Source organism: Ischnura elegans, chromosome 7 (genome assembly GCF_921293095.1).
Source record: "Ischnura elegans chromosome 7, ioIscEleg1.1, whole genome shotgun sequence".
NCBI lineage: Eukaryota > Metazoa > Arthropoda > Insecta > Odonata > Coenagrionidae > Ischnura > Ischnura elegans.
The window spans coordinates 64,158,558-64,649,806 of NC_060252.1; the positions used below are offsets into that span (position 1 = coordinate 64,158,558).

The window sequence follows — 491,249 nt, forward strand, 5'->3', positions numbered from 1 at the left end:
GGAATTTTAGGATACATTGACTACCCAATTTCAAACATTTTCCTGTGTCTAAAGTATATAAATTTTATAAATGATAGAATTTTAAGATATAATTCGCGAATGTAAGACAGAAAAATTCTGATAAGGCTCTAATTTACATTCCATGAGAATTTCGAGATGATCGCATGGAATTTAAACGAGTGATACGTCTCGGAAAAAAACCAGCTGTGTCGGTGTGATGTGATATTTTATCCTCAGACGACTGATTTGACATAGCCATCCACTCAACCTTCACTATTTGCGTAATTCCCTATCACATTCTTCATCAATTATCCCGTATATTTCGTGTGAGGTCTTCCTTTGCCATACTTTCTGCCCAAACTTTTTTCTACGAATGGATGCTATTCGAGTCGAATTTAGTGTAAAATAATAAGTTAGTGATGAAAATACTCTAGGCATTACAAAAGGCTACATGGAAGCAAGAGGCTCAGAGCATGTAGCGAGGTTTTCAAATATTTCGTAGATTTTTTTTTTTTGTTTTCTCCTGACTGGGTCCACTGCTTAAACCTCACTGGAGAGATGCGTGTCTAAGTAACCTACTGATAGAGAGGAAAAAAAGATGAAGCAAGGTATTGTAGCTTCAGGAAGGAAAGTAAATTGGAACCATTTATCTTCAGCAGGAATAGATCAAAGCGGAAATAATATCAGATTTGAAATCAAAGAGTACTCCAGTAACAGCAAGGAGAATCATTGGATCAATGATTGATTTATTAAGTAAACTGAGGAGAATGTATCAATATATAAATTATGAGAGTATATGACAGACTTTGATTCTGGTGCTTGGATGCTGAGTTGGAGGATAACAACACTACTTCCGTGTTTCCTTAGAGTGATGCCTACTTGCCGTTAACTATTTTTCAAGACCAAAAAAAGATATTTTTACCATTGTATTGCAATAAAGCCCAAGATCGTTTGACCGTACATATTAATTTGTTACTTACCTCGCGGTATGAATAGAATTGTCGAGAGAGAAGCGGATTGCAAGAACGAAAAAGTAATAACTCTATTAAAACATGGAACAGGGTATGAAAGAGAAGAACCACTGAAGTGCTCATGAGATAATTGAGTGATGAGATGCATCAAACTTATTTTAGAATTTTTGACAGTTGATTATGATGATTTTAGAAATAAAATAAATTTTATCTGAGGACATTGTTGATTTTATTCAACAGTTCGGAATCAACGTAATTTTTTTTATGAAAGGCTGAGTAAAATACCCTTCTTGCTTATTCCTGTGGTTTTTCTTAATTTTTTAAATATCATTCCTCTCTCCTTTTGCCCTTTCAACTACCAACCAGTTTTTTATGCTTAAAACTCAAGGTACTGCGTTCTCCCGCAGGGCCTCCTCTCTTCTTTCTTTTGCGTCGAATAAGTGCCAGATCCTTCATCTTTCTTTTGAGTGCCCAGATCATCCTCCCTCTTCATCAGTTGGTTATATCCATTTTTCCCGATATGATCTTGATACTCGCTGAGACCCACTAACCGATGGTCGGGCCTTGACGGACCAAAGACTGCGAAAAGAACAGATCATCATATGATTTCACCACCAGAGGAGTTAATAAAGTGAATTCGTGGTGTTAAATGTTGGATCTAGAGCATCTTGGAAGTAATGCGTCCTTCTGAAGGAGAAGATGGCATTTGAAAATTTTGAATGTTCTCATGCTATTGTAAGTGGTGCTTGAAGGATGTATAGTATACATCCTTGTATACAATGTATACTATACATTGTATACTCCTATTTAATTCCTTTGTGTAGCGTGTATGTGCCAGCAATGAATCAATTCTCACAATCAGTTGCCAAGTAATTCTTTGCTTGATAAAATCTTCTTGGGTTTGTCAACGGGTTAGGCTTTTTTTGCGCTCAAGCAGAAATAATTTCTCGAATGTGTTTTAGCAATGAGCTTTAGGAGGATGCCATCATTAAATACGCTTAAAACAGCCTCACCCGGTGCCAAACCCGAGGAGATTTTATCAATAGTATTCGTCGGAAAAGCTCACGATCTTCTATAATTCTTTGCAGTAGAGGCAGTTTTGTGACAGTAGGTATCTTAAAAAAGAAATGCCCGTCTGATTAATGGCTTCAACCTGGTTTTAATGCGTGAAGCATATGTCTCTAAAAATCACTCACTCTATGGTTTCGTGTCATAATGACTATCTGTAGGAATTTGCTTTACTTTTGTCATTTATCAAAGCTTATCCTTCATGACGAAAAGCGCTCAATCAAAAATAATTGCACGAACATAGTGCTTTAGCAATGGGCTTTAGGAGGATGCCATTATTAAATACGTTTTATCTGACGTATCCTTTGTATTCTCGCATGTAGTTATCTTACCTTTAATTGCACCGGGCAGGTCCGGAAGGGGCGTAGGGCACGTATCTTCCCAGTACGTTTTCTTGAACTGCTTCATCATATTGTCCTGTCCGCTGCTTTGTACTTCGGCCTCGTCGTCTTCCTTTTTTTCTGAAAATTGTGAAAAATAATAGTAACGACTTAGATACACGTGTTTTCAACTTCTAATCATTACAAACAATTGAGAGCACTTTATTGCTCAATGTTTTCATCGCTCAATTCAGTGTTTCTCTTAAGGGATTCACATCTGATTGTCTTATGTCTTCATTGAGGTATTCTTATACCTTAAGGATAACTCATACCTTACTGAGACAGCAAAATAATTTCCTCAGAAAATATTTTGATGTTTGATTATGATCGTAGTCCTATGTAAAGCAGTGGCATAGCCAGGATTTTTAAATGGGGGGGTTCACTGGAGATTTTGGGGCCCTTCCGGGCTGTATGGAAAACACCCCAGGGAAAAAAGGGGTTCGGGGATTTTTGATGTTGAAAACGTGATTTTTAGGACTCAAAAACGAGTGCATACGAGCGAAAACACGAGTGAAAAAAGAATTTTGTACGAGTATTCATTAAAATAAAGTATTTTTTTATTTATTGAGGCCAACTTACTCGTTTTGGCGCCTCTTTTAAAGTCTCAAAAGGGGGGTCATTATCTTGGAAACCCCCCCCCCCCCAATTGGCTACGCACTGATGTAAAGTAACTCATGAAGAAAAAGGATGCAAACCATTTCCTTCAAATTAGGTTAGGTTTTCTTCACTAAGTAATTTCTGTTCTTGGAAGGAATAAAGGTTTCAAAATAGAGAGCTCTGATAATGAGATTTAAACTAGGGATTCAGTAATCTAATGAAATTATGGTAAATTAATTTTTTTCTTGGCTTAGTGGTGGAATACATACCTTCCATTTCCCGTTTGGAAAGAGGAAGTGTGTATGACACATCGTATGTGCTCCTTAGTCGCGAACGGTAGAGTTTCCTCAGTAACTCCTCCGCTTCTTCCTGAAATTTAAAATTATTCGTTATTCTCTTGATTCCGCGCGCTGGAACATAACCATCTTCATTGTCCGTCCGTTTGAGTGTGCTGTTTTAATTATTATTAATGTTCTCAAATGGTGGGCCACGAGGAATTTATAGTGGACCTTCTCTTCTTGAATTTACTTGGGATTACATCTTATATACAATGCTAAGCCTTTGTAAAATGTTTGATATAACATCGACGACAAGGTTCCGTACTCTACTTTCTCAGAGGACTTTCAGGTTTAACGTTTTCAGCGGACAAATAAGCAATGGTTTAATCTGACTTTTTCAATACAACGGTAATGCTGGATGGTTCAATCTAATGTTTCATCTTAACCTGATTAACATTAACTTTGGATTCTGAAACTATATTACAACACGAGTTGGTGAGGAATGGTGTAACAAGTTATGTATAGAGTTCTAATTCTCCCTCCGTTCTTGGGACAGCATTTAATTGGAAAATGCGGATTGAAGGCGTTAATCAGTCTGAACTTGGGAATCCCTTCCTAAAGGATAAAAGCGGTGATTATTTAGTACCTTAGTGTATTTTGATCTACTTTTTTCCACCGCATAGGTTTGTTTTCTGATGATCACTTCTTGGTAGTGGGGCCATCGGTAATCGAGGGTGTAAACCGTTGGAATCGGGTAGCACGCACGACCTTTCACGTATCTCACGGACATGATTTAGTATCTTTCCTGAGGAAAAGAATTACAGTCCTGTATAATGTATTCATTTTGACCTATGATTATACTATGATTCTTACTTTATTTCATCATTCATTTTACATTACATTTTTCACTTACCGCGTCAGGGGTTTAATTTTTTTGGTTGGTACCTGATTAAACACATAAAACTGAGGTGGATAGAAAACATAGAATTTTAAACGCATGCCACAATGTAAAAGAAGGAAATCGCTACATTTTATGGCATTATTGATGCCAATTACCCATCTTGAAATACTTTGACCACCGCACGTAAGCGATTAATTTATTTGGCAGAGCCCGTAGAGTTACCATGGAAAGTCCTTCTTTGATGATCCATTATTGCCGTTTCATTATTAAGCCGAACTCTATAAAAGCCTTTGGTTTTACCTATGTCACCACAAGGCAGCGCCTAGGAAATAGTTTTGCCCATAGACTGTGCCTAATATTTTTTTCAGAAAAGTTGCAAACAAATTTTCAGCGCATTTTTTAGATATATTTTTCTATTTAAAATGAGGTTATTTGTGATTTATAAGCTTTTATCAAACTTACTACAAATTTCTCTTCAAATTAATCATATTACCTGAAGATTGATTGACGGTCAAAATTGGATACCGGCTTTCATATCCGATATCTCGGGTCGAGGCGCCGAACCACTCACATGAAATTAACTTGGTTTTAAATTTTACATAGAGTTATGGAAGCATCTGATGATGAAATTCATAATGTTTATGGAAAGTAAGAAAATAGTTATAAATCCTTTACTTTACTCTAAGTTCTAACAGTTTACACGCCTGCTTCTTAACTTTGAAGTGCGAACTTAGTTTTATATTCATCCATGGCCACTAAAAATATGTTTGAAAATATTATGATGATGGATACATGCTCAAAAAATTTAAATTAAGTCTCATATTTCATGTTCTTCGAACTGATTGCAAATATTATTTCAAAAATGATGAAATAATGATGATGGAATATGTAAGATATCTCGAAGGAAAGACCTTGGCATCCGATCTGTCCCGTAATTCGTTTAGGTATAATATTTGATAAAGTGGAAAATATTTCCAATCGTAATGAGGTAGTAATATGACTTGAGGGTTAAATGCCTGTGTAATGAAAATGAATGTAGCTAGCCATGCACTACATTCTGGGCAGAGATGTTAATTATAAAGATAACCGACTTAAAAATATTTTTTTGACATAATACATACCTAAAGGTAATAGAAACTAGCTATTTAGGTCGAAATTTTTTCTTGTTGATAGATTTGTAGAATTCCCGACATGTTTAAGAGATATCCTGGGTTCGTATCCCTGTCAGGTTAGGTCACGGGCTTACCCTCAGATTTTCGGCTTCTACGAACTTCCACATCCCCTTTGCTCTTCACATTATGTGCATTCATCGTATTTTGCACTCATTGTACTATTTCAGCCCTTATCAAATTGAATATATTCTACATATGATTAATACAAATAAATTATTACTGTTCAGTATTATATTATTCTACTTTCTATTTCTTTTTTTGCATTAGATCTTCAATATTACATGTAATTTTGCTATGGAATGAAGTCTGAGGATTGGAATCGCAACCATTTTTCTAATCATGCATTTCAAATGACTTTGTATTTTTATTGTTCTCTGACTGGGTATTTTTAAGTCTTCAATATCTTTTTACAATGACTGCTTTTGGTCTGTATGACCTGCAACGACATACGAAATTGTCTTTATGGCGTAAGTCATGTGTGCATGAATAGAACTGGAAGTATATCCGAGCCTCATTGAGGGTCGTATTAGCCAAGTGTTAATAGCACGTATGTGTTTTTTATCAATGGTTTTAATATCGTAGTTTTTATGGTACAACCTTTTTTTTACGAATGTCGAGGGTACTTAATAGTAAATTACGAGAATATTTTGTGGAGTAAATATGCGTTCGGGCGAGGCAGGTCGGTGGGAATAAGTTCGAACGTTCATCGCGCCGTGTATAGAGAAAACATTGCCTTAAAGTATGGGATTTTATTCGTATTGTAGAATCTCATTTGGAAAATATCAATCAATTATGCATGTTCAACTCATGACATTATTTGAGGGAATACATTCGGAAGAGTTCTGTACGTAGCCATTCCCCGGGTCAATCGTTCGGATTACCGCCCATCAGGGGCGCAGCTAGGAATTAAGGCTGGGAGGGGTTTTAGGCGCAACTAATACTGGGGTGTTTGGGGGTATGGCATACCCGCCAGGGTAATCGGGAGGTGCGGGGGCCCTCCCCAGAAAAAAATGAGGATAAATAGTGAGTTTTACGGCTTTCTCAGGGATATTTAAAAAATCCTTATTCTATTCAATAAGGAATATTAATGCAATTAAGTTAAATGGATTTAACTTAAAAACTTCTCTGAGCTCTGGAGGGGGGGGGTTTTATCCCAAAAAACCCCCCCTCGCTCCGCCACTGCGCCGCCCATCATCCACAGGCAAACGCAGGTCTTGCGATCGCGTCTTCGGTTCGCGCTGCGTCGATGACGTAATTCTTAGCAACCACATAGCAACCGCTATTTATCAATTCCGACACTCGAACACGGTGGATCACAGCGGCAAAATTTGAAGATAGCTTTGAAGTAAGTAGCCTTAGTAGTAGTAAGTAGTAAGAAAGTAGCCTTCGTGTGGAGTTTTGGTGAGTATTTATTGGTTGTGTATGCAGTGATATTATTAAGTTATCCTTTAATTGAAACATTGTTATGTGTACAGCTTGTTATGACAGTAGATAAATAATGGTCATTTTAAATCACGTCTGGTAAAAACGTAATTTGGGCGAGGGGACTTCTTTTTAGTTATCACTGAAATCCGTGCATTTTTTTCGTTTGTTTTGATGTATAGCACGGTACCGTTATAATACCCGTACGCACTTCTCGTGCGAGTGAGATAGCTATGCTGAAACAAAATAGAAAAGTTTTAATAAGTTGGCCCTTATGTATCGAAGTTCTCTTTTGCTGTCTAAAATTGTGATCCGAAAGCAATATTTCTTGTATCAATAAACCCGAGTATTCCATTCAATTTAGAACGATATTTAGGCGTCACTTTTCTCGTTGTGAATGTATTTTGATATTTGATAGTACCTATTCGCAAATTTTTTTCTCTTGTATTTATTGGGCATTTAAAGTTCCAAATGTATGCTTAACTATTATTTATTACATTTGTCACCTAAGAAATAAATAATAGGCCTAATTGCGCCGGGTCGATGTAGTGAGCAATAAATATTTCCTGACCCGCGAATGCTTGATAAAAATAAAAAATAGTTACGCTTGTGTGGTTTACGCGGCTTATGACGGCAGGCTCTGATTAAGACTATTCTGAGAAAATTTCGTTGATGGATTGGATCCTGCGAAATAGATGTTGCAGGGCAGCATATTGCTTACCAGTTCACTTAAATAATGAACTCTTTCACCGGCGATAGCGACCATTCTATGTTTATTTCCTCAACTCTTCCCTTTCTCCATTCACTCGATTACTCCTCCCTTTCCATTCCCGCGCTTGTGCTTGCTGTCAGCGTTCACTTCTCACTTTAGTGATGTGTGTGATGCCGAATTTAAAGGGAAATCTATAGCTTTCTACGAAGAGCAGGAGTGTGGTCTTTCTTGGGAAGACTGCTGAGAATAAACGGAGGCGACGAGTAACAGATGGAGTCTCCTGATGACATAGGAAGATTATTTGTCAGAACGGAATGATTCACTTTCCACGATTTAGGGTTAAGTGTGGTTAATAAATTTTATGGTGCTTTGTGTACTTAGTGAATGACGCCAAAGTTAAATTATTGTAAAAATTGTTTTTATTTTCTAAAAAAGAGTGAAAATGGTTTTAAAAAAGTATATTCAACTATTACGGGATGATATAGCTCAAATGGGCTGAGGAATCTGGAAGTATTTTGGCTTTGCAAGCATTTAATAATATTTTAATGTACTTCCTGGAACTCAGCTGGTACCTAGCCTCAATTTAAAATATAATTTTAAAAATTCTCTAATTTATAAATTATGGGGAATTTATAAATTCCCCATAATTGAGAAACATTGCTTGTTCATAAACAAAAAAATTACACTTTAAATATTTTTTGCCTGATAAAATTACACTCATATTGCATGTATACACATATATTAGTTTATTTAAATTTGCATACATTTTTCAGTCTATATATGTATTTATAAAAGAGCATGTCTGTTTGTCTGCCCTCAATTTGTTTCCATACGGCTGCACGGATTTTGATCAAAGTTATTATAGATGCATATCATGCTATTGAACCCCGTGATGCTACTTTCGGTTGCGTCTGACACGTCGTTTTCTCATTACTGTTTGTTATGCCATGTCATAACAAAAATCCTGCTTCATGACCATGAATTCCAAGTTCCAAGTTTCCCTCTTCTCTGGCTTTTATCGTTGCCAAGCTACGTCGCGTAGTCTGCTAGTTTCTAATAAATATCAGGAAATAAAATCAGGATAAGTGTTTCATGTTGATGGAGATAATCAATCCCTCATACACACTTGTCACACACGTAGCCATACAAATAGCTTTGAAACCGTTTTGATATTGCTCCATGGCTACCTACTCAGCTAACCCATCACCCCATCCATGGGTTGGCTGCAACAGTGGCGTAGCTGTGGGGGGATGAGGGAATAGACCCCCCAAAGCCTCAGAGAAATAAAAAAGATATTTAAAACTATTGTCTAGTTTTGAAATTTAATTACAGCATCTGCTTAAAGTAAAATTTTTAGTTCCAAAATTATGCAAAATATATATCCAAGCATATCATTTTTCAAAAATTTTCCCAGATCCCCTTTGCCTTTATCTGGGTGGGGGGGTCATATGCCCAGGCCATCCCTTCCCCCCCAAAGTATATTCCTAGTTACGCCACTGGGCTGCAGTATGGCCATATTTTCCCTTTGAACTTTTTTGTATAAATTATAAAGCTAGAAACCAATAACTTGGCAGTTTGGAGTAGGTTATACAAATAACTTAAATTTTAGTGTCAGTATATGCACAATGCACAATTATGTTTCGGAAAATTTTTTTTTTAGAGGTATCTGAAATATAAGAGAAAACATTCAGGTTAACCAGGAACAGATGCTATTTCTTTACTTACTTGTCTCATTGTTGATTTTTTTCCTGTATTTTGCTGCATTTAGAATACAGAGCCAGAATTACAATACATATATCATTAGCATAGGATGCTTAATCAGATAGAGATGGTTACTCAACAGACTACACCTCTCTTTCCTCTTTTGAAAGGTTCTCTTTGGAGCTATTTCACAAAGTTTCAGCAAGATTAGCTCTTGAATTATTACCACCACTTGACATTATGGCCAATATTCAATGAAAATCATTCTCTTTATAAATATCCTCTCTTATTAGCCACACTTTCTTCCCGATCGGAGCCCCTGAAGGATCACAAAACAAAATCCTGGCTGATAAAGATAGATGTTATATTGTTATGAACAGAAATCAGCACCTAGAAAACCTTGATTAATGTAAAAATGTGGAATTGGAAGATAATATTGGGAATAGGAAAGCAAGAGGATATTAATCAGGAGTAAAGGTTGAGTTAATCTTGAGAGGAATTGAATACAGGAATGGGTAAATCTTTGAAGCACAGATTTAAATCCCAGATGTATCACTACATGGCCGTGCATTTAAATGATCTAGGTATAACTGATATAAGCAGCTCTCCAGTTAACTCTCGAGCGACAAAACTCATTATAAGCCGATTTTAAACGAAGTGTGTCTCAGTGGTCCATTAAGGGACCACAAGGTCTTAATGAAAACATTAGGTGGTCCCTTTTGGGACCGCAAGGACGATAAAGGTTTAGGATGATTGATGCGTCAGTCTTATCTGCTAGCTTATAGTTGGAGGTTGATTCAGTTGGTCAGTCTGTAAGTCAGTCAGCTGTAGTTGACTTGCTGATTCAGCATGGAGACAACGCAAAAAAATGAAGTATGATGATAACTCCCCTGGAAATAATAAGCCAGTGTAACTTACTCAGCTTCATGAGCAAATAAGTTGAGAATTATTGTTAAATAACTTATATGGAATTATAAAGTGTTTACACTCCTTCATAAGTATTCCTCACTCACTTTATCTAGTGCACCTAAAAGTTCTTGCAACCCAGCCTGGCCTACCATGATTCTCTTTCAGTTCATTACTCTTTGAGTTTTCTGATCCATGAGCAAATTTTGAATGAGTCATATGTTTGTCCAATCTAAGCCTATTTTCTTAAGAATGTCCATTTGTTTCAGCCAGTCTACAATATATTACACTTTTCAACTCCATGAAGCAGTGGCACTCCTCGTTTTATCCTAGGTTCCACTCTATCAGAGGTCTCATTACTGCTCTTACTGCATCTCAGTTGACTCCCTTCCTCTATTCTAACTGATCATCTCCTAATAACTCTCATTTCTTACTTCCATTTGTCTAATCATTTGTGTTGCTTTTGATGCATAACTTAATCTAATGGTTCTACATATATTATTGGCTATGTATGACTTTCTTATCCTGAAATATGAGAATTAGAACTGGTTATATGAAATCTTCAGTCCAAGACCCCTCTTCATATCTTCTGTGGATAACTTCAGAAAGAAAACTCCTCCCTTTCTTGCCTAAGTTCATAAGAAACTCACTTACTAGGCAATGTCCAGTGTCCACACTTAATTGTTTTATTATTTCATTTCTCAAAGGCCACTCTATTTTGATGTGGAAAGCCCTTTCTCAATGATATTTCTCCTCCACTGCCCTTTCTTCCCCTATATCTGACCTGTATTATCTATTCCTCCTATCAAACAGAACCCCACATTCTCCTTCCAATATCCTGAATATATTTCCATTCCGTTGACATCCTACTATTCATACCTCTGTTTTTTGCCTCCGCTGTCCCCTCATACCACCATACAACCATAATACAAATTCACTTTAGATTGTGGGCTATAGTGGTCCCTATCTCTCCTTCTCTCGATTCATTTTGTCACTACTCCTCTTCCAGCCAGCTTTTCTCACCCTCCTCGTTTCTTGTCATTAGCTGCTCTTAATTTCCCCATACCTCCTCTTGCCATCCTCTTTGCAATGTTCATCCACTTACTTCTTTCCCCCATATTACCAATACTTAATCACTTATCCTCTGTTTCCCTATTATTTGTTTTCCATTAAATATGTTGAAAGTTTACCACAAGTTCTAGTATTCCCATTCTAGTAATCATGAGTGTTTCATGTACGTAATATTCATAAATGACTTTGTATATTCATTCTGTAGGTTCTTGTAATATTTATTAATTAGCAAATCATTACACACACATGGACTAATGATTACTGCCATAATCCAACTGCCACCCTAAGTACACTCAGGGTGATTTCAAGACCACTACATAATTGAACATTACAGCAATTAGTTCCTCTTAGGTTCTTACAGAGCTTTATTTTCAACTTCTTCATCATTCTGCCTTGAATAACTGTTTAAAATCTGACATTTCATCTCATTATTACTAGGTTGTGTTCCAAATCCCCTCTGTGGAGGCTGTGTGGTTGTTTCAACTTTACCCTATGTCGCACTATTACATAACCTATCTGATATTTTCCTGTAATGTATTTCCTCTTTATGTGTATCTGCTCTGGTAATATGTAGTGTCTCTACCCTGTGTTTATGATAGAAAATTAATTTATTCCTCCTACAAAATTTAATGCCTTGTCACCTCACTATTTCTTTCATCCTGATCTATATGGGGGGATATATTACTCTGAACCAAACTATATTCCCTCATATGATTTGTAACCCTTGCCTCAGTTGTCCTTAGGCCAATTATAGTTGAAATGGCTTTTCCGTTGCCATCCAAAGACAGGTTACCAGTCATTGGTACACACAGCATACTTTGAACTATGCCCAGTGCATGTTGATGCTTTTAGTGTTTCATATGGGTAATGGTTGTATATAGTATCATATAAAGTGTTGCTCCTGGTAGAACCGGGTGCAATGATGACCATAGTGACCATCCACAGAGGGTATCTTCCACAGCATTATTTGATATGTCTGAAGTCTCCCATGAAGGCCTATTGTTATTTTGTTAGATAGTCAACAACGTGGACAAGCACATAGAGTCCCCCGAAAACCCCCTAGGACCCCCCAAAAAAAAGAAAAATTACCTAATAAGTCGTATATTTCCAGTACCATTCATCCGAGTTGTATAGTTTTTATTGACTCAGAATGGAAATTGTGTTGGCTATATTTACCCGTCATTTTCAATTATCCAGGCCCATTTACACACCCGCAATAACACTTCTAATTTTGTAATGTAGATTTCTTAACAAAATAGTAGAGGTGTTTTAGGGACTCCAGGACATGGACACTTAAACACGATTTTTTTAAAGCACTTCCCGATAAGGTACGGCTACGAAATTCACGTGATTGATACCTTATTACTGCAACTATGCACAGCTTTATGCAGAACACAGAATGTGTAATCTATATGTTAGTAACAGGGGAAAAAAGTCCATGGCTCATGGTGAAAAGTCAGAAGATCTGAAATTGGCCTTTCTCTCCTTACATCTCATTTTGTACAGCCTCATCATGCCTATTCCCCCTTTTCCTTATCTTTTAATATTTTCTGGCATGTTTTCCCTTATCATTACTCTAGCATCCCATGCTCCTAATTTTTTTGGTGTCTTCTTAATCTCCATCACTTACCATTCCTGGATGCTGCAGCTGACTATGTCTCCTCAAGGATTTTGCATGGTGAGGACCTTGAGTGGCCAGCCTATGCCACTGCATGTAACAACTCATAGGTACCTTAAGGACCACTTCCCAATGGATGAGTTGCCAAGTCTCATGCATTCTGTTTCATGCTTTCTAGGAGAGATTACAGAGTTCCCTTTGTTCATTAGAAAGTGCTTTTCTCACAACCCCATCTCATGGACTTCCTTTTGTCCAGCCAGTCTAGCTCTAGGGTCATTGGGGACCACTATCCTTACTGCAGCATTGATGTTTCTGCCCAATTTAAAGGATTTAGTCATAATAATATATACTAAGTGACGAGAGTCAAAAACTTGTGTTGGGGAAACAGCTTAACTTTCTGAGTGGTATACTGGAGGCAGCTGGAAATGGAGGCTCAAAGAGTTTGAATTGTGGGTATGGTGAAGGATGGAGATGGTGATAGTAGGCATAGAAAGAGAGAGTGCTCCCCATGGTGGGTATCACTTTTTTATTTTACCTCTAAAATTATTATTTATCAAACTGGAAGATTTTTATAAATTTTAATATTTTAGGAATTAACCTATTTTATAACTTTTGATGGCAGAGTTCATGAGAAATTTCTTGCTCTGCTTGCTATAAGTCAATTGATTGCTTAAATTTAATGTCAGAGTCAGACTTGGAGTATGAAGGAAAGGGAACTTGGAGGAATTTACAATTTTTTTGTGACAGACATTAGTGAGACTTTCCACTGGCTTTTACACAGATTAACTTGTTTCAACTATTATAACTGCCAGATTTTAAATACATTGATTTCAGCCAAAGATCTAGATACCATCTCTGATAGTTTGAATAGCTGACATTAGTTAAGTGGTACAAGGGTGTATGGAAATTACCAAGTTTTTTCGTTTTTACTAAAACATTAATTCCTTATTTTTTATGCTTAAATAATGCAATTTGACCATTTTTGCTCTAGGTAGTGTTAAATGAGCATGGTAACCTAATGGTTGGAGCACTAGGCTGCTGATTGAGTTATCAACGTTAAAATCTCAGGTGAAGCCTTCAGACACCTCCCAAGAAAGTCTTTGAAGTGCGAGATGGCACAGGGAAAGGAATTGGTCCCCATGAACCTGAGTGTCTGAAATTCACAAACTTGTGCTTAATTACCCTCACCGATCCAAACCAATCTTTGTGTTGAATCACTGAGTGAGTGAGTGAGTACCATTAAATATCATTAAGTAGGTAGGTACTTGCAATTTGTCATGACCATATATGACACCACGTTGTGTCAATTGTCCTATTAGAGACTCCATAGTGGGTTGTAATGCTATCTTTCACGTGTTTTACCCTTAATTATCATTTGCACACTTAATTATGTATTGCGCAGATGGTACTTTATATCAGGTTTTATAGTTCTTGGATTAATCTTGAGATAACTACTGATAGACCAATTAAACATAATATTATGGGGTTAGTTAGAGGCCTTATTCATAAGATAAAATGCCTTTTACTGACTATATGGTATTGATTATTCATATTATAAGACTTCACCCTTTGAACTTGATAAATCCATGGGAATTGAGGTGTGCAAAGTAATTAGTGACATAGACTAGCTTATAACTTGTTGCTCTCATTGGCATGTTAAATACATATGAAGCATATTGTGGGTGATGGCTGCATGTTCACACTGTGGAACCAAACTTGGGGCTACATTCTTTTATGAAATGAAGTCACGAAATAGATTTAATGAAATTGTGGTATTTCTGAAATTTGATGAGAGGTCTGCAAGGGTTAGTGATTGGACGTTGACAAATATAAACCTTTAATATAAAATGTGAAAAAAGTTCCATTTCTCGCTAATATTGTAATTCCACTACACAAAATTACAATACTACCATGTTATAAGCCTTTTGAAAACATGTCCATTGGTGATTCTTCATCAGTTCATGGCGAATATACCTGATGGAAGATGGACTGAGTGGGAACTGAGGTAGCCAGAGGTGCCAATGAGTATTATATGTCCACTGAGTCAAGGCCTTGGCCGACTGAGGGCTAGGAGTTTGAACCCGCCCCAACCTCTTATAAGGGGTAGGATTTATTCTTATCAATGTGACTGTAGCCAATCAGTTTGTATCATTTGTCGAATACTTTGGTACTAGGGGTACAGCTGATTGGTGGTGTGAATTTGTAGTGACATAAGCTCGTTCACGGTCGCAGCTTGAGTGTTTCAGGAACGCTACTTCCCGTTTATTGGTGACAAAACAATTGTGCAACAAAATGCACTTTTACACATATAAGCAGTACATAATAAAACCCAAATATATTACAGAATGATATGGTGTTCTGGCATTGAGTCTTATGAATGATTTAGTAATTAATGAAATAGATTTTGCTGGTTTCACTTAAAAATATTATTCATTCACCATATGACGTTTTCTGATGCTTTCACATCATTTTCAAGTGTATTCATTCCCTTTTCTATCTGTCCATTCATTCCAGGGGTAATCATAGGGAAAACAAGATGTAAGACATTGCTGTCCACCAGCGCATGGGCGTACCCAGTGGGGGGGCAGCTTTAAATTTAGTTCAAAACGAAATTTTTGAAAAGAACGTTCTTTAAATTCAAGGAAAGTGACACAAGTATAAAGTATGTATTTTAAACTGCTGTCATAATTTTCTTGAAATTTTTGTTTGATAACCTTTTCTGTATTATAACGTGAACTATAAAGGCTTGCCCCTCTCTGGTTTTGATCCTGGGTACGCCCTTGCACCAGTGCCATTGATTTTTAGTGTGTATATTGAGGAGATGGTAAGGGAGATATGGGATGAGTTTGGGGCATAATGTTTATACGTGAGGTTTGCAGATGATCGGGTGCTAATGAGCCAAGATAATGGTTATATCATTTTGTAAAGCATTGCAAGCTAGGAATACATATAGGGATCAAGATAAAAGTATACTTAAGTATAGTATATAGTATATATATAGATAAATAGTATCTATAGATGGCTAAAATTTGAGGAGGTGGAGTAGTTACACTATTTATTCAGTATGCAAGAGGAAAATGAATACAGAAGGAAGGGAATTGCATTAATAAAAAGAGACACATTTGAAAAAGGAAAGAGCTGACGTAGGTAACAGTTTAAAGTTAAGGCTACCGAAGAGTTTGATCTAGAGTGTAGATCTCTAAATTATGGAATCATGGATGCTGTGGAAGGAGGATGATAAAAGACTAGAAGCATTCAAAATGTAGGTGAGGATGGTGGTCAGAGGATGGGTGAGGAATGACAAAGTCCTAAATATGGTGGGTTAAGACAGAAGGTTTCTGGATAGGAGACAGAGGATTTAAATGGAGCAAGTGATGAGTGGGCAGGGAATGTTGAAAACCGTCTTGGAAGGAACAATGCTTTGTAGGCAGGATAGGGGTCAGTAATAAATTGGATTCATAGATATTATGAGAAGGAATTGGCAGTTGATCTTTGCACCTCTCCCATGCAAAAATTAAATCTATATTCGCCACTGCCTGGTGTGGAGTAACTACGAGCAAATAGCCATTCCCAGTGTACTTGATCAACAAACATTGCGATGAAAAAATGGCAAGGGTTACACAGCTTTTAAATGAATTAAGTATGTAGGTAGCTGCTATGATACTCAGAGGCTACATGTTAGACTTATGTTGGTTGAGCATTTAAAACAAATGTCTTTCAGTGCATCACAGAAGGTGTCATATTAGAACAGTGCTATGTTTCAATGTTTGAGAAAAACAGTAAAATAAAGGAGTTATTTTGCTGAATAGATAGGTATAGGATTTTTTCCCCAAAAAATGAATAACAATAAGTGCTAGGTTGAACCAAACTCAAGCAATCAAATCACTCATAATCTGAACCTAATTTATTTTTATTTTTTTTATTCTCAGTGACCTAAAACCTTCCACACTCACCTATTGAGTGTGGGGTAGTATTAAACTGTACAAGAACCCTGAAATCTTAAATCTAGGTCTTTCAACCCATTGAGAGATACAACTGGGTTGCTTGCTAAAGCCAGATTCTGATTCATTTATTATTGTGGCTCTATGAGCTTTCTGTCTTTAGTGGTGACTATTCAGGGTGTGAGGCTCATAATCATTATCTTCTAGTGTGAATATTAAAGAATCCATCAAAGATATTTTTCATTAATTCGAAAAGCCATTTCTCAGTGTTTTGATGATATCTGAACATCCTCAAGTCATTAGCTCATGACCTCACTCTCCTTGCATTTGCTATTCATGTGCACTGTATTTCTCTTAAATCTTAACCAGCTCATTAGCCCCTGCTGGTTAGCCTTTTTGGTGACTGATTAACTCATAATTTCTGGGATGTTAGGAGATACTATCCACTTTAGCCATAATCCTCGTAATTGAATTCTTCCCAGCTTCCCAAGACTCCCTTTCCAATTTCTCATCATGTGTATTAAGCAGTATTAAAGACATTAGACCGACTTTTTCGATGTATTTTAGATATCTTTTCCATTCATGTCTATAATTCAAGGCTTCAATGGATTTATCATGACGATTTATTTTTCTCATGGCGAGGTTGTTGCTCAACCCGTGCCATATTAGAGGACAGGGGGTTTTCTGTCAGGGTCTACTCCCTCAGTCAGGTGATGCAGTTTTAAGGTGCCAAAAACTCCCCTTCCACCATTTCCACAATTAGTTTTACCCACAGGGCACTGCAGGGATGCTTTGGCTGTATTTGCTGGTGGAGCCTATAGTCGGCATTTCATGATACTTACTGGAGTCTTTGGTCCTATCATTCTCAACCTCACCAAGACCTCATTTACCAGCATTCCCCATTTCATCATATCTCCTTCCTTGAATCCTAAGTGTATTCCACCTTTTAAAATTTTAATTTGTCTCCAAATTTGATCAACTTATCCCTTACTAATCTTACCCCTTTAATATCTTGCTTAAATCCTATTTTTCATTATTTGCTTACTTTTTGTTGCTTTTTATGACATTGCAAGCATTTCATTTGATGATGACCATGGAGGATATACCTTTTCAATTTCTAATTATAAGTAAAACTTAATTTTCTAAATACTTTTCTCAAGGATTTTTTTTTCAAAATTCACAAGGATTCACTTTACTGCTTGATTATACTGTTTCTCCTGAAAGAGAGTTATTAGTTGGTGAAGCTTCTCACTTACTGTATATGTCTGAATACAGTCCCCCCTTTTTTCCCAAAAATGCCTGTGGTAAAAGTAAAGGGGGGGACTATATTCAAACACATTTTTTTAACTTTTCCTGAAACTGAAGCCTAAAATTAGGGGGGGGGGGGACTATATTCAGAGGGGGACTACCTATATTCGGAGAAATACGGTATCTTCCAACTTTATTTTTAATATGCTGCCTGCCTAGGTGTTTTAATATCAGTTACATATCATTTGTTAATGACACATCCCTCAGCCCTTAGAGTCTTTGAACCATTTTAACCTTTGTGTAGCTACGATGTTGTTGCCCATGGAAAAGGAAGTGAAATTACCTGCTCTGCTTCCTAGAATGATTCAATTTATTTAGTTTTTAAATTGATACCTTACTCCACCAAATTTAGTAAGATACTTCTTTGTGGTTTCTGTGAGAGTTATGGTAACTTGAAGTTAACCTGGTAACGCCTGAATTAAAAAGTTTTTTTGGATTTTTGTGCTGATCATGTACTTAAATGTCAATGAAATTCTGAGTCGTAAGGAGCAAATTTTATTCTTTTACCACTAATAGTTACGCCTAGCGGTACTATGTGGTACCACCATAATTTTTTGCATCATAACTGCCCAAATATTAGGCTCACATTAAATAACCATACTTTATATGAGATATACATGTTATAATAATCATAGTTTCACAATAAAACCTTTGTATTAACAGTATATAAGGCGTAAGTAATGAAAAACGAAATGCTTGGTCTAAAAATTCCATTTTTTGGGGCTAGTTGATAATTCACAAATTTCAAACTGCTCTAAATGCGTTAATTACGGCTTTAAAATAGCAAATTTATCGGATAAATGATATTAAAAATATTCTTATCAATTTAAAACTCTCAAAAACCCTAATAAATTACGATAAATGACGAAAAAGTTACATGTAGCACTGCACTACCAGCTGGTACCATTTGGTACCGCTAGGCGTTAACGGGTTAAAGAAAGGTAGGGTATAAAACCATTGCACCTTAATATGCTTCCTTGAATGGATTTGGACACATGGAATCATTGCGGAACAACACAGTGTTCTGAGAAACTTTGCTGCAAGAATATTCAGAAATGCTGAAATGAGAAAAATAGAGAAGAAATGAAATTGGGTTCAAATAGTACGACTACGTAGGGAAATTTTAACTAATTTATTAATTTAAAAAATTACTTTGGAATAGTAATCAGTGAACTAAATTAGACATTATATCAATGTAGTTTTATTTTTACTTCTTTTGTAGACCCATAGACTCAATGCACAGTGCAAGCCCCTCAAGTAGGGTGTTAAGCTCTAATACTACTATGTACTTACTACTTCCTTGGCACTACAGCCCGGTATGGGCTTTGGCCTCCCTCAAGACGCCTGTCCATTCTCTCCTGTTCTGCACTTTCTCCAACCATCTGACAATCCTCATAGCCTTTATGTCTTCTTCCACATCCTGCATCCATCTTTTCCTCGGCCTTCCTCTTTTTCTCTTTCCATCCATATTTCCATGTAGAATCTTCTTAGGCATCCTTTCTTCACTCATTCTTTTTACATGACCTAGCCAAGCTAGCCGTTGGGTCTTCACAAACCTCACTATGTCTTCGCCTCGGATAATATTTTCTATTTCCTTGTTTTTTCTTATCCTCCAAGTTACCCCATCTGTCACGGGACCATATATCTTTCGCAAAACCTTCCGTTCAAATATCCGCAGAGCTTGCTCGTTTCCAGCGGAGATGCTCCACGTTTCTGCTCCATATGTCACGACCGGTCTGATAAGTGTCTTATAGATCATTAATTTCATCTCCTTAGATAGAAGAGTTGACTTCAGGAGCTTAATATTAGCAAAGTAAGCCCTATTTCCAGCCATTATCCTCTTGTTGATCTCTTCTGTCATTGCGTTCTTACAGTTTAAATTAGTACCGAGGTAGCTGAAATATTTTACATTTTCAAAGTTGTACTGCCCAAATGTAACGTTTTGAGTCCATCTTCTGTCTTCTATGGTCGACATTCTCATGTATTTCGTTTTTCTCTCATTGATTCTGAGCCCTATATTCTTACTCTTCTGTTCTAAGATTTTGAATATTTCTTTTAGAGAATCCATATTCCGTGCCATTAGAACTATATCGTCGGCATAGGCACATGCCTGAGTAGATTTATGCACAATTGTCCCCTCTAACCCCAGTTCTTTCATGGCTTCATGTAGACACAGATTAAATAGTACTGCTGATAGAGAATCTCCTTGTCTTACTCCAGTTGTTATCTTAAAGGCTTCACTAGTCTTGCCCCCAATATAGGCCTTAGCTTGAGATCCTTCCATAGTCATATTTACCAACTTAATTAGTTTTTTTTGGTATTCCAAATCCCTCCAATGCCTTCAACATTTTTCTTCTATTGACACTATCAAAAGCTTGCTGGAAATCAATGAAAAGCATATGTAGGTCAATGTTGTACTCATAACATTTCTCCATTCATTGTCTCATTACAAAGATTTGGTCGGTTAGTTCCTCTTCCCGGCCTGAAGCCACATTGGTATTCACCAAGGATTACTTCAGCATACGTGTTAAGTCTCCTCTGCAGTATACAAGAAAGTATCTTATAAGTGACATTTAGTAATGTGATTCCCATATAGTTGCTGCATTGCAATTTATCTCCCTTCTTGAATATAGGGCAAATTAAACCAATCTTCCATTTCTCAGGCATCTTTCTTTCTCCCATATTTCACATATCAGTATATGTAGGTTCTTTGTTAAATTTTTTCCTCCATACTTGATTAACTCCGGTACAATTTGATCTTCCTCTGGAGCTCTCCCATTCCGCTGCCGTTTTAACGACTCCTCCACCTCCTCAATTGATGGCCTACTAATATTGGTGTCCACCCTCATGTCCAACATTTCTCCATCTCTTATGCATTATGCATTAAGCTCTAATGCTTATGGGCAAATGGGGCCAAAATGGAAGAACTTTGGTGTGAGCCCTTGGTCGCATGCTTATGCAACTAATACTTGTTTAAAGCCCAAACTTTCACTCACGATATGAGAAAACATACGTTTATAAGCCAGAGATACAGGAACTTATATTGAATTGTCTTCTCCATGTGGCTACAGTGTCCTGTGCGTTTCCCTTGGTCCATTGTTGTGTGGTTCTTCTTTACGTTCTCAGACCAGCTTTACTGCTTTAAGGTGCAAGAGGCCAGAGACTCATGATATAGCATGTGGTTGAAACTTTCTCATAATGCAAATGAGCTTTAAAATATTTCACTCATGAGTTATGATGCATCAATTGTGTGATTAATCTTATGTAGCATGCCATGTGTGCATTAATGCAGATTACCAGAAAAATCACATTGAAAAAAGTTTCGGTGACTATGGCTACAATCAGGGGCACAGCCAGGAATTAAGGCTGGGGGGGTTTAGGTGCACTAATACCGGTGTGTGTGGTGGTGTGGAATACTCACCAGGATAAGCGATAGGTGCGAGATTATTAAATAGCGGAATTTTAAGATAAACTGTTCAAAATGGTGAGTTTTACGGCTTTCTGAGGGATATTTTATTAATCCTTACAATTCTATTCTATCAGTAATATCAATCCAATTAAGTAAAATGGCTTAAACCTAAAAATTTCTCTGAGCTCTGGGGGGGTTTTAACCCCCAAAATCCCCCCCTTGCTGTGCCACTGGCTACAATTGTGGTAAAGTAATCATTGTTGGTAATTAAAATACTTCAATTTGTTACACTACTGCTCGGCGAAAATGAAAGTATAGTTACATACCAATCTATGACTTTTTGTTTGTTGGATGAGGTGCCTAAAAGGTACCCATCAGTTAAATTAAACATACAGTTCATCTCCCCCCAGATGGATAGAAGACTATTTAATCATCCAAAGCCATGCTGCTAATTTGAATTTCCATGGAATAACACCTTATATTCATCCAAATCATCTTTTATGCAGGTAAGTCAAAAGTACTGGTAATTTATTACCTTTGCCACTACTTTAATCCTGTAGCTTTTTACCAAGCATAATGCATTAATTTGGATTAGAGTAGCAAAATTATGACAGAAGTGTGAAAGAAACTTTAATATAATGTGCCAAGAATGTGATAAGGGTACAACAAAAGTATGAGAAAAGCATTAGTGGACGTTTTAAAGGTGTGTGTGTGGGTCAGTGTAATGTACAATACATATGGAGTAACGTTTCAGTGAACATTGTCGTAACACTGTTGCCTCTCTGCTTAGTAGAGTGGGGTTGGGGTCGAATAAGGATCAGGACTGGTAAAATGCCAGTACAGGTAAAAGGGACAAGTTTCCCCCTTTACTCGGAAAGAAAGGAATGTGGTTTCTTTTTTTTTATAATAAAGCCTTAAAGGAATTAGGAATTCCCTAAGGTGAACTTGAAACTTATACATTGTGGAAGGGCTCCATATTAGCAATGAAAAACACTTTGTTACTTCCACAATTTATTTTTAAAATTACTACTGATTTTTGCTGTTAAGCCATTATAAAGTACATAAAATCAGGTTGGTGCAGGATCCGACTCACGCTCTCCTGACGGCTATCCTCTACATCAGGAAGGATAAGGATGAAGGGACAAATGGGGAAACACACAGCAAATAACCCAATGATCCAAAATCAGAAAAGTTCCACTGAACCAAAGAATGAGTTGAACCAGGTAGCATTCCCTTGGCTTTGTGGCGACTCACTCCCTCTTTGCCTCGCAACAACTCACGTACTCCCTCTCAATCCTGCGAGGGCCCTACCCGCTACGGTCAGTAGGAGAAAAAGAAATCAACATAGACAAACAGCGGTTGCCACCGCATGAGTGAAGACATATGTCACACTTTGTGATGATACCATGCTCTCCTTAAACCATGTTTACCTTTCATTCACACAATAGCAAATGGCCCTTACATGGCATGGCATGACAGACCATTTTCTTGCAGGCAGTGACTTAAATGTGTCTGTGTGTTCAATATTGAAATGCAGGTATTAAATATTAAACTAGGTCGTTGACTAGTTGGCATAGATCAGGTAAGAGTGAATGACTTCTGGTGTTGAAATAGGGCTTTGTGCAATATTAACATGGTGATCCAGGTCCCACCTAGGACCTACATGCCATCTTGTCATCGTTGGGAAGATGAAGTAAATGAGGTTTTTGGGCAGCTAAAGAAAATTAGTACATATGTAGTTAGTTTTACTATTAATTTTTAGCAGAGGTAGGTTCCCCACCTAAATAATTTCCTGGATATAGTAATGTTGAGGGATTAGAATGGTGGAGTGAGAGGATGTAGGGCTGATAATGAAAATGGTTAACATGGAATGGAAAAAATAAATGATTAGGGAGAGAAAGTACTAGTTTTGCACATAAATATTATTTTATATGAATGAATTGTTTAGACAGTACAGGTACAGATACATCTGGAAGAGTCCTGGAGATGTAGGGAAACATCAGGTAGTATATGCCTATCTATGGTCACATGGCCATTCTCTCAATATTCACCCTCTATGTCTCTTCCCATTACACAAGGGACTCATCTCTATTCCATTTGCCTTACCACCATCTATGTATCTATTATTCGGAGGTCCTTTACCTACCGCCTGTCTCTTGCCTACAATTTCAACAAAGCTCCTTCTGTTGATATAGCATCATTAATTTCATCATGTCCGAATGCCATCAGAAGACTTAACCTGTCAAAATCCCTCTTTTTCCTTTCTCTCCCTAAATTACCAGAGCAGATGAAGTGGTCCTGTTAGTGATATAATATGAGATATCTGAGTTTATTTAATGAGAGTTGATTTTTACTTTTGTTGCACTTTATAATTTAACCCTTTGTTTATAAATCCAATCTAAAAGGTCTTCTTGACTGTTTTTGGAATTAATTTGAAATAAATGAAGTAATACCTGAAACTAGTAAATGTAGTAAATAAAAGAAGGGTCATTGAGGTTGTAGAGGAAGGGTAGGAAAGGTATTGATAAAAGAATATATAAAATAGAAATTAATGGAAAAGAAAAAAATAGGAATAACAAAAATGGCAGAGAAGTTTGGATGAGATAACTGTCAAAGGAATCATGGAAGTGGAAGGTAGGGAGAAAGAGGTTTAGAGAAAGTAACGGTTGACTACATTGAGGGATATTGGTTGGATGAGCGGTTAAGAGAACTTTAGCACAAGGGGATATATGGAAAATTGGAAGTTTGCTTCCTTTGTAAACTGAAAAAGTATTTTATGCCGTGATCTGGTTGAAGCTGATGGGAAGTCATGCAAAAAAGGTGTAGATTGGAGGGACAGATGATACATTTCTAATATGCATATGGCAGTTTATTTGTGTTTTTTTATCTTTTTTTCTCACCAAGAATTTTCACTGTAGTGTAACCCACCTCCATCTATCTCTGGCTTTATGTTGCGCCGATGACATTATTATTCTTTAAAGTATATCATGGTGAGCTGTGGCGTAACTAGGAATATACTTTGGGTGGGGGGAGAGATTGCTTGGGGTGGCAACCCCTCCCCCAGGCAACCCCCAGGTCCAGGAAAATTTACATGCTTGAAAATTGACATGCTTGGAAATACATTTTACATCATTTTGGCATTCAAATTTTAACTTTAAGCAGATGCAGTTATTTAATACCAAAAATAGACAATAGTTTTAAATAATTTTTTTTTCTCTGAGGCTTTGGGAGGGATTTATCCCCTCATAATTACACCCATGGTGAGGCATGAAAGTACAGGCAACGAAGAACAATAAGATAGTCACATAAATAAGTCACGCAGCAACCTCGTAGTACGTTCATGTGCATCTCGCAATCTTATGTGAGTCAAAGGTAATGGTGCTAGAAAAAGCAGTCCAATTGCTAAAAATAATTTATCAAACAAACATATTTACAGGTTTAGGTGGATTTTTATAAAAATCAATTTGTATCTACCCAGTGACGTCATGGCAAAATTAGCAGTGCTGGAATCCACTTTTCTTAACTTTCTTTATAAGTGAAATATTGATCTGTGTATTTTTTATCTCAAATCATTATTTACATTTTATTACAAAATATTTTGTTTCGGTTAAGAATGTGCGTAAATTAGAAATTTTGGGGCAGCAAAATTGATAAAAGTGTTATTTGACTATTATGTCTTTTCTTAACCAGTAACACCACTGTTCCTGCCACTATTCTGCATTTTATTTATGCCATTATTTTTCATCTATAAGTCTTAAGCGAGCAGAAAAAGTTACACTCTTTTTACACGAATTAGGTTAGAACCTGCTTTAGACTCGGAGGCTGCAATCTAGGCTTGGATTGCCTGAGCTATTATGAATTGATATCTTTCCGAGCAACATGGAGAACATCATCTCAGAGGCTCATTACGTTTTTAGGCCGGACAGAAACCATGAAAAAGGAGACATATTTTTCCGAACGGATTAGTTTATGAATTTTTATTCCCCTGAACTATAATTAAATGGCTGAAAAAATGCCAGGTAGAACTCAGAAGTCAAATCACTCCTACAAACATTTTTTTGGTAACGGCTAGTGTCCTAACACCCCCGCTGTTCGCTTATTGCAGGATAGCATGTAGATGTATTCAGGGGTGTTAAGTATTTTTTCCCCTGCAGCTATATACCTCAGACTTGTTTACTTCCAACCTCCCTTCAACCTATTCCCATAGGATTTTACGCTATATACTCAGCAACTGCTCCCCTGGATGTCAATGTAGAAGTGGCCTCTGCTTTCTACTTGGCTCCCTCTTCCGCAAGGATGCTCTATCGGCTGATGGCTGTTATCGCCTCTGAGGCGAATGGCAATGAATATGTCCTCTTGCATTTTCCCACCACCAGCCCAGGGGTGACTACCGAACGAGATGGGTGAGAATCTTTGGTGGTGTCACCTTCCTCTTCCCAGGGCGTGGCTTCAGGAAGCTTTCCTGAGTTTTCTTCAGTGACACGGGTTATGGCGCAGAAGATTACTCAACATCTCCGGCAGCGATGGTAATTATCGTGGTGATTGAGGTTTCCATGCCTTTGTTTTCATTTGCCCTTGCCTAGAGTTGGAACTTGACCCAGCTCCTAGAACAGATATCCGAAAGTTGCCTTAGAGAGTCATCCACTGTGTTGCTTAGGTCTAGAAGGCTGAAGATGTTCAAATTGACGCAGGGTCGCAATTATGAAGAGACAAGGCAAGAGCTTGAATGAAGAGTCCGTGCTCTCATCAATTGGGAACTTGCACTAATTGTTGTAAAACCTGTGAAATGTTCTCTCCTTGCTCGCCACGTGAACGCTGATGTTATCCAATTTATTCCATGCAAACAAATATTCTGATTCGGGAATCGAAACGCTGACCTGAGTTTTTGTAAATATCTGCAGAGATAAACTCTCTATTCCAGGTAACTGCTACAAAAGTGCAATAAAATGCAATGCAGTGCCGTAAATAATGCAATGCACAATAGTGAATTTTTTACTTGGTAATCAATATGAATAATTCATACGACAAGAAAATGGTTTCCGATGGGTAGAGATACGTGAAAATCGCACTTTCATTTTTATTTTATCGCACTTTCAAGAACAGTTTATCGCATTTTGTAGCGTCTATTTTTTTATTTTCATAATGAAGTAGATGACGATAAAATGTAGTGAAACACAGTTATATGACAAAATATAGAATATTTAAAATAATTATGCTGTAGAACAATAATAAATTAAGGAATAAGACATGTGGTGGCGGAGGTGTAGCTTGCCCGCGCCCACTTGTAGTTCGCGGCCGCGTAGAGTCCCAGCCAACTAGCAGCTGGCCAGTCGCTCACATGCTTTAAGCGGTGATTGTCGGCGGAGCATTTAAACTGCGCTCGGCACAAAATGTACGAAAATTGCCGTCGAAAAGGCAAATTTGCGTAAAAATATCATAAAAGTCCAGTCATCGCATCTACGTCGCATTTATTTGCGCACATCGCATCTGTATCGCATTTGCGATTTTCACGCATCTCTACCGATGGATTATGTTTGTCGTTATTTCTCGGCGAAGAGCGATAAGGCTGCTGTGGTTTTCAGAAAATTTGTATTTCCCACGTGTTTCGCTTTCTAATGGCGACCGAGCCATATACTGTCGCGATGCCGTCAGCGAGCTAAGGTGCTGTCGGTGAACTCTTTGATGCAAGGTAACTGGCCGTGCAGCTTTAGTTCCGCTTCAATGCCTCGCCAGATGTTATTATGCCCGACAGTAGACTCACGTGGAAAATGGGAAGAATCCGGGAACCGGGAGCTGCAAGCAATATTCGGAAGCGTCTCACTGTGATCACGGACATTTTCGCAATACCTGCGCTATTACTCTCCGAAGCTCTACAGTCACTATACCTTAAATAATTGTAGCTGAAGAGTTTTGATTTTTGCGAGTTGTATTCTGCTCATCAGGGTGGGCCAAACTCTTTGATTAGCCATTCAAAAGCTGTGCCTATCCATTATCATTATTCGAAATTATGCATTATCTCGCTAAAATATTTTTGCTTTACTTCTTTAAACGGTTGCAATACAAAATCCAGGTTCTTAATCTTGCAACAAAGTGTATTTTATATTTCGATTCTCATTCGTCACTCATGCCTCTGGTTTCTCTTACCACGGAAATTGTGCTATTCTTTTAGGTTACATATTGTCTCCTGGATTGGTTGAATACTTCTTGACCTTTTTTCAATTAATAATAGTCTTGAATTTATTGGAGATAGGTTGATATCTATATACATTTTAACTTGCCAATTCTTTGTATTGAAATTGTATTTTAGCATCATTAGGGTTTTTAAGTGAAATACTGCATCATAATTAGGAGCAAATAAATAGCGTGATGGGAAAAAAACCAATAAAATATACAATAAATAAATTACTTTGCGAATTTTTGAGCTAATAAATATGTAGCTGAAAAAGTCCTGCTTCTATTAATTGACTACATCTTAGCAACCAAATATCCTTTCCCTCCATAAAGGCATTGAATTGAATCGGTTAGAAGGAATTTATTGATAAATATAGATATCGGCCGATCTCCAATAAATTCAAGGGAATTACGGTCCCTTAGCTATACGTTATTTAATTTTAATTATTTTTCTAAAAAAATTTACAAATTAAAAGCAATTGTAACAGCTAATTGCTACGACGGGAGGACCAGAGGTAGCGTGTTGCCTAGTGGGTTGAAGTACGATTCCGTGTGAAGACTCTTGGTGAAGCTCTAAGACATTTTTGGTGAAAACTCTCGACGTGACTTCTCCTTTGTTGAGATATCTGGGGTAGTTGGAGGTGGCCGATGCTTTAAAATTGTCATCCATAAATCTAAGTGAAATAATTTCTCACGCCAACAGGCTCATACGGAGTGAGCTATATATTTTTATAATTAACCTTTTTCCACTATCACACACAGCTTTCGTTTAACTATATTAAATTAAAAAAAGTTCTTAAGTCGATGACCCGGCAGAGACGGTAGACAATAGTTGGAGAGATTAAGGGATGCTCAATCATCCGCAAAGCTTTTAAAACTTACTTGAATATCTGAAGTGGCTGCAAGATGTCTGCTAACGTGTTACCTACTACCTCGATGAAGCGAACGGAATGAATCTCATGAATATTGATGGAATCATTGCTTTTACCGGTTTTTCTCACATCTCCCACTCAGGAGATCCAACTTCGTACATTATGAATTTCTGCTAAGTCTTCCTTTGTCTTTACTTTTCGGGTTTTTCGGGTTAAGTGAGTTGTTCCTAACAAAGTTTCCCTGAGCATTTTATTTCCAAGCATATTCAAGCCGATTTTTGAATGTTCTTTCTTTAAACGGGACTTGACAAACTTATATTTCCCGCGTGTTGTAATATCTGCTTATCCAATTTCATCGACGACACTTCCACCAGCTTTGGAATTTACCTTACTGGCCCGACGGCAACTGTAACGCAGCGGGGTTTAATTGAAGACATTTTCACCGGCCCGGCGCGCCGGTAAAAATGTCTTCCATTGAAAGTGGATACTTAATCATAAAAGAAAACTATTAAATACTATTTCAAAGAGAAAATCGCACCAGTGATTTATTCACTATCCCCTTTTGTAATTTATGTTTGATAGTTAAAGTCGAAGATAGATAAAGTCGAAGAATATGTTTGTCAAATTATTTATGCGTGTATTGCATCATCTTGTTGCATTTTCACTAAATTATTCCTGGAAGTATTTGGATAATTGCGCGTTCACTCAACGCAAATAAGTTCTGCAATATTTGAGATCGAAAGGTTTATGAAAGTTACGGGTCGTTAGTACTCGAGTGGCAGCCGTCATAGCTTGTGGTTCCCCTGTAGCTATGACCAGTAGCCGTACAATTTTTACCACATTGCCTCTACTAATGACCCCCGGCTTGGTACCTTTTGATCATCAACCGATCAATGAATTTGGCCTCTAAATTCATACAAAAATTTTGATTATCAGTTCACCTTATATGCTAAATGTAAAACAAATCAGAGAGGGTCGGGTTGATTTGCGTATTAAATTCGCATGGAATGGCCCGTATGCAATCGTATTTTAGTACCTAAGTTAATTTAATTTTATTATTTTTCTACAAAAATTTTATACAAAGTAAAAGCAAATGTAACAACGCGTCGCGCTGATGGGAGAGGGTATGCATGAACTAAGGCAGTGAAATTGATACTACCTCTGGGGACCAGGTGCGAAGTAAATGGTTGGCGTATTGCAATCTGAAAGGCTGGTCGAATTTGATAGGAAGCCAAAGCACGTCATTCCTCAGCCGTCGCGACGATCCCAAGATGCCCTCACGTACGTACTGCGACGGCACGTGTGTCTTTATTTCCTCCGCTCCCCTTTGCAACCTAAGGCGATGCCGGCGGCGTCGTCTGTGACCGTAGGCACTCTTCACCGCCCTTCCCCGCTTCCTCTTGCCCGAAACTTCCCGCGTCTCCCGGAAGATCCTTGTCCTCGGAATGGAGTGGATGCCTCCCTCCAGTCTTCCCCCAGTGACGAAAAAAATCATCTCCCACCCATATCTCTGAGGGAGAGAGTCTGATTCCCTAATACAGCGGTATATTAGCAGCCTCTTGTCACAATGGAGTATTCACCTTCGCAACCTGTCAAAAATTAGAGAGTTAGTCGTGATTAATTCAAATTTGGAACATATACTTTCTTTCTCGTAACTCTATCCTTTCTCCCAACTTTCTCCTTTCTCTCTCCATGATGTTTAAACCAATGAAAATGAAATTGGCGAAACAAAAGTGGCGTCAAATTTATGATATATTTCCTAACATCTATGGAAAATGTTTTATTTTGTTTTTTTTAATCTAAGAACTTCATCCTTTGATGAATTATACGATATTTCAGAAAACCGAGTTAATTTAATCCAATTTTTGGTGAAAACAGTAGATTTATCTTTTGGAACGCAAAGTTGAAAAGCTAGGCTAAAATCGGTGTCCTTACTTAATGCATTGCCAACCGTATGTTGCGGATTAGCTGTTTTTAGAGGCTTCTATGGAACTTGGAACGCAATTAAAAATCAGTAATGTACAGTCATTAATTGCATACTGAAGCTTAAAGTTACATAGAATATTCAAACGTAATGTAGCAGATTAAATTCCATTCATATTTTTAAAACGTATATTTCTTCTTCACTGATCTCTCCATCATCTAAATTTCCTCACCGCCTAGTGCTTTCACTTCATATAACTTATTTAATGAAATTTTCTATAAAAGCTTCATAGTACGAAACCCGTTGGTTTTTTTCCCAGCAGGAAATTCTGATTTTGCTCCAATATCGCTCTGTAGAGCCCCCAGAAAGTAGGTACACGGTAAAAGTTGGGTGCAATGACGGTTTTTTTGGCGCAGATATATTCTTCTATCTTCTATTTTCTATAACTTCAGAACAGTAAGAGTGTGGAGCAGATCAATGATAATAAACTATGATGCCATTCTATTCTTAAACTGTTAAAGAAAAGCGTAAACGTGTGGGAAAGTCACGGATACACGGAACTGTAATCCTCCCTGTGGTAGCTTATCCATCTGGCGCACTGGAGGTAAGGGATCTGGGTACAAAATGCCTTGGGATTTTTTTTTTTTCAATATGTCATTCTGATTTCGAGAAGCTTCCACGTGGTTGTTCCTTCTTCTGCTGAACGCCAACCTGAATACGCCCTCGGGACGGGAGAAGAAGCAGTGTAAAAAACACAACCACGCAGCAGTTTCCAGAAAGCGGAATCAAAAGTCGTTGCGTAGCGGGAATCTCCAAGCGATGTTTTTCAGTCATAATTTCGCATATGTGTTTTTAGGTACCGCTGATCAATATATCTTAATCGAGTGGGTTGATAGTTGATGCAAATGAATGGGCGAGCCATCTCACGTTTTAGCCCCAAATTTTCGCCAGAAGGTGTGCCCAGACAATTAAGTGCCTTGATTGTAGAGCAAGGGGGTATTTTTTATTTTGGGCGATGGATAAATTTGAATAATCGCTGCTATAAGACATTAAGAATAAAAAATAAACTATATTAAACGCAAACAAAGAGTGATAAAATATGTTTGAATCAAAACTTCTTTTCACACCGACAACATTCCAACTTCCAACTTACTTGTCAACCGTAACTAGGGGATATAACCCAGCAAAGGATGTTATGAATTCTCTATAAAGTTCAAAATGCTAATTACTACTTTTTATTGGGTCAGCCGGCCTCAGTGGCGGAGGGGTGAAGACCTCGCCTTCCGATCTGGAGGTTACGGGTTCGAGTCCCGCCTGGGTAGCGTACACTTCTTCTGGGAATGGGTGTTATTGTAGTCCAGTATTGTTTGTTGATTAATCCCCGATTTATTAAGCCTCAAAGATGGTGAAGGTAAATGAATTTCCACTGCCTGGGATAAATCGTTACGAGAAGTATTGAAAGTTTTAATTCTTACTGTTTATTGTTTCCTTAACGAGTTGATTGCTTCGGTTCAGGTGAATGAATGGGCAAGCAATCTACGTGCGGTGCACGTGAGGCCGAGATGGCGGCGCATCTTTCCCCCCCCTCCTGCCGTACTCCACGGCGTCCCCGCCTCCGTTGCCCGCTGAATGCCACCCGGCACATTTCTTTCCTCCCCACACCCCCGCCTCAGCAACGCCCTCTGGGACCCATGCTCCCGCACGGCCGGCCGGCGGTCCGTTCCCTGCAAATTGCCCCCCTTTGCCCATCCCATAGATCTCTCTCAGCAGACCCGCCCCCGCTATCATCGCCCCGCCAGGATCCACTTACACCCACTTCCCCCCTGTGCGGGTTGTTTGCTGCCTCGACTCTCTCTGCGGGGATGATGTTGCAGGTTCATCTCTTCCCCTGCCTCGCCTCACTACATGCCTTCCATCTGTGGTGCGCGCGCGTGTGTGGATACTTTTTTCTTCCGCCCGAGTGAAACCTTACACGGTCACTTGTGAGCCTCCCTCACGGCTGGTGTCAGCAGGCCTTAGGTATTTGGTTGGGTGGGTGCGTGGGTCGATCGCCCGTGAAATGCACGCGTTTTTGCTCACTATGAAGCGTGCGAGTAATTATTTTACGTTCAAATATTATGCCTTTCATGGTTATTGGAGCGTGATGGTGAAGAAACCAGTTGTCTATATAGTGGGAAGTCTGAAAGTGGTCCAAAGAAATTGGTCAGGATCTTTAGAAAGGTGTAAAAGTATCCTAGTATCATTTGCTTCATCGTGAGCGTAACGGTTTCCGTAGACTTAACTCATTGTCAGTCAACAGAACCCAGTTTTGAGTAGTTAATGGTATCATCGTATCCCTGTGTTCATTGATATACACTGTGGGCTATCAATATTCAATGGAACCTGTAATCTCCAATAGCATAAAACTTGAATGTTATGATGCGGTTTCACCTAGTATACATTGAATTGATGTTGCATTGAACTAATATTTCAAATAATGCACAATGAAATTGCTGCCAGCATTTAATAGCCTTTTTCATAATTGTTAGGAATAGGCAATAATACTATTTGTATAATATATTTTGATTCGCATCGGAAATACGGCTGGTAAGCCGTATTGCGTTTTTTGCTTATTGCTACATTTTCACCCTATTGTTTCATTATCATACTTTTTGTATGACGTATTACTTCGGTTTTATTATTGTCTTTTTATGCTTTATCCATGATTGATGCAAATGAAATTATATCCAGTATCGTCAAATGATAATGTATAAAAAGTTTTTTTTTAATCTGAATCTTATTTCATCGACATTTTCAGCATTTAATAATTTCTCTACTAATTTATTATAGAAATTTATTTCTTATGGAAGCAGTATGTTTAACTTGTTACCTAAGCCAAAAATAAATGCCGGTAAACCCGTCATTTTATTTTCCGATTGCCCAACCAATACAATCAAAACCTGATTTTAGGACCCATGATAACGAAAATTAGGGTTTTTTCCTGGAAAAGAAATTTAAAGTTATGTATAGATCTCCTACTCATTTAGGACCCACTTTCGATATTTTTTCTTCGGGTTGGGGAGTTATAAGGTTATAAGAAACAAATAAATGAATGCGTCTAGTTTGGGTTCTCATATTTGGCTGATATTCGGGAAAAATAATTGACATTTACTATATTTTATATTATAATACTAATTACGTCTTTATTAGTATTGCGATATTAGGATAATGCAGGTCTTATATTTAAAAAGTTTTGGTAATCACCAAAATTCATGCCCTGGGTGGTGTATTTTCACCCAGAAAGTTTTCGAATCAGCGACTTCTCGTTTGTTGCGGACGCTACCCCGCCATCATTGTGGCTATTACGTTTTTTTTTTAAGGCTGAGGATAAGAATGGGTTGTAGGTAAGATGGATTGAGATGAAATAAACGGTGGGGGTGATTAGCATGGTTGGTTTATTACCAACTTGTTTAATAGAAGCTTTAACAAGAAATTTAAGTAAAAATCATTAGTGACTGAAGAATAAATGGAGGAAGAAGGTGATGCCGAAATCTATAGGAAGAGGAAGGACCCTCGAAAGTCAGTTCATTTTCCTGGTCCACCACGCAATACAAGGATTTTTATTGGAAACTCTGAAGGCTTCCCACGGATTTTGAGCCATCGATGATTTGAAACCATTATCTTTCGTCAGTACCTCAAAAACCTACCCACTACGCTACCACGCTCCCAGTCTTTCCTCTGTGGATACATATCTAATTTGGCGTGCTTATTTCATGAGGTGTGCTATAAATGCATGTAGCAGCCCAAACACAGTGACTGTCGATGATCTCGAGGGTAATATATATGGGCCGTTGCACTTAAGGAAAAAAGTTTAGATTAATGAAAAGCTTGCATTTTCCTTCTTCTCGTTTCCGTGCTAATTCCAGAATTGTAAGGTGAATTAACTCTGAGAGCTAAAAATGCGACTAATCACACTTTAGAGGATTCATTTTTGTGAGTTATCCATGTTCTAAGACGGCAGATTCAATAATATCGGCGAAGGCTTCCATAAAGGATACATATTTGCCTTGGCTGCTAATTTTTATGCGTATAAATAAATTAAAATAATGATGAATCGATCACATAAATAGATTAATTACAATCACTTTTGCCGAAAGAAAATGGCAGTCTTACGACCCGGGTTTCTACGCAAATCTTCAAGTGGATATTGGCCTCCTTTTAGTCCTTAATGTGTTTCAAACGAGTGTGCCGGAAGGAATTACGGAGGCGCTGGTGGGGACGATATTTCAGTATTCCGTATTTTGACTGAATGCTTTCCAATGGGGTGTAATTTGGGTATTTCTGATAACTCTGAGGCAGATTCAAACACAAACCCTTTTTCTCTCATGGTATTTTATTTTGAATCTTTTCGAATCAAAAGGGAAACAAAATTTTTTAAAAATCTGTCATATGTTAGTTATGTATTTAGTTAAGCATCAATGAGAACTCCTTCATTTTCAATGTTTGTGATTGAATTGCAGTGATTCTCGTGGTAAATATGTGGTGTGCTTAGTGATCAATCAATGAAAATTATCATAATTCGCTTCCATCTTCTGTTAGACGTTAGAAGCTTTTATATAACTATTCAATGGAAATGGAATCAGTGACCTTCCCTCACATTTTGCTCACTCGATGGAAAAGATTGAAAGCGAAAGTTCTCATCTACGGAAACCTTTGGGGAAGTTTCGAATCGAAATCGAAAATATTTTTTTAATGCTACATTTCTTGCTTTCTTTAATCAAGAATATCTCGCGTGCACGTCTCTTCACTTTATCGCTTTCTTTCTAAATAAGCAGTCATGCACAAAAAAAGCTTTCTAAAAAAGCAGATCCTTACATAGTTACCATTTCAAGGGTCGGGCGACTATTTGCTGCTCATCTTTGCCTCCCAGGAGCTTGCTTTTTCACCTGACATTAGGACAGGGCATCGAGATCATTTCATAAGTATCGGCTGGGTCGATAATTTTGTATTGTTATATGCATGAAACTGGTGGCGGCATAAACCATTCACTTGAGATAACTTCAAATCAGCATAATTCTGAATGAACGCCAATTTACAATGACGGCGGTGCAGCTACAGTCAGCCCGATGAAGGTTCGACTTCAGTGGCGTGGTGCGGCGGCGCGCAGGTCTATTCTACGTACAGACTGTGTTTTAACGGAAGATGACACCATCTTCTCCTCGGAAGGGGCGTTTTCTGAGGACTATCCCTCCCTCCCCACCCCCTTATTTCTTTCGCTTCCGAGGCGCGGGCGCGTGCACCGCTCGTGGGTATCGCACGTTTCTCTCTTCGTCCAGCCGTGCTTCCGATCACGGACGAGGCGCATATGTCACGCCCTCTGAACGGGAGTGGGTGGCCGACGTAGGGACGCGTGCGCCCGACGGAAAAAATTAAGGCCGCCAGAGAGAGAGAGGAAGGAAAAACGCTTCTTCCTGAAATGGGAGACATTTGTCCGAGAACGGGGTGGAGTTGGGATGGGAAGCATACAGACGGGCAGGCGACTAAGTGTCGAAAACCATCATCATCACACTCAACCTCCCGGCGGCCTTCTTTTCTCCCGATCGTGGAAAATAGAAACGGGAAAGGGCGTAAAACGATGCCGAAGCTGTGGCGGAGAGAGACGCTGTGCCCCCACCTCCTCCCACCCTGTTGACAGAATGACAGGCCGTGTGTATTTTTTTTCATTCTTCCCAAGAGACTAAGAAAATTAACCGTGTAGAGTGTCAGCTATTTTTCTCCCGCTGTTCCTCACCCGGATTCCATTCATAGTAAACCCATTAACCCGAAAATAATGAACCCCTCAGTTATACCTTTGAAACATTTTCACGCGGAACGCGCTCAGAGTATTCCACCATTCATTACTGGAAGATCAAAAACATTTTGAAGCTGCTCAAGCTATGCTCGAGCAGAAAATAAGTATGTAGCATAAAATTGTAATTGACACTTATTCATCCCATTTATCAGAGAGAACTTACAGGTTTGAATTTTAACGCAAAACTTTAATTTGAAAAATTTTAATTATTAGAACAACCGATGTTAAACTCAAATATGAGCTATTTTCTGGGGATTGGAAATAAATATAGATACATTAATTGACAAATAAATAATGTCATTGGAGTCGCTGCTTTTCACAGGAAATAATCATAAAAGCTAACCCTCAAGGAAATAGAGCAGACGCAATTCTTTATTATTCTTATCTTTGGGATTACAGAAGGTATTTAAAACTAATAGCCATACTGAAAGCTATCAAAGAATTCTAAATTATGAAGGTTATACGTGATAAAAAGACTGTATACTAATACTTAGTTATTATTACGTATTATGAAGTGTTCTACTGATTGAATTGGTTTCTATGGAGTATATAAGATGTATTCTGGTAGTCATCCCTTCCTTCGTGGGTTTCTCTCTTTAATTCACAATAAGGCTTACTCCCTTTCATTCTATCTAAAAAATCCTATTATTCCTTCCTGTACTTCTTTTACTGAGAAGTCTACCCTCCAAACACTGTTCTCAATATCCCCTTCCCGCTAATTACTTGCTCCATCCAAACCTTCTGTTTCATCCGTATCTTATCTAGAAGGTACCTCTCCTCACCCTCCATGTCCAGCACTTCATCGTTTCTGCTCCTCTGCGTTCACTTCACCTTCTCCATTCTTCTTTATTCCCACATCTCTCATCACATCTCACACACTCACATACCCATCTCAAGTCTTTGCTCGTCTTCCGTTCTTCCGTAGATATTTCCGAGCTGTAAACCGCAACTATCCAGATTGGACTCTTCTTGCGACGGTTTTGTTGGGGAGAAGATGCTATCAACTTTTATTTTCATCCGTTTAGTACGAAATCAACCATTTTTACAATGAAAGACTTTGGTTTGCCGGCTACGTCCTCTTTGAGGAAGGTGCTATTTCGGATATAATCTTGTAATAATCCAGCGAGCATAAAGTTTCAAGGTTCATTGAGATAAAATGTTGGGCTAAACCTTTCACATAGAACTTTTCTTGCGATAATGATTATAGGATCATTAAAGAATGATTGGAAAATGAACCGCCTCAAGTATTGCCATTTTCTTTCGTAGGAAACTGTAACGAGAATGATTCGGTCCCTTCAATCCTCTTATTACTTGACCTGTGCGCCGCTGCTCTGGCCGCCGTCACCGGCATCGTCAACTAATCTAAGCTGCGACGCGACGCCGGCGCCGAATCTGCTCATATTAACGAGCACAGATTATATTCACAGTGAATGTACTAAAATTTACTCAGTTATAGAATACATACTCAGTATTTTCGCAGAATATTTTTTTCCTGTCTTGGAGCCCAATTTGCAGCTCCATATGACGTTATCTCTATTATGGTCTCCGAAGGGCGATTTGGAGCGTTTTTGAATGCGCCAATAGTCAAGTTAACTTGATTTCGACTTCACTTGATGACGTAGGTAACTATCTCGTATGACGCTTTACAAACTACATCCAACGGTTAAAACATCTAGCTGTAATGGCCCCCTTGATTATTTAGGCACTAAGGGTAAGATTGGAAATTCACGGGTCACTTTTTTAAACTTTACGATGACCGCTAGATTCCTCCTCCCTTAGAGGTAGTTCGTAAGTTGTATAAAGTTGTAAGTAAGTTGTGTATAAGTATAAAGATGTAAGTAAATTTTACTATAGGATCGTTGTCCTTCGTCATCAAGGGAACTCGAAATAAAGTTAGCATGATAATTGGCGCTTCCAAAAGTTCCCCAAATCATGCCATGGCATCAGCATGGCGTCGGCGCGCCGCCGCCACCACATTCGGCGCGGTCTGGTCTATACGTAAGAGGTTCAGGTAGTACACGCTCTCTTCTGCCTCCTCCACGGCGTGTCTTCCTCGTGTCCTCGCTCCTGGAGACACTTATCTCTCACCCTTTGCTCCCTCCGGCGGCCACCCCGTATCCTTCGTCAGCTTCTCACCGCTCGTCGGCCGTTTTACATCTCCGCTCTTTCCATGGTCTCCGCCACCTGCTGCCACCCACCCGCTTCCCGTCCTCGAGCCCCTCCCAGCCCCGTAAGGGCCCTATCGCTCGAAGCATTAATGGAGGCCAGTCGGTGATGAGCAATCTCAAGTCACTGATGCAGTGAAACTTATGGGTGCGATCCATACATTTCCATTTCCCTGAGTATCTCACCAGCGGAAATGAAAGAAACAAATGAAATTGGAAAATGAAATGAAAATTCAGCCGGTAGTTGAATTATCTTGATGGAAGATATTTATTTTATATTCAACGTAGCTATGAATTCTTTATTTTTACATCAATTTCAGTAAGAAAATAAGAATATTGAAAAAGCAGCTGTTTTAAAGCGCCACATGAAGCAAATTTCTGACTGGAAGTCTCACACTCACACATTTACAGAGAATTATAACAGTTAAAAAAAAAATCGAGAACAAAAAGTACGATGGTTTTCCAATGAGCGACATCGTTATCTTTCCACACCACTCACGTTGTAGAACTTGTTAGATATTCCATAAAATACAACACTGAATCACGGAGTTTTTTATTCACAGGTATTTAAAAGAAATGGAGCTGCTAGGCCATGCGGTCCATTGTAAGTGTACTAAGCTGCATGAAATGCATAATTCAATTGCCTGAGGACTATTTGTTCAGCCGGGAGGCATTATATGCTAATGAAGAGATGGAATAATGTATTCTGGTGTCCAGTGGCATCCGAAATTCTCCTCTCCCCCTTCCCCATCTGCCAGAAATACTCTCCTCCCTATCCAACTTGCCCAAGGCTCTCTTTAACCTTTTCCTTTAGAGGTTATTATAATTTCTCTCAAACAGCTGGATAAACTGCCTGCAAACGTTTATCTGTATAGATAAATGTTGATCGGTTGCTGGACGATGTCACGCGAGGTTACCCCGTAACTACGGAAAAATACACCTTAAATACCACCATCCCAGTAATCTCAGGGCTCGATAATTTCTCTGGTAGTCTCTTTGCACATTCATTTCCGTAAGGTTGAGATCAGGCGATGAGTGGATCTTTTTTTGTATTTTCCTCGGCGACGTAAGTTTAACACAACCGTAGGTGTGTTTGTGGTGAAGTTTTGACTATCCAATTGATACAAAACTTTTAAACATTTCATCGTGAAATCTTCTATTCTAATGGATTTAAATTTTATTTTTCCTTAAATTATACTTATAAAATGAGGTACATAATCAAAGATGCTACAATATCAATAAACAGCTCTGTACCACTCTAATGTAAAGGTTTGTAAAATTCCTTTGACGCTCACTCAGTCATGGTCTGAAGAAGTTAAAAATTCCAAATTATCTATTATGAAAATTAATTAAAATTTAACTCTTAATTATTCTTCTGTAATTATCTCAGAAATTTTGATAAAAATGACAGGAAAGAAGGAAAGAAATTTATGAAAAATCTGTCGCTGGATACAGTAATTAGGTCATTATAATGCTTTTACAGACATTATAATATTTTTCAGTGTGTTGAATACTTTCATTTTGAATTGTTATTCTGCATCCCTAGTTGCTAGGCTACAACGGTTGCGCATGCACACCCGAGTTTGTAAGTCGTATATGTTATATCAAGGGAAGGAACTATGAGAGAATATTTTAACAGTCTCTCTTACCCGTCCAGAAAATGTTTTCTGGTAGCAAAATAAGGGGTGTTTGGTGTGCATGCAATTTTTTTACCAAAACCTCAAGTCGCGGCAAGCAGCATCACAAGCCGCGTTTTCATCAGGAGTCAGCAAACGGGGGATGAATATCGCCGCGAATCGTCTCATTTACTAATATTCAGCTTAAATACACCGCAGTGAACTCAAAGAAAGACCAGATTGTTCAGCGAGTTCGTAAATAATACGCCTCTTATAATCGTGCGCAAGGGCACGATTTTTTCCACATTTTCATCAGTTCTGGACCTTGAAGGCTGGCCCGGGCGTTGGATGTCTTCGATAGACATGTTGCCGCGTTTGAATTCCAAATACCTACTACTCTAGCACTTCTTCTGTTTTTAAGGCGTGTTCTTATTAAGCTGTAGACCAAAGATTAGCCGTGTCCGAATAAATTTCACCGAGCAGAGAACAAATTTACAACGCTGCTCGCTGTTCTCGAATATCGGCCATTTCATAAATTGAAGAGATAAAAAAAACTCTTCGAATGTAAATGGTCACAGGGGCTCGCTACAACCGTCTAAAGCCTCGCCGTTTCGCATACTGACTCAGAAATTATGAAATAATTCCCATCTAGTTGGAGGAGCCTAAAATATAAGAGTTACGTGTGCAGCAATTTCCGTCCGATTATGTTTGGTCCCCCCTCGAGTAGGTACTGATTATCTGTGAGTAATCATAATTTTGGTTTGAGATAATATTGTGAACACAGTGAGTGAAATTGGAGATTTTCCATACGTTTATAAACAAGTCATGGAATATCATCATCAATTTTTCCAGACTGCATTAGACGCTTGCAGCTTCATAGTAGCCTTCATGAATTAAATTTTATCATTGAGTTGGAAAAATATATTGGGTTTTGAACTTAATCCCGGAAAAGTAGTTAATTTTTCTTCTTCATTTGATTTCGGGAATGCGCGTAAGCTCGGGGCTACGAGTTAGACTAATGGGGAAATTTATTTAGAAGCACTCACTTCCTGTGACCAGATGACAACTGCACTGTATTGTATGAACACCTGGAAGCCATATATCGCTTTTTGTCGGGCGTATCGATGAACTTCTCTTATTTCTCCCCTTGTTGTCTCATTTAAACCGGGAGTATCGATAATTCCATGGATCTCAACGATTAGCCCATCGTCAGTTTGGTCAAAATAACTTATATTCCCTTGTAAACAGCAATTAAGGGAGCGTGACTATATTAATGCCGAAATATCTTATCATATTTCAGATGTGGCGAGTTTCCTCAGCATGTCTACCCTCTCTTGATTCGGAAAATGGAGTTTAACATGAATATGTTTGTGGGTTTGCTGGTGAGGTTGCTATAGCCTACAAGCACGGGTGTATGAGAACACACAGCAATGGATACTCTACCGGTAGAGGTAGGTTTTAGTCGTTCATTTTACTAATTACACTTAAAGTTCTTCCTCCTAAATGGAACTTTCTTCTTCAGTTCATAACAGGGACTATTCCAATCCACTCTATCTATAATTCCCAGTTTCATCTTCCCTCCTTATCATTTACCTAAAATTCTACCCCAGAACACCATTTCCAGCATCCCTTCCCCGCTTAGTACTCGCCGTACCCAGACCATGTATCTCCGTATCTTCTTCAGAAGTTTCCTCTCCTCGCCCACCATGTAGAGCACTTCTTTGCTTTTGCTCCTCACTATCTAAACCAGATAATCCATTCTTCTCTACACCTATATCTGAATTTTTTCTGGGCAGCAGTCTTTTCTCGTCCTTCCTCAGTATCCAGGTTTCCGCTCCGTAAAGCACTACACTCCTGATCAAGCTCTTCGCAAGCTTTTTATTTACGATTTTACAGCTCAGTCCTGTAATGAGCTATTTTCTATTCGTAAATTCCTTGTTGCTAACGCAATTCTCTGCCTGATTACAGCCATCCCCTTTATCCTCTTATATGCTCCCCAAATAGCTTAATTTTCCACCTGTTCAAGTTTATGCCCATTTACTTCTATGTTGAACCTGATATTCCTCGATTTTGCTGAACCGTATAGCTATGGTCTTCTTGAGATTAATTTTCATGCCGTATCCCTCGTGCATTTTTCCATCACATTTACTTGGCCCATTACTCTTTCACCGGCTGCGTAATCAACTCTTGGTCATCAATTAACATCACTGATTCAAACGTCAATCCTCCCACTTTAACTCCCACTTCTAACTCGTCCCAAGCCTCCCTTGCCATCTCCTCCGCATACACGTTAAAGAGTGGGTGCGATAGTGGACAACCTTGCCTCACACCTCGGTCCTAGGTTGCCCATGCTGATTCAATGTCGGCTACTTACGCTGTGTAAGCCATTAAAATTTTTCGTTTTTACCACCTATCTCTCCAGTCTTCACCTAATTTCTTAAGATGAATAGATATAATGCAATTACTTTCTTTGTTTTCATGGGAGTTTTTATGGCTGGGAGAGGAAACTGTCTTTAGAAAAAATATTCTTTTCGTGTTCTTGGATCATATCTCAATGCATTCATCGGGAATCTTTAGTTTAGGACAAGAAGAAAATATCGCCACATATTTATTGAAATTGTTCACAGCGCCTCCCTCTTGTTTTGCACACATACCCCCCTCGTTTCTATATCTAAATTGCATTTACAGAGAAACTAAGGAAATTCTTATGTAGATCTCCATAAGTATCCAAAGAGAAGTTTTTTCCGACGTCATTTGTTAGTTTTGTTGCTGCTTTCAATGTGGATGAATGTAAGCTCCCCCCTGTATGGGCGTGTGATGGCCTTCACTGTGAGAGCAGACCCCCATCACTTCACTCCGTCGAAGTTTTTTCCGCACCCGGACACCCTCCAAAAGTTTTGACTCACCCCCCTTCAATCCAGGCTCTCCTCTTGCCGACCCTCGTTGAAGCATGACGGCGACCCCTTTGGCATTATGCGCCGCCGTGTTTTCCAAAGGTAAGAGGTAATTATTTTGTCCCAACGGCAAGAGATATTTTATTTAAGAGGTATTTTCGCGAGCGTTACTAAGGAATGAATGCATATCATAATCTTTTAAATGTATCACTAGCTGGCATAAACAACTTAATGGTGACTTAACGTAATCACGTAACGTAATTGTGTCGTGGACGTTATTGAACATTAATTAAAAGTAAGCCCTGCCGTATATTGAACGGTGCAAGAGGTCTTGAGTTAGATATAGCCGAGAATGATCTAATCAGCAAGAAAAAAGAACCTTTTTCGAATCCGCGCTCGCTGTAGAACCTTTTCAATGAATCACCCATTCTCCGGAGGATACTGCGTGAACAGCATTTAATGCGTCCGAAGGTGGGAGATCATGTGGAAGTTCTTCGCGCAGTAATGAATAATATTTTGCCGACAAGTGATTTTTATGACACTATTCGACTTTGTTTGTGTTTACGTTATGTTTCACAAATTGTGTGTTCTTTTCAGAAAGTTGAGTTCACTCTGACTTCATGTGCGATTCTCGTAGGCGCTAACTATCCTGTGCTGCTTATGTCCTTTCTTTCCATCGTAGAGCATGTTTTGACGCATCGTTGCGTTAAAACAGCTAAGTTTTCCGTATTTTCTCCAAATATTCTAGAAATAATGCAAAGTATTTTATTTATTTCAGTGTATTATCGAAAAATCGTTTTTCTCCTAGCCTTATAATTATGCCCAGGATAATTCGGTATCATAATAAAATTATGGATAGGCGGATATGTTATTATGGAAATTTTATTCGAGATTATCCTGTGTAGTCTTTCTCAAAATCGGTCCTTTCCAAATGCTTGTTATAGCGAAAATACTTCGTTTGAAGTCATACTTGAAGTGCTGTTGATAGTTTCGTCCAAAATCCTCATTTTCCATGTTATAATTAACTTAATAGATTCTTTAGAGAACGAACTTCCTTCTTCGCTCTTCGTCATTTTGTAATATTTTTAAGCTCTTTTAGAGTGAAACAAGCAACTTTAACTAGCTTGTGCTTCGTATATCGTAACTTGTAATCTGTCGCTTCATCTGGCTTGATAAATTTCTCGCTTGCATTTTTAAATTTCCGTAGTATAATTATTTTTAAAAGTAAATTGATTTTTATAAAAAAATAGTGAAGATTTTTCTTAAATTAAATAGGTGCTGCTGGGTTAGCCTCAGCATTTTAATTTTGCGAGGTTAGTCGCAGTGTAATCTTTTTTGTTTAACACCGCTCGCCTGGACGCATGAATGGCCACTAGCTGGAAGTAGTTTAATCCATTTTATTTCGCCTTTAGGGTTAATTTACTCTCAATTGAAGTCTCGACAGTCGGGTCCACACTAACCCACGCCTCCTCGTCCCGAATATTCACCTCACTGCCTCTCCTCTTGCGTTGAAGCAAACAATGGACGTGACGTCACGTTGAAACAGTGGCCGTCCGTCCATAAGCCACCTTTCTTTCCCTCCCCTTCCCCCGTATGTACCGCGCGCTACGCCCCTCTCAACCCCTTTCGAATGGACCGGAAGTGCTCCCTTTCGCCCCACCCTCCGGGCACACTCAACGTGCACAGCTGTCCCCTGCCCCGAGGCAGGTGCCGCCGCCATGTCTCTCGGCGGTTTTTGCTCAGGGGTGTCACGAAGGACTAGAGGTCACTCTAATGCCTTCAGGGTGCAGGGTGGCCGCTCTCACACACACACATAATAAATGGAGTTTATCCCCGTTTTCCCGGATACATTGCCATTTTTCCCGGTTATTCCGCAATATATGTAGAAATAAAATGGCCTATCGGAAGTTTCCATGCTCACTCCTAAGGTGGTAATTCGCTGGAAAATCAACTTCTAAAACATTGTGCAAATCGAGATAGGCAACCGAATCCCCTGATGCTTTATTGAGGATTTCGCGGTACATGGTTGATAAAATAATCTTTTTCGCGGATCTCCTGATTTCCGAACAGATGATATAACAGTCATCAAGCCACGTTTTCGAAGCTGGTTTTTTAAGGGATTTAAAACGATAGTTTCTTCACATTTCCTGTTGTCTAAATTGCAAGGAGAGATATTCATCTCATTTAATCCTATAACCGGCCGGAATGAATATGCTAAATATGAAACTTGCGTGGTGAGCTGTAGAGCAGTTTCAAAATGTAAAGATGGAGTTCGTAATGCCAGGGTGTTCAACAGCATTTATAGCAGGTGATAGCAAGTTTTGGACCGGCAGCATTGTTTAAATCAACTGTATGCGTATTGGCGGTCGCAACATTATTGGTGGGGAGCGTATTCTCAATAACGAGACAGCGATTTAATTCATGGTTTTTAATAGTCCGATGCACTGAACTATCAGACACAGCGAATAAGGGGAAAATGGTGACTTACATGCTTTCAGCGCAGACGAGACCTGTGACCGGCGGCGACTCGGGTGCGGACGGTGCGACGGCTCCTGGCGAGGCTGGGAAGGCAGGATGGAAGTCCGGAGGAGGTCAGACAGCGACCCGCGACCGAGAGGAAGTGAAGGAAGGAAATGGTAACGGCCGGAGGACGGCTCCTCAATATAAGTCAATCCTGAGGAGCAAAGGCTGCAGGTACCGCTCGGATTGATAGGAAGGTCATTGCCCGGGATGGGAGAGGGGTTGAGTGAGTGACTAGTCGGCCTCGTCACAGGGGGAGGAGAAAAGCTGGCTCACGATAATGGTGATAACCCTTTCCGCGAAACTGAAGTTCCGCGAGTCACTTCGACACCGTGTCATCCTCCCGCTATCTCCAAGTAGCACAAAAGCAATCCAGAAAACAAAAATAATCTAGTATATGATATATGCCTGAAACAAAAAATACAGTCGTAATAACAATGTATTTAATAATGTAAAAAACGTAAAACGTTAAATAACGTAATACAAAATCATATATTGGAAATTTTTTTGTTTTTTATCCATAAGGACACTTAGTTCACAATCATCATTCGTAGAAGAGAATAATGTAGGGGAGGGGGCGCTAATAAGCGTTCTCGTGATAAGCTCGTGAAAAAATCCTAATCACGCCAAAAGCTCTATGTACAGAAGATAAAACCATTTTAGGGTGGAAATTAACGAAATCAGTATGTTTTCCGTTAAATTAAGCATATTCCCGGGGTTTTCTCTCCTTTTCTCGGGATATACTGAGTTGATTGCCGCCCTGAGGGCTAGTAAGTGGTTGGGGGTGGGAGAAGGTAGATGGTAGGGTCGCCTGCGGACGTTCCACCTTCCCATGTTTGCTGTGTGCATCGGTGCGTGGACGATGAGGTTGAAGACAGAGCCATTCTTTTCGGTGTTGGGAGGTGTAATTGATACGCCGCGAAATTCTTTGCCTACGGATGTGTACGAAGGATCGGGGAGGATAGGACAAGCGTCGTATTGGGCCGTTGCCCTCATTCTTTTTTTCCCATTCTCCTCTAGCTTTTACTTTTGATCTGCTCCATTGCGAGCTAATAAAAAAGCAGTTTTGTATGCAACGTTAGTGGGGTATAGATAAAGGGCAAAGTTTAATAGCTAGGAATTAATTAGGTTAATGGGAAAAAGCTTTCTCAATATGTTTTTATTCGCTAACATGGCCACTTCAACCAATATTGTGTAATCAGCCAATAACCAAATTGTTTACTCCAATGTATTTTTTTATCTCGGTACATACGTGAGGAAATCGTTTTTCTTGCTTAGAGTGGTCCAATATGACGCTAATTTATCTCTTAAATTGAGCTATAAAGTCCCAATCTGCCAAAAATAAAAAATAAATAAAATTGCGATAGAAATCCCATTGCGTAACTGGGATTACGTGTTCGAAGGAATTTTCAAATAATTAGCCCCTCTATTCTTTTATTTTCTCACTTCATCTACGCGTTAGAGCTCATCACTTAGGGTATATAATAATCGTTTAGGGTTAGGCGCAAATTATGCCCACAAATTTATGTTGTTGATCGATTTTTTATCAAGTTTTTGGGACTACATTCGACTATAAACGTATAATTAGCTACGGTTTAATGCATAGGAGGAGTGTTGGCTTTCTTCGATAGCTAGAGTCGATTAATGGCCACGCTAAGCAATTTCGAGTGCAGAAACACGTTCACATCAGTGAAAATAGCAATTAAAATGCAAGTCATTAGCTTAACGAGTTGGTTAGAGGTAGATATAGGGTGGTCGATATACTCTAGCGTGGATACTCCGTACGTGGATGGGGTTATTCAGCTAGGTGGTCAATTCGATTCGTGAATTTGTCTCCCATTTACTATCGAGTCATGCCCCTTAATATGTTTTAATATGAGATGTACGAATATCACTAGGATTTTTGCCACAATTTTACGTGTCATTCTATGGTGTGGTAGATAATGGTGTAAATAAACCCACGGTTATTATGAATCCTACGTAAAAGTCCGCAGCAAATGGTCTGACGATTCTCTCGAAACACTGCCTAAATTATAGTGAGTATATTTCATCATTGAAGTCCTCTGTCTATCTGCCGTCAAAGATGTTTTATAGCGAGTGCACTGGCCCCGTTTCTACGGCGCCATTCCTTACCGACTGCACAGACTTCATGCCTATTCGACATTTAATTCAGCTGGAGGTCGTGTGATGATACTTTGCGGAATGTGAATGCGGTTACATTACCACCTCTCGTCGCCCTGTTTCTGGCCACGTGCGGATAGTTTTATGTGCTTCGTAGTAAGCCACCGTGCTTGGTCAGATTTTTAAATGCGCATGGAAGATTTCTATTGCATCAGCTGTGGTTACGATCGTGGAGTATGATAAAATGAAGGTCATAACTTACATTGGGTGCTTAGGCTAGCGTAATCGGACTTGCGGTTATGGTTTGTAGATATTCATTGCATCTCTGTGCATTTTTATATTTCTGAAGAGATTATTACTTATAATTACTGTTGGAAATCGATACTATATATTTTTACGCTTATTACATGGTAGAAATTTTATGACCTTCAATCAAACCAAATATATAGCAATAGATTGGAAAAGGGATGCATAAAATGATCTCAGCAAACGGATATGAATAAGATTACAGCGGGAACTAATAATGTAAGAACCTGGAGAGAAAATGTTTAAGGACTTATTTTCCAAAATAAGGAAAGAAAATACTCAGAATCAAGAGACAAGAACTTTCTTATTACGTAATTATAGGAATGTTAATAAGTAAATTTGTAGTAGTTTGTAGCCAGGTACAATTAGTAGTGCATACAGTCAGCTTTCTGAGACCAATTAATTTGGATACATCGAGGATACATAGCAAAATTGAGGCTTATCAGATCGCCCACATATTCAATACGAAAATATATTCATCACCAAAGATAATTAGATTATAACAGCTTCCAGCTAAGACTAACCGCAAATAACGATCGAGGATCCTTAATGAATCTCCTTACCTCAGTCCCATTATAGGCTACAAAAGGAAATACAAAAATATAATTGTATTAGCGGTAAATCATTTTCCAAAGGCTCTCAAAATCTGAGAGAACATTTGGACCGTCCATGCTAGGTTGAATTGCTTAAAAATGAGGAGTTTATTATGTTTAAAGTTTCATGTTTTACATCACCGGATGAAAAGCTTGACTAAGGGCTTCGGACTTTTTTATGATAGCATCTCCTACATAGATTGTGATATGCCCAGTGAAATGCACCATCGCAAAATAGCCCTTGATGCGTTCCGAATAGCCATCCCCATACCTCCGCATCACGCTTCCCTGCCCTCCCAGCCCTCACGGGCCATGTTTACACTAGATCCTCTCCCTCACGATTGAAATATCTGCCCACTCATCCCTTCCATTGCGGGCGTAATTATTTTAGCCCAGCCACGGGCACAGCGGCGGATGCTGAAAGGCGCGTGGTCAGGGTAAGGGGTAGCGTAAAGGGGAGGCTTTTTCGAGGGATTATTGGGGGCTCCTTGTGCCGGGAGACGGTTGATGTGGGGTAGGACACATGACTCGGAGTGATGGAGACGTGGGGTTAGGGAACAGTTTTGGGGGATGGGACGGGTAAGTTAATATATGAGGATGGGAGGGGTGGCCGATGGGAAATAGGCAGATGAAAAACGGAAGCGTGGGAGGGAATTGGAAGGATGGGGCATGTCGGATCCGCACTTGTTTGGCATTGTGGGAACGTGAAAGGCGAGCCCGCTTCTTAATTGGAATGCAACGTGGCGGAAAATGAGCGGCCAAGGGAAAAGGGGTGTTTGTCGTCGAGATGTTTCGTCATTTCTTCCAATTTTTCCCAGATGACTCTTCCCCTCACCCCTAAGTTGAGTGTTTGTTAAAAGCGCGTTGTCCCTGAAAATTTGCAGTTTAAGAATATTGGATGTTCCCGGAAACACCAATATATAATAGCATTTTTGATACGAGACTAAATTAGGGGAGATGTAGGTAAGTCCTGGATGATAAAAATTGGTCATTAATGTGGCATCCCTCAGTCTTAATTGGAAATTTGGGCTGATTTATCTGCATAATGCGTATTATTGTTCTAATCAGTTTCCTGCAGAAAGAGATCTTAAATCCATCTCACCCGGTCTATTTTTATGACGCATTTTCCTCAACACTTACGTCATCATCTTGAAATTTTCATTGTATAGTGTACACTGAGGAGGCCCTTTGTCAAATCTTGCATATTTCTCGAAAATGCCACTTCTCCATGGATTTAATTTTTATATTGGGTATAAAGGCAAATACTGGCTGGGATCTACTCTATAAACCCTGGGAAGTTAATAATAATGACTTAGGAATGCCACACGAGAAAAGACAATTTACGACGAGCGCAAGTGATGCCTCCCTAAGTCAGATTTCGTTTATATGGTACCACTCTTGAGCTCCTCAGCACCTAAATAACCATATTTACGGAAAATAATCGTGTTGAGAGCCACTGAACTGTATCAATAACTACAGTTGATTCTTTAGCACAGGAGGATCACCATTTTTTTACCTTTTTGAGTCGATATTTCCTGTCTTATCATACTATAGTCCGTCTAATGTATTTTATTTTTATCTCAAATATAAGCTTCCTTCCCTCACCAACCATATTATTTCCCTATTCTTTTGAATTTTTTTCTCTTTGTTACTCCGTCGATTGTCTTCCAGTATTCTTTAATGTATTCATATTTTCCTCATGTTTTTATATTTTATTTATCACAACTCGTGTCTCTTTTTTCTGCATTCTTGTAATTCCTTTATGTTTTACTGGGCATTATTGGGAAAAGGTTAATAACAATGTAGAAAATCAGACAATTGACGTTTATTTGTAATTTATAGTACTAAACCTATACCCATTCCTAGTGCCTACACTGTCCACATTGATCACATTTGTGATAATATTTGACAAAAGCAGGCTTTAGTTACTGTTCATGAGGGCATTTATACTAAAGAAGAACATATGCCCTCTAATTGGGCGTTTTTCTACTTGAATTCAATTAAACTGAACATCATTCTTTTTTCTACGCCTTTATTTTCTTATTTACACATTTTACCTACAAACTGCTCAATTTACTTAGCACTTGCAGTCACTTTTTTCATCAGTTTGTTACTAGATGATCACCTTTTTATCATCTGAATATTTTTTCACATTCCCTTATACATTTTGCATAATCCACTTATTTGGAATTCATCTCTCATTTTCAGGTAGTATTGATATTTATGCAAATTATATTATTTCGTTATAATTTATAAAGTTTTATATAAATTTTAACTTATGCTTTGTATTAGTACTACAATTGTGGGATTACTCTCCTCAAGCCCTCTGTTTCTTCATATCTCATGCCGATTAAATTTATTCATTAGGGTTCTTCTTTTTGCTCCGCCTTCGTAACTTCCCCTTATTAATTTTCTGTCTGTCTTTCTTGGAGGCAATTTACCCACGATGATTTTCTCCGGCGTGTTTTATGCGTAAAAAGGGTGGTCTCCTATTTCTTTTTTATTGCATAAATCGAAAGATCATTACTCCCGGAGTATGTATTTCACGCTTTTAGATTTTAAATGACGATATCTATTTTTCGCGATTAAATGAAAAGTGAAAATTTTAAAGCGCGCAAAAACGCGACGGCTAAGTATGAATACTGGGAAAAGCCCGTGTGACGTCATTCTGGTTCCGGCCGCCGCCGTGTGAGGCCACGTTGGTGCGAGGCTACAAGAGCCGCTACGATGCAGGCTGCTAGCAGGTAGCAGAGTACCCAACTTACAGGTAGCGCTTGACTTAAATTAAGGATTATTAATACCCTATCAAACGAAGGAAACTTTCCGACAATAGGCAATTTGAAAAGGTGGTTATTAAGAGATGTTTCCCTGAGCTCTGTGCCTCATGCATGCATTTGTAATCTCAGACGATGTAAAAACTGCTATCTACTCGTATAGCATCTAGGTCCCTGTGACGTCACGTGGAGTGGCATCGCATGAGCGCCAATATGGCCCTTTTCAAATGAGGTTAAAATTGACCATTAACATTAGTCTAAACAGGGATTTCTAAAACCAAATAATTTGTATATATTGAATAGACTAATGGTGGGTAACGAATCGCAATCAATGCCTCTCGTTTTCTTTGATGAAGGAAACTACCCGATTGCTGTGTCTCAAAATGTGACCAGCTCATCGTGTTATATTTGGCGAGGAGCGCTTAACAGCGTCCTTTCTTTGGCTGCTTTATTGCATATTTCCACTTTTGTCATTGATTCCATTTGTTTTTTCGTCAGTGCGTTTGTCCAACGCTGTTCTTGGAAGATTTTTGTGCCTATTAAATCTTTAATTGTTATTTTTATAGGTACTTAATTTATAGAGTGCCAGTGTCCAGATTATTGCTTTGACATACCATTTTTTTGCACTGCTACGTTCTTAGACATTTGGGGTGAAATTCAAATGATTTTCGGCGCTCTATGTCTGTCCTACTTCTTCAATTTTTTCATATGGTGTTTGGTTCGGTGAATGGAAGTGTTGATATTTACATCATCGGTGAAACATAGTTTGTATATTTTCTTTTCATTTACCCAGTTTTATTTGATTGCTATTTTTTCTATTTTTGCCATAAGGTTATTTTATCTCGAGAATTACTGTACAACTTTATTATTCCTCTAGTAGAGACAACTCACAGGCTTTTTAATTTTAGAAAGGACTTATTACGGGTCGATGTCATCGAGTGGCGATGCTATTAAAGGGAGAGATGATGAGAAACGTCTCTGGGGAATTAAGGAACAGTTGCGTATCGCTAACTCATTCACAACGAGCTTCCCTCGAAATCCCATTTCCTTCCGTTTCGCCATAGCCACGCAGAAAATTGATTTATATCCAATAGGGCGGGGTTGAGCTAAGGGATGCCTATTTTACTCGGGAAAATGTCCAGAGAAAATTTATTACCTCATAATTTTAGCGAATCTTGAATATAATAATATAACCTAGTCACAAAAACGGCATTGGTTGCCCTTCCTACTGGTAAATACAGGTTTTGGTGCATGTGTTTTTTAAGCTCACATCAAATTTATGGACCTCTTGAATGAAAATATGGCATTATAATTTGCGTAACAGCTCTACTTTGTGAGTATATAGGCTATTTTAGCTAAATTTAGCTATTTATCTTACGAAAGTGAAGGTGCTAATGATATAGAAAGTAAAAATTCAGTCATTGCTAATAGTTTTATATTCTTTCGAAAAAATGAAAATAAAATACATCATTAAACATGCTTATTACAGAAGTATTCCACCGATTAAGGTAGGTTTCCATGGAGTACTTAAAAATTCTGGGAGCCTCCTTTTTCATCAAGCACTTCCCTTTTCACTTCACGATAAAGCCTACTCCCTTACATTCTGTCTAAAAATCCTACTCCTTTCCCTCCTCTCCCTCGTTTACCCAACATTCCATCCTCTAACACTGTTTTCAACATCCCCTTCCCGCTTAGCACTTGCTCCATCCATACCTGACTGTCTCCTCCGTATTTCGTCTAAAAGCTGCCTATCCTCATCCATTCCTCCTCCTCTTCGTCCAATTTACCTTCTCCATTCTTCGCCACTCCCATATCTCGAATGCCTCCAGTCTTCTCTCGTCCTCCTTCCTTAGTGTCCACGTTTCCGTACCGTAATGCGCTACACTCCAGATCAGACTCTTAACTAACCTTTTCTTTAAAATCTTACATAGTGATCCTCTCATATACTAAGAGCACAAATTTACCGTTACACTTCAATTGAAAAAAAAAACGGTCAAAAAGAGTCAGTAAGCACTTCTGAAGCTTTTTTTGTGGAATTCTTAAATGACTTAGGACATATTAGGCTCTTTGGGAATCCTCTGCAGCCATGTGTATTTCCCATTTTTTCACATAAGCCTTCCACGCTCCATGCGGTGCACAATTTTGATCACCGATTTTAGCCGTAAAATATCCAGGATATGCTTTTCCACAAAGCCAGTAGCAGTTTTATATTTTATTTAAATGTATATTCCCCACAAGGGTAGGAAAACTCATCAGGGTGATTGACACGGGTCCGCTGATTTGATCTAAGATTGGCTTTACCACCTGCATTAATAGTGCAGAAACAAAAATTTTTAAAAAATTTGAATGAGAGAAGTTAAGACCCCAACTATAGTATAAAATATATTTAACAAGAATTTAAATTTTCTTAAACTAATTACTTTTGTACATACGTTAAACATGAGGAATATTGGAGCGATTAAACAAGTCTCCACATCACCAGAAGTGGTACATCAATATTTCAGATATTCAATTCTGACTTGAGGAAAATTGAAACCCGAGCGGAAATTTAAAAAAATAAAATATTTTTCAAAGCTCGAGAATTGAGACTGAATGCTTTAGTGTAGGTATTTTATGAAGGTGGAGTATTCCCTAAAAATATTGGTAAATTACTACGAGCAAGTCCCCGTGGTACTATAAAACGACCGTATGCTCAATTCTAATTGCGGTAGGTAACGGAGTTGATACCTTGGATTCCCAGCTGTGGGCGGGCAGGCTAAAAAAAACTTCCTCCTGTGAGGCATGCTCGCTGTTCATAGAATTCCACATTTTCGTGTAAAGAATTTGTACAGTAAGTCATAAGCAATATGCCTGCGGTAAATCAAAAGAAAGCTTTCTCAAAATACCTTTTAGACCTCTAAAAATCATGATAAAATATGTAATTTTACTGAGGTTCGTGCAAAGTATTTTGAATTTATGTGCCTATAAAATCGTCCTAGCGGAGTGGTAGCGGCAATAATTCATTCCTCACACTTTCCGCACCACCAACCCGCGCGTTGATGGCGAATTTCACCAGTTTCAATGGCGCGATCGAAGAAATGATGTAAAGTTTGGCTTCAAAAATGTAGAAAATTATTTCACATGACAGTAGAAGCTTTGTAAAGATAATTAGTTGCTTGGTCATGCACGGCGATTCAATAAACTATTAAACTGCAAACATGAATAAATAATGGCATACAATGCACGGAATCTTTATGGTATTTATGTTAATTTGGTGTATAAAAAAATTGTTTCATATAAGATTAAAGCTTCTCTGGCTATATTAAAATATTTATGAATGAAAATTTAAGAAAGAATCGATGTTAAATTAATGTAATAATAATATGTACCTAGGCGTTTATGCTCTCGGTCCCTAAACACCTATAAAATCCAAATGATTGAGGGATGAAAATACTATATCTAAAAAAGGTAGACAGCTGGCATATTGAAAGCAATCGATTCCATACTTAGATTCAGACCCCAAATATGGTAAAAAACAGTTTAAAAATTTTCGGAACCAAAACTAAATTTATTTTTTAGACCTCTGTTAATTTTCCCCTGCAGCTTAATGCAACAATTCCCTTTTTTAATAACCATTTAATATATCATTTGCTTATGAATTAATATATTGCGAATAACTTTTAATTCATTAGTATATCAGAATTCCATCATATCAAGGCTTAAACGACTCGATATTAGTTGCTCTCTTTTTTATTACAGACTCGATATTAGTTGTTCTCTTATTTACAGACCTCTTTCGTCGGTACTCTCTTATACTGTATCATTTACCTGACTGCGAATATTTGCTTAAAGATATTATCAGTGCTTACAGAGAGAGCTCATTAATAAATTTTATTCATGCAATTGGGCTATCTGGAGAATACAAAGAATTCCTTACCCTTCTTGCCCACTTCCATTCGCTTAGTTTATATTTATAAAATGCCTCATTCTGCATCATTTGTTTTCTCTTATCTTCTGATCACAATCCTATTCACTACGCTTCTTTTTGTTGGTTTTCAATTTCGTCACGTAGTCGTAAATGATAAATTATCGGGTTTTAGATTTTATTTGGGTAACGCATATGTTGCATTGGTGAAAATCAAGGTCATTAAGCCGATTTTTAGCCAATCAAATGCAAAATATTTCCCAAATTCTTTTTAATATTAGGGGACGTATTTAATTGAAATTTAAAATATGTTTCCCCAATAATTTTCATGATTAGGATCATAGAGATTTTTTTATAATTGGTCTCAGTATGATCTCTCTAAGTCAGTCGATGCACAGTTTAATGAATTACAATTAGTCAAACATATTCAAAAGAGTATTGAACCGAAAGGGGAAATTTCTAAGTCACCTCTTCATTTCGCTGGTATAAAAGATTTTAAACAAAGTGGGCAGCAGAAATAATGGTAGAAAAGGCACTTGACGCAGAAACTGTTGAAAGTTAGTCTCAAATTGCCATGGCATAAATTCACACCAAGTATTAAAATTGAGGCTGAATAGTAATGAAGATGAGAAGACGTAGCGAGCGGGTACAAATTCTGACTCAGCATAGAGTACAATGAATAGCTGGGTTTAATTACATTCGTTAACGATGACCGCAGCGCGGCGTGGCGGCTTATTCAATCATTCGGAATCGATATCAAAAGAAAGGGATCGGAGTGGTGGTGTTTCCACTGGAAGGTATTCGTGCCGACTATGGTACTTTTCTCAAAGGTGTGAAAGTTCGAAAATACTGGATACATATAAGAATAACTATAATGTTGAGGAAGGCGAAGGAAATTGAATAAGTAATCGAAAAGTATAAATCTCAGTCACTTCATTCATTGTAACGGAATGGATATGGAAAACTTGGCTGACGACTCGAGGAGAAATCACATTTGAATAGCCTAAAGGAGATTAATTCAAACACTTGAACACCGAGAAAATAAAACTTAACAAGCTAAGGAAAGATAATTTGGAACGGGAAACATAAAATATAAGTATTCACTTTTACCGTCTATGAAAATTGAACTAGAATTCATGCATTAGGAAAACTTTTTGCAACATTTAATGAGGATGGGTTATTTTTCGCATAGACACAGCAATCAAGTTGCACTACCGGTCACCAACTTTTTTACTTGCTTTGACTGCGAACAGTGACTGATATCATCACCGTGAATTCTGTTTTTGCATCTATTAAAACTGATTGTGCGGTACTTGGCGGTTAAATATTTTCTTTTAATTTCAATAATGTCATATTTTTCGATTAAATTAATTTGAGTGCATTATAATTTTTTCCAATGCGATTAATTAGATAATGAGGACCGTTTTGGTTGAAAATGATGTTCAAAGCTCCTGTGAATCGTATTTTTAGATAATTTAGATTTCATTCTTTGATGTAAATGGAGCAATTAGCTCTAGAGATTATTTTACAATTCATCTGAGGAACTTACGCAGCTTAAAGCCCATTTCCGCTAATCAGCTTTCTGCGCATTTCGCTTGGGGAACCAACCGCTAGGCTTGTTTCCTATACTCTCTAAATGAGCTTACATGTGGCCAAGCTTTGAAGATCGCATTTGTTTGTGGTAGCTTTTTCGGATGAGTAAAAGCCGTCGTTCATTTCAGTGGGTCCCTTGTGCATGTCATTTTTGTGTCCACTTATCTGTGAGCAGAGTATTAATTTGTGACTGCTGAAGGGAAAGTTTTAGCTGTTTTTCTTAGAACCTATTATATAAAAGTAAAAACGTCATTTCCTCATGAACAGAAAAAGATTTTTTCTCCGAATAAATTACTTAGTAATGGAAATGAACTGTTAAATGTAATTGCTAATCACTGCAATGGCTCGAAAAACTACTATCATTCTCCATTAAAATTTTCAATTTAATATTTCGTTACTATTAAGGAGTTTCATTCGTAATTTAAATGTCCAGTTGATATTTCATTAGTGAGTAATTTTTATTACATAGTAATTAAAAACAGCAACCAGGCGCGCTTTTACTAGGGTGGACGTCTTGCGCTGGTAGATCTCCTCATGTTCAAATTATAAAAATATTTATGGGCTATGAGGAGTTTTTTTATCGGGATATTCTCATATTTACAAAAAAACATTTTATAATTGATTTTAATTTTAGGCTTTGATGCTACTAATCTGATTGGTGCATTAGAACTTAACGAAATGAAACTTATCAGTTAAGTTCCATAAAAAATTGTGAAAATCGGCGCGAGAATGATTCGAAATTTATTTTGTCGAAGAAAAGATAATTATATATATATATATATATATATATATATATATATATATATATATATATATATATATATATATATATATACACGTTTGAAATAAACTCACACGAGCATTATAAATAATGTAAAGGAACTTCTTCTTGCCCTAGGGTGGGCACACAAAAAAACTTAGAAATTGACAGAAAAACGAAAAATAAAATAAAAGTGAGGAACTTACGGGGAAAGGTTGTTTTTACAAATTTTCGATGGGACGCAGCCCATCTTCCAGTCGCCGTTCATGCTTCCTCCCACAAAGCTATGTTTGACCAATGCTATAAAGTGGGAATATTAGCCTCCCTCCCCCCATCTACCACCCCCCTAGAGCTGAAGGACTTGGAACAGGCATGCATATGGGCTTTCCGTGCGTTTTCTGGTCCAGGAATCAACCGCGCCCATTAGAAAGAACAACCAATCCCCGTCCACCGTTTTTCCTCCCTCCATCTTAGCCCTCTCCCTTGCACCCTTCCTTATGCCCTTTCCTCACTTTCCCTCCTCTTCTCACTTGAGAAAGATGGGCTGCGTCCCATCGAAAATTTGTAAAAACAACCTTTCCCCGTAAGTTCCTCACTTTTATTTTATTTTTCGTTTTTCTGTCAATTTCTAAGTTTTTTTGTGTGCCCACCCTAGGGCAAGAAGAAGTTCCTTTACATTAATTATATATATATATATATATATATATATCTTCATTTATTAATTCAAGATTCTCTTTGTTAAACTTCATAGCATTTTATTGCTATCAATATGGTGCAAATCTCGCCTTATCGTGGCTTTTCTTCTTATTTTTATCCCAAACTGGCATCTTTCAACCAGGCATATCGTTACTGTTTCCTGTCGCACTTAGAGATTCCTTGGCTATTCTACCTTTCCACACAATTTCTGAATCATGTACTGGTGATACGAAAATTTTTACAAATCTTAGTACCTTATTCACTGAAAAATTGGCAAAAATCCCCAAAATCTTTGAACAGCTCGACCCTGGAGGGCATTGACCCTAATCACTGTAAACCCTGGAGCTACGAAAATTCCAACGCTCGCAAGTGAACAATTGAATTCCCCGGCCGTGAATCTGACCGCCTCGATAGGCACTCTAAAATTGTTACAAAGCGAAGGAGGGATGGGTTGGACTGAGCCGTTTGCCACTCATTCATCCCTGCATCCAATAAATCATGCGTAAACCGAACGCCCCTGACGAGCGAGCACCACGGGGGGTACGAGGGGAGATTAGGGGTAACCGCGGCGATAATTCCTGAATAAATGAAATCAGAGCCGGAATCCATCAATAATAACCGCCGGTTGCCTCGTTGAAGCGCGCGACTCACCGAAAATCTGCGGAACCGACCTCCTCCCCCCAGAGGTTTTCTCTTGACAGGGTACCGACCATTTATCGTCGCATTGTGCTCAAGCATCCCTTTGGGGGAGCCATTTAATGAAACGTTGCCCGTTTTCCCTCCTCCTCTCCTCCCCCTCACTCCCGCGCTCGAGAGATAATCACCCGTCTCCTTCAACTCCCCTCAGCCCTTCGAATGAGCGAAAAGTCTTCATCCGAGATTGGAGTATGGTGATAATTAATGAATTAAAAATGAAGCTTGCCGCACGGTGTTACATAATTCATGTCAAAATCGGATAAATGGGATGCATAAATTCGCGGATGAAAGTTCTTATCGTATGGATAAATTTGAGACAGGAATCGCTCTCGGAAAGAGGTTTGTATGACGTTCTAAGTGATTGCTCTTCAACTCTTGAAAAAGGAATCCGACAGAAAAATAGTCGTGAATGAGGACCAAGACTTAATCGGTTAAGATGCTGGCGTATCAGGAAGGGGTGCAAATATAGTGCCACTGTGTTTCGTGTGACTTTTTTCGCGTTTAATAAAATATTTAACACGGCTTTTCGTCAATTATTGAATGGTATTCACAGCTTAAAGGGCTATGTCCACCATAACTTATTAATTGTAATAAAGCATTTGGTTGTCTGAGGACGTTAAGGGGTATTACTTATCTACTGCTTGCAACTCTGCGAGCAGATGCATGATGATGAGTAACACTAAAACGCTAATTACTTCATGTTGCATTGTGTTAGGATGGCAATATTTACAACCTCTTGGGATAGTGTGATGTAGGGTAGTGACCGAATAAATTATTCATACAATTAAAATCAATCCTATGGTGTGTGGTATTTATAAGTTACTTTCGTCCTGCTATTAAGTAATGTGTTGTGGGATATCTAATTTTATACATATTCTTTCCATTCTCTCCCAAAAAAATATCATATATAACCATTTTTAGGAGGTCTTGAAATGGAATGGCTTTCCATTTAAGTTATTTTCATTATCTTGCGCATAAAAAATCGAGTGCCTTATTTATTTATAGAAGATTTTAGGGATATGGATTACACTTGAATATATCACTAGCTTGATTTAATTAATTTTTATTTTGATTAAGTATTTTTCACTAATTAATCATGCTTTAGTAAATAATACATCGAGCGAAATCATCTAGGTAGAAAAATCCCTCGATAGTGAGCAATATTTTCCTGTTATCCTTTGCTATGCTCAAAGCTCAAAGTCATCTAATACCCGTGGTTGCCGTTCCCGTTGCGAGTGTAATTTTTTTCGTCCTCAAAAAAGTTGGTATAATCCTTATCGTGGCATGAGGTAATCGAGACTTAGTGATATTTATATTCATTTGGAAATAAAATCTACCTTTTAACCGATTCAAGCAACCGTACTCAGAGGTTCATTCTAATATTACACAAATTAAAGTGTGGAGTATGGCACTCTGTATTTGTCCCTCTCCATCAAGTTAACTATTTTTTATGAGTTATTTTAAATTTTGAAAATTTGTGTATTTCCGATCTATCTTCGGCGCCAAAAATACCCTGTTTTATGGTGAACATTTTATTAAGTCTAAATTTCAGTACCTCTATTCTTGCTGCGCCAAATAACATGCACAGTCTTGAGCAACAATGCCTTTACACCTGATTCAATCCCTTACCTAGAAACCTCAAATTGATTCAGCTCTTCCACCAAATCATTGCGATGAATATTGCTGAAATTTCGTTCTTTATCGTTGCTCGAAGCATCTAATGGAGTATTCTCTTATGACCGCATTCTTTTTCGTTTCCTCTCCCTGCGTTAAAGCAAGTCTACCCCATGTATTCCTAACCGCCTCATTTGAATGGGAATGTGTCGAGAGCGAAAGGGTCGCTGTAAAAGGGAGCTCGCCCATGAGGGGAATAATGAATGAGTAGGGAGGGCCACGAATGATATCGTTGTCCACTTGCTGTCCTTTTCATTCACAATTTCGGCTACTCACGGAGCATAATCATCAGCATGCACGTTATCGGCCATTTTCTCATTTATTCGATTACTCTGTCTCACCATAGCGATATTTTAGCCATCATTCAACATCATGACTTTTATGGCAAATTGGTGCATCCCCTAGTCTTATGATACCCCAGGTTGCTGTTAGCTAGGGAAACGGGTTTGAAGAAGGGCTTGAGCGGGTGAGGAGAGTAATTTACAATAGGGAGCCATGAGTTCTAAGGTATGGATGGCCCTTTTACTACGAGGGCGGCGATTATATCCAGAAACTCATGATAGAGGGAGGATGTTAGGCATGGAAGGAGGACAGAGCTCGTGGATAAAATCAGGTCGGAAATTAGCCGTGTTCTGCGCTGAGTAATAAATTGGAGCCTGCCGATGGGAATAATAATATTAGTGCCGGCTTCCTCGAGAATTTTCTAAATTGGTAGATTCCCTCCCATAATAATCCAAAATTTCCAAAATCTTGTTCCAGTTTATTAATTTCGTATCTTGAGTATTCATCCTGAAATCAAGAAAAAATTGAGGCTTGTTGAAATGCGTTTGAATTCAGTAAATTTGAATGTAATACCTCTGTCGTCCGGTGACCTAACGTATTCCTTTCTCATTTTCTGTCGACCCATCCCCAAAACAGTACAGGATACATCATCTCCTTCAAAAGTATTCACCCGGTATTTCATTTTCTTCATTTCAAGAACAAAAGGAATTTTACAAAAAACTATTATGTTCTTGAATTCATTTAAGAAAACGTCTGAAGTTAGTGCATCTTGTCTTTAAAGAGATATTGCTCAGCGTATTCTTTAGAATATATTTTTAGAATAGTGAAATTTGACCTTAACCTCAATTAGTTGGTTAGGATTTGCTCAAAATTATTCCTATTTTATTCGAAATTGTTCAGTAACAATAATTCAGCGATTGGAATTAAATTATGATATCACTATTACTGGATTTTAAAGAATAACATAAAAATATGCACCAGCATTGAGTCGTTGTTGTGTAGTTTGACATCATGCTTAAGCGCTGCTCTGCAGCTGTTTTATTCTTCCGGTTAAACATCTCTTGAATGCCATTATCAGAGACGAATTGAACAAATAAACATATCTGCGGAATTTAAAAAAGAGGGTGATGATGTCACTGTTTATAATTTTGGTTAAAGCAACACTGCTTATTGATAACTATCTTAGACGTATTTAAGTGAAGAGCACTCAAGATAAACTTAATTTCTGCTCCAAAGGCCCAACAAGAATTTTTCTAACTGCTTTCTCATTTTCTGTCGAGCCATCCCCAAAGCAGTACAGGATACATCATATCTTTCAAAAGTATTATATATGATATCTTCGGGCATCTAATATATGTGTTAGTATCCGTGTGTTCTCCAGTACGCGAGTCCTCAGCAGGCCATCAACTGTATTATGTGTCCAGTGCAGTTCTCCCAGACGAGAAAGCTTCTCCGAACTCCTAAACATTTCCTCTGTCTCAATATTATAGGTAGGAACTATCTCTAAATGAAATCGAAAGCTAAGAGTCACGTAATCATCTGAATGACGTCGCCGACGCTTGACAGCGTGATAAGTGAGCTCCGCGTGCGACTCGTTTCATTGAATAGAGTTCTTAGATGGAATACAAGGGTGTCAATTGTCTCCCAAATATGGAGTAAATTTGAATAAAATGGCACGAACAGAGGTCTAAGTGGAAATTAGAATCTGTATTATTTATCCTTATCAACTGATATTTCTGGTCTAAAAAGCATACAATTAAGGTATTGTAGAGATTGTGCTTATTACATCTCGCGTAGCCTCATTTCCATTCATTACTTCTCTCACATCAAATGATCCCATTTTTTGAGTGGCGAACCTTAGTAGTACCGACTTGTGTTTTGAGCTCCTCTACCCCCTCTGCATAAAGTCTTAGAATTAGAGTTACCAACATTAGTTAATAATGAAGGACGTCGGCAGCATTTTGCTAGAAGCGACCTTTTTCTATTTCATTGAGAGTATCTCAATTTTAGAATTCAAAGGCTTACTTGGAATGTATCTATGCCAAACCAATGTTAAAATATGTTGCATGAGATACTCTGAGGATATTGATACACTGGTAATTTAATTTTGTGAATGCTACTATTCCCGATAGGTTTGGCTACTTTTCTTGCAACTCCAAAAAAAATATGTACAAATTCACCATTTTTCTTCAAGAAGCGGAAATTTCGACCGGTTAAGTATTCAATCGCTTATGTGCGGAAGAAATTCCGAAGGCGCCGTGCAACATTGTCTTTTGTGCGATTGTCAGGAACGTGTTTTCAAATGATGGGTCTCTTCTCTTCATAGTACTCTCTCTCACTCCCTTCCCCCCTACTCCCCACTCTCCGCGAAGGACAAAAAGGAGGAATCCCCGAATATCGGCTCCCCGACGATCCTCAAACACAGGGTGGCAGAGGAGAGCCTCCCTAATCCACTCCACATATTCAATTCGATTCACCCCCACTCCATTTTCACGTACCTCCCTCCCCTGCCTCATCGATTGGTGAAACCCCCTCCCACTCTCCCTTTCTCTCCCCCTTCCCTCTTTTCGAGGGAAAGAAATGTGGCGGTGGGGGAGGAGAGGAGAGAAAGGGATGAAGGGTGGGGAAGGGTACCGGTCGGTAAAAGGGGGGTGGGCTGAGGAAGGGGGTTTAGGACGCGGCCTCGCTTTCCCACGACTGCAGTCGCCGTCTATCCCCTCCATCGGGCCCCTTCGACATCCCCCCTCCGCCCCCTCCGCTTCTCCGCTCGTCCGCCAGGGGTCTCCCTTTCCCCTTGCCCCGTGCTGCCCCCGAGGCGGCATCCGTCCGCACTACACTCTCTCTCCCCTCCCCCCGCCCTGCCATTCTCCCTTGCCCCTTCTCAGTGCCAGTGCGTGGCCGCCGTGGCGTGTGATCGCTCCTGACACTACATCGAGGTGCTGCTCTCTTCGCTCCCGTTCATCACGCCACACCGCCCCCTCCGTGTCTCCGCTCCCCCCTCGCCCGAAAAACAAGAGCAGTCATCTCCTCCGTGCCGCGAGGACGTGGAAAGGGAGCGGTGGTGGTATCTCCAAGTTTCACCTCAAGCCGAATCGCCTCGACAAGCCCGGGTTGGTCATCCCCGGCCTCTGTCCATCCACCGCGCCACCCACCGGCCCTCCCCGGTAAAGAGACCATAACACCCGGCTATCTCCGCAGCGCTGCCCGCGGCGTGTCCATCCTCGGAGGCCGCACTCTTGTGCTGTCACGGCCGCCGTGTACACCGAGCTCTCCGCCGGTATCTCCCTACACCTGACCGTGTTCGCTGGGAGCGGAATGGACTCCCGCGCCACCTTGGCGCACCCGTCGCCGCCGCGAGAATAGTCGCGGAGGCGCGTGCCGAGACCGCGCGGGGGCGGCGGTGGCGGGTGCCGCGGTGGCGTGGACCGCCCCCACATCCTCCTCCGTGGCGCTGGCCGCCTCCTCCGTCCCCCGGGGGGCCGCCGGGACGGGACCGCGGGGGCGGAGGCGATGCGGGGGCGGGACCGCGGGGGAGGAGGAGGAGGAGGCGGCGGACGCTGCCGGAAGAGGAGGAAGCGGGACGCCGCCTCCGGAGGCGGCGAGGGTTGAGGAGGCCTCGAGGGATCACCACCGCCTCCGCCGCCACCACCACCATCACCACCATCTGCAAGAGCACTACCACCACCAATTGCAGCAGAGGCACCGCTTGCCGGCCATGCCGCTATCTCCCCTCCTGCTCCTCCTGCTTCTCACCCGTCTAGGACGCTGCCTTGACGCCGGTGAGTGTTTCGCGTTAGCCGCCCACATATCACCGCCATTCCCATCTCTGTCCCCCATGGGTGGGGACGCACTAGAACGACATCTCTCATAGGGCCAATGTTTCTTCTTTGCTAAGTACGGGGTGATGTGCGGCAATGCGTCTCGTCGGTCATACCCGGTATTTCCGAAAGTTTTGATTTCGATTGTGACGGTTTTGGTGGTAGAAATAACCTAGGAACGGCCACGGCCACAATTACGGATACGATTTATTGTAGGCGTCCAGCCTGCTATTTCGACCACTCCTAAAATCAGCATTAGTTTCGTATAATTTAAGTCGGGGACAATTCACGAGGAGACTCAAAAATATATTTCATTTCTATGACAGCAAATACGGTGAGTCGGTTTCGATTAAAATCAAAAATTTTGATTTTACGACCCTGGTTCGACCAACCAGTCGCATTTTGCCTGGTGTGCGTCGTTCTAAATTGTTGTAGTATTACAACTGGCCTAATGCGACATGCCTTGGTCGGGGTCACGATAGTGCGTCCCTTTCCTTATCACAGTGCTCCCAATCGGAATCCTACCATCTCTTCCTTTTCTGTCGAACTCTTTGCACTGCTCTCCCCCCGTTGCGCCCTCATTGCGGGGAGGAGGTCACCTTCAGGACAATTGATCTCTTGACTGCGCACAGAAAGGGAAAACAAGAGAGCCGCGCGATGTCCTCTTCCTGGTACTCTTCTCTCTCTTTCTCTTCCCTTGCGAATGTCTGCCTTTTGTCCCTCTCGCCGCGTCTGGCGTTGACGGCCCACTTGGCGGCAACTTTGGGATCTGATTTTATACATCACCCACTGCCAAACAGGGTCGCTGAGGCCGGTGGGAAGAGGGTCGTGCTGCAAGAAGTGAATCAAGCTGAAAGCAGCTTATCTTTCTCTTGTAACTGCCTAATCATTCGCTTGTGATGAATCCTGGTCTATAAGTTAGTTCTAAAACATCTCCCGTGTTCGTATCAGCATATTCAAGCGGACAAGCATTAGTATTTCTCTTACTTTACATGATACCTTTAGAATTGTTCGGTGAATAGTGGCTGCGTTGGTTTGAGGACGAGTTCGGAATCTCGTTCATATTTCGTGAACAATCCTGAGTGAAGATTGACACTCCTTATTTGTATGGTTGTAAATTACATTGCCTTCTCCATTTGATCGTCTTTTCTTGGCGGCTTCCCTCTCTGCATTCGCATCCCCTGAGGAGTTCTGTCTTTGCGGCTTACATAACGCGCAACCATCCTTACGCACACTCTCGCACTCCCGATTCCCCGAAACGCTCCTCTCACGTAGACGGCGTCTTTATCCCCTCTTAGCTGTATTATCTCCTTTCATTCCGTGCCCCTTCCTCATCTTCGGCTACGTCTCCAATAGTGAAATCTCCGCAATACCTGTAGTTCATTGATACAGTCGCTTCCATTCCCCTCTTGCCTATATCGTTTCACTGAAATCCCCCTCTTTTCGTGCCATTTGATCTTTTCTCTTGCTCATTGTTCTCGATTTTACCTTTTCATTTCGCTGGATTCAGTCGTTGCGTGTTTGTCTGTCTTTATCTTTGCCTTTCATCCCTGCGTATTTCCTCACCGGGATTAGCCGAATTCATAGCTGCATCCGTCTCCGATAAGGGAGGATTTCAGACTTTCTCCACGAATGTGGTTTGTTGTCAGTTTCGCTCTTATAATACCTGACTTCAAGAAACAGTCCAAACTGACCTCGAAAAGTATGGAAGCCATAATTTTGTTTGAACCCGGTATAAAACAAAAGTTATCAATGTTTTTTCACCTCTTCGTCTGTTCTCCTTCATACCCTGTCTTTCTTTGAACCCAAACCTCTTGCCTAACGCATCTTTCACAACTCGCCTGATCCTTCCATTGCTGCTACTTTAAATGTAATAGTTTCGAGGTGTTTCGCGCTACTCACCGCAGTATGTTTCATCTTTTCCTCTCCGAAGTCTTGCTCTCCACTCGATACTTCCCACCCGCAGTGCACTACTCCATTCTAGTCTCACTTCGATTTCGTATTTGGTCAATTCGGGCTCATTCCCTCCTCAACGCAATGTGCTCAGGTGCTCATAGTATTTCTTATTTTCAGAAGAAAACATGCTCAGTTTGATGTAAATCTCAAATATATTTCCATTTTTCAAATCTCCACTTATATCTGGTCATTTTAGTTCAACTCAGACCGTTGACTCCTTGAACGCGACCAAGGTGAGCCGGCTCGCGTCGCAGTGCTGACGCCAGGCGATGGGTCTGATTGCATCAAACCCTTTGACTAGGACCTCTGTGAGAGAACAAAAATTATTTTAGGGCTATCGCGTGGCCAATGATACAAAGTCATCTTCGTGGAGAAAAAAATGAGCATGCAGAGGAAATTTTGGTGCACATCAATGAAGCTGTGGAATATTTCGTACGTTTTTTGTTTCGGTCTTCTTCAGTGCGCCAGAAGCGCCACTTTTAAATTATCTCCAGGTCGCCGGGAACTTTGACCCTCCTCGCACTCCCTCATGCGACCTCCCGTCTTTAATTTGCATGTCTTTTCGCACCCCTAGAGACTCATTTTGTATTCCCTTTGCGTATTCTGTTTCTCTTCTCGCCGCTCCGGCACATCTCTGACCCATTAGAATGCTGTTGCAGGCGAAGGGTTCGCGCTCCCCTGGGAAAATAGTTACGCTAGCTTAGTAAATCATCATGAATAGACAAACATTTCCTTCCACCACCTCATTCAATTTAAATGAAAATTTCGCATGTGGGGTGTTAAAGTGGTTGAAACTAGCTATCTTACTTGTAATTCATGGTTATCTGAGCTAATCATTCGAAAATTTTGGGATAATATTCGGTACCGAATATATATATTCAAACTCGTAGAATTTATTTACCCGTGTAAGGGGAACTGAGCGTATCTTGTGTCTAGCTTTTTTGAGAAGCCTGATATTGGACTCATATTTGCAACTAAACTTTAGTTGAGGCTGTTGGATCGATGACGAGTATTTTCTCATGGACAATACGATGCAAAAAGTGAAGATTTTTTTATGGTGTCTAATAAAAAGAAAAAGACTTTTTTAATTTTTTCGGATATGAATAATTGTATCGAAAGCGCATCAAAATAAAATATCTATCTGGAGGCTGTTATCAAATAATATACGTTGAAATTTGGAACAGCAACTTTTGTATTCAGATTACATGAAATGAAAAAGAAGGTAATACACAAATGCATTACAGGCCCCTTTGAAATAGTTATGTGCAATTATTTTAATTATTCTCATATCTAATATCCAAATAGAAAATCTGGGGTAATTATTGACTTACAAGTAGGCATTTTATGGGTTTCGTTCACGATCATTGATTGCATTCGATTGTTTCTCCAGTTTTCCTGATGGTGTCTTTGCATGGGGGTGTGTCAACCATGTGTTCTTAAGTTCGCAATTCGGAAGGTATTTACCTTAAAATTACATAGTCCCCGTATCCTGACACTAAATGAAATTGCAAGTACATATTTTCAGGTCTCTCTATGGGTATCGAAGTATTTTTAGCGATTCTTAGTTGCAGGTTATTGGAGATAAATATCATTTTTCGAAAGTTCTCATTGAGTGTTATTACGTCATTTGAATCCTACTTTTTAACTATGCCATATAACATAGGCGCTGTTTGAAGAAATTTAATTTTTTTCCGTGTAGATCCCTGTTACCCAGTTGCATACTTAAGAGAAAATGGAAAAAACCGAGAGTCAAGGATTTTGGACGCATTTCAGGATATTTAGATATAAATCATAAGGTGATATTTTTCTAGACGTTAAAGTCATTCTGTTGTTCAAAATTTCCTATGAGCTGAAGAGGTGTAGTCTTCTTTGGTATTCATGGTTTTACAATTTTACGATGTATGTTTTTCGCTACATTAATTGCGATACTTTTGCTTAAATTCTACATATGTTCTGATTGTATCTTGGCTTCGACGGAAGCATTGGACGTACAAAAAATGAAAAATTTAGCCTAGGCGAGTGATTAACGTTCATATCACCCAAATGATGGAGTACTACAGCAAGTCCTAGCTTAATCATAGTGGAATGCTGCTATGTACTCCACCCGTACCGTAAATTTTAGGTATTGTTTAGAAATAAATTCGGTTCTAAATTCATGGAAATTGAAAACAATGGACAAAACTAAAGCATTAAATTACCATAAAATCGAATGGATTTCTATTACTATTTTGTTTTTGTAATTGCAAGAACTTGGGACTCGCATTTTTTTCCCATTTCCCTCTATCAGATTGCCTAGCATTGATATCTGCTCGGTGATCCATATTAATGTTTTCTTTCGCACCAGGTGCGTTATATTCTTCCACTTGATCCGCAAATACCTGTATATTTTGGCATAATTGAACTCTTAAGGCTGAAGCCGTCTGTTTCTATCACCGTTCTCGTTCACTCATTTCCCCGGTCTTCGTCGCATTTTCCATTTCTGCTTCTGTGAAGCTCTTTTAGAAATCGCTCAAAATATGAAGGAAGTTATGCCTATGTCGTATTTGAATGTTTTCATCGTCACCGTAAACCTAGTTTCAAAACTTTGTTTTGTGATCTTGCCTTGCATTTTGCTGCTTGGTAAATTTTCGGGATTTCTATTAAGTCCTCTGGATGCTAAATTAACGGAGAGCTGTACGCTTATTGTATTTTATAATGGTGTTAAATATTTTTACAGGTTAATTATTTTACCAATTCGTATTAGCCTACTCAAATTTATCATGCGATTTAGCATAAAACTAACCCTCAGTAAGGTATTCCTTAGAGGTTTTGAGGGAGTTATTTTTTAAGTGAATTTTCACTTCTGCTTATATTTAGTGTAAAACGTTAATGACAGTTGACTGCTTATCGCTCGTAGTAGTTCTCCCCAATAATAATAAAACTCGTTTCTTTCATTCTCCGCGCTTGCTATTTTAGTGAACTGCTTTCAAAGAGAAATTTAAGGTAACAAGAAAATATTTCCGTATCCCGGAACAACGCAGACCGACAGGGTGGGCAAATAATCAAAGGCAACTTGGCAGTTGAGTGTTTGATGATCTTTTCACGTGCTTGAATGCAATGTAACGTATTTTATTAGGTTCCGTCACGTCTGTCGGGCGAAATAAGGGTGCTTCGATCGTGACGTCACGTTCTACCCCAATTCGTTTACATGTACACTTCTTCACACCCTTAAGCATGGAACCCCTTGGAGTAATTAATGTCTATCTTTTTTATGAATAGCGCAGTGTTTCTATCCCCCTTGCGTGCAAACTTCATTTTGTTGGTTGTGGTGCGAGCTTTTTTACTCTTTTTCCCCCTTCCCTTGAATTTTCATCGTTGTGCGGCATGAATTTATTCGTAGTCTAATAGTATTCCCTCATTTTGAATTTGATTGTTTTGTGTGGGACTCTTAATTTCTTAAAAGGCCTCGTATTTGGTACGAGTGGAACGAAGACCATTCATGAGAGCGAAAGAAGAAATTGGAAAGTGTACCCAGCCTGAATCGTGTGATTCGTGACCACGGCTTCGTTGTATGACTACACCTTCTGGAGATTTATGTGCGAGGGTTGGCGGCATTAACATCCACCCTCTGGCTGTATTTTGCACCCTTCGCGCCCTCTTGAGTAAGTCACTTGGAGAGGTTGCTAGGCAACGGAAGTGTTTGTGAACTAGAAAGCGATGCACCTACTTAAGTAGAGCCTGTTAGTTTTTTCAGACCTCATAATTCACCAGATGTATTTCATTTAGCAAGGATCAAACAATAAAAGAATCAAAGAATAGAGCAAAGAATAAAATATTTACTAAATTTCGTATTTCCTGTATTGCTCTTAGCTTATTTATCAATAGTGTTATCAACGCCTTTATTAAGGTTAGATTGAGCCTAGCAATTAGAAGCCTCGACTTCCACATAGCTGGCCTTTACCAATATGGGTTAATCAGCCGGCCGAAATATGCAGTGCAAATACTTATTCACCTAATTCAAAGTTTTCATCAGCAGTGTTTTCTGATTGATTAACCTCGCGTTGCATTTCATGATGCTCGAGGTTTCAAGCTAATGCAAACCAAATCTGTTAAAAAAATATGTACATCGCCTTCTGCTCATTAATACATTTTCATCTAAGTGTACTATTTTCCATCGTATTTTAATAATGTACCTACTTGGTTGTAAATGTCTAGGTTGCCAAATTCGGTATTACGTGCTTGATTTGGTGTGTGTGGATGTGGCGGTTCTCTTTTTTCTCTCAAGGGCCTACCTTCTGTAATTCCAAATAGAAATTCGTCATTATCCGTCATCAGAAAGGTGCTTGCGTCTAATACGATGGGCTTAGCCGATGCGGCTGGAAAACAACCGAGACCGTGTAATTTTTGCTCACTTGCATAAGGAGAATTCCTTGGGACGTTATGGCTTAGTTTTATTTACTGAGGGGCCGAACTATTCTTATGAAAGAGAGTTTTATTGGATGAGCAAATCGTAATCACAAATCTCTTGCCGTACCCCCGCATTCGAAGGCCTCGCCGCCTGGGCTTAGATGAGCTTTGACAACCCATTTTAACGCCCAGACCCTTTTATTGTCCCCGGTTTATTCTTCCGGTTGACGAGGGGGTTCATTCTTCCGATTCCTGGTTCCAATTAATCCGCCGGTTTATTCCTCATGACACTGCCTCCCTTTTCTTTCCCCGAAATGATGGCCTGCCCCCCTTGTCTCCCGTACGCAGACGAGCCTTACTTTCCTATTCGACCCCTCGCTTTCTCATCGCTGGGCTTTGAATCCTGAGACCGCAGATGACTGCATCTCTGCGTTCTTTACTACTATCTTATTGCAGATTCATCACTTGCCATTCTTCATCTTAAGATCACTAAATGTTATTCCATTTTCTTCCTTACGATACTAAGATAGGCATAAACTTTTGTATAAATTGTCATTTTACTATCAGTTTTTGTGTTTTAATAAGTTTATTTTTTAGGGATTAAGAGCTGTTTTAGTGTGCCCAATCTTCAGCGTCTTTTGCAAGCTCTGGCCATTTACGCATCCGTATTTTTTCCCCTTTTTGCTAACTAACTGCATGATAAATAATTAGTTCATTCGTTTTGTCTCTAGCCACCGTATGTGACTTCAATTTTTGACATTTTAATGAACTATTTTTCTCTGGTGCTGTTCTTACCGGGTAGCAATTGGCTTTACAAAACTTCATCTATTGCCCTGATGTTATTTCTGTCTCGTAATACTTTGTCTTCGAAATAGGCTGATGTCAATGTTTTGTTACGCTTTCTGTAAATTCACAACGCCCATTAGTGTATCTAAACTTTGTCTTCATAATTTTAATAAAATATCAATAAAAAACTCAATGTGTTCTATAATGTCCGAACTTTAGAACACCAGCTCCTCAATTCAACCAGGGCCATCGTTTTGCATAGTCTTCACTAATGGCACCTTTCGTGATCAAGGTTTGACAACCTGGTAAACTTCTTCCCGCCTACCTTCCGTGGTGAGGCATGCATGACGACCATTCAAAATGTCATTCCCGTTTATGTACGCAATGATGATTATCGTCTTGATTTTTTTATACATGTTGAATTTTGCTGGGTCTTTCAGCTGGTACAACTTTTCACAGAAAATGAAAAATCATTTCAGGTCGTTACGAAACGTTTTGCGCTTCGATTTCCATTTTTCTTACTCTTTTGGCCTATTTCAATATTGTAGCCTGGCTGTGGAGGTGATTTAGGAATTGCATCCTTTCATCCACTTAGTTTCCTTCTCTGTATTCAAATTTTTACCCTCATATTTAGCACCGTGACCAACTCCTTTTTGCCCGTGGGATGCTTCATGTGGTGTGCGTGCTTCTTTTTCCATTCTTTGTCTCAATACTCCATTAAATGGATTCCATGATAAATGAGGCCACTTCAATGGCGTGAACTCAGTACTCTTTACTGTCCCTGTTGTGGTACATCAATAAATTATGAATAATCTCTCGGTTGATGTCACGTCACATGCAAGCGGACGAATTCAGGGAATTTAGCACTATTGCAAATGGAAACAACAAGTTTATTCCCTATGCTTTTAAATGTGACTCGTACGCTCAGTTTCGCGAAATCCTGAGGAGTCATAGCAATAGAAATTGGTGAAAACCTATCAAATCGCACTTGAAATCAATTTGCACCGTGTACTTTCATTTGAAATGCTGTTAAATAAAAAATAAATTCTGAAGGTTCTTCGTTCATCATCAAGTTTACGATTAAGCAAATCTGAAAGAAAAGGAGTGGGCAAAAATTCTCGTCGGTGACCAGAAATCGGTTGAAACCAGTCGAGTATCGTTAGGAGTTCCATTGAACAAACTCTTTTCGTGTCCTATATTGCTTTAAAATCCTCCGTCACACTCCTTAAGTCACGTTCGCGAATGATAATAATAATTTTCTCAACTTAAATTCGCACTTAAGGTTTCATGACCCTATAAACGTCGTACTGCTTAAGAAAAATGCCAATTTTTGTCAGGAATACTTCGGAGAAGTTCCTTACCACATTGTTGTACTTACGATAATATTGGAAATGAATCAATTATTATAATTCTCAGGAGTTTGCAAGAGTAGAGAGTAGATCAGACTCAACCAATTCAGTTCATTTGTCTCCTGGGAATGACAAGAAAGTGATCGAAACTGTTTGTCATTTACAATTCGTGAATAAACAAAGTGGTTTTCTTGTCTAAGAAGTCTTCTCTGAGGATGACCTCTCATTAATATTTTGTCTATTTTCGGTGACCCCAGTAAAATCTTCAGATGACTAGGTTGAGTCCTGTTAAAATGTATGCGGAGTTAAAGAAGCGTTTTCATTTGCAATATCCCTTTAAAGCCCGTCGTCTCTTCCGGAACGGCCAGTATAATCGGTTAATTGACAGATCCCTTTAAGCCATCCGCGATCAATGCGGTGAGAGGGACTTGGGCAGGAAGTGACGGACAGGTTGCGGGGAGGAGCAGAGGGGATTCGATCGTTGACATCTTGGCGACCCCCGCGGCGGGGGAGAAATGCATCCCGCCGCCCACCTTGGCTCCGAGCCGCGGGAACGTGTCGCGAGGAAGGGCGACCTTCGGGAATTAATTAGGCCGGCAGTGCACACGTCCTTCTGTCTCTCTCTCTCCCCTCCTCCTACCCCCTCCCAAGCCCCCGCCCCACCGTCCCGCTATGAACGTAGTCGACTCTCGTCGAGAGGCATAACCCTCCCTGTTCCACTCTCCGTCGTCCCAATGCCGGTTGTTTCGGTCACGCACTCCAGTCTGGACGCGGTGTTTTATTTATTTTTTTCGGGGTTCCTGCTCGAGGATTGGAAGGGGGGGGAGAGTTCCCAGACGTTCCTTCTCTTTCTCTCTCTCCCTCTCCCCCACTGCTGAGTCTCATCTTTCCCATGGGTCGTCTGTTGCGGTGGTTCCTGACCACGTGAATCACTCTCGGTGTACGGGTGTAGTAGCCCCTTACTCGTTCCGTCAATTTACTCCCCTTCTATCCGTCCTAACTGCAGCGGGTTGATCAATTCAATTATTTTGCGGTAAATTGTGAGGCAATGGTAACTTGGCTAACAATAACCAACGAGGATGTGCTCGACACTGGGTATGGTGATAGGACATTTTGTATTGCAAAATAATGGGAAGATTGAGTGATTGTTGAAGGTATTTAGGGGCTAATATACTTTCATCCTAATGATAGAAGAAAACTTGTGTGGTGGACGAAGTACAGAATGAAAGAGTGTATAATAACGATAGAAAAGGGTGTATTTTTACCGAAATGAAGAATGAAATCCTGAAGAATGCGAAGTCCTGAATATCATTGATAATAATGCTTGATCAAATCTAACTTGACCAGTAAGTTATCGCTCACAATAAAAATAACGGGAATTCGATTCAAAAACCACCTTCCGGAGTTTGCATTGATGAAGTTGCTTTTTGCTAAAGTTTCCTTGAAATGTCTTCATGCTATGCATACTTTAACCTTGTTAACAATCCCTTAAAATGATTTCTACTCATATTTTTCAGGAGGTTATTTCTCCTCGCCTTGGTTTCATTTAGCTTTAATCGTTTGTTTTTCATTTACCCTTTGATTTGCTATGCAACCGTGCAGATTCTATTCCGTGGGGAATCCAATCGATTGTGAAGCACTTGCGCAGATCTCTGAAGTAATTATTTTCGCCAATTCAGTTTCGTGGATTTTGCTCCAGTCGATAAGCTATGTGGCTACCTAATCCGAGAGCGAATGCACTGATATGTGATTCTGCTGGCCTTGAGTTACAAAACATCTTGCAGCTATCGTATATATTGTAGAAAAAAATCAATTATTAGCATGTAGCATTAGCTCTATTTCAACAAAATGGTCTAAAATGTAATGGTACTTGTCCTTCGACAGTAAAATTTTCTCTTTTTTAGTCATAGAATTTTTGGAATATCGTTTTTCGATTCACCATGAGGTTCAGGGTTTGTGAAGTCTCATTCTTATGCAATTTTTTTAGAGAAATGACCTATCTTTCAATGTTATCGCAGATCTCGGTAAACAAAGGTTTATTTTGTGAAAGAAATCGATGTCTTTTCCTTGCTAGAAAACGAGATCAGGTGGACTTTTCCTTTCGAATGAGAAAGCACTGACAAAATCAATATTTTGCTAACTTTGTGACGCAACCTCGAAGGTAATAAGAAGGTAGTTTGATCTGTTTGTGATAACATTCCATACCGAGGTCCCGTATTCTAAGCCCATCGAAGGTGAGATTCATCATATTTGGAATCTCTCTGTCGCGGTCATCGGTCTTAGATTACATTAATTATGTTCCCAAAATGTGAATTCTGTAGAAACCTGTGCACAATTAGCCATATTGGGTGACTAAACGCTTACTTAACCTCGTATTTAACCGATATACTACGATATTATAACCCCTTACACCATTCTTATCGGTGCAAATATGTGATTGTGGATATAATTGCCTGTTCTGGAATTTAAAAAAAGTTATAAAGTCTTAATTTTATATATGAGACTCATTTCCACTAACTTCATGAATGATTATTGTAAATAGACTGTTGATAATGATCTTAAGCACACAAATATTTTATCACTCCATCATCATAGCCTCTAGGGATTTAATTTTGGAATAGCCCTATATTTTGAATTCTCCCATTTTAAATTATGTGTAAGTTTTACTTTTGATTATTTAGCTATCATTAATGCAAATAAAATATTGAATCAATGAAAATTGTATCAATATGAATTCACTGCTGAATGCTTTTCTGCGGCCCAAAGAAGCGTATGCGTATTTGCCTGTGGATACCTTAGAGTTATACGCCTTAGGAGGACATTTTCATCAATGACAAACGTGTATACAGAGTTTAAGATCCTTAGTCCATTGTCATCTATTACAATGGTTGCACTTGACCTCTTTCTGCTGCTTAGTGTTTGAGATCTTCCTCGTGTGCCGTTTGCGTACTGTACTAACTCTGCTTTTATTCTCTTGCATTTGCGACTTTTATGGAGGGGGAAAAAACAGAAAAAACAGAAAGCAGCAGTGGTATTATGGTGTCTCTCTCAAGTCTAGTGAATGGCTAGTATGACATCGTAGATGGTATTTTTGGAAAAAAGGATGTCGTGTACTCTGACGATAACCCTCTCTGTTGCTGTGAATGGAGGCCAATTGTCGTAAAATGCGTTGTTTATTTTTTTAACATGTGTGACCCGTGGTACTTTATGTGTTAGCAATTTTTCCCATCCTGACGATACCTTATGATCGATCATCGTACAATATTGACTCTCAATGTGCATAAATTGTAAGCTTGCCATTTAATGTAGTTTCCGGCTCACTTGCAACTAATGGCTAGAGTTCGTTACTCCTCGGACATCTTTAAGGCGCCATATTTTTTCTTGAATGAATTCATGCTTACATTAAACCTATTATAAAGAAAATGCTCATATTACATCGAAACTATTACTCGTAATATCTCAGTTTTTTTATTAATTCGCCGCAATTTAAAGCAACTCTATTTGCAGTATTTTCTCCATTTTAGTCGAGGCTGGTATTAAACCGCACTAAAAAGAAATATTAGGAGATTTCGATATATTATTCAGCCTTGAGGGCAATTACATCGTTTGTTAGAGCACAAAAGGCCTTAGATAATTAATATCACGTAAAGTTGGCAACTACAGAAATTTTAACCCGGCATAAAACTCTAGAATTTATCTCCATTATCCGCTGGAAATACTTGAAACACTACATCAAATATAACGATTAATGGTTATTTTTAAATTTTTGTTTATACTCAGCCAAATTGAGATCTATATCAGAGATTTATAATTTCGGTAGTGTGTTATGTTTTACAGCAAAATGCAGTGGATTTTTTTGACGAACTATGTTCAATTATATTCGAGCATTGATTGCGTTAGATGCAGGGATATGAATCTCGCAAATAACTTGCTTGGGGATCATGATAAACAAGCATGTGTTTAAGATATTAGTTCAACATTTTAGTATGGATGCAAGAGGATAGTAACATAGAGAAGGATGAATTTTGTGGTTTCATAATGTCTGCGCCTGCAGTATTGATGGTATGAAAATTAATCCTATCTATAGTAAAAAAAACTTAATTATAGTACATTAAGTCGTAGATATGTAAAGATCAGCTGATATTAACACTTTAAAGATGGCATTGTTTACGGAAAAGAGGGAGGAGTGACTGTATGAATTACTTTTAAATGGTTGCTATGCATTGTGTGCTACAGCTAAGGATATATTTCTGTTTCACTCGTATGTATGTAAGTCAATTTCCTAATTAGAGAACATGATGATCCTAAAGTATTGGTTTCTTTTCTGCAAAGAAGGTATACCAAAAACGTATTTGTCTCCAAATACAATTATTAACATGCTTGAAATTATTAAATATGCAGCGTTCATGATGCCGACAATTCCCAGGGTCAGATTGAGTTTTAGTGTGTACAGACATTCAGAGATTTTGCTGTCCAGTCTTAGTGTTATTACCCCGACTCCAAAGAATCAAATATTTTGTGGGCTGACAAGGAGGGGCAGAAAATAATGCAATGATTCAATTCAAGTTGAAGCATTCACCATCTACCTGTCTGCTTACAACATAACTCAGTTTCCATGGGTTATCTCCATTTATTACTTTTCCAGTTTCCTCACTCCCCACTTTGTAATCTTGGATATTTGTTCGCACTTCAATTTTTACATCTTCTGTTGGTCGCCCACTCAGAAAACGATGTTTTCAAGGAAGCAGTTACGGAATGCATTAAAAATGAGCGTCTCGGTCGTGAATGGGAACTTGCCTCAAATTTACAGCCCATTTCCGCGTGCAAGACTTTCCCAGCCACGACCAAAGATTTCTCGTACCCAGGCCCTGGTTTATTGCCTGTGTGAATTTGCCGGCTTTTGTCGTCGAACATGTGAGGAAGCCCCGAGGTATTCGGGTTTTCGGGCGTCCCGCAAATCATATAGGAATGCGGGTAAGGGCTATTCAAGGCGCAGTGGAACTCATTGTAAGAGACAAGGCCCGCGTTAACGATCTGTCCTCAAGCTGGTTGGCAACCTTTCGTGTTCTATAGCAACGTTGATTAATGACTCCCGATTATCCCGGCTCCTTTCGTGAGGGTCTCTCCATATCTCGCTCTCTTGGTATCGAAAAGCGGACGATCGGACCCCTTTCTATGAAAATTACTCGATTGATTTTTCAATGTGGAATTTAAGATCGGTTTCTAGATTCCCGCCAAGAGTTTTACTACTCTTGTGCACTACGTTGAGCATCGATTAAATTTTTTATTGAGACGCTACTATGATGAAAAAAGGCGATTTAATTTCACTTACATTACTTTGAATAAGTTTCTCTATCTTTATCTCCTCGTGAACAGAACAATCAGGTATTTTACAGCGAGAATTTAAAAACAAAACCTTAGAATGTTAAAAATCATCACGCCGTGGAAAGCGGCCTCCCACCTATGAGGAGGTAGAATCTGTGACCTACGGTTTGGTTGGCAGGGACAAAACCCCATTACCACCGAGGGCGGCTTTCTTAGAGCGGTGTATTTCTCGCACAGTTATATGACCCATTAATTCCGATTTTAACGAAATTAAAATTTAAATTAGCATGGTATCCAAGAGATAGGGAACTGCCTTGTAGTATTTCTTAGTTCCCTTTCAAGTATGTGTCTATCACTTGGTTCTTACAATTATGCAAAAATTAAAATTTCAATTTTCTCTTACGGCTTGTTTTAATTATACAGAAGTATTCAGAAGTAATGTCCTGAAAGTTCGCCTCAAGTGTTGCTAATACGGCGTGAAATCTCTTGGAAGTGTTTCTTTTACCTATTTCAAAATATTTATCGTGATAAATAGTTCAATGTGTGATTTATTTTTCGTAGAAGTCCACTTTACCCGAAAATCCTCTAAGCATGAGTCCTGATTCAAGAAGCACCAAAAATCATGGCAGGACTCCAGTTATAAAAGTTGTGCATTTGCTCGTTGTGGGAGAGCTATATGGGAGGGGACATAACCTCCACGACACGTGTTAAACAAAGCCACCTCTTTCAGCCTTAATACCACTTTATCCTCCGGCCTAACTGTAATTGGCACCTCAAAATCCCCTCGTGCTATCCTTTAGCCTCCAGCGGGACCAAGGTCCCACCCCTGGCTCGTTTCCCGTTGGACTATTGGCGTGTTATATTGTTCAACCCTTAATCGTCACCTCGTTCAAGGAGGATTGATCGAATTATACCCGCAGATCACCCGCACACGCTTCGGATTAAAGGGCATCATTGTATATGGATGATCCCTCTTTTGCCATTCCTACCGATTCGGAGATGCATGTGGTGTTTTGAGGGCGATAAAGCGCACAGCCTAGTCATTTCTAGATATTTAAAATTTAAAAAAGATGTAATGATCTATTTTGCGGCAGGTTTTTTGCGACATTTAAATGCATAAAAGTACAATTCCGATAAGGTAAATCATTAGAAGAGATTTTTGGACGATTTTTGTCCAACATGCGCTTACACTTGGTAAAAAAATCGTCGAAGTCGCAGTTCGTTGAAGTGATCGAACTGTGAGAACTTACTCATCGATTGGTATATTTTAAATTTTAGCTGAGGTTTTTAGGGAAATGCATTTTTTCATTCATTTGAGAACAATATCATCAGTAGATGTGATTATCCAATCAAAACGACTTTTAATCTAATAGAATGAGGAATAATGCTGCAAGAAATTGTGTACTTTCATAGAAGAAACCTTTCTAATTCGTTACGCACACGGAAATAATAATATTTATTATCACGTTAGCTAAAGCTATTTTGCTATGCACAAAAATTACATCCCAAGCACCATTATTCCTTTCACCACTGAGAATGTGCCCAGTTCGACTACATTGTAGGCCTCCACGAATGTATTTTACGTACTCTCTGTAATCCATTGTTGTCTGACTTAATCTTTCTCTACTTTTTATACCCTTACTCCAAATCATCATCATCATCAGTGATTACTGTCCTTAGACAGGTTTCCACTGGACTCCTCTCCATCTTTCTCTATCCTGAGCATCCTCCTTTAGGTCTTTGTATTTTCTTCCTCTTCTTATATCATCCAACATTCCCATCCTCCTTCTTCCTCTTCCTCTCTTTCCTTCTATCTTCCCTTCAAATATGGGGGCAAAAATACTTTTTTTCTTTCCTTGATATTTGGGAATTTTTAAAGTTTTGATTCATCATCCATTTTTATTTTAATAAATTTGAGATCGAGAAGGATGAGGATTATGTTGGAATAGCGCGCTTTTTTCCCTTCGGAAATCACGATCCCCCGAATCATACTCGTTTTCTTTACGTACAAGGATGCCTATTATGTAGTGCGAAACTTGTTAAACCTAATCATGTTTACTGTGAACTTTTGCTCAGCGCACGTTAGGAAGTGATTGGTGCGTTATCGGAGACAGATTCAGAGCGAAAAAATTAATAGTTCCTGAACCCTTTACGCAGTGGGAATTAATTAATAGATTTTCCTGTGGTTGCATTTCTTTTGTGAGATGAAATCTCTCACCGTCTTTCGATTCCCTCTATGGCGCCAAATCCCTACTCTCATCCACGCACTGACTTATCCCGCGGCTTAAAGCATCCGAAGAATCGATTAAACAGAATGCAATCACCGAGGTGGCAGAACCTTCCTTTCCCCCGTTGTTAATCGCTCTTCCCGTGTTTTAATCCCAACAATGTAAGTAGGCGATTAACCTTGGCCTGGAATAAAATCCGCTCGCCTCACCGCTCCGCCTACCCTGCCTGCCCAGACGTGTTTCACGGGGGAGAAATCAGGGCGTTCCGTTTTATTCCGCCCCCGCTCTGCTGCGAGAGGAAGAGAGACATTTTTCGCGTCTCCTTTTCCACCTCACCGCTCCCTATTCAATCTTTGCCCAGAATTCCTGCGAACAAGCGTTCCCTTTCCATTGGAACCCTCGGTCCAATAAACTCCTCGCTTCTTATCTCCACCATCCTTTCCACTTCTTTTCCCTTAATCCCATATCGTCCTCTACCCTAGCAATCCCTTTGCCCGTCCTCACCCTCCTTTAATCACTTGGCCAACCCTCTCTCCGCCTCGGGACCCTGTATTATCTCTTCCCATTCTCTCACCGATTGCCTCTTCCCCCGCCTAATGGACACACTCAGGGGGGCTTGACAGGAAGGGGGGTGGGACAGGTTGGGGAGGAAGCGATCTGGTGGAGGTGGCCCGAGTGTAGGTCGGTGAAGGGTCGGTTCCATGTGCGGGGCAGGGAAGGGAGACTGCAGGCTGCTGGATATCCGATTTCGACGTCGATCGGCGATATGTGAGTAGAAAGTTTCGGGTTCGATACTGAGAGGATGGAGACAATGTCGGCAATATCGACATTCATGATTCAAAGATAATATGGTGGGACTATCGTCACAGCTTGGTTTTATCTCGCAAAACTCTGGTGCATAAAATGTAGATCTAAATGTAGCTCAGCCCAACTTTTTTTATCAGCTTCCGATAATCAGTGAATTCAGGAATTAGTATTCCATCCACTCATATATAAAAAATCTGTTTCACTCAAGCTGAGATATCTTGTACGCACCCAGTTTCTTATTCCTCATTTAGTGGTAATTGGGTTGGTAAAAGCAGCTGGAAGCGATACGGAAATTATTAATGTGGCAAAGACTTCGCGATGGAAACGTTCAAAATCATTTTTCCTATGCAAGCCTTGAAAAGCATGAAATTATTCAAACATATGTATCAATGAATAAATCCGTCTCCTCATATATTCCGATTATCAACATCATGCACCCAAGTGGTGTATTTCATGAATGAGAAGCTTAACCATAAAGATGCAAAAGAAATGAAAGAAAGAAGCTAGCAGAATTCAGCGCAGGTGACAATATTGTTACATTTTGTCTTCAAAACATATTCAAACCATTATATCAAATCATCGGCAGGGCACATAGAATGCTAGTGAAACGTTTTAAGGTGAGAACATGCTGTTTTGGTTGCAGAGATTAATTGTTGAATTTAAATGGGAAAAATGTTGATTATAAATACTTTTCTCGGCCACATTTTTATCAATGAGACCAGTAGAATTCAAATTATGTGGGGAGAAGACATAAATTACATGTATCCTCTGCGTCCTTAGGGACCGTAAAAGCGTGAATGGCTCGAATGGAGCATTAGCTTTCAATTCTTACTAAAAGAAAAAGAAGCTTTTTGGAGGACTACATGTGCTCTTCCTTTGTCGCACTCAACTCAATTAATAGATTTTTCACCTTAAAAAACTATTTTGACCCTTGGGTTCCATTGGCTACATTTTCGTTCAATTTCTCCTGAGGGTGTTTCAGTTTCATATCAGAATTCTAAAGTTATGATTGCTTTCATGTACTAAGCTAACATTCCAAAGACGTAAAAGAGCTCTTATTATTTTATGCCGATCAGGAACCACCATTGATGTTAGGATTGGCAGAAAAACTAAAATGATACCTTGACGTAAATAAACCAGGTTTAATGTGGAAATTCAATCTGTGTAATTCACTAGCGGCAAAGGTATCTTGTATATTTGATTTTTCGATTTATCCTGGGTGGAGCTAAATAAGAAAGTTGTTGATCTAGTCAAATTATTCGCCGTAGATAGTCTCAATATTTAAATTTAATTTCTCCGCTCATTGAAGCGTTTGAAGAATAATGCCAACTGGCCCGTCAAAACAAACTTCATTTCCTTTTTCTCTCAGGGAAATCGACTGAGAAAAAATGCACAACTATTCTCTTGAGTCTCTTCTCTCCCTCCTCACCTGGTGACGGTGATTTTTTTTTTCAGCTCGTACCCGTGACGGGGGGAGACTTTCCTTATTTGGGTCCTCGTTTCGCCTTTTGTGTTCCGTGCTTTTCTCTTTCTATCTCTCTTTTATAGAGGGAGAAAATAAGAACAGACTCCCTTTTCCCTCGTAGCCGTCCGGCAAATGTGAGAGGCCTCTCTTTCCCACCGTCCGCCGACCAACTCTCTCGCAGCTCACTCAAGGAGGATCCGGAATCAGGGCTACGGGTGGGAACGAGGTCGCCATTGATTTACGTCGCCTCTAGTCGGAGTGTCCGAATGTCTCTGTTCCTCTTTCTCTTCACGTGCCCTTATGCCACATCTCTCGCTCTCGCCTCCTCCCTCCCTACCTCTTGCATACCGCCAACAGTTTTCTGCTCAAATATTGGATCGCTTTTCGGAAATTCGGTCGTAGCACTATAAAAATTGAGATTTTTATTTTGAATGACCTTAAACACAATTTTGATATCGTAAGAATTATTAATGGAGTCTTTCTCGTTTTGGAATTGTAGTGACTTCTGTATTTTGGAGTTATTAATTTAAGTTGTCAACTGGCTTTAGTGAATAAGTCCGAAGATACGAAATCCAAATTCCCATTGAAGTTAGTAGGAAAACTGACTACGAAAACGGTTATCGATTGCCTAGGAGATATTTTTACTGCTAACTTTAATTGGCACTCGGATTACCTCGCTTCAAACTAATTTTTGTAATGCACCAACTTGTGCACGTTTATGGCATTATTGCATTTGTAACCGTTATTCACTATGAACTCGAAAGGGTATACGTGTAGAATGTGGAGAAATCAGATACATAGATGGTCTGGGCTTCATATTCTTTATCGCTCGAAAGGCTTATTGCAATTGACTACGATTACTGATGTAAGTTGCCGAAAGGAATTATGCGACTAGGAATCATACGGTTGTCTAACCAGATCCTAAACTTTGTTAAAGATTAATTACGACAGGAATGTTTGCTGCAATACCATATAGAATCAGAAGCAAATTGTTCTAATAAATACCTATAATTTTGATAGTTATAATTGTTTTATGGAATAATTTCCGCCTCTGATGTGGTTTGAAAATTAAATTTAGTTCTCGAGTGCTTCTCCGATTTCATTTTTAAATAATGTTTCGCCGTCGTCTCTTTAATTCAACGATAGTCACTAGTATGTCACGTACTAAAGAAATGCAAATGCTCTGTAATCACAGCTGAAAATATGATAATGACAATAATGAATCGTCATACGTGTGGGTTTTCGTCTTTCAATGGTTTCATAGTTTTTGAGTGACAATCATTCTGCTTTTTCGCTTATTCAGGGTCACCTAAAACTTTTTCCAGAGAGCAGTTGTCATTTTTCCTCCCTCATTGTCTTTTTAATAGCGTAATTCCACTTGCCCTCCTTTATGACATCTCAATCATTTTTCTCGACCACTACACTTTTCCAAGCTTGTTCCACATTCTCCCCTTAATCACCCTATCCTGGCTGCACAGTGTGCAGTGCACACCTTCAAACTATCGTTGTTCACGTCGCAGAATTTTATTCGCTCACATTCTCACCTTTTCTTTAATTAGTACTGCCACTTTCCTGTCATTTAAACGGGTATATTTGTCTCATCTTTTTTCTCTAATGTCGTATTTCAGTTTCAATGAGCAGTTTTTAATGAATTAAGCAAACTATTATCTGTAAGTGAACGTTTCCGCGGGAAATCCTACCCGATTGCTAATGGAATTGATAACTGTAATCTTCGAAACCGGTTTTTCAGCAGAATTAGGCAGCTCTCTACGGGGAGGAGAATTTGGATTGACCTGAAAAGATCTGCTCGTAAAAGCTTCGCATATGCTTCAATACTTTTGATAGGGAGATATGCATTACAAGGATACCGTAATCATAATAGTACACTCTAGGTATTTTCCTTTTGAAGAAAAAAATTTGTCTGAAGTATTTTCGCTATCCTTGATTGCCACCTTTACGGTTCGTAGCTGTGTCGATAGTCATGTATTTTTTTACAATCGAATTCTACAAAGTGCTTCTTTTTCTAGTCTTCGTATTAAATATGTAGACTTGATCTTGGAACATAGGTTTTTATTTTTTAAGTACATGCAATCAGTTGTTAGTGGCTTCATGACAGCGTGGAAATGAAAAAATAAATTTCTGATATGTTAGGGCCTACATTCAACTTTAATAATTATAAAAATAGTGACATATACTACAATAACATGCTACTTAAATAGACTTTACGTTAGCTACGTGATCAGCCGTGCTCGGTTTGTGTTTATTTTTTAAAATTGGGTGTGATTCTAATGATATACAATGGATATATATTTAGAATATCCTTTGCCTTTATTTGCAATAATCTCGACCATCGGATGCTCTTTAGATGGCGGTATGCCTGTTTGCAAACCCCTCTGTCTTAAATGGTTTAGTGCTGCCTTAGTCTCGCCACCACGCTCCCAATCTCCGTCTCTCCTCCCAATTCCTCCCACTGCCTCTCTTCCCTTATTTCCTCTTTCCACTCCGCTTTCTCCCTATTTTCCGGAATGCAGAAAGCTTTTTTATGTGTTCTCTTCCGCTTCAAGGTTTAAGTTGTTCAAATGGCTCCAATTCGCGCGAATGTACGGGAATCGCATTTGAATATTACATCAGCGGAGACATGGATATGGAACTGCCGAGCTAGTCTCCTATTAGTCATTCTCTTTCACTCTGACAGAAACAGTGGTGTATCCCATATGCTTCCTCACATGCTGAATAAGGATAAATATTTTTTATGGTGAAAGAGCGTAAGATATCAATGAGTCGTGAAACATAGCACATCTTCGTAGGTACAAATTACAAAAAATTATATGATTGTCTATGAATCGTTATTTAAAAAAATATTTTCCTGCTTCTTTAAAAATTTAGTTACCTAGGCAACAAAATTACAGGGCCAATTTCAAAAGTTTGTCTCATAAATCGAAATAATCTGCTATTATCAAGTTTTTTTATCGAACTTTGGCCCAAAGTCAACGAAGCCTTCACTTATTCCAGGGAGGCAAAAACCGTGACATAGATCTTGATGATAGTAGTCGCAGTTTCATTGCAAATTTAGTTCATAAATTAAGATTTAAAAATAGAAATTTGCCTCATCCCGTAAAGGTCCTTTATGTTAATTTCTGTCACCGTTACTATGGTTCATCCCGTTCCTCCAGCTCTTGTCTGCAAGTACTAGCTCATAAAAATCTCCCATTTTGAGGAATTACTATTTCCTTCGACAAGTTGCAATATGATGAGTTATTATCTTGGTGAAAGGCTTCTTAGGACTATGTCCGGTGTATTCCAACTGGCGACCACACGGTGATAGGGCGCTTGGGTCACTGCAAGCAGGTATCTGGATATTTTCATTCAACACTTAACGACTTACAACATTTTAGACAACAGTTTGATTTCATCAACAAATTTCGGATACCTTGCTTATGGAAAAACTAATAAAATTTAGATTTTATATGTTGCGAACATCAGAGATCGTGGTAGCTTAGCGGTTAGAGCACTTGATAGGAGGGTCCCGAGTTCAATCCCAGACAAAGCTATCAGACGTCCCCAATTAAGAGAGCTGTTTTGCCGAACGGATAAATATGGGAAATCGTTTTTCCTCCCAATCGTAAAGGATTTCAATAAATTCTAGTCGTAATTTCCTTAGAGGACTTCCTTTTTATTTGTAAACGGCTGGTGTCCCTACGCCCCCTGCCACACACCTTTTAGGCGGCTTGCGGGGTTTTATGTAGATGTAGAATTCTCCAGGTGGACCTCTCTCTCTCCAAGGTGGACCAGAGAAAGGACTGGACCACCTACCCTGAATTTGTGTGAGTCACACGCCTGTGGTTGAGTCCTGAGTGAGCTCTACCCTCGTTATTCCCTACCAACTTTCGGTTTGAATCACCGTGAGTGCATAGAAAATGGGTTTCAACGGTTCAAACAATTTTCATCTTTTAAAATAAATTTAATCGTCTTTTGTCGACTAAAATAGGAGATCGCAAAGCTGTCCAACTAAATTACATCATGAGATGGCGCCCATATTCATGGGCGGTATTGTAAATATAAAAAATTTAAAACGCAGTATACCTCCGTAAGTGGTCATTAATTTGTCCATTTATAGTTTTTAACGGACAAATAACATCTGAACCAATTTTTATTCAAAATTTTCGTCCTACATGACTCATAGTCGTACGTATTTTTACGCTCATGATTAGTGCTCATCCGGTGCCTCTCTCCGCAGTGCTCTTCCTCGTGCGCATCATCCCCCCCCCACCCATCTCATCATTCCCTCTCTCCTCTAATCCCCATCGTCTCCTCCCTTCATCGCCGGCAGCACCCAAGAGAGGCTCTCCACTCCCGTCGAGATCCCACGTTCAAATTCAACCGGAGGCTGTTTTGCGACACGTTGAATCCACAACTCCCACCCCGCCGTCCTGGTTGACGAGAATGTACCTCGGCCAGCGCATTAGACTCGCTCCGGAGAAGGAGGAGGGAGGAACGAAGGAGATGGGGGAGTTGGCGCTCTCAAAGCCCACATTTGAACCGCGTGAAAAATTCACCAGAGGTCTCCCTTTTATGCCTCGCGCCTCCTCCTCCTCACCCCACTTTACTCCTCTCCCACCCACACCTCTTAACCTCCACTCATGTCGCTCTAACCCTCTCGTTTCCTCTATTTTCCCGTACTTTCTCATTTTCCTTTTCTTGCGCTTTTATGCCTGTGAATATTTTACCTACGTTCCATTTGCATTCCTTCATGTCTTTTTCGTGCAATCCTTGTAAAATAATTCGGCAATTTTTTTGCCCTCCTCCTAAATTTTCTAATTTCATCCTTTTTGTGGTTGTGAATTGAAAAAATGTCTATTTCTTGTTCCAAGCTAGTATATGTCTAATCCTCAAAAATTAATGTTAATGATGTAACTTTTATTCCTTAAATTTTTTTATTCAAAGTTTTTACATCTTCAGACTGTGGCCAGTAGCAGCGTATTTTCACAAATGGACATTTTCCCTTCATTTTTTTGCCCGCTTTTTAAACTTTTTATCCTTTATCAGGGCTCTACTATAAGTTGGTTTTATTAAATCACCTTCTATTGTTTAGGTTCAACAGATTCAGGCTTCAATTGGTGGAAGTTAGACATATTTAAATAAATAAAAGATTGTAGCAATTATCCACAAACATTTTTCTCGCGTACAACGCGTTTCGGCTCACAGAGCCATCATCTGGTACAGAGTCAACATCTGGTACAGTCTTGCTCCAGATGATTGTTCTGTGAGCCAAAACGCATTGTACGCAGTAAAAAAATTGTGGAAAAGTGCTACAATCTTTTATATATTTAAAGTCTGTTTCTTATAACGTGCGTGATATCAGAAAAACGTGGCGTGTAATGTCGAAACTTAGGTTGTATTCAATCAATTAATTTGAACTCAGTTGCCACTTTTCATTCACAATTCTTAGTTGATTCCACAGAGTGAGAATTTCCAAAGGGAAAAATATGGAATTCCAGTTTTTAAAAAGTAATTTGTCCTGACTGGAATTAGTACTTGGATCTCCTGAATTCGTGGGTTTCAATCTCGGTCAAGCCTTTTCATCAGTGGAAGTTGCTCACATAAAGTGCTCTTGCGAGTCACTCGCGGCAAGGGAAATAATCCCTTCTTATGGCTCTGTTGGATAAGCAGTGATTTACTCTGCATGTATTTACTTTAATCCCTCGTTTCCTCCGTTGATGTCTTCAATGAGTTTATTGGAGGAATTTTGAGCATGCATATTTGCTGGGAGGAAAGTCGTTCATCTTATTCTGAACACGAACCAATTCCGCCAAATTCAATGTGAATGAGCATAGCATATAGCACTATATCCCAACGAGTCATAAGGTGTTCGAGTGCAGATTTGGGAAATCGTGGTTCAAGTCCATGTCTAGGTGAATTATTTTTCCTCTGAAATATTTTCGCAGTTCGATTGGATTATCGAGTAAGTCTGTAAAGTGCAACTGTTGTCTAATCCTTACTTGTTTAAAAATCATATTCTATAAAACATATGTTTTTGAACTTCGGTAAGAATAGTTGCCTATTATGGCTTACGGTATGTTATAATCCTACATAGTGCCATTACAAACTTTTGTTTACACTGTTGGTTAAAAACTTTAAATTTCAATTTTCACCCTATTTGCTCCTTTATTCAATATATGGCAGGATCATAGTAACATCTTTTATTCATTTCATTTTAATAAACTGTGGTGAGAGCAAAGGTTTTCCCCCTCGCGTTCGTATATCATCATTCTGGAACAAAAAATATGCTCCTATATCACGCCGCGGGAGTGATATCGTGATGTTTTTCCCCGGGGAGCCTTAAACTCGTCCAAATTTAATTATCTCATCAGGACGTGGAGGTTTGGGGGAAGAGCGTTCATGAAAATTAATTACGCTCCTTAAAAGCCCCGATGACTGCAAAGATACACTTTCAGTAGTCGGCCAAAGTTCTTCCATATTGCGTGGAAGGGAACACGGGGATTTCAACTGGGTATCTCCCCCATCTGCTCATATTTTTTCTGCAAAAATCCCATCTTCCCAATCCCCCTGAGCCACTATCTTCCTCCCCACCGCAACAACCACTTCCCTTCCCATTTCCCGCGCACGTCCTGATCCCGCATGCCTTAGCTCACGTACCCCCGCTCCCTACAACCATCCGAGCTACGCTCTCTTCCATTTCACCTTCACCCTCTCGTCTCCCCTCCTTATCTGGGCGGAACAGACTTAAAGCTGCCTCAAGCATGTGCGTACATGAAGAAATATGTTTCCCTGAATCCTTTGCGTTAATCCAGCGTACGATTTAACCCTCACTATAACTTCCCGTGACAGCGCCGGTTATTGCCAAACGTGTTAAGACCGCCAACGGGAAGTCTTACTCATTTGTAGTCTACCATCGTAAACGAAACTATATCCAGTGCTGTATCTCAGTTAGGCTTGACTATTAAAGGGTGTCTTGTAGCGAGCTACCTTTGTGATTACAGGCTTGAGTTGATAAAGTGAGTCAATATATTTTATATTAGCTAGCCGTTGATCATAATGCTTCTTACTTTCATCCAATCAACTTCAAAGATTTTTCTAATAATGCTGGAGGATTTATCAAAGCCGAATGTATAGGATCTTATTTCCTGTACTTCTCCGCATGTCATTGCTTTAAAAGTATATTGCCGGTTATGGAACAAATATAGGGAAATGAACATGATGCATCTTCTAGATAACCACGGTTTCTATCCTTTCCCATCTAGGACTTGCCCCTTCAATTCGCTGTAGGCCCAAAGTTCACGTTACGTGAACGATTGCGTCTCTGAAGCGTTGTCATGTTCTGGACGTTTCAAAATACTTCTGAAGCACTTCCTTACAAAGTATTGTAAGAAAACATTTTCTCATTTTAAATTATATATTTTATTTCTTTTGCGATTGACTTTGATACCATTTACTTCGAAATTTTTTGGTCTTATTGATGCCTTCACATTTCTCATCTTAGTTATTTAATCTCAATAGGTACGATGAATTTTTTATTCCTACCATTTATAAAAATTATTATTATTTTCCTATACCTCTGTAATCGAAAAAGTTGATCCAGCGACCGGTACAATAAAGGCTTACAATGTGCTGGAGGAATTTTTATGGAGGTTTTTTTTTCGTTTAAATAAATTTCACTTCACAAAACATGTTTGAAATAAAGTATTTTAACTGAAAATGTGTTACTGCAAAAGTTTTCTTGGGTGTTCATACGGTTACCAGCTGCTGATGTCGTCAACATTTCAACGAGTATTTCAGCTATCATCACAAACCCCGGAACAGACTTTGGGAGATATTTCTTACTGCAGTAGGCCAGAATGAGATCATTCGTGGCTTGAAACCTTTCAAAATATGGTGTATTAAACTAATAAGTAACTTACCGAATTGTTAAGAGATAAATCCAGGTTTTTGGAGGAATACGAGTACACGAAAGTACGGATAGGTATGATGTGTGATAAAAAGCAGGCAGAGAAAGATGATTGAGATGGTTTTAAGGGGAGTGAAAATTTTCAAATTGAATGTTTCCCGAAATATTTTCAAATTTAACGCAAAAATATGCTTAGGAATGAAAACTAAGTGGGAGGTAATGCTAGTGATATAGAATGATAACTTTAATGAGGCATCAGAGTATTTTTAAATTAAAGCATCTATTTAACTTGCATCATGATAGTATCCCGTAACTTACTGGTGTGGATAACTTCGTAAGTACATTTATAGCAAATGTAAAAGCTTGTGAATGTTTTAAAACCGAAAGTATTTTGCAAGCAGTACCTTGTTCAACTGAAGATTCTTGTATACTGGAGTATATTATTAGGTAGGAATTCCAATGTTAGGGAAAGTGGACTCACTGCTGTTAATGGACTAAACTTTTATTCAGAGGAGAATACCAAGAACCGTCTTTACACCACAAAAATAACTTTGAAAACCTTGAAAGAATTTGAGTCATTTTCGTAATCCAATCTCATCCGTGAAGAATTGCAATTTTCCGCGGCAAATTGACTAAGAACTTGGGTTCGGGAACTCTTCGGTTAACACAGGCTTCAGATGTCGATTTTCACCGAAATTTTGTATGCATCGTCTGCGACTACTTCACTCTGAGGACGATGACAGACTATACCTTCGAAACACCGGTACCAATCATCCCCTTGATACGTTGGGATACACGAAAACTTATCTTACAGCCTCATCCATAATTTCCATCATGGATGTGTTTAATTACTATCGGATTTTTTGGAGAGAAATATTGCCTTCACCTATGAATTGCTAGACGAGCCGAGTGAACACTAGAATGGATGCAGGAGAGCGTAGCTGGGCGCTTGGCGCACCCCACCCTGCAACCAGGACCTCCGCCCCCTCCCAGGAGGCTTTGAATCTTCATCTCTTCCTCCTTTTCTCCGCTCCTCATCATCAAGACTTCCTGTCTCCCCGACCCTTCCCCCCGTTCCTTTTTCCCCTTGTGAGAGCGACCCTCTCTCTCTCTCCATGCTACGCGGCTTAAGGGTACGGCCTCATCCCAGCTCGGTCGATGGCCCGAGGCCCCTAAGGGACGAGACCTCTCTCGCTCTCTCTTTCTTTCTCTTTCGCCATCGACCGCGAGAGTCTCCACACACATTGTCCCATCTCCCCGCTCCCTCCCTCCGTTGACCTAGGCCTCTCACCTCCTCCACTCTCGTGACTACCTTCCCAGGCCCATCTCCCCTGCTCGTCCAGCTCTTCCTACAACTTCCCCCGGCTGCACCCGTCCTAGATCGCTCGCGGATGGAAACAGTGGCCCAAATAATGCCAGTTTAGTGTAGAATTACCACCAAGTCCTAACGTTAACCTATGAATTACGGAGCGCTGTCTCAATTGTTGCATTTTTAAGTGCAAATATGCGGGTTGCATTCGCTGAGAAGTATTATTTATGTTTTAATTATGCAATGTGAATTGAAGTAAATAAATTTTGGAAATACTGCTTCTTAATAAATTGAGTCAACTCGGCTCTACACGTCTTATTATACTTTTTACTGTCTCATGGTTATTATATTTTCAATTCACTCTTTTAGTCTGAAATATTTAACCCTTATATATTTAAGTATTAATGACAATCTGCCTCCGTATCTAATGAAAATCCAGTGACAGGTTATCCAGGAGCAATATCGTGCTGCAGAACGCATTGTCGAAGTGTGTGGTTTAACGGTATATCCCGGAAGTCATGCTTTTATTGAATGAGTATTAAATGGATACAGGAGGATGTTAGTTCCAGATACTGTTTCGGAAGTGATCAACTTTCATTAAAAGTATCTGTAACAGTATTGTACTATTCCGTCAGTTATCCCTCGTTTTCAGTGTTCTTCCCCGCCATTCTTCCCCTAGTTAATTTCTTGACGAATTCTTTTCGAGAATTTAAATTTAATTGCACCGTGCCTTTTTTGTAAGAGTGATCTCATGGAATTTACAATCCTTCAAGGCGTGAGGCCACTAAATCGCCTATCGTGAAAGTCAAATAACTCAAACATACTTTAAATAGTTAAATTTCTCATTCGCGGTCGTTCAGTATCAATTGATTTGAGAAAATCTAGTCATAATTTCTTTCTTAACTTGTAAGCGAAGCTTTGATTTTTTTGTATCTTTACAGCTGAATTCATGACAGAGATTTCGAATCCTTGTTTTACATAGCAAGTAATGTGTATTTATTATCCTGTCAACAAAGAAAACCATGGTCATATCTCGCTGGGGAAATGTGTGATTGTGTAGCGTTCTTGCTGGTAAGAACGTGAGTTTTATTGGCAAACTAGCAGAAATACCCAAAGATTATTATCGACTGGCTTGACAAAAGCAAAGAGTCGTATCAATACCGAGAAATAATAATTTCAAATGATAGAGTTTCCATTTGTAACCTCAATTAAACAGATTTTATTGCCCTTTTATCGCCTTAGAGCTTTTCGTTGATATTTTTAGGAACTTCTTAACTTTGTTCACCCATCCTGTCCTTTTTATATATTTTAAGGCCGTAACTTTAGCAATAATCCTAGATATTTAAAAGAGATTTCTTTTCTTGCACCGGTGTGCTGATTGAGATCGTCATCGTATTAAAGAGTCTAATTTGATCAGCTGGCTTCACGGCTTCAAGTGCTTTCAGAGAACTACTTCTCGGAAATCCCGTAAAAATCATTAGAGTTTGAGGGCCATACCGTATGATGTAGTAGAATTAGATTTACTGTTATGTTCATAAAGTAATTTTACTTCGATGGTACAATATTGATGCCATGAAAAACGTAAATACCAATTGACTTGCATTCTGTCATCACTAACTGGTAGGAAAATGGACGTCGGAATTAATTAAATTCATTATTTCTTCGAAATGCCAGTGGAAATGCTAGCCCTTTATCATAAGTGAAATTAGCCTTAAGTAATGTAATATGGCCCAAGGCAAAACGTTTTCTTATATTGCGTATTCACTTTTCATCCCTCTAATCAAAGGGGCCAATTTTGTAATTATATATAATAATAATTCCCCCTAATTCAGTTGCTAGAAAATTTTCAAGGTGTAATTTTTTTCAATTGTGGGGAGAATAAACAGACAGTATTGGGCTACATTTCAATTTTTTATCTGTCATAAGACATCTTATTAATTTAATTTTCAGACTTCAGCATGCGGTTGGGTATCACGTGCTATTCCTAACCTCAGCGATCATTTCCTGCCCAATTAAGTCAGTTAAGTGCATACAAACGGCTCCATTATCATGTACGTCTAATAGGTGTCATTAGTACTTTTCCGACTGCCCAAATTACACGTTTAATATATCTGACGTAAGTCAAGGAAAAATGATGAAAGCATGGCTTCTTGTTACGTTTGGATAATGACTTTAAGTATAAGTTTAAAATTTTAATTGCTATCTTAACATTCGTATGAAAACTTCGTGGACCTCGCGATTCCTTCTACATCCTACACTGCAAGCCGTTTCAATAGGCGTTGTGGTGACATGTCCAACGACACCAGACGTTTACCTGTATTTGTAAAAACTTGAGTTTTGCGTTGGTAGGTGCGTGTGGTTGGTGTAAGCTTTTGTTTTACTGTGGAGAGATTCCACCATGTCTCTTAAGATTCACTCATTTTTAAATCAAAATCAGGGCTTTTTTTAAATCATGTACTCAAACTTAACTTCCTTTTCGTTTTAGTTGGGAAATTATTTCTTAATTGACGAAAAAATACTCTGCTCGCATGTGCAACTCTTCTTTTTTGAGTCTCCACCTTGCCCAACCTACTTCCCGCGGCGCTCTCACCAACTCCTTTCGCCTCCAAGCTCTCCTTCTCTTCTGCCTTCCACCTTCTCAAGTCGTCCTCTAGCTCTCAACTCGGACCTCTTCTCCGCCAGTTCTCTTCTCTCCCTTTCTAACCTCTCCACGCTCCCTTTTCCCCGTCGCTGTGGTGTTTTTTTCCCTTCTCTCTCTTCTGCCTCCTCCTCGTGTTTCTTTTAAGGTCATCCCCTCGGAGGAGATAACGCACACCAATTACGCCGCTCTCTCCGCTTCCTCGTCAATTGAATATGCAAGGGGACGGCTTTCTCATTTTTTCGCCTCGTCTTGTCCTCTTCAGCCGACGACGACGGTGCGTGTACCTGCGTTTTATTCGAGACGGGGGGTCAGCCTCGTCGTCTGCTTTGCCACTTCTGCCGTTTTAAAGATTCTCGTGTAGACATCTCAGGGTGGTAGTTATTTTGCTCTGATTTCTACTTCCCCGTGTTTTTCACATCGCTTGTTGGCCTCAAATTATCCACAGGAATCTTTCAATTGGCAGGAGACACAAATACTGTCTACGAAAGAGAAAGAAAGTTATGATGTTACCGTCTTTTTTTACTTTTCATCGATTCATTTTGTATTTTGTTTCTATAAGGGTGTGATCTTTGTGAAAACCAATTTCAGTGTGTTGAAACTGTGGCTTAAAAACACCTTGTAAATGTATCTAATTCATCTCATAGGAAATGTCGTAAAATGTTTGAATTAACTGTTACGAAGAATTTATCCGATTGAAAATGTTACTTATTTATATATTGCGAAAAGTGGCTGAGTCAATTTATTTTTTTGGCACTTAACCATCTCCCGAAGTATAATGGTGAAAGGTATATGTAATGTGTGTGCATCTACACTTATTGAAAGAATGAACCGCCGTTGAAGCAGCATTACAATTTTATGAGTCTAAACTACGTGAAATTCGTTTTCTTATTTCGAAATTATCGTGTTTAGTGTATTTATTTGCTTAAAAGCTGTATTTAGATGTTTTTTTTATAAAATTTATACTTGCTCTATGATCAGATACCTACGTGAACGTCGAAATGAAATCTCATTTATTCCTTTAATGCCCTTGGATGTAAGCCTGAATTCACTCCTTGGACCGCATTTAATTTAATGCTGTCTTGGACCGCATCCCGTGCCCAGCCAAATGATATAATGAATATGCAATAGTTATCATTGCGTGGCTCAAAAAGCAAATGGACCTCCCACTTTTTGACTCAAAGAAATTCCGAATCCGGCGCATTTGCTTGTATGAGACTGTCGCATGAATTCGCATCTCGAAAACGGAACCTGTTCACCATAACTGCGAAAGTAAACTAGAATATGTGCCAAGTAACTACGCTATGTATTTTTGTTGCCATTAACATTGGTATCACAAATGTCACTAGTAAATACGCACTGCTGCATAAATCCTATGTTTTATCTAGCTTTTAACCATTCAGAGTAAATTTGGCGGTGGAGTGAATGTAAGCCGAATACAAATGCTCGCGGCGTGGTAACCTGAGTTTTAGCATTGGGCTCCTGGTCGAAAAATATTCGGCATTGCATTTAATTAGTTTAAAAATGGAAATGCGGTATAGCAATGGATTTTGTATCCTCGTATTCATCAGGAGTGAATCAGAGCTAAATCTAACCATTTTATGAGGTGAAATCGTTTAAAATAACCACTATTAAAAATTGGGGTACAAATAGTGAAAAAACCTGTTTAGTTAGGTATTCGCTGGATAATGTTGTGAAAATTTTACCTAAATCAAAAGCTTGTAATTTAGACGAGATTTTCATGAAACTTTTCTGTAATTAGGCACTTGATAGTGTATTATTCTCCCTGGTGACAAGCCAATCGTTGAAAATAGTTACTGACAAGAATGAAGAACCCAAATGCCATGAATAACGCTGAGTAATAATAACCATTGGCATAGATCGGCATGACTTCTTCATATTTCGAACAATTTTTTACTCACTAATTGAGATAAAGACTATAATACACGATTCGGAATGAACAGGAGGTATATCGATTTCTGCCGTGATAAACATCTATAGCTATTCTGCAGATATACGCTTTAAAAGATGAACGTGCCCATTACTATTTCTATCCACTTCTCTAGCCCACGGACAAACGCGAATAATTGCAATGATAGGGAAAATCACATATTAGAAATGTTAGGTGTTTTTTTCATTACGCGATACCGGAGAGGATGGAAAAAATCGCAAGAACACTCAGCCAGGGACGACAAGAGGGGAAAAAAAGCATAGGGGGAATGGGGAGCTTAAATGAGTTAAAGACCAATCCGTTTACGGAGGAGGCCAGCGGGAAAATGCGGGTGAACCTAAAAATCTGAAGGCAATGGGAGGGCCGACTCGTTTTGTATCGCTGTCCGATTGTTTATGTGAGCGTCACTTTGCTATAATATGAAGGAAAGAAGACAGCGTCAATTTCATGACAAATCCCTAGTATATTCTATTTATTATACTCCATCGACTGGCTACAAGAAGTGTTCGGGATTTCCAATATAGCAATATTTTATTGAATTTGCTTGAGAAAAGCAGACTTATGGTACAAAATATCTTACAGCGACGATCTCCAAGCAAAGATTTAATGTAGATTACATTCTAATATTGAGTAAAAATCAGTTTTGGTAATACCAAACGGTTTGAAGTTAATACGGGTAGTTTTCTCCCACCTAGTCTGCTGAATAGTTAGTCTCCCGCAGGAACCTCAAATGTCAAATAGAGATTCAATTTTAATCTGTTGGGATCGGCGGAGCCATTTCAATTTTTACTTAATGGTAGTACTTGCACGAAACAATGAGAGCTGAGATATTTTTATCGGATACCTGAGTAAATTAAAGTTTCAATTCTGCCGATTCGCCTACCTCATTTGATTTTCAGGTCAATCTTTCGTATTCACCTGAAAATCAATTTTTACCAAAAAAGGTACCAATTTTTCTCTGAAATCAACGATAGCATGTTTCTTTGATAATCAGTGATTATATAATTTGTAATGATACTATTTTTGTGGTATTGTGTTGACTCCTGGACGTTTACACAAATGTTGTGGGCGAATGATATATTATTCCTCTTCAGCCTAGAGTGCGAATTAATTTTTTTATCGTCAAGTACTCGCAAACTAAGAGTTTCCACAGATTCCATCCAAAAAAATTAAGCATGGAGAGAGCAACTAAGTTATGAACATTTCCAGAGAAAGATCTTATAACTGAAAAGCGTGTAATTATCTTTGAATTCTAATGGGTGAAATTTACGTTAAGCCATACTATTATCTGATTCTGTGTACCGCTACTTCTCTGTTTCATCACCCCCATTGAGAATAACGGGGTTATTTTTGCTAATAAGAATATAAATGCCGTAGTGATAAAAAATTCACTATACCGAAGGAGTCACGGTAAAAATAAAAAGAGGGCACGTTACCACACTACTTTTGGCGTGACTGACAAATGAATTCTGCCACTGAGTTCAAACTACGGAATTTACATTAATACATATTTACATTAATTACTTAAGTTAGCTCATAAAAATGAAGAATCATTAGTTTCAAATAAATGGTTGAATTTCACAATTATTTTGTACATTTACTTTACGTTTGAACAAAAATGGATGTCACCAATGCGAAAATTTCGTATATTCCAAACAAAACAAATGATGATTTTTTGTTATAGTCCTTCAGTGGCAATTCTGGCCCTAAAACTCATCATTATGGCGGCGTAGACATGGGAAGCAAGCGCACTGCCGGAATCTGTGAACTTGGGTAGTCCGTTCCGAAGCCACTAAAGAATGCCTGGAAGCTAAAAAGCCATGTGAAGTTCTTTTTCATAGGATATAAAGCATGCAAGTTGCCTACGAATTCCAATCATCTGCCATTGGTACGTGAATGGGGACAGTTTACCCAGAGAATTCCTACCAAACGAACGTCATTCCATGAGTTGCGGTGTTACACTTTTATTTTCTTTAATCCCAGGCTCATGTCCAATGGACTTACATGGAAATACGTATTTCTCAATTTAAACGGATCAATGCTTGGATTAGGAAAATTAAAAATAAATTGATATTTTTTCAGTTAATATTTACACTGCGCAGATATCGAACTGGAACTAGGCTCGGAAATAAGCCATTATAAGAAAAAGAACAGCTTTCGAAGTAAAAAAAAAGACCGATAACCTAAGGAAGCATAATTAGAGTAAAATTTTTAACTTCCTTCGACGAAAATTATATGTAAAAGCAGAAAGTTTTATCATTTTCGCCGGACTTGATTGACAATTAGAAACGGAAACGTAAACAGACACCAAGGATCTAAAAGGGGCTTAAAGGATTGCCTTCGAATAAGAAGGCATCTTCTAAATCAAGCTCGAAACACTCCAGAGATAAGGCCATATAAATACAAGCAATGTATAGCTCGTATTGACTCATGAATTAAATACTTAATTACCAAGGATTAATAAAATAGCCAATCTGCGTCCTGTTAGTATTAAAATTTCCAACAAGCTACTTTCCTTAATTTCATTCCATTTCACTCTCCTAGCTGTTAGAGATACCATTCATGTAAAAGAAAAATTATCCGCTTTTCAATGGCAGCTAAAACTTGCAATCTGTTATTTTCTTCTTCTTCCTCTTCTTCCTTCCAGGATTAGGCTACTAAGCCTGTTTCGGCTCCACATTACCATCTTTTTCTTGGTCTTCCTATACTTCTCCTGCCAAATGGTTTATATTCCATTGCTTGTTTTGGAATTCTTTCATTTGGCATTCGAAGTATAGGTTCCTTCCACCTATATTTGTAGTCTTGTAGTTTGTCAGTGACTGCCTGGACACCCAGTTCATCTCTTATTTGAGTGTTTCTTATTTTATCCAATCTTGTGCAGCCTTTCTGAAAATTAATCTTAAAAATTTCATTTCCGATGATTCTATCTGTTTTATTTAATTATTTTTTGGTACCCAAAATTCTGATCCGTAGAGTACAGTAGGGACTGCCATCACTTTATAAAATTTTATTTGAGTTTCTTTTCTTGATTTGTTTTTTAGAGTTCTTCTAATTGTGCCACATATTCTCTGGAAAGTGTTGCCTTTATTTATAATATCTTTTTCCTCGTCATATGTTATATCGCATCCTAAGTACTGGAAGTGCGACAAATGCTCCAGGACTTGATCCTAAATAACAATTTTTGTTCGCATCGGGTTGCTTCCTAAAAATGCCATAGTCTTTGTTTTGGTTTTTGAAATTCTCAGGTTGTATAGTTTGCTCAACTGATGTAGTCTGAGTACTGCCATCTGGAGTTTGTCCTATTTATCTTATAGGTTCGAATATTTTCGCGGCGTTGATTAGATGATCTCTGCATTCTCTTCGGGTTTTCACCGCGTCCGTTGAGTTTTGGCGACAACGCTGACTGCAATGTCAGCGAAACTGTTGTCGAGAATGCAGAGATCATCTCTTTATCTTATAATATAAACTGATCGTCAGCTAACAGCATTGAATTTAAGTATTGAGATGGTCCCAATTCTATGACTCCTTCCATATTCTCGGAACGTCATCTATATATAGATTAAACAAGGTTGGGGATAGGCTGCAACCCTGTCTAACTCCGTCGTTAGTGACAATGTCTTGAGTGAACTGTTTCCCAGGGTCAATTACAATTCTGGTGTCTCTGTATAGACTCTGGGAAGCTTTTATTATATATTTAGGAAGCCCTCTTTTCTTCATAATTGACCATAACATTTCTCTACTAACACGATCGAATGCCTTTTCAAAATCTATGAATGTAAGATGCGTTTCTTGATTAAACTTCCTTCGTTTTTGAATGATTTGTTTTAAAGTAAAAACATCGTCATTGCAAGATCCTCCCTTCCTAAAGCCTTCCTCTTCTAATAAAATGGTATCTGAGATAGCTTGTAGCCTTGTATTGATTATTCTACTGTACATTTTATATGCAGTATTTAGTAGACTTATACCTCTGTAATTCTCTGGGTTATTTCTCTTTCCCTTTTTAAACATTGAAACAACGTTAGCCACATTCCAATCCTTTGGTATTTCAAGTTTTTTCCAACAAATGTTGTATAGATGCAGGATTCTTCTTTGTTGGGATGTACCTCCACATTTTATCAGCTCTGATTCAATTCCATCCATGCCTGCAGCTTTCCTATTTTTTGTCTTATTCAGAGCATATTCGAGTTCTTTCAAGTCAATAGGGTCTACTCCTATTGTTTCTTCTCGAGCGTTGATCGTATCATCTAATGTTGGATCATACCATAATCTCCTATAGTGTTCTATCCATTCTTCCTTCGGTATAACATTTAGTTGAGCAGTATCTTTCTCTGCTTTGTTGAAATGTTTCATTAGTTTATATGCTATTTCTTGTCTGCCATGAATATCATCCTCTACACCCGTTATAAATATCATGAATCATCATTGATGTCATGGTCTGGTTTTATCTGTTCGAGCAGTTGTGTAATCCTGTGTTGGTATAGATTTCGAATACTACTCTCTTTCAAAAGGTATGTTTTGAAGATTTTCTTTACTTGACATTGTTTCTTTTCCGTATTTTGCTTGTTCCACCTTGCCTATATTTGTATTTTTGCCTTAACAAGGAAATGATCTGTGCATATATTTGCTCCCCTATATACATGTGTATCTGTTATCCTTGAGGCTAATTTTCGATTTACAATTATGTAATCAATTAGGGATCGGTGACCCCTGGCTGACCAGGTAAATTTATTGATATATCTTTTCTTGAAAATTGTGTTTGTTACTTTTAATTCGTTAAAAGTTATAAATTCTATTAATTTACTTCCGTTTTGGTTCAAATGGTCTTCTCCATGTACTCCAATCAATTTTGGAAATGGCTCTTTCCCAATTCTAGCATTTAGATCACCAGCTATTATTATGTAGTCCCTGTTATTTAACTTCCCTATTTCTTTTTGCAATTTCTCGTAAAAAAATCTCCGTTTCTTCCTTTTTCCCATATTTAGGTGCATATGTTCCGAGTATTCTTAAAAAAACCCCAAACAAATTTGAGTCGTACAGTTATTATTCTTTCGTTTATGAAAGTGTATTCCCTGATGTTATTTTTCCATTTTTTGTCTATTAAAACATTCACTCCACAAGATGCTCTTTTATGCTGATCAACTCCACTGTATATCATTACGTAATCTTCCAAGTCTTTCGTCCCTTTGAGTTTCTTCTTTGTTTCAGTGATGACCGCGATATTCACTTTGTATCTTTTAAGGGTGTTATTAAGGTCTAACTCGTGATTTCCTAAGCCTTGTACATTTCATGTGGCTATGTATAATATATCCGTTATACCAGTATTCATGTCCTTACTTTTGCCTAGTCGTCGTCTATTGGATCCTAACATATTCCGAGGCTCTCTGTGAGTTAAAGAAGATTTTACGTGGGCAGGTTACCGGCCTGTCGCACAACCCCAAACCTTGAGGACCAGTGGGCTACCTTGCTTGTCCGTCCCCTACCCTTCGACCTGTCTGGCTTGGGTGGCCCTACCAGGAGCATACACTCCCCCCAGCATAGCTCTCCGGGTCATTGGGGCACTCAAACCTCTCCACCACGATAAGGTGCTAGCCCATGGAGAGGATCTGTTATTTTACTGGATGAAAAAATACTTGTCGTTAATATTGTCACAAATTATTTTCATTAATGTAATTAAATAGGAATAAAAATATTTTTAGTGATTTTAATTTTCCTAGTTTTCTCAACGAGTCGCACATGTTGATAACAAATGAAATTTCATTTAATCTATCACGTGGAAAATGAAAATTGCACGGTGAAGAAAAAGTATTTTATTCGATTTCTAGAAGAAAATGCGCACAGAAAAATCCGAAAACCAAATGAGCTTTTCGAATCTCCCTGGCGTGAGGGTGAAAACGTGATAAACGATTCGTTTTGAGGGTAACGAAGGGAGAAAAGAGGGGTGAGAGGAAACGATTCACTTAGATTTGACTGAGAGAGTACCGCGGTGAATTGCCATTTGAAAGGGAGCCTCCCTCCCGCTGAATGATCATGGATTCCTCGGTATGCTCCCGACACGTGCTGATGAAAAAAATATCCCCTTTGAGTTCTGAGAACGAGCCCGGGATAAAAGCGAGCGTACTCAACTCAATAAACAGATCAAAATCACTGCTGCGTGTGCGCGCGTACGCTCTTCCTCGCAGTTTCATTTAGGGGATTCGGAGCAATAGAATTGATGCCCTTGAGATCGCTCCGCGTTCTAGTTTGCAGAACAGAGCTACCGATGTAATTGCACAAAGCGGAGTTGGATAAAACTGCATCATAGAAGAATGGTCAAATAGACCGTAGTATTATTTAAAGTACTGAATTCGAAAACTTATTTTCGTGGATACTTATTTCCTCATATCTAACAGATCCGGCCCTAAAAGCGAAGTTTATATTCCCTTATAACGCGCAACGAGAAATATTTCCCAGCGAATTTTCGAGTAAAGTATATTCTAGTTGCTTAATAAGATAAAATTGAATAGGAAATTCGTAAATCAAAAACAGGAATCAGGCTAATTTTTGTTTATTAAAAAAGTGGTAATATTAGCTTTGAGGTTCTACTTTTTGACCCGAGTTAATCAAATGATATTTTTAGCCTATCAGCCATTTTAGTTACTTGGTAATACCACTTAATACTTAGACGCAATTTGTAATTTACATGCTTTCAGCTTCCTTTTGATTGTTGGTTTATTCAAATTCTACCCAGTATCCTGATAGCTAATTCACATACATTATGAATACGTTTAATTTACCTTGAGATAACTTTTTAATAATTTTTTACCTCAGATAACAGCTCTTCATTGACAATGCATCGAATTAACTGAATTTAGGTTGGAATGCTGCTCTCGATAGGCTTTGCTTCGAATACAATCGAGTAGTCCTTGTAGCGCTTCGAGTTCTGCTCGGGAGAGAGAAGAGAATTTATTCTTCTACATAGAGGAGATAAAACACCCGGCGTGACTCAATCAAACGAGAATTCGAACACAAATTCTCAATCAATGAGAGCTAGGAATCTCTCGCGGCATGATATGGGCACCTTTTTCGTGCCGAGTCGACAAGCTCGGTGGATGTAAGGTGACAGAAGACGAAAGACATTGCGGGGAAGTGGAAATACTTACTTCAATGAAAGAATATTAAACCTATGAAAGGGCGTTGTCAATGAGTACACTGGAAATAATAACCTAAGACCTGAAGTTTTGCTGTTTTGGTGGCACAACTATCATTCCAAGATTTTATCACCCCAGTTGAAAATCAACGGACCCTTCCGCTAGTTTTTCATTGTTATCGTTGACAACTGTGATCATTTGAAATCATGAGGAATTTTAACGTTTTTAATTTAAGTTATATAACCTAATGATGTTCAGCATACTTGAATTTCTGAATGCTGCATGAGGCGAAATTCCAATATCCTCAGAAATTTTCCGCAAACTGCTCAGGATTGATTTTCCTCTAAAATGAAAGTCTTCATAAATTCACAATTGTGTAAGGAAAAATGTATAAACTTATTTGAAGTAAAATAGATATAAGTTAAGCTTTTAGCGTTTATACAATTAATGGGTTAACAAAAGCTACCAAAGATTACCATCACTTTGATGTCTCATCCCTCTGAATACCTAATTGCCTCAGGTGTATTTTTTGTTTACTCTCTAATTGTATTTCTTTGCTCACATTTTTTTCGCACTTTTTCCTGCTCTGACTAGGCAAATTTTTGTCCCATTGAATGTCTTTCGATATTTTGATTCTTTCTTGGGGTGAGAACTGGGAATTCCTTGTTTATTTTTCTCTGAAGAGGCTAGTCTCTCGTTCCCGAAAATTCTCCGAAATCCCACGAACTCCAATGACGTCAACTTTAGCGTGTTTTCCTCCCATTATAGTGATAAATTGAGATCAATTCACATCATTAAGTATCTTGAACCATCTTGCTGCATCTGATTCTCTTTCCATCAATGAAAAAATATTAAATATTAATTGATATTGTAGTGTAAGGGGCGCACATAACCATTTAATTGCTTCATAATAAATATCAATGCAATTCTTTGAAGCAAGGTTTGATGTAAATCGCCTCTTATAATCGTTTTAATTTGTTCGATTGAATAAATATTCAATTGTTTCAGAAGATTTATTCTCCTTACTAATGATTTTATTTTCATTACTAAGCCTGTTATTTCTCATATTAGGCTGAAAACTTAGATGAAATGAAATTCTATTCAATGGATATTCCTAGCATTGTAGGATGCGCCAGAAGTACATTGTTGATTGCATTTATTGGTTTTTTGTTTGTAAAATATTGTTTCTAAATCATGAAAATACCATTTTAGCGGAAAATAATGATGTCGTTCAATCGAAAATGGAAAATAAGGAATGATCAGAAAAAGTACATCAAAATCATATGATATTTAGGAACTTGGTGAACAATCACGCGCTGTTGGAAAATTGTGATTTGAATTTCTGAAAGAAAAGTAAATGCAGGAAAGAATTTTGCATTTAGTTAATTTTTATGTTCTTCCATGGCACGGCATGCATAGCATCAATTTTTAAGAAATGCTTCAAAAGAAGTATATTTTGTGAAGGATTACAAGCTTCGAGAACATGAAATTTGATGCTATGCATGGAATGGGATCGTCACGAATTTCAACAGATGGAACAACTAGTTCGGAAGCACATTACAGGTAACTGGCGCTTCAGCAAGGATATCTAGAAAAGATTGTTTTTGGATAAGGATAAAATTATGAATGGAAAAAACCGACAAGAAGATCTCCGTGTAAAGTAGCGAAGTAAAGGCTTGTAAATTGTCTGATTTTGAAAGTTATACTTTACTCCACACGAAAAACTGGAGATTTTACACTCAATTTTCCACGTAATGCAGAGACGAGTATTTATCATTTTTTACATTTCTGTACCATAGGTTCATACATTACCTCATAAATGTTTCACGGATATCACACGCTTATTTCCTGGGATGCGGAAAACCCAACTTCAAACTCTTTCTCGAGATTTTCGTTTATTGCTATATATGCGCTAATTTATCATGTAGATTATTATTTTGTTCAGTAGAACAGCAACAGTTCTACATTATAGCTGTCCTCTATATCTCTTAATGATATATTCTCTGAGGTGCATATAAAATTTGACAAAAATGTCTATTCACGCTATTGGAGGCCACGAAATAGTCTCAAAAATCTGTGATGGTCGAGCTGTGACCACCTGACTGCATGACATAGAATGAGGAAAATCCATTGGTTCAACTAACTCCTTATCATCTGCTAATGACTTCGGTCTACTAACTAACGGCTTCTTTCATATGCAAAAACGCCCTCATATTTTCATGAAACTACATGTTACAAGATCCTATTTTAGATTCCATGAAAGTAAAATGCTCTCCCCCCTTTTGAATCCCGACAGTGTGAAGCGCCACTCACTAAGGCATCGGGAGAAGTGCATTGCAGTTTGTAGAAACTACTCTTTAGTCGATAAAATTTCTTTGGACAACCCTATGAGCCCTCCGATCCACCCCTTCGCGGTGCATTCGCCCCACTCCCAACCCCTTTGCTGCCCTCCGCTGTCTCTCTCTCTGCGGATCCACCCCTCCGCCCCACTCCACCCCACCCATCATCCCAGTACTGCAGTTCTTGTGACCTACCTATTGCCATATGCATTCTGCTCTCCCTTGAACTCGTATGTCTCCCTCCAGAAATGCATGTATGCCCTTGCTCTCACTCATTTTTCATCCCGCTGATTCCAGTCAAGTGTAAATAATGGGTTAAAATTTTGTCACCCTTCCAAGCTGTAGTATTTGCTAAAAATATTCATTTTATTTTCCATCATTCTTATCTAACTTATCGTAGTTCTTACTTAAACACCCTTTTATGCATTTGTGTTCTTTAGCTGATCTGAGTGTAGGTTTTGTTGCGACTTGGTTGCGATGGATGCAATCGGTGAGATTTTTTTATTCAAATATGTTTCTCTCGGGCGTTATTTTTTTTAGTGTATAACTATTTCTGTGTTATTTTCTTGTGATTTTGTCTAAATTCATGAAAAATGCTCTTGATTCAGATTTGAGGGCAGTGATAAGTATGTTGTACCAATACGTACTACGTATCATATATTTCTGTCCCAAAGATTGATGGAAAATGTATTGGATATCGATTTATTTAGTGACAGTCTGTCCTTTAACTAGCGCGTGGTATAGGTGTGATGTGTGGCGATTTTTTTTTCGCCGTGAAAAAGCTTAGGTATCTAATATTTCATCCATGATGTACTCCTCCTCATCACCTGATATGACGGAATAGTGAGGGTACAAAGAGGTTTTGCATTTTTATCTTGGGCACATTTACGTTGACCGTCAGAAAACCAAAGAGCGTTTCTCTCTATTTCTCCTATGGCGACCCAATTCCTAAGTAAGTGATGAACTAATTGCTAGAAAAAAGGAAAAACAAATCCTAGCTTTTTTCCTGGGAATGGAGCTTCAATTAGGCTAATTTGGACCGTGAATCCGCGCGGCTGTTTTCAACTTTTTCGGGCAATTAGTCTCAAACTGAGTTCCCTGTGATCGAAGATACGAGCTTCACTCCTTTTTCCTTGTGAAAAACATGGTCGGCGACGCGACCTTTCCTAGTTTAAGCCATGTTTCTTGTTATCCCAGAAAAGGGAAGTTTGCAATGTTCTTCACTGCACTTTGTACTATTTCAAGAGAAGTGGAACATTCCTTTAATGCATGTGGAGGATCATTGAGCATGTATTCCGGGTATTGCTTGTTAAATGCTGTTATAATTTGATTTGGATATAATTTCGTCGGTAGTTTTGGGTAAAAATATGTATAGCATGTTCTTATGAGTATGTAATTAAATATGATTCATATGTATCTTTTTTGGAAAATTGGATTTCAACTTGAGCTATTTACTTGATATATTTCTTCTTCGATCTTAAGGAATGAAACGAAATTTTTCTACGTAACTGTAATTAACATTTTTGCGATGAAATTCATAAATAAGATGGATGGATACCAAGCTTCAAGCTAAGTACGTCATCGATTGTAAATAGAAATTTTAACATCCTGTTTCTATTGCATCATTTTATTGTCACGTGATAATACAGCTTGCGAAAATTAAATCAAATGGTGATCGTCAGGCAGATTTAGAGCTAATTCACCAATTTTCGTAGGAGATTTAAATGCTACTTATATTTAATGCTTCAGCACCTAGAGCGTATTTTTATTTTTTTTTCTGTCGCTCGAAAGTAGAAAATGGCTGGTATTTCCTTATCGATCTCCGAATGGCCTAGTTTCACTGTAGTAAATTACTCATTCGAAGAGATCATGGCACATATCTAAGATCATTTGAGATAATTTCGATCCTGCTCTAATCTTCAAGATTGCCCCGAGGGAGAAATATCAACGTTAGACTGGCTGACCTTTTGAGAAATATCGCTTGGGCAAAATAATGAGGGTCATCAGAACGTGCAGAAATGATGAGGCATAAACTAAAAGACAGGCTTTTGTACTTCCGTCATAAATATTGAGCGATTATGATGTATCTCTTTGTAATGTGTTGCGCAGAGTATATGTTGAGCAGAATCTTTTCTTATCGTGGCATAATTTTACGCTAGCTGTGAAAAGGATGGATTTTTGGACTAGGCCTGTATTTTAACATTTATTGATTTAACTAAATAAATATCTTTTTTTCATTAAATGTAATTAAATTGCTGCAAGTATTTATTTAGACCAGTATCCGATGTACCTGGTCAGCGCCCTACATGCGAGTTTATTGTTTTTCGAGACTATTTCGTATTAAATAATTAAGTATCAAGGGAAAAGTTAAATATATTTTAATCTATTATTGCTGACTGCTGACTAATGACTCTAGTAAAGTAGTGAACTAGCTTATCAAATATGTGGTACTTGTGCGGGTAACCTGTACACATATAAACATTTAATAGATACGGAGGCCCTTATCTGATTATGTATTGGATATTAACTCTTATTTGCAGCAAAATAAAAATTCAAATAGATAATTATAATAACAGCAAGAAACGTTACAATTGCTGTTACAATTGTGGTCACGTTACAATTGCTGGTGTCATGCTCTGAACATGAGCCTCAAGTGGTTTGATTCGTGTGCTCCTAAGATTTTTTTTGAAGGTGTTTGTATGGATTTATGCTTTCAGTGTTGTATTTTGAATGATACACATCGCTAAAACTAGTCCATCTTCTCAACTTTGCTCCTCTGTATTGATAATATTTATGAGACAAAAGCTTTTGTATTTGTTCGAGTTTATTTTTAGTCGATTTCTATTAGAATTGATGTGCGCTGTAGTTTTTCGCCAGACATAACACTGGAATATTGACGCTTTGTATGGGATCTTATCTTCTCCGACATAGGGTTCAAGTTAAAATGTTTAAAACATGCCTTTAGTAATGAGTTACCGATTAATTATAATTTTGTAACTAATAGCGGCCCAATCGTGGTATAAGGTTATTTGCGCACTAGCCAACTATTATCTTATATTGCAATTAAATATTCTCCTTGTTAAAGTGGGAATTCTGGAGCATGCTTATGTAGCTTGAGCTTATGAGCTTGAGGGCTCTTTTCCCAATATTCCTTCATAATAATTAAGGAATGCTCTCTTTATGTGAACTTATGTCGAAACAGCCATGAGGACAACAGGATTTTGACACTGTTGCTCATTCGAATGCATAGTCATTAAAAGCCTCGAATGCGAAAGGCTTTCGTTATAATTTCTTAATTAGAGTGATCACACTAGATACTTTTTCTTTTCTAAATATATTCTGCTTCTTCTTGCTCAATCGGCTGAAGTCTAGTCTTCTTCTCCAATTTTACACTTGAAGAGTAAAATGACCGTATCTTTTGAGAAAAATTCTTTTATCGGATACCTCCCAACCGTATCAACCTACTTCGCTTCTTCTAATTCCACGCATAACCTTTTCTCCTCGAGGAATCCCGAATCCACCATGTTATTTAACTAAATATTTTCCCTCCCTCTTAAAGGAACCGATGGGAGAAGGCAAATATTTGCCTTGATTGTTGCCCTTTCCCGTGAACGTCTCCGGTGCGATAAGGCGGCGGTTTTTCGTGAGTGGAGTCGTAAAAAAAGAGATCCGAAGCGAAGCCGGCCGGCTGCAATGTTTGGTGAGTTTTAAGTCGAAAGTCAATTAGGACGGAACGACCTCCGTTCTCGCGCATCCGCCGATGTAGAATGGATGGATGAAAGAATTGTCTTCGTGTGAATCACTTGTTCAGCAGCCGTCGGAGAAATCATCTATTGACTTCACAGCTAAACTTCTTCTGCAGAGCCATTAAATCTCTTGAATGCGGAGTTTTTCTTACTTCATTGGAGTTATCGCTCTAACTTCAATCCTAAGCCCCAATTAAAAGAATCCTACACCTATTGCATACATCTCATTGGCTGAGACGCGCATATCTTTCTATTTTCCTTTATTTATCTTTATAAAAATCAGGCGCGTACGCATATTATTTATTGTTTGAGATAAAAATTAACATTTTTTCTAAGTAAAAGCACGTTTTATTACCACCGGGTGGCCTTACGGCTGTTGTTATTTTCTCAGAAATCGAATTTCCGTTTAAAAATGAAAACTAAACGGAGAGAGCTACTAAAATAGGGATCAATAAACATATCTTCAGCATATCTTCACTTTTGATGATGTCCATAGTTTTTAAAACTGTTATTGCCCTTGTGTAATGCCTAGTGACAGGGTTAACTTGAATGATTTTTGTTCGAATCGTAACTCTGGAACCCTTATAAATCACATGACATGTTTTATTCAGAGAGACTACCCATTTTATCTTGTTGGTTACTTGCCATTCTACTTACACCTGTTCCGCTGATGAATCTAAAATGCTTTTGAAGTTCTTTGGCGACGTAATTATCATAAGTCAGCATTAGATCTTGAATAAAATATTCCCAGAATTATAATTTCCAAAGTATATGGTTTGCTGGATATTTTTTTAAGGTTTAGATACGGCTATCAGTTAGCTTAATATATAACACCATACAGAATTACAACTCCATCGAATGAGAAGATCCTATGTAGATAAAATGATGATGATGACGTTCTCTCTATTCACGATGATTATTATCCTCAAATGTTTATTTTCTCGTGGACTTAAGCGTCTCTGGGCAAACATAAGAGTAAATTGTAGGCTCGGGTACCAGACATCAGCAGCCATTTTCTTTGAGGAGGTATTTGCAGCCGACGCACAATAGGTGGGCTGGAAATCCGACTTTCTTAACATACCCGAGTTATACCTACCTCATACCAAAAACCGGTTCAATAGAACATCATACAGTAGGAAATTTTTGTCATTTGATGTATCCCATTGTAGAAAAATTCCGGCTGTCAAAGAACGCCAAGTGGTCTGATTTCATGGAATTGCCCCGCTCGACCATCACGGATTTCGATGATATTTTCAGCAAAAATGACACGTTTTACTTCATGTTCGGTATGTGTTACGTCTGTATTGAAATTCAAGCCGCAATATGCTCATTTATTTGACTTTATGTCTAAGCCTCCTACGTGGCGCGAGTATAGATTTATGGCAGCTTAGCGACGTGTCTCCGGAAATATTTAGTGATGAGAAATGAAATTCCGCTGTGAGTTACAACGTTTGCTGTTCTCTTGGTCAAAAAAAGATATTAACCATGTATTATCTATTAACTGAGAGCACTATTCCATTATTATCACTTAATATTTCTAGAGATACGTCTCAAAGTTGCCAAAATGCCGACTCGCGATGTAAAGGCAGGCCGCGAAGTAAAAAAATAACCTTACCCCAGAAAGTATTTCATAAGTGAGCACATTATTTTTTCAATCATCAGGTGAAAAATCTAACTTAACTAGTAGAAATTTTCATTTAAATCCGTGGTGCTGGGGCGGAGACCACCAGACCACTTGACTAGTAATAAACAACTAGCACTTATTTTTTCATATATTGTCGTATATTTTCGATATTTTTGCACTTGCTCTTATTTTAGTTTAAACTTTTAGCCATAAATGATCAAATTTCTGTACGCAAGGCAATAATTTTTTGCATGAATTATTGTGGGCATACTTTTCTGGCGTAAAATTTTATCTTTTTAGTAAAATGTATTCGGTGCATTGTCTATCTCTGTTATTTATCTTCCTTTGCGCTCACCAATATGATTATGCTCGGAGTTTTTTCACTTAAGCAGAATTTTTGGGTCATTTGTGACTGGATGACTTCTTTCTCTAGAGACAGTTTTGTTCTTAAAAAAGCAGTAGTTCATTACAATTACTCTCTTTAGCCATGCAGCAAATAGTCATGCATTCAGTTAAAAAAGAAACGAATTATTTACTCTTGAACGCGACTAGTATATTTGCATCCTTGGAGATATTATGCTCCCTAATAGAAAAAAAACTCCGATGAAGCAGTGTATGCGTCACTGTACATCATGATAGTTAAGAGAATATGTTGCCCTAGTATTTTTTCTGGTTTTCCATTTCATGTTGCGTCGTATAAACATCGTGCTTATCCAAGCTCCACACTAATGTCAGGTGATTTCTTCTTTCGTCCATTTCCATTCACGTATTTTTAAATATTTCTCGAGCCTTACAATAAGTCACATTCTCCATATGGGATTATATGGAGAGTCTAATGATTTTATCGGTGCCCTCCATGAATTGAATTAAATATGGATGTTACAGATTGCTCCATGACCTATTTACCTTTCACGCTGCAGTTCTACTCAGCTGCGTATTTGCTATATTAAAGCACGAACTTTAATCTGGGTGGAATGTATATCCGAGAATGTAATTGCTTTCCTGTACTGTTTGATCTCCACGATTAAAATGGTTGGCATTGATCGCCTTCCCAGAGGTGAACGTTGGCAGGAGTGCCTATATGACGCAAGGATGAGTGTCCCGATGTGAAGTTCTATCGCCAGGGAAAGCCTTGCAACATTGCAAAGTATCCTGTCATGTATGTAACTTTTCAGTTGGCGGTTGAGAGGAGACAGAAGGTAAACACTCTCGGCGCTATTTCCATCCGCCTTGTACAGCAACGTGGCTACCGAGAAGATGTGAAGTTTCTTGCCAAGAATTCAGCTTGGAGAGGATTGGACACGTTCCTCGTGCTCTCAGGGAAAACTGTATCATACACAAACCTCGCTTTTGAAGCTGGGTGTTCTGGTTTTAAATGCAGACAGCCTGGCCATAACAAGTTACCAGTATGGTCAGAACTGCACGGAAGTATTTAGAATTGTTCTCCGTTCTGTAAAAGCGCGAACGCTTCTGTACAATCGTATTCTCCAGCGCCAGTTTCTTTTCTCATCTTGATTGATCTTCAATATGAAAAAGGTTGACGTTGATCACCTTCCGCAATGGTCATAGTTTTAGCTTAGAGGTTCCTTGCTAATACTTATTGATTTCTTGATATCCTATATGATACATTTTTTCCTTACTTAGAGATGCATTTAATGCGTCAAATCTACTTTGTGATGGTAATTATGTCCTTTTATGAGTTGAAATCATGTTGTAAATTTTCCATAAATCTGAGATTGCAAAAAGTTCCAATGAGTGAAACTTGGGCTATGTGCTGTAAGAGTAAGTGCACAGTAATGGTACGTAGGCTTCCGCGATTATTTAATGATTTCATTTTCTTCGGATTTTGGCCGCGTTGACTCATTTTTAAAAAGTAAATACGGTCAAGTGCAAATGCTTATAGGAGAAGTTTCGACTAATAACTCTAAATAAGAGATGAGTAAGAGGAAGAGTATGGTGTGTAGATATAAATTTGGAGGCTGTTCAATTTTGCATTAGGAATAAATAAGCAGAAACAAGCATATATGGGCACGCTATGAAAACTCACTTGGGCACTTAAATGTCGGTTACATATCACTTTAAAATGTCATGGAGATTTATGATTATTATAGGTGTATTTGTTATAGGATCAATTAATAGGTTATTTTCAATTGAGAGATACGTTTAAAACTTAATAAAAATGTATTTTTCACCCAAACTGTACTGTTTGTGAAGTATATAAATAGGAATACAGTAGTGAAAAACTTCTTAAACCTCCAAATTTAGGATATTTTCCTCTTTTTTTTTTTTTTTTTTTTTTTTAACGGCTAAGACAGTGAGATATCGCAACTCTTGATTAATAGGTGAGGGTTTTCCCGTATGGTACGTCATTTTCATGTCAAATGTCATATGCATGAATTAAAATAAGCACATTCGCTTAAGTGAGATGAATAGGTTGCTAAATGCGAAAGATGGGTTTATGTGGCTTTCCTTGCTGTAAGTTGTCAGACAAAATAGTATTTTTGTGGAGAGAATAAATGCGTTCTTAAAAATAACTATTACACCTCATTAACGGTTTATTTTAGGTCTTTCTTGTCGATACACTCCTTGTTGGCGTTGCAATCGGCCAATGTTTTCATCTCTACCACGGGCTGCAGATGTTTTCTATGGGATTTTCCACTCATCAATCTATTGCCACTATTTACTTAATGACGACGTAACCGGGTGAGGGATTACTTTGTCACAGTAGCATAATTGATCTCCCATAAATGCCTGGTAAGGATATTTTGAAAGACGTCGCTAGAATGATTTAAATATACCATTTGCCATTTTTCAAATTTATACGAGAAATGAAGCGATGTACATGATGAGAGAAAGCAATTTATACACGTATCAGAAAATATCCCTCAAATGTGGATATTCTCCAGCGTTTCATTCCTTCGACTTATCCCATTTCTGCTCCCAGAATGGACGCAGTAAGCTTTATTTCTGGTGCCTATTTCTCTCGGTTTGGACCTTTTTCCCTGGACTGCTTTATTATGGCCCAATATTCTCCCATGGCCACCCGAGCTTCATACATAAGTGGAGGGTTGGCAGTGCTAAAATGGTCATTTATAACCGTCACTGCATGCTCAGGAGTTCGTAGAAAGGCGTCTCAATAGACCTTAGATACCTTTTGGAATACTGAATACGCGACTCAATATTGCTCGCCTCTAGAACTTGATAACTTTTCCAGTAATTACCCTTTCTTCAATGAAAGCTACCAGGAAAAATATATCAGACCTTAATATCTATGAATATATTTCTTCTACCCTTTTCCCTCTGTCCCTGTACCCATCACACGGTTCCAATTCATTGCTTTGAAACTTTCTTATGTTAAATAATTCTGCTTTTACCAACTGAATTTAGGTTGGAGTTGTTGAGGAAGAGGATGTCTTCTCTTTTGGGCAAGCGAATAGCGAAAAGTTGTTGCAATTATTAACTCGTCATTTACCATTATTTAATTAACCGCTTTTTTATTACGATGGCAGTACTGTCAAATGCATATGAAATATATTTTACACCGTTTCATAGCCATTGATCAAGGGTTGCCGATTGCTGTGCTGCTACGTCAATGATGGGAAATAATGCTTATTTTTGATGGAAAACGACGAACTGCAATAGATACTCCTCGAAAAGCGGCAAAAAATTGAAAAATTAGCGTGGATTAGCGAAAGGGTATTCGATTTTCTGCATTCGTATTCGATATCATAATTATCAATTTAAAGTAGTCATCTATTGATTAATATTTCAGTCTAGGTATTGGTTTATTCCTGGATTCAATGGCAAAATCATATTGACAATTGTGATATATGTATTTTTTCCTGGCACGATAAAATCAATTTTTTCAGCGCACGTCTATCATTTATAATGATCATTATTAATTCGTATTGAGAGACATTTTCAATGAATCGTGTGTCAAAATTATAATAAAACTTTACCTCCTCAATTTCAATGACAAACCTTGCAGGGGCTCACCCTTGCGCCCATCATGCCGATCACTATCGCCTTCTTCTTTGCGAGTGTAAAAATACGCCCTATTGATTATCGATAGCTGGAAATTAAACGCCTTTTATACGCTAAGAGCAATAATGATTTTTACGATAAAAATAACGGGCTTGATTCGACGCTTCTCTAGAATCGACTTATTTCCTCTCTAGCCCGTTCATTGAGAAAAAATGGGATTGTTATTCGGCGTCTGATATCCCATCACCTACAGCGTCTCTTAGGCCAGTTCAATCCATCGATTGATTTCATCCATCTGAATTACTAATTATTAAAAATTGTGGCATATTTCCTGCTGGAATTCACTCTATTTTTCTCTCATCTCACTCATCTTAGAAAATGAATTTTTTTCCTCCGTAATAGGGAACATTCTTGCGAATCTGGCGGAAGACAGGAAAAAATATTTTCCGCTGCTATTTCAATTAAATCTTCCGCGGGTGTATACCTGCGCCCACCCATGTCGCTCAAGACGAACGCCTTCTTCTTCGTCTTCTTCGCGAGTCCAGAAATACGCGACGGATTTTCCCCCAAACGCTCCGCCAGTCTCGCAGTCTATTTCGGGACGCCCGGCGCCGCCGCCGCCGCCTCCTTCCAAACGGCCGATGCGAAATCCACGGACGACGGTGGTCTGCGAGCCGAGGAAGTTGAATACGCCGCCGTATCAACCTTCCCCCTCGTCCCAACCCCCTACCGTCTAGTCTTGTACCCCTACCTCTCGTCCGCCAGTCGACGCTTTTCGCGTTCCTTTTGTTATTATTACCACTTTTTTTTATCTCTCTCGCAGACGTGGAAGTTCCTTCGCAGACCAAACAACCTCTCTTTACTTCTCTCTCCAGTCTTTTACTCCTTTCCTCTCTTGAATTCGTCCAGGAATCATTCTCCATTCGTCCGCCAACCAAGCTGACATGTTTGCTTCGGGAACGACTAAGTGAGTGTAGGTTATTTTTCTTCTTGGAGTTCGGAGATGGCGATCGTTGGTTTCCGACTAGGTGCGATATTCGTCATCCTAGACTTCGTCATCGTGGCTTTCATTTTTTCGTAGAATGCTTCTTCATGCAAATTTATCACAGCGTCCAGTATGGAAATTATTTTTAAAACATTCTCGAAACCTTAATAGATTCTTCCATTAGGTAAGGCAGTGTTTTAGTAGACATTTTGGTTGAATACAATCTTGGAAGTAAATACGAATAGCTAAAAAATCTCGATTTCTCTTTTAATTGTTTTTTTTACATTCGTATTTTTATTATTTGTGACTTCGATATTAAAAGATGTTATGAAGTACTGAACTAGTATTTCTTTTATGTGTAATCAGCTTTTACCATTATTATGTTAACCTTTCTACTTCAACTATATGGCTTACAGGAGGCTTGCCATAAAGGCTGGAGAAAATCATCTTTTTTATATATTTGTTATTATATTATATTAGTTAATTTTGCAAATAATAATGCGGAAGAAATGATAAATATTAAGGTTGAAAGTCTCTCTAGTTGATAGAATGGGTGGGAAGCATGCATAGCAAAATTAAGCGCACGTAATTTGAGGTAAATATACGATATCTTTACGCTACTCTCATGGTTTATTCAACGCATTTTTTTTCATTTTCGTTCTCATTTTTTATTATATTTTTTCAGGTTGCCATCAAAATGTGAATATTAACGCGAGGCTCTAAATTTTATGGCGTCTTTGCTTATAAAATTGTCCCCTTAAATTTATGCGTCATCGGAATTGGTTTTTTGTGTGCTGTAACTCAACTGAAGTGTTTATTTCGTTGATTTTCGTGAATACTTGAGCTCATACACAGATTAAATTGCTGTGAACAATGGCGAGTTCTTTTAATGACCATAAGATCACCACTATATTTAAACTACCGTGGCAGAGTACTTAACAAACATAGCTCGCCTTTTCAACTGCGGTCAACAAACCTAGCTGAGAGTACTCAACTCAGTGATTATATATTTTGTGCTTACTAATAAAAAAATTTCTAGGTGTCCCCCTTGTATCACAAAATTACTGGCAATGTTTTTGCTTTATAAGCTCATAGGCATTGCCACATTTCGACCATGCATAAGTATTCATTTCTGTAGCATTGTGATTTTAGTGAATTCTCAGAGGTAGTTCAAACGCAAATCGTTAAAATATTCCTTTGTGGAGTGAAATGACGTCATGGAGTTCGTTCGTCGCTGTTGAGTCGCGAAAGTGGTTCGATTACAATTTTAATTTAAAAGTACTTCCTCAAGCGCTCTTTGGAATACGTTCCGATTGTCTGCGGTTTGTATTTCTACTGCATTCCGTTGTGAAGCATTCATAATGCTTTACATATGTTTGTCCTATCCTCATTTTTAGTGATTCGTGGCATTCGCCAATGGCTTGTAAAGGAACCTGACATAAATTCCCAACCTTTGACCAAAGTCTTAATCCCGTGAATATGGCCTGTTGGAGAGGAGACTGTGTGAAAGTTCATTTTTTATGTAATTTTTGCGGAAATTTGCTTGCGCTCTCGCATATAAAATATTGCTCTGGCAAAAAGTTTTATCGTATACGATTTTTACCTTCGTGAATATGGTTCTCCGCTTTCCAATTTGTCGTTGGACTAAATCTTTGTTAATGTACTTTATTTATCCCATCGTATATATTTATTACTATCAGATATTATTTTTGACTTCAGAATTATATTTTAAAGTACTCCATTAAAAACGGTCATTACAATAGAGTCGACAATAGCACTTTCTGATTAATGAAGTTATCTGTCTATCTTAGTGATTAAAAATACATCCACGTCCGTTTTACATTCATAACTTGATTTTAACCAATAATTTATATCACGAATGGCAATAGTATATTAGGTAATTTTAGTCATCAATTTTTCTATTAGAATATTTTTTGACGGTGAGTATAACATACCACGGCACTTTTTATTACCTTTTAGCTGGTCCTTTTGGTAGGAATTTCACTAAGCTGCCAGATATTTTGTTGCATTAAATTCAGAATGGTGAATAATTTAATTTTTATATCCTCATTTTGTAGTTGTCATCATTTTATATACTACTTTTCATAAGGATAGAATAGCTAATGTAATAGTTAAACATCTGCACAATTATCTTCGTGGTGGCTCACTGAATGTATATCTGATAACATATTTTTGAAAGAGTAGGATTTTCATTAAAACTCTGCTTCAAATTGTTGATGGTGTAGAGTCTGTTGTTAAAGGTGGTTGAGCTGAAATTCACGTAATGAAAATGCAAAAGTACCTTTTCCCTAGCCCGAAATATATCACCCGTAGGAGATCGCATGATCACTATGTCAGGATTTAGCCACGCCACAGGGTGCCTCTACACGAGATTCGTGGCATTTGCAAAGAGGAACACGCAAAGGTCGTTATATTTCATCAGTTAGATTAAACTCAAGCATTGCTGCAGATGAAAAAATACCTTTTTTCGCAAGGCTGCTTTCGGTAGGAACAAAAGTAAAAGGGTATGATTTTTGAGATTGCATGCCAAACATACATGCACTTTTACTTTAGATAGTTGTATTTGTCAAGTGACCTTGCATAATTTTAAGAAAATCACTGCAGTATATCAAAAAAGTATGAAAACTGGATTTTTCCATAAAACTTTTTTTCAAGCTAAAAATGTGCCGTTACACTTTGGCTTCCCCCCCTACAATGAATGACCATTATAAAATTTCAATGCTTTTCAAATAACAAGATATATTTGTGAGTGATCCGCTTTCCAATAAAAAAAATTTGCACTCTTTATTCTTAAATAAATGGCAAATGCAATTCTTAGTTATATTTGAGTTGTAAACTCTAATTTTCTAAACCAGTCATTATATCATGTTTTATTGTGCTAGTAGATACCTTAATTTTATCATTCATCATCAATAAAATTTATTTATAGTACCTGTGAAGCATATTGTAGAAGCTTAATTTTTTAATTATGCTTTTTTCGACATCGTTTCTGTTTTAAGAGTTTATTTTCTGGAGATGATCTTCTAAAACATCTCCTTAAATGGTGGATAAGGCACGCAAACACTACTAATGGATCATCATTTTCCCGAGGCCTCACTGAAGAAATAGACTGCAAAATACGGGACGTCTTTTTAAAGCTTTAAGAAATCCTTCCTTGACATGCAAGTTGCATATTTCCCCGACCTTTTTGTTTGACCCTTTCTCTTTGCAAATTAACTCTGCTAATATCCTTCTCATTTCCTCTCATTAATCCACCGAATTAAACGATATCTATAAAGCTATGCAGGAAGTCTCGGGATAAATTATGGCTGGAAGAACGAGCTATAGCTGCCGGGATATGATAGAGCCCGCATTCAATTAGCGAGAAGTTCCAAAAACCTTGATTTCCACTAGCTCTACGAGTCGTTTTACCATGGAACTATTTTACAGGTTTTCCAGGTTCGCGAGCAGGTCTCAATCTATTTACTTAATATATAGCTAAATTTGTTTAGTGGATGGTAGAAGGTGAACTTTACATAAAATATACTATGTATAAAACATCTTTCGTTGCTCTTTAACTGAAATTTCGTAGATAATATTCAAATTAAATTAGCTCAAGGAACGTGAAATGATGTCATGGAAAAATATTATGATGAAATGGCAAGTTTTGCATGGATAGTTTCCTTGTTTAATTCATTTTTTTATCCTTTAATTAAAAATGGTATTAAGTTAGCAATACCCATTGACCTTAAATGTATATTTTTTGGGACACAGGTGATACAAGGTGTTTTTATTAGGGCGCAAAATGACCCGCGATTTTGAAAGCTCTGTTGACTAACGGGAATTTAGCCAGATATAACGTGTACTATATATACTCATTTGGATACAATTACACAAAATTACTCTGCTTAGAAAGGTTCTTATCAATTACAAATGCTTTTTTCCAACTGCGATAAGATAAGTATTTTTAAAATTAATAATGCTGCTATAAATTACACCCTTTATGCTTTAAAGAGCATTATAATGGTGCATAGAATTCCAACGTGACTCTTCCAGCTTTTTCCGCTTACCGTTGCACGGCTTGTATCTAACTAGCGTGTTTTGACTTCAATTATAACCATCATTAGCCGTAAGACGGGCTTTGTTCACAACATGGCATAACTAATATCATTGTTTTGCCAAGCCGACAGTATATTGAACTGTTTAACCACATTGGTTCCTATACTATTATAATCCGTGGATTTTTTTCGATATTTATGCGATTTCCAAAGATAACCCAGTTGTGATCGAGATCCGGTATAGAAGTTGCAGGGAAATTTTCAGATGTTTTTTCTGAGAATAGGAATTACATAGTTTCTCGTAATTGTTGCCATTAGTCCTTGGGAAGTCCTATTTCATCGCTAATTTTGTCTTTTGGGTGGGGAAACATAAAAAAATTACTGATAAATCTTAGAAATTCAATGGATTAGTACTGATTTCGTAGTATTTTAATCGACGTCTTAAACTCTTAGAAATAGCTCACGTAATATACATACTAATTTTATTGCTTGGTACGCTGTCCAATTTATCTTAGTAGATGACTTAACCAAGATAACATTTTCATGCGAACGGAACGAGAACAAAGCGTTCGCCTCCGTGGACGAATAGGCGGCGGTGCTCGGAAGTACAACTGAGACGGTGTGGCTCATATTTTCTCGATGCCTGCTCTCGACTCTTTCCTTACCATTTTCCCCCTAGTCCGCCGCCTCGCATTTTTCTCCTTTCTTATCTCACTCCGCTTGAAATATTTTTTTCCCCTTTCTTCCCCCTTCTACTTCCCCACCACGTCCCAACCCACTATTCCCTGCTCAACCAATATCGTTCATATTCGTTTTCTCCTCGCGACTGGCGATCCCTCCAACCACGTGACAGCTGTCCTTACGCCCCCATCCCTCCGTATTTTGGTCGGCTTCCCTACCGGGCGGGCAGGTCTCGATGTGTTTGTGTGTGTGATTGTATGTGGGTGAGAGAGCGGAGTTGTCCAAGTCCACTGCCCTCTCAGCAAGGCTGTTGTTTGACTTAATGCTCCCACCGCCTTGCTCTGTGTTTCTCTGCACTAATTCCGCTTCTCCCCAGGTTATCTCCAATTGCTCTACGAGGATCAGTTTTCTGCAGTGAGCGTTGTGCTACCATCTCACTTAGTGGGCTCTCTTCCGCATCTCAGTTGTCGTAGAAATTTGATCGAATCTCCGGTAAATTCTCTCTTCATGTTGATTTAGTATCCTGCCACGGCTTTCTATAGATGACTGCCAACTGAGTAGTGCTTACTGTCTATTTCTATACACTTCGAATGGCGCTTTTAACAATACTAAGCTTCACTTTGATAGTAGACTCATTCCGATAATGCGTTTTTGTCGCAACCTTTCCCAGATTTACCTTTCATCAGTATTACACCCGCCTATAATTTTGAAGCGTGGCGGTACCTTCGAAGTAATAAATAAACCGATAGGTCACGCTTCTGTATTTACAGTTTGAATCTGTTATAATCATATCGTATTCCAATTGTGTCTAGTGCTATAATTTTCACTAATTATATTACAAGGTAGATTGCTTTAAATATCAGCTATTTGGGTGTTTATGTCACACTTTCATTATGAATTCTGATATAATACTGTTGTAATTTTCCAGCATTAATACGCATTAAAGACAATAAGAATTTAATTTCTAATGACAAGGCATCATAGGATTACTTTTTTGTTTTACTGTCTATTTTGGGGTCAAGTTTTTCATCTAAGAAAGGTTGTACCTAACGGAAAATTTCCGGTATCATATTCGACTTTTATCAAGGGATTGAGCATTAACAGAACAATAGGATTTTTAACGTTATACATTAACTTTAATGAAATATTTTAACGCAGTCAAGTCCTCGTTTTGTGTGCGCACGCTTGATGTAAACGAAGGACCAGCTATCTGCAATTGTTTGAATAGTTACTAATGTGTCCTCACGTGGTACAGACTGTAGTTACGGGTATCACACACATTCAGAATATTTAGATTTTTCTAAATCATTAAGGAATTATTTGTATTGCAAAAGAAAGATAAAGAATGAGAGCCGAACTACGCTTGCCCGCGTAAATAAAGAGATTTTCGAGTTATTCTTATATGAGTTTCAGAACTCGGCGTAAATAATGGGATACCATAGTGTTTTGCCAGTCATGAGGGATGGAATTTTCGTCAAAGAATTTCACGCTTTCGTTTCCATAGAATCACGTAAAAGGGAGGACCTTTTAGAGCTGGAGGAAAAGGATAAAGGGGATCTTTTCATGTCTGCCCCCATCAATCTCGTAGTGGATGGCTGCTTCCGCATAAAAAAACCACGCCAAGTTTAACCTATTTTGGATCAGAGAATTGTGAGTTAAACTCTTTAACGAGATCCAAAAGGTAGGCAAAACATCATTTGCTGCATCTCATCTACGCAGAACAATCGTTATCTTTCCAAATTCCACGTATGCAGGCTTGTAAATCCGTGTCACTAGGGATAAATTTAGTCCCTGAGTTGCGAAATCGTAGGGATTTAAAGGAATCTGTAGGTTAGTCTAGGAAGGACTCAAACGTTTTTATTCTCTCTTTTGAGGAGTATAGTTTCATTGGTGCCGATTATGGTAAGATATTCCTTAAACTCTACAAATAAAGTTGGTTCTTTTAATTGTGTGATAGAGGTCGGGACAATCGTTAACATTCCTTCATTATCGTTAACTTAACATAGGACATTCAAGCTGCAAGTAATTTCCCTATTATAGCTTGAGCGCGCACAGTATTAAGTTTATGAACATGATCCCACCTACGTTTTTATTAAATTCCATTATTATAATGCCGAGAAGTAGCCTATGACTTATTCGTTCATATGAACCACTTTTGATCTATAGTTAGAGCAATTCCATTTTTGATAAGTAAAAATCAGTAAAAGAATGTGGGATAGACTAAAAATTCATTATTTTCCATTGAGTTGATTGATTATGTGAGTTAAGAAACGTGTAAACACTTTACGTTGTAAATTCCTTAAGTTATAAACAAAGCTGTGACGGAAAGTGAATTTTCCGGGTGTCACCTTCTAGATTAATATTTTTGTGCATGCGTGACACTGTTTAAATATAAATAGCCAAATCATGAATGAGCGTGGAGGCGGCGGATATAAGGAAAAGGGCTGCCATCGTTTGAGTATGCATACATCTCCTTTAATGGGACGAGACAGGCGAGCTGGAATAAGTATGGCACGCCAAGGCATTGTTCGCCAGTCTGATCACGGAATATGAAAGGAAATGATATGGAGTGCCGGCTGGAACGCTGTTAGGGCGATAATTGTACTCGCGCTGATATCGCCCATCATTCCGCGGAAGAGGGGAGCGAAATAATATTATCATTAAGCAATTACTTGGATAAATGGTGCCAGAGAAATAGCCGCAGGTGATAATTCGATGGCTAGACTCGTTGTACTCCTTTGTTTATCGATATTTTTTATAATTTTTAAATTCATTTAATTTTCGTGGGTAGTCTTAGCCAAAATAGAGTTCGTGGTATTTATAAGTCCGTTTAGAGTCCTATAAGCCACAAGAGGCTTCCACGGAGGATATGGCCAGTAGTACATTTTTTACTTTACTAATTCGAATAGTCAGAAATCTGCTCCGGACAGTGGAGCGATTACGCTCGTCTTCTGATAGAGGTTCTACGATGAGAAATAATGGTCATATCTTTAGGAGGAACCTCATACTGTGACGACTCCTCTGGATTATCTTTCGGAGGTCAAGGAAGGGTCCGGGAAAGGGCCGCGCTCGAGCTATAAATAGCCTTGGGTGTCCTATACCTAAGGCTTTGAGGGCCCCACATCAATATTCCCTGACTGGGGCCATGAACTGATTGTTTTACTAAAGTAGGACTAATTACACCGGATTAATTATAAAAACAAGTCGCCAGTTTTCTGCGGTGTTTTGAGGAGTTTTTTTTTCGTAAGAGGATAATATGATGCGTACAGGATTTTAACTTTGACTTTTAATTGATTACCATCGATATTTAATGAGATATGAAATATTTTCAGGCCAATGTGAGCACTTATAAAAATAGTTAGAAGCATTTCATACAATGTTCTTGTGTAATGACAGCAATTAGGTATTTTTAAGGTTCATTAACCGTTGTTGCCTGTTACAGATCTTTGCCACTCCAAATATGTCTAAGCCATGTATTCGTATTCTGCTCTAAAAACTCTGACCTCGTAGTTCGGGACTGTTGGTGTGAATTCATCCGGTTTCCCTCCATGCCACCGACCTTTGAATCCCTCTACCCCCTGGGCTTTTCTTTTCTTTCCGGAGAAATAGGGAGTCAGAATGGATCCAAGCAAGACTAAAATACCAACTCCCATATACCGACACGCTCTAGCGACCCGACCAAGTCTCGCTTAACACAGAGTAAAGAGACTCTTTCCCATGGGCTTTACCATGCCGCTACGGACGATGATTTCGAAAAACTCCGAGCTTTAAAGTTCCTTTAGTTCTTTCTGTTATAATTATATTTTACGGTATTAGCGTTACTGAATACTTAATCACATAGCGAAAGTTTTTGGGGGCTGGGTCACTGCCCCAATTGCCTCTTGTATTTAGGCCACTGATTTTGACCTCTAATTACACCAACGGGGCAAGAAAATCCTTGGAATGCACGATTAAATAAGGAGCGGATTTGAAATATTGCATATCGACTAAAACCTGGGAGTTGACATAAATACACAATAATCGTCGCCTTCCGTTGATGCTTGGCAAATATGTAGTTCACTGCTGATTTCATCATTCCCATAAATTGTTTTACCCTTTAGTTTTTACTGTATTTATTTCATTCTTTGTCTTTCTCAGTGATTTTTTCAAGTGCCTTTCATATTAAAAAGAAGGGTCTTGCCTTCAGAAAATGTAAAAATCAATGGCCACCAATACTTTTGTTAAGAAAGTTATCGCTTGAACTCCAACGTCACGCTTTGCGTGCTTTCATTGCTAATCGATTATTTTTTAAACTCACGTTCGTGGATTCTTTTTCCTTCACTTTCCATAGTCGTACGTAATTCCAGAGTAAAACTCCGCCCTATTGTGCATCAAATCCCTATCGATCAATTTATAAAGACTTTCCCATTGGTTTTTCACGGGGGTCGCCGACCTCGTGATCTCACCGATACATATCATTAATAGATTTCGATTTCAGCGATTTTTCCACTGGTCCTCGAGAGCATTTTCTTCCGGGTGCCTTGGAATGGCCGACTCCTTTTGAACGGTTTCAAAAGCCTTTTCTTCTCTCCTCCCCCCTCCCACTCATTTAACCTCCCCTTTTCTCCTTTTATCCCTCCAAACTTCCCCCCCCCCCCCAAACGCTCTCTCTCTCTCTCTTTCTCTCTCCTACTCCATTTCACCCGCGGCCCGGCCTAGAACAATCGATCCGCAGCTAGCCCAAGGATTCCCGCGGGAATCGGGCTCTTTAAAAAGCGTTTCATTCGGCACTCGCGAGGGGACTTAAAAAGCTGAACGTGCCCATCCGAAATGCCTTCAAGAATGGATTTAGTCTCCTCCACTCACTTTATGACCCCTTGCGCTCTATGTGTCAGCGCCACCAATTATGGGGACATATATTGTACCACAGCGGTTCATTTGTATTAAATAACTTTATTGCACGCTTCAGGTGTTGTTATACGCTATCCATCCAACCCCATCCATACGACACGCTGTATGTAGATTCTCTTGTTCCTGGCATTAGCAAAGAGTTATTGTAACAGTCTACTAAAGCTATCTGGCGTATTTTATTTCGTCAGAGGCAGGGCTATTACGCTTTGAACTTTTAAGTTTCGTCAAATGAGGGTAACAATTGAACTGTAGCAATACCTAAATTTTATTTGAATGGATTAAAAATAATACTCACGATTAGTTTTAATTTCATCGATAATTGCAGTCATATTCAATATAAATTTAGTTTCCTTTGTTGTTATCTTCACTTTCTTTTTTAATCATTTTTTATTGCAGTACCAATATGTATGGTTGTTCATTTATTGCATCACTCTTATTTTCGGCTAAAAGTAAGATGGAGGGGACAAATCATAATGAGGCTAGACGCTGCCAGCGCTTAAACGGTTCAGAGGCCATTTGTAGCGAACATTATAGCCGTATTAACTTTCATATCCACTATCTTTGATAATACACAAGATTCTCGGCACTATTAATATTTGGCCGCAACCAGATCTCTAATCACACGTAGGATGATGGAGAGTTCTTCCATAGATAATGTATTCTCTAAAAAGACTGTGCGGTTTAATTTTATATTATTGACGAACGACTCGAAATATATGTTTTATGGTCTCTTAGCCATCATGGTATGACAAAATTACATTTTTTTATTTGAATGGGGTCCTACCCAGAAATTACTAACCTAAAATCCCTGATATTAATTCTTGGTTTAAGGTCTATTTATCGAAACAAAGCTGTCTTCAGCTACCGCATGAAGTGATTGAGTCTTATTTAATGCAAGAAATGGTTTAACCATAGGGCAGGTAGTCTACCTATACTTAACAGAAATGCTATTTTCCTTAGAACACAGTCTATACCAAGATCGTGACTCTATGGAGTATTGTAGAAAAGCATTTACGGACCTACCACTACAATCACCATATTCAAAATTTGCATGTTTCAAGGAGATTAAAATGTGGCCGTCTGACTGGTGAAATTAAATACAATTTAAGCGTTGACAAATATTTGCTGGACCTAGATTCAATCTCCATGGTTATGCATATAATTAGTCAAAGCGAAATTTGTTTCTTCATGGGGAACAAATGGATGTTTTCAGCATCAAATTGTATCGCTGAGTCCTAGCTGAACGTGCTTAGCACCTTCAAGCGCATTTCTCCATGCTGGAGAGTAATTCACCGCCGTAACCGCTATAGTCTCACGTCTGCACACGAACGAGCACAATTTTTTTCACCCCAACTTTTCACTTCAATTCTTGCACTCCCCACCCCTCCATCTCTCATCCCCAGACCTCCCCACTTCTTAACCACACCGCAGTCCTATTTCTTATCCCACCTCCCTTCGGCCACTCTTTCTTCTGTCTTTTCCTTCCCCTCCCCCACCTCCACTTCCCCGCCGCTACACTCAACTCGCCCGGCCTTTTTTTCCTACTACTACAACCCTCCCTATTCCTCCTCCTCGTAATTCGACCTCCTCTTCCGACTTATCGATCCAGGAGAGCTCAAGAGCAGCGCCCAAAATCCCCACACCCGCCTCCTTCTCCTTCCTCCTCTTACTTCTTTTACCGTCTCGTCTCCTCCTCTATCCCTCTCTTTCTTTCGCCTCTTCCTCAAAAAACTTCCAAATTCGCCATTTATTACTCGCTCCAGGATGAATTTTCTTTTTCGACCCTCCCTCCTCCTGTTTTTTATTTGGTGTCTCACCCTTTTCCTCTGCTTTTTCTTTCTTTTCACGGTCATTATCTTCGCATCTTGATGGTAATTCTTTTGGAACATGGGAAAGAAGTTAGCGACCGTTTTTTTCCAATCCAGATTTCTTCCTTATATCACCAGTCTCCTATATTAGGGGAGCGAGGTGAAAACAAATATTCCCTTTTTTAGTTTGAAAATTTAAAATGATGAAATAAGTACTTAAATATCATCCTTTTTCTATCTTTCCATTGTGTATAGCAATGTTGAAATTTCTAGACATTTCGAATTTATTTTTAGCATGTGACCTTCATGTTTTAACTCTCATTCTTTTTTTTCAATATTGCTTAGGTATTAGGAAGATCGTTAGCTATTTCCCCTATCGCATTCATATTTGGTAATTACCTAAAAAAAACGTCTTTTTATTTCTATGCAGTTATTGATTTTTGGCCTGGATACTTAAGTAACGCCGGTGAAACTAGACTTCAATATCCTTATTCCTTTAAAATTTTACAGCTTTATACGGAAATAATTTTGGCCACCATTGCTAATAATTGGTCTTCTAAATATTATTGACAATGTTTCCTTTGCCCATATTCATATGCCTCCTCAGGAAGTTCCTTTTTCATGGGGGAGGAAGTGCTTTGAGCTAGTGGGGAGGGTGAGTGGGCCGGATCGCAATGAATATTCAGAGGTTCGGGGGTAAATTAGCGCTGTTTCAGTCTTCCTTCGGATTTGTGGGCGTCATTGAAATGAGGACGGCTACCACTCACACGCTTCACTCGCTCTCCAATAAGATTACCCTTCTCGAGCCTGTACGCCACACCTTCAGTAAACTCACACCGTATCACCGCTAAGCGCTACGTAGTCCTTTAGCTGTCACTTCAACGAGGTGGCTGAAATTTCTCGTTTATTAAAACAAGATACATACTTCGTAAATAATACTCTCTAAAATGTTTAAAACAAGAGGGAATGAATACTTGAATCTACTATAAAGGTGTAACATGGTGTTAACACAACAGGTAGGAGGAATTTGATACGGAAAATATCCTTTCACTTAACCTGGATTCTTCCAATTTTTGGAAATCAGGTAATCCGGGATCGAATCCCGGTCAAGTCATTTGATTTTCTAGCATTGAATATCTACTTATAGTGCTCACTTCTTCTTACCCGGGCGTTCGAGTGCGTAGTGACGCACTCAATTTTTCAGAGAGTTAATAGGGTGATTTTAGTAAGTTCTTTTCAGGTTCGTTGTTTGGTCTGTATTTATGAATATGTTATGAATAAATACTTCTGTAATTATATGTAGGTATTCCCTTCGAGGTGGTGCGGAGAAGTTCGCACCAACTCGGACAATTTTCAATTTCTGTTTTGAAAGATCAAATTCCAGTTTGTTCTACCTGTTAAATAGCGCTCTGTTTCATTAAAGAAAATTTTACTGTTGATGAAATATTTGTCGATGAATTCAGTATCTAAACCCAATTATGCTGAATTCAGTTATCATGTAACTCAATTGATTAAAAATTACTTTTACTGGGAAAATAATAACATAAATGAAAGGCCAATTTGCATATTTTTAATAGAATTCATTACGTACTATTTCCGTGTTCCATAGATTTCTGCGGTAACGTCATCATATCATCAATACTTTCGCGGGCCTTATTCTTTGTGATTCTTTCTTCGAGCCTAAATATATAGTATTGCATGTTCGCTTAAATATTCGTTCAAGAAGACAATTTTTTAAATTGCTTTCGGCCATCATTTTACTTCCACATCATCCTTGTGGTTATAACTTAGTTTTATTTTTACCCTTTAGAATTTATATTTGTATTTGCACCTAACAATTTGTGTTTTTATCTTCATATTTTGTAAGATGTTACACACATTCACTTAAGAGGCTGTTTTAAGAACATTGTGATTAACCTTGCTTCCAGAAACTGCCATCTTTTTGAGCTATTTGCTGTGAAAATTAACAATAAATTCCAAAAGGACTCCCTCTCACGAAATTGATTTGATAGGCAAAGACTTTACCCCGCCGCCAACACCGAGGGCAGCGATTTTCAAAAAATCGGAATACTATTCTAAATTTACGTGAACAAATGACAATAGCATTGCCGTTAATGGAAAAAAGAATTATTGACTTATACTTTTATGAACTTCTCTGTATTCGTAATTTCAAGGTATTCATGCGCTCGCTTCTTCTTTTCAATACTTACTCTAAAAATATTATTTCTGCACTTGAGTATGCCTAATATTAAACTAAAAGTTTTGCAAATCTTGAGTTCATAGTTTTACTTCTTTTATTAGGTATCAGATATTTGGTTCCATGACTCTGCGAATTGGGCATTTTTCATTCATTCTCACATTATATACCTTGTGATAAAATGAGTAAATAAGTTATCTTTGAAAATTTCCTTGCTGGCAAATACGCCAGAAGAACTTTTCCGTGGATGACTTTTTCATTTCGTGTGTTAACAAATGGGTACCTAACGGCCAGGAATAGCGGCTTCTTTCTCGCCTGGCACTTATGTGTCGTGCAATGCTTTTGTGCCTCTGTGGCAACCAGCATATCGGGGGCAAATTGAATAGTATCCATATTTCATGAGGCAACGCAATTTTTGTTGAACCTCTCTGGCCATCTGGCGTAATGAATGGACGATTTTAGGAATAAAATGATGCTATTTGTCCACAAAAATTAATCGCCTGTTTATGACCTGGCAGAGATACCACTTTAGAAATTTGTCGACTAGTTTCATCGAAATCGAACCCTACATCATTATGTCCCTCCATTACAGCACGGTTTACAATTCTGACCCATCTCAGATTAAATCCTCATTTATTGCTATAAACTTGTGAAATAATATCATTTCTGGGATTTTTTAAATTTCAAATTGAAATAAATCGTTTTTAATATGAGGAATATAATACTTTTAATACCGCTTGGAAGCAATGTCAATCTGTACGCGGTTTTCGTATATATGAACTTATTTAAGTAGTAGCTGCGTTAATAAACTTAGAGATAAATGTTTACTATAGGGAAACATTAGATTTCATCTCGAATTTTAGGGTAAGTAGTATATCATGATGAGTAAGCCTTCCTTATTTTTCCAACTTATTGCTTCCTATCGAGTATTTATTTATTTTCATTGGTAAAGCCATCCGGTTGTTATCACTATTAATAAAGCTAAACAATTTTTGATATAGTGTATTATATTGATGAGTGAATTGAGAACAGTGGACCAGGAAGTGGATGAGATACCTGAATGTCGTGCTTAAGTACTTTTCAAATTTGAGTTAGCTTAAGTATTTCGTACCTAGCATTGGGCTACAATTTACGTAAAATGCCTCTAATTATGTGACTTGACTATTTTAGCGCGGTAATTAATTCGGTTCAATTTTGCTGTAGTAATTTCAGTAAAAAATTTGTAGGATTACACTCGGTTTTTAAAAAGGTTTTTGAAGTAAAAGCTCATGTGAAATATTGTGCTGAGTTATCTATAGTAGAAAAAATGCAAAAGTAAATTACTTGAACTTGCTCATTCGATTTCATAATTGTGAAGGAAACTATTGTTGTTGACGTGGAGAATTACTTACATACAGATTTTTCTTACATAATTTTTTACATTTAAAATATAATATATAATTTTCTTTTTTCAATGTGTAGAAAAAAATATTTAAGATTGGGACAGTCCTCTAAATTTATGAAGATGCAGCTTGGTGCTATGAATAGTTGTTGAGCCGTCATCTACCTCCACCTGATTGCTTTTATTACTAATATCCTGCAAAAATGACCAGCGTCAGTAATTTGTTCATCGGTATTTGGTGCTGAATAATGGTTCTTAAAGCAGCCGAAAGGTGCATATTCTGTTCATAAGCTGTATTTTTATATATTTTGATGTTGTTTTTCTTTTCCTTCAAAAGGCGTTTCGCTAACTTTGTACAGAATGTGAGTATCAATTAAAGCATTATTTAAATTTAAAATTTCTGAAATATGACATATAGTAGAAATTTAATTTTTGTCACAGGATTACAGCTTAATGTATGGAGGCGCATAATTAGCAGCATATAGTTCTGAATTTGGTATAGCGACTGTTTTTGCAATTCTCGTATTCTCACTGTGAATTTTAGCGAGTCCTCAACCCACCATAGGTATTAATTTCCATAATTCCTGTGTTCACCGTTGCTTGTTTGAAATTAGAGGTTTTTTCTGGGAAATATTGCCTCCTACCAGGCAGTTTGTTAAAATGACATATTTATGTGGCACCCAAAAACCTCAATGGAATAAACTTTGTTGTAGAGAGTAAATATTTAAATTTTGTGCCGGGGGAGCGTGAAATTTTGAACGCTAATGGAAGGGAGCTTTAGACATTTATAGATTATTATACCGGGACTGCTTTCAAGTTTGCACTTTAGCCCGAGGAAATGTCAACAGATGAATAGGAAAAAGGCGCTCACAATAGGTGGCGGTAAACGCTGAAGCGAGTCATCGTTTACAACGCCATTGAAAGCGACCAGACTCGTAAAATTGTGGTGAGGGAATCAATTTTTTCCCGGCGGAAAATGACGTGGAAATAAGCGAGCGCCCGTGATGGTCAAATACTGTATTCATAGCTTTTACGCATCCGGAAGGCGCTTTTAATGGCTCCATCAAGAATTTAAGTCTCCCGCTCGTCGCTTTTCAGAGAAAAAAGGCCGTTCGCGGGTGAAGTGAACTCGTCCCACTCTCGCACACACACGTTTCGCGGTGTGGAGCGATCGACCAAAAGGATGTCTTCAAGCCAGGTCACAGGGAATACATGAAAAGGGGAGGGAATGAGTGGATGTGAATAAGAGTGCCGGGGAGAACGGGAGGGAGTGTGTGAGAGAGAGAGTAGAAGAAAAGGGAGTGTAAGAGAGGGAGATAGGCCTTATCGATTGGTTGGAAGCTCGGAAGAGGGAGCCTTGCGGGAAGGAATGTGGTAGAGTGAGGAGGCTAGGAAGAAGGAAGGGGTCGGATGGGAGTTGAGCAGTAGAAATGAATGTTTGTTGTCTTGTGCTCGTGAGTGCTGGAATGATAGGAGCACTGACAAGTTGCCGCCTCAAAATTTGTCCTCGGCGTCACCTTTGTCATTGATGTGTCTTCGTGGTGTGAGATCCAATGTCATATGTTTTCTCATTCTAATTAGGACTGACTGTCTTCAGTACCATACATAATGCTGTAGCTGTAATTAAAACCGGTTGTATGCAGTAATACCTGTCAAGTATTTTCGCAATTATTTCATTTCATTTGAGCTGCAAATACAAATGGAGAGGTACCTTTTTAGCCTAAAATGTGAACATGTCTTAGATTTTACCCTTAATCATTCGCGGCGCTGATTCTCAGGCCATATAACAGCCTTTATATAAAATCTCTACCCTTCGATGTTTGGAAAACACCGTTACAATAACTATGTCATGGAATTTTCAGGCATTATGCCCATGTAGAAGTCAATCATAACCGTAGTGATAGTGAATCATAATGGTTGGGTTAAAAAAATTGAGCATTATAAATCCTTTTGGAAATTTAAATAAAAGCCGTGTTAAAGATAGGTTCAAGTTTTCATTAAGTTATACAAAGTTGGACATGAAGTACTATTCGAAACGAAATGTAGTAGTACTTCATGAACCAAATACTATTTCAAATGTTTATCAGAATGCAGAAACGGTTATAACAACTGAATTAGATTTATTAAGTGTTTAGACACAAAATATACCCACTGATGGACTGTTACAATACATATATGGAAACAGTATCTAATCAACGTTATGTCCTCGTGGACGATGGTAGAGGTAACTTTCGAAACGTAGGCCTAAAATCTACTTACCTGGTGGAAAACCCGAGAAGATTTCAACAGTATCATACGCCGGGAAAGAGCAAAATCATGTACCACAGCAAGCGTTTTCCCCGTGACATTTATTGCGAATTTCTTTGAAAGTCGTTCACGTGATAAGTTAGATAAAGTGGCATTTGAAAAAACGATATTACATTTAATTCGTCAAAAAAACTTATAAATATCGAAGAAATAAAAATGTAAATTTTTGCGAACAATAGATTGCAAAAAACACGCAATTGTGTAGGATATCCGTAAAAAGCCAATGCAAAGTCCGTTATGAGTATTCATTTTCCATCTAAAACACATATTCCTTGTTATGGGGATTCAATTGATGCTGAAAATAATGCACAGTAAATGCCGAATCTTTTCCGTTAAAACATTATTTACATTTTGCACCAAATGAGCTCCTCAATTTATATATAAAATTGGCGTGGAGTGGATTACTGGATTAAATTTGGCGCTGTAATGACTCGATATATTCGATTATTAGGTGTGATTCAGCCTAAAATGCGTATATCATACGGAAATAACTTATGCATTGAAGAAGTAATCATTTATGTGTTATTAAGGATATTTGGTTCCAAAGGCGTTCCTGCCTGCGCGCCATTGGAAGTTATAGAATCGGGAAAGATCGATGAAAAAAATAGCAAGCAGCATTGAATCTGGCTTTTTGTTTCCTCACATTTAAAGGGGAACAATGTGAAAGAGAGGACATATTGGCTACTGCAGGAATTACGAATAGATTTATACACATGGGGCTAATTTGAAAGTTCGTAATTGCTGAGTCAGCGATCCTTGTAAATTCATGCATCATCTCTCTAATTGCCTTCAAACGAAAGCATATCACATTTAAGTGGCAAAATTAAATTAAAGAATGTCACTGTTTTTTTAATCCTCACTGAACGAGGCCATTTAAATTCCTTACAAACCTAGATTACCAGGGGAAAGGCAGAATTCTGGAGTTCCAACTGGAAAATGGCTGAGGAAAGGGAGATCGCGACATTAAAATAGCGAGTGAGTAAAATACAGTATATCGAGCTGTTAAGTGGCTTACATTTTCTTCTTAAGTTACCAAGCTTAGATTTGTTCTAAATAAAAGACAAGAGCCTTTCAGTACAATTAAAATGTTACATTGTAATGTATTTTACTTTGCCTGTGAGTGCTACCGTTCAGATTGACTGGATGAATTCTTTAAGTCTTTACCCTGGGAAATCCAAATGTTTGTTTCAATCCCTCTATATTAGTATTAATATCCTAAGATTAGTGTGCTTAAGCACTCAATTTCTCCCTTTCCCAAGCTCGGTCCTTCTGTTCCCTGAATTTTCTTCCTTATGTCTTAATTATCTTTCCCAAGTATTCTTTGGCTCAATTTATCTGAATATCTTCCCATGGAGGACAAAGTTAATTACCGCGCTGATGTCCTTCTAATGCCGTAGGTGATAAAAATTGAATGGATTTGGTAAATGCTACCAGATATAATATCATCGCAGTCAACCTTTGGGGCATAGTGAATTGTAGAAAAATCCATATCCGATTGGATATGGATTTAAAAATGGAAAACATGAAGGTATTCCATTTTTTACTGATAAATGGTGATAAATCGTGATTAAGTACTACTGTTATAGGTAACATACGGGTTAGCCTAGATTTACGAGTAAAAGTAAACCAGCGAATCTACATTAGCTTTCGCATTCGCTGGTCATATTCTTCGATAGTATTTCTCTCTCAAGTATTATATCCATCTCACGTAATCCTATCAATGCCTAACCAAAGTGTCCTATTCATTCATATTTTATCATCGCTGTCAATTTAAAAGAGAAAAAAATTCCATTTTTGCAGCATTTTAGATAAGCCTAAAGTTATCAGGTATTTTTTACATATCTTGAGGCTCCATATCACCAAATGCTGTTCGTTTTCATCAGATTGTTGGCTAAAACAAATCTGTTTCTCCAAAGTCATCAAAGCCCAATATTGCCTGAATGAGACTTTCAGATCAATCGATCATAACTGACAAATTGCGGGAATAGAAGCGTTGAGATGAGTTGATACTTCCCTTACAGTTTGAAAGCTTCTCTCTGCGCCCCGTACAGTTTCCTGCTTTCTATCTACTATTTACCATCTAGCTTTCATCTGCAGTGGACTCCTTTCACTGATAATGCGTATATCAAAAGAAATGAGAATGACATTTTCAACTGCAAACCTCTGGAATATTTATTTCCTCTCCTGAAAGTACTTAAGAAAACTTCGTGCTCTTTTCTGAGTCGCAAGAGGAGTTTCGAAGTGGGTTGTTATGTTTTTCCATAAGAAAAAGTATTTTTTTCCTTCAGCAGTTTCCCCGCTTCTCGTCGTCTCTTATATCCATATACCATATAATTTATCATATTGCTGAAGATATCGATTATTTCTATCTTATAGGCTGCAGTACTATTCGTACTCAATGCCCTCTACATCCTACAGCAACCTCTAGTTTGTCACTGCTCCCCTTCACTCCCTCCCCCCCCCTCCCTTACTTCAAATATTTTTATGCCTCTACCTACATTAATATTTTTCGATTAGTCCTTTGGAAAATAACCCTGTTGAATGTTAAACAAGATAACGTTATGGAGTATGAGCTCTTTGTGATGATATTGATCGTTGATTTTTTTTAAGTTTATATTTCGGATTTCCGAGTGGGTGGTTTTAGTGTCGCTTTTTCTCTTTTCTCTTGCATTTCTTGGGACCCTTCATCCATGATGTCGTTTAAATCTTCTTTTCTAAGAATTACGGCCCCACTATGTGTTAAACATGTTATCGGGAAATAGGGTTCTGGAAGACAAGAGATCGATTTTGTGGTTCAAAACTCCTCCAATCTTGTTCATTGAGATACGGAGCTCAAATCTGTGTTCCCTTAATTGTTTAAATTCCCAAAAAAATTCCCTTGATTTACTCCTTTAAGTTGGTTTTTATCAACGAAGACACGTTATTATTGCCCTCCACGTGTCGAACTCAATAATAAAGCACGATTTTCGCTTATTTTGAATGACGCACGTTTTCCTTCTGGGAGATGTTTCAAAAAAGGGAATAGTAGTTTTAGTTTTTACCTCGCAAACTATGAGACAGCATTTGCATAATAAAATGACAGCATAGTCTCTTTTCACGTTAGTAATGGTTATTGCTTTTACCTGTATCCTTGCACTATCGTAGTATTTTTTCCTCTTGACTAATTTCAGCGTTGGTATCCATAACCTTGCGAACTCTATTCCGAAATTTATATCAGTGGCTTACTCTTGCTATATCCTTTTCTCTTATAATTTTTGTAAATAGTTCTCCATTTTTTCTTATCTTAAGTTCTTTAATGTATCTCCAAAATTTCATTACCATAATAGAATGTTCTTTCATTCATTCTCTTTGTGTCCTATCGTTATTTGCTCTTCAAACTTCCATTGATTCGGACTTTGTGCAAATCTCTAACTTCATTATTATTATTACGCAGGTATTATGAGAAATCATCCTTCCAATAAATATCTCATTCCATAACATCATACTGTGTGTACCATTTAAAAGAAAGAACTATCGCTCTATCGAACTCTATCTATCGAACTATCATTACAAAAAAATATTTCAACGCTTGGTACTGCCAAGAACAATAGCTCAATTCTATTTTTATTATATTTTTCCTCCTTATTTATTTCGTTCCCTGTTATGGAAATATTATCTCGATATCTCTCGACATTTGGGTGTTACTTTTCATTAATAATCAACTTATGCTTGCTGATCTGCGAGTGTTTCAGGGATTATATTGTTTTCGTTTTGTAATTTACATCTTTTGCATGAGCTGAATAATCAAAAGCTTATTGTGAATGAAATACAAATAACTTAATGGCGTTTATTTTAAGAATATTTGTTAAATATAGCCGATGATTAAATAACACAAAACGCAGTTCCTTGGGAAGTCAAAGACGAATCTGTATGGATCAAGTAGAAAAACAATTGGGAGAATAAGATGATGAAGAAGTTGGACTCGAGATGGCAATTTTTTGCTTCATAAAGGAAATTATACTCTGAAATCGGATAGAGATGATAAAACTACATAACTGATGTCGTGGCGAGGAGATTAAGAATAAAATTTTACTTCAAAATGGTTGAATTACGTAAAATCCCATGCAGCATTAAGTTTCCAGACTTCAAGCTATATCTTTTGTTTGTTAATAGTGTTGGTTATTACTCAGCGTTGTACTCAGATTTACCGAAAATTCCTTACTGCCGCAGTGCGACAAAATCTGCACCAGCATTAATGCTTTAGGAATATGGGGAAGTACGAGAAATCTTTAGTACAAGTTTCTCTTTTAGCGGGGATGGAATTTAGGAGTTGATGCGTTTTATTATCAAGGATTAAATTTTAAGAGGTGACCCAAATGTGAAAATTTAGTAAATATTTTAATAAATCTGAATGGATAAATCAAAAGCTTATTAAAATGGGTGTATGAGTATGGTATAGTTTGGATGTTTTTTAACTCTTTAACTATAGTATCGCGACATGAAAGGACGATAAGTAGTTGTTTCCAGCATGAATGTATCCTGGGAAAGTATTCCCTTTTGTAGCCGTGTTTTAAAGTAGTTACGTAGAAATATTACCCAGAAGTAAAATTTGGCGGCAAAACAACAACTTTGAGTTCACAAAGACAGCTGAACTGCTTCGATCTCATTCAGTGCCATACTGTATAGAATAGTGGTCGTTGTTGAAACCATACAAAAACTTGTCATCGTGCCGGAATTTCAGGTCATTTTGTATTTTTTATTTCGTGCTAAAGCCAATGTTTTACCCAATACATCAATTTCCTTCTCGTTTAATTAATTATTTATTTATCCGTTTATTTTTATTTTACCAATAAAATCATGCGTGTAATATGTGGTAAAATTCAAAGTGGCAAAACTGTAGATCAAGAGGCGACCGAGATGCCTCAAAGTCAACCAACCGAATCAGTCGCTGACTTTTTTTACTTCACGGGAGAAAAAATCCGCTTTTTTATGTAGTGCGCCTTTTATAACCCGCTCCGCTAATCAAGGGCTTGCGTTATCTTTTTATTTCTTCTCTTTCGAGGTTGAGATACATTAAAGGGATAGACCCAATGCTGGCGTACATGAGCCACCCGTTAAGGCCTCAGAGAATGCAATAGCGGATAAAAATTTTGTTGCGCCGGTTACGATGAAAGAGGATGCCTGGTGCTCTGCAGTATCGTGGTTATTTTTTGCTGAACGTCGTTTATAATGAGCGAAATCCGAATGACTTATTCTTCAATTCATTTTTTTCCTTTAATGTCGCCCTCCTTCCGGTTTTCGTAGCTCAAAAAATAGGAAATCGTATAAAATTTATTTCAGTTCATTGTGCGACCACAATCAGGGCTCTGAGAAGAAAGAATAATGATACTCCTAACGATTTCTCAGTTACTCACAAATCGATTGCACTTTAGAATTTACCCATAGTGATGCACCTCACGAATATTTGAGGACTCCACTGGCTCATCTGCACATAGGGAGAGTTTCTCAAAAGGGGAGCTATCATGAAAAGTAGAGGAAAATGATGATACTGGGAAGCTTCTCCTTGTAATCTTTGCTAGGTATATGACCTCAAATGTGAAATACATAGCTCAGGGATTAAATATTATGTACCTCCCATTAGAAATTGCCAAATAGTATAAAATATCTATCTAACTTCTTTAATTCTAAGTTATAAGTAGTGAATTGTGTCTTTCTTATCCTTGATATATATTTCTGATGTTCAATATCGTTTATTATTCTCAATCATTTAACTGAACGGGCAATATTTATATTTGTTCTGAAGTATTATCAGACAGTGAATCGTGAACATTCAAGTGGTACAAGATGATTACAGATAAGTGTTGGAGTTATTAAGAATTTATTAACTTATTGAATACTAAGTAATGGAATAAAATAAAATGCTGCATTTGGAGCTCCTTTAAACCCAATCATATTTACTTTATTAATGTCAGATGTAAATGGCCTAAGAATATTTTTTGGCGAAATACAACTCCGCCTAGAAAAGCGCTTTCGTAAATGCATTGTTCCATCGAATCACTTCGACCCAGAAATTTTTCCGTGACTATCGTCGCATTTCCGTCGACAATTTATAATATTTTTATGTTTAACTCATGAAAGAACAGGAAGATAGCATGTTTACTGTAGCGTGAACACGAGTAGAGATCGGGTGATCATAAAAGAATTGATGAGAAGGCGGAATTTCTGCAGTTAAATTCCGGAGAAACAATACTTACAAATACCTTTAGTTTTCGCTCGTTTTATGTGAATGGGGTATTACCGAACCTTGACCGTAAAAAAACCATTCAATCCTTACCCTTACTGAAAATGGGAATTATATAAATTGATAGCGCCCGGCGTTGAATGTCTGTGGAAAACAATCGAATTGTTGGAAAAACCCGAGGTTGCACGATCGTCACTGGGCCGTTACGGAGTGAGTGGTCGGGGACGAAGAGCCTTCAGAGTGTGAGTTTTTCGCATGCATCGGAACGACACATTTCCTTCGTCTGACCCCGCGGCACCCTTGACCATGCGGCATCATCCCTCGTAGATGCTCACTTTGAGCCGGAGTACGCGTATGATGGGAAACAAGGAGCTCGACGGGAATGGAAGGAACGAAACGAAGACGAAAAAAAGTGAAGGGCTACGGGCGATCACGCCACTCGAAGCGCGCGCATTCCACGTATCTCCCACCCCTCCTCCTCGCGGACCAAAAACGAATGAAGATGGAAAAAGAATTAAAAGATGCGCGCTGCGCACTCTTGCCAAGTTCCGAGATTCTGGCCCGTGTGTGTGTAGCGATCGCCTTTGAACCCGCGTGCGGGAGGCAGAAGGGAGGGATGTTACTGTCTCTCAACGCTATGGGAGGAGTGAAAGGGAGACAAGGGTACGGGAAGGGCTACACACTTTTCAGGGCAATTGCTTTGCGACGATAAGACCTAAGACAGGGTTGGGGAAGGAACTCTGCGGAATGAGGATATGGAATAGCAGTAAGAGCGGTCGTTTTTTCCTTTTTTGTTACAAATTATTCCTTTAAAAATTACTTTGATATTTCTTTTTATTCAGTTGCGCCAATATTAATCTGTATCTCAAAAATAAATTTTTTTAATAAAAGAAAACACTAAGGCTAATATGTGTTAGTAAAGTTTTAAATAAATGAAATAAATATATATTAAGTAAAAAATATGTTAAATTTGAGATACAGGAAAATATGGAAGAGGGTCTACTCTTTATATCATTAGAAGTCCAATATGGCAGGATAAATTTTTGAATGAATAATTCATCGCGAAAAATTACGATCGAACGAGAGTGTTGCGTCTTCTTAATCGGTCAGAGAAAGGGCCGTGTAAAGCAAGTGGGAGAGTCATACGCTATATATTTAGTTTTTTCTCTCCATGGAGGAGTACAAAGTATACTTTGATGTTTTGACTGAGTATAAAGTATTAGTACTCCAGGAGCCAGTGCCAGAAGAAGAGTACTTGTGTCTGTACATCTACCAACAACTATGCATCCTTAGCTGGGTCTCACCAGCCCCGCGAAGAATTCCTCGTTGTCGACCAGGAATCCTTAATTTGAATCCCTTCAGCTCTCATAAAGGATCGTGTTTTGGTTGCATGCATGCGTGACCGTGTGTGTGTTATATAATTTGGCCATGTTTTAGAGTTTGGCAATTCTAGTTGAGAGGCTGAGGCTTGGTGCCTACGGTGAAACTCTCCCTTTCCGCACACAAATGCAATGATTTATTTTTGCAAGTGTGATGAGCATAAGGAGATACTATACGGACAATTGAGTTTCCATTTCATTTTACACCTTTGAGGCCGTAGAGATCAATTCTCCCACACTCTCCTAGTACATAAATTTCAATGAATTTACTGAACCCTGAACTTAATTTTTGAACGGGTAGAGTATACAATGGAGGCTACATGCCTAATTGAACGAAGAAATACAGTCAAATTGTTGAATTTGGTCAGTGTTAACAGTATTTACTTCGCGTGAGCCAGAAATCACACATACAGGTAACCAGTAAATTACGTTTACTACAAATCCACCTTATAGATGACCTGTGGTTGAAAATTGCCGATTTTAATACTTATTCCACCAATACAAAATAATCAAGGAGAATAAGCTTATGGAGAGGTAAGTGTTTAATGCAAGTACGAAAGAATCCACATGCGATTTCATGTAATGCATTGAATTCCGCCGAATAGGATGACGGAAAATATTTACAAGTATCCGTGGAACTTCTTTAATTTACTACAATTACAATGGTCGTATAAGTGTAGAGTGTACGTTTTAGGTCATTGATGAGTAAGACACCTGTAAAGACAAAACATGTTAAAAATTCCGGGAGGGGGGTGGGTAGTAACAGAAATTCCAACGACAAGACGGGTGTAAAATGAGAAGAGTTGGGTGGAGGATATCCGTTGAACAGAAGCTTCCGTGGGTGAAAAAAGTTAGCTCGGAATGAAAAAGAATGTTGGAATTCAGTTAATCAGTCTTGGGATTGAAGTGCCATGTGTCACGAAATTCTTCCGTTCGTTCCTACTTATTCCTCCTAGTCACCTCCAATACCCCTTCGTATAATTCTTGTGCCTCTTCTTCCATAGATTCCCTCTTTCTCAGTACGTTCCACGCTCCATATTTGTCATATTTGTCATACGCCATACGCCGTATCCATATGTCACTACGCTCCATATTTGTCAACCCTACTGATAATATTATCCCCAATAATTTCCAATCTACTCTTCTTAACTTAATCATATCCCATTTTCTCTTAATTTTTCTCCAATTCTATAATAACTCAAACCCATTGCCGAACCTTTCCGATTTAGTCTTACCTACTTTACGCAGTTACTAAATACCTGGATATTCATCATTCTATTTTTATTTCTTTTAAATATTTGTTTCTTTTCCACTTTATGAAAGCTCTTCTCGTTAAATTTGTTGCAATTGATGATGTGTCTTTGATTAGTGGCACTCTGATCTATAGTGTCAGGTGCAAAGCGCTAGTTAAAGTCTTGATATGAAAAATGACCGAAATTAGGGAAATTCCACTTCTTTGCCTTTCCATTTTCATATATATTTCTACTTGGTGTATTTGGCATTCATGGATTCAGCGTATAGTTGAATATGTGTGTAAATTTAAAACCATCGACAGGTAAATATGTTTTGACGTGGGAAGATATGAATATATTTCGGCATTCTCTGAAAATCTACGTTAATGCTGATTTTGAGTAAAATCTAATTATAATTTTCTGATGCTTTAATTTTCTCATCTTTTAAACTTGTTATTTGCGCTTTACGAGTTTTTGCTGCCCTGATAATTGCGAAGGGTAGAATCAAGCTGCTGAATCACGCTTCCACGGAATGGTGAAATGTGTAACTAAATTTCGATATAAAAGTCTTATCTATAGTCCTCAGGTAGGTTCTGATGGCAAAAAATTAGGTGTTTTTTTCATGCCTGCCACCGACCTTATTTCCTTCGCTGTAAATGTGGTAAAACGTATGAATTGGGAAAAATATTTTTTTAAATATGTGACTATTTCTCATGGAACGAAATTATCTCCTCTTCCTGAAGAGAATGCATTATTATTCTATACCTACCCGCACAATAATTCTATCGTCAGAACTTATACGTAACAATCAATTCCAATGAACAATTGCTCGTTAACGGAAAGTGAACATGTTGTAATGACCCTCGCCTCAGCTTTACCCTATCGTAAACGTTTCTCCCTGAAAATGAAGCTCTATTGTGCTGGGGCAAAATTTATTTCTCCATTTCAGTCCGACGACAAAAAAAAAGAAATCACGGTGATTCGTACTTTTTCAACCTTCACCCATCACTGTGTGCAAAGCTTCGATATGTTCCCCCGCCCCGTAGCCGTCCGACCTGTGCGAGAGAAAAGGAGAAAGAGCGAGAAAAGACCTTTCTTGCCCACAGAACTTCCTATCCCTCCCCGCTCTAACAACGAGCCGCCCCCCACACCACCCTCGCCTGTCCCCCCACCACTACCGGATAGGCCCCCCACCTCTTCGCCTTGGCCAGACACATCGTCGGCGCCGACAGGGCGCTCTGGCGGGGAGGGGGGCGGAGACAAAGGAGGGGAAGAGGTGTAAGGGATGAATGGGGGAAGGGTGATAAGGACTATCCCTTGTGCCTTGCTGTGTTTGCGGAGGAATGAGAGGGGGTGGGAGAAGGGGTTGGACTTGGTCGGGTGCGCTTGGGGGAAGTTCCTCTGGAGGCAGTGTGAAGGAAAGAAGAAAAAAACAGAATTTTATTATTTATGTACCTATTTACTACCTAGCTGGTTTTGCTTCCCTCGCACGAATAGGTTTTACTTCCCTCGTATGGAAACGTTTTAGGCCATTTTTTGACATTGACGTGGAAGTAAAACTTTTCGTATAATAATCATCAGGAAAACCTGTTGAAAGATCGTAATACCAAAAGGAAAAGTGTCTTATTTCTACAAGGTCAAATTCTGATTTTCTAATTAATTTTTTTTATAGAACTATGAATCATCCAAGCATTATACTTAGATAGAAATAAAGGATCATTCAAGTGCATAACTGTCATTCATGTGCACTGCTTTGATAATTGCATAAATGCATTTTAGGATGCATAATTGCTGATATTATTGTTGTATTCGTCCATTTATGTGTATTTTCTACTCTTTTATTTCTCCTAATACATCAGTGAACTTAAGTCACATGTTTGAAAGAGTTTATGTGTAAGATTGAGATAAGATACACAAGTTAGGGTTATTCTTTTCACGATAACATTTATTTTTCTATAAAAAAAGAACTTTGTTACCTTTCTCTGAATATATGTGATTTATCGTTTTCAAGGGATGTAAAGGTAGTAAAAAATGCTAAATTTAGCACTAATCAATGTATATTGATTTAAAATTTCACATGCTGCTCAGATTGAAGTGTGATGTTGATGAACACAATATGTTTTATTTTCAAAACTTTAGTAACCTTATGTAAATAAATGCAAGCTGAAACTTACGTACCCGCGTGTCTATTTAAAAGAAAACAGGTCATGTTAATCACAGAAGACAGGCATGTCACTATTTATGGATATGTTTTATTTATGCATGCTACATTTCGGCTCGAAGGGTGCCAAGGTCACACGAAGTTGGATTTAAACATTAAGAGTGGGCGTAGAGAAGTAGGGAGAGGTGGTGTCTTAGTACGAAAGGATTGAAGCCGAGGAGAAGAGTTATGGAATGAAATAAGAAGTGAAAGGGTCGTAATTGGACGGTTGGAAGAAAGGACGAGATAAGATGCGGCCCGGAAACGAGCGTTGGAGAGTTCGACTGCATTTCGTACGGTGTGGTGGCGTCACGGAAATCCGCAAAGCGGGGGCGATGACTCGATAAATCCACGACCAGCAAATCATGGACGTCTTGTCGTGAGTACGTCCACCGCAATTTAGCCGAGAAGGTTGAGAGATCAGTGCTAGTGAATCCGCTTAGAACATTCACCGTATCACCTTGTTGCATAAAATTTGTATTTCAGCGAATATAAGTTGTCGTTCAGGCCGAGCTTTTGAATTTTGCGTATTTTTTTGCAGTATATAGCTTACATTTTCGAATTTATTTAATATCTCAGACATCGAGAGAAATTTTACTATAAACGAAGCAAAAATAAAATTCTAAATTTCCGCGGCTAGAGTCGCCACTTCCTTTACCCCGTGTTATACGTTATTAGAGAGAATTTTATGAGGGGAACTCAATATCTGCGTAGAAGCTGCTTACTACGATTTAAAGGAAATGTACTTGAACGAAAAACTTCAGGTCGTGATTTACGCAGAAAATAATTATTTTTTCACCCAATTAGATACATTTAAATGCAATTTCATTAGCTGATGATAATTCCTTTCGTTTGCGTGATTATTTGCAGGAGTATTCAAGAATTTAAGCATTAAATATAAAAATTTATAAATAATAATTTCGGATTTCAATTCCACTTAGCTAACGCTCTCGAATGTAAGTATAGATTTCTATATATATTTTCTATGAAATTATGTATAGCTTGACTTTGTTATATTCCAACGAAATGAATTTAAAACTATCGAAATGTTAGCCACGAATATAACAATATTTACATGTGTCATGAAGAGTGTCCTGAAAGACAGGAACTTATCCATAGGTTTGTAAAGAATATTTTGAACATAGAAGGAAAGGAATTCTTCGCATCGAAAATGTAAAGAAAAGAGCAGCGAAAAGATTAAGTTTAAAGACATAGTTAGTAGTTGGAGGATGAGGCACTGAGGCGCAAAGGAATGCTGGATTAAGATATAGGAGGATATTGCACAAGTGGGAAAAGATCACAAAATAATGTCGACCATAGGTAGAGATAGATAAGTAAGTCCTAGATACACGGAATTGAGGAAAAAGAGTGAGTACGAAGATAATATCTAGCGACCGTAATAGAAAATTAATAATGCGAATACGTTTCACGCGCTGCACACCTTTGTACTACAGCCAATTCGTCGACAAGTAAGGGCTTGCTCTCACTTCTCTGCATTGGAATTCTGACAGAGTGGTCAGAACACGCCCAGAGGTTCATGGAAACCTAAGTGTTTTACGAGACGCCGCTATGACGTTATTGCAAATCATCACCTGGCATGAAGCTTAAGAAACGTCATTACATCCAATTCATTAAGAAAATCTTAATGCATTTAAATTCAGATTTGCTAGGTTGTAATAATCATGAAAATGTATCCATAACTAGGAGACTAATGCGTCTCTTTTCTTCTTTTATTCATTCCCTACCCCTCCTACGTATTCTAAATATCATTTATGCTTAAGTATAGATTTTTGCGTGCATGCCAGTCCAGTTCATGTTGATGACCATGGAAATCATATTATGCTAACAACATCGTTTTATATACTCCCTTACTGAGGCATATTCCATCCAGGCTATATAAACATATCATTCAATCCCAGTCTTCACAATCCCTCCCTTATCTAATTTCCCTGCCGACTTTTTCCTCCCCCATTCCATCAATCTTGGTCTCCATCCAGGCTATTTTCCCCCCGCCGCCGCTCAGAGCAGAAATGAGGAGAGAAAATAAACTTCGATCCCATCAGAGAACGTGAATCACGGCAGGGCTGCATCGCCAAGATGCGGCAATTGCATTGTGCGATGAAGAGATTTGCCCTGGGGACTTCGTAGTGGGAGGGACGCCCCAGTCCAAATCATCCCATGAAAGTTTCTTAGGAAGGAAAGAAAAATATGAAGCTCGAACGTGGCCGTCGAAGGGATGTCTGTGACTCAATTGTGTTGGTTGATTTTGTGAGTGGTTGGGGGAGCAGTGTCGGTCGCCTGCATTGTGGGCTAAAATTGGAAAAAATATTTAAAAATTAAGATTAGCGAAAATAGATATAATATTTTCATGAACAAGAACAATTGCAACGAAAAAGGGATATCTGATTTAAAATTCAGTCTCTCAAAGCCGTGAAAAGTGGTCCTATCTATGACTCTGTTAAAGGACGCACTCCTTTTACTATACTCTCATGCGTCACAACTTTTAAATACTTTGGTCAATTCACGCAAATTTGATTACTTGCATTTTTCATATTTGCTTGCATATGTACGTACTTTTATTTGTGTACAACTTGAAATAGCTGCAAGCGCAGGTTTCAGGTTTCATAATTCCGGCGCTCCTTCAAACCACGCCAACTCTTTTTGTTTCTTCAGTAAACTCAGATAATTTAATTATCGCAGAGCCTTAACGCCGACTAGAGATTGAAGCTGGGCAGAAATTTCAACTCGTAATCTTCTTACTCCAGCGCAAAGGACGGCCCCCATAATTTTGGCATCCGTGTAAAAAAAACCTCCTCAACGTAGGCGAATACTGTATGATAAATATATGCGATATTTTACCCATCTGCCATGAAGCTATCCCACAAAGTTGCACCGTTTCGCCATTAACTTCGTCTTTTTCTTCGATTTTGAACCCACCGTACCCCGTGGCTTGGCAAATGAGTCGGAAAGCGAGGGAGTCGGGGAGGATCTGAAAGGAAACACGAAAAAACTACCTCGCCGAAGGGGGGCGGGCGAGAGAGAGGAAGACGTGACAGCAGACGTCGATTTCTATGTGGGTCGACCGAGTGAATCGTGGGAGCGTAAAACGCTGTAGTACAAATCCCGTACTCCTTATGAGGGGGGTTGTGGAGGAGGATTGTCGCCTGGGCCGTAGTACGTAGCGGCGCGCACTTGGTGGGGCGGCGGAGAAGGCGTCGCCCGGGAGGGGCGCCGCGGCGCCTCCGCCTCCGAGGTTGGGGAGAGAGTTGCAGCGGCGGAGGAGGAAAAATGGGGCTTTAGTCTAGAAGGAGGGAATAGGGAATCCAGCGGAGCGGCCGTAAAAAGGGCACGGGTTACCGCCATGCGGACGGCTTAGACTGGCGTCGTGTGGTTACAACGATGCCCAGTATACGAGAGATGAGTCTCGTACCGTTACTTACCTCGCGGTTGTCTCTTTATCAGCCCGAAGTAAAGGAATTAAGGGTTTGGTGGAATATTATACCCTTCTTTTGGGATTGAAGGATGAACATTTTTACTTTTTATGTTGTCATATCAAGTTGTACCTCCTTTCTCCGACTAAATTTTCATAGTACAGAAATACTACAATAAATTTAATCAGGAAAAATACAAATAATTAAAAAAATCAATTAGCATTGAGTAGATATTGGAAAAGCACCAGAGACATAGATAAATACCTGATAGATTAATATTTCAACGATGATATTTATGATATTTTTAATCGTTATTTCAGACATAGTGTTTAAATGCCGTTATAAATGATAGTAAAGTGAACACCGACGAGTTACTCTGTAAAAATACAGCTGTAAAAAACTTGTGTAAGTTTTATTCAATGTTTCCCAATTTTGTGTCTATAAACAGCGTATATTAGGTAGTTCACTTCTTGCTTTTCTATTTTTCTTTGTTTTAATAAATTCTGACTATTATTGATGAACTAAATATTGGAAGAATAGCAAAGGATTGACAATTTTTTATAGTTTAATTTAATGTGTTCGAAGTTTTAGGGATATTTTTGGAGTGATTCCCGCAGGAAACCTTCTTGACTAAAGACTAGGGAATAAATTATAAAATTAACGTGAGATATAACTGAATAAGTAATAAAGAATACGTCAAATTATTCTGTCTTATCTGAATGTGTACCTGCCAATGAAGGTTATCAATGGCGATCGAGGGAAGGAGGATAGCCCAAACGTATCATCATGATAGAAGTGATATCGGTTGAAGACCTTGGCATTACCAGCTATTAAGCTTACATTTCATGACAGAATTTCCTTAAATGTAGATAAATTACATTGAAATGAAATTTAATTATTGGGATAAAAATAAAAATATATATTGGGTAGAACTCGCTATAAATCGATCTTCTGAAATAAATCAGCTCTTCGATGCCAATATCAAAGATGATGGAAGGAATGGCAAAATCTCTCTCCCCTTGCACACATTGACGTTGATTTTAATGGCGTATTGATCTCGCTATCTGAAAATTTAGGCTGCATAAAACTTTGGAGGAAATCAGGAGATAGGTAAAATATTTCATTAAATACCATTTATTGTTAGTCATTTCTATTTGTCGATGTCATTAGTATTTACATTTACCTCGGGTATCATTAATGCTGAAAAGGCTTGCTGATAGGATATGGAATGGAGTGTTGCGGCAAACCAATCTTAGAATTGCTGGCTAATGATGATGATGATCTTAATGCTATTAATTTCAAAATAATTCTGTTCATAATTTTAATTGTTTATTTGAATCACTTGCGGTAAACTCTTAGAATTCAATATCTTGGTGAGTTGTAGATAGGTCAACAAAATTGATTGGAAAAGTTTTCCCTTTATTCTAAGTTGAGGTAATGCTTTTCATTACCATTAATTTATTTACGATTTCATGTCGAGAAATGCGTCCATTATAATCAGTCTAGGTATTACTTTTATTCGCACTACTATGTTTGTTGCTCCTTAATTATGTGAAAGTATCTTTATTTTGCATTTATAATTAAATTCAGGATAACTAATTTCTTTTTCTGTCATTCTGAACATAATTTTCTGAATACGTCTTCTCACTTTCATTGATATTGTCATTCAGTGGGTAATGTTTTCCCACGCCAAATTTTTAGTTTTTCGTTTATTAGTAAAGTGCTTGCTCGATTATAATTTATGTTATTGACGATGGTATGCCCTTAAGAGGTCTGACATCCGCTCCTTTTGCTCTGAACAGATCTCAAGGAATCAGACGTAACTTATCATTATCGAAGAATTTTAAGGAAAAAATGGTAAGAATATGGGAAAAATTGCCGTTTAGAGATCATCATTACATCATGACTTCTTGCAAAGAAATATTTGATAGAACGGCCTTTTAAATAAAGGAATAGCGGTAAAAATCTCTTTGATGGACATGCTGTTGAATAAAACGTAACTTTCCATTGTGGAAGGTTACACGGGATTTCCACCGGGTCAGGTTCTCCAACTCCATCTCGGTCGATGTTTCGATGGACGAGTTGTCCATCGTCTTCAGGGCCCTGAAACTCGCCCATCGAAACGTCGACCGAGATGGAGTTGGAGAACCTGACCCGGTGGAAATTCTATGTAACCTTCCACAATTCTATACGCCGGGAAAGCCTACGATCATTCTTCGCAACTTTCCATAGTTTTTCTATTTGGTGAGTCAAAACAGGTAGTCTCCTTAAATAGCTGTGGAGAAGTGTTAAATTGCATTCCATTCACGAATAGATTGTAGAACAGTTCCACCGCAGTACTAGTAGTCAAAGCTACTTTAGTAAGAGAAGGTGAATTGCAAAAATTGGAATATTCTTAAAAAATGATTTTACAAGTTTGAGGCAGGTACATAAAGTATAACGCCATAAAACTTCAAATTATTACTCATTATTGTGCGTTGCGTGCATGCTCGTGAAATATTCACCATAACTGTCATCACACGGGCCTTGAACTTGCCCCTAACTTCCTTTTCTTATGAACCACGGAATTTTTTTTTACGTGAAAAGCCTATCGAGAGATCTCTTGATAAGAAGACTGTATTTTTCATTGATATTCTTTCAAACCCCAAGCTGGATATAGAACTTCCTGGAACACGATCCTTTCTCCCATTTGAAGTAGGTATACTCTCGCGTCCTTTGCTTTCGAAGTACTTTTTATCATACATATTAATAGTGCCTAGATACAAATACCTAATTCTATAAAACGAAGAAAACTCAACTCTTATCAAAGGGAACCAAAGAGCGGCTCTGCGGCCTGTTGAAGGGATCGCGGGAATAGTTCTCGCATTTAATGATCACATCCTTTGGTGAATTTGTACCTTAAAAATCGCTAAAACTAAATCATGACTTAAAGGTATCAGCGTTATTATTTCATATGCTTGGTGGGTAAACATGGATTGAATGTTGGCATACGAGTTTTTTAGTGTTTCATCTTCATCAGTGAACATTTTTTCACGTCCCTAAACAGACATATATTACCCATAATGTAACCCATATATTGACTCTTAACTCGAATAACTCAAGACGGAGACAAAAAATTAAAATATTATTATACCTGTACTTTATATTTTTGTCGGCCATTTAGATGCGTAGTGTATAATGTATCTTAATAAAGATAACAGCGTGAATATCCGTTTGAAAAGGTCACCATTTTGTTGAGTGGATATTGATGCCTATTTCATCATAAAACTTTAACTCCCTTTAAATTTTGCGCCGCCTTTCTACAACGGAAGCGAAAGACATCATTGAGTATCGCGTGTATAACGGCGAGTCAAAAATATTCCACAAACGATTATAGGGCGCAGTGTAAGAGCACTCACATTGGCGTGCCGTTACCACTATTATCCGATTTGCTGTTGAGGGAGTTGTTGGAGTGCACGCAAAAGCTATTATCACCCAGCTGCCTGAGCGTACTCGACTTAATGCGTGTCTAGTGTGCTTAGCTGTAGCTTGAAATGTCATCACGAGGCAATCGAATGACCCTTTCTTTAGATTCGTAGCAGGTCATCATTCGATGGACGGCACCCATTTGAAAACATCGCTCACTGCCATTTTGCTTGAGTCACGTAGAATGGATGGATATTAAGTTTTTAGTAATGCGACCTATCTATCCGTATTGGTGGCTCCAGAAATCGATCGGTTAAACTGGCTTAGTTTTAAGAACAGCATCTGTATCTCCGTCATTCCATCTTAAGATTGGTTTGAATATGTGAGGGTAAAACTCTCCCAAGAACAAACCGTGTGAATTTGAAATTAGCACAACCAGGGTAGAGTGACGAGATCCTTTCCCTGAACCACCTCACATTTCATTTGAGTATCCGAAGATTTCACCGAAGATTTGATCCAGGGACTTTTCTTATTTTTCGATAATTTTTTCGATCTTTTATCTATCTTTCGATAATTTCATCAGTGGCAAAACACCCCTATCCACCGGACCAACACCCCCAAGAATGACGTAGAAAGTTAGTAATGTATACGTAATGCATCTAAAAGTAAGGTATGGATGTTATATTATTATTTAAATTGTACCATGAACATATTAACAATACTAATGACTCTGTATGACAACACGTCACGTTTCCTTGTTCCAAATAGTTCCATCCTAAAGTATCTTCAAGCGCATTTTTTATGAAGTATGATGTTTTTTTCCCTATTTATCCAGTAAAGGAAATGCAGTTGAGGCGAAAGAACGTCAGTCTTGTATTTCCAAATGTACCATTTTATTTTTAAATACCTTTTTTCATTCCATCATGATAGACAAAATTTCACGATTTCAATTAATATAAGAGAAAAATATTTTTAAAGAGAAAAATTATACTTAATGCTCTTTGCTGATTGGTATCTCCCTCTGTATCTATTTTTTAAGGGACACATTGATTGATTATTCTTTTTATTATGATTTCTCTATCATTAGAATCATTTTGGATGTCATTGTTTCGATAGCTCGCCGCTGCAGCAATAATTTCATTTGCGTTGAATCATTTTCAGTTGAACGAGCAAGTCCTTATTTCGTCAAGATGTCTCGAAGTGCCATCTTAGAAGAGTTATTCTAACCCACGCACTCTTTTTCTTATCATTATCGGAATTAATCCGGTCTTGGAATACCGAAATCTTAGCGTAGGTCAATATATGTGAGGGTAAATCTCTCCCAAGAACAAACCGTGTGAATTTGAAATTCGCAAAACCATACCGATGACGTCAGATGCGTATTAATTCTTCTACCATCGCGAAATAATCTGAATAAGAAGAAGTTGGGGAGAAAAATGAAGAGATAATTAACTCTGGTGGTTTTAGGGAAGAAATTTTATGAGAAAAGTCTGGCAGGAATTAAGAGTCTGAGTTAAGGGTTCTTGAGAATATGGTTCGGTTTAATTGCTACTGCTTTTCCGGATTGGAGACGCCAGCTCCGTGAATGGCCAAGAAGACTTTTCAAACTGATATCAGAGGAAAGGGAATTAAAGTAGAAATTATTTTTTAGCTTTTCGGCTGTTTTTCTGGACTGATCGGGAAAGCTAAAAAAAGGCGAATGGTGAACAGAGAATGGTTGGGCTGGGAAGACGGCAAAGTTAGGGAACGGAATTCTTAGAGTGGAATGTTGAGATGTGATTGAAGATAGCAAGAGATAAGCCGAATGAAGAGGCTGCCAAGGTATGGTTCTTATCGTAAGTGCACAGCTTTGAGCCTCTCATAGTTGGACTTTTCTGCAGAGCTGCAATCGTCTCTAACGTACAAAATGGCTGGGCTTAAGCGTGGCCCTGCGCAAACACTATTGGACGTAGAACATTGGGCTGCTTGGCGTCTTACAGTGGTTTCCTCGGTTATTTCAACTTCCAAATTTTCATGGAAAGTTTCCGCTTTATCGTGGATTAGGGTTTTTAATAGCTGATGCTGTGTGTCACATATGTAAATAACTCACTCAACTTACTATAGCTGTACTTAATTACACTTATAAAATTGCTTGAAGTCTCTCTCTCAATTATTGACCCTAAAAGTTGATTTTGGTCAGTGCGGTTTGATTTCATCTCATACTAAGCCACAGGCTGGTAAATGTTACAAATTCAGAGCAAGGGGCGAAGTCCTTATCCTAAACCACCTCAAGCTGCAAGGATTTTTATTGGGAGCGTCCAAAGCCTTAACCCTGGACCTATTAGCCGGTCGCTCTACCCACTAGGCTACTACGCTCCCTTTGCTCTAAAGTAAAATTGTTATATTCGTTTTTCCAAGCAGCTTTCGCATTTATTTATATAATGCTATTATTTTATATTTAATGACAGTTTACTCTAGCCCTTGTATGGTTTAGTATTCTTTATTGTTTTCGCGGCGTTCAGCGCCTTTGAAGGCTGCTCGGGTTTCCCACCAGATGAATTTTGATATGTTGACAGCCCTGAAGATGTGAACCGGTTCGGTTTCCTAAGTGTAAGCAGCCATGTCAACATTAACTCAGTGGGTATCCCGAGTAGCCTTCGAAGATCCAAGGATAGTTATTTTTGCTCATTTTTAGTAACACAGTAAGTAACCCTCAGAATATTGCATACCCGTTAGACCTGATGAAACTCGTTACTCCGTCCGTGCCCATTTTCCATCTCTTTCGCGTCTATTTTCTTACTGACCACTTTATGATTGATTATTATTTGTGTGGATTAAAGCTAAAATTTTCTTTCCTCAGAAATCTTCATTTTCACTCACATTCGGAGAAATGTTTTCACAAACTATCGAGTGAATTTAAAATTTTGATACCTCTTTTAACCAAACGCAAAAGACACAGCAGCTGCTATAGACTCCGGGGCACCATTCTCACGATTCCTTTTGTTCGTTCACTGTGTGCGAGGCTAAAGTTGACCATGAACTCCTCAGAAAAACTTCCCTCATATAAAAATGACCACTGGCCGTTTGGCTTGCTTTTGTCTCTTTGTAGTTTAAGCCTTTTTCCCCCGAGCTCAAAATCCTGAAACGCTTCACAAAGCGTAACGAGCGGCAAGAGAAAAGGCGGCTTTGTGTTGCTCGCCTGCCCTTCGTAGTGGGGTTGAACATTCGAGAGCGTGCCCGACGATTGATTTGGTATCATTGATAGACGATCGGGACAAAGTAGTGCGCCCACGCTGACGCGGACCAGTGTTTCCTTTCAAAGTTGGGAAAGGGGAAAGATAATGGGGTGGGGTAAAAGGCGCCGAGCAAGTGAAATGGTTGGATTGCGAACAGAGGTCGTAGGTACCTACACAGCGGCGAACATTAGGGAAAATGGCATGTTTCGCTGTACTTATGCCGTAAAAATATTGACATAATCTTGCTATTTTTTTCGAGCGCACTCAATGAAGGGGAGTTTGGTGAATCCGATTCCCGAAGAACACCTGCTTTCCACACGCAATCAGTGATTCAACCCAATGATTGATTTAGAAAGGTGAGAGTAGAGGTTACCTCCGAATAAGCCAAATTTGTGTAGATTTCACGTATTCGGATATTCACAGATCCTTCCCCGGAGTCACTTCGCACCTCCACAATTTTTAGTGCCATTAGTAAGTCTTGTAGGGTGCGACGCTCTTACTCACTATTGCTATGTATTTTAGGTAGCCATTTATTGCCATTGATGCTGATTTTAATGGAGAAATCAAACCAAATGTACTCATTTTATATACCTATTTACCATGCGAATGTAGGAAAATAAAACTTAAGTGCAAAACAATGGGAGCGAGAGTTATGCACCTGATATACAGAGAAACCTAAGTGCACCGAGTTTCAGATTGACAAACACATTGTTAGACTTGACGGAAACAGGCCGTTCGCCCCACTGTGGAGGGAGTTTAAGGGTATGGGTTGGAGACGGGATACGATTGTGTGGGCGCAGAGCGGGCGAGAGCCAATATTGACTAAGGATCGAAAGATGGTGACGGAGAAGGAAGTGGAGGGGAAGGGGTGGCAGTGTTCCCATGGAGACGGATGTAAACAAATGCCTTTTGCCCATACGTCCTCGTTTTTTTTCTACCCCCCTTGCTTTACTAGCCTTGTGGAACAGGGAGCATTGCAGTTCAGTCCCCAATGCTTCGCCCTCGGGGTGCTGTGATGCATGCTCGTATGGATACCCTCGGTCGTTCTTTGCGATGCCCGATTGACGAGAATTTCGCCGATCATGAGGGGGATAAATTACTTACGGGATACGTTCGTGAAATGGATATGTTTTCGGGCAACAGGATTGGCGCTATAAGTTTTCTCGCTTCTTCGAGTGGCATGACGTATTCATGACATTGGGATCCTTGTTGTCCTTAAATAAATGGCCCTGCTCCGCCATGAAAAGGCCGAACACCATTCTATACGTCTCACTGGAATGAAAGCTATTCTATGGCGATGTAATAGCAGTTAAGAGGAAAAGAAAGACTTTCTTGAAGCACACCTATTGATAAATTCATAACGATCTCCCTTTGAGTATAACCTCAATGATTCCAGCTATTTATCCTAGCAGAGTTTATAATTATTTCTAGGGTATAATATCCGTACTTAATATTATATTTTTATTGCAAACTCCAACTTATTTCGACCCTAGCGCCACTGTGAAGTGGTTTCTGGAGTCATTTCAGACTATATGTTAACCCTTTTTTCGGTAGCATTGTCGATGTGCGGCATTTTTTTTTGAAAAAACCGTTTCTTTTACGACTATATTTTTTCAAATTACAAGTCGCCTCATGAAGACATTGTTCATTTGAGCCTATTTACTTTTTCCCTGTAACAATGAAGACAATTTATCTCGGTGTCTATAACGATAAAGTCACAGTTTCTAGTAGTATTCTAAAACTAAAATAAATCTTTGATCATGCAATTAAAAATATGCTGTTGAATCTCTCAAAAGTTCAATAATTAAATAATGCCATCACTTTAGAAGTAGCAAATAGTCGCCGTACCAGGTGGTAGCCAATGATTAAAGGTTACCAAACGATTAATTATATTAGGGGCTTGTCCTCATCGAAGATAATACTTCTGTAGGTCCATGTAGAAGTCATGTACGTGAATTTACACACGTGCATTAGAACCGAAACGAGATGATAGCTTTGGTACACATTTTTACCCATTCTTCTTTGTTACAGTCCTCTTCATCAGCACTGGAAATTATTATGTCCCACTAATATACATATATTACTATTTAACTCCCATTTATCCCCTGAGCCCTATTCTTTCAACTAGTTTTATCTATAATATCCCAGTGTCTCAAGGCATTGTTTTAATTTGCTTCTCGCAGATATTTAACCGCCATATCGTGTTGACCGCTGTTAGTATTACCACGATAGGTAGTGATAAATTATAATATTTTCTTTTTGTGAATGATCCCGCCCTAGCTGTGCTGTGCTATTTTATGACTGGCGATAAATCCACTTAATAGCTCAATTCCAGCATTAAATTTACCCAGGTTCACATCACGGTGAGCAGACTAGCTGTTACGATAGCAGCGTGCTAGGAGCAACGCGGGTCATTTAAATTTTTCATGCGTTTACCGGAGAACTGGAGCATATTTTTATCTATAGGATCTATCCAAGTCATCTTAGTGTGACTATTTAGTCGGTCTTTCCTAAAATAAGTTCGTGCATTAAACCTCGCTTATTTTTTCATTCTCCCTAGGCTTCAATTTTTATTTCCGAATGCACATTTTTTTATTACCTGCCACTTTTATTTATAATTATGAGTCATATAACTGATAAGTCGGAATGAAAAATTTTAATAGTGACTAGTATTGAAAATGCTCTTCAAGTGATGAGATATGTCATGGCTAAATAAATATATTCTAAATTTTTTTCCTCTCAACTTTTTCCCTCGTAAACCCTGATCGGGATACGCACCTTTGAGAGTTATTCCCCTTAAAATTTACAGGCTACTGTCGGAAACGGTCCGGGTTAACCAAATTAAAAAATTCGTGGAATTAAAAAAATACTCTACTCATTGTTCCATGAATTTGAGGTTCCACAAAATTAATGGCAAATTACTGAGACTTCTTTGAGACTTAACTTCCAAATAGGACCTATTATGTATTAAAGATTCTGTTACAAAATTTCATGAAGATTACGTTGCTGTTATTCTTGTTATTCCGCTGGTCTTCAAAAGTCCCAAACAGTTTGATTTCGTACTTAATTTCATTGGATTGATCCTGTAAGTGCAGAACTATATGAGACATTTAATTTTTTGTTTCCAACGTATTCTACTTCTCTTCGCCATTTCTAAAAATGATGATAGGTTGTTAAAACAATGAATCTTTGAGAATTCCAACGGCAAGTCATTGAATGGAATGGTTCCACTAGACTGAGGGTAGGAATAGTGGGATTATATTTACGATTTTCTGGGTCAACTTTGAAATTCGTCGTACTTGTTCATGAATTTGAATACCTTCTGCTATCCTCCGCGGACTTTATGAGAAAGGTTCACATTATCCGTATCACTACCGTTGTGAAAATTCGGTTCGAAATTCTATTCCCACATACGCTCCTGCACCTGAAGCAATGCCGTGTATATCCCGCTATTCTAAATTGGCTCCTCGTAATGGCGGCTTTACATTCGTTAAAGTGTGCCTCTCCCATTTTCAAATGGCCGGTTAGTGTAGGGCCAAACGGTAATCCACGGGTCTATTCCATATGCTTCCTATTTTTAAATTTCTTAATTTCTTCACTAAATTTGTTTTCTTCTAGGTTAGGCATAACGTGGTGGTTCATGACGACTCACGGCTGCTCTCTGTTTTCTTCCACAGTCGGCAGCAGTAGCGCGAGCCTCGGCACTGGAGACATCCCGTTGGCGCTGGACTTGGTCGAAGGGGTTCAGCTGAGGGTTCTCAACGCCACCACGTCGCCCGCGGCCTCTTCCTCCTCCTCCTCCTCTTGGCAGGGGGTAAGCCTCGCCCCGGGGCCAAACAGCCTCAAGCCTGCTCTCTACCTGCAGGGTGAGGAAACGCATCTTTCTTCCCTAGGACATACGTCACGTCTCCCCAAAAGCCCACATTTCCTCCTACCATTTATGTCACCGCTTTAATTTTCAATCAGCCTTGACTGGGATAGGTTTACTTACATACCTTCTCTCTTGAGGCAGCGTGGTAGCCTAGAAGATAGAGGCTACACGTCCTATCTATAAAACCCTCTCGAAGAACCTGTGGCATATTGCAGTTCGCCCGAACGCGCTGATTTTAAGGGAAAAACGCAACAATGCATCGCTCCTCTGCAAATGGGATTCGGACGTGCGTTGATCCACAAAAATCAAAACATTCGAATTAACTGCGTTACGTCATAGTTTCAGTAAATGGGTTTTATTCATGCGTGGCATTGGTAGGGCTTTTGAATGTCGATCGAAGTGTTCCGGGTTCAATTCCCGTTCGAAACCTTCGGACACCCGCTAGTAAAATTCTAGAAAATCAAGGTGGCCTAAGGAAAGGAACTGGCCTCCCGTATCACTCGCCCACCTGAAATTCAACCACATGTGGCTAAGTCTGGGGTGGGCTCTACCCTCACCCATCCAAATCAACCTTCGGGCTGAATCACTGAGAATATGATACATATCTTTTATTTTCCTAATTATTCGCAAGAAGGAGAATTTAAAGATTTGTCCGAGAATACTATTCCAGGAGGGTGTGTCGCAATTAATCGAATCGTTTACATTACAAGCTGTGGTCTCCGAATAGTTGGGATCTCGAACGGGATTTATTCTATTTCAAATCTTTCATCCCGACGGGCAATACATAGGCTCTCGTCGTCGGATTGAAAATTGTCTATCACAATGATTTCCTCTCGTGTTGCCAACTACTTGGAATCAACCGCTCGTCATGACAACAATTCGAATAATTCAAGTCAGTGTTAAATACACTCCCTTTCACCATTATTGCATTTGATTGCACCTCTGTAATTCCTCGGCCAGCTACTGACTGGAGTAAGTTTTGTGGATAACTTTTACTTTCCAAACGTCCCCTCCAGAAAGATGATAAGAATTGTTGTGTATTTCCGGGAGGAAGGCAGAGGAAATGATGTGAGAGGGAGCCAATTAAGAAGAAAATCTCATAACGAAAGACCTAGTCGGTATAAATGGCATATTATTCGACGCACCCTTGATCTTGTCATTGCGAGCGAAATTCCCTCCTTAGTTTTCCTTTTCCTTTGGAATGCAACTTCTCCGAAGCCCCCATATTACATTTTATTTTACCTTGGAAACGTTACGCTAGGCTACTGATAAGGGAAGATACTCCCTTGGCTAATATAATATAGCTGGTAATTTACACGTTTCCTCGTGAGATAAAGGATAAGTTTAGGACTTTTCCAGGCAGGAGATTGGATCTTATGTTGAGGTAATACAATGAAAGGAAGAAAACTTAGAGTACAGCTGCAAAAAGAAAGACTCCTGCTGGAATAGGTACATATTGAATTACTTGATTTTACCATCCTTTTCTCTCTCATTCGATGCATCTGCCCTCTTGTCATTGCACCAAGAATGTCTTAACTTTTGCCATCTTGTACATCTTTCCCTCCAAAATATCCTTCCAGGGCCGGTGACCCTTTATTAGTCTCTCATCCACCTTCTTCGTCCGGTCGTTACTTCTTTGAGCAATTTTCTTTTCTCTCTTATTGCTTCATAAACTTTTATCTCTCTTTTCGCTCTCTGAGACAACCTGTATGTAAACTGATGTACATCTTTTCTGATTTTATTCCTTAAATTGTTAGTTTGTTTTGATAATTTTTAATCCAAATTTCTTTTGAAATCATGAAGCAGTTTTACTTTTCCCCATCCACGTCGAACGCATCTCAGGTTTTATTTTATCATGATTTTATTATTTTATTATTTTATCAGATTATATTCAATCATTTTAAGTTATTTGTATCTCATACTAGCTCTGGATTTGTAAATTTTAATCGTCAACAAATTCTGTCATGTAATTCCATGTGTTCCATTCTTTCGATTGCTGCTAACCATTAATCAGCGTTGTCTATGCTAGCTCGGCCATTGCCTAGCCCCTAATCATTTATCTAGCCCTCTTTTCTGCTCTTATTTATACAAGCTCCTTCATAACTTCATTTCCTCAACATAAGACGTGAGTTCCTAATAGCACAGCATATACCTGGCTGCTAATGGTCACATCGCATGACGGAAGGCATTGCTTCATGGACTCTTTTCTTTTGCCATAAGTCAATCTTTTGCTTGAAAGTGCCTATCTACTCCTTGTAGGCTTTGTGTTGATAATTAAATGGATTGTCTAAGCTGCGAGCGGAATGGAGCATATTGAACCAGGTCTTCTCTGATCCTTACCGTTTCCATTTCTATTCCCAGAGTTTAAAATATTTATCTAGACGGTGCACAGCCGGAATCATCAAATTTCTGGTCATTTTAACGGTATTATTTTCATGATTGTGTTGGAGTGTCTTCTAAAGGCCATTTCATACGATAAATCTTCTTACAAAGGCTCTTTCGTGAACGCGTACATGAGGATCTCTTGCCGGGTAAAACGGCAAATAAAGTGAACGCTTTTGCTCTTGGCTGAACGAAAAAAAAACTAGTATAAGCTGTTTATACCGTTAAGATAATTTTACAGCCTCAGATTCCTTCGTTTATGAAAATTCCTGCAAAATTTAAAACTATATTAATAATTTAGATTTGAAATATTTGTAGACAAATTCCTGTATGGTGTATGATTTTGCAATTGTTCTTTATTCAGCATTTTATGCTTTTCTGGATATAATCAGGACATTCTCCATTTTGCGCTTGATAATTCAGAATTTTGCACTTTTGCTAATAAAATAATCTATTTTACCCAGTCAAGTTATTATTTTCTTAAGTTTTTATATTCGTGCTAGATAAAGGTAGTTAAACTACCTAATTACTTCCTCACCTTCGGATCCTTGACAGAAATAATTATCTTACGAGCTAAGGGGGTATCCGTTGATTACGTGAGGCGTTTAGGGGGGAGGGTTCTGGCCGATTCTCACGCTATCTCACGTGGGAAAGAGAAGGGATCCTATAAGTGTCACGTAATTTTTTCCGCAAGAAACAGTGTAAAATTGCAAGAAAGTTATTCACTGTGATTCTGTGACAAGGGTCTTAGTAATTTTTAATAATAATAAAAATAATAAAAAATAATTTTAAAAATAGTTATTTTTAATAAATTCAACGCAATGAAGCATAGCTCAACGTATTTACACTGAAAATACGCATTTTGAACAATTCCACGGGATGGGATCCCAGAGGGAGGGGGTCGAGCCGAATCTTACGATATCTCACAAAGGGGGGAGGGAGGGCCCAAAATTCATCAAAATCACCTCGCGTCATTTAAGGACGCTCCCTCACATTCATTGAAAATTTAGTACTGCTGCAAATATACCCGTGAGAAATCAAAATTTTCATGCCTTATAAATCATCTCAAAACTTATTTGTGCGGTCATACTGTCTAGGCAACGATTGGCGATCTGCGGTCTTTGTCCGTCTTTTTCCCCCCGTCCGCCCGTATTTATGCCCCTCGCTCCCCATCAAGCAATGCCCCCCGCCCATAAGGAGCAGGGGCGATAAAGGGCAGCCGTGTATGACTCGCCACCCCCGTCGCATTAAATAAAAAAGTAGTCCACTCCCCCGCTCGTCTTCTCACGCACTCGTTCGCACCTCGTCCCAGCCCTTATGGTCCCCCGATTAACCTTCCTCTGTCTGCTCCCAGACACCCTCTCCACTTGTCACCCCCAATAATACTTGGATGTTCTCCCTTCCCGGCGCGTCTCTTCATCCTCGATCACACCCTTGAGTCGTCGATGCTCTGCGTCTGTCTCCACGCCCAAAAAAAAAGGTTCTGACACCCTTGGAATTCTACCCGCCTGTCTGTGAATGGGGATTTAAAATGCTCAGAAGTGCCTTTAACGGTCCAGTTTAATAAACGCTAGATGCAGGAATATATGTGAGAGCCCTTTAATCGTACGAACGTTTTTATTATGCGATAATATTAGAGACATATTTCTATTTTTTCTGTCGGCTTAGATACAAAAAGGGTGAGTCTTTTTGAGTGATGACGGTCAGGTAAAATACGCGCATACGAAAAAATTTTCGAACTGGTATCCAGGTAGACATGTTAGCTATTAATTTAAGCTGTAAGCTTATTGCACATATTATGCTGTAAATTTAGTATCAATGTGTGATGAAGTCATTCATAGTTGGAATATGAGCCAATAAAGAGCCGCCTATAGAAAAAAACATTCCTGAAAAGGTTCATTGCAAACAAATAAGTTTCGTTTTCAACAATACGCCGGCACAGCTTTCCGTTTTTTAAATTGATTTTTTGTTTATTAAAAAAAATAATTAGAATATAAAGATCCCTTTTGTGTCCATTTTCACAATTTGCTTAACTAGGTTAACTAGGTTTGCTTACCTAGGGCTACTAACACCGAACTCTAGAGTTATCGATTTTCCGGAATTAAAATTTTATTTGATATGACTTTGAAGAAGTTTTAGCTTTCGTTACGTCCTATGTTATTTTGCTGATAAGTTGAAAGGGTATCAGCCTTTACCCTACTCGGTTCATTCTCATTGGAATTGCATCTATATAAGGAGTTTGATCATTGTTGACGTGGAACAAAGTAGAAACTCGAATAGAGAATAGTCAGCCGTTGTCGGATTTCTTAGTGGTCTTAAATCACTACTTTTGATATATACCTTCCTTTATCTTCTATCTCCTCGATGTCTTTTCCGAAATTGCCTACAACGGGATCCTTTTTTTCTTTCAGATCTTCTTCTGCTCTATCGAGTCTGCTATCCAATATACAAGAGTCCCATTTTCGTCCACTTACTTTCTCCCTACATTTTTTCCAATTATTTATTTTGTACTCCCCTCTTAGGATGTTTAAACTTGTTATTCTTTCAGTCTGATACCATCTATCTGCCTTCTATCTCCGTGTATTCCCATGATTCATTCCTCTCAAAACTTTTTCTTTTCTACTGCTCCATCAAATTTCATTCAGCATTCTAACGTAACTGCATTTTTTAACATAGAAGATAACAAATAATTTTTAACAGCAGCAAACATTTGCTAATTTCATTCTATACTTTTGAGCGAATGATATTTTTTTTCAACTAATACCTGTAGCCTATGGGTGAAGTTTGGTCTACTTGGAGGGCAAAGCAGTCATTTTTCTCATCATCTGCACCTGCCTCATTCCTATGTTTTATATCTTTCTTATAGTCGCGGTATGATCTTCATTTTACTCTATCTCTGAAACCATTTCCGCTCACCCAACATCCTTCCCTCCTTTATGGTTTTCTGCAATCCCTCAGTACTTTCTTCAACCACACCGTCCGTCTCCTCTCGTAGTTTACCTTTTTTACCTTCCCCTCATTAAGTAGACGAACGCCTGTCTCACCAGTCTTTTTTATTGACGTATCACTCTCGTAAAACTTATGATATCATCTTAAAACTTTCAGGGTATATGTATACCTACATAGTAGATCGTTTGCAACATTCATATATATTTGATACTAGAAAATGTTGAATATGATCTATTCTTATTGCCCTGAAAACTGTAGGGTGATGGCATTGGTTTTACGAGAGTAATCCATCGCTCAAAAAAAACTGTAGACAGGGAGGTATACGTCTCCTTATAAGCTCCACCTCTTTGCCATACCCTCTCCGTTCTTCTCTCCTCCAATCTCTTCTACGCTCGCATATAATAGATCTCTAGCCATTTTCATTCTTCTTCCTCAGCATCCTCTTATCCGCCCGCGCTCAGCGCTACGCTCTACATCCGACACTTAATTAGGGTTTTATTTACTTTCCCACTCAGTTCTCCTCACATTAAAACTTTCGTATTCATTCATAAACGCCTACTTTTCCTTGCGTTTTGTTTCTACTGAGTCCATTTTCCTCTAACGCAGAGCCCAAATAGGTCAAATCAAATCTGTTCAAGTTCTTAGCCACCTTGCTTTAAAGCGCTCGCCCGCTGTTCATGAATCTCTCCAAAACTGTATCACGATAATTTTCTAATGATTTATCTTCTTCCCAAAATTTTCTAAGTTTACCTAAGGCATCAAGTAGCGGCGACTGAAAATCACTCATCGACCGACTGATCAATTCCTGGTAGAACCAACAGACTTAAACATAACCCACCCTACTTTTTCGTATAAGTCTTCCCAGGTATTTTTATAATTTTCTTGGGCGTTGAACAGCTGAGTAACCATGTCTAACAGTCCGATCTAAGACTGCTCATCCTGATATATGATCGGTTTCCCTCATTTGTGCGGTTCTAGCCCTGTTTATAAACGTTACCAAAGCGTCAAAAGCGGTATCCTCACGTTGGTGAGTTCTAGATATGCCTGTAAAGTGAGTGCCTTAAAGCGCAGTTAACGTGTCCATTAGTAGAAAGTAAGAATCGACAGAGAGTTCCAGAATCTGCGTGCTGTCCCTCCAATCTATCCCTGTTTTAAGATTCCCCGTTAGATTTGTCCTGTTCTCTCCCTGAGACCATTTACAAAATTTTAAAATCCTTGTGATCGTTTCTGAATTATAAATTTTCTTGTAAATAAGATCAAAAAGTAGAAGAAATGAAATTTATTCCATCATTAGCCAGTTTGAGGTGTAGAGTATTAGATATAATTGCCTTCCATCTGCGTGCAGAGGGTTCTCAATTATGCTGGAATGTAAAATCTGTCTGGGATAGAGGAATTATCTCCGCTTAACACTCGCTCAAAGTTTTATTTTTACTATGTTATGCATCTAAAATTGATGTTGCATTGATAGATGTAGTTTCACGAACTATGAGAGTGGCTGTTTTTTAATTCAGCGTTAGTTAACTTAGATTGAATTTTTAGATAATCTAATGCGAGATAAATAATATTGTTGAATCACTTATTACATTTCAGCAGTTTGTATTGACATTCTACATTTGCATGTAAATAGCGGCTTTGATCACAGTTCAAGGTGGCCTTTTACTTTATCGGAAAAAACACCCCACGATTCTATGAATTTACGGTGAGTGAGATCTTTATCAGGCAGCTCATAAGTCAGAAGACTCTCCTCCGAAGGAGCTTTGGATAACTCGGAAAAAAGGAGGCAAATTTACTCGAGCCAGCCACCTTTTTCCCCTCGACGCACCTTCCCTTACTTTATCGGTGGCTGAAAGATTAGGCGTTTGAGCTCCCGCCTGTCCTAATCATGCGTCCATTTGGGTTCGACTCGCTAGAGTTCCGCGCTCATACACGGCACTTCTCCCGCCGCTCGGCAAACACGGATATTACCGTTCGCCTTCCTGCCGTGGAAAGAGTCGGCCTTCTCTCTTTCTCGGGCCATATTTCGCCCCGCAGCCGCCACTTATACGCCCTCGTTGTTAGAAGATGAAAAAAAATAAGACTGGGGCCCTTCGTATCTCAACTCCGAGACTCCACTCTCTCTCTCTCTCTCCTCGTCCAAGCTCTCCCTGAGTTTGAAACCACCGCCAACCCCCAAGACTTCAGCACCTCGATCGTCTACCCTACGTTCAGCCGCCTCCTCAAGCTTTGCTGCGCCGCCGTTTCAATTCTTTGACGGAAGGAGAGGGTAAACATAGGGCGGGTATCTGAGTGGAGTTTGCGGTTCGTGGAGCGGGCCTTCATTTCACTCGCTTGCTGGATATATGAGGATTTCCTCACACTTCGCCCTTTACTCTCCTTGTGCCCTCATCCCCTGCGCCCTTCCAAATTCATCCCCTCGACCTCTAAAAAAAGGTGAGAAACATTATTACCCTTTTGAGTCTCTCGAGCCAATTCGAGTCTGCAGTTTCCCGCCTGAGGCAGTTGGCAAACCAGCTTTCTCGCTCGTGAGGTGTTCGTTTGTTGGTTCTTGTCTGGCGCGGCGTGCGGTGGTATTACGCGTTTGCTTCCGTTCTCTGCCTAATTCTGCTGATTGCAAATCACGGCTTTGTAAGTGACGCAATGCAGGCACGTTCACTAATTTATTATTACTGTCGATTTTGGTAGTGTATTCGAGTAATTTTTTTCATATAAATTATAAATATTTGAATTATATAAAAATTAAGTCGGGGTTAAATCCTCGCCTGCTAAACCGAAGGTCACGCGTTCGAGTCCCATCTGGGTAGTGTGTCCCTACCCAGGGCATGGTTGTATGTTATGGTCGTTGTTACAAGTTATTTCCTCCGATGTAAAAGGCCTTAAATGAGCTATTTACGGGACGATGAAGATAAGTAAATAAAAATAAATAAAATATATTTAAAAAATATGTTAGAATTAACGATATCCGTTTCTTTATTTCTAGTTAAATTCAATATATGTGCATAAAAATTGATTTATCAATTTATTATCTGCTGAGGATTCCGCCTCTTCTGCTGGAATATTGCAGCAAGCCATTGAAAATTGCCTTAAAAATTAGTGATGAAAAGCTAGAAACCTCTGATTGCTTATTGTCCGATCTTTTCTGTACCATAGCTCTTTAAAAGTATGCAAAAAATTATTTATTGGTATTACTAATTATTATCAATTGAATGTATTGAAATTTCTTATTTCTTCCAGAATTTTTTTTTAATTTAACTTTTAGTCATTAATGAATTCTTGCCTCCCGGTTTCCTCCGAGATGGATATGATGTAAATGTTTCACCCGTGTTTCACCAAGGCCATACATGTCAAAGGGTCTGACAACCATTGTTGGGCCCTCTGCCGACAACGGTGACCACCGATTGGACAAAGAAAGTCATGTGACTCGAACGTGCCATTTTGATTCCTCACTCTATGTGCTGACACCTTTGCGACAGGTTGATACATGGTGTTCTCGATACTCCAGTGTATTCTGGAAACGTTTTATGTGGCCACTTTACTCCGTTCTGAAATCTTATTAGGATTTCAAACGTTCAGGTCATATTAATTTTTATCTTTAATCTAAATATTGATCGAATTCCGTACCGTTTGAAGCCTATTTTTCAATCTTATGTGGGATATTTATATCATTCTATGGAAAAATGCCTCCTTACTTGGTTACATGACTTGATGTTCATATAATATTGAAATCTGAGAAAAAATCATTGCCCCAGAAAAAAACTACTGGATTATATATCGCGGATGCCGAATTTAAGACACAACCCTGACGCTCTGAAATCTCTTTATGATTTCCTGACGAAACTCATCTTATGACCATACCTTAAGAAGTAGGCAGAGAGTACCCGAAATGGACGATTTTTGTGTCGCTAAAAAATTGGCTCGCAGAATCTTTAAGATTTCCGGAATCTGTCCTTCAATACTATACCGGTACTTCTGCAGGAGCCGTTTTGCATTTTTGTAAAATGACATTCTTTTCAAATTGATTGATTCAATACTATCCCACCTTACGCCTTATGTTACAGAATTCATATTTAATTTGCCAGGCTCTCCCGGATGGCAGAAAAAGAATTGCACACCTCAAGTGTTTGATCACGTATTCACACCGTGATCAACTGATCCAGTAAACGTTAAAAAGGCAATCAAACAGTATTCTAACCTGTGACGTGTCTCCCTCGTATTTGAAGTGCCTTATCTCAATCGGTGAAGTTGCGTTCACATATATACAAAGAAATAATTTTCTTGCTCAATGCTATTGGTTTTACTAAATATTAAATTTCCTTTGGCACAGAGCATTATTAGTTAACACTTTTTCCAGGCCTAATTAAGTTTGAGGAGCACTATTCATAAAGTACTCTATATATATTTTTTTATTTTATATTATATAATGTATTTAATATATTATTATTTTTATGAATATGTAGCACTATATATCTTTTTAGTACATCGGATTGTTTCAACTCCTATAATCAATTTTTAGCAATTATAGCTCCTTTATTCCCCCATTAGTCTTTTAAAATAGTTTAACATTTGCTTCCTTTTCAACTTTAATCAACGTCCTCACCTGATTTGTCGGGCCATCACTGCTCCTTACTTTTTGATCAGTTTTCTATGCAAAATGCATGGGATTAAATTATCTCTGTGTACTGTTAGTAAAAAATAATGTCGCCGACTTCGTCGTCTAAAAGAATATTTTCTAATGAACGAAGAGATAAACCACGCTTTAGGGATTGAACTTGACCCAGGAAATGTCACTATGATAACTTAAACCTGGAGCTCAAGGGTGACACAAGTTATATGATTGCCTTTTAAAAAGTATCATACATCCTCTCAGAAGAATGAGTACTTTATGAGTTATTACTGCGATATATTAGCCAAAAAGAGAAGAAGTAATCTTGAATTTTTGAAGAGCAATTTTGTTTTGAAAGTCCTAGCATAATAAAACGCTCCTTCTCTTAGGAAATCATTTTGAAATAAATTCTTATAAATAAAGGGAGACTATTGAATAGAGTTGAAACGAAATTTTTTAAATTAGTGATTATTATTATTAATAAATCTGAATTAAGTTTGCCTTGTGCGTAATCTTAAGTTACGAGAAATGTATCTTAATTTCTCGCTTTCTTGATTACAATATCCGTTTAAATCTGGGGCTGCGGTATTCTGTGACCTTCCCATTTTAAGCGTTAGTCTCCATGCCTCAGCACGCTATCTTACTGCGGGGTTCTATATTTTCGTGCTCAGTTTTCTTTCACCTTTTCCTTCTTGGTCTCTTCCAGCGCGCGGTTTTGCTGATATTTCATCACTTATTTAAGTCCTACTTTCTGAGATATAAATAATGACGGGAGAATGTGGTCAAGATTAGTTTACGTCGCTTGAAAGGCTTCGTGGTGGATGTCCTAGCTAGTAAATCAATACCGTCTTCTCTCTGGAAAGTTATTCGCCACCATGAAAAAAGTTTAAGAAAGTGTATGGAAGCGCTCCTAGGGGCATCCTCTGGCAATTATTTATCCACCAGTGATGACCTATCCTTTAATAGATACGACGTGTCGATAACCGCTGGAATCTTCCATGACGCAGAGACGTTATCAGGTCACGTGACTTCGCGATTTGTGTGCAGAAGCACTTAAAAAAACGTCATTTTGGTGATAGATGCTTTATTTCATTGGCGTATTTACTGAGTACACCTAATCAACGATAAATTTACAGGCGTTCGCGTTAATAACCATTCATAAAATGAGGATAAAACCTTAGGAAAATCGCATGTAAATTTGCATAGCGCAGAGCGAAAGAAAGGGGATGGTTGGAAAATAAGAAAATTACTCTTTTTCCTAATTCTTGTCCAAGCCTAGGGATTATATTTTGCTCCAATATCAATGAAAAAATACTGCTGCCTGGCCGTGAATTGTTTTTGTTTCCTTTTTAAACACTATGTAATTATTTCGCGTACAGAGAGGTCACTTTTTTAAGCTTTCAAATTTCCTCCTAACACATTGGCTTAACATAAACACGCTTCTTCAAAGACATCAATTCCAAGTCGATCGTCCTTTGGGTCAATGGGTCATTAAGTGATTGTTGTTTTATTCATTTATGTTTATATTCATAATAGCAATACTAAAGACTTGATCTCTAGCCTTTGAGCGGTTTCCCTTCGCATTATTTCTCAATGAAGACACTGTGATATGTCAGTACGGGGATGCTTCTGCTTTTTTCAATACCTACCTGAGAGTTTCCATAATAAAAGATTGGGGTATTTCTAGGTCACATATTACGTTTTTTTCAATGCGTCGCTTTAAAAGAAAAATTCTGCTCCGCAAGTTGTCTTATCACCCGTGTGGCGGGAGGTGGTAAAACATAAGCCGTTATTCTGAAAAACATTATGTATTGTAAAAAAGTTTTTCCACATTTGGAGTGTTCTAATTGCTTCATTTATATCGTTCAATGGTTCTTTATTTACTGTAAAAAGGAATATATCGGCTTATACGCCGTTTTTCTTATGTTTTATCGTTTCTACCAGATCTGGAAATAAATTTAGTCATGTACCGAAAAATCTATGCATCGCTTTGAAATATGTCTGTTCTCAATTTCTTAAAAAATCAAACCTTATAATGTAATATCCAAGTCTCTTGTTTTTCCATTCCTTGCCTTGTCATTGCAGTGTCGCTGGCTAAATCAGCCGTCCTATTTAAAATCCATACTCCTAAACTGTCGCACAGACCTGAAAAAAATTGCTTCTGTCCTTGAAACAATACTCCTGCATTATTTTAATAGCAACTGGTTTAATGAAATCGCTTATACAATCAACCAATGAATCACCATGCACTTTATTTACATACCTTTATTGTGAGGGCTGTAAATTTTCGGTACTCGTCATATCTTTTTATTGCTTGCGGCAATTAGTAGAATCATTGAGCTTCTTTTTTTCGGTTCCTATTTTTGCTTCATTCAAAATGAATATAGTTACCACTCTGTCTGTCTATTTATGTTTTTCTTCAATCCACAGTAGAACAGCGCGACGCGTAGCGACGTGTAGCGACGTTTAGTAATATTTATCTATAGCATCAAGGTTGATGTTTTGTTCTTCAAATTTGCTAAGACGAATTTTGCTCACAGCTGTCTGATCTATCCCATCCCTCATTAATTTATTTACCTTGTCTTGGCTATTTTATATAATCCAAAGGTCTTTAGTTTCGGGTTATAGCGTATTAAGAGGACATATCTCACTCGCCTGGCGACTGATTATTTTTCGTGACAAATTACTTCTTTAAAACTTTTGCTGTCATCTTAAAATTTACAGTTATGCATCACAAATATATTACCTATCAATCAATTTTTCGTTGTCGACGATATAATAATTTTTAATTTGGCTGACTTTATCTCTGAGACTAGCATGAAGCTGCTATCAAACTAGTGAATTAGCATCGCTAAGAGAGAAAGTTTCAATTTTTTTGGTTGCATTTATCTTATTCTTCAGCTTTTGAGCGAACAATTGCTCTAAGAAAGAGATTAAACTTCAATTATTCTATTTTTTTTGTTCTTGGACTAAATCACATGACATAATGCAAAAATTTCCTATTTCATAAATACCTTGGGTCTTCCTAAATTAATTTCTCTTGATGCCCTATGGTCCAACCATGGGAAAGACTACGATGAAATAGGACCATTATAATGAACTCGTATACATCGTAATCGTGGATTACGATAACAATAATAGAACAAAGCCCCTGGGTACTGATTTCCCCCTGCCGTTGTAGCTTTGGACCGTTTCTCCACCGTCGGAGATTTTATCGCGGCTTACGTCTTCTTTCGCATCGGATGAAAGGGAGAAACGCAGTTTTCCACGCCTAATCCGAGCCATTACTCAATCCATTGGCACCACTCTGAAGTATCGGGAGGGGGCGCGCGTCTCAAAGGAACTGCGCATCTTCACTGCGATGTGCGAAGCTTCTTTCATTGGTCCTCTCTTCCTCTCCACCCCATCATCTCACCCTTAAATGCTCGCTTCATCTCCTCACTTTCCTCCCCTTCCCCCATATTTTTTTCCAGTCGGCAAGTGCCGTGTTGCCATGCGGATTAAATTGCCAGTTTCCAACCCCCTCTCCCCCGTTGCATTTCCGGGTGTACAATCCCTTCCATTTTCACGTACCATTCCCACGATCGCCACATTCCTCCGAAATTCTCTCCTCCAAAATTTTATCCTCTCCTCGCCCCCCTCCCTTCCTCTCTCCCTCTTTCCATCTCTCCATGCCAGGATTCGTTCCGCTGGAAGATTACCAAGAGCTCGCCGCCCTACGCCCATTTACCATTATGTATAAATGCGCGCAGCGGGGCGGGGTTCTCCATGGCTGTACCGTTGCGTAGGTGATGTTATTCCGAGTGCTCCCTACGGGTACATGCAACTACCCCAGACTCCTGGAGTAATTCCACAGCAGTGAGTACAGTGCATCATTTTCGACTCGGATTTTTATGGGGCTTATAAAAGAAAATAGTTTCACTAGAGGGAGGCGGACAATGTGGCCGGCAGTTAATGCCGTGCACAATGTCTCAGGTTTTCAGCGAATGCCCAAGCGAGGATAAAATTTTCATCGCCGTAATGCGGCTTTGGTGGTCTTCATTTTTGGCGGGATAAACTCAGCAGAATTTTTTAGTATGCACTCAGAGACCCAATTCAATTTTTATTGAATTTATGTTAGAATTGTGTATCATCAAATATTATCGTTTCTACGATATAAGCACCACAAATTAAATGTCATACAGTCTAATATTATTCACGGATGCAGTCATTATGCTTTAAAATTTACACTGTTAAACGTTTTCGGTTTAAATTTGGGGTAAAATAGGAATTTAGGAAAATAAAATTCACTCCGTTACGTTTCACATAAACAAAAGCGGCCATGATTTCGGCTCTTATTTTAACTTGATAAATGTCCTTTATTAATCCATCTTAATCATAATATAAGTGTAGAAACCATCTCCTAGTGAATGAAAATCAAACTATGTTTTTCCACATAAAATATTAATCACTACCATGGTTTCAACGCACTGCGTCATCCTTTGTGCGTGCGTTGAAACCATGGTAGTAATGTAATAAATATTTTATGTGGAAAAACATAGTTCAATTTTCATTCAATATGAATAAATTCCATAAAGTAATGCCTCAAACCATCAAAATCAATCTGTCAGTGATTCAACTCGAAGGTTTGTTTGGATTGATGATGGGAGAGCTCACCGCTAACTAACGTAAGCCACAAAGCGAGTAAAATTCTCATACCTATACAGAAGAGCCGTCAAGCTCCTTTTCCTATATCGAGATCATGGTCGATAGTAAATTTTCAGTGTACAACTAATGTGCAAAGTGAATTTTCTCATGTAATTTACGTATTATTTTGGGGTCTACCGCTTGGTAGCGTGCTAAAGTCATTGATTAAATGCAGTACTGTTTTCCAGATGAATTTTCTCTTTCCTTATGAATCAGAAATTCCCTCTTCCCTAAAGATATTTCCTTTTCCTCGTCAATATATTGTGTGGAGTTATTGCTATAAATCTGATTAAAGCAGTGTATTTGGTTCATCCGGGTTCAGAAAATAATAATTACAGAAATGAAATTGCTATTTCATCATCGAAGTAATTTCGACGCGTTCTGAAAGTTTGCTATGATAGCGAGTTTTGCGCGCGGTGGTGGATTTCTTTCTTACAATTTAATATTCCGTTTATTTTATTCGCCCTCTAGGTTACTTATTTTGATTTAAATAACCGGTATAATTTTTCAAGTGTCAAGAAATAGCAAATGTATCCTCAGATGGAGCCGAATATTTTTATTCTGTATTTGGATGCAAATGACGAAAATACTTCATGAAATGCTCTGCAGAAATGGTGTGAGAAGTGCGCTCAGGACAGTTGCAGACCTATTTGAATTTATTATATGCTGTGAGATCTATTTCATAAGTGCCCTGATGGAGGTGTTGCCTCTGATTTGGTATGCATGCAGATGAGTATTCTCCCTTTTGTCTTCTGGGCTATTTTCCATTCCGGTGGATGCAAGAGGCGCCTCTTGGGGAAAAAATATTCTCGGCCAGAATTTATTCATGACCTTCCTCGTCCCCGTTTTCTCGCTCCGACCATTCCTATCGGAAATCATTGAATATTTCTGCACTCTCGTAGCGACCCCTGCTGGAAATTGCCCGTGATTACTCATCTCCCTTCTCTGCCCTCTTTACACATGCTGCACACCAGAGACGGGGCTTAGAAATAATTCAAAAACGTTGTACTCCTCAATAGACTCGTACCTGTATTGCTATCCCTTAACGCCCAATCTCATACTTTGCAGTAATTCCTCAGTCCATATCTAGGCTGAACAACTTACGTCATTAATTTGCCAAAGGAAACTGATGGTGTTTTTTTCAGTTTTCAGATACTGATAGTGTTTTAGAAAATTTAGTACATCATTTTTATCCACATATTCTAAATCACTAATTTTATATAAATGTTCTCTCATATTCCTCGCGGAATGACATGGATGTTTGGTATTCATTTGTCCCAAAAGCACTTCTTTAAAATAATACCCATAAAATATATAATTATGTAAAATTACACGTTTCTCAAGTTTTTTCCTCATCCCTCAATGGAAGAACAAGCCAAGGACCTTAATTCTTAAAATTTTGGTGGTTAATCTCTTAAATGTCATTTTCAAGTATAATGTACTTATGTTTTTCCACATCCATAGAAATTTATTGGCAAAAAAATCAGGGCATGAACCAGATTTTTTCTGCTTTTCAAGAATATTCTTGTGATTCGGGTCAGAACTCTCAATTTCTTCGCCAACCAATTTTTTAATTCAGTCCAAGAAAACTTGAAATGGCTCCCTTTTCGTGCTCTGCCGACGAAATTATAAAAAAGGTTATAAATTATTAAAAAAGAAAAAATCAAACTGAGATAAGGTTGTTTCTTATTTGTTTGTTTCTCTTGTTTAAATCAAAATTTATCTTCATTTGCAGTTTTTTTTAATCACAATGAAAAAATTTTAACATGATTAATACTTGCAAAAAAGGAACAAATATTCTGTATGCTTTGATTCCAAAATCAATGTCCTACTTTATTTCCTGCTTAGGCATAGTATATATATATATATTATAATTAACTTTAAAAATAACCTTCTTAGATTCTATCAGGTTTTAAATCAATTCACCTCAGGTTTTAAATTAGTTCGATCAGGTACTTCAATCAATTTACCTGAAATATACGTGATTGCTAAGTCATCAAAATTCATGCAATTCCTGACAACAAGGGAGGAATAAAAAGGGAAAAATGTAGAATGGAATAATTAAACAGGGACTAAAAGAGCATAGACGCGGAAGCTTTCGTAATACTTGTATACAATCTCAGCCAAGCGTGAGAAATCCCCAATCAGATAAATCTGCGCGGATTAGGTGTATTTCCGGGGCGATGAACGGAAGAGAGATCGGCAAGAGCGATATTCAAATGTCTCTTAGCTGGAGTATAATTTTTTGAAGTACATTTTCAATGCCTTTTGGTGGATGGTATTTTTTCAGGTAGAACATGCATGCATGTGAAGGAGTGCTGCTCGTAAATGAAATCATATATAATATCTTTTACGAATACTATTTGAATCTTGCAGAGAGGAAGGACGAGGTGCCAGACGTTGTGGGAGAGGAGAAGAAACTTCTAGACGAAAAAGGAGGCAGAGGGTTTGGATGGAGCGAGTGCTGAGCGACAAGGTGTTGTTAAAAACCGAGTTAAGCCGTACTTGTTTGGCGAGAGAGGGAGAGAAACAGAATAAAATCTATAAAAATAGAATGGAAGGAATAGGCCTGACAGAGAATTGAAAAAGGAAGTTGAATTTGGCGTTGGGGACAGTCGGGGTGATTAGTAAAATTCTTCCTGCAAACATCTCCCTAAAGCGTAAACGCGTCTCAACCGTTAAAATAGTTAAATAATAATGAACACCATTAGATCTCTAGGCAATATAAAGTGTGAGTAATGAAGCCTTCCTTTGCCTGAATCGTGTTCTTCATGGTTTATTTAGACATCTCATGTATTTTCTCCGATGCTTCCCTGCACTGCCCTTCCCCTTGGATATTCCCCATCCCTCCTTCGTCCCCTCCCCTTCCCCCGGCCAGATCTCCGGCTCCACTGGCGCGGACAGGAGGAGTTGTGGAAGTTTTTAGCGCGGGGGGAGGACATTTGGACGTGAGCAATGACTGAGATTCGTGGAGAGGGTAGGGGTACGGGGAGTAGTCTCTCCCGTATAGAGTTAAGAGAGGGAGAGGCGGTGCGTAGGAGGGTGAACGGAGATATGGTGGAGGGCGCAACGCTCAGAATGAATGGACGGCGTCTCCTATGAAAGGGTTAGTGATGCGCTCTCCAAGTGGGGATGTTCTCGAATGCTTGAATCGCATTGCGATACTCGCTACGCCGGAAAGCGTACAAACTATTTGGAAAAACAAATCAAATGACATGAATTTTGGAATCTGTGTTTAAAACTACAAAGCCCTTTTAGCCCTTTTATCGTTATCCCTTTTTTGTTTAATATCTAATTATTGTGTTTAATTATTTATAAAACTAACAGCTTATCACCTACTGTAGGATTATTCAGGCTTAATTGTTTCATTGTCATTAAGATCTTGTATAAAGTCATGCAAATAATTCAAGGTGTAGCTTTGGTTTTTTACATAAATAGTCATGCTTATTAGCCCTTTTTTTCCAATTTTATAAGAAATAAGTTCCTAGAATGTTTCATCCTCTCTATTTACTAGCACTTTAGAAGTAGAAGTTTGTGAATTTCTTTAGAATATTTTAGGCACTAATGACATTATAACTGAAAGTTTTATGGGGGATAAGGGGGCTTTGCTGATGACTTCGACAAATAAAACTTGAATTTAATGGAAAAGTAGATTCTGCTCAGGTCTAGATATATTTCGTTCGTGAAAAGTAGCATGGGTATGTGATTACACCTAGCGATAAGAGAACGCATCTCTCCCTCTCCACCGATCGTATTTTGACCTTTTGGCAGCGTATTGCTCATTTAAAAATTACTTGATCATTTTGCAATTTCAGAGCATAAGAGTAGGCCTTGTTCAAAATTTTCCATAATCTCAGATGTGAATAAATTAAATCTAGGAAATTTATGGGGAATAAGTTTGAAATTTGAGATGCAGGCTGGTTTTGAAATGGTTCTATTTTATATATCCTGAAATTTTCAAGATAATAGCACAGTTTTAAGTAGGTTCTCCAAAAGAGATCAGTCGACCGTTAGGGATGCGTCATCTTAGTTCAATTGCCTTTTTCTCTTTGACTTGCCTTTGTTGTCGATTCAAAATTAAAACTCAACGTTTTCGGTAAATAGCATGCATGTGTATTGGTTACACTAATTTGCTCTCGATGATTTCTACTTTAAGTGACTATTGAGTAATTCCCAAGTATTTCATGAGATCCCTGGGCAATTTCAAACACATATTACGATAATGTAACGGAGAATATCGGTTTAATTTGGAAGAGAAAGAGAAGGAATAGAAATCTCGGGTGGAATGAAATGATGTCAACGGTATGAGTTGTACTTTACAACGAAACGCGTCTTGCGCCAATAAATTAGAAGAAAATTATTTAGTGTCTCATTTGATCAATATCAATAGTTTTCACTATATTAAACAACAAACCATTAATAAATTTTATTCATCGTCGCTGGTCGACAATCCTAATATTGGTTTGACGCAGCTCTCCACTTCTCCTATCAGCTAATCTGTTCACGCATAAGCATTTCTTCTCTTTCTCATCCTTCTTTACATATTCCCTACATTTTTTATTCCCGGTCTTCATTTTCCATTCTTGCCATTCTTTTTTCCCTCCAAGATTGTCTTCGTCAAGAATGTAGTTTATTAATTTATTTAATGTCTCACATGCCATATAGCTTTATTTTCACGCTGAGCTCAAATTACCATTAGAGGTTCTAGTAACCCAGAATCACGCTGTTATATTTTTTCACTGCGTAATTTTATGATATCCTGGTGATTTCATCACAACCTGCGACATGTGTTGGATAATATCGGCATCGATGTATCGCAATCCTCGACAAAGGAGCCGGAAGAAAGAGCAGAATGCGGGTGGCGGTGAAATGTAATTGAATCGTCTGGAGAGGAAGCAGTGCGGAGTGATTAGGAGGTTTATGGCGAGGAGCGGCACGCAGTGTCATTTCAAGTTCCGGTGTGCCTTTGATGGATGGTTCCTCTGACCTCTGACCCAGGCGCTCCCGCCCTTATTGAGTGGTCGATTAAGCCGGAGAGTGAAGGGAGATTGTCTCCCGCCAGGCTTCTCGGGGTTGCCCTTCCTTTATCATCCATCCCTCTAGCCATACATCTCTCGCTTCCCTATCCTTGCTCGACCATGCGCGTCAGATAAACCCTTTTGTCCCCGGTATGGCGCGGTGCCGTGCACCGTTCCGAAGCGCGTTTCCGGGTTCTCGATCTTCTGTGAGTGGTCTCGAGCCGTGGTACGTTGGCACGTTCATAACTGCGAGCGGCACTCACTGGATGAACTGCCGCATCTTCGATTCTCGACACATCACGGAGACAGTCCCATGAGAGATGGGCTTCACACTGTTCGGAATTATTCCCCCCAAGGGGTATATGGCGGAATTCCTCCATGATAAGAGGAGATCTCGCAATCGCTGACAACGGCTGTTATTTGAATGAAATAGCAACTTAGTATTCTATTATCTCTTTGTCCAGACCGGAGAGTCCCGGGTTCAAGCCCCAAGCTAAGACACCCCCAAACAAAAATGCTCGAAGTGCAAGGTGGCTGAAAGGAAATGTCACCCCTAACCTGAATGTGGTACCTTTTGCGCTAGAATGGGGTTCACCTTTGATAGTGCCTCTTGGAAACCCGCGGTCCCTTGCGTTGCCTATTTTCATGGACCACTTGGGTTTAATATCATCGTCAGCCTCGGAAAAATTTACATAAGATGTATGGAACGTAGAACCAGGGAAAATTTTCCTGTGGAAATGAATCTGTATTTCACAGCCTTTACGCGATAGGCTTAAAATATACTTACCACATTCTTAGGAGAAATAATTTAGGATGTAATAGAGGAAGAATACGTAAATATGAATGAATAGGCTTGAAAATATGAGAGTGGAGTGGAGAGTTACCGTAGAGTGGGGTGAAATGGACAATTTTTTTTCAAATTTTTAAATAAAAGTACCAGTTAATATTTAAGTACCCCTTTGGTATTCTAAATATAATGCCTTTGAGATCTTCTCGATGCAGTGTGCATGATATTGTGCCAACTTTTAGCATTTTGTATTTTTTTATTGGAAAACGTGATCCGCATTACCCCACGAGTTGGGGTAAAGTAGACCTCTATTCTATTTGGTACCTAGGGTCTGTTTCTAAAGGTAATAAGGTAAATTGAACCACCAATAGTTATTTTATAAAACGTTTTTATGCATGTGATACTAAAAATATTGTTTTCCTCATAATAATTAACAATATTTTGAGGCGGAACTTCTTTCAGGGATACTTCAACATTTTTAAAGTAATTTTTTATGGTATCAACATAAATCTGGGCTCTGGTTTTTATATTCCCACGAAATATTGCAGTGATTTCTGAATGAGCAAAGAGGAAGCCTCGTCTCCATTCTTGACCCAGCCTATTATTTCTAAATCGTTTTCCTTTCACGACGTCTTTTTCTAGGTATGCTTGTATAAGCACAATCACAAATATAAATTTCTATATTAGAGCAGCCCTATTCTCCACATAAAATCAACCATGAGGGTTTAATTTTATGTGGAGAACTCAACCACCTCTTTTCTCTTTCCGATAGGGCGGTTTTTCTGCCATATTTCAGAGGAATTAAATTTTTCACACTAGAATGAATTTTTGTACGAAGGATACCAGAAATCTTTGTAGCTTTCTTAATTTACATTCTACTACTTTTGACCTGTTGCAATGCACATTTCAAATCTTCCTCAGCCTACTTGTGACACATCGATTGTCCGGTCTTCTTTACATAGGTACGAACCATAGCGGTCCACTTTACAAAATTTCTATTATCATGTGAATTTTAAAGCAACTGAAGTTCATGCAGCGTGAACAAAGAGTCGACATAACCTTAAAAGTGCACTGAGTCGATTCATGGAATTGGCAGGTGATGAAAAATTTCTCTGATGGTACAATAAAACATAAGTTTTTCACATGTTCTTCAATCAGGTGAAATACGTTGTTTCATATTGAGATTAATTTTAGCTTAAACGTACTACGCTTTATGGGCCACACTGCACACACAGTGCCTGTTCAGAGACTTCTTAAGGCCGTATCACACTAGCGACTGCGACCGCCGCTGCGACCGCGATTACGGCTGCGGCTGCGACTGCACCCCATCACACATTGCGGCCGACGCACGTATGAACGTTTCTGCTTGTGGCTTGTTTGTTTGCGAAAGCCCAAAGAATAGATAGAGAGCAGCAATTGTTGAAAATGTACCTAAAATATGTTAAAACGTACTTAATTTTCATTCACCTGTGTACTCGGGTGCAATATCCAATATACTGGGCTTCCATCTTCACTTTAAAAATCCGAAATTATCTCAGCGTTATCTTATAACCTTCTTGAACTTCCCTCGCTACGGTAACCAAAACAAACAAACACGTTTGCCGCAAGCGCGCGAGATTGAAATGGAGCTCTCTGATTGGCTGCGACTGCGACTCAGAAGAATAGCCGGTCGGCTATTCTTCGGAGTCGCAGTCGCATCGTCGACTGCCTCGCTCTGATTGGTCGACGGGCCAGTCGCGGTCGCAGCCGCAGCGCCGGCCGCAGTCGCTAGTGTGATACGGCCTTAAATGCAATTCCAGAGTAATCCGCTAAGTATACGGAGAGGATAAGTACGGAACTGTTCGAGTGGTCCACTATAACTTTACCCCACTTTACGGTACGTGAAGCCAATCCTCTTATTGTTGGCTTATAATGATGACGTATAGAATCGGAGAATCAGGAAGCAACTGGTCATTCGGCGGTTGAATGCTAACAATATGGTCGCTTATGTTTCTACATTCTACTTATCGCTGAATGAGGTAATCTTAGAATGAGTGAGGTCAAGTATTGACATGGTTTTATTCGCCAGTCATATGGTCTATGTTGGTCACCCTTCGTCTTAAGCTTTTGTGTAAAACGCTCCAAATACACTCATACATCTTGGGTGGGGCGCTTTAAGAATGCGCGGTAAGATTTTTTATTTCATTTCAGAGGGAAAAAAGAGTTCTATAAACGAATAAGGGGAAGGTAGAGAACAAGAAATCTGAATGAGGTGAAAAAGGCACTAAATATTTGTGAGTGAAGAGGGAAGTAAAATTAGGGAATAGATATGCGCAACTATGGTTCTTAATAATTGTGTGGTACCTTTCATATGCATGCTACTTAAACGACAGATTGCATCATAAAAATTAAACAAAAATAAACACAGTGAGTGTAATGTGCCCATAGGTACGAGCTCGTATATCATCTTTAAAGTGAGGGATATTTGTTTAGGTGGAAAAACTGACTGCAACTAACTTTAAAACTGAATTCCACGGCGAAAATAATTATTCTTAATCCTGCAGTTTAGCAATGCAATAGCAGGTAGCTAAAATTAAATTTGTATTGACAGTGATCTTGTGAAATTATGTTTTAAATAATGAAATTTTGTCAGAGAAAGTGAATAATGCCGCCTAGAATTTTAGAATGAATATTTAGTATTATTTTATATTTGTACATGTTGACACTTATAAAGTAAAATATTTAGTTATATGATTTGTTTAACAGTTAACCAATATATTTGTGTGTATTTTTCAAGGCAATTTAATTTTAGACAAACAGGGACCTATTCATTATGATTTTTGGTAGTTCACGCCCTGTTGTAAAGGCCTGTTTACACGGTATATTTACCCGTATGGTAAAGGAGGGTAAGAGTACGCACCTAGTGGATTATGGGTTATATCTTGTGATAAAATAAAGATATCAACCAAAAATTTCCTAAATTAACTCTTTAATTATGGTAAACCAGCTACATAATGTTTGGTAAATTTAAATAAAAATGTTTTATTGTTATATAAAAAGTAATAAAATAAGTCATTTGCGTACCCCTAGGTTCCATGACGTCTAAGAGCACGCATATCAGTAGGTTATGAGTACGCACCGGAAATTACTCATCAAAGATCACAAATGAAAGGTCCGTTGCCTTCATATGCTCAGCAGGCTTCATACCACCATTCCTTACAAAGTCCACACTGAATCCAGTTGTTATTAAAGGATTTTCAACATTCTGGGCATGCGGTTTCTTGGTCTTCTTGGTATTTTTCAAGTAGAATGTTAAATTACTAATCAGAGCTCGTAGAGAGCTCAAGATGGCTGGGGATTGCTAGTGTCGAACGTAAGTTTTGCTTTTGACTTCTTATTTTTATTTTTTTATTTTTTCATTTTCTTTCAGCTTTTTATTTTTGGCTTTTTCTGCCATCCCATCAGTCTGTGCTATCAATTTTTTCTCTTTCTTTTTCTTCGAGCATTTTTTTGAATGGTGATGATGTCACAAAGAAAAACCACTTATTTAAAAACATTATTATGTATATATTTTTGGATTATTAAGAAATAACATTTTACGAAATTGGTGGTCAGAATAATAATTCCCCTAATAATTTCTGGATGAGATTTTCTTACATGGCTATAAGAAAATCTCTTTACCCACGTATTCTCATATTTTACCTTTCACTGAGCAATCTTTCGACGTTCTGTATTTTATGTTCCATTTCATCTCAGTTCCATAGTAAGATGGACATTTTGGCGGTGGATCAAGAAAATCCTATCAATCTGGCCTTTCCTCATGGTTTCTTGCGTTTCCATGATCCGTTTAGTGACTTCTACATAATACCCCCTCTTCTCCGCTTCGTTCCATTAGGCTCGTGAGGAAGTTTATGCGTGTCGCAGTGTGTCAAACTGTCAGATCTTTTTTTCTCGACTCCTTTCCATGGTTCTAAAGGCATCTTTCTCTACACATCCAAAATCTATATCAGTTTATGGAGGTATTTATTTTGTGAACATATTACTCCACCTAGGCAATGAATTTGGTCTTTTAATTAGCAATTAACACTGCCCCTGACTTTATTTCGGCTCAATGTGATTTCTAACTCCATTCGAGTTGTTTTTACATTTTTACAAATCCTCTACTCAGTTGTTTCCTCTTTTGATGCAGATTCATGCGTCACTAAAGATTGTAACGTGTACCATCGGCAATTTTCCAGTAAAATCAATTGTTTTTGCTTTTTAACTAGTGTGAGGAAAGGTTTTTAACTGGAAGTAACGTGGCTTATTCAATATGAAGCATGCAGTGTTTAGTAATTATGGTTCATTGTCGCTTGAATGGTATGGTATGATTCCCAATTTGAAATGGAAATTCGTTTTCTGGATGGCAATGAAGCTCCTCTTTTGGTAACTAATGGCTATTATTTTGGATTATTTAGAAATTATCTTTCCATCTATTCATTCAAACTTCTATTTCTATCTTTTACTCCCGAATCCTTATTTGAGCACATTTCATTTAACATCCACGATCATTCTATCCGTTTCGAAAGCTGCAGATCCTATGCAGACTTACGAAAAAGGGTGAAAAGTTAAGCGGGCTAGTAATTTCGCAGTTTTATATAACACTGAATTTTTCTAAAAATCTTAACTTGGAAACTATCCTTCATTTGAAATTCTGTTCACTTGCATATGTATTTTAAAATACATGTGTTTCTTCAACAACACTCCTGCTTCAAAAATGGCAAGCATCATGTGAAAAATACACGGCAAGATGTTTGTTTTTGGATAATTTTCCACTATTTATTGGGAAAGCATTGATTTGCGTTGTATTTCGAGACCCAAGAGGAAACTTTCTTTCTTTTTAATATGATATACTTTCGTCACTTCGAAAGTACTTCAGTTTCAAAAAAGTGTACCATTCAGGCTGATTGTAATTAGCTAGTTGTGTGTTTATGGGTTGGCCCTCGTCCGCTCGCAATAAAGAAAGGGGCGTGCACCTCCGTTAGTGTGGGAAACTCGACTTTAATCTACATAAACGCCTCCCGAGGGTTTTCAACGGAATTGCATTCGGCTCTCTCTCTATTTCTTTCGCCATGCCCCCCGCCGGCGACGCGCATTCGTCATATTTCGCCTCCTTACCCCGTCGAGCATTTCTTGCCAGCCATGACGAGGAACTTTTTTCCCTCTGTCTACATCTACATCTACATAATACCCCGCAAGCCGCCTAAAAGGCGTGTGGCAGGGGGTGTTAGGACACCAGCCGTTTACAGCTATTAAAAAAAAAAAGTAGTGCTCTAACGAGGTTGGGACAAGCGTTTATTAAAGTCCTTTATTATTCGGGGGAAAAACGAATTCTTATATCTATCCGTTCGGCTAAAAATCTCTCTTAATTTATCGCTTCTGTCGGACCTGGAAATATACTGTCTTTCGCCCCTCCCTCAAAACATCTTCGTTCTCGTCTCCTCCTCTTATCTTTCCACTTCTTTCGCTCCGCCTCCTTCCCTTTCTGCTTCAGTGCGCTGAATTATTCGTGTCCACTCTGTTGACCAAATGAGCGGAGAGCATCATCGCGAGAGTATTGTGAAAAAGGGTTGGGGAGATAGCCACTCGGTGAGTAACTTCTTGGTGCTAACTTTGGTAATAAGAGATATACCCCGCTGGAGTCGCAGCCTCATGAAAATAAATACGAAACGTAAATGTATTGAGGATAGTTGAAAATGTAGGCTTGAATCCTCTTTAGAGAAGTATGTTGAGATTGCGATTTAAAATTTTATATTTGTACTTGCTGCTTTTTGTATCTATTTTTTATATAACCACAAGTTTTTAATCTGCTTTGTAAAAACATCTCATTTGTTGCCGTTTTTACCTTGAGAATTTCTTATCAAAAGAGGTCAAGTTAAAACTCTGAAGAGTTGGTGAGCAAGTTCTTTCAGTCCGTTAAGCACATGACATCTATAAAGTAAAAGCGGAAATTTAGCTGAGATGATTGATGAAATGGAAAGCTCCCTAAAGCTGCCCGCGGATTAATTACTCCTAATGGGAGTCATTATTTATTGATCACTACTTGCCTGTTGCATGGTCTTGCTAATTTTTACTTTTTATCAATGATTTCGACTTATTCTGGCAAACAATATTCAATGCCAGAATCAAATTTTGTCTATATTAATTACGAATTACTTCATTAGTGGCTTATTAGATGAAGAAAAAAGATATCCATCAAATAAAGATCGTACATGGAGAAGAGGAGAACCATGCATGGCGAATGGAAATGTTTTGAAAGTTATTCTTGGATGAAAAATTGCATTAAGAGCAATATTTAATCTCGAATATGCAATATAATATCTATTATTTAAGCATCTAAATACGTTATTTAAGGAACTAAAAGTGGACATGGTATACACTCAAAGAATTAAATAATTTGTTTTTTTATTTATTACAAAGCATATGTTATATTACGTCAGAACTTATTGTGTATACATTCTTCGTAGCAGTGGTCCTGCAGCAGGATATCGGTGGTGAAATTGTATTGTGAAAAATTGTTGGTTGTTAAAATTAAATCTTTCTTGCACGAAACTAATTCAAATTCTATGATCATTGTAGCGAAAAACATCCTCTGCAATCAGATAAAAATTATTTCAAAATTACGCAGTTAAATTATAGATAGCTCTGAACACATTTAAACTAGTGTTCAATTTTTTCCTGCAATCAGATGGCTTTTTTTCCCTGAATGTATGCTATTGCATTGTTGGGCCTTCTTTCGTGGATTCCGAACTAGACTTGATCATGTATGATGCGTGACTTGTATGGCTTTCGGCAGCCTCAGTTTTGCCCAGAAGAGAGTTCATTGGCATTTCGTCCATTAATCCTCCGCTTATTCTAGCGCATACCATGTGTTCTCCATCAGACTTTCTAGCACCGACTTTTGTGGACAACCCCTATGAGAAAATCGATGTTTTATCAACAGCTTGCATAACCTCTTTTTCGAATGTCTGTTTCGTCAGAATTTACTAGTTCTCATGGAAAATATAGCATCGTACATTCTTCAATTTTTTCGAGATTTTTCTTTCTACCGCACACTGCAATTTTTCCTTCTGGTCAGCGGTACCGAACGAAGGGTGACGAAATAGAAGGATCATAATAATTATGTTGACAGCGTAATGACTTTTTATCTGTTTGCCAGTCGTTGTGAGAATAGAGTCCCGGTGTTCAGTCTCTCTCCCAGCAGAATCCAAGTAAAGGTCCCTATTCCTAGAATCTACCGCCTTCCCTTCTTTGCTCTGAAAATTGTAAACCTTTGGGATTGAATCCTTCATGACGGGATTGATATCGTGATTCAAATCATGATTTAAAAAATCATTTTTCATTAATTTTTACCTTAATCGGATTTTTTTAAATGTAATAAATTCACCCAGTGATTGTTCCTGCTATAACTTTCTAATACCTTTGACTGTAAAAGTCAACCCTAATTATAATAGTGAACACTTTTAAAGAGTTAAGGAATTTTTTCTTGTGATAATTTAACATTTATTGCACTGCAGATAATTTAACGCGTGAAATCTGCTTAAATTCATTTCATTTGAGTGCCCGCTCACCGGTTCAATTGGATCACTTCACGGCTAATTCCCTAACGTGTTGACTATCTAGAATGTATGTTTATTATTTATTGAAAATGAAGTTATTTACGAAACAACATTCCGTAGTTCAAGGTTGATAAATTTCATGATTTTTATTGGCGTTTATGAATGCATTATATTGACTAAGTACTTTGCCACAAAGCATTATTGAACTGTTCCACTAGTTTTGCCCCTCTTTAGTAACTATGAGGACTAGCTGCATATCGATGGCTAAGTTCTAACAGCACGTATCTCAAAAATTGCAACTTTTCAGGAGAGGAAAAAAAGATTATTTTTTTTTTACTTCTACACTGAAATTAAAAACCAAAAGTTCATAGACCTGAAACAGAAGCATTCATTTGCAAACAAATATTTGTTTTTACTTGTATTTTATTTTTTAAATGTTATTACACTTTGTTTAAGATACCTCTCTCCGGCCGAATTTGAGATACGTGTTGTTAGAACTTAGCCATCGATATTCAAAACTAATATTATGTACAAGTACCTTTACTAATGGCATTCTTTCGATTTTTATCATCCTGAATTATTTATGTTAATTCCATGGGTCTCGTTTCAAGTTTTTAGCCCCATATGAAATAAGGCTCTGGGGGTAAAACACCATTTAGAGTCGAGACATGCTATTAATTGTGTTGTATTCTTGATAAACCACGATCGAGTTACATTCCCCCTTCATGTTTTTCTGTTAGTGGTAATTTAAATAGAAAAATTTTAGCTGAGAAAAAACTCATTGTGAATCAAATTTTTATTTTATTAAAGATGGTTTGTCTATTACCCCGAGTGATACAATAATTTTTCTGATTATATAAGAATAAGTGGCCTGTCTGAATTATTCGGCACAAGTGATTCATAAGGTGATTCTCCATAAGGGATCATTAATGTTAAACAGCAATTGAAAATTATTGGAATATAATTAGTTGGCTAATAATAATATTTGACATTGAAAATAAAATGTCCTATGGAAGAATGCGAAAAAAGGAAAAATACTGATAAAAGCTTAATAAACCTGAGAATTTGGATAAAATGCACATATTTTTTATTTACTACGTAAATTCTTTTAGATGACCAATGCATTTAGAGAAGAAATTCATCTCTAAAGAAAAATTGTTTCATCATCTCTGTATTTAAGAGTTACAAATATTAAGTATGTAAGAAGTTCTGTGAAGTAAATGTTATTGATTTAAATCATCTGATTTTATTTCAATAAATTAAGTGATTTAAATTAATCTACCGTAAACTAGTCTACCGGAATTAACGTGCTTCCAGCATATTTCTTCAGTATCCTAAATCTGATGTGAAAGTACTCCAATTAAATTACAGGCATAAGAGTTTTTAGTAGAAGCTGCTTTCCTGATGTTATTGCAAGGATAAAAGCAACTTGAATTAGAGTGGCATTCCTACCCTCGCATTGTGTGTGTAGTAAATTTCGACTTCCTTAATGTATATTATATGCTTTTTTCTAGCCTCTCAGTTTATACTCGGCATCAAAACATTTTTTCTATGGCTTTTTAAATACCGAAATAGCAAGGATGATATTTCAAAAATGAAGTGAGGATAGAATTTTTTAAATCTCCTCGGTTTTTGTATTTGGTTACGACTCTTATATACCTTAATTTTTTCCTCAAAACCTTCAAGGCTATGGCTTCAATTTTTTTTACAAATCCAACCTTTCTTCATGTTTATCAGTTTGGTTTTCTCTGAATTCCGTCTGCTTTATTCATATGCTCTATTTATTATCGTATACAACTTATGTTTAGGATTTAAGTGTGTCCTCGTTACATTTTGTGCCTTGTCTCTTACATGAACCTTGCAAAATTCCTCGCTTTTAAACATTTAATCATCGTTCAAATCTTTTGATGACTACTCCTTATGAATTAATTAATTTTTTATATGTTTCATCTATTGATATTTTTCGTATTTTCATATTTTTACGACTTACTTGCATTAAAAATCCAGAATTTTCCCATTATTTAGATCTCTAATTTGGGTGATAATATTTTTCTGTTATCTTTATTTCATTGCCCCCATTACACCTGATATCACGTCTTTGTAATTGCATTTCCATGTTCCCTGCAGCATAAAAATCCACCATTTTATAAAATGCCTAGCCTATTTTCCCGAGAGACTACTAGCCCTCTAGATACCGAATTGTATTAGGTGCGCTGAGCAGAAATCTCACCGTTGATGTCAGCACAATCGAACATGACAATTCTCCATGACTCGTGCGAAAAAAAACGCTTAATTTGCTCGAATTTATTGCGTCCGCTGTTTCCAGTGGTCGTGTTTTCCATCGGGCCCTGTTGCGGCCCTCGATAGATGGCCCAAATCCCTAATCTATTCAAATGGGAGCGGCCTCCGTGTTGGTGTCGGGATAAATACGGTGTTCTAGCCATCCCGTGCCCTCCACCTCTACACACACATAGCATTGCTCCTCCTGCCCCCCTTTCCACCGCGATAGTCAACTAAATCCTCCCTCCTCGTTCTCCTAGACACCCTCCGTCTATCCCCACATAGCCGCACTGCGACGATCACCCCGATCGTTATGCCTCCCGCCCGACTCTCTCGCTATCTAATTCTTTCTCTCTCTCCTCCCGTTCCACATCGACTTTTCTTTTTATGGGATGGTATTTTGGGGAGACAATCGACAGCTGTGGTCATTTACGCCATGTGGGAAGGGTCGGGAAGGAATGGTGGAGAGAAACCCGGCGTGGGCAATAGCTTGCTTCTAAAGAAAGGCGCTAAGGGGGCTATGGCTTAACGTCCCATCCGACGGACAGACTATTGTGCTTGAGGTACCCTTCACACGGCATTCAAGGAGTGATCGGGAAACTCACGAAAAATCTCTGTCTACGCCGGGATTTGAACATGGGCATACTGGGTGTGAAGCACTCTAGCCACTACTCTAACCGGATCCCATTACCTTTCCTTTTGGCCTATATCTTCCTCCCCTCGTCACACCCGCCAGAGTAACAGCATACTCCGGGGAAAAGCTCTACCCATGTTCCTGGACACCGAGCGTGTAAATCCCTAAATCTGCTGTAGCTTGTACCGCGAGAAAGGGGGTTGGAAACTGATTTTCAACTTTAAGGTGGTGCATCGCTTCCGTTTCACCGGTCTTTTTTAATTACGTATTACTAGCTTAATACTAACCTTATCATCTTGAAATTTTCAAAGCTTACGGATTAGACCGTACCTAACATTTGCCTGCGCCTGAAATTTGCTTATTTTTCCACCGTATTTTCTCAGTCATAAAATTTATGTTCATGAGGTACAGGATAATGTTCATTAAGTTTTGCACGAAACGTTTCAAGAAGGCAATTTAAGTTTTGCATTGAAAAAATTTCGCGAAAAAATACTGATTACGACCGGTCAGGAATGAGTGATTAACTCTCTTGACCAACTATTAAGTGGGAAATTCTGTCCAATATTAAGGTCCGAAGACCAAAACGTTTGTTCCAAGCAAAAGTCAGGAATTAACTAACCATAGGCTTTGTCGCTTGCACTCACAGAAGTATCTTATTCTAGGATATACTATTTCAGAGTTCCATTTTAAACTGTTTTAATATTATATTTCCCTCCTTCTAGCTTGTCAGATTTTTATTTCAACTTGAAAAGTTAAACATGGAATGAATCCCAGAAAATATTTTTCAGAGGGCAAGATTAAATGAAGCCGAGTCACCTAGTGTCAAGGGGTATGTTCATAAAATTTATCAGTTTATTGAAATCATCTCGGAATACTTTCCCCTCCAAAACTTTGAGGGAGATGGCAGAGGAAGCTATATTAACTTAGGCAAAAACTATTTTAATTAGTGGGTATACCATAGACACTTCATCTACAGTATGCGCAGGAAAGAATCAAATCATGCCTATCACCTTTTCCCTTCATTTAGACACGTTGTAGTCACATTACTATGAATTATTTGCCTTCTTCAATCATAATTACATTTTAACTTCGCGATGGCAATTGACCACCTGTCGGTTTTTACCGTTGGTCCGCTGTTTTTTTTTATTACTATAATTTATTTTTCCCATTATTGATTTCAGCGTCGTTTTTCAGAATACTTATGTGACTAATTCTTTGTCCATTTAAAAAATAGAGTAATTTTGACTGGTGAACGGTAAGTGTCTAATATAAAGGGTAAATTGAGACCCGGTGTAGTATTTTCTAAATCCAGTTGACAGAAACACTATGCTGTATAGAAATTTTTCATACATGATTGGTGATAGACTAGATATGGCTGAAAAAAGTATAGGTCTCAATAAATAGGTCACTAAGTAAGAGTCATAATCAGGAGAGCAAGGAACAAAATTTTTGCTTCGGATGGAACCAAAAAAATAACATTCACTGATTCATTAATTCACTACTTGGGTTGGTTTTCATTTAGAAAGGGTAGAGCTCAACCCAGACTTAGCAACATGCGTGTGACTTTATCACATTCAGGGTAGGAATGTGAATCCCGTCTCCTGCGCCATCTCGCACGTAGAGAACTTTACGTGGGGGTGTAGAAGCCTTCTCCTGGGACTTGAACCTGAGGTACATCGATCAGGAGGCTAGCGCTCAACTCACTGCGCTACCATGCTTCTAGAGAAGTGCCTGAGTGACTTTGAAGCCTCATATGATGGGAGTGAAGTGAAAGATGGGAACTGTCGTTTGATTGTGTGGCGAATTTGTTAAAACCTAAGTCTTGTTTCACATGACTACATGCATTTTTGATCACTTACGAACGGATGGAAATAATTTTTAATTTTTTAGGTATTTCAATAGGCTTATCATCTCATTTTATTGGTGGTAAATGTTTATCTCATTTTTATAGTACTATAAAGTACTATATACTATATAGTATAGTATAATATTTATTATGCCTCTTACTAATTCTATGTTCAAAGGTTCAGAAAATAGGGAGCAACATTATTACGGTGCGATCGATCCCTATGCCAGCTAAATTAATAAAAATAGTGAGTTTCGTGAATGAGTATATCTTTACTACTCTGCCTTCACCGATAGGTAAACATAAAGTAATAATTTTCTGTCGTTTCAATTCTTGATGCCATAGTCCTGGTTTCCGTTTTCCATCGCGGAGGATCTTTAATTTTACTTTTCTGTACTCATCAAGTACATTCCAGGTTCCATTCTGTGGTAAAAAATATAATGTACAAATTGGGGGTGTAGAAGGCTTCTCCTGGGACTTGAACCTGAGGTACATCGATCCATGGCATTTTCATTCACAGAAGTGAGGCGTCCTTGTATGTAATCCAGAGCTAAACTCGGCATTCTTCCCGCTCACAAATGCTTCGTTGGACTTATTTGCGGGTGAATGAGTGCCCAACGCATCCATAGTCAGTGTACTAGAGGGTCGCAGTATGCCCGACTAGTTTTGCATTTTCAATCCTCAAGTCGCCGATGTGGGAGATCGGTTCTCCAGCCGTCTCGACGATTCAATTCAGACGCACAAGTGTCCGTTGAGTTGGAGATATACGGCGTCTTTTCGACCACAATAACGGAAATGGAAATCGGATAGAAATTCTCTTCGAATGGAAAATCCGATATCCTGGGGCTAGTGTGGCAAGGGATGGCTGTGCGGCGGAATGTATTCGGGTTTTCTTGGAAGCAGGGAGATACCTGGAAGTTTCTGAGACTGTCTGAACTCGAGGGAACGTTTTCCCCTTTCGTCCTATCCCTTTCAGAGGAAAAGCAGGCGGGAGAAATCTCTCGAAATCGTGTTGCCAAGGAGTGACACGAAAAGTGAATTTTTATCTGTTGTGCTTTTCTCGAGACGGAAGTCTGGCTCGAAGCGAAAATTTCTTAAAGAATATGTCCTCGGTCGAGGCATGTTCCTCAGAGAGAAAATAACATTTTTACCCGTTGGATGTTGGCTACTCTGATTGATATTAGGCCCGAAAATGTTTTGGGGGATAGTGAAAGGAATGTATAGCTTATTAATTCGTAAAATTTTATGTAATAGTGTTCGGATGTATTTGGAAGCGATTGTCTTTGGTAAAGGAGATAACTTAACAGGCATAATTTTTCAAAATTTAAAATCCGAAAATTCAAGCGATGGAGAGGAATTTTTCCATATTAAAATACATACTTGCAATTTTCCACGATTATTAAATATATTACGACCTAGATTTCAATGTTACTACATCATCTTCAAGGTACAAATGGTGTGTAGTGCATTCAATTCATACTATTTTAATCTGGCTCCCCTCACTTCCCCCACTCCAGTTAAAAATTGTATAAATTGAATGCACTACACACCATCTGTACCTTAAAGAGGATGTAGTAACATTTAAATCTAAGTCGTAATACATTTATCTAGGTCATAATAAATTTTATAGTCGTGGAAAATTGCCAGTATTTATTTCAATGTTTTCTAAATTCACTTTGTTAACGTCTTTCCTTGAAAAAGTTAGGTGGATGAGGTAAGCCTTGTATAGGCTAAACAGGGGTAGTACATACGCAGATCCAAAGAAAGAAATGCAAATTAAGGTATGAGAAACTTCAGCATATGGTAATCTGCTTTCACATAAAGTTACTTTCATAGGTATGTATAGTTAAAAATTTAATAACATCTATTGAAGATATATAGCTGTGTAATGTTGCTGAAATCTATTTTTTAATTAACGCTAGTTATTAAAGTTTACAGGTTATAATGTTTATAAAATCATTTTATAACTAGTATACTAATTACAATAATTAAAGCTATTTATTTTATTATCTTTCTCCGTTTCCTTGGAATGAATAATGTAAAGTGGACGGAGAGAAAGATGAGTGGCGAAGTGCGAGGCAAGGCGGCGAGGAAGGGGAAACTTCTAGATGAGATACGAACAATATACAGGGCCTGGATGGAGCGAGTAATAAGTACGGAGGGAATGTTAAAAAAACATGGTAAAGGGAAGAATCTTGGGTTAGGGAGGGAGTGGTAAATAGAGAATTGGATTTATAGACAGAACAAAAAGGAATAAATAGGTAGCATTGGGAAATGACGATGAAATTTCAACTGGGGTGGAGGACAGGCAGGATGATATGCAAAAGGCACCATGTGGAACTACCTTAACTGGTAGAATACATTAACTAGGAGTAAATAGTAACGCTGAAGTGTTGGCCTGGGCTTTAGGTTACTCCGAATCTATCTCTAGCGATCTTGCGTATTATTCGAATATATTTACTCTGGTATCTGGGTCTGCCCTTTCTCTGTGACGTGCACTCATTGGCAGCCACTGATTCTCCATTGCCATTAATCGCATGGCAAGGGGCGTGCGTTTGAGTGAGAAGCAAGGGCGTTAAGGTACCCGATGTCTTTGACACTGACGACCTCAGCCCTGCGTTTATGATCGGCCATAAAGCAGGCCTCTCTCTCTATCTAGGCTCTCACTTTCCTCGCGCGGGTTTGCCGATGGAAAAATGGCCTCCCTAGCCAAGGAGGAGCGAGAGCATATCGAATGGCCTAATTTGCATAGAGCTTAAAATGGAGGCGAACGAGGGCTTTCCTCCGCACGCGATTCGCCGGGTGTGAAAGAGTTCTGCGGCGTTAGATGAAACATTTCCCTCCCCCCCTCGGCCCGGCCCTGCTTTCCTCTAGTACCCGGTCGCCTTGCTGATGTTTTACTGCGGTGAATGAACTTGCTCCCACGAATTGAGGAGAATAAGGAGCGTTGGACGATGTGGTTCATTTGGAAAGCCCTCAAACTCATGAATGATAGCGTATCTCTTTTTCTTGAGTGGTAAAAAAATCTTTTCCGGCTGATTTCGTCACATCAAATTATTTATATTAAGGAAACAATCCTCTATGGAAAAAATCTTATGGCTTTACCGGGATTCGGAGCAAGATCTTCAAATTGGTGCTCAGGTATGATACCAATCAACCGGTTGTGCTATCTTCCTTTAAGGATAAATAAGATGCTGAGGAAGTAAATTACCGTTTACGTTTCACCCTAATTGAGGGTGGCTCGGTAGTGTAACCGATACTATATTCGACCGTCGATATGGGATTCGGTTTTTAATTCATTTGATTTTTTTCATGGCGGATTTCATCCTTGCTATAAGTAACTTGGAACCGGTGAGCGTGGCTGCGGTAGCTGGTAGCAGTTCTCTGATCTAAATTCATTGTCATCGCTTTTTGGATAGTGTTGAAAGTTAACTTGTTTTACTTTCGTAAGGCATGGAATAGTGTAGAGTTGGTTTTCTTCTACTGCACTAATGCATTGGTGCTTTTGAATTCGCTGCAACCATTTTTTCGGTCGCTATGACAAAAGGTGGTGAATTAGCTCAGAGACAAGTTATAAAAAACTTACATTTACTAAAAAAAATTAGCTATTTGGATATTCCTGTGTATTGTGTTGTTCGCATGAGAAAAATTGTTGATAATAATTGATACAACAGATAAATGGCCATTCGTGATGTGGCATCCATGATTTCATTGCACAAATTTTAGTCTTTAGCCCACTGAATTACCAATAAATATGATCAACTAAATAATCGTTTCGTATTCATGAAGCATTGCGATGAAACTAAGTGTGTCATTTTGAGTCTACTTCTTACATTTTTTGCATCAGTGCTTAGATTCACTTAATATCCCAATTTACACACACTACTTTACGGAGAAGTTGAAAAATCGCACCATTTTTTAGTAATAGTACTTAGGTAACATACAAGTAAAGATGTGATAGGTTGATTACAATATTTGCTGCTTTTGAATTTTTTTAAAGTTTATTTTTCCTTTATTTTATGGCGCTCTTATTTCATATGTACGCTTCTATGGGCGCTTCTTATTCATGAAAAACTTTCCTTTTTTGGATTTTCTGGAATAAACATAAGTAGCACTTCATATTGCAATTTTCTGACTACGTCTCCTTGATGATAATAACTGAAGGGGTATTTAAGGTCTACATATCCTCACAAGTATTTGTTCCAGCAAGCAGTATGATGATGAAAGTATCTAAATCTTTGTAGTTGTCTTTTTCCTTGCGAGTACTCATTGTTACCCTGTTACGTACTTTTTCATGATGTCAATGGCCTCCGAAATATATTGTTTGTAAGAAATCTTTCCTATTCATTTTTTGTATTTTTTTTCTTTTGATGTAAATAATTCTGCATATTCATTCCGAGTAAAATGTACAGATCTTTGTGGGCAAGATTGCTAAATTCATTTGGAACTTCAAAAGTACACTTTTGTTTTTATTTGAAACGTTTTGTTCATAATTTTGTCCTCAAATATTCCTTAAGCATTTTCGTGATATCTGTAATTACTATTGCTGTAATTTACGCTGTCTCTTCATAATTTGTGTATGGTTGTGGAGCGTGGCACTGAAAATTAATAGAGATTGAAGGGAGCGATTACCCTTGATTACTTCAGCAGCCCGAAAGTATGTACTTTGTCAACTTGAGGGAGGGGTGTGCCAAATGTACTCATGTATAGTTATGCGAGTGCCACTATGGTCATCGAGTTCCCAGATAAGCTAGAGCACCCTAATTGGTAATCTTACCCCCAGTCAAGTTCTCCAAATGCCATGGATTCATCTGGGTGCTCGCTAGCTCCAGCTCGCTGGGCCCAGACAAATACCTGGGTAAGCACCGACGTTCACTCGGATACCCGTGTTGTATTCGTTCAAGTAATTGAGTGCTCACAAAGGACTTTAGGTATTCTCAACTGTTGGCGAGTTGAATTTGCAAAATTTCATTGCTTGTTGAAGAAATTTAATTGCTCAACTTTTTTTGGACTGTATGTTCCAAAATTTTAAGTTTGATATTTATTCTATTCCATTGTTCTCTTCAGATCGGGATGTACCTATATATCTATTCGTCTGGATGTCCATGTATTCGTCTTATGGCCCGAAATCGTGGATACTCCTGTGCCTGAATAGGGGCTCTGACTATTATTTGAGTACTAGATGAGGCCTTCTGTGGGCCGGAAGGGCCTTATCGTCAGGGAAGTGCGGCATCCGAAGCTCAATGTTTAATACTCTTTGAAAATCCAATGTTCATAATCCTGCGTATTTTCAAGCAAAGACTTAGTATTTCTACAATTGTTCTACTGTTTCAGACAGATTTTTCCGCGGCGATAGACTCACGCGACGGTTTTGAAGGTAATTTTGTTTTGCTAATTGCATGAGAGTTAACATTATGTACACAATTTAATCTTGATACTCAGTCATTTTATTAAAAATATTACGGCCTTTACTAATTGGCAGGAGCGCTGTATTTCACCATACAAAAATGAAGCTGCACATCGCCACCTCCAGCTAAGGAATAAAAAAGGGACCTCTTTTTTTATTTTTAGCGCCTTGTATCAACAACAGGGTTGCAAAAACATGTCTAAACTATTTTAGGAAAAATAAAATCAGCCCGCGGTTGATGTATGCTTCATCTTCGTGTGATTACTTTTTACTGAGAAATAAGCTTTCATATTTGAGTCACTTTAATTTTGAAGTCAGAGTGCTCGAAACCAGCTCTCGGGTACATTTGGCGCACTCCTTCCGTGAGGCACCCCCTGAGGTGCCCACGGACGTGTTGCAAAACAAGATGTCACCTATTGAATTCTCATATGCCCATGACACGACTGTGTCTTCTCGTCTCCTGACTCCAGCCAAGTTTCCGTCCGCCCATACAGGTGATTCCCGAGAACTTCGGCTCCCGACTTCCGTGTTCGAGCGGGCCGTGGCCATCTTGAGGCAGAGCGAAGAGTTCACGGTGGCGGCGTCACTGAGGCAGGAGGAGACCAACTCGGGATCCATCCTCTCCTTCTCACACGGATTCAACAGGTCAGAGTGCGCCCATCTTCATTTATGCCTTCTCCTTACCCCAGCCTCTCTCCATTCAATTAATTACGATGGGAAGAAATCTCCGTGGACCGGGAATCGAACCCTGGAGCTGTGGCTTTCGGTCAGCTGCACCTACCCATAAGCTATACAGCTTCCTGAATTCCCATAGAAATTTTACAATGGTCACTACTTAGGCCCTTGCTGTTCATTATGAATGGCAAATCATGGGAATACAGGCATCCAAGAAGTCACTACCAAAAGTGAACCCCATTACAACTCTAACACCTCTTTTGGAGGTATATATTTCATGCCTGCCCCATGAATGGTGGGAAAATTAGTACCAAAAATAATTTAAATATACCACAAGAACTCTCACTTTCGTTTATTTTTCTTCCTAAGGTTCATATTTTTCCTCTTATTATTTTTTCTCATTGATTTCTAGCTTTTTCAATTATGGGGAAGGAATTTTCTTTTTTTATGACCACAGCTTGCTGTTCACAAATGGAAAAATAAACTTAGCAAAGTATAAACTTTCATACCGTCTGTATTTAAAGAATCATCACGAAAAATATTGCCTTCACATCGAGCTTAGTTGTCCTTTGAACTTTGAATACCAAAACCTCTTGTTTTATAGATTTCTGAATGTGCTAGCTGGTGATGATTTCCATTCTACCCTAGGTAATGGAATAAAAGCTTCAATGAAGATTGATGATTTCAGTTGGGTATATAGCTTTTTTACTTATATTTTCTAATCGATATGAGCTCTAGTTTGGCCTTCTTTATCACTTTTTTTAAATGGGAACGATCTCTCTCTGAATAATAGACGATATAACATCAATTTGAAGGTTTCAATTGAGAAGTTAATGCATAATTTTTCGACGGAACTAGGGATGTAAAAGGACATTCCTATCCAGGGCAAGGGGACTTTGGAGGAAGGGAGTCTCAGATCCTTGTGCCATTGTAATCAAATAAGCAGGGTTATTTAATGACCGACTTCCCATCGTCAATTTACTTTCCATCCGCTTCTAGTGTACATTGTACTGCTGTACAATTTAACGCAATAAATTATTGTTGTAGTAGTGTTTTTATAATTTTTTGGAGATTTCATATGCTATCAATGTAACAGCTCCCAAATTATATTCGAATCAAAAAACTTTTTACGAGTGAGAAATGATATTTAACTTCGCCAGACCCAGATTTTCCAGTCAAAATTCCTGTCGGAAAGCCGCACACTCGAGCTCTACGCCCGTTTGAAATACATTAGATCCCTGAAACCTATCCATTACCAACTTGGTAAACCTACGAATCTAGGTATCACGTGGTAAAACTACGAAGAGTCCGGATTACCTAATAAATGTATCTAGTGGAATTGAAGAACATGTGGGATGTCTATCTATCAAAAGATAATCTTATGGATAAGAGTAAAAATGGAAAAAAAATTAATTTTCCTCGAATACTTTCCGAGAAAATCTGATACCATCATATTATATGTGATTAACATCGGGGTTTTTAGATTATCCAAAAGGTTTTTATAAGGCTTTCTTAGACTTAACCCATTTTCTATAAACTTTTCAAGTCTAACTGTAACCTATCTCTTCGTAATCGATGAATTTCAGAGTTTATCGTTCAATTAGCTGCCGTTTAACTGTCCAATATTAACTGTAAATTATTCATCGAATTCGTTTTCAAGGTTCCACGGTATAATTTATGGCCAACTTTTCTTATTTGATTGCCCATATTTTTATTGCCGTCATTGAGGTACTATTTTCAACTCATTCAAAAGCGGTTCTCAGAACCACAAAAATATTCTGATTGCTCGAAGGATATCCGAAGTTTTCTTTTCCCTTAAATTTCCACCTTACATTTAAAGGCCCTTGATCCTATCCGAGCTGGCCAAGTGGGGGAGTATTGTGTCTCGACGTAATCTTGCTCGACCTAGTCCTTTCCGCCTCTTTCAAATCCCATCTTCGAAGCAGATAGAACCCTTCGCCCACTCTTACCTGACACTTTCCCGTTGAAGGGGCTCACAGCCTCAGTGAAAAGTGTGAAGCTCGAAAACTTATATCAACGCGAGGACCTTGGAATGTGTTTTCCTCAGTTTTCTGTGCCACGTTGATGAATAAAAATCAGTGTATGGAATTTGCCAAAGCTAGACCTTTTTATTACCGATGCCATGGAAATTTAATGGAAACGTTTGTTCGTACATTAAATTGTATAACTTGAGTATTTTTCCTAGTTACGAAAATGGTATCACCGAAAATTCGATTGATAAATTGGCTTAAGTGGTGGGTCTTTGTGTGCATATTTACCGTGTTCAATCCAATCTAGTACTTGTCTCTAGGTAATGACTTATTCAGTAATGAATAGGGCATAGTGTTTCCATACGATGACATGGAACCAATCTTTTATTATTACGTGGTATCTTTTTCTGCACAGAAACTGCCGAAGATCATGTTGAAAAGTGAAAAATACGCTAATTTTTCTCATCAAAATCAAATTGAAGCTTTTTCAAATGGTCAGAATACCGCGGTGGGAAGCGTTGTAGTACACCATAAAAGTTTCCATTTTTTTGCGTAGGTGTAGGCGTTTATGTTCTTTTTAACTCCGCAGTATCCTTAACAATGTATGGATATGTTCAATTGTAACGAGGTGTTATTTATTTTAGCCCTGATATTGAGGAAAAACAGGCCAAAAACTAACGTTTATTCTGGTTTTTCAGCATGGCTTGTGCAGCTTTTGACTTTGAAGAGAGATGCTTCAGCAACTGCAAAGATTGGTCCCTTACCTTCGTATGTAAATACTTTGCGTTACTGAATATTTGAGTAAAATTGAAGTATGAAATATGCGAAGTCATGTCTCAAAGTTTTTCGGTTACCTTTCCACGGCGTTAGTGAAAAAATAGAAATATGCGTTCATATATTCTTTACAGCAAATGCTTAAATTTTCAGTGCATTATTACTTAGTGTTATCATACGTAGCAAGAGTACCAGTCACTGTCATTACCTATGCGTAACGCTTTCCTCCGTAGTGTTTATCCCTCATGACTGCACAGATCCATTCCTTCCAAAAAGTAAATGGTGAAAACTTGGGTTCCCAAGTGCCCACGTAAATCTAAGAAAGGGGATAATGGCGACGCTTTTCCGCCGAAGTAGTGCACCCCTGTTAAGACTCGTCAAAAAGCCTTACAAGCGTGCCTGTCGTGTCTTTCTCCCGCACAGGTACCTGGAGCTGCAGTCAAGTGGACGAAAAGACGAGATCCGACTCCACTACACCACGCACGACCGCAGCGTTCGAGTCGAGAGTTTCCCCTTCCGGCTGGCGGACAATGCGTGGCATAAGGTAATTCTACCGCCCACTCCCCCTCGTTTCCCGTGGTGCATATTAAACATTTCAAAGGATGATTCAATCTTTGTTGGCTCAGCTTTTTGGAATATCGTCACTTGCTTGACTTAAACCAATCGCACTTTATGGCATTCCAAAGTAATGCTGGCAGCATTTCTTATTGCTGAATTGCTTCCTTATCATATGAGACTACGTAAGGAATACCTTGATAACTAACAGTTCGTGGCTTCCAGCTGGATAAGCTCATCAATTCATGGAGAAATTAAAAAAAATTACATCCTTGGAAATTATAATGGGGTAATTATGACGACGTCAGAGAGCCATAGTTTCCCACAAAACGTTTATATACCCCAACCGATTAAGTAAACTGTGAAGGAATTTCTTAGTCACCATTACTCCCATTATCACTTCAAAAGATGCGCTTGTCTGATTGCCTCAAGTTTCCTCAATAAAGAATAGCAAAAGGAAAGTTGTGGGAAAAAACATGGAAAACAAGTCCCAAGAAGATATTTGGGATGAATTTTGTATAATTTAGTGTTTTCAGAAGACTACTATCTAGATATATTAAATGATGAATGAATTTATCATGCTTATTTCCCCTCTTATGCTCTCTTTTTTGGAAAATGACTATCCAAAATTGCTAATTTAATGGAATTCAATCGGTGCAAAAATATTTATGTGTATAATACCAGAAATTATAAATATTTAAATTTATATCGCACTCCCTGATTATTATCAGGTAATTCCAATGAAACACGCAGGTCTCCATCTTGCATTTCAAGTCCATTTCCGTGAAGCAGTTTTAGAGCACAATGTGGTCACCTCCGCGCATTACATAGAGTCGAATACAGCTTTTAAGGTTGAGGAAACATCCTGGTCCTAACATTTCTGGAATTCCCTCCAATAGCGTGCATTATGTATTTCCTCAAAATTTTCTTGAGAGGCGAGGGATTTTTTTCCACGAATCACTCTTTGCGCATGCATAATGAATGGAGGGGGATTTTAAATACCGAATATCTTTGTCCATAAGTGCTCAATTGGAAAGCTAAATAGCTTCCCGGTTTGTGATTTTCATTTACTAATTCTCTGGCATACTGTTTTCATGATTAATTGCTGAAATTGAGACCATTTTTATTATTTGCTGACGAAATCGTGTGAGAGTCCTTAATTATTGATTGCAATCACCACTACCATGTCAGTCGTCTGGATCGATGTTGGAACCAACTATCTCAAGGTGAAGTGCATTTAGAAAGTTATCTCTTCGCCTACATGTTCGATTCTTTCACTTTTAGGTTGTGACTATTGTTGTTGCGAGGTAAAAGTTTTATTTATTTTTTTCATTCAAAAACTAAAATTTTTTTCTGAAAACGCATTTGTCTATTTGAAAGTTTTTAATTGATATGAACCCGTTGAGATGCCTTGAAATTAAATTCATTACTTTTAAATGAGAATACTTATGTACTCAAAGATTTAAAATAGGGAATAAGCTAATCAAATATCCCAGCTAATCCAGGAATCAGAGTGTTATAATACGTCATATTTCTTAACATGTCTGATGAAAAATTTCATTTTCGAAGATAAGCACGGTTTACATTTCTATTTTAAGAACCCAGATGATATTCCTCTTTTTTGTGACTCTCCGCAGGTAGCTGTTTCCGTGAGCGGGCCTCAAGTGGACCTTCTAGTCGACTGTCACCGTCTTTACCGGAGGCTGATCCGGCCGCCCGACCGCAACTTCACTGCCGAAGCGGCCGCCCCCGTGCCCACCACCGCTTCCCCCTCCTCCTCCTCCTCCACCCCCTCTCCCGATTCGTCCACCCCGTCGCCACCCCCGCAGCTCTCGCTATGGCTGGGCCAACGCAACGACAAGCACTCACTTTTCAAGGTTCGTCATCGCAATGCATCCCCATCCTAATAATGCATAATTCCCCCGACCTGTGTGGATCAAGCTCCCACCATCCGAATTGCCAAGATATCTCACAAATTAGGGTCAATAAACTACTGCCGTATACATTTATGTACCTATCAATGGCTACTTAAATTTATAAATAAAGATAGTGATACCAAAATTAGTATCGTTACAGAGCCTTCTCTTTGGATTGCGATCCACCTGCTTAAAAGATAGAGGATAAGCACGCGGTATCTTCAATTTATTACTAATAGGCTTTTTTGTTTCTCTTACGTGTAAGATTTATTCTTTCTGGGCTTCCTGCTGCCGTATATATTTGCTCCCTACGCTATACCTTGGATTTTTTTATATATACCATGTTTAAGTATTGCTGAAAAAGGCTATCCAAAAATAAGAGGAATCCAAACCAGTTATTTTTATCAGAATTATCATGAAAATTCCATTTTCTTTATCACAAATTTTAACCCCAGTGTATACTTCAATTCCTTGTGTAAAAGTTTGTAACACCTAATTTTGAGTGGTTTGTTTTGGTTTTGGTGTGACGTAATTCAAGCAATAATATGCAGCAGAGGTGGAGTGAGGTAATTGTTGTGATTGTTGATGGTGCGGGGGGAAGTGAAAAGAGAGGAGTCGGATTGTGATAGTTATGGCGGACGTGTTTTCCCTTGCTCCCGAGTTTGTATCATTTAAAGTTTAATAAAATATTTGTAAGTGACGTGAAAAAAAGAGTAATTAAATGAAACGTTACAAGTTGGATTCAATTAAATTAAATTTAGGGCATATCGACGATTAGGCGATATCTCCTGTTTTTGAGTTGCCTATTAGTAGCTGGTAAGTTGTATTCTTTAATTAGTTTTATTCTTTTCAATCTCAAAAATCAATTTTGATCATGATACCTGGTGCTGAAATTCACTAAGTTTCGTTCTCTGGTACTACTCTTCTTCGGTTGCGTAGTCAGTTTGCATTTTTTATTTCTCCGAGGGAGGTTTGTATAATGGATATTGGGCGATAGTTTCTATGTTGTCGGCTAGATGTGCTTTAGAATAAGTATTCACATGGCTGCGTCAGCTCCCCATTTAAATAATACTAATATCCGTTTTTGTTACTTGAACTACGAATTGAAATGTATTTTCATCTACATTTTTTTCAACAGTAAAGAGTTTTGAATCAAAACTATCTTCGGAAATTAGTTTTTCGTCATTCATCTCTTATTCCATAGCAAAAATATTATACGCTCAACAAAATTCGGCAACTTTTCGTTTAAGATATTCGTCTTCATCGTGGTCATTTTTCAATTCTTTTCGTAGCACTGTATTTGAACGATACGACCAGTTTCATCGCGTTGTGGCATCTTCAGGTATATTGGTAGTTTAAGATCCAAATAAAATCTTCAATGGTCATTATTTGAATTGCTCGTTCGTATCGAAGTTTGAATAACGAATCTGCCACAAGACGTCTCAAAATGGAGGAACCAGTCGTATAGTTAAATAAAATATTTTGAGAAGTGCTAAACTGTGATAATGTATGTCAAAATATACACTCTATTCGTATTCTCAGATAGGAATTAGTGTTCGCTAGAGAATCGTTCATGAGAACTATATTGCGCAATTTTACGTTTTGGTGCCCAAAGCGTTAAATCACTAATAACTTCCCAAAATATTTCGAAAGAACTAAATAGATGTCACTCGATATCCTGCTACTTTCTGGAAAGCAAAAAATTGCTATTCCTTAAACGTCTCCAAACGAAATCTTTAATTTTACCATTGTGTTTTAGACAAAGATGGCATAATTTGGATATCTTAGTACTTGGAAATTATAACAAACAAACAATTCCGCACATGCATAGTTTATCACTGAACTAATAGTCGTATCTTTACTTCATCAGCCATCATTGTTGGTTGATCAGGCAACTAATGCCATTTTGAGATGCATTATATTATTTATGTCTTCTTGTGGCATGTTGTATTGTATGTAAATAACTTTATATATTGACAAAATTTATTAAATACAATGATAAAAAATATTAAACTGAAATTGTGAAACTTTCGGCCAGGAACAAAATCTTTTAAAAAATTTCATGATGATAAAAAGCATCTAGAAATATTCTCGTGATTGAAATTACGTTTTATCCTTTTTCTCGGGTCTACGGCGATAGCAGAATCAAAAGCAGACCTGAGGAAAATGATGAAGCAGGAGATCCTTATCATTGTACTAATGATGGTCGTCAATGATGGGAGGGAGTGAGACCTTTGATTTTGACGCGGTTTCTGACTTACGGGCATCCATACAGAAGAGGCGACTCGGTTATTAGTTCAGTAAGGTAGGCATAGGTTTTCTATCTTTAATCTTTTCGTTAATTATGATGGTTTTTTTCTTATTGAATGTTTAAAATTAGCAGGAAGAGTGCGGCCTCTATTACTTACATGTGGTAGCATTCTAGTAATAATTGAGACAGCTGTAGTAATTTTCCACACTTTTTTTCAATCTCGCTCGACCGGTTTCAATGCTTACGCATCATTCTCAAGAGCTGTCTCTGAGACTCTCCGGTTAAGTAAGATTAAAAAAGCTTGGAAAATTACTAAAGCTGTCTCAATTATTACTATCTATGGACTTCCACAAAGTCAACTAGTCGAAAATCAGTCTGATTGGTAGCATTCTGTCATTTGGAGGTCATTAACCCCATTCCAAAAAGTTATTTTACGTCTTCTTTGTATTGTTCCGTATGGAAAGTAAGTCACCTTAGCATTGCGGGTTTAAGAAAAAAAGTAGCTTATCGATCGAGCTTACCGTAAAATTAACTTTGATGAAGATGAACATTGTCGACCTCTGAAAAAAAAAGTAATCAGCTAAAATATTAAATTTTGAATGCTTCTCCTGGTGGTGTATTCATAACGTGAAATTATATCGTATCATTTCTTAATTGTCCAAAATTTTTATCTCAGGTTCAAAGTTAGCTTTCTTCGATTAAATATTGCGAGTTAAAGATGATCTAGTCGAATATAACCGTGGTATTTTTTATTAATGGGCGTGATTACTTCTAAAATCTTGCAAGGCTTTTTCATAGATTTTTTCTCCGTTTGCTATAAGTCCGGAATATGTGAAAATAACTTTTCATCAAATAAAAGCGCTCAACGGCGGAAATTAAATCGTAAGTCGTTTCCGCTACTTCGAAATTTTTATTTTCGAAATGGAATATTGTTTGGTCGACCCTGAACCTGATGCTGAATTTCGGTATCAGTGCTTTTTCTCTTTGACTATTTGATTTTAAGGATAATATGAGTGGGTTAATTTCCAATACCTTTACTCCCCTCAATTCTATTGTGGATGTGAAAATATACATAATAACTGAAAATTTGGCTGTTTTTATGTTAAACTCGGGGGCGAGAATTATCGCGAAAGCTCTGAAAATCTTAAATCTTTCGGCCAGCCTGGAGAATATATCATTAATGGGCAATCTGCAAATTCGATGAATTTTGAAACTCTGTAAAATTAATTAAGGCTAATCTTATGGGGAAATACAAATTGAAGTTATAGTACAAATCTAATCATAAACTGATTCCTGAAACTGATTCCATGAAATGATTGATATCCTCTAGGCTCTTACTAATATTGACTTTTACTGCGTCAGAACGCTTCAAAAGTGAGACATTGCGGAGTAGAACGCGAAATTAGTTCTCGCTACTCAAATGTGAATGTGGACGCACTTTAATAATGTGCTTTAAGGGTTGTACTGGTCTTTTCTCTACCTGTCTTCAAATACTTAAAAATCCACCTTCGTCAAGATTTTTTCATTGGAAGGGAATTATAAAACCTGCTTGTACTGAGTATTGTGAGCTTATCTAACACATTTAATTTTGGCACTTTTTTTCCTATTGTGCCATTTAATATTATTTTTAACTGTTTATTTTTATGGAAATGATTGTAGATCCAATGTACTTAGAAATCCACTCTCATAATTGGACTAGCCAATAAAACATTGCTCATTCGGTAAAATCTGCGAAAATATTATTTAAAAAATAGCTTTCTACGAGTAGTATGCACTATCTCATTGTCGTTGTATCACTACTCTGAACGTCTAGTGAAATAGCTGTGCATTGAAAATTTAATGTAAACAATTCGTCTTTGTAGCCTCTCCATTTGTTTTATCTCATAGACTTTCGGTAAAAGATTGCGCCCGCTACAGAAGCAATAAGAAATGTAGAGTATAAAGGAGGGGAATTTGAAGTATGGGCTATATATATGCACATGTAGAGTGAGAAACTAAATGTCTTTGACTGGCAGTAGATGAAATAATTTGAGATAAGCATAGTTTGATAATTTTGATGATAATACGTGAATTATTTTCTCTTTACGAGAGAGTCAACTCAGCATTGTAATAACTTCCAAGCCCTAAGGGCACCCGCGCACTGGCAACTTTTACAAATCAACTATTTAGTTGCTTTGAGGGAGTCCCAATTGGCAGTTGCGGCAACTAAAAAGTCACGGGGCCACAGTCAATGCCATGTGTTTCATTTGAACTTCCACAAAGCAACTAAATAGTTGCTTTGTAAAAGTTGCCAGTGCGCGGGTGCCCTAAATATCATTACCGCACCGTGCACGTTCATTCCGGTTGTATTGTTAACTAAATGGGCATATTTGCTGATCGCTGTATTTTCCCGTCCTTGGTTAGTGACATTATCAACTGGTTTTAATTAATATTTGCCAAATCATTGCATGTAGGAGATTGCCTAATTTACGACAGGCAACATGATTAAGATGAAAAGGAAGCACTGAAATCAAATTAAGCGGAGAATTTATTCCATTTTCACCGACACTCAATGGCTCGTATATGCGAAATTTTCTAATGGTTGGTGGGAAGCAGTGAGATGGAAAAAAGCCCTTCCGATTCCATTTACTTCACACTCTAGTCAAAACCCTTGCATGCAAATAGAATGAACGATTCTATTTTCTTTAAATTTATTTCAATATTGAGTCACATTTGTTCGGCTTGGCCAGATCTCCAGTTCCTTCAATATTGCTGAAAGAATTGCGAGTAAAGGGAAATATTAGCTCGATGGCTTTGAAATGTTCATTCATAATTTTATCGCTACAAGCATGGCAAAAAGGGAATGTGTATGACATATGTTCATCATGCTACTAAGTCTCATAGAATAGACAACTTTCTCACGAATCCAAAAATATAAGCCAAAACTCTCCTAGTATTCCACAAACATCATAAAATGCTACTTAAAATTTCTGGAATATCACTAAAGTCACGTGACCTCAAACGCCCTCTGAGGTCATCGCAAGATGCACCATTCACTTCGCTGGAATTGTAGCTTGGAGATTAGAGCCTTGATTACAAGATATCGAAATAAAAATCATTGTCGTGCTTTTTAGTAGTTCCTATGAGAACAAATTGACTTAAGAGGGATTTAAGAAGGCACAATACGACAGTTTACTTTCGGTGGACTCCCTTATGGCTGCTGATTTCCTGTAAAACACTGATTGCTTCGTAACTACCGCGATGCGTGGAATAGAAGCAAGCAGGTAAATAATTATGCGATTAATAAAAATTAGATTACGAACGTTTTTAAATATTTATAAATGCCCGTTAAGATTTGATAGATCCATTATTAGCTGTAAATCTATCTATGTATTTACTTAGTAACCTAGCATGCGGAACTTTTTAGTTTGCGGATAGTTTTCCCCAATCGGCCGGAGTTGAGATCCAAATTATAAAAAAGTATTTTATAGACAGAAATCAGTGTCCAGTGCTACTTACGCTGTATTTATTCGAGTTCCTGTTTTTGAACCGAAACCCACTCCAAAAAAGAGTCGAAATTTTAGGTTACGCGTTGACATGCAGCAAACGTTATGGGCATCACAGTAACAAATATTAGTTTACCTTGCCAAAAGCATCATATTCCTTATTTTTCCCCGTGGTTTAATCGTAATCAGTATTTCTCGTGAATAGCCACCTTCCTTTATATTTAGTCCTACAATGGGTAGACTGTTAATTTCATCTCTAGGGTTGTTTACAAAGTAAAATGAGGGATACATGCTAAATTTGGTGGCCGTCCGAGAAAAACTGGAGATTCGATAAAACTCTACGGTAACCCTGATTCAAGAGTGTACTTACGTTGAGAAATATTCTGTGGACAATGTAGAGAAAGTATTTAACTCCATTCTGTTGGTCATCAACCACTTTCTTCTCTTAATTTTGTGCTTTGGGGCACAAGCAAAAACCTTCTCCGGCGAGGAAATAGAGGTACTTGAGTGACGGTGCACTTTACGTAATTTATATGGTGTTCCCACGTTTTCCTATTGAATATCCATGCTACAATACTCTAATTCCATTATGTGAAGAGTGTAACGTAGATCACAATCCTCAATCAACTTATTTTCATGTAATCTTTCCAAATATCCCCAAAAATCCCTTTCTTTGTTTCAACCCAACGCCTTGGCAACTCAACGCCTTGGCGACCCAACATATTCACAAGCTGCAGTTTGACGTTAAAACAGCAAATTATTTTCTCCAAATTTGCGTTTGAGCCCCTGAATAGACCGATTTTCTATCCACTTCCTCAGCAGTGGATACCGTGCCGTGACGTCACGCTCCGACGACGTCGTGTTTTCAAGCGGCCGATGAAGATTAATTTTAGAAGACTCATAAATCAGCTAAAAAACATTAATCCGCGAAATTTTTGGCTAGTACATTTGAGGTATGAACCTTCCTATTCTAGTACTTTTAAAAAATTGTGCATGTTCCCCAATGTGGATTCTATCGTGGCATTTACAGCATAAAATAAATAATTATTATTTTTTTTTCTTTTTTCTCTTCTTATCTTGACCTTGTTTAATATATATTATAACATCCAGGAAATATTATAACATAAAATAAATAATAAAAATGCATATTTTATTAGTTTTACATTTTAACCTATTGTTAGCTCCTTACCGCAGTTCGTCGTTTTTTCTGAAAATCGCTAAAAGTATCTATAAGGGAAAAATATTGCCTCAAATGTTAAGGGCTATCTTTCCTTTCATGGTTTACCCTAAATTAATTTTGCTGCGCGGGATAAATTAATCTTAGAGACGGTAGGAATCGGCGAATTTTTCTGCTAATAAAATTTTGAAATATATTTTTCAAGATAGCAATGGGTACTATTATTTAAGACAAGCCAGCGACGCGACGTACCTTACGATGAATCGCAAGGGCACATTAAGTGCGAAAATCGACCGTGAAAAAAATCATTCGCCCTGACGAGGAGCCGAAACCGAATCTATCGAATTCGCACGCGCGCATCCGGCGCAAGTAATTCATTTGCCGTGAAAGCCTCAGATATTTCATGACCGAGATTTTCTTCACGGTCACAACTATCCCCAATAGGTCCTTAGTACACTCGTTGAGTCCGCGATGATTTTGCGCGTTTTCCTCCTTTTCTCTAAGACAAAGACTGCTGTGTTTGATGTCGTGTTTAGTAGTGTTTTTCCTTTTTTCTCTGTCCTGCCCGGGCGCAGGGGGCACTGGAGGAGGTTCGCCTCGTGGCTGGACCGCACGGATACCTCTCCCAGTGCCCTGGACTAGACGCAGGCTGCCCCACTTGCGGCGAGTTCTCCTTCCTCAGATCCACGGTGGACGCGCTCCGTCGACACCTGCGCGAGCTCACGGAGCGGCTGGCCGCGGCTGAGTCGCGCGTCTCACGCCTCGAAGGCTGCGACTGCCACAAATCCTGTCGCGGCGACAATGGAACTGTCCACGCGGACGGCGCAACGTGGCAGCGGGGCTGCGACCTCTGCGCCTGCACGGTGAGTACCTTGGTATTGATAATTAACCCTTTTAGTGCCAGCCTATTTCGCCCAATATGCTGAAGAAGCCTAATATGCATTTTTAGAAATTATTTTTTTTTTATTTGCTCCCAAAACTTACGGGTATGTTAAGGCATTACAGATACTAAAAAGTAGTTACCGAAGCTGCATGAAAAATAAAAAAGTAAATGGCGTGAGTGTAAAAAAAACCCGGCCGATGGATCGGGCCCCTGGCACTAAAGGGTTGAAATAAATTTGTTGAGACCGTATCCCATAAGGGGGCTCTAATCATCGGGGTTCGACGATCGTGAGCTATTCTTATGCTTGGAAGGGACATACCACAAAAAATGTATTTTAAGGACTTTTTTTGCCGATTAATAGACCTGGTGAACCTTATCTTGGGTCTCTAATGAGTCCTTTTCAATCTTCTTACAGCATGGCGAGGTACAATGTCGCCCTGTACAGTGCCCGGCTGTGGCGTGTAAGAATCCAGTCTACGACCCAAACGACTGCTGCCCCAGCTGCCTCAGTAAGTCTCCCGGTCTATACTATGAGCCGCTAATGCCCTAATGACGAGAAATTAATGATAATTTACACAAATCCATGCCGAAATCTATTTGAAATACCGTTTTTGACTAGATTTATTCTTAAAAAAGCGTGTGAGTAGATGCTTTTCCAGCTGAATACGGTGTTCATACTTGTTAATACAGTAATTTTTAAGCTGCATTTTAGTTTTAGCCACGGCGTTCACTAAATTAAATAATAATAATTAATAAATAATTAATAATAATGATTCATAATATTAATATTGTTAATAAATCTTATTTGTTTTCCGTAATTGTGCTATTCTAATTGAGTGCAATTCCCGTAGAACTGCTTAAGTCTAAACTGATTATTTTAAGTTAGTTCTTTTATTCTCCAATGTTACTTAATTATTGTAATCAAGAGATGCAGCGAAATAGTTTGTGGTTTTTTTTTTTGTTATATGTACATACCAACGAATATTTTATGAAGTTATTATTGATAATGGCATTTAACCACTCAGGGACTTTGGGATCTGCATCTTAAGAATTTTACTTCTGGTTTCAAATAAATTGCTGATCCCATGGATAACTGGTATTCTGATACTAATATATTGATTTTTCCCGAGAAACCTTAATGCTTGGCAATTAAATTTTCGAATTCGCAGATATGATAATGGTGCTCATGCATATTATCCTCTTATTTTATAAAATTCGCCTTGTTGAAGAATGTTAACGTAATTGGGGATCCGTGGCTGGAAAACTTGATTCTAATTTCTCGAAACATAACTTCACCCTGTTTGTTCTCTGTCTTTACTTTCCACTACGGTAGAAATTTTGAATGACCTTTGTAATGACCCCCTTAAATTTAAAAACGGTTTATTAATTATGTTGGTTCAAAAATGTCGTGACTGAACTACAATAGCCTCAAAATTAAGGAGTCCCACGAGTCTTATTTTCACCATACATTTTTGTGGAAAGTTATATTAATTTATAATTTTAAAAATTGAAATCGTCATTAAAAGTATTGGCATCATATATTTTTAAACGTCTTTTTATAATATATTAGGTAAGCCACTTGATATACGGGGTAAAAAGTTTGCTTCTAAGCATTGGTCACCATTTTAATTAGAAATGTACGCATTTTACGAGTCGTGTATGTTATATGCCACGTAATCACAAAATTCATTTTATTTTTTTTTTTATTTTTTCTTCTTGATTGGATTACTATTTTTTGTCCAAATTAATCTCAATTTTAACGTAAATAAATTAAGGTAAAGTTGGTCTTCAAAATGGTAAAGAAAATTTGTCTCCATCAGACAATCAATGCCGTTATTTTTTGTTTCCCGTATGATTAATTTTAATTTTATACTTTTAATTTTTCTGGAGTATTTCTCTCTCCCACTGTGTTGTTTGATTTGGTATTTCAAGTATCTCATGTTCACTTTTTGTTTTGTCTTACAATGTTTACGTTGGCTACAAATCCTTTTTAGTTAAAGTATTTGGGCAGTTATGATTTTTTAGTCTATTCTTCTAGGAGTCAAAAATATAACTGACACTTTCTAGACGTTGCCATCTCCTAGACAAAATGTCTTTAATACAGGCAGTAAGTTAGAAATAAAATTAGAAACCAGTGCAATTTAATTGATAGCTGTATAACAAAAAGCTTTTGTTTAAATTACATCACAGCAATGTTTTAGTGATGTCAAAATGGAAAGAAGTTAAAAAGAATACTTCACCCTAGAAAATTTCAAAGAATTATAAGTTTCCAGATTGGTGATTACGTAGTTATGGTAGAGCGGCGAAAACCCCTTTATATTTAAATTCCTCATTGAAGGCTCATTGGACTCTCCTCGGAGTAACATTTCACCATTCAGCCATGATGGCGATGGATAACGCGCACACTCGCAGATAAAGGACGTAGCAAGCGAGGGGGTTCAAATCCCCCGGAAATATTTGGAAGATAGCGACCAATTCCCAAAAAGTTATTTTTCAGTTTTCCTGTAAAGCTTGCTCTGGGAGTAACTTTGATCTCCCGTATCTACCGACTTGCTAACCTGGAAACTTGTGTTTCTTTGGAAGTTTCTAGGGTGTATTTTTTACGATTTCTTTCCATTTTGACGTCAAAGCTACGTTATTTCGATGAAATTTTGATATAAAAAATATTTACTTTTTTACGGCCTTCAATGATATGGCAGTGGTTTATGATTTGAGTACAAACATCCTGCTTGTATACTCAAAATATTTTGTAATGGAAGTGGCTGCGTTATGGAAATATTGACTAAATTTAAGACGCCTGAATGAGTAGTGACAAAATGTTAGAATGTTCAAATAATGTTTCTTAACCTCTTCTAATCCAGAGCTGCTTCTGGTAGAAACTAAATTTCAACATCTCTCATTATAAAAAAGTGAAACTTTTCTACTCAATCATAATTATTGTGAAAGTTACATATTTCTCCATTAAACTTTACTGCACTAAAGAAAAGATAGTTTAAATCTTTCCTGAATAGAGCTGAAAATATATACATTTTTGGTGTTACTTAGAAGCAATATTGGGTTATAATGGGTTAACAAATCCGTGATTCTCGATCTTTCTCTGCTGTGGACTCAACGAGGAAATTCTCTGTCTTTTCTCTCTCTCCCCCTTTTCCGACTCCCCTGTTGCTTCCTTTTCCCTTTCACTCTTCCCATCCTCTTCAATTGATTTTCACACCCTCCTCGACCCTTATTGTCCCTTCCGCCCCTCATTCACAAATCCACCGCTCTTAAACTCTCTCTCTCTCTCTTATCTTCCAACTTCCGTCCCGGTTCACGCGCCGGCCCTCGCACCACCCTGTGTGCCCCAAAACCTAACTCTGCGTCCTTCCGTCGCTTACCCTCTTTGTGTGCTTCCAAAATTTATTTGTCCTTCCCTTCCTGCCTGGAACCGTTCATACATCTTCACCGCTCGTAAACGCAAAATTGTTTCTTCATTTCCTCTCCTTAATCTCTTTTCTCTTGCGTTCCATTTCTCCAATACGCTCCTCCTGGCTCAATCGCTTTCCTTTTTTCTGTAATGCATTCCCACTCTTCTCCGATTCCGTTGTCGTAACCTTCGCTTTTCACCCCTGTTACCCGTTTCTATTACGATCTAACTCTTACTTTCGATTTCCTCTGTCTGACATTCCTGCTTATCCATCTTTTTCTTCTTTGACCCTTTATATACTCTTACCCTCATTTCGATTTTTTTCTCTCGATCTCCCAAATCCTCTCCTCCAATATGTTCCTCCCGACTCCATCAACTTTCTTATTTCTGACATACATTCCCTTTCTCTTTTCCTTTCCCGTAACCTTCACCTTTGTGATACTCCTCTTTATCCTTTTTTACTCATTCCTTAATACCCTTGCCCTCACTTTGATTTTCTTCTCTCAAATCTCCTCTATATAAATCTATCTTTCCTTCTTCGGTCCTTCTTCTGACCCGACTTCCTTCCTCGATTTCCTCTTCCTGATATTCCTCCTTATCCTTCTTTTCCTCTGATTTCTTTATACTAATACCCTAACTCCGATTTTCCTCTCTGAACCTCCTCAAAATATATATGTCCTCTCCCCACTCCTTTGGCCATTCCCCCTCTCTCCTTCTCTACTCCCCCTCCCCCGTCCCTCCTCACCTCTCGCCCCATTGGTTTGAATAGAGCAGTGCTACCTGCGGGGCGTCCTCTATGACCACGGCGAAATGGTGAACTTGCGGCAGTGCGTCGAGTGTGAGTGTCGGGACGGCTCCATGCACTGCAAGAGGATCGACCCGGAGACCATGTGCCCGCCGCTGACGTGCGCCCCCCGAGACCAGTTCACCGTGCCGGGCGAGTGCTGCAAGTTTTGTCCAGGTAAAGCCATCGAAGCGAGGACGACACCGCCCGCCCACTAAAGACATCATCATCAACTTCCATTCCGACGACACGATACAATCCAACCATCCGTCCAACGATAGAAATGCACGAAAAGATCAACGCATTCCGAACGCCAGCATATAAGGGAAACGTGAGCGCGGTTTCAATTCTCACTCTCTGTCTCTCCTTGTCATTCCTTGCTAACCCCCTCTTCTCGTTTGCACTCACTTCATGTGTGTGTCCCATATATGCATGCGTGTATGTATTCAAGGTATGTCATATTGTGGCCTGTGTCTTGTCTTCTGGGGATTGGCGTCATAGGGTTGTATACCAGTGATAGACTGCCTGCAGTTAACAGGAGAAGAAAAAAATGAAAGGTTCGTCGGGCATCGAATTTAAGGTCATTATACCAAAAAGAACTCATTATATCTCAAGTAAATTTTATTCAACCGACCCAGATTTCAGCAAGGTATTGTCATATTCAAGGTGTGTTGATCACTGTGGTAATAATTTGCGAGAGCCGTTCATTTTGTAATATTAGAAGCCATTCATTTTCAAAAATGTCCCCAGAAATCTTAAAACTTTTACTTGACTATGCGGATGAGCAACTTCATTTTGAAAGTGTAGTCTGCCATCATCTTCAGGGTGAAACTTCGACATACCAGTTCACATTCGCACCGCTCGGTCCTCTGAAACGCTTACTTAAAGTAGCGACAAAGCATCATCGTAATTTACTTAGTGTGTAAATACACCAGGATATTTTATTCCCCATTAATCACAGGTTAATATTGTTTTAATACTTCTAAGATCGATCATCCTGTCGTAATAAAAGCATTTTTAAATATTTACCTTTTGTCTGATGTCTTTCTTATATTTTATCTCTTTTTTCAATTAGGTTTTATACAAATCACTCTCATATTTTCTGTATTTTTACTCCATTAAACCGTTTGCTTCTCTAAATGATGTGTATTTGAATTAGCAAGTTAACTTTTACCATCCAATTCCAATGCACATGAAGTGAAAACATTTACAAGATGGTACATACAATGCCAACTTTTACTTTCAGCAGTTGCAAAAAAAAGAGCGTCACGTAGCAAGACTACTCTGCGTAATTCTTAATCGCGAGCTACATTTTGTGCGTTACATGCATAATGAACTTATTTATGGTGTCAGCCTCTACGATATTATTAAATAACCTTTTCATATTTAATCTTGTTGATACGTGAACATAATAAGGCCAGCGTAGGCATAAATGTTTTATGTATTTTACGAATGTCAATTTGTTAATATTCTCCCACTATTAGCTCACAGTCGTTTACACGCCACCTTATTATTTGCATATCTACCAGAAAAAAATCTATTCAACGAGTGCCAGTATTAATATTTGGAGTAAAATAGGAAAGCATATCATGAATGGAAAAGCCTTACTAATTGCCTCTTCATTTCCATTGCGAGACCAGAAATACATTTGACATTTATTTAAGATTTCTATCTAATCGGCCTTGAGGGGTAAGCGATATTTCCAAGAAGCCAGTTTTCCCTTTTCTCCCACGCTCAGTCATACGAGTCAGTTTGTGTTACTGTTAGCACCTTAAAATATTATGAATTTGTTACCTCTAAACTCCCCAGACCTCGAATCTTATGAATTCCCAAGGGTGTCGATTTGGCTCAAGGTCAAGAACTTACCCTACCGCACGACCAGGTCTCCGGAATGGGCAAAAATTCGATTTACCTCCCCTCCTTCCCATGTTTCTTTTTCCAAGACGTAATCGCATCATCTCAATTCCCCTCCTCCCAATATTTATGACGTGCCCCCTCCACACCGGCCCACCTGCTACCTTGTGTACATATGTTCATGTATATATGTACGTTATGTGCAATATATCTGTCCGCAGGATGCATGCGGATTAAAAAAAAGAATTTTAATGCCACGCGTGACTTTTGCATGTTGCTGACTAATAGTCCCACGAACCTGCACGAAAGGAGGCCAGACCCTCCATTCATGAGGCAAAGCGGCCTAAAAATTCTCGACTCGAGCGGAGGGGACTCCACTTCCCCCCTTATCCCTGTTCCTCCCTCCCTTCCCCGCTTTTCTCCCGCGTCATATACGAGTCCTCCCCGCTCTTCCTCGATTTCCGCTCCGAGAATTTTTCCCAGGGTATCTGCCGGTCGGAAAAATTCGTGAAGTGGTGAAAATCGTGGAAGTTAATCATACCGTGGCAAAGATGCAGTTGGCAACTTAGAGGAAAATGATCTAATTTCCGGTAATATAAAGGGGATGATTATTTCGCAAAATCTTAGAAATAAAAATAGGAGCCGAAACCATTAATTTATTAACGCGAAATCATCTGTCTCATATTGTTTATCCATGTTTATTTGCAGTTAGTTAACGAGATTCAATGAATCGAGGTCAGCTAAGAAAATTTACTTTAATATATTGCGAATGATACCCGCGCTTGTAAGGTATGACTTGAAATCCGTTTTTCATTTCGCAAAAAAACTTATGAATTGGAGTTTACCATAGCAAGATTATATCAGTCAGTGTTCCTCTAAGATTTTTTTCACAACGACAAAATGTATAAATAATTTGAATTGTCTAGAATTCGAACTACATCATTTCTATGCAATGAAATGAATGGCCCTATTGGCCTTCAATTGAAAAAATGTTTTGTCTTGAAAATTCTGAAATTCTTTTCCATAAATATTTACACGGAGAGTGGCCACTCATCTGGAAAACCTGGAAAGTAAACGAATTTCTGCGTGCCCTAAAAGTTAGGAGATGTCAGGGAAATATTTAAAAACTATATAATATATAAAAACTATTTATATACTAAAGTTTAAGCCATCTGGTTAAGATATCCTCTTATGCATTACTATATTCTATATTTGAACAACACATTCTTAACGTGTCGCTATTCGGCGATGTCTCAAAACTTTTTAAATTCATTTTTACATCTTGAATTTACTTTATTTGTGTGAACGCAAATATTAATATTCATAGGGAAAGTTGTAGCCCAGTGGGTAGAGCGGTTGGTTGCTGACTGAAAGGCACTGGGTTCAAATCCCAGGTGAAGCTATGGGAAATCTCTAAGCAGAAATTTTCGAAGGAAAAGAAACTGGCCCTGAATATGTGCATTCAAAAGCCACGGTTTAGCGTGACGTGAGCTCCACCCTTACCTATACATATCAAACTTTGGGCAGAAAAGGAAACAAGATTGGGTTAACAATTTGACTGAACTTGAAATATGAATATTCTTTGAAATAATTACTAATAAACATTCTGGATATGACGTAATGATTCTGGAAATTCTGCAAAAGATACTGAATATCATTCTAATATTTGAGTTGCCGCCCTGACCATTTACTCCCCTTTTCGCTTTGACGACGCTCCCTTTCCGTCCGCAGCGCCTGTGCCATGTTCGTCGGAATAAATCCCGATTCTCATTCCCCCGCCGCCAGCCGTTATTCATTTGTCTTCGTCCGAAACACGGCCATCCTACCCTCCGTATGTTCCCCGTCGCCTCTAGGCTTACGGGTCGTGGCGCGAACCTCACCCCACTCAAGGGTCGACGTAATAATCCATCGACTCTCGGCGTTTGTTCTTATTTTTATATTTTTTTCGAATGCTCCCGACGACCCCGTTCTCACATTTTGTCGAGAAATACTTAGCGGAGAAGCTCTCACGCTGCTGTGTCGAAGCGGTCGATAAAGAAAGGGAAAAGTTAGTGCCTCAACTAACGATGAAATAGGTTCGATAAGAAATAAATGGATGTCAGAGGGGGTGTTCAGCGGCGCTTCGATCCCATTTCATGCCCTTAATGGCGCAAATGGAGAAGATGACATTTGTTCCGAAGAATATAGTATGCCACCCCAGTCGGATCCATTTCAGTACGAAGCGAAAATTTTTCATATTTTTTTTCATCTCGAGAGAACGATTCCATCCGTTTATATGGATGAAAAACGAGATTTTGATTCTAAAAATAATTTAAAGCTTAGTAATTTCAAAGTTCTTTCATACGCAAGGCAATCCTAAGAATTTTTTAACTGTAAATGATGTATCTATGACCATGCAATAAATTTCGAATTTATATGTGATAAAATTGTAACGCCATAATATACCCTCTTTCAACTACCAATGCTAAATCTCAGAACCCAAAAGACGAGGGTAGTACCGCGTTACATAAATTTGCTCGCGACTAGCTAGCGGTGGAGAAATCATTTAATTAAAACTAAAAGAACCACGAGGATTCGTCCGGGACACCTCACGCAAGGGATCAATAAACCAAAAAGAAAAGAGAATCACTTCTATAAACAAATCGTACCACAACTTGGGCATTTATTTGACAATTGCACCTTTTGAGTTTTCTACAAAATGACAGTTCCATTAAACAAAATAAGATTTTCCCTGATCCACACTGACGACTCCAATCCACTGACATCACAATTACCCCTGCACTCGACGAACCTCACACACATGAATAAATAAATTGGAATGAAATGAATGACTGGATGGAAATGAATAAACAAGTGCCCACTGAATAGTCCCAAATATGGGTTCCCCCAAAATTACAACAATAAATTGATCTTTCCCCTTAAACCAAAATGAAACCAACAGCCACATACCTTACGCTAACACACACACAATCATACAACCCACATACTCTGAAGTCCATGTTTCATCACTGAGAATTACTTCAAGTCAGGAGAGTTCAAGTTAGGTGCGTCCAGCGGGAAGGTTGCAGGCCGAGAGAACGGTTTCCTTCGCCACGCTGACTACCTAGCACCCACAGTGTTGCCGTTTTTCCCAACACCGCGTAGCAGACGACACAATTTGTCGTTTGTTCGGCCCGCGCGCGCTCTTCTCCTTACGCGCGGGTCTTTAAACTGGCATCGCAGTTGGACCGCTGGCCGCCCGTCGCCCAAGTAAAGGCTCCCACACACCTGAGCGGCCGCGGTGGCGGCCGCGGTACGCGGCCAATTATCAATGTAGCGTTCAATGCGTTCACACACACCAGAGCGGCCTAGCGGGCGCGGCCGCGGCCTGTGCAGCGGTTGGCCGCCGCGGTGGCGGCCGAACGCGACCTGTCGAGTTTGGCCGCAGGTCGCGTTTGCTCACGCCTACAAAGTTTCAATTTTCCAATGGATTGCCTTGGCGAAATAGGGCTACGCAAACACGAAATGGTCTAAATATGTGTCTGTTAAAATTTGCATGACTTAGCCTTTGCTTCTGAGTATTTTTGTGATCATCAGAAGACAATTACCCGAGGAAAATTTTAAGTATATTTCGACCCATTGTAGCGCTAAAAATTGGTTGTCCAGGTACTTTCTCCGATGGTGATTCATAATTGAAATAAGTCAATTTGCAGTTTATAAAAGATCAAAGAACGCATGCATTACTTTCCAATTGAAGTCTTTTTTGTCTTTTGAAAATCGCTCGCGAGCCTGAGCCATTCCAATATTTTAGTTACCTGAAATTAACAATGTGTGTGAAGCAAATGCTCAAATATGCTGGAAGACGCTTCTATAGTAAAATATAGGATTTAAACATCAGAGACCAATTAGCCGTAAAAATACAACGCTTTTGTATAGACCATTGGAACCATGAAGTACCTATGTATTTATTTACTATGTAGGTACCTTTATTTACGAAAACATTCATAAACCAGAAGAGGTTTATATTGAGGCTAATGTTTAAAAATAATGAGCCATAAAATGCATCCATATCTCGGTTTCCTCTTATTTAAACTTAAGTCTGCAAATATAAGCGCATTAGGTCTAGGAAGTTACTGCAAATCGTAAATGTATTGCTCATTAAACAATCAACCATTTAAATGAATAAAAGTCTTTAAAGTTAAATATTCTGGTATTTCTTTATAGTAATTCATTTAGGAACCGATTCCCCAGTTCCATCAATCAAACAAAATTATGAAATTTTGAAAGGTATTTTTGAAAAAAGTAAATGTTAGCCTAATACTTTAACCTAGTAAAAGTTTGCTTGTTATTACGCTCAAAATATTGGTATTTTAATTATATCTGTATTGGAATGTACGAATAATCCATCAGAAGAAAATAATGCTTTCAAAAGTCATAATTTAGTGCACGATTTCAATAACATTATTTTATTTAGCGTAGCTCACGAGTAAAGTACATAAATAGACTGATATTTTAATTCTCCTACTATTTTTTCGATAGCATACCTTAGTGCAACTGCTAGACGCTCTGTTGGTCCTATAGGTCTTCGGTACTTACTGTTGGCGTCAAAATGATGTGCCGCTGTACTTTGCAAATTTATATCTGGACTTCAGTGCATGCCATAATTATATATAATACGTCATTTTACAGGAAATTTTATTCTTAATTCTTATTTATTTTTTGTTTTATGAAAATTTTAAAAATGTAGACGCGCCAGTGCAATAAATGACTCCGCACACCATAAAATTAGCCGTTTTTTCAACTTCATGAACTTTGTAACTCAACCTAGGGAAAACTACTACGTCAACAAGATTCATCTTCAACAAAAAGTTGCAACCATTAATGTACATTAATAAAATGGCTTTTGCGTATTATTATAACTCATATTTTGTTGCAAAATAACGAAAATGTTTGAACACTATCTAGTCCTGCAGCTTACCCCGAAAGAAAAAATATAATTTATAGAAACACTTCTTAATTTATTTGAAAATTTTCTATGATCCATAATTTATAACAATATTTATATTTGTGAATGTCAATAACTTCTATTAATGTCATTTTGCCAAACGGGGCCGCGCCAGGCCTGTGCTGGTTACCAGATAGTAAAATTTGCAAGACGTGGCAACGCAGCTTTCGTTCGATCCGGCGTATTTTTTAATGCCCATACATAATCTATACTACATAAAAGGCATGTATTTTCGGATCATAGAAAATTTGAAAATAAAGTCAGACGTGACTGTTTCTATCAATTATATTTTTTTTTCTGGGTAAACTGTATGAGTAAATAATGTTTAAACATTTTCGTTAGTTTACAACAAAATATAAGTTTTAAAACTTCGCAAAGGCCACTTTATTAATCTATAATTATGTTTGCAACATATTGTGGAAGATGAATGTTGTAGACGTAGTAGTTTTCGCTAGGTTGAGTTACAAAGTTCATGAAGTTGACAAAACGGCTCATTTTATGGTGAGTCATTTATTGCACTCGCGTGTCTACATTTTTAATTTTCATAAAATAAAAAATAAATTAGAATTGAGAATAAAATTTTATTTAAAGTGTCACATTATTCATAATTATGGCATGCACAGAAGTCCAGATATAAATTTGCAATGTACAGCGGCACATCATTTTGACGCCAACAGTAGTGAAGTCCTTAGTGATATCGTGCCTCACAGCATGCAGAAGCTGGTCAAAGCATTCTAAATCCATTCGAAAATATAAATAAAATCGCTCATCATGCTCCCTTAGCTTCTTGTAGAGGGAGTGAAATTCTCCTTCCTCCTCTCGAGAAAGATTTATTTCATGAATCCATATCCGACGCTTCTTTCTATAATAGATATCGCAATTTTGTAAACTGCTCATTAAAGTATGACCGAAGATGGTAATCTTCAAAAAGCAATTACCTGTGCCTTCGCTCTTCGTCGATTAACGTGGTTAGTAGTATTGCTTCCTCTTCAATATCAGAACTATTATTCACCTCCATTGTACGAGTGACTTGCTGGATAAAGATCTACCTCGAGAATGGTCGGGTTTCGCCGGTTTGTCGCTCTCGGTTTAAGTGCAACATTTCCGTAGGCCGCTTAGGTGTGTGCACAGCGGTGCCCGCGTAGCGGGCGTATCTGCCGCGCGGCCTAGTCCGCCACCGCGGCCGCTTAGGTGTGTGGGAGCCTACTCCGCCGTGGTCAGCCGCGGAAGTAAAGTGGCGATCTTCTTCAAAACTGCCCTCAGAGAGGACCAATCTCTTCGCTGCAGTCCTGCGGCATGCCTGTAAACTTCCAATTTATCTCCCTCTCCTCTCAACATTCATGCTCCACAAACACATAAAAGAAAACAAAGAAAACACATTAACACACATCACACACGTAACGTAAGTGGCTATCTGGCCTCAATGCTCCCCCCTATTGGGACACGCGAGACGATACCGAAGAACAAAAGAAACAAGTGTAATGATTAATTACATAATGAAAGTAAAGTGGATTGAAATCCCAAAAAGAACATACATATTCATAGTTTCAATTAATAATCTCTTTACATTATTTCCATACATAATATATACATATTTTTTTTTACATTAACTTCTCCCACCTGCTCTTCGACTTCCAACCTTCCCGGACGCACTTTACACATTACAAATCAGGTACAGCAATATATGTAATGGCGAAGTTTGGATTGAGAACTATATTGGTATTGTCCTCTGCATTATTCTTTCGGAAATTTCAACTTTCTCCACTATTATAAAATTGTTTTTTTTTTCAGTAGTACCTATCGTTGGTTCATGGAAAATTAGCTTTCTCAAGGCTTTAGGCCGACAATGTCATTGGGGGAGTTCACTTAGAAAGATAATGCATCTCGGGAGGGGTTAATTTAGAGGGGTTACTCTCCAGAAAAAAAATTTTGGCCAACTCGATCCCACCCTGCTCGTAAAGGATTTGAGCTTCGTTGAAAATATATCTGCATACTTAGTATTCTCGTGAAAATCATCGACTCCTAATTTTTCATCCTACAAATTTTGTATCTATAATTATGAAGACCTTTTCACATGCTTTACGTGGCCATTAACTTTTTGACTTTGGACTAATACTCATTGAAATCTAAATTGTAACTGTCAAATTATAACTAGTTCCACCTTCTATTAAAAAGATACTGATCTTTTTTCCTAGCTTATTAAATTTTCTTGCTTAGCTCTTGTGATGAATTGAATTGCCTTTGGACAAGTTTGTTATTTTAACTCTTCGATTGGCTAACATTTTAGTTATTGTTACCATGGCTATGATTTCATTAACATATGGCTTTTTTTAATAAGATAGAAATAAGAACAATGCAGCACTACATCATTATCGTTAATGAACAGCCCTTAATCATTAACTGATGATGCCATGCTGTACTGAAATCAGTCATGCATTAAAAATTATTTGCTATGTTGTAGTTCGTGACCACTTTTTTTAATGATGGGGATGAGTTGTCGAAGTTTGGTCATTTATATAATAATTCTCCAACTTTTACCTTCAACATATCGTTCCTTTATTTGAGCCTTCTCAGGGTAAAGTAAAATAACAATTCAAAGAAATAAAATTAATGAAATCCAATTAATTTTAGCGAGAACTGTGCTCTTTCGCGGTACTTAATTTTTTCTGTATATTAATTAATTGAACAATTACTATTAATGTCATAAAGGATGCCCAGATGATGCTCAAATAAAGGAGCGAAACATTGGTGGTAAAAGCTGCCGAATATAACCCATGGGCCAATCATTCCCAATAATTCATTCCCATCTTTTATAATTAAAAATTATATGTGGAATTGTAGTGTTCATATCACTAACTCCAAGATGGATAAATTCCTACGTGTTACCCCTGAGACTGTTTCGTTTTTGTGACTTGTTGGCCATTTATTTTTTTTTATTTTTTGTGGGAAGTTTGTGTGTTTAATGTAAATGAATTTTATGTGAAATTAAAATGTCTGTATGTACTAATAACATGCCTGTGATTGTTGGATGGGAGTGAGCTTGGGCGCTTCCACTTCGTTGGCTTTCATTGACCGACTAACCTCCGCGTCTCTCTCTCTTTCCTTCCCTGCCTCCCTTCCGCAACCTAACGTCTCTCGCCAGGGGTGGACTACTGCGCAAAGGGTCACATGTGTCACCTGAACGCCACCTGTCTCAACCTACAGACCACTTACGCCTGCCAATGCAACGTAGGATTCCACGGAGACGGCCACATGTGTCACGGTAGGTGGGATAATGCTCTCCCCCCCGACCCCTACCGACCGTTAACCCACCCCCAACTCCAACCCCCCCCCCCCTCCAAAGCCCAGCACCGCCACCCTCTGATGGGTACACCCCATCGCCACCTGCTCGATCCCATTGGCCACTCCCCCTCCCACTCCTACATTATCATCCCTCATTTCCCACATTACCGCTGCTTTCACTGCGGTCACACTTCACCACCCTCCATTTTTGTTGCTTTTGGATTTTTATCTCTCCTATTGATAACTTAAAATTTACAGGCGATTTTCCACGGACACTTGAATTACACGCCCGATTTAAATGCAAGTTGGATTATCTTCAGGTAATGCAGAATGAATTGAGACCGGCCGTGCAGTTAAAGTATCTGTGGAAAATTATCAGTAACTTTTAATTTAAGTATGTTAGAATTGCACAAGATAAAGTTTTAAAAAAGATCTTTTTATCAGTCCTCGCTAAATTCTGTCTTTTCTCCCTCCTTGACAACGCATTTTTTGCTCATGCAACGGTCATCCGAAGGTATATTTGCTGGATTACAGGAGATCATGTCGTTCACTCCTAGCTGACATCGCAATATCATTGATGAGCAGTGCAAAGTGATGGTTGAAAAATTTTTGACGATTAAATTAGACCCAAGTATGTGTACAGTAGCTCATTCATTAAAAGTCATGATGATTCCTTGCAAGCCCATTGCCGTTAAAAAAAATTTACCCAGCGCTACACTCTCATCCTTCATTTCCCTCACTACAGCTTTAACTGCGGCCACCCTTAACCATTCTCCATTCTTTTCTGCATTTTCACATTTTTATCACTTCTCATTAGATTCTTTTGTAACTTCTTCCTTGGCGGCGCTGTTTTTGCTCAGGAAACAGCCATCTAAAGGTAAATCTACAGGATTAGCAGCTATCTGATCGTTTCCCTGTCGATTTCTGAAACAACAATGCCTGTTCGCTGTCCGTTTGAAGTCTGTTGATAGCCTGTTCGAGATTAGTGAACAGGGTATAAACAGCCAACGAACAATCTCGGGTCACTCACAATTGTGAGTAAGTAGGAACAACTTACGAACAGCCTACCAACAGTTTGTACTCTGTTTGCAGCTTGTTCCTAAACAGGCAGGAAACAAGCATTTCGGGAACAATAGTGAACAAGCTTTTAACAGGCAGGGGCCGGTTGGTAGTATGTTTCACCGAACAGGGAATGAACAGACAACAGTGAACAAACACTAAACACCCTATCGATTTACGAAAAAATAATGCCTGTTCGCTGTCAGTTTGGAGCCTTTTGGAGATTTTGAGAACACATTATGAACAACGTACGAACAATTGTTTCAAGTTTCGGAATTTGGACAACAATTTGGATTAATCCAAATTTAATTGAGTACAAGGAAGTTTGATTGAATCCAAAGAAAATATCATATCTACTTAAACAGTAATTATATACGGTTGAATTCATTATCACGATTACCATCAACCACGGATTTCGGTTATTGAAGTGAGCACGCAAATTATATTAGCTATCCGCTCGGCTTACGCACGTTAAATACTTTACTTCGCCAATTACAGGCAGGGGCCGTATGTTTCAGCCAAAGAGTATGTACTCTGTGGTTTCAGCGGACTGGGAACGAACAGACAACAGTGAACGGACAGTCAACAGGCAAGGGCCGGTTCATTGTCCGTTTCACGGTACAGGGTACGAACAGAAAACAGTGAACAGCTAGTGGGTTCTCAACAAGGACGGAAAGATAGCGTGGTGCTGCTACCTACCTATAGAAGATAGCAAACGCAAACAATGACGCCAATAACCGATACCGTTATCCGGACAGTTTACGAGCACATGGTCGACTGTGTTGTGGTGAAGTTGTTGGTTGCGGAGAAAACAGTTATTTATTTGAGTATTATTTAACCTGTGCTAAATGCCCACAGTGACGAATTAAGTAATTCGGGCATCCATTCAGTGATAGTGAAAGTCGTGAAGTGATATTTGTTCTTGAGTGTGTTTATTTAATAATTTATTGTGTCTCTTAAGTTTTTGAGCAAGTACTGAGATTTGTATTGTATTTGTATTATGCGTATGTGCGTTACGTCGCCAATAAGAACCGACAAACATTGTCAGAGGACTGTCTTTCTTGTAGGTTTGTTTGTGAGAAGTGAAATCATCGTGTTCAAAAATATTCTTTAAAGGCGTGTTTCTCTTTTAAAATCACACGTATTATGTTGACATAGTGCAGAATCCGAGTTGTATTAATTTAAGGAAGTACATATTTCTTTGATGAAGGCATGTGAAATATTTTGTTGGTGTAGTGGTTGTTCTGTTAATGATGACAAAGCTTGCTTTTCTACAACTATTCAAGATGTTTATAACTATAATGGAATATGTGGAAAAGCAAAATAAAAGTTTTTCTTACAATCATTCAAATGAATTTCAACTTTTAATTCTATTTTAACATAAATTATCTCTTGTCTATTATGCCCAACTTAGCAACAGCGAACAGTTAAGGAACAAAGTATGCGCATAGGGAGAGAACAGACAAATAACAGTCTTCTCACAGACAAGGAACAGACAAGGCGTTCCAATTTACATTCTACGAACAGTCGCCTGCCTGTTCTCTCTTGGTCAAGGTACAGGGAACTAACAGCCGAAGAAAACAGGCAATGAACTGACAGCGCACAGTCCCCTGCCTGTTCATTGTCTGTGGTTCAACAGGTAAGGAACAGAGAATGCCGCTTTCTTAACAGGGAGGGAACAGACAAGTAACCCTTTTCTCACAGACAAGGAACAGACAAGGCGTTCCAATTTACATTCTACGAACAGTCGCCTGCCTGTTCTCTCTTGGTCAGGGAACAGGGAGCGAACAGCCAACTGACAGACAATGAACAGACTTTATTGTTACAGAAATCGACAGGGTTACTCCTTACCGACATCGCTATTTGATTGTTAACTTGTATAAATTGATATTTATCAATTTTAGACGGTTGAAATAGATCCAAATGAAAATATTTAGGATAGATCATGCAATGCAAGACTCAACAATTCCATTGAAACTCTTGCCGCTGATTTTATTTTTTTGGTAATTTGTATTGTTCCTTCTAATTTATGTTTTTCTGAGCACTAGTTTTCGGTACCAATTAATGGATCCGTAAAATAATTCTCTATTATCGTTTTAACTAGAATATCTTCTGTCCTGAATTGATTCATTCACAGGAATGTTTCTATCAAGTAACTGTCAGGGAATTGAATATTTTTTGGGAAGTATCATAGAAAGTCCTTGAGCTGTCAAGGAAAAGTTAGAAGGTCGGTGACCGACGTTCCCAGCAAACGAGAATATTAATTAATTTCATTTTTCTTCGTTTTATATCTTTTTCAGCAAAGCTGATTGATAAGCAATTTGTTATTTTTTATCTTTCATGTGCGCCAAAATTTTCACTGCTCTCCTGACGACACATTGATTACGAAATTTTTCAGGTAATGACATTTTTTGTCAGAGATTGCCATGGATTTTTTATATCACCCTTATGACAACAGTGTATCCTTGGCACATAATTCCTCACAACTTATCGTTCCTTGTTGGGAGTGGCATATTAATCTCTTTTATTATGCCCTCATTAAATGATCTCTCCATCTTTCGGCGGGAACCCGAATCATCTAATCAAGAACATCACGGAAGACTGCGAGATAACATAATCCCTCCTTAAGTTCGTTAACTTGATAATTACTAACCTTCTGTGCATATCGAGAACATCCAGATATGGGAAATAGGAAGAGAATATGGGGTATGCGCAAACTGACGGGCAACGAGTTGGCCCGATGGATCGAACGAAGTGTGTAGCAATCCTCTTTATTTTTCTGATCCCTTGGTTTCATGCATTTCATCGTTGAATTTTTACCCTTGGCTGCGTTTAGTTATCCATGCCCATTGCTAATTTTCCTGCGATTGATAATGGTTAAAAATGGCTCCTCTAAACTAAAACAAAACTTATTTTATATCACATTTTTTCCTTGCCCTCCAAAAGTGTATAAAATATCATTTTCTATTCACCGTTGAGTTTTTAATCTCTAATTTATTATGCGAGACGCTTTTCCTTTTGCTGACTCCAGCTGGGTAAACTGTCATTATTTTCTGCGAATCGTACTTGAAAATAATTCACCCCTGATATAAACCAAAAAACTATACATAACCCTAGTATACGTCTTCTTACTTGCATGAAGGAGTACTTCAACTCTAAATATTCATAAATTGTAGATATAAAATGCATTTAAGTTATTTGAATAATGGTTTTGAGAACACCGGATGGGAAAAATACGATGCAAAATTGTTTATGGTGTCTTGCAGTTCCCTATTCAACTGATATTATTATATCGCTTCAATTAGTCTTTTAGCTGACCATAATACTAGAACGAGAGTGGAGCCATTCGATAATTGTTTTTTTTTCGATATTTTCTACCCTCTGCCGAGGGTGAAATTGCAGCCTGCTTTCTTCCACAGTAGATTTGCCAGTAGGTGCTTTAGTTTTAATTATGCGGTAAGAACGCGATGTAGTATTCAATGTTGCGTCATCCTGTATCCGTGTTAATATTGATCTGAAAGTTTTGTAACTATCAAAATCATTAACTCAGTTTTAAGTTTTCCGCCATCTTAAGATTTGACCAATTTTGGCCAGGAGTAGGAATGTTAAAATATAATATCTTCCGCAGAACCAAAATTCATTTTCGATCGCGGTCTTACTTTTTGTTATTAGGTCGAGAAAATATATATTTCTTCATTAAAATCATCGTTCAACTATCTAACCGATATTACTTTTTATCATATTTAACTTAATATTTTATATTAAGGCAATATCTAATGCAGTGATCATCCTAATAGAATTCTTTTCAAAGAAGCTAGCTCTTTTTCTGCATACGGTAATTATTGATTGCATCCTATTTTCTATTATGCTTTATATTGAATGCATTTAAGCGTTAGCTTGAAATAATTAATGTCATAGTAGCACCAAAAATCATACTGGAATAAAATTTGTGTCTACGTAACTTTACGCGAAATCTCTGTTGCCCCCATATACCTATTCCGTGGTGAAACGTTGCTATATTCTTGAAATCTTGCAACCAAATTTGTCCAGGGTGTACTTATATACTCTAAACATTTCAAGAGAATATGATAGTTTTTAAGTGAGTTATCCGCCACCAGCTAATACCGATCTAGCGGGAGGTATGCAGTCGTTTAAGATGTCTCAGGCCTTAAACCAAAGCTGTCCTTCCGTACTGGAGTTAATTTCATATTACATACTTCACCCATTTTACGCTCTTCTTAAACCTTTTACCAATTGAATTTCATGCGTAACCTGTATTTTTCCCTGCTTACTTTGAGTCCCTTTTTAATATTTCTGGAATTCCACCCTGTTGTTCATTTTTGTTTCTTCAGCTACTTCTAGTGCACTCTGTAATTACTCACTACATATCTCATGTCTATGTATGTTTATATTGTGGCTTTGTTGGTGTGTATTCATGTGGCATGTCTCATCTATCGAGAAGAAAACAAATAATATGTGTTTGAAATCGTGCTGACCTTTCTATGTCACCCTAATATATTTCGCATACATGTTTCGCAGGTATATTGGGATTTCCTTCTGCGATGAAGGGTGTAAAGTCGAAAATGTAGAATTTTCTCTGTGGGATTTGTGTGGATATTCCGAAAAGTCGAGATAAATAAAATACGATTTGTATCTCTTCGTCGTATCAATATATCAATATCAATATAGTGAATATATCGGCAATATCATTATTAATGATTATTACATAACTAAAAGTTGATCATGCAACATTATTAAGGTTATCGTAAACATAGGCGCTAGGTGTCAACAAATACAAATAAAAATGACTCATTAAAAATGTAAATTCAAAAATGAAACAGCGAAAATTTTATGCAAATACAAGCAGAAAATGTTCAGCCGGTTTTCTGCACGGACAATAACAAACCGAAACCCCTTATAAATATTGTGCTAATATTAATTTAACACTAATCAGTTCAGTAATAGTTTGGCAAAATGATATATTTTACTCGAATACAGTGCAAATGCATGACATTTAATTGACAATTCATTCCCAATTTTGATTTTATTTTGGGAGTTCAAAGAAAATTTGCCAGTATGTTGCAATCTCGCACTCACTATTCATTCTCTATCGCCTTCGGACTTTTCCCTCTGAATTCCCCTCAATGTTCTCCCTCCCAACCCTAATTCACTCCCATGCACCTGCCCCTTCCGTACCTCTCTCCGTCCTCCCCTTTATTACCGCGTAACCCCATCCATGGAAAATAAAATACCTCACGCAAGACGACCGCGTCCATTGTGTGGCCAAAATTTCCAGTCACCCATGTCCAAACCACTGCAACGCCTACTCCCCCTCTCTGTTCGTTCGTGGGAGCTTGTGACGAATCTATGAGTAACCCGCTCTGTTTGATCGATAAATATTCTCATAGTCTAGCATTTTTTCTATTTTTCCAAATCAATCATACTCTTCGGATCTGATAAAAGAGGAGGCTTTTATTGTTTTTTAGCATGGACACTTACGGCCGTGCAGCTGACGCACTTACTGTTGAAACTTATGCCCTGGAATATATATTTAAATTTAACTTGTTGTTCGATTGTAGCATTTTTTCCTTCCCATAATGATGGCTCAACACCGTCAATTCATTCCCATTATCACCGAGTTCATGTGGAAATATTTTACAATGTACTTCGTTCCTGGTATCTAAATCTGTAAGGAGGTAATCATTCAATACGAGTAGCATGTTTTATATGAATTATTGCCGTCTAATCATTCTTCTGTACTCATAGTTGAATATTTTTTTGTGGTACGTGACTTGTCCACTTCTTCTGCATGTCTCTGTAACCTTTGTACGGTTGGCTGAAGGTATTTATATTCTTCTAGTGTTTCAATTTTTTACCTCACTATTACGTTTGGATCAACGGTGTAGTGGGAAGAAAGCCCATTGAATAGGTACTTATTTTGAATTTATTGCTATCTTATAATCATAAAATTATTACTGCGAAAATACTTGAAATGGAATATTATATGTGATGAGAATTAATAAAAATAATTCTACCATGCTTAATCTTGATTACAAATTTCTGCCTTGCCTGATTTTATAGGGTATTTTCTAACTTACAGTCTTTTTTTATCTCATGTTTCATTGAGAATTTTCTGCCCGCATGAATGCATTATACAAAATTTTACCATAAACAGTAAATAAATCACTTCTTATATGAATTTCTTTGCGTGATCATGATGCGAAGTTATCCTAGGTAATCGTTTTGGTAAATGAATCTAAGGCTATTTTCTACATGCCATTTCAAGGTAAATATCTGGGAATATAAGTGACTTGATGCTGAACGTTTGAAATTGGGAACGTGGGGCATTTAGAGCTGCTATGGAGCCATTTCCCGTTACTCCGTTGAGCAAAAATATTAGTTAGATGTAGTTGGATGTTAGTAGATTAGTTAGATGTAGTTGACATTAAAATATATAAGTTTTGTTATCATTACGGTGTAGCGAAAAACCGAGTTTTTTCTTGTTCCCATAAGTTCCAGATAAGAGATTTCAGTTCCATATCTGTGGCCTGGCCATTATACTGGGTGTTTCAGGTAATTTATAATAGGTGATATTGCGCAATCGTATTCTTGATACTTGCTCAAAGCTCTCGCTTAACTTAGCTCACAAATCAATTGTTTCAGATGATTAATCTTGGAGCACATTTTGGTGCAACCTTGATTATAAAATGCCCTTGAAAACCCAGAGTATTAAATGAAAATTCGAAAAGGCTGGATACCCAAGGAAATCCGTTTTCATGGTAAACGCAAAGTACATCCAAAAATGCTTGCGTTGTCATAGATCAGTAATTAAGGAGTTGCGACCCCATGTTTATGGACAAAAAATGCTAAAATTGTCTTCTCTCACATATCCTGAAGTATTGCAGATTCCTCGTGAAACACCTTCTATAAAAGCTTATTGGCAGTGACTTCGTGGAAACGGATGATATCCATCGTGAATAAAACGGTCATGTTAGGGTAGCTTGATGTGAAATATTTCAGTCCTGCCGCGTGGACGGTGGTAAATATTACAATAATTGCGAAGGGAAAAATTCCTCTGGGCTGAGAGTTGAACCACGAACCTTTGTCTTTCCTCCCGCTGCGGAGACCACTTCGCTATCCAGACCATCATTGCTACAGCCATGGATGTCAAGGAATCTGGATGTGTAGTGGTCTGCGCAGTGGCCCGGAAAGCCAAAGGATACGTGTTTCGATTCCGCATCCAGGGGATTTTTTTCCCCAGGCAATTATTGTGAAGGGTACCCTAAATCAGGGATGGCTACAGTATCAAATTTGGGTCATGACCGGGGTAGGAGAGTATGGAATACCCCTCGTGAGAGAGGGGCGTTTTCCCGAGTAACATTTTTTGTAGGGAGTGCTAAGCTCTACGATAAGTACATATTACTTAACTTCTCTCACGTTTGGGACTGTGGCCCTGAATTTGCATATACACTTCGTTTTACTTCTTTACAAGGATACAAAAACTAGTAAACTAATTTTTAAAAAATTTTGATAAAATTTGGGAGTAGGGACATGGCCCCTGTGACCCCCCCTAAATCCGCCCCTGCCCTAATTACTTCAATATGTGCCGAAACAATTGTCAAAGGTGTGGGGATTAAAGTGTAGGAATTGTACCAATGATTGTTTTATTTACTATGAAGTGCATAACCTATTTTAGATTTTATTTTACTTGGGGATTTTCGTCTGGGCAATACTGACGTGTGCGCCATGACTCACCCTCTCCCCTGATGCATTGTACAGATGTGGACGAGTGCCTGGAAGAAGGTGGGCTGCACGGCCATCACTGCCACAGCAACACGCGGTGCGTGAACGTGCCTGGCTCCTACGTTTGTGAGTGCCTGCCAGGATACAAGCGTGTGGACCGTTTCAACTGCGCCGAGCACGACGAATGCGAGGCCGGCGACCACACGTGCCACGAGCACGCCATCTGCTCCAACACGCCCGGCGGATACGGCTGCGAGTGTGCCGATGGATACCAGGGGGATGGATACTCGTGCAGACGTGAGTAACCTTTATCCATTGACCACGCGTGTTGCCTATCTCCACGGAGATAATTTGCTCGTCGTGATGCCTATGTATTAGGATATGCGAGGTTGCCTCTGTGAACACATATTAACCCTTTCTTTGTTAGTATTGACGCTTTCTCCAGAGTGCTCGTAAGAGAATGGGCGGGAGAAAAAACAGGGTTCTTCTTTTGAAATAAAAAATTTTAAAAATACTCCTCGTAATATTTAATCGGTGTCAATATTTATTGTATTTGGTTTAAGTTATTGTAAATACTGAAAAATTAATTTAATCATTGCTGCTGGATTTTACTATGTAATATTTTTTTCTGTAAGCCGATGTTTTGCATTTGATGTAAATTCACTGGAGCTAATATTTCAATTATCTGAAATAAGAGGGTTCAACCAGGGATGCCATTATCAAGAAAATGTGTGCACAAATGCACAATGTGTCACTAAAATTTTTGAAAGACTTGTGGAACTATTTTTTGAGACAGCAAAAATTAAATAAGATTATAAATTACCAAAAATATATATAAAAATGGACAAAGAGTAACACCCACTGCAAAAAGTTGCCTATAGACATAGTTGCCGAAACATGAAAAGTTTTTGAGAGGATGAGGTATTTTTTGGAGGGGGATTTAGGAGGGGAATGATCATATGCTTTTTGGGGAGATATAATTTTCCAGTTGAGAGTGGTTAGTTGTCAAGCCAGTTGGCACTCCTGATAATCAAAATTTTTAAATAAATCTGTAAACCTTGGTTTTCTACTTCCTCCGCCAAAATTAGTGTAATGAAAACCATTCTTAGAGCTCATAATTCTTAATTAAATTGCTGGAAAGATCATTTTTTGAAGTTTTTTTCTGATAAAAATATCCAAATTTCACTTTTAAATTATTGAATCTCTTTCATAATACATGTGTAAAACCCACTTTTACTTCTTAAGTTTTTAAAAGGCTTGTGGCTCAAGTCTTGCATCATGAGCTGACTTGTGCTTTCATTCTGGTTCTTATTAGTGGTCGCATATTCCAGGTAGCAACAAATTAGAGAATTTTGCAATGGTTGTTACATTATCCTCTAAGCTCTTGCTAATGCCAGCTGTAGTTATCAATTATTGACAAATGAACCAACTCTGCTCTCTCTTGAATTAAATGATCATGGTGCTTAAATTATTTGGTTAACTTAGACTTATTTTTTAGCCCATCCTGAAATGGGGGAATTTGCTACAGATCTCCATATTGATAGTTGCCCAGGAAGATCCCCCAAAAACTATTTTTAAGCTCTGGTTTATGAGAACAACATATCCATGGCTGCATGATGCGAGGAATCTGCATGACATGTGGCTTAGTTGCATGCCAGTTACATTTACGGATGCATGTTTCTGTTTGTCAAGCATCACAGACAGGGCATAATTGTGCTTGGTGATCACATAACTGCTTCATGCTGCTGTTGTCTCTCAGGTGTCTCTCAAATTACTGAGAACCAAGATCATGTACATATCCATCATGCCAGAGGTCTGTGTATCTTGGAAACCATTTCTTCAAAGGTGCTAAAAGGGATTGGGGGAAAAAAACCCTAAGAATGTCATATCTGCAGATGACTGTCTCTAGGCAGCCTGATTTTTGTTAAGTTATGAACACTATGCTCCCTTTCCATTTTTCTGTTCATAAAATTTGGTCTGTGATAAGCTTATCTTCTTTCTTTTAAATACTGCTTTTTAATTTGTACTATCAATGATTTTTCCTGATCCTGGCAGCCGTTTGCAACCAGACTTGTGCCAACGGCGGTGAATGTGTGGCACCTGGGCGATGTGCATGTCGCCGGGGATATGTGGGCAAAGGTTGTGAGGCAGATCTTGATGAGTGTTCCCTTGGTCTTCATGAGTGTCATTCTGGCTCTGAGTGTGTGAATATGCCTGGATGGTACTATTGCCAGTGTAGAGCAGGATACAGACGTACTGTGGCTCCCCCTTACACCCACATTCACCCTGGAGCAACAGCACTGATGCCAGCAGTACACTGCCAAGGTATGTCATCCATCGTTAATCTTCTAAAGAGGCTGTTCCTAAAAGCTTTTCAATAGAAATACAACCTCTAAGAGCCTGTTAGCATTATAGAGTGATGCATTCAAGTGAATATGAGCTTCCAAATGGAAATTTTATGTAAGTGCAATCACTCCCCAGACGGCACAGAATCCTCCGTATCTAATTCGTATGCAGATAGTATCCATTGACGAAAAGCGCCGGAGCGGTAGTCAATGGATAATATCTGCATACGAATTAGATACGGAGGATTCTGTGCCGTCTGGGTCTGCTAGTATGAATGGTATGAACCTAGGTTAAACAGAACTTGTTCTCATTTTGTTCCTACATTAGCACATGCCCTGTTCCGCTATGTCAAAACCTTTCACAAAATTGTGGAAGTCATGGAAGCTAACGCATCATGTAACCAGGCCATTATATTAGTATTTTGATCACCTAGGCTTTGGACCTGGCTTGGCATAATGAATAGCTGGAGAAGTCAGCATACCTAGGTCTATTAAGCCTAGTACATAATACTGCATCTAGTATGGTAAATTTATAATTATGGTAAATAATTAGAACTAATTACCATCTACGTAATCAGGCATACAAAGTAACGCTCATTAACATATTCAGAATGGAGCACGTCAATTGACGTGCTCTGCCGGTCGGGCTGGGAGCCCTTTCTCCACCTCCGTACGCGACTAATATCCACTTCCGAGTCTTCCGATCATGTGCATAGCCCTCAGCAAGCTTCCTTCTTTCGACCCGTGTGTGCCGTTTGTAAATAGCAGCATTTGAACGGAAGTTATGGCACGAAAACATCTCTCTATTTTTCTTTCTTATTTTATCGGGCAATTCTGACAACATTCATGAAAATCGGGCCCTTATTAAATGTGTTAAAAGGGAAATAATTAGAATGCAAACTAAATTTATGTATTTGGTATAATTTTGGAGATTACAAAAAATATATAGTATATAGATACATTTTATGCTGAAGCATTGTGTGATTATATGCATGAATGTTGTTTTTTGGCTGTGTTGTGGCAGCTAAACCATCTATGACAGAGCTACGCCTGGTAGATATAGATCAAGTCTTATATCCATGGACTTGGCCTAATGTATACGACTTGATACATGGTTTATATATATATATAAATACATGGTTTTCTTATAATTGGACTGAGGCTTTAAAACTTGCCTCATCTTCAATGTGTATACATGCAAGCATTGAGTAACTGCTAAATACCATTCACGAAGGGCTGAACAAACCTTTGTAATCTTATGAATCTCAGTGAATTTTCATGCATTATTTGCCAATAGCCGTGATAGTTTCTGCTCCAAACTTTCAGATTTAGTCACTGCCAAATTTGATGATGAACACTTTTTAAAAATAATGATCTGTACAGCAATTCGATACATACTTCCAAATAATAAGCACTCATAGATGGTCCAGCAGTAAACCTGTTCACCTGGTAGTACAACAATATAAATACACTCAGCTGGCTGTGAGCTAAGCAAAACCACCCATCTTTTACACTGTCTAACAAACTTGCTTACCAGGACGGCCAGTTTTAAAAACAACCTGCTCAAGTTGCTCTCCTCCAGAGTTTCAGGACACACTGAACAAGGTTTATATCTTTCCACAATTCTTGTTCATGTCAGTCAATATGACATTCGAAATGAAAATTCTACAGGAGTGCAACCACTCTGCGAGTATGAATGGCATGAACCTAGGTAAAATAGAACTTGTTCTCTCATTTTGTTCCTGCATTAGCCTGTTCCATTCTCCATTCGGTTCTGTTCAAGACATTCACTCCTTGCCTGAGTAAAATATGTATTTCTATGTACTACTGATTCCAGCTTTTTCTACTACACCTCTATATCTCTTGGAGATTTCTTTCTTTTGTGGGCTCATCTCTTTCTTTCATTGGGTGCCATTCAGCCACACTTTGCTCAGTGATAACTTGATCATGATGTCATCATCACTTGGTGAGAGAGCACCAATGCATCAGCATGCAGTGTGACCCTCACTTGTTTTCCTCTTTTCTGCTAAATGCTGATCAGACATATGGAAAGATTTCCTCACTCATCGAACTGGTGAGCAATCAGAACCATAACATCTAATTGTTGCCTAGTTCCATGACACCCCACCTCTCACATGTTCACTGATCAGAGGTGATGACTCAGTGTGGCTGATCACACCCATTCTGAGGCAAAATGATTGGGGGATGAGGGTGAAAGAGCAGTGGAGTAAATAGAAGCCAAGTTCTAGGTGCACCACTGCACTCTTTGAATAACTTTATGTGCTTCATGCTTTAGGTTGTTAAAGAGAAATTTCGATGTAATCACACTTTTATATGAGAATGGTATAAATTTAACTCTGCTCATATTAAATAAGTTTTCTTTTGATCGTTTCTTTTTTCAGATGTGAATGAGTGTGTAGAAGGAACTCACACTTGTCATGGCACAGCAGAATGTGAGAACACAGAAGGGGGCTTTCGATGCTCATGTACCCCAGGCTCTGAAGACTGTTCCCTTGGTATGTTTATATCTGTTGAAATGGTGCATGTGTGGTGGTTAAAAAATTTTTGGCTATGCCACCACGTCAATGTTCCGGTGGCCCCAGCATTTCCCAACTGGTCCCTTTTTCAAGGAAATCTGATTCCCTTGTAAAAGCGACCAGCATTGGTCTGCAATTTTATGATTATCAGATTCAAATCTTTGGTTAAACTTTTGTACACTCAGAGCAAAACTCCTTGCTGAACATGGAGCAACAGCCTCTTATCTTGAATGTATCATTTACTTGCCCATGGCTTAGTTTGGGGTCAGCTCTATGCTCACATAGTCAAATCAACTGCCAGGTTAAAGCACTGAGTGAGAGGGTGAAAATTCATAAATTATTTCAATAGACCAGGGGAAGGATTATGAAGTAGTATAAAATTGAAACTGAGGTCAAAAGTATTATGAAAATGTCAATAATGTATAATCCATCTTTATTATTATATTATTATTATTATTGAATATCCATTTTGATCTCCCCATCCATTAGCATGGAAAACTTTGTAAATGACTATTTAATGCAAACCATTAAGGATGTAGTCAAGAAAAACATTCTCAATCGATATGGGTGTCCATTCATTGGCATTGGAGAGCAATCCTTAAATTCCCGTGCCACATATTAAGGCCTGGTTACACGATACATTAACACGTACTGGTTAATGTCTAAATGTATGAACGCGTGAATGAACATGAAAATGTACCGTGTAACCACCCAACTTGTGCGAATGAATGAACGGAAAATAGAACCTGTTCTAATTTGGTTCATGCATTCGTACATGTTCTGCTCCGGTCCACCAAAATCATTCACGCAAACGTACATTAACTTGTACGTGTCAATGTACCGTGTAACCAGGCCTTTAGACAATATCTTCACCAATGGTTGAATGTCTCTCCTTTTATCTTATTTTCCTAAATTCTTAGGTGGTGCATACTAATTGTTACTTTCCTGCAGGTTGCATCTTGGATGGGGTTGAGGTCGAAGATGGTGCCACAGTATCACCGAAAGGTTCACCATGCAAACGTTGCACATGTCACAAGGGTATTATAACATGTGAGGACCCTCAGTGTGAGTGTGGGCCGTTGATTCCCAGTCCATCAGGTGTGGCTATTCCGGATCCGGTGCCATCTGTTTCCCTCCGATGTTGCCCTCAGTGTGATGCCTCAGCTGCTTGTCGCCATCAAGAGCTTCACCACGTCCTCTTCAGGAGTGGAGAGAGATGGATATACCAATGTCAAACATGCGAGTGCCTGGTAAGGAACCATCCTCATGAAGTTAGAGTGGATCTTTAGCCCCAATAGCCCAGATTCTTTGGTATCAAATTCTTATCTAGATACTTGCTCAAACCAGGGGTGTATTAAGAGAGAGGGGGAGGAATGGCTGGCCCCCTGTATTCCAGGAAAAATTATGATTAAAAAAATGGTAATCAATAAGGTGGTTGGGAGCTCTGCTAGTTTATACTTCACCAGTTAATTAAACAAAGCTTAAAAGATGATTGGAGAGTATCTAAAGCTACTTGTCTATAAAGGGATGCATTATTGCTGAGATTGACATGACATGCCACCAAGGCACCAAAGAAAGAAGTGAACTCCCTGAACATCTCCCCAAAATAACCACCTTAATCCACCCCTGGATGACACTAATGTGCTGCACAGAGGAATAGCATTGTCATACAAAAATTATAGGAAATTCTTAATCTTTAATAATTCTGAGATTATTGTCAAGATTTCATTGATATTTAACTCCATCATATCCATCATAACCTTCCCGCATTCTCTTTTGCACACACCAGTTTGGGGAGGTAGACTGCTGGCCTCTAGAATGCCCACCGCTCACCTGCCCAGTGCCAATCCTATCACCGGGCGATTGCTGTCCCCGTTGCGAGGATGACCCTTGTGGCCCGGACGTTGAGGAAACAGTGATGGCGGCTGCATCATCGTCACAGCACAATGTCACGAGAGGGATGAATGCAACGATGCCATTGGGGCGTCCGTGCACATACGCTGGACGCCTCTATGCCAGTGGACATGACTGGAAAGACCCCTATGATAAGTGTACCACGTGCAGATGCAGAGTAAGTCATCTGAAGATTGGAGCAAAAGTGGGTGGGTGGGGGCATGTGAGGGGGAGGGGGGAAGGGGAGGCAGGAATGAGGAGGAGGCAGAAAAGAAAATGCCTCTCCCATCAATATACATATATATATTTATACGTATATATTTTTTCAATGTATCCTGGCTCCCTTGGCCATTACCCATTGGTTTGCTAGTGATGGAACCCTACGAATGACCCATGATTGTCTGACCATTAACGGTGTGACTCTGTTTTTTAGTGCTTGATCCATGCTAGAAATTTTTAATTGTTTGCATTCAAGTTTGGTTGTTACAGTGTGGTTTTTAAGTTCAAAGAATTAATCATTTACTTTCTACTATCATGTTGACTGTTATTATTTGATTGGAGCATAGATGCTTGTTTGGTAGTTTATTTACATTCAAAAGATAAACTTAGTGCCGTTTTTTAACAACTTGGCTGAAACAGGCCGATTTTGTGGTAATGTGCCCTCTGCTCTTACTGTTATCGAGCCTATAGTACATTCAACTTTTCATAGTATGCTCTTGAGAGATAAGTTTGTCCCATTTACATCTGTTGGAACCAAGTGGCTACTTGCGACTAACAAATTGGTAACACTGACTTCCCTTTCAGGTGCCGTACTGCGACCAACTGGTGAGCAATCTCGCGTGTTGTGTGCATCGGTAATCACGTGATCACTCTCTAGCCAAATCACATCACACCCTGCGTACGGATGTAGCTCACTTGCATGCTCTGTTGCACTTGGTGTGCGTGCGTGTGTGTATTGCAGCATTTCCTAATTTCTTTAATTTTTTTTCCTTTCATTCTTTGGTTGAGGTCTCTCAGCTTTGACATATATGCCGATGCTATTGTATGGGTTGATCTCTGCGAGGTCTGTGATTTTTATTTTCCTTTAGCTGGACTTCTTTTTATTTATTTGCATCTATTGCTGTGCAGAGGATGAATGAACCTTTTAACCTACATTGTCATGAATGCATGGTGACATTTGTTCACAGGTAGAAATCAAGGAATGAAAGATTGTTAGTGAGAATGAGTGGGGGGCTTAAAACTCCCTCTGTAGTAGATATTTTGGTGCCTTGTCTGGTGCCAATTTTTGAGAGGAATGGTAATTTAAAGTTCAAACACTCTGTCATTATTATTTCTCTTCTTTGGCACCTGCTTCTGGGGCAGTTGTTGTTTTGTCCCTTCCATCACTCCCGCACCTCCTCCTCTGCCCACTCTCTACTGCACCCCACTCCGGAGCGTGAGCACTGTGACATCATTGAGAGGAGTATTTGGTCCAAAAGACATGCTATGGAAGCACAGGGAAATCTAGAGCAGGGTACCAACATGTTTAAGGGAATGTTTGTTCTTTCGATTGATGACTAAATTCGACCATACATACTTGCTGAGTACAACAAAAAAACTCATTGCACTCCTCTCTCTCATGCATAATGTATACGCATTGGCCTTTTTCTTGATTTTCTGATGAAGCCAGTACTTTGATACCAGTCTTCTTAGTAGTAAATCTTTTGATAGATTAGGCATCTGCTGGTGACTTATGATTCTCATATTGATTTCATCCTTACCCAAAATTATTCCTTCGTTGATTAGCAATTGCACTTGAGAATACTGTTTTATTTTAGAAGTTCAATTTAATTTTCTGGGATGCAAATTAAAATTGATTTGAGAATTAATTATGAATGATATTTCATAGAGATAGATTTTCTTTTTCGTTTTTCTGTGGTTCATTCTTTTTAAAACTTCACATAATTTTTTCAAAACCTTGCTACATTCCAGAAATATTTGCAAAGAAATATTAGAATAGTTAGGTTTCACCTTAGGGTTGCACCATTCAGGGTTATCTCTTGTCTTTGCAGAACGGGCATCTTTGCTGCAGTTTTGATTTCCAGTGTTCTATTGTTCTTACTGAACATAATAACAGTGAGAATGGAGCTGCCCTTGGCCATATTTCCAATGGAAGTGAAGGACAATCGCATGACTCTACCGAGTCGAGTGGACCTGACCTCAAGCCTGAAACCAGTGGCAAAGGAAATATGCATGATGGTGGTGCTGCACCGAAAACATCGCTTTCAGAGGATATCAGAGAGGATGTCAAGGGAGAAAGAGGCAAGCATTCTCGGGACGAAGACAGAGTGCACAATGGGGTCAAGAGTGCTGGACAAGATGGGGGCAGAAGCACAGGGAGCGGTCATGAGTAGCCAGGTGGAGACCAAGCGCACTCCCCTCACCCCTTCCACTCAGAGGTGGGGCATGATGAAAAGGCAATCGGAATGATGAGGGAGAGGCAAGAAAAGAATGGTGGACAGTGATGGCACAGTAAAAAAATAAGAGACAACTAAAATTTTGTGTCTACAAATGGTGGACTCCGCCTAGCCTAGGGCATCCTGGGATATTCGTCCCAATCAATGTTGCCTAAGTCAGTCAACCAACGAGTGGAGAGCACTCGATGCTTCTGGACCATTCATCAACTGGACAGCCCATGCTGCTTCTGTAAATGCCTTTGTCACAGCTGCTGTCTGGCTTGTGTTTGTATGCCTTAAATCTGACAGGAGTTGTGTAAATGGTTGGTTTTTCCCTAATGCAGTGGTGCTCCACCCACTAGAAAAAGTGGTCATTATAATTTGATCTGCAAAATGCATTTCTTCGAGAATCTCTGAATTATTATAGCGATCCATTAAATCATTCCACTACCTAGCGTTTGAGTTATGACTCCTTTACCTCTAATGTGCAAGTGCAGTTGGTAATGAGAGAGTGTGGAAATGATCCTTACATTCCAGAAACATTTAATTTGACGTTATGCGAATGGAATAACACCAACGAAGGTTATAGTGTTTGCCAAAGACTTGTTATTCCTCAGCACAAGATGCTGTGATCTTGCCCAAATGAAAGTGATGTTTAGGAAAAGCTGCTACATAAACACAATAAGGAAGTAAATGATATTTAACTTGATCCAATAACAAAGTGCTTCATTTGTAGCGTTACTAAACAAATCCAAAGTGTCTTCCTGAATGCCAGAGATCTCCTGGAAGTTAATGGTGTGTGCTGTCACTTGATGTGCTGCGAAAGAATTGCAACGAATATGCAGGCAGTGCTTCACTTGTGCACAGGGCTATCATCATTTGTTTTCTCATAGATAGTCTTCAGCATTGGGCTTATTAATCAAGGAAATCTGGCAATTTAGCTGAAGGAATGGAAACTTATCACTGTGTGTGCATGTAAAAGCAGGTTTGTACAAATTATATCTGGCTAATTAAATTTATAAAGAAACTTGGGCTGTGCTCTGCTGCAGTATTCAAAGAGTGACAATGAGTTATATCAAGTAGGCGATTGTACAAAACTAGTAATTTGAAATTTTAAATGGACAGTACCATTCAAAAGTATTACGTCACTTTTTTGGCAGGTGAGAATATTAATCATGCTTCAGAAACCACTTCACCTATCATGATTTCAGTTCTATCTCAGTTTAAAGTAATTGCAGCTTTCAAATCCATTTTAACAATCTAGTCAAAAATCCAAATTTATCACTAGACATAGCCAATACATATAAAGTTAGAGATTAAAATTTCAAACCCATAGTAAAGATGCAGTCATGAGTTTCATTCTTTACTAAGAAACTGGCAATACGGGAGAAAGTGGAATCCTAATATGTGATAGCATGTCAAGTGCATTTCAATAAAAATCAAACAATAATATCCAATTTTGATTTTTATTCAATGGGTAGGTGCTTCTGCTTTTATCAGGCATGATAGAAACAAAATATTTTCTTTAAGTTTAAAGACATGATCTCTAAAGTCATTGTAAATTAATAGAATAGAAACATGAACACTATGATTGTGCAGAAACTGTGCAATTATTCAATAACTATCTGTTTCTTCTATAAAAATGAGCCACAAAATTACAAAAAAATACAAATATTTCATGCTGTCCATTGTTATTTTGTTTGAGGAGTCTATTTTGCAATAGTCATTTCTAATTTTCTAAGAATTTTAAAAAGAGCAAATTATTAATTTATGAATAAGATAGAAATTTGACAGATGAAAGACATACTGATAATTGGAATTATACCCCATTAAAAAGGATTTGAAATAAGTTTGCACCATTACGTAGAAAACAGGCTTTGGCAACTTTTTTTTTTATGGAATACATATATTCTTTTAAATTTGAAGTTTGGATTCATAAATCATCATGATTTGCACAATTTCAATAAGCATACGTGTTTACTTTAAGTAAAGAATTGTTTGGATAAAATGTTATGTGGTAAGTTGGTTGCAATAAAATATTAGATTTTGATTGAACCTTGAAATCAATTTGTTGACATCAATATTGATTGTTACACTTAGTTCCATGCCATACAAATCTACGAATAGATTTTTATGCCTGCTAATAACTCTTTAAAAAGGACAAAATTCAGTGATATTCAGTGACATGGACAAGAAGCGGGAATGGCCTCTTGCTTGCTTTGTGCATTTGTATTTCTTTTCCCTTGGAAGACCCTTTTCCAATTCTCTTCACCTAGCACAAAAGTCAGCGAATTCGAATGGGTGAAAGAATTGTTAACGTATTGACTCCATCTATTAGTGGCAAAGACTTTAAACTTCACTTGCTGTTATCATCCACCATCAAAATGCTATTGTGTGTTTGATGTATCTTGTTTTAAAACAGACAATAGCATTCAAATGACGGGAAAGAATGAAGTTGCAATTTCAGCCTTCTTTTTAAGTCTGAATGAATAATTCCTCATTCCAAATTTTCTCAGTAGCTTTGTGAAGACAATATTTAAAGCAATTAATAACTCCCAAACCTAACTGACCCCTATATTTTTTTTATTGAAGTTTCTAGTCACAAATATGAACAAATACCTCCATTTGTGTGCTCACACTAAGCAAATAGTCATCAAAGCTTTATGTAAATTATTGTACAATACATGTTAAAGTCATTTGAGGGCACTACTTTCAAGAAAAGGAGCAGTTGATTTATACTTGCAACTTGTACAGTTATGCCTGATGTGTCTCAAATGTTGTAAATGGAATGTGTGCCAATTATTAAAATAAATATTAAAGTACAATTGTCATTTAGTTTATTTTGTGTATAAAACAATTACTCTTAGTAATGTATTGAATGACAGCTCAATGTACCAATGAAATTGCAATAATTAGTATGTACCATTACTAAAGAATAGTAATACAGTACACTCCCGATTATCCGGGCTAATGATGGGGAGGGACGGCACGAATAATCGGAAAACACGGATAACCCTAAATTTTGCTTATATGTCTTGCAATGTTCATAATTTACCTAAAACAAACAATATATTATTATTTATGTAGTTACTCTGCTATTTTAGAGTGCTTCCCAGGCTCAATGAGAGCTTTCTTCGCCAGTTCGCGATCTTTTTAGCGGAGATAACATGGTTTTACTCGAATCATTAATGCTCCATTTAAGACCTGGTTTCAAAAACCACGTATCCGTGGCTGCGTGTTCACGGATGCAGAAAAGTGCTTTGCACGAATGCTTCAAAACCACTACTCGACGTCGGAAACTACAATTTCAGGCACCACGCCACGTAGTCGCATCGCGCATAAGTTTCCCGGGTTGCAACTGCTGCGGGACGTGTATCCGTCATCACGGAGCGCAGCCGCCCGCTACGAAGCTTGGATAACAAAACACGCTCCTTCCGTGAATGTGGCTAGCGCGCCATCACTTCCGTTTTACGAAGAGGATTCTAACGGAAATAATAATCCCGGTGTATCCTAGCATTAATGTAGTAATACCGATGATTTTGCGTCCGATTTTATTATTTTTTTAATACCGATCGCGGAAAAAATTGAGCGAAAGAGAAAATCATGCACGGATAATCCGCAACCCGGATTAACCGCAGCTGGATAATCGGGAGTCTGCTGTATGTAGTTTCAAACTTAATCGACGGTATTTAATTATTTAATGTTCAAAATTTTTTAGTATTCAGTTATCAAATCATTTCATTTTTGCTAAAATCATCCACACAATTTGAGAATCAATACTTACACAAAATGTGGTGTAAAATTGTCAGGAACCCAGCTGTTCGCAAGAAATTTGCAGCAAGCACCACCTCATCAGTGGTGTAAAAAGGATTTTAATTTGGGGGATGATGAACCTGACACTGAAGAAGGAGACACGCTATCAGGGTTCCCCAGCAAAGCAAAACACTCGAAATACCCCCCACCCTCCAACAACAGCCATGTGTTCCCCAGCTGGTGGTACATATATGTGTTGTAGCCAAAACTATAGGCAAGTGCGGCTCACAAATACATAGATACTAGTTTTTCTATTTGAAGTCACTAAATTTTAAAGTTTATAATGTATGTATTCCTTTTACTGAGCTCCACTATATGCAAAAACCGTGTCGTTTTAAAAGCTCATATTTTAACCATTAAAATTTCTGAATATTACTGTCAGCCTTTGGGGGATGCAGAGTCTAAAGCAGAGTTGTGCACTGGACAGCACCATCAATGCTTTTTCAGATGAAACTAAGTACTGCACAAAATTAGCAAGAAAGAGTATGAGCATGATTGGGTGTTAGGAAGCAAAATTAGGAATGCCTTTTTTTCCATTTTTTTTCTACATTAATGTATAGCAACTGCATTTTCACTCCTTTCATTTTGGGGATGAGGGTGTGGAGGGATAAAGGCAGGGTGTAGTTTCGCATATTGCTGATCTTCTGCACCAGGCTCCACTCCTCTCATGGGTTTATAATTAAATGATAAAATTTGGCATCCTCTCTCCATCAAATTTGAATCCAATGGATAGTAATTACAAGTGTAAAAGCTAGAAAAAGCTAAAAACTAACGCCTATTGGGAAGCATAAAAATAGGTTTTAAAAAAACCCATAATAAATGAAGTTACTTCTACACTGAACTCAATCCAAATAAACCAGAATGCTATTTTACCGGAAATAAACTAAGGAGTCAAGCAGTTTTTGAGGAAGATATTGATTGAGGAGGTAGGAAGCTTGTTACTCTTCCAAGGTTAGTAGTATCCAGCATTACCTTTTTCAAGCAGCCGCTAAGCTTCCATTTGTTTTTCTTCACTGTTGAAATTAATTTAATAAGCAGGCTTTGTTTGAATAGAGTCATTTCAGTGAATTGGAGAATTAGTAATTCAGGGGTGTGTATAATGGAGTGGTTTAGGGGTCAAGATCCTCCAAAATGGGTAAAGAAAAAAATTAATACCATAGTCTGAATAAGTTAGATGAATCATGGGTGAGTGCATGGCTGTGGCATACACTGAGACTTTCACATAAAATGTTATTTGTATAAACCCAACAAATGAGGATCTGTGTATGCTACAGTAGTAACTATAACACCATGGAAACCACCTGCGGAAAAGACTGAATTTCATTTAATCGATACCTCCACTGCAAAAAACACTCAACAATCGCCCATCGAATGAAATCTGCTCATCTAGTACTACAAGAGCTACTAGATGAGTGGATTTCATTCGGTGGGCGATTGTTGAGCGTTTGTGCAGCAGAAGTATAGTAATTTTTAACTATATTACTATACGTATCTGGGTAAGCCTTGTCAGCATCAAATATATTTCCTTAACAACAAGCAGTTTTAAGCTATTCAAATTGATTTTTAGCCTGAAAATAGATTATTTAAGAGGAAACTATCACAATTTAGTTGCAGTAAATTTTAATGGATGCATATGGTTCATATTAATCCTACTCTCCAGGGGCGCAGCTAGGAATTAAGCCTAGGGGGGGTTTTAGGCGCAACTAATACCTATGGGTGTGGGGTATTGCATACTTACCAGGGTAAGCAGGAGTTGCGGGGGGCCCCCTCCAGAAAAAATTGAAGAATGGTTCAAAATGGCGAGTTTTACGGCTTTCTGAGGGATATTTGATAAATCCTAACACTATTCTATAAGTAATACTGATCCAAAAAGTAAAATGGATTAAACTTAAAAATTTCTCCGAGCTCTGGAGGGGTTTTATCCCCCAAAACACCCCCCTCGCTGCGCCACTGCTACTCTCTGTTTAATCAATATAGCACTAGGTATCTATTTTTTGCGTTATAATAGGTCCCATCTAGAGTTCTTATACTCTGAGGAAGTAATTTTTACTTGGGTTTAGGTTGCTCATGACTAGTGAAAAGGTTTGTAAGCTTTTGATCCCAAGCCTGAAGTAACCACATTGCAGCTAATATTGATGTCTCATCTCACCCTACATGATCATAATGCCTCCTAAGACAGGAATGGAAGCAGATATTTAAAAAATATCATGAAGGAAAAGAAAACTACATATAATGTTTATATATAGTTGAATGAAAAAGGAAGTATCTACTGATAATAGGACACGTAAGATCTAGGATTTTTTCATATTATACATATTCCACAAAGTAAACAAGCCAAACGTGAAACACTGTTCATTGAATTGTGAAGTTTGATTATTTCTTCAAAGACCAATAAATAAAATCTTGGTAAAAATATTTATTTAAAATGTTAATTGATGGCATATAAAAGCACTTTAGAAGAATAATACGTTAAAAATATAAAATACCATCATAAAAATATCACATTGAATCCTTTAGAAAATGCAACAATTACAAACACCTCACTCATTGTAAATTCCTTCGATGAGAAAGTCCATGCGATTATAGTGGCGTCTTTCCCACAGATCTGCACCCCTTTTGTATAAATAAATTGCTAACACGATGAGTAAAGGCACGGAGAAGACAGTACAAACAATTGGTATGATATAATCCATTTTCCGGATGTAATCACTGATTGACTCATCGCCGTCATCAGTCACGGCCGGCTTTGGTTTTCTTGTCACTGAAGAGTTACCATTCGGGAATGAAACGTTCTTAACAATTTCAATAGGCTTGTGCACCTCGTTGTTGCTTACTGTGACATTTTCAAGAGCCACTCCTTTCCGAGCGATTATTTTACCTTCTTTCATCGAAGACATTCCTTCAATGATTGCAGAGTGTGGATCCAATTCGGGACGTAATGGAACTGCCGTGGAACTAGTCGTTACTCTTTCGCCAGCTGACTCTACAACCCCTCCTTCGGCTATCACTGTTTTGCTTGGACTTTTAGACGCACCTTCGAAGTTTGTTCCAGACGTATCCAGGGTATTAACATTATTACCACCTTCCGTCATAACTGTATTTGTATTTCCAGTTTTAGCCTGCGACGGTCCAAATTCCAAGGACGATGTGTTTTGACCTCCATCGGACTTGGTGATTTTAGTCAAATTGGAAGAAAGGACATCCGTCTTTGTTGGAAGAACAGTCAATTGCACATCACCAGCTGGGAAACTGCTTGGCATAGAAGGGGTTGTTGAAGTAACATTGATCCTGTTGGAGGGGCTCAAACTCACACCCCTTATTATTGGGGACGTAGCATTTGTATTGGCTTGACTTTGCATGGCACCATTCTCATGTGTAGGCAAACTGTTGTCAGCAACGGTTAATTGCAATGACCCCAAAACTAATGCAATACAAACAATGCCCAGCATTACAACGATTTTCGTTAATCAACATTGGAGGAAATGATTAATTGGCTTCCTCGACGGCAGGGCGATGTTCGTCAATGTTAACTTTTAGATACACACACGGTTGACTAATTGAAATGATCGAAAAGATTTTATGATTACGATTTCGCAATTTCGTGTTACATTTGTTTTCTTCGACGTCATCAAGACTGTTCCCCCACCACCCTGACCAAGTGGGTAGGCGGTGGTTAGTGGAAAAGTTTGAATGAATTTACGTTCAAATGATATATCATAGTGGGAAAATGTGTATTGATAACGGCAGAAGGGACGCGTTCAAATAGGAATAAATTTTTAGTACCTATGCTGATCTTATTTTCAATTTGTTTCTCCAAAAAATACCTAGAGTTCTTGAGAATCTGGTTCTACACACTTTTCAGACTCCAAGGTCCAAGGCCGATGTCTAGCAAGGTCATTATGATTTTCGATGGATTGACCTACTAATTAAGGGATTGTGTTCCGAGACTTCCACAGAGCCCATGAGACTAACATTAAATGCTATCTTAAGCGTGGTCGTAAACATTTGATTACCAGAGCTCCTGGGTTAATGTATTATTTCATTCGACGTTAGTTTAAGCATGTAACGTTGGAAAATCTTTCAGAGAGAGATTGAGCACCAAGAGAAACGGAATAATCATGCAAGAGACGTTGCCTGAAGAAAATCATAAGGGCACCGCTGTCAGTGTGCCATCCAACGCGGAAAGCGCATCATCAACGACCATGGGTGATACAGGGAGTGAAAAAACTGATACCACATCTGCCAGTAAAATAACCAGGAAAGGAAATTTTAAAGATGCAGTAATTGATTTCATCGGAGGATCTCTGGGTGAGATGACTTTTAAAAATCATTATAGTTTTATTAGTCCGTGTGAGGTGTGTGTACAGATTAAAGACCAATAAAATTGCTTTAATAAGGTATTAAGGCGCTGCATATCGTGGTTAAATAACAATGAAATGATAATATAGAAGCTGAATAGATCTCCTCTTTCAAAGAAACTCATCACATCATGTGTCCTTCGGCTAGGCGTCATGGAGTTATTAATACAAACAAATGTCAATAAATTATCACCATGTCTTGATATTCAGACCAGTTTAACTAATTTTCAAACAATAGAACTATTTTTTTAGCCTGTGGTGCAATGAATCACATGGTGATTCAGGGAAAATTATTTAACCAGGCATACTTGGTCTGCAGTTCATAAGTTTGGACACCGAATTTTTATGGCCCTAATTTAGACCACGAACTTGTATTCTTTATTATGTACAAAAATGTATTTAGACAATGTTGAACTGACAGTTTATCACAGTCCATGAAAATCGGGTGCCTCTAAGGTTTCTTAAAATTTAAATTATTAGATGTTTAAATGGTTACCTGTTTCATAATAAAAGTAATAATTGTGCTCGTAAAGACCCACAAGCTTTCCTGGTTGCAGGGCCCACTTTTTTGCCCACTGCCCAAATGGCTGAGCCATAGCTGCCATCTGGATGTAATTGGATATATTATATCCAGAGCTGCCAAACTGCAGTTTCTTATTTATGTATTCTTAGGGAGGGGGATAGTTGTGAGGGCTTCTCAGGTCCACTTCAACAGTGATTTTAACCCTCCCCTGAAATACATTTTGACTAGCTCCTTTACTTCATTGTATGCCACGGGTGACTCTACTGGGAGCAATTTACATTGCTACAGGAAGTCCAGATCTAATTAGGCTAGAGCCAAGCTGAGGGAAACACAAGCATGCCAGTTTTACCCCAGCCTCCACTTACAGCGTACCTCAGAGGAGCTTCCAAAACCTTTTTCTGTGTTATTAAAGGTGGGGAAAGAGTCACAAGAAGACTTTTGTCTTCCTTTCCCAAATGCCTGCAGCTTATAAAGCTAGGGCTGCTCATGGGCCGTTGACATGGTCTCACTGAAGGCGCTCCTCTCCAAAACTTGTCTCGAATGGGCTACTAATACAGCGTAACTGGGACTCTAACTCAGAACCTTCCAATTGTTTGTTTGGATGCTCTACCAGGACCATGCAATTAGTATAGCACCCGACCATCAATTACAAGGTTCTGGGTTGGAGTCCCAGTTATGCTGCATTTTTACCCTCTGAATTGTGGCTGCACCATCTGCCACTGCATCCATTCTCTTATCCTTTTCTTTTATGCGCTTATCTTATACCTTTCTTTCTCCTTCTGTGGATTCTTAATGATGTGTACATAAATGAGGGAACCCATATTTTTTCAACTGTTGCATACTTTTTGATTAATCAGCAAGGAAACAACTATGTTCTCAACCCTTTTACTCAGTGATTAACCCATAGATTATATTGGTGAGTGTAGAGCTCACCCTGAGTGTAGAGAGTATGTATATGGAGTGTACTATACTATACTTTGCTACAGGCATGTGAGACTCACACCATAGGCGGATCCAGGGGGGGGGGGGGCACGGGGGCCCGGGCCCCCCCCCCCCCCCCCCCCCCCAGACCCTTAAAAATATGTTAGATTTTTAATACGGTCCCATTATCATTTCGTTCGTTTTGTGTTACAAGGTATCCTTGTGCCCCCCCCTGAACAAAATCCTGGATACGGCCTTGCTTGTGCCCCTCCCAGAAAGAAATTCTGGATCCGCCCCTGACTCACACACTAAGGAAGGGGAGCAAGTTCCTTTCCCTTGTCCATCCAACACTTCAAGGATATTTGCTTGGAGATGATCAAAGCCTTACTTTAGGAGTTGAACCCAGGACTCTTCAGTCAGAAGCCAAGCAATCTGCCCGCTAAGCTAGCATGCTCTCTGTCATTAGTCCTTAAATGGAAAGCATTTTGGAAATTTTCTGATATCGCTGGTTGCTTCCATCTAATGACCATGGGTGATATGTCATTTGGCCAGTCTCCCCATATTGAGCAGGCAAATGTTGTGTTTTGTTGTACAAAATAATATTAAAATATTATAGAATTTGTACTTGCCAACAAATATTCCTATTATTCATCTGAAATTTATATACACTGCAATTTTTTATTATGGTGAATGACCTTACAAAACCAGTACTGAAAGACATTGGGTTGGCAGTTAATGGTTCTGGAGTGAGATATTCTTGCTTTCCATTTCCATTAGTGTGGAATTAATAATAATCAAAGTGCAGTCGAAAGAGCTTTTTGTTTGAATTAATATACCTAGATTATAGATGGTTACTGCTGGAAGATTCCCTGTTAACTGAGCTTTGCATGGTCACTTGTTAGAGCTGTACCTGGACTAATCCTCAGGCATGTGAATTTCACAGATTCAGAGTAGGGGTCTAGTTCCTTTCCCTGGGCCACCTCATGTATTGAGAAATTTGTTTGGGGATATTTGAATGTTTCACCCGGGAAGTGGTTCGTAATGTCAGTAAAAATTCCTGAAATTCTATCATCGTTCTAAGTATACTATAAGTGTGAAGTGCTTTCTCCTTAATATAGAGGTTTTTAAGATTGTATTTCTTCTCCTGATATTTTATTAAGTTTCTTTAATTTCTCCCAAGGAAGCCACATAAAATTGTATCATTTTATGTAGAGATATATGTATCCATTTAGCATGTAATTGTAGTTTAAGCTTCAGTATTATTTTCCTGTCAATAGGGTGGGAGCCCTACAGATGACAGAAGTTGCTATAGAGTATATGCCAAAATTGTTTTGCTAACTTCTGTTTCACATGCAAGATATTGATCTAGATACTATACATAATTCATATTTGCAGTTGCAATGAGTGGATTGCAGTATGTAGGTACATTTTCAATGGTAACCATTACAAGTGAGAATGTCTTAAAAGGAATGCATAATATTTTACATGTTGTAAAACTTTTAATTTTTTCCCGAACTACTGGAGGCTTTTACTAAATTGAAGAAATTTGATGATGATTAACTGACCATACCATGATCAGGATTTCTCCTTTTTTCAATAGGCATAAAACTTTCAATAATAAGTACGTATATGTAAGTAACATAAACTTAAGGCCTGGTTACACGGTACATTAACACATACAAGTTAATGTATGCTTGCGTGAATGATTTTTGTGGACTGGAACGGAACATATACGAATGCATGAACTGAATTAGAACTGGTTCTCTTTTCTGTGCATGCATTCACACAAGTTGGGTGGTAACACGGTGCATTTTGGCGTACATTCTCGCATTCATAAATTTAGACATTAGCCCGTAAATGTTTATGTATCGTGTAACCAGGCCTTTTAGGCTTTTGTGAATTAGTTTAACTTATAACATATCTTTGACACCAATTGAATTTGTATGAACTACTGATGTGAAATGGAGTGGCTGTCGTATTTTGGATTTATATAGCTATAATGTCTTGATTTAGGTCATCTGTAATCAATGAAACCTATTTTAAATTGATATTATGGAGAAAATCTTTATTTTGGCAATGACTCTGTATTTTAATGGCTCTCAGATTTTTTTCCTCAAGTTTATACAATGTAACATTTTATTCATAAAAATAAATGAAAGCCATGGATTAAACCTTTGACTGCGGGAGCATTATTATCTGTTTTGTACGCTGACTGCTGAAAAATGTTTTTAAACATTTGACCATCGCAAGACTACCTTCTTCAGTTTTCTAAAATTTTTATTGTTACCCGTGTAGAGTGCACTTCCCCTCACTCTAGGGTTCGCTAATGCAGCTTAACTCTCCCCCAGCATCCCAGAAAAACTAAACATTTAAAGGAGTTCCCGCAGTCTAAGGGTTAATATTTAGCACTTGTTCAAGTTCTATCTTATTTTAAGTCCATTTGCCTCTGCCAAAAAAAAAGACAGGCTTTAGAAAATTTATACACAGTGACTAATTTCTTCCTATCAAAATGAGCGCACAATATTTTGATATGACGTATGATTTAGCTGATGAAACTTCTTCTTCATCCAAGAAAGAATTTTCTCTCTCAGTTATAGGTATTAGCTAATTTTTTAAAAATAAAGTCACACTTGCGATTAAAAAAGGTGCTTTTTAGTCATATCTGGCTTTTTTTTTACCTTCTATTGGTATCTCTATATAATCTCTGTCATAGAAATTGTCCATATACTTAATTGGATATTTCTGCCTATTTTTTAAGTTTTTTGATTTTGAAAAGCCTCAGTCAAACCATGGCCATCATAATTAAGAAAATATCTTTTTTTCTTAGGTGGCGTGGCATCTGTATATGTGGGACAGCCTTTGGACACTGTAAAAGTGAAAATGCAAGCATTTCCTCAGCTGTATACAGGGATGGTGGATTGTTTCAAACGCACACTAGCGCAGGAGGGAATTTCACGTGGTCTTTATGCTGGAACCATCCCAGCTGTGGCCGCCAATGTTGCAGAGAATTCAGTTTTATTTGCTGGCTATGGTGCATGCCAGAAAGTCATAGCCTCTTTCTCTGCCACAAAGGTATATTTTTTAACCATCTTAAATTTTAGAGGATATTTCTTTTTCCACATAGTCGGTACTTATACACAAAGTGTCTGTTTACCAGATGTTGTTGTTACTGGGTTTCCTTTACAAATTGGCCGGTTATGACTTTAAGTGATCCTTACATTTTATATTACAACTTACTGCAGGAGTAACCTCCAGAAACTAATAAAAACTAAACAGAACTATTTTTGTAACAGTGGATACTTTTTCCATATTCATATATGAAATAGTTATCAACAAAATGATAATGCTGTGCTGTGGTAAGAAATCTCTAGACTGCAGCAAAATTATGCAGCAGTCTTTCAACATTTTGATTTTGCTTAGACATATATGTTTAAAATGCGGTTTAAATAGGCTAAGTTTGTTACACAGTTGAGTATTATAATATAATAGCTAATATAAAATAATTTAATGGTCCTCACTGAAGTTTGACTGTTTATTATCTTGTCATAAGTGGTTGTAGTCAATGTATGTATCATTAGGTTTGAGGAATAAAAATAATTTATCTCTTTAGCCCTTTCACTGCTATGAACGTACCTGGTACGTTGGCACGGTAGGCTGCTGTGAATGTACCTTTCCTACCTTCCTATCCTGCGCTCAGCACTTTCACTACTTGTGACAAGCAGGTTTCTGAAGGGTGTTCAGCAGCGAAAGGGCTAAATTGTCTTAAGAAACTGATGAAATTATGATTTCTGTAATATTTTATGATGGAAGTTCCTGTTCCTTCTTATTACCTCAGTCCTCTTGTGTCACCTTAAATTTTTGTGGGTCCAGTAATTTTTGCTATATATAATGACAATGAATGCAAATATGATATTTTGTATGGTGATGATTTTATTTTTGCATTGTTGTTAAATGTCACCATTTTTCTTTTGTCTACCATCCCTTATACAGGATTGACATAATTTTCTCTTTTCTAAGCATGCTTCTTCAATGGAGGCTAATGAATGAAATTGCAGGACTGAACAGAATTTTATTGGCCTCCATTTAGCTTGAATTGAATTTCAATGAAGACTGCAGGAATTGTCAACAAGTAATGCGCATTTAAATTTTTCTCAAAATTAACTAGCACCTTAAAAAAATTGCACCATATTACCCAGGCATGTCTTTCCTGAGATATTTCCTTTTAATTTTGAATTAAGATGTTTTTGTTGTAAAAAATTACTAGCTGACCGGGCAAACTTTGTAACACCTAATAATAAATGAACTGTTCAGTAACACCATTTTTAAATCAAGAGCGGCAGTACTTATTTTAATAATTTCTTAATTATGATAGTAAAATGAGAAAAAATCAGTAAAACTACAAAAATAAGTATTACAATGCCTTATTAGAAAGAAATTATCTCTGATAAATGCGATGGTGGTTGGCGTAATATGGTGAAACTCCTTCATGATGCACTCTATTCAATATACATAATGTAGACAGGGCAAACATACAGGGATTTTTTCAATGAATTTTCTAATTTTTATGTATTAACTTAGGAAATTTTATGCGTTCTTGTGAAGCAGTCAAATTTTTATGCATTCTGTTGTTGGCCTATTTGTGCTTTTAATGGTAAAAAAGGTTTTAAGGCCTAAGTCTGTCGCATAAACCAGTCCCGTGTGTAGATGTGCCCTGGTCTACCTTACACGTTCGGGTTTTTTCTCTTGAGTCTAGTATCAGATGGTTTACCAACACGTGGACATGCCACGCACATTTGGCCATGAGAAAAACATTCTAGATTCAGACCATCACCTTGTGATTTGTAAATCATCATGGAAAATAAAACATGAATTGGATATTGAATTTGTTTTAACTCAAAGAGCATATTAATTGGGATCATGGGAATCCTCGGAATGAGAACCTCCGCATCATTGAATTTTCCTTTGGGTATAGTCCGTGAATCACATTGATTATCAGTTTTTTATCACCATATACATATCATTGCATAGTTTTGGTTTCAAAGCATCATGACCTCTTGGCCAACCTTCAGCTGTAAATTGTGAGGTGGTAAGCCAGGCACATTCAAGAAGTTTAAAAATTCAGACGAAAAGTTGGTGACTTCGTCTTTGTTGTTACACTTTCAATAAATTTGAGTGAATGCAGAGTACCAATTCTGAATACATATGTAACAAATTTTAATTTATCCGCATCTTCATTCTTAGCTGCCAAAAATGCTTACTCACCCAACCGTTTGAGATTTTGTGGTTGTCAATCATGTTTGGGTACACTTTTTAATGAGCTCATCTTTCGATGAAACGAAATGGCAAAAATTCCGAGGAAATGAAATCGAACCGCTCTGTTCGTCGATAGGAACACAGCCATTACCAATAGTCAACAATTACATTAATATGTTATAAGTATTGAAATGTTTTTAATACTGTTACGAAGCTCAGACATTAAATTGGTGAAAACAAAACAAATCATCTAGTGTTGACCGACTTGACAGCTTTGGCAGTGTTACCAACTCCTCAAAACATACCCCTAAGATCAATATTAATTTTTTTCTTGAACTATCATTATTTTTTAATGTTTATTCTGTTATCTGGGGCTGAGACAAATCGAAAAAAAAAAAAATGAATACATATCATTCACATCGGTTCAGCCGTTCTCGAGTTATTAATGGTGTAACTATGTAACACGATTTTTGACTTTCTTTCATATATATGTATATGTATATAGACGGTGAAAAAATGCATGCATGGTAATGTGTTCAACTGGCTTTCTTTTTTAATAAGCTAATATATTTTTAGGAATGCTCTGTATTATTCAATCATCGTAGTACTGGGTAAGTGCTAAAATGCATGATGTGTGACTTTTGATTTATGTTATTGTTACTATAACTTATTTATTATTCCTCTCTTCACCTTGTTATCTTAGTTACACTTCAAAATTTTGCTACGCTAATTTAAGGATGCTTCTCCATATTGAAAGTGTAGCATTGATCAGTTTTGTTTTAGACCTGAAAGTGAAGTTTTCCCTTTTCTGCCAAGATTGTGTTTTTGTGATTAAGCCCAGATAATTATACTGGCAGCAATGAGAGTGACTGACTTACTGAGGTGACATTCACAGTTACCTGAAGCCTAATAGGCTTTTAGCAGCTGCATCACGTGCAATTGCGAGAGCTATCCTACTTTGGTTATTTTCCTTTGATCATTCATTTGTCCGCAATGATTTTACACTTTCCGGGAAATAACATGGGTGGGCATCTTGGGCTTTACTCTCTATTGTAACTTTTTCAACTACTGATAATCAATGTTTATGACATCTCTCCAGTCGTGGATAAAGATATTTGAGCTACATTTACTTTTATCGTAATAAAAAAATAATCAAGTCACATGCAAAGTTTCAGAAAGCTTCCCACACAGCAGAAATACGTCTCTGAGACGTCTCGAATATCTCCTGTTACGACTCAGAGACATTCTGAGAGCTTCAGAGACATCTCTGAGACTTCTCTGAGATGTCACTATGTCCAAAAAAATGGTCTATCAGATGTCTCATGACACGTCTCAGATAAGTCTCTGAGATGTCTCATAAGAGTTTGTACTCTGGTATGCTTAAAAATGTAGGCAAAAAATAATTAAATGCAAATTATACAGTTGTGACCTACTTATCTCGATCATTTTTAGTGACGAATTTTTGATGGATGACCTTTTGAAAATAAGAAACCCATATTAAATGTTGTGATTTTAATAATCAAAACTGCGCAATTGCACCGAAAAATATATATGGAAGGCATTGATGGCGTTTCAATAAGTTTTTTTTTTAATTTCCTGAACGGCTCACGATTACATCTCTGAGACATCTCAGAGACATTTGCGATATTCGAGACATTCGAGATCATAGTGAGACGTCTCTGAGAGGTTCGTTGCTATGTGGGTTTGTTTATACTGATTATACACTTATACAAGACAATGCCATATTGTGATATGAAAAAGTTAAAGTTGTGATTCTGCAATGTTTGGCAATGTGAGTGGCCCCGCAAGGGGTGGGGTGTGCACCCCCCCATATGTATCTGCCACCTCATCATTCCTAACAGTTGGTCTGTATGACTTGCAGGTCATCACTCAAAAAGCTGAATTAGATTCCTTTTGTTTCTTTGCCCCTGCCATTACTTCTCATTTTCCAGTTCTCAGGATTGGCTAGTTACCAAATCCCTTTGAATAGTCTTAAGGAGTAGGAAGAATGGTAACTTAGTGGGAAGAGCATTGGGCTAGTTGCCTGAGGGTCCTGTTTTCAAATTCTGGATGAAGTATTTGTGAGCTCCCATGAAAACCTCACTGAAAATGAGTTTGTTAGCCCGGGGAAAGGAATGGGTCATGGATGAGTTTGCATAGTTGCTCTTGTGTAAAGGCAAGGCCCATGGAACTTTACACTTACACGTAATTTTTATTCACTCTTGCAACTTAGGAATTGGTAACAATGGGGCTAAATGTTGATTATTATCTCGTTTTATTTTTATTTGTTTTATTAGTTTACAATTATTTTCACCTTGATGATATCTAATATGATGATGATTTATTCAGTAGTTGAATGTTTAAGCTATTCTTCTTCCCTAAATTTTTGAGTGGCTTATAACAGTTGATCACTGGCTTTTTGGTGCTTTAGATTTCAAACTTAGCTTTTCCTTTTTTTTTGATTTCTTAGTCTTTTGTTATTTTTCTGGTTCGATTTTTAATCGTATTTGTTGTTTTAGAACAAGAAGTAGTTGCCGGGAAATCTAGCATTGGAACTAAATTCTGTTTTTACTGTTATGTACTTGTGTTGGCATTTATAGTTTTATTTTGTATGTATTATTTTAATATGTGATTTCATGGATTATTTTCAGTGTGGTATGTATTAATGAAATCCTTTTATGTTGTGATATACATATCGATGGCTAAGTTCTAATAACACATGTCTCAAAAATAGCAACTTTTCAGGAGAGCAAAAAAATGATTTATTTTCTTAATTGTATATAATTTTAATTGCGATTAAAAACCAAAAATACATAAAACTGAAAAAGAAGCATACATCAGCAAACAAAGAGTTGTTTTTTGCTTGAATTTTAGCATTTACTAACAGTATTAGCAATATTAACTCAGACCGGCCAAATTTTGAGATATGTGTTGTTAGAATGTATCCATTGATATGTATGTATATGTATAAGCAATCTTTCTTATCATTCAATTACTCAATCTGGTTTTTCTTCTTCATGATTTATGATCATACTCACTTAATTTTTTTATAAATAACAAATTTGATCCTCAAGTAGAGTTGAGGACCTCAAATCCTGAAAGCTTGGGACCAAAGGGTTTTTGGTTTTTCTAGATTTCTGGTCTTCAGTATGCAGAAAAAGTAATACACTCTTTTGAGAATTTTCATGCAACAAAACATAACTCAGAAAATATGCAGGAAAGGGATTTTAACATTAATTATCATAAACCTTTTTGCGGTATTTCAATTTAATATATTTAAAATTATTAGAGAAAAAGTAGTACGTGATTTAATGCTCAAAAAATTCTAAATATTATTTGGATTTTGAGCAACAGGCCCCAAATTCGTCACTTAGGTCAGCAGACATGCTATTTGTACTGAACATGTAATACAAAGTTAACTGCTTCATATGGCTATTTTTGTTTTTATGCTAAACTTCTAGAATTTTATACAGCCCCATAATATGCTGCTCAGTTATAAAGTGTTTTTGTTCCAAACCTTTAATCGATTCTTCAGTTAAAGTTATGCAATTTTAGATGAAAACTTCTTCCCCTACAATGTTTTCCTCCACTATATCGCTATATTTTCCTTTATGTGAAATATTCACTGTACACCTCACAACTACGTAAGCAACGCAACTATGTACGCAACCGATGGATAGCAAATATAGTCTCAATCATCTCAGCTGTGTAATAGGAGCAGCGGTCTAGCTACATGTGAATGTGTGGATGTTCTGTTGAACAACTTCTGGAAGGATATTTGTCGCCTTAGATGGATTCAAGTTCATTACATAGAAGGAGGCAAAAAACTTCCCGAATAAGTCATCAAATCATGACCATAGCTTCTCTGCATTAACTATTCTTAATACTGGATGAGAAGGAGAAAGAAATACGTACATCTTTTTCTTCATCCTCAGTAGCTTTTGTTGATAGCATTTGCTAGCAGAAGTTGTGATTCATATTGATACATTCCTTAGTTGGACAGTTAATCAGTGCAAATGCTTCTATATTTTGTTAATTAATTAATTCATTTATAAATGCATTCAGGCTCTTGTGCTCCATATTTGAGATCCCTACATGTGCTTGCCTAGGTTTTTAGCATATGTTCATAGCATGTGCTAACTTCCTACTCATCCCAGAACAAGGCTCAGAGAGTGGTGCCACGAGGTGGCAAGTCAAAACTCTATACAGAGGAATTTTCAAACGTTCTGGATTTCTGGTTTTCCAGATTTCTGGATTCCGGTATTTGAGGTCCTCAACTGTATACTATTTTCTGATAAATAAATCTATCTTGTGATTGGTGGCTGATAATGGTAATGATTATATTAAATAAATCTCAAAGTAATGATATTTTCAGAGGAATTGCCTTCCTCTAATTTAATGCATTATCACTTTTAATTTAACATGATTTGTTACTTATCACTTTACACTTGTAAATTTGTATGTATCTCCATTCCTTTGGGTGGATCCACTGAAATTTGAATTTTTTGCAGAGAACTGAGGACCTATCAATTCTTGGAAATTCATTTGCTGGTTGTCTTGCTGCTTTCTTCTCATCCTTCACATTATGCCCCACAGAACTGGTAAAATGTCGGTTGCAAGCCTTGAATGAGGTTAATGCTGCTAAACGATGTGCTCAGTTAAAAAACGTGAATGGAACTGCGGCAAATTCTGAGGCTGCAACAAAGTTATTAAAGGTATAATAAATTTATTAATACTTTTTATGCCACTGTAAATAGGTTTCTTTTTTTACTTGTCCCTTTCAAAGCTGGCTTAAGTTTTTCTGAACATAGATTAAATTACTGATGTCTATGTTTATTTTTAATAGTGAAGTTGATGTTGAAGTTTTCAATTAGGTTTGATTCAATCAGATATTATTTTTAGGTGTTTGGTAATTGGGCTTGAGTGTGTCTTTACAAAATTTGCTATTGATATTTTGATAATCTGGCTGCTAAATACAATTACAGTTTATCAGTAGAGATATGAAAGGCCTAACCGTCTGTGGCAGTCATTTAAGAACAAGCATCCATGGAGTTCGCTCCACAATTTTTGTCATCAAATGTGAAAAGAGAATGAATATTTAAACTTATTGCCTGTAAATGTGTAGCTAGAAACACTAAAATGGATGTCATTATGATCTGGTTTTCCTTCCAAAGATTAGTCTGAATTTCTCACTACTTTTCTAATCCTTTTTCAATAAGAAGAATGAAAAAGAAGAAACTTGTACTTTAACATGAATTTTCATTCTTCATAATGAATTGCTTTCACAAAGTTTCGCCTCAAACCATCAATTCCTTCTTCAAGTTCCCAGTCATTTATTTTTCAATTTAATGTATCCATTTCAATCTTTACTATGTTACTAAATTCATCTCCAGCATCTTACTATTTTATTCATTTTTCTGACAGCTGTTTATGCTGATGATTAGAATTCTTTTGTGCCACTAGCTTTCAAATATAGAAAAGATAGCTTGTGATAAAAGTGATGTTTACTGTTAGTTATTATTTTACGATGTGTGTCTTGGCATGTGCTGATAATTTCCTACTCCATTTGGTAAGCTGTATATTTTATTGAAGGAATTTGTCTTATCAGGATACATGTATGTGGTAGTATTTGTTAGTAGTCATAAATCTTATCAGAAAAGCCTTAGTCTGATAAGTCTCTAAACAGAAAAATGATCCTCACAAGCCCAATGACATCATTGTTTGCTGCATGTCTTTGTCATCTTATCTAAAAATTTAATGGCTCTATTCTATAAAAAATTTCATTTGAAGGAATGAAAGCTGTAAACTAATTTTTTGATGTTTGAATAATACCATCTTGCGTTTAACCTCTATCATAAAAATATTCTGAATCTCACCATGGTTAATGCTCTTTTATAGTGGCAATTGAGGTAAAAGAATCTGGTGCTTATACACCTTTATAGGAGGAAAAAAAGAGTATAACTTATCAATTTCCACAGAATAGCAATTTTTCTACTCTAGGTCAGAAAGATAAAATATACACCCATGTCTCGTATAGCGCAAGGGATGCGTTCCTTGGGGTCTTTGCGCTATACGAATTTGCGTTATACGAGAGCGTTTTAACATTGAGAAGATAGGGATGCGTTCCTGGTAGCATAGGTCTTGGGTATTGAATTTCCTCTAAAACATATATATTCCCATAAATAGCCATAGAAAACATTATTTATATAAATATTTATAGTTTAAAACATCTTTAAAGATAGTACGCACGCATTTGAAGACTTTTATTCACGTTAAAAAAAATTCTTACGTGCTTTTTAAATTCCCTCCTGTCGTGCGGGTGGGCTAACTTCTGCTATCTCAGGGGATCGTAATGCGTTGCCGGCAGTTGACGATTTTTCAAACTTGTCCAAAAACAACTATTATGTCACCCAGGCCCTTTTGTCGCTCATCAAAATGACAGGAAAATGCTACTTTGAATGCCATTTCATAGCTAGCGGAGTTAAAGAATGATAAATCATTTTAATTTGAAGTCCTCCGAGTCATTATAGCAGCTACGTGAAACAGTCTTTAAATGCCTTGAAACCTGACCCAGGTTTTCCTTCCCTGAAAATGAATGAACGAGATTGCATTCTTTTCCAAAACAATATCGTCTCGTCAACACTAAAAACTGGTTGAGGGGGAAAGGAGCCACTTTCAATCACAGCTTGGAGTTCATCAGAAAATGTTGCGGTGACTGCGCTATCAACACTTGCAGATTCACCTGATATCGCCGCACTGAAAATACCTGCTTGCCGTTTAAATTCTGGAACCAACCGGAGCTTTCACTAAATGTCTCGGAGCGATTACCACTCTCGTCTTTTTGTACTAATTCACTATGAACTTTCCGTATGTGTAGACCGCTTGGCTGAAGTTGGTGCGGCTGAGGTCACTGATGTTTTAACTTCGTCTTTATTCAGAATAAGGCATCGTGCGTTTAAACTTTCGAGCAATATCGCTTTGACGTTCTCCATTTTCAAAGCAATTGACCTCTTTCAATTCCTCTTCTAGGTTTATAGTTTTTCTTGATAAATTCTTGATTTTCTACACGCATTCCTATTTTTTTGTCATATTCTCTTGGTTTTTACTCTGTATGGCTCTTTCTATATCACCTTCCACTGCTGAACTGTATTCCTGAGACGTAGAAGGCATACGACTGCGGGGAGGGAACGAAGCCATTGTGTTTGAGACTCACCGTATTACTGAAAAAAACTCATTTCTACTAGCCCCAAGCTTAATTAACGATCTAAATTATTCATTATTATTCTGTTAAGGAGACGAGATAAATTACTTCGGTAGGCCGGCTATCTTGACCCAATGACGAGTAATACTTTTGGCCATTGCACAGCAATGGATTTCGAATAATATATAAACAAAAAAGAAGATTTGAGGCAAGCAATAATATGAATATGCGTAAAATGATAGAAATTTCGTGTGTACTTAGCGCAAGTTCACGTTTTATCACGAGAGTGTTTAAGATTTTTGATTAGGCTACACTGCGTTGCAATATTTCCCCGAGGAACGAATTTGCGCTATATCGAAATTGCGCTAATCGAAATTGAGACATGGGTGTACTTTGAAAAATTTTTAATCCCTAATTTCAGAATGCTGGAAAATTTATAATTGGATTGTTTTTCTCTTCGGAATTTGTGTATTTTCAAGCCTATATATAATCTTTGGTAATTAGTGTACCATTATGTATAGGTATGACTATCATTATATATCATTCTCTTCCCTTATCATTTCCAAATAATTGTCGTATTATTCCAGTCATTAAAATACTTGTTACTCTGTGATAGAGAATTTTCCTTCTCTCCATGAAGTTTGTATTTTGTTTCGGTTTGTTATATTTTTTATGATTTTGTTTTTCTTTGATAAATTATTTTCATCAAATTTTCAAGAGATATTATTTGTATTGTAAAATAACAACTTACCTACTGTATGTCAAATAAATTTTATTATTGGTATCAATAGAAGTCAGCCAATCTCATCTTTGGAAATGACATGAATTTTATGAGCTGATAATACCACATAGTAATATTTCAACAAATTCTAATCAAGTATTGATTGACCAAGCTCAACTAGTCACTGATGGACTCTTAGAATCTCCTTACTGTGAGCCCCAGTAAAAGTAACTTGATATGTTTTATGTCCAGTGGCCAGCCAACTGAAAGCATCTTTGTGAGATTTGAACGTAAATCAATTGAAGTTGAAATTTTTAAATTTTGGAGTAAGTATTCCTGATGTATAAAATGAACTGGGCAGACCACGTCAATTAACTTAGCAGTAAACTGAGTTTGAGACATTCGGAGGCTGCTTAGATGTACGGTTGAAAAATTGGAACTCCTATGTATCGTAGATTAATATCTTTTTGGGATATATCCCTCTTCATATGAAAATATTCCAGCCCCAGAAATGTGCTATAAAATCATTGCCCAGTTTCGTTACAGATATCTTAGCAAGCTAATTTTTAAAGAGTTGAATATTCTTCCATTTGCTTGCATCTGTATATTCTTCGCTGCCAAGCTTGTGAAAAATAATTTGGAGAAATTTAGTGAAAACAATATACATATTTCCATATTCACCTGACATGAGCAAAAAAAAGATATTCATTGTAATTTTGTGAGAACTTAAGTAGCTAAAATGGACCAAATAAAATCTGCTTAATAAATCACCATCATGTATTAAAAAGAATAAACTGCTCTTGGGTTTGCATGTAGGTAAGATCATATATATGTATTAAAATCAAAATAGCATATTTATCTGTTCAAACTCAAATTGGAAAGACATTTGATGACTAAGATGTATTATTCAATTGAAGAATATCTTACTTATTCCATTAATAATTATCAATCTGAATTGTTTGTGTATAATGTGTGCAGTATGTTATGGCACCTGTGTTGGACATATACAGTACACTCCTGATTATCTGGGTTAATGATGGGGAGGGACAGCATGAATAATCAGAAAACACGGATAACCCAAACTTTCACTCAAATGTCTTACAATGTTCATAAATTACGTAAAACAAACAATACAGTAAAACCTCTATGTAGTGAACCTCTTTACATCATAAACCTCTTTAGGCCAGATGATGATACGCTGTATCGAAACCGGTCGCAAATATATTTTATTTTGTGAAACAGCTAAGTCTTTTCTTAACCTTTGTGCATCATGAAGGAGTTTCACCATGTTACGCCAAACACCATCGCATTTATCATAAACCTCCATACATCATACCATCCCTACGGTCCCATCTGATTTACATGTAAATTTATAGGCAAACCTCTGTAGTGAACCTCTTTATATCGTAAAACCTCCACTTATCATACCAAGGAGATACCCCCGAGACGGCCTAACTACCTCTTCTAATCAAACCGAGACAACTAGGCACCATTAATGCAGCCGCGATTACGTACATGGAATGGCATTTTCAGTGATAAATGTTTCACCCTTATCATTTTTTTCTTCTATACCTTTAATATGCTGTAATTTTCACGTTAATCATTAGTTGTGGCAATTTTGTTCCATATGAGAGCATACCTAACAGTAAATGAGAAAAAAGGTATCCAACTATCCTAATCATTTTAAATGACTGTTGAATTAAGAGAGATCTCATAATTTTCTCTCAAATCGTAGTAAAAATCATGTGATAGCACACGCTTTCTGTAATTATTTTGTATATAGGTAATAAATATATGTTCACTAATCCATGCATGTTTGTTTAAACACATACATATAATGGTTTTATAGATAGTAGTGCCTTTCATTTCTGAATGATATGAAAAAATGGTGCCTATCACTAAAACCTCTCTATAGTGAACCTCCATACATCAAAATGCCCAAATTTTGGTCCCCACCGTTACGATATAAAGAGGTTTTACCGTATATTATTATTATTATTTGTGCAGTTATTCTTTTATTTAAGAGTGCTTCCCAGACTCCTTGAGAGCTTTCTTCGCCAGTTCGCGATCTTTTTAGCGGCGATAACATGGTTGCACTCGTATTATCAATATTCCATATAAGACCTGGTTTCGAAACCATGCTACTGTGGCTGCGTGTTCACAGATACAGAAAAGTGGTGTGCACGAATGCTTCAAAACCACTGCTCGACATCGGAAACTACACTGTCAGGCACCACGCCGTCTCGCACAAGTTGCCTGGGTTGCAACTGCTGCACGACGTGTATCCGTGATCAAGGAGCAAGGTTGCGCACTGCGAGGCTTGGAAAACAGGAACACGGTGTTCCCGTGAATGCTGCTAGCGCGTGATCGCTTCCGTTTTAAGAAGGGAATTCTAACGGGAATAATAAGCCCCGTATATCCTAGCAGTAATGCCATCATTCCAATGATTTTGCATCCAATTTTTTTTATTAAGATTGCGGAAAAATTGAGCGAGAGTGAAAATCTTGCACGAATATTCCGCAGCCGGATAATCGGGAGTCTGTATATAGATTTTATATATTTATGGCATGCCTTATCTCATTCATTAATGATGTAAGAGGTCCTTGGGCAGACAAATGTTATTATTAGTATCATTAGAAGTCATTCAATCACATTAATTTTGATGTGGAATTTATGAATATTTTGTAAGACATTGGTTTCAATTGTTGTGTAATTAGTTTCCTCTCTGAGAATTGGTAATTTCATTTCAGGGCAAGATAGGACCTTTCAAGCTGACCAAACAGATACTCGTACAAGAAGGCATACCAGGGTTATTTAGAGGGTTGACATCCACTATAGTCCGAGAAATGCCTGGATATTTCTTCTTTTTTGGTGGCTATGAGGCCTCCAGGCAGATGTTGGCTAAGGAGGGACAGAGTAAAGATGACATAGGTAATCCAACATTTTCTTTCAGTCTCTTTGATCTAATTGCATATTCAAAATTAGTCTCAGCAATGTCTTGAGTTTCATGTATGTATGTACAAGGGTGGAAAAAATTTACGAAGCTCATTGGCATCTGAATGTCGCCGCACAGAGACTACTGAAGAAAATCCATCTTCGGAGAAGTTGCCCATGAAAAAATCTCATTCTACTAATCTAAATCTCATACTACTAATGCTTTCCAATAATGAAATGTGCATTATACTCCCTATCTTATTTTTTCAATTTATGTTCCTGCTCACATTTATCTATTTTGAAATAGGGTTCACCGTTGTTAGGGATCTCAGAATGTAACTGACGTAATTGGCATTGAAACTGCTTGATTGCACTATCATTCTAGTTGCATAGTATAAGTAGCAGCTATTTATTTATCACTATGAGTACAGGCCTTTAAATATAAATATAAAAATGAATGTAACTTTTTAATCGTGTTTATACATCAGCACTGTCCCAGATCAACAGCAGGCAGCCTGGCTGTGTATAACATCATATGTAGTCCAGTAACGCACTTTGTGACTTTAACCTTAGTCACTAATAAATGTATGTTTTAGATTATTATGCTTATATTGTATTTTTTGCTGCAAATGTATACATGCACATTTTTAATAACTCAGGGGCTTAGGGCGCAATAGAATATGAATCAAAATGAGAAAATTAGAGTTCATTTTGAATCAACCAATTAATAATGTAATTTGAACATTGAAAATTGACGGATTATTGGACCCCTATATTAGTGTTAATGCTTTTTATCCTTTTTAATATTACAGGACCATTGAAGACAATGCTAGCGGGAGGTATTGGAGGTGTTACATTTTGGCTTGTTATATTTCCTGCAGATGTTATTAAGTCTCGAATTCAGGTTGAAGGATCTAAGGAGCCATTAATGAAAGTATTCCTTGATATATACAAAAAAGAAGGTAAGGTTTCATTTATTTTCCTTTTTTAGTATGCTCAGGATAAAAAATGAAGTACTAAAGTTAAGGCCAGGTTGAATGATACATGTTCCTGTATGTGTTAATAGGTGAATACATTACAGTTTTGGTGGAACAGAGCGTATACAATTTCATGAACATAATAAGAGGAGGTTCTTTTATCTGGTCATCTATTTGTACAAGTGTGGTTGTTATGTGGTGTACATTCCTATAATGGATCCAATCCTCTGATAATAAGGCTTTCTGTGAAATTGTGGCCATTTCTATTTAATGAAAGACTTAGATGTATAGGTTTTATGATTACCATTGTTACTGCACATTATTGAGTATATGTAATTCATATGTTGTCAGTGGTGTTTGTTAACTTTTTATATGACTATCATTTAATTACATATTGTGTACAGAGTCCCAGGGTTTATTTTATCGACTGGGTATTTTAATATGATGAGGCTTTTGGAAAAAGTTGCTCAATCGATACCATTCAATTGACTTTTGACGAATAATGTGATCAATTTAACATATTTTCATTTGTTTTTCATAGGTTTGCCTGCTCTGTACAATGGTTTGAAACCAACTTTGGTGCGTACAGTTCCTGCCACTGCTGCCTTGTTTTTGGTGTATGAGAATACTAAAAAAGTTTTGCATAGTTTATTTGACTAATTATGCTTGTGATTGCTAAAGGCAATACATAAATGCATAATCTTTGCAAGTTTTGATAGATCTTTTTGTAAATGAATTTGTTATGTTTTGATTACTTTTAAAGTGTTGAACGGTGAGAGATATTTATGAAAGTAGTGAGAGTATGATCTGAAACTTTTTTGAAAGGAAAAGTTTTTTTTACCAATGGGATCCAGAATTCCAGAAATTTTAATAAATGATCTTTTGACAAATTCTATGCGCATATTTGATACCCTTCATCATTATGCCATCACAATTGAGGGCAATATTCAATATACTAAAGGTCCATCATGGTGTTAGTGTGATGTACAGTATGTAGAAATGTGATGTACATAATGATGTTAGAAGATGACAGTGGATAGCATACATTTGAGATTTGGGTGTGGAAGAACTTTTCTAGAAAAGAAGCATTGGCGCCGACTCCATGGGGCTTAGGGGGCCCGAGCCCCCTCAAAAATTCATCATGGGTGTGAGGGAAAAATGTGTCAGGCTTGTCCATTTTCCCCGGAGTGTCGAGATTCAAGGTATCAGGTTTCTAATGTTGATCATATGACTCATCTAAAATTCTTAAAAAACTTAAAACTCACTACTTATAAAATTTCCCAGGGCAAGATCCCCGGTTTGGGCCCCCCCAATATTTTTTGTAAGTCGGCATCCCTGAAAAGAAGACTAATGAGAAAATATAGACAAGAGGGATGGAATGAAGAACTTAGGAGGAGCTAGCATGCTGAAGTCTTTGGCATTTGTCGACTGTGGGAAAATGTGAAGGAAGAAAACAGAGTTGGTTTTGTACAGGATTAGGAATGGGTCGATCCTAGGTGCCACTGGCTCCTGAGCTCTGAACTAGAATTGTTTCCAAAAGAATTTGCACAAAGACCAATTTGAGACCTATTCTAGAGGGATTTATGTTACATACAATTAGCAAATGATGCTATGAATCCAACTGTGAGTTAACTTGATACAATATTTCAGGTAGTTTTTATAAAATCTTATCAATAATCATTAACAGCTCCAGAAAATTAATGTGCTGTTTGTGGTGCCACTTTACACTCTCTTTTTGCCCCTTGGGACCCTTTGCCTATATTTCCCACAGAGGTCACTGGGTAATCAGTCTGCCTCTACACTTTGGATAATTTAAATGTAAAACTTGATTTGTCGAAGACTCACACTCGAGGTGCACTAATATCCTTTCAGACACCAGGAAACTGACATGTTAGATTACATTTTGCAAGAATAAAGGGGTATTCCAAATTTCGCCTTTCACGATTTTAAAATTAATGCTATCATGAAGGATTTGTGCCCAGTAACTATAGTGGCATTTTGAGTACTATTTAAGAAAGGCAAATTAATGGATTTTTTCGATAGAAATATGATATATGTAGTCAATTTCGATCATTATATGTCATGTGAGAGCATGAATTTTGTATTTGCAGGAGCAAACTAATAACTAATGAACATAATAGCAGGATAAAACAAGAGGTGCTTAACCCTTTCGTGTGGGAAGTCAGGTGGAGCCAACGGGCATTTTCATATGTAGAAGACCTGACGTCGGGTATTGCTGTCGCAAAATTTTCAGCGCAAACGACTGGACGTTGGCTCTAGCCGACGCAAGTGACTGCTGAGGTAGCAATTGTCGGATGCATTCAGGTTCGGCCTGAGACCCAGCTTAGCGAGTCCTAAGGGCCACTCCTCTGCAATTAAGCCTGACCATCCCACTCATTTATGGTCATCCTCACCGCAGGAATCCGTTGCCAGGTGGTTATAGATATTGTCAATAGTTTTTTCAATTATATATAGTTTGTGCATACTACAATTTTTTTATACTTTGAAATTAATTCATTTTTTTCTGCGCATAAGCAATTCTTAAATGAAATTTTAGCATTAAAAATAATGGACTTACAGACTTATTACCTTGTATTTACTAACTTTGTTGTTATGAATGCTAAACTCCCATTAAAAATTCCGCTATGCTTAAAAAAAATGTTAGTTATTTTTATGGAAGAGTAAATTATTGAAAATAAATTTCAATGTTTGGTTGAAAAAACACTGGAAATGCAATAAGTTAACCGTGGATTCGTGCTATGATAGGGTTACAGGGTGTATGTAGTCCAGTGGCCAGGGTAAGGGACGGTTGAGCGGGGTCCCAAATCTGAGGGACGAAAATACCCAGGCAATTCACCCCTAAAAAAGAGCTCCATACAGTGCGGTTTAAAATTTTCCCTTGCTACTCATAGCACGAAAACGTTTTCCTATTTTAGCCACCAGCAGGAAAGGGTTAAGAAAAAATATTTGAGGCAGAAATACAGCAGAAATGACATCCTTGGTACAGGAACAAGTGCTAGCTATACCAGCTGACATTGAAATCAATGGTCAAATCAAGGCAAGTTAAATAGAGCAAGGTATACTTATGCACAAAGGTAGTTATGGCTGTCTTATGCCAAGTTTTAGAATTTTTACTGCTTAGCTAATATCTTTCCAAAGAAAAGTTGAAAATGGGCATCACAATAGGTAACTTTAACTCATTACCATGCAATTTAGTCTACCATAGAGGAATGGATGTGGAGACTACCTCTTCTCTCCTGCACTATGCACTGATGAGTTGTGGTGCAGTGCTTTACAGGTCGGAGTTGTGCTTGTGCCATCACACCTGTCCATCCCTCTGTGTTAGGCAGAGCTGAATGTTCTCTGGCTTGCCATCAGGTGTCACCTTGTTATTGGGTGAGTGTTAGTCTTGAACTGTCTATGTGGCCCCGGGTATTTATTGATACCCTATCATAATGAGAGCTGCTGAATGTGATCATCAGAAGCATAACGAGCATAGCCTTGCTGGCCTCAGTGATGACTAGACTATATATAGCATAGTGGTCTTTGGTGGAGGGGACTGTGAAGGATAGGTGCCGGGAGTGGAATTTCTATCAACAGAAATTCTGCAAAATGAGCGTACCCATAAGCTTGTTTTCAATCTTTATGTCATTTCATTGGCAACAAGCAGAACAACTGCCATCATACCCTTACTTTAAATTGTTTTCTGACCTTTTCATAAGTCTCCTTAATATTTTCCATTTCGGTTCAGTCATTGGCAAACTCTGAGATGACCAGATGCTCCTCCTTACCATCCACTTTATTTTCTCCATTCTTCTCCACACTCACATCTCAAGTGCTCCCAGTCTTCTCTTGTCCTCCTTACTAAGTGTCCATGTTTCTGCACTGTAAAGTGCTACACTTCAGATCAGACTGTCCTCTAATCTTTTCTTTAAACTACTTACATAACAATCCTCTCATAAGCTCCTAATTACTGCTGTATCAAATTCCCTCTAATGTACTGCACAAATAATGTTACCCAACAAATACGCTGTTGGCTCCTGGGTCTTTTATTAAGAGACATCCTTTCATGAGTAAATGCCAACAAAACAGATATATGATATTGCTATTCATGACAATGATGCAATATTTCAAGTGACTGGAATTACACAGTCACAGGAAAATCATCTTAAACAAATGTATGGATAAAAATATAATCCATCAAAGCATTTTGCCTTCTACCAATTTTTTCAAGTGGCAACAGTTAAATCACCCACATTGATAAGGATACTCCAAACAGAAGCTCAGAGGGAAGGAAAGGATAAGAATTGAAAATTTCATATTAATAAAAAAATTAAAAATTTTATTTACAGTAAATTCTTGGCCAAGTTTATGAGTTAAATATTTTTTCTCTCAAATATCTTCGTTTTTCGTTATTTCTTAATGTTTCCCACTCAAAGAATGGAACCTGTAGCAAAGTAAAAAAAAAATATGTGTACTTGATGGAAAATTAATTCTTCATTCAACAAAACAATTAGGTAGCTAAAGCATACTCGATTATCCGTAATATCTGGGCTAATGATGGGGAGAGGCAGCACAAATAATCCAAACTTTCACTGGAATATCATTTTTTTTTAATTTTATTCTCAAACCACCGGATACAGCTCTTACTGGCCATTTTACACCGGGGTGTTCAACAAATGTAACAAGTAAACGTACACAAACGACCATGCCCTGGACCGGGGAAACCTACCCAGTCGGGACTCGAACCCACGACCTCTTGTTTGGCAGGCGAGAACGTTACCCCACCGCCACCGAGGCCGGCAATCATTTAATTTTCTTAAGATTCATATAAATCAAACAATTAAATATTATTTATGGACATCGTCTGTTATTTTAGATAGCTTTACGGAATCATGAAGAGCTTTCTTTTTCTGACCGCAATCTTTTTAGCAGTGAAAACGTGATTGTACTCGCATTCCTACTGCTCCGTGTCATACCTGGTTTCGCAAACCATGCATCCATGGCTTGAAGATCGCAGATTCAGAGAGTGGTTTCCATGAATGCTTCAAAACCACTGCGCGACGTTGGAAACATATCCAAAAGTTACCTCTACACTGTGACTGTAGCCCTAGTGACTGTAGCCTTCACAAACTATTTCAAGGATACATATTCTCACCATTTAACGAGTAAAAAATTTAGTTTGTGAAAACACTAAATTTACCTTCATTCATCTCCACAAGTAGAGAAAACAATAGCTGGTAAATCTCAAAAAAAAAACCTCAATAGCCACCTCCCTGAGAATACATACACCCAAATTTCAGACTAGACAAGCTTCTGTGTCAAATTTGCTGAAGTCATTGGCCACATTTGAGTGATATGTACAGATGCACAGTTTGAAAGAGGATTTCATTGTTCATGTACCAGTTTTTCGAGTATTCCCACTCGGTATAGAAATAAAGGTCCTTTTTCCAAAAAAAAAAAAAAAAAAAACATTCATTTTATAGTATTTACAAGAACCGTATTTCTCCTAATTTTGAGGCTTCAGTTATGGGAAAAGTTAAAAAAATGTGTTTGAATATTGTCCCCCCCTTTACTTTTACCTTGGGCATTTTTGGAAAAAAAAGGGGGGACTATATTCAGACATATACGGTATGTAATCCACTATTATTTGGCTTCACACAAGAAAAACATATCTAATGTTAGAAAAAGGGCTGAGTGAGCAACAAGGGTGAGGACTTTCGTGATCACTTAGCAGTTTTTCTTGGTTATTTCAAGATTAATTTAGCGTAATCGTAGAAAAAAGTCAAAGTGATATATCTTTCCTTTTCCTCATATCCTCCTACATGTTTTGTCTTTGGTAATTCATGACGAGTGGATATAATTGCGTATTAAATTTTCCAGTTCAGGTTTAGAATATTCAGTTTACTTCTTTTCTGATATAAAAAATAAGTACTATTTATCTATGCTTTGTTGGTGATTGATTTGAACTTAATACCACCTACAGAATTTCGAGACATACTGAAATATTATGGTTGGTTTCTAGCATTCAAGTCCGGGCTTAAGACCCTACTGATAAATGGTAAAAAAAAAGTAGACAAAGTTTGCATATTAACTCTATTATTTGCCGCGATTTCAACCTCATCATCACCACAATTCCAAAGAGTATGCTTTAAGAATACATTCATAATATTTTTCCCAGGAGAAGAAATTTGATAACGAAAGCATGAGTAATCGCTTAGTTTATGCACCCTCTAACAACTTATTTACTGTCTTGGGGGTGATGCACCTCTCTCATATTCATTAGATTAAGAGAATTCCTACTTTTCTTGAATAGATAGAATCTAATCTAAGGTCACCAATACAAATAAATATAGATTAGAATGTGTACACGTCACATGCTGCTACTCACCAAAATGGGCCTGAAGCCAAGTTTCTCAAGTAGAAGCATTTTATGCAACAGTGGTCCAGTTGGTCGGTTGTCAAGTTTGACAAAGTTGTTACGGCTCCCAGTTACTAGAACACACCAAGTTCCAGGTTCTACCGGGCAATGTGGTATGGTGGTATGATTATATTTAGGCGGAGACACATTGTGGAATACTTCATTTTTAGCTGTGCAAAATATAACATCTGTAATAAAGAGATTGTGCTCAATTACGGAACTGCTCTACAAGGTATTAAAATGAAAAATAATACACCTTCATTGAGCATCTTAAATTGCATCAAAGAAGATTTTCACATTGCTTTATCCAAGGATAAAGAGAGTTGCTTATTTTTATTATAATAACTGATCTTTGATGTCAATGATAACACAACAAATATCATCCATTTTATATTTATACACACGTAAGAAAACTATAGCACCCATACTGCATCAAAGATCCATCATATAAAAAAATCAAAATAACGCAACTTAAATATTCAGTGGCCCTCTCACCTTCCACAGAAATAGAAATAAAAGCGACTATTTAATGATATTTTACACATTTTGAATAAATTACAACAATTCATTCATAAATTTGAAAAGTATAATTCCTCACTAGAATAATTATTATTGAAAAAATGTATTCAACTTTAAAATTTGAATCTTACTAATTATCCACAATACCTGCAATTTTATCAACCCATTATCCAACCCAATGAAAGGGTAGTGCAAAAGCTTTTAATAAAAGTTGATTTTATCAAATAATGGAAGTAAACAATGTGACTACTAACAAACTCAAAATATGAGATAGCATTATTTACCTGGCCGTTCAAACTGTGGTAATATATGATCCAAAAACACTCCATCTGCACTACCAGATAATAATTTTACATTATCGAAGACATCAATAAGGAGGCGATCACCTGCACTAAGCCTTTTACCTTTGGAAAATCTTGAGGAATGGGCTAGGAACTTCTGTAATGAAATATGTAATGAATAACTAAACTTCCAAAATAAAGAGTGAAAAAAACACACGAGCCCACCACTTCAGTATAATTCGTAAAAATAATTATGTAGCATTTCTTCTATACTAGATTACACTACTACGTATTTAAATAAAATAAAGAAATGCATTTTTGCCAAATATGAAATCTAAAAAGTATATATATTTGGATATAAAATGAAAATAAAATGTATCAAGAGACAGGTTTTTTTCCCTAAACATGTTCCCAGTATATTATTTGGAGGTGACTGACACCTAAGGTCATTTGCACTGAAGGGGAGGGTAGAAAAGGAAGGATGGAGAGAAAACCGGTGTCAGCATTAGCCTGCCCTTAACGAAAGATGCCAAAGGGACCATGGCTTAACGTCCCATCCGATGGACAGAGTGCTGTGCATGAAGTACCCTCTACAAAGCACTCGATCAGGAATCTGAAAATTCTCTGCCTACTGCCTACTGGGATTTGAACCCAAGCCCACAGGATGGGAAGCCACCACACCAAACCTATCCCCAAACATGTTCCATTTTTCCCTCAATAACTATAAGAATATCTCAGTCAAGTGGATAACTTTTTATGGATCTTAGTTAAATTACTTCTCTTTGTAATGAATTCTGAGGGTTTACGTTTACAAGAATGCTACAGAAGATGCCCTTCATTAATTTTCCCTCTATGTGCTGACTATCTTCTCGTTTGCCCATTTTTGCTGTCATGTTTCCCCGAGCTAACCATGAAGTCTTCTTTCACAGAAGAAAACACTCCAATGCTGAGATGTGTGTCAGAATACCTATGCCAATGTCTGGATAAGAGAAAAAGATTCCCAAAGAGTTGTCCATATCCATTAAATGGAGTTGATAAAAGAAGTGATTATTGAACAAAAGAATATCTTTCTCCTGGGGAATCGAAACCTGTCACTAGTTCAGAGAGGGATGTCCGCAAGCAGAGGATTATCTTTACTTACTCTGCTCAGCTTCCCTCGCAATTCCGGGTTCAATCTGTATTTCATTTGTTCAGGAAATAAAATTTCCAAGCTGATATCCAGCATAAAAACCTCTCTTCCAATGTCATTCACATTTTTTCCTGCAAGGAAGGAAGTTTCTATAATTACCATGGGAGTAGATAAACTACCAGGAAATGTACATGGTTTCCTAAAAGTAAATCTATTTAGCAGAAATGTTTAGAAATTTGAAAAAATATCAGATTTTGAAAATTTTACTTACCGTACGACTTCTTAATGAAATCTGAATTCATTGCCTTTTCAATGAGATCAAGAGGAAATATGTGCTGAAATATGAGGTAACTCAGGAATCTCAGGAAACATTCACCGTAGTCATCAATCTCCTGCCACTTTGTACTATCTATTTCTCTCTCAGCCACTCTTTCACGGATTTCAGTCACCATGGCCTCATATATACTTGGGTTGGTTTTTGGATTGTAATTGAACAGTGTCATAATAAAGGCCAATCTCTCTATGTCTTTGATCCTGCAATCCTTCATTTCAGCTAAAAATTTCTCAGCAATCACATCCATCACTCCTTCATGCATGAGCTACAGAAAAAACAGTGTGGGGTTAGAATGAAAGTCACAATGTCCAATAACAGCAATTAAAATAAAGAATTACTGAAAATGAAATAAAGACTGGACAATGTTAATACATCATAGACTCCAGACTTGGTACGGACATGTATCGTCTGTATTGAAATAAGAGGACAAATTGCCGGCAGTGCTCACAGTCACTGAGTAATTGTCATTTCAGCATGCAAAAAGAGTCCTTCGAACGGCAGATGAAAACTTGTAGTGAGAGTGAATTAACAAATATGTATGTATAGGTCTAAAAGACCGAAAGAAACCCTAAAACTGAAAGAAAATTAATACATTCACTTGATTCTACAGGGCAACTATTGGTAAATCAATGACATCAGAAATATACACAGCAGTTATTTATTTTTATTTTATTTTATTCTGAAACCTCCGGATACAGCTTTTGTTGGCCATTTTACACCGGAGTATTCAACAAATGTAACAAGTAAACGTACACAAACAACCATGCCCTGGACCGGGGAAACCTACCCAGGCGGGACTCGAACCCGCGACCTCTTGCTTGGCAGGCGAGAACGTTACCCTGCTGCCACCGAGGCCGGCAAATGACATTGTCGGCATTTTCACCAATAATGAATATAGGCTAATCCTGTCATTTTTTAAACATAAAACTGTGGCATCATGCCATGTGTACACAAAGAAATTAGTTTTGATCATTGTACGAAATAATATCTTTCAGCATGGAATCAAAAACTGTCCTTATTTTTGATATGCCCATACGTGGGCCATATTCGCAAAAGTAAATTTAGTTCAAAACGAAATTTTTGAAAAAAATTCTTAGATCCAAGAAAAGTGATATTAGTGTAAAACATGTAATTAAAAGAATTTTTCAGAGCAAATAATTTTAATAGCTAATAAAGTGCTGTTATAATTTTATTGAAATATTGATAACTTTCATAACCTTTCCTGTATTACGACTTGAACCACCAAGGCTTGCCCCCTCTAGTTTTGATCCTGGACACACCATTTGTAATGAGCATAAAAACTAAAAAGTGAGACAAGTCTAAAACTAACCTGGATATTACTGCCAATAAGTGCCACATGAAGGCAGCAAAGAAGTGAATAATTCTTCAAGTGAGGCTGCAAAGCATCCAACAAGCTGTGAAGTTTCCCTGCCTGAGTGGGTGGAACTCCATTTCTAAGCAGTTTCAACAAGGAGGCAAGCATGATGCTGTCAGGTGGTGGTGGGTCTCCAGTTTTAAAACTTGACTCAAGTCGAGAAATAATCCCATCACTTATTTGTGGGTTCTTCAAATGAGTTTCAGTCTAGAAAAAAAGAAGAGCTATTTAATATTTAAATGCTTAGTGTGTCCGTATGGGCTTAGGAAAATAGCTCCACTCACTGCCTGGCAAGCTAATAATGGCTACGATGATTTAAAGGTGCTCAAATTGAATCAGGCAGCAAAGGGCAACCATTGGGCATTTAAATCTAGCAGCTAAAGGTTAAAATTCACAAGAATGTAAGTGGTGTGATGAGTAGGAAGGAAGATAAACGAGGAAAGCTAGAGATGGCAGGTGAGAGTAGATACATCGCTCACTGGACTTCTCATTGCAAATTCTTTCATTGGTCCCTAATAGTAATAAAATAATTGATTGGCTAACTACCTCATATAAAATAATTTAAAGCTGCAATTAAATGGGCAATTTATTTCTATTTCTCACTTCTGAACAAACTTACTAGTGTGTTAACAATAAGATTAACACACTGAGGATTAAAGACATATTATTTCATCAATACACACTTTACATACAATTCTCACTCTGTCACTGTTTAATTAATTTTTAATTTAAAATTTAATTTTTTCCTGCCCAAGTAACACAAGACAGTTTAATTTTACTTCATCCCTCCTATTCTCAAATAAGTAAATAAAATAAAACTCAACCAAATATCATTGATCTGAAAAATCTGATTTCCAATGTGAAGTGCAAATGAAATGCATCAACAGACAAAGGTTAGTTTCACCAAAACAGGTTCTCCTTTTTCCTCATTAAGTTTCAGCTATCTGCTAGTATAGGCAAGGGAAATTGTGGCATGACTCAGAATTTTTAAGTCCCTAATTTTCTTGTAACATATAGTGGGAATGCTCTATTTATAGCATTGACATGGAATTGGCAGTCATGAATATTTGCAAAATCAGCTCTTCATATGCCGTTTAATTTACACTATTTAATGTTCATTCAAACTCCGTCAAAATAATGGAAAGTGAAAGGTCTTAAGTAATCTCAGAATACTGTATTTAGATTAACTAGTATTTTTTAAGACATGAAACTATAAAAATTCTTGTTTTAGCAGCAGCAATTTCTTTCCTAAACAGAAATAATCTAAGCACAGATAGAGCCATTTGTAGCAAATAGATTAATCTGCCTAACTCATCTGATAGCTTTTGTAAGCAACCCAAAAGATGAGGTTTAACTACTCAGGTACTGCTAATTTACTTCAGAAATGTCCAATATTTCACTGAATCCATGATAACTCTTACTCTTCAGGGAGAATGCAATTCCTTTCATCTTACTGCTAGTCAACATCACATGAGCTTCATATCTGGATCTATTCTCTCTTCAAAATTTTAAAGGTTTACAGCACATACATAAAATGCATAGTAAATTAATCCTTCATGTAAGGCAATGATTCTGTCTTTATCTTCCGCAAACATACTGGACTCTGGGGTGTCTTTTTTCACTAGCATGGATGGGTAGACTCAGCACCAAAAAATAATAAGATATGACGTTATTTACTATTCCCTACACCATAATCAATAAAAGTTTGGTGCATCTATAGCATAAAACATTTGGCTACTGACTGAACAGTCCCCAGGTCAAATTCCCGGAGGTTTTTGCAAACTTCCAACAAAAAAGGAAGCAAGGAAAAAGACCTAACCTGCATACTCTAAACGTGTGAAATATACACACTGGTGAGGCCTGGCCCAAGTACATGCATTAGAAATATGTACTTTCATTACTGTTAGATTATATATTTTGCCACTAAAGTATATTTAGAGATATTTTGTGATTTCAACACATACTTAATCAGAGGGAAAAATTTGGCCAGACTAAGTCTCAAAACTCAGATCCTCCAGATGATGTGTAGGTTGCTTCAACCAAATGAGCAACCAGAATGCACTTTCACCATGATTTTGGGTGGGTTTTATGTAACAGATTACCTCTTAAACTTGCAACTAACCAGCTGAAGAATAAAATGTACATACAAGAAAGAAAGCAAAGATACACACACAATAGTAGGACAGAGGTGGAAATGTATGTTTTGGGATATGCTGAGCCGTAACATGCTTGTGATCCAAGGAGCAAATTTGCCAATTTAAACGCAAGAAAAAGATTGTTCTTAAAAACTGCAATTTTTTGGTGACAAATCATTAATGAACATCAAACAATTAAAAATGTGCTTGCACAGTATAACATTGTGTTAATATCATGCCTTACATCCAGTGTTCCGATTGCAAAATCAACTTAGCAAGGGAATATGGATTTTTTTGTTACTTCTTTATGATTGGTTTTCAAAGTGTGAGCTGAAACAATGCACGTGTCCTATTTAATAATTTAATGTTGCACCTGGAAAAATTGGCAATACTTGTCATCCTCCTAGGTCAGCAAACCACATATGTATTGATTTGATGCAGCTCTCTATAATCTGATCTTTTAATATGTATTCAAGTCTCATAATTTACGTAACAATAAATTTTCCGACATATCTAGCACAAGGACTTTCTTAGCAGTTCTTTCCTTGTCCTTTAATGAATGTTTACATTAGACCATTCTCTATTATGAAGTGACCAATCAGGTAGTTGTTTTCCTCCTAGGATTTTCATAATAATTCTCCTACTCTTCTTAGAACTTACTCATTAATCATTTGGACAAACCATTTATCTTCATCATACATCTGTAATACCACATTTAAAATACCTCCAGTCTTGACTCATCTATCGAAGTAATTTTCAATGCCATACAGAAATATCGAAGTTTCTTTGCAACGAAAAAGTTTGCATGATTGCTTGTATATTTAGCCCAGCCAAAATTAGAAGCAATTCAGTACACCATGCATGCCTCTCAGGAAGAATTGTATCAGGAATTTTTTTGGTAGAGTCAATTATTTTGAAATATATATACATAAATTCATCCTCATATCTGCTGTTTCTTTTGGGTCTCCATTAGTTCCATGGAAGCTCAGAAATTGCTTGGTTTATGAGCACTTTTGGTGATCTGATGTAACATTGGAATCTTAAAAAAATAAATCCAATGATTTTTTTAATCTCCTGAATTTTACATTGTCTTGCATCATTTTAAACATTAAACGTTTTCACCACATATGTATTACTGCCAACAAATGAATTTTCTTATTCAGAGCATAATGTGAGGTTCGTGGTAAGGGAATAAAGTATTTTATAGTGTAATAAATTTAAACCACTTGATTTTTGTCAGTATGTGATGACTGTCAAGGTTACAATAATTATCCAGAAGAATAAATTCTTCATGCTACACCTTTGTAATCCAGTCCATTAGCTTAAATTCCCAAACTCATGAAGCTATATTTTAAATTGATAGTATCCCAGTCCAAACAAATTATTTAATTAGTGAATATCATCCATTTAATTAATTAACTTTCACTTCAGCAGACTTTTAACCTGTAGAAAGGTGGCAGGATGGTAGCCCAATGTAAATTTAGAGTTAAGTTAAAACTTACGACCGATTTTCCACAAATACTTTTACTTATTATGACTGGTTTCCACACATTTTTAATTATCTTCAGGTGACTTCATCTCAAAGAATTTCCTTAAAATATCCTAGAGGGGAAGCGAGTAAGAAATGCTGAGGGAAAAGAGGAAAGTGGGAAGCTTTCAGACAACTCTATTTCTATGTTTAAACGAAATTTTTTGAGATGAAGACACCTGAAGATAATATAACATGTATTGAAACCTGTCATGATATCTGACTACTTCTGGAAACTTTCAATTCATTAATATGTTAGAATTCCGTGAGATTAAGCCTGAAAATACAATATATTAAGAAGGTGGCTTTCTTATCCACCTCATAGCTCATAATTAAGGAAACATACTGTTATGCAATTTTCAATGGTAACAGAGTTCCACCATCTTTCGTTTTTAGAGCGAAGTGAAATGGCATTTGTTCTTGGTATCCAAAATACAATTTGAATGTATTTCACCCAGTCATCGATGGCTCCACGATAGCCCACCAGTTCCGAGGTAAAGGGTTTTAAAGTATACAGATATAGTTTAATGAAGTAACTGAGTGGGTACTATAAGAACAACACGGGGCACATAAGTATCAAGTTAGGTAGCAATAAAATTTGGTAAGGAGGTGATGAAGGATGAATAGGCAAGCAATGCCCCAGGCAAAAGTTTCTGTGAGCAAACTATGTATGTACAAACGGTGTACTGTACCACATTAGTAGGTACACAGTTTTCACCTCCTTGGCACACGGTTTTTTACAGCACACAGTGCATACACAGAAATTTTCCCCAGGGCTCATGGAACAAACAGTGCAATGACAAGGAAAATAAGAGACAAGAGTATTTGAAAATCACCTTAAAAAAACCCATCGACGCAATGGCCAATTCCTCCAATGTAAGGTTATTTACGAGGGCTTCGAAAGAGTACTCAAATTCAAACTTAGAAGCAGATGCGGGTAATTTCCGGAGGAGGTTGACGTAGAACATTAGCTGAACGAACTGCTGTGGTGACAGCCTAAACTTAAAAAATAATAAGACCTCAGAACTAGACGGAGAGCCATCACAAGAGCTTAATAATAAACAATATGTTACCTCTCCATTTTTCGACAAATTTTCTTCAAACTGGAATGAACGAACTTTGTTGAACGAACAAGATTTAAGTGAGCCCAGAGATCAATTACGATTAGGTTAGTATTAATGTCCCATTTTTTCACTCGGCTAAGGCATACTTGATCTAGTGCACTCCATAACGAATAATACTGACTTGACTTGATGCTTTTGGATGGGGGCCACAATGAAAGACAATGTAACAACGTAAAAAGCTGCATGTCCTCATATTCCTCACATTTTCCTACAACAGCAGAGAAGAGGTTTTCAAACATAGGGTCATTTGGATTTAATGATAGGTGTTTACTTTCGATGGAAACGCCCTTGAAGGCAGCAAACACTTCTTCTGCCGACACACTGGACCAATCTTGTTTCAAAATATCATTCACACTATACTTCACAACGTCGGTCTTAAAAGCCATCGGTTTCATAAGTGTTGACGAGTACGGGGCACTATTGCTTAAGTATGAGTGAGCATGACTGTTCTCTGTCTCGGTGTAAACTTTCACGAGGTAAGGAGAACCAGTGTGAAATAGGCTACTACACGAAAGGGGCTTCCGTTTAGCAACACATTTCTGCGGCCGAAGTTGCAAAAGGGTTCCTCTATTCTTGCTGATGGCTCGAGCGTACCGAAACATATTTCCACCAAGGGCGACACTTCTTATGAGTCGAATACCAAAATCTTTAATATTCATTTCCGCAAAAATATAGCATCCACATAAAAAGCTAAATACTGAAAGCCCTATTATATCTTCTTTAACTAACACAGCGATAGCCTCACTTGCTGTTTACACTTTCTCATGGGCGCAGCCATATTGAATTCCTCGATTTCCTCACGTTCCTCCCAGTCACATTCCTCACATTCCATTCCCGCTGCAGGATTTGCACGGTACGGGAGACGGGCGCTGGACGAAGCTGAAGCAGCTGAGGTGAGCAGAATCAGAGTGGCGCTGCAATCGTTTCTCATTCTAAACATTTGTTCATAAATCTATTTTCTGCCCACAAGTACCGCGGTTTATGTGTTACTCTTCAGCCTCTCTTCGATTTCTGTTTTGTAGTATTTTCGACGAAGTGAAGATGCACTGAATAATTTTATTACCTGCGATTAATACCGTGGAAACTTGGGAACGGAACTTGAAACAGCCGAAGATCCGAGAAGCCCGTGAACACCGAGAATATTTGGATCACTGGCTGTCAGTGGTCGATTTTTGGCTGGATCGAATTAAAATTCCTTTGCTGAAGAATGCTGTGGTGCTCGTGTTATACGTGCTCTTATTTCTAGTTTTTAGCGGTGGCAAGTGCAACGAGTGAACTCTTTTCGATTAACTTAGGGCCTCTTGAATTTCTCTCCGCCGGACATCAATATTTTTGCTGGCGAAGTGTTCATGGATTATAGTAAAAGTATCGAGGGCATATTTTAGAGGTATGTGTAAAAATTTTACTTCATGTTACAAGTGATGCTCCTGCTTTTCTCTTGAGGACATATCAATGGTCGAGCTGCTTTTTTTTGCTTTCGCACTTATTTGTTTACTTCTCTTGAAGGGCTCACTACTGTCATCTGCTTTGATGCCATTGCGAGCGATATCATTTAAAATGATAAATAGAGCTATTAGCATTTTTTCTTGTGTGTCATGACGTATGTCATATGTATATGTTTTTTGTATTAGCAGTTCATGTGGGGCTAATTAAAATCCTTTTGTCAGCAGTACTCACCGTGTAGAATCTGAATCGGTTAATATACATATGTAGTATGCTGATCTGTTCGTAAGCAGTCTTGAAATTGATCCCCTATTTCACAAACTCCAATATTGGCATCTTTAACGTTTGCTCTGTTTTCGAGAAAGAGATTGGAGTATGAATGCTGGACTCCGGTCCGTTTATTTACACCCCGGAAATAAAATTACATTTGACTTTCAGCGGCGCTGAGATTAGGTGACTTCTCTGGAGATAGTCTTTGTACGACTGACGTTGAATTATTTTTAGGCCTTAAGTTTAGAGGAAATGTTCTTTAAGAAGTCTAGATTTTATACCTTATGAAGCATCTCGTCTGAGTTATGTTCGAGTGAGAGTGGCGTTTCAGATTTCTTGCGCTTCGATTTTAGCGTCTGAGCGCAGCATCCTCGGTATCATTTCATGTATGAATAAATTATCTGCGCTTGCCACGTTGCCTATTCAAGATGTATCGCGTTTAAATCCAAGGGTCAAGGGCGGAAGTCGCGTTCCATTAAATTCTCCCTTCTCTCTGCATCTTCTCACGCCCACCACTCGCAGCGTGGGAAAGTGGGGGAGCTCCTCAACTTCCTTAACCGTCATCCCGTCGTCAGTTGAACGACTACATTTAATACTTCCCATGAAGTTCGAGTCAAGTATGCGTCGCATATTAACTAACTCAATTACCATAAAGCTCTTCGGCCCTTGGTAAAGGTGTCCGTGAATAGACTTTGCGTCGCCATCAGCTATAATATTGTGGGTAGCTGGTACCTAAGTGTCGGAGAGGTCGTTGACAGATGATTTGTCTGCTTGGAGCCGTGAATTCTCGCGTACCGGAAAAAATCGTGTCAAATTAGCAAGCGGTTAATGAAGCCGTATTTGCGCGATGCATTAAATGTATATAGTTCGTGGCGGAGCAAATTCTCGGTCAGATGCTCAAATTTAGAACGTATACCCTATTGGAAATTTCTTATAAGTCTTACAGAAATTCTTATAAGAATTCTGTAAGACTTATAGAATTCTATAAGTCTTACAGAATTCTTATAGGATTCTATAAGTCTTACAGAACTCTTATAGGATTCTATAAGTCTTACAGAAATTCTTATAGGATTCTATAAGTCTTACAGAAATTCTTATAAGATTCTATAAGCCTTACAGAATTCTTATAAGAACTCTGCATTTCTTATAGGATTCTATAAGAATGTTGTGCGGGTAGCATACATTTCGAGTTTTTATGCGGCAGGCATTTAAGTCACCAATAACTTATGTTGGTAACAAATAATTCATTGAGGAATTCTTATAAGAATTTTTTTGCAAATAATGTATAATTCTTTGTTAAGTAGTTGCTGATAAGTTCATGGCGTTTTAAGCATGCATTTGACATAAATGGTCCCCAAGAAGCTGAGGCTTCTACTTTCTTTTGTGACTTGTCGTTAGTATATATATGCAGCTTATTTATAGAAGTTTGTGTTAATAGTGTTTTAAGGATGCATTGCGATATCTTAATCATTGTATGTTGACACAATGTATGCACACATATGTTAAACTTTGACAGTTAAGGAACTAATATTAATTACTACCATCAATCTGGTGATCCAATCTAAGCAGAGATATCCACGGGTGCCGACTTACAAAAAATATTGAGGGGGCCCAAACCGAGGATCTTGCCCCGGTAAATTTTATAAGTAGTAAATTTTAAGTTTTTAAGCATTTTAGAAGAGTCATATGATCAACATCAGAACCCTGATCACTTGAATCTCCATATCTGAACACTCCGGGGAAAATTGACTAGCCTGACACATTTTTTCCTCACATCTGTAACGAATTTTTGGGGGGGCTCGGGCCCCCTCAGGCCCCATGGAGTAGGCGCCACTGGAGATATGACCATAGAGTTTGGTGGTCAAGCCATATAAAAATCCCAAAATGTTTTGGGAGTCAAGGCTAGCTTAATCGTTCTCTACTCCAAATAAGTTCCTTCCAAACTCCCTTCCAAAAACTCACTGGCCTGGGTGACTCAGGGTAAAGAGAACAGTAAATGTTAGCTTTCAATGACTTTGCACTCTGGAAACTTACATTAATCAGAAACTGGTTAAAAAAATTATTGGTTAAAAAAAACGTTAATATAATTCTCCAGGAATATGTTACGGGAGGACATAAACAAAGCATGTCAGTCTACGTTAAAAGGCACAACATTTTGCAGTGTGAAATTGTGTATAAAGGTTTACAATCAGACAGAGAGATAGGCACTGGAGTTGATCGTGCTGGAATGAAGGACCCATCTGTATGTGGCACAAAGTGAAGATATTAAGGATGAGATCAGAGCAGGTGGGTATCTGTCTAAGGTTAAGATATGTGCACTGATACATGGAAAAGGTGTAGATAAAAGATTCATGTGGTAGCACAAACATTAACTGAATTTTCAGGTGAGAAACCAGTTTAGAGGTAAATTTTTTGGATCCATGTCAAAGAAAGTGTTCAGGCATGAAGCAATTATAATAATGAAATTGTTTAATTTTTACTGCGTACTAATTGCTTAACACTAAGCCTTGTGATGAACGTGGACCTCCCTCAGATACTTTAAATAATTAAGATCCTATGCCTGTTCCTTTTACTCAAAAAAATGTTTGAATATCTCTTGCGTGTTATATTTACAGTTTCCTAGGCAGTTAAGCACCTATCACCAATTTTTATTTTCATAATTGTCCATTTTTAAAGCATCTTAAAAGGTCATTAATAGGTTTGGAAGAATAATTCTAGGAAGCAGGAAATGTTTTTCATCAAAAATTTATTTGAAAATGTTTTTTTGGAATACTGCAAATATATTCTCCACTGCTTGTCTTCACATTTAAAGCAGAACATTTAATTTTGTAAGACTCCACAGCAACTAACTCCCGAATGCCATTAATTCTTTTCAAATGGCACACTCCCTGGACATCCTCTGTCATCATCCTCTGAACAACAATGTAACAGTCATTGGTCGTATTTTTACAAGCCAAGATATTCTTGCATATACCAAATGTGTTATCAACTAATTCAACATATGAATCATTAGTTTTTTTCAAATTTTCATGCACATTTTTTTCAATTCTGATGCCATATAGTATACATTGCCCATACTCTATTAAAGTACAATTATCTGGCAGACCATTAATCATGGCTCCATAGTAAGGAGTGGATTTCCCTAATAAAGTGATATCACTGTGATGAGGTGCACTGCAAGAAGGAAAAGTACCATTTCCAATTCTCTCACAAAAATTCTTAACATTCTCCCCACAACTGACATTATCTAATATTACGGCCTTTGAGATTCCCAACTCCAAATTTCTAAAAATCTGCTGTGGGACTCCTTTTGATGCCTTTAGGAGTCTTTTCATTTTACCCAAAAATGACTCAAATGGGAAGGCAGTGTGAGCCCACAAAGGCCCCCATCTTCTCACACTCTCTGCAATATGGAGGAGCTGATGCATATTATATGTCATCTCATACTCCCCATAAAGTTGATTTGCTTGTAATACAAACTTGCTGAGAGTCTCCTCAGCACCATCAATTTCGTCATCAGTTACTTTATCCTTCAGTAAAGTCACAATGGCATTGACCAACAATGACCAATGGTTGAGGAACCTCTCTGGCAAAATACCTTGTAGAATAGGTATGCTGTAGAACAGCAGCCAATTTTCTAATTCTCTGGCCTTCATAAACTTCCTATTTTTCAGAGTGATTGGAAGTCGCCTGAGAAGTGTTGGAGGTTTTACACTTATTATGTTCTGGTCAATACACAAAAGAGTTTTTGGTAGACCGATATAGCCAGGGAAATCCGCATCCAGCCAATTCTCCAAAAACCTTCTCACAATGCCCAACAACACACAATGCATATAATCAGGTACAAAGCCCCATGTCATGGAAAAGTTCTCTAGCGTGTAGAATGGACTGTAGCTTTGTATACCAAATACCTTTTCTTTAGTATTACTGTATAATTGTTTGAAATGTTTTGTAGACCGAGCAGGCAATGGCAAAACTGAGCAGGGATATTTCACGGTGCCATTCACATATACTCCCTTAATTAAGCACCATGAGCAACAGTAGTAGCCACCAACACCAGTAATTCCCTGCATTGGGGCCCGGGCAATACTGTCCACACAGCAGCATATTGCCACCACTTTAAAATGCCTCATAACTCCAGAAATTTCCAAGCTTATGCCAGATTTAAGAAGAAAATTCATCTCATCGACAAAAGGCTTCAAAAAAACATCTACCCTTTCCTTCTCTCGCCCATACCAAAGACCAGCTAGAATTATATTAGAACTTCGCACCTCTAACTTTAGTTCATTTATCATCAATGAAATAGGAACAATGCACATTTTAGAGTCTTTTGAAATAGGTGAACTGTCACAATTGAAGGTACATGTTATTAACTCTGAATTCATCCGTCGTAAGACCTTCTGGTACATGCTGCCGTCAGATATGTCACAAGACTGCTCTAAATTCTGGCTGTAAACCTTCTTAAGACTGTCAGCATTATTTTTTAATATTCTCTCCATTTGAGAACGAACGTTAAATGTCACAAAGGCATTGTCATAAATATACCCCTTCATCTTATGCTCTTTAGTGCAAATTTCACATGCAAATGTTTTCTTTTCGCCTTTAATTCCAAGGTAATGCCCACAAAACTGGCAAACAATGTGACATTTCATACCAGAGCAGGGATTTAGCAACTTTTTTAGATGATATTTTTGTGATGGAAACAATGATGTGGAAAGAACCTCATTTATGAAGGCCATTAAATCTTCCAAAGCTGTTAGGGTAAGGTTATTTTTCATTGCAAATGTTATTGCCATCATTAAAATTTCTCCAAAACTCTTTGTCACGTGAAAGTCGCGGAACTTTCCCCATTGCAGAAGTAAACTTATCAAATCTACATGATCCCTTGCTTTGCCAGAATCACTAGCTGCGCCTATTTCATCTTCATCAGCACTCGACTCCATATCACTGTCTGTACTTGAGTCAATGTTTGAATCAGCACCTTCCAGGGATTGGTCATCTTCATTATTAGCCATCACTTCCTTATCAGGGATGCCACTTCTCGCCAGAGGCAACACACAGGGTTCATGTGGGTTGTGTTCAACAGAAGATTCCAAGTCGTTGCGCTGCAAAATGAATTATGATTTATTTTATAACATCCATCAATTGATTGAAATCTTTTTTAAACAAAATAGATAAAATAAAGAAATGAAGGTATTTGTAATTGCAATAGAATGAAACTTGTGTGCAAACACTTGACTTATAAGTCATGCTAAGGAATTTATGGAGTTGAGTGAAATTGCGTAAACAAAGACTATTCTTGTCACACTTCTGGGATGTAAATTTTTAAAGGTGACTGTATATATAAAGTTTATTTGTACTTTTTAAATTTTATTTGCAATATAATTATTTATGTTTACCGATTAACTTACTTATTAATTACATCAGGATATTTTTCAGGAATGTAAAATTATATATTGTAAGTATAAAAAACGTGTTTACTTACAGTTTGAGTAGCATTTTTCCATACATGAATTACATCTGGGTCAAAGTCATCGTTGATGCCAAGCCTTTTTCGAGTCGTCCTTGGAACAGAGGTTGATACTGTTGGATCCAGATACCGTTTATAGGGACCCCTCTTCATGTTTATTGAGCGTATTTTGCTAACACTGAAGTGAATTATGATGAATCATGATGTTGATGTTGATGGAAACCGCTCTGCTAATGTTGTTTACTGTTTAGTTCAATCGTAATTCTGTTTAAATATCGTTCAATGGATATTCTTCATTCTAAAAGCCTATGAAACCGATTCCTGTTTTTCTGCCAAAAAAATGTGATACATCGCTGCTACAATTCACAATACCGCCAATTCTTACGCTCCTGTACGGAATTATTCTATTGGTCGCTCGAAAATCAATCGTTAAGCTAGTTAATAGTTTCCTCAGCGGCAGGGAACGGTATGACGTCACGATCTTCAAATACGTGTTCTCATTGGTTTATTTCTGGCGCCAAGCTATGAAGGCAAGTTACCTTAGTTACGGGAAAACAGCAAAATCGTAATCAACAACGAGCCTTATTAACGAGTCATTCGTTGCTATTACTACCTATTACGAGCCAAATTGTTTGGAAGAGTAATTGGAAGTCATTTCTGCTTTTTCATAGGTATTATTTTTCTTTTCCGGTTGTTTTTGCGCAGCAATTACACTTTTCTTAATTTCATTAGCGTATTTTACGAATACATCGTTCATATTCTAGGATTAACTTTGAATTTGTTCTTTTTTGTTTAATGGGTTTCCTTGCTTTTTGATTTGTTACTGTTGGTTTTAGTGTCTTGAAATTCTTGAATCATCGCAGAATTTGAATTTTTTATTTAATTTCTATCTAATTTTACACGCTTATTTCATTTAAGGGTTGTTAAATCGTGCGTCCTCTGCTTATATAGGCGACACTTTTTTCCTACAAATTTTTACTACCTTATTGTTATACTATAACTTTTACTGCAACACAAAAGAATCAGGAATGACTTCCAACGTAGAGTTTTATCTACTTGTTAGATTTGTAGATGACAATGTGTTAGATATTGTTTCCTCCAATGATGTGGAGGATTTTTGGCCAAAGTCCGAACTTGACTATGATAAGCACATGGAGTATAATATTCGTTGGAGTGGAGAAAGCACTTCAGGTTTGCCAGTTGGCAAATGTAAGGTGGGAGAATTTTATGTAGGCCAAATTTTATTCATGGCGAGAAGAAAAAAGGAAGTCATCGCGCATAAGTTTAAATTATGTAAGAGCAGAATAGCTTTTCCCAAAATTCTGCATCGGATTGAAGACAGTCCCTCAAATTGTGGAGGAATGCTTGCAGAATGTGTGGGAGGTTCTGCACAGGATTCTGCTCACAAGAATATGGTGAGTACAAATTCTTGTTACAAGGATGCGGTGTTGAAATATAGTCTTAGGAGGTTTTTATTAAGTTCTTAAATATCCACAATAACTACATAAGTGGAAATGCATGTTTAGCCTTAAGAACCTTGAAGGAAATTCAATTACTGACACTATAATAATTTATTTTCTTAGAAACTGCAAAAGGCGGCAATACTTGAATCCAAAAGGAAAGTAATGAGAAAGGGGTACGAATTGAAAGTACCCCATAACAAAAAATTTAAAAGAATTGTCATGCCGTCATCATCATCAGGCTCTGATGATGAATTGACGTTGGAGCAACTGAAAAAGGAAAACAAGAGTTTAAAAGATAGAAATTTGCAGCTGTCAGAGAGGAACAGCTATTTAGAAAAGTTGAATGCAAAACTCCTTGAGAAGAATTTGAAATTTCAAGACATTATCTTGGAATCTGGTAAGAAAGTACATATCACCCTTTTAGTGAATCAATTGCTTAGAAACTATGTGCTAATGCCTACAAATTTCTATAGCAGGCAATTCAGTCAACGCCGATCTTCAAGTGACGTCGTATGGCTGTAATGAGGTTGCTGAGGTTAAACTTGGGACTACAGCTGAAAATGTCATACAACCGGAAACAGCCCTCGGTATGTAGTTAAGTACATTAGTTCCAGACAAATGAAAAATTCGTTTACACCAATTAAATCATCCTTATAAATAATATCATGTTTATGAAAATAGTTTTAAATATAATTGTATCCCTCTAATTAACAATGTTTTGACATTAAAGTAAATTATCCATGTATTTTTTTATTATATAAAAAAAATATTTTCAGAGCCACCCAGGGAAAAGAATGCTACTGATGACCTCGTGGCCACAACAGGTCTGACAAAAGGTAAGAAGCTTCTTAAAACAAATACATTTATACATAGGATGATGGGAATTATAATTTTTATATAAAAACTTAAAATATATTTTAGTGCCATTACAAATATCTTGTTAACTTAAATAAAATTGTTATAAATCACCATCATGTCAAATATCTCCGATAATATTTACTCCATAGGCGTTCCATTGTGTGGCATTTCTGATAATATGCCGGATAAACCAGCCTTCCTGGAGGTGCGAGGCAGTGTTGTAAGTATGAAGGGATGTAAACTCATCCATCCCGATATTCCCTATTGGGTTAACACTTCCATATGCAGTTTACAACCTATATTAACTTATTATATATAAACTTATTTGACTGTGAGAACTAACTTTGGCTGTTATAATTTTGTCCACTTTTTCGTATCCTTGTAAACCTCAATTGCTTCTGTCACATTCAGGCATTGTTTGACACAAATTCTCCTAGGTTAAGAAAGATATTGAAAGTTTCGTCTCTCAAGCTTCTCTTCCACTGCATACATTCATAAATTTTTTGGTATACAATTCCCTCTTACTGTATGTACTTTACACCTTAAGTGTGGTTACTTATTTGATAGCCTATATAGAAGATCATTTGATATGCACACAATAGACATTTATAAGGCATTCAATAATATTAACTCTGTTATCTTAATGTACATAATGAAATCTCTTGGTGTTTGCGGGAATGGAATCAATTGGAGTAAACTACAATAAAAATTGAATCCGCCTTTTCTAAATTCTAAACCTTTTCCTAATAACTCTGGATTTCCTTAGTGATTACACCTTCGAACAGGGCTGGTTTAAGCGATAAGGAAAGTACGAGACCTCGTGGGGTGCTTATAGCAAAAGTGGGCACCCAAGTGCTCAGTTCAATATTCATTACTGAACAAGTAAGGATATTAAAGGTTGAGGGTTTGATTTAGGGTGGGCATCATAATATTGTTTGTTTACACGAGAAAAATATCTAGAACTGGCCCTGCCTTTGACTGGTCTTCATCACCAACCTTCACCTTTAAGACTAAAGCAATAACTGTGCAGTTAGGAGACGGAAATAAGGAAAAGAGTGCATTATGCTGTCAATCACTGAACTGCAGACTCTCAACCTTGAGATTATCTAGTTTTGCCTTCATGTTAACCATTCAGGGACTCATCACATGAGACCAATCAGTAGCACTTCTTAGTTGCACCACTTCCCTGAGAGCACAAAGTTTGCAGAATACCATATGTAAACCAGATGTAGACGTCTACATCTGGTATACAGCAAACCTAATGGTTTGCCGTATACCAAATGTAGGCGACTACATTTGGTCTACATTCGGTCTACATTAGGTGCAAATGTCTTCCTTTTTTGGTCTACTGGTAACTTATAATGGTATAATTTTGGTCTGCGGTTATACCAAATGTAGACGTCTATATTTGGTCTACATTAGGGGCAAATTTCGCCCATTTATGATAATTTTGTTCTACGGTTATGCCAAATGTAGGCGTATTTTTTTTACAAAAACATACATTTTATACTGCTAACCTTGTAGCAATGTGTGATTTTCAACTGAAATGAATTTATGGCAATTTTGCGGAGAAGGTATTCCTATCCCTCCGAAAATGCTCAAAACCCATCACGAATACTTAGGAGAACCTTATCAGGTTCTCCTAAGCACTAAATCTAATTATAGTTACAAACAAAACACTGAACTCCTATGAAATAACAAATAATCGGTTGCTCTGCATTCTTTTCGTGTATGTAGCGGGGTTTGGAAAGCAATAATGCCAATTCAGGTAGCAAAAGAAAACGCTTGCTAAAATAATGAAAAATAACTTTTAGGCAGTTATCTATGAAAAGCAATATACAGTTAAAGAAACACTACATGTACTAATTGTAGAAAGAAACTTTTATTTCATGATAATGTGACAAAGCTTCACCATTTCCTTGGTTTGACGAATACGAATTCACAGCAAGTGTATGCACACAATTCACATCTGAGATCGCGAATCGGTTCCGCAGCCAACACACACACACACACACAAGCAAAAACGTATTTCAATAATATAGGTAAATCCGCAAAAGATATAGTAGCACACACCATAAAAACATAGTGGGAAATAGGCAAATATAATCATCAAAAACTGGAAGTCACTACCATACTTATATTAATCACGTACAACTTACAATCACAGAGCTCGTTATGATGAAAAATACTATATATTCACCGATTTGGAGACTTAATTATCCCATTCAAGTGGCACAGGTGACTTTTCTCACTGCTATTCGTTGATATACTAGAAAAATAAACTTCACACACAGCTTTGATCTTGATAGCTTGATCGTGATATGTCATACCCACGGTGAACAACGGAGGATAACACGCCACTGACATTTACATAACTGTCCATTTATCGATAGCGTAATAGCACTGTTTACAATTCAATCACGATGGAAATCTGAAAATACAACTCTTGGCCGATGTTTTTCAACCTTGTCAAACTTAACTGTCATAGTGCATTACAACCACTGGCACTGTGATTGCCAGCAGTAGATTAACGAGAGTTGTCACGATGAAAATAACACTATTTTGGCACAAAATATGTTTTAGTAAAAATCTAAAATCTCCAAGCATAGCGAACTAAGTTGTATTCTCTGGTGTTCACCTAATAGTACAAGCACAAGCAGTCCTTAACGGCGAATTTTTCAGTACCTACGAAGAAATGGATGAAATTATTGACTGTCAAAGCATAGCGGGCATTAGAAAATATCAAAATTGTTCTAATTACATAAATGGATGAGTACCGTCGATAGCACCAACTTACAATTAACGTATCCACCTCCAACGGTTGTGGCTCATTGTCAGACTGCTACAACGATGCTACTGACTTTTTGGTTTAACCACTGTTCCAGTTTATATTTAATGCGCTTACTCAGATATTAATATTGTAAATAATACAAAATATGAGGGATTCTGAGCCTCTATCGTCGGATATTTTGCTTTACATTGGAAATAACCAACACGTATCACAAACGAAGCTCTCACAACTGCGCGCAACTCTTAGACCATATAAGAACTAGACCCGCCATTCCCCACCCCTACCCATGTCTCGCCGTGTGGCCAACATCTCCCCTCCGCTCCCTTCCTTCCCCGCCCACTTTTAAAGGGGCGTGACGTAACGGTTGGGACGCTCATCGTCGTAGCGCATGGCAACGAATGGGGATTCACTGTATCACTGCGGTATTTTGACCATTTTCTTCGCGATTTTTCAATTAAAAGTACTAATATTTATTGCGTTATGTACGAGAAGTATTCTCTCAGCCATGGTTGGATTGGTGAACTTACAATTAATAAACAGTGGCCTTTTTCGGCATTGGCAGCGACGAAAAAATATTGTGGCAGTAAAATGAAGACAAAGCCCTATGTAAACTTCCGCAGATTTTTTTCTTATCTCGTTTGCGATCTAGCATCATTCGGAACATCGTTGTAAAAACATGAAATCTTGCACAAAAGTTGTAAACGGGGGAATTTTAGAGAGGAAAAGGGTCATGGTGTAAAGAATTTGCCGGTCCTCCACGAAGTAACGCGGCAACGCCTTCGCATATACTAATTTTTAAACGGTCAATTATGCGATGCAAATTGAACTGCGCGCTAGTGCTATTAAAAAGTGATGTCAACAAATCAGCATTCATATGATTTAGGTAAGTAATTTAGTTATTTGATAAATTCATATTTTTTTACTTAGCAGACAGCCCTCGTGTTATTTATATTTTGCGATGGTGGAAAAAGGTCTAGCGCCGGCTTTGCAAGTGACACCTATGATTTAAGTTCGCTACGGAAAATTCTGGGAATAAATAATACCTATTAACATATTTATAATTAGAAAGAAAGAGAGGATTGGATTAAAATAATTTAAAAAATAAATTTGCTATAAAACAATCAATTATATGTAATTCATTGAATAACTTATTAAATATTTTCATGTAATGTGGTACGTAAATACGTACATATGTACCTACAGAGTTTTCAATTAAATTCTTTTAAACAATTTACGACATAATTTAATTTTTTATATTCTTGCCACAATACGTAAGAAAAGAGGATGCGGATTCAAAGATCATCTAAGAAGTGAATCTCATTTTATTAAAAAATCCAGAAGCGATTACTCTGTCAAATGTGTGAAATATAACGGATAATTTTCTATTTTTCACGGCAGTATGATATTTCGAAGCACTTGGAGACGCAAGAGCATAAAAGATATTTAAATACTGCTGCATCTTCCTCCAAAATACAGAAATTTTTAGTAAAAACAATTTATGGAGACGAAGAAAAGAAACTAGCATTAGCAGAAGGATGTCTTTCCATTCTATTTTTCATAGTCTTTCCTTCAGATGTAAGGCCTGTACATCACAATTTATCAAATCGGTTTTGCAGCGCACATGATACATAACGCCGTTCAAACAGCTGCTGTTTTGTTGCCCGCAGATGTGGAAAATATTGTCATTAAAATATATTTTTATTTCTAAATTACACTGTGCGTCTTCAAATGCTGAAAGAATTTTGTGAAACTGCGGAAGTCGCATGTATAAGAAAATACTTGGTTACTGTAAAACGCGCTAGTTACCTCTTTCGTCAGCTGTAGATAGAATTTTTAAATTATACCACACTATGAATTCCTACTTTCTATATCAGGTTTAATGTCTTAGAATTGTAGAAGAGAGTTTTGAAAAAGAATCCTCAAATTTAGCTAGAGTTTAAAAACAAACAATCACCTCTTTTTCAAAATGCTATTGAAGTTATAGAAGATGATAAAATTTTGGTAATCGAAGTAGCGAATGAAGTTAAAAATATCTGAGTCAAAAGCGGTCAGAAAGTAATTTTCTTCCATTAACCATCGGTAGGAGCATAAGCGAGCTCGAAGTGGGTGCAATAAATCATGCAGATATCATGAATCACGTTAAAAATTTCTATCGTAACTGCAAAGATTATTTAGAAGAGTGGACGCTATATTAAAATTATATTGAACATTTTCATTGGATTACATTAAAAGATAAACTTAATTGGAATGATGTTCTAAAATCATTCGATCATTGTGTATAAAATTTTCCATATAATAATATTTCCAAAAACGATCTTTTTAATGAGGTATCATTATTTAAAAAAATATATTGGTTAAAAAAGGGTAAAATCTTGGGCTTCAGCACAAATCTTGATAGAGTACAAATGGTTATAAATATTTCATCATTCGAAACAAAGCATATTCCATACAATATTGCCCTAAAATTAAGAAATATTCTTTGCCCTTACCACAAGCAATTGCTGCGACAGAACTCGTTTTTTCTACTGTAAATGAAGTGTGTACATCAGAAAAGCAATTCAATTTGTGAAATATAACTAAACAAATTCGTGTGAAAAATTTCACGACCTTTTCCGCAAAAGAAATGAAGAAAAAAATCACTCAAATATAAGAAATATGCCAAAGAAAAAAGTATACGAAACTTAATTTTTAATGCATCATATTTGCTATTCTTTTTGCCACCCTTATGACCTTGACGATGACCTAACTGGGTCAACGGTTGACTTTTCGTAAATGAAAGTGTTATTTTCGGGTTTCTCGGGTCCGAAAACCTGAGAATTGACACCTTGGTCAATGAAATGTAGACTTTTTTCTATCTCGATTTTTTTTAGATTAAAACCACATAAGGCAAATTAAAATTTTTGGTTTGGACCCACATTGTGAGGTCAAAAGGTCAAAATAGTAAAATTTTGCTTACACTCAACAAAACTTAGGATCTTTCCCCATAAGTGTGCCAATTTTCATGAATATTGCTCGATGCAAAGTTACTAAAATTACGGGTTAAAAATGACACACGACCGTTGGGACAGTGTTAATATTCATTTTCTAGGAATGTCACCGTTAGGTTAATCTACTAGTAATAAGTAATATTTCTAAAATAATTTTGCCTTTTTATGGACCCCTCCCTTCATCCTTTGTGAGATATCGTGGGATTTTGCCTTCTTTCTAATCTCACGTAGGATTTTTCAAAATACGGATTTTCAGTGTAAATACGTTAATCTAGGCTTCATTGTGTTGGGTTTATAAATAAAACGATTTGTTTAATTATTTTTATTGAAGATTACCGAGATCGCAATAAACTGGTTTTTGCGGAAAAAATTACGTGATACTTGCCAGGACCCTTTCTTTTTACCTAGAGGGGGTGAAGCCATGGTCTAGGGGGAGGAAAGCCATGGTCTAGGGGGGGAAGCCATGATCTAGGAGGGGGGGCAAGCCAAGGTGACATTTTAGCATGGAAAAGATGAATGAAACCAACATTATAAGAAAATTATAACAGCGCTTTATTAGTTTATGAGATTATTTCCTTGAAAAAATAGTTTTATTTCAGTTACTTATCTTATACTAATACATATCATTTTTCGTTGGTTTGAAGAACATTTGTTGAATACTTTCGTTTCAATTCAGTACTGATTTTGCTTAAAGACTTTTGCGATTTTTGCTTCTAGGGGGACAGCTGCTCCCCCTGCCCTTCGCTGGGTACGCCCATGTTTACATATGACATTCTTAATCAATTTATTTAATGCGATCGCTTCTCGCTTTATCTTGATTTATTTAGCTTTTTGCGCACAATCAAGGCTATAAAATGCCTTAGTTCATCGTAAAAATATATTTATTAAGTGTATAATCATTTTGCGTGCCCAATATTGTCACTTTTCAGCGACTTTGCAGCGGATGAGCGTTAAAATATCTCAAGCGCGCATACAAATATCGTCTGCGGTCCCAACCGTGACGTCACGCTCCCTCATCCCACTCACTTCCCCGCCGTGCGATGTTGGCCACAGCGTTGCGCCCGAACGGCAGGTCTACTTACTTAAATGGTCTAAGGCGCAACTCATAAACAATCAAAACAATACACTAACGTGGTCTGCAGACGACGAACTGTGTTATCATCTCCACGGCTCGTTAGCTTATAAGGCATTGGTAGAATACATCGCGTATATTCATGGTCTACTGGTAACTTCCATCATTTAAGTTACCTGTAGACTTGAAATATCCCAATTGCGGTAGTAGCACATGGCGTATATTTTTGGTCTACAGCCTTCCATCGGTTAAGTTACCTGTAGACTAGAAATATCCCAAATGTATACGCCTTCAATATTTCGTGTATTATATATCGCGTATATTTATAATTAGCTGTTTCAGGCGTAACTTTATGGAATCTACCTGTCATGATGAATATACATGACATGATATCTATGTGAAATAACAAATGTTTTCTTTACTTTTCATCACGCGTATATTTTTGGTCTACAGCCTTACATCGGTTAAGTTACCAGTAGACTTGAAATATCCCAATTGCGGTAGTAGTACATCGCGTATATTTATGGTCTACTGGTAACTTCCATCGGTTAAGTTACCTGTAGACTATAAATATCCCAAATGTATACGTCTACAATTTTTCGTGTGCTCTCAGGGTTGTGACAGGTGTGATAAAGATAGATAGGAGAAGTGCCACTAAGTGGCATCATGAAGGGGTTCTGCTTATTTCCTCCAATACCTTAAAAATATTCTGCAAACCTGTTTCTATCCACCAATTGTTTTGTCTTCTCCAGATAAACAGCACAGAATACATGCATCATTTTAGGCACCATAAATATTTCTCTTGCTGGTAAAAAAGTAAACTATTTACTATATCATCTTTCAGCTGCATCACATCTTAAAGCAGTCAAACTATTTTTGCCACCCAGAACTATCATTCTCTTATCCAGCATCATGGTCATTCAATGTCTCATTGTGTTTTTTCCAAAAATTCAATTTCCATGCATCCCTTCCTTAACCAGTTAGCCATAAAATGCCTCCATTTAAAGATAAAAATAATTGTTTTCCCACCAATAGGGTAGTCTGAGGCAAAGTCACTGATATTTCCTAACAGCTGCTCCTTTAGCTTTCCACAATTTTAGAATCTTTGAATAAATATTTGCCTCAAGGCATAAATACTAATGTCATTATAATTTCCTTTGTAGATTCACATTGGACATAACCAGTGGATTGCTCAAGCAGCATGGACCAGCCTTGCAAAGGAAAGCAAAGACAGCAAATTTGTGAGGAATATTGCTTATGCTTTATATGGTGACAGTTTGAAAGAATATAATGCAACCGGCAGGCAATGTAATAAGTTCAAGGAGCAGGGCCAGAAGAAATGCATGAGCCCAGAAAAAATTTCAGCCATCAAAGGTATTAATGCTCTTTACTACTAAACTGCAAAGGGTAATGGGTTCAGTGGTCATTCACCTTATGTTTGAATTGGTTTATTTGGAGGATAATTTCTATTTAAAATTAACAATCGTAGGAAATCTAACTATAAGGCCAAAGGGAGGATGGCAAAAGGATGGTGTAGTTACTGCATGATATTATTTTTTATTGATTCGTACTTTTGCTTTTGGGTATTGTTTTCTTTTGTTTTCACTATGGATGTTTATTAGAGGAAATGGATAGCCAATTCTGATAACTGAAGTTAAGAAAGATGGGAATTGGTTTATGTTTAATTGTAGTAATAGCAACTGCATCCATTGGTGAAACACCAGATACAATGGATATAGATATTAAAAAAATATTCATGATAACTGAAATGTAAGAGGCTCCACAAGTAAAAAAAATGCATGTGCCTAGAGAGGTATTTGCTGAAATCTTAAGTGACCAAGGTCTGGAACATTGCAATTACTTTTATTTTTGGGAAACAAAAACAGTAACTCAAATTATGATCATGATAAGGGTTTTATGTTTATGCTCTGTAAAACTTGAGGACTGAAATTTTCCTCATTTATGAAAATCAATCAGCAAATTATTTAATTTCAACTTTAATTTTATTGAAGGAAATTTGAAAGACTTCCTCAGCCTCCTTTCTTTTAAGGTGGCAATTACACTAAATTGATGAGCCATATCTTCTCCACTATCTAGGGGTGGTCTGGGGTGAATGGGGTCCCTCAGCAAAATTTTAGGAAATTGCATGCACATAAATGGATTTTTCCACTTTTCTGGTTACTAAAAACTAGACAAAATTTCATAAAAATATTGATTTTAAAAGGAATAAACCTATGAAAAGTGAGATTTTAATAGCTTATGAAATTCACTAATACAGCTACCCCCCTAGAGGTGAATATAAATGTCATTAAAAATGAGGAAGTTTTGAACAAACTTTCTTCTGAAAGATATTATTTAGGAAGACAGGGAACTAAAATTTAAAAAAAAACATTAATTTTCAGGCAAATAATTAAAAACACTAATAAATTGCAGTCATAATTTCCTTAAATTTTGGTTTCATAAACATTGTCTTTGCTAAGTAAATGTTATGACTTGAACAGCCACAGCTAGCTTTGCCCTCCCCCCCCTTGGTTTTGATCCAGGGTATGCCCTTGTCCGTCTCCATTACTTTATGTATATAAATTTGGGCCTCTAAGAGTTATTTTGTGCAAAAAAAACTACGCCCTATGTAACAATGAACAGTATATAAATTTATTTTGTCACGAATACACTCAAGCCGCACTCCAGGAATCGGTGAATTGCGATGTCTGCAGATTCAGTTACAGTTCCGCACTACGGCTTGGCAGGTCTCACTCGCATGGGCTCAGGGATGCTACTCCGCGGAGAAGGGCAGCAAATACCCAGGTTACCGTAACCCTGCCAGTGCCAAGGGTCCTCAGCCTGTCTCCCTCCAGGCGGTGCTGCCTTTCGGTGGTAGCGCACAATGATTTGAATGCTACAATAATCTTTTTACTCTAAATAGAGTAAAAAGATTATATAAATAAAATAAAGGAATCTGACAAGGGCATACCCAGTTGTGTTATGATGAATCAACTAATGCCAATGCAGAATTTTATAATTGCAAAAACATTTTGGTTCAAGTAATCTAAGTATGTTTTCATTAGACCTTTAATACATGCTTTGTGATATGTGCAAGCGTTATATGGGGGTCCCCTTAAACTTGGGGACTATTGGCAATTACTGTCGACCAGCTGACCACACCAGATCACCCCTACAACTACGTATGAGTACCAAAGAAAATTCTTGCAAAGCCAATTTTCATCGATGTGCAACCTTGAATTGCCATGGTCCGCCTAAAATTTTTTTTTTCCTTTCAGATCTGTTCGTGACAAAATTGAAGAAAGAGCTGCAGCCATTGCTATCTCTTAATAGCAGTGAAGACCTAGAAAATCATCCTATTTTACAGCAAAGACTTAGTAAAATGAATGCATATATTGCAAATAAAAGCTGTGATCTAAAAAAATCCTTAAAATTCAGGATGAACTAGTGATGTATTTTGCCATTCAGCTAGAGATATAATAATGTAGTTTTTTTTCATTTTAACATTTTGTTCTGGTTACCGTGAATAAATATTGTGAATAGTACTTTACAACTACACACATTCATTTCCAGCAAATATATAAGAATAAGTTATTAAAAATTACTAATGAAATTTCATTACAGCTGCCAACTAGGAAACCAGCCATGATATTTTAATTCTCAATAGAAATATTCTGATGAAAATATTCTATTCGTATCAGATTATAATTGTCTATTAAGAATTAAAAAAAAAATATTTGTAAGAATTTTTCTTATATGAATAATTCTTATAAGAAAAAAAATTTTATAAGAAAAATTCTTATAAGAAATTTTTTTGGTCTTTTTCTTATAAGAATTTTTCTTATAAGAAAAATGACCAATTTCTGATAGGAAATTTTCTTATAAGAAAAATTCTTATAAGAAATTTTCTTATAAGAAATATGTCCAATTCCTGATAGGAAATTTTCTTATAAGAAAAATGACCAATTTCTGATAGGAAATTTTCTTATAAGAAAAATTCTTATAAGAAATTTTCTTATAAGAAATATGTCCAATTCCTGATAGGAAATTTTCTTATAAGAAATTTCCAATAGGGTATTTTCCTGGAAATTTCGAGCATTTACTCAACTTTTGATGTTTTACGAGGTGCAATTATGATGAGTACGTCTATTCACATTTACCCGCGCTGGTTGATGCATTGTGTAAACCCGCCTTAAACATTGTCGATTAAGGAGCTTGAGAAGTGTTTAAAAGTAACGAAAAAATGGGCACCACTGATATACTTCAGCCATAGTTGGTTTATTTGAGTTAAATGTAAAGTTTCAAAATTGTGCACTGAAACGAAGTTGATTATCAGAGCTCTAAACAAGAGGTTAGGCGCTGTTGCCGTGAAAGAGCACTGCGTACTACATTTTGCTGGCCTACCGCCCTACTCCCCTTCTTTTCGTGCCCATAAATGCTCTGTATCTGGTTAATTATGAAATTTCGGCTAATTACTATGGGTGTGCGCGCGTTGTGTGGTGTCAGCCTAAATAAAGGGTGCGACTAAATTCATGTGACACGTTTTGGTCAAATGGCTAAGGTTTTTCAGTAAACACTGCCTAGGTCGTTCTATTTGTCTGAAGAGTTAAGAATTTAAACAACATTTCATAGACTGTCTCTGTAGAGAGCATTTAAATGTTATAGCAGCGTCTGACAGGGTGTACATTTTCTTTAGAGACTGGGACTTGACTGTGTAAAGCCATCGCCACCTATAGGTAAAGCTCATCTCCCCAGTTACCCTGAATTTACCCCTGGTTACTTGGTGGAATCGTTTCTGATTGGCTGTGCTAGTATTACGTACCGTGCTGACCCATGTTTTAGGCTTTCAATTATGCGACGATGGTGTTTTTTATTCAAGTTAAGCTGCCGTAGCAATTTTATCTGTCACTCAACTTCATTCTGGTAAAATGCGATTATACCAATTTTCTTCCTCAGATAATTCAGGAGTGCCCCCATTCTCTGCGACTCATTCGCCTCCCTGGAGTATGATAAAAATAGTTGTATGTAAAAACTTTTCAAAAACTCCCATGAATAGAAAATGTACTATAAATGAGTCTCTATTTTTTCATTACCAGCCGTTATAATTGTAATATTTCAGTTTCAATCGCTGGCCTCGGTGGTGGCGTGGTTAAGACCTCGCCTGCCATACAAGAGGTCGCGGGTTCGAGTTCCACCTTGGTAGGTTGCCCCCTATCGAGAGTTTGGTTGTTCGAGCACGTAGTTGCTGCATTTGTTGGCCGAAAGGCCAAAAACTTCTTTTTTCGGTTATACGGGAATATATATATAAAAAATAAATTATTGCGTTGATGGTATGTGACTATGGTATATGTATATATGTAGGTATTTCTTTATATGGTTTTTATTGATGAGCTGCTTATTCTGTTACTTCCCTAATTCCTGCAGCCCGCTTGGCGCCTTGGGGAACTACCCGCGGACTCTTCTCCGTACAGACGTTCTGGTATGCCCAGTAGTCATAACTCTCTTTAGTCAAGAAGGTAGGATCGGGGTAGTCAATGTGGTGAACACTCTTCAAATATTTGGGCTGTACGGTGTTACTCCTTTCGTACTGCAGCCCATTTCAATGGAACCATTAATTTTCGGGCGAAGGCCTTGGTTATAGCATATGATTCAATTTATAGTCATGCGTTTGAGCACCATCGATGCCCCATTTGTCCATCTTATACTTTCCATTATTTGATATGAATTGTTTTTTATACATGTGGGTCACATCTTTTGATTGTATTTACCTGTTGCTCTTGTTCACTCACGTTTTGGTGCTAAGTTTTGCATGGTAGTAATAAATATGTACGAAATCTTGCGCTCGGATCTAGGTACATAATTTACAGAAATTTTGTCTAAGTCATTGCAAAGAAGTAAACATTATGTGTATGATTTCACTCATTCCCGGCATATAATCTGCTTGAAATCTCGCTGCTGGATAAGAAATTCTCATTATGCGTACCGTGTTTAGCCTTTTTATGCATCGTTATTGTTATTATCAGTCGTTTTCCGAAATTTCGATCTCTTTTCTATTCCTCACCCGGCGGCGAGCCCGGGAAAACTTTGGGGAAAAAGAAACTTTCTTGCACTAGTAGCCCTACTTCCCTTTCTTAGTGTGTCACAGCCCCCATATTTTTTCTACCATCCGTTCCTTTCCCCGGCTTATCGGACGAAATTCCTGACCATTCCTATCTCTGCCCTAATTTTCTCCTTCTAACTTCTCTTGCACAGAGCCTAATTCCTCTCGGCAAGGCCTCAGTTAATTCCCGTCAATTTTATATGTGACGCCGATTGTTTTGTTTTTATTTCTTGACCATCAGCCCTTTAGCTGCCCGATTCTGTTTCTTTGTAACTGCTTTCGGGATCTGATACTCGGTATTTAATTTCTGGGCGCCCTGAAATCCCGAATAACCGAGAATTGTAAGGGAAATTTCAGGTCCTGGAAAACTCTGGCTATAAAGTCAAAGTACTTCTGTGTTGCCCATGGATAAACGGTTTTCTTCAGCCCGCACGAAAGGCGGCTCGAAGCCGGTATTACACGAATATTTCATTTCAGTGTTGGTTTTGTGGAAGTAAGACCTCACAACAACGTTGAACCGACCAGAAAAACTTCATGCACTTCCACAGCATGACTTATTTCGCGACCATGGTTTCGTTGAACAGTCGGCATCATCTGGTCGTGAAATGAATCATACTGTGGAAGCAGTTATTGTTTTTCTTGTTGGTTCTACATCAATGCATAGATTCCACTGAGTTACGCCAGATACCGTCGCATTTCTTCTTAACATAGTTTCTCTCGTTTTTAAACTTTTTCATGCTTTTTCAGATCTCAAAAAGAGATAAGTCACTTGGTACTTACTAAAATCAGCCATTTATTTTCCTTTCAAACCAGTCCACATTACTGCATGTATTAACATAAAGCTACATTATCGAATTCGCGATCAAATGCTTTGAGTTTTCCGCCTACATTTCAACGGCGTGAGTGTTCTAATTTCGTATTGAAATTTCGTATTCATTCGTACTTCCCGTTCTGTTTTTATATATTATAAGTGCAGTTTTTCATTATGTAGTCATTCAGAGACAGGATAAATCGTAACTATTGGTTTTTTAGCGCTAAGCTTTCCTCCTAGATAGTGTGCTATCTTAAATGAAACAAGTTTTATACACAGGACCGGAGAATTAGAAAAAGTCTGCGGCTATGAACGTTAAAATCGATCTAATGGGCTACATTAATGCCATTTCAAATTTATCAAGACCAATAAATAAAACTATTTTCCTGGAGAAACTTCCTAAAAAATTCTGTATCGTCATCTTAAAATAATTTCATTGGTTTTTTTCGTGCTACGAACTCTAACAAATATCTACCTGAAACCGAATGTACGATCGAATTCGCATCGTTGTCTACTTCCCAAGGTTATGATTGTGCTACGTGGAAAATTTTTGGTGGTGAAAATTTGGTTCTTCTAGTGCCTCTTTACTCCCCCACAGGTGAATCGAAATCACCGTGAAACGCCGACGAAAAAAGTAATTTATTCCCACAAATTCACTTCAGTTTTCCTTAAAAGCTATGGGATTAATCCTCTTGCTCTAAGGTGACTTTATCCATGCTGAATAAATGCACTCAAGTAATTAGGTGAAGAAACATTACTTGCCTTGACCGGGATTCGATCTCGGTTCCCCCCGTGCACTTGCGAATAATTCCGTAAATGGACTCTACGGCTGTATGGTTTGCGGCGAATTCCTTGTACAAATCACAAATTTGCATATTTTGTCAATGAAGGTTTTATTCATAGAAGGAGACATTTTTCTTGTCGTCAGTGAAAAAAATGCGTTCTGTTGAACATGTTTAAAAACGGGGTCGTACACTAGACCCGAAATCGTTTTTCATTAAAATAATTCCGAAGATGGTAGGGGATGGTATGTTGAAAACGAAAATAAATCTTCCTCATTCCAAAATTTCCAATAAATAACGCCAAAGTTGCAGCCCAAATTCCATGAGTTGGTGACTTTATCGTGTGGTCTAATTAATTCCTTCAGGGAGAATCATTGAAAAGGCATTAAAGTGTGCATAACAAGAATTTGTATTTTTTTCGCGTATGACCACATTCAGAGATATCACGACCCAAGTCGACATTCGATTCAGTGATTGGGCGTAACATGATGAATATCATAATAATTTTGACATCAGTTTCACTTTCTTTTGACGCTTTTGAATGAAATTGTGTTTCATCTGCGACTTTTATTTTTCATTAAAAGAATGAAAATTTAAAGCACGTTACTACGATTATCTAAGTTTCAGGTATTCAGTATTTACCAATCCTTTTTCCCCCGAGGGTTTCCATTTGTATTTTTTCAGTTCTGTTCCACTTACTTCTGCACATATTTGTGCTGAAATCCCGATCCAATCTGCCACTCGTAACATACCCGGTTATTCGAACGGCTCTGAGCCAGTTGTGATAATATGGACGCCCTTTGTCCAAGAGTTATTTGGCCGCCTTGTATTTTTTAGGGAGCCGTTTCATTTCGAGCGTTAAGTCAGTTTATAGAAAAAATGCTGTAAATTTTCGTTACGGTGCACATAGCGTGTCAGATTCAAGAAGCCGTACATAACGGCGACATTCATAGAAAAAAATGACGCAAAAATTTTCCCTGGGTTTGGTCGGTTTTTAATTAATTGTAAAATTAGCGTGATAATTGGGAACAATGTTGTCTTTTAATTTTATGTGCTTTACATCCGTGCATTGTTTGTTCTAATCATAAAATAAACTATGGTTCTAACCTTGATTCGATTAAGAAGACACCTCGGAATAAAAAATAACGTGGATAGTTTATTTAATTGGGAAATAAATTCCAGAAAATACATCTATGCGACGGAGAAACAACTAAACGTAATTTTAATACTTCAGCTCAATAGCTGTTAAGCTAATCTGTTATTTAATTCTGATTTATATTCGTTGCTGATTTTTTTTTCTTTAAACTGACCTTTATGCTTTCCGCCGAGGTGTTCTGCCCCCTTAAGCATGTTCTCTGCCTCCCCCCTCCCCCCCCCTCCGCCGAGTGTCCCCTTTTGTGTGTCCACTTCCCCCCTCCGTCGTAGATTCCAACATCCACCCTCTCATTGTTAGTTCATGACCCATTCAAGCCTCTTCATCCCGTCGAATGATTTTCTATCCTCTCCCACTCTGCCGGGCACTTCCTCATTCGCCCCAACCTCTCCACCCACAGCAACTACATTCTTTTCCGTCCTCAACACTCACGAGGATAAAACGCACCCGATTGACTGGCCGTATTTTGCCTTTTTCCTGGCGTAATATTACTTATGTAAACATTTATTACGGCTGGGATCTTTTTGGTTTCAGTGTATATATCTGCAGTAGTGTCGTGGCAAAATTAGCAATGCCTGTACACTCTCTCCTTAACTTTTTTTTCAAGGGAAATATTACTCATATGTATTTTTAATTACAAGTTATGTGTGCATACTTTGAAAAGAATTTTTATTTTGTTCACGAATGTATATATAAGAAATTTTGACGCACCAGGTTATTTGACTATTATGTATATTCTTAACCTGTGCCGGAAAGGCCTTCCGGCTCCATGACACCACTGTGTACGTATATAAAAACCCGTTAATAAGTGTCCTTTGTCCAAGATTGGAAACGCTGGTAACTTTGAACTCATTGTATTTTATCTCCAGTGAGGTGATGTAATTAAGTAAGATTAATCGAATTAGTGTTAACGATTACATCTATGGTATTTTTTACTTTTAATCTACCCTTTTTTTATATAATTTTATTTTTAATTATTCCTCATCTCCCAGTAATAGTTACAGTATACCAATCAAAATTGAAAAATTGAATTCCACCCGTGCTAAGGGAAATGCAGCTCCAGCTTCTTTAAAATCACGGATACATGTAATAAATTTTGGTGGAAAATATTTATTTAAAGAGCCTAAATCAAAAATTTTATTAATTCTTATATACAATCGCATTCATTTATAGGTTTGAATGCATGTTAGAACCCCTTATTGGAGAAAATATTAGGCTAGGACTTTACCCCGCCGCCACCGAGGCCGGCATAATTAATAACTATGTAAAAATATAAGTAACAAAACTTCAAAATCAAAGGAAAAAAGAGAGATAGAGGTTGAGGGACGGTAAAATTTTAAAGAGGGGTTTTGGGAATAGTTTGAAAAATAGTGGTAGAGGAGGTGGGGTCCAGGGATGGATATTTTGATGCCAGGGAGTGATACGAGGAGGGGACTCGGTGGAGAAGAAAGCATTGAGATTTATAGGGTCGGAAAGGGGAGGATGAATAATTCAGTAATTACGTAATGGACTTGGTGGAACATGTAACCGAAAGAAGGGAGAATTTCCTTGGCTTTTAGAGTTCCACTGGAGATTTTATTCAGGAAAATCAAATCGAGTAGAGCTCGGTGGTTAGATTTAATAGAAACACCGAATGAGGAAAGGATAGCACAGTTTTCATTTGTTCTAGCTATCGTCTTAGGTGCTCAAAATGCATAATAAAAATGTTCTTTCATGAGTTATCGAAGCTTTGCCTACATATTTATTCGCACAATTGTGTACCGAGTTAGAGAAGTTTAAGAAGTCTCCTCTCGCATCGCTGGCGGTGGAGCGATCGGAGAATTAAACTGAAATAAGGGCTGTCAACCAAAATTTATATTAGAATTCATCATGTTTCAATGTTATTCCTTGTTAGTATAAATACTCGATTACTAAAAATGGAAATAAATTAATCAGTCAGAGCTTTAAATCGCTCCGCACTCATCGCCGCGCTTATGAATGTTATTTTAAACCGATTAAAGAGTGAGCGAAGAGGCTTCGTAAATTAAGTTTCTACGGGATGTAATTTGTCCTCCCGTATTTAGTTCATTTGGCTCGATGGAACTCAGCGATCCGCCTTAGCCGACTCGACTGATGTTCTGATACTTCGATTTTTACTCTCCTCTCAAACCTTCGTTGCCGTATTTCCTCAGCATCCGTCGTAAGGAGAAGAGAAGACAATGAGATGCCTTGTGTGCGCCTTGGTCAACTCACCAACCTAATTTTGCTTTCGCTATCTGTGCTGTATTCCAGTCACGAGTAACTCCTATGATCGCTGGAAAAAATTCCGAGGAAGAGCATGGTAGTCACTCAGTGGCTCAGTATTTCAATCCGAATGCTGGGTTAGATTGGTGAGGGCATATTTCACGCTGCACTAAGCCATTGCTCAAGGTTCATATCGATCATAAAAATTCAAATCGGGAGTGGAAATCTTGGAAATATTAAGGAAATTATATTATGTTCTGAGGAAAACTCGAGGTTCAAAAAAAAGATGAATGTCGTGTTTGGACGCGTGCAGCATAACTGTGCCTAATCGGGAAGCGAGGTTTTGCCATTATGTTGCTATCTTGGCTGGGCGGCACGAAGTTGAGCCTACTTGGCACTACTTGAATTTATTATCTATTAATATTGCTTTAATTAATTCATGTCGCTTGTATTTATTCCACAAATCCTCAATAAATTGTTTTTTTAATTAATATTCGTTGAAAAGCTGGAAGAGAATGTTCTTTTGCGTAAATTTCGTAAGTTATCGTTAGTCCATTTCCCGTCAAATTCAATGCTAAAACTATGTTTCGTAATGGTTGCACAAATATAGTCTTTCCTTAGTATATAATGAAAACTATAAGTGGCTGATGGCCATGGTTATGTACTTAACGAAATGGGAAACAGGATGTTCTCTAGCTAAGTCTGTTGCCGAGATAGTGTAATTGATAATGACATTTGTAATTTTCAATTAAATTTCGTTTATGGCATTCAAAATTTTGTTTGCAACCTGATGAGAAAAGACGCTCTCCTCAAAGAACACTCGTTACTTTGGTATCATAGGACTTCATTTATTCCTTTGACATTTGCTTTATCAACATTATTGTGACTGCCAGCAAACATTATGGTATTGAAGTAATGGGGAACATGCATGAAGTTTGTTCATCATACTAGTAAATTTCATTGAAAAGACAACTTTCTCACGGGTCCAAACATATAAGCCAAAACTCTCCTAGTACTCCAAAAACGTTATTAAATGCTAATTAAAGTGCTCGAATATCGCTTGAAGTCACGTGACCTGAAACGCCTTCTGACGTCATCGCACGGTACACCATTCACTTCGCTAATAATAACTTAACTTATTAGAGAATAGATCGGTAGAGCCTCAATGCAAGATATCGAAGTAAAAATCATGCCAGTTTACATTGCCAAAAGCCTCATATTTCTCTTATATTCCTTATTTTTCACCGTGTTTTTATAGTAATGAGTATTTATTCCCGTGAAATGCCACCCGCCTATAAATTTAATCCTACAATGGGCAGACTCATAGGTACATTTCTAGGGTTGTTTACGAAGTGAAATAAGTGATAAATTCTAAATTTGGTGGCCATCCGAGAGAAACTGGCGATTCGATGAAACCCTACCGTAACCCTGATTCAAGAGGGTACTTACGTTGAGAAATATCCCGTTGACAAGGTAGATAAAGTATTTAACTCCATCCTGTAGATCATCAACCACTTTCTTCTCTTATTTTTTACTATTGGGACACAAGTAAAAACCTTCTCCGGCGAGAAAATAGAGATACTCGAGCTACAGGGCACTGTACACGATTCATATGGTTTCTTACACTTTTCTATTGAGTATCCATGCTGCTATACACTTGTTCAATTAAGCAAATAATGTAGGAGTAACGTAGACCACAATCTACAATCAACTTATTTTCATTTAATCTTTCCAAATCTCCCCAAAAAATCCACTTTATTTGTTTCAACAACGCCTTGGCAACCCAAAATATTTTCAATTTGCCGTTTGAATTATTTTCTCCAAATTTGCGTTTGAGCCCCTGCATAGACCGATTTCCTTCAATATTGGATATAATTATTTCAAATACATCAATACGTGTATGTATCAATGTGCTGAATTGAGGAATGCATATGTATTAACTTTTCGCTTGTTTTTTCGCATGTTCCTCACCGTTCTAATCTTGGGTTGTAATCCTTGCCGTCTAATTCTGAACCCAATGACACACTTTTTCCCGTCCTCATATCGTCGCCCCGCCCCACAAAAAACATTCTTTCATGTCCACCACCCTGCATCAACATTTGTCTATCATCCTCCCTTGTGTAACCACTCCCTCTGTGTCCTCGCTCAGTGTATTTTTCTCTTCCAATCGTTGAGGTACTGTGGCATGGCCATCACTCCCGCTATTTTTTTACTCTATACAGCGTCATTTCTCGTGTGATACTGAAAGAAATGACACCGTTTTTTATGCATAATAAGGTCAGCATTTGGGTAGCTACAGACGTTTTGGTGCGGCTTCGCTCTATTTTGGTTGAATCTAACGAGAGAATGACTATTTGAGGATGAATTCATTTTTTAGTCGTCACTTCTCTTTCCCTTCCGTCTACCGAATTCTTTCAATTTACTATGATTATTAGTCTCAGTTTACAATTAACTCATATTAAATGCGTATACATTAACTATATATAACCATTCTCTACTGTCTATAATAAGTAAATTAAAACCAATTCGATACTTTTCTCTTTGTTTAATTTCATCATCTATTTTGCGCTGGCGTGCTTCCTTTATCTATGGAATACTCGAATTATTTGTTCTCAGTGAGTTATGAACATCTCAGTTTACAATTAATTCGCTTTAAAATAACTATATAATTACAGAATAATGAATTTAATTCACAATATACATCTAACGTCTGTATATTGTGTATTGAAAACCCGATTCTTTTTTTCTTAATTTAATTTTATCATCTATATATATCTGGCGTGAATAATAGAGGCTTAATTAAAATACTTGAGTTATTTTTTGAAATGCGTAGATACGGCCTGTGTGCTCCTTTTGAATGTTCCCGTATTATCTCTCAGATTTGTTTTAAATTACTGCACATTTATTTCATTCCGGAAAAAACCGTCTTAAATTCTTTCTCAAACCAGCCTTAGTTTTTCTTCAGGCACATTTTATATTCACTCGTATTGTATTCACTCTTTTCGCGTGGCTGATATCGATTTTCGTGCGTGAATTATTCGAATATTTGTATTCGATTCGAATCTATTTTTATCACCTTCTCAGTTCGTTTTTGTGACAGTTATAAAATCTATCCTTAATTTATTTTCAAACCCCCTCGTGTCCTAAATCCTATGAAGTGAATTAATCAGAGTAATGTGTCGTATAACATTAATGTGTTCGTGGAAGGATCCCTTCCACCAGTGACGTCATGGCAAAATTAGCAATGCAGGAACGCACTTTCTTAACTTTTTTTAGAAGTGAAATATTACTCTTAGTTTTTTATAACAAGCTATTATTTAAATTTTATAACAAATTGTTTTGTTTTGATTAGGAATGTATATATTAAAATTTTTAGGCACCAAAATTGATAAAAATGTTGTTTGACGATTCTGTTTTTTGTTAACCAGTGCCGGAACTGCGTTCGGGCACCATGACACTACTGCCTTCCACCCATTTGTCAGGTATAATGCATCGAATCTGCCCATTATTTATTCCTACTTATCATGTCCCGTTCCTTGAACCTTCATGTACGCATGTTATTCTTCTGTTGTCCCGATTTCCCAACATGCTTCCCGCCATCACTAATATTAGCATTCTTTAGCCCCTTTGGTACCTCCTAAACCTAATACTCCTCCTTATATCTAATTGTAAGAGTTTTTTCACGTCGCTAATCGACTCAAGCACCTCTCTACTACTACTACTGCTACTACAAGTAGTCTTCCTGTCTTCCGCACGGTCTACCGACTCCTCCACTATTACGTTATAAGCGCCCACTGACTGTAGTTATCATCCTCCATCCATGTTTCTGCTATCTTAAGCGGAGGTGATCCCCGCCGATACAGAAGATTCCACGATGCTGCGCCGATGCTTAATCTGCTGAAAATAAGATCTCTCGCAATATAATCGATAATAGAATGCAAACTCGTTATTTAATTTTTCTCTTCTTGAGGCCTGTTTACTCTATGCAATAGCTCGCACAAGTGTATGTCTAAATGTATGATCATGTGAATGAACGCCAAGATGCACCGTGTAAGCACTACTTAGGTTCATGCATTCGTACATGTCCCGTTCAAGTCCACCAAAATCGTTCATGCATTTACACATAAAATCGTGCGTGTTAATGTACCGTGTAAACAGGCCTTTAATTCTTGGAAGTCAAATTTTAATCGTTAGCGACCAATTTGCGCCGAAGAGACTTATCGGCGTGGACGCGCGCCGCACGTAGCAAAATATGAATATGATTGTACGCTGAGGCAGGCTTTCCTGCTTGAATTAATTCCAGGAATCGTATCTTTACACTAATTTTACGGCTTAAAAATTTTAGGCTACCCCTGGTATGAACGTGTGATCCGCATGCCTTTTTTAGCTTCCATTATTTTAAGTTCAACTGATTCAGGCGTTATGTAGTGGAAGTTCGACATATTGAAATAGAATGAATTTCCACGTATCCACTAGTATTTAATGCGTAAAAATTCTCACTCCTTTCTCAGCTACCCTTTCAAGGACTTCTCTCACCAACCTCTTCCTAGCTTCGCTATTTACTCTCCTTCCCCATTTCTAATGATACGCGGCCTCTTTTTTACCCTTCTATGTATTTCCCTTTCTGCTCTTCTCCACCCTCTTGGCTTTCCCGTTTCTTTGGTTCTTTCCCCAGTGCTTTCCCTCTACAGTTATTGCTTAGAGTCATCCACCCCCGTTTGGGTTTCCCCGTATCTCTTAAGTGAATGTTTGTCACTGTCTGTCTACTGCACGCTCGTTTCCCACCACTTCCTCAAATGTGTTGAATCCTCCCCTATCCCTTCCTCAGTGTTATAAATTTCATATTTTTAAGTACTACAGTGTCTTGCACCAGAGGATAGCTCTGTGAGCCGAAACGCGTCGTACACATTAAATACATGTGGAAAAGTGAAAATTCATTTTATTTTAATATCCATTCTTTTACCCTAGATCACCATAAAAATGAATCCTCGTATGTTAATGATGCTTCCTTCGTCAAAGTATGCTAACGTTTACAAATAATTAGAGGTTTTGGACAGCTTCTATTTTCCATTTTCACCTACTGCCCCGTCGTCGAGTACAATGCAATGCTTTCACTTGATTTGAATAATTATTACTACCTACTAAAATTATTCCCGTCCAAAAAACGTACGCCATTTCATAGTGGATAAAATATTTTTGAACTAGTCAACAATTTAGTATTTGCTACCTAATCTTATTATTCATATTTCACCGATGGTTGCTTTAAAATATTATGCTTACATGCTTGCCTCTTTTCCTCTCCCTTTCTTTGCATTCAATGATAAAAGCTATCCTGGTTACTTCGATATGTGTAGCGCTATTGCAGCTGAAGCCATGTATGTGTAAAAAGTCTTTCAAGTGTTCGTCTGCTAACCGTGCTCAAATCTCGTCGAAGCCTCTCTGAAAATATCCCATTTCATCCAAAACAATGTAATGGCCTGTGTACGATATCCTTGTAGGAAACAGGTAGGCCTCGTGAGAAACCCACAGCTGTTTTTACGCAGTGTGTGACCAAATTGTAACTCATGCTTCAAACAACACCATGGTTATTCAAAATATAATCAAAATGTGTCAATGTATTTCTAGGAGAAACTAAACAAAGACAATCGATATGATCTGTCAGCAACCCATAATTTAAATGAAGTTCTAAGGTTTATGGAGTCACAACGGTGACTTATTTTATTAGCTGGTGAATATATGAACTTTAACATAAATTTTGGGTTGCTGAAAAATCATGAGACATATTTTATTGATCGTTGGTCATAATATTCTGGTTTTATTGTGGTAAATTTGGGAGATACGATGTCTCACATTAGGTTTTTATTGCGTGAACGGATGTCGTTACAGCGAAATTTTTTGTTCTGATCGTTAAGAAACTATCAGAACTACCGTCGTTGCTCTGGAAGGATGGTACCTAGAGAAGGAGGAAACTTTGAATTTCATGATCACATACGGCCGTATTCATAGATTTCCGCTAAAACACGCTAGTAGGGCGACTAACTTAGTCGGCTACTAAGACCTTTTAGTCGCCTACTAAGATATGGTATTCATGGATTCTATTGCGTGAGCTACTACGAGCTACTAACTTAGTATGCTACTAACCAGCTCGGCAGCCGATACTCGGTAGCGATTTGGGTTCAACCCGCTAGCCTACGCTTGACAACACTGCATCTGACTCCTCCGCGGCGCGGAAAATTCGTAAAACTTTCAAACAAAAGCAATTGATTCAGCAAAATGCATTGAAATTTTTAATTCATAGCGGATAATTCGATGTGATATCGCATTGCAGACATATTTTTTGATTGCTGTACACAAAAATTATGCAATACCATTAGGAAAGGGTAGATTTATGAGTAATACAGAAGCATTTGTATGTTTGAGATGCAGTTATTGTTGTACAAACGGCCGTGTATTCATTGATCATATACATTAGATATTGTTTGCACTTCCGATATTTGTTTCCATTAGTGTATGCGTGATTAGTATGGAAAAACATAACTAGCAACGTCAGTATCATACATATCTGTATTCGGAAAGCAGAAATACACTTCAATGTCGGAGTAGAAACGAAAACTTTTGCAATGGAGAAATGAAACGTTAAGAAAATAACGTTGAGATAAATGTGAGAATGATACACATTTATTATGTTACAAACACCTACGTGCGAGCAATTAGTAACATCTGTTTGCAACTCCTAAAATGTTAGTCAAGGAAACAACAATCTGCTTCGCTACATTTAAATATTTCAAATATTGACAGCGTGCGGAAATATACGGCATATACTTTACTAGAGGAGGTTAATGTAAAAAACAAAGCATAATTAACGTAACTTGTTTTACTTATTTATTGCTGATCATATCACAAATAGCACTACAACGCACACAACATTTCACTTCACATTTCACGAGCTGTCTTTATGACACTTATAATCCGTACATTCTGAATCAACTGGTTCAATGAAAAGCTTGACTCACACTTAATTTAAAACACTATAACGTAACTCTAGTAAACAATGATAATCAGTTTTCCAATCACTCTGCACACACCAAAAGAATTTGCACTCGTTGACGTTCGAAAGAATTCTTCATATCTCACTTCCCACTCATCACTAATGATTTAGAATCAGTTGATGTTATTTCACATTACCATTACGTAGACAATGAAATAAATAGGCTGAAACAAATTTTTAAACCAGAAATTGTAACATCAACAAACTTCCAATCTCACTCTCCACTATCACTCGTACCGTAACCAAAACAAAAACAACAGCGCAACGAAATACGCGAAATGTAAACACTGCCGAAAACTCACGATAAAGTGACTAGATTAAGTAATATAATCAAACACAAATTATAAGCGTACAAACGAATGAAAATTTATAAGCGTTTGCTGTATCCCTAAAGAACAACTGCTTCAAATATGAAACATATCCCCTTCGCAACAGCTAGTAGATACCTTTGATCGAAATGGTTAAACCAGTATGAAAGAAATAAATAATTTTGTCGAAGATCATACACTCACAAATCACTTCACTTGTCGCTTCACTCTTTACTTCATCGTCTATATGCAATCAATTCACTTAGGGGCGCACTGAATGTACAAATTGTATTCACTTACACTAGAGGCACAAGTTCACTGCAAGTCGTAGCTTCCTCGCAGCTACGAAAAACTTTAAATTCCTGTCAACAATTACACTACATACGTTGCCTGCCTTACTAGGAGAATGGATTCTCGTATTCCATTTTGGCACAAATGCATAAAAACTCTATAACAGTATACAAATAAAACCGGAGTTCGATCATCCACAACGGTCCGCCATATTTAGTAGCTCCCTTAGACAAGGCCGGAGGGCGACTAAGAACCGGCTACTAAGATAGTAGCATACTAAGCTTAGTAGCCCTTACTAACGATCTATGAATACCATTTTGCTAGTATGCTACTACTTAGAACGCTACTTGGGCGTTAGTAGCTTACTAAGGAAACTATGAATACGGCCGATAGAATTTTTCTTTCTATCTTTGAGCGTGTCAGGAGGTGTGCCTACCCGGCAGGATAGCCAATCGCAGAAGTTGTATCACGTAATGCAACAAACAGTAATTAGAAAACGACGCAAAGAACGCGTCGGACGCAACTGAAAGTAGCACCACGGGGTTCGAGAGCATGAGATGCACCGAAGTACTAACTTAGGTCGCAATCCGAGCTGCCGTTTGGAAACGCATAGCGGACAGACAAACATACATCCTCCTTTATCGGTATGTATATATAGATATTCTCTAAGAGGAAGAATCACTTTTTCGCGAGAAGTGACTCGTTTACAAATTTTCTATCGTGCTGCTTCGGTGTTGGGGAGGTGAGGTCCTCGCCTGAGAAACCGGAAGGCGTGGGTGTTGATGTCGGTGTTGTTAATGTTGTAGAGGCCGTATTATAATAATGTTTTCAGGGTAGTTGAAAATAAATTTCATTTTGAAATTTTAAGAACTTTTCGTGTGTATTAAATTTGAAAATTTTACCTCTGTATCTTCTCTAAGGTAAAATTTATGCATTTTTACATGGAGCCAAATGTTGATAAAGGTATAAACTGCATTCTCTGAAATTTTTTAGTGATAATGTGTATTTTGAACGAGTGATTCGCCGCGAAAAATCACTGGCTGAGCTCGAGTGATTGAGCGTCCTCTTGAGTCACTCAGATCGTTGGTTAAGCATGCCTCTACATGGACTTCAAACGATTTAAGCGCACGCGTTTCAGCTGCATCATCTCCTTCTTCTTTCGTTTAGCCGGAGTATGACGTGTGTTTTCTTGTGGCAAGACGTTTTTCGTATTCAACGACCCCAAGGTCGTGATACCGAAGGTGGTGTGACGGGGAAATAGTTGAGACACGTTGCGGCGGTACCTGGAAAGGTTATTCTGCCCTTTTTATAGGTGAACGACTACTGTAGCATGTGCCTTAAGAGGGCGCATCACTTCCTCTCGACCGGTCTTATTTTGCCTTTCTTGGTGACATATTTCTCGTTTAAAACTAATGTTATCGTCTTGAAATTTTCAGGGAATGTAGAGTTTACTGGCGTCATGTGCGTGTGTCTCAAATGTAAAAAATGCATATGAGAAAATATGGCTGTAAAATTATAAAATTTGAGGTTTAGGATAATTGCCAACATTTCCAAAAAATAATAAACGGTCAACTTCATCATCATCATTAGTCAACAATCCTAAGATTGGTTTGACGCACCTCACTATTCCTCTCCTAACCGCTATCCTTTTCACAGTGACTTATTTCTTTTACTACCTATATAAACTATCCCACGTGACTCATTCGGTGTCGTCCCTTGCTCTCCATCCCTTCCAACTGTCCTGCGATTTTTTTCATCTGGCTATCATGTCTCATAATGTGGCCAGCTAAGTCAAACTGTCTTCTCCTTAAGGATTTTAGAAGACTTCTCTCTTTTCTCCCACTCTTCTTAGGAGTTCCTCGTTACTTACTCGGTCGACCCACCCCAAAAATGTCTAAAGTAGTTCTTAACTTCCGCTAGTACGTGACCACTGAAGACCGGTCGAGCGGTTGTGAGTCGTGTTAATTATTCATTTAATTCCGCAGGCGCGTATAGTGGAAATATTCATCCTATGAGACATTTCATTGAATTATTGGAAAGCGAATATCCCCAGCAGATAATGGGAATATTGGCTAAAATAATAGTTTAGACACAAAGATAAAATATACTTTTATAGTTAAAACTTAAGGGATATAAACCCGCATCACTGTTGGGGTCACCCTAGCAGTAACGCGGAGACGTATTTCAAGTTTTTTTTAGTGCAATGAAGATGGTCCGCGAAAGTTTTAACGACAAGTTATAAAATCCGCTGTTGACAGAATAGAAGGGATTTGTGTTTTTTTCTGAATGCTAGATACACCCAGCGAACACTGTTCTTGGTGAAAGGTGTTAACATTCTGAACTTAAGATTTATTATGGAATCCTTCTACCGAATGCAGCCTTAATTTATGAAAAAAATCATTGTGTTACCACCTGGCAACTGAGAAGCTACTTGAAGTTCTTATGGTGCCAAAGTAAGTATGAGGGATCTCATGAGAAAATCGTAGTTCCGAAAGAAATTCAAACTGTTGATTTCGTGAGCCAAAGTATCCCAGTCACCGCGGCAAAAATACCTCGGAAATCTTGGTGGGAAATCTCGTAAACTTTTTTCTCTAAATATTCCTTAGTGGTATCGAATTTAATCTGGGATATTGTGTAAATTTTCTCTGTTTTCAATGTAAAACCTTGATTTTGATGTGTGAATGTTGGCATATGCTTGAAAGTGGGTTAGAATACTATTTGTGATTCATTTATATTTCTCTCGCGTTTGTTTCCGCGATTTGAATAAAATCCGTTGTTGCACTCCCACCTTGCCCTGACTCCAATTTTAGCTCAATCGTAGTTTCTATTTTTGTAGGTGAAAGGGAGGGAACCTCCAGCCTTTTTTTTGACGTCATCGTCATCATCCTTTGCATTCTCCCGGTTTCGTCCGCTTTAGTACTGCCTTCCCTCCCAATGTCCCCTTCCATCGAGTCATCCATTTCTTTATTGGTTTCCCCGTCTCGCCATTTTCATCCAGCACAATTTTACGTTTTCCTATCTTTCTTCTGCGGTATCAACCCACAGGGACGCATGACGCATTTTAGCTCTTAATAATAATAACAGTTATTATTATTATTATCATTATCATTGCCATTGACATTGTCATTATCATTGTCGTTATCATTATCATTATTATTAAATATTCATATCTTTTCCTGCCTTATTTTTTATCTCGTCGAAGTTGTCTTTTAGCCTTCCGTTGAAAAGAAACGTAGATTGGTCAATTTCGGTTCTTCGGTTCCACCGGTCTTTGAGCTTCTAGCCAGAATAGTAGGCGATGCCAAAATTATTATATAAATGTAACCAAAATAAATTCAACTAAAAGCATTAAAAAACTTTTCGCTCGCTAAAAATGAAGGCATAAACGCAAAGAATAAAGCCGGTAGAAATACGCTATTTACGCTCTGTTAACGAAAGAACTTATGAGAGTCAAATGTACGTAATAGGAAGTATGGCTGGTACTACATTTAAATTTGGTTCCATTATCTAAATTATCAAGATTCTTAACAGGCTATTGCCACATTGTACAAATACAATTCAGGGTAAATACATCAACCCCGACCCTTAGTCAGCATCTAATGGCCACCCCACGTTTTCGGAGTTGTCATGTATCGCAGAACGAAAAGAAGCAGCTAGAACAACGAGCTATAGATATGATAAGGTTTGTTGTGGCAATCAAAAGCTTGAATCTGTTGGTGTCTGTCTTTTCCTGATTTGTATGGTATGGTGTGTTAGTGGTGGAGGTGACTGACTGTCAAAGTCATTTGTTCCTGAAGGGAAGGGTAGAGAGAAACTCGGCGTCGTCCTCAAAGCACTCAAGTAAGGATCGGGTAGTCTTTGAAAAGTTTTCGCCGTCGCCGGGACACGCACCCACCGCCGAACCCAATGGTTGGGAAGCCAGCTTTTTGGCCACCATATCTACCTGATCCCTGCTAGTTTTTTCTTGCGATTAAAATTATAAACCCGAAGTATCCACTTTTTAGGAACTAATGCGTTGGTATTTTTTCTGGATAGTTTTGCACATTTTGATGTTATGGATCTAATCACTTGTGACATACTCTGATGAGTTACTTTGACAGTTTTATAACCGTATGACCGTTATAACGTATTTTATACAATCTATCGAAACACATTAAGATCTCTAGAAAATTGATCAACTACGATAATATATTATGAAACTAACGGCCACTAATATGTGATCAGGTTGGTGAGGTGGCCAGAGTGTTGGCTTCCCACCCCGTTGGTTCGGGTTCAAATCCCGGCGGTTGCCGAGAATTTTCAAATACTGCCGGATCACTGTTTGGATGTTGTGTTGAGAACATTTGAAGTACAACTCTCCGTCCGTCGGATGGGACGTTACGGTCCCCTTGTCGTGGACGTTAAGGTCCCGTGGTCCCCTTGGCGCCTTTCGTTAAGAGCAGGCTAATGCCGACGCCGGGTTTCTCTCCACCCTTACTTACCTACCCTTCCCTCATAGCGCAAATGACCTAAGCAGTCGGTCGCGTCCTTCAAATGCCATACCTTTTATATATAATAATGAAGCACTTGATTAAGACGAGTAACCGAGAACCAATGCCAGGGACCGACATGAAAAATAGATCATATTCACTCTCGAGTAAAACCTCCTTTATTTTTTAAATAGTTTTTCTAGCTTAAAAAACCTCGTAAGGTTCAGTCGTAGTCCACATTTTTCTTTTTAGTGAAACTTTATTGTTCACGAGCAAGACCGTAATAATAATCATGTTTTTTAAGCGTATGGATTCTTTTCCAGCATCGCTCGTCGTCTTTACTTATATCCGTGTGTTTTCTTCCGTTCTCGCAATTCTTTTGGCTCGTGACGAAAACTGGACCTTACCTCTTATTGTGTATGCATATTAGAAAGATAATGCTGCATAATCGAGTGTATGTGTCACTCTAGAGATCATTTCCATATTAAATTACTTAATATTTTCCTTGTGTAGTGAAAATTTTGTAAATAAATTTCTTCTCAGTTTGAGCTATTTACGTATTTTATTACGGAATCAGCACGAATTTTAAATTTTTTTGAACTTAATAATCCTCCTATTTAAAGTATATTTTTCTTGTGGTTATGGCGGCTTGTGGATATTTTGACGGCTTTGTGACTGTGATGTAGCTATCCTTAGTGTCAGTCACAGAGTTTGAATGGGCTTGAGACTTATCTCTTGCGTAATAAATCGTGTCAATCGTGACCGGGAGAAAGGCAGTACAAGGAAAACCAAATGTGGAAATCATTGAATTCAACCGAAGCGAACGAAAAAGCTATGCTGATTTAACAATTGTTGCGCATGAGCTTGTGGTCACGGCTTCGGGAGTTAATTATTCTAATGAAGCTTGCAAAAAAACACGTGTTATCTCTTTTAACTACCAGTGATAGTTTTTTTATATAGTTATTAAACTAGGGTGTGAGGAGAAACGAAGAAGTGTTAAAAACAAAAAAAGTTTAAGGAACAGTTAACTAACCAAGAAACCTTGAATGGAGAGTTATTTTCGTTTGTGGAAAATTTGTGTACTATTTTATCTGTACTCAATTGAACGTTGAAAAAATCGGGATTCCATGAAATTTGCTTGGGAGATTGAGTTTTAAAATTCGTATTCCCCACACTCTTTTTTACAAAAATGCTTAAATGTAAGTTTAAAAATTGTATATTTTTATTAAAATATAAATGTTCTTTTGCCAAAACATTGAGCATTAGGTGCGGCATAGCATGAAAATCATAATAACATCAAAATGTAGACGATAGTTGTTTTTGAGTTTCTGATATATTTATACTGTTACTGTGAAAATACGTATAACGAATGGATATCCCTCCGCAGTTGACTGTAACTTCAGGAATAATTTAGGTCTGCAGGACACACTCAAACGGATAAAGGTAGTTGTTTTTCAGGGGGATTATTACTTCCCGTTGCGCCGTGGTAGTATGCAACATTTCTAAGCGATAATGTGTCTGAGTTCTGATTTGCTTAGATCAGTAGCTTTTTGATAATAATCAATTATTTTTAAACATTATTTGTTAAAGTAATGAAATAAAAACTTTGGATTTGTTCCATCGCTGGAAATTGTTAATATTCCATTCTTTCGTGGGAACTATACTACTCATTTTCTGGAGCAATAATGCAATGAATCGTGTGTGAGGGGCCAAGGGGTAAAATATGCCCTTGACATTTTTGGAAGCCTTAAAGAGGACTCATCCTTCCGCTCAACCTGTCGAATTTTGTTTTCTTCCTGACGACATGCTTGGTTAATAACTTGCGCTGTCATCATCACAATTATGATTTTCTCCTTAACCCTGAATTTATTCTTAACTTTACCTCACAATGATTGGTGTGGTTAACTCTTATGTATTCTTACACTTTCAGAATAATTGCCTTCGTTTGAAGTACCTAAGTAAAAAGTCGGGAAAAAGTCTAGATTCGACCGCTTGGGCGGGAGTGATGAATCCTTTTGAGTGCCGTCTTAGCCTAATCCTCCCCCAGAATGCACCGATTTAAGAGACTCCCCCCGAGAAATTTTCTGGATAGTTTTGCAACCTTTAGCTTCCCAAAAATCCTAATTACCATCCCCTGGGGCCAAGGTTACCATTAACATAGCATAGCCTTTTTTTCAAGTTCTAACAAACCTGGGTTATCGATTTCCTTATTGTAATAGTGGATTTATCCAGTCTTCCCTCAGACGTGTTGTCACCCACTGCGCATTTGCATGGGTTCACTGAGTCTCCACTCGCGGAGCTGACGAGGATAGCGATCCAAATTTCATGGTATAGTATGCAAAAATTAGGGCATTAAGCCATTATTATGGATTTGCCATTTTGTGATACAGCAAATTCATAAATGTTCAGTGCTATTCATCGCGATTGTAAATATTATTTAATTCATGTTAGAATGAGTGGATCTCTCTGCTCTCATCACCGCGCTGCGGACATTATTGAAAGCTGATCAAAATGAGCCGAAAGTAACGACAAAAGTCACGCTACAACGGCCTCCTTCTATAGTCCTCTTGACTTTTAGAAGCGCAATTATCCTGTTGTTTGTCATGGGACCAACGTTACCGTTAACACGCAAAGAATTCTTTTTTTATGCGCTAGCCAATGTGGGTTATCGATTTTCTACACCTTTCCTCTGCCTCCCTCTAGTATCCTCTGTCTACGTAAATAGTTTTCCACTCTCACCTACCATACCTTTCTCACTACTTAAATAAATTACTAAGCATGGTATCACTTCCGTCAAGAATTATTTTATTGATATAATCGTTTTACTATGCTGAGTTGAGCAGTCGTAATTTTCGCGTAAATGCATATTCACGACGAGCGACAACGAGTGGCGAAAATGTATGTTGACCTCGACAACGAGGTGAATTAAATTAATTGAGTTGATCGTGGCTCTTGAATTAATTTGAAGGAATATCGACGCACGTATATTTGGCGGAAGAATGAATAGGCAATCTCAATTTCCACGTAAAATTACTGACCAAATTTTAAAAATATATCACACATTTTAATCTCTGGTCATTTTAATGCCATCAATACTTGAGGGTTCTAGTGTCGTTTAACATCCATTTGTATCACAGCAAGTTTTGAAACTTCTCAAGCCAAGACATATTATAGCCCTTGACTATGTAGAGCAAGTTCTATTATTATCATCAGTGACAATCAATGTTTCCCTCTCACTTGGAATTTGGAGATACGGCAATGAGTCACCGTGGAAGCGAACATCATTTGTTTGAACCCATTTGTATAAGTGATTTATCTCGTAAGATTAACGACGAATGTGGCTATATCTTGTTTTCGGAATACTTTGAGAGTCGATTTATATTAAGTAGAGGCCGCGATTAGAAATGATGACCATGTCACACTCTGAAACTTCCTCGAGATCAAATTCACGTGAAACCGTAATCGAACCAGGGACATTTGGTATCAATGGTTTGGGTTATGGCTCGTTTAAAGCCGGGTAACATTCGCTCTGCTAACATTCATGGCGCTCAAAGATATAAAAAAATAACTCGGATAGATTTTCAAACATTCCCGCGAGGGATTACAGAAGCCTGGGTTTGAAGTGGTGGCTACAAAGTGGGTGTCAGTGTCGTTGGGCCTAGTCAATGGTTGTTGTCTTTTCTCGGTATAGTATATAAATGGTGTAGTTTTAGTATAAGGTAAATTCGAATTTTCTATATAATACTATTTTATCTTCGTTATAACGGATATTAATCATTCTGTGGCCAACGGAACAGGCTTTCTATTGGGCATCATCACTGACTATGCTATGTTTTCAGTTTACTTGGCGCCGTACTCCTAAAGGTAAATTCCGTTCTGCATGGTCATGGACGATGCCTGCAGCAGAAAAGTTGAAATCGGTAGCAGTCGACAATAATCGACATGTGGTTTGACTTATCATCGCAAAATTTTCTCCACCGTATTTGTGTAGCCCATGACGTATTTCGTTGTTATTCAGCGTTCTCAAGGACAACGAAATACGACCTGCGCTAAATGAATAGGGTGGTTTCCTATTATTTTTTTATTGCCTAAATCTGAAGATTATTACACCTGGAGTACGTATTTCACGCATTTAGATTTTTAAATGACGATATCTATTTTTCGCGATTAAACGAAAAGTGAAAATTTTCAAGCGCGCGAAAACGCGACGCGTAAGTATGAATGCCGGGAAATCTCTCCGTGAGACTTATTTCTGGTTCCCGCTGCCCCCCTGTGAGGTGACCTTGAGGCGAGGCTTAGCGCTGTTACGACGCAGGCTGCTAGCGGGTAGCTGAGTACCCTGCTGGCTGGTAGCGCTTGTCTTAGATAAGTATTATTAATACCTTATCAAATGAAGAAAACTTTCCGACCTTAGCCAGTTTTAATAAGTGATTAATAAGACATGTTTCCCTGAGCTCTTCGCCTCATGCATGCAATGGTAACCTCAGACGATGTATAACTCCTATCTTCTCGTATAGAAACTAGGTCCCTGTGACGTCACGTGGAGAGGCATCGCATGGGCGCTATCTAGCCCTTTTCAAATGAGGATAAAAATGGACCATTGCCATTCGTCTAAACCGCTATTTCTAAAACGAAATAATTTGTATATTTTGAATACACTAATGGTGGGTAACGAATCGCAATCAATGCTTTTTGTTTTCTTTGATGAAGGAAACTACCCTATTCATTGAAAGAAATTTGCAGTCTTACATTTGAAAAAAAAAAATCATTCCCAGTATCGTGTCGCCAACCTAATGTTTTAACGTATATTCTGGAGGCACGATGGTCTGATGAAAAAATGGTCGAAGAAGAAGTCGACCTCGGATTCGGCATCAAATTTGGGGAGGGGGATTTCATGACCTAACTCCGGGGAGTATGGAATACCTTAAATCCGCACCTGGTATTGTATGGGAAATATTGTCGAGAAAGGCCTCGATAGATCTATATCATTAATCAAGTTATTAAGCATGTAAAGTAATAAGCTGATGATAAAGGTATGGGATGAGGAAAACTATAAATCGTAGGATTTAGAAGATAGGCTTCCGCGGAGTGGGCTAGAAATAATTGATCTTTCGGGGTCGTTTCCTCTTTGTTTGAGCATTCAAGAAGGAAACTGGTACGTTCCCGAAACATGTCGTTTTTGTTTTCCAACCTTCGCGGGAGATGACCGTAATGACTCTCTTTTGCCAATCCTGCCGGATAGCGATCATGGCTTTGAAGGAAGTCCTTCCATCTCCGTCTTCAAGATAAAGCCCTATTTCATTGTTCCGGGATGTCGAGTGGTATTATTTCATTATTTTGCCTACGAATTGCCGAAATAGGCGTTTATTCCAATCTATATGCTAAGGAAAACAGGAAAATCGAGATCGCGTGGTCCGTATGTAAGGGGGCGTCCATCAATTGCGTGAGGTGATTTTCTGGACCCTACCCCCCTTTTAGTGGGATATCGTGAGATTTGACTTGACCCCCTCCCTCTAAACTCTAGTGAGATTGTTCAAAATGCGTATTTTCAGTTAAAATACGTTAATCTAAGCTTCATTGCGTTGGATTTACTTAAAATACAATTTTTAAAATTATTTTTATTTTAAATTAGTCAAAAGTAATATTTAAGATTATGTACTAAGATCTCATTTTTACACTGTTTTTTGCGGAAAAAATTATGTGATACATTGCAGGACCCCCCTCTTCCCAATGTGAAATTGGATGAGATTCTGCTTTACCTCCCCCCCCCCCCCCTTTTCGCCTCACGTAATTGATGGATGCCCCCTTTATATGGACGAATTGAGGTAGTTGTTGTGGGAGTCATTACTTTCAGCGTCTCCTAGGTGTTATTCTAGCTACCTTTTAGCGATAATGCGTCAAAGGTCTGTTATGCGTAGGCGAGTGGAATTTAGATATTCATCACTTATTTTGTTAAGCTGGTGAAATGAAAACTGTCTTTGGAGAGCCACTCAAAAGATTACCATCTTTTCAATTTTTTCAAAAATTACAGTGGGGAATGCCCCTCTCCCACTTCCTCTCTCTTCCCCCCGCTCCCCTGATATCTCCCATAACCCACACTGTTGTGAAATCAAGTCCGTTTGAGACTAGTACTGTCGTAAATGGGCTGTTCTCAGGTTAGCTCAAGCTTACATAAACATCAAGTTTCAATGAGAAGTCCGGCGGGTTGCATAATCCATAGGATGAAGATATTTTCAACTTTTCAAGGGTTTATTTTGCATAAAATATGGGTTTGTCACCGGTGGCTAAGTTAAAAGGGTAATGGAACTCACCAATAATACCCTGAATCATTTAATGAAAGCATGTGCTATTATATTTATTATCTATATCATCCACTACATATTTAAAAGAAGGAAAAAGAAAACTGTATTTTACCTAAATTTCCAACCCTTCTTTAACACCTTAAAAAGATCAAATTGTTCAGTCTACTGTTAAGTTTAGTAAGGATTCCCATTCTTGCATTTGGTCTTTACTATTTACTTTGATTTTTTTAAATTTTTCTTGTCTGTTGCTTTTTAGTCAATTAAAAAGCCTTCTTGCTGTTAATGGTACTGGAATTAATGAATATCTTCTTCATAAAAGTTCTGTGTGATCATTTTCAATGGAGTGGAGATAGAATGTTTTGTATTGAATAATAGACAACTATTCTGATTGAGTCTATGCAATCCAATTCCCTCATTCATTGCTTATTGAAGCCCTTGGTCACTAGAAGTCTATGTTTTAAGGTTTTAGATTGTATTGATCTTGCAGGAAAAGCAAAAGAATTTTTTTTAGCATTTACTATGTTTGCTTATACTCTGCAGACACAAAATTACTTTATGAATTATTATGAAGAACTTAAAATTAGAGTAGAGAACTTTTTTTGTGTGAAAATGTGTCATTCATTTCCTTCTGTTACAGTGGGATACAGTATGATCCAAGAATGATATGGGGAATGACTCTTGAATGATATTTCCTACTTGATATCCTGATGATATATGATGTGACATCTTGTTCAAGTAAGATAGTATTATTATTGATATTTCAGTGCCAATTTTACTCTTATTTGTATACTTTTTTTGTCCTTTTGGTAAATTTAGAATATTCAAATAAGAGACTAGAAAATAACAGTAATTTAGTTTTTATTGATGTTTTGGTAATCCCATGAAATTTCTATGAAAAGAGGAAATCACTTTCCCCACAACATCATCAAACATAAAAATCACTTTCCACACCAAAATACTTCAATTACCTGAATGTTCATCTTATTGAAGTAGTTCAACAGATTCAGGCTTCAATTGGTGGAAGTTAGACATATTTAAATAAATAAAAGATCGTAGCACACAAGAATTTTTTCCATAAGAATTAAAATTCCATTAAAAATTCTTGTGGAAAAGTGCTACGATCTTTTATTTATTTAAAAAAAATTATTGAAGTAGTTCTTGTTTTACAATTTGCATCCCTCATTCCTGTTGTAGAAGAACTTGGATTGTGGATTTTTCCATCTGTGTAGATTTCAGAAAAAGGTGCTGAATTTCTTGTGATAGCTAGAGATAAGATAGAATATGAATTTGTTTTAATGGGAAATATTTTCCTGCTTTATGCATCCTTAAATTGAGGACATAATCTGATATATGTATTGGCTGTTAAACCTATTTTTATACAGGGTGGGGCAGAATGGACTCCCTGTTTGTGGAGTCCATTCTGCCCCACCCTGTATCTTCTCTCATGATAGTGTAGGATGAAAAAATAATACTATTATTTTCAGATCTATCCTACTCCAAAATTTTAATGAGAAATAACCATCGAAAACTTTTCTAAGTGCCCATTGAAGTGTTCAGAGAAAGGCTATCAGACAAGTCTATTGAAGGAAATGATTTCAATCTTGGTTTTATTCTTCCACTTGTAAACTTGAGTTAATGTGTACAAAGTTTAGTCCATTAAGAATTTTGAAAGTTTAAATCTATTTAAAAAGACAGTTTCCGAGTACTTACTAGATAATTATTTTTATAGGTAAAGGGTGTCTGTACTGTGAATTATGTTTTCCTTTTTGACTTATTGAAGTGAAAGGTAGTTGCACTTTTCCATAATTTTTTAATGTGTGTGATGCGTTTCGGCTCAAAGAGCCATCATCTGGTACAAGACATTGTTGTACATGAGAACATCACATTTATCCTCCCCCATCCTGTCCTCAAAAGTATAAATGTGATTTTTTCATGTAATACAATGTCTTGTACCAGTGATGGTGCTGTGAGCCAAAATGTGTTGTACGCATCATGGGCATACCCGGAATCAAAACTAGGGAGGGGGGGGGGGGAAACTAGCTGTGGTCGTTCAAGTGGTAACTGTTTTGCACAGAAAAGATAATTGAAACGAAAATTTTAAGGAAATTATGACAGCAATTTTATTAGTTTTTGTAATAGGGTAGTTTCCTTTATCAAAGAAAACGAAAGGCATTGATTGCAATTCATTACCCACTATTAGTGTATTCATAATAGAAACATTATTTGGTTTTAGAAATCCCAGTTTAGACAAATGTTAATGGTCAATTTTTACGTGAAGGCCAGATTGGCACCCATGCGATGCCACTCCACGTGATGTCACTGGGACCTGGATTCTATATGAGTAGATAGGAGTTTTACATCATCTGAGATTACCAATGCATGCATGAGGCACAGAGATCAGGGAAATATTTCTTAATAATCACCTATTAAAATTGCCTATGATCAGAAAGTTTTCTTCATTTGATAGGGTGTTAATAATCCTTATTTAAGCCAAGCACTACCTGCTAGCAGGGTACTCTATGCTACCGCTACCATGCTCGGCAGCAAGCAGCCTGCATCGTAGTGACGTTCATAGTCTCGCACCCAGCTGGCCTCACACAGCAGCAGCCAGACGTCACATGGGCTTTTCCCAGCATTCATACTTGGCTGTTGCGTTTTCGCTCGCTTGAAAATTTTCACTTTTCATTTAATTGCAAAAAATAAATATAGTCATTTAAAAATCTAAAAGCGTGAAATAAGTACTCCAGGAGTAATAATCTTTCGATTTAGTTAATAAAAAAGTAATAGGAAACCACCCTATTATTTGCTTGAAAAAATTATGATTTTTATTTCAGTTCCATGCCTCATACTGATATCATTTTTCTTCAAAACAAAAATTTGTTCACAACTTTTGTTTTGAACTAAATTTATTTTCGCTTCTAAAGGGGGGCAGTTGGCTCCCCCTGCCCACCGCTGGGTATGCCCATGGTATGCATTAAACAATTGTAGAAAAGTGCAACTACCTTACATTTCAGCAGGTCATACTTCCATCCAAACATCACGCCTGATTCGGTTGAACTTACTCTTTTTTGACATGCCCTATATATAATTACATTATGATTGCATCATGATGTATTGTCTCCTCTGGGAAAATAAAATTATTATACCTCCTTCCTATGCTTCTGTTTCAGATTGTGGATAATGGTGCAAGGAGGAGTTGGGGCATGAAGGGAGTGGAAGAGGTGGAGGGCGGTGCCTCGGTTGCTCCCCTCCCATCACAACCGAACTCTGAGGGGGCAAAGACTCCTCCTCCTCCCCCAGCCCCTCCCCCGGACGATGTTGATTGTGTGGATGGGAGTGCCACAGTGGCAAATGGGCACTCTACAGAGGAGCCCTTGGTGGAGAACGGGAATACCTCAGATCATGAGGAAGAGCAGCAGGCGGTGCAACTGACTGGAATCTCATCTAGCGTCGGGTCGACGTGGTCGTGTGATGGTGGAGCAGAAAGCAAAGAGAGCCTAATATTGGTGTTGCAGGAGGAACTAAAGAGGGCAAATGCTGAGGTGCGGTTAAGGGATGAAGAAGTGACTCGCTTAAGTAGGGTCCGTGAGGAGGTGGAAGCTGAGCTGGAGGAGCTTACGGCAAGTCTCTTTCAAGTAAGTGGTTTGGAAGCACCTGCTTATTTTCTTGTTATTGCTAAATGTCTCATTTATTTCCTTATTTAATGCTACTAGTCACAGGGAAGCTAACCCCTAGCGATATAGTGAAATTTAGCGTAATGTATTCAGATGAATTGCAACAATTTAAAGTAGATATCATGCGTGTGAAAAAATCCACTGAGAAAAAGTCATTCGCCTTGACCAGGATCTGGTTTCGAATCCCAGTCAAGGTGAATGATTTTTTTTTCAACGTGAATTTTGTGCATTGTGGGTGACTCCATAGAGTTATCACCGTGGCTAGCCCTACTATACAGAAATTAGATGTATCTGCATATGTATGATATATCATAAACTTGAAGTATGAAATAGAACCAAATATGTGTTTGTTATTCCAAATTTTTTGTTGATGAAATCCTTAAGAAACTGTAATAACAAGGAACATGTTTTCAGAATGTAAAATAGTTCATTGTGTATGTGACAGATTTTTAAAATTCTTTCAGAAATTCATTCCATTTGTTTATGCCTCATTGGAGGAAAGATTGCTTCAGAATATCCATGCTCAGATTTCCACAAAAGAATCAAAAACAACTTAGATTACACCACTCAGCCATTATGGACCTTGCCAGACTTGGTGGCTGCCGATTTAGTACCTGCCTGCCACATTAAAGATAGTGGGTTCCTGTTCTGTCTGGGTTGGTTGCCCCACTTTTGGGCATGCATGTTTTTGATTGTCTTTAGTCAATCTCCCGACGAAAAGGCACATTCACATCAATGGCATTTGATCAACACTCATGTGAAGATATGCAATGTTTTAAACTCTATAAACCATTTTTCTACATCTTTCTTTCCATTGGACTAATCCTGAGCATGCATCCTCTTTCATAGCTACTCTTACCGCTGAATATAATGTAAACATACATTCCTGAACATTGAGCGTGAGAGAAATGTGTATAATTTTAATCTACTCCCAGAATTCTTTCATGATTACAGTTAACTAAGAGAACATAAATGACTTTTACTTCTCAAGTGGCCTTCTTTGTTGTACATTTCAACATCCATGCATGCATATTTATGGAATGCTATGTAAGAATGGAGCAGACACTTATACAATTCCGGATTTGTCCCAAACATCCAGAATGAACTGTGCATCCAAAGTTTTTGAATGTTTGATTATTTTAAGAGCTCGATTTATAATTTTCAATTGATCAATTTTAATATTATTTTATTAGGAGGCCCACAATATGGTGAGGGAAGCAAATGAGCGAGAGGCTGCATCAGAGAGAGCTCTTAAAGAGTGTCGAATGCAGGCAGATGTGTTGACTGCGGAGGTGGCTGCCTTGAAAGCATTGGTGCTAACATCCACACCATCTCGGCCTAATCCTCACCTTCATCCTCAGATTGGTGGTGCTGCCCCCAAGGAAGAGGGTGAGTGCGCTTGCTTCATTATTTTTTTTTCTTTAACCTATAAAGAACTTTTTCTTCTCATTCTCCTGCAAAGTGTAAACAGAAAAGAAACAAAACTTTGCAAAGTTCCGCTCAATATTGTATTCCACTAAGCATTGGCTGACTTTTTTCGTAGGTAAAATAATTGTCAATTTGAAGTGCTGAAAAATATCTTATCAACCAAAAAACGTGAGCAAAAATTTGAAAAAATTCCTTTATATTCATATTTGTTCACTGGGATATGAAGCATACTCTTCATCCAGTGACTTCTTCATTAGAGCTGTACATTTTTAAGTGTTAACATGTTCTCTGAGTTAAGTCAATAAAATGCTTTTGCATTTTGAAGGAGGAAAATGAAGCTCGAGGAGGAATAGGAGTGTAACTTCTACCCTCAATCTTATTTACCATGCTAATGTTCATGCTCATATATCTTATGGTATTATGTTCTGGGGAATTTCACGTGCCTAAGAGGACTCCTGGTAAACCAATCTTTTTGGACCTAAAAATATTAACACTTCCTTCCATTTTTATCTTGTATTGGGCCACTTTTGTTAAAATGTATCCTGAGCATTTTCCAAGGAATCATGAATGGCATGACTACCACACTCGCTCAAAATGTGACGTTCACCTCAAAAGTCACCATCTATCTCTAGCTCTCAAGGGACCTCATCACACTCCATCCATTATTTTTTATAAACTTCCGTCTGAATTGAAAAGCTGTCCGCCTTCCCTATTCAAAGTTAAATTATGCAAATTTTTAGCAGGTAAAGCCTATTATGATATTAGCGATTATTTAAATGAATCTATGTAATTTGTATTATTGTATTTATGTAATTTGTATTATAGTGATTTTTGTGACGAAACCATGCAATGTATATTGCCAGTTCGGTGAATAAAAAATTATTATTATTACTAACTTGATCAGCAGCTCTTTATTCACCAGTAAAGGCTTTAATTAAGAGAAGGATGTTGATTTATGAAATAAAATGAAGAGATGTAAACTTAATTATGAAAATGGGCTTGGCTTCATTTAATTTTTCTGTCATTTAAGATCTTTCTGTGGATTATCAAGCATTCTCATGTATTCCATTATTAATAGTTGTGGGTAAGAACCATAAGCTATTTGCAAGTTTTAATTGCCTTTAATATTGTCTCAATTCAAGGAAGTTTCCTCAAGTGTTATATTAACGCTCTCACATTATTTTTGCAGGCACTTCATTCAATCGTAAACATAGAAGATCTCCATCCCACTTTAACCTCAAGTATGGTCGAGAGAGTTCACCTCCAGAATCTCCTAGCAAAGAACCTCAAACTCAGCAGCTAGTGGCAGCTACAGTCGTAGATGCAGCTCAGGTGGCATGCAAAGAAGAATGGGAGGTAGGGATAGGTTATAAACCAAGCAAGGGGTTCACTAAATGACTTTTATGTTGAAAGAGGAACTAAACCCTTTCGCTGCTGTGAACACACCTTTTTGTTCTCCATGTTGCGTGCTGTAGACAAACTTTCCCCTTTCCATACCCACACTCCTTCCGGGAAGGATCATCTTGTCCCCAGACCATTAGTGAGTCATACTTTTTCCCGGTAATTTTTTGGATAAGTATCTCTTTCTCTAAGAAGTAATAGTTTATTGTTCCACATACCAAGCCCTTCACTTCTCCACCGCATGTGATGAGTAGCTTTCCACGGAGTGATCTGCAACAAAAGGGCTAAGCATATGTTGAAAGAGGATATGGACAGGATGATCTGGGAAGTGGATGTGATGTCAGGGATTAGAAGGCTATAAGAGAAAATTTGATCTTGGAAGTCAAATTGAGCTTAAAAGTAAATTAGGGAGGGATGAATGCTGTGACAGGTATTAGTTAAATTTGAATTTTTTCATGGATTTATTTTAAAAGACCTAAGTCTGTGCTATAAAAAATTTTATTCTGATAAAGGTGATTTTTATTTACGGTGGTGGCCCTTTTAGAAAAAAGAGCATAGTGTGCTGATGAAAAATTACTTTTTATAATTTCCACACATATATTGTATGAAGTAGATGACTTGATTAAAATATTGTCAACGCATTCGAGTGCCCGGCTATGACTCATGCTATCTCTACTTGAACTTCCCCTGCTGCCTTCACTTCTACTATTCCCTTTCCCTCCAGTTTGACCTTGATTAGTTGCAGGGTGAACATCCCCGAATTCCACGAAATTTCCGGTTACCTTTGGCTGTATTCAACCGCATAAGAGGACACGATATTATTCTGCATTTGGGATATAAAAGATACAACTAAATATCGCAGATAACATTTCTATTAATTTACCATTGAAGAATCTTCTAAAATTAATCAAAGAGTTTTTTCCCACCGCTGATTGTTGCCTGCAATGCTAGTGCTTGAAAAATTCCTTGTCAGCAGATAAAAAAAAATAATTCTAGTTTACGGAGGTGATTCTAAGATAAATAATAAGCTGGGAGTAGCCTTATATTCAAATGCAAATATCCTGGAGTTTTTTGCATCCAATTTAAAAAAAAATAAAGATCTCAGAATTCGTCGAAGTAGCATGAACTTGTGCACAGATAATCTGCAACATGTATAAACTGCAGCCGGATAATCAGGAGTCTGCTGTATGCATAAGAAACGTGAATGTTCATGTTCAGCCATGTCCGAAGTATCTCCCAAGCAATTAGTGGAAGAAAACTTACAGGAGAAGATGGTAGCAGACCCATGCTGGGCCGCCGGGACGTATCCCAGTGCACCCTCCAGCCTGGAAATCTTTGGCACCCTCCTGTCCCGAAACTGACAAATTTTACTGTCAGAATACCAACATTGAGCAGTTACCCTGATGTCAAAGGTGTCTCATTCAACAGCATAATTAACATCGTCTTGAGTAGGCAAAAAAGTAATTTAAATTATTATAATTCATTCTGGATCATTCCGGTAGTCCTCCCCCTGCAAAGTGCTGGTGCCCTCTGGCCTTGGCCATCCACCGCCCTTAAGAAGGTCCAGCAAGGGCCAGGACGGTTGTACTGCAAGTCTACGTTAACTCTCCTCACTCATCTTCTTTCACAATATGGTGCAAATGCATGTCACATTCGATTTGTTGTAGATGGCAGCTGTGTAATTCTTATATTCTCCACCATCGACTACCAGGACAAATTATTATTTTTATCGTATGTCCTCTATCAGTAGCAGAAGGCACATGATCAATTGCTCTTGAATTTACCTTAATTTAGTGGGAGTTAATTGTATATTGCCATTATATCCTCTTGGGACGAAACAAACTTTTTTAGGTACATAGTTTGATCAAAATTTCATTTCAGCCAAAAATTAGTCTTTTTCTCGTATCATTTTGAAAAGTTGTGTTATTTTTTAAAGACTTTATGTGATGGAAATATGGAAAAATATTCCTCTGATTCTTAGGTGGACCCAGTTGTGCTGCAGGAATTTACTATTTGGCGGACTCAACCCACAATTGATCTGTCAAATCCTTTCATTGCAAGAGTCTTCCGGGAGGACATAAATCCCTCACTTGCTTTTACAAATGAGGAAGTTGGTGAAAAAGTTTTGGCAGCAGCTATGGACGGCCAAATATTCATTGAGGCTATTCCAGACAAGACAAAAATACTCTTTCCTAGGTAAGAGAGGTAAACTTTCCTAGATTTAAGATTTCTCAACCATTTATTAGGGTATTTTATTGTTGAATTCTTTTGGAGTGTTTTTATTTTCCTCCATAATAATTTTAATAATATAATGAAACTTTTTTAATCCTGATGAATTAATTTGAATTATCATTAGGAATTGGTTATTTCCATTTTTTTGTTTTGATTCAGGTATCATTTTCCGTTCTTAATTTAGTATCTAAATTGCTAAACATTCAAAAACAGAAGTAGTTTTTTCGTCTAATTAGTATTCTTATTTAGAATAATATTAATTTATCTTAAAGAATGATTTCTTTTTCCTTCACTGAAAACATTGTAAGGCAATCAAATCGATGGTTATGAGTGATTAAAAAGTCATCGGAGCATTAAAAATTTTGTGATTGTTGTCCATAAGTAAGAAAATTATTTATGAGTTCCCACTGTATCACTTGTATGTGAGTGTTTCTTTTCCTCTACTGGAGACTTGTCTGGGGTACCTAGGAGGATTAACATTGGCCACTCTAACAATTGACACAAGTGAACCCAAAAATGATTTCTAGAGATTAAAATGTCGGTTGTGAAATACTGTTGTTGGAAAGATGCCTGAAAATGGAAAGTTTTTGTGCAGAACCTTGTTATGACCTTATGTTTTATATGTATAATTGATGTGAATTATTGGCCATCTAAATTTTTGACTGAGAAATTATTTTTGTTTACAAATGTACATTCTGTTTTCCAGAAAATGTGCCCTACTTGGCGTGTCAAGAACGTGTAACTACCGCATGAAACTAGGGGACCAGGAACAGTGGCACTGTATCTCCCAACTTTGCAGGAACAGGGTGAGCATTTCCTTTAATTTTTACACTATCAAAGAACCAGACTAGAATTCAAACTTAGGCCTTCTTTGGCTGCACTACCACTCTCCCTCACGCAATAACAATTATTAGGAAAGGCATTTACAGGCTTTATGTCACTGTAAATTCTGGGAATTTATATATTTAACTCATTTTAATGTGACTTTGTACATGAGTATTATGAAAAGCTTCGTATTGGGACACAGACCTAACATAATTCACTAAGTAGGATTCCGTGTGAAAAAATGGGATAACATCAGTCAATTCAACACTATAAAACAAATAGAAAAAAATTTCCATGCGTAAAAATATAATTTTAAGTGAAAATCATGGAAACAATGATGAATAGCAGGCTTCTGTAAGGGAAAGAGTAGTCAGAAATTATTAGAAAAGTGCCACTATTGAGATACAATCCAGGGACATCAGCTTGGCAAACGGATATGTACTGTAACCACTGGACTATGTGACATCACAATTAATGAGAGGGTTCGTAAATTGGAATACATTTAGCCAGTAAATGTTTCAATATGTTTTTAATTTAAAATATTGATAACATAACCCCAAGTGGGGGGTGATTTCTAGGACAGCTCCTGATGGACTATGACACTACAAAGTTAGATTGCATTCGGAGACCTGCTTCTAAACACTTCCCTTGTGAGAAAAAATATCAAATTTTGTGTTTTTTCTCCATAATAATAGACTACGGAGGCAATTTTTGCAAGGCGTCATCTATATTACTTATTCAAATACAATTATGTATCTCTTTAATCAGCACTGAAATATCGATGCATTTACTTCTGAATGAATAATGCAAATATGTATTCTACTTTTTGTGCTGCAATGACATGTTTTTTTATAGACAATGGTTATAACGTGTGATTTTCTGGGGATCTTCAGTTCTTGTTGTAATGGACCTCCATTGTAATTGAATTTGACGTCATGATTAAACCAGAAATAATGCTTATAGAGAAAAGTTTCTGTAAATCATGTTTTTAACTAGTTCAGGCTTCACGGAAGTAATTTATAATTATATTAATACTTTTCCACTAAACTACATTATTATTGCAACATGTTTCACCACTTGGAGGCAAGCATAACATTATGACCAAAGGAAAATTCATATTTATTTCTCTTTTCTTGCAGATAATTGCTGTTTGTGACTTTCTTAACTATTTAAGATACATAGAGAGAGGCTTAGTCAAGAGCTCAGGTAAGGTTATCTCTAAAAATCTGTATAACTTTGAGATCAAATGTTTTTCTGTTATCAAGTTTATTTGTAGAATTTCAGTGAAGCTTCCATCGTGTAGGGTTTATATTCTGCATTATTACCATGTGCCAATGTTTGTTTGAGGAAGTGTTATACTTTTTTTTTAGTTATTGTTTTTTTTACCTCATCTTTAGTGGTGGGTGGCATCCCTTTCCCCCTCCCATAATGCCAGGGAAAAATTGAAAAGATTGCAGTCTATAAGGTGGCTTTATAATCAAAGTTGTCATTTCACCAGTTTAAAAAACAATGTTTAAAAATCATTGATGAATATCTAAAAGTCAGTTGTCTACATCTAGCTGAAATGAAGGCATTGTCACTGAGAGGTACAGATATCATTGCATACCACCCATGGTGCTATGATACTATTGGCAACAGGAATCAAAGTAACTGACATCTGGTGGCCAATTTCAGAAATGAGACATGGAGGATCGGCCGGTTTGTTTACTAATGCTACAGCCTAGCGGTGTGCGAAACGGATGTGTTTTCAGCAATTTTGTGAAGCGAATACTGTTGTATATGGTAAATCTCAGTTGTGAATAATGGATGAAGTAATTTTCTCCACATCTGACGTTTTGGAGTTCAATAGAGACATCAAGAGGTCCCTCGTTGAGGGCTATGAGGTGGAATGCTGTAACCTGTCATGGTTGAAGCACTGTTGGAGTATTTGGTTCTTGCAATGGGCTTTAGCATACAAACAAGCGTTATTAATGGCATGTCACATGAGATACAAGCTTTTCAGAAGAAAATTGGTGCTTCTTTTTCCGTTTTCGTGTGTATTGTTTGACGATTTTATCCACCATCATTACAAGAGATATATCATTATTAAAATCATCAAACAATATGATAGGCATCTACTCACATAAGCCATCCGTCCTCAATAATCTATTCTTCTTAAGGGAATTCGACGTCGGTGTGGTCGTGAGTGGAATTCCCCTTGCATTGGCGTTTTGACTGCTATGTGGAGTCACTCGACTCTCACCGGCTAGCGAAGATCGATGGGGAAGTGGCGAGACGGGTCGCGCGAGGGTCTCCGTGCCTCGGCCCCGGAATTTTGGCCATTTGGGCAAAGCGACTCGAGAAATCCTTTAACCCAACGAAGCACGCAGGCCTTAGAAACGTCGGGGTTTCGCACCGCATCGTATTCGGAAGAGCAGGGCCTAGTTATTGAATGAGAAAGAGACAGATGTTTTAAGGGCCGACCCGGTTTTGACGGGCCCCCGGGCGGAAGATGTCCCGGCGATCGTGGGGGGGATCGCCTGGGAAACGTTTGTGCGACTTTGGGAGAAATTACTTGTCTCAAGCAGACTTAGTCCCGGCAATTGGTGGGTAGTCGGCCGGGAATATTCATATAATTCTCAGTTGTCGCGATTCGAATCATTTCCCCAACCTTAACTTTCCTGGCTTATTGGATATCTGAAAATTCATTGATAGTTATTGCAAGTTTGTTCAACCTTCTTTCCGTCTGCATCTCATCCTCTGACACCTCCACACTTACGCGAACAATTTTTAAGTAGGCATTAAATGATACAATGAAGGTGTCATGCCTTCATATGTTTCTCTATGACCCATTCTTGTTTTTTTCTTAAATAAAACTAGCATGCTAGCTCACTCTTGCCCATTCTCATGACGTGCTCCCACTTCTTTCCCAAATTAGGGGTGTTGCGGAATCTATGTAGAGAGATAGCTTTTGTCTCACACTGGTCGGTGCAATCATAAACACCGCACATTTTGTTGCTCATGAACTTTTCCTTCTAAGTTTTTCATCATAATGCCATTGATATTCGGCTAAACGGTATAGTGCTGGCCGGCTAACGTTTCACACGAACAAGCTTACTAATGCATCCGATCCTCCATATTCGGCCATGACACCGAATTTAGTGCTGTCACCTGGATTCCCTTCCAGATGCAATTGTCAATAAGAACAATGACGCTTTCAATAAGAACATAAAACTCGGGTATTCGCAGGTTATCGTTCCACACAAACAAACGTACTAAAGTGGGCGATCCTCCCTATTCGGCCATGACACCTAACTTAGTGCTGCCACCTGGATTTCCTTCCATTTGCCAATTGAACTACCTCCTCCATATCGAAGACCTTAAGCTGCCCCTGCTTTTAACAAAACAGTATAAGTTCTCTCATGGAAGCGCTTAATATGAATTGTCCTACCACATTCCACAGAGAGCTGTGTTGATTTTGCAAAATTGTCCATTGGAATTAGCATTCAGTAAAATTTCACCTTTGTATCTCTTGATATTAAGCCATCTGAAAAAGGTCTATATACTTATTCCCTAGCCATTGAGTGCCAGCCCATTCCAAGATCAGTGTACTGAGACTACTGTGGTCAGTTAATGTCTTAATTAATCAATTATTAGAAATTTAATTATTAATTTATCATGAGAAAATTTTTAGCCTTTAATTGTATGTTGATATAGTGCAGAATGGTTAGAATAAGTTCATCCTATTTCAAGACTTCCTTTGTGGGAATGGGAGGAGAAACTTCGCTCGGAAAACAAGTATTACCCAGCAATCCTGAAAGTATAACGGGGCATACATTATTTTACTAACATATATCCTCTTGAAATTCATCGCTGAAAAATATTTTTTTCTGCTTTCTCAGTAAATCAGAACTCATTATGAGTGGTTTATAAGTTCCGGTCAAGTATCTCTTCATTAATGTTGCATGGAAAACTACTTTTTAATAGTGACGGCTTTTTTAATTAGATTTAAAAATTAATAATACCTATAGATGAAAAACTGCTGGTCTTCCATCAATTAGGCTCATTCAGAGCTGGCCTTTAATTTACCAACACACAACCTATATCTAGAGGTCCGTGAAAGTAGTTTTATTTTTTGCTAAAATTAGTTATAAAATCATGTGATTTCGGTGCTATAGAAAATCATGGTGGTATTATTATAATGCTACAATTTTCCCATGTTTGTAGGCATTTTATTATTACATGGCACACATTTCATGAATACTTATACTTTTATTAAGCATTTTACATAACATTTAACACAATTTCGATTGTACAAAATTTCTGACTAAACAAAATGAAGGAAATGGCTCAAGTTATATTGTTTCAAGGTATATGAATGGATCAAGTATGTAGTCTTGGCAAATACGATCGGCGAACGGCAAATCCCCACTACCTTGTATGTGTATACTTCGAGAGCCATTCCAGAATTTTTGGATTGCCAAGTTTCTCTACACTAAATGAAGCCTTTAAAAATGCTTCTGTAGTAGCAACAACAAGCTCCTCCTTTGCTTTCTTTGACTGAGTGACTGTGTGTTCAAATGATAGCTGTCGTTTTGTGGGTCCCCTTTCTTTCGCACGTTTATGTGTATTGCTACTAATGTTCTTTAGCAAAGTGTCACATCTTTCAAATTAAAATCTTTTATCACAAACTTTGCACAGTAATACTCTGTCTTTCACATAAAATCCTCTCAGCTGAATATACTTGCCCTGGTATGAACATTATCACTAGCTTTTGGCATTTTAAAATTCCTATCCTTCGTTTGATATTTAAAGCTGGAACTACGATTAAAAAAAAGTCCAACCGCAAAACACAACCTGCTACAATGGTGTTTTCAAACTGAGTGCTGGGTAGCTAAGGTATTACCATAGTACTGTACAACTTACAAATTGGCCGAAATGTTTCATGTCATGGGTTTCCTTTCGATACCCCTCACCCAGGTGTTCAGGGAAGGTGGGACTGCTGCTAGATACATCAAAATCACTTAGTTTTGATTACAGCTGTTGCCAATCGGTCAGGAAAGGCAGTGAAAGAAGCACACTTAACAAATCATAATCAGATTCAAAGAAACTTGAAAAATTATTTCCCATTTATCAATCCTGAAACATCTAGAATGAGACGCTTTCTCACCTGAAGAATTAGATATTTGATTTGGCCAATGTCGAAATGATTTTTTTTTGCATTGTAGCTCTGTGGAGAGCCGAATATCCGACCACTAATAAGGAGAGCCTCCTCTCCTCCTATCCTTTCTGTTCCTTCCTTCCCCCACAGCTAACGTTTCGTGCTTTCAAATAACCATACGTGTCTATGGATGTCTTTAAACGAATCAAATCGCGCAGTTGACAGCACACATTTTAATCCGGCCCCATTTCAATCAAATTTTCGTGTTATTTCGTGATATCCCATCTCGCGAAATTCACGGACCTCTACCTATATGTATCACAATAAGGATTGATGTTCTGTTGTTGCAATTTCATTTGGTTTTCATATTTGATCCTTGGAATGGACTTTTTGCTTTCTATATGCATACAATGAGAAATGTTTTCATCAAAAATTGGTATTATATTATCACGGAAATGAACACCGTCTCTAAACTGGCCACTGAAGTTTGCGTGAAATGCTCAGGTTACTTTCATTTTAAGTATTAATTCTCTTTCATTCTTTTTCCACCAATTAGCTCACGAAACGTTCTGGGAAATCACTCGCCTGCGTAAGGAGATGGTGCTAGCGAGGTTGGGGTTACCCCCCAACGTTCAGTCAGCCTCATAAAGAACCTGTCTCACAATTCATCAAATCATCTTATTCCTTGTTGATTGTAATATATTAATTGGCATGTTAATTCTTGAGTACTGTGAATTATTGCAGCTGCAAGCATGCAATGTAATTTTACAAATGCTTGTTAAGTTTGTTGTGTTTCTACTTTACCAGAAAATGTTATCTCACTTCTGGGACCAGTGAGGGTAAGTGAAGTACCTGTGATCACACAGCACCACTATGCATCCTGTATGGGAGCACAGAGGTGAAGGTATACATTATATTTTATTTGAGAATTGGCCATACCAAAGAATTTGGATATTAATGATTTAATTTTATGCCTAAGTAATTTTTACTTGCTTTTGTACATACAGAACTGTGAATAATTAATTGTTGGGAGTAAATTTTGTGAAGAAAGATATTAAGTATATAGCATTAGCTCTAAATATTTCAAAAGTTGCCATTGTTGTATATTAGATGTAGCACCGTCATTAAATACTCATTTGAATTGTTAATCGATATTTATGCAAACGATTTTATTGTTATTTTAACAAACCAATACTTTATATGCTCTTTTGTTTATGTTTGTCAAATATAAAGATTTATTATGTACTCAAGTTTTACATTATATTTCACAAATTTATTTTTTGATTTTTGAACTCTATATTGTGGTGTATCTTGTCTTCCAGCATCACAACAATAAAAAATACCCTATGGAAAACTTATTGTGGATATGACTCTTATGGAAGAAAATTTTCAGGTAGCTTTGAAAGAATTACTGATGTACAAAAGGCATTGCATCCTTTCCTTCTCGTGACCAATTCCTACCTATGTTGAGCCATGAAACAACTTTGGTGCTAATAATTCAGAAGGTAATATTAGGGTGGTTTCCTATTTTTTTTTATTGCCTAAATCGAATTATTATTACTCCTGGAGTACGTATTTCACTTTTTTAGATTTTTAAATGTCGCTATCTATTTTTCGTGGTTAAATGAAAAGCGCGCGAAAACGCGACGGCTAAGTATGAATGCTGGGAAAAGCCCGTGTGACGTCATTCTGGTTCCAGCTGCTGCTGTGTGGTGTGAGGCTATGAGCGCCGATACGATGCAGGCTGCTAGCAGGTAGCGCTTGGCTTAAATAAGGATTATTAATACCTTATCATACGAAGGAAACTTTCTGACCATAGGAAGTTTTAATAGATGATCATTAAGAGATGTTTCCCTGAGCTCTCTGCCTCATGCATGCATTGGTAATCTCAGACGATGTAAAACTCCTATCTACTCATATAGAATCTAGGTCCCTGTGACGTCACGCGGAGTGGCATCGTATGGGTGCCAATCTGGCCTTTTTCAAATGCGGTTAAAATTGACCATTACCATTCGTCTAAACTGGGATTTTAAAACCAAATAATTTGTATATTATGAATACACTAATGGTGGGTAACGAATTGCAATCAATTCATTTCTTTTCTTTGATGAAGGGAACTACCCTATTGAGTGATCTACTACAATAGCTTAACTCCTCACATTTAGGTATTCTTAAAAATGTGCCCTAAATGATTGTGAGGGAAAATGTAGTGTTTGTTAGCAGAGTTTGTACAGCAATAGGCTACTGGCTTAAGGGTTACACCTACAAGTCCCAGGTGAAGCCTGTGAATACCACCCCCAATAAAAATCCTCAAAAATGTGAGGTGGCCCAGGAATCCTCTATCCTGAGTGTGAGGCATTCAACCACCTGTAGCATCTTGGGTGAGCTCTACCTTCACCTATTCTTACCAAACTTATGGTGGGTAAGTGAGCTACTGCCATTGCAATTTTGTGTCCACGTCTTCTTGAAGGCTGCCCAATGTATGCTTCTGGGTTATTTTCTCAGACTATGTATTGCTGTTTCTCTGGGCTTGGTAATGTGCATCTACTTTTGTCAAACAGGAGATCCAAATGACTCCCAGTAGTCTTTGTCAAGTGTTTCTTGTTCTGCCAAACTTCCAACCTTGTGGTGCAAACTCTTTTTACACCAAACTTGAGAAAACTAGTGAGATGAATTTAGAAATTATGTCAATTTTTTGCAAGAAATAATTGATCACAATGGAAATGATAAATATTCTCTTCAGAAAACCCCCATGCATACATGACAAGATCCCATTCCATGTTAATATTTGGAAATCTATTGATTAAAAAAAAACATAGTTCCACTGAGAAAATGTATAGCCCATTTAGCCACTGGGCTCTCACCATTAGAAGTTGATACAGTTAATGAAAAGTTACATAAAAATTAATGAATAGGATGTCAATGAATTACCTATATCAATTTTAGGGGTATTCAGGATTGTGGTGAATGTACATATACAGCACTTTCTCACTAATTTGTAAATATTTTACCACATAAAACTTACTTGAGTAATTTTCCAGAAGTTCAATACACTACTAGAAAATTATATAAGTAAATGTCTAAAGCTTTTACAGCGGAAGCATTTCAAAGTTATAAAAATACTAAGTTCTGACATACACTAGAAAAATTTATAATTTTATCACCAAGCTAATGAAATAGCACATACATTTTTAAAAATCACTGGATAATTCATAAGACCACCAGTAAAATAAAAAGGCTTTATTCTGAAATCAGCTACTACATAGGAGATAAACAATGGGTTTCTGTTATGTCCTTAAGAACAGCCAAACAATCACATACAAAACACAATTTTCCTCAGGCTTTGTTACTTCTGCATTCAAACATGCATTTCATTAGGCATGACATTTCATAATATTCTTGAAGACAGTAGTGTGATGGGCTTTGCTCAGCTTCTCAATAAATGGTAAATATTTGCCTAAATGAAATTGTGTAGTGGGATTTATCTGAAAAGATTAAAACTAACTTAGCTATTTTTTCAGCACTGACACTCACTGAATGGTGTATGAAATTTTATGGAGAGATTAGGAAAAGCGATAAATCAATTCAAAATCTTATGGATAGATAGAAGAGAAAAATAATTTCTTTCAGATGTAAACGGAGAAAATAAGTACATATAATAAAGGTTGTAGTTAGGTGTATCACATTTTGAATCAAGGATAAAAAGAGAATGTAATTAAAAAATTTTGGATCTAATAATAAAAATTTCTGAATCATTCCTACAATAAATAATTCACCAACCTTGATCTGCTCCCAAAAATGCTCTGAGGATGTTGACATTATGTGAAGTATAAGTGGTTCAAGATGAAAGAGTATTGCCACAAAAAAATAAACAATGTAATCAGGCCCATGAATAATTGACATACAAAGAAAGTTTTTTACTTCCGTCCACTCTAATACATTCCAAAAGCACTGGCTCACCCACTGATGAACCAATACAGCAAGTGAACCTGATGACAACTAGAACAATTTAAAAATGGACTAATTATTTCTTATTTTATAAGAATAAACACTTATTTTCTAAGTGTGCTGTGATCTTTTAGGACAGTGTAGAGTAGACATCAAAGTTATTGTTTACCTGAAAAGCTGCGAATACTTTGGGTACCTCTACTGAGAGAACCAGTTCAATTTGCTCAATCAATAGAACGAGGTGATCATTCACATGATTTTTTCCAATGGGTTCTGACACAGAGTTTTCACCAAGAGTGACCCATAGGAATGGAGCCACTTGTAATCTCAACAGATTACTTATAAACACCTGACACCTAAATCAAACCATGACAGTTAGTACACACTATTTGACAAAAGAATTTTACCGTATACCTAATGGCTTATTTCTAACTACAGCAGACTCCCGATTATCCAGCTGCGGTTTATCCGTGCATGATTTCACTCTCGCTCAATTTTTTCTGTGATCTTTATAAAAAAATATGTAAAATCGGATGAAAAATCATTGGAATTACCACATTAATGCTAGGATACAACGGGCTTATTATTTCCATTAGAATCCCCTTTGTAAAACGGAAGCGATCACGCACTAGGTGCATTCACAGGAGCACTGTGTTCCTGTTTTCCAAACCTCACAGTGCGCGACCGCACTCCGTGATCACGGATACACGTCCCACAGCAGTTGCAACCCAGGCAACTTGTGCGAGATGCGACTACCCGGTGTGGTGCCTGACAGTGTAGTTTCTGATGTCGAGCAGTGGTTTTGAAACATCCGTGTAAACCACTTTTCTCTATCCGTGATCACGCAGCCACCAATGTGTGGTTTTCGAAACCAGGCCTTCAACAGAGAATTAATGATAAGAGTACAACCCGCCAATGTTACAGTGTTATCGCCACTCGCGAACTGGCAAGGAAAGCTCTCAATGAGTCCGGGAAGCACTATAAACTAACAGAATAACTGCATTAAAATAATATATTGTTTGTTTTAGGTGAATGATGAACATTGCAAGACATTTGAGCGAAAGTTTGGGTTATCCGTGTTTTCAGATTATTCGTGCCGTCTCTCCCCATCATTAGCCCAGATAATCGGGAGTGTACTGCATGTACTTAGCAGACTACCTCTATACAGCAGATATACGCCGACTTTGGTGGCGGTGGGGTTAAGTCCTCGCCTGCCACACCAAAGGTCGTGGGTTAGAGTCCCACCTGGGTAAGTTACCCTTATCTAATGTAGCAAAAAATCTTGAACGCTGCATTCTTTTCCATTTGTTGCCGTAATGCTCTCTATTTCTGTTCCCTTAGTTTGTTATTTTCAAATAAAACTTTTAATTTCGTGAGTAATGGTTGTTTTAAATATCTTTTCTGATATGCAGTATATCATAAAGAATATGGGATAATTAGCGACGTATCAAAGAACCCAGTGCCGCTTTGGAGGTGGAGCTAGAAGAGCCGGTATTTTTTTCCTACCGAGGAGCCCCATCTCTCTTCATCCCTCACTGAGGACGTTTCCTAAGAAATGGACGGATAAATGTGAGGCGGGGGAGTGTGGCAGATGAGGTTTTACTCCTGGATTGGTGGGAAATCCAAAAAAATTTCTTAAAAGTATGTCTTATAGGTGGTAAGGAAAAAGGAACAGGCACCTATTTTCTTTCATCTGGCTCTGCGTGAGAGACTGATGGAAGATTGTTCTGGGGTGACAAAAATACACTCATGCTGGGTGGACTTCCCACACCTTCTCTTTCTGTAGTGTTGCTCTGACCCAAACATTGAGACCATCCATACCTTCACACTAAGCCTCCTTATTCCCCATTCACCGCCTTCTTCCTTCCTCCCAAAAGAAAAGGCTACCCCAGGGCGTTTTGACAAGGCGTGTGTTCCTTGTCCCTCATGCAGCAATGGAAGGATAAAGAAAGAGCAGGCTATTATGTCTAATTGCTGCCTTGCTTTCTCAACCTTTTTCATGAAAAGGATTTTCTATCCTTACCTGCCTAACAATCCCAGTATTCCCTGATCCTTGGCAGTCAACACACCACCATGTATCTCCATCCCTTCACCTCAAAACAACCTCCCTGGCATTGCCCACCTTTCTTCGCCTTACTCAACCCTTCTTGTTAGTAAAAAGTTCTTAACTAAAATCTGACGAATAAAATCTCTGTGCATTTGAGTACACAAAGAAACGAGAAATATATTAAAAGTTTTCACTATGTGGTAAATTGTCTTCTTACTTGTTCATCATGAAAAGATTTTTACCACGTAGGTACTGAAATAATTCTCAGGAAAGATAATTTTTTTCCATCACAAAATTAGCTAGGTTACCCGATTTCACTCCAGTGGTAAACATTTATGTCCTGGGAAATAATAATAATGCCAGCAATTTTGTGCAGACAATCGCAGCAACAAAGGAATATTTTCGAATGAGAGGCACAAGACACACAACAGTAACTGTGCGATGTGTTCTTCACCGAGGTCGGTGAAACTTCTGAATCGTGGAGTTACAGCCACTCCTTCAACAAGAAATTTCCACACGAAGGTAAAGAAGCATTATTCTACGAACCCCAATAACAAATAGAGTTAAATTTTCTTAGAACTGCCACTGGGTGTAATTCTATTCATATTAACCCTTGGATTTCCCCAAAGAAGACCATCACCACGGCAGGTACGCGGACACAGAGCGAAGAAGGTACCAAAACAAAACTATGCTGGAGGCCATGGAAAAATCATCCTAGGCTAACCATGAGTTTCTAAGAATAGGTTTTGCAAAGAGATGAAGTTTTGTCAATGACAATTATAAAGAGGCAAGCATTATGTTTCTTAGCTATAAGACAAAGAATTAGTATAATAATATTTTCCTTTTATTAAACAATTTTATTTTTTTCATTAAGTATAAAATATTAAACAATATGGCTATAAATAGACCACAGCATTCCATGCAAAGCATAACTTTTGAATCAGCATTGAGGATGCAGTCCCCGACATACTGACGAGGAAATGCTCGGTGCCGCAGCCAAATCCAATGACTTTTTCATTAGAGACGAATAAAATTAAAACTGTCCACACTAGGTAAACAAAAATTTCTTCGTGGATTAAAAAGAAAGAAAAAATGGACTACTAAAAATTTAAAAATGATGCATTGGAATGGAAATTTTTACATTATTTTTTAAAACCACCGCTAAGGCGCAGAGAATCCAGATGTGGGTTAATGAGATACATTAAAATGAAGTGACATCATTAATCATTAAGGTGTAACAGCTGCTTTTGAAAGAGAATGTAGCATAGAGATTCAGGTAATGAATGATCGATCTGTATGTGAGTAGTCAAGGTGATAGTTCTACTTCAAAAGTTAAAGGGGAAGAGGTGAATATCATTCTTGAGGAGAGGTATCAAGGAAGTTAGAACCATGAAGATGCATATGTAAGTGCATCAAGGAGATAAAAACGAGCCTGCAAGAGCTACAATGGTTACTTATACATACATAAATATCTGCAAGTTTCAACCTGTTGATGGAATAAGCAGGAAGTCATTTCACAAGCATTTGTTAAAAGCAATGCCACATATTTTGTCATTCAGGCTTCAGACGTTGTCGCTGCTCTCAAATAAGAATGATCTGAAGTGAAGTGGTTGGGAGAGAAGAAAATAAATAATACAAGAGGGTTAGGGAGGACTTGCATAAGGACTGATTCATAGATATGAGATATGCAACAGCCAGTACCTTCAATGCCTGTAAATTGACACTCAACTGTATACTATGTAGAGAAGTTTTTTTTTCGATTCCCAACCATAAAGCAAGTACAAGAGAAAAAATGAAGGTAGACCTACTTCAAAAAAATTTAATATATTTACAAACCTACAAGTACTGATAACTAAAATTAACTATTTCATCAGAGGCATGCTACAAAATGGTATTGTTACCTGTCAAGGTTTCCACAGCATACAAGAAACACGGAAGCTAAAAACCAATCAAAACCCATAAATTCATAACGAGCTATTTTGAGAAGCCCATGTGTAGTCTTTATGAAATGGGCAAAGTTGGAATGTACTGTTGGAGTTGAGAGTAAAATATTCAGTTTCACTCCATTCCTGGAAAAAGAACTTTCTGCGTAAGTTTTAAAATGTTTATTTGCAAATGTATTGATGCATGACCTATTCATAGACAAAAATTATATACCATAAATATTCCATTTAATCACACAAAATTATCCAATGAAGTCTCAAGTTAAGATTGCATAATAATGGACCTAGAGCAATCATTTATATTCTTTAAGGTTACAATGATAATCCAATTTAATGGCATAGCATAGGATAAAATTTTAGTTCATAATTATGTTTAACTTCATTAAATCACTATGAACAGTATAAGACACCGACATGTTTTGAATCAAAGGACTTGTTATGGATAATACTGAAAACTGTATTAGGCATTATATCCAGAATTTAACAACAAAGCTCTGTTCCACTCCTTGAATGACAGACAAATAATGCTTCAGAATGCTCCAAAAGCTCAACTCGTGTAGCACCAAACTGTATGAAAAGTTAAGGCATATTTTGCACAGCTTGAAGAATTGATACAATTCACATTCATGCATAGCAAAAATGACCAACTTTCCAGCCAATAAGGAGTCATCAACAGAGGAGCCTTGGGTGAGCATAATCTCATCATTAGCTCAATAATACCAATGCCTCAGATTGAAAACTTCAGCCATCATGAAATGTGCATTAGGGTACAGAACCCATCACACAATTTTTCAGAGGTGCAATTGGCTCATCACAGGCATTAAACCAATTAAATATCAATCAATCCAAATTAAATTAAAATTAGTCATTATACCTTATGGCTAATTTGATTCCAATCAAATCCTCAGGAAATAAGACTGCAGGAATAATGTCCCCAGACCAATTAAGCTTGGATAGAGATAAATTTGAGGAAGAGCCTGGAACTTTTTGAACCTCTTCCAGTATTTCCATCAGTAAATTACACTGTAATTGAAGCATTTAATATGTATTCGTTTAAATTTATTTTTCCCTTCAACATATCCCAATATTTCATCTTTAAAAATACTATGATAAACGGACTCCATACCAAGCAGGATAATTTTCAGTCAACCTGTTTCAATTCCACAATCTAATAATTAAAGAGCATATCACCATTATATTTTGAGTGAGTTCACCTTGACCTCAGGAGATGTATTCCCACACAAAGCTAGATGAAATGCTTTACGTAGCTGGCTGAGCCAATTAGCATCTCTAAGTCCATAACGGGTATTACCCAAAAATTTAACCAGACCGTTTTTCTGACGACAAGGAGCACGGCGAGAATGGCTACGGTAATGGCAGTTCCAACTACTCGTCCACTGCTCCGGCATGCACTCTGGTTTAGCAATCGCTGTGAACACCAATAGTTTGAAATTAAATTGCAGATTTCACCGAACATGAGAAAGTAATAAACATCTTTGCATGTACATAATTTCACATATTAAACTCAAACCTGCACTCCTAGGAGTTCTTGACTGGAAAATACCACGTTCATAACAGCTTTCCATGAAGAAACAATGCCTTAATATTTGATCACAAGATAAAGTTATTTCATTGAGCACAACTTCGTCACTTTCTTCAGATAAATTATCAACCAAAATCTTCATTAGATGCTCCTTAAAAATAATAAATTTAAATGATAAAATGATAGCCTTGCTGGCACTGCCCTTGCATGCATATATCGTTGCAGTTACTGCTCAGGTATCCACCACAGAAATTGAAGAAAATAAGCATGCATTTGGTGCATCAGTGCAGTGAAATAACAGCACTTTCCCTCACTTTACTTCGGAGATTTACATTAGCAGCAAACAGGAATTTGAGGCATGAGAAAGAATTGCTTTTTACATGTGCAAACATTCCAGTACAACAACCTTTTGGTCAACAGCTATCTTAGAATGAATAACGAAGAGGAAATTATCTACTAACAAAAACGTTGTCCAGCAAAGAGTGTAATTTAGGTTGCCTATATTTTATCCAAGTAAGCACAATTAGAAATTTAAAAGCTGAAATGTGGAATGATTGAAAGGGTTCCTTCCCAATGCATTGAACTTCCAATTTACCAACATAATTACATCATTTCTTCAGACTTAATGATGCTTTAAGTAGTTCTCTTTCATGCAGTTTTAATGTAGAAGAAGAGCAAATAATATAAAAATTGTTGGGAATAATATAAAAGTTGTTCAGTGAAACTTTTATTTGCACTCCCTCTGCTTAAAATTTTCAGAATTTTACACTTTCCCTGAATTGGCTCATTGTGATGGCCAGTAAATCCAGGAGTCAAAAATTCTTGACTGCAGAAAATAAAACCAACATAGTCTTTACAGCGGGGAAACTTAGACAACGAGAAAGAGGGACAAGAAAAGAATGAAGGCATCAGAGATGTGAGTATAAAAAAGAATGGTAAAGCTGAGATGGAAGGAGAAGAAAAGAAATGAAGAAGTGCTATCCATATTGGAGAAATTTGAGGTAAGGGGGATGGGAGGAATGAAAGTAAGGCTATGGGGAGTTACTGCTATCTCACTTGTAAACATTAAAAAATGACTGAAAATCATTCGCCGCCGAAACGGGTGAATGCAAGCATGAATGGTAACCATGACGCAAACAACAATATTAACATTGGCGTATACAATTACGTATTTTTCACAAGATAATGTGGAGGAAAAAAATTTAGTATTACGCTGGAAATGCTCCGAAAATTTTATGTGTCCTATATGCGCTGTATAAGTTTACCATACGACCATAGGCGGATCCAGGGGGGGGCACGCGCCCCCCCCAGACCCTTAAAAATATACTAGATTTTTAATACGGTCCCATTATCATTTCGTTCGTTTTGTATAACGAGGTATCCTTGTGCCCCCCCCTGAACAAAATCATGGATACAGCCTTGCTTGTGCCCCTCCCAGAAAGAAATCCTGGATCCGCCCCTGCATACGACCCAGATGTTCCTCTCTCTTCCTCGTGCGATGGGTTACTTGCCAGAGAAATCGTAAAATTCTTTTCCGAGTTGTTTGATGGTGTAATTGTGTGGCTATGGAGGAGGGAGGGCTCACGCCTACCTCTTGAATTATGCTTGTGGCTCTTAGCGAGGGTTACAGCAGTCAAGTTGCACTATTTGCACAACCCAATCAAGTCAAATCGATCCCCAGTAGACAAGGAAAGTGTAAGCAATACGTGAAGGTCAACTTCGGAGAATTACAGAGACAGCTGCGCCGGGTATGTGGACCAACTTTTGAAAGTGACTGTACAATGCATTCTGACCGTCAGGTCATTCTCAAGTACAATGGGAAATAGTTAAATTCAGGAGCTGTATTTAAACTGTTCAATGAGTGGGTAAGGTTGAGGAAGGGGAGGGAAATGTGTCACTGGGTAGTGTGGGGAATAGGATGGCAATGAGTGGGTAGTGGCCCATGAATTTTAGTTCATACATCAATGAAATGCCCCCTTCTGGCACTCATTTCCTATTTCTTAAGCATGTCCAGTCTTCGGCCTTCCCTCTCCACGTGGATGATATCGGGGTCCAAATCAAAAGAACATTTCTCTTTTTGGATATGTTTTTAAACACTTCCCTCTCCTTGTCATCCCATTCCTCAATGTCACCACCCAGTGACACATTCCTCCCCTTCCTCAATCTTCCCTGCCCACTCATCCAAACTTTAAATACAGCTCCTGATTTTAACAATTTCACATTGTACTTGAGAATGACAAGACAGTTAAAATGCATTGTACATTATATGTAACATGGAGAATTGAGATCTCTCTTTTTCATTAAATCAAGTTGTCATTCTACTACATCTTGCCTGCCTGGTTACCTTTTCACCCTTTTTCCCAGCTCATTGTGGTTGGGTGTCATAGGACGAGTAAACAAATCTCCTTCAATGCTTTGTGTTACAACTAACTGCCAAGGGTTTAAGATTGTATACTCTTTAGGTGGCTGTGACAAACATGAGTCATTCAAAGTTACAAAGTAAATCTGCCTGGAAATCAAATTCTGCCATGAATTGGGACGAAGGATTACAATGCTGACTGCTTTAAGCAAAGTTTTATATAGAAAAATTAATAAAATCCATTGGTTTTATAAAAATGATCTGTCCAACAATAAAACCATTGTCTAAAACCTTGAGCTCCAGCTTTTGTGAATTACAGTTTTTACGATAAGGAAACAAATTTTCATAGAACTAATGAATTTTATGAAATGTTTTACTGCTGAGGACAGGAGTCAATGAGCCCTCAACGTTGTGAACCAATAATCACCATCTTCCCCCGACAAAACTTTGCATACTTCGCTCACCTAAGTTCAAAGTCACCAAGCCTAGAAACTTGGGTTCATACCCCAAAAAATTCTGTACAGGTCTGAATCCCCAACCCAGTACATACTATCTTTTTCTCTGGTAAGCCCCAGTATTCAAAGTCACAGCTTCATTTGGTCCCTTCATATCTTACAACGACAGGAAATTTCTGCTCCTGCTGCATTTACCAAAATGGCTTTTATAGGTGATCAAGAGGCAAATGGGCCACTTGGCCATTGAAGTCTCAGAGATACCAAGGACGTGGGTCAATAACTATACCAAAAATGCATAAACCATACCATCCTTCCCTCCTCAGTTGTACTGTAAATTTTTTCATGATAAAAAGGTATAGGACCAAAGTCTCACAGAACCAACAGCCTCAAAGAGACCAGATGTATTTTCATAAGTGCTTAAGTGCTGAAGAAATACGATTGTGCAGACTGAGAACAGCATTATCAATAATCCAACCTGGATGAGGAACCTATGCTGAAGCAGAAGAGTTGAATCCAAGCTGGACAATATAAATCTGAGAAGGCGAAGGCCAAAGTGCAATTCCTGAAAGCCGATTGCATCAGTGGAAACTACTGACACCTGCAGATTAACATTTGGATTACAAGGGGCTTCCACTACACCTAATGTATATTCAAGCAGCTCTTGCAAAGACTCTGGTGGATTTTTTCCTTCAACTAAGGTCCCTTCACTGCCTTCTTGCAGAGTAATAAGAGCATTTACACCTTAAAGGAGGATTACAAAAGTTGATCAATAAGGATTTCACTGACCCACAAAACAAAAGCATTACTTACATAATGATATGTCATCATTTACAAAGGAAAAAAATCTACAGTAAATTGCACCACCCTTTTCCACTTAATTACGGAGAGCAATAGTACTTCACTTAATATGTTATCTATGGTTAGAAGTCAATATTCAAAATAATTGAACAAAATAAGCACATACATACATTTCAAATGGCAAAACAGTCAGCTTATTTACACATTAAGTAATTTTAACAAATTTTCATAGAGATATTAATTTATTAGGCAAGTGATAGTGCCTCAGTGGTTAAATTATAATTAATTTCAACATGCATGAAGCACTCCTTTTAACCATAAAGAATGAACAATGAAGATTATTTCAACCCCTCCAAAGCAAGGGAAAGTATTAATGGAAATAAATACACATAACAGAATCAAAGCTTACCTTTCACGACAGAGCATAGTGAGAAAAAATCATTCAAAGAACTGACCAATTCTTCAGAAATATTTCCTGGAAAGCGCTCATCATTATTTTCTAACCATGACTTCCATAGTAGTGAAAGTGACATGCGCTGAACTTTTTCTGCAAGAAGAGCTGCACAGCCCCCATTGCATAATGTCGACGAGGCAATAAGTCTTTGAAACCAGTGGCACCCCCATGGTAGAACAGGCTTGCTGTATAAGTCTTGTAAAATAGGGAGAAGTATTCCCTTCCTCTCCAACAGCCACACTCGGCCAGACTCAGCGGCAAGACTACTAATGCTCACAGCAACCACATCTACCATGTGCGCATATCCATCATTCATCCCAAGCTCTAGATCATATGCTTGATTCTCAATTTCATCTTTTAGTTGACAAAATAGGGTAACTAGAGCTGATATTACACTGGATTCCTCGACTTCAACCAATCCCCGTGGTGAGCGTCCAATCAACACACAGCAATCAAGTAACTTTCTCATTATATCAAGGGGCACATTACGATAGTTTTTTAAGCAAAGATAAATGTAGCTCAATAACACTCTAGCAAGACTAACTTCAACCATTCCCGAATTCACATTAAACCTATTTAAAAGTACACTTTCCAATCCCATTTTCGATTGCAGCATTAGCTTTAATTGATTAACAGTGTGTAATTTGATTACTGGAAATCCAATTGAATCACAGTTTTGAGGTAATGCATTTAGTTCCAGCAATGGTTGCCAAAATAAACTCTGATAGAGGGTATTTGAAATAATACTGACAGGAAAAGCAATGTGTGTGAGGAATAATTCATGCAAAATCGAGGTAGTTCTGCACATTGGGGCATTATTCAAAAATGTGACGAAAGATTTCAGAACTTCAATCACTGTAACCCCTCCATCAAACTGTAAGTATATGTTTCTGCCTTCTTTGTACTTAAAGCAACAGCAAAAAATGTGTAAACAGTGAAAAAATGCTGCAAATCTAAAATGACATCCACTCACTGAATTCACAATTGCTGATGGGAATTCAATAACTTCCCAGTCAGCGCTGTTCTGAAACCAACTTGAAATAGTATTAAGTATGTAACAAATTAATTTAGGACTCTGAGATAGTTTCCTGAAAGTAACGACACGCACACTAGAGTGGTGCAAGGATCTTTTAGCCCATATAGCATTTGGGTCAATCATTGCAAACAGCTGTAAAGTACTAATGTTATCAATCTTACCACATTCTTCTCCAAGAAAAACAGAGAACATTTCTACTAAATTTCCTATCACCTCTTCCAGTAGTTTCAGTGGAAGTCTGACATATTTTTTGGACATATCCCTAAAAAAGTCCGCAATAATAGACATAGTCTTCAACTGCTTCACCAACGGGAAATAGGTAAGGTCAATCCCAATACTAAAATCAACCGATTCGTTGCTTTGCTTAAAAGATAGAAAATTTTCAACGATGCTAGAATTTAAATTAATGAAACTTTCATACACAGCGACATTTGAAGTGGATAAAAGGTATCTCGCATGGAGCTGTAAAACTGAATGAAAAAGACTCTCATTATCAGACAAAAGGTACAGTTTCAGCTCACTTCTGACGCTAACCCAACACGATGTTTCAAACACTTCGGCTAACGACGCCCTTTTCAACCTAGAAATCATCATTTCTTGATTGCTAGAACCGATTCTAAGTGCCCCATCGCCCAAAGAAAACGTAGAATTCTCCGCGGAGATATCAGACCCTCGAGATTCGGAGGGCTTTTCGGAGAGTTTACCATCACCGTTTCTTCCTACCGTATTTTGAGAGCTCAAAACACTGGCGCCTGAACTAATTGGTATGGCACTTAATACATCGTCAATATCTTGCTCGACATCGCTCATAACAAGATCCATTTCAGGTGAAGAAATCAATTTCGTTAACGATCCTAATAAAACTCCTGAAGGTGCAGTGTGGCCGAATGAATGAATTGATTCGACTTCTTTCTGCAGAGGAACTTTCATACGATTCAGAAGGCGAGTCCTAATGGCATTGTATAAAGTGCTCCTTGAATAACTATCGACACCTGCCGTGGATTTAGAGGTGAAGAGTTGATCAAACACAGCTCCTTCCACGAGTTCTTTAACACCCAACATAACACCTACCTTCGAACTTCCGTAACCCCAATGCTCATCCATTCTCCACTTTAGCGCAAATCAACTCGTGAAGTTACTAACACCTTCGAAACGAGCACGATTTTGGCTACGAGGAAAGACAGAAACTGATGCACATGCATCACAGAGTATACTCCAAGCCAGTATCAAGAAACAATTCTTAAGGCAAGTTGTTATTGCACGACGTATGAATAAAATAAACAACTCGCTAAGGGGAATCGTCCACCAACACAGTAATAATTGACTAATTTGATGCAGACTTAAACCCAAGACCACTCACTTTGATTCACAACTTCTAATATCTGTGCTCAAATCACCAAAATAATGATGAATGAAAATAATGTTCGGTATTTTGCCGAGATCTGCGTTATCTATCAATACGTAGCACATTTTAATATACAGCGTAAAACTGCAATGAAAGTTTCTTTCGCCAGGCTGTCAGGACGGGGTAACAAAATAACAGCTTCGCTGCGTTTGCCGCCTTTCACAAAATTTTCGTAACGAAAAAATTAAGAACTGAGACCTATGGAAGATCAAAAGCATCAAAAGACTCGTTCATGGTTAGAGAACTAGGTTTCGCGCGTTTGATAAAATGATGAAAACGTGGATATACGCATTGATTCGCACGTTAAAATTTGAAAATTTGGTGAGATTGGTTTTGTGAGTTAAATCTTATGAGTCGTTCATATCGGTGCTGGAACATTGAACGATTGAACTGGCTGAGTAATATTGAGTAATATCTGAATATCGGTTTTATCTAGGTTGCGTCTGTAGACTTCAGTGAAATTAGGGCATATTGAAGGAATTTTGTTTAGAATGCAGCCATGGTCTGTGCATCAATATATACGCAGGCACAATATCCCATAAGCATTCCATAATATGTGTGATTATATTCTTCTTTGGATATAACTGGAGGTAGGAAAAAAGGTGTAATGTAAACATTGATATTAAGTTGTTGATTGGCGGTCCATCGGTTTCACGCGTTTTGTGGGCGCTAATAATTGCTGATAGAGTGGAAATTTGCAAAATTTGATTCTAGTGGATACAATTACCTCAGCGTTGGTTGTATTGTGCATGTTTATGAATCTGTTTATCTAAAAAATCATGCTTCGTAATTAGGGCATCAGCAGCTATTTGTCCGTCTTTCGATTTAACTTCTGGAATGAATTCTTTGAAAGTTTCGTTTTTGTAAGCTTCAGGGATTGGAAGGTTGCAATATTGGCATCTAATGCTTAATGGTTTTTTTCCACACCTTCCTTAATTCTGCTTCATTCAACTTTACATTCTAATTGAATCTGATGTACTTGAGCACTGTGGATTATTCTAGTATTTATGGCTTTTGATATTGTCTTTGGTAATTTTACTTTGGTCGTTAACTTTATATTTTTGTTTCTTTTTTGCAGGACTCAATTAAATATGGGTGACAAGGATGAATCAGAGTTACCTAGCTCGCAGGCTTCGAACAGAGTGATACAGTCTTCAGATACGCGGATTATTATCACGGATGAAGAACTTAAGTACCGGAAAAACTTATTTCCTGGTAATAGACCCACCGCTTTTAGCACTTCTAGCGCTAAATTTGGTTTAATGGTGTTAATTGATTGCCCCTGACTTAACAGGAAGGAAGCAGTTCCCTTGGAAAGATAGTCTCTGTTACTTCTATAAAAACTTTCTGTCTTGTAACTTATAGGATGGGTTGAAAATATCAAATTGAGTGTTCTTTAGTTTGATTGTATTTAAGGAGAGCTCTTAGATAAGTGCGGTATTTACTTTCTTTTTATTAATTGCACAGGATATAAATCACATACAGAGTAGGCGAATTGCCCTTTTCAGATGAAAAACATTCTATACAAAATATCTTGGATTACGGTATAAACATAAATACATTACTGATAAAAATGAGTGCATCCAACATTAAAACATTTGACTGATTTAGACTATTATGTAGAAAATACTCCGTGTACTTTTTCCATTCAACTTCTAAAAAAATTTTGAGTGAACATTCTCTAACTCGCAAGTCTACTGTAAAAGCACTCTAAATGGTGCCATTTCCAGCAATTGCCGTGAATGAATGATATTACTTAGCAATTTATTAATAAATGGAATTTATGCACGTATCTTCCTATCGCTCAATGTATTAAGATTTATGGCAATACACACCTCACTCTGAGGTATTGGTGTCATATCAAAACCACATTCCTTTGCACATAGCCTTGCGAAGTATTTCAAAAACTTCAATTCTATTGTTGCCATTGTTCAGTGGTTCATCAAGTTAAAATTTTCTGTATCAAATCAATTTTTTTTCAAGGCATTTAAACTTAACAATTTTGAAAGGATATTTCATATTTATTGAGGAAGATATTGTGTAGTCTCCACCTTACTACTATTGTTACTCAGATACTTTTCGAAAGGAATAATTACAATCTCTAAAACCGTCAACCATTTGCAAGCTTGTTTATTCAACAACTCTACAATCAGCAGGGCTCCAGGGTAATCTTATAGAAATAAATTCCATTTTACATAAATAGAAATTAACATAAAATATTAAATTGAATACATTGCAGATAGTTTTTTTAAAAAGTTTGTATTTGTTGATTCTTAGTTCCCCTGTGACAATTATTCTATTTTTCTGTGTTGATTTATTTCTACTAATTGATTCCATGGAACACATTTTACTCCTGTCACGTGCACTTTTAAGTGTTTTGGAGGTTGATCCTTTTAAATTAAATTGGTGAGTTCAGCGTTAATGTGGCTTCTTTGGTAAAAAAAATGCCTAAAAGTTTTATGTTTAATGTGGTTTCTTTGAATAAAATGCATAAGTTTTTTATGTAAGTGCTAAAAAAATTGTATTTTTTAATCTTTACCACTGAGAATAGGTGCAATTCCGATGGCATACTGAGGTTGTGGTAAATCACATAGCCTGCATGTAAAAATGACTTATGATTTTTAAGGATGTATTTATTTTTCAAGTAGCTAATTACTATTGGTATTGATATCAACCAGAAGGTATTCATTGTTTGGCCCTGAATATCCCCTCAAATGGCATTATATTACCTAGTGTGGCAATGAGGCTTTGTTTTAACAGGGAAACAATAGTGGTTTTGTTAAAATGGAATTTTTTTTCTTCCTTGTAATGTTTACCACTTCAAAACACACTGGTTCAAATTGCAAACGCTGTCAGTAAGATCATTTCCCAAATTTTTTTATGAGTCAGCTAGTGCACCCTCTTACTCCTCTCTCCAGTCGCCAATGGAACTTACACACAAAACTAACGGTGAAGTCTCACTTTCAGAATGGTGTTGAAAGGTGAATTTGCATTAAGCGTTTTTACTTTGCATGCACCGTGAAAAACTCAATTTTGCAAATCCTCTACGGTGGTAAATTGAAATGGAAAGGTGGCCGAAAACACATGGAAAATTTTTACCTTAAGCGGGAATCAAACCAAGGACATTCTGCCTTTCAGACAGTTGCTCAGACCACCAAGCTATCAAGGTTGCTATTATCCCCAGCGTTTGCAGTTTATGCAACCGGTTCCCCCCAGATGTAGCCCATTGTTTTGGCCAAGAGATGACTCTCGGCAGTGTTCCCACTAATTAATAATTTAACCCTTTCCTACATTAGGAGAACGGTTTCTATGCTGCAAATAACATAAGAATATTTGAAACCTCTCTGTGTGGAGCTCTTTTTTGGGGTGCAGTTACCCTGCTATTCTTATCCCTCCTATTTGGGAGCCAACTCAACGGGTTGCCAGGCCATTGGACTAGACCCTCTAGCCCTATCTTAGTATGTCAGAATCTAGGGTCAACTGATTGTGTTACCAGTTTTTTTTTTTTTCAACAAAATATTGCATTTGATTTTCAATAATTTACTCATCTAAAAGAATTATGTACTAACATTTTTAATACATCATGGAATTTAAAATGGATTTCTAGCGTTAATAGCAACAAAGTTAGTGAACACAGTGTACTAAGACTATAAGTTCAGAAGTCTGTTATTTTTAGAGCTAAAATTTTGTTTAAAAGTTCCTTATGCATAGAACAAAACGAAGAATTCATTTCAAAGTATAAAAAATAGTAGTATGCAACAAAATATATCATTGTAATAACCAATGGCATTATGTGTAACCACTTCCCAATGGATTCCTGTGTTGAGGATGATCGTAATGAGTGGGAGATGGGGTTTATTTGCCATAGAGTGGCCCTAAGGTCTCGCTAAGCTGGGTCTCAGGCCGGGCCTGAATGCATCCGGTAATTTCCTCCTCAGCGGTCACTTCCCTTCCCTTGTGTCAGCTAGAGCTAATGTTTGGTCGTTTGCATTGAAAAATCCAAGACTGTTGTACCCAACGTCAGGTCTTCTGCATATGAAAATGCCCGTCGGCTCCACTTGATGCTGAGTGCAAAAGGGTTAATTATCATAAAATAATGAGCTTTCATAATCATTCATTACATGCTAAAGACAGAATTTAGGTTCTGTATTTTTTATTGAGGTTTTACCAAAAATTAGGTTTGACCTGCAGGATGCATAGCTACCTGAGGTGTTACAGCTTACCCCAAGTCACATTATTAGTGCATGCCCCTGGTATGTTGAATGTTTGTGAATGTAGCTTGAGAAAAAGAGGCGCAAAGGATGTAACCAATATTTAATTGTTAGTGAGTGAAGTTCATCTTGTATTCTGTATCTGATGTGCTTGGTAAACTTGAACAGATTTTACATGTCAACTTACCTTTTTTTAGAGCCTGAAAGTGTACTGAAATCTAAGATTCAATGTACAGCTTGTGGAACGTCGTTGATGAAGCATGTGAATAAGGGGAAAGATTTGTTTTTCCACCCTATGCTTCAAGTTCTCATTTGTGAGGTAAGATTTTTGACTTAGTTTTTTCCTTCAGAAATAATGTCTTAAGCCAGATGACTCACACATGTGTGTTGTGGAAATAGGATATCTTTAATTGTTAATTTCTCACCTGCATGTGAATATTCCATTTATAATTGTGGATTTGTATTCATAACAAATACACGTCACTATCACTGCTAATTGTGTTTTTGGTAGTTTTATATTCCTTGTTTGTTTATTTGCAATCATTGCAATTCATCAAAAATAAATTAGTAGATGAAAGGGAAAGATAGGTTATGATTTAAAATAATCTTCCCCGTGTAGCCTTTCTCTCGTAGATTCAAAATCCTCTCTTTCAACAGTCATGAATCCTAGGATCAACTTTGTAATAAGCAGTTATACTGTATTATAACATGTGAAGTACTTGTATATGTTAGTTTTAAGCTAAAATGTTTGGAATGGTATTAAATCATCTTCTGCCCTCCTTCGTATCTTTTCATAGGACTGCCGAGCTTTTTATGGTGATGGAAGCTTCCCCTTGGACGATGATAACAGCGACCAGTACTGCAGATGGTGTGCTCAGGGAGGATCATTGTATTGTTGTAGTGCTTGCAACTTTGTATTCTGTAAGGTAATGGACAAATGAATTGAATACTGCCAATAAATATTTGGTGCTAGATGATTTCCTCCTCACTAGTAGAAACACATTTTATGAATTATTATATTACGTTGATGTTGTTTGGTTTTGGAATATGATTAGAAATATATACCTCGTAGATGAAAGATCTCTGATCAGATGGTTTTGCCTTACAGTCTTGTGTTAGGAGAAACTTCAGGAAGTCAATGTTGGAAGAGATAGAGGAAGAAGATTGGAAATGTTTTATGTGCAATCCTGAAGCATTATGGAAGCACAGAGCTATTTGTGCTGCTGCTAGGAAATATGTCAGTGAAAATCCAGGGTAAGTAAAAACAATAGTAATTAATTCATTATTCTTTTATAATTAGAATATATTTAGGGGTACAAATCTCCCTCATTCTGGTTCCTCATTTGTTAAGATGTGTTTTGTGAATTTGAGGCAAGTGACTGCCATTTTATTAGATTTCCAGAAATACCCATGATATTGATCACATTTAACTCTCGTAAACACAAAAACTGTGGGACTAACAATTGGCTTTTTATAATTTCAAACTTTTTAATTTTGGGCCTTATTAATTTATCGGAAAAAAAATAATTTGTTGTGTAATAAAGTTGATTTTATAATAGAATGTTATGTTTGTAGTCTGAAGTCATTTAAGGATTGGCAACTAGTGTGGATACTATAGGTAGATTTATTTAATGTCTATGTAGCTATGATGGAGTAGTACTTAACTATTCCATCATCCTTCCTTAGTTGCTCCATTATGGAAAAGGAATGGAATAGGTCCATTCTTCAATAAATATTTGTGGATCCAGGTGATTTTTAGAGACTTCCATGTAGTCAATTGTTGGATGTATAATCTTGGTAGGAATTTTTTTTCCCATTACCTCTAACTTAATGACAAATGAGGTGTCTTTTTTTATCTTTGATCATTTGTGCCTCATATGTTGTCCGAAAATTTTTGTTGAGAAGGCGGGGACATAAGATCAATTAGAAAGCAGTCAATATTCAATTCAATACTTTTCAGATTTTGCTCGAATGTCGAGGTTAATGCTAAAATTAATATTTCATCATAAGTTTTTTGTGATTCTAATTTGTTTATTCAGGTCTTGGTTCGACCAGTTCATGGGTTTAAAATCAAACTTGGAACCAAAGCCAAAATTATGGGTACCAAAATATATTGTGCAAAACCTAATTTGAAAATGTTTCTGGAGAATAATTATGTAACATTAAATACTTAAAATAGAGTGTTGTGATGGATTTGGCCATTGGTGAGATAACTTGAAGTGTTGTTTTGGGCAGTTTTTATTATACCTAAATGGATATGGCTTTGAAAATTTATAAAGAGAAATGAAGCTCTTAATTAATGACTGGAACTGAGAACCAATGTCGGGAATCGAACTGGAATCAGAACTGACAAAAATGTAGATCCTGTCTATTTTAAGTAATTTTATTTTGTTGATCTTAGGAGCAGTTAATAAGTTTTCATCAATTTTAAAGTTGTTCATATTTTGTAAAATACTTATTTTGTGGGGTCTACATACCAGGAACCCCTGGAAATGTGGAAAAAATGGTAGTATTTTGTTGAACCCAAACAAAACTGAAAATAAGGGAATATTGCTAATATGTAATCAGGAATTTCTTGCCATTTACATGCATTTTTCTTTTCATGCTCTCAATCCTTGAATGTTGGTGGGTGTCATTTTGAAACCTTTCACCCACATTGTTTACATAGCTTCTCGTGAAACTGCACTCGTTGGAAAAAATTAGAGATGAGTCGAATAGCAGATTTCTTGAACTCGAATATCGAATTCGAATATTAAATCATTGCTCGAATATTCGAATACCTCGAATACTAGTATTGTGCAAAGCATATTAAACGTACATTTCTTCTTATATTTCCCTAGATGAATGCATAAATAAAAAGGTATACAGTGGAACCTCGATCTATCGTTTTTCGAGGGGATGGACAAAAAAAACTATGAATGTGGGAATGTTTGACTAGGTTGCCTATGTAGCAGTAAAACTCAGGATTTTGGCGAGTAATTGTGATTTCCTTTAAAGGATTATAACAGGAATTCAGCTGATTAATGGAATATTTTAATTTTATGGAAACAATTTGGGCATATAGTTGATTCAACTAACATCTCTCTCAAATATCCTAAGGGGACATACCACCTTGCGAAAAAATGATTGCATGCCGTATCAGCATTTACACTGCTACGATGGATTTCTGTCTGATGTATACATTCTTATCTACCAAATGCCATTTCTGCGGAACGCCCATCTGATACTCGGCCTCATCCAACTTCTTAGTTTCAACTGGTAGCTCGCTTTATCCCCTCTCGTACTGTCAAGTGCTAGCGGACAATTCAAGGCGTTTTGCAAAATACATGCACTTCTCCACCGGATTTTCTTCTTCTTCAATTATTTTCAGTCCGTCTGTGGAAGATCTGAGGAGATAAGCAGATGAATTCGAATTGCTATCAGGGAGAAACCAAATATCCTGAGAAAATATCCCTTCGAATGTAACAGTAGAGATTTTTAGCATAACTCATTAATTGTAATTTGATATATGTTTTCGGAAAAAAATACTGCATTAACTCCCAAGAAGCTCAGCTGCTAGGATATCGAGTTCGTCTTTCCGACATTTATTTTCTTGCATAAAATGCTTAAATCAAGTCAGAAATACGTCGTGTTTGGTCTTATTCTTTTTTAAATTACGTACACTTTACTAATATTTCAATCCAATAAAGGTGTAATTTCAATTGCCGAAAGTCATTGTTAGACATCTTTTGGGCTAGTAGATGACTCATGCAGCAGTTGACCTCTAGAAATGGGGACCTTCCAAGCAGGTAGGCAGAAAAAGGTCAGTGGGGGAGAAAGAGGGAAGGGTGAAACACGATTCTATTATTCTCCCGTAACTTGATATTTTCTTTTGAAGCTTTTGATTTATGGTCTTCGTAATATGAACCCTGCGGGAGCTGGGGCCTTTTGTTTGAGTTCGGAGAGGAGGAAAGCATCGGAGGAGGGGCTGAGGGCTGATGGATGGAGGGGGTAGCGGATTTTGGGAATTGTGCTACGTAGTTACTATCCCACGGCACTGAGGTTCTCCTGGTGGGGGAAACCGGGGATTTTCGGATTTTTCACCCGATCAATTTTGGTTCCCCACGTCTAACTCTTTTCACCAGTCTATTCTGCGAATTTAATGTAGTTCGTCAACTTGCCTAAAACGGTGCTGCATGCACTAAAAGACTTAGAGTTCTCGACATTTTTCCGAGTCAACTACCAACGATGTTTGTGCGACAGTGTATGACGTGAAATTCAAAGTATTCGAGGTATTCGAGATAGTACTTTTAGAATAATTATTCGAGACCTCGAATATCGAATACTTTCTAGTATTCGAGGTATTCGAGTTTTCATGGATACTATTCGCACATCTCTAGAAAAAATATTTTGCTACTTTTTCTCACTCGAAGGACTTAAAAAATCTCCATGTGGAAGATATTCCCTCACTTTTTTTCGTCTTATAAATTTCGTCTTATAAATTTATGTATGTATACCTAAAATGCCCTAAATATTTGAGATAAAATCGATCAAAAAAGACTGAGATTAAGAAATTTATCTCAATGCTAATGTCAGTTTTCTATTCCCTAGTTTCATAGTTAATGGTTTTTCATGATAGTCCAAAGCCAATTTTTAATTATCAATGTGATTTCAAAAATTTTTGTTTGATATCGATTGCCATTGACAGCATGAGACCATAAAATTTACCTCTTGGGGTTCCAAATAGAAGCAGCTCAGAGGCAGGCATATTTTTCTTCTCTAATTCCAAGTTTTTTACTTATAAATACATCAAAGGTTTTTTAATGGTTCCCTTCCCATCCCTTGCAAATTCGTTCCTCTCAATATGCTGTATACAGGGTGTTTCAGGGGGAATCTCCAATACTCCAGGAGATAGTAGGGGGGACAATTTTAAGCATTTTTTGTCCTATAAAAATGGGATCACAACTCCTTAGTTACCCAGCTATGGCAACGCAAACATTTTTGTGGATGCACTATACAGTTGTAATGAAAACGGTTTTTCTTGGGTATCTAGCCTTTTCGACATTTTATATAATACTCCAGATTTTGAAGGACATTAAATAATCAACATTGGACAAAAATGTGTGATTATAATTGTCTTAAGCAATTGAGCTTTAAGCAAGTATCAACAATACAATTGCTCAATATTGCCCATTTTGATTTTACAAATGTCGAAAAGGCTGGATACCCAAGAAAACCCATTTCAATGGTAACTGCAAAGTGCATCCAAAAAAATATTTGCATTGCCATTGCTCAGTAACAAAGGAGTTGCGACCCCATGTTTATAGGACAAAAAAATCTTATAATTATTTCCCCTACCACCTCCTGAAGTATTGCAGATTCCACCTGAAACACCCTGCATACTTGCTTTGAAACTTCCATTGTATTAGTGTTTGTTATTACAGCATCGTCGTTACTGCCTTTTTTGTTTCATTTATACTTTTATTCATGTTAAATTTTTTTATTTGGTTAGAATCATACTCTTAATTAAGCAACTGTTGATGTTTTTTATGCATTTCAGGGATGAAGATGAGGAAGATATTGAATCAAGCAATGATGAGCGAAGGAGAGAGAGGAGAAGGGTAGCTAGGGAGAAGTCACGACTGAAAGGGAAGAACTCGATTGAGAACCTGGAACGCACAAAGAGGAGTAAACCTACTTCACAAGCTGCTCGTCGTGCGAGGAGAGTAGATAGTTCAGACGATGATGACGATGACAGTGATACTGGTCGACCCAGTTGTTCAAAGAAGCCGGATAGGGAGAAAAGTGAGCGTAAAAAAAAGGAGAAAGGTAAAAGTAGTGGAAAAAGGGAAAGTGTTAAAGGTAAAGAGGTGAGCAATGAAGATGAAAGCAGTAGTGAGGATGATGAAGATAAAGGGAAGAAGAAGAAAAAGCATAAGGAAAGGGACAAGGGACAGAGGCAAGAGAGGAGAAAAGTAAAGGAGAGGAATGTGCCAAGTTCTACCGTGAGAAGTGATGATGATGAGATGGTGTCAGTGGGTGAATCCTCCAAGTCTATGAATCAAGTAGGTAAAAATGAAGATGCCGAACAAATTGCGGTGATGCGGAAGACCTGTCATGCAATAATGGGTCTTGCCAAGGAGGCATTCACCTTCACCTTCGTGACAAACAAGAAGACCCGACGGCTTTACAAATGGATCTCAGAGAAGAACAAAGTTTCTCATGATCATTTACCCACCACTCCTGTCAAGTGTACAAAAATGATTGAGACTTTCAAATTAATACTTCGTCAGCTCAGTGGAAACATTGAAGAGTTGCAAGGTAAAATATCAGTGGCTGAAAAAGATTGGATGAGAATTGTGGAAGAAAACAATGCCAGTGAGAAAGAACTAGAGAACAACAAAGGGCTTAATACGGAGGAAGATAATGTGGAGAAAGGGAACAGCCAAGAGGAGGGAGAGTCTATGTCGATGACTAATGAAACTAGGCTGGTCAATGGAGTCTCCAATCCACGTGAGAATGAGGCAGAAAAAAACAGGGATTCTAAGAACTTGCACCAATCAGATGATAGCAGTGCAGAAAATATTGATAACTTAACATCAGGTGGTGAAGAAGAGAATTATGCAGATAATCATGAGGGCGGGGATAACTTAGAAAATGGCCCAGCTAGTGATTGTGATAAGTCTTTGGCTTCAGCTGTGACAGTCCGGCTTGAAACTAATTATGTGGATGACAAGAACAATGGTAAGGGAAATAAAGTGGAAGCATCCAGTGATGAGGAGATGGAAAGTTCTTCCAAGAAGAGGAGTAGAACCATCTTAAGCTCAGAGGATGAGGATGATAATGGAAGAAATGCTGTGGGCAACCTTTCTGAAAGTGAGAAAGTTTCAGAAGAGAAAGTAAGTGATAAAACTGAGGAAATTCGCTCGGATGATTGCACTGATGCAACCGCGGAAGGGAGCAAAGCAAACAGTGATGTGGAAATGGAGGATACTAATCCTGCTCTCCCCGATTCAACCAAGGAAGGTGTGGTGAACAGCTCAAAAGAGGCTGAAGAAGATAGTACAAAGCTTGTGGAAGGTGAAGAGAGTAGGTTTGAAAATTCAGTACAGGATTTATTTGCTGCTGATGAGGAAGGTGGTAGCTTTTTAAACAAAACTGCTGAGTCAAGCACGGAAAGAGGCAGTGATGGGGAGGGTATTGTGAAAGGGAAGCACTCCTCTGTAAGGGTGGGAGGCCTAGAAAGGACTAGTGCGTGTGCTACCGGGGAAGTTCGTGAGAATGGTGTAGAAAACAAAGACAATAGCGAGTCCGATGAGTCTCATGTAAAAGTGAAGCCCTCTACTGAGGATAAAAATGCTAAGTTGGCATTCTTGCTTGATACTTCTGTATCATCCAGTGACAGTGACGATGCTCCAGAGTCTAAGGGGAAAAAATTGCAGGAGCGCATGTCAAAGGTTTACTCCAGTGACAGTGAGTCAGTTAGTGAAAATGAAGGTGATGATTCTAGCACGGACAAGAAAATTTCCAGGACCAAAAAGAGTAAAAGTTTATTTTCTGCTTGTGAAGTTGTACCCCAGTATGAAGATGAGAAGTTGAAAGCTGGATGTTTTGTATATTTGGAAAGACTAAGGAATCATAACTACAGACAAGTTGATCTGATAGTTAATAGCAAAAAGGTGGATAGTATAACAAGAGCCATTAATAGGTGAGTGAGTCTACTTGTTGAAACCAATGAATGCTTGAAAGGGGGTTGTAAAAAATCATCGTCATCATTGGTCACCAATCCTAGGATTGACTTGACACAGGTCTTTTTCTCAATATTACGTTTTCGTTACTTAAATTATCATTTCACCACCTTATCTCATACGAGGCCTTCATCTGGCGTACCTTTTGCATTTTCCCTTTGATGATAGTTTATCTGGCCGCCATGTCTAATGGTATAAAGAATTATTTTAGGCTTAACCGTGTGGAATTTTAACATACATATCAATTAATTATAGGTTACTGGTAATTTTCCACTACTACTTAAGTTGCATGACCGGTTTCAATTCATTGTATACTATCTTCATGTACACAAAATATATTGAAACTGATCATGAAATTACTTACAGTATTTTTGAAATTTTTCCAGTAATCTTTAATTTTTTAATATATCTAACGGCATGGCCTATTTGGCTGGTAAGCCTTCCCGTCAGGGTTTTTAGGACCCTTTTCCCTTTATCTTCATAGGAATCCCTCTGCATTCTTCTGTCGATCTATTTTATCTTTGTAATTCTCCAATCACACCACGTTTTGATTGCTCCGAACTTTGATTTCTCAGCCCCTACCATCACCCATTTGTCTCTGGCATAAAGATACTGACTCCAGATGCAGGTTCTGGTGCACTTTTTCCTTACTTCTATGGTAATATGGTGAGGAATTGTGACGTCTTAATCAAGTTCAAAGTTATTTGCTCTATTATAAAAAATAATTTGATTTTCCGTGTGATCTCAGAAAATTATAATCTTTATTTAAGTGTGTTACGCATGGAATCTGGAAAAATTTTCATAGATGTTTAGGTATTTTATTTGAAAATTTTCATGGATGAATAGTTATTTTTTTTTATATCTCAACATGTTTCACCTAAAAATGTGCACAATTTGCTGTGTAAGATTTTTAACGTGGTAGGTAAGTAATTTTGCCATAAAACACTAAAACGGTGTAATGAGCTAGAAAGTTATTAAAGAGTATGTATCACAGTAATGCTTGTAACTTGGCATGGAATTCTTTTCATGGTGTTCGACTTTTTCCAGAGGTTCAAATAATCATCAGGATTGCCTATTCATTATTTCTGTGAAAATTCTGCTTTGCAACAATTTTATGGAAGTTCTTACCTATTTGACAGGAAATTGTAATCTTTTATGACATTTTCTTAGCTTAGCATAAATTTTGGCTCATTTGCAGGCTAGGAAATTTTGCCAACTTAGAAAAGCCCCAGACTAAGAGTGAGAGTGATAGTGATGATGAAGTTAGCGGGAAAAAGAAGAAAAGATATCCAAAAAAGAAATCGCTGACCAAAGATTCAGAGAATGATAGCGATAAGGATTCCAAAAAAAGTGGTATGTAGATTTTTTTACTGTGAAAAATGGATATGTATGCATTTTTTGCCATCGAATATGTATGTAGTTTTTTTTAACTAAAATGAAAGTCAAGTATTCCTCTGGGTTTTTTAATTCAGTTGACTTTCTGGAATGAAGAGTAGAAAATTTGCTGTTTTCAGTTCTCTCTGCTCAATGGGCTGCACCTATTTTAATTTCCAAATTTCTGAAAAATTTAAAAATTATTTTTACATTGACTTTCCAGTGTAAGCTCTTTCACCAACTTAACCAACTCTGTTTGAAAATAATTTATGAATATCTAAAACCCACTTGCCCATGCCTATTATACCTCAAACGCCTTTTGGATGATTTGGTGCTTTTCTGGCTTGTCATTTTAATGAAATGCTCTCAGACCTTCCACCTGTTGAGTTGCTCCAATAATGTCAATGTTTCGATAAGTAATTTGTTGGTTATCATCAGCAATACTATGCATTGGCCTTGTAGGCGGTTGAAGACTTGAGAGTATTTCATTCTCAGGCCCATTATTGCTGCAAGGTATTGCACATCACCGAGGTGCATTGGTGAATGATGAACCACACACCCCCCCAAAACAGTACCCAAAACAGTGACCCATAGTGTCCTTAAATCCACACCTGCCTCCACTGCAGTAGCTACCATGTATCCAATGCTTTACTGAGTAGTCCTTGTGAGAATCTTGTATTTTCTCAACCATCTTATTCACTTAACCTCTTTGAATTGCTTAAAAGAAGTCCCTCTCTTTGATTCTGATTGAAGCAGCAAGAATACCATTTTTACGTTACATCATGTGGCCTGCAATTTAATTTCTTAACATGATGGCTTACATTCTTTATGAGATGGCACAGGTTCATCAATACATATTTATTTTTCATTCATGTTGTTTTTCTCTTGCATAATTTGTAGTTGCTGTCCATTACTCTTCATCCTTTGAATTTTCTGAATGAAATTATTAAGAGTTAGATTAAAGAAATGTATGACTGTAACTAAGTACTCCTCCCTGTGATATCACCCAATACATATGTGCTAGTTATTGTTGTCATATATTTAAGGCATACCAACAGCGTAGGCCAGATCCTAATATATTGTGCATGAATTCACCTAGCTATACTTTTTCCCTTATCATTCATTCAACTGAAGTGTTCGTCTAGGCCTTATAAATCATTTTAAACATAAATGCCATTATGTTTAATATTTCTTGCTGTATATTATAAAATTGAAGCAGTAGTTGATGAAGCAGTGGTTATTTGGGAATTCCACCGGGTCAGGTTCTCCAACTCTATCTTGGCCGACACTTCGATGAACAAGTTTGGCCAAGATGGAGTTGGAGAGTCTAACCCGGGGGAATTCCCGGATAACCTCCCACGTTTCGATATGCCGAGAAAGCCTGCAATCATTATGCAGTTCATGTCGTTTATGTTTCCTTTTCTCTTTAACACAGCCTAGTAAATCAATTTTTTTTATTTAATCTGGTAGTAGAGCACTCTTCTCTTGATGCTCCTCCCTTGGTTGAACTATTTTGTTAATAATTAATCTGTTTCAATTCCTGCACTAAAAAAGAATGAGGCATCAGATTATAATGATTACTAAACAGATGTGAAATGCAGGAAAATTTGTGTTAAGGATTGACTTGAATGATGGAAATAATAGAGAAATAGATAAGAAAATTGTTGTGTAAAAGAGGTAACATTTAAAATGTTCTTAACTTTGTTATGTTTACTTACCTTTTTTATTCGAAGGACCTGTATCCGATGATGATGATGATGACATCAGCAGTATCATGGCACCATCAAAATTGAATGAGAAGAGTAATGAAAAAATGTTGGATACTCTGACTGCAGAGTTATTGGCTAACAGCTCTAATCTTGGTATGTTAAAGGAAAATTTCAATAATCATACTGCAAACTGTAATGATGAATCTGTTCTCGTATTAGAACGAAAATTGTATTTGTGCAAGAATTGCTCCCAACATTGAGTCCACGTCAATAGTAAATGATGATTTGATTGCTGACCATCATTGCTTGATTGTAAAATATGAATATTCTATTATTATAATAATAATTTTTATTTATGCAATTTGGATAAAATATCCATGAAATTTGCCAATATACAATATAAAGCAAAATACAAATTGGTAAAAAAATGTACATTTTATACCAATATAAATACAAGCTATTCAGTAGAAGTAGAGTAAATGCACATATGTTAATGTTAAACACCTGTTAGAAATGCAATTAGGTTATAATAACACTTTTGGTGTAGCATATTATTTAATTTAGCTTTGAATTGAATTGAGAAGGAAATTTAATTGGTGATGACAAGAATCATATTGTATACAGTAGCAAAGGAATGGAATGGACCTTTTAAACAAAGACTTTGGGAATATTGGAGGATATGTATGTTATTTCTGGAGTGTGTGTTGTGAATGTGTAGGCTGAAGTTAACATTGAAAAGATGAGGATAGTTTCAAACAAATATGGCTCAGGTAAGTATGTATATTGATTGATGGGAGGTAGATCATTCATAAAAAGGAAAAACAATAGTGGGCAAAGAATTGACCCACTTGGGAAAGGGAGGATAGATGATACTTATAAGACTTGCTTGGGAAGTGATACATGCATAAATGAAGGTTAATAAAAATGATGCATGATTGACTTTACCTTATGTGAAATCTGAATACTGCATGGAATTTCATAAATTGTTAATTGAAGAGACTGTACATGTGCTTACAAAGAAATTTTTTTTTTTTTTTTTTTTTTTTTTTTTTTTTTGAGAATTTGTGGGAATTCACTGGTGTTGTGCAGGAACATACCAGTACTTTTAAAGATTATTGTGGTGCATAACCATTGATATCTAGTGATCGTTATTTTCCCTGGCACAATTTATTTTACCCTGGTTCAATGATAGATGTTCAAGGGTAAATTTGAGGGTAAAAATATCTTTGAAAAAATTTCAAAAATGTTAGTGGAATGAGTTGTGCAGAAAAGCAAGCACCTCTGATGTATGGAGAAGATAATATTTTGCACTTTCCTCGGGAAACAATTATATATGTAAGGGTTAAATAGCAGTATGTTGCACAAAGAACTTAAGTTAAAAGTTACTCTTATTTCAGCAGAATTTTATTCATTTTATTTCTATCACCAAGGTAGGGAGAGGTGTTTTGTAATCAGTAAATTTTGTTTCCCTTTTCTTTTGCAAACAGAGTCGTCCAGCAGTGATGAAGAATCAGAAGATAAATCAAAAAAAGCTGATGACAGTGACTCCAAGAAAAAAAATAAGAAGAAAGAGAAGAAGGAGAAGGAAGTGGAGATAAAAGAGGAGAAAGATACATCCACAGATGATGAAGAAATATTTTCCAATGTTAAATGGAAACGGGATAAACTTTTGAGAGAGAAATTGAGTGCAACTGATTCCAGTGAAGAGGAGAAAATGTGGAGAAAGAAAAAGGAGAAGGAGAAAGCTAAAAGGTTGGTCAACCTAGGAGTTTCTTTGTCCTATTTTGCATGAAGATATCCATTCACATATTTGGCACCACTGCGTGGCGTCTCCCTTCTGAAATTTGGCAGCATTTGAATTTTTTGACTGGAGGTGGATAATATCAGAGTGCTGTCAGCAAACCCAACCCTTAAAATACAAGTGACTCCTCTGTGATGTGACATCATCACACAACTGCTGGATGGGATTTGAACCCTTCTCATGGACTAGCCCTCAGCAGGTCAACACCTGTTCCCCTTCCAGTTGATGATTGTATAAGACAGTCAAAAAACCGATTTTGAAGGTAATTTTTTGTCTATCTTTAATTATTATTTGGATTTCCTGTCTGTGGATGTGTGTTCATGTCAGCCTGTTGGTGTCTGAAATTGATTACAGTAGACCCTCGTTAATACGAATCACGTTATTACGAAGTTCTCGTTAGTACGAAGCTAATCATTAGTCCCAAGGAAACAGCCTATCCCAGCTATGGGAAAAGAAATGTTATTTGGTAATTTTCATTTTTACGAACCTCAGTCCCGGTGGTTACAAAATGAACTTTATTACGAAGTTCTACGTGTAAGCAATGGCATTTAGGTTGATATTCATTACGCTAAGTTTTAGTAATCGCGCCACGTTCTCATCAAGTTCTCCTCGTGTATAGTGACCAAGAGCGTCAATTATGATTCTTTCTTCACCATCCACGCAATGTCATATAATAAGCTTCATTCCTGCAGAATCACGGTGATCGACTCATTACAGTTCATAAATTTTATGTACAGTTAGTCCTCTTCCTACGCAAATTAGATTTATGAACTTTCAGAGATACCAGCATTCAAAGATTTCAAATTTCGAATTTGGCGCCTTTTGATTTTGCCGTTGCTACGCAGTGCGGCGTAGAGGAACTCGCACTCTGAGCATAATCTGAACAAAGTATCATTGAATTTGGTGTAAAGTTAGGAACTGTTCACAGCATTTTGCCAGTTCGTCCTTGCCGTGGAGAGCAATTTTTTCGGCTCCGGCTGCGTTGCACACCCAGCTAGATCACCTCGTCACAATCATGAGTTAGCACAAAATTGTTATGCGGTGTTGCATTCTGCAGGATAACCGTACTCCTTGATACCTTGCATACTGTCCAGCCGGCGAGAGTTGTCCAATGACGGCACAATAGGAGGGGCGGAAAACTCTGCGCCAGCACGGTTAGCAGCCAATCGCTGCCCCCCAAACGCACCTCACACCATCGCCTAGTCATACAACATTGTCAAATATATGAAGGGCACCAAAATAAGCCTTATCCACCAAAACATGCCCTTGCTTTCGAATAACCAAAACAAGTGATTTTCCTCTGGGTCCTTCACACTCGTTGTCCCTCTCGGCTTCTTTCTTCACGGAGCCGTAGGCGTTTCCCTTTCTTACCTGGCAACGCTGCCCTGACCTAGACCATTCTGCCTGTCATCGGACAACTCTTGGCGGCCGGCACGTAGGTTTATCAACTGAGGAACAAGGTCTTGGAACGCATCTAGTTCGTATATCAAGGACTTACTGTATTCGGGAAGATATCAAACCTCGATTACGGATGCCGCATTCATTTGTTGAGAAACTGTTACGCATTTTCCTGTATACAGTATAACTTAGATTTTCCGCACTTTGATTTTACATCAAGTCTCGTTTTTACGCAACGACACTCAAGTCTGGCCGGAAAGCATAGGGAATTGCAATGGTGAAACTTCGATTTTATATCTTTTCTTGATTTAAGCAGTTTTTCGATTTTGCGCAGCATAACCCCAGCCCCAATGAGCCGCTAATCTTGATTTTACGCAGTTGTCTTCCGACCTTTTTTGAAAATCCCGACTGCAGCAATATGAAATTAGGTTATATATTCGTCTCAATGAGTTGCAAAAATAAATACAGGAACGTTTGAAATGACGTCGCGCAACACACTCACACAACACTCATAACCTTATCTATCGACATTCATCCCCACTTAGGCATACACACTTTCCTCCACGGGAATACATAATATCTGTTCACCACTCTTTTCCACGAATGTGATGTAGTTCGTCAACTTGCATAAAACAGCACTGCATGCATCAAACGACTAGAGTCCTCTACGTTGTTTCCAAGTCAACTACCAACGACGTGCGTGTGATAGTGTATGCGCAAAATTCAAAGTATTTGAGGTATTCGAGGTCGTACTTTTACCGTAATAATTGGAGATCTCAAATATCGAACACTTTCTGGTATTCGAGTATTCGCGGCACATCTCTACTTTGTGCAATTCTAGTATTTGAGGTATTCGAAAATTGAGATATATGAGTATTTGAGCTATGATTTACTATTTGAATTCGATATTTGAGTTCGAGAAATCTGCTATTCGACCCATCTCTACTGTATTATTGTGGCATTCTTGTCATATTTTTCTGTTTGGGCACCCTGTCCACTCTCTTACACTCAGAATCATTCCTTAAACTGAAATGATTTTTGGCAGCAGGTTAATGGAAACATAATAAAAGATGCACTAAGTTTTGTGTTCCACAAAAGTTGATCAGCAAGTTAATGATAGCCTTAAATAGAAGTATTTCTATTTATTTGGGATTTGAAATTTATTAATGCTACATATTGCCACTTGAGGAAAAAAACTAAATTTCATTATTTAAAAAAAATAGGTGGGAGTTAACTTTGTAGCCTACTAGGCACTTCTGTTAATCCCACTCTTTGGTCAACCCATGTTTTGATGTGCATAATGCAATTTTCAGCCAGGGGCATGAGACACGATGTTTCACAACTTGGGTGTGCTATGTCGGAAAAAGCTGTGGAATTGACCAAAATGAAGAAGTTAGTTATTTGTGGCTATGTTTTGTTGATGAGTATTCCAGTATCAAATGTTCAGTGTCTTTGTGTGACATCTAGTTTACGTTATACATTTATTATAAACTCTAATAAATGTTGTAAAAATTGGAGGTATAAGACTTTTTTAATTGGATTACTTTTAGTCACTCAGAAGACTCAGAGTCAGAGTATGAGGCTCCCAAGACCAGGTTTGTCCTCAAGTCAAATAGTTGTTGTTCTTTAGTTTTACCTTTCTGTTCAATCTGTTCGTCGCATGGCAGCTTTTGTGCTTGTTGTAATGGTAGTAGTATACACTTTCTACTATCTATAGTTTTGTCAGTGGTATTGCTGGGACACGGGTTATGCCGTTTTAATCCTACAGGTCATATAACATTCATTCACTTATGTGCAGCAGACACCTGATTACCCGGGTGTGGATTATCTGTGTTGTGGATTATCCATGAATGAGTTTAACTTTTCTTTGATGTTTTCTGCGATCTTTATGAAAAATAAAATTGGGTACAATAGCACCAGGATTATTGCATTTCAATGCAAAGCTTCACCAGTCATTTTTTCCATTGGAATTCAATTCGTAAATGGAATTATTTTATTTATTTACTGACAAGGAATGTTTCAAATTTACTTGGTTGCGCACTGTAACATTACAAAAGATGAGTGGTGGGTAAAAACTCTTGGTTTATTATAGAAGATTCTTCTATAGTTTTTTATTTTATTTAATTTATAAAAATGTTATCTATTATCTTTAAATGTATTTTTCATATTACAAATGTACATTCATTGCTGTGGCCTCATAGGTTGAGGTTGAATACAGACCACGGGATATGGAGATTTTATAGCATTCAGGCATGTTTACTCTGCGACGAGTCAACGTCAAGCTGGAGTGGAGGGGAATAATAAAAGTCAAAGCAGTGGGAGAAATTGAAGCAAAGACAATGAAACTTGGCATTGCATGAATCACAACCAGGCACTCGCCTGATTAGGCAGTTATGCTGGAGTGTATGGAGCAGTAGGCCGGCACTTACTTTTTCAAAATGATCTGATTTAAAAGTTTGTGGTCTCAACATGTGCAAAATTGTGAGAAAAAAATTGGAAAAAAGTTTTAGGTTCGGGTGACATCAGATAGACGTGCCTGAGGAGGAAAATATCTTGTTTACTTAAGAAAACGTTTTATCTGGGTGGAAAAACTCAGCATTCAAAATGGACCCTTAAGTAAACATGATATTTTCCTCCTCACGCACGGCTATCTGACATAGCAGGAACCTGAAACTTTTTTCTAATTTCTTTTCTCACAATTTCGCACATTTTGAGACCACGAACTTTTAAATTGGATCACTTTGAAAAAAAAGCGCCGGCCTAATGGATCAGTGGGAGGGTGGATGAAGCCATGGGAATATAAGCATAGCCATGTTATTGTTCCTAATAAGATTAAAATTGGTTAAAGAAGGCTCTCAATGAGTCCAGGTCCAATCTAAATTAACAAACTTTCCACATAAATAATAATATGTTGTTTAATCTGTAACTTATGAACATTACAAGAAATTAAAGTTTGGATTACCCATGTTTTCCGATTATTTGTGGCAGCCCTACCCATCATTAGCCCCATAATAGGGAGTTTGCTGTATTTCAATACCAATTAACTGGAAGAAAATTCAATGCTTGGAACAATTCATCATGAGCATTGCATGGAAAACAGTTGTAGTTGGCTATATTTTTTTATGTACTGTTACACTAATATTGGAAAAGTTTGTTTTGCCACAGTTGTAATTGTGTATCTTTGCTGTTATTAAGAATGGATGGCTTTTTTTATTCAGAGAATGCGTAGTGCTAACATCTACAATCATTCCAGCTTATTTTTGAGTTTTTGTTGACTTTTATTTATGTTGGTGCAATAGAAAAAAATTTCAAAGATAAATTTTGTGTGCTCACTGTTGCTCTGCGAGGAAATTGGATTCCCTTTGAATGGAATATCATTACTAAGTTCAATTCATTACAAGTAATTCATATGTGGTACATCATCATGCATTTTTTTTCTTTGTTACAATACCAGCAACTAGTGTACCACGATTATAATTCAATTGTTCATGAGGATGGTGGTGCATTGTGTAATCCTCATTTTTTATTAGTTAGTAATTTGTACTAGTTTTATATATCTCATTCATTCTCATGTCGTGGAAATGTACAGGTTAAATCGCTTTCCAAAATTTCCCTAGTTCTCTTTCACCTCATTTTTATTTATTTGCTATTCACTCGGGACACATCTCTTTTTCTATGCACATTGGTCTTTATAAAAGGGGTTAAGGTAATGCTTTATTTAAACCATTAGGAATAATATGCTGTCAGATATGTTTGTCATTTTGGAGTGGAAGTAGTGCAGCAAAATGTTTTGGGGTACTTTTTTTCCATTGTAAATTCAGCTGCATACTCTTTTATTTGATCATGCTATGTCTTCTCTTTTTCTACTTCAATTTTGCCTGAATCCTTCAAATTTTAGGAACTGAAGCATCAATTATGCTTCTTAGTTTTGTAGTTCATGTGATGTTATTTATCCAATCACTTTATTTTGTTTTTTTAAATGTTTTTGTTTAATGTGTAATTTTTTGTAGTTTTCATTATGACCTAATGAAAATCATCTTTAGCTTTTGAATAGGGATGGGTCGTCAAATCAACCAGCTCTATCCCCCTCTATCCACCTCTATCCCCCAAATTCATCAAATTCCCCAGATTTGAAGATTCGAATGTGGATTCTTTGAGATTCAAACTATTACACAAAGGGTTCTAAATGACACCCTTTCTGTTACGATTATGATGAGAATGACTTTTGCATTAATCCTACTAATTTTTCTTTCTAGAACTAAAATCTAGGTGTGCAATAGCTTTCTCTGAATAAGAAATATTGCAATGTCAAAGTCACTATCGTTCACCTTGAGGCATTGAACTTTCCAGGGTACTTGACCTGTATTTGAAATCATTTATGGACTTCATATTGGCACTTCGGTCCATGCAAGAGCCACGAATAATGCTCCCTGTGGGCTAATGTGGGAACTGTGAGCAGTGGCATAGCCATGATTTTGAAATGGGGTTTAGCGGAGATTTTTGGGTCCTTCCAGGATGTATGGAAAATTTTGGAATTTTAAATGTTAAAAAAATGATTTTTAGGACTCAAAAACAGTAATATTGTATGAGTATTTATGATAAAAAAAACAATAAAAATTGGATGAAAGAGCCTCTTTTTAGAGGCTCAAGGGGTAGGGGGTAGGGAGGGTTGTAACCTGGAAATTCCCTCACTCCTCCCCCACCCACCTTCACCCCCCCTGTCACCACGCCACTGACTGTGAGAGGTATTGGTCAGTTATCTGTTAATTGCGCATGAAACATTTCTTTCTGGAGGTGAATGTACATACATGCCCTCGGAAAATTTTATGAATTTTGTGAATATGGATTCGAGATTTAATTCAAATCCCTGAAAGATTAGATTTTGGCTTCGGATTTGTCAAAATTGCCGAATCGACCCATCCCTACTTTTGGAGAGTGATGTGATGGAAAGGAAACAATTAAGAACTGTGAACTGAAAACTAGAACGTGGAACAGAGCTGAAATTGAAACTGGCCATAAAAAAACTTTCACCGAAAACCAACCGACCCATCCTTAACTATGTTATTCATTTGTTCTCATTTTGCATGTATTTGTCCTACCATGCGCTCTGTTTGCGTCCTCATTTGTGCAGTTTTGTGGAGTTTAAGTTGGCATTCAGAGGAATGTTTTTAGTGGCATTTTTGGTAGTAATTATAGATAACATTTCTTTCGAAAATAAAGTCATTACTTTTGCAGGAGGAAGACCTGTAAGAATTTGACCGATACAGATTCTGATGTGCAGATGCTTTCATCAGATTCAGTGAAAAGCTGCGATTCAAGTGATTTTGAGGTTTCTAAGAAGAAGAAAAAGGTGATGAAGCGGAAAAATCAGTCTGACTCCAGTTCAGACAAGAGCTCAGGATCTGACGTCAAGTAAGTAATGTAGCTACTCATAGCTAACTTAGATGCTCAGTTAGTTTTCCAACTCACTTCAGATGATTAGCACAAAACGAGTTCAATCTCTAAGAGTGGAGAATGAATTGATTTGGTACATGCATTTACTAACCTGATTCAATGTGGATACATATTCATCAGTCTCTTCTGTTTATAGCAGTGGGCTTTTCTTGTCTTTGTGTGTCTTTTTATTATGGTGGACCCATTTTTCAACAAAACAAAAACTCATACTCCATAATATGCTGCTTCTTTAAAATAAAAATGTATTTTCAAGATGGCATCATATCCAAATGCTCATACAGTAAACTCTTGATTTTACGAAGCAGGATTTTACGAAGTTTTCGATTATACGAAGTGATATTGCGGTCCCGGTGAAAAGCCTATGCTAAATACATGGCGCTATTCGATTATACGAAGTTTCGATTATACGAAATTTTTTGAATTTACGAACCTCGGCTCGGTCCCTAGGAGCAAATGGCATTCGTTTATACGAACTACGGCGAAAAATTTGTCAACAAAACTAGTTACGACGGCGTAAGTAGCTAAAAAATCAGCGCTTCCAACTGTGGTCCATCAAAAGTGCGAAATCGTAAATGATAATGCAACTTTGGAGAGAAATGGGTCGCCAAAAACCTCACTGTGGGAATTTAGGGGGAGTAGGAGTTAAGTTAAAATATCGCGGCTGACATTATGCCCCTATTTACGTGCCTGTTCGTAAACATAGCATCGACAATAATTCGTAGTTAAACATGTCAGGAAGGTCGCGCGGAGTATTTCGTACACCCCTAATTAACCCTTTGCACTGCTGTGAACGTACTTCGAAGACTACTTGACTACTTTTCGCCGAAGCTCTTCGAAGGGTCCCTAATCCGGGACCCTTTCCTCGACGAGCTCACCCTCGCTGGCCCCTGAAACTGGGCTATTTTTAATGCATTACCTGACGCAACCCTGGGTTTCTAAGGGCAAAGGTGCCATGGGGGGGAAAAAGAGTAAAGTGCGTGTTACTGTGGGGCTGTGCGTCAACCAAACGGGCACGGACAAAATAAGCCCGTTGTCATTGGGAAATTTGAAAGGCCACGGTGCTTAAGACATGTAAAATTGGAAGCCCTCCCCGTTTTTTACCATGCAAATAAAAACAGCTGGATGACCCGAGAAATTTTCCAGCAAACGGTTATACGTCTACAGAGAAAAATTGCTGGAGAGAACAGCAAAATTGTTTTAATAATGGATTATGCCACCGTTCATAAATACGTGGAAGATCTAAAATTGGCTAATGTTCGAGTCCTCTTTCTACCCCCGAACTCGACTAGCAAGTCCCAGACCAAGGCATTATCCAGAATTTTAAAGTCCTATACCGGAAGAAGCTGAAGCGGTATTACTTGCGATGGATCGGTATGTATACATTCATCTATTTTGCCCATGTGCGTTTGGATATCGATTTAGATATTTTTATTCATGATTATCATTCTTTCAAATCTATTTGCTACTTTTATAAATGGGAACAGAAATTAATAACATCCCGAAATGGACGTTGATACATGCAATCCGCGCCATAATATCTTTTCGTGTATATATTGGCCTTTGTGAATGAACAACTTAAATATCATAAGTACTGGGCTCTATTTACCGCCAATTTATATTTCAGGCTTCTCGTAATGAAGACGCACTTCCAAGTCTAACCATGAACTTTCTTCTCACGCGCTTCCCCGTTCTCCCATGCTGGGGTTCTGTCTTTCCAAAGCCGTCCCTTCCCTCCTGCCGCCTTTGGCTGATCCTGCTGACACCCACCTTACGCATCCCAAACCCCTCCTTCCCCAGCATTTCCCATTCACTCCCTCCCTAAGGAGACTGAGCTTGTGTGCGTCGCAAAAAAATACGGCCCCCAAAAGTAGACTGAGGCAGAGCTGAAGGCCATTTCCCCACCCTTCTTTGTCCTGCCCCCTTCACCAGTCCTTGTGCTGACCACACTTCTTCCCTCAGGCAATCCCCATCCCACTCTTATTCACCCCACCCACTGGGAACGTTCCCCGATTGTGGAGAAGGGCATGGTTCATCTTTACCTGCAACGGGGGAAGTTATTAACCGGAGAGAGGCGGAAGAAGTATCTTCCACTATCGGGAAAATGGTGCCGCGCTTATAATTGTCTCTCTTCTTCTCAGCTGACTTCTCAATTGAAATTAATTTCTTTGCTCTTTCCACACTATTTATTTACGATTATGGCGCGACTATTTTTTAGTGCTAAAACTAAGAAAATCCTTTCTCTATGTCAATGATCCTTTGCCTAACTTTCAATACGGCGGAGAAAGGAACACGAAAACTAAATGAGGTGACGGTACAGGTTTTTGCGTGTCATTTTTTGGGAATTCACGCTAGCGAACCAATACTTAACCACGTTGAGAAATGATAAAACGTATCTTGTAGGAAAACAATCAATGTGGATAATAACGTTTCTATCTATATTTCTCCGATACTGTAAGATGTTTCTCCTGTCGTTTTCCGGTTGGAACCTTGCTCCTGTCGGCATAAAAGGAGAGAAACATACTATATGAACAGGTCACCTCACACCCGGTATGAAGAATACAGTCCTGATGAAGAATTAAGTTTTTTATGGCAACGTCTGCGAAGATGATGGAACACAGTAGTCGGACGGAGAACTCAAACAGAATTTACTTCAAATATTCGCCAGAAGATAATCACATCCTACATTATTTATGATCGTAATTGAATCTCAGTGAAAATAGAGCACATTCTGCTGAAAATACGAAGTAACTCGAAATATTAACTTACGAAGGTTATTTTGGAAACGGGCTAAGACCCTTGTTTTTCTTTTTTTCTCGTCACTGAGCGATAGAGGGCGACATAAATGGCGGTTAGGCCGGCTGCCGCTAAAATTCCGTGGGTGTCAGAAACAAATACCTATCTTTTGCATACTTAATAGTGGCTATTGGCTCCTAACCACAAATTTATAACTGTTAATTCTTATAATAAACATTGCAATTCATTATTTGATTACGTTTTCTAAACTGGTCGGGAATTTCTTTAGCGATCGTTGATGTTGAAGTATGAACAAGAAATGGGAATTTTATGGTGGTATAATTATTTAACGATTTTTCACATCATAAATCGATAGCAAAAAGCCTTTTCTATGAATTATACCGAGAATAACCACCGAAAACATTTAAATAAGACCACTAAAGACAAAAAACGGCGGAAGAAACAAAAGCGAACATTTTTTTCGTGACTTATGAAAAAGGTTTGAATTTACGAAACTCGATTTTACGAAGTGCCAATTTTCCGGTCCCACTGACTTCGTAAAATCAAGAGTTTACTGTATCACACTACAGGCGGTCCCCGCCTTTCGTACACAATGCGTTCCCGAAAACTTGTACGAAAGTCGAACCATTGACTTCCATACTACTTAGGGGTTACGTTCCAAAAGAGCGGAATATACGTACTAAAACCTTTTTTTTCACGGAATTCATTTCAATTGACTTAATTTTAATAATACGTTAATAAAACTCCTCAAAACATCTAATTTCTTTCGAAAATACGCAGAAAATGCAAATAAAAGTTTAAAAAACAAGAACTCCGTTGGCTATCGAGTGAAACTTCCTCTTGGCGTTTAAGTTGACATTCCACTTACTACGTCCACTATAAATAAAAGGACATATCAAGAAGCATAACAAAATGTATTTGTTGAACCCGCACTCTGGATACCTTTTAATTTTTACACCAAAATTCGATATTTGGCAGGTGACATTCGTGATCGCGTATATTCCGCATGTTATTCAAAAAAGACAAAAGGCAAACGGAATTCAGGTGATATTTCGTGCAATATCGTTGCTGAAGGTTTACATGAATTAAACAGCACTCAAACGAAAAAACACAATTAGAAAGAAGGTCTTACCAGTTTTATTGAAAGCTATTCGATGATGTCTAGTCAACTTCTTTTGAAAAATATCTTCAATGAAGGCTTTCTTCTTCTCTTGATAAAGGAGCCTATAGCAGGCAGTCTTTCTCCCAAATAAATCACCTAGATTAAGAGTCAATTACCAACAATTCCCTTCATTATATACGTTCGTATTGTTTGCATATACTGCCATTTGAAACAATTGAATGTTGGGATGCGCAATAAACATCGCGGGAATTTTTAAAAAATTACAGACCAACGTCCGAAAGTCCGAATTTAGCATACGAAAGTCGAGTAAAAGGTGTCAATTTTGAACGTACGAAAGTGGGAATTGTACGAAAGTCGAATGTACGAAAGTCGAGGACCGCCTGTATATCTTATTTAACATAATGTTGAATTATTCTAGGCAACAGCCTTATTGGTACTATTTCATACTGTATTTGCATGAATCTAGGATTCACAATTTTTCCATTTCCAGACTTCTTATTCTTGTTAATTTATAAAAGTTTTCACCGAACTTGCTAAAGTAAGTCCTCAAAAATAAATTTTAGCTTTAATCGTTTGCCTTCCTCCTACTCGTGTTTGTGCTTTATGTATGAAACATTTTTGCCTTCAACTAGTGCATCATTTAATTTTAACTATTGATGTGCAAACAACTTTAAATATGAGTGTAGTTGAAAGAAATAACTCAGTTCGACCACTTTTGACGACTTGACCACTTATTCAAAACTCAAGTTGAGTCAATAGGGTGGTTTCCTATTATTTTTTTATTGTCTAAATGGAAAGATTATTACTCCTGGAGCACGTATTTCACACATTTAGATTTTTAAATGACGATATTTATTTTTCGCGATTAAATGAAAAGTGAAATTTTTCAAGCACGCGAAAACGCGATGGGTAAGTATGAATGCCGGGAAATCTCTCCATATGACGTATTTCTCGTTCCCACTGCCGCCCTGTGAGGTGACCTTGAGGGAGGCTTGAGCGCTGATATGACTCAGGCTGTTAGCGGGTAGCTGAGTACCCTGCTAGCTGGTAGCGCTTGGCTTAAATAAGGATTATTAATACCTTATCAAACGAAGAAAACTTTCCGACCTTAGCCAGTTTTAATAAGTGATTATTAAGAGATGTTTCCCTGAGCTCTGCACCTCATGCATGCATTGGTAATCTCAGACGATGTATAACTCCTATCTACTCGTATAGAAACTAGGTCCCTGTGGCATCTCGTGGAGTGGCATCGCGTGGGCACCAATCTGGCCGTTTTCAAATGAGGATAAAAATGGACCATTGCCATTCGTCTGAACCGGTATTTCTAAAACGAAATAATTTGTGTATCATGAATACACTAATGGTGGGTAACGAATCGCAATCAATGCCTTTCGTTTTCTTTGATGAAGGAAACTACCCTATTGAGTGATGGTTGGAAAAAAGACTGGCTAGCAGATATGCTGGCAGATATGTACACCCATGTCTCGTATAGCGCAAGGGATGCGTTCCTTGGGGTCTTTGCGCTATACAAATTTGCGTCATACGAGAGCGTTTTAACATTGGGAGGATAGGGATGCGTTCCTGGTAGCATAGGTCCTGGGTATTGAATTTCCTCTAAAAGATATATATTCCCATAAATAGCCTTAGAAAAAATTATTTATATAAATGTTTATAGTTTAAAATATCTTTAACCTTTTCGCGCCCAGCTCCTTCTCGGTAAGTTGCTTTTGGCTCTACGAAGGGTTTGAGATTTTCTTTTTCGCCCCGTACGGAGTTATTCGGCTTGGGACTGACCAGGTAGTCGCTTCCTCCCCTTAATGACCCTTCCTAGCGGGGTCCAGGACCCTTTCCCCGGCAACTGGGCAAATATAATCCGCGACCCTTTTCCCCGAAGGCAGCCCATCCCGGCGTACTTTTGCGGTCAGTTAATTGTTAGCAGTGCAATTTTAATTTTTTTAATTGTTACTGTTGCATTAAATGTCAGTTCATCAATGTATTCCTTTCATTTTGCAATGCCTATAGAACTTTTAAACGAAGTTCTACGGTTATTTTTAGGGTTTTCAGCAAAACGGCATTATATCATTGACCAACAAATACTTTAAAGGGAATGAAATCTTTCAATGTTCCTAGCCTAATTCTAGGTATTTAAGATTTATGATATTAACATAATTTAGATCCATGATGCCAAAATCTACACTCCTCATTTGGAAATTTGCCTAACGCTCCTCTCGGCCACGTAACTCCGAACAGGTCGAGAACGTAAGCAAAACTAACGAAAGCGAAACGAAAGGCACTTCAAGAAAAAAATCCTGGCTGTATAATTCCAAGAAAAAATGTATTTCCACCGAAACATCATTTGAAAAAAAATCCTTGCAGGAGGAGGAAGGGGAATGCATACAGAACATTTACGGTTAAATTTGAATACACACAAAGAAAATTTTGAAAACAAAATGAGCTTTTCCGAGAAGAGTGAGGTTATCATCTTCCACGTACATATTTCAGTAGGAGAATACTTACACCAATATACTCTTGGGTCTTCCAGTTGGAGGATAATAAGTTTTTCCTAGAAAACATTAATGCGCTAATGTGTCCTGAAATAAGCCCGTGAGGGGCACAAAGCAGACCACCTGGATCCTGACCAGAGAAGCAAGATATGAGAGTAATTACCTGGGTGGAGCAGTTCTCTTTCATTCATGGTATGGGCTGCATCGCACAGCAGGGTTCCACAGAAACCATCCCTGGTATAGGTAGTGGAATGCGTACAGATAGTTAACGGCTAAATTTGAATACACGCCAAGAAAATTGTGAAAAGAAAATGAGCTATTCTGAGAAGAGTGAGGTTATCACCTTCCACGTACATATTTCAGTAGGAGAATACTTACACCAATATACTCTTGGGTCTTCCAGTTGGAGGATAATAAGTTTTTCCAAGAAAACATTAATGCGCTAATGTGTTCCGAACTAACTCTGTGAGGTGCAACCTGACCAGAGATCCAAGATATGAGAGTAACTACCTGGGTAGAGCAGTTGTCTTTCCTGCAATGGTATGGAATGCTTCTCACAACATGTGTCTACTGTGACGGAACACGACATCACATATAGGGTAGGAAGGAGATCGAGCAAAGGAATGATCACGCCAGAGAAATCATTCTTTAACATATTACACATATATTTTCACCTTCCAAAAAAACACACAAAAATACCCTGATGATAATGATTACAATGAAACAATATATTTTTACCCTCCAAAAACACACAAAAAATACCCTGATGATGATGATTACAATGAAACAATATATTTTACTTTCCAAAAACACACAAAAAATACCCTGATGAGAATGATACTACTTTTCTTTAACGAACAGTACTTGAAAATTAAAACTAATTGAATCTTGAATGACAGTGAGAGATTATTGCAAATGAGTTCTTCTTCATAACACGAAGAAAATATGAGAGCATTTATCGCGCACTTGGGGAACACTTTCACGTAGGATTGGAAAGTTTCACTTTGGGAAAAAAAGGACTGGGGCGTGGTGTGCTTACGCTTCCGTTTTTCCGGTGAGGATAACTTGTAGAGGAACTCTGCAAGAACAAACATCTACTTGCGTTTGTTCATTCGTGGCAAGTCCTCTTTTCTTCCGCTCAAACCGGCGTCGACGTCATCCACTGCCAAAATGGCCCTTTCCCACTTTCCTTCCTATTGTAGGTGTTCTCTCCTCTGCGTCCGCGACCAACTGGGCATGAATCACCCTGCATTGCTCATTCACAACTCACTGTCTCACTTTTTCTCCCCCTCGTCACCTGGGGACGTTTCCCTATATATCCGTCGTCACCTACCCATAATCCCAACCACTTGACGTCGTCTGCACTCGGCACTGGCAGAGCCGACGTAGTGGCCACTATTTGAACTAAGCGAACAACATACACTAAATTTTTTAATACAATGATGAATGAATCAAATATTGCTACAGAACATATTCTTTTATTTTATTTTATTTCTTTTTTTTATCCCCTGCTCGAGTCATCACACTACGTAAAACATTCCTTATCATACATTATCGTACATTAAATTTACGAATTTTAAGGATATGCATTAATCAGTATTTATAGCAAAATTCGTTTATAATACCTTTGTATTCAAAGGTTGGTAAGAGGTTATTAAAAATAGTCGCTGTAATTTTGGCTCACGACAAAGAACTGAGAGAATCATATTTTATTACATTACGAGGGCTTTTTTTCAAAGAAGTTAAATCGAATATTCTATCGAATTTCACCGCAAATGTACATCTAGAATGTAGCTAACACAATAACGTATATTTTTAGATGTAAATCATTACAATATCGCTCCTACAAACTTGCTAGTAGGTTATAAAAATAACAATTAAACATCTAACCTTAGGGTCTCCAAAAATTGTTCTAGGTGATGATCAACTCCGTTGATATGAACGCTAGAATTCCGTTTAAAATTTGGAACCAATCAGCAGAGCATACAGAATGTAATTCCTTGCATTGATTTTCAATAAATGCAACATGAACGTTTTTAGTTATTTTAACTTATAAACAAATAAGTGACCATGAGCACCTTCCTTGAGTGGGTCACTAAGTGCCGGGATGGGCCGAGATAATCCCCACGCGGACAATAGGAAAGGGTCGGACCTCTCACGCCGAGAGACCCTAATGGCGGTTGGGACCCACTTGGCATGCTTGACCGCGAAATCGTGAAAACACGGCCTTTGGCCGTTTGCTTCGAAAACGTCAAGCCGTGATAATCTGGCCTTCCTTCTTTAGCATCAGAAAATTCAGGCCGTGAAATCACGCCCTGCGTAGGGAAGAGGTTAAAGATAGTATGCACGCATTTGAAGACTTTTATTCACGTTAAAAAAAATTCTTACGTGCTTTTGAAATTCCCTCCTGTCGTGCGGGTGGGCTAACACCTGCTATCTCAGGGGTTCATAATGCATTGCCGGCAGTTGACGATTCTTCAAACCAGTCTAAAAACAACTATTGTGTCACCCAGGCCCTTTTGTCGCGCATCAAAGTGACAGGCAAATGCTACTTTGAATGCCATTTCATAGCTAGCGGAGTTTATGAATGATAAATCATTTTAATTTGAAGTCCTCCGAGTCATTAGGAGCTATGTGAAACAGTCTTTAAATGCCTTGAAACCTGACCCAGGTTTTCCTTCCCTGAAAATGAATGTACGAGAATGCATTCTTTTCCAAAAGAATATCGTCTCGTCAACACTAAAAACTATTTGAGGGGGGAAAGGAGCCACTTTCAATCACAGCTTGGAGTTCATCAGAAAATGTTGCAGTGACTGCGCTATCAACACTTGCAGATTCACCCGATATCGCCGCACTGAAAATACCTGCTTGCCGTTTAAATTCTGGAACCAACCGGAGCTTTCACTAAATGTCTCGGAGCGATTACCACTCTCGTCTTTTTGTACTGATTCACTATGAACTTTCCGTATGTGTAGACCGCTTGGTTGAAGTTGGTGCGGCTGAGATCACTGATGTTTTAACTTCGTCTTTATTCAGAATAAGGCATCGTGCGTTTAAACTTCCGCGCAATATCGCTTTGACGTTCTCCATTTTCAAAGAAATTGACCTATATCAATTTCTCTTCTAGGTTTATGGTTTTTCTTGATAAATTCTTGATTTTTCTACCCGCATTCCTATTTTTTGCCATTTTCTCTTGGTTTTTACTCAGCATGGCTCTATCGAAATCACCTTCTACTTCTGAACTGTATTCTTGAGACGCAGAGGGCCTATGACTGTGGGGAGGGAACGAAGCTGTTATGTTTGAGACTCTATAGGGGACCCTCTTATATGTTGATGCTATTCATGCGCAGCTCGGCCACCGCTCCATTTCTCCCCCGTGAATACCAATGACCTTGAAGGCTTTAGCGTAGACCCTCAACCTGGAAGTCAATCGCTCGATAACCTATAATGGCAAAAATTACATCTCAACTAGTATTGCTAAAAAAAACTCATTTCCACTAGCCCCACGCTTAATTAATGATCTAAATTAACTCATTCTGTTAAGGAGACGAGATAAATTACTTCGGTAGGCCGGCTATCTGGACCCAATGACGAGTAATACTTTTGGCCATTGCACAGCAATGGATTTTGATTAATATATAAACAAAAAAGAAGATTTTAGGCAAGCAATAATATTAATATGCGTAAAATGATAGAAATTTCGTGTGTAATTAGCACAAGTTCACGTTTTATCGCGAGAGCATTTAAGATTTTTGATTAGGCTACACTGCGTTCTAATGTTTCCCAAAGGAACGAATTTGCGCTATATCGAAATTGCGCTATACGAGACATGGGTGTATAGAATTTAATACTTTAAAAGTTAATAATTTAATTGACATACTTCCCCAAGTAGTGTACTCCTGTTTTTGGTCAAGGAATGAGATATCTAATAAGGATGGGTATATTCATGTACAAGTGACTTAAGCCTCAACATCACTACAGTTATATTAATTACAGTGCAGAGGATGAAGTTACATATCATTCTGTCTTTTTTAAGAAATTTTATAATTAATCAGAAATATGATTATATATCTACAAAGAGCACACAGAGGGCTAGCCCCCGAACTTATTCCCCAGAGGGTATGCGTTTTGGTCGTAGTTTTGGAACTGTGGCAGAGGTGTACCTTAAGTGAGGCAGTTCCATGGTCGTGCGGCCGATTTGAATTTCTGCTGAGGGGCAAGTTGTGTCCCCCAGTTGTGGGGAGAAAGGAGGGGTGTAGCAGTGACCTTGAGGCTTGTATAACTCAAAGGGAATGAGGAACCCAACGTGGTCCCAAAAAAGTGCAGGATTTCCAGAGAACAATAGAAACTGATACCTCTGCAGCTATGTGATTGGATCCCTTACCCTCTCCCTCTAAATCGCTGATCTTCTACTAGCTGCCTGCCTCCACACCCTCATTTTGCCATCTTGCGCATGAGTCATCTATTGGTTTCTGGGTGACGAAAGCTTATTTTTCAAAATTAGTGTTTCACCTCCATGATCTTGTAAGATTGCTAATGTGCTCAAAATTGATCAAAGAATGAGTCCAAGCCAAATTAGGTGCTGACATCATTTGAGTGTGTTACGCATATTACCATATAAGTCGACAAAACACAATAATTTGTGTAAATATGGGGATTACTCAGAAATTTTGGACTACACTCTAATCATGATAACAGTGAATCTGGAATTTTATACTTCTAACTAGGGATTTTAACTAAAATTTTTATTGCTACCCGGATATCTTGCACTTGGGCACATGTTCTCACCATTGTGTCACGACGAGGCGACTGCTTACCTATCCTGTTACCTTGGCTCATACAGGATAAGGTTACTGAAAGGAGAGTGATACAAATACTCATAATTGAGTCGGTTTTTATTGGAGCTTACACTTCATTCTTTACCCTTCTCTGATTTGGGACTGGCGCACACGGAGGTGGGAGTCTGGGATGTAAAATTTATGTGGCGACAAGTAGGGAGAGGCGGTGCCGATGGTCGGGGTCCTGGACGTTCCCGGTTGGAGGTCCGCAATTGTCATCATTCGAGGTCTACCACAGTTCCCGCATTATGGTCACGGAGGAGAGATTTGCAGAAGCCCCCCAATGACAGCAAAAAGAACTCTTTCCAAAAAACTGAAAGTACCAAGCACTAATCACTTCGCGCTAAGCACTCTCCCAGGGTAGAATTTCTGCCCTATATATACTAGTTCCTGGGGGTGCGGGTGGCAGGAAGAGGTAGGAGCATGGGGTCCTCATTGCATGGTCCAGAGAAGTCCGAATTCTCGGAAATGCTCCTTGGATCCATTTAATCCAGGGCGGGAAAAGAGGCATCACGACACCTTTCCCACCGCACAGAGTATCTTCCGCTCACCACAATCGGATCGCTAAGGAGCTTAACTCTACCAGACTAGCCCTCGTGGCAGGGGTTTCCTCCTGCACACTTCACACGTCTTCCGCACTGGCTGGCAGCTAAAACTGTGGACTCCCGTAGGCCAAGGAATAATAATATTTTACGAAAACTTATCATTGAAAATAAGCATTAAAATACGTATAATCCTGATGACTCCACTAGAACAACCCTAAGAAGAATGCATGATACCTTCAAATGCACGTGAAGGCTGTTCCTTTTCTGACTCCGTTTTGCATGATCAAATTTTTGTTTTTCATGTTCTAATTTTAAATTTAATATCAATTTTATGTTTAATTTTAGGTTTTCAAAGAATGCAATAAAGCAATACTAATTATATAACCTTCAATATGCATATAAGAAAGAACAAAAGTATTGCGGTGCTGTGTGCACGCAAGTTTGATGTAATCATGGGTGACAGTTGCGTCAGGATCTGGGAGCCGTATTGAAGTAGAATGACTTTCAAAGTGTTCAGCATTTTTCATTTTAATTTTCATTGGTATTTGAAATAGGTGGAAAAATGCTTAGTCAGTAAAGCAGTATTTGATATTTGAGTGAGGTATTCGGAATAAAATTAAGTATTTGATATTCGAATTGGAGATAAAAGCTATTAGATCCATCTCTACTTATGAGTTGTGACCAATCGGACTTGAGTGTGTGTGGCTCTTTGGATAATGCAGAGGTGATGCAGTGGTGACCACATCCCCGTGCAAAATGGATAGAAGTTGAAGTGATAAGATTTTCATGCATTTCCTAAGTTTAATTTGAACAAATAAAATTATAACTAATAACTTCAGGCTTTACTTTGTGAAACTGTATGTATTTTAATGCCAGGACATTTAGTTGCCTAACCTAGAAACTATGGACTGCTGTCCCATGATTTTTGAGATAGTTTCTCAAATTCAAGAGTGTTGTTTTGCACTTAATGTCATCCTTGGTGTTCTGTGTAAATAAAGAATGTTTCAACAGTGCCTTCTTAAAATATTTTGAGATACCCCAAGCATCCAAATTAAATCAACAATATGTTAATGTTTAGCCTTTTCGTATCAGGAATTGGGAATTAAATTATTGAGAGGAAAATGTTGGTATATTGTGTATGAATGATTTGTACAAAAGGCAAAGCACATGTAGCAACTGTAATTAAGCTTGCATGTATTTTTCCATAGGAAGAAGAAGAAACGCCGTCGAATTAAGATGATGGATTCAGATTCTGATGGTGATATATTAAGTGTGGAAGAGAAAGAGAAAAAAGACAATAAAAAAGGAAAGGTTTGTATGAAATTCTTTTCCATACTATGTACATATGTATTTATATTTACGTATGATTGTGCTTATAGTGTAGTGTGAATGAATGATGGAGTTGATTGGAACAGTGGTTGATGTAAACTAAAATTGACAACACGGTATGGTATTTCTTAACAGCCCTCTTATTGCTCTACAACAAGGACTTGCTATCCCTCATTATTCTGCTTTTAGCTGCCCAGAATAAACTTAAATATGTAAACCAATGTAGAAAAAAAAATTTTTCATGATCTATTTTTCATTTGTTTTCACGTAACATACACATATATGATCTTCCATGGATAAAAATGCTGTGATTATAGCATAATTTCCATTTATTATATTATGTAATCATCTTTTTTAGTGTGCTCCCCATACCTCTAGCAAACTATAGTGCAACCTCGATAAAACGAGACCCCACGTTTCTCAAACAAACACTCATTATAGGGAATTGTTGCTTTACCATAGGTGGAGCAAATAATAGCCAATAAATCTATTGTCAACTCTTATTTGGGTCTGGTGACAGAGACATGTCTATCCGATAAACTTAAGCATAAATGCAGACGAAAGGCAATGTTTTTTTGCATCATTAAATTTTCTTGCCTTAATAACGAACTCGCCATTCAATTTATAGGCACCGTGCTGCGTAAAAATCATGCAAAGCATTGCTTTGTCAATCGTTATCCCAATGCACAACCGACGAAGCCACTTTTCTATGCATATACTTAGCGCATTTATGTGATCATTCTACTATTTTAGTATTTTCTGCTGAAAATTCAAACAGTTACTGATACAACTGTTTCGAGGTTATTTATGCCTCAAATGCCGGAGGAACAAAAGAAGATTGAGCATTCGTGAAAGTTAATGCCATAATATTTTCACCAGAATGAATTATTTATTTATCAAACGAGAGTTTACTACATGAATTTGGGATAGAGCACTCCATATTAACTTTATTTCTAACGGATTGCCTGCAATTACAGAGATTAGGGACTCTCGTTGAATGTTTTCTGGTGATGAAAACTTTCGCTATGGCGAGTGCCAGTACTAAAAGGGCCTCGTAAAAACGATTTCCTTTTTAACATGCTAATCATGGGGTCAATTGATGTGCTTAGGCTATCTCTCGTAATAACGAGGGTCTCGCAATAGCCCGTACTCGCTTTAACACGGTTCCATAGTAGTTTTTTATATTATGATGGTATTTCATTTTTCTGATTTAATTTATTAATGATTTGTTGACATTTGTGTTTAGTTTTTAATTAACATGCATGATCATTACCATTTCCTCTTTCTAGGAAGAAACTGCAAAAGGGAAGATCCATCGGCAAGGTATGAAAGGTCGATTGGCCCAAGAGACAAAAGCAGCTGGTAAGGAGGAGGAGGAGAGAATGAAGAGGATTGCAGAAAGACAGAAACTGGTATGTGGACATGGGCATTCTCTCCTGTTTTGGGGAAATAGTGCTCTGGTGTATGATTCATAATTAATCCATGTGTGAAAATTAAATGCATGGATGACATTAAAAAAAGTTCTTATGTTTAGCCTGGAAATTTTTCGTTAATTCAGTTCTGGAAACTGGTAATTTTGATTCCCTAAATCATAATAATAAGAAAAACTTAAATCACAACCATTACTCTGATATTTTTTACTGCATCCTACCACTTTTTGTTATTAGGTAAATTTTTCAAGACCCAGCAATTTAGATGTTTAGAAAATTGAAATCTGGTTCACTTTTCCACTAATTTGTTCATCACATCATGTGTTTCAACTCACAGAGTCATCCTCAGCCGTAACAGCAGGGGTTGAACCAAGGTGCCACTCCTGAGGATGTCTCTTATGTCAAATAGTGGAAAAGTGCACCAGTATTTCAATTAGTGGTACCCTCCTCTATGTGAAGCCTGAATCTGTAGGTATTATTTGTGATTCTGCTATCTAGTTGTTTGTTGTATTCTGTGTACCACTTTTTCCTCTCTTTGTGGCCCGAAAACTTTCCCTTTGGCTCACCTCGGTACTTTCGTTGCCTGCTGAACTTTTTCAAGGGGGACATGAGTGTTCAATGCCATGCACAGTGGTAATGGCTTCTTTTGTTGCCACATCCCATTTATCAGGCTCTATAAGTTTTTAATCTGTGGGGTTAATTTTTTTTAAGGGTTTCTACCTTGTATTTATGCTCATCATTTCTCTTTTCAGTATAATGAAATCTTTACTGATATGCGAAATTTGGAAGATTTGAAGAGTTTAGTCCTGGATTTTGATCCTGATACTAAAAAACCTCTAGTATCTGTTCATCCAACTATAGTCAAGAAACTGAAGCCTCATCAGGTAAACATATTGCTTAAATTGCAATGTATTAGATGAAGATAGCATGTTAACCCTTTCAGTGCCAGCGGGCCGATCCATCGGCCCCGGGGTTATGTGCGAAGAGTGCCAAGGGCCGATCTATCGGCTGTTTTTTTTTACACTCACGTCTTTTATTTTTTGTGTTTCATGTAGCTTTGGTAACTATTTTTAGTATCCGTCATGCTTTAACATGCCCATAAGTTTTGGGAGTAAATTTAAAAAATGGTTTGTGAAAATGCGTATTAGGCTTTCTGTAAATTTTTAAGCGCTAACCAAATTCGCAAAAAAAAAGCCTTGTCATTCCTCAGCATACCGGGGAAAATAGGCTGGCACTGAAAGGATTAAGGCATCATATATTTCCCCAGCCCACCACTAACCTCAGATTTGGCACCTAGCAGACATTTATGTCCAGGGTCTTCAGATAAGAGTGGAAATACATATAATGTGTTACGTATACCTAAACATAGTAACGTACTTAAACGGAGGAGTGAAGACTAAAAATGTCATGTGAACTATTTGAATACCTAACATAACTCCTTATTCTATGATGTGGCCAAAATTCAGTGGTATGCACTGTCACCAGTGCTCAAACTAGTCTAAACTTGGTGGGCATATGGATACCTTTTTACTCCATGTTTTTTTGCTGTTTTCCCGACTGAGGTTTTGGTGATTGCTTTCGTTTGCTTCCGTTGAAGTTTTAATTTGATTGTGCCCTCTTAATTTTTCACTTGAGGGTAGCTCTGGTGTGTAGTGAAATAAGAATTAGATGAAGATCTTGTGTGAATGCTAATACGGTTGTTACCCTATTTATCTGAATATAGTACCCCCTTTTTTTCCAAGAATGCCCACGGTAAAAGTGAATGGGGGACTATATTCAAACCCATTTTTTTTAATTTTCCCGAAGCTAAAGCCTCAAAATTTGGGGGGACTATATTCAGAGGGGGACAATGTTCGGAGAAATACGGTATTCATGTACCAGCCACTTCACTGTTAATAGTTATTGCCTATAATTTAGGAGTATTAGACCAACCATCAGGTTGAACTACTAAGTGAGTGAGGAATAATTGTTCAGGTTAGGATGCAATCATTTGGGGATAAGTGTTGAAAGATTAGCTTGTATGAGAATTCAATGGAGACAATAGAGAAATGGACAAACATTGAAAAAATCCTGGAAAGTGAACTCCTTGGGTATTGGAAAGCTGTGTACTCAACTTGACCTAAGAACTTATTTTCAGTGATTTCTCGAGAAAAATGATTGACTTTGTTAACCAGAATGAGTTAAAATGCTCAGGGAAATCTGGAAACTAGTGTGGGAGGAAGGCAAATATTCATCATGGAATATTTTATTCCACGGAGATAATGTAATAGTCTGGAGGGTGCATCCTCATTGAGAATTGCAAATTTTTTTTGAAGTACAGTAGACTCTCGCTTTACAATATGAATCTGTTCCGAAGGTAATCAATGGTGATAGGCATCACTTCATTTTAATTATAGAGAAACTTAGTAAATTTAAAAAATATATAATTTTGGATGACTATTTTCCTCATGGTTTGACATCATCTGGTGGTGACGCACCCCAATGTAACTATTCGTCCAAAATTATATGTGAAATTAAGAAAGTTTTTTTTTATTCAAAAAGAAGAAATTTTACCAAGTGGCACCTCAAACTATTGATTATATTATGCGTGCTAGTACCACAAACAAGACAAGCTGTTCCAGAGGATCTAACATAAAGTGAATTCCATCAAATACTTACTCGGCATTATTTCAAGATGAGAAATCAGTTAAAAGAGGATCACCTCATGTAAATGTTGCCTTGTTAAAAAAAAATGTGTTTTATTATAAAGTAAGGCATAGAATTGAATAAATGATGACATGATGCAAGTGTGAGAAGAAAACTTGCAAAAATTTAAATAGTGTGCTCTTACAGCCAATATCAAATGCTGAATCCATTGTAAGTTGAGCACATTAGGAAGTTTGGATCCATTATGTACGTATTTGGAGTTTCAATACAGTAAAACCTCTTTACATCGTAATGGAGGGGACCAAAATTTGGACTATTTGATGTATGGAGGTTCACTATAGAGAGGTTTCAGTGATAGGCACCATTTTTTCATATCCTTTGGAAATGAAAGGCACTACTGTCTTTTATACCATTATATTTTTGTGTTTAAACAAACATTCATACATCAGTGAACATATATTTACTATTTAATAATTACAGAAAACGAGTGCTATCGCATGATTTTTACTTAGATTCGGGAGAAAATTATGTGATCTTTCTCAATTCAACAGTCACTTAAAATGATTAGGATAGTTGGATATCTTTTTCTTATTTACTCTAAGGTATGCTCTCATATGGAACAAAATGGCCACAACTAATGGTTAACGTGAAAATTACAGCATATTAAAGGTATATAAGAAAAAAAAGAGTTAAACATTCATTGCTGAAAATGTCATTCGATGTAGGTAATCACGGCTGCATTAATGGTCTCTTGTTGTCTCGGTACGATTTGCAGAGGTAGTTAGGCCGTCTCGGGGGTATCTCCTTGGTATGATAAGTGGAGGTTTTACGATATAAAGAGGTTCACTACATAGAGGTTTGCCTATAAATTTACATGTAAATCAGACGGGACCGTAGGGGTGGTATGATGTATGGAGGTTTATGATATAAAGAGGTTCACTACATAGAGGTTTTACTGTATAAAGATAATACCCAAGCCTTAAGACTGGTAATTTTTGTAGAGTCTCTGGAGTTCAATTCTAAGGTGATGTGTGAGGTTGGTTGCTTGTGCTGCTGATTAGATCAATAGCCTTAACTTGGGAGAAAGTGCTTTTCAGTTTCGTCTGTAAAAAAATCTTTGCAAGTGTATTAGGCCAAATCCATTGATACATTGCCCAATCAAATGACTTTTTGTCCCAGTCAATGTGAGAAAACTCATGTAAATCCCGGTACTGCATTCCATTCATGCAGATTTGTACCAGATGAGTGAGTCCAGAGGATCCTGGTTGCCCAAATAATTGGAATGTAAAGTACATAGTGATAATGATTCAGTTGCTCAATTATATTTTACGTGTTCTATTTTAAAATTATATTTATTGTCTAACTATTAGCATGTCTTTTGGCTTCAGATTTTCACTCCTCCCTCTTTTCCAGGCTGAAGGTGTTAAGTTCATGTGGGAAGCATGTTTTGAATCCTTGAAACAAATGGAAGAAACTAATGGTTCTGGTTGTATTTTAGCTCATTGTATGGGACTTGGAAAAACCCTTCAGGTAAGGAATGGGCCATTTGTTACTTATTGCAGCATTAATTTTTTTGTAAAAAGTATCATTGCTTAAGAAAATACTTCAAAGTTTTTAAAATGTGAATGTTGAATATTTTATTGAATTCCTTGAATATATTCCAAGAAATTCCTTTTTGTAGGCTAAATTGTTTTCTGTGTAATTCTTGGGTAAATCTTGAGTAGTTGCTATTAAGGATGAATAATGCTTCATTATTTCACAGTTGCTTGGTGACAAAGTGAAAAATTCTGTGTGAAGTGAAAGGTGTGTTCGATCTGAACCATTCTAGTTCTTGAAATTGTAATAAGTGTAATGATTTCATTTTCTGTTGTCTAGGTAATCACTTTGGTGCACACTTTGTTGACCAATCCAAAAACCAAGGTCCATACAGTCTTAGTAATTTGCCCCTTAAGCACTGTATTGAATTGGGTGAATGAATTTGAGCTCTGGCTAAAGGATCTGGGAAGCGGAGAAGATGTTGAAGTGTTTGAATTGACTAAGTAAGTTTCTGATTTTATATTTCTTAAAAAAAAGCTAGAGACAACAGCTTAATTCTGCACACAATTTGAGACTTGAGGCAAGATATTATGGAAGCGGTGCATGACCACACAAATTATGTATTGGCAGCTTCCACTCGTAAAAATATTTTATACGACCTGGTTTTCTTTTACAGTACTGTTAGGCAAAGTGTTATTTTCGTACGAGTTTATATGGGGGTAAGAATGCAAGGATAGGGTGGCAGATAAAGGGGCGGGAGATTCAGAAAGTCGGGAAGTGAAAGAGTTGGAGGGTGGGAAGGAGAGAAGGTGGACAGTCAACAGTGCCTGAGGGCTTAAAAAGAAAACCTGTACATAAATTGAAGGTGGGTGACGAATTACTTTGTAGTATGTGATATCATTTTCAATAATGTGAAGGCACCCACCTGTCCTGTTTTACATTTGGGGCCAGATCGGTGAAAACTTGGACGGTTGGCATATGAGGCAACAGGTATCCCTTGCCTGACTAGCAAAAGTGAGTCAAACTCCCGGGTCAAAAGCCTTAGTGGATGGAATTGAGGAAATTCATGTCCACGCTCACGTTGGTCCATCAAAGTGTTTTCTTTCAGGCACCTTGGTGAGGTTTTTCCTCTCTACACTATATCTTTTAAAGACATACACGTTGAGTCCAAATATGAATCTTAAAAGGGGAAAAACCTCGCCATGGTGCCTGTAAGAAAACACTCAGATGGCCAAACGTGTGTGTGGACTTGGATTTCCTCACAATCAGTGCATTCTATCCTCTAAGGCTTATACCCTCTGGAGTGTGACTCCAATTTTGCTTGCTATATATTGATTTCGAGTTAACTTGATGATGAAAGACCATGATCTCACTTGACAATTTATGAACCAACGCCATTGGAGGCTAAATCTGGAGGGCATCAGTGATTTTTAAAAATGAGCATCTAATTTCCATGTGTGAGGTTACGGGATTGAGTGGTTTCAGATGGCTCTGCAATTGTGGCACCATCTTTCGCTTATATTGTCGAATAATCAATGCTGAAATGTTATTTGAAGGCTTTTAAGGCAAGCATGGATGACCCAAACTTTCACTTTAATGTCTTGTCATATTCATAATTTACGTGAAACAAACAATACATTATTATTTATACAGTTATTCTGTTATTTTGGAGTGCTTCCCAGACTCATTGAGAGCTTTCTTCGCTGGTCCGCGATCTTTTTGGCGGCGATAAAAAGGTTTTACTTGTATTATTACGGCTCCGTGTAAGTACTGGTTTCGAAATCCACGCATTGGAGGCTGCGTGATCACTGATACAGAAAAGTGGAAAAATGCTTCAAAACCACTGCGCGACATCGGAAACAACACTTTCAGGCACCACGCCATCACACCACGTGGTCGCGTCTCGCACAAGTTGCTCAGGTTGCAACTGCTGCAGGACGTGTATCCGTGATCACTGAGTGCGATAGTGCACTGCAAGGCTTGGAAAACAGGAACACGGAGCTCCCGTGAATGCAGCTAGCATGCGATCGCTTCCGTTTAACGAGGGGAATTTAATGGAAATAATAAGCCAGGTGTATCCTAACATTCAAATGCAGTAATTCCAGTGATTTTGTGTCCGATTTCATTTTTTATAAATATCGCGGAAAATATTGAGCGAGAGTGAAATTCATGCATAGATAATCTGCAACACAGATATACCGCACTCGTATAATCGGGAGTCTGCTGTGTATTTGTTTTATCCACCATATCAAGAGTTAATTCTGTTATTTTCTCACTTTTCAGGTACAAAGCGAATGTTGAGAGAATGTACCAATTGAAAGACTGGAAAAAAGAGGGAGGGGTGATGATAATGGGTTATACTATGTACAGAAACCTCACAGGAAACAGGAAACTCAGCAAAAAGTTTTCTCAGGCCTTCCAATCCACCTTAGTGGACCCAGGTTTGTGGATCTTAGGAATAATAAGGTACATTGTATCCCAATTGATTGCATTGTTAACTGTGAGTGTCACAAAAATGAGCTTGTAATAATGCTTGATGGATAATATGCTGATATTGGTCTTGCATCTAATGTGAGCCCCATTTTGAAAAAGCTGCGTGTGAATTGCAGTTGTGAGCTGCAGTAATGAATCAAGTTGTTCAGTTCTCTTCCATTTACCTTCCAAAGTGAAGTTTGAACTTGAAGAAGCTGTCTGTAATGCCAGCAAAACATGTGATCAAAGGTGAAGATTAGGTTTCAGGTAGATAACCTGGAAAGCTCAAATTATCCATACCACTTTGCCTACAGTAAAGTTTCAGGGATTATTCAAGAATATCTATCTTGAAAGAAATAGGACAATGTTCTGGAGGAATAGTCCTATGCCTCCCTTGAGTTCTTTCAGGCTCATATTTATCATTCGGCTTGTTTCCTCAGTATAAACTTAGCCCATCAACAGGGAGTATTTGAGGTGCTAGGCATTATGAGTTTCAGTTTAAAGAACTAACTAAAAAAACATTCCAGAGTTCCACTAACGATAAACAAGGAAAAAGGGCACGTGGTAGCAAAGTGGGTGGAGTGGTTGCCTACTGACTGAAGGTTCGTGGGTTCAAATCCCAGGTGGAGCCTCTGGACACCCCAAGGAAAATCCTTAGAGTGCAAGGTGGCCCAGTGAAAGGACCTGGCCCCATGCCCTGAATGTGTGGATTTCACACGCCTGTGTCTTAAGGCAAATGCCCAGTTAAACTGTGAGGGTTGTTCAATAAGGCCTTAGAATCTACGAGAGATCACTCTCTTAGAGTCAAGAATTTATTTTTTCCAGGAAGCGGCAGTCTTGGCTTGTCAGCTGTTAAGCCCGTGTGACACTTCCCAATTTATTGGCCAATCCATTGGATATTGGATTGTGGACCCACTGACACACACCAATTTCTAGCCCAATATCCGTTTCACAATATTGGACACAATTTCTCACCCAATCTGGAATTTAGAACAGGTTCTATTTTCTTGCGGCCAATCTCCAATCAGAAATCAGTCTTGTCGCATCCTAGTGGCCAAAACTAGAAGCTCTTTGCAAAACATTCGGTTTGGCTATTAAGGCCGCTTTACACGGTGAATGATATTTCGAAGGATCATTCGAATGATCGTTCGAAAGACCATCATTCACCGTGTATAACGGAAATTTCCTGCATTCGAATGATCATTCGAATGTAATTTCAGGCCTGTTCTAATTTGCTCGAATGATTTCCGTGAATGATATGAGCGCACGGCATCCATCTTGCCATTGGCATCCACCTCGAAATTTTAATATAATATATAAAAACTTTGGAAGCATGACAACCCATGAAATAGCTCAAATAATTAATATGTACTTTGAGAGAACATAAATTCACAGACATCAACTGTCTAAAGTGGGTAATTCGGAAATAACATTTCGGATATTTAATGAATAAAAACGTCATGTTTCTCCTCGATTGTGTCTATATTTTGTTTAATTTACTATTATTAAACTATATTTCATGTTTTGAGCTTTAAAGTTTCGGGTGAAAGTTCCAATTAATGACACAACCTCTTTATTCGATGAACACATTCCAGCCAAAACGAGCCGCTACCTTATCTTGGCTCACCTATGAGATCACAATATTGCCTATCTCTAATCATTCAAGGAACTCACCCGAATGAAATTTCGAGAATATCTTTGCAGCCCCTCGAAATAGTTATTAAATTTACAATTATTATGCCACTTCCCATTCTGTAGCTCATTGGCAATCAATCTGCGTCTTGAGATGCTCTTTTGTCATTTTGTGTTATGTGGCATTCTCTAGCGGGATATTAGAACACTATAACGGCCAATATTGGTGTAAATATTGGTATGTGTCGTACGATGCGTAAAGCCCAATATTTTAACCAATATTGCGCGCCGATATATTGGCCAATAAATTGGGAAGTGTCGTACGGGCTTTAGAGTTAGCAGCTACATCGATCCAGAGAATGAACCAAATATTAATTTATGAGTTTGTTCTCCAAATTACTCATGCAATAGTATTTTGTTGTGGAAGGTTATTCGGGAATTCCATCGGGTCAGGTTCTCCAACTCTATCTCGGCTGACGTTTCGATGAACGAGAACTAGTCCATCGTGATCATGCCCTGATGATGATGGACATGGATGTTTTTCTTTGCCACATAATTTCTAATAAAATACTGTGGGTATTTTATTTTACCATGGAAAATTGACTGATTTGAAACTCTTTCTATCCAATTAGGGCCTGATTTGGTAATATGTGATGAAGGTCACCTTTTGAAGAACATACAATCAGGTCTATCAAAAGCAGTCAACTCCATCAAGACCTCCAGAAGGATTGTTTTGACTGGCACACCCTTACAAAATAACTTGAAAGAGTGTAAGTAATGTTGGATGTCATCTGTATATGTACTAACTGTACGTAGTAATGTTTATAGTCTCTGTTGCATCAAAAAAATATTTTCATTTGTATTTTGAATTATTTATAAACTTGGTATCCTTCCTTTGTGACATTTTTTCCTCCTCTAGTCACTTCATTCACATGTTCCCATGTTTTATGTTTGTCCAAAGACTCAAAGTAAGTATGTAAGATAGGCCAGCCCTTATTTTTCAGAATTTGGAAAAGTCATGTGACTCCAAATGACCTAAATGATGTTTACAGGTATACATTTGCTAAAATCCGGTTACTTAAAAATAACAGAAATCTGTGCTGCCCCAACTTCCCTAAGTACTAAGGACACAAACATGGGTGTACCTAGTGGGGGGAGGAGGTGATCCCCGCTAGAAGCAAAAGTAAATGTAGTCAAAATGAAAGTTTTGAACAAGTTTTCTTTAAATCCAAGAAAAGTGATATTAGTATAAAACATGGAATTAAAATAAAAATATTTTATTTTTAGCACATAATTTTAAAAACTAATACAGCTCTGCTACCATTTTCTTGAAATTTTTGTTTCTTAAACGTTTTCCGTGTGATAACTTGAACAACCACAGCTTGTCCCCCTATAGTTTTGATCCTGGGTTCGCCTTTGGGCACAAGGTTGAAGTCTTTGTGACTGAAAAAACTATTCCAATGGAAAATGTGAAAGTAGAGACCTATGGGGTTAAAATTTTGTTCGTTTTCATGTATCTCTTAATTGTTTATGAGGTATTGCATAATAAATACAGATCTTTTGATTTAAACTTTGATTTTTGTGTTTTAGATCATTGTATGATTCAGTTTGTGAAACCAAGTCTTCTGGGTACACAGAAAGAGTTTCAAAATCGGTTTATCCACCCTATCACATCGGGACAACTGGCTGAATCAACTCCTCATGATGTGAGGGTGATGAAAAGGAGAGCTCATGTCTTACACAAGATGCTGGAGGGATGCGTTCAGGTTTGGCATTTACTCTGACACTTGTAATTGTAATTATTTTCAGTGTTTTCTTATCCATATCCATCAATTTCTATCATATCAGGGTACTGCAAGACATTGATCTTTTTTACGGAGAAACATTTTGTAAGACTGTAGATCTTTTTATGTCAAAAACTGCAGCCCTTAAGTCAGGGTATACATTAGGGTCTGACTTTCTCCTAACTATTTCCAGATTGTTTACCCTCACTGGGTAATCCTGCTCGATATTTATCTGTTTTCTCTACTTCCCTCAATTTTAAGTTATATTGTTTTGATTTACAATAATTCTTATGTCATTATTCTTAGAAATACCGTATTTCTCCGAATATAGTCCCCCTCTGAATATAGTCCCCCCTAATTTTGAGGCTTCAGTTTCGGGAAAAGTTAAAAAAAATCCGTTTGAATATATATAGTACCCTTACTTTTACCTTAGGCACTTTTGGAAAAAAAAGGGGGACTATATTCAGATGCATACGGTAGCTTAGTTATCTCAATATGGTTACATGCGCAACGAAAGATTATTGCCATGTTCATTACCCTTGCCATAATGCATTTAGGTTGTCAAAGGTTCCCCACCCATGCACCATGCAGTTGTCATTTTGTCATTAAACAATCACTCGTACGAAAAATGGACAAAAACTTTTTTTCCTGATGTACTAATAGGATGGACTAAAAGTTTTATTTGAATTCGATCATGCTCTGCTTGTTTCTTTGGAAATTGTGCTATTTGGACAATGTTGAATATTGGTAGCCTTGTTGTAATTAGCTTTGTGTCGATCAATCAGAGCTTAAAAAACTGAAATGTTGTCAGATATGCGTTGGGTTAGATCTCATTCTTTTTTGAACCTCGTGAGCATCATACAATTGCTGAAATCTATTGAGATATCTTCGGCCTCAGCAGATGACTCACCTAGCATTTGGCCTCCAGAAACTGGGAGAATTGAAGCCAATAGGTCAAAAAAGGTCTGTCAATGAGACAAATTAAGGATGAAACACGCTTCTATTGTTCCCATGTAACAAGATGTTTTCCTTCAAAGATAATGATTTATGATCTGTATGGTCTCGCAAAGGGAAAAAACCTTAGAGGCATGGGCTGATGGAGGGTCGAGGGTGGTTTTGTGAAATCCACACCCAGATTATTATCTTATGGTGCTGAGATTCCCCCTATTGTTGTTCAATCTCTTGGGAAGATTCACACTATGTTCCTGTCGTATTTTACCTTAAAATTTTCCACAGCTGAAATTCTATTGCAATACTCCTACGAAAGCTTTTAAATAGTGATGGGTCGGTTCGATTCCTCGATTCTTCGATTCCTCGATTCTCGGCCAAGAACCGGAATCGAAAACGAGTACTTGCCAAGGCGAAAAATCGATTCCGATTTCAGCAGTACTTCAAACAACAAAATATACGACCGCATTTCCAATAGTCATTTGAATTTTCGCGCCACGTAACCGTAATAACAAAACACATATCTTCTTGGGATGTGCGAGTACTCGAAAATTCAAGTCGATCGAGTAGTTGGTACTCGACTCGAGCGTTTCGAGTAGCATTACGGATGTCGAGTCGAATAGTTAAGGTTACAGAGCATTCGAGGCTAGTAGGTCCAGCAATCTGCCGACAGGAAGCGCTATCATGAAACTCATGTTATAATGCAGTTTTTAAAGCCGATAAGTCATTCTAATGCCTTGGCCTGGTAGTTGCAGTGGTTTCAGCTTGCCGAATACACTATTGTTGTTGTCGACGTGGGCGCCGAATACCTTTACGCCAGCCGCGGCGGCCGATCGTCTTCCTACCCCGCGCACACTGGTCCGAAATCGGAAAAAGCTGGAATAAAGTCCAAAATGACCTTTTTGGGGATAGAGACTTGAAACTCAGCGTAAATACTCATAAATCATTACCAAATATTGATTTATATGCCATTTTACATAAATGCGAACCTTTAGTGAGATACAGAGGCCCAAACATGACCAATTTTTCAATGCCACACGAGGTATCGTTTTTCCTCAAAACATCTTTGAATTTATCCCAGTGGTTTTGCGTTGGTATGAGTTTTGTGGAATAAAAAACGCAATATTCCTTTGATCTGGTGCTTTGCCTATACTTTCAATGACTTTTGAAGATTTTGGCTCTCATCTGTCTGGTTTTACAACGCAAAATGGCCGACCCGTTTTTCACGTGAAATTTGACATTAAGTAGACATTATCTTTCGTTTACGAAAAATATAACTCGGAAAATTTGAACCACAATATAAAGTAGAGATTTCTAAAGAGTACTAAGTAGAAGTCTTGAAAAAAAAGTTTGCGACGAAGGAAATAAGAGCGATTTTTCAATCGCGCGTCAAGGCTGACCTACACGCCGCGGACCTCTGAGGCTCGGTAACTGAGGCCGATTTTTCAAGTTTTTTAAAACATTAGTCCTGAAAATCGTCATTTAAAGCATGGATAATCGTCTTCATTGACTTAAAACTTTAAACTGGGGATGTTAAAAAGGATTATGTATAGATCGACTAGACCATTTAGCGCATTACTCGAGTGAAAATACTAAGGATTGGATATTTTTCGGAACCATCCCGCGCGTAAGAAATATGCCTCGGGTATTGAAGTAAAGTGAAGATATTAAGTCAGCATGCTTAAGAGAGAGAAAAATGAACTGTTTCCGTGAAAGGCAACAAGCGATACCCTTTTTCCCTTTCCACCCTCGCCGAGGTGAGTCGCGCGGTAGGGGAAGTTTTCACACCACAAGGCTCTTTTAGCCTTTTCTATTACTGCGTCCGTCCGATGTAATATTCATTTGTAGCGTTTAGTTTCTTTCTTGAACTTAAAAAAGCAAGAGATTTAAAGGTTGATTGAATGACGTGAGAAGTATAGCATTTTTTTTGGCTCTACAAAACTAAAGTTTAGTTCTATAGTTGTTCGCTTCGTCCACTTGAATTCCATAAGATTCAAGATCCAACAAATCGTTGATATAAATCGTCTCCGAAATCTTGCAATTTTGGTGGGAAAGTACTTGCCCAATAACACACATGTGTAGCAAAAGGCAATTTTCTGCAGGCAGTAATACTGTAACATGGAGACGTCAAAACCTGCTGGCTGAGCATGTAGAATAATTGGATTTTCTGCTTGAGAATTTGAAAGGGCCAAATATTACATGATTCATATACGTAGTAGGTAATCTTTATTACAGCTATGAAAATTCCTGTACTCAGGGCTCTCCCTTGTAGTTTGGATATATATATATATATATATTGTCGACATATTATAGGTGCCAATATTCTAAAGTAATACCTATCATGTAACACCACTTTTCAGGTATGTTCTGTTTTGAAATTTAGCTATTATATTTTAATTACATAGTAATGATATGAAAGATTCCTTTGTCAACTGACTCTTTCACAGAGTAATATTTTTAAAAGTAGTTTTCTTGTTGCCTGGAATTAAGTGATATTTTTCTTGGAGCCTATGGCATCAGAATCGATGGAATCGGTATCGGTAGAATCGGAATCGAAATGTCAGAATCGGAATCGGGATCGGAATCGATAAAATTTTGGAATCGACCCATCACTACTTTTAAACAAAATTGTTTGTGAGTCAGACAAGAATCACAGTGCTACGGCAATTGCGAAGAGAGGATCGGAACTCTTTCTACTCCCTCTTATGCCGCGTTGCATTTATGAAAGCATTGATTTAAAATTCCTGATTCAAATTCCAATTTTCTTTCCCACGCTTCCTTTCATAACCTTCCATCTTTGTACACTCCTTGCTGATGTGTCTTTTTTCTTTAGCAGACTGTCTCAGTGTTCAAGTCTATAAATTTGCTGTGTTGTTTTTTTGCCAAGTTAGTCATTTATATGGCGTTGCATACTTTTCCTAGCTGACTTACTACAATTATAAGTTAAATTTTAACCCTCTCCTTCCTAAACCGCCCGAAATCGGCCGTAAACATTTCCCCGTCATGCACGGAGTTTAAATACCCATTTGCCCCACTGGTAGACCTATTTTTCTCGGCGATGAGGAACTGACGCAGGTTACTTCAATTAACTTGCAATGACTTGAAAGATATTTACGTGTTTTATTTTAAAATTTGTATACGTTTTAAGAATATATTGATTTATTGAGAGAAGTTTGCCTTACCTTATATTGAATTTAATTCCCTCCTTCAACTCCATTTTCTTGGTGATATTGATGATAACATCCTAATTTGCAAAGAGGTAAATCGCATCCGATGCATTTCCATGATGTTTCTATGCTCCGACCAGTAGGAGTTTTTCTTTTCTTCAAGCTGCAAAAGGCACACACTTTTTTCTCCCCACGATCTTTACAATGGAGTGTTGCTGTCTTTGTGAAAATGTGCCCATCGGAAGGATTCTTTTACGTCCTACTACTTTACGGGAGGAGAATTTCCCTATCATCTGCCTGTAAAATGCTAAACGAAAATTCTTCTGTGTTACTCCATGCCTAGTATTTGAGGGTGAATTGGTTTCTTTGTACAGAACAGAACTGTTCACTATAGCTGTGTTTACGACGAAGGGAAATAAATATATCCACCACTTTTTTGTTTTCCTACCTAAGCCATAGTAGCAACTTCTTTGATCAGCTCTGTCAACACCACCCATGTATTTGGTGTACAATGCAACTGAATGTGGACAGGATACCATAGTTTGTTTGTTCCCTTTTCCTGTTTTTCTTTGTACGTAGACTTTGTTATTGGGATTGCAATTGGTTTGAAGGATACAAATATCCCGATTATCATGCCAAACCGTTGCAGTAACTTTTCCGCTCTGTAAATTTCTACTCTCTCCTCTTTGGAGTCTTAAGTTTTTTTTGATATTTTAAATCCTCAGGCCATTCTTTACGAGATGATCTTGTAGTAGCACATGCGTAATTGTTATTCGTAAGTGGTTATTTCATGAGCGTCACACTTGAAAAAAGCTATCAAAGTACACATGATGATTTTTCCCTAAATAGTTTTTCATTAAATTCATTACAACTTGTGTCCCAAGAAACATTTCACGATTTCTTATATCTTTTTTTCCTAGGTACACATTTCCCTGCAGATCGTAGCCATGGGAGCTTGCTAAAACCCAAACTTTAAATCCCTACTTCGTTGGCTTTCCTTGGATGTATTGTTTTATGTAATGACGTCCTTTAAAAGCAAGCATCGCCTCGTCAACACTTAATTCCCTACCTGGTTTATACTTGGATGAAAAGTTTCCATTACATCAAGAACCAGCCTAATTTTATGCAATACATCAAAACCCTCCTGTTTTTTTCCTGAGTTATATCGCTAATATGGAAATATTTTGAAGTTTTTGTGTATCTTCCAAAGGTCATACAGTCACAAACAATTGAGCAGTCAATATCTTGGCTATGCCAGTAATCCCTGCTTTCAGGCAAATCGAATATTCCCATGTATACAAGCACTCCAATGTATGCCACCATTTCATTGCACGTAACATCTACCCAGTCTTTGTCAGCCTTTCCTGAGGAATGTTGAAGATGTTCTGCATATTTGTTTGTGTTCTTGGCAATGTTGTAAAAAAAATCTTCGCCCCTAGCATATATTTCAGGAGGGAAAATTCATTGTCACCTATCACCAAATTATGAATAGGCCCTGTCTCTTCTTTGAACTCTGACGGTTCTTCAAAAATCAGGGTGTCCCTCCAAGAGTCATGCACCTGAATATCACCTTTTAAATCTCTCGAACTTGGGGTAACGTCATCCTCTAGTTCTACTTCACTTGATTTGTCACTATCACTGTATCCTTCTTCTCCATTCAAACAACTAGAACTATCTGAATCACTCAAAAATTCACTTCTTCTGCATTAGCATCCTCACTTAAAGAAGCCATGGTCAGGACTGAGGGGCATTAGGTTTCTTTTCATTGGAGCTGAGCTTCGCCTCCTTGCCATATGAGATAGGAAAAGTGTGAGAGTGTAGGTGATCACCCACAAACTGAACTGAGGGGGATTAATTTTCTTTTCATTTGAGCTGAGCTTCGCCTCCTAGCCATGTGAGACAGGAAAAGCGTGAGCTTGTGTGTGACCACACACAAAGAAATATCACGATTAGATATGACAGTCACTCTAAATAACACAGGGCTGGCATAGGGTTTTCGTATCACACCATTTCAAAACTGGCCCTCCTAAAAATCCCTTCGTAATGGCTTAAAAATCTTCTCTCATTACTTCTCAGTTAATATACCACGCTGGTACAAAGAACCTTATTTTCTCGGGATTTTAGCTTATGGTGACGACGTTCTGCTTCTTCTTAATGAAACGAGAGATAGGAAGGATACTTGTGCTAGCAAAGATAAACACTCTCAAGATAAAACAGATGCCTATGAAGCTCAAAAGGCTGCCCCAAGTATAGCAGGCCAGGCCGGGCGGATTCGGCCGGTTTATGAAGGAGCGACTTAAATGGCGGCGGCCAGTTTTGGCCGGGTTAGGATGGAACGGAGAATGAGGCATTTAAACTTCAATGGGGAGAGGGTTAAGCTAAATGACCTATTCTGTTGAAGCACCCTTAAAACCAATTCCAATTCTAAGTTTAAGGGTGTCACTGTGAAAAAGAGGTGTAAATGGTATTTGGCTACTTATTTTCATAATGCATGATTTCCCTTTTATTGCTATTGTTAATTTCTTCTACTTCTTTTTATTTGATTATGTCATTGAATTAATTTTGTCCATTTATCATTTTACAGAGGCAAGATTACTCGGTTCTGACACCATTTCTTCCTCCAAAGTATGAGTACGTAATTGCCATACAACTAACTGAATTGCAGATAAAATTATATGTGCATTACCTGGAAAATTTTGCTAGTAAGAAAGGCGGTGCTACACTATTTCTTGACTACCAAAATCTTCAAAGGATATGGACTCACCCCAGACTTTTAAAAATAAAAGCTGAAAATGAGGAAAAGAAGGTGAGACAAATGTTCAAAATGCTCTACCCAATTAGGTATCTGGCAGTATTAAGTGAGGATATATTATACAGGGTTCCCACTCGACCTCGAATACCTTAAAACCGTGAATAAGCCATGAATTTGGTATTCTGTGAAAAAATTTGGAAAAAACCGTGAATTTCTTCCTAAAGCCTTAAAAATCTCTCAATCTTGATTTTACGATCATAGAATCACGATTGACAGATTACAAGAAAAATGGACACTTAGATCATATTTCAAGGTCAGTCACGCGCAGACATGGCCATGGATTTATCTGGACACATCTTTTGAAGTGCAATTTTTGGTCTGTGGGCCATAATGACACATTGACCATAAGCTTGTACCGAAGCTGGGAGACTGGTAACCAAAGTGTTCGTTAACACCTGCGAAAATCCAGACACTTCTTAACTTCTCTGGCACCCTGGTCCTCCTATTTTCCCACTCACAACCTTTAGCCGGAGCTGAATTTTACAGACAATATGTGATGTCAGGAGACATAGCATTTTCATTGCTGCATTGAAACTTGGGTTACTTTAGAGGGTATGACTATTGCTGAATGTTGCGGTCAAATGGAGGGATAATTATCTACGTGCTCTATTAATTAACAGTTCATTAGCCCTATTTTTCACTAATCTAGCATTACTCTGGCTATTTTTATTTCAGAGACTTTCAGAGTCAGAATCTGAAGGATCTTTGAAAGACTTCATTTGTGATGATTCTACGTCTGAGTCATCATCAAGTGAAGATTCCAATCCTCCTGCCAAGAAGAGGATAACAAGGAGTGGGAAGAAGCAAGGAAAAGAGGATTCAGATTCAGATGTAGTCTGTGTCCGTGGAGAGGAGAATAAGGAGAAAGAATCCAAAGGTGAAGTAAGCCTCTAGCATCTCTTAAGTTTTAGCTCATTTTCCTGTTGAATGTTTATTAATACATAATATTATAAGTTTCATGGAGAGAATCATAAGTGGTCATGGTCACCTTGGAAAGTGGAGATATCTCACCATCTTTGGTTCTGAAGTGCTATTTAATCCTGCAAAAAATATATCCAACGGAATGTATGTAGACTGTGAGAGTACATTTAAACCTCAAAGTTTAAGAAAAATATTTTTGTGCTGTTTACTTTTAATCCTATTGCAAAGTGTTGGAAATCTTAGCATTTTCTTGTGCACTGAAGACTCAAAATTTACGAGTATAAAATTATAAGGTATGGAAGAGAAATGTTAGCATTACAATTTTCAATACAATTTGTGTGTATAGGGACTACATTTTTTGCTAGGGTAAACTATTTTCAAATGACAAATTCTACACCTCTTCCTTTAACCCTTTCGAGATGGTGAGGTTTTATCTTTACCATGACTGCTGGACTAAGCCCAAAGAGACTTTTCCGTCCCCTCCGTACAGATTTTTGAAGGATATTCATTGAGAAGGGTCTCGTTGAAAATCACGCACTCTCAGCAACAACCTTTTTTGAACCTTCCTAGTGGGGACTCCGCATAATCTTGGACTCTGAGGGTAGTTGGGCTCCCTACTTTCAGGGTTTATAACTAGAGATGTGCGAATAGTATCCGCGAATACTCGAATACCTCGAATACTAGAAAGTATTCGATATTCGAGATTTCGAATAGTTATGCGAAAAGTACCGCCTCGAATACCTCGAATACTTTGAATTTCGCGTCATACACTGTCGCACGCACGTCGTTGGTAGTGACTCGGAAAAATGTAGAGAACTGTAGTCATTTAGTGCTCGCAGCGCCGTTTTACGCAAGTTGACGAATTGCATCAAATTCGTGGATTTTAGCGGTGATAAGTGTTCGACGAGGGGAACCGAAAATAGTCGGGTGAAAAAATCCGAAAAGCCCCGATTCCCCCCACCAGGAGAAACTCAGTGCCGTGGGATAGCAACCTTAGGGCATTTCCCACGATCCTCTATCCCCCTCCATTCAGCACTCGCCTCATCCACTCTAACGCTTTCTTCTTCTCCGAAATCAAACAAAAGGTCCCAGCTCGCGCAGGGATCGCATTACGAAGACCCCTGCTTCGAAAAAAATATCGAGTTACGAGAACAATAAAAACGTGTTTCACGCCCTCCCCCCTTTTCTCACCCACTGACCTTTTTCTGGCTACCTGCTTCGAAGTTCCCCATTTCTGGAGGTCAACTGCTGTGTGAGTACCGTGGGATACTTACATTAGCGCATTTCCCAAGGTCCGGTATCCCTCTCCATTCAGCACTAGCCCCCCTTCTGAGGCTTTCCTCTTCTTCAAAATAAAAAAAAGGTCACAGCTCGCGCAGGGATCATATTACGAAGACCTTAGCTTCGAAAAAATACGCGAGAACAATAGAAACGTGTTTCGGGCCCTCCCTTTCCTCCCCCACTGACCTTTTTTTTCCTACCATCTTCGAAGTTCCCCATTTCTGTGGAGGTCAACCGCTGCATGAGTCATCTATTAGCACAAAGGGTGTCTAAGAATGACTTTCGTCAATTGATGTTACACCTTTATTGAATTGAAATATTAGTAACGTGCGCGTAATTTCAAAAATAATAAGACCAAACATGACGTATTTCTGAGTTTATTTAAGCATTTTACGCAAAGAAATAAATGTCAAAACACGACGGAGACTTAGCATTCTGGCGAAACTCGATATGAGCAGCAGAGCTTCTCCGAAGTTGATGCGGTATTTTTTTCCGAAAACATATATCAAGTTACAATTTATGAGTGGTGCTATAAATCTTTATTGTTACAGTCACAGACAAAAGGATATTTTCTCAGAATATTTGGTTTCTCCCTGATAGCAATTCCAATTCATCTTCTTATCTCGTGAGAACTCCCAAAGATGGACTGAAAATAATTGAAGAAAATCCGGTGGAAAAGAGCTTGTATTTTGCAAAATGCCTCAGATTGTCAGCTAGCACTTGGCAGCAGGAGTGGGGGTAGAGCGATGTTAGCTGAATTAATTATATGCCCAATTGTTTCCATAAAATTAAATTATTCATTAATCAGCTAAATTCCTGTTCGAATCATTTTAAGGGAATCAAAATTACTCCCCAAAATCTTGTGTTGCCTGCTGCATAGGCAACCGAGTCAAACATTCCAGCATTCATCATTTAGTATTCGAGGTATTCGAAATTCGAGGTATTCGAATATTCGAGGTATGATTTAATATTCGAATTCGATATTCGAATTCGAGAAATCTGCTATTCGACCCATCTCTATTTATAACCCTACCAGTGGCATTGGTTATTGGTCAATCATGCTTTGTTGAATGAGCTATATGGATAACTGTTGATTGCATGTAAATTGCAGACTCGAGTTGAATTCCTTGTTTTATTCTGAGAATTGTGAAATTTTGAACGAAGCTCTGCCATCAATATTAATGTGGCAACAATTTCCATGTTGATGTTTATACTCAAATCAAGATACATGTAAGTTAATATTCATCGTAGAATTTTTTTAAAAATTGTAAGTGCTGCTCAAAAGACAAAGAATTCAATTCTTAGTTTATATTTCTTGAGAAAAGAACAAATATTTATATTGAAAACTGACAGAATGAACAATTGAATGACCGCAGTCCCTTACCACAAAGAGGGGTAATATAAAATGAAGTGTCCGGGTACCTGCTCCCATATTTTGAGGGTACGTCCCAAGTCCAGCTTTGTCTTAAAAGGGGGAGAGCAAGGAAACATATAATTTTGACATTCGTATGCCTGCGTAGAAAAATCTCCGAAAATTTGCTGCTTTCGTCTCCCGAGTCAAGAAACATCCTGCCGCATATTTTCGTCATTGGTGGTGAAAAGGTTAACATTCATCATTATATACTAACTTGCTGACCTGGCAAACTTCATACCACCTAATAATCAATGAAGAGTTTAGTTACACCATTTATTAATCAAGAGTGGCTGTACTAATTTTAATAATTTTTGAACATATTATAATTACATAAGAAGAAAAAAATCAATAAAACTACAAAAGAAAGTATTGGATTGAATTGTTGGAAAGACATTTTCTCTATTCAGTCTACATAGGGTAGACAGGGGCACTCATACGTGGATTTTTTTAAATGAGTATTCCAAGTCTGTCACGTAAACTTGCCCCATTGTTGAAATTGAAAATATCAAGTTACAGGAGAATGATAGAATCGTGTTTCAACCCTTCCCTCTTTTTCCCCCACTGACCTTTTTCAGCCTACCTTCTTCAAAGTTCCCAGTTTCTGGAGGTCAACTGCTGCATGAGTCATCTACTACCCCAAAAGGTGTCTAAAAGTTACTTTCGGCAATTTATATTACACCTTTATTGGAGTGAAATATTAGTAATGTGCCTGTAATTTAAAAAAGAATAAGATAAAAAAACAACGTATTTCTGACTTTATTTAAGCATTTTACGCAAGAAAATAAATAATAATAATAATATTTTATTGGTCACACAAAAGATATGAATATACATATATAGGACCCGTCAGGAAAACATAAAAAGCAAATCAAAAATACAAAGAAACTCACAATATATTACAATATATATATATTACATTAGTTGCGAGGCATCCTCAAAGAATTCATCAATTGAATAGTAGCAATGATCTAAAAGATATTTTTTTAATTTTGCTTTGAAAAGGCCAGGTCTGATTTTGTCTTTGATTGATTTAGGTAATTTATTATAAATTTTAATACTCATATTGATAGGCCCTCTACTAAAGAGAAAGATTTTGTTGCCTCACTGCGAGCTCATTTCTACTTCTTGTATGATAATCATGAATATCGTTATTCAAGGTAAGGCACAACTTTTGTTTAAATTCTCTAATTAACATCACAGCATAATAAATATATATACAAGGAAGGGGAAGGATCTGTAACCTTTTGAAAAGATTACGGCAGCTAGCTTGTTTTTTAGCTTTGCATAATATTCTTACCGACCATTTTTGTAGTTTAAAAAGACGGACTGACTTAGGGGAGTGACCCCAGGCTAAAATACCATATTTTAATCTACTATAAATATGTGCATAGTAAATTAATTTAGCTGTTTCTATATTGGTGAGCTGAATCACCCGTCTAATTAAGTAGCAGCCTGAAGCCACCGAGGATGAAATACAATTAATATGGGTATCCCAGTTTAGATTTTCATTTATGGAGATGCCTAGAAATTTGGTATCAGTAACCCGCTTAACAGTACAATCCGAAAATTTAATATAAGGGCTGTAATCAATTTTTTTTTGAGTAGGATGGAAAAATATAAAGGAAGACTTGGATTTATTTATAGCCACTTTGTTAGTTGAACACCATGTTTCCATTTTGATGACAGCATTTTGAGTGGGAACAACAATATTGCCATCATGTTTCAGTAGATGATTCGTATCATCAGCATACATAAAAACATTTCCTTTTAATTGTGAGGGTAGATCATTGATATATACCGTATAAGCTTGTGTAAGAGGCGCACACGTGTAAGAGGCGCACCCCTATTTTGAGGATCGAAGCTATAAAGAAAAAAAATTTTGCGACTTTTTTTATCCTATCGTGCGGTGTTGCAGACGTATGCCTGGAATTTCGACAGTTATCGAAATGTCCTATTTCAGTACTATTTGAAAGAGGAAATTTTGATAATTGCGGCGGCATAAGAGGGAGTAGAAAGAGTTCCGATCCTCTCTTTGCATACGCCATCGCTCTACGTTGCTTGTCCTACTCACGAACAATTTTGTTTAAAAGCTCTCGCAGGAGTATTGCAATAGAATTGCAGCCGTGGAAAATTTTAAGGCAAAACACGACAGGCAAATGGCATGAGCTTTCCCAAGAGATTGAACAACAATCGGGGCAACCTCAGCGCCGTAGGATAATAACCACGTCGTAGATTGAAGGCCCCTTGCACACGCACCGATCTTGGACGGCCGGTAAAATATCGGCCGTTCACATTCCAATAGTGAACAATGGGAGAGCATTGGAGCTTGCACACGTACCGACCGCACGCCGGCACCGGCAAAATGCCGGTTAGCTGCCGGCTATTGTCACTGTGGATCGCCGACGCCGGCTCAAAAACTTAGCAACGTATCGTTTGACCCGTAAAAATCCGGCGTGTGTGCAAGCATCGCTTCGCCGGTAAAATATCGGCCAATATTTTACCAGCCGTCCAAAATCGGTGTGTGTGCAAGGGGCCTAACGGAACTACACTCGGCTCTCCATCAGCTAATGCCTCTGCCGTTTTTTTCCTTTCCGAAACTCCACAGGAAAATTTCAAGTTACAGGGGAACAATGGAAACGTGTTTCATCCCTACCCCATTCCACCAACTGACCTTTTTCGGTCTACCAGGTTCAATTCCCCGAGTTTCTGGAGGTCAAATGCTACGTGAGTCACCTTCTGAGCTCGAAGATACCTCGATATCTTTCAGCAATTGTATGACACGCACGAGGTTCTAAAAAGAATTAGACCTAACGCGACGTATATCTTACAGAATTTAAGTTTTTTGAGCTCTAATTGATTGACACAAAGATTTATAGCTACATTAAGGCTACTAATATTCAACATAGTCCAAACAGCACAATTTCGGAAGAAACAAGCGTAGCATAAGCGCATTCAAACAAGACGAGACGGACTGGAAACTCAGGCAACGCAAACTGCGTATATCACATTGCTGCGCCTTCGCCCCCTCGCTTTAAAGGCAACGACGTCACATGCAAGATCGGACGTGTTCTTCCCTTGCTCCTTCGCTCGTAGCTTTAAATACGGAGGGGAGGGAGCCCTCTTCCTTTCGACCTCTCCTTCAGCGCTCTTCACTTATAAGCATTTCCGATTTCTTCTATCCACCATTAAGTCCAACAATGAACACACTCGTTCGAATTTTTTCAACCGCAGGTTGTGACACCAATATTACTATATGCAGTATAAATGCCGCGGGATGCCCACTCGTGGCAATAAATTTAGCGCACGCTACGGAGCGAATCACCCCGCGCGATCTTTTCAATGTTCACCTCTGGGGTACCGACGTGACGGCGCGATGCTTGCAAGAAATTCAAACAGGAGCATTTTAAAAATACGTCACTAAGGGAGAAACTCCCCTGCCTGCCGCTTGATTTTGACCCAGGGTTTCAGATGACTGACTCACGCTGAAAACCATGGCCACTCAGTTCCCCTTGAACTTGCAACCGGTGAAGGGGAGGGGGGGAAGATAAGAAGTTTGTGTAAGAGGCGCACCCCCATTTTCGGCTGCAATATCTGGGGAAAAAGGTGCGCCTCTTACACGAGCTTATACGGTAACAAAAAAAGCAGGGGCCCAAGAATGGAGCCTTGAGGAACACCCCTCAATATCTCCTGGTGAGGTGAGGTATGTTTAACCATGTTATCGGTTATAATGGTTACTGCCTGGGTTCTTTTTTCAAGAAATGACCTGATTAGATTGTTTGCAATTCCTCTCATACCATATATATGGATTTTCCTCAAGAGAGTCTCATGGTCAACAGAATCAAAAGCCTTAGACAAATCATAAAAAATACCAACGGTATTGAGGTGATGATCAAGACCTTCAAGAACAGAGTCAATAAATTTATACAGTAAAACCTCTATGTAGTGAACCTCTCTACATCGAAAACCTCTATACATCATACCAACCCTCTGGTCCCGTCAGTTTTACATGTAAATTTATAGGCAAACCTCTCTATAGTGAACCTCTTTATATCGTAAAACCTCTATATATCATAGCAACGAGACACCCCCGAGACAGCCTAACTACCTCCGCAAATCGTACCGAGACAATTAGAGACCATCAATGCAGCCGCGAGAACGAACATGGAATGACATTATCAGCGATAAATGTTTCACGCTTATTTTTTTCTTATACACCTTTAATAATTTTCATGTTAACCATTAGTTTGGGCCATTTTGTTCCATATGAGAGCATACCTAACAGTAAATAAGAAAAAGGCATCCAACTCTCCTAATCATATTAAGTGGTAGTTAATGATGATGATGACAGAAGACATTGTTTTCTCTCAAATCATGGTCAAAATCTTGCGATAGCAATCGCTTTCATTTACTTATGGCTTTATTTTCTTGTAAGTGCCTACATACAATGTTCAGTTAATAAAAGAGGCGACCAGCGCAGCTTATAATCACTTGCTGGCGAAAATATTTCAACCAACTTCACTCCCATCCAGAGACAGAATTACTCGACCGCATTGCTATTTCTGCTTCTAAAATGAAAATATTTCATGAATATACTGCGACTCGAAATAAATCAAATACAATTTTGCAATTATTTCATTCCCACATTTCCCAGTGTAGCACTTTCTTACTACCGCCTTGGTAATTTTTTCGATGCTTTCGTGAACGATCGTAGTTTATAATTTATTGCGCTTAGCGACATATGTCTTGCCTGCATATTTATGCCGCAAAATCTGACTCTTCCATCGGGAGTCCGGGATGTCAATTTCTAGCAATACTGACGAACATCAATCCATGCGCGACAATGTTAGGTGAAGGAGACAGCTAATTAGCTGATATGCGGTAGGGCTATGATGTCGTCTTACCGTCGCCGCCGCATTCTAAAGTAGTTCGCCCAGCATTCTCGCCGGGAAATCACGTCCTTTCGCAGACCTAGCATTTTTGTGTGCCCCTGACAGATTTTTTCTTCGGAACACTACTTGCATTATATTTTGGAGAGAGAGAATTCAATGAAATTTTCAAAATTGTGCTCAATTTCTTGTCTATTTTTTGCAGTAGTCACATGTTTATTTATATTTTTATAATTTTTAACAAGTCACATGTTATAAGAATGATAAATCAGTTCTCTAAAAGATATTATCAGGAGTATTTTCAATTATAGCCCTTAAAATATAAAAATTACTTAATTAATCATAGGCTGATGATGGATTCGAGAAATAAAAGAAGGCGACTACTTGACATTACCACATAATTAGCTATTTCTCTAGCCATCAACGAGGGTTGGCAGAAGGAAGATGTAGCAGTGACCTTTGGAAAGCCATCATTCACCCTGACATCTATTTTAAACAACCAAGGAAAAACATAAGAAACTGTTTATCTAGGCTGCACAATTAAAACACTCAGGCAGTGAAATACGAGGATGAAGAAATTATGTTGAGAAATATAAAACTATTGTACTTTCCTCCGAACACTATTAGTAAATTGAATAATTTCTTAGGTCAAAAGGCATTAACGAAAACAGCTAGTGATTTATTTATAGTGAAAATGACATTAAAAAGTGCTCATGTAATTGAAAACATTATTTCGAAAGAGTTTGAAAAAAATTTTAAGCAAAACCAATAACTAATTTATTTTCTAAAAAGGCCTCTTTAACTAGTTACTTTACCTTTGTGTAATCCTTTTCCTAATGTATAACTGTAAATATATGTTCACTTATGCATGCATATATGTTTAAATATAGTTATTTAAGGATTAAAAAGACAGTAGCACCTTTCATTTCCCTAGGATATGAAAAAATGGTGCCTTCCACTAAAACCTCTCTATAGTGAACCTCCATACATCAAATTGCCCAAATTTTGGTCCCCTCCATTACGATGTAAAGAGGTTTTACTGTAAATGGCAAATTCTGCCGAAAGACCACCTATGAAACCAAACTGAGATTTGGGTAAGATGTTGTTTTTTATCAGGAATGACATTATTCTTTTTGAAATGACACTTTCTAATATTTTAGAAAAAACTGAAAGTTTTGATATGGGTCGATAGTTTTCAATTGATTGAATATCACCCTTTTTGTGTAGAGGAGTTACAACTGCCATTTTTAGTTTGTCAGGGAAAATACCCGAGGAGAGAGAGGCATTGACCAAATGAGTGATAGGAGTAAGAAGATATCTTATGCAATTACCCTTTAGGAGGGAGCAGGGAACCCCATCCCACCCAGCTGAGTGTTTTGTATTAATTTTATTGATGATTGATTCTATTTCTTTCTCATTAGTAGGGTAAAGGTACATGTTATTTAGAACAGAGTTATTTTGAGGACAATTATCTGTATTGACTTGTAACATAGATGATGTTTTCAAGGGATTGAGAAAATGCGTATTGAAATTAACTGCAATCATGTCTGGGTCTGAAACAAGAATATCATTGTGTAAGATTTCTTTGGGTGATTTATTCTTTCTCAATTTTCCAGAGGTGTTATTTATTATATTCCAAGCTGTTTTTGATTTATTATCTGAAGAATAGATGGATTTGATATTACAAGTCCTTTTAGTAGTAGTGATTAAACTTGAGTAGTACTTTTTGAAAGCAATATATTGTTCCTTAATATCATTGTCATTGGTAGCTTTATAAGCTGACCACAGAGATTTTAGAATTTGTGAATTTTGTATTACTTCAGGAGTAACCCAGGTTTTATTTTGAGGTCTATTTGAACTAGCTATTACAAGAGGAAAGCAACTATTGAAGAGCGTAAGGAAAATATCAAGGAAATTATTAAATTTGTCATTCACTGATTTTGCACTATATACAGGATCCCAAGTAGTAAGTTGCAGATTATTGCAGAAATCTTCAATGTTTTCCAAGGTGAAAATTCTTTTTTTAGAGAAGAATGATTTGGAAGACGAGAGTGAGGATATTGGTACTTCTATGGTTGTAACTATGGCCTTATGATCAGAAAGATGGGACTCAATGGCTTGACCTATACAGAATTGTAGATTGCAGAATATATTATCTATAATAGAGGCAGACTGAACTGTTTGTCTAGTGGGGACAAATATTGTTTGCTTAATATCATAAACTGAGAAAAGGTCACACAAGCAAGTAGTCATATTGTTTACCTGATCAAAATTAACATTGAAATCTCCACAAATAATGATATAATTTAGTTTATGAAAGCATTTCTCCAAGAGCATACCCAAATTCTCTAAAAATAAAGAAAAATTTCCAGAAGGTGATCTATAGACTCCAACAACAAATAAATGATACTTTTCAATCACCAGGTCCAATACACAGCACTCAAAATCCATGTCACAACACAGGTCCAAAGCAATTTTAGAAATGGAGGCATTTAATCCATTTTTAATATACACCAACACACCACCACATTTCATGTTCACTCGGCAGTAAGAGGCAGCAATAAAATAACCATCAATGCACGCACTTTGCACTTCGTCACACACCAACCAATGCTCTACTACACATACAATATCAGCATCTTGCTCTTTCAAAAATAACTCTAAGGTTTCATATTTGTTTCTTATACATTGAATATTTAAGGATAAGACTTTAACATGTCGCACTAGTCAGGATTTTTGGACATCAGTAACAGTGACATCGTTTTCAGCACCTGTGTGCTTATTGATCGAATGATTTTTACCAAATTTAAATTCCTGAATCCCTGTATTCTCTGGCCATAAACTTAGATCATACAGTTTATTTGCAAGTTTGAGATCAACAGATATTTTGAATGATGCATACGGACCTTTAGCATTAAGAGGTTCCACTTCTACAGAAGACATAAGCTTAGCATCCAAATATTTTTTTAATGTGAGCGAGTCTGTCTCAGGAGCCAGCCGCCAAACATGAACATAAGCTTTTCGAGGCAATGCTTTTATAGGGCAAGAAATATCACAACTGGCCGTGCCGTATAAGCGCGTTCGACGCCGTTGCTTCCGACTTATTACGTCAATGTAGCCGGCGTTTGAAGCGTCATGATCCACATGTTGACTCAGTTGGCTAGATGTACTTGTGAACTGCATACCTTGAGAACTCACACTCGGTGGATTATTGTTGGAGGGTTGCACTGGTGTTTTCAATGCCGGCATTTCACGAGGGGCCCGCTCCGACGGTTCGCTCGAAGGTGCCGTACGTAGGTTATTAAAAGGCACCGGTTTATCCTCAGAAACACTTCTCGAGGGCACAGAAGCCTTCTTTATGGCATTAGCAAAGGTCACACATTTCGTTTGAGTCGGGATAGATTTTAAATCAGATTTCAAGGTCACCAATTCTTCCTTTAAAGACTGAATATCGGCCGCCATGCTAGAAACTTTGAACGTCGAAGCAAAAAGCAAGCACTTCCAAAATATTTCGCGGCACTCAAATAATGCCTTCAAAACTATGTCATTCAATCCCGTGCATTTATGGTGAAAGATATTCGGACATTGATCACAAACGATTACTTTACTTTAAATGTCGGAAAGACGAAGAAATACGACGGAGACTTAGCATTCTGGCGAAACTTGATATCCTCGCTGCTGAGCTTCTCAGAAGTTGTTGCGGTATTTTTTTCCGAAAACATATATCAGCTTATAATTTATGAGTTATGCTATAAATATCTATTGTCACAGACGAAGGGATATTTTATCAGGATATTTGGTTTCACCCTGATAGCAATTGGAATTCGTCTGCTTATCTTGTGAGAACTTCCAAAGATGGAATGAAAATAATTGGAGAAGAAGAAAATCCAGTGGAGAAGCACGTGTATTTTGCGAAATGCCTTGGATTGTCCGCTGGCACTTGACAGTAGGAGAGGGGGTTAAGCGAGCTACCCATTGAAAATAAGAAGTTGGAGGAAGCCGAGTATCAGATGGGCGTGCCGCTGAAATGGCATTTGGCGGATAAGAATGTATACATCAGACAGAAATCCATTGTAGCAGTGTAAATGCCGAAACAGCATGAAATCATTTTTTTCGCGAGGTGGTATGTCCCCTTAGAATATTTGAGAGATGTTAGTTGAACCAACTATGTATATGCCCAAATTGTTTCCATAAAATTAAATTATTCCATTAATCCGCTAAATTCCTGTTTGAATCCCTTATAGGAAATCACAATTACTCGCCAAAATCCTGAGTTTTACTGCTCCATAGGCAACCTAGTCAAACATTCCCACATTCTTCATTTTTTTTTGTCCATCCCCTTGAAAAACGATAGATCGAGGTTCCATGGTGTACCTTTCTATTTATACATTCATCAAGGGAAATAGAAGATGAAATGTACGCATAGTGTCAATTTTGGCTAAGATTCCTATGAAGAAAGGTTCACCTTTTTACATGAGTTTGTGCTGCATATACCTATTTTGTACTTATTATGCACAAGTATTAGAACAACACACAAACCCCAAGAAAGAAATCTGTGTGGGGGAATTGAATAGTGTGCAAATATTTAAAAGAAAAATAATGAAATACATGTAACAGTTAAATACATTGTGAAAATTTTTACAGCAGTAAGCATACTGCAGACTTTTTACAGAATCATTAGCTGATTTACCTTAAACTTTCATTTTCATCTCATTTTCAGAGGAGGAAGGTGATGAGCCCAAAGAAGGTCCACCAGGTGGGAAAGAATGGTGGGAATCTTTTGTGGTGCCAGAGGATTTTGATGTAATAGAGCACGGTGGAAAGCTTGTTTTGCTATTTGATATACTTCAGAAGTGTGAATTGATTGGTGATAAAGTGTAAGTGAAAATGTTTCCCGTGTTATGTGTAATCTCTGTTGCTTGAAATGTCATGTTGAGATATGCACAACAGAATTAACTATGTAATATCTCCAAAATTATACAAATCAGTGGTATTTGGTTTTTAAGGAAAATTCTGAAAATTAATGTTTATAACAGTGTGTAAGGCATAGTGGCTGAAACATCAACGATTTGCTCTTCATGGCTTCTGTGCTTTAATTTTGGTTTTCTTGCAAATAATAAATTCTCTGTGGTTTGTTTCTCTTCAAAAGATATGAGTTAGAGTCACACACTTATGACTTAAAAGTACGAGGGCTGTACCAAAAGTAAGGTTCCCAATGAGCTACAATGTTGAGCAAAGGTGCTAGGTTAAATCCCATAACATTGTCGTGTGCAGTGGTTCCCCTTCTCTCGAGTCCGCCAGTCCGCAATTCACTGTGTCGCTCATTATTGGCTTAGCAACCGTCAACAATGAAAGTGATTATCCCCGATCCCGCCAAGTGTGAGGATCGAGCAGTAATCCGATTTCTCCTTGCAAGGAAGTTACTGCCATTGGCGATTCATCAGCAACTGACTGAACTTTATGATGAAGAGTGCATGTCCGTTCAGCACATCCGCAAAAGTTGCAGGGCTTTTGCTGAGGGCCGCACAGAAGTTCATGATGAAGAACGGAGTGGAAGACCACCGGTTTTGGATTGTCCAGAAGATCAACAGTGAGCTGCTCAAAGATTGGAGGGTCACTGTCCGTGAATTTGTTGAATGCATTTCTGAAGCTTCTCACGGCACAATTAAAAGAGCTTTAACACGTTGCGTACAGATGGCGAGAATTCTCCTAATTTTTTCCCGAACGTTCCGGACGGATGACGAAAATTCTCCTCATTTAGGCACGTCAACCTAAACAATTTTAAAGTGTACAATGCGTATTCGTGAGTACGTTTTCAGTTGTTGTTTGTTATTCATAATGAATTGATGCATTATAACGTTTGATTGTGTAAAGTTATATTCTAAACATTAGCTTTTTAACCATGTTTAAACCAAAGGCATTACGCCCTAATAGGCAAATATTTCCAATCTCGGCGTTCCTAGGAATTTTAATACCCCGATATGCAACGTGTTAACAGAAACGTTGGGTTATCGCAAGATGTGTGCTTGCTGGGTCGCCCGGATACTGACTGACGGACTCGTGGAGCAATGCCTTGACAATGCTCGCAAATTTCTTCAACAATTTTAAGATGGGGGGCAACAAGGAGAAGTTGTTGGTCTCTATCGTCACCAGAAGAAGCGTGGGTATTTCATTATATCTCCAAAACAAAACTCTAAGGTGGCAAATGCTTCAAGAGTGACGATGAAGTCCGAGCTGAGGTCACACACTTCCTCAACAGGTTGACGGGAGACTTCTTCAACTTAGGGATAAAAAAGCTGGAGCACTGTCTTTTAAAGTGTGTTGAAAAAAATGGAGACTACGTTGAAAAATGGGCAAAAGTGTAAGCTTTTCAACGATGTGAAAATTAATATCAATAAACAAAGTCTTGTATTTGTAAAAATTATGGTAACCTTACTTTTGGTACTACCCTCATATTTCTGAGTGGGGATCATTTTGATTAAGCAACAAACCAGTGTTTTTCAAATGTGAATGGTGGATTTTTAGAGGATGTTGTTAATATAAATGACAAAATGGAGGCCTTCTGTCTGTAATATTTTGCAAAAAATCTCTCCTTTTGATGTTAGAATAGGTTAGTTGTGGCAACTCTTCATAATAAGCTCTCAAAAACTGAAAAATCACTCGCAGCTTTGAAAGCTCATTGTAATTGAAGGTGATTAAGTAAACTATTGAATATTTATAGGATGCTTTCATCAACAATAATATCTGGAAAATTATTTTGATTATTTCAGAAAGTTAAGCTTGCATCACCTTTTGCCTGCCAATTATAAATTCCATGACCCGACTGATTCTGGGCAGCTCCTTATCCCTGGCTAGCTAACCAGGGATTTTGAAATGGTGTTTTAATGCACATAAAGTACTTTTCTTTGGTCCATTCAATTTAGAATTCTGAAGGTTTAACTGTATTTACTTTAAATGGTCATGATTATCTTTTTTCCTTTAAATATGTACTACATAGTTTTAATCCCTAAAAGTTTATATTCATGTCTTTGTTATCTGTTAAGGAGTTGTTTATACTTATTATTGAGTACTTTGTATTAATAATTTACGTTTACTTCCTTGCAGGTTGGTATTCAGCCAGTCATTAATATCTCTTGATGTCATCGAGTACTTTTTGGAGAATATTGATGACATTACTCAAAAAATGGGCCCTCAGGCTGCGGAGGATTCTCAAAATCTCGAGAATGCTAATAAATTTATTGGTTCCTGGTCTAAGGGACTGGACTATTTCAGAATCGATGGATCGGTTAGTGCAGAAAATCGCAGTGTTTGGTGTAAAGCCTTCAATAGACCTGATAATTTGAGGTAATTGAGTTACAATTTCAAATAAATCTGGTTGTTTTGGTTGGGATGTGGAATTGGTAGGAACCTTTCCATAATGAATGAAAGATCTTTTGAAGGATACAATGAAAAAATTCTTTGAAGGTCATTTCGTCGTTGTTACATCATTATAAAGTGTGTCCTCTTCTGTCCAAATAAATGCCAACAACAGAATGGGGAGGAAGAGATTTTTTCGTCATAGTAGGGATTGACGAATTCAATTAATTATCAGGAATGCTATATATTAATTGTTAACTTCTATAAAATTTAACTTTAATTCTTTAGAATTTTTCATTAACTGATTAGAAACAAACTTCAGTTAATTTCATGAGTTAAATTTGTTGCGAGGCTTGTGGAAGAAATGGGAAAATAGAGCAGTATATAGGAATGCATTAGAACAGGTAGTTGGGCAAGAATGCAATAAATTGGCCTAATGAAAACATCCGAACAAAAGCAGGGTTGAGTGGAAGTAGGAGTAAAGATAAGTATGTTCTGAATCCACCTTCACTCCTTAATGGGGTAATGTTCGTGAATTAAGTTCATATGCAGCTGTAATGAAAATATCGCAAGTCCTTGACATACAAACAAGATGCATTCTGAGACCTTCTTCATAAGTTGAAAAACATTTACAGTGAGTCCTCGTTTGGTTGCAGGTTGTTCGTTTTGTGGGCGGTAATACAGTCAGTCTAAGCAAAGTGTAAAACGGTGTGTTTATTCTTAACTGCGATTATGGTTTTGGCAAAAATTTCTGCAAAATGAATTCTTGCATAGGTGCGCAAGGTTTTACTTGACATAATGGTTTTCAGGAACCTAAAAAGTGATTTCAAGGCATTTTTCCATGTAGAACTCGAAGTTTTTGTCGTCACTTTTTTTGCCGAGTTCACAATAATTTTGGTTCCTGTAACTGCGACGATGTTTCAGCGATGATGATGCCCAGGCGACGCTCGCCCGGGCGACCACCATAGTGAAGCCGAAATGCAAATGCTGGAAGATACAAAAATGGAGAAGGATTTACGTCACTGCTGCTATTGTCGTCGATGAAGACAGGAACTCGTATTTATGTGATAGTTTGGCATTCCCACCGTAAAAAATGCCCCACATATGATACGCTTACATTTTTTTCACGTAGGAATTGGGAGGTCTAGGAGCCGATATTCACTTTTTACATTATTTCTTATGGGATATTATGCTTCGATTAACGTCATTTCGTTTATCGTCACATTTTTCAGGAACGGTAAGTGACGTTAAACGAGGACTCACTGTACAAGGCATCAAAAAGTGCTATTATCCTGAAGCATGCAACACTGCATTACACATTTGAGTTAACACATTCAATGCGGGGTCGATTTTACATTTAAGTCGTCAAAATTGGCCGTTAAAATAAGAAAGAAAAATGGAGTGAGGTTTCCGCACCATAACATATGTTCAAATACTGCTTTTTACAAACGACGCTCACGGTTCGAAAGAGGGAAGCTTGCTGAAGGCCATACACACAATTGGAAGACTCGGAAGTGGATATTAGTCATGTACAGAGGCAGAGAAAGAGCTCCTGGCCTGACCGGCAGAGCACATCAATTGACGTGCTCCGTATCTTGGCTTGGACGGGACCACATCAATTGACGAGCAATGTGCATTGGCCTCATGTACTTCATTGTTGTTTATACTCATCTGAGCAATTCTTTTTCACTATGAGTAGTTCTGTCTCAATAGTTAAATGAAGCTGAACTCCAATGAAATCACCAACTCTTGAAAAGTGGGTGGTAACTTTCACGTTTTTTTTTCATTTTACACTAATGGGTAAATGACTGAATGAGATTATATTTCGGTGGGTAAACTTATTTCGGGATTCCCACAGGGTTAATGTTTTAATATCGGCCAACGTTTCAAGTACAGTCTCGGCACTCATCTTCAGGGCTGAATATAAAATTATAAAAATTATAGTTAAATAAATGTACGCAAACGCGAAAAAGAAATCCCTGCCCCAAAATTGCACATCCGTGAGTAGTGACAGGAGCTGGAGTTTTTGGTTAGGATTAGATGAAGAATAGCTCAACATCGACGTTATTTCAGCGCAGAATATATATTTACGCTCTCCATGTGTCGTAACCCTTTTTATTTTTCAAAGAACTTCATTTTCTCTTTCTCTTCCTGCTTAATATTCAGGTAATAACTTGCCTGCTTAATATTAATATTCAGCCCTGAAGATGAGTGCCGAGACGGTACTTGAAACGTTGGCCGATATTAAAACATTAACCCGGTGGGAATCCCGAGAAAAGTTTACCCATATTATTCGCCGGGAAAGCATTAAATCATAGATTATATTTCCTTTGCAACTCATCTCTCCCCTTCATCACTAAAATCCCTATTCTCTGCTACCTGTAAATTTTATGTATTTCACAATCAACACTCATGATATTCTTGGCTTATTGGAGAGGGAGATAACTTCTGCAATTCCTGATATTTGTCATGGTGGAATTGCTTGGATAAACCACAGAATGATTAAGTCCTGGCGTTTGTCTTTTTTTCCCACTACAGTGATAGAAAACAATTTTGTCGTTAGAATCTATGACACCTGTCTCAAGATGTGTCCTTAATGGTAAGGTAGTTATTTATAGCTAAAGGTCATGTATAAACAATTGTTTCTATTGTGCGAAAAATCCACAGAGAAAAAATCATTCACCTTGACCGGGATGATTTTTGGCGAATGATTTTTTTCTCTGTGGATTTTTTGCACAATTGTGCATTGCGGGTGACTCCCGTAAAAGTTATCACCGTGGCTAGTCCCGGTATACTTAAATTGTTTCTATGCCATTATGTACACTTTCAGTATTTTTTGTTCATAGCTTCTTTCTCTTTCAGAGCTCGATTGTTCCTGATTTCAACCCGTGCAGGTGGAATGGGTATTAATTTAATTGGAGCCAATAGAGTAATTCTATTTGATGCCAGTTGGAACCCATCAAACGATCTCCAAAGTATTTTTAGAATTTACCGCTTTGGACAAACAAAGCCATGCTATGTCTATCGCTTCCTTGCTCAGGTAAATGGGTGTTTCTTAATGTAGCCACAGATGAATGTGTGTGTAAATTAATATTATCTTGCTTTGAAAATAATATGGAAAAGAATACTGTCATAGAAAAAATAATTATTCTGTTCCTGGATACCATAATATTTTCAGAGCATTCATAAAGCCAGCAGGTATGCCAGTTATACAAACAGAATCCAAATGCATCCCTAAATCATTTGATTTGTTTTCAATGAATTCCATTTAAGTTATTTAAATTTGTAAATCTATTATTTAATTTTTATTTCCTTTTTTCATTTACATAAACAACTTTTTGTGGTTATGCCACTTAAAAATTCTTGTGAATATTATTGTTAAAAGTAACTGAATTGGAAATTTGGTGGCACCATGTGCACCATTAACTTGGACTCCAGCGCATTGGATAGTTTATGATGATTCCTTTTTTTTTTTTTAGGGAACAATGGAAGAGAAGATTTATAATCGACAAGTTACAAAACTTTCCCTTGCGTTAAGAGTTATTGATGAGCAACAAATAGAAAGACATTTTAATCAACATGATCTTCAAGAAATGTATATGTATGATCCAAAGCAGAAGACTAGTAGGCCTACACCAATACTCCCCAAGGTATGGTATTCGTCTGTTATTCATTGGGAGTATTCTAAGTGAATCATGTATTCGATCATGCATATTGCTGTAACACTGCTGGTCAATAATGCTCTATTTGTGTGTGTTATTCATGATATTACTTCTCTCAGGATCGACTGTTGGCAGAGCTTATCCAGAAATATCCCAATTTAATCGATAACTACCATGAGCATGACTCCTTGCTAGAGAATAAAACAGAGGAGGAGTTGACAGAAGAGGAGAGGAAGGCGGCTTGGGAAGACTTTGAGAATGACAAGAAGGGAGTGTTGCCTGCTGTCAATCAGGCAATGATGGGTAAGTTTTAGAGCAGTGTTCCAACGAGCCTGGTATTAGGGAGCCTAACTAATACAGATGCTTACGGTTAAGGTGGCCAATCCAAAATATTGTATTTTATTAGATTGATTTCAGAGTTAATAAAGATAACTCCCTTTTCAAATTTTCACAAAATTTTTTATTTAGTACGACGCGTTTCAATGCTAAGGCATCATTCTCAAGTACTCAAATACGTATGATGCCTTAGCGTCAAAATCATGTGTATTCAAGTACATACTCGAGAATGACGCCTTAGTGCCGGAACACATAGTACCAAATAAAAAATTCCATGAAAATTTACGAAGGTTGTTTATCTTCATTCAGTATGAATTTTCGCCAAGTGAAAGCCGAATCTATTGATTTCAGAGTTCCTTCATGTAAGGAATTGCCACATTTTACTTTTTTTACTTTAACATCCAAAATGTACATATTATAACAAGGGAATAAACTCTGCTGCGGGTATATTTGATTGGTGTTGGTAAATAAGACTGATTAATTAACTGACGTAGATGTAGTAATTTACTGCGTTCATTTATGTGCACAAGAAATGATGGTGTGATTCACTATTTGATGTGTCGTGTCTCTTTTCTCATTATTGCCATCAAGGGCCACTGAATTTATGCTTAGGAAACCGAAACTTTTGCACAATCGCTGAGCAGCCAGGGGTGAATCAGTGTCAAGAGTAATAATTCCTGGGTGAAGATATCATTTGATTTGACCAGGAATTTAATGAAAATCCACTAAAATTTCAAATTCATTCATAATTCTTTAAAACTTTAGGGAACCCTGTCATTGTACAGGGGAATGGATTTTCTTCCATAGGATATTTGTAAGTGGGAAATTTATTTAATTTAGGGTGATTGAGTTTTGGTTGATGCTTCAGGATATTTTTATTGTATGGCCCTAGTACTATGTGAGGATCTCATAGGTAAAAATTAATGTATTTTGACGTACTTATGACCGTTTAGCCATAAATTGACTATGTAGAGCACATGAGAGGGGGACTTAAATGCAGTATGGTGTGGGAGCTTGGGAAGCTGGCGGAGATTGGGTTGGTGTGGTGGCTAGAGTGTTGGCTTCCCACCCGGTGGGCTCGGGTTCAAATCCTGGCAGTGGCCGAGAATTTTCAGAGACTACCCGATCCTTGCTTGAGTGTTGTGTGGAGGACATTTCAAGCGCAACACTCCGTCCGTCGGATGGGACGTTAAGCCGTGGTCCCCTTGGCACCTTTCGTTAAGAGCAGGCTAATGCCGACGCCGGGTTTCTCTCCACCCTTCCTTCCACGCCCTTCCCTCATGGCACAAATGACCTCAGCTGTCGGTCGCCTCCTCCAAATACCATACCATACCTTGGGTAGCTGGCCGTTTTTGCTTCCTGTCTGCTCTCTTTCAACATAGCAAAATTCAGATGGTTCGTACGTGTCTTAAAAATGTGGAAAACCTAGTAATGTCAGTAAAGATTTGAGACCCTGAAAAATTCTGGGAAACATCAGTAAAAAAATTGCAGCACTTAGTAGATAACATTTTTTTAAATGTCCCTACGATGCAAGAACTCTCACCCGAAACATTCATCAAGTTTTCTTCATTGAATAAAATCAACAGATTTAGGCGTTACTTGGTGGAACGATGAGATATTCATGGTTAAATAAAAAACACAGTACTATTCCACAACCTTATATTTGCAGTCTACTAGTTTCAACGTTACAACGTCATTATCAAGACTAACTGAGAAAAGCATACAACATCCAGCCTTATTTATCCAACAATAGTGTGAGGGAAGGAGGAGGGGGGGGGGGAACTAAATGAGGAGGAGCATTGAGCATTGTTGGTTGGGCATTGTTGGTTGGATAGGAGGTTCAAAACAAAAAGTATAAAAGTTTGGGGAGGTGGGGTGGGGACAGGCAGATAAAAGTCAAGTCCTTGACAATCCTTCCTCCTCCCCTTCTCATTAACCTCGTTACCACCTGACTTTTATATGCCTGCCCCCACCCCACCTCCCCAAACTTTTATACTTTTTGTTTTGAACCTCCTATCCAACCAACAATGCCCAACCAACAATGCTCAATGCTCCTCCTCATTTAGTTCCCCCCCCCCTCCTCCTTCCCTCACACTATTGTTGGATAAATAAGGCTGGATGTTGTATGCTTTTCTCAGTTAGTCTTGATAATGACGTTGTAACGTTGAAACTAGTAGACTGCAAATATAAGGTTGTGGAATAGTACTGTGTTTTTTATTTAACCATGAATTTTCTTCATTGATTACTTGTGGTGGAGCTTCTGTATCTGAGGAGTTATGACACTCCAGAGAGCCGTGTTTCACTGCCTTCAGAGTCCAAATTGCCTGCTATTAGTGAGTTTTGTTGCCTGCTGTAGACCGACCAAAAAGAAATGTGAGCCACGTAGTTGGCTGATGACACTTGCCTGAGTAGACGGCTACCTGAGGTAAATGGAGCTGTGGGCTTACCAGTACAGTGGCGTTATTTTTGCTAAAAAGATCATGGTTGGGTGAAGAAAGCTCACAATGGCCCTTGAAGCAATCCAAAATAACAGACTAAAATAATATATTTTTTTATTTACACATATATATGCATTATGAACACATAATAAATTGAAGTGAAATTTCAGATGAGATTTAGTTTTCTGATTACATATTTGTGCCGCCTCTTGCCATAATTAGCCCAAATAATTGGGAAATTTACTGTTTGTACATATTGGAGAAAAAGCATTGCTCTCTAATCGGGCGAATATGGTATTCATGGACATCACATACCATGAGGACAATAATGTATTCATGGTTAGGCATGATGCCAATCTTTGCGCCTTTCAAGAAAGTATATTTTTTACAGCAGTTTTATGCGTGATTGCTGTTCATTATGAAGATATGAACGGAAAATATTGCTTAATTTTGTTGCATTGAATTGCTTTAATTGATCTCAATATTTTTCAATTTTGTATGGCAATTTAGATCTTTGATGCTCAAATTCATGTTATACTGTTTTGTAACAGCTTGAATGTCTTACCAGAGTATATGTATTAGAAGTACCTAATGGATTATCCAAAACTGGAAGTATGTAATCATCTTTTGAAATATCTTTTCAGGTGTTGTGAATTATGCTGGAAGTATATCACAATCAATGTATGGTGCCAATTTGTTTCCAGAGACTGCTCAAGCTCTTCGTGAAGCCATATTGGAAATGGTAAAGCACATTAAGCTATTTTAGTAATGATTAATCTCTAAATTTTCCATACACTCTAACATTCAATTCTTCACTCATGTTTGTTAGCTTTAATTAATCTTGGTATTTAAAAATTGATTTTGATTGACGTAAATAATATAAAAGCCATTAATTCTGATGGCTACCCACTTTTATGAAGTTTTTTTGATGGAAATCGGTGGCACCTTGTGTGAGGTTGTTATCCCACTTAAGGGAACTCTTCTTATGCCAGGAGAATATTCGTGTTGCAGAACCATTTCTTTGGTAAGCAAGGGAGGAAGAGGAAGAGATTAGAAGGCATAGATAGAATGAAATTGAGTAGGCCATTTTGTAAGTTGAAGAGGGAAGTGCAAGTTGGGAGGGAAGACAGGCTGGGGTAATCTACAAAATATTCCATGTAAACCTAACAAAACCAATAGGATACTTTGGTAATTGTAAATTATATTTATATTATATTTAATATAATAATTAGAGAGCTATTTTAAGGAGTTGCAGCGTTTATTTCTGCAAATCCTCATTTAACGCACCAAACCGTACCTTCAGACCACATAACAATATTCAGATCAGACCAGCAGAAATGCTACCTGCTTTCCAGGCAGATGCTCTCCCTTGTTTTGAGGCAGGCAGTCTCTGTTTCACTATTCAATATAGTCTTCATATTTTTTACACTCTTGTGCTCTTCCGTCGTATGCAGATATGCAGGTTGAAGTAGTTACCAGAACTTGAGGCAACTCTAGGCTATGTCCGGCGCATTCTAACTTGTGTGCTCTGGGACGCTCATTTCACTGGATGCAATTTTACCTATTTTTTTAAAATTCAACATCATCACAACATAGATATCAGTTTGGTTTTATCAATCAGTAGCATTCTCTAAAGCCTTCGATTGGTGATCAAACTATTGAATTTTGGGTTTATATTGTATTGAGAGAATGGGTTTGTAGAGTTTAAGAAATTTCCAAAAGTTAAAAAATTAATATTTTCAATTTTAAATGCAATGCAATTATTCATTTCTCTTGCATTAAGACAAGCAATTGAAATTCAAATTTCTAGCTAAGTTTGATAATGGGCCCAAAAGCTAAGATAAAAATACCAATAACCAAAGTTTACCAGAAGGAATTACTTTGGAAGTACATAAACCATAATTAGCATACAATTTCTTGGGTTGTTGGTGTATTAACACAGATACTTTAGTTTGCCAAGGTTTTGAACATTTATACACCCATGTCTCGTATAGCGCAAGGGATGCGTTCCTTGGGGTCTTTGCGCTATACGAATTTGCGTTATACGAGAGCGTTTTAACATTGGAAGATAGGGATGCGTTCCTGGTAGCATAGGTCTTGGGTATTGAATTTCCTCTAAAACATCTATATTCCCATAAAAAGCCTTAGAAAACATTATTTATATAAGTTTTTATAGTTTAAAACATCTTTAAAGATAGTATGCACGCATTCAAAGACTTTTATTCATGTTAAAAAAAATTCTTACGTGCTTTTGAAATTCCCTCCTGTCGTGCGGGTAGGCTAACATCTGTAATCTCAGGGGATCGTAATGCGTTGCCGGCAGTTGACGATTTTTCAACTAGTCTAAAAAAAACTATTGTGTCACCCAGGCCCTTTTGTCGCTCATCGAAATGACAGGCAAATGCTACTTTGAATGCCATTTCATAGCTAGCGGAGTTTATGAATGATAAATCATTTTAATTTGAAGTCCTCCGAGTCATTAGCAGCTACGTGAAACAGCCTTTAAATGTCTTGAAACCTGACCCAGGTTTTCCTTCCCTGAAAATGAATGAACGAGATTGCATTCTTTTCCAAAACAATATCGTCTCGTCAACACTAAAAACTGGTTGAGGGGGAAAGGAGCAACTTTCAATCACAGCTTGGAGTTCATCAGAAAATGTTGCGGTGACTGCGCTATCAACACTTGCAGATTCACCTGATATCGCCGCACTGAAAATACCTGCTTGCCGTTTAAATTCTGGAACCAAGCGGAGCTTTCACTAAATGTCTCGGAGCGATTACCACTCTCGTCTTTTTGTACTGATTCACTATGAACTTTCCGTTTGTGTAGACCGCTTGGTTGAAGTTGGTGCAGCTGAGGTCACTGATGTTTTAACTTCGTCTTTAGTCAGAATAAGGCATCGTGCATTTAAACTTCCGCGCAATATCGCTTTGACGTTCTCCATTTTCAAAGCAATTGACCTCTATCAATTCCTCTTCCAGGTTTATAGTATTTCTTGATAAATTCTTGATTTTTCTGTATGCATTCCTGTTTTTTGGCATATTCTCCTGGTTTTTACTCTGTATGGCTCTATCTAAATCACCTTCCACTGCTGAACTGTATTCCTGAGACGCAGAAGGCCTACGACTGCGGGGAGGGAACAAAGCCATTGTGTTTGAGACTCAATAGCGGACCCTTTTATGTGTTGATGCTATTCATGCGCAACTCTGCCACCGCTCCATTTCTCCCCCGTGAATACCGATGACCTTGAAGGCTTTAGCGTAAACCCTCTACCTGGAAGTCAATCGCCCGATAACCTATGACGGCAAAAATACGTCTCAAACCGTATTGCTGAAAAAAAAATCATTTCCATCAGCCCCACGCTTAATTAACGATCTAAATTATTTATTATCATTCTGTTAAGGAGACGAGATAAATTACTTCGGTAGGCTGGCTATCTGGACCCAATGACGAGTAATACTTTTGGCCATTGCACAGCAATGGATTTCGATTAATTTATGAACAAAAAAGATTTGAGGCAAGCAATAATATTAATATGCGTAAAATGATAGAAATTTCGTGTGTACTTGGCGCAAGTTCACGTTTTATCACGAGAGCGTTTAAGATTTTTGATTAGGCTACACTGCGTTGCAAAGTTTCCCCGAGGAACGAATTTGCGCTATATCGAAACTGCGCTAATCGAAATTGCGCTATACGAGACATGGGTGTAATTTGATATTTGATGTGAATCGCAGTGAGATATGCTTACATGCATTAGGGGTACGTTTTTCAACCTCATCATCTGTTTTGCTCCTTATTTTCATCTTCAACTTTAGTGTTACCGAAACAAGCAATGGCAGTGTGGTCGTAGCAGATACAGGGTTATTCTAAATGACAGACTCATTTTCAAAATTTCATACTTATTTAACTTCAAATCCAAAATGAGGCTTTATACCTATGAAACAAGGAAGTTTCAAAGTTTTTCTTAATGTACGGTTTGAGTTTAATTAATTAATTTTTAATATTAATTAATATTTAATAATTTTTTTAATAATCAGAAATGTGAAAAATGTTCAATGTGGCCACCATAGTCTACATGGCAAACATCGATGCGTCTATCAAACTTGTTCCACTCATGCAAAAGCGTATCTCCTATTATTGAGTGCACAACAGCAGTAATCCAGTTCCACAGAATGTTCAGAGTGGTTGGTAGAGGTGGGACGTTAACAGCGTCCTTCACATTGCCTCATAAGAAATAGTAAGGGGATCTCGGTTGCCAGAACTGTAGAGGCAGGTTACATTGCTAATAATGAAATGATTGGTAAAAGCTAATTAATGATTACAAATTATTATGTTAAATTGATATCACATATGGTGAAAAAACTTTCATTGGTATAAAGCTTTTTTTTTTTGTCACAAATTTCCACAGGGAAGAATGATGCCTCGGTAGCTTAACTGGCTAAAGCACTCGGCCGGAAATCGAGGGATCCGGGTTCGAATCCCGGTCAAGGCGAATGATTTTTTTCTCTGTGGATTTTTGCACGGTATAAAGCTTGTTAATTTTGGATCTGTACTTACACTTATTCAAATACGAAGTTTTGAAAATGGTTCTGTCATAAGGAATAACCAGTACATTTCAGTAAATTGCAACAGGTGTTTGGATTTTTTTTTCCACATGTATCTTCCTGGGCCCACGACCCTCTGCTCTGGTATTCTGTCAAGGAATGCCAGTGAGATTCCTAGCATTTTCTTTTCAGCTGGTGGTTAGATTTCCTGGGGCAGCCATAATTTTTAAGCAATCTAATGAAAAGTTTTTTATTTTTCACAATTATTTTTGGTCATCTTACATGCTGTGTTATGTTGCAGTAAATGTAGTAATATTTATATAAATTGAAGCCATGATAATTTGTATAAAAAATTTTCAGCTTTCATTACAACATATAATTGAAGTACTAATTACAAAATAAAACATGCTCAATCAAGTGTTCCAAACAAAGGTATGACCTTCATTTAAAAATTCATTGATGGTTGAAGTAGATGATAATTTCTATTCAATTCTTTATAGTTAATGTGGTTTGGTATGTTTGTATGGGGTGTCTTATGTTAGTTTTCAATCTTTCAAGCATCCCAATGCAACTGAAGAGCAGAGAGCAAACGAGTTGAGGCTTGCTGCTTCCAGAATCAGCCAATATTTTCATAATCCATCATATCCTCAGATGCTGAATTATTACGATGTAAGTTATGAAGCCACATTACGATGCAACTACCAAGTTGGATGTTTGAGTTGGAAGAAATTTCAGATGGATGAAGTAAGGCAGGATGATATAAAAGAAAAAGAAATTGGACCTTCTGTGAATCTCAGCTCACCAACCATTTATTAATATATGGATTGAATTTCTATATCTTCCATATCCTTCCATTTATGTAATGGTAATTCTCTGCTATTTCTTTTTGAAAGAATTTTTATGTTTATCGGCTTCGCTAAAGTTCTATAAAAGCATAGCGGACATTAGAAAACATCAAAATTGTTCTAATTACATTCTTAAATGAATGATATGCCGTCAATAACATCAACTTACAATTATCGTATCCCCCTTCCAACGGCCGTGGCTCAGACTCCTACAACGATGTTATTTAGGTATTATAAAATTTTTGGTTTAACTGCTCCAGTGTTATATTTTATGCCCTTACTCAGATATTAATATTATAAATAATACAAAATAAGAGGGCTACCGAGCCTCTATCGTCGGATATTTTGCTTTAAATTGAAAATAATCAACACGTCTCACAAACAAAGCTCTCACAACTGCTGGCAACTATTACAAACAATCACAGCAATTGCATTGTGTGATGTTTCGGCACCTATGACGTCATCAAGGCTTCGTTGGCAGTGGCTTGGGGAATGAGGGAGTTTTTGGCACGCTTTAAAATTCGTTATATTTATCATTGAATGTCTCGTGAAGGAAAACTCAGATATACATGTGGTTTTCTTTGTTGAACTCAGAAAATAATTTTCTGTCTGCCAGTGAAATTTTTAAAAATCATGCAAGTTCTCCATTGCAACCTCCATAATGAAATCAATATTTTCTTAAGATTTATTGTTACATTTATGAAGTTAAAATCAATGTTATTTTAAGATAAAATGTGTCTATAAGCCTTCCCATGCATATATGTACAGAAACAAGAGTAAGGATTTGGTCCATTTCATTGTTTTTTTGTTTACCATGCATAATCAATAGCTTACTTTTCTAAAAGTAATATGTTATATAATTAAGTAATATGAGAAAGGCCTCATGTGTGAAACTTGTATGGAATTGTTGCTGACCATCCAATTTTTATGAATATACTCTTTAGTTACAAAATCGTCAACCATTGTGAAAACTGTGATTCTCTCTTTTTTTTGAATTACAGTCAGCAGCCAAAAAAATGCTCACTGGACCTACGAACATGTATGCCAGTCAGGCCCAAGGATATGCTCAGCAAGCTCCATTGTTGCAGAATCAATATGGCTTGCAAAATTATTATCATAATCCTGTGCTTCCATCAACATCATTTACAAATCACAACCGAATGACTCATCCAATAGCTGGCAACATTACTTATAATGCAGCACCCAGTGTGAGCAATCAGCCAATTCAACCAGTTAATCTTGAGGCTAATGTCCCACCACAGAACACTGGTAAGCATCTCTACTTGTTTTCTTTTAGAACAAACACAAGATATGTTTTAGTATAATTACTTGGGGATAAATTTATGGATCTTAAAGTAGACTCGGTCACCAATTTATTTATCTTGTTGCGTATAATAGAGTTTAAATAATTCCTTAATGGAGAGACCTATTTCTTGAACCTTGGCATACTTCTCAAGCTACCCCTATGAAAAAATTGTATAAATCTGTTTCAAATTTTTATACATCACCATGGCAATGTATAAGAATGTATAAAAATTTGAAACGGGTTTATACAATTTTTTCATAGGGGTATGTACAACAACCTAATGTGATTTGTAGGTGTGTGCATTTTTGCTAGCCATGTAATCCCTCTAATAGTGGTTCTCTCTGAAAGAGCTAAAGAACTCCAGTGATATCACCAACCTTTAAAGAGTGGGCAGGAACTTTCTCTGTTTCTCAGCGTTTCATTGAATTGTGATTAAATGTCTGATCGAATTACCCCATTTTGTCTCTCTGCCATCAAGGTATTACCTCTGGCATTTCTGAGAAGAGGTGTTCAAAGGTTTCTCATGGGGTGCTCATACATTGGGCTGAAAATTCTAACAAGAGTTTTTGCAAATAACTGTGATAAATATTATTTTGTAGGATTTAGCAATATTCTATTCTAGAAATATGTTTTACATAATTTATCATAGTTTTCTCACAATTTACACTGCTTCTTGCTAAAAAAAATAACATGATATTTGCTAAGACCTTACCTCCCCCCGGTGAGATTCGGCTGGACACCCCCACCCAATCAAGGTGCCTCTATGGGACCCCACCTTCTTTTCAGTTCTTGAGGCTAAATGATAATTACTCTCACCACTGAATCATAAAAACCAATGAGATGAGTATTAAAGTGTTACACAACACATAGTTTAGTTTCAATCCTGATAAATTCGATGTATATAATATTATACTAAAGAAGTCTTCTGCCAGAAACAAAATTCTAGAGCTGCGAGTATTACCTTTGAAGCTGAAAGTGTTAATCAGATCCTTGTGAGCCTTTTTTTAATGAGAAGTTTTAGATTCGTGTCTATCCCATATGAAGATTAGAAGTATGGGATTTTAGTTATGTCTGTTTGAATAGTTATGGATATTAGTTCTGCATGTTTGGAAGCCCTAGATTAATGTTATGCTTTTGAGTAACAAAAAGGTTAACCCAATTCTCATTGCTAATTTTGTCAGCATTGATTTCAGCATTGACAGCTCCACTCATCAAGATACGTAGAGATCTGATGGATCCATCTGTTGCTGCCGCAAGCGATAATGACATTGTTGTAGAGGCAGTAAGAAGGAGAGAAGTTTAGGGGTTTATCTTTGGAAGTAATGCTGTGCTGGATCTCTACCAAAGTCTTTGGAATAACCTGAAATTATTCCTAGGATATGCACTCCTGTTTGTTTGGTATGTTGTGATGGTGTACATTTGAGTCTGTACTATTTTTAGAATGAGATTGTGAATTTTCGTCAGTGGCTGCATTAGTCATTGAGCATGGAGATGATCATCATTTTAATTTATATACAAGCACAAAACCAAACAAATTATTAACCAAGTTCCTGGAAAATCATTGGTCCTTGTAAATGATACTGAAAACTTGAGGGCTGATGAACATTCTTCTAAAAAAATCCATTCCTTTCATGGAATGTCTTGCAAAAGAAAGATGTTAGATTATGACATTTATTCTTACCTTCATAGATTGTTGTCAATATAGGTATTGATGGATGATGTCTTTTTTATGGAAGAATACGCAGAAAAGAATTCACCTCATTTTGTTCCCATGTAGATCTTATTTTTTTAAATTTGTATTGGAATATCACATAAGTTCAGTACCTGATGTCAACAGCAAAGGTTTGAGACATAGGCAGTCCTAAAATGTATTTTTAATTGATTTTTTCATATATTTTGATTGATTGAAGTATACAGTACATAAGTGGTGTTACCATTCTTCTCATTATAGTCTGTTATGGTATTTTTCAGTATTACCTTTGAAAACTATGATACTCAATTTTGTATGTATATAAATGTTTAACAGCTCATTCCCTTGATCAATTATTTATTATTGATTCATTTTGTCCTCTTCGCTGGATAAATACTTGGCATTTCTGTAAAAAGGTGTTTAAAGGTTTCTCATGGGCTGCTCATACACTGGGCTTAAAATTCTAACTACCTATTGATTCGTGCTCATGAACAACTCCCTTGCTTTCATTGGTTATTAAATTTTTGTGATTAGTATGAAAGAAATTTAATATAATCCTTATTTTTTTTGTTATGCCCGTTGTTTTTTATTCGTATATTGATGACATTTTTATGTATACATGGCATGTTCCTTCAATTGTTGGCTCTAGCAGAAGTCATTGATTACCTGATGTTTTTATTGTATGTAGATTTCAAATTAAGGAAAGCTATGTATTTAAATTAAATATATTCATTCTTAATTTTTACAATTTTTTGGAGTTGGTAATGGTATTTTTTTATTCGGTCATCATTATGGGTATGATAAAAAATTGAATCTTTCAAGGTTTGTTTTGTTGTAATAAAGAAATCTCAGTACATTTTTGTTACCATACTGCTATCAATAGCCAATTTTATTTTATTGAGGTGTCTTATGTGTATATCTTTTGGCATTCTTGAAAATGTGGTGAAAACTATATTATTCATTAGCGAAGAACATGACGATGAAATGTAATATCATGATACATACAAAGGTAGTCTTTCAGGGTGATGGATAAGATCATCTTTGGCATCATCTTTCTTGGTACCTCAATGAAAACTTTAGTGTGCAATAGCACTTGGTTACGCCGGAGAAATTTGCTTTATCATAATATGTAGCTGTAAAAAATTAACAAGCCAGTCTTTGTTCTCTGCATCAAGCTTATGGGTATTTAGTTTTGCTTGAATTTTTTTATTAAATTCACTGTGGTAGTATTTTCTTGGCTCTAAGTCAGTGAGGTTTGGGCAATATCTTCGATGAAGGGAGATGTTCAAGTGTGACATTTTCCTTTTTGGGACCTCAATTAAGGTCCTGCAAAACAGCTTCTGGACTTGGCCACAATCGGATAGCTGCTAGTGAGTAATTTCCCATTCTGTACTTTTGACAGCGAAGTGTGTTAAGATCCTGCCCGTTGGGGGAGTAATCAAAAATCTGAGGCCAAGTATGGTTATGCTCGATAGATCGTCAAATAGTCGTCCTTGTCTGGCTGCCTAAGAAATCGCATTTCTCTTTTCACAGCTCATTAGAACACTCTTCTTTAGTAACAGATTTCAGCAAAGCAAATTTCTGAGTGAATGCCCAAGCAGCTGCCGGGTCACTTAAATCCATTCTATTCTCTGTGGTTGACGGTGGACTCGAGGCAAGAGAACAGTGGAACACACTCACACTCGGCCAACTTGAGGCTCAAGTATGCTGGAACCACAATAGAGATCAAATGTCAGGTCTAAATATTGATTATACTCAACTCAACACTTCTGGCTCACTTCTACAAGTCCACTAGTAAGTAAACCTTTAGCCCACATTTATGGCCCTGCATAGCCACCTTTTTCATCTGTTAACCCTTAACCAGTGACGTGCGGTCTGGGAGACAGCAATAAATCAAAAATTCATAAAATATTGCAACGCCATTTTTATTGTTTTGTTTAATTTTTCTTTGAGTGCTTAACTATTTTAAAACTTGTATTAAAATTTTTATACTCCCAATACAAACCAATTTATCATAAAAAATTGTGATTTGAAGCAGGATCAAAAAACTGATGCCAAAAACACTTGAGTTATAATTATTATATTTATATATCAATATTTCGCCAGATTCAAAGAAGGCCTTAAATGTTAAAGTTGGAAGGCTAAGTAGTAAGTAGCCATGAAATTTATCCCGTTTATTCCTTTTCTTGATACATTCTTCGCAAGTGACGTGCGGTCTCACAGACCGCTAATCGAGTTCAATTGCAAATTTACAGAAATTAATATAAGGAATGTTAAATTTTAAGAGTGGGATGTCCTTGTTATGCAAAAATATGAAGCTAACGAGAATTATAGATATTTTGAAATTTTAATTTTGAAAATATTCATAATTTTAGAAACGCAGCGGTCTCTCAGACCGGTTAAGGGTTAAAAACAGAAGAGTCAATTATCAACCACACAATAGACGGTGTTGATCTTTTTGTTAAAGAAGAAGGCTTAACACAAAATAATTTGAAGTATATTTATTTTCCACGTCACACATTACACAAAATAATTTATCAAAATGGAAGACGAGATAAATGGTTTCATTTTTAACACATTCTTCATTTACATCAAATGTTTGTTATGCATACTTGCACAGAAATTCAGCCTTGTAAGTTCATTTCCCAAAAACCTTCCACACTTCAATGAAAAATTAGTCCACACTTTTCCCAACAAGGCTAGTTGAACAACAGGATGCCTTTGAAAGAAGTACAATGATAAATTTTGTTCCATGCTTGTGAAATCTCTACGTCCGAGCATCTCTTTATCAGAGAATGCAGTTGTAAATACTTCTCTTAGCACATAAATATTATCATCTATGTTAAGGTACAGTGGACACATTCAGGGTCTACAACACAACTGTAATGTTTTCCTAGGAGTGGTCCATTATCATGTGCTTTCCCAGGCATCTGATTCATTCCCTCAACTTCTAAAATCACAACCAAGAGTCACTATTTAATACGGAGGACTGTTTGCAATGAGATTCAATCTTCATTGCAGCTATACGCTTTGCTTCCCATTATTTGATCGTGAAGTTCCACTCAAATCACAGATGACAGTAAGTGTTGCTCAGCAAAATCCATGCCTTTAGGCTGCAAAATAAATAGTACTTCACTTTCACTGAGCAATAATTGACCCTAAAGTCATACTATTGGCATAAACTTGGCTTCAGATATTTAAGAAATGTTAAATTATAACATATGGCTTAAAAATGAAGTAGTATCAAAAAGCCATTAATTGAGATGCTCTTTGCTAACACTATCACTAATATAGTGAATGAAAAGAAAAAAAATGAGCACACGAAATCAAATTTTAAAATTAAAACGAATGCACACATACCATTTTTCCAAAGAGAATCAAACATATTGACTTATGTTGCATCTTGGGTAATGGAAATCAGCATTTCTCTCGGGAAATAGAGATTCACTGAAATCTGAAGACATTTTTGCACACTCTACCCCTTGGAAGAAGCAGACGGTCACTGAAGATGGTTCTGAAAAAGCATTAAGTTAAGAGCCTTGATTATAACTTATCTGTAATAATTTTTTAGCCATCCAATAAAATATGATTGCATCTTAAAGTTGTAAGGCTAGTGCAAATGCTTCAGTAAGTTTTTAGATGGATGCATTTGCATGAGTGGTATTCTCCAAGAGGTTAGACCGAATGCATGAGTTGTTAGATGAAAAGGTGTTAGTACTTCGAGACCACAATTTACCATTGTGATAGTATCTCAAGGTTAGCCAGATAACGCTGAGTCAATGATCGTGATGACATTTTTTGTGGCCAATGCAAGCACATTGTTAGATCAGGTGCAAATCCCAACAGCAGAAGTTGGTCCGCACTTAATACAATTTTCAGGATGGCATTTTTGGTGGTTTCTTCTAGCAGTATCAGCAATCCTGAGGATTGTACAAATTCAGACCAACTTTGACTGCTTGACAAGCAAGTTGACCTGAAAATACTGCGGGCATAAGCCATGAAACATTCTCACCAAAATACGCATTACCCTGAAAACATGGATGCACTATCACAATGCTGCAGCTAATCCTTCAAAAGAATGAACTTGCAACTAGGAATACAAGCAAACAAGTTAAGAAACAATGCAACAGAACATGCAAAGCAGTCATTTTTATAATAGATGGAGCAAGATCCTGGGTGGAGGGAAAGGTAAAATGAATCCCATGCCATTATTAGGGTGACATATGCTACCAGCAAAACTCTTTTAAATGACGTTGAGGCACACGTAAATGTGATTTTCTACTGTTTATTTATAAAGTCCCTTCACTCAGAGTCAACTCCTTGGTACTTTCAAGGCATGCTGTTCATAAATGATAATTGCTAGAATTAGCTGCGCCAGAAAATGTATAACAACAACAAATGAAATAGCATTTTCCTTGTGAATAAGTTGTAATGTAAGTCTTGCGTGGCCAACCAGGTTAGAGTTGGCTCCATGCTGACATTTCAACGCCTGAATGCTCTAGTCCTCAAGGAATGAGTCTCTTTCCAATTTTTGGTCTGTTTTTTATAGCTCAAGGTGGCGGAGTAGCCACATGATTGATTTATTTTTCCCATTGATTCTTTTCGTGCATTGTGATTGGTGCTTAGTTGTGGCTTATCCATTTGAAAACCTGTGTCACAGTTCATCAATATCTCCCCCAACCTGATAGCAATTGGCTCCATCAATATAGGGTCCAAGTGAACAGCCAAATACCGTATAAGCGCGTGTAAGAGGCGCACCTTTTTTCCCAGAAATTGCAGCCGAAAATGGGGGTGCGCCTCTTACACAAACTTCTTATCTTCCCCCCCTCCACTTCACCGGTCGCAAGTCCAAGGGGAACTGAGTGGCCTTGGTTTTCAACGTGAGTCAGTCATCTGAAATCCTGGGTCAAAAACAAGTGGTAGGCAGGGAGTTTCTCCCTTAGTGACGTATTTTTAAAATGCTCCTGCTTACTTTTCTTGTAAGCATCGCGCCGTCTCTTTGGTACCCCAGAAGTGAACGTGGAAAAGATCGCGAGGGGTTTTTTGCTCCGGAGGGCATGCTAAATTTACTGCCACAAGTGGGCATCCCGCGGCATTTATACTGCATATAGTAATCACTTATCAAACGTAGCGAAACTCGTAGTTTTGAAGGACATACCTGGTTAATAGTCAACATCTGTCTTGCCGAGCAATTTCCATTATGCTGAGGACCTGATTTTTCAAAAATCATCTTCAGACGCTAATATGAGGATTTTTGCAACTGAAAATTATATTGGTGTCAAAACCTGCGGTTCGCAGCATTGAAAGAGGAAATTTCGATAACTATCGAAATTCCAGGCAGATGTCCGCAGCACCGCACGATAGGATAAAAAAATGCCGCAAAATTTTTTTTCTTTATAGCTTCGATGCTCAAAATAGGGGTGCGCCTCTTACACACGCTTATTCGGTAATTCTCCATTATATACAGCGCTTCGGGTAACTGACTGACTGATGGATACAAATTCCCGACCACTTCTAGAAGTGCTGGAGAGCTGAAATTTGGCACGCGTGCGGGGAATCCGAAATGATTCGGAGGAAAAATCCGAAAACCGGAAGTTTCTGCCACGTGTAGTCGCTAGGACGACAAAATGGCCGAAATCGCGCCTTTTCCGGGGACCGTCTCTCGGTTTTTATTTTACTGCACGCGAATGGTACGTGCTATGTGAATGGTTAATGCAGGTTTTGAAAGCTAATAAACTTGAGCATGTAATGATACAATGTTATTAGTATCTTTTAAAGAAAATGACTGCCAAAATGGCGTCCAAAAATTGGTTTTTTGAAAATAATTTCATTCCTTCTGCTCCCGTCGACTTATTTTCAGGTGAATGATAACAAAAATGATTATTATATATGCTTACATAATTCTCCATTTAACCTAAGCAACAATTTGTCTTTGTGACCACTGGTTGTCGAGAAAAAAATTAAAATATGCCAAAAATCACCAAAAAGTAAAATTTCCATAAGTTTATCACAAGACTTCGTCCGGTTTTTCACGACCGATGTTGTTAGGACTTAGTATATACATAAAACTATGCATGTCCTTTCAGAAAAAGTGAACATTTTTACAAAATTGCTATCGATAAACCAGCAAAAAATTAAAAATGGCGGACACTTCCAATTTCTCCCGGGATATTGTTTACTATTTATCGTTACACAGGCGAAACATTTCCGTCACACGAAACGTTGTCATATATATTGAAAGCCAATAAATGTCGCGACCTACTTATGTAATTTTTGAAGTTAATTTCTAAGTAAAACGCTTTCAAAATGGCGTCCAAAAATCGATTTCTTGGAAAATATTTCATATTTTCCATTGCCGTTGGCCTAATTTTGTGAGTAGGACAACGAAAATGATTATTATATATGTTCATAACATCCTTTACGAAATGTAGGTAACAATTTTCTTTCGTCGTCCTTGGTTACTCGAAAAAAAATTAAAATATTCCGAAAATCACCGAAAATTACGATTTCCAAAAGATTAACACAAGATTTTGTCAATTTTTACCTGACTGATTTCTTTCAAACTTTGTAGTTACATACAACTATGCATTGTCTTTCATAAAACATAAACATTTTATAAATGATTCAATGGATTAAACCATGAAAAAATAAAAATGGCGGGCACTACTCACTTTTTTCAGGGGGTCTGGATTGCTTTTTATTGTATTACTCTCGAAATATGGATGTCACAGGGCATACTTCTTTTAGATATGACAGTAAATGAATATGACCATATAGTATCGTCATCTTTAACCCCCCTGAAACCCCCTAAAAAATTAAAATATGCATATAATTAGCCTTTTCGGGTGCATTCGTCACAATTCCGCCGCTTTTCCAATCCTTACCACTCAACGCTAAGGAATTGATGTGGACGATTGATGACCGCTGGCAGTAAAAATCTATTAACCCCCGGTAAACCCACATACACCCCCCCAAAAAATAAAATTTTGCACATAGGTCTAATTTTTGGGTACTTTTCGTGACTATTCCACCACCCCCAACGACTCATCCCCGCGGAATTTATGTGAACGGATGGTGACCACCAGGAGTACACACATTTAAACCCCCGGTATCCCCCTGAAATCCCCCCTCCCAATTGTAAAATGTGTCATTTAGTCTCCTATTTGGGAACTTCTCGCAAACATTACGCCGCACTACCCGTCCCCTCTGAGCTCTAGATCCGGAATATTTGGTGAGGGCGAGCCACCGTAAACCATACGGGGAAAAATACCAGAAAACCCCCGATCACCTCCTGGAACATCGCCGAAAAAAAAATAAATTTTAAAGTCGCCTTTCCGAATAGTACTCGTCACAATTTAACCGGTGCCCCTACCACTTATTAAAACCCCCGATAACTCCGTGAAACCTCCCAAAAATGCCTAATAAATCGCCTCTCCAGATAAAAGAATCGTCAGACGGACCCCTAGCACTTATCGGCACGGAATTTATGAGAACGATTTGTGACCACTGGTTTAACACAAGTATAAACCCCCGGTATTCCGTTGGAACCCCCGCAAAAAGTGAAAAACTTGCCATTAAGTCTTCTTTTATGGGTACTTGTCGCCACTATTACTCCGCATGGCACTACCCTTTACAATCATCGCTACGTGATCACTGTGGACGATTAGTGACCGCATGCATAACACATTAAAACCCCCGAATCCCCCTGGGCACCCCTCTCGGTGGAGAAGATCATTAATGAGGACTAAGCGGAGCAGCCGCGGGGGGGCTCCTCGACCCCAAGGCGGCGAAGCCGCCCCACAACGAGGAACGGCGAAGCCGTTCCGAGGAGTGACTGGCGTAGGCGAGGGGGAGCTTCAGTAACCCTCGGGCGGCGAAGCCGCCCCGACGTTCAAGCGGCGCAGCCGCTGTAGACTCCACCCACCTCAACTCACACAAAACCCCTGGGCGGCGAAGCCGCCCTCCAGCGAGGAACGGCGAAGCCGTTTCGAGGAATGACTGGGGCGCCTCCCTACCCCCTGGCCGGCGAAGCCGGCCCCTAGCTGAGGTGAGATTATTCTAACTTTAAAAGTCTTCGAGCGACCACAAATGTAGACGGCGAAGCCGGAACCGGGGTTTTTAAGGGGCGGAGCCCCTTAACGAGCGCGCGGAGCGTGCGAGTTTAATTATCTCCAACTGGACTTTGTGACCATGAAAAAGGGGAAAATAAACCAATCAGGAGGCACCACCAAAATTAGCTACACAAGTGCAAACAAAAGTTATCACTCATTCCCAGAGGACAGCGGCTGAGTCAGCAGTGAAGAAACATTAGCATGGCACCAGCTGTAACTCGATTACATATAAGCCTGAGTGTGTTTCACCCAAAGGGAGAAGCCCAGTCCCCACTCATGATAAGCCTAGCAGCTAATTTTATCCATAATCATATTCAAAAGCAAATAGGATTGAAATCAATCAAGATGTAGGCTGCAAGGCTCCAGAATAACTACAGTTCTGTGCAGTGGCATTACACACCCATGAAGGGGACTTTAAAGTCGCAACTAGTGAAACAATTTGCATCCTCTACATTTAATTTTTACCCATAACACTCCTCTCTTTTTTTTGGTCACTTATCAATCAGTGCCTAGTAAGGCATTCATTAACATATCTTAAGTTAATTGTATGCAATCACTCCATCTCAGGCTGGTACTATGAAAACCATTATGTACTTGTTGCATAAAAATTCTACAGTAAATTGAAACTGATGTGTGGCCATCCCTCTCATATTGCGTAGGCAGACTCCATGGGGCCTGAGGGGGCCCGAGCCCCATGTAAGATTCGTTTGGGGGGGCGGAGCCCCCTCAATATTTCAAGAAAATAATTAAGTTTTGTTTTAAATTAATTAAATTATGCTTTGTGAAATCACAAAAATATATTGGTAATTTTTATTTCCCATGTTTGACGATAGTTACCTTTTAAAATAAATTCAACAATGTGTTAAAACAAATAATTATAAGGTGAAGCAGGCTGACTGAATCAGGTGATGTGAATCATGATAGTGTTTCGGTGCTGCGACACACTTTGAATTTAACCTTTTCCCAGGGCAAGACCTCGGATATGGGCCCCCCCAATTATTTTATAACTCAGCACCCCTGTGTGTAGGTCAACAGTGGGTATGGCCACGTGATATTATTAAGAAATTTCATGCTTAGATTATCAATCTAAATTTACACTATAAGTCCATTGGGAGCAATCTATTAGTGGAGTATTAAAAGCAACTGAGTCTGTACTCCTCATGCAACTATTGTATTAACACACAAAGAGATGTCTACGCTAAGCTGCTGTACAGCCAAAAACACTTTCATAATGGGTAATTGAGAGATCATAGAGGCAAGGTAGCACCATAAATGGTGAGTCAGTAGAGAATTTTAGGAAACCCAGTAACTGTTCCTGGGTACTTAAGTTGTAAGTCAAAACCTTTTCTTTTACAAAAAAGTTCTTTTAAAATGAGCAATCAAAAGGTAAGGGCGGATGTAACTTTTAACCTCTTATATATACAAGTATGCAAGCTAGTACACAATTATTCTTATTATTTGCTAGCAAATTACACTACAAGGCAGATTTGAACGCACAAACTGGCTAGACAACAGTTTGGTAAACAAGACAGCCCAATAACAACATATTCACTGGGGCTAAATGAACTCCATGTCAGAAAGATAGTCAAAGCCAATGATAGGTATTCACATGGAACTTGAGACCTCTAAGAAAACCATCACTTATAAATAAATATTTGAATGCTGTAGAATACTTAACCTTATGTGCATGGTATGAAATTATGAAAATTTTCACGGTAACATGAGTAAACATAATGAGAAAAAAGTAGCGGTCTTACCCTCCTGTCTAATCCTTTTGACCTCAGTGTGTAATTCAGTCACTCCGTCCCAATTGCGTTTACCAAGTATGGTAAAACTTTTATACTTAGAATCATCTTCAGCGTATGATTTCTGCCACCTATATGGTTCGAAAGAAGTACCGTTAGCTATAATTTCATGGCAAGATGAACCCCCTTCTCCCTCCTCTGAATTTAATTCATCCATGTCCATCTGACAGTCCACCTCTGTTACCAAAGCCAAGGATAACGGCTGAAATCCGTAATAGCCATTCGAAACAAAATATGCGGCACAGCCGCTCTCGATCTCCTGGCTTTTGCCAGTTCCACTCTCTATGGATTGGATAGATCCCGTCTCTGCATCATGGCTTTGAGTTGGGTCAGCGTGAGCTTCATATCTGTCAAGAACGGAATCTGAGCCAGGGATACTTCGGCTGGTATTTCGGAAGGCCGGTGACCTCTCCTCGCACGAAAGTGCGGGAGTGGGTACAGCAACATCCGTGTAATTCCCACTCATGTTATCAAATCTGAAACATATTACCAATAAACAAAATTATCTACCATTCTATCGAATATTTCATTCAGTATAACAAGAAAAATACCTAAATGAAATAAGTTTACCTGTGTAAATGTAGTACACAAATATTATCACCTGGTGATGATAACTAAAGGAAATAAAGCAAACGAAATATTAATTATAAAACAGAGAAAAAATGCCAGCAATCTTTCCCTCAGTCTTAATATATCCCCTCATGCACAGAGCGGCACAGAGTTTATTTGGCTTTTGCTCCAATAGCGAAAGCTCTCAACAACATTCGAAAGGGGGAAACAGGGAAACTAAAGTGTGAAGTGAAGGGCTAGATTCTCGGTTCCGGATAAATAAAAAAAGTCTATACTATTTTGTTTATTTTAGCTCTCTTTGCGTATTATTTATAGTATCAAATATGGTTAAAATTTATAAATTATACTCCAAACACACGTAGTTACGAGGAAAATGCGATAACTATTACTAGTACGTTTTCTCAACGCCGAGATTCTCCTTCGTTCCCCTCGGTAATTTTCCACCGGCAGTCGCTGGAAATTCTAGCGGTTCCCGCTGCTATCCCGCGTGCGAACAGCTGTTTCTTCAGTGGTCTGTTTACTGGTTTTCAGAACGATCGAAGGGGAATTTTTTTCCTTCTTTTTCTAAAATTTACTTCATCAAACCCCACCCTCTTTCCTATGCATTAAGATTTTTCCATAATCATGTTTCATGCTATCGCAATCATTATACCCAGAAAATATAATTGTAGTATTTGCGTAGCTTATCGGTTGAATTTAAGAGTAGGAATTAAAACCCGGGAAGTTATCTAAATCATCATCTACTGTAATACGGATGCCGCTGGCTATGCTCGAATCGATGGTTGACTCATAGAACAGGGGCCGTATTCTGTAACTCCAAACCGATCGGTGCGGCACCGATTCGTCGGGTGCGACGTCACACCGACTCCCGGTAAGGAGTCGTGTGATTCTGTACGAACCCGGTCGGTGCGGCACCGACGAGAGGACGGGAGATCGTCGGTAGCCGTACCGACAGCAAAGAGGTGTCGGTACGGCCACCGACTAGTGGGTTTCATGAATTCCCCGGTGCGCATTGTACGTTTTATTTTGTTTTTACCTCATCACCGAGTAAATAATGAGGTTTTCTCCAATGTTATCTTTTTCTGCCCCTTCGAATACGCCTCTATAATTCACTGTGTCATCATCTATATTAATTACCTTGACAGAAATATAAGATAATGGTTAATAAAAATGAGGTTTGCTAACATATAATGACTCTCTCATTTATGTTACCGCACTTTCACTCGCTTGTAATAGGCTTTATTTCTCTCTATCATCATTTACTTGCTCCTTTGACATAAAAAAGATATTTTTGATTAAATATGAGTTTTGCCGCAATGTTATCACTTTATCTCACTCTGAATAGGCAACTATTATTTCACTCAATCATCATTTGGCGTTTCTCTCGGAATAGAAATAAGATCTTTTTATTTAAGTATGAAGTTTGCCACAACGGTATCAGTTTCTTTCATTATTAACGGGCAACTATATTTCATTTCATCGTCAGCCATTGATTCCCTTGACGATAAAAGAAGATATTTGTTAATAAGTATGAGGTTTACCGCAATATTATCATTTTCTCTCACTTGGAATGCGCAACTTATACATATGTATTTCACCCAATCACAATTTATTTACTTCCTCGTCATTACACTTCTTTTAATTGCACCCAGCTCCATATTTTTATAACAATTTCCTAACTTGTTCCTCTAATATTACATTTGCATTTGAATCCTACGTTCACGTTCCATGGTATGCTATTTTCGTCTGCTACGGTGCCAATGGCATAATCTTCCGTTGATAACATTTATACGGAACTTACTTAATGACAACTATATTACCAAATCATGAATAAATAGCATTATACGGAACCAATATTTAAAAAAAGAAACTACGATCTCAAGGATAGTTTCAATAATTCATTCCAGCAACAACAATCTCCATCACATACAAACTTTATTGTGATGTTGTAATATTGTTTCCTTCGATTCTGTAGGTACAGCATTACTACCACACATTATATAAGCATTGTTAACAACTTATCCAATATCGTTTATCTTAATCTAGCAATAAGTCGTAATTTCCGCAAATAAAAAGATTGAGAATGATGACAACAAACTGTGCCAGTGAGTCTTCACTTGTTTTTACCCTTCTTTCATTGGTGGAGACACGTGAAACTTCGGATATATTCGGATTTTACCTGTTTGGGAAGGAAGGGGAACCGTACCGACTGGTTTGAAACCGACGACCTTACAGAATCGCTGAAAGTGTCGTCGTCGGTGCGGAATCCGTTGTCGGTACGGTTTGATGTCCAGTCGGTGGGCTTGAAAGGGAAACCGACCGGTGCGGCACCGACGAAATACAGAATACGGCCCCAGCTTATCGATGACCAAATTCATATTCATATCTGATTCAGCTATATACATTATGTACATTTCAGCTGATTACTGTCCAAGTAGCAGTAATGTTTCATGGGAAACAAGCATAAAAGAAACAGTATTTCTGTCGAGGGGTGACTGGGGGTCACGGTGTTATGTAATTTCTTTGCGAAACGGGGTTTTATGGTGGGGGGTGAAGCATATAGGAGGGGAAGAAGCAGGAAGTGGTTGGGTCGGTTGGAAGGTTGAGACTTGGAGGGAGATAGCGTGGGAGGGTTGGTGTGATCCAAGAAAAGAACTTGCTCAACATCTCGAGCTTCAAGAATGAATCCGAAGTTTTTTTCGGCGGTGCATTGGTCTGAAGTATGGCTTTCTTAGGTAATTAGAAATCTTTGGTGTGGTCTCAGAAAAGAGAGTTCAAATTGAGATTTTGTTTTCATGATCACTCACTGATTCAACCAGTAGATTGATTTTAGATAAGTGAGGTTAGAGCTCACCCCGGAATACGCCACAGGTGGATGAATTCAACACATAAAGGGTAAGTGGGCCCAAAGGCGGAGTTAGATTGAGGGTCACAGGGGACCTTTACCCTACCACCAAATTTTATCAAATATTTTCCATTTTTATTGATTTATTTATTTATAATTTTGCCTTTATTGCATTTTTAAATCAGGACCTTAAAAGGCTTGTTAGAAGGTTCCGAAGTATTTACACCAGCGGCATGTTACATGGTGGAAAATAATATTAACATACATAAAACAGAAACTTAAAAAGTCTGTAACATGAATACATTTGCCATAGTATAGCATAATATTGCATTGATATAAGTAAAAAAATTCACAAATGATCATAGACATGTAGCATATTCATAAATATAGTGCTTAGTTTTAAGGGATTACAAATTCACATAATATTACAAATTATATTAATAGTGTCTACAGCTGTTCTATTTCATCTATTGTTATGAATAAAAATGAACATTTATTCTCCAAAATGCGTAAAAAAAATGGGTATTTTTTTCTTAATTTTACGCGGGAGAACCAGTGGCGGATACAGAGAAAATTCAAGGGGGGGGGGGCGCAAAAGACATCTTGAGTTACCTTTACTTTTATCGCAATAAAAAAAAAATCAAGTCACATGCAGAGCTTCAGAAATTTTAACTAAAGTGATTTAACACACATTCAAGACAATGCCATCTTATGATATAAAAAAGTTAAAATTATGGTTCTGCTATGTTTGGCAATACGGGTGGCCCCGCAAAGGGGGGGCGCGCGCCCCCTTCGCCCCCCATCTGTATCCGCCACTGGGGAGAACATCCCTCGCTACCGGAGGGAATTCTATAATCCCCAGCCCAAGTCAATTCCTACCCCCCCCCCCCCCCAATTTTGATGCGGAATCCTCCCCTGGGTGGACCAGTTCCTTTCCCCGGGCCACCTCGATCTTTGAGGATAATGATTTGGGGCGTCCGAAGGTTTCACCGAGGATTTGAACCCGGGAACAGACCACCAGTAATTTCATTTTATTATATTCATAAAATGACTTTTTATTTATTTATTTTTATACCGGAAGCTGATACCAGTGGCGCTTGCAGAGTCAGATCTCTTCGAGATAGAAAAGAATGGCTCACCTCAGTGGGGTAGCCAGGAATTTCGTTCGGGGGGTAGATTTCTGAAAAACAGGGTACTAATTGAAGGGTTTAAAATTAATTGTAAAACTATTAAGGAGGCTTCCGCGGTGATTAAATTGATGATTGGTTTTAAAACTTATCATAATCTAAAAAACTTGATTTGTGAAAGAACACTTTTTTACATTCATGATTTTTCAATATCTTGTTTTCATTTATGAAGGATAGTAATTATGTTTTCATATTTCAGGGGTGGGAGTATCCGAACTCCCCTCTCCGAACATCCCCTCTCGCCACGCCACTGCTTCACCCCCTGTTAAGCGACTCTGTAGGTGGCTGGCAGGGTAATATGTGGATGTAAGTCTGGAGTGCGGTGCAATATTAATATCGCATCTTAATATACCATATAAGCGCGGCAGTTGCTTGATTAGTTCATTGCTTGGCTTCAAAGTATTTACCATTCTTTCTATGGCGGGTTTCCCATGCCTAACTTTGGATTCCCAACTTGTTGTAGCGGTAATTACGTAGCACCGAATATAGCCGTTGAGTGATTTTGACTGAAAGCGAGAAATTACGCATGGATGTCAACCGATTTCAACGACCACGCGTTGTATCATTTAATGGCCATCAATAGTTGTACTAATAATCTACCGGGGGCAGATTAAGGTGTTTGCTTTGGTTACTTATTTCTTTTTTCGGTGTTGGTGCGCTTCATTACTTACCTCGGTGCCTCCGTATTGTGCAATACCTCCCAGTGATAAGGAGGCGTCCGCATGAGGTGATTTAGGCGATTTGGATGCCCCCTCACCCTTTAGTGAGATTTGGATCGACACCCTCCACCTCTCCCTCCAATCTATCGCGAGATTGTTCAAAATGCGTATTTTCAGAGTAAATACTTTAATATTCCCTACTGAAAATCTCAATAGGATTTCGTTGTCCTAAGGTAATTTGACAATGGGAAACGATTTTTCCTATAGGAAATTTTTATGTTCCTATAGGAATATAAAAATTTCCTATCGGAAAAATCGTTTCCCATTGTCAAATTACTATGGAAAAACGAAATCCCATTGAGATTTTCAATAGGGTTATAGTTAATCTTTTCTTAATTGCTTTTAATTTGTAAAAATACAATTGTTTTATTATTTATAATAGAGAAACTTGTTTTGCTCATTTCAACCCAGTTTTCTCACAGTTTCACGCTATTTATTGTGGAAAAAAGGTACGTGATACTTTCCATACCCCACACGTGAGATTGGGTGAGAATCGGCTTGACTCCCTCCCCCCCTAAACGCCTCACGGTGTGGTTTTTGGAGGAGGCGATCGACAGCTTAGGTCATTCGCGCCATGAGGGAGGGGTAGGTAAGGAAGGGTGGAGAGAAACCCGGTGTCGGCATTAGCCTGCTCTTAACTGAAGGCGCCAAGGGGACCACGGCTTAACGTCCCATCGGACGGACGAAGTGTTGAGCTTGAAATGTTCTCCACACAACACTCAAGCAGGGCAGTCTCTGAAAATTCTCTGCCACCGCCGGGATTTGAACCTGAGTCCACAGGGTGGGTAGCCAACACTCTAGCCACCACACCAACCCGATACCTTGCGCCTCAAGTAATTAATGGATGTTGCGTCCGAAGCCTGATATACAAAGAGAAGTGGGAAGTGGCTTTAGATATTCATTAATTATTTTTAAAATGTTTTCGGTAAACTGGTGAAATAAAAACTTGAGAGCCACATTAAAAATTGCCATCTTTTAAATTTTTCCTGGAATTCCGGAGGTGTGGGAGATGGTCTTCACTTACTTCGCCACTGGTATCCGTAAGCCTCTGAAAATGGGAGTTATCACCGTTGGGTAGGAACTATCCCCCTTATTTTAAACAGGGGATCCAAAAATTACGAATATATGGGTCTTAAAATGGCCTTAGGATGGTGTTATAAACTCCTGAGGCTCCGGGTCGTTCGACATCTATGTACATCGACACCTATTTTGGACGGTCGTTAAAAAATGGGCCGTCCACATTCCAATAGCGTGCAATTGGAGGATATAGGAGCTGGAATACTGACCGACGACGAGCCGGTACCGATAAAAATTCGATTGATCACTACAACCAAGCAAGTGATCGGTTGACCGGTTAAAATCCGGCATAAGTGCAAGAAGCGCTCCACCGATAAAATATCGGCAGGATTATTAACGGTTGTCCAAAATCGGTGCGTGCGTGAAAGGAGCCTTATATTGCGAGTGCTTAATTCACAAAAAAAAAGATTTGCATTATTCCCTTTAAGCTTCATTACTTTGATTATTGAAGATGGAAAATGAACTATCTTCGTGCATGTAGTATTTTTTTCGACCCAGTGACTTCATGGCAAAATTAGCGATGCCAGAACGCAATTTCCTTAACACTTTTAGAAGTGAGATATTACTCTGTGTATTTTATTTATTACAAGTTATTATTTACATTTTTTGTGTTATCCAATGCCGGAAAGCCGTAAAACTCACCATTTTGAACCGTTAATCTTAAAATTCCGCAATTTATTAATCTCGCACCTACCGCTTATCCTGGTGGGTATTCCATACCCCCACACACCCCGGTATTAGTTGCTCCTAAACCCCCCCAGCCTTAATTCCTAGCTACGCCCCTGACACCACTGATGATACCACCAAATCATTTTTCTTTTCCGCTTCCAGGGAGCCCGGAAGGAACCTCCAAAAACGTTCTGAGCATTAGGAGAGGGAGGATAGGGATGGCATTACCTGACTGCCTCATTTTGAGTAAATTAGACGTCTTGAGTCTGCCTAACTTATGCATCTAGAGAACTGAGAAACGGCAAGGAAAGTTTTATCTTGAAATACTATAGATAAAACTGGCCCTTTTTGTGATGAGAAATTTTTAAAAAGTTGACATTATAAAACCGAGATTATATGCATATGTGTACCATATGTACATGTGTGCATATGTATATGTAAAAGTTAAAAAATGCTTTCTTAGTGATTATCGAGGCCGTTTTACCTAGTTGCGCACGTTAAAACTGCATTTCTCTCTCAATATGGCGTGCCATTGTACGAATGCTTTCGAACGAAATTAGAACGGGATATATTGCCATCTTGCATCCATGACTACTCGCATGCGTGCCAGCAATTCACCGCTTTACACGACGCATTTCGACTGCGCCTTCATATATACTCCGATTCTACAATAGGGTAGTTTCCTTCATCAAAGAAAACGAAAGGCATTGTTTGCGATACGTTACCCACAATAAATGTATTCACAATATACAAATTATTTGGTTTTAGAAATCCCAGTTTAGACGAATGCTAAGGGTCAATTTTAAAAGGCCAGATTGGCGCCCTTGCGATGCCACTCCACGTACGTCACAGGGACCTCGATTCTATAGATTCTATACGAGTAGTTTGAAATTTCTGAGATTACCAATGCATGCATGTGGCACAGAGCTCAGGGAAACATCTCTTAATAATCACCTATTAAAACTGCCTGTGGTCGGAATTCATCATTGTAATCATCCGCTCATATACTTCACGAGTACCTAGTATTTTATCTTCCCCGTTGCAAAATTATTCATAATGGTTTTCCTGTTAATTCATTGTCAGTTACGTTCAGAAGAGCATTCAGTGAACGGGGATGAGAACGGACGACATGTACTAAGTTATGATAATGATGGAAAAATGTCGGTCAAAGTAGATTTTTCGAGCAATCGATTTTTAATCGAAATGAAAAGCTCGAATTTTGTAAAAAAAAATTGAAATTTGAAGTAAAATATCAATTAATGGAAAAAATCGACGGTTTTTAAAAATACAGTTCGGTTAAAAACATTATTAATTCTAAAAACACTCAAAATACACACTCCAGTAGCAGAAAAAATCCAAAAAATCCACATAAAATTCTTGAATTTTTAGAAGCAAAAATTCACAAAACACACACATTAAAGTTTGGGGATCTCCGGTTGAAACCATTCAGCTTCACTAACATTTTTAAAAAAGGTCAACTTACTGAGATACTTTCTTGGTTATCGAGTGCGCTCCTTTCCAATTTTACGGGACTTCGAGAAAATTCTTTCACATGGGACGAATGACGTTTTCATACTCAGCACTCTGATCACGAAACGGTGCGTGTTGGTGTATTCACCATTATCTACATCTAGGCGCTGCTGAATGAAAGAAAATGGTCAAGATCGAAGCTGAAAATCGAGTTTGGAACGAAACTCATACCGAAAGATCGTAACTCGATCTCGACATCATCGATCTTTGAGTATTAAAACTCGATTTTCGATTGCATTCGAAATCGATTTTTCGTTCACTAAATAAATGATGAGGGATGATCACTAAATAATGAGTTGCAGCCTTAGTAGCTAGGATGTGAGGGGTTTCCTCTTTCATAGATACCTGCCTAGAGTTATTTTACCGGACGGATAGACATGGGCATTCGTTTTTTACTCGAACAAGTATATTAAATGCTTAGCGGGAATGTTAAATTACTTGTTTCCTTTAAAATAACCGCACACCCCCTTTTATCCGCATTCCCTTTAACTTCCCCCTTGTTTTTCGGGTAATTCTTGCCAACCAAGAGTCACTCCAACCCGCAGTAGTCTTTCTAAAAGCCGCGACAGCTCTACATGTGAATCACCGTTAATGTTAATGGGAAGCAGCGCAGATTATTCTTGATCTTAAACGGTGATATTTTACGACCTCTCATGCGTGGAATCATTCACCCGAGTTATTCTTGGTAGAGAAACACAACGAACAGGTACCTTTCTAGCAGTGGTGGATTAAGGGCAGCTGAGGTAGCAGCCCTTAATCCACCCCCCCCCCCTGAATGTATGGAAAATTTGAAAAGCAAAAGTTACTCTGTGGTTCGTGGTTCGCTTTACGGTGGACCGGCAGGTAGGGTAATGAGTAGATATCAACTGAAAATAAGCACGAAGAAAACCAAGATCTTAGTATGCAGCAGAAGAGAAGAAGTCAAGACCAACATTAAAATAGGGAGGCAAAAACTGATAGAGGTGGATGAATTCTGTTATTTGGGAAGCAAGATAACTAGTGACGGGAGAAGCAAGAAAGAAATTATCAGCAGAATAGCCCAGGCGAAGAGAGCATTCCACCAAAAGAGAGACCTGCTTACAGCGGGAAACTTAAATATAGAAGTAAAGAAACAATTTATAAGAACCTACATCTGGAGTATGCTCCTATACGGAAGTGAGGCATGGACAATGACCGCAGCGGAGAAAGCAAGGATAGAGGCCTTTGAAATGTGGTGCTACAGAAGAATGATGAAAATCAAATGGATCGACCGAGTTAGTAACGAGGAAGTCCTAAGAAGGGTAGGAGAGAAGAGAAGCCTCATGAAAACCTTAATAAGAAGACGGAACAACCTTATAGGCCACATCTTGAGACATGATGGCCTGATGAAGACAATCGTCGAAGGACAAGTGGAAGGCAAGAATGGAAAAGGAAGACCTCGAACAAAATATATGGAACAAGTAAAGAGAGATGTGAAAGAGAAGAAATACGTAGGTGTGAAAAGATTAGCTGATAGGAGAACTGAGTGGAGAGCTGCGTCAAACCAATCCTAGGATTGTTGACCAGTGATGATGATGATGACTGCAGATTTAAACGATTTAAAATATCCTGGAGAAAAATAAACATAAAGGCACCCCTCTTCCCGGTTTTTCCCCGCATTACTTCAGAAGGCCCTCATACACAGCGCACGTAATAGGGTGGTTTCCTATTTTTTAATTGCCTAAATCGAATGATTATTACTCCTGGAGTACGTATTTCACTTTTTTTTTAGATTTTTAAATGTCGCTATCTATTTTCGTGGTTAAATGAAAAGTGAAAAATTTCAAGCGCGCGAAAACGCGACGGCTAAGTATGAATGCTGGGAAAAGCCCGTGTAACATCATTCTGGTTCCAGCTGCTGCCGTGTGGTGCGATGCTATGAGCGCCGATACGATGCAGGCTGCTAGCAGGTAGCGCTTGGCTTTAATAAGGGTTATTAATACCCTATCAAACGAAGGAAACCGACCACATGTGGTATTCCCTCCGGACCCGGAGCTTTACTATTCATAATCGATTGTAGTTGTTTAGTTATCCCATCACGTTGTATAGATATTTCTTCCATCGATTCCTCAGTACATGGGATGTCTAAATTGAATTGAGTATCGTCGGTAGTGTATACACTTTCTAAGTGGGAATTTAAAGTTTTAGCTTTGTCAATATTTTCGGTGACAAGTTTACCATCTTTATCAAATATCGAATTTACGGTTGAATGTTTTCCCTGAAGCTCTCTCGCGTACGACCAAAAGGATTTCGGATTTTCTCCGAGTAATTCACCGTGTACTTTTTTCTTAAACTTTCGCATTGCAGTTCGCATTGATTTCTTGGTTATTGAGCGTTGTTCAGCGTAGCTTTCTTTAGCTTCAAGTTCCTTCGATTTATTATATGACGTAATGGACTTTCTGTACACGTTGTATAGTTATCTCTGTTTCCTAAGTTCCCTTCTGACATCGTTGTTGTACCAGCGAGGTTCCTTATTATCACATTTCAGTTTTTGCGGAATATGTTCGTTGATTCCTTGGCGCAGAATTTCTAAGAAGTGTTTCCATGTTACATCTGCGCTTTGGTCCTTTGATGTAGCTACGAATTTTTTGTAGGAGTCATTAAGCATCTCGCCAGATTTAGTGAAGTTGCATTTATGAAATAAGTAAATATTGCGTTTTGGTTTTACGCTGACACTACATCAATTTTTAACGCTGCAAAGATTACTCTGTGATCGCTTATACCGTCAATAATATCGACCTGTTTTATCGACTTAGGATGGCTTACTGCTAAAAGGTCTAATATCTTATTTCCTCTCGTAGGCTTGTCAACTATACCATGTAAAAGGGCCAATTTTAATATTACCTGAGAAGGCTCACGATTTTTCCCGCCAATCAAGCCGTAGTTAGCAACTTTTAATCTTTTTCTACCTGTGATCCTAAATTTGCCTTTCCATGTTTGTTAAAGCTTCTGATTGTCATCTGCGCTGTAACTGGTCTAAACATTTTATCGTTAACTGAGCAGCTGGAGCTAATCAATACGTTCTCTGATCCTATGACGGCAGGAAATGAAAATAAAACAGCTTGATGTGAGCGCCGATAAGGGACGTAGACTCGGGGAAAATTGATTTTTCCGGCACGAATGTGCAGAATAATCCGTCGAAGAAACTGTCTAAAACTGTTAATTTTGTCCGTAAGTTAATAAGATACAGTCATACTTCCATGGGACATATATTTCTCTCGATGTTTACGCAACTAGTTGTATATATTTCTGGAAAAATTGCTTTAATAGACGTAATTCCTTGTTCTCGGACCTCTCTCAAACTACACGAACTACATCAGTTTTGCTTTGGGTAGTTCTCCACTGTCTATTTTGATCAATTGTTCAGATTTCTCCCCTAAGCTCTCCCTCCTCTATCAACTCTGTGCTCTCCAGCTACTCTTAACCTTTCCTCAGTTTCTTGGTTACCAATATCTTGTCTCTCGAGGTTTATAGCACTTACTTGTGTGCTACCTTACAAATCCGTTTTTTTTCCTCACCTATATTTCAAAAGATTTCTGTGAAAAAGATTTTCCTTTTCGCAACGCTGAATTTCCGTTCCAATGGACTCATCTAGTACTAATTTATTTACCAAATTTAAACATGCATAAGCATATCTGTTCATGCTCTTTGTGACCCGCTGTAAAATGTCTATTCTTTGGCAAACCACTGCGAACAATCGTAAAAATTCTTTATTCTCCCCAATAAAGTCACAATACCTACTGTTTTTCCTCGTCCGTTCTGTATTTTTCAAGATGGTGTAAAGTGCGTTTTATTTTTAGAGCAATACTACCCTTCTGTAAATGTTTCGATATGATTTACAGGCATTCACGAGAAAGGTATGGACCTCTTTATTCCCAAATATCTCATTTAAATAGGGTAGTTTACTTCATCAAAGAAAACGAAAGGCATTGATTGCGATTCGTTAGCCACCATTAGTGTATTCATAATATAAAAATTATTTGGTTTTAGAAATCCCAGTTTAGACGAAAGGCAATGGTCATTTTTAACCGCATTTGAAAAAGGCCAGATTGGGGCCCATGCGATACCACTCCACGCGACGTCACAGGGACCTAGTTTCTATACGAGTAGATAGGAGTTTTACATCGTCTGAGATTACCAATGCATGCATGAGGCACAGAGCTCATGGAAACATGTCTCAATAATCACCTATTAAAACTGCCTGAGGTCGGAAAGTTTCCTTCGTTTGATAGGGTATTAATAATCCTTATTTAAGCCAAGCGCTACCTGTTAGCAGCCTGCATCGTATCATCGCTCAAAGCCTCGCCCCAAGGTCACCTCGCAAGGCGGAAACGGGAACCAGAATGACGTCACACGGTCTTTTCCCATCATTCATACTTATTGTTAGCCGTCGCGTTTTCGCGCGCTTGAAATTTTTCACTTTTCATTTAATCGCGAAAAATAGATATCGTCATTTAAAAATCTGAAAGCGTGAAATACGTACTCCAGGAGTAATGATCTTTCGATTCAGGCAATAAAAGAATAAAAGGAAACCACCCTATTCTCCACCGCATTATAAGATTAATTAGGGAGATAACTAAGTTTTTAACACGTTCTTCGCGAAGCACTTTGGTAAAACTTATGTATCAGAGAAACGATTCTGAGGAAATACCGGTGAAAAAGATATTCCCAAAGAAGCTTAGAATCATTTCGGGTAAAAGAGAAAGTTCCCCTTTGTAATAGTTTATTTATCACCCGATGTAAATGTTTATTAAACACTTTAGGTCTGACGAAGAATTTCGCCGAAATTCAGGGACATTTCTGGCTATACTGAGAGATTGGTAATTATTTCATAAAACCTTACTGCTTTAACTAATAATTCGACCATAATTTATGAGGCACTCAATAAATTATACCACTAATGGGAATATTTACATGCATGTCGTTAATCCTTGTTCACAACAACTTAACGTGGAGTAATTATCTATCTATTTCAAAACATCATTTGTCGATTCACGAAAACCTAAAAAAGGTGAAACGTCGAAGGGGGAAATTCGGTTTAGGAAAGTAACTACATAATTACTAAAAATGGTAACTGTAGAGTTGGAAGCTCAGAAAGAGCGTCTCTTGAGTCACAACGACTTAAAATGGTGAAATTTGTCTTAAGATAATCACCAGTTGAGGAAAGATCAAATGTCTGTTGAATTTAACCAGTTGGGAGGACGATAGTTTTGCTTTTGTTTTTCGAGGGGCATAAATCTATAGTAGGCCTTGAAAAATCCGTTAGGAAATTAGTGCACTTTTGGGTCTGTGATTGAATAAATGTGTCATTAATTTTTCTGGTTCATAGAAATCCAAGTTACGACAAGTTAAGATGTAGTCACGCTCTCTCAGAGCCTGTTGAATTGCTCATGTCGTACACGACTGATGAGAATTATGCAATCGTTTCGCGCCAGCGTCTCCTGAAAAAAGTTCATTCACCGCTCCCCTCCCAACGCAATGCTTGTCTGCCTCAGCAAAGGTGTTCCCTGCTGCGGGAAAGGTGGTCGGAAAGCGCGCAGCCTGTGCGGCAACTCAGCTTCATCGCGCAGTACCCCTTTAACAACTCCACTTGGCTTAAAATGGCAAAGACCAATAAAGGCAATATTTCGCCATTAAAAGCGCATCAATCCTGAAACAAATTTTTGAAGACTCACGATAGTGAATTGGACATACGATAAGCATTGCTATATTCCTTGCAACTGCCTTGAAATGAGGGATAGTGGGAGAGTCCAGCTTTTTTAAAGTAATGAACATGAAACAAGTTACGCATTTTTAAGAGGTAAAGAACCAGATGACGCTCTTATTCAGGTCTAACTCAATAGTAATGGCAATTTGAGCCGATATGAACCACGTGAACGGGTATAAAACAATATGGCGGATCGCGGTTCGTTCACGGGATAAATGATAAGCGCACGTATCAAGATGAGAATTTTAGAGCAAATAGCAGAACCTATCCATTTTAGTATATTATCGTTTACTTTCCGATACTTTTTTTCAAATAAGCCAAGCGTTAAAACTGCTTATCTCCTGAAAAATCCAAAAAAACTATTCTCATCGATTTGCAACTTCAATTTCGAACTCTCGACGAATCGAATTTGTTTTACTGGTCCTTGTATAAATTTTGAAAGAAAACGCATTTAATACCGCGTCATGTCTTTCAGGGTTGTTACCATGTAGACATTTTTAGCTATGCTCATCAGATGCTTTTTCGTATTTAATTTTTATATTTTTAAGTAAATTAAACTACTCCTTTGTAGTGAAATACATGACAATCAACTATACGTCTTACGAAGAAAAATTGCTAGGAGAAGAACATTTGTTTTAGTTGGAAGCTGTTCAATGCTAAGTGTTTTAAAAAATACAAATTTTATTGTATTTTACTTATTTTTCATTTTAATGCATAAATGTACATTTTTGGCTGTGGCAAATGAAAGTGAAAATAGTACACTAGCACGCATAGTATCGGAAAAAAAACTTAAAACAGTCTTCGATAAAATTTAATTTGGAATCCCTATGTTATAGTGTCCGTGGGGCATACAGAAAAAACTCAAGGGGAGAGGCAAAAGATATCTTGAGCTACCTTTACTTTTATCGTAGTAAAAAAATAATCAAGTCAAATGTAAGTTTGAAAAAAGTTGCCTTTAAAATTTTTATACACGTATACAAAACAATGCCATCTTATGACATAAAAAGTTACAATTATGGTTCTGTAATGTTCGGCAATGCGGGCGGCCCCGCAAGGGGGGGTGCGCGCATTTGTATCCGCCTCTGTATAGAGTATACTCGCACGCTCCGCGCGCTCGTTAAGGGGCTCCGCCCCTTAAAAACCCCGGTTCCGGCTTCGCCGTCTACATTTGTGGTCGCTCGAAGACTTTTAAAGTTAGAATAATCTCACCTCAGCTAGGGGCCGGCTTCGCCGGCCAGGGGGTAGGGAGGCGCCCCACTCATTCCTCGAAACGGCTTCGCCGTTCCTCGCTGGAGGGCGGCTTCGCCGCCCAGGGGTTGTGTGTGAGTTGAGGTGGGTGGAGTCTACAGCGGCTGCGCCGCTTGAACGTCGGGGCGGCTTCGCCGCCCGAGGGTTACTGAAGCTCCCCCTCGCCTACGCCAGTCACTCCTCGGAACGGCTTCGCCGTTCCTCGTTGTGAGGCGGCTTCGCCGCCTTGGGGTCGAGGAGCCCCCCCGCGCCTGCTCCGCTTAGTCCTCATTAATGATCTTCTCCACCGAGAGGGGGGGGGGGAGGGGGATTCGGGGGTTTTAATGTGTTATGCATGCGGTCACTAATCGTCCACAGTGATCACGTAGCGATGATTGTAAAGGGTAGTGCCATGCGGAGTAATAGTGGCGACAAGTACCCATAAAAGAAGACTTAATGGCAAGTTTTTCACTTTTTGCGGGGGTTCCAACGGAATACTGGGGGTTTATACTTGTGTTAAACCAGTGGTCACAAATCGTTCTCATAAATTCCGTGCCGATAAGTGCTAGGGGTCCGTCTGACGATTCTTTTATCTGGAGAGGCGATTTATTAGGCATTTTTGGGAGGTTTCACGGAGTTATCGGGGGTTTTAATAAGTGGTAGGGGCACCGGTTAAATTCTGACGAGTACTATTCGGAAAGGCGACTTTAAAATTTTTTTTTTTTTCGGCGATGTTCCAGGAGGTGATCGGGGGTTTTCTGGTATTTTTCCCCGTATGGTTTACGGTGGCTCGCCCTCACCAAATATTCCGGATCTAGAGCTCAGAGGGGACGGGTAGTGCGGCGTAATGTTTGCGAGAAGTTCCCAAATAGGAGACTAAATGACACATTTTACAATTGGGGGGGGGGGGATTTCAGGGGGATACCGGGGGTTTAAATGTGTGTACTCCTGGTGGTCACCATCCGTTCACATAAATTCCGCGGGGATGAGTCGTTGGGGGCGGTGGAATAGTCACGAAAAGTACCCAAAAATTAGACGTATGTGCAAAATTTTATTTTTTGGGGGGGTGTATGTGGGTTTACCGGGGGTTTATAGATTTTTACTGCCAGCGGTCATCAATCGTCCACATCAATTCCTTAGCGTTGAGTGGTAAGGATTGGAAAAGCGGCGGAATTGTGACGAAAGCACCCGAAAAGGCTAATTATATGCATATTTTAATTTTTTAGGGGGTTTCAGGGGGGTTAAAGATGACGATACTATATGAACATATTCATTTACTGTCATATCTAAAAGAAGTATGCCCTGTGACATCCATATTTCGAGAGTAATACAATAAAAAGCAATCCAGTCCCTGAAAAAAGTGAGTAGTGCCCGCCATTTTTATTTTTTCGCGGTTTAATCCATTGAATCATTTATAAAATGTTTATGTTTTATGAAAGACAATGCATAGTTGTATGTAACTACAAAGTTTGAAAGAAATCAGTCAGGTAAAAATTGACAAAATCTTGTGTTAATCTTTTGGAAATCGTAATTTTCGGTGATTTTCGGAATATTTTAATTTTTTCCGAGTAACCAAGGACGACGAAAGAAAATTGTTACCTACATTTCGTAAAGGATGTTATGAACATATATAATAATCATTTTCGTTGTCCTACTCAAAAAATTAGGCCAACGGCAGTGGAAAATATGAAACATATTCCAAGAAATCGATTTTTGGACGCCATTTTGAAAGCGTTTTATTTAGAAATTAACTTCAAAAATTACATAAGTAGGTCGCGACATTTATTGGCTTTCAATATATATGACAACGTTTCGTGTGACGGAAATGTTTCGCCTGTGTAACGATAAATAGTAAACAATATCCCGGGAGAAATTGGAAGTGTCCGCCATTTTTAATTTTTTGCTGGTTTATCGATAGCAATTTTGTAAAAATGTTCACATTTTCTGAAAGGACATGCATAGCTTTATGTATATACTAAGTCCTAACAAAATCGGTCGTGAAAACTGGACGAAATCTTGTGATAAACTTATGGAAATTTTACTTTTTGGTGATTTTTGGCATATTTTAATTTTTTTCTCAGCAACCAGTGGTCACAAAGACAAATTGTTGCTTAGGTTAAATGGAGAATTATGTAAGCATATATAATAATCATTTTTGTTATCATTCACCTGAAAATAAGTCGACGGGAGCAGAAGGAATGAAATTATTTTCAAAAAACCAATTTTTGGACGCCATTTTGGCAGTCATTTTCTTTAAAAGATACTAATAACATTGTATCATTACATGCTCACGTTTATTAGCTTTCAAAACCTGCATTAACCATTCACATAGCACGTACCGTTCGCGTGCAGTAAAATAAAAACCGAGAGACGGTCCCCGGAAAAGGCGCGATTTCGGCCATTTTGTCGTCCTAGCGACGACACGTGGCGGAAACTTCCGGTTTTCGGATTTTTCCTCCGGATCATTTCGGATTCCCCGCACGCGTGCCAAATTTCAGCTCTCCAGCACTTCTGGAAGTGGTCGGGAATTTGTATCCATCAGTCAGTCAGTTACCCCAAGCGCTGTATATAATAGAGACTCGCGATATCCTGAGATCTTTGCGTACGTAAGTCATATAGATCAAGAGATTAAAATAGCATATTGCAAATTCTAGGTTAAAATGGTCGATTTCTCTGGAAGCGCAGCGGTTGTCCTTCGACGCTTCCTGCACGAGCGAGCACAGGATAAATAACATTTTTTTCTTGTTGATGCGCTGCAAAGTGGGGGAAATATTTAGCTTTAAGTTGAAAGTTCTGAGAAAGAGGTAAAAAAATATCGGTGCACTGAAACTTAGCATTCCATCTTTTCATGGCGTTTGTTTTTCAGTGGTGCATTTCCTGGTGTTGGCAAAACACTGAGAAGCAGCAGAAGTCCATCCGCTGCCCTCTCTGGTTGCCAAGCGAGCGGCCTCCGTGGAACACTGCTATACATATATGCTTCTTCTTCCAGTTTATGGGAGGCATGCAGGCAGGGGAACTTTTTGATCGTGCCGAAACTATCTTTAAAAAAAAGTCTCGGCCGTGCACGTGTAGCAGTTAGTTCCTTGATCCGCCGCTGCTGGAGAGAACGCTACCCTCCAGCAAAAGTTATATTGAGCGTAGCATTTGAAGGCGCGGCGGTCGTGGCTGCATGCGGTGGCGTTTAGAAGCTCCAACCGAAACGCACGGTGAGCTTGGAACTTCGTGGGAGGGAAACTTGACCCGATTCGTCCCGTGCGCGACGTTACGTTTCTTGATCACGGACGTGAGATATTTTTTTTCAAACTCCAGTAGACAGCGAGGTTAAAATCCTCCGTGGCTTACATGCTATATAGGATTCTTATCTCCCTAGAATTGGTTTTTCACCACATACGGCATGAGTCTAGGGGATTGTCCAACCGCTTTAATGGCAGAGGAGAGCGATTACTCTTCAATTTCGCTGCAATAAAGACGTCTTAATGATTATGAAAACAAATAAAAATTTTCAGATAAGAGGAATAATCCGGAAGCCAAATCGATACCTCCACTGCACAAACGCTCAACAATCGCCCACCGAATCAACTCCGCTCGCTCATCTAGTACTACTAGGGCAACTACACGAGCGGATTTGATTCGGTAAGCGTTTGTGCAGCGGAGGTATCGAAATTAGAGAGGAAAATCAGGGATGAGATTTCATCGGTTGACGTTGGCAACAATGCACTACGTGGAGGAGAATATATGGTGCTGACTCGGCATATGCCAGGCCTTAAAACGTGCTTTCTTTTATATATTTCTTGAATCATTTCATTTGGATTTCTTAGCCTGGCAATATAATGGCTAAAATCACATCCTCTATTCTCAGAAAAATCGAAATATGAAAAATGAAAGTTGGAAGACTTCTCGGGTTTCCCACCCAGTAAATATATGACAAGGCAGCCATGTCAACAATTACCCAGTTATTATCCGTGTCCTACCAGTAAGCGACGTCCCATTAGCCTTGTAAAGGATTATTCTATTTGGCTTGTGCGTGTGTCTCTGCGTGGTGGTCCCTGTCGGGGAAGTAACATTTCCGTAATTCACTGCAGGAGGATATTCTGGTGGAGAGGCTGGTGTTAGTCCCTGTTGTGGAATACCCATCCTCGTAAACCAATGCAGACTTAATTTTACTGCCATCGGAAACTCTTTTTTAAATTGCTGTTCTACAGAGGCCGAAGACTCCAATTCAATTCACTTTAATTACCCGGTGAGAAACCCCAGGAGCTTTCTGAGACATTTTATGTCAGGAAAACCAGTGAATACTCCATGAGAAACGAAAATTATCAGATCTGTTAAAGGTTTGAAAAAAAAGCATATTGCATTAGCAACTGTAACTTAAGGAAATAACTAGACGTGCGTAGTGACAGACAGGGCAATAAACAGTGGAACTCGTTTTCTATAGGTACTTCCGTATGGATTTGATTTCCGTATTGCGAAGAGGTAAATAAAAGGTAGAATGTCGGTCAAGAAAGGATCAGTGTAAAAACACTTTCATTCCTCAACTGGACGATTATAGATTGGAATAGTCCTCCTATTCGATCCCTTTCTAAGAAATGCGAATGTTTTGAAGAAAATCCGTAAAAAATTGTTTGTTTGATTTATTCATTATTCTTTGTATCATATCATCTTGATTTCGGTGACCAGCCGAACGCATTTTATTTATTTTTCTTACTTTAACCCCTGGCTAAAAGTCAGTGACGTATAACTCCTTTGGTTTATTTTAAGAAATGCATGCTACAAAAAAATCGAAAGAAGATTTTAGACAAATGTTCGCGGATAAAATATCGTGGACGGTTTGGAATATAAAACTATGGCTCAAAGTGCTGTGGGAAGATTAAGGTTACTTAGGGGATGGCGGAGGACACAGTAAATGGCTCTGTAACATTCTTTTTACTCCGTAACTTCACAAGTTTAATTTAAACACAGATTGCCGTACAGTTTATGAGTACTTCCTGCGAAACATCCGGAGCGACGACGCGACGCGACGTGTACACCCGAACGCTAGTATTTTCATTACAACACCGCCGTATTCTTTGTTCCGCGTCGTCAACAAGCATTGTCGTCCATTATTGTTCGACTCCATTTTTTTTCTCCAATGTTCACAGAGAGATTGCAACAGACCTACAAGCGGGAGGGTAGAATAGAAAGAAGAGCTATAGTACCTCCCTACCGTCCCATACTACGTCATCCGTGCCATCCATGGCAGTATTTGAAGTGAAATCGTTTGCTTACAGGCACTCCCGGATGGAGCTATTTATTCCGATCTGAGAGCAAAGAAGGCGCGTCGGTGAACTGATCGCGAAAGACGTCCCTTTGACCCATTAAGTGGCGGTACCTATATCTCTCAACACTTTCGATGTTGTCCCCGTTTTCTCTCTTGGCATTGTTTTCTCTTGCCTCACTCGACTTCCTTCTGTTTGTTGGCGGACGCTCCACCTCGCCCGCGCCTCCAATAAGGCATTGTCGAGTAAGATACAGCACCAAAAAAGTAATCTCGATTTAGTTCCCTCCATGGTATCCGGTTTAGCTGATTCAGGTTGTCTTAAAGATGAATAAAATCTCAGAAAAAAATATTTTGGATAATTTTTTCACCATTAATTGTATTGCATTGTCTTGACGAATTCAACTATTTGGGGAGCACATTAGAGGAAAACAGGTGCAGCAGTAAGGACACCAGGAAAAGAATTGCGTTAGCAAAGGAGGCGATCATAACCAGGAAGGAGATTATGAGAGGCTGTATAAGAGCTTAAAGAAAGGCTAGTGAAGAGTTTCATCTGGAGAGTAGCGCTTCATGGTGCGGAAACGTGGACTACCAGGAAGGAGGACGAGAGAAGACTGGAGGCGTTCCAGATGTGGGTTTGGCGAAGAATGGAGAAGGTGAAGTGGATGGAGATGAGGAGAAACGACGGAGTGTTGAACATGGTGGGTTAGGAGAGGTAGCTTTTAGATGAGAAACGGAGGAGTCATAAGGTAAGGATTGAGCGAGTACTTAGCGGGGAGGGGATGTAGAAAACAGTGTTAGAGAGTAGAATGCTGGTAAACGAGGGAGAGGAAGGAGAGAATAGGATTGTTTAGATGGAATGAAGGGGAGTAGGCTTTATTATGAATTGAAGAGGAAAGTCCTTGAAGGGAGGGGGCACTTCCAGAATACTTCATAAATAGGTACTCCATGAAATACTACCTTAATCGGTAGAATACTTTAATAATAATAGTAATCTTGATTTAGGTGAGTTTATTTAATCGGGGCGATTAGCTAAAAGCTTTTTTTCAACAGTAGTAAGATACGTAACTTTTTTTTTAACTGTAGACTCAGACCTGATCTGAATTTGTGCCCATCATGGGGCATGAAATGTCATCTTGAAAACAACTTGACGTGGCTAACCCGGAAACCATGGAGAGAACAATAATTCAAGTGTAATATTTCTAAACCTGCCGCGTGAACGGCGGTGAAATACACAAGAATTGCCATGAGAAAAAAAGACCTGGATAGCGTAGTGGTCTGCGCGGTGGCCCGGAAAGCCGAAAGTCCGTGGTTCCATTCCCGGTCCAGGGGAATTTTTTCTCATGGCAATTCTTGTATGTAATCCAAGTCTCAAGTAGTTATCTCTATTCAATTAAATCCGACACCCGCAAGTAGCAAATGGAATTACAAGCAGGGATCATGTTTTAGTTTTCTGGCAATCGATTAGTGGGTCTTCGCCGACCCTCTCTGCTCCACCTTTCGCTTTATGGCACTACCTCATTGCATATCTCACCAAAAAGAAAGAGTATGTTTTGTTTTCAGGAAGTTGATTTGTTTGAAATTCCTCAAATGCATTAACTAGCCTTGCAGATGTATGTACTGCCGATCAGGGGCGCAGCTAGGAATTAAAGCGGGGGGGGGGGGGGGGGAGGGTTTAGGCACAACTAATACTGGGGTGTCTGGGGGTGTGGAATACCCGCCAGGGTAAGCGGGAGGTGCGGGGGCACTCCTTTAGAAAATTTTCGAGATAAATGGTTCAAAATGGTGAGTTTTACGGCTTTCGGGGGGATATTTTATTAATACTTACACTATTCTGTAAGTAATATTAATCCAATTAAGTAAAATGGATTTAACTTTTAAACATTTCTGAGGTCTAGGGGGGGGGGGGTTTATCCCCCAAAACCACCCCCTCGCTGCGCCACTGCTGCCGATGGTGAAAAAAAATTAACTCAATGGCAGCGCCACTTTTTTATAGTAAATAAATACACGTGTAATCCTCATCGAATGATCATAAAAGCATAGTAATTTACACTATAAAATACAGGTCGAATTCAAAAGTATTGCAACGAATGGAACACTTCCGCTGCAGCTTGGAAATGGAGTTTCGATTTTTCTATAGTAGGAGGGAAATTTGAACCACATTCCCATCTCCCGCAATATTTTTACTGCTACATCACTTAAGAGAAATGTATATCGGATATGTGCCGTGTTTAATACCGCACAAATTGTGCTGCTCATGCTATATAGATGATTAATCCACCTCCAGAACTTCAATTTCCTTTCTCTCATAAATTGACAGATCTGTCCAAGTATATTTTCTTACTAATATCGCGGTAGCCTTTTGATGAGAAATAACGAACGTAAAATATATAAAATATCTGCCACTATATCACTGAAAATATGCCACTGCGTGTTGAAATTCAGTTTGATTTAGTGATTTAGTGATCAGTTTGATTCAGTGTTAGAAGACTGGTTCATTCCTTATCCAGTTCATTTAGTTTACCGCGGAAATCTTTATTTATTTCTCTCGAAATCTCATTTCACGAGGAATATGGAAAAATTTCAGGCAAGTAATCTTCTGCATTAAGTTCCTCTTCCATGTACTCAGAGGATGAAAGCTCAGCAAATTAATCATTCTACTTCGATGTAATTATAATTTCGTGTGAATTTACTGCGTACTTGCCCCGGTTTTCACTGTTGATTAGTACTTATTACTCGTCTTATTACTCTAATCTTGTAAGCAGTTGTGGTGGCCTAATGGAATAAACGTGCTGCTGAGATGGCGGTGGTTGTCAGGTCGAGATCTCTTCAAGGAAAACTTTTTGTCGTAACTTTTTTTCAGCTCGTTCATTCGTTTTGCCTTTGTTGAAGTATTCATTTCACAGTACATAGTAGCGTAGCGAAAAGCAGCGTACCTGCCGTCCGCAAAACGGTTGCCGGGGTCAACCGTGTACGCTATAATGAGTCACGCTCACGAATCGCACTCCACTCTAAAAAAATTACCACACGAAATTAAGAGTAATTTTTAATTTTCTATTAAAGTTTTGATTTTTTAGCGTAATTTAATGAAACAATACGGCGGAGTTATATCACTTAGTTGTGTAACACGTAGCGTGACACTTAAAGAAAGTAGAATAAAATTTTTAAAACCAATAATCCGATCAATGCTCTGATTAGCTGAAAACGCAACTTTTTTCATGGGTTTCCCCTAGTCTTGGTATTACGGGCAGGTAAACAGACAGCCTCCTTTATTTATATAGATTGTGAAATGAAAGGATAAAAGAATTCTGCAAATCCATGCAACATAGGTAATATTACCATTTACAAGAATACCTCCTAATATATTATAGGACTCTCAGAGCCGGCTTCGAAGACCCGTCTTTAGAGCGTATTTGGGGTCCTAGGAACAAAAATAGGTGAGATTTGAGGCTTGTATCTCCACGGTGGGAAAAACGTGTAAGGAATTATCCGAGTATGTTGCCCCGCTTAACTTCAACTGTTGTTGTTGTTGTTGAACGACTACTCACCCTACTCCACTATGCTGTGTTCACCATTGGATGGCGTGGTATCCAGCAGAGGGAGGCAAAGTGTGAAGTGTGATTACAAGAAGCCAGTCGTTAAAGTCGACAGTCAAAAGCCCGAAAGCTGCAGAAGGCGACGAAAGAACGTAAAAATAATTCTAATGATACCACTTACGAGCATACCTCCTGTCAAAACATACGACACTAATGGCCGAATTCAAAAATGTCCATTTTATAACAAATCTGACTTCTGAAGGGCATAAATATGCGAAATTTGAGACTTGTATCTCCACGGAGAGAATGACATATGAGGAGGCATCTCCGTAAGTTGCCCAACTTAACTTGAGCTGTTATCGGATGACTACTCAACCTTCTTCTCAAATGTCCCCTTTGCCATTGTCTGGCGTAATGCTCAGCGAAAAGAGAATAAGCGGAGGGGCTGCATTACGACTAGCCAGCCGTTGAGGGGAGGGACGATAAGCCAACCGTTCAATGCACAGTCAACAACCACGAAAGCTGCAGAAGGCGACGAAAGAACGTAAAAATAATTCTAATGATACCACTTACGAGCATACCTCCTGTCAAAACATACGACACTAATGGCCGAATTCAAAAATGTCCATTTTATAACAAATCTGACTTCTGAAGGGCATAAATATGCGAAATTTGAGACTTGTATCTCCACGGAGAGAATGACATATGAGGAGGCATCTCCGTAAGTTGCCCAACTTAACTTGAGCTGTTATCGGATGACTACTCAACCTTCTTCTCAAATGTCCCCTTTGCCATTGTCTGGCGTAATGCTCAGCGAAAAGAGAATAAGCGGAGGGGCTGCATTACGACTAGCCAGCCGTTGAGGGGAGGGACGATAAGCCAACCGTTCAATGCACAGTCAACAACCACGAAAGCTGCAGAAGGCGACGAAAGAACGTAAAAATAATTCTAATGATACCACTTACGAGCATACCTCCTGTCAAAACATACGACACTAATGGCCGAATTCAAAAATGTCCATTTTATAACAAATCTGACTTCTGAAGGGCATAAATATGCGAAATTTGAGACTTGTATCTCCACGGAGAGAATAACATATGAGGAGGCATCTCCGTAAGTTGCCCAACTTAACTTGAGCTGTTATCGGATGACTACTCAACCTTCTTCTCAAATGCCCCCTTTGCCATTGTCTGGCGTAGTTCTCAGCGAAAAGAGAATAAGCGGAGGGGCTGCATTACGACTAGCCAGCCGTTGAGGGGAGGGACGATAAGCCAACCGTTCAATGCACAGGCATCAACCACGAAAGCTGCAGAAGGCGACGAAAAACGTAAACAAACTCAAATGATACCATTTACGAGCATACCTCCTGTCGAAACATACGACACTAACAGCCGGCTTCGAAAATGTCCACTTTAGAGCAACTCTGACGTCCCCAGGGCAAAAAGATGCGATATATGCGGCTTGTATCGCCTCGGCGAGCATAACATATAAGGAGGTATCCCTGTAAGCCGCCCAACTTAACTTGAGCTGTTGCTTTGGACGACTACCCACCCTCCTTTACATGGCTCTGTTTCCCCTTGGCTGGCGTGATGCTTAGCGAAAAGTGACTGAGCGAAGGGGGTGCATTACGTCTAGCCAGCCGTTGAGGGGAGGGACGATAAGCCAGCCGTTCAATGCACAGTCAACAACCACGAAAGCTGCAGAAGGGGACGAAAAACGTAGGTAAACAAATTCAAATGATACCATTTACGAGCATACCTCCTGACATAACATACAACACTAATAGCCCGGCTCCCAAAATGCCCTTTTTACAGCAAAACTGACGTCCCAGAGGCAAAAATCTACGATATTTGAGGCTTGTATCTCCACGGCGAGAATAACATATAAGGAGGTATCCCTGTAAGTTGCCCAACTTGACTTGAGCAGTTTCTGTTGTTTCACGACGCTTATCCCCCTTCCCAATTCTCTGTTTACCATTGGCTGGCGTGATGTTCAGCGAGAAGAGGATAAGTGGAGGGGGCGCATCACAACTAGCCGGCCGTTCAGGGGAGGGACATGTCAGACTTTCAATGGGCAGTCAACAACCACGAAAGCCATATATGGCGAAGCAAACACGTAAACAAATTCTAATAGTACCATTTACGAGTATACCTCCTGACATAACATACGACACTAATAGCCCGGCTCCCAAAATGCCTTTTTCACAGCAAAACTGACGTCCCAGAGGCAAAAATCTACGATATTTGAGACTTGTATCTCCACGGCGAGAATAACATATGAGAAGGTATCCCTTTAAGTTGCCCAACTTGACTTGAGCTGTTTCTGTTGTCGGACGGCCACTTACCCTCCTTCCCAATGCTCTGTTTACCATTGGCTTGCGTGGCGTTCAGCGCGAAGAGGATAAGTGGAGGGGGTGCATTACGACTAGCCAGCCGTTCAGGGGAGGGACATGCCAGACTTTCAATGGGCAGTCAACAACCACGAAAGCTATATATGGCGAAGCAAACACGTAAACAAATTCTAATGATACCATTTACGAGCATACCTCCTGACATAGCATACGACACTATTAGTCGGCTTCAAAAATACCCTTTTCACAGCAAAACTGACGTCCCAAATGCAAAATTCTGCTAATTGAGGCTTGTTTCTCCCCGGCGATAATAAAAAGAAAGAGAATCACTGTTGAGGGAACCTCTATTGCTTCCTAAGAAGGCCTCTCCACGTTCTTTGGGAGATCTAAAGTCAGGCAGGAACGAGACGAGACGGCCAAATAGCATCAGCTGCCAGATGAAAATCCTCATATGATGATTTCCATTGGTTCTCACTGTGATTTTCAGAGAAATCTGATTCTTCAGTCATCGACTAAAAATAAATACCTTAAGAGGCCCAAACATCAGGCTCCCGTGATATCACTTTCAACTAAATGATAAGTGAAATACCCCACGGACTCCCTCAAATCTCATTGATTTTTGTCCCTAGGACCCCAAATACGCTATAAAGATGGCGTCTTTGAAGCCAGCTCCTTATATTAGGAAATATTCTTGTAAATGGTAATAATACCACTGCTTCATGGATAAATTACAGCAGCCTTTGATCCTCTCATTTCACAAATGGGTGTATTGGTGTTAATTTTAGCAGAAAAATTTTGTCTCCGCAAATTTATATTAATTTAATTCCTTAACTGAAGGTTAAATTTGAAGCTATTTTCATTGCATAAAATCAGTGAAGTAACTACTTTTTAATGTGTTTGTGAAGGGTGAAGGTTTGCTGCCGTTTCAACATAATTGACTTACCTATCAGATTTTAAGTTCCTCTGATGCCTATTCAATACCTCCAATGCAGAAACGCTCAACAATTGCCCACCAAATCAAATCCGCTCATCTAGTAGCCCAACAATACAAATCTGCTCAGCTGGCAGTGTCCGGAGCATAGCCACTTATGTCCTATTCTCCAAGCTTGGAGGTGAGTGTTTATGCTCCGGACACTGCCAGCTGAGTGGATTCGTATTGTTGGGCTACTAGATGAGCGGATTTGATTCGGTGGGCGATTGTTGAGCTTTTTTGTGGTTGAGGTATCCAATTGTCTGCTCTCCTCAGCTTTCTGCATTGATATGTACTTACCTTTTAAATGGAAAAAATAAATAATCTCACTGATGTCTTCAGGCCTAACTTTGTAAAAATGAAAGAATCAAGGACCACTAACATATTTAATAAAAAATAAAATAAATCAGTGCCAGTAATTTAATTTTCTCAAAAATTAGAGTATAATAAGGTGGAAATTTTAAAAAATATCTTGTTGTAAAAAATCAGGGTAATCTAAATAGATTCCTGCATTTAATTTTATGCAACCAAATTTGTGTGAAAAATAATATTGTCATTTTGACTTCAAAATTTCATTAACCCCTCAACGCCGTCATGCGTACCCAGTACGCGCCCTTTAAATTTCGTATGCCGCCGTCATGCGTACCCAGTACGCTTCCTGACCTACTGTTTATAATATTTTTTCTCTGTCAGATATTGTATGTTAAATTAAAACTAATTACTCTATCTTTTGAAGAAATGTTTTTCCTTTCCAATAAAATATTCATAGCGGTTTTATGCCTTCAAGATTTTTTAAAAATGCTTCGATAAAATTCCGTTTTAAACCAGCGCCTTGAAGACTTCAGTCCAAAAACTCAACGCCTTCTTTCAGCTGTTCTATCATGAAAACTTCTGCCTATTCTGCTTGAGAGACGTCTAGAAGGGTCAGCTACTTTAGCTTGAGATACGGTATCTTCTAAGCTCAATGCCATCTCTCCATCTTCTCCTTGTTTGTCGTCACCTTGAGCCCCAAATGTGTTTGGTCCGCCTCATTAGTCCTAAGCGTCCTAAGCGAAGGGGCCATGTGCTTCGCTCTGCATTTATTTTTTTATTTTTTTTCTGGACAGTAATCAACGAAGATAAGATTCCATCTAAACAGTCAGCGTATACCAGGGCCCCTTCGAGATATTTTCTCGTCTCTTGAGGGAGCTTCTAAACCACGAGCTTCAGTCCACTAGAGTCATTCATGCTGTGTGGTGTTCGTTCAGGCAGTGTGTTGAAATTCTCATCGGGTGTACTTCCTGTGTGTGGTATTATTTTATAATTGGGGATCCTACGAAATGGGAATAGTATTGAAAGGCAAAAAAGAGACTCGGAAGTCAGTTTGTGTGTTAGGCTATAGTAAAATCATTGGTGGGGTGAATTTCAAGGACCTGTTATTGCATTCGTACGTAATGTAAAGAAAGCGCCATTACAAGTGATGTAAGAAGTTATTTAGGAGACTATTGAATGAGGCAGTCCTAAATTCATATGTTGTTCACAGGAAAAACACGTATAAAAATTTGACTTATCATTTCACGTGCCATTGGGCGAGGTAATATAATTGAAATATCCAACGTCATGGGAACTGTTTGGACCTGGCCGTCATTCATTACACAATTTAGTACCAAGACTCACAAAAATAGATTTCCTAAAGACAATTCTGCAGCTGGGAAGAAATCAAAGTCTCAAAGGAGAGGTGCAGTTTGTGCGTAACATGGGAAATGAAGAGTTTGCGTGTACTGGTATGAAAATGCGCTGTGGGATTATGTTTGGATTGCTTCAAATCATGTCACACAAAGCAGATTTTCTAAGGTAAATCATTTGAATACTTGCATATCGACGTTTGAAACATAAGCATGTGATTACCTATATGAAATGATACGGTAATAATGGAACAAAGTCAGAGAAGTGGGCGGAGTGGTAAATTTTCAAGTAGGCAAAACGGGTAATCCTATCGAAAGTATCCAAGCTGTTATGAAATTTTCAACCCCAAATAACTAAATTACATCACGTATTTGTATTTTTTAAATGCGTGGAATGTTAGAGATCTCGTAGCTTATTCGAAACCAAATAAAAATCTTTCAAAATTGAAAATTTATTTATTAGTTCATAAAAGGAGATACATAAAACAATAAATATTTTTTCAAATCGCTCGAAAAATTATTATATAGTAGCGCATTATATTACGCAAGTTTGCAAAAATTTTCAACGATATTGATCTTATATTATGAAAGATATAATTTATTGAATGATAGTATACCAAAAAGGCGAAGATTTTTAAATCTCATCCGGCCGCTGAGATGGGATTTAATTAAATGCCTGCCGCGCTTGAGGGGTTAAAGTCAAGTTTCAAATTAGATGAGCCAATTGCGACCAACACACAGATTTGTTTGGCATGCTGGATGTGGCCCGCAGGCCGAAGTTTGGAGACCCCTGCATTATCTCTAGGACTCCTTTCCTCTCCATCTATTTCACCTTCTTCATTCTCCTCCATACCCTCCCATTGAATGTCTTCAGCCTCCTTTCACCTTTTCCCTCATAATCAATCAATCCCTCACAAACTCTATCGAGGCACTCAGTACAATAAACTTCTTCACACTTATATGAAGGACTATGCAGGAGTTGACTGACAGATTTTCGTTGACCCCAATTCCTTTCTGCCAGAGTGGCTATATTTTCGGATAAAGAGACGTCCATCATGAGATAGCTAATACTGAAGTATAAAAAATAACAAAAATTGAAAAACCAGAAGAGGTCTATCTCTTACTTTCCCTGTCTCTTACAGTGACAGTGTTCGAACTAAGGGTCTCGGAATTCAAACAATCTCTGTCGATTCGTAGTCCATTGAACGCTGTCCCCGAATCACCTCCTTTAAAGGATTATGAATTTTAAATGAAAAAGGGCTATGAGCAATTGCAGTTCTAATGAATACCCTTCGGAATGCTTACTGTCGCCAGTGGTCCAGTGGCTAAGGCGGAGAGCAACCGAAGATCTTTTTTTCATCTCCTGGCCATTGTTATTGCACGGAACCTTTTAATATGAGGACCATAACTCTCAGCCATTTTACAAAGCAATCGTTCGAAAAAAAAGTATCCTGCAGCATCTGCAACCACACGTAGAAAATTTTTGCCTATGATACAGGATACTTTAAGTATCCTGTATCGACAAGTTTAAATCAAAAGAATGGCTGATAACTATCTCACCTGCATGGCCAACCAGCATATTTTTTGGAGGTACAACTTATGCTTCCAAAAATGTGTAACTTTTGGTTTGATAATATAATGAGCAAATGGACAAAATATGTAGTAATCCAATGACAAACAAAGAAATGCAATTTAACCACAACAGACACTGCTGACCTAAAAGGATATAGGCTCACTCCTGTGGAGTCAGGTACTGCGAATGTGATGAATATGCACATTAGAATACACCAAAATAATGAAAATCAATACCCATGTTACAAGAGGAGTGTAAAATAATATATTTTGATGGCTGAGATTACAAATAACAGGTTATCAAAACATTCATAGGACATTCTATACAGCAGTAATCTCACTACAACTGTCATTTTTCAGGACACATCATTCAGAAAAAAACAATACAGACGCCCAAAATCCACAACACCATCCCATCAGGAAGAAAATAAAGACTATAACGGCAGAAAATGATGACAAGATTTAAAAAGGTGAAAAATGTTACAAAAAAAATAGATACACATTTCACAGTCATAATAAGTACAATACCACCATCATAATCAAATGGAAGAGACCCAATTCAGACGCTAAAGCTTTCATAAAAATGTAATGGTCAAGAATATCAGTCTTTTGGATAGAAGTGTAAGCCTAATGAGATTTAAAGGCTGATGATGAGGGAATGACAGTGGCTCCATCAATATGTAGCAGACTTCTAGCAGCGTCACCACAATTCCTGATTGTATTGTGATGTAAACGCTGGAAATGATTTATTTACATACATACATTCTCTAACACAACATAAATTACAGCTGCTACACTGGTTTTATTTATATATACAACTTAATTGGTATTGCTATGTACAGTGGGAAGCCATTATAACATGATCCGACATGCCACATAGCATTATTATTATGTTTGGTGAATTGCATTCACAAAGTTTGTTTGAATCAAGGGCAACACATCTTCCTAAAATCTTCATGGCAAGTTCAACCTATTGTCATAATCAAATTGATGTGTCTGTAACACATCAGTGCACAGCTATTAAAAAGTATGCTTACTTCCAATTCCGAAAGTGCTATTTCAGGAGTTTCTCCTAACCTCAAATTGTTGACCTCCCTATGCTGGATCTACTTCAGTTACATACACAACACTGGTACCAATCTAATTCTCTAGACTGAAATCTTTTAAGAGAATGGTGAATTAAGAAGTATGTACTCAAATATTTGCTAATGCCACTAAAAGTAACTGGTCCAAAAAATTTAACATTGGCTTGATAGAGCATCAGAATTTTAGTTGCATTTCAAGTTTGATAAGGTTGTTCACACCTATCTAAATAAGTAAATGAATGCTACAGAATATCTTCATGCTGCAGAAATGTGCAATAAGAAATTCAAAGGGCGACGTATAATTTATAAAATTTTCAACCAACAAGCAACCAAAATCCATAATTGGCTAACATTGTCAAAAATGTATTATGTTTAGCTATTGATTTTATATGCAATGTATACACAAACATGTTATTTATAATAAGCAGAGCCGGTTAAAGAGGTAAGCAAAGTATGCAACCACATATGGTGCCAAGCAAATGGGGCACCTAGGGGCTCAGTACTAATCCTACTACCTCTGAGGTTATTTTTCAGGGGGGCAGCCGGAATGTTGTTTGCCTCCACTAGAAAAATGTCATCAACCGGCACCGATACTAAGTAATCCCGATTGTTATTAAAAGTCATGTAAAATTGAGTAAAAATTAAATTTAAAATATCAGGAAAAAGTCAAATTCAATGCATTAAAGATAACTACAGAATTTTTCATATCAGATCATAAAATACTGTTTTTTCAAAGCTCATAACTTTGGTAACACTGTAAGCAAATAGATACTTGGTATCTGGCTATCAAGTGATAAGATGTCACACACCTAGGTTTGCCATATCTGCTTGGTCAAATGGAGGACAGAAAAATTGAGGAATCAAGTGTCTCAAATGCCAAATTATTACTATTTCACATAAATATACCACCGCTCTTCCTTGAGGCTTCTTGGCAGTGATTATAACTTAAATAGAATCAGTGAGCAAGGCATTAATCATTTCTTCCTGTTTCATCCACTATTTTAAAACAGCCTGCAGACTGTAATTTTAGAATTAAAATTAAGGAAATGTTTGTCAAGATGAGGATGTATGGCAACCCTAAACACACCCTCATCAACAAGGATATTAAGCTCTTTTGACTCATTCTAAAATTCACCACATTATAGTAAGTATTTTGCATCATTAAAAAGACCTGCTTAATTATTTTCATTGACACATGTTTCATGAATACATACTTGCACATTAATAAATACCTCAATACTGTGAACAACCCTATCCACAAACTCATGATCAAGTGTCTGGAAGTTAAATGATTTTAAAAAACTCCATTTTACAAATACTTCTGGCAGACTCAGAGATTCTTTCACCCATTTCTAAATTTGAAGAAATAAATTATTCAGTAAAGCATTACACTTATCTGATGAAATGAGTCCAGGATTTTTACATATGCCAGTATATTTTCTGAAACAGTAATTTTTTTTCATACCATCCAAAAGCTTTTCATCTTTAACCAACAGGGCAGTTTCCTTCATCAAAGAAAATGAAAAACATTGATAGCGATTCATTACCTACCATTAGTGTAGTCATAATGTACAAATTGGTTTTAGAAATCCTAGTTTAGACGAATGCCACTCCATGTGACATCACAGGGGCCCAGATGCTGTATGGGTAGGTAGGAATTTTACATAGTCTGAGATTACCAATCCATGTATGAGGCGCAGAGCTCAGGGAAATATCTCTAAATAATCATCCATTAAAATTGCTTATGGTCGGAGGGTTTTCTTCATTTGATAGGGCATTAATAATCCTTATTTAAGCCAAGTGCTACCTGCTGGCAGCCTGTGTCAAAGCAGCGCTCATTGCCTCGCACTAAGGTGGCCTCACAGCCGGAACCAGAATGACGTCACATGGGCTTTTCCGAGCATTTATACTTAGCCATCACATTTTCGGGCACTAAAAAATTTTCATTTTTCATTTAATCACAAAAAATAGATATCGTCAATTCAAAATCCAAAAGTGTGAAATACGTACTCCAGACATAATCATCTTTTAATTTAGGCAATTAAATAAAATAGGAAACCACCCTATTTCCTAATTCCTGGGATGCAAAGTGCCACTAGAGTTTCTGAAAGACTGCCTAGTAATAAAAATTGATTTGTATAGTCCTCTTGAGCATATTATAATGGTTAAACACTGTAACACAGAAAGTTGATCAGTCAAAAGAAAAAGAGCAAGAAAATTTGTACTACCTCATAAATACATTGGTCATATTCCTAGGCAATTGAAAATTAATGTAAAAATTCCTCAATTAATCAAAAGTACCTACCAAAAATTCTAGACAACAGCAATCTGTGGAGGCATCATCAATTGTGATAAGTG

The 491,249-nt window shown here is 37.9% G+C and overlaps 10 protein-coding genes and 1 long non-coding RNA gene across 21 annotated transcripts; 5 read left to right on the forward strand and 6 right to left on the reverse strand.

Annotated features, from left to right (window-relative positions):
• Positions 1-1,176: 1,176 nt before the first annotated feature.
• On the reverse strand, positions 1,177-45,615 carry LOC124162937. 2 transcript variants are annotated; one of them, XM_046539692.1, is made up of 5 exons: positions 4,208-4,394; positions 3,941-4,099; positions 3,286-3,385; positions 2,372-2,500; positions 1,177-1,550 (listed from the first exon to the last, which is right to left on the reverse strand). In XM_046539692.1, exons 2-5 carry the CDS (start codon positions 4,082-4,084, stop codon positions 1,348-1,350), a joined length of 576 nt encoding a protein of 191 aa, XP_046395648.1. In that variant the 5' UTR covers positions 4,085-4,099; positions 4,208-4,394; the 3' UTR covers positions 1,177-1,347. The 2 variants fall into 2 exon arrangements, with proteins under 2 accessions (XP_046395648.1, XP_046395649.1); XM_046539693.1 differs by lacking the exons at positions 3,941-4,099; positions 4,208-4,394 and adding an exon at positions 45,416-45,615.
• An 18,781-nt stretch (positions 45,616-64,396) lies between these two features.
• LOC124162936 (protein kinase C-binding protein NELL1-like) lies at positions 64,397-245,870 on the forward strand. Of its 4 annotated transcripts, none has more exons than XM_046539688.1 (16): positions 64,397-64,625; positions 158,657-158,845; positions 197,511-197,661; positions 200,880-201,000; positions 202,649-202,888; positions 210,416-210,703; positions 211,139-211,232; positions 214,899-215,090; positions 224,894-225,013; positions 233,872-234,132; positions 235,891-236,160; positions 238,583-238,696; positions 239,669-239,967; positions 240,507-240,788; positions 241,415-241,464; positions 242,662-245,870. In XM_046539688.1, exons 1-16 carry the CDS (start codon positions 64,562-64,564, stop codon positions 243,077-243,079), a joined length of 3,153 nt encoding a protein of 1,050 aa, XP_046395644.1. In that variant the 5' UTR covers positions 64,397-64,561; the 3' UTR covers positions 243,080-245,870. The 4 variants fall into 4 exon arrangements, with proteins under 4 accessions (XP_046395644.1, XP_046395645.1, XP_046395646.1 ...); XM_046539689.1 differs by having other exon boundaries at positions 241,415-241,435; XM_046539690.1 differs by lacking the exon at positions 224,894-225,013.
• A 3,389-nt stretch (positions 245,871-249,259) lies between these two features.
• LOC124161967 lies at positions 249,260-250,444 on the reverse strand. Its single transcript, XM_046538250.1, has one exon. It carries the CDS (start codon positions 250,305-250,307, stop codon positions 249,399-249,401), a length of 909 nt encoding a protein of 302 aa, XP_046394206.1. The 5' UTR covers positions 250,308-250,444; the 3' UTR covers positions 249,260-249,398.
• An 84-nt stretch (positions 250,445-250,528) lies between these two features.
• LOC124161966 (mitochondrial ornithine transporter 1) lies at positions 250,529-270,636 on the forward strand. Its single transcript, XM_046538249.1, has 7 exons — positions 250,529-250,751; positions 250,943-251,166; positions 255,488-255,732; positions 262,425-262,628; positions 268,586-268,766; positions 269,582-269,731; positions 270,288-270,636. Exons 2-7 carry the CDS (start codon positions 250,977-250,979, stop codon positions 270,404-270,406), a joined length of 1,089 nt encoding a protein of 362 aa, XP_046394205.1. The 5' UTR covers positions 250,529-250,751; positions 250,943-250,976; the 3' UTR covers positions 270,407-270,636.
• Positions 270,637-274,054: 3,418 nt separating this feature from the next.
• Positions 274,055-285,451, reverse strand: LOC124162849. The gene is made up of 8 exons (XM_046539522.1): positions 284,542-285,451; positions 284,305-284,464; positions 279,761-280,012; positions 278,368-278,695; positions 278,109-278,227; positions 276,971-277,124; positions 276,138-276,355; positions 274,055-274,193 (listed from the first exon to the last, which is right to left on the reverse strand). The coding sequence occupies exons 1-8, from the start codon at positions 285,249-285,251 to the stop codon at positions 274,116-274,118; spliced, it is 2,019 nt and encodes a 672-aa protein (XP_046395478.1). The 5' UTR covers positions 285,252-285,451; the 3' UTR covers positions 274,055-274,115.
• Positions 285,452-285,494: 43 nt separating this feature from the next.
• On the forward strand, positions 285,495-346,491 carry LOC124162851 (guanine nucleotide exchange factor for Rab-3A-like). The gene is made up of 9 exons (XM_046539525.1): positions 285,495-285,979; positions 331,071-331,168; positions 333,604-334,068; positions 335,301-335,496; positions 336,725-336,891; positions 338,918-339,132; positions 339,875-339,974; positions 341,133-341,199; positions 345,690-346,491. The coding sequence occupies exons 3-9, from the start codon at positions 333,637-333,639 to the stop codon at positions 345,779-345,781; spliced, it is 1,269 nt and encodes a 422-aa protein (XP_046395481.1). The 5' UTR covers positions 285,495-285,979; positions 331,071-331,168; positions 333,604-333,636; the 3' UTR covers positions 345,782-346,491.
• LOC124162848 lies at positions 289,035-292,545 on the reverse strand. Its single transcript, XM_046539520.1, has 2 exons — positions 291,791-292,545; positions 289,035-291,410 (listed from the first exon to the last, which is right to left on the reverse strand). Exons 1-2 carry the CDS (start codon positions 291,926-291,928, stop codon positions 289,044-289,046), a joined length of 2,505 nt encoding a protein of 834 aa, XP_046395476.1. The 5' UTR covers positions 291,929-292,545; the 3' UTR covers positions 289,035-289,043.
• Positions 292,687-304,491, forward strand: LOC124162850 (BEN domain-containing protein 5-like). 2 transcript variants are annotated; one of them, XM_046539523.1, is made up of 7 exons: positions 292,687-293,190; positions 293,359-293,635; positions 293,712-293,825; positions 294,015-294,074; positions 294,246-294,316; positions 302,110-302,320; positions 304,225-304,491. In XM_046539523.1, exons 1-7 carry the CDS (start codon positions 292,804-292,806, stop codon positions 304,392-304,394), a joined length of 1,290 nt encoding a protein of 429 aa, XP_046395479.1. In that variant the 5' UTR covers positions 292,687-292,803; the 3' UTR covers positions 304,395-304,491. The 2 variants fall into 2 exon arrangements, with proteins under 2 accessions (XP_046395479.1, XP_046395480.1); XM_046539524.1 differs by having other exon boundaries at positions 293,715-293,825.
• Positions 346,492-348,358: 1,867 nt separating the features above from the next.
• LOC124162595 (protein broad-minded-like) lies at positions 348,359-361,392 on the reverse strand. 3 transcript variants are annotated; one of them, XM_046539181.1, is made up of 9 exons: positions 358,636-361,392; positions 357,904-358,169; positions 354,603-354,765; positions 354,286-354,500; positions 353,946-354,094; positions 353,030-353,197; positions 349,251-349,437; positions 348,914-349,132; positions 348,359-348,618 (listed from the first exon to the last, which is right to left on the reverse strand). In XM_046539181.1, the coding sequence occupies exons 1-9, from the start codon at positions 360,818-360,820 to the stop codon at positions 348,508-348,510; spliced, it is 3,663 nt and encodes a 1,220-aa protein (XP_046395137.1). In that variant the 5' UTR covers positions 360,821-361,392; the 3' UTR covers positions 348,359-348,507. The 3 variants fall into 3 exon arrangements, with proteins under 3 accessions (XP_046395137.1, XP_046395138.1, XP_046395140.1); XM_046539182.1 differs by lacking the exon at positions 357,904-358,169 and having other exon boundaries at positions 361,077-361,283; XM_046539184.1 differs by lacking the exon at positions 357,904-358,169 and having other exon boundaries at positions 358,636-358,721.
• A 103-nt stretch (positions 361,393-361,495) lies between these two features.
• Positions 361,496-447,734, forward strand: LOC124162594 (transcriptional regulator ATRX homolog). Of its 4 annotated transcripts, none has more exons than XM_046539176.1 (30): positions 361,496-361,711; positions 362,200-362,336; positions 365,530-365,651; positions 366,130-366,258; positions 366,441-366,586; positions 370,872-373,019; positions 374,258-374,412; positions 376,167-376,295; positions 377,630-377,894; positions 380,892-380,936; positions 384,577-384,753; positions 397,768-397,870; positions 399,178-399,300; positions 400,071-400,202; positions 403,378-403,494; positions 403,840-404,003; positions 405,784-405,941; positions 408,237-408,374; positions 409,195-409,370; positions 416,088-416,309; positions 416,991-417,192; positions 429,538-429,694; positions 431,922-432,161; positions 435,036-435,213; positions 435,653-435,823; positions 435,955-436,138; positions 439,254-439,351; positions 443,713-443,823; positions 445,001-445,268; positions 446,487-447,734. In XM_046539176.1, the coding sequence occupies exons 2-30, from the start codon at positions 362,213-362,215 to the stop codon at positions 446,606-446,608; spliced, it is 6,504 nt and encodes a 2,167-aa protein (XP_046395132.1). In that variant the 5' UTR covers positions 361,496-361,711; positions 362,200-362,212; the 3' UTR covers positions 446,609-447,734. The 4 variants fall into 4 exon arrangements, with proteins under 4 accessions (XP_046395132.1, XP_046395134.1, XP_046395136.1 ...); XM_046539178.1 differs by having other exon boundaries at positions 446,499-447,734; XM_046539180.1 differs by lacking the exon at positions 443,713-443,823.
• Positions 447,735-449,481: 1,747 nt separating this feature from the next.
• Positions 449,482-457,700, reverse strand: LOC124162307. Its single transcript, XR_006865535.1, has 4 exons — positions 457,482-457,700; positions 456,864-457,387; positions 450,356-450,509; positions 449,482-450,108 (listed from the first exon to the last, which is right to left on the reverse strand). It is a non-coding gene; the product is annotated as an uncharacterized LOC124162307 (long non-coding RNA).
• Positions 457,701-491,249: the final 33,549 nt, after the last annotated feature.

Coding starts and splice junctions, on each gene's coding strand:
- LOC124162937 (XM_046539692.1), bottom strand. CDS start 4,084: ATGTCCGTGAGATACGTGAAAGGTCGTGCGTGCTACCCGATTCCAACG. Junction 3,386..3,940: donor GTAGATCAAAATACACTAAG/GTACTAAATAAT, acceptor TTTAAATTTCAG/GAAGAAGCGGAGGAGTTACT. Junction 2,501..3,285: donor TTCCAAACGGGAAATGGAAG/GTATGTATTCCA, acceptor CACAATTTTCAG/AAAAAAAGGAAGACGACGAG.
- LOC124162936 (XM_046539688.1), top strand. CDS start 64,562: ATGCCGCTATCTCCCCTCCTGCTCCTCCTGCTTCTCACCCGTCTAGGA. Junction 197,662..200,879: donor TTCTCACACGGATTCAACAG/GTCAGAGTGCGC, acceptor TCTCCCGCACAG/GTACCTGGAGCTGCAGTCAA. Junction 239,968..240,506: donor GTCAAACATGCGAGTGCCTG/GTAAGGAACCAT, acceptor TGCACACACCAG/TTTGGGGAGGTAGACTGCTG.
- LOC124161967 (XM_046538250.1), bottom strand. CDS start 250,307: ATGCTGGGCATTGTTTGTATTGCATTAGTTTTGGGGTCATTGCAATTA.
- LOC124161966 (XM_046538249.1), top strand. CDS start 250,977: ATGCAAGAGACGTTGCCTGAAGAAAATCATAAGGGCACCGCTGTCAGT. Junction 262,629..268,585: donor CTGCAACAAAGTTATTAAAG/GTATAATAAATT, acceptor ATTTCATTTCAG/GGCAAGATAGGACCTTTCAA. Junction 268,767..269,581: donor ACAGAGTAAAGATGACATAG/GTAATCCAACAT, acceptor TTAATATTACAG/GACCATTGAAGACAATGCTA.
- LOC124162849 (XM_046539522.1), bottom strand. CDS start 285,251: ATGAATATTAAAGATTTTGGTATTCGACTCATAAGAAGTGTCGCCCTT. Junction 278,696..279,760: donor TTATTGGCAGTAATATCCAG/GTTAGTTTTAGA, acceptor TTTTTTCTGTAG/CTCATGCATGAAGGAGTGAT. Junction 277,125..278,108: donor TGCGAGGGAAGCTGAGCAGA/GTAAGTAAAGAT, acceptor ATTTCATTACAG/AAGTTCCTAGCCCATTCCTC.
- LOC124162848 (XM_046539520.1), bottom strand. CDS start 291,928: ATGAAGAGGGGTCCCTATAAACGGTATCTGGATCCAACAGTATCAACC. Junction 291,411..291,790: donor GGAAAAATGCTACTCAAACT/GTAAGTAAACAC, acceptor TTCATTTTGCAG/CGCAACGACTTGGAATCTTC.
- LOC124162850 (XM_046539523.1), top strand. CDS start 292,804: ATGACTTCCAACGTAGAGTTTTATCTACTTGTTAGATTTGTAGATGAC. Junction 293,826..294,014: donor ACAACCGGAAACAGCCCTCG/GTATGTAGTTAA, acceptor AAATATTTTCAG/AGCCACCCAGGGAAAAGAAT. Junction 302,321..304,224: donor AAAAATTTCAGCCATCAAAG/GTATTAATGCTC, acceptor TTTTCCTTTCAG/ATCTGTTCGTGACAAAATTG.
- LOC124162851 (XM_046539525.1), top strand. CDS start 333,637: ATGAAGGGAGTGGAAGAGGTGGAGGGCGGTGCCTCGGTTGCTCCCCTC. Junction 334,069..335,300: donor TTACGGCAAGTCTCTTTCAA/GTAAGTGGTTTG, acceptor TTATTTTATTAG/GAGGCCCACAATATGGTGAG. Junction 339,975..341,132: donor CCCAACTTTGCAGGAACAGG/GTGAGCATTTCC, acceptor CTTTTCTTGCAG/ATAATTGCTGTTTGTGACTT.
- LOC124162595 (XM_046539181.1), bottom strand. CDS start 360,820: ATGGATGAGCATTGGGGTTACGGAAGTTCGAAGGTAGGTGTTATGTTG. Junction 354,095..354,285: donor ATACATCTCCTGAGGTCAAG/GTGAACTCACTC, acceptor CTTCAATTACAG/TGTAATTTACTGATGGAAAT. Junction 353,198..353,945: donor GGAATCAAATTAGCCATAAG/GTATAATGACTA, acceptor TTCTTTTTCCAG/GAATGGAGTGAAACTGAATA.
- LOC124162594 (XM_046539176.1), top strand. CDS start 362,213: ATGGGTGACAAGGATGAATCAGAGTTACCTAGCTCGCAGGCTTCGAAC. Junction 380,937..384,576: donor TATGAGGCTCCCAAGACCAG/GTTTGTCCTCAA, acceptor TTACTTTTGCAG/GAGGAAGACCTGTAAGAATT. Junction 443,824..445,000: donor AGATGCTGAATTATTACGAT/GTAAGTTATGAA, acceptor TTTGAATTACAG/TCAGCAGCCAAAAAAATGCT.